The 471,388-nt window shown below is 41.7% G+C and overlaps 7 protein-coding genes, 1 long non-coding RNA gene, 1 other non-coding gene and 2 pseudogenes across 17 annotated transcripts; 7 read left to right on the plus strand and 4 right to left on the minus strand.

Annotated features, from left to right (window-relative positions):
- The first annotated feature begins 692 nt into the window (after positions 1-692).
- Positions 693-21,495, plus strand: LOC115897549 (annotated as a pseudogene). Its single transcript, XR_004057345.1, has 2 exons — positions 693-713; positions 20,356-21,495. The product of XR_004057345.1 is annotated as a 28 kDa heat- and acid-stable phosphoprotein pseudogene (transcript).
- Positions 21,496-61,876: 40,381 nt separating this feature from the next.
- SCG3 (secretogranin III) lies at positions 61,877-100,605 on the plus strand. Its single transcript, XM_010361402.2, has 12 exons — positions 61,877-62,362; positions 63,044-63,096; positions 63,604-63,649; positions 63,743-63,958; positions 68,867-69,009; positions 69,829-69,978; positions 73,125-73,302; positions 76,841-76,957; positions 80,613-80,696; positions 82,723-82,860; positions 95,303-95,383; positions 100,282-100,605. The coding sequence occupies exons 1-12, from the start codon at positions 61,945-61,947 to the stop codon at positions 100,398-100,400; spliced, it is 1,743 nt and encodes a 580-aa protein (XP_010359704.2). The 5' UTR covers positions 61,877-61,944; the 3' UTR covers positions 100,401-100,605.
- A 3,627-nt stretch (positions 100,606-104,232) lies between these two features.
- Positions 104,233-133,103, minus strand: LYSMD2 (LysM domain containing 2). Of its 3 annotated transcripts, none has more exons than XM_010361401.2 (3): positions 132,789-133,103; positions 105,889-106,220; positions 104,233-104,812 (listed from the first exon to the last, which is right to left on the minus strand). In XM_010361401.2, exons 2-3 carry the CDS (start codon positions 106,218-106,220, stop codon positions 104,770-104,772), a joined length of 375 nt encoding a protein of 124 aa, XP_010359703.1. In that variant the 5' UTR covers positions 132,789-133,103; the 3' UTR covers positions 104,233-104,769. The 3 variants fall into 3 exon arrangements, with proteins under 3 accessions (XP_010359703.1, XP_030786529.1, XP_030786530.1); XM_030930669.1 differs by lacking the exon at positions 132,789-133,103 and adding an exon at positions 118,875-119,668; XM_030930670.1 differs by lacking the exon at positions 132,789-133,103 and adding an exon at positions 118,465-118,582.
- TMOD2 (tropomodulin 2) lies at positions 133,079-199,273 on the plus strand. Of its 3 annotated transcripts, none has more exons than XM_030930666.1 (10): positions 133,079-133,230; positions 149,304-149,498; positions 151,477-151,633; positions 156,702-156,824; positions 159,313-159,399; positions 162,237-162,367; positions 163,964-164,071; positions 180,090-180,233; positions 189,035-189,179; positions 191,354-199,273. In XM_030930666.1, the coding sequence occupies exons 2-10, from the start codon at positions 149,373-149,375 to the stop codon at positions 191,386-191,388; spliced, it is 1,056 nt and encodes a 351-aa protein (XP_030786526.1). In that variant the 5' UTR covers positions 133,079-133,230; positions 149,304-149,372; the 3' UTR covers positions 191,389-199,273. The 3 variants fall into 3 exon arrangements, with proteins under 3 accessions (XP_030786526.1, XP_030786528.1, XP_030786527.1); XM_030930667.1 differs by having other exon boundaries at positions 133,112-133,230; positions 149,301-149,498; XM_030930668.1 differs by lacking the exon at positions 156,702-156,824 and having other exon boundaries at positions 133,093-133,230.
- A 9,281-nt stretch (positions 199,274-208,554) lies between these two features.
- Positions 208,555-287,227, plus strand: TMOD3 (tropomodulin 3). 2 transcript variants are annotated; one of them, XM_030930957.1, is made up of 11 exons: positions 208,574-208,761; positions 227,979-228,071; positions 242,492-242,691; positions 248,823-248,979; positions 265,648-265,770; positions 267,403-267,492; positions 272,492-272,622; positions 275,096-275,203; positions 278,520-278,663; positions 280,232-280,376; positions 286,762-287,227. In XM_030930957.1, the coding sequence occupies exons 3-11, from the start codon at positions 242,566-242,568 to the stop codon at positions 286,794-286,796; spliced, it is 1,059 nt and encodes a 352-aa protein (XP_030786817.1). In that variant the 5' UTR covers positions 208,574-208,761; positions 227,979-228,071; positions 242,492-242,565; the 3' UTR covers positions 286,797-287,227. The 2 variants fall into 2 exon arrangements, with proteins under 2 accessions (XP_010359700.1, XP_030786817.1); XM_010361398.2 differs by lacking the exon at positions 227,979-228,071 and having other exon boundaries at positions 208,555-208,761.
- On the minus strand, positions 238,565-239,993 carry LOC104660923 (annotated as a pseudogene).
- On the plus strand, positions 285,204-285,305 carry LOC115897784. Its single transcript, XR_004057579.1, has one exon. It is a non-coding gene; the product is annotated as a U6 spliceosomal RNA (small nuclear RNA).
- A 14,683-nt stretch (positions 287,228-301,910) lies between the features above and the next one.
- Positions 301,911-310,831, minus strand: LOC115897550 (RNA polymerase-associated protein LEO1-like). Its single transcript, XM_030930806.1, has 7 exons — positions 310,751-310,831; positions 309,564-309,709; positions 308,118-308,202; positions 306,727-306,821; positions 305,718-305,852; positions 304,016-304,151; positions 301,911-302,274 (listed from the first exon to the last, which is right to left on the minus strand). Exons 1-7 carry the CDS (start codon positions 310,829-310,831, stop codon positions 301,945-301,947), a joined length of 1,008 nt encoding a protein of 335 aa, XP_030786666.1. The 3' UTR covers positions 301,911-301,944.
- Positions 310,832-313,465: 2,634 nt separating this feature from the next.
- On the plus strand, positions 313,466-329,096 carry LOC115897480. The gene is made up of 3 exons (XR_004057263.1): positions 313,466-314,828; positions 318,450-318,705; positions 328,790-329,096. It is a non-coding gene; the product is annotated as an uncharacterized LOC115897480 (long non-coding RNA).
- Positions 319,064-358,391, minus strand: LEO1 (LEO1 homolog, Paf1/RNA polymerase II complex component). The gene is made up of 12 exons (XM_010361395.2): positions 358,264-358,391; positions 347,035-347,790; positions 343,644-343,748; positions 341,579-341,673; positions 340,835-340,980; positions 339,685-339,769; positions 335,594-335,688; positions 334,237-334,371; positions 333,280-333,415; positions 332,221-332,407; positions 329,092-329,189; positions 319,064-319,300 (listed from the first exon to the last, which is right to left on the minus strand). The coding sequence occupies exons 1-12, from the start codon at positions 358,319-358,321 to the stop codon at positions 319,196-319,198; spliced, it is 2,001 nt and encodes a 666-aa protein (XP_010359697.1). The 5' UTR covers positions 358,322-358,391; the 3' UTR covers positions 319,064-319,195.
- A 43,313-nt stretch (positions 358,392-401,704) lies between these two features.
- MAPK6 (mitogen-activated protein kinase 6) lies at positions 401,705-448,300 on the plus strand. Of its 3 annotated transcripts, none has more exons than XM_010361393.2 (6): positions 401,705-401,877; positions 427,927-429,112; positions 432,001-432,145; positions 440,832-440,996; positions 443,140-443,341; positions 445,949-448,300. In XM_010361393.2, exons 2-6 carry the CDS (start codon positions 428,558-428,560, stop codon positions 447,045-447,047), a joined length of 2,166 nt encoding a protein of 721 aa, XP_010359695.2. In that variant the 5' UTR covers positions 401,705-401,877; positions 427,927-428,557; the 3' UTR covers positions 447,048-448,300. The 3 variants fall into 3 exon arrangements, with proteins under 3 accessions (XP_010359695.2, XP_030786170.1, XP_010359696.2); XM_030930310.1 differs by having other exon boundaries at positions 401,732-401,891; XM_010361394.2 differs by lacking the exon at positions 401,705-401,877 and adding an exon at positions 402,383-402,510.
- The last annotated feature ends 23,088 nt before the right edge of the window (positions 448,301-471,388 follow it).

Raw genomic sequence — 471,388 nt, forward strand, 5'->3', positions numbered from 1 at the left:
CTGGCTTCTGCCTTATCTTCCTGTCTTATCTCACAAGCCCTTAGGTTCCAGCCCCACTGAGCTAATGCTGTTTCCAGAGTATACTGTGTTCTTTTATGCTTCCTTCCTTTATTCACGATCTTTGCTGTATCTGGAATGCCCTGCCTCCCGTTGTTAACCTGACAAACAGCAGGTTAGCTCAAGGCACCTATTCAGTAAAACCATCCTTGACCACCCCAAACACTTCTAGGCTTCCTTCACTGTAAAACACCGTATCACATATCTCAGAGCAATGTAAGTATTGTTTGTATGTCTGTTTCTTCTAGCAGAGTCTTAGATCTTTCAAGTCAGGATCAGTATCTGATTTTCCCTGTTTCTCCAGTACCTGAATTATAATACAAATAAGCTGACATATAAGATTTGAATGTAAATAAGAGCACCCAGTTTTGCGAGAAAATGTTATGGGGTAAAAAAAGTACCTTTCATTATTTGTAAAAGTGTTCAAATGATATTACAGTGGTTTTATAGAGGGAGGTATTACATGTTTGTATAAATACAGTATACTATATTCAGTATACTGAGTTCTAGGAAATTACTGACTCTGCATATTTAATTATATACTACTGACCATTAATAAAGATACTCAGCTACACAGCTAAAAAGAAATACACTGACAATATGATGCAGACAACAAAACAAAAGAAAAATGAACCATGGAGGCAAACATTGGAGATGTAAGTTGGTACTAGCAACTAAAAAACATGTCACAGTATCAAATACATCTGAGAAAATTCCTATACTGTATATGCAAACACAGCATGTAGCAGTAAAATTGTGTATAAAGCAACAAGTTAGTACAATATATTTAAACTTTACATGAAGGTTTAATTCATGTAAACAAGTATTTCAGTAAAAAAACTGGAACAACTCTTACAACAAAGTAATAAATTTGAAGAAATTCCACTATGCAGCCATAAAAAAGGATGAGTTTGCGTCCTTTGTAGGGACATGGATGCAGCTGGAAACCATCATTCTTAGCAAACTATCACAAGAACAGAAAACCAAACACCACATGTTCTCACTCATAGGTGGGAACTGAACAATGAGATCACTTGGACTCGGGAAGGGGAACATCACACACTGGGGCCTATCATGGGGAGGGGGGAGGGAGGAGGGATTGCATTGGGAGTTATACATGATATAAATGATTAATTGATGGGTGCCGACGAGTTGATGGGTGCAGCACACCAACATGGCACAAGTATACATATGTAACAAACCTGCACGTTGTGCACATGTACCCTAGAACTTAAAGTATAATAAAAAATAAAATTAAAAAAATAAAAAATAAAAAAAAATTTGAAGAAATTCCAATGTTATGTTCATACATAGAAAAAAGGCAAGTATGTTACCAAATGTTCATACTATATTAAATTGCAGGAGAAAAATTAAATATGTGTTATAGAAGCTAGTTTTGAGAATGATGGCCACATAAGAAGTGAAGGCTGTTTCTAAGTGTCATAAAGTTATTATCTTTACCCTCAAATTCATTTTTAAAGCCTGATAACCATTGTTACTACTGGATTCTAAATGAATCTCTTAATCTTTGACCTTAGCTGCATTAGAAAGCAAGTCAAAACTATCATCAAACAACAAATTGTACAATTGTAGGCAGGTTTCCAAGAGTGTTACTAATTCACATTATTTAAACCATTTCACATTTGGCTCTTGTTTTACAGCATTGCATCCCCCCATTCACAGTTGTGACGTTGTGAGCCCCTTTCTTCCTCTCGGTATCAAACTCAAAATCTGAAGCCTGTATCCACCTGTTCTCTTCCCTCATGAATCCTTTAAATGGATTCTTCATAGCCTTATCTGAAGGTTGCAAATGGCTAATTAAGTCTCCTGGAATTACAGCTGAGCCTTTTATTGTCCACTCTGATCAATCAAAACTCACTCCAGACTAATATGGCAAGTTTCCTTGGTAGCCCACCAGGGCAGCTAGACCACACTTTTGACTGTCCACAATTTCATCTCTTCCTTGTTCATCCAAATTTTTTCATGGACCTAAAAACAAATTGGAAATTCTTTCTTCTAATTTTGGAAACGGCTTTCTTTTAAAAATTAGAAAAAGTAGCAGTTGTGTATCATTAACAAAATATGCTAATCGAATTGTAAGATACAATTTCTCATGTCCACAACTCTTTTTTTTTCTTTTTGCTTGGATTTGAGATTCCAACACAACTCTTAATAGTACCTTTGGGTTGGGTTTAATGGCCCATTGAATGTGTACCATTAAATGTGGGACTTAGTTTCCCAGCAGTCTCACATACCTATGTGTACTAGTTATCAATTACTGTGCAATAAATTACCCCAAAATTTATTAGCTAAAAATAACAATAGAGATTCTTTATCTCACAGTTTCTGTGAATCAATAATTCAGTAGTAGCTTAGCAGGAAAGTTCTGGTTCAGAGTCTTTCATGATATGGCAATCAAAATGTCAGCTACATGCTAAATAAAAGAAGCTGGACACATAAGACCACATAATTCATTTATATGAAATGATTTGTATGAAATTTTCTGAAAAGACAAGTCTACAGTCACAGAAAATAGGTTAGTGGTTGCCTGGGGCGGAAGGTAGAAGTGAGAGTGACTGCTAATGGATATGAGGTTTCTTTTTGGCATGATATAAATATTCTAAAATTAGATTGTGGTCATGGTTGGGCAGTTCTGTAAAATTACTAGAAATCACTGAATTGTATACTTGAAATTAGTGAATTTTATGGTAATTAAATTATACTTTCAATTAAGCTATCTAAAAAAGAAATATCAGCTGGGGATACAGTCATCTGAAGTCTTGACTGAAGCTAAAGGCCCTGCTTCCAAGATGGCAGGCTCTCATGGCTAGCAAGTTGATCCTAACAGGCAGATGGAGGCCTCAGTTCCTGTGTGTTCCTCTCCACAGTGCTGTGCGAGTGTTCTCAAGACACGGCAGCTAGCTTCTCCAACAGCAAGTGATCCAAGAAAGAGACCAAGGTAGAAACTGCAATGTCTTTTATAACCTAGCCTTGGAAGTCACACACCATCATTTCTACCTTTGGGTGCAAAGGCCAGCTGTAACTTACTGTGGGAGACTATTTCCCGAGAAAGTGAGTGCCAGGAAGGGAGAGTCGTGAGCAGCCATTTTGTAGATTATCCACTACACCATGGAACTCAAGGACTTTATCTTCAAGAGTCAAGGGGCATGATTTGTGTCATTATTACTCTTACCTATAGAGGTAACTGGAATTTCTACTCATAAATCTATAGTATCATAATGTTGATCTTTGATATATCTGTTATTAGTTCTTGTTGAGCTATCTATATAGTTTAAATATTAAATTTCTCAAGTGATTCCATTTGTTTGAGGATCTAATATCCATTTTTTAAAAATATTTCTTCTAGTTGTGGGGACCTTACAGTTTTCCTAGGGATGTCTAACACTTTAAGCTGCTGGTTTCTTCAGTTGTATAGCAATGGAAGCCCTGACTTTCTGTTACCAGTTCATTTTGCAGTCTATTGTGTGAAAGTCTGAAATTGATGTTGTAGCAATACCTTTATTGCTTTTCAGTTATAAACTATAGCAATGATGCATTTTAATCTAAAATATCATAGATGTGAACCTACATCAGTTATCACTTTAACAAACCATTCTGAAACATAGTGGCTTAAAACAACAATTATTATTATTTTGTATGTTCTGTAAATTGGTTGGGAAGTTCTTCTGCTGGTTTCACTTATAGAACTGCAGTGAACTGAAAGTTCACCTGTGGTAGAAGGTCCAAGATGGCCTCATGTCTAGCAGTTGATGCTGGTTGTTGTCTGGGGTGCGTCAGTTCCCCTTTATGTGGCATCTTGTCCTCCATAGACTGGACCGACTTTTGTACACGGCAGTCTCATGCCTAGCCTTGAAGGTCAGAGTCACTTCTATCATATTCCTTGGTCAAAACAAGTCACAGAGCCAGCACAGATTCAAGAACTAGGGAAATAAAATCCACCTTTCAATGGGAAGAACAGAAAAGTCACATTGAAAATGTGTATAGAAGAAGTTATCAGCCATCTTTGCAAAAAAAAAATCTGTATCACAGCCTCAGACTCTAGCTTTGACTATCTCTGTGGCCTCTGATTTGTTATATTTGCTTTTGAGTTAGGTAAGCATGCCACTTATAGGATGAAAAAAAAAAAAACTTACGTATCTGCTGTCTTTCTCTGCTAGAGGTAGTGTTAAGTTATTGTTTTCTTGGTGACTGTAACTCAGACTCTTAGCTATTTCTCATTCATTATGCATTTGGCTTATCTCTAATGTAAGTGCATTGGACATGGGGCAATTTTTAAATACCTTTCTCTGGGGCAAAGGTGAATCTTTATGCATCTTATAAGCAGGTGAATACGGTAAGTTTTCATCTAGTTAGATTATTTTGTTGCTAGACTCTGAAAACACTGACCATTTAGGAGTATAGAGAAGATTGGTTCGTATCTTTGCAGGTAACTATTTATGATTGTACTGTGAAAAGTAATATGCTGTATGTATATAATTTATTTCCTTAATGATCACTGATTAGCACTTTTAGAAACTCATTTAAGCAAGAGCTTAAGGGGTAACTAATTTTTTTAAGCATTTTGTTATATGAATAATTATATAGATTAGACCAGACACAAAAAGTATTCACCCTTGCTTATCTTTTCAACTTCATCCTTCAACATTCCTGACCTCTAAATGTAGGGTACAACCACACTAATATACAGTTATTCCTTTCAAGCCTCTGGCCACTGGCTAATTTCCCTTTCCAGAAACTCCCTCACTATTATCATTTGGTTGGGTGCGGTGGCTCATGCCTGTAATCCCAGCACTTTGGGAGGCCAAGTTGGGCAGATCACCTGAGGTCAGGAGTTCGAGACCAGCCTGGCCAACATGGTGAAACCCCGTCTCTACTAAAAATACAAAAATAAAAAATAAAAAAAATTAGTCAGGCGTGGTGGCATGCACCTGTAGTCCCTGCTACTTGGGAGACTTTGCTTGAACTCGGGAGGCAAAGGTTGCAGTGAGCTGAGATCTCACTACTGCACTCCAGGCTGGGCAACAAGAGCGAAAACTCTGTCTCAAAAAAAAAAAAAAAATCATTACTACCACCACACTCTTTGCCTATCTCACTACTACTCTTCCCTAAAAATTCGGTTCGGGCACCCTCATTTCCGGAAAACTTTGCACAGTGTGAATTAGATTCCTTTGTTATATGCTAACAGTATTCTCTTACCTTTTCTGCCTAGAGAGCAGGGACTGTGTCTTGATGTTGACAATTTCTGATTGCCTTACCTATTATCTGTTTTCTCCTCATCAGGACCCTCAGTTTTTAGCTAGGAAATAGATGCCTGGAATAAAGAATACATTTCCCAGCCTACCTTGTTGCCACTTGGTTATATGGCTAAGTTGTGATCAATTAGATGTTGATCAAAGCGGCAGTACAGTAGTTTCTGGAAATTTTCCTTAAAAGGTAGCTGTCATACCCTTGATGCCTTCATCCTTCTTTCCTCCATCCTGTTTCCCTAGAACACAGATGAGATCACTGAAGCTCCATTTTGGAGCGTAAGGATGACGGTTCAACCCTAGGAATAGTAGAGTAGAAAACTGGAAGCTGCCAGGTTCGGTTGCTCACACCTGTAATCCCAGTACTTCGGAAGCTGAGGTGGGTGGATCATTTGAGCTCAGGAGTTCCAGACCACCCTGGGCAACAAGGTGAAACCCTGTCTCTACAAAAAATACAAAAATTATTTGGCCGTGGTGGTGCATGCCTGTCATCCCAGCTACTCTGGAGGCCAAGGTGGGAGTTTTGCTGGAACCTCAGAGGTGGAGGTTGCAGTGAGCTGAAATTGCACCACTGCACTACATCCAGCCTGAGCAACAGAATGAGATTCTGAAAAAAAAAAAAAAAAAAAAAAAAAAAGAAAGGAAAAAAAAAAGAAAGAGAAAAAAACTGGAAGCTTGTCACTTGTCACTGAATTTCCAGGCAACTATGAAGCCTTCTCACCAGCCTTGGGTTTCTCCATCTGGATTTTTACATCAGAGAGAAATAAACTTCTATATTATTTAAGCCACTATGTTTTGTGTCTCTGTTAGAAGTGTTGCTCATTCTAACTTTTAGCTGTGTGTGTGTGTGTGTGTGTGTGTGTGTGTTTATTTGCTGAAGCCTGGCAAAGTACCTGGAACATAGTAGGAACTCAAGAAATGTTAATTAAGCCAAGTAGTTATTAACTGTATTGGGGTACATTATGTAAATTTAGTGAAAATGTCGCAAATATTTTAGAACTTGCATATGTTTTCAAGGCCTCGGAAAACAAAATACTACATCCTGTCGAGAGGGCAGATGGTAGTTGTGGGGAGAGAAGGCCAGTAGTATTGAGATAAAGGATAAGGACTGAACAAAAGTTGAAGTTAGTTACTAAATCAGGCATGGTCTGCTAGGTAATCAACAGACCATTTTGTGCATCTGGAGAAATGAATTAATTTTGCTGGCATGGTACTTGAGCAAAATACAATTTTAAAGAGAGGGAGAAACAAGTTCATCTCGTGCTAGACTTAGAGAGCAAAATGAACTTGTGTTGTTCTGGTTGCTGAGAGAAAAATCAGTCAAGCTAACAATCAGGCATTGTGGTGTTGAAATCACCAAGTATTACACAGTACTCTTAGGGGTGGGCCAGGATGGTCAGGGAACTGAGCCTCCCAACACCACACCCCTAAAGGGAAGTGAGAGGGGAGAGGAATCAGCACTTCCTCATGGTGAAGAGATGGCATCCCTGCCTGCAGAAAAGAAATTGTATCTGGGGGCAGCAGAAACAAGCATGTGCCAGAGGGTCTGGGTCCAGTGTTTGTTTTTTGTTGTTGTGTGGTGGTGGTGGTGGTTTGTATTTCCCTGCATGTGGGTGTGCCTACATGGGTCAGGTGTTAACCAAAAAAACCTGACGTTATCAATTGACTGTCCTTTTAATCTAGTTCTATATACTGCAAGCATATTTGTATAGGCATATTCCTGTGACCATTAACCCTTCTACATATGAAGCAAGATTATGAAAAATGTTCAGGATAGATTAAGGTTTTTATTGCATTTTTCAAAAAGAAGATTGTAAAAAGAAAAAACTATCCACCAACATATGAATGGATAAATTGTGCTATCTACATACAATAGAATATTACTCATAGTGAGGAATGAAGTACTGACATATGCCGTAATATGGATGACCTTGAAAACATTTATGCTCAATAAAGGAAGCCAGACACAAAGGTCCCATTGACTACACATTTATATGAAATTTCCAGAATAGGTAAATCCATAGAGATCTTAGAAAGCACATTGGTATTGCCGGGGGCCAGGGGAAGAAATGAATAGGGGTACAGGGTCTCCTTGTGTGATGATAAAAATGTTTTGGAACTAGAGTCAGTGGTTGCACAACACTGTGAATGTATTAAGTGCCCCTGAATTGTTCACTTTCAAATGGTTAATTTTATGTTATATGAATTTTACCTCAATAAAAAGAAACAGTCACTTTTTGTTAATTAACAGAAACAAACTCCGTGTGTGTACAAAGAAAAAGTTCTAGAAAGTAGGTTAACAGCTCTCATGTCTAGTTGATAGAATTATAAACAAGTTTAATTTCAATCTCTTTCCACACTTGTTTCTAATTTTTCTACAATGAATATATATGAGTTGCTTTTATATTGGGAAAACATAATGATTTTAATTTTTTAAACAAAAGATGGCCTTTCTTTAAGTCTATGAAGAAGTTTAAGAAACTAGGAAATCATGTTCAGATTAACATTATGTATTCCATATCAGTTGCAAAATTAAATTTTAAATGAGGATACAAAGTTTTGTGGAGTATATTTCACTATTTTTAAAACACAATAATTTGTGCACACTTATATGTAAAATTTCAAAGGTGAATGCAAAAGACATGTTTAAATTTGTTTAAAAGACAGGCATTGCAGAGGGTTCCTGAACAAGTCTATGGGCCTACTGGGCCTTTGATCTTGGAGTGGATGATGACTTCTATACCTCTACAACAGTGTCAATAGGCCTACAACCCTGAAATCTCACCAACTTTGAAAAACGGTTGGTAAGGAGCCAGCAGTCTTTCTGGTAAACAGAGTCCAAAAGATCCACCATATCAACAGTTTCTTTTGCCTAGAGGTCTTTCTCCCTTACCCTCTCCAACCACAGCTCCACCCCAATTCAACATTGTCTTCAAAGCCCAGCTTTAAAATCACCTAGGTAAAATGTTTCCTCCCAATGATGTTAAATAAATTTATCCCACCCTCTGTTCCCCTACATATTTGTGTCTTCACTATGAGATTTATCATATTACTTCTATTACAGTACACTTTTTCAGTGAGTTAGCAGCACAACTCCCATGCAAATATAAAATGAAATTATGCCAAATATTTTATTCAACTCATTCCTTGATTAAGAAACCAGTAAGATGTTAAAATAGTTCAAATAAGAATCCGACTTATAAAGATTTATGTTTCCTACCTGACAGTTCATTTGCATTGCTTATGAAAATGAGTGAGTTATATTGCTATCGGTTTTCCAAAAATTTAGCTTTTATTCTCAGTGTTTTTAAATAGCCTGGTAAATAGCAAATCAATCAAGTAACATCAAAGAATCCTTAAAATTATCCGAGGCAATGCCCAGCTCTTCACTGAAGGTACACTTGACAATTTATTTTGCCTATTTCCAAGTCTTGAATAATTTTTCTTGGCAATTCATAGCTTAGACCTCTGTCTACAGAGTCTGTCTGCTAGAGTATGAGCTCAAAACTGTATCTTCAGATATTGGTTAAATTAAATACTGAGAGCGTCTTCATTTCAGGCAGCAATAAATACTCTAGGGATACAAAAATGATGCAAAGGCAGAAAAACTTCTTCCCCTGGCTTCAGGGCCTTATTTAGTACACATTAAGCATAGAAACAAATAATTTATATACAATATGAAAGAGCTATACCTTAAGATAAATCTGTAGCATGTACAAAATGGAATCGTGAGACAGCACAATTATGATTATTTTCGGGAAATCAATACACATACTCCCAGTGCAAAAACTCATTCATGGCTTCCCTACTGAAAATTCAGTTCAACCACACACAAACATTTTGGTATGTGAGGAAAGAGGCTATAAAGAAAAAAAGATAATATGATAGGTGATATTTATGGAGCACATTATCTTTAATGCTTATGATTACCTAATAGCATAGGCACTTTTATGAACCCCTTTTTATAGATGAGGAAACAGAAGCACACTAAGGTCATACAATGCAAGACTCTGTAGACAGAAATATAAGCTATGAATTGTCAAGAAATTCATGGGAATAGGCAAAATAAATTGTCAGATGTACCTTCAGTGAAGAGCTTGCCCTCTAAGAACTGAAAGTCTAATGAAGTAGGAGAAATACAAAAATGTTATAATCCCATACAATGTAATAATGATATTAAGGAGTAGCAGTGTAATAATTATGCCAAATATAGTGGACACGTTTTGAGATGCCAATCCAAATCATGCCCCCTTTGAAATTTCCTCCATCTATCATCTCTGCGAAAAGGGGGAACCTAACTGACCACGTTTGTCCCATTTGATCTCCACAAAGTCCTGGATCAGCTGATTGAATTGGGATTCTACATCTATTCAAGTGAAAAGTAACTTACAGGCTGGGCTGAACCAACCAGATTTTCTGAGCTGGGAATGTGAAATTGGGACACAGAGATCCTCACTTGAACAATAGTGGATGTAGGACTTAAAAGAACTTGCAAAGTTGGGATTGAAGGGAGCACAAGGACAGGCCAAAGTGTGAAGCCAAGGAACCCTAAATGAGCAGAAAAGGCTGTGCTGCAGACAGAAGCAGGACACAAGGTAGAGCACAGCAAGAAGTGGAGATCACAGGGCGCAGCAATGGAATTATAGACTCTGACCCTGTCTTTCTAAGTGCACATCCTCTGCGGCCCGATTGCCTTTTCTTTTCTGAAGTCCATGAAATGCCTGCTGCATCCTTTTTATTAAACTTTTTTGTTGCCCTTCCTTTTACTTGATCAGTCCTAACTCGCCCAGGTCCTGAAGCATTCATTAGGGAAAGAGGTATAAAAAGTGTATGTAAAAATAGAGGCAACAAGTTACACAGTACGCTCAGAGAAAGGTAATCACCTTATAGTGACTGAACAGCACGTTACTGTTGTGATTTCTGTAGGCAGCCAGACTGATGCTCTGATCAATTAGTATCCATTTACCTGAATTGGCTCCTTCCTCCCAAGCCTGCTCCCTGTACTACTTCTCACATGGTGGCTTTTCTTCCTATCTCTCCATCTATGGCAGTAGGAGTGTGCCTCTGCACCCCTATATTCCTTTATGTCAAGTTGGATGAGTGACTTTCTTATTTATTTGAGTTGGAGTCATGATGAGTACCAAGTCCAAAGCTAGCAGACCACACTTAATTTTTGTTTAGACTTCTTATGAATTATAATTTTTCTAATCATTCTAACAAAAGTTGGATAGTTTTTTGTTTGTTTGTTTTTGAGACAAGGTCTTGCTCTGTCACCCAGACTGTAATATAGTGGCTCCATCACAGCTTACTGTAACCTCAACCTCCAGGACTTGAGTGATCCTCTCACCTCAGCGTCCTGAGTAGCTGGGACTACAGACACCTGCTGTTACACCTGGATAATTTTTATTTTATTTTATTTTAAATTATTTTATTTTATTTTAATTTATTTTATTTTATTTTATTGAGATAGAGTCTCACCCTTGTTGCCCAGGCTGGAGTGCAATAGTGCGATCGATCTCAGCTCACCGCAACCTCCATCTCCCAGGTTCAAGCCATTCTCCTGTCTCAGCCTCCTGAATAGCTGGGATTAGAGGCATGTGCCACCACGCGCAGCTAATTTTGTATTGTTAGTAGAGATGGGGTTTCTCTATGTTGGTCAGGCTGGTCTCGAACTCCCGACCTCAGGTGCTCCACCCACCTCGGCCTCCCAAAGTGCTGGGATTACAAGTGTGAGCCACCATGCCCGGCCTACACCTGGATAATTTTTAAATGTTTTGTAGAGACAGGGTCTCCCTATGTTGTTGGTCTCAAACTCCTGGGCTCAAGCGATCCTCCCACCTCAGCCACCCAAAATGCTAAGACTACAGGTGTGACCCACCGCGCCTGGTCAAAAGTTGGATAGTTTTTAAAAAACACTGGCTACTTGCAGAAAGAAGTCTAACTTAAGAAAACCATAATTCCCTACAACTCTTTCAGAGTTAAAGAAAAAAAAGTCATATTTGCTTCTGTGGAACTAAAATAATTATTAGAGTTTTGGCTATTGATCTGTGACCAATGATTCCTGTAGGACGCTTTCTGTCTATTCTAAGGCTACAAAATCAAGCCGGGTTTCCGAATCTCTTCACTTAACACCCCCAATAAGATGCTTTTTCTGCCTTATCAGCCTCTAATAATTTTTTTAAAGTCAAAGTGAGTTTATTAAGAAAGTAAGAGAATAAAGAATGGCTACTCCATAGGCAGAACAGTGGCATGGGCTTCTCAGCTGCTTATACTTATTGTTACTTCTTGATTATATGCTAAACAAAGGGTGAATTATTCATGAGTTTTCTAGGAAAGGAGTGGGGGATTCCCAGAACTGAGGATTCTTCCCCTTTTTAGACCATATGACATAACTTCCTGCTGTTGCCATGGCATTTGTAAACTGTCATGGCACTGGTAGGGGTGTCTTTTAGCATGCTAATGCATTATAATTAGCATATAATGAGCAGTGAGGATGACCAGAGGTCACTGTCATCACCATATTGGTTTTGGTGTGTTTGGGCTGGCTTCTTAACCACAACCTGTTTTATCAGCAAGGCCTTTATGACCTGCATCTTGTGCTGACCTCCTATCTCATCCTATAACTCAGAATCCCTAACCTCCTATGAATGCAGCCCAGTAGGTCTCAGCCAATTTTCCCAACCCCTCTTCAAGATGGAGTGGCTCTGGATTGAACACCTCTACGTATTTCCCCCCTTTCTTTTACAAGGGAACCCTTAATTCTAAGGGTTATAAAGGGGTAAAGATCCATCTTCTGTAACGGATCCATCTTCTGCCCCTGAATAGGGGCAATGATATTCCTGCCTAACTATTAAGGTATTTTGCATCCAGGGCAAAGAGGAGCTCAGTCAGAAAGTGTTGGTATGGCAAGGGCCATTCATAAATCTTGAGTTTCTGGAAGATTAATAAGTGTTCAATTTAAGAAAACATTCCATAAGCTTATCCTGCATTCCTATACAAACAGTACAACCGCAATATATTCCACAACAGTAAAGCAAAATACATAAAATTATCCCAAGTAAACTAAATTAGAAGGCTTTCCATGAACCATGCAACGTTGGAACCAAGCTGATATGGGGTTGCCAGCTGATTCCAATAAGTGTCCAGAATTAAAATACTGAACCAGATTTTTATACTACCCAACCCTCTTGTTCCTTCTGAACTGCAGTCAGAGATCACTGATTGGTTAACAGAAATAAGCAGGGTTAGTCTAAATTGCAACTAAGCTATAGCACTGGGCAGTTTCCATTGCCCTTCCCAGAAGGAGCCAAAAGCAGTCCATTTTGAGCTCGCAAAGGCTTTTAACTGCTCAAGATTATATTTAGGGCTAAGTATAACATGAACCCCAAAATTCCTGTTCCCTGGATGGTGGAGACCAAAAGAAAGTACTGCCACATGGTTACGAGGTCAAGCTCCCAAGGACATAAAACACAACGAGAGGGAAACTTCATCTAATTTTTTTTGTTTCAGAGACCTGCAGCAAAGTTTGTAACTGACCAGTTTCCTGGAGAATCTTGAGCAGCAGGTTTACAGGAGTCCCAAGCCGATGTTCTAGCCTAAGGTACTCCTCTTTTTGACAGAACAATGCAGAAAGACAAATTTATAGCACAAACTACACCAAATTCACTATATCTTAAGACTGGCCTCACACATCCTTTTTTCCATTAATCAGAACTTTGCAGAGAAGACAAACAGTGATTTTTACCATTCACTCAACCAGTTTGCACAGGGAGAGAGACGAGAAGTCTGACCGGTAAGAACTCCTTACCTTTTTGCAGGCATGCCAGGTTTCTGGGTTTTCTTTCCCTGAGCAGCCCTAACAACCTTGCTCACTGCATGAAAACCCTGGGGGCCAAGCTGCAACTCAAAGGAAAATCAGCCTTTTTTGCTTCACGGAATCATAGGCAAAACTCTCTCAATATTGTAGGATGCCACCCAACTAGCTGCATGGGGAACCTGAATTAACATTTTCTATTCCCTTTTGCTCCAACCAGGGTAAAATAAGTGTGACCAAACAGACATTAGCCACTCCCCTTAGCATCCAATATTGAACTGACAAGGGTCAAGCTTGTCCCCGGATGAACCCTGTCATCTTTAATCCAACCTCCGACCAGGACTTTCAATATGTGGTCTCTGGGCAAGATGGTCGCCCTGAGTAACAGGAAAGATAGGAAAGGGAAAGGAGAGAAAAGGAGAAAACCATTGTCTGTGGCAGTGTAGGAAAGGAGAGGAGCTCAGAGAGGCCAGAGAGAGACCCGCCCATTGCAGCAACACTGAATCAAAAGTTCAGGCAGCTGCTTGTTGGTAGTGAAGGGATGTTTTTCCAGCAGTCCCATCAGCTCTCTAGTTTCCCCTTTTGGGGAGAAAAAAAAGCTCCCTATGTCCCATGATCCTGTACATACCTAATCCTGTCACCCACAGCCTTCAGCAAAGAGTGCAAGGCAGATTAATTCAAAGAGAATAGCAGTTAACATCCTATAGTGCCAAATCCATTTTTAACCAAGAGGGACTTGACGGAGAGGGGCCTCTAACCCCATAAATCTTAGGAAGGACTCTAACATTCCTAAGTTGGGCTTCAAATCCAAGTTTGGTCAAGCATTCTTGCCTTTTATTAAGAGGGGCCTTTAACCCTCTCTGTCTTAGGAGGGACTCTAACTCCCAGAAGTTGGGCCCCTAACCCAATCCCATCCTTTACCTGGGTACTCCACCACTTACCCAAAGTCAGCCAATTGGTGCTGCAGTCTATTTCCTTTGGGTCGTGGCCTTCTTAGTATCATCCCTTCATGGTTCACCAGGAAGATGTTACCAGAAGGGGGTCTGGATCCACATCCAAAGAGAGGGTTCTTGGATTTCACACAAGAAAGAATTTGTGGTGAATCTATAAAGTAAAGTGAAAGCAAGTTTACTTAAAAAGTAAAAGAATAAAGAATGGCTACTCCATAGGCAGAGCAGCCATAATTTTTTACTTTTTAAAAAAATATTTTGAATCACCCTGTGTAATAATTGATTATGGGCTAGCTTTAGAACCCTTGCATTTGTTTTGTCTTCTTTTTTAATAGCTTTCTCTTAGAGTTCGGTTAATAAATTGGCAGTGGCTTACAAATTAATTGTACATACAGAAGCAAAGTCATGTTATTTTGAGATTATCTCATTATATGATAATAATATAATAGGCTCCTGCTTGAACCCTAAGAGGAACCAGCCTGACAAGCTAAACACTCTGGGATAATTACGCCATCCTTATAATAAATTATTTACACCTCTAGCGCAAAACCTTTCAGCTCAACTGGTTATTACTTCTGTCCTTGACTTCCCCCACCACACCCTACCTCAAACATCTCTACCAGGTTGAAGTCATGTGAAAGAAAGGTGTGGAGATGGGGGAGCATTCTTTTTTTTCTTTTTTTTTTTTTTGTATTTGAGACAGGTTCTTAACCAGGTTGGAGTGCAGTGGTGTGATCACAGCTCACTGTAGCCTCCATATCCCAGGCTCAAGCAATCCTCCAACTTCAGCCTCCTGAGTGGCTGAAACTACAAGTGCAAACCACCACGACCGGCTAATTTTTTTTTTTTATTTTTTGTAGAGATAGGGTTTCACTTTGTTGCCCAGGTTAGAAGGAACATTCTAGACTCTACCATCTAGTCTTTTGGGTTCACAGGATTTTTTTTCACCTTTTAATTCACTGTTCTGTTTTCTTTCTAAATGAGAATCCAGGTTTACTCAGAAGGAATTTTGATATCACATTCACTTATCAGGAACCAAAGGGTGCTTTTTTCTTACAAAAAACTAGCCAGGCGAGTTGGCGGGCGCCTGTAGTCCCAGCTACTTGGGAGGCTGAGGCAGGAGAATGGCGTAAACCCGGGAGGCGGAACTTGCAGTGAGCTGAGATCCGGCCACTGCACTCCAGCCTGGGCGACAGAGCGAGACTCCGTCTCAAAAGAAAAAAAAAAAAAAAAAAAAAAAGAGATGGCGTCTCACTATGTTTACCAGGATGGTCTTGAACTCTTGGCTTCAAGCAATCCTCCCACCTTGGCCTCCCAAAGTACTAGGATTACAGATATGAATCACCACAACCAGCCCCAAAGGGTAATTCTTAAAGACTAAGATAACCTCTCTTGTGTTTTCTTTTTTCTTTTTTTTGAGACGATGTCTTGCTCTGTTGCCCAGGCTGGAATGCAGTGGCGTGATCTAGGCTCACTGCAACCTCCACCTCCCAGGTTCAAGTGATGCTCCTGCCTCAGCCTCCTGAGTAGCTGGCATTACAAGAACCCACCACCATGCCTGGCTAATTTTTTGTATTTTTAGCAGAGATAGGGTTTCACCATGTTGGCAGGCTGGTCTCAAACTCCTGACCTCAGGTGATCCACCCACTTCGACCACCCAAAGTGCTGGGATTACAGACATGAGCTACTGCACCCACCCTCATCTCTTGCATTTCATCTAATCTAAGATGTCACTGATTCTAATACACACCATTATTTTATATACCACAAAACAAAAAAAGAGCAAAAACAACAAAAAAATTAAACTGTGACACATTGCTTTCTTATTACTTGGGATATTTATTTCAAACTTATCAAAAGATCTCTTGATTTTTTATTATATTTAACTCTCTTGAGCCTACACCAAAATATATATATATATATATGCAAAATAAATTGGTCAAAACTTCCCAAAACCCTCTCTCATTCAGACTTTAACCCTACTGAGTTACTTTTCAACTCAGAATTGTCAGTGTCAGGTTTTTCCACACATCGTTCTCCATGCCATCAAAAGCATTAGTGTTGCAGAATTTCTGTGAGTGTTTCAGTATTATTTCGAGATTTTCAAAAAGCTGTTGATACCTGTTCTAAAAAGTTGATGCAGATGCAAAGACAACACCCACTATGTCATGGTGATTGCTTGACTAACAGTGGCAAGACAAAGGAAGAGGAACCTAGGGTTCTGGTTCCCAAATATCACCTGGAAAGCCTGTTAAAATTCAAGATGGTGGGCCAGGCATGGTGGCTCACGCCTGTAATCCCAGCATTTTGGGAGGCTGAGGTGGGCAGATCAGGAGGTCAAGAGATCGAGACCATCCTGGCCAATATGGTGAAACCCCATCTCTACTAAAAATACAAAAATTATCTGCTGGTGGTGGTGAGCACCTGTAGTCCCAGCTACTCAGGAGGCTGAGGCAGGAGAATTGCTTGAACCCAAGAGGCGGAGGTTGCAGTGAGCCAAGATCATGCCACTGCACTCCAGCCTGGCTACAGATGGAGACTCCATCTAAAAAAAAAAATTAATTAATTAAAAAAAAAATTCAAGGCCGGGCGCGGTGGCTCAAGCCTGTAATCCCAGCACTTTGGGAGGCCGAGATGGGCAGATCACGAGGTCAGGAGATCGAGACCATCCTAGCTAACACGGTGAAACCCCATCTCTACTAAAAAAATACAAAAAACTAGCCGGGCGAGGTGGCGGGCGCCTGTAGTCCCAGCTACTCGGGAGGCTGAGGCAGAAGAATGGCGTAAACCCAGGAGGCGGAGCTTGCAGTGAGCTGAGATCTGGCCACTGCACTCCAACCTGGGCGACAGAGTGAAACTCCATCTCAAAAAAAAAAAAAAATTCAAGATGGTGGACTCCTACTCCCAGAGATTCTGATTTTGTAGGCTGGTGTAGGATTCCTTTGGTATTTCAAATGAACAAAATCCTAAGTGGGAGGCAATCTAGCACAAAGACTAGAGAAACATGTTAAGTTCAAATCCTAGATCTACCACTTGCTAAGTATGTGATTTTGGGCCAATTAACAATGCCATACTCTAGCTTTCTAATCTGTAAAATGAGAGTGATAATAGCACTTGCCTCATTGACTGTTATAAGAACTAAATAAATTAACACCTATAAAGCAGTTAGGACACTGCCTGGCACAGAATAAATGTTATACAAGTTTTTCAGGTCAAATTTAATAATAGAAGTTATTATTATTATTAAATTTCACCTAGTAAACAAATCTGTATCACTATGGAGGCACCATGAAAGCCTAGGGAGAGTACTGGTGGAAATAATCAAAAGACAAATTATTTAATATCTACTGTGAACCAACTGCTCAAAAAATAGCACCTTTCTTTTGCCTTATATATTTGGAGAATTGAATAGAAGTTTATAATAAAGCTATAGTCCAGCCAGGTGCAGTGGCTCATGCCTGTAATTCCAACAGTTTGGGAGGCCAAAGTGGATGATCACTTGAGGCCGGGAGTTCAAGACTAGCCTAGCCAACATGGTGAAACCTAATCTCTACTAAAAATACAAAAATTAGCTGGGTATGGTGACGCAGGCCTGTAATCCCAGCTACTGGGGAGGCTGAGGCATGACAGAATCACTTGAACCCGGGAGGCAGAGGTTGCAGTGAGCCGAGGTGGTGCGAGACCCTGTCTCAAAAAAAAAAAAAAAGGAAGAGAGAGAGAGAAAAAAAAAAAAAAAATATATATATATATATATATAAATCCAGGTCCTATCTTCTAGTAAAATCAGTAGAAGTTGAAAAAATACCTCTCTCACTGAGCCCTCTCTGGCAAACACTAAGTATCTTTTTTTATAATGACAAAATTTCACTTAATATATTTTATGATCAGAATGCCTAATTCCAGTTTTCTTAAATAAGGGTCCATCTCCAATATTGGATCCAGAGCTGCTGGGAGGCAAAGACTTTGTTTTTGGCTTTGGTTTAGGATTATTTTGGTTTTGCCCACTTTTACTTTATTTTTACTTTATCCTGTGTTTCCTTTATTTCTCCTAAATTTACCTCATAAATGTCAAGGCATATCCCTTGATTCTAGTTAGCCGTGTTTAGGTAAACAAGTTCCCTTTCATCCTGTCTTTGTTGTGATTTTTAGAAGTCCTTGTCATTTATTCTCCCATTCATTCAACAAACTTTATTTGTGCTCCTCACTTGGTTTGGGACCTCTGTTAGCAGCTGGGACTACACAGAGTCTCCGCTCTTAAAGAGCTCAGGGTCTAGTGGCTCCATAAACTATATTATTAGTGCCTATGCCCAAAACTAAAATAAGCACTTAGTAAACATTTCTGGTTGAAGCAATGAAACTTCTTGTTTTCTTCTCTAAGGATTTGTAAATTGAGAAGTTCCTGCTAGTTCTTGACTTACCCCTGGCTCAGGCTAATGTCGAAATACAAATACACTGGGCCTCAAGATCTCAAAGATCAGTTACCACCTTAAACAAATGATTAACAGATTAAAACTTTATGCTTTACCCTGCAAATTTTTAATAAATACCGGAAATGGAAATGTCACTCAATAACTTTTAAAAATTAAACTTGAAGGCCTATATGCAAAGCACGATCAATTAGCTTTCTATATTATCTTTTTTTTTTTTTTTTTTTTTTGAGGCGGAGTCTCGCTCTGTCGCCCGGACTGGAGTGCAGTGGCCGGATCTCAGCTCACTGCAAGCTCCGCCTCCCGGGTTTACGCCATTCTCCTGCCTCAGCCTCCTGAGTAGCTGGGACTACAGGTGCCCGCCACCTCGCCCGGCTAGTTTTTTTTGTATTTTTAGTAGAGACGGGGTTTCACCGTGTTAGCCAGGATGGTCTCGATCTCCTGACCTCGTGATCTGCCTGTCTCGGCCTCCCAAAGTGCTGGGATTACAGGCTTGAGCCACCGCGCCCGGCCTCTATATTATCTTTATCTTGTTCCATTTTCCTGATTTAGTTGTAATTTACAGAAAGATTATTTGTGGGAACTAGGAAATAAGTTCAGCCATTTATCCGATACCAGAATCACTAAAAGACAGAGTTCTCCCCTTTACTGCAAATATGACAAAAATAATGCAATGGGGAATATATATGGAGAGTAAGGTTACGAACTATTATTTCTTTGGAGGAACAATCCTTTGTTTTCAAATTATATTTTTCCAGTTTGGGAGGGGAGGAGTGCTAAAATGTTTAATCTTTACGGAAACAAAGGTCATAGTATGGAGTAGTGTGACTTTTTAAGAAGCATCCTTACTGGGCAAAATAAAAAAGTTTGCAAGATTGTTTTTATTCCTTTTCCTACTTTGTTATTTATTTATATGTCTGAAATTCAAAAGTCTGGAAACTATTATCAGAGAGTGAGATCCATAGGCATTTGGGACATCAATGACATTGACTTACTCACTTATTTAAGACAACTCTGGGCTTGAACCCAGTCACCATAAGTAGTGTAATGACTGTTCTCAAAGTTACCAAAGCAAGATCAGATCTTATCCTGTACTATGATTCCAATAATTTGTTTCTCTTATTAAATTGTTTTTCTTATTAAATCCTGACTACCTAATGCTCTACTTTTCTGTGATTCAAAACTAAGACGTTGAAGAACCAATGATCTTAAAAACAGGACAAGACTTGTTTCCTGAATGTAATGTGGAGGAAAGATCACAGGCTCTAGAATCAGAGGGCTGTTCAGACTATGCTTCTGCCAGCTACTCACTGTGTAACCTTAGGCAGTTTATTTCTCTGATCTTCAGTGTTTTCATCTGAATAATGAGAATAAAACTACATTTCTGAGTGTAAGGACTAAATGTAGTAATATATGGCTATTCTTAAGATCTGGCACGCAATGGTTGTTCAATAAAAGTAGCCATTATAGGCGGCGCGGTGGTCAAGCGTTCGAGGGGGCCGGACGGGCGGATGCAGCATGCGCACCTGATACACAGGAAACCCCGTCTCTAGAAAATACAAAAAACTGCCGGCGAGTGGCGGGCCTGTGCCAAGCTACTCGGGAGAGAAGAGAGATGGCGCAAACACGGAGGCGAGCTTGCAGTGAGCTAGTCCGCCATGCCTCCAGTCGGCGACGGAGCGGACTTCGTCAAAAAAAAAAAAAAAAAAAAAACAAAAAAAAAAAAAAAAAAAAAAAAAAGTAGCCCTGTATACGGTGTCATCGAGGCGCCGCCGTCCGCACGCGGCCGCGATGCCTAAAAGGGAGAAAGCCGGCGAGCATAAGAGCCCTGGGAGAGAGAGCTGCAGCAGAGAAAGAAGAAAGGAGCAAAAGATGGAGATGGGGCTGCAGGTGACCCCAAAAAGGAGAAGAAATCTCTAGACTCAGATGAGAGTGAGGATGAAGAAGATGACTACCAGCAAAAGCGCAAAGGCGTCGAAGGGCTCATCGACATCGAGAACCCCAACCGGGTGGCACAGACAACCAAAAAGGTCACACAGCTGGATCTGGACGGGCCAAAGGAGCTTTCGAGGAGAGAACGAGAAGAGATTGAGAAGCAGAAGGCAAAAGAGCGTTACATGAAAATGCACTTGGCTGGGAAGACAGAGCAAGCCAAGGCCGACCTGGCCCGACTGGCCATCATCCGGAAACAGCGGGAGGAGGCTGCCCGGAAGAAGGAAGAGGAAAGGAAAGCAAAAGATGATGCCACATTGTCAGGAAAACGAATGCAGTCGCTCTCCCTGAATAAGTAACCGCGACGTGTGGGAGGAGATGCCGGGGACCTGGGCCACGCTGCCAGGACCTCTGCTGTGTCTTGCCCACCCTGTGCCCTGGCGCCGCTGCAACAGCCCCTCACGGCCAGGAGCCCCCCACGGCCTGGGGCCTCCTCTTCATCTTGGCACAGAAATTGTTTGGGGGATGTGGGGGGGGGGGGGCGCTGGGGGAGGGGCAGCCGCTATCTTTGAGACAGAAAGATGCAGGACAGCATTTCATATGTAACCATTTGAATGTTTTCGCTGTTTTTAGAATTCAGAGCCCTTGCTGGGGGGTGCCTGGGAGATGGGGTAAGAAGAGCTTTCATTTGTCTGGTAGATAGAACGTAAGGGGATGGTTGTCCCAGGAGGCAGCTGCCGACAGGTTTGCTATACCCAGCCCCGGACTGTGTTGCCTGGGTGCTCATTCAGAGAGGGGCTGTCATCCGGGAGCCTGTGCCCCTGGGTCCTCGAGGGTCATGGCTTGTCCCTGGTCAGTTCTGTCTGGTCGAGGCCTCGCCCGTCTGCCCTTCCCTGCCCAGTTCTTACCCACCTGGCCAGGGCCAGGCCCATTTTTACCTACCCATTGATCATTTCAAGAAACCTCTGTTTACTGTGTGGCACCCAGGCAAAACATGCTCCACAAATTCAACTTGTATATTTGGCAGATTAAACTTGACATTATCGTAATCTCTGTTTTGCACTCCATCCTTTGGCTCCCGTGCTTGAGCCATTTTTATCCAGCTGGGTATGGTGCCACGTTCAGGCACACGCACCTGGCAAGGTTCAGGGCACATATCTACCTGGGGCCCTGGGGCATGACATCTGTTAGGAGGCACTGAGCAAGGTGTAGGGATGGACCCCAGGATCGGGGCTGGGAGAGACCTCACATGCCGTAGCCTGCTCCCTCCCCTCCTTTAGCCAAGTTGGGATCTTAAGCCTCAGCAGGCAGGGACCCTTCCAGGCCACAGCAGGCTGAAGCTGCACCAGGATCCTGGCCTGGCCTGTAGATGTCCCCTGGTGGTTATAATTCTGTAACTCTAGGGGAGAAGGGGAATAGCACTGGCATTGGATGTCGCCAAGGCCCACATTTTCCTGAGAGAAGCCACAGAAGGTGTGCAAATGCCCTTCAGTGCAGGACCCGGTGACATGACATCAACTCCAAGACAGAACCTCACTTTGCAGCACAGGAAAAGTATATCTAAAATGAGCATGTATCAGAAATCAACTGCCAACATTGTAATGACAAAATAAATTCCTGTGAAGTTCCACAAAAAAAAGAAAAAGAAAAAAAGTAGCCATTATAGCCGGGCGTGGTGGCTCACGCCTGTAATCTCAGCATTTTGGGAGACCAAGGCAGGTGGATCATCTGAGGTCAGGAGTTCGAGACCAGCCTGACCAACATGGTGAAACCCTGTCTCTACTAAAAACACAAAAATTAGCTGGGCGTGGTGGCAGGCACCTGTAGTCCCAGCTACTCAAGAGGCTGAGGCAGGAGAATGGCATGAACCTGGGAGGCGGAGCTTGCAGTGAGCCAAGATCGCGCCACTGCACTCCAGCCTGGGTGACAGAGCGAGACTCCGTGTCAAAAAGAAAAAAAAAAAAAAGTAGCCATTATTACCTATTTACTTTTTTTTTTTTTTTTTTTTTTTTTTTTTTTTTTTTTTTTTGAGACAGAGTCTCGCTCTTGTTGCCCAGGCTGGAGTGCAATGGTGCGATCTTGGCTCACTGCAACCTTTGCCTCCTGGGCTTAAGCGATTCTCCTACCTCAGCCTCCCCCAGTAGCTGGGATTACAGGTGCATTCCACCATGCCCAGCTAATTTTTGTATATTTAGTAGAGACGGGGTTTCACCATGTTGGTCAGAATGGTCTTGAACTCCTGACCTTGTGATCCACCTGCCTCCGTCTCCCAAAGTGCTGGGATTACAGGCATGAACCTCTGCGCCCGGCTATTACCTATTTACTAACATTACCTCTATAAAGTAGTTGGAACATTTTTTATGACTTTTAAAATAATATAAATACACAAAGACATTTTGGGCTTTTTTGTTTTTGTTTTATGGGTTTTTTTTTTTTTTTTTTTTTTTTTTTAGACAGAGTCTTGCTCTGTTACCATGCAGTGGCATAATCTCGGCTCACTGCAACCTCAGCCTCCTGGGTTCAAGTGATCCTCCTGCCTCAGCCTCCTGAGTAGCTGGCATTACAGGTATGCACCACCACACCCAGCTAATTTTTGTATTTTTAGTAGAGAGGGGGTTTCACCATGTTGGCCAGGCTGGTCTTGACTTCCTTATGTCAGGTGATCCGCCTGCCTTGGCCTCCCAAAGTGCTGGGATTATAGGCATGAGCCACTGTGCCCAGCCACACAAAGACATTTTGAACAGAGAGACAGTACAGTTATATCCTTCGACCCCCCTACTTCTCACCCTTCACTACCTTCTTATCCAAGTATAAAGCCTGGTATTTCAGAGCTAGTCTTTAAGGAAGAAATTGTTGAAGTTAGTCAAAGATGAAGTACGAACAATTAAAGATAGTGATGTACCCCCGAAAGCCCACAAAATAAAGATTCCAAAAATGAATTTATAAAAATGAACATGTAATGGGTAAGATCAATTATCTACCCACTAAGATCATTTACACTCAGCAGTAAGGTCTAAATGGGTGCCTGTGTGTCATCTCCAGTGAGTGCAATTCTACTGGCATGTCTATAGCTGTAACCTAGTTTGGTGCCTAAGAGGAAAGGGGTGTTTCCAGTGGAAGGAACAATGAGCCTGTACTAATTAAACCACCTTCATAGATAATTTGGCTTCCCTATTATATGTGTAAGGAAAGAATATATTGATGCAGCTATCTTTTGTCATTATAAATGAATAAATAAGCAGTTTCTTGTGTATTTGATGTGTGAATTGATCCTTCTAAACTCAGTCAGTCAGTTGGCAGAAAGAAATCAAGATTTTGGCCCATAGAGCACTCTACTGAGGTTCACAAAATACTGCCCTGGAAGATCGATCCAAGAGGGGCTGGCTCCTGTTAATGAAGATGATGAGTATGAGGCTACCGATAATGTTGATGATGGTAGCTACTATGTGTCAGGTGCTGTGTTAAGTGCTTTACAAACATTTCCCTGTGTAATTGCCATAGCAATCCCTTTTACAGATTAGGAAAAATAGGGTTTAGAAAGGTTAAGTAACTTGCCTAAGGTGACATATCTGTGAGCTAAGATTCAAACCAGGTCTAATTTGGAAGCAAAACTACTTGATCACTGTTTTGATCAGCTTACCTCAAAAGAAGAGATCGTCTTTGGATTCTTAATGAACTTCCCTAGGACATTGCCTTCCAATTCCATGAAAAAGTAAATACATTTTGTGACTCCAACTTGCCTCTTAATGAGAAATGCCAGAAAGTTTAATTCAGGCAAATATTGTATTAATTTTCTAAAGAGAATGTTGTGGGTACCAAAAACTACAAACTAGTAAACCCAGAAAAATCTTTAATAGAGAATGAAACATAATTTGTGGCAATTTTAAAAAGGAATATATTTATCGAGGATATATTTAACAAGGATTCACCAAGCGCAAGTCATGTCAAATTTATTTAAAGTCTAGTTTTCAATAGCAAAACTAATACCATAGACATCTTTTATTTTCTTTCCATGAGAAATTTAATAAAATCCCTACTGATTATCACACCAAAATATTATGCTGACCAAGGTCCCCAAAGGCCTTTATAAAATGGCAGATCCCTTGGTAAATTTACCATTGATGAGGCTCTGACTTCAGCCTAACCAACTCAGAAATTTAATTTCCTCATGCTTACAAAGCCCACAAGAAACTAATGACTAAAACCAGCCACTTTTTATTGAAAAGTAATACTATTGAAAAGTAATACTAATATATATGTATGCTATATATATACGTGTGTATATATATATGCTGGTATAACCACCAATCTAATTAAGATATAGATTATTTCCATCATTCCAGAAAAGTTCCTCATCCCCCTTTCCAGCCAATGCCTCCACCTCAATAGCTTTCTCGTTTCTACCACCAGGGATTAGTTTTACCTGATCTTGAGCTTTACATACAGGGAATTTTACACTATGCATTCTTTTGTGTCTAGCTTCTTATACTCGACACCATATTTTTGAAATCATTTACACTGTTACATGTATCAGCAGTTTTTTTTTTTTTTTTTCTGCTAAGCAGTACTTCATTGTATGAATATAGTTTATAAATTTGGTTGATAGACATTGGAACAAAGCACCATTTTATTTATTTTCAATGAGAAATGTAATAGGTTGGTGGCCCCAACAATGGTCCCTGTTGGTTCATTATACTGAGAAATTGAATCTTCAGAAAGTGTCTGTATAAGTATAGAATCAGACAGAACAATAGGAGTTTGCTAGATAATTCAACTATTCAACTCTCAACAGAGTCCATCAAGGGGCTTGACATAAGGTTGGATGAATAAGGCTAACATTTGCCTCAGGGATTCTCTCTTAACTTTGTTTCTCCACAGCTGATCCCACACACTTGTGATCAGCACATCCTCCATTTAGACATGATAATATTAATTTTAGGCATTTCCCTTTTTAAGGATATGCTTTGCATATCACAGCTTTTGATTTTTAGTTGAATTATCTGAAATCCCCCTGTGCCTCCATTTCCAGTTCTTACATGAATGACTTCGATGTTACCCTGGCCTAATGGGTCATCTACAGGATTTATCCCATGCATCTGGATTAATAGTGCTCTGGCCACCTGGAGGAGTCACAAGAGTCAGTCCTCCTCTCTGCCTTAGTCTGAAAGGTGTGGTTGAAGACACTAACAGTATAATTTTCAGAACTATAGATGGCCAGAATTGCTGATGTGAAAGCTAACAGAATCAAACTTTGTAAGAATTTAAAGCAGACTGAAGCACAAAATCAAACTGACAATACAGACATTGAGAATTAGATAAAGGTTCAGAAAATATCACTCACAAATACAGTTTTGGAGTAATCTGGTTTGCCAAAATTTCAATTTGAATACACAGGTTTAGAAAAATGACTGCATTAAAAGAAGCATTTTTTAAAATCCTACTCTGCATTGATTCAGACTGTAACTGGGAAATAATTTTCAATTCTGGCTACCACCATTTAAGAAAAATTATAATTCTGCTAAGTATATTCATAGAGAGATGACCAGTACTAAATCATTCATTCAATATGTATTTGAGCATTTACTTTGTGCTGGGCACCATCATGCTGATGGAGGTATAGCAGCAAGGAAAATGACTAAGGCCCTGCCTCATGGTACTTATATTTTAGAAAGAATACAGAAAACGGGCCGGGCGCAGTGGCTCAAGCCTGTAATCCCAGCACTTTGGGAGGCCGAGACGGGCGGATCACGAGGTCAGGAGATCGAGACCATCCTGGCTAATATGGTGAAACCCTGTCTCTACTTAAAAATACAAAAAAAAACTAGCCGGGCGACGAGGCGGGTGCCTGTAGTCCCAGCTACTCGGGAGGCTGAGGCAGGAGAATGCCGTACAAAACCCGGGAGGCGGAGCTTGCAGTGAGCTGAGATCCGGCCACTGCACTCCAGCCTGGGTGGCAGAGCAAGACTCCGTCTCAAAAAAAAAAAAAAAAAAAAAGAATACAGAAAATGAACAAATAAAAATATAATATGTTAGGGCCCGAGAAGTTCAGTGAGGAAAAATAAAGCCAGGTAAAGTAATAGAAGAGAAGGGAATGGCTTTTGGGAGGAAGTGGCCAAAGCAGACCTCTCCAAACAGATGACATTTGAACAAAGACCTGAACGATGTAAGGCGGGGTTCAGCAAACTCTGAACAGTGGCCAGATGTGACTGCACACCTGTTTTTGTATGGCTTGAGAGCTATGAATGGTTTTTATATTTTAAAAATAGTTAACAAAAAAATTTTTTAGAGAATAATACTTTTTGACATGTGAAAATTATGTGCAATTCAAATTTCAGCATCCAAAAATAAAGTTTTATTGGGACACATCCGCACTTAATTATTTATTTATTCTCCATGGCTGCTCTTGCATTATCACAGTAGATTTGAGACCATATGGCCCACAAAGCCTAAAATATTTGCCATCTGGCTCTTTATGCAAAATGATTGTTGACCCCTGATATAAGGGAGCAAGCCCTACCAATATCTAAGGGGAAAACGTCCTGGCACAGATCATGGCAAGAGTAAAGGCCCTGAGTCAGGCCTGTGGTTGGCTTGTGTTCAAGCTGGAACACTGGAAGGAAGCCAGTGTGACTGGATGGCAGGGAGAGAGGGCGAGACTAGTGGGAAATGGCAGGAAGTGAAATCAGAAAGGGAACTTCAGACCAAATCTGCTTGGGGTAAGGATTTTGACTTAAGTGACACAGAAAGCCATTTAAGGGGTTTGAAAAAGGAATGACATAGTGTGACAGCTGGCTGGAGCATGCACTGGAAAGCATAGGTTCTTAAACTCCATCCAGTGGATGGGGAAAAAAAGTACATCTTTATTTTCTCTAAGCATTAGCTGCAATTTAACATTTCAGTCATGAATATAGACAACAAAACACCGTTGTATTTAGCAGTACCTGTGACTTTGTCACCAATGAATATCACTGTTTTTTTTTTTTTTCGAGATGGAGTCTTGCTCTGTTGCCCAGGCTAGAGTGCAGTGGTGCGATCTCGGCTCACTGCAACCTCTACTTCCTGGATTCAAGCGATTATCATGCCTCAGCCTCCGGAGTAGCTGGGATTACAGGTGCCCGCCAAATTTTTTTGTATTTTTAGTAGAGATGGGGTTCTCCCATGTTGGACAGACTGGTCTCAAACTCCTGACCTTAAGTGAACCGCCTGCTTCGGCCTCCCAAAGTGTTGGGATTACAGACGTGAGCCTCTGCACATGTTTTTATATATAATGATTATTGCAATTATCTACAAATATCATTTATGAATATGTTCAGAAATTATTAGACCTTGTACTATAGCTTGTTATTTAACGAATTAATGAAGAAGTATGTATGTGTATTCAGAGTGAACAGGTAACCTACAGAAGGGGAGAAAATTTTTGCAATCTACTCATCTGACAAAGGGCTAATATCCAGAATCTACAAAGAACTTAAACAAATTTACAAGAAAAAAAAACAACCCCATCAAAAAGTAGGCAAAGGATATGAACAGACACGTCTCAAAAGAAGACATTTATGCAGCCAACAGACACATGGAAAAATACTCATCATCGCTGGTCATCAGAGAAATGCAAATCAAAACCACAATGAGATACCATCTCACACCTGTTAGAATGGCGATCATTAAAAAGTCAGGAAACAACAGATACTAGAGAGGATGTGGAGAAATAGGAACGCTTTTACACTGCTGGTGGGAGTGTAAATGAGTTCAACCATTGTGGAAAAGTGTGGCAATTCCTGAAGGATCCAGAACCAGAAATACCATTTGACCCAGCAATCCCATTACAGGGTATATACCCAAAGGATTATATATCATGCTACTATAAAGACACATGCACATGTATGTTTATTGTGGCACTATTCACAATAGCAAAGACTTGGAACTAACCCAGATGTCCATCAATGATAGATTGGATTAAGAAAATGTGGCACATATACACCACGGAATACTATGCGGCCATAAAAAAAGGACGAGTTCATGTCCTTTGCAGGGACATGGGTGAAGCTGGAAACCATCATTCTTAGCAAAATATCACAAGGACAGAAAACCAAAGACGGCATATTCTCACTCATAGGTGGGAATCGAACAATAAGAACACTTGGACACAGGGCGGGGAACATCACACACCAGGGCCTGTTGGGGGGTGGGGGTTTGGGGGAGGGACAGCATTAGAAATACCCAATGTAAATGATGAGTTGATGGGTGCGGCAAACCAACCTGGCACATGTAAATACATCTGCACATTGTGCACATCCACCCTAGAACTTAAAGTATAATAATAATTTAAAATGTATGTACATGTATATATAAAGCGATATCACAAATTTGATTTTTTGATATTTTAATAACTATGTTTCAATGTAATTGGTTTCCTGTTTAGTGCTTTGTATTTCATATTATGTATTTTTAAATGTCCCTTTGGGGCCCATATGCTCAACAAGATTTTCCAAAGGGTCTAGAGCCCAAGAGAAACTAGATATAAAAGCAGTGGAAGCACTAGAAGGACTAAATTAGAGAAGGAAGGACAAGGCCGGTCCAAGTTATGTATTTTAATTTCTCTGACACATAGTAAGCACTGAATATATGTTAGTTACTAATGTCATTGCTAATATTTTTATGTATACCTTTGTAGTTTTTTAGCTGTGTGTGGCATATACTACTTTGTTATCTCCATTTTTCACTCAAAAGTATATCATAAACATCATTCATTGTCATTACATATTTTTAAACCTCATTTTAATGGTCAAAGAGTAGTTAATTGCAGAGATGTATCATTATTTATTCAATTAATCCTCAATCACAAGATATTTAGATTCTCGTTTCACTTGTTAAAAGAAAAAAAAAACACTGCAGTAAACACCAATGTTAAGTATTTGCAGAATCAGTGTTAAATCTTAGAGTATCCATAATTATTTCTTTAGGATAGACCCTAAAATTAGAATCAGGATGCATTACTCAGTCTGCTGGATGTGAAATCCAGTCTATCCAAGATTTCCACTTCAGCTGTCCTCTTAGTTGGGATTTCATCTTTCCTCCTTGGTTCACACATACATAAGCAACTGTCTGAGCTTACCCTCCTGGTTCAACCGAAGCAGTGTTTACAGACACACACACACACACACACACACACACACACACACACACACACACACACACACACACACACAGAGTCAATTTTGTCTGTTCTGACTTTCTGTACAGAATTAAGGCAACAGGAAGGATACACGAAATCAAGGGACAAAAGCTATATTCCTACCATCCACCTGGTGGCAGTATTTCCTAAATGTTGGCAGAATATCCAGGCGGTAATAGGTACCTTTTGTTATTTCAATAGTATTTTCTGTGTAAAGCCAGTCCTATAAAGTGGTGTACAATGCCACAATGAATGACAAAAAGAATTATTATTCTGGCAAAAGCTAGATCAATGCAGTTGTATGGTAATTCTAGAAGTTTCCTTCGAGGATTTCCAAAACAAATATCTTTGTTTAAAAACAAACCAGAAAAAGCTATTTTTAAAAAGCTTGTAAAATTAATTTTTCTCATTAAGAATATTATAAGATTGCAGACATTTTTAGAAATAGAGAAAAGAGGTCACATATGTTTTTACTAACATAACCTGTTAGCTTATTGTTAGGCTCCTTTCTGATCATTTTTTCTCTAAGCACATTTTTATCATTGTAATCAAGCTATACATAAAATTGGCTTATACTCTCCTCTTGGCATTAATCACATTGAAAATTTAATATATTTAAATAAAATATATTAAAGTATACTTATAAAATGTACTTATTTCTGGGAGGAGGGTTACAGGTGATATTTACTTCTTTAAACATTTTTGTATTTCCTACTTCTAAAATCAGAAAAAATTTAATCCTAAAAAATCTATTTGATTCCATTTACATGCTATACAACCCAACATTTCTATCCCTAGGTGAATCTCCAACAAATAGGTATAAAAATGTGCCTCAGAAGGCAAAGGTACTAAGAAAAACAAAACAAACAAAAAAGGCAAAGGTACTAAATGGTTTATAGGAACATTATTCAATTCTCAGTTGATGGCTTTGCTTCCCATTCACTGAGAAAATGATGTACGGCATCTTGTCTTTATTAGCTCTGACTGCATTCCATCCCTCTCTACTCTCTCTACTCCTTTCCTTCTTGCTTGCTTTACTCCATTCCCACTGGCCCCTTTGCCATGCCTAAAACAGGCCAGGCACAATCTCACCCCAGGGCCTTTTACCATACTCTTTCCTCTGGAGGCTTTCCCCCAGACACACAAGGCTAGCCCCCTCCGTTTCCTTCTCAAGTCTTTACACAAAAGTCACCTCCTTATTGAGACCTTTCCACCCCACCCTAAATGTCATGTCCTTCTTCCCTGCTTTATTTTTTCTCCTATACACCCATAACTTTCTAGTAATATATATTTTGCTTCTCTGTTTTATTTCCCTTTCCACCTGAATGCAAACTCTGTGAAGGCAGGTTTTGTGTCAGCTTTGTTCAGTGATGCTCACTGAGTGTTTTGTTCACTGTTTATTCTAGTCGAAGCATAGAATATGAATGGCACATGATATGTGCTCAAGAAATACTTACTGAACAAATAAATGAATAAATGATGACAGCCTGAACTAAGGCAGAGGGGAGATTGAGAGGAGGGAGATGGATTGGACAAGCAGAATATCAGTGAACAGGTTGTGGGATATGAGGGTCCAGTCACATAGGACCCTCAGTGCCTCATGGATAATTGGCTTACATCTTTTTGAGATGCAGCATGAAGCAAGGGAAGGAGGAGCTTCAGTAGTTGCATTTGAGACTTGAGATGCTTGCCAGTCATCCAGTGCACTAGGTAACTGGATATGTGGTCAAGGGAGTGGTCAGGGCTGGAGATACAGAGGATGGCCTTAAAGTCTGGAAATACAAATAATATTCTCTCATGTATTTTAATATCAATAAATAATACATTACATGTTTACTCCTGTTTCAATTGTAGAATCTTCATTATTATTGGGGAGAGAGTAAATGAAATTAGTTCAATCGGTGAGATTTCCAAGGATGGCTGATCTTATGTATATAGCTGCCTATACAAACTTTCCAATAATTCACCAAGTGTTGGCCTGTTTCCATTACCTTGGCTTCCTTAATCTTGATATAAATGGTCATAACAAATTTTTCAAGTGTAAAGGACAGCCTCAGAAACAATACGGCAAATTCCAGTCAGCCTCCATAAAAACATACAGCATATAGAGTTCCATAAACCAACAAAAGGTTACAAAACTCCTGTAATTAGCCTTTTGCCTGTGGAATTAGTTTAAAGATAATGTCTATGAGTACCATGGATGATTAGATCTTAATTTTGTAGTCAGAGTTATACTATTGAGAGAGGAATAATATAAGGTGGTCGTAGGAGATTAGAAAATTCCAGCAACAATCACATGACTAGCAAAAGGAAACTGTTGAAATAGCTGCAGAGGCTATGGGCTGATAAGACCCTGAGAAACAGGGTGTGGACCAAGATGGCTAAGACTGACTGAACCCAACATGGCACTGAATTTGACGTAGGTTTCTCCTAGAACCTCATTATATGCTTACTAACATACTCAATCACATGCCTACCAGCACCATGACAGTTCGCGAACGCCCATAATTTAGCGTAAAAGTGGGTGGCACCACAGTTTTGAGAAATCTTCAACTTTTTCCAGGAATCGTCTTAATATTTCACCCGTTGGTTACAGAAACCCATAAAAACAGCACCCCCAAACCTTGCATGCAACTCTCTCTTGAGTACACCTGTACTCCCCTTTCTTAAATGCATACTTTTCTCTTTGCAATAGATCTTCATCCTTTCACTATTTTCTGACTCATCCCTGAATTTCTTCTTGCGATGGTGTCAAGATCCTGGATACCGGTTGAGGTCAAGGTCCCACTAGTGTTTGTGGACCTACCCCAACCCGTCAGTATCATTACCACCTCAGGACTATCTTATGTGTATATATGTGCATGCTGGGGAAAGGTGGTTCGGTTTCTGATTTTGAAGGCCCTAAAGCCTCATTAATACCCAAATAATCCCTTTTTCACTGCCTTGGACATACTTACCCCTAACTCCCTCACTTCTTGAATTTTTCCTGCCTCCTTACGTTAGCAACACCTCTCTCCACCAGAGCACCTAATCAGAGCACTATGACTCCTGAGGCCAAGAACCATATTTTGTTCACCATCATATTCTCAGCACTAACACATAATGGGTACTCAATAAATGTTCAGATAGCAAATGGCCAGGGGAGGGCAGGTGAAAGGAGAAGTTCTATCTGAAACATAATCCACGTTATTACCCAGTATGGCAAACACTGCTGGTTATCTTATGGCAGTCATTTCTCCCTCGAATCTTTCCAATTTTGACCATAGGGAGTTCTTTCAGTTGGCTTTCATGCCTCCATCAATGTAGATTTGTTTTGAACACTTTCTTACTTTCAGGTACCACAAGATGTTGCAGGGTTGTCTTGTATATCTTCTGCCCCAGTCTTACAATCACCTGCTTCTCCAAGGAGCCTTGATTCCTTTTATTGAAGGATGGTGTTAGAAACCAAGATTTCTGCCTTAGACATGCTCATTGCTGTTGGGGTGTCATTGCCTATAGATTCAACATACATAATTTAAAGTGTCCTAGTAGCCCTATTATTTAAAAAAAAAAAAAAAGACTGAAATTGACTTTAGTTAAACCAAGTGTTTCCAACATATTATCATTTCAATATATAATCAATACAAAAAATGATTAATCAGGCCAGGCACGGTGGCTCATGCCTGTAATCCCAGCACTTTAGGAGGCTGAGATGGGTGGATCACGAGGTCAGGAGATTGAGACCATCCTGGCTAACACAGTGAAACCCTGTCTCTACGAAAAATACAAAAAATTAGCCAGGCGTGGTGGCGGGCACCTGTAGTCCCAGCTACTCGGGAGGCTGAGGCAGGAGAATGGTGTGAACCTGGGAGGCAGAGCTTACAGTGAGCCGAGATCGCAGCACTGCACTCCATCTCAAAAAAAAAAGATTAATCAGATTTTTGCATTATTTTTCTTTCATATTGAATCTTTGAAATTCAACCAGTCTCAATTTGGATTAACCACATTTCAAGTGCTCCACAGCCCACATGTGGCTGGCAGCTACTATAGGAATAGTGAAATTCTAAAAGCTTTATGATTTCAGCTTTTGCTATGTGGCCTATTGTCCATCTTGAATTATTTTTTGTATATGGAATGAGTGACTATCAAAATTTGTTTATATTCAGTATCGAAAAATTAAATCTTCAGTACCATTTGTTAAAATGACTTTCCTGGCCAGGTGCGATGGCTCACACGTGTAATTCCAGCACTTTGGGAGGCCGAGAGGGGTAGATTGCCTGAGCTCAGGTGTTTGTGACCAGCCTGGGCAACACAGTGAAACCCCGTCTCTACTAAAATACAAAAAATTAGCCGGGCGTAGCGGTGTATGCCTGTAGTCCCAGCTACTCAGGAGGCTGAGGCAGGAGAATCACTTGAACCTGGGAGGTGGAGGCTGCAGTGAGCTGAGACTGCACCATTGCACTCCAGCCTGGGTGAGGAGTGAAACTCATCTCAAACAAACAAACAAACAAACAAAAATGACTTTCCTTCTCTATTGAATGGACTTGGCACCTTGGGCCTACTGCTGGATTCTTTATTCTGCTCCATTGATATTCATCTAGTTGATTACATACTTTACATAACTTCACAGTAACTTTCAGACTCAAGTGGTATAAGAAATCCAACCCTATTCTTTTTCAAAATGGTTTTGGCTCTTCAATTCCTTTGCATTTTCATATGCAAATTTAAGAATCAACTTGTCAATTTCTTCAAAAGACCTTGCGGGGATTTTGATTAGGGTTGTGTGGAATCCATAGGTCAATGTGAGAATGGAAATCTTAACAATGTTGAGTCTTTCAATATATGAACATTCCCTTTCTCTCCATTTATTAAAGTCTTTTAAAATTTCAACAATACATTACAGTTTCAGCATAAGGATCTTGCACATTTTGTTAGATATATCCCTGGACGTTTGAATTTTTTTTGTTTGGTTGGTTGGTTTTGGGTTTTTGTTTTGTTTTGTTTTGTTTTGAGACAGAGCCTCACTCTGTCACCCAGGCTGGAGTGCATTGGCACTATCTCGGCTCCTGCAACCTCAGCCTCCTGGGTTCAAGTGATTCCCCAGCCTCAGCCTCCCAAGTAGCTGGAATTACAGGGATGCACCACCACACCTGGCTAATTTTTGTATTTTTAGTAGAGATGGGTTTTCACCATGTTGGCCCAGGCTGGTCTCAAACTCCTGACCTCAAGTGATCCACCCACCTTAGCCTCCCAAAGTGCTGGGATTACAGGCACCAACCACTGTGCCCAGCCCATTTGATGTTTTTTAAGGCTCCTATAAATTATATTTTTAAAATTCTTTATCTTCTTTTTTTTTTTTTTTTTTTTTTTTTTTTTTTTTTTTTTTTTTTTTGAGACGGAGTCTTGCTCTGCCACCCAGGCTGGAGTGCAGTGGCCGGCTCTCAGCTCACTGCAAGCTCCGCCTCCCGGGTTCACGCCATTCTCCTGTCTCAGCCTCCCGAGTAGCTGGGACTACAGGCGCCCGCCTCGTCACCCAGCTAGTTTTTTGTATTTTTTAGTAGAGACGGGGTTTCACCGTATTAGCCAGGATGGTCTCGATCTCCTGACCTCGTGATCCGCCCGTCTCGGCCTCCCAAAGTGCTGGGATTACAGGCTTGAGCCACCGCGCCCGGCCTAAAATTCTTTACCTTCTAATTGTTACAAGTATAGTCATACTTCAGTATCCATTTGAGATTGATTCCAGACCACCCCCATCCCCTACAGATACCAAAATTCATGGATGTTAAAGTCCTTTATATAAAATGACAGTATTTGCATATCACCTCACATCCTCCTATATACTTTAAATCATCTCTAGGTTACTTATAATACAGAATACAATGCCTATAAATCACTTCATTTGCGTGATTCAGCATGGTACTCAGCACATGGCAAATTCCAGTTTTGCTTGTGGAATGTTGTAGAATTTTGTTTCTGAAGATTTTCAATCTATGCGTGGTTTAATCTGTGCGTGCAGATCCCATGGATACAAATGGCTGTCTATAGAAATATAGGAAAGTTTTAGGTATTTATTTTGTATTCTGCAATTTTGCTAAATTCACTTATTCCATTAAAAAACTAGACTCTAGACCAGGAATGGTGGCTCACGCCTGTAATCCCAGCACTTTGGGAGACTGAGGCGGGTAGATCATGAGGTCAGGAGCTCAAGACCATCCTAGCCAACATGGTGAAACTCCGTCTCCACTAAAAATACAAAAAAGTAACCAGGCATGGTGGTGGGCGCCTGTAGTCCCAGCTACTTGGGAGGCTGAGGCAGGAGAATTGCTTGAACCTGGGAGGCAGAGCATGCAGTGAGCCAAGATCACGCCACTGCATTCCAGCCTGGGTGACAGAGTGAGACTCCGTCTCAAAACAAAACAAAACAAACAAACAAAAAAACCCAACTAGACTCTGTTGGCTTTTCTATATACAAAATCACATGTAGGAGAAGAAAAATAATTTTTTACTCAACTCTCATAAATGGAATGGACCCCTGCAACAAAAGACAGATTAATTACGGCTGGATGCAGTGGATCACGCCTGTAATCCCAGCACTTCGGGAGGCTGGGGCAGGTGGATCACCTGAGATCAGGAGTTTGAGACCAGCCTGACCAACATGGTGAAACACCATCTCTACTAAAAATACAAAAAATAGCCAGATGTGGTGGCATGTGCCTGTAATCCCAGCTACTTGGGAAGCTAAGGCAGGAGAACTGCTTCAACCCAGGAGGCGGAGGTTGCAGTGAACGCAGATCATGCTACAGCACTCCAGCCTGCCTGGGCGAAAGAGCAAGATTTCATGTCAAAATAAATAAATAAATAAATAACAAGAGAAAAGCAAACAGATGTTTATTAACATGTACATTTCATATATACTTGGGAGAGACCCAGGGAATGAGTAGTTCTCAAATAACTAGCTTTGAATTCCAGCCTATACACCATTTTCAACAAAGAATGGCAAATTTTTGAAGAAGTGACAAGACATAGGGAAAGGACTTTGAGTCTCTAGGGGAGGCAACTTATGGGAAGGCAAATAAAAAGGCCAGTTAGTAAAGCTTGTTAATGTGGAGCTCTCTGATGCTGTCTCCAGACCCATAAGGGTCTACAGCTGTTTTCAATGGTTAACTTTCATTCCCTCTGGGAGAAAGTGTATGTGTGTGGAGCATGGGGTGATACTTTTTGTCTTTATCAATGTGTGTTCTGCTTCTACAGAAATACAGGGATGATAGAAAGCTTTCCTGCACCTACTGTTTCTTAATTACCTTTAGTTCAACAATCCTTATGCTAGAGGCATATTTGTGGTGGTGTATTCTAGTCTCCCACACGTGTTATTTATGAATAAATGGTTTTATTTTCCTTTTTAATTAGATATTTTAGCCTAAATTAATTTATGTTTCATGTCAAGAGAGTGGGCAGTTTTTGATACAAACTCTTTGGAAAGGAATTTGGCAATGTAAACAAGAAATCATAAAAGTATTATACTCTTTGATTCAGTAAAGTCCCTCCTAGAAGTCTAAGAAGGAAAATGATTCTTTTCTTAAAAACAAGTATGATACACCCACTCAGTGAGCTATTCGTAGACATTAAAAATGAGATTATAAAAACATGACTGTTAAGATGCTTACAGATGAGTGTTGTACACCCGCCTAAAAGTGGCTTAAAGTTTAAATAACGTCTTCACATAACAAAAAGACAAGAGGAGTCTGGGTGGGGTGGCTCACCCCTCTAATCTCAGCACTTTGGGAGGCTGAGGCAGGCAGATCACTTAAGGCCAGGAGTTTGGAACCAGCCTGGGAAACATGGCAAAACTCCATCTCTACAAAAAAATATATAAAAATTAGCTGGGCATGGTGGCACGCATCTACAGTCCCAGCTACTCGGGAGGCTTAGGCATAAGAATCACTTGAACTGGGAGGTGGAGGTTGCCGTGAGCTGAGCTTGCACCACTGCACTCTAGCCTGGACAACAGAGGGGAAAAAAAAAAAAATCAAAAACAATGACCAGCAGTAATGCAATTCCAAGACTTATTAAATTGTTTTGTTTTGTTTTGCTTTGTTTTAGAAAAACAGGTGATATGTATACATGAGGCAAGAGAATAGGGTCTGGAGACAGGGAACCTTCATTTCAGCCTCTGATTGGTCGCAGGCCAAGTCTTCATCTTCATAGGGCATAACTCCACTTCAGCCTCTGATTGGTTGTGGGCCACGTCTTCATTTACATAGGGTGGAACCAATGGGAAATCTCTAAAGAGTAATTAAACCCCAGAAGATTTTGCAACAAGTGCTCTTGAGCTGCTTGCTCAAGCCACTCCCACTCTGTGAAGTGTACTTTCCTTTCAATACATCTGTGCTTTCGTTGCTTCTTTCGTTCATCTGATTTTTTGTTGCTTTGTGTGTTTTGTCCAATTCCTTATTCAAAACACCAGGAACCTGAATGACTTGTCAAGACCCTCCACCAGTAACATATACATTAACATTTAAGAAACACTGAAGCTTAAGAAACTTCCTCTTAAGTCACATTGACCTGGGTTGCTATCAGAAATGAATGAGTTGTTTTCAATCCTTGCAGCTCATCCAAATAACCTGGGGAAATCTTTGCCAAATACCAGGCCAAGTTTTTTTCTTATGTTTTCTTCTGGATTTTTTTTTATAGTTTTAGCTTTTACATTTAGGTCCATTATTCATTTTGAGTTAGTTTTAGTATATGGTGTGAGGTTGGAGGATTTTTTTTTTTTTTTTTTTTTTTGGCTTATGGCTATCTTAAATAAAATGCAAAAATCACAAACTATAAAAGACAAAAATCAGTAAATTGGACTTTATCAAAATTAAAATCTGTTTTTCAAGAGAAAAGAAAATGAAAAAGCAAGCCACAGACTGGGAAAAAATATTGAGAAAGCAATCAAATGAACCAGAATGGGGTTGTTTTTTTTTTTTTTTTTTTTTTTTTTTTTTTTGAGACGGAGTCTTGCTCTGCCGCCCAGGCTGGAGTGCAGTGGCCGGATCTCAGCTCACTGCAAGCTCCGCCTCCCGGGTTCACGCCATTCTCCTGTCTCAGCCTCCCGAGTAGCTGGGACTACAGGCGCCCGCCTCATCGCCCGGCTAGTTTTTTGCATTTTTTAGTAGAGACGGGGTTTCACCGTATTAGCCAGGATGGTCTCGATCTCCTGACCTCATGATCCGCCCGTCTCGGCCTCCCAAAGTGCTGGGATTACAGGCTTGAGCCACCGCGCCCGGCCCAGAATGGGGTTGTTAAGGAGAAGGTAATTTCACAAGACAATTGACCTGGTTTCTTTAAAAATATATATATATATTAGAAAATAATAATTCCACATATTCATGGGGCATATAGTGATGTTTTGATAAAAATAATTCATAGTGATCAGATTATGGTAATTAGCATATCTATCATCTCAAATATTTATCCTTTTCTTTATGTTGGAAACATTCAATATCCTCCTTCTTTGCTTGGTTTCTTTACAAGTCAATGGCATGAGAAAAAGAAGCAGGGAAGGGAAGACTGTTCTAGAGTACAAGAATTTAAGAGAGATAATAAGCAAAGGGTGTGAGCAAACCAACTAAAAGTCACATTACTGGGAATAATTGGGAAATTTTCAATATGCGGTGGGTATTAGGTCAGTGTTTCTCCACCTGTGGTGAAGGAACAGTTTTTCCCCAGTCCATTGCAGAAAGTTACATTTGCGAAATAAAATAAAAATTAATTAGTAGAAAAATGAAGTAAATAAAAGATGCACAACAAACAAGAGTCATTGTTTTTACTATTGTGGGAGTCAATAGGCATAAAATTATCCTGTGAAATTGTCGTACTTACTTATAAATGACTATTTTCAATTTCTTTATACATTTATTCACAGACAGATAATGGTTTATGACCAGAACCGCTGAATAGATTACATTTTATATAGTACTGTATTAGATGATATGAAGAAATTATTAATTGTGTTGTATGATAATGGTAGAGAATAGAAAAAGTCCTGACATTTCTAGGAAAAGACTGATTGTACTGAAGCTATTGTAACAAGTGGCCACTGCAACTGGTTTTTAATCTGCTTAGTCAATAAATTATAGTTCTGTAATCATGGTAACAAATAACTACCAAAAAACTACTGTTTATATATACATATACACATATATAAGCATATATATGTATCTGTGTATCTATGTGTGTGCATATATATAGTATATATTCATAAGGTATACATGCAATTTTCTACACCGATATATTGTATTGAGGTGAAGTCAAGGCCTTCAGTGCATCCATCACTGGAGCAACACACATTGTACCTACCAAGCAACCTCCCACCCGTCTTCCCACCTTCCCAGACCCCCAAATCCCCATTGTCCATCATTCCTTATTCTGCTTTTACATGTACACATTACTTAGCTCCCACTTACAGGTGAAAACATGCGATATTTGTCTTTCTGTGTCTGAGTTGTTTCACTTAAGATAAAGGCCTCCAGTTCCATCCACATCACTGCAAATGACAGAATTTCATTCTTTTTTTATGAGGGAATAGTATTCCATTGTGTATGTATACCACATTTTCTTTATCCAATCCTCTATTGACGAGCGCCTAGGTCGATTTAATGTCTTGCTATTGTGAATAGTGCTGTGATAAATATACAAGCGCAGGTATCTTTTTGATATAATGATATTTTCCTTTGGATAGATACCCAACAGTGAGATTGCTGGGTCAAATGGTGGTTCTGTTTTCAGTTCTTTGAGAAATCTGCATACTGTTTTCATAGAGGTTGTACTAATTTACACAGAATTGGTTTTAAATCCATTTAATCAATCAATGACAATTTGCCTTGGTCCAATTGGCAATTTAATCCATTTGTGAATCTCTTGCTTCTGAAAGTCAGTTCTTTGAGACTGATTCCAATGAACACGTTTCTGAATGCCAAGCCATCAGAAACAGGCTCATCTGAGTAACCTTGCTTCTACAGCTGATGAAAACCTAATGCTACTTCTAAAAATGCACCGATCTCGGAACTACACTCTTTTTAAAAACCCAATACAAGGTCGTCAATCAGTTCTACACAGATAGATTGTCCCTGACCAGCATCCCACTCATTCACTTAAGTAAGTGCTTTATGCTTTGTGTTTCGTGTTTCAGATGTTGAATAGTGGTCTTGTTCTTTGACAGGATATAAGAAAATGTCTTTATACCTTAGAGATGCTTACTGAAGTGCTTAGATATAAAATATAACTATAGATCATGATAAGTGAAGAAAATAAGGTGATGTGATAGAGACTAGAAAAAAATGACTTTAAAGTGGGAATAGGGAAGGTCTTTTTCAGAGGTATCATTTTAGCTGAGACCTGAAGGTAGAGATGCCAGTCGGGCAAAGAGTCTATGAAAGAGATTTCCAGTCAGAGGGAAGAGCTTGTGCAAAGGTTCCGAAGGTGGGAAACACAACATCCTCTAGGTTCATCTGTGTTGTCATAAATGACAGAAGTTTTTGCTTTTTTAAGTGTGAATAGTATTCTATTGTGCATATATGCCACATTTCCCTTATCTATCCATTCATCCATTGATGGACACTTAGCTCATTTCCATATCTTGGCAATTATGAATAGTACTGCAATGAGTGTTGGAGTGCAGATATCTCTTTGATATCGTGATTTGTTTGTTTGTTTGAGACAGAGTCTTGCTCTGTCGCCCACGCTGGAGTACAGTGGCACGATCTCGGCTCCCTGTAATCTCAGCCTCCCAGGTTCAAGCAATTCCCCTGCCTCAGCCTCCCAAGTAGCCGAGATTACAGGTGCGCACCACCACACCCAGCTAAGTTTTCTCTTTTTTTTGAGACAAAATTTCACACTGTCACCCGGGCTGGAGTGCAGTGGCACGATCTCAGCTCACTGCAACTTCCACTTCCTGGGTTCAAGCGATTCTCCTGCCTCAGCCTCCCAAGTAGCTGGGATTATAGGCACCTGCCACCATGCCCAGATAATTTTTTGTATTTTTAGTAGAGGTGGAGTTTCACTATGTTGGCCAGGCTGGTCTCGAATTCCTGACCTCATGATTCACCCACCTCGGCCTCCCAAAGTGCTGGGATTACAGGTTGTGAGCCACCACACCCAGCCCTGTATTTTTAGTAGAGACAGGGATTCACCATGTTGGCCAGGCTGATCTCAAACTCCTGACCTCAGGTGATCTGCCTGCCTCGGCCACCCAAAGTGCTGGAATTACAAGTGTGAGCCACAATGCCCAGACTGATATAGTGGTTTTATTTTCTTTGGGCATATCCTTAGAATGGGATTCCTGGATTGTACAGTAGTTCTATTTTTAACTTTTTTAGGAAACTTCATGCAGTTTTCCATAGTGGTTGTGCCAATTCACATCCCTATCAACAATGTATCAGAGTTCCCTTTTCTCCATATCCACAACAACATTTGTTATCTTTTGATTTTTTAATAATAGCCATCCTATAAGGTATGAGGTGATATCTCATTGTGGTTTTGATTTGGCTTCCCTGATAATTAGTGATGTTGAGCACCTTTTCATATACCTGTTGGCCATTTGTATGTCTTCTTTGTGTGTGTGTGTGCGTGTGTGTGATGGAGTCTTACTTCTTCACCCAGGCTAGAGTGCAATGGCACAATCACAGCTAACTGCAACCTCCACCTCCTGGGTTCAAGCAATTTTCCTGCCTCAGCCTCCTCGGTAGCTGGGATTACAGGCACACGCCACCACGACAGGTTAATTTTTGTATTTTTAGTAGAGACAGGCTTTCACCATGTTGTCCAGGCTGGTCTCGAACTCCTGACCTCAAGTGATCCGCCTGTTTCGGCCTCCAAAAGTGCTGGGATTACAAGCGTGAACCACCGTGCCCAGCCATGTATGTCTTCTTTGGAAAAATTGAGTATTTCATTTGATAAGAAAAGAAATGATAACAAAATACAGATTTTGAAAAGCTGACAAACAGCAAAACATCACAAAATCCTTAAAAAGCATAAAATTTTCATTAACTGCCTAACACATCTTTACACCACCCATCTTCCCCATTTTTGGCTGCAAATTTTTTCATATGACATTAATTTTATAGTATCAATTTACATGGAAAGAATAGAAAAAAATTCAATCTTTCCTATAGCATGCTGATCAAAATTTGCTTTTTTTAAAATTTTTGTTTGTTGGGATGCTTAAAACACACAATGTTACACACGAACATATTCTCTGTTTGTAACACTGCTACTATTTATTATCCACAAACACAGGAATTATGATAAAGTCTATAACGTGAGATGCCTATCAGAAAAAACCATGTATTTAAAACTGTTTACCCAGCATTATCAAGTATATACTTGAAAAAAAAAAAACTTCATTTTGACAAGGAACTAAATCTGCTATTTATAATTTTTTATAGTTCTGATGATTAGAAGAATTCTCCACATGGTAGTTTGGGCTCAATATGGCTCTCTTTCTACTTTCAACCTTTCCATGTCCTTATTTTTAAAGTATGTGCGGTGAACAGCATACAGTTGGGTTATGGTTTTACCTGGTCTGACTCTTTGTCTTCAGGTTGGAGTACTTAGTCCACTTGCGTGCTCTTCATATTGTTCTCTGCAGCAATGTCCATCATCCCAGTTACTCCATCGCACTTTGGGCGTTGTTTCTCCTCCACTGTTGACATGCTACTTTGGTGCCAGAAGCTATAGGACACACTCACGTTGTGATGATGGGACCTCTAGCCATGTACTTTTGTGCCTGGACACCAGATGAGTTGGCACAGTTGGCAGTAGGCGTGTTCCAGGAATCGATTCTTTTATCAGCCAGACTGCAATAATCTAAATCTACATGGAAGTGACTATGAGACACTTAAATTATCCTACTAAACTGAATATATCCCAACTTAACTTTCCGTTGTCTAACTTCCAGAAATGCCCATGGCTATTCACCCAACATCCAACATGGGGAGAAATTTGCTGGGAAGTTAGAGTACAAAGTTCTGAGCTAATTGAGCTTTAAAGATTTACTTTTTAAAATTTTATGAAAGTATATGGCTATGTGAACTAGCTAGGGCTTTTCCCTGGGCCTTCGAAGGGGCTTGTACAACTTTAAGTAACCTTCACTAGCTTCACAGTAAACCTTTTATGAGTGTAGCTAATAATGGCTTGAGCAGAAGTAGGGTCGAATAGCCATTCAATTATGATTTGCTGCTGACCCTGTTGAGAGAATCTGACTATGGACCTCTGCTTCCCCAGATTATCTTAATGATAAGAAATATTATAAATGAGCCAGAGATCTTTGAGTGGACAAGACGAGAGAGGCAACTGAACTGTGGAACCCTAGATTAGTATATCAGAAAATTCAGAACAAGTTCCTTTTTCCCTACTGTTGTCTGTTGACCTCTGTCGGGATTTCATGAATATAATACTTCTAAATTTTATATATGGCTAAAATTGCCTTACTTTGTAATCTCAATGTAGAAGTGACAATGTAACAACAGGTTTTTCCTGATTTGTGAATTTATGTGCATGAAAAGCTTTACATACACTAGTATAAAAATTACTTAGTTATACATATATATTAAATTCCCTTCATTTTAGAAAGAATAATGTTCTATGAAATGAAATGCAATATGAAAATCTATAATATTTGGGTTGTCTTTTCTTTCTTTCTTTTTTTTTTTTTTTGAGACAGAGTCTTGCTCTGTCACCCAGGCTGAAGTACAGTGGCACGATCTCTGCTCACCACAACTTTCACCTCCCAGATTCAAGTGATTCTTGTGCCTCAGCCTCCTGAGTAGCTGGGATTACAGGCACGTGCCACCGCACCCAGCAAATTTTTATATTTTTAGAAGAGACAGGGTTTCCCCATGTTGGCCAGGCTGGTCTTAGACTCCTGCCTCAAGTGATCTGCCCTCCACGGCCTCCCCAAATGCTGGGATTACAGGTGTGAGCCACCACGTCTGGCCAACCTGTGCTTTTATATAGACCTCATTTTTGTTAAAAAGTACTTATACTTCTGTATTTAATCAAACATCTCTTAGAGAAATCTTTGGATAATTCTTTTGGATTATTATTACAGATTTTACAATTTCCTGGCCTTACAGTTTTGTTTTGTTTGTTTGTTTGTTTGTTTGTTTTAATGAGAATTTTCCTATGGAAAGGAGAGGAAATAGTAAAATTAACCCCCATATACTCACCTAGACTTGACAATGATTAACATTTTGCCATAATTGCTTCCTCTATATTTTTTCTACATTTCTTAAGGTAAATCATAAACATCATGGTTTTTCACCCTCTAAAGATTTCAGTAGGCATCTCTAAAAGTCAAGAACATATAACAACAATCCCTAATGAAATTAACAATAACTTCTTTATATCATAACATACCCATTCTATATCTGAATTTTCCAATTGTACAAAAATATTCTTTCTAGAGGTTTGTTCAAAATGGCATCCAATCAAAGCCCACACGTTGAATTTGTTACATCTCTTAAGTCTTGTGCAATCTGGAACAGTTTCAGTCCACACATATCCTCACATGACAGTGACTTGTTGAGGAGGCTAGAAAAGTAGTCTCTTCTACTAACAGTCTGGTAGAATTTTCCACCTTCTGGAGTTGTCTCATTGCTTCCTCATGGAGGTGGGATTTATTCCTCTAGCCCCGGAAATTTAGATCTAAATGATTTATTAGATTCAAGTAAACTTTTTCTGGCAAGACAATTTTAGTGGTACTTTAAATTGCATTATAGCAGGATGCCCATATGTCTGGTTGTTCCACTATTTGTGATGTTAAAGATTGAACCCTAGATTCAGGGAGTGACAGACTGATTTTTTTAAAAAATAACAGCCTTATTCAAATACAATTCATATACCATGCAATTCACCTATTTAAAGGATATAATTCGGTGATTTCTAGTATATTCACAGAGCTGCATAACCATCACTGTAAATATTTTCAGAACATCTTCAACACCCCAGAAAGAAACCCCTACTTCCCAACTACCACCACCACCACCCCAGCCTTGAGCAACCGCTAATCTACTCTTTATTATTATAAGATTTATCCATTCTGGACATTTTATATAAACAAAATTATACAATATGTGGTAACAACCTGACTTTTGCATTGTAAAATTGAACCCTCCCATTCATTGCCTCATGACTAGCAGTAATCTGTCAGGGCAAATATTATTTAAATAGTGAAAACCTTCTTTTCTGATAGTGTTTGTTTTGGGCAGTGAGAAGAAAAATACATATTTTTTTCCAATTTTCAAAATTGTGGTAAAGTACATATAACATAAAATTTATCATCTTAACCAATTTTTAAGTGTACTGGTCAGTGGCATCAAATACATTCATAATGTTGTGCAACCATAACTACCAACCATCTCCATAACTCTTTTCATCTTGTAAAACTGAAACTCCATACCCATGAAACAATAACTCCCCATTTTCTCCTCCCATCATCCCCTGACAAACACCATTCTACTTTCAAAATTAAAACATTATATCGAATATCTTTTTTGTTTGTTTGTTTGTTTTTTTGAGACAGAATAGTACTCTGTTGCCCAGGCTGGAGTGCAGTGGCATGATCTCTGCTCACTGCAACCTCCGCCTCCTGGGTTCAAGTGATTATCCTGCCTCAGCCTACCGAGTAGCTGGAATTACAGGGGCCCACGACCATGCCCAGCTAATTTTTTGTATTTTTAGTAGAGAGAGAGTTTTGCCATGTTAGCCAGGTTGGTCTTGAACTCTTGGCCTCAAGTGATCCGCCTACCTTGGGCTCCCAAAGTGCTGGGATTGCAGGTGCGAGCCACCACACTCAGCCCAAATATCCTTAAGTAGCAGTAACAATCTTTGATCTGTAGAAACGCCTTGTCCCATTGACTTGTAATTCCTTACCATGGCATATTTTTTTTTTTTTTTTTTTTTTTTTTTTTTTTTTTTTTTTTTTTTTTGAGGCGGAGTCTCGCTCTGTCGCCCAGGCTGGAGTGCAGTGGCCAGATCTCAGCTCACTGCAAGCGCTCCGGGTATTCCCTTAAAGATACATATTTTGTATTTTAGTAGGACTTTCAAGGTACCAATTCTATGACCTATCAAATGATGGATTAGGCTTGAAGGGGGTTTGATACATATCTTTAGAGTTACTGGCTGGCTGTTTACCAAAATCAGGAAGGTAGTTTCCCATTGCACTGTGTTTCTTCCTTCAGCTCATCTTAATGGGACTCTAGTATGCAGTTATGAAATAATTTAAAGAGGTACTCAATATGTACCTTGCAAATATTTAAATTAATGGTTCTGTCTCTAATTTAACTGCGTACTAAGATCTTCTGGGGAGTTCGTGAAGACTTCCAACGTCAGTGTCCAGGTTCTATTCCATACCAGGGAAATTAGCATCTTTGGCAGCATATAACAGCTGATAGTGATGCTTGTGTACTTAATCTTACAACACATCAAGAGGCACATAATGTTGAGTTGACGTCAGTGACTGACGCTGAATTTGGTCACCAAATTAAAATGGTGCCTACTAAGTCACTCCATTGTAAAGGCATATTTTCTGCTTGCAATTAGCAAGTAATCTATGAAGTGATATTTTGAAATCTTGTGACTACTCTGTTCCCTAATCATTTTTCACCTAATGGTTTAAGTGGTCATTGATGATTCTTGTAATATGAGGTTGTAAAGTGGTGATTTTCTAATTCTAGAATTCTTTTCTGATTTGTTAGCTTGCATTCTTCTGTAAAGAAGAAGGATTACTACCCAGTCCCTACCTTTTTTTTTTTTTTTTTTTTTTTTGAGTATCCATTATGGGTTCATGGATTTTTATTTGTCCAAAGTATTACTCTCAGCTATCCTCAGTCACTACAGTCATTATTTTAATGCTAAAATTGTCTTGACTTTGGTAATTGAGGATCACTTTAAACAGGGCCTTATGTCTATATGTATATTAGTTTTTTTTTAATTCAAGTATAATATACACACAATAAAGGACCTAATTACAGCTTGAGGAATTTTTAAATATGTATACAGCCATGTAACCACACTCAGATCAAGATATTTACTATTTCCAGTACCCTAGAAGGCTCCTTCATGTCCCTTCCCTACCAGTACTTACCCCCAGACCCAGAATAATCACCATTCTGACTTCTACCACCATAGATAAATTAGCCCATTCTTGAACTTCATATAAACAAACACATGTGTTCTTTTGTGTCTGGCTTCTTTCACTCGTCATTATGTGGGCAAGATGTATTCCTGTTGTTGCATGTGGCAGTAGTTCATTCTTTTCTACCACTGATCACTTCAGAAGTGAAATTGCTAAACCAAGGGGTACATATCTTTTCATCTCAGGCATCTGGCATATGTATTTTTAGGCTTTTGATTTATATAACCCACCTGCTTTCCAAAAGGCTTATGCCAATTGCTCTCTCACCAGAACGATATACTTAAGGACATGTTCTTCCATATCCTTGCCAATTCTAGCATTTATCTTTTCAAAAATCTGTCCTAAATTTGAAAAAAACTAATGATTTCTTTCTTTGAAACATTTTACTTCTCTTATTACTTATTGTGTGGTTATTTTTCCATGCTTTTGACCACTCACATGTTTACTATTTGCAATATTTCTTTCTGTGTGTTCTTTTTAAAGACTGAGCTAGTTGTGGAGACAAAATAGGAACACAACCCTTTGTTACAATTATATATGTATAGTATATATTGTATGTATATGTATGAATGTAAAGTTCAATTATATTATAACTTTTAGTAATTGAATGTTAACCAATGTTATACAAGAAAGTAGATTCCATGGCTAAAGAAGTTTAGGAAATGTTAAAAACTATTTTTGGTTTTGTTTTTTAAATTGTGGACCTCATAAACTTTATGATGCTAATGTGTAGTGTGAATCTTCTGACATTCCTTTCTCTTCCTAAGAGAAAATTTATATAAAGTTCTAAAGAAGACAATTTGGGTTATTCTGCCTTAGAGTACATTCTTAAAGTAAGATTTATCGGGAAAACTAAATGAAATGTCCTTTTTTTCCCTCACCTTGGCTGTGGTAAGCCAAATTATACTTCTTCCACTTCATACCACCCCCTAAGGTGTTCTTGTCTTAACACATGGAACCTGTATGTTACCTTCTATGGCTAAAGGAACTTTACAGATGTGATTAAGTCAAGGACCTCATGATGGGGAGATTATCCTGGATTATCTGGGTGGGCCCAGCCTAATCACGTGGGTCCTTAAAGGAGAGAACCTTTTCAGGCTGTTGTCAGAGGGAGATGTGACTACTGAAGAAAAGTCAGGAGGAGAAGCAAACTCGCTGGCCTTGAAGATGGAGGAAGGGGCCGTGAGCCAATGAATGTGGCAGCTGCCGGGAGCTGGGAAAGGCAAGGAAATGGAGTTTCCTTAGAAAGTCTCCCCTACTGTCTCTAGAAGGAAGGCAACCTTTCTGACACCTTGGTTTCAGCCCAGTGAAACAGGTGTTGGAATTCTGACCTACAAAACCATAAGATAATAAATTTGTGTCATCTTAAGCCACTAAATTGGGTGTGGTTTGTTTCAACAGCAGTAAGAAACTACTATACTGGTCGACATTTAGTATTGTCAATATTTTCAATCTTTGCTAATTTGAAAATTCAAAAATGACATCTTATATTCATTGTAAAATGAACGCTTTATATACGTAATGAATTTTCTTCCTATTTTTGAATTTCTGTTTGTGTCCTTTGCCTATTTTTCTTTTAGAGTGTTTCTATTTTATCGTTGATTTATATGAGCTTTTTATATATTACAGAAATTAAGTTTTGCAGGTATTTTGCCTAGTGTTTCAAACTTCTTATAACACTTTCGTAATTTTTTAAAACATGAAATGTAGATATCTACTCATTCTTTTTCTTTATGTTTTATTTTCTTTCTTTCTTTCTTTCTTTCTTTCTTTCTTTCTTTCTTTCTTTCTTTCTTTTTTTTTAAGACAAGGTCTTACTCTATCACCCAGACAGGAGCACAGTGACATAATCAGAGTTCACTGTAGTTTCAAACTTCTGAGCTCAAGGGATCCTCCCTCCTTACCTTATGGGGAGTAGCTAGGACTACAGGCATGCACTACCGTGCCCAGTTAATATATTTATTTTTTGTAGAGATAGGGTCTGGCTATATTGTCCAGGCTATATTGTCCTGGCCTTGAGTGATCCTCCCACCTTGGCCTCCAAAGTTCTGGGATTACAGGTATGAGTCACAGCACCCAGTCCTTTATGTTTTCTATCTGTAATGTTTAGGATAGTATTTATCTTCTCAAGATTACGAAAGTAGGCTGAGCATAGTGGCTCATGGCTGTAATCCTAGCACTTTGGGAGACCAAAGCAGGAAGATCTCTTGAGCCCATGAGTTTGAGACAAGCCTGGTTAATGTAGGGATATCCTGTCTCTGCAAAAAGTTAAAAAATTAGCTGGGCATGTTAGCTCACACCTGTATTCCCAGCTACTCAAGAGGCTTAGGTGGGAGGATTGCTTGAGCCTGAGACGTCAAGGCTACAGTGAGTCATAATCGTGTCACTGCACTCCAGCCTGGGCAACAGAGTGAGACCCTGTCTCAAAAAAAAGCAAACAAAAAAACTGTAAAAGTATTCGCACATTTTTTTTCATGTTTTCACTTTACATATTTGATCTGTATACGATTTAGTTCAATGAAGGTGTGAGGAATGCATTCATTTTTCTTTTTCTTTTTTGTTTTCTTTTAGACAAGGTCTCACTCTGCCACCCAGGCTGGAATGCAGTGACACAATCATGGCTCACTGCAACCTTGATCTCCCTAGGCTCAGGTGATCCTATCACCTCAGTCTCCCAAGTAGTTGGGATTACAGGTGCATGCCATCACACCTGGCTAATGTTTGTATTTTTTTGTAGAGTTGGAGTTTCACTGTGTTGTCCAGGCTGGTATCAAAATCCTGGGCTAAAGCAATCCACCCACCTTGGCTTCCCAAACATTTTTATAAAAAATTGTTAGCTAATCATACAAACATCATTTAGGGATTAATTATTGCCATAGTTTAAATGTGCCCTCCAATGTTCGTGTGTTGAAAACGTAATCACCAGTGCAACAGTGTTGTGAAGTGGGACCTTTGAGAAGTGATTATGTCATGAGGACAGAGCCTAACCCTAGGATTAATGGGATTAATGAATTAATGTCCTTATCGTGGGAGTGGGTTTGTTGTTAAATTGAGTTCAGCTCTCTTGCACACTCTCTTGCATGTGATGCCTTCCACCATGTTATGACACAACAAGAAGGTCCTCACCAGATGTGACCCCTTGATCTTGGACTTCCCAGCCTCCAGAACCATGAGGCAAATAAGCTCCTATTGTTTATGGCTTATCCAGTCTCAGGTATTCTGTTATAGCAACACAAAACAGATTGATTTTAAATGCCACTTGGATCGTATACTAAACCACCATATTGCAGGGAAACTAGTTAGGAAGCTATGACAGTGGGTCTATTTCTTGACTATTTTTTTCTATCCCTGTGCTGGGGCCAAAGCTTTTTAGTTACTATAGCTTTATAATTTAATATCTGGTCAGCCAACTCACCTTCATTTTCTTTTAAAACTTTCTTGCTTATTCACGTATGTGTTCATTCACTCAAAAAATGTTTATTGAGCACCTACTCCACGCCAGACTCTGTTCCAAGTGTTGGAATATGAGATAGACAAGGTTCCTGGCCTAAGAGAGGTTGCATAGGTTAGAGGAGGAGATGGACCATGAAGCAAATTTATTAAAGGTTGTCACAAATACTAAGAAAGAAAGAAAGAGGATGATGTAATAGAAGATAATTGAGTAAGGACAGGATGAGAAGGAGCTAACTTTGTAAAGACAAACTACAAGCAGAAAGAAGATCAGGTGCACAAGTCCTTAGCTGGGGCAAAGCTTGTATTTTGGGAGTGATATGAAGGGCCTTGGGACTGGAGCAACATGATAGAAGAGAAAAAGTGGGTATCTTCCATGTTCTCCCTTTCCTAACTTCCACTGTCCACCCTGGCCCTGCACCCAAGAAGGCTGACTTCTAAGGATTGCATCAATGGCACCCCTGCCCTCTGGTTTCTGGTTGAGTTCAGTCACTGGGGGGCACTTGTAGGAGATGAGAGGAAGGAAGGAGAGTGGAGTCAAGAGATTTATTTCCTTGGCTGCCTTTCTGATGGGTTGTCTCCTGCTGGCTGCATCCTCTACTGAAGGCTGCAGGCCCTGTCAGTTCTCACACCAGGCTCAGGCTTTGGATGGTAATGGCTCTCTGCTGTGACTGGGCATAGGGGGGTACAATTTCCCATGTTGCTTTGCCTAAACTCCACACTTACCTTTGATCAGACTCATTTTTTAAAGATCACCCTGGTTGCTTTAAAGTATGAACTGGAGGGATGGAGGTATAGGACAAGAGGAAGGGAAGCAGACAGAGACTGATAGTAACGTAATTAAAACCAGGACTGACTTGAAAAAAATCTTGAATGTATAGACACTGAGAAACACAGGACTCAACTCTATTTATTCTTTCAACTTTTTCCATATTTACACGCCAGGCACTACTATAGGCACTCAGAATAGATGAATCAATACATTATATGATTAGATAAATAAATTATATAATAATAAATAGATGGATAAATAAATTATATAGCATGCTTGAAAGAGACAAGTGGCAAGGAATAATGAAAAAGTAGAACAAGGTCATGGGGTTGGGAGTACAGGAGTGGAGAAAGAGGGTGCAATTTTAAATAGCCCATCACTGAGAAGGTGACATTTGAGCTAAGGCTCGGGGGAAGGTGAGGAAATAAACCATGTAGACAAGGGGGTCACAGTAAAGGCTCCAACATAAGGGTGTGTCTGGCCATGTCAGCAGCAGCAGAGGCCAGTGTGGCTGGAGCTCAGGGCTTAGGGAGAGTGGAAAGAAAGAAGGTCAGACAGGCCACAGGAGCAGCAGAGAAGAAGGAACTGCTGATTTCTCTTCCCTGCCCCCTCCCCACCCACCATGAGTCCACAACCCACCCTCCCGTTTGAGAAGAGCTGAGGATTTTCACACAGGCTCCTCCTGGCCACTGTTTCATGCCTTATTGAAAGTGGGGTGGGAGGTGGGGCAGGGGGGGAATCACTAATCTCTGTTAGTTTCTCAGAATACATTCATTCAAAGTATACCTATGTAGTGTCTGACAAGAAATGCTGGCCTAATTCTTCAAGGACTGTTAATTGCACCACTAATCTTGCAGAGGAGTTGGCAGCTAAGTCGCTTTGGGTCGCCGGAGGACGACTGACTGGAGGATGGACTTTAGAGCACCAGAGCAACGCTGTTTATTTTCTGCTCCACTGAGGAAGATGTTAAATTGCATTTTCAGAATACCACTGGGAGAAGGAAGAGGAAAGAAAAATAGTCTGTCTTACTACTCCCTCCCTCAGTGAGGAGTAAATTTAAAACAAATCTTTTATACAAAGCTTTTTATTGTGAAAAATTTTGAGAGGATAGTATATTGAACCCCTGTGTATTCATTGCCAAGAAACAATAATTATCAACTAATAGCCACTCTTATTTTTTCTCTGTATCTATTTATCTAACTGTATATTTTTTTCTTGGGTATTTTAAAGCAAATTCCAGGCATCAATATCTGTTGAGCACTTACTGTAAGTCAGATGCTATTCTAGATGCTAGGAATACAGCAATGAAAAAAGTACATAGACAAATTCTCAGTCCATATAAATCTCACATTCTAGATGTGGGGGAGAGATAACAAATAAAATCAATAAGTGAAGGTGCAATACACTGGATGGTGATAAGTGCAATGGAGAAATAGCAAGCAATGGATGGGAATGGGGAGTGCAGGGGAAGGGGTTACAATTTTAAATAGCGGGCCAGAGTATGTGTGGTAAGCAGTGAGATACACTCCTCAGATCCCCCTTCAGGACACAAAGACTTATTCCTCCAGCTGCTGAAAAGAACCTCTTCATCCGAGGTCATGCTGGGAAGGCTCACACCCAGTGACTGATCTACACAGAAATATAAAAGCTGAGCCCTCCCACCCCAGCTCAGGACAGCTTTAAAGAGTCCTCTCATCTTTAGAATTCCTTGTAGGTTTGGCAAGTTCTTCTATCGAGACTGCATTGCAGCTCAATTTGTCCCTCTGCCAAATCCTACTTCCTTCCCATTCCTTCTCTTCCATAGGAGTTGGTTTAAGAGCACTCCCTAACAAGCTTCCTGCATACTAATTTTCACTTCGGAGTTGGCTTTTCAGGAAACCCAACTTGAGACAGTAGGACTTCCTAAGAACATGACTTTTGAGCAGAGAGATGATGTACGTAGGGGATTGAGTCAAGGAAATTTCTAGAGGAAGAGCATTCCAGGAAGAGAAAACAGCAACTGCAAACATCCTGAGGTAGAAGAAGCAGGCCTGCTGTGTGTGAGCAAAAGCAAGGAACCTAGCATGGCTGAATTAAAGAAAGCAAGGGGGACAGCAATAAAAGATGAAATGAGAGTTAATGCAGGGAGCCAAAAAGTATAGAGACATATGCACCATTTAAGAAACTGGCTTTTTCTCAGAGCTGCTTCAACTTTCTAGGCAAGATTTCCACATATTTTTAATCTTCTAGAACCATGAATCAGGTAGGCAGATTAAACCCACGTGGAGCAAGGAAGCCCTCATGCTACATATAAGAGGGGCTCCTAAGCCACCGTTACCAGGCACTTGAGAGCCCAGCTTTGGACGATGCTCTAATGCTACTGGGCCAGAGTTTCATCAGTCTCTAGGTCATTGTTTTTCTTTGGGAAGACTTTAGAAGCTCCCTCCAGAGAATCTAATATGGAGCCAAGACAAGGAACAAGAACTGTCACCTTGGTCCATTGGAGACTGCCTGCATCTGGACATTGATTCCTCAGTCCCTTGGTATCATCTTTTACCAAATAGGATCTGGTACAACTAGATAGAAGCTGCTTCCCACTGTCCATGGTTGGGTTGACCTCTAGGGAGAAATTCTCTTTGAGTTATCACATCCAAGCCCCAGATACTGATGTAGAGGAAATACTACTTCATGGAATCTGAAATTTAGAAACTTAGATTTAGAAATTTAGAAACTCTCTTAAAATCTATAGATAAGAACTTTAAAAGGGGCCAGGTGTGGTGGCTCACACCTGTAGTCCCAGCACTTTGGGGGGCTGAGGCGGGTGGATCGCTTGAGCCCAGGAGTTTGAGACCAGCATGAACAACATGGCAAAACTCCATCTCTACAAAAAAAAAAATTAGCCAAGTTTGGTGGTGCATGCCTGTGGTCCCAGCTACACAGGAGGCTGAGGCAGTAGGATTGCTTGAGCCCAGGAGGTTGAGACTCAAGTGAGCCAAGATCATGCCACTGTACTCCATCCTGGGTGATGGAGCAAGATCCAGTCTCAAACAAACAAACAAACAAACAAACAAATCCTTTTTATAACATTAAAAAATAAATCCAGAACTTAAAATGGGAATCCTGCCCTGTTGAGCCCTCTTACTGTGTTCATGAAGAAGAGAAATGGAGAGCTAAGGTCTGCCATGAGTGCTGGGGTGATGCTTAGACTGTACCCATTTCTACATATCCCCAGCCAGTCCATTTCAGTTCCTTTAACGGATCTGCCACAACCAGGCAAAGCAGGAAATGACCTGCACAAAAAGCCGCTGTAGGTGCCTAAACACCAAGTCAAAAATTCTTCCAGACCGGCCTTCTTCCTAGTACTCTGGTTCATCAATTCACTGAGTTTCCCTGCCCCTTTAAGCAGTGAGCTCTGGTTCTTGCTTTTGGATCTCTTGCCTTGGTGACACAGTTTATGCTATTGATCACAACTCCAATCATGCCTTCCTTTAAGACATGATTGTCTTAAATTGGTACTTGTCCATCATCTTCACTCACTATAACCATGGAGCAGAAACAACTCATGCTCCAAGCCCACCACACCTAATGACAGAGGAATCCCAATTCCTGACACCCTATAATAGTCACAGTAGGCCCAGAGAGCAGTGATTTCATGGAGCCCCTTACCTTGAGCAAAGTCTCTAATTCCTTTAGCCCTGCCACATTCCTGTGCTACTAATGAGCATCTGCATGACCTCCAGCACAGGAGTGATTCGGGGCAGGTGCCCATCTCCACCTTGTCCTCTACCTGACCTCAGAGGCCCAGGAAGGATGACTCTGGTGCATCTACTGCTCTGTCACCTCTGCACAACCCAGAGAAAGGTGCCTTCCAGCAGCCAGAGGCCAAGCTTCTGATGCTTACTGTCTCCTCCTCAGAAATCCAGATGATCTTCACCAACACTTCTAAGAGTTTGAAGTAGCTCACTCAGGGTCAGCCTGACCACCACACTAATGAAGGGGGTCAAGAGCGGCCTTAACTTTATGCAAGCTGAACACACATTGCATGGCTAGTACCTTGTGGAGATTCACAAGGGAGCACATCCCCTCTGTATTTTAGCAGATTCCCCAAGACTGAACCCTATAGAAAGAAACGCCACTTTGTACGTTTTATCTCCCTGCCTGATAACCCCCATACCTGCATCACTGAACAGGGAGAAGAACTAGAATAGTTTCCTATTCCAAATTCCTAGTACCACAAATCTCAGCTCCAGAGCCTCACAGGGCAGAGGGTGGGTGCTAACCTGAGGAGCATTTGGGAAGTCTTAGCCCACCTCAAGCATGCATGTGTCTACCTGGCAGCATTGTCCCTGGAAAATGAGGGAATGGGCGGGGCTGATGAGGAATTTGTGCAGTATGGCCACTTGAAATACACTCGTGGAATACACTTGGAAAAAAGGTACCAAGGCTCATATAATAGAACTGCTAGAGATTCATAAGATGATAAGATTCCATTCAACAAACATTTATGATCTCTTTACTATATATACTAGGCACTGAGGTAAATAGATGAGTACTGACAAGCCCCTCCTCTCTAGGAGGTCGCAATGAAAAGGACGCATAAGTAATGACAGTACACTGTGAAAAACTGTTTAGAATGGCACTCAAGTAGTAGCAGAGTGTCAGAGAAGACAAAAAACCCTCCCACCAAATTTTAATTTCCCTTCCACTGACCTTATCACAATGTATTCTCACATCCCAAATGAAAACAGTTTATTACGATTGTCTGAAACATAATGCAATATGAAACATTATAGTATATAAAATGATTTACATAGACTATGTTGTTTTATTGTTCTTTTCTGATTATAAACAGCGTAATACTTATGCTGAAAATTTAAGGAGCTCAGAACTGCGTAATGAACAAAGAAAATTCCTAACCAGATAACCATTGTAAATATGGGAAATAGACTTCCAGATAAATTTCTAGGTGTGAGCACACACACACTTTTTTGTTGTTGTTTTGTTTTTGAGGCAGGGTCTCACTGTATCAACCAGGCTGGAGTGCTGTGTTGCAATCATGGCTCACTACAGCCTCAGGGCTCAAGCCACCCGCTCACCTCAGCCTCCGGAGTAGCTGGGACTACTGTCATGCACCACCATGCCCAGCTTATTTATTTATCTATCTATGTATTTATTTTGTGGGGGTGAGAGAGATGGGGTCTCCCTGTGTTGCCTAGGCCAGTCTCAAACTCCTGGACTCAAGAGATTCTCCTGCCTCAGCCTCTGTAAGTGTTGGGATTACAGGCCTGAGCCACTGTGCCCAGCCACACACTCTTTTTATAATAGGAATCACATTGCTGATAGGCAACCTGATATTTTCACTCAATAATGCTAATTCATTTTAAATACTGTATTTAATGATGTAGTGAGCATCTGTTGTTTTTTGTTTACTCTATAGCCTCACCCTGATTCCTTCTGGCAAGTCATTCTACCCTTATGGTTCTGGAGTGAACCCTCAATCATAGTTCTTACATCTTCCTCCTATGGTCCCCAGGGTAGGTGACTGACCCAACCTGGTTCAACTATGGTACAAGCAAGATAAGTGAACAAGAAAAGTTTACTACTTTCTCCTCCTACCCACTCTCAGGTTCATTTCTGGCCCTTTTCACTCTGTAGGTGGCCTATATGATCTTGTCATTTGGGCCTGCTTTCCTTATTCATATGCCCATTTCTTTTCATTTCCATGCCTTCACTTTCCTTAAGTTTTGTTAGTTGCTCATTTCCATTATTCTTTGTCATTTCAACTTTCCTGTGATGGTGAATTTCTAGATTTCACATTTATTTCTCCTTTCGTCTATGTCAGCAGCCACCTCTGGTGCTGGCATCCTGTGTCGGTCTCTTTCACAGCAACAGATCCATTCCTATAACTCTGTAACTGCGAGGGCCTTGCCAGCTCAGGCTCTCTATTCTTAGCCCTTTTATGAACATCTCTTCTGTGAGACTACGCCTTTGTAATGAAAATGTTGAGTGGAGAATTGTACTGACAGTGTCATGATCCTCCAATGTGGGATAGCCATCAGCATTTGAAGGATATGCATTTGAAGACCAAAGGTAAACAGGAAACCCTCCATCCCTTCATTTATTTAAGCAGATGGATACCTAGACCCTGTAAGAAGGGCTGAGAAATCAAAGATGAGTGAAACAAGATCCTTTCCTTGAAAAATTCACAGTCTAGTGTGGTAGAAACACAGATATGTAAGCATGTAATTACAGTGAGAGATATAATTTTATAAATATATGTATAAAGTGTTTTCTTAGAAAAAATGTGCAACAACAGGACATGCCCCTGAAGTTTGCATTGGTTATCACTATCAGATATTTCCCCTTTTTTCTTATCTGTATTTTCAGAAGTTTTTCCTTCAATATGTATTTATCATTCTGGAACTAAGGAGAAACAAAGCATCTACACAAAGTAGCATGATGGGATATATGCCCAACTGGGAGTGTGCATGGTATCCTGAGGAAGCAATGATCTCATCTAGGAAGTCAAAGAAAACCTTGCAACATCTGCCTTTCCATTCTTACTCATATGGGTCTCTCACATGTCAACCAAATGCAAAGCATGACCTTTGGATCCTGGTCCAAGTAAACCAACTGTAAAAATATTTACAGTATGAGGCAAGTGGGGGAAATTTGAATCTGACTGGATATTTGATGATACTATGGTACTATTGTAATGAGGAGGAGGTATGTTAAAAGCATTGCAGTAATGTTAGAAAAAAAAATCCTTATCTTTTACATAAATATACTGACATACTTTGACATACTTATGGACGAAATGATATGAAGTCTGGGGTTTTTCGTTTGTTTGTTTGTTTGTTTGTTTGTTTGTTTGTTTGTTTGACGGAGTCTCTCTCTGTTGCCAGACTGGAGTGCAGTGGTGCGATCTTGGCTCACTGCAATCTCCGCCTCCCGGGTTCAAGTGATTTTCCTGCCTCAGCTTCCCAAGTAGCTGAGACTGCAGGCGCCTGCCACCACACCCAGCTAATTTTTGTATTTTTAGTAGAGACAGGGTTTCACCATGTTGGCCAGGATGGTGTTGATCTCTTGACCTTGTGATAATGTCTGGGGTTTTTAAATGAGTAAATAATTCATTGGGGGTATGAAGTAGATGGAAATATAGAATAAAAATAATGGTCATGAGTTAATGATAATTTAGGTTGGGTAGTGGATTCATGCATGCTTATTTCACTATTTCCTCTACTTTTGTGCTTGAAATTTTCTATAAAAATACAATAATAATTAATATATTTTTTCTGTAATAAATGAAAACATCCTACAAATGTCTATATCTTCAAGACTCAGCCCAAAAATCATATTCTCCACTAGTAAATGAGCACACCACAATAGTTCCATTTGTATGGACAAACGAACAAGCAGCATTGAGAAACTCACTGTGCATTGTACATTGTCGATTTAATAATTATCTGATCTGTGTCAATGCTATTTGTCTTGTAATTTCAGCATATATTTTCATATTCCATGTTTATAGTGTGCTCACACATAAGAATCAAATATTTTAATCTTTTTATTATTAATAAAAGGGCTGTCTTCTCTTTGAAATCTTTTCTGACCATTCATTCCATTATTTGGACAGACTCTACTTGAACTTTGCACATACAAAAAGGATACTTAACACACTTTTGTGTTTATTAATTCACTTATATTTAAATAAGAATAGTGTGTTGCATGTGAAACCTGTTCACCAACTAGTTGTTGTTATATTCACAATCCTTTCTCTCTACTAGGCTATAGTGATATAGCAGTGACTAGCGTCTTGCTTGTCTTTGTACACCCAACAACTATCTCAATACCTGGTACATTTCACATGCTCAATAAACACCTGTTAAGCGAATTGATGAATAAATACAATTTAGGATTACTCCATTCACAGACCTATACCAAGTCCAGTGGGATCATCCATAAGGCTGAATAATGTAAACTAATTCATGCCTATGGTTTACTCAATGCTCCACCACTCATTTGATCAGAAACATAAAATGATCCTAGATTTAGTGTCCATTTAACATAATCACTTTAAATCCAAATGGCAGAGAGAGATGAAATACCCTTTTTCTTTTTTTTTTGTTTTTGTTTTTGTTTTCCGATTTTTCTTTTTTTTTTTTTTTTTTAATTATACTTTAAGTTCTAGGGTACATGTGCATAACGTGCAGGTTTGTTACATATTTATACTTATGCCATGTTGGTGTGCTGCACCCATCAACTCGTCAGCACCCATCAATTCATCATTTATATCGAAATACCCTTTTTCTTTTGGGCAAGCGATGCAATGTACTCAGCAGATATCCCTGACCTTCATTCCATCCTGAGTGTCTCCCAATTGCAAACATATATTGAGGAGATAAGTGAGTCAGGAATGGGACAAAGGACAAAGTGAAACTGGGATTAGGTCAGTGAGTCTCAGGATCAGTGAATGGCTATTTCAGATAACATTGGGTAATGTTTCGTAAAAGCTGAAAACATTTCATGACTTATTTTCTTAGGCTGTATCAAAATATTCTTGGTATCAAAATGACTAGTTCAAAACATGTACCCATTTGATCTTCATAATAAGAGTGTGAGGTAAACAGAGCCTGTCATTTCCATCTTAAAGAAAAGGAAACTAAGGAAATGTACCCTTCATTCAGCTGGGATTTAAAAATATGACTTAATTTTTTAATGCAGTATACTGGGATAATAATGCTATGTTATCACTGCCAAGAAAGAGCTTTTTTGTTTTGAAGGAGCTGTTAGATTTAGAAGTACTCTTTAGAGCCTCAAAGGAAGTATTTGAGTGACTTCCAAACTCAAAAACCTCCAGAGCGAGGGAGATTTGTTTGTCAGCTTGGTTGTTTGTTTGTTTTTAGGTACTTGAATAACTTCCTCCTTGAAAAGGAGGGTGAAGAAATCAAAGGCCTGATTGTGCTGAATCCTTCTCTTTGGTCATTATTCAGACTGGTTCCCAGCATGCCGCAGTCCAGAGGAAAAGGTCCAACTTCTGTTTAAAAATCAGAGACTAAAGAGCTTACTCAGCACCCTGCTCACATTAATGTTGCTTGTTTTCATTATTTAAAGTCTTTTGACAGTTCCTTGTATGCAATAACCTTAGGCTTCTGGGAATATTCTTAGAACATACGAAGCATCTCCCTAACTTAGTAAAGATGAAAAGTGCTTTTCATGACTATCCCTTCTCTTGAAGGACCCCTGAAACAGCCAGGTCTTTGGGCATAATTAAATTCCGGGCAAGATTTTACAGAAATGCAGCTTCTTTTTTTCTAATTTAGTTTTGTGGTGTGTGTGTAAAGTGGCGAGGTTCCACTTGGTGGGGAAAGGAGAATTTGCCATTGCTGCTCGTCTACTCAGGACTGATGGAGACACTCATTCTTAGGGGAATAAGCAAAGATTTGTTTTTGTTGTTGTTGTGTTTCAGCATCAGAGAGTGAGAGTGTGTTGCAGCAATCTGACTATTTGGAAGACTGCTCCTTGAATTTCCCAATTCGAAAGACTCGGTAGAGCTGAGGGATGCTTGATACATCAACACAGACCACAAAAGGCAGGACTTTTCTAAAGAGATTAGAATTGTATCTACCTTTTGGGTACAGGAGGTGAATGGAAGGAAGGGATTCTGGAACAGATATCCCGAAAGAAGAATCGCAAAGCAGAACTCCTCGCACAAGGTTATCTAAATCTCCTTGACAGGTGCACACGCAAAGAAGGCATTTGGCCCTCGAGGTAACGTTTACTTGGGAGGTTAGGACAATTCTGTCACGCTTAGGGCAAGCCAGCTGACCCTGAGCCCAGGAGCACCCTAGGACTGCAGCACAGAAAATACGCCAGCTGGCCGGTCGCTCCTCCTTTGTTCCATTCCCGGGGGATTGGAGTAGCTTTGGAGTCACTGACGCCATCCCCTCCCGCCTCTGGCGTTCATGGAGCATGCGCTTCCTCCCTCACTTCCTCTCCAGGAGGGAGCGAGAGTAAAGCTACGCCCTGGCGCGGCAGTCTCGGCGTCACAGGAACTTCAGCACCCACGGGGCGGACAGCGCTCCCCTCTACCTGGAGACTTGACTCCCGCGTGCCCCAACCCTGCTAATCCATTGACCCCCGAGGGTCAGAGATCCCGCTGCAGCCCAGTCCCGGCCCCTCTCCCGCCCCACACCCGCCCTCCTGGCTCTTCCTGTTTTTACTCCTCCTTTTCATTCATAACAAAAGCTACAGCTCCAGGAGCCCAGCGCCGGGCTGTGACCCAAGCCGAGCGTGGAAGAATGGGGTTCCTCGGGACCGGCACTTGGATTCTGGTGTTAGCGCTCCCGATTCAAGCTTTCCCCAAACCTGGAGGCAGCCAAGGTATGTGAGCACTTTTCTTCTTCCTACCTTCCTTTTATTTCGCCACCAAAAGATAAAGTTTGGTATAATAACGTGAGCTGTAAATCACCCTGCCTCGCATTCTGATCAAATCATATCCATGAATACGGACAGAGAAATCAGTTCGAATTTAGAGACAGAAGACAGATTTTTTTCTTCACTTTAAAAATGATGGAACAGTAATATGGATTGTTTTTAAAGATCTTATTTTGAAAAGGGAAGGGAATCTTTTTCACCTAAAGTGGCTCGGATTTTTTCCTAGTTACCTTACAACCTTTCTCAGATAGTCTATTCATTATATAGGCAGTATATGATGAAAGAGCTTTTAGTGTGCCAATAATATCAATCCAAATTATGCTCTCTCTAGTTGAGAAGAGCTGGTAATTCTAGTGTTAGAACTATATGTTAAATTTCTGGTCAGAAAAAAAAATTGTGATTCTGTCAGCTCAGGAGATACACCAAGATAATAAACAAGGCAATATTGATAATTACTGTTATTGTATAATCTTGATAATCTTTGTTAGTATGTATTTGTTTCATAGTCATCCAAAAATTGTTTCTCCTAATCTTTGTTTTTCCTTTTTATAAAGATTTTATTTAATAAGAGGTATATTTTGTCTTTCAACACACAATTATATTTATATTCACTTGTGTTTATTCTAGACAAATCTCTACATAATAGAGAATTAAGTGCAGAAAGACCTTTGAATGAACAGGTAGGTCAAAAGTAACATTATGAATGCTATTTCATTTTGATTTAGTTATTATTATTTAATGTAATTATGCTGTGACATTTTGGTCATTTTGAATTTACAAACATCAGGAACTTAATAGTTAATTGACAGAAATTAGGGATGGGAAATCTAGTTTTGGTAAATTCTGTGCCCTAGCAGTTATTTATATTGAGTTCTGTATATTGAATACATAGAGTAGCTATATAATAACCCAGTAAGCTCAGCATCACATCCACTCTGTTGTAAGATTGCCTAATTTACCAGATTTCTCTTTCACCAGTATTATAGCAGAAAGGAATTAACACTTACTGAGCATCTGCCCTTAATTTTATCTCATTTAATAATTATAACAGTGCTCTGAAATAGGAATTATCCACATTTTACAAACAAGAAAATTAAATCCCATGGAGATTAAATCATTTGGCTCTCATACTTGGTAAGTGGTGGAGCAATGATTTTAAACCAGGTCTATCTCCTGTTTGTTCACAGATTGCTGAAGCAGAAGCAGACAAGATTAAAAAAACATATCCTCCAGGTAAAAAGAAATCATGTTGATGTTAATTTAAATAATGTAGGCTATGAGAATCTGAACTAAAATGGCTGTGTTGGTTTGGGGCTTTTCTTCCAGAAAACAAGCCAGGTCAGAGCAACTATTCTTTTGTTGATAACTTGAACCTGCTAAAGGCAATAACAGAAAAGGAAAAAATGGAGAAAGAAAGACAATCTATAAGAAGCTCCCCACTTGATAATAAGTTGAATGTGGAAGATGTTGATTCAACCAAGAATCGAAAACTGATAGATGATTATGATTCTACTAAGAGTGGATTGGATCATAAATTTCAAGGTAAATGAGAAAAAAGAACTTTTTGTTAACATGGAGTTCCCTATAGTGGGTTAAGAGAAAGTCCAATATTTTAAAAATATCTTTTAAACATTCATAATCCTTTATTAGTCAAGTCTGAAATTGAGATAAAGCATCTATTTACAATAACGTGTAAAGCCCCAGCTCCACAGAGTGCCAAATTTTATTTTTCCTTTAAAAATTCCTTTAGCAATGCTCTGGAAACATTTTTAATCTAGTATTTATGTTTTATGTTATTAAATTCATTTGAACATTCAAATTTACTTTAAAAATTAACATAATTTTTTAAAAATAACATAATTTTCAAATAATTAGATCAATAAAGTGCCCTCCCACCCTACACAAAAAAGGTGAAATATCCACTATTTCCTTTTCAATGTTTCCTCCTAGTCATATCCTTTCTCCTTAGGTCATCCTAACCTTTACATGGCTTCAATTACATCTGTATCCTGATATCCTATATCACTAGACCAGGCTTTTCTTACCCGTACACTTATTTATCTGTTTACCTATTTGACAGTTTCCGTTGGCAGTCTCAGAAGCACCTCAAATTTAGCATGCCCATGATTAAATACATAATCTGTGTCCACTTCACAACCTAGCTCTCTTAGAGTACTGCTTCTTTAGGAAAAACACTACTATCCATTCAGTTTTTTAAAGACAGAAATCTAGGATCAAACTACTTATCTTTTCCCTCACCTCTCAAATTCTATTCTGCCAAAACTTACTAATTTTATGTCTTATGCATCTCTCAATTGTTTTTCTCTATACTTGTGCAAACTCCAATCCTTGTCCAAGCTCCAATTATGTCTCATGTAAACTATTGCAAAATCTACAGTTCTCCCAGCTACCACTCTGCCTCTCCCCAACTCATTCTTCATTTGGCAGCCAATATGATAGTTTCCTGACTCAAAGTCAGGAGTTCAAGACCAACCTGGCCAACATGGTGAAACCCCGTCTCTACTAAAAATACAAAAGTTAGCTGGGAGTGGTGGTGGGTACCTGTAGTCCCAGCTCCTTGGGAGGCTGAGGCAGGAGAATCACTTGAACCCAGGAGACAAAGGCCGCAGTGAGCCAAGACCACACCACTGCACTCCAGCCCGGGCGACAGAGCCAGACTCCGTCTCAAGCAAACAAACAAAACAGGAAAACCAAAGTCCTTAATGAAGCTTGCACAGTCCTGCATGGACTGCTTCCTGACTACATTTCTAGGTTCATCCAACACACATAACCTGATAGAAACCTTGTCCTTGCCCTTCATGGCACTTCATAAAGTTTGTAATTTTACCTTCATTAAGTGTGACTATCTATGATTAATGCCTTTCTCCAAAACTAAACTGAAAACTTCATAAGAATAGAGACATTGTAACCCCAGTGCCTGGAAGCCCATGAATTCATTGAATAAATTTATGAAAGACTGAATGAACAAAAGAAATAACAGATGAGGGAATAAATGAACTGCCATACCTAGGCATTAAGGAGGAAAGTATGTCTTTCATTTTGAGAACCAGTGCTTAGGAGTAAGTACAGGTTTCTTCCCTGTCCTTATTCTGTTCCATGGCTACAGGAGATTTATGCTGATTATTTCTGCCAGAAGACAACTGACGATTAAATATATGACTTTTATATGATGATTAAATAATGGACTTTCATAGGACCTAATAACCTAGGAGTATTCCAAAGTGTCTTGTGTACCTATGAAGTGGAATGGAGGCAATGGGTTTATATTTTGACATATATCATATGCCATGCTACTTAGGGAAATTTACTTTTTAAAATCTTGAATTCAACTTTTTTACCTAAAATATTGGGACTACAAATAGACACTGATTATAACTGCAGACAAAACAGATTCAACCACTTCAACCGAAGTGATCATTTGATTTAATAGAATAATCTAATATTGAGTTGGCTGGATGGTCAAACTGGTTGTACATGCAGGCAGAGACATAGATCTGTTTTTGATCTGACTGCTAACTTGAGCAACTAATTTTTTAACTGTTCAACATTTTATTACCATCCCAAATATGTTTGGAACTACCAAGTGCTAGTCCTAATGACTTCAGGTTTACTGTAGGATGTATTAACTCCACTCGAGATCACAGAGAAGACCGGCCAGGGTTCTTGGAGACAATGATTTGTGAGTAAGCTTCTAGTCTCCCCTTGTGCTCTGGAAATCCTGAAACCAGAGGGTTTTGGCCACCAAGTTGAATAGAGCCTCAGATGCATGTAGACTTCATCCCAGAGGGGAAGGTAAAGGAAGCTAACTTCTGCCGGATGTGTTCCCAGACCTACTCTTGCCTTTGGGAAGCTTCCAAACAGGTTTGTGCTACAGGACCCATCAATTCTCCTTTTCACTGTTTTCTATAATATGCACAATTTAGGATCTCTCCAAATTTCTTTTATAAAGTAGAGCTTTGGGGCTCCTGTATGCATTCAAATATTTATTGAGCAATTGCTACGTATTAGACTATGAGCTAGACAATAAACCCTGTGTAGTCAGGGAGCATGCCTAACTTTTACATCACTCTATTTCCAGTGTCTGACACATAGTAAGACTTCAATTAAGATATATTGAACAAATGAAAGTCAAGTGCTATATTAGATGCTAGGGATTCAAAACATAACTGGGCAGATGATGACTTGGGACATGACCTTTTGACATTCACTTAGAATGTTGTGGCTACTTAACAAAAGTTATGTGTTAAACCCATGTTTGGCTCCCCTCTGGGAGTCTATACATGGAGGGTGAAATACCCCTCCATGAGCAGGAGGGAAGCCATTCTGAGTCATACTATGCATTTTAGAACAGTGAAGGAAATCAGGGAAAGGTGAGGAGCAATGGTCACATGTTCCACTGTTTACCCCATCCAGCAAAGCGCTGCTAGGGGAGACCTAAGTTCCTGGCTCAAGAGAGTACAGCAGTGCAGCAGAGCAAAGGCTCTTCAGTGGGTTACTAACATCCTCCCTGTTGTGAAGTAAATGGACTGAAAAACAGTCATCTCAGTTATTTTCCAGGTTTAGCAGGCAACCAATATTCCTCCTTTTACGGATCCTGAGGGATAAGTGGGAAGGGAAATAAATTCTTCCACCTCTGCATAGACTGGGGCAGTTTCTGCTCTGTGTATTCCCGAGAGCCTGACTTGCAACCCACAAATGGAAAAATCAGACACATAATAGTGAGTCTCTGCTACTGAAAAATAGATGATGAACCAAATTTTCAGTCAGCCAGGAGGAGAACTGATTTTATGTTGTTTGTTTTCTTAGGGGCTTTTCTGCTTTTATGACTGTCTGGTACTCAGCTCGAAGGGCTTATGGCTCATGGGCTGGCCAACAGCTCAGCAATTTTGTACTGACAGAGAACTTCCAGTCCTCCATGTATACTTACCCCTACTCATTTTCCTAAGCTTCTTTCCAAACAAGAAGAAGATATTCTACCTGAGGCAGCATATACCTCTATTTTCATAGAATCTGAAAGAAAAGCCACAGGAGATATTCCCTGTCCAAATCCCCAAAACCCATGGAAGAAAAGAGCAGAATCAGAAGAGAAATACTAGGTTCTTCTTTCTTTGAGTGAGTGTGATGGGGATTGTCTGGGCAGAATCTGGCCAGAGATTCAATTTCCATTTTCTCTAGAAGATAATTGCAGTTCCTTTATTTCAAAATACAAATATACCGTTCATAATAACAATAATACATTAGCTTTCATATATTAGGTTGGTGCAAAAGTAATCGCGGTTTTTGCCATTAAAAAGTAATGCCATTAAAAGTAATGGCAAAAACCGCAATTACTTTTGCACCGATCTTAAGTACTGTTCAATCTAAAAGGTACTTTTACATTTTATTTCATCTGATCTTCACAACAATCCCATGAAATAGATACCTTATTAGACTCCTTTACAGTGATCCAAGGATATAGCTAACCAGAGGTATCACTGGGACTACAATTCTGATCTTTCCAGTCTTCCCAGAGGAAACAGGGAGAATTAAGTGTCTTGTAAATTTGATCCATTCAATGTGGTATAGATTGGAGATGACTAATAATTGATTCCTGGAAGACCTCCATGGATGTGCTACAATGCTTCATTGCCACTAGCCCTTTCCCTCAGGATGGGCCCTTACTTTGGTTTGAAGTCGTATTGCCAAATGTATTCCTAGGAAAGCCAAGGGTACATATTAGCATGCTTCTCTGCAAAGATTTACATATTGCTTTGTGCAGATCTGTTGCCACACTTCAAAAGTTTAAATTCCAGGCACATAAAGTAAGTTCCCTGTTCTCTAAGAATGAGTCTTGTTACCTTAAGCTGCCTTTTTTACATAAAGACACTCTGATACAGGTTCAGTTAGAAGTAAATATTTATTTTAGGTGAGTCATTAAATCTTCAGTACACACTCTCTGATTCTGGGTGTGAGGTAGCGGTCCCTGCCCCTACCCCAGGAATTTGCCTGCAAAGGTAGTACATGTGGGGATATTACCGAACAATCTATTCCCTGTATGGAACTGAAATATCAAATCATACAATATATAGAAGGGTACATTGAATAATATGACATGCTATATAAATATGGCATACTATGTTAATAAAAGGTATAATATGGTTTGTATTATTTGTGATAACAATAAATGGAAAGGGCTTTTGTGTTGCCTTTAGCTCTTCCTTCCTCTTATAGTCACCTAAGAAAGTTTCAGAATGTCCATTATCATACTAAGTTTTTAACATGCAGATCAATTTTATTTCAAACTAAGGGTTTCCGTGGACCAAGAACCACCATAAATACATCGCAAACATATCTGAGTGTACAAAAGTGAAGTACAGATTGTAAGTATAATATGATGCATGAAACAGATCTGTGATCACTATGGTGTGAAGTTGTGGTCGTTCTGTCTAGATGATCCAGATGGTCTTCATCAACTAGACGGGACTCCTTTAACTGCTGAAGACATTGTCCATAAAATTGCTACCAGGATTTATGAGGAAAATGACAGAGCAGTGTTTGACAAGATTGTTTCTAAACTACTGAATCTTGGCCTTGTAAGTCATGTGCATGGAAATAAACCAAATTCCTAGTGCAGTGTAGAGTATGCCAAGAAGCCAAGTCACTTGTCTCAAGTAGCCAAGTGTTTATCATGTGTCTTCCTTTTACTAGGACCCGTAGGTTTTAAGGACAAGTAAAGCACCACTCTTTTTTTCTAGGAGTTTATCATCCATCAGAAGAACTAAGCAAGTAGACACACGCCCAAAATGCCAGCTGCTTAAAAACCATAAGAGCCAGAGAATAGCTTATATCCAACTGGAGTAAGGAAAGGCTTCAGAGGAGAGGCGCATGAAGGAAGCTTAGAGGGATGGTTAGGATATAACCAGCAGAGGTAAAAGACATGTATGTGACAAAAAAGAAATAACATGAGCAAAGGCATGTGATCTATATTTTAGAAACTCCAGGTGATCTCATTTGAATCCACCTCAGCTTGGCTCCTCTGCCCTGACCTGGCCCTGGCAGGCTTTATTAAGATGCTAACGTTGTGGGATGTCAAAGGTTATCTGACTATGACCTAAAGCTGTGGTGGAGCAATGCTCTGGGTGTTTCTCAAAATATGTGGTCCATGGGTTTCAAGAGATAGGACTACCAGCTTGCATGGTGGGCCCAAATATACTTCTTCCAGGAGTGCTGAGCGATCGCTATAACAGCTAGTATAGTATGTGGTGCAGGCATAAGTTAGGGCTGTCTGAAAGATGGTTCAGAAGAGTCCTCTTTAAAAAATGTATGTTTGACTACAGTTTAGTCTGCATTTTTTTTTAAAATCACAGGACTGAGAATATAGCAGTTATATATGTTTTCCCTTTTTATGACAGATCACAGAAAGCCAAGCACATACACTGGAAGATGAAGTAGCGGAGGTTTTACAAAAATTAATCTCAAAGGAAGCCAACAATTATGAGGAAGATCCCAATAAGCCAACCAGCAGAACTGAGAATCAGGCTGGAAAAATACCAGAGAAAGTGGTATGTATGTGTATATATGTATCTGCATGGATGGATGTGTGTGTGTGTGTGTGTGTGTATTTCTATCTGTATAATAATTAGTGCCTTACTTGATACCAAGGAAGATTTGAGGTATGTGGCATTTTTAGCCCATTTATATTCAGGTCAGTCATGTTGGCTCAAACCTATAATCCCAGCACTTTGGGAGGCTGAGGCAGGAGTTGAGACCAGGAGTTCAAGACTAGTCCTGGCAACATAGTGAGACCCCCATCTCTACAAATAAAAATAATTAGCTGGGTGTAGTGGCACAAGCTTATAGTCTCAGCTACTCAGGAGGCTGAGAGAGGAAGATCGCCTGAGGCCAGGTGTTTGAGGTGGCAGTGAACTATGATGGCACCACTACATACCGGTCTGGGTGACAGAGTGAGACCCTGTCTCAAAAAATAAATTAATTAATTAATTAATTTTAAAATATGTATATGCATAAAATACCAAAAAGTTAAAAATATAAATGATCTCAACTTTGAAAATAATGTAAAGATTATGTTATATTCTATTATTTCATAAAGATTACATCGTATACCCCACAGTAAAATAATACATAATAATATGTGAAGTAACAATATCACATAATAGCAACTATAGGTACAGTCCCAGTGAACTGCAACCAAACATCTCACAGTTCCTTTGGTATCCAACATCTGTTCACAGCAGATGTCATCATCTGTGCCCAATCCCCCCACAAAGAAGTGGGTTACTAGATCGTCTGCTCCACCAGCTTTTGTGTTCCCCAGAGCCAGCTGCCTAATGCTGCCTCTCTGTTCTTGGCAGTGCTCTTCCACCTGCTCCTTCCCCTTTTCATTGGTTTAGATGCCTATTTACCCAGGCTAATTTCATCCTTCCTTCCCTTTATTGGACTCCTTGCCTCTTTATTTTTTCCTTGGTACCAACCAAGCCGCTGAGATCTTTCTCCCCACCTTGAATTCTCTTTAAAACTTTAGATGAAACTGACCATAGGGTGATATCAAATTCCTCATCTGTCCTTTGATTTTCTTCCGTAAAGAACCCACACCCATGGCTCCTCATCTCCTCCAACATCTTGTCTCAAATACAAAGACTATAGAGGCTGATAATTCTGTTTTAGAGAGGCTAGAAAATAGAAATTGGGTCTGGATTTTTTTTTTTTTTAACTGGGTAGCCTAAAAACTTTCCTCTGCTCTCCTTACTTCCAATCCTCACCAGCTGCCATCTTTTTAAGCAGCTTTTGAAGATTCACCCACTCAAAAAAAAAAAAAAAAGTTCTAGATTTATCAAAAAAAAAAGAAAAAACCCTTATGACTTTCACCCAAGCTTACCAGTCTGAGCTAAAACTAACAACTAACATAGCTATTTCCATAATTCTTCACTCCCATTACACAATCCTATTCACCCATCTCTAAAATGTTCATATGCTTGACCTGTGTACTCATGTTACCTGAATGCATCAATGCAAATAAAATACAAATGAAATATTCTTTCAACAAATATTTATTGAATACCAACTCTGTACCAAGCACTGGAAATACCATGCCCATTTAAAAAGACATAATCCCTTACTCATGAAGCTCAAAGTCTAGTGGAAGAGGTAGATCGTGTTTAAATCATCATGTATTTTCATTACAATTGCATTAAGTGCTCTGAGGAAAGAAACATGGTTCTATGAGACCTCATAAAAGGAACCTGACCTGGACTTAGGCTCAGGTAATGCTTCCCTAAGGAAGTAACTTGAACTGAGAACCGAAGGTCAAATAGGAGTTAACTTGTGAACATGAGAGGCAGCACATAGCGAAGGATGTGTGGAGTATCCAAGCAACTGAAACAAGCACAGTGTTGCTGGCACAGAAAGAAAGAGCAAAAAAAGAAGAGACTGGGAAGGTGGACCCGGGCCAGACCATGCAGCGCCTTATGAGCCATGGATGGACTCTGATCTTTATTGTAAGAACCATGAGAATTTTCTGGTCCCCTGAAGAATTTTAAGCAAAGGAGTTACATGATCAGACTGTTAAAAAGATAACTCTGGCTACAATGTGGAAACGCAGTGTTGGGCACAGATTTGGGGAGGGTGGTGTTGCAGCTAGCAGGTGAGAAACGAAGGCTGCTTGGACTAGAGTGGCATAGTGGAGAGAGAAACGTGCAAATTTGGGATAAATTTTGAAAGCGGGGCCAACAAGGCTACTGATTGATTGGATGGGGGAAAAGAAAGAAGAGGCAAGAAAGGCTCTTAAATGTCTATCTAGTTCACTGAACGGAGAATGAATCATTTACTTTTTTTTTTTTTTTTTTTTTTTTTTGAGATGGAGTCTCGCTGTGTCGCCCAGGCTGGAGTGCTGTGGCCAGATCTCAGCTCACTGCAAACTCCGCCTCCCGGGTTCACGCCATTCTCCTGCCTCAGCCTCCTGAGTAGCTGGGACTACAGGCACCGGCCACCTCGTCCGGCTAGTTTTTTTTTTATTTTTTTTATTTTTTAGTAGAGACGGGGTTTCACTGTGTTAGCCAGGATGGTCTCAATCTCCTGACCTCGTGATCCGCCCGTCTCAGCCTCCCAAAGTGCTGGGATTACAGGCTTGAGCCACCGCGCCCGGCCAGAATGAATCATTTACTAAGATGGGAGCCATTGAACAAATATCAGGTCTGAGAGAAAGGATTTTGTGCACTCATCCAGACAGCACTTAAATTTTACTCAGAAATTCCCAAGTATGACTGCCCTGCTAGGGATAGACATTCTAACAGGCTTTCCTGTATCCTGACACCAGCCCTCTTAGTGGATTCTGTGAACTCAAAGCTTCCCTCTTCATTAAAAGGCAGTTTTTCGAGGAGAGACTCCTGAGAATTTATGGAGGTAAACATGGTCAGAGAAGGAGCCCAGAAATTCCCCCTTTTCCCCTGAGCAGGAGCCAGGTTCTTCAGGGGATTTCCCTTGAGGTAGAGCTCCTTTCCCTAAGCTTCAATGACCTTTTCAAATGACAAGAGCACACATGTCTAGAAATGGGTTTGAACCTGCAGGAGCTTGCAAAGGAGGGGGAATTCTTGCACTTCACATTTAAGGGCATCACAAAGGAAGGAATCAAGCTGGAATTTCACTAGTTCTAACAAAATGTTTATTTTTTATTGATTTTTCCCCACTGGAGACTCCAATGGCAGCAATTCAAGATGGTCTTACTAAGGGAGAAAACGATGAAATAGTATCTAACACCTTAACCTTGACAAATGGCTTGGAAAGGAGAACTAAAACCTACAGTGAAGACAACTTTGAGGAACTCCAATATTTCCCAAATTTCTATGCATTACTGAAAAGTATTGATTCAGGTAACCACTGTGTGGTTGTGATTATGTGGAACAGAAAGAGTAATTCCAGGAAATGTGTGGGTGGGTTCTTTTCTTCCTGTTTTCAGTTTCCAAATATAATCTTGGAAGCCCATACACTGTGGGCTTGGGGAAAATCGTTCACATCAATTTTTTTTTTCCAAAGGAGCATACCAGTTATGAAAATATTTAGGAAAGGATAATCAGGAAAGGTGATGTTTCTGAATAATTTAATCTTCTTGTTAACAGAAGGTTCATTTATTTGTTCAGCAAACAAATACTGGACATGTGTTATGTACAAGGTACCGGAAAAGACCTAGCACCAAGATGGATGTGAACCAGGCAGTGTCCCTGCCCTTACCCAGTTCAACCTCAACTCTTATTGCAACTCTTTTTTTCTCAGCTTGATTGAGGTATAATTGGCAAACAAACATTGTATATATTTAAGGTGTACAATTTGATGTTTTGGTGCATTTATACATTGTGAAATGATTATCACAATGAATCTAACTAGTGTATCTATCACCTCACAGTTAACATTTTTTTCTTTTTTTTCCTTTATTCTTTTTGTGTGTATGATGAGAACACTTAAGACCTACCCTCTTAGCTAATTTCAAGTACACAGTACAATACTGTTAACTATCACCACCATGCTGTACATTCTCCAGAATGTATTCATCTTGCATAACTGAAACTTCCTACCCTTTGACCCCAACACCTCCCCATTTTTCCCTTCCCTTAGCCCTTGGCAACTACCATTCTACTCTCTTCTATGAGTTTGACTATTTGAGATTCTACATATAAGTGAGATCATACAGTATTTTTCTTTCTTTGCCTGACTTTTTTTATTAGCATACATGTTGTCACACACACACACACACACACACACACAAAAGTAGGAAGGAAATCCTGCCATTTGCAACATATCTTTCTTTAAAAGGCTTTACTCACTTTCCTTAATGGAAACAGTGTATGAAACCTAATTCAAAAGATTATTCAAGACTTCTTTATGAACAGTTTCAGCTTCAGCCTTTATGAACATTTTAACTTCAGAGTTAAAATGGAGAACATTAGACTGAAGAAATCCAGGAGCCTAAAACACACTTGGGAAATTATTTTTTGTTTTTGTTTTTTAAAGCAAAGTCATTCATGCTGATCTCTTTGCTCCTAGATGCACTGAGTTAACTGAGGATTCAGTCCATGTTTATTTTGGTTAATCTGCAAGGAGGATAATAATGTGCAATGTTTCTCTTATTATGGTTCAAACAGATGCTCTAGTGCCTTCATGGCTTTTCCTTTCCCTGTTCAAGGATTCAGCCCCAGATTGAACATTTATATAAAGACTTCTATAACTGTAATCTATTTCTCCCAAGAAGTGACCTTAAAATAAGTTTTCATTTCTGGAGAACATCCTTTGTGCTTCAATTCCAGACATTGGCCAGATGGCACCGGCCACTCTGCTGGCTCTGCAGGGCTTTACATCTTTAGGGTCCATTCTGAGCCATCTTGCCCCATTGGTTGGCAGATGCCCAACTCAGAACCTCTGTCATCCTGGTGAGTCACTTCTCATCAGTGAAGAGCACCAGCATGATGCCAAATACTTCTACGGATGTGCCCTTGAGCAAATAATGTGATAGCTGAAGTTACTATTTATCAGTTCTTTTCCAAGATCTCTTCCCCTGCCTCTTCTCCCATTTTTCCTCCCTCCCAACCCATGACTTTGATGGCATCTTTAAAAATGCTACTGTATAAAATGTTCCTTATTCGTTTTTATCTTTCCATTTTCCTCATCTCATTTCTTACTGCCTTTATTTTCCCATAATTTTAATTTAAATATTTATACTGAGTTCTTTGCTAGCATCTGTCTTTCTTGCCCAGGGTCTCAACAAATTAAGAATGAATAAAGTAGGTAGGAAACCAAAATATCATCTCTGTTGCTGATAAACACGGGGCTGCAGAACGTAGCTTCATGTGAGAGCCAACTGTGGCCTTTGTTTGCTCCCTACTCTTCTGTCTAGATCAACAGCCAGTCTCAGGGATGGTTTGGGTCTGCAGAGCGGGCTCGTTTCTCAGGTTCTTGCCTTGCACTGTTCCAGGCAAGTGGAAAAAAAGAAAGATTCCAAATCCCCACCAGTTGAGAAACATAGGCTAATGGCTGTTGCTTACCAATCATATCTGTGGGGGAGGATGCAGAGGAAGGGGGAAAGGCTAGGAGTGTTTAGAGAAAATCTTTCAGTGGAAGCTCAAAGAATAGAGAAAATGGGCTCCCTTCAAAAATGGAAACTGATGTTTTTCTGATTTTAGAATTAATATTTTTTCTCAGCTATTATGGCATAATTATCCATTTTGTTCCATCAAGATGCAGAACAGAATGTCAAATACAAAGGGTTCCCAAGAGGCTGGGCGCAGTGGCTCATGCCTTTAATCCCCACAATTTGGGAGTCTGTGGCGGGCGGATCGCCTGAGGTCAGGAGATTGAGATCATCCTGGCTAACATGGTGAAACCACATCTCTACTAAAAATACAAAAATTAGCCAGGCGTGGTGGCTCACACCTATAATCCCAGCTACTTGGGAGGCTGAGGTAGGAGAATCTCCTGAACCCAGGAGGCAGAGGTTGCAGTGAGCCAAGATGGTGCCACTGCACTCCAGCCTGGGTGACAGAGTGAGACTCCATCTTAAAAAAAAAAAGAAAAAGAAAAAGAAAAAGAAAATAGGTTCCCAAGAAACTGCTAGTAATAGTTACTTAAAGAGAGTTAGAGGGGATGAGGAATATCACTTTCCATTTTTATTTACTTTTGAGCAGTTGAAATATTTTTACTATATGCATATATTCTTTTAAATGAAATAAAGATTAAAAAGTAACATCTTGTTCAAAAATCAATTTTGCATTTATAAACTAAAACTGTATATGTTCTTATTTTCAATTAAGAAAATTAAGCTTAATTAATGAATAAAGATTGTTCTTGCCCTGAAAGACTTACCACCTGAGTAGAGAAATGTTGTTGGCTTGCCAGTCTTCTACCCTTCCTTTTGAGTTCATGTTATCTCGGGTTGAAAACTGTGTCTTTATCATCTACTCTATCAGCAAAATATTTTAAATGAAATTAAACTCTTTTGGAGAAGTTATAATTGCCTATTTCTGAAAAAATTCAGTATAGCTGTATCTATCTTACCCTATATTTCCAATCAAACTTAGATTTTTTTTGTAAGTTAAATATATATGGTTTTAGCTATAAATGTAGAGAAAAATATTTCAGTAAAATACTGTAATTAGTGCTGGGTGTGGTGGTGTTTACCTATAGTTCCAGCTTCATGGAAGGATCTCTTGAATCCAGGGGTTTAGTCTGAGACTGTAGTGAGCCATGATGAGACCTGCAAATAGCACTGCATTCCAGCCTGGGTCACACACTGAGACCTCATCTTTGAGAAAAAAAAAAAAACCCAAACAAACAAACAAAAAGATGCTGTACTTTATAAACTGACATTGGAAGAGGAAGCTATCCCCCACTAGTTTTAAGTTATTTTGTTCTTTCATATAGAAAAAGAAGCAAAAGAGAAAGAAACACTGATTACTATCATGAAAACATTGATTGACTTTGTGAAGATGATGGTGAAATATGGAACAATATCTCCAGAAGAAGGTGTTTCCTACCTTGGTGAGATCCTATGTGGTTTGTTCCTACTGTGGTGGTTTTCATTGTTCAAAGTAAATTAGGGACTTGGCAATAATGACCTCATTAATTTGATAATTTATGCCAAAGCTTCCCAGATCACCCGGGTAGCAAGAATCGACCAGTTTGATAATATATGCAAATAAAATTAACCAGTTTTCAACTTTTATATTTATAGAACCAGCTTGAGTACAAATATTTCACATTTATTAATTGTCTCATTAGCATTTTCTAATAATCTTATGGAGACAATTTTATAAAAATTTTACTCCACCAGGCACGGTGGCTCACGCCTGTAATCCCAGCTCTTTGGGAGGCTGAGGCAGGCGGATCACCTGAGCCCAAGAGTTGGAGACCAGCTTGGCCAACATGGTGAAATGCCATCTCTACAAAAAATACAGAAATTAGCTGTGTGTAGTGGTGCACCCCTGTAGTTCCAGCTACTCAGGAGGCTGAAGCGTGAGAATCGCTTTGGGCCCAGGAGGCTGAGGTTGCAGTGAGTCGAGATAGTGCCACTGCACTCCAGCCTGGGCCACAGAGAAAGACCCTGTCTCAAATAAATAAATAGGAAATAAATAAAATAAAAAGGAAAGAAAAGAGGTTTAATTGGCTCACAGTTCTTCAGGCTGTACAGAAAGCATGATACCAGCATCTGCTTGGTGAAGCAACTACTCATGGCAGAAGGTAAAGTGGGAGCAGGCATGTCACAGTGTGAAAGCAAAGGCAAGGGTGGGGGAGGTGCCACACACTTTTAAACAATCAGATCTCGTGAGAATTCACTCACTATCCGAGGACAGCACCAAGAAGATGGTGCCATTCATGAGAAATTGCCCCCATGAACCAATCACCTCCCATCAGGCCCCACCTCCAACATTGGGGACTGTATTTCTTTTTTTTTTTTTTTTTTTTTTTTTTGAGGCGGAGTCTCGCTCTGTCGCCCGGACTGGAGTGCAGTGGCCAGATCTCAGCTCACTGCAAGCTCCGCCTCCCGGGTTTACGCCATTCTCCTGCCTCAGCCTCCCGAGTAGCTGGGACTACAGGCGCCCGCCACCTCGCCCAGCTAGTTTTTGTATTTTTAGTAGAGACGGGGTTTCACCGTGTTAGCCAGAATGGTCTCGATCTCCTGACCTCGTGATTCGCCCGTCTCGGCCTCCCAAAGTGCTGGGATTACAGGCTTGAGCCACCGCGCCCGGCCGGGGGACTGTATTTCAACATCAGTGTTGGGGGAACAAATATCAAAACTATATCAGATAGGGTTATCCAGAATTACTCTGGATGAACCTCATTTTTTTTCTAAATGAAAGTAGTTTTATTGGTTTTTTCCTTGACTGTAAAAGAGCATGTTTATTTTTAAAAGTCATTCAATGCAAAAAGTACTAAAAAGAAAGTGAAAATCACTCACAACATCAACACTCTGGTAACATCTTGATTTATATTCTTCCAAATGTTATTCTGTGTGTGTGTGTGTGTGTGTGTGTGTGTGTGTGTGTGTGTGTGTGTACCTATGTCATTTCTTTTTCTTATACAACAAAAAATAAGCTCATATTACACATAGTGCTTTGGGGCCTACTTTATTTTTTTAACAGTAGATCAAAGACATTGTTTTCATATCAACAACTGTTTCATATCAATACTCTGTGAGTCAGAAATTCCACACTTAGTCAATTATCCTATGGAAATAAATCAGAAATGCCTCAAAGGCTTATGTGCAAGGCAGATATTCCCACTGTCACTTATAACTGTGCTGCCCAATATGGTAACCACTAACCACAAGTTCCTGTTTAAATTAAGAGTAACTTAAACAGAATTTAAAATCTAGTTTCTCAGTTGCACCAGGCCCACTTCAAGTGCCCAGTTGCCACATGTAGCTAGTAGCTACCGTATTGCATAGTGCAGAAATGAATACACTCATCATTGCAGAAAGTTCTATTGGACAACATTGGCTTGTAGGAGCAAAGCAGTGAAAATAGGCTAGATACTCCACAAGAGAAGACTAAAGTAAATTACTTATTTATTTTTATGATAGACTATTTAAATTTTATTCTAAATGTTTGTGTTTTTAAATCATTATATCTGCTCCTTACATATGCAAAGTAAATATTGTTTATAAATATATATGTATTACATACATATTAATGTATATGTACATGTTTATATACATATATGTATTAAGTGTTTATGTGTAACTTTTACAATTAGAGCTTGAGTTATGTCTTTAAGAATTTTTCTGTATAAGCACATTGGCTTTCGACTTCTGCTGCCGTGGAGAGCCACCCTTATATCCCCAGGGGCTCAGGGCAGCGTGGGTAGAAGACGATTGACCAGCCTCCTCTCCTCCCATCCGAGCTAGTGACAAGCAGTGATCTGCCTTTCTATTCTGACCTCAACAGTGTATCATGATTACAAATGTTGCCAGGTATGGCAACTATATCCAGGAAGAAAGCAATGCATTACACATTAGAATATATTAATTATATTCTTAAAATAGGGGTAGGGCAAGAGGAGTTTACTTGGGGAGAAAACATACAAAGTAATAATAAGATTCTTACAAACTAATTGCAAAGACTTGCTTGTTCGCGAATGGTAGAAAAGGCTCGTCCTAAAATAGTGTAGTGAGATAGCTATGTGGCTGGTTGAATAGCTAAGTACAAAAAGTGTGGTTTCTAATTCATCATCTACCTTGAGGAAGTCACAGTCTAGACTCCTGTCTAGCAACACTTAATATGATACTACTCCAAAGAGCAGAATTAGAACAAAGACAAGGATACAGAGTGCAGCTTAATATAAGTAGGGAAATGATCCCTAAGATTACCTGACAGTAGAGCTTTCTTCCTCATGAATGAGTGAAAGCCCTGAAAGACAGAAATCAAACTGTTTGGCTAAAGCAAAAAAGGAATTTATTGCTGCGTATAACTGGAAAAGTCTGTGGAGTGATGGGGTAGTCTGGCTTTGGGTTTGTGAATTCCATCAACAGTGTGAGGAACTGACCTTATCTCATCTCACAGCTCTGACTTTTTGTGTCTTCATTTATTCCAGACAGATTGCTCCCTGTGGGAACAAGATGGCTGGGACAGTCCCAGTCTCACCTCCTCACAGCACATCAATCTCAGTGGAAAGAGAGTCTCTTTCTACCAGTGGTCCTACCATTGAGTCTCGCTGACCTGGATAGGGTCCTGGGCTCCTCCTTGAATTATAGCCCAAGTCATGGAAGATCCTGTTTAGTCATTCTAAGGTTATTCTAGCACCAGTGGAGTCAAATGTTCTGAGAGTGAGACAGGGGTAGGTTCCCCAGAGAAAAATCAAGGTGCAGTTACCACAAGGTGTTGAGTAGGTCAAACTCCAAGTATCCACTCTAATTCCCAATCCTAGAAGTGTTCTAGCAGTGGCCACAGAGATGTAGAAGCGACTTCTGCAATTAGCTGAGTAGGAGGCTGAACTTGAGGATCTCAAATGATATGTCTTTCCATCCTGAGAGTCTATGATTCTCAGAAATAAAATCCAGGTCAAAACATCTTACCAGCAGTGTTAATATTTTGGAGTTGCTATTGTGATATTTCTGGTGCAATTTAAACATTTTTAGTAAAAATTTGATGTCATCTCTCAGGGAATAAAATTATATTTCTTTCCTTCCTCCCTTCAGAAAACTTGGATGAAATGATTGCTCTTCAGACCAAAAACAAGCTAGAAAAAAATGCTACTGACAATATAAGCAAGCTTTTCCCAGGTACGATTATTTAACTATTTTTCTAGCCTTTAGAATAATAACTATTTTGAGTAGTAAATAATGAACTTTAATAAACATTAATAAAAAATTACAGATTTTGAAACGTGTTAAAAGCTGAAATGCAGCCATAGGATTAATTAGATGTGACCTTGGTTATTTTGTGGCCAATCACAGCACATAAATCTGACCTCAGAAAGCATTGAAAAATAATGTAGCTCTTTACTGAAGATTCTTGGAGGTGGCTAGGAATCTTAGGTGGAAAGGAAAAGGCTACATCACAAAACTGAGCAATCCGTCCTAAAATTCTCCTTTACGTATCTTCTCTCGCTAGATAACCACTTCTCCAGACTACTGTCCCTGGTCATCTGTTCACTCCCCACTGCCCCACCTCCTGCTCTCGCCTCCCAGGTCTTCTCTCTCCCCTGGGATGGTCTGTGCCCCTGGGTAGTGCGCTTTACCACCGCTCTTGATTTCATCCGTTCCATACCTCCACCCATCACCCTACTCTGCCCATCAAACCCCAGGGAACTGAGCTATGGAAAGAAGCTTCGTTTCAAGAAGGAGGGTGGAACAAAAAGAGAAAAGTTTGCAAATGGCAGATTCTTTTTTAAATTTGTTTAAGTATTAATGACAACCAAAAATTGCAAATTGTTATACTTTGACTCTTTGTCCCTATCACAGAAATCATGTACATATTCTTGATGGCATAGTATACAGCCCTTTAAAATATGTTTTCAAGCAGTTTTTAATTACCTGGAAACATCCTTCCATATAATGTTAATGACACAAGCAAAGAATAAAATTGTACCACAACTGTGAAAAAAATACGCATCTCTCTATATACCGCAGCACACTAGTGGATGTTTGATATCAGACAATAACTGATTTCTTTCTTTTCTTCCTATTTTTCTTTTTTTTCTTTTTTTATTTTTTTTGAGACGGAGTCTCGCTCTGCCGCCCAGGCTGGAGTGCAGTGGCCGGATCTCAGCTCACTGCAAGCTCCGCCTCCTGGGTTTACACCATTCTCCTGCCTCAGCCTCCCAAGTAGCTGGGACTACAGGCACCCGCCACCTCGCCCGGCTAGTTTTTTGTATTTTTTAGTAGAGACGGGGTTTCACTGTGTTAGCCAGGATGGTCTCGATCTCCTGACCTCGTGATCTGCCCGTCTCGGCCTCCCAAAGTGCTGGGATTACAGGCTTGAGCCACCGCGCCCGGCCTCTTCCTATTTTTCTACAATAAAAAAACACTTATTATTTTAAAAGTTTACTGTTAGACTGCTTGAGGTTCCAAATATTTTATTGGCTACAGAAATGCATTACAATTGTTTTCAAATGGTTACCTACTTTACGTTTTATGGTTTTTAATTCAGCAAAGGATTACTACATGGAAGTATGGTTATTTTAAAGTGAGAAGGGAGCAAGAGTTATTCTCTTTTGACAGCAAGAGTTCAAGTCTCTTCTTTGAATTTAGGGTTCCTGGGGTAAAGGAGTGTGAAGAAAGGAGCAGAAGGAAAGAAGTCCTGCCATAGCCCCAGATCCTTAGGTGTGACTCTGAGTAATAGACTGTCCTTCAAAAATGCAATGTCAAGGAGAGATTGGGCAGCTATAGAGTTATTATCATTTGCAATCAAGACCCACCAAATATACTTCAGAACCTGACATATCCTGGCTTGATCACCTACACTGATTAAAGTAAGACAAAGAATATATGCCCTCTAATGGCACGGTGTGGCAGAAAGGAAAAATTACCAAATCAGAATTCAGAAAGCTGGAGTGGGGTAGGGGCGATATGTCTAAAGTCAACTCACGGGATGACTTTAGACATATCTCTCCCCTTTCTGGGCCTCAATTTGCTCTTCTGTGATATGGGGTTAGAGGGTTGGATTAGATAAGCACTAAGATCCCATTCAACTCAAAATATGATCTGACCTCAAACTGTACTTTGTCAATAAAGTTGATTTCTACTTTAGCAACCAATTAATGGATAGGAAATAGGCCTATGACAACAATGCTCAATCTGATTACAGTACCATCAGAGAAGAGTCATGAAGAAACAGACAGTACCAAGGAAGAAGCAGCTAAGATGGAAAAGGAATATGGAACCTTGAAGGATTCCACAAAAGATGATAACTCCAACCCAGGAGGAAAGACAGATGAACCCAAAGGTATGGAATTGACAGCTCTAGGTTAGCAATAAAATTGGGAAACAAAAGCTTTCACCACACAAGGTAGGGTGATCCAAAGAGCAAGCTCCATCACATCTGAGAAATTGACACAATCTGTATAGAACAGGCTTGGCGTGTGGTATCTTTATTTGAATAGCAATCTTTTTTAAAGGTCTTGAGTTTCCTGGGATGGCAAACTGCTTTCATCTTTTGATAGTCTTTAGTGTTCGATGGACTTTGCTGTTTGGAGAGGAATGTGTATGACCATTAGTGCATTGTTTAATGTGTAATTTATAATCTTATGAATTTATTGAGCAATATTTTTAAACTTACTGAATACTCCTCTAAATAATCACATACTACTTATTCAAAAAGATCATCAAAATTTATGAATTTGACCAGGCGCAGTGGCTCATGCCTGTAATCCCAGCAGTTTGGATTGCTTGAGCTGAGGGTTTGAGACCAGCCTGGGCATCATGGAAAAACCTCATTTCTACAAAAAATGCAAAAATTAGTCAGGTATGGTGGTGCATGCCTGTAGTTTTAGCTGCTCAGGAGGCTGAGGTAGGAGGATCTCTTGAGTTCAGGACGTGGAGGCTGCACCTCTATACTACAGCCTAGGTGATACAGCAAGGCTCTGTCTCAAAAAAAAAAAAATTAAATTTAACAAAGCAAAATTTTAAAATGATTTAACCAGTGATTGTAACTTTAAACACTTTTAAGGACTTGATAAAAATAACAAATTCAATATATCAAATTTCCCTAAATAGTATAAATATATCTATGAAATATATAATGTAATTTACATCTTGTTAGGATTTATTATTTTATTTTTTGCGATGAAGTCTCCCTCTGGTGCCCAGGCTGGAGTGCAGTGACGCGATCTCAGCTCACTGCAACCTCCACCTCCTGGGTTCAAGTGATTCTTCTGCCTCAGCCTGCCAAGTAGCTGGGATTACAGGCACGCACTACCATGCCCTCTAATTTTTTGTATTTTTAGTAAAGATGGGGTTTCATCAAGTTGGTCTTGAACTCCTGACCTCAAGTGATCCCCCTGCCTCACCCTCCCAAAGTGCTGGGATTACAGATGTGAGCCACCGTGCCCGGCCATCTTCCTAGGATTTTAGAAACTTTACCATACCCCCAAAGAAAAAGACTCGATGAGGTTATAAGTTCTAAATTGTTATGCCTTTGATTTCAGGTCTGAATGTGGGATCTAGTTGTATAGTTCATGGTTCCAGTCCCCTTGTTACAAAGTTGTGCTAATTACATCATGGAAATTTACATCTCTATGTCTCAGATAGATATTATTTTTCTGAAACTCAATGTCTTTAACAGAAGTTGTGAACAAATGGTTTGAACCTAACTTATTTTTCTGTCATTATGATATATTGACATCTTTGATATAATTGGAACCTTATTTATGTCTTATCACTTGAACTCAGGAGGTGGAGGCTGCACCACTGTACTTCAGCCTGGGTGACACAGCGAGATTAATGTCTCATTAGTAGGTTCATCTACAGAGTTTATTCTTTAGGAGCTGAGGGAGTGGGTCAGTGCTCTCTTGGGGGAGGTGGTGGAGGAACCCAGCTAATTTATCATCTGAAAACGTACCACTGGACTCTCTGAAAAGGGATTTTCATTGATTATGTATAACCATCAGTGGCAATGAATAGGTAGACTTTTTCTTATTCCTTGTTATGATATGATATGAGATCACAAGGACCAATCTTGCTCATGGTATAGCTCTTGATTTTGAAGCGACTGGCCCACTTAAAGGTTCCCCACCCAGTATCTCCTGCTAACACAAATAGAAGCAGGTTCCTAATCACCCTTAATAATAGACCCATGCTTAATGTCTGTGTATGAAGTAGAAGAGAAACAAACTAGCTATGTATTCAATACCTTGAAACTCAATAATACCAATAAAATTACAAACTATTTCCCTTTTATATTACTACTACCTTTGTAACACTTTATGCCTAAATTGGTGTAGCTTGGGCAGTGGGGGCTCCCTAAATTCCTCTTTAGTCCTTGTAGTACATCGTCTTTGCTTTCTAGCAACAATGGGATATTCTACACCCACTCTGAATTTTCCTTTCCCAAGACTTGAAATCAATTCTCCTTGAAGGAGTTCTGGTTCCTTTTTGTAGAAAAGACTTGTAGAATTGGACACCCAAACCTGGGTTATACGGGTTCAAATGAGTGGTAATAGTGGCGAAAGATGCTGCTTCTATTTCAGCCATTGGGACTTTTTTGAGACAGCACTGAAAAATATAATTTTTCCTTAATGTATCAAGTTTGTGTTGATTTTTCCTATCTTATACATTTTTATATTTTTGTATCCTCCTCTTCTCTAGCATGGATTTCATAGACCATCACAATTTTTTCCTACATTTTATATTTTCCTACATTTTACATTTCCTACATTGTACATTTTCCTATATTTTTTTCCTACATTGACATAGCTGACGTGTCCACTCCAATTGTTTGGTAGTGGCCCATGTTGTGAAAGTTTATGATATTTCATCTGGGTTCAGGAAGAAAGAAAGCTGTAATGATCGCCGGGCGCGGTGGCTCAAGCCTGTAATCCCAGCACTTTGGGAGGCCGAGACGGGCGGATCACGAGGTCAGGAGATCAAGACCATCCTGGCTAACATGGTGAAACCCCGTCTCTACTAAAAATACAAAAAACTAGCCGGGCGACCTGGCGGGTGCCTGTAGTCCCAGCTACTCGGGAGGCTGAGGCAGGAGAATGGCGTGAACCCGGGAGGCGGAGCTTGCAGTGAGCTGAGATCCGGCCACTGCACTCCAGCCCGGGCGACAGAGCAAGACTCCGTCTCAAAAAAAAAGAAAAAAAAAAAAAAAAAAGGAAAGCTGTAATGATCAATTAATAATGCTTGTCCTGAGCAAGAGCAGGCAGAACTGATGATATGTATGCTATGTCTGGGGACCCTGTAGACCAATCAGGCTGCTTTGATATTTCCATTTAACCCTAAGTCACTCTGGATGGGTGGTAAACTCTTTTTAAAATATATATATGTATCTTTTTGAAATTGTGGTAAAATGTACATAACATAAAATTTACCATCTTAACTATTTTTAACTGTACAGTTTTGAGGCACTAAGTACATTCACATTGTTTTCATACCGTCACTACCATCCATCTCCAGAGCTCTTTTCACCTTGCAAAATCGAAACTCTGTACCAATTAAACAACACTTTTCCATTCCCGCTCTGCCCACTCCATGGCAATAACCGTTCTATTTCCTGTCTCTATGGATTTGACTATTCTAGTGACCTCATATAAGTGGAATCATATAGCATTTTTCCTTTTGCAACTGGCGTATGTAACTCAGCATCATGTCCTCCATGTTCATCCATGTTGGAATTTTCTTCCTTTTTTAAGGCTGAATAAATAGTTTAAATAGTTTAAACTATTTTCAAAGGTGAATGTATCATTTTTCATCATTGATAATGAAGTTGGATGTTTTACGTAAGTGAGTGACTGCTTTTGTGACTGCAGGGTGCAGGACCTCTCAAGCTTTAGGGCCTCACCTGGTTAAGAGAATGGCTGATTTCTTTGATACAGAACAAAGCAACATTACTGCCCATGTCTGAAGGTGAGGTCTTATCCTGCAGATAATGCAGGTAGCGGAAACTAAGCAGATTAGAGTCCAAATGCCAGCTGTTATTTCCTGTGTAGCCTTAGCCTACTCACTTCGCCTCTCTGAGCCCCAGATTCCTCACCTCTCAGTGGATGGTAATATCCACTTGCAGACATAAGTGCAGGTAAAGGGCATCACAGAGTAGGTGTGATAATGACCAAACTTCACTGTATGTATATGCCACATTTCATCTATTTATTTGTCTATGGACACTTGGGTTGCTTCTACCTCTTGGCTGTTGTGAGTAATACGGATATATATATATATGAGTATACAAATGTCTCTTTGAACTCCTTCTTTCAGTTCTTTTGGGTATATATCCAGAAGTGGAATTGCTGGATCATATGCGAATTCTATTTTTAATTTTTTGAGGAACCACCATACTGTTTTCTGTAGCAGCTGCACCATTTTAAATTTCTACCAATAGTGTGCAAGAGTTCCAGTTTCTCTACATCCTTGCCTAGATTTTTTATTTCTGGATTTTTTTTTTTTATCCTAACAGATGTGAGGTGGAGGATGAATGGTAAATTTTTTAAAATAGCTAACCAAGAAAAGAGTGGCCTGTGACCTGAGACAGAGAACCAGGAATTGGGCAGCATAGAGCATTACAGCTCAGCTCAACAGAAACCCAACATGCCTCAATCATCCCCTCTGGAAGTGGCCCATGTATAGCAATCATATTTCCCTAGAACCCAGCGAGCCATAGGCGACATCCTTTGACTTGCTGGGGTAACATTCTCAGTGCTTTAAACACCACCTTCTATCGCTGTGCACAGGGCTATAGGAATGCGAGCTGACAGATCTGTTTGGCTTCTTTTTAAGAAAACATTATGTAAAAAATGAATATAAAGGAGATGATTCTCAGTAGTCCACTATAGCCTATTTAGGATGTGAGTGTTTGGAGACTAATGATGAGAGTGGATTTCCTTCTTCATTAGGATTTCCATCAGATAGTAATGGGGAGAGAGGAACAGAATAGACTAAAACTCTATCCATTTACTTTTTTTTTTTTTATCTCCTAAGACAGAGTCTTGCTCTGTCACCCAGGCAGGGGGAGTGCAATGGTGCGATATCTGCTCGCTGCAACTGCCGCCGTCCAGGTTCAAGCAATTCTCCTGCCTCAGCCTCCCAAGTAGCTGGGATTACAGGCATGTGCCACCACCCCCAGCTAATTTTTGTATTTTTAGTAGAGATGGGGTTTCACCGTGTTGGCCAGGCTGGTCTCAAACTCTTGACGTCAGGTGATCCACCCAATCCATTCAGCCTACCAAAGTACTGGGATTGCAGGTGTGAGCCACCACGCCCAGCCTAGGGTTATTCTTTGCAATGGCTCTCCTAAAACATTAAAAAGAAGGCAGGAATTTGGGGTTAAAATTAGTCCCTCTGCTATTGTTCAGAGATGTAATTTATTCATGTTGCCCTTGACCCCATTACTCTGGGATAAGGACAACTGACTCTAACACAGTTTAGAAAACACCAACTAAGTTTAAGCCAAGGACTAACAATTTCTAAGAAAAAAATGTAATTAATCCCCAAAAGGACATACCGACATATATCTTTGTGTTCGTAATTGTTTTATTGCATTTTTCTCAAGGGCTATTTTGCTTCTCTGTTATGAAACCCAGTGAGAAAACACCCATTGTCTCTAGGTAGAAAAAGAAAATCATCCATCTGAGTGGAGGCAGGGTTGACTGGGTTTTCTGGGACAGTTATTCAGCAAGAAATAAACACTTATTCCAATGGCATGCCTAATGCTGTGCCTAGGAAGCAGCTACAGAAGGAATATAAGAACCAATTCCTGCCTTTGAGGACTCAAGCAAGCTTTGAAATGGCCCAAGAATAGTCCTTAACCCATATGCTGGCAAGTGCAACACAGGCCACATACATGCACACATATCCCACTTATTGATGAGCCAGACATATATAGAACAGGATCCCTTCAGGACAGAAAGTTGGAGGACGTTACAGAGTAGAATAAAGGATGAGGTAATGGTCCAGCTAAAACCACTTACGGAAACAATTATAAGAAGAACACATTGGCAGTAGTATCTGTGGGGAGTCTGTTTTGGCCTTGCAGTGTGTGAGGTGATAGCCCCATCTAACCACAGCAACCATGCCTAGTATGAACTGGTTTCTGTGAAGAATATAAGTAATAATAATACTCTACATTTATATCATGTTTCAGTTTACAAAGCATGTTTCTATGCATCTCATTTCCAGCTTAATGTAAAAAACATCCAACTTAATTATCAATAATGAAAAATGATACATTCACCTTTGAAAATAGTTTAAACTATTTAAACTACGGTTTCCACAGGGACCCACATTAAGAATAGTGTTTTTTGGCCGGGCGCAGTGACTCAAGCCTGTAATCCCAGCACTTTGGGAGGCCGAGACGGGCAGATCACGAGGTCAGGAGATCGAGACCATCCTGGCTAACATGGTGAAACCCCGTCTCTATTAAAAACTACAAAAAACTAGCCGGGCGAGGTGGCAGCGCCTGTAGTCCCAGCTACCCGGGAGGCTGAGGCAGGAGAATGGCGTGAACCCGGGAGGCAGAGCTTGCAGTGAGCTGAGATCCGGCCACAGCACTCCAGCCTGGGTGACAGAGTGAGACTCTGTCTCAAAAAAAATAAAAAATAAAAAAATAAAAAAAGAATAGTGTTTTTCAATGTCGGTCTAGTTGTCTGACTGATTCAATAATTATTCCTAAATTTTTATGGATATACTAATAAATTATAATTTATTCTAACTTCAACCAAATCTATAAAGTTGCTTAACTTTTCAAGTAAATTGCTCTCTGAAGACCAAAGAAAACTGCTTTCAAACTTTATTTCATAATCTAAGTGTGGCTCTTTTTGCCAGTTGGATGTTTACTCATTCACATCTGTTCTGTAGGTCTCTGAAAGTCTTTTTTTTTTTAATCATCCAAGGGATGAGATAAGCATTATAATACCCATAAACTCACTCCAGTGCTATCATTTAAGTTTATGGCTGGACAATAAAATTAGGTTGGAAAAGGTGATCTCTAAGATAACTTTCACTTAAATGTCCTATCATCGTCATATCTTTTTTACAGGAGCCAGAAAAGTTAGCCTGTTTAATAAATTGGTAATAAGTTGCCTAATTCATGTGGATACACTTATTTTTTAAGCAACATAAGAGAATTCATGCCTCCCTTCAAGTCTCTGGGGATTCTGCTAGAAATGTCCAAAAATAATGAGTCCAATATTCTCCCCTGGGAGTCAGCAAGTGGGTGAGGAAGTCCCAAGTTGGCTTGGGAGAGCTATATATCAACATGGATTTTTCAAGGACAACAAAAGGGAATTTCTTTCTATATGTACAAATCATGAGTCTCCTTTTTAGCATTCACCCCTTGATTTACAAACCAGTAAAACAAGGCCCAGAAGATGAGCGACTTGCTCAAGATCTCATGGCCAGAGTGGTGGAGCTGGCTTTGAACCCATGTTTTCCAACTCTTCTTCTAGTGCTCTTCCAGTCTTCCATGCTGCATCTAATGGGCATGTAAAATGTCATCATTATGCAGAATCTTGAATCTCACAGCTCTGTGGCCTGTGTCAGCTCCCATGCATCAGTATCAGTTGCTTTGCCTCATCCAGTTCAAAAGTGCAGTCATGTAATCTTGGCATAATTTTAAGTATTATATCAAACGTTAATTTTTATAAACACTCTTTTACAAAACCTAATGTCTTTAGTACAGGCAGTATGCAATAAGCCAACCTTATTGATTTATACACTTTCCCCAGAGGGAGACAGTCAGGACAGCATAGCAGAGTAAGGACAAATTCATGTTTAGAAAAGATATTTTTCTCACAGTGTTAAAAACCAGAACAGCCAGAAAAACAAGGCTGCATCTTGATTCTGGCCCTTTTCCCATCTGCTTCAGCGTATGTTTTAAGGCTTGTACTCTATTACCTCAGCCATGAGCTATTTTTTTTCCAAAGGAAGATGAAATAAATTGAGGAAAAAAATAGTCCAGCTTTCCAAAGTCGACTCTCATAAGGTTTTCAGTGCATACTGTGTAAATAGAAGATTTGCTTTACAGCTCCTGCAAAGAGAAAAGTCAATATGAGCCAGCTGCTTTGCTCCAAGAGCAAAAGAGTACCTGATATGATTCCCATTGTTGCCAATGCTCTTGTAAGCGTGTGGAGGTCTTAAAACTGGTGGCAGTGGTTCCCAAACTTTGCTGCACATTGGAGCCACCTCGGGATCATTAAAAAGTACAAATGTTTGGTCCCTATTCCCAGATATTCTGATTTAATTGGTCTGAGGAATAATTTGGACATTGGGCCTTTAAAATTTTTCACTAAGTGATTTTAATGTGCATCAAAGTTTGAAAACCACTGCCTTGTCAGCCAGTTTAACAACAACAGCAGGCACTCAATTTCTCTAGTCTAAAAGGTGAATTTGACCCAGCCCCAGTCATTAAAGACTCCATATTTATTTTGGTTCAAAACCAGGCTCTGACCCTGTATTAGTTCCCTCTCATGCTGCTAATAAATACATACCTGAGACTGGGTAATTTGTAAAGGAAAAAGGTTTAATTGACTCACAGTTCCTGAGGAGGCCTCAGGAAACTTATAATCATGGTGGAAGGGGAAACAAATACATTCTCCTTCACATGACGGTAGGAAGGAGAAGTGCTGAGCAAATGGGGAAAAGCCCCTTACATAACCATTTGATCTTGTGAGAACTCACTCACTATTACAAGAACAGCAGCATGGGAGTAACCGCCCCCATGATTCAATTACCTCCTACTGGGTCCCTCCCATGACACATGGGGATTATGGGAACGACAATTCAAGATGCGATTTGGGTGGGGACACAACCCAACCATATCAGACCCTCACTTAGCTATGTCGCCTTGGGCATGTCATTTAACCTCTCTGAGCCTTAGTTTCTTCATGAATAAAACGAGAACAATGATATTTAATTAATAGAATTCTATGAAGAATGACAAATGGATATAGTATACCTATCACACTTGTGTTTTAAATGTTCTGATATAGCTGTCATTTAAGTTTAGAATCCATTACATTTCAAGTCTTTCAAATAAATCATTCATTGTCACTAAAAAAAAAAAAAGGGCAGAGATAAATCTATGCCATTTATATGGTTTTTTAAGACGTAGTTTCCTAGTTTGGATTCCATGCTCACTGGGCAATCTTCTAATTGCAATTTGGCTTCTGTATAGAAAGCCTTCATCCATTTACTCATTGACAAACATTTCTTGAGAGCTTACTCTCTGTCAGTCCTTGTTCTAGGCAAGAGGGTACATCAGCAAACAACATATTTCTAAGGGAGGAAGACAGTAAACTTAATAAATTATATGCTACAGTAGAAGGTGATAAGTAGTCACCTTCTGATGGATAAAAATAAAGCATGAAAGTGGATGAGAATGATGGGGTGTTCTGTTATAAATTAGGGAAACTGTCCTAATCATATGTTATGATCCCTAAGATACTAGTCTTACTAGAATTGCAGTCCAATTTTCTTTAAGCTATAGTAAATGCATTCTCTGTTGTGAGTTGATAATATCAATATAGTGAATAAAATAGCTTTTCATACATTAAATACTGTTTAAAATTCCATACCATTTTTATAGGTAGTGGGTTCCTGAACAGAAAGCAGCCTAATGCAGTAATGCCGAGACCTTTAATTTATTTTTCTTTTGAGGCAGAATCTGGCTGTGTTGCCCAGGCTGGAGTGCAGTGGTGCAATCTTGGCTCACTGCAACCCCCACCTCCTGGGCTTAAGCAGTCCACCTCCCACCTCAGCCTCCTAATAGCTGGGACTACAGATGCACAACACCACGCCTGGCTACTTTTTTTTTTTTTTTTTTTTTTTTGGTAGACATGGGGTTTTTCCATGTTGTCCAGGCTGGTCTCAAACTCTTGAGTTCAAGCCATCCACCCACCCCAGCCTCCCAAAGTGCTGGGATCACAGGTGTGAGCCACAGAGCCTGGTCAAGGCCTCTATTTCAAACTGTCTTATGTTGAGTTCCCTCCAAGGCATGCACTAAGAGAAGGATTTGAGGTGAAGTAGCTTCATTGGGAAGTGACCCCAGGAAGCACCACTGCAGGGTAGGTACATGAGCACGAAGGGAAAGAGGCCAATATAAGGTGTGATAATGACCAAACTTCAACATCGGCAACTGGAGCTCAATCCTGTTGAAAACTTCTGGGAAACAGTAGAACATGCCTGAGGATCAAAAAAGGTGATGCATTGATCTACCCATTTCATCCATCATCAGTTGAGGGCTGCTCTATTAGCTAGCTATGAAGAGGGAGGCATGAGAGTGGGCAATGTCTGCCCCACTATGGTGAAAACTTCGTTTGTTTTTACTCTTCTAATTTGGAATTTTTAATGCAGTGTTTAAACAGACCAAGCTGTGGTTTTCCTTATCCCAAATAAGCTCTAACATCATGATATTGATATCAGAGAAGATAGTAGAAAAAATGCTTAAAATTATTTAAAGAACAAGACTATTTTCAGACATACTCAAAAGTTTCAGAAGTCCTAACGACCTAATGTGCGAATGACAAATTATTCATTAAAGCGAGCCCTATGGGGATCAGTAATTTGATTTAAACTCTTTAAAATAATGAAGTTGCATTGTTTAGAAATGGTCTACACTAAGATTTCTCTCCTTGTTCAAAATGCCTTATCTAACTGAATTAATATGAAATAGAAAACATTGCATTTTTAAAATAATTATTTATGTATCTATTTATTAGTAGAGATAGGGTCTTACAATGTTGTGCAGGCTGGTCTTGAACCCCTGGCCTCAAGCAATCCTCCCTCCTCAGCCTCCCAGACTGCTGAAATCAAGGCAGTTTCTACACCAACTATTGAAGCAACTAAGGACTAAAAATTATGGATCTCTTCTGGTGTCCATTTACCCCTTTTTGCGTAGGAGACTCTGTGCTTCTTTGGGAACCAGATGACACAGATCTTCAGTGGTAAGGCAAGAGTAGGCTTCAAGATCAGGAAGAAAGATGCTCAGAAAGTCACTTAGGTAAATGCAGTGGGGGCAATTGGAACATGGTCAACTCTTAAGGCAGTATTATTGTACACGGACAGTAGTTGGAGGTACCCAGGTTCAAGCCTGGCTCTGCTACTTTTTAGCCATGTGATTACGACTTTATGTCTCTGTGCTTCAGTTTCTTCATCTGTGAAATGGGGATGATAATAGGACTGCCTCAAAAACTTGTCATGAAGAATAAATGAGACAGTGCATTTTGGAGCATAAAGCAGTCCTCAGCACATGATAAGCACACAATACAGGTAGCTAAACCAAGAGGACTGTGCGGTAGAGTAGAGGTAACAGGGCTCAGATGCGGCTCAGAATGGGGTGGTCACCACACTGAGCTCTGCATCTATTGCTTCTGCAGAGGCCCTGGACTTTGAAAGCCTCTTTTTGTAGGCTATCTGGTACTTTCTAGAGACCTGGTTTCTTGGTGCTGACTCCCTAAGCTTTAGGACCTCTCAAGCTTTAGGGCCTCACCTGGTTAAGAGAATGGCTGATTTTTTTGATACAGAACAAAGCAACATTACTGTCCATGTCTGAAGGTGAGGTCTTATCCTGCAGATAATGCAGGTAACGGAAACTAAGCAGATCAGAGTCCAAATGCCAGCTGTTATTTCCTGTGTAGCCTTAGCCTACTCACTTCGCCTCTCTGAGCCCCAGATTCCTCACCTCTCAGTGGATGGTAATATCCACTTGCAGACATAAGTGCGGGTAAAGGGCATCACAGAGTAGGTGCATGAGTGATGCCTGGTGTTCTTGTGCCACACTTGAGGCCCTTTGAACAGTGTTTACATCCTGGGGAGTTTGATTAGAACCAGTTCTTTTTTTTTTTTTTTTGAGACAGAGTCTTGCTCTGTCGCCCAGGCTGGAGTACAGTGGCCGGATCTCAGCTCACTGCAAGCTCCGCCTCCCGGGTTCACGCCATTCTCCTGCCTCAGCCTCCTGAGTAGCTGGGACTACAGGAGCCCACCACCTCGCCCGGCTATTTTTTTTTTTTGTTTTTGTTTTTTTTTTTTATTTTTAGTAGAGACGGGGTTTCACCATGTTAGCCAGGATGGTCTCGATCTACTGACCTCGTGATCCGCCCATCTCGGCCTCCCAAAGTGCTGGGATTACAGGCTTGAGCCACTGCACCTGGCCTTAGAACCAGTTCTAAGGTTTGCCATCCAAACCTTGAAGTGAAGCACTGGTCGCCTTTTTGTCTTAAGTTTTTACCCGCCCCCTGCCAGAATTGGGCAGAAGACTTAGAGCTGCTTACATAAAGCCACACATTTGGACTTTTAACTGAAGTGATGGACTCTTTAAGTATCTGCCACTCTCATTCAAGTCCTTGGCCTGATGATGCTCCTCAGTTTGGAAGAATCATCCCTACCCAGAAATGAACTAATCTAGGGGCCCATCTGTCTAGTAAACCAAATCAAAACTCTTCTCTGCCAGGACATCAAGGTGGATTTATTTGTGTGTGGGAATCATGCCCCTTGACACTTACCAACTTGATTCTTCCTCCTGGAACCTCATCCCCACCTGCTCTCCTTGACCTAAAACCCCTCAACACACAAACACACATATGCACATGCAAATAGGTACATTGCCTAGTTAGGGAAACAACCTTGCAAGTGCTGCATACGTCTAATATTTGTGGTTTTGAATATAAGTGTGGTCTCTAAAATGAGATGTCGTGATATTTTCTGAGTGTTTGATTTAGTTCTCTTACCTCTTCCAGGAAAAACGGAAGCCTATTTGGAAGCCATCAGAAAAAATATTGAATGGTTGAAGAAACATGACAAAAAAGGAAATAAAGAAGGTAGGACCGGGTGTGGCTGTACATTGCAAACTTCACCCATTTGTCAGGGGGTCTTTCTATGTAAAAATTCCCACAATCAAATGGACTGTGCCAAAGTCTCCCTGCAGAGCCCCAAAAAGACTGAAGTCACCTCTCAGATGCAGAGGGGAACAGAACCTCCATTTCTCTTATTATTCAAATTAGCCTTTCAAGCAAAGACGTTTTCTTTTGTTTTACATTTTATTATGAAAAATGTCAAGCGAACATAGAACTAATAGTATAATGGATCCCCGTGTCTTCAATACCCTTCTTCAATAATTACCAAATGCTGCCGGTCTTGTTTTATCTAGCCCCCTTTTCTTGGAGTACTTTAAACAAAGGCATTTTCTGAGCACATATTTCATGCACCCTGCAGTCACAAAAGCAGTCACTCACTTACATAAAGCACACACAGAATCAGGCCCTGTTCTAAGTGCCAGAGATGCCCCGCCCAAGGAGTGCACAGCGTCATTAGAGCTATGGTTGGTCCTGCTCTGTGATGTTATGGATAGGTGTGTTACTGCCAAGGAGGCAAGAAGATGGGGTGGATCTTCGTACTAGGACAGAGACAGTTGAGAGAAGGGCCACAAGAAAGCCCTTCCTGGAAAGTTAAGAATGAATCTGCCAAGTGAGGAGAGATGGAGGCAGAGGGAACACTAGGTACCAAGATATAAAGGGACCAAGGAGAGGGGTTGTTCTAGGAACTGGAGCCATTCATGTCCCCAGGAACACTGGATGTTTGTGGAGAAGAGCAGCAGACAGGGTTGGGAAGTGGGCAGAGGCCATGTCAGGAAGATGTTTGTACACCCTTCAGAGGCGGTTGATCTTAGCCAAGAGAGCCTAAATTGGGGCCTAATTCGGTTAAGAATTGAGAAATCCATCTGGCAGCAGTGTGACTACAGATTGAAAAAATAAGACCCCAGAAGGCAGGAGAGAGATAAGGAGGCAAGACAGAGATCTGGAGCAGAAATATAGGGCTGTAAACCAGGGGACAACAGAGGAAATAAAAAGGAAGGGAGGAACTCGAGAGCTATATGGAGAAGGAGGATTCTGATATGATTCCCAGGTATCTGGCCAGAGCAGTTGCAAAGTGATGCCTTCCAAAGAAACAAGTAATGCTTCTCAAACTTTAAAGTGCATCCAAATCACTGGGGAACTTCTTAAATATCCCACTGCCCAGGTTGCGCTGCAGCATCACTAAATCAGAAATTCTGGGAACAGAGCTCTGGCATCAGTATTTTTTCAACTCTCCAGGTTATTCCAGCGTGCAGCCAAGTTTGCAAACCTCTGAGATACAGCACAGAGGGAGAAGAGGTATTTTCAGCATACTCTTAGCTTGAGTCTGCCTTTTATTCCATTAAAGATGTTGGCCGGGCGCGGTGACTCAAGCCTGTAATCCCAGCACTTTGGGAGGCCGAGACGGGCGGATCACGAGGTCAGGAGATCGAGAACATCCTGGCTAACATGGTGAAACCCCGCCTCTACTAAAAAATACAAAAAAAAAAAAAAAACCTAGCTGGGCGAGATGGCGGGCTCCTGTAGTCCCAGCTACCCAGGAGGCTGAGGCAGGAGAATGGCGTAAACCCGGGAGGCGGAGCTTGCAGTGAGCTGAGATCCGGCCACTGCACTCCAGCCTGGGGGACAGAGTGAGACTCCGTCTCAAAAAAAAAAAAAAAAAAAAAGATGTTGACACTGCAGCCTATTCTGCAGAGCCAGCATTAATGAACCAGTAATGAACAAGAAGTGCCCTTTGTGCCCTAAGGGTCAGGAATAAAGGAATCATCGCCTTAGGTGCAGTGCCCACAAAATGTATGTTCAGCTTCGTTCTCTACTTCATGCCTGAGAGAATGGGAAAAGTGAAAAACAAAAACAAAAGGGAGCATTTATTGAACATTTGCTTTGTACCTGTTAGATGTTTTATAGTCAGTACTGCAAGGCTACGGAATGGTCAATCAATGACCAGCATTCAGAACCTGACTCTACCACTACCTGAACAAGTGACCTACCCCCTCTTTTCTGTTTCTTCATCTCCGAAATGAAGATACTAATGCTTACCCATGAGTATCAAAAAAAACAACCCTCAACATGCTTTTTCCTATTCTCTCACTCAACACAACAATCAACACAGAAGACTTCTGTGACCAAATGTGTAGGGGTTTCTCCCCACCACCAAGCAAGCAATCAATTCTGCAGCCAACACCAGCTGGGTGTCTGCCAATTCAATTCCAACACTATCTACCTAGAGACAGCCTCAGACATCACAGGGTGAGGGCACAGTCCCAAAGGAGTGCCCACTCCTTCCCACCAGTTGCATGTCCAGGCCTCTGGAACAGCTGGCTGACTGGCTGCAAGTTTCGGTTTCCACAGCCTCCTCTTAGGGTTCAGTTAATTTGCTAGAGTGGATCTGGTGTGGTGGCTCACACCTGTAATCCCAGCACTTTGGGAGGCCAAGGTGGGAGGATCACTTGAGGCCATGAGTTTGAGACCAGCCTGGTCAAAATAGCGATACCCCATCTCCACAGAAAATTTAAAAATTCGCCAGGTGGGCCAGGTGCAGTGGCTCACACCTGTAATCCCAGCACTTTGGGAGGCCGAGGCAGGTGGATTACGAGGTCAGGAGTTAGAGACCATCCTGGCCAATATGGTGAACCTCCATCTCTACTAAAAATACAAAAATTAGCTGGGCTAGTGGCACGTGCATGTAGTCCCAACTGCTTGGGAGGCTGAGGCAGGAGAATGGAGTGAACCTGGGAGGCAGAGCTTACAGTGAGCCAAGAGCGCCACTGCACTCTAGCCTTGGCGACAGAGCGAGACTCCATCTCAAAAAAAAAAAAAAAAAAAAGAATTAGCTAGGTGTGGTGGTGCACGCTTGTAGTCCCAAGCTACTTAGGAGGCTGAGGCAGGAGGATCACTTGAGCCCAGAAGTCCAAGGCTGCAGTGAGCCATGATCATACCACTGCATCCAGCCTGGGTAAAAGAGTGAGACCCTGTCTAAAAAAAGAAGAAAAAGATTGCTAGAATTCAGAGAAATGCATTTACTGGCTTATTAAAAGGATATTTTAAAGGATACAAATAAAAAACCAGATGAAGAGATACATAGGGCAAGGTCTGGAAGAGTCTAGAGTGCAGGAGCTTCCATCCTTGTGGAGCTGGGGTGCACTAACCTTCCAGCATGTGAATGAGTTTTTGTTCACTTTCCTGTCAGCCTCCACGTGTTCACCTATCTGGAAGCCCCTGAACCCTGTCCTCTTGGGCCTTTCATGGAGACTTCATTGGATGGACATGATTGGCAACCAAGTAGGAATGTGATTGGACAAAAAGGGCATGGTCTAAACCCAGTAAGGCCTGTCTCTTTAGATTCTTTTTGACCTCTCTGTGCAGCATTCCTTCCTCCAGGGTACAGGGCAGGACCCTCTATGGATCAAGGGTCTTATAACCCACAATCAGGTTAGAGTCCTTCCTTGGCTGGGTGAAAGGAGGGAAGGTCAGAGAATGATTCTTCTTCCTGAGGCCTTCTTCTCAGGCCCAGAGTGCCCCAACTTTATGACAAAGGGCTGAAACAAGGGCTATGAGAGTTATAAGCCAGGAATCATGGACAAAAACGTATATAGATAGTTAGATGATGGATGGGTGGAAGGAAAGGAAGGAAGGAAGGAAGGAAGGAAGGAAGGAAGGAAGGAAGGAAGGAAGGAAGGAAGGAAGGAAAGAAAGAAAAGAAAGAAAGTCATAGGGTATAACCTAATGGGGTTTTGTGGGGAGCAATTAAGGTGATGGCTGTAAAGTGCTCAGTGCTGGGATTTCTCTTTCAATCCTCGTGGCTGTGCCCTAACAGGGAGCAGATGTCCTGCTTGCCGGAGAGGAAATAAGCCCTGTCTAAGCCTCACTCACTTAGTGATTGTAGAGAGGTCCTTCATGGTTCGTTTTCCTTTCTCATAGGAGCTTAAGGATACCCAAGTGACCCAGGCTCAGACTGCATTCAGGCTCGCTAAGGGTGGCTGCTAAACCAACCTTTTATACCCACTCTCCCCTTTCTCTCCTCCTTACCAATGAACAGAAAGCAGGGTTCTCTCTAGTCATTTACAGCTATAATTGCTTAATATTTAAAGGATCAAGAGAAAATGGGGGTTTTTAAAACCTTCAGAAAGGTGTCATAGGCAGCCTTCTTACCTGGAAATCTTTATTTTTGGTGGGTGTTTTGACAATTTATACAGATTTTGTTTGTTTGTTTAAGTAGGACAGAGGAACCAAAAAGAGTTTACAGTTTGACTTTTTGCTCCTTACATACAATTCAAATAGCATGAAACAAAGTAACTCTTAATTTGAAAAAAAAAAAAGTGATTTGTCACATCAACAGGGACTTAAACCTAGTGTTAAGTCAGGAAGTCAGAACACCCGGTACTGATCATAACTTCTACTACCTATGTGACCTTGAACAAGGCACTTAACCCTCAAGTGTGGTTCCTGGACCAACAGCATTGGTATCACCTGACAGCCGTTTAAAATGCATAACCTGGATCCTCACCCCAGACCTACTGAATATGACTCTGCTGTTTCCCAATAGCCCCAGGTGTTTGGTATAAACATTAAAGTTTGCAAAGCCCTGGTCATGAGCCTATTTCCTGTTTGGTCAAATGGGGATGGTATGACCCACCTGAACATCTCACAGGGTTGTGATGAAGAGCAGATGAGATAATACATGTAAACATTATTTTATACTGCAAAGTACTGCACAAATGCCACCAATTAAAATGTCTCCCAATGTGAAAAATGGAGAATGGTAATTGTGTTATCATATAAAATGTTTCTAGTTAATGGTAATCACTGTAATGGGGTTGGCCTTTCCTGATCTTTGTTCATGATGCTGTAATAATATTTTCCAGATTATGACCTTTCGAAGATGAGAGATTTCATCAACCAACAAGCTGATGCTTATGTGGAGAAAGGCATCCTTGACAAGGAAGAAGCTGAGGCCATCAAGCGCATTTATAGCAGCCTGTAAAAATGGCAAAAGATCCAGGAGTCTTTCAACTGTTTCAGAAAACATAATATAGCTTAAAACACTTCTAATTCTGTGATTAAAATTTTTTGACCCAAGGGTTATTACAAAGTGCTGAATTTGCAGTAGTTAACCTTTTACAAGTGGTTAAAACATAGCTTTCTTCCCGTAAAAACTATCTGAAAGTAAAGTTGTATGTAAGCTGAGATTTTGTATACAGAATCCTTATTTCCTCATAGACTTATATTTTATAATCAGAATATGCTGCTTTGAAAAAGCCTCTAATGGACTGACCTTAAAACTCACCCTTCCTCCACTGTCTCATCCACACAAGCACTCCCTGAAGAATTAAGTGGGTTCTGTTTTCAAGACATGCCAGGTACCAAAGCACCTTGCAGAGTATGTCTATTACAGGATGTCGTTTCCACTAGCAGTTCCCTTTGGGGAGTTGAAATAAATTCACATTTTCTCAAAGTCTCATAGCTTTGGAGGAGCCATCTGCTTTTTTGGCTGCTCTTTTTAGCTGGCTTTTTATTAGGCCCAGTGACATAAAAAGGATCCAGGTAAATGGGTATAGGATTTGCTGGATTTACTAACAATTTCGCCCTGCTCTTAACACTTCCTATTAGTGACTTTTCAGACATTTTTACTTATAGAGATATTTATGTACTCTCTAAGACAAATGAGGTCATAAACCCTGCATAAAGCAAGGTAAAAATGTATGCCACATCTCAGTTATCTAAACTGGATTAGATCCAAGCCAAGGTTTCCCAACAGAGAGCAGAGGGCCAGGCAGTAGGGTAGAAATCGAGATAAAAAGTCATTCCTTCCTTGTGATCCAAAGCTGGTAGAGCAGCTTCCCTGGAGGAAAAGGTTAATGAACTTCAGGTCCCTGCAACTCAGCCCCCACCACAAATACAGCCCTGGAAACATACAGTGGCCCAAGGTCCTCTTGAAATGTTAATGATTAATGTTCCCAAACCAGAGAATGCTTTGAAAATGTATTACTCGGTGTAAATTAATTACATACATATTTTCCTATATATTTACTTCAAATTGTAAAAATAACATAATGCTTTGTGTATTAGAGTGAAGCCAGCTGGACTTCCTGGGTCCAGTGGGGCCTTGGAGAACTTTCCTGTCTTACAAGAGGTTGTAAAACGCACCAATCAGTGCTCTGTAAAACACACCAATCAGTGCTCTGTAGCTAGCAAGAGGTTTGTAAAATACACCAATCAGCACTCTGTAAAACGCACCAACCAGCACTCTGTAAAATGCACTAATCAGCAGGATTCTAAAAGTAGCCTATCGCAGGGAGGATTGAAAAAAGGGCACTCTGATAGGGCAAAAAGGGAACATGGGAGGGGACAAATAAGGGAATAAAAGCTGGTCACCCCAGCCAGCAGCAGCAACCTGTTCTGGTCCCCTTCCACGCTGTGGAAGCTTTGTCCCTTCGCTCTTCAAAATAAACCTTGCTACCGCTCACTTTTTGGGTCAGTGCCATCTTTAAGAGCTACAACACTCCCCGCAAAGGTCCTTGGCTCCATTCTTGAAGTCAGCAAGACCACAAACCCACTGGCAGGAACCAACTCTGGACACATTAGCTGTCACTGTTTCAAACGGTCTTTGACACCTGCATTGCTGTCCTGAATGCCCCTACTTGGTATCCCACCTTTTGGTGGGGACTGTGGGGGAAAGGCTGTTTTCTTCTCCCATCCTCTCCAGAGAGTTGCAAAAACAAACAAAAGCCAAAGCCTGACAGACACACACACGAACTAAACTCAGTATGTTCTAGAGAAGCCAGTACCCATCCGTGAGTGGGGACAGGGAACTAAAAACACCTTTGTCCAAATAACACTTGCCAAAACACAGTGAATCAGACTGTTTCCATGAGTCATCTTTGATAACATGACTGACTCCGATTCAGCCATACCCAAACAGGCTGCGTGTGCATCAGACAATAAACTGGCGCTGGGTAAAGCATTTTATCCATTCACTTTTCTATAAAGTATCTAAATATGCAGTATTTTTAAAAATAAGAAATGTACTTAGGGAGTTTATTATGGTTCTCAAAGCACATTGGCATTCATTAGCTCCTACCCATAACCAAAACAAAAGGAAGATCATCAGTCCCGTTTTATGAAAGAGGAAACTGGTTCACAAAGGGAACAAAAGCACAGGATATGCTCCAGCTCATGCAGCCAAGAAATGGTAAAGTTGGGATAGAACCTAAGTTTCTTGTCTCTCAGCCCACTCCAGTGATTCTATGTGCAAGGTAGGGACTAAAGTACTCAGTCCAGAATAGTTTAACTGTGGCCACAAAGAATTCCAAGTTACTAATAACTTGAAGATGACCAATGTTTTGGCTAGAGAATGCTAAGAGAGACCTTAGGCAAGAATAAAATACTCAGAAAAAAAATGTTTTTGAGATTGTGGTCCTAATTTCAAATTTGAGCTGTTAACGTCTTTTGGATTACTCTCAAATTTCAGAACATTTTATGTTAAATAGCATGATAACTCTACATTTTTAATGGTTCCTAGGCCACCACAGATGTTTGTTTGAACCTTTTCTTACACGCATACCTGTTTTCCTCCCCTTATTTTTTTTCATTTAGGTCTCTCTTCATCCAACTAACTCCCCACAGTTCAGGTAGTGAATACGAGAAAACAGCAAAGCATGATCAAGAGGGTACCCTATTTCAAAGATCCTATAATGTGAGAAAAAAAAGATAAGACACAGGGATTATGTATGTTAGGAACAAACAAAAAAATCAGCAAGACAGGGGCTGACAGCTACTGTTTCCCATTGATGCAGCAGTTGGTCAGCCTCAAGGGTTGGATATGTGCAGTTCTAATTCTGCAAGCTCTGATGCATTAACACCTAAGGGCACTTGTTTCTTGCTTAATGGATGAGCCGGAGAAGCACAATGGGGGAAAGAAAACAAGGGAAGATAAAAGAAAGAAAGGAGAAAAAATAACAAAAAGAAAGTGAAAGTATTTTTGCTATGCTGGGATGGGGTAGATATGGGGATTTTTTGTGGAAGCCTGAAGATTTATTTAATCTAACAGTTGAACAGAAATTGAGACCAAAACAATATTTAATTATAAATGATATATTGCTTAAAGTATACTACCATAATCTATACATATAATAAAGACCAATTAAATTATGAGAATAAAAGTCAATTTAAATAAGTAGAGGACTACTAAATACTCATAAAGTAACTTAGCAATGAAATCTAAACTAGAATTCTGCAATATAATGTCAGATTATGGTATTATTTATTTGTTCTTTTGATTTATTCCATCTTTTCACCATATCTGAATCACATTAGGTCAATGAAAATGCCAAGAAAGGCCGGGGGCGGTGGCTCAAGCCTGTAATCCCAGCACTTTGGGAGGCCGAGACGGGCGGATCACGAAGTCAGGAGATCGAGACCATCCTGGCTAACACGGGGAAACCCCGTCTCTACTAAAAAAAAAAATACAAAAAACTAGCCGGGCGAGGTGGCGGGCGCCTGTAGTCCCAGCTACTCGGGAGGCTGAGGCAGGAGAATGGCGTAAACCCGGGAGGCGGAGCTTGCAGTGAGCTGAGATCTGGCCACTGCACTCCAGTCCGGGCGACAGAGCGAGACTCCGCCTCAAAAAAAAAAAAAAAAAAGAAAATGCCAAGATTACCAGTAATTGTAATCGATTTGCTTTTAGATTAGTAATACTTTTTTCAAAATTGCATTTATAACAATAAAAACCATTAAAGTGAAGAAGGAGCTGTCACCATTTAAATATATAATTTAAAAGTCAATTTTATTTTCTCATTTGTTAAAAAAATGAAGACTCAAGTTTAAAAACATAGTTTATTTTCTCATTCAGGCTTTGTAGTTTATTGTTACAAAATAGCAGACAAAATTTGGTTCTTTAATAGAGAATACGTAAGACATATCGAAATATATATATAGCACTTAAGTTATAAACACACAGCAAATTCAGCATCACTTAAACAGCAACCATATTTTCACATGATCAGGATTGCATAAGGAGATAAACATTATTTTTAGCCTAAATATATAAATAGTCTTTGATGCTTTATGCCAATTAGTATTTATAAAAGCTAGTCTAAAAACTAACACCACCTACAAAAGTGATGAGCTTTAGGATACGACCTTGCCATCATGCCATAATAAAGACTTAAAATTATAGAAAGCCAGAGGGAACTAATCACTTCAGTGCAATTGCAGCAGGTAGAACTACCTAGTTATGATTTTAAGATGGACACTATAGGAATCCAGAAGGGATGTTTTTGAATCTTCAGTTGTTGGATTCTTTATGGTCCAAACATATCTTAATTTTGGTTAGAGTTATGCCCCCAAATCACCTAACTGTGATAGAGGGAAGTTGCATAGGGACTTTCTTCATCTCTGAAAGAAAATAAATACAGCATAAATCAGTGTTTAGAACTGTATTCAGAAAACTAAAACATAAACTTATTATACAATTTAATATCCACTTGCCAAAGAAGGAATATATCAACTTAGAATATTGTGCATGCCTAGAAAATTGTATGAAATGCCAATACTTAAGACATACCTCACTATCTCCATTTTATTCATATCTCAGTTATTAGAATAAATAATATCATTCATTTATGTATTTATATTTGTCTATATTATATTTAAATATATTTTAAATCTATACTAAATTATATTCATATTTATATTTATGTTTTCTATATTCCACCTCTTTCTCAAAAGGATTTAAGGTACCAACAACAAAAGGCATATATATAATAAGATGAAAAAAAGAAATAAAAAAATCAGGACTAAGGAAAGGAGAAGGAAACCAATGTATTAATCATAAGAAATATTATAGGAGTTGAACCCAGGTATCAATTTTAGTTGCAAGCTTCCCAGTAACCAGAGCAAAAAAGGAAACAGTAGATTGTACTTTTTTGAAATCAAATCATAAAGAAAACAGGAAACCAATTCCTATAGGAGAGAGAAAGGTTTGTCCTAATATCAAATTTAAAAAAACAAAGAAAAAAGCTTGCATGAGATCTTACGTAGGAAATACTCAGTAACAAATAACAGACAATGTCTTTGACAAGTTTTATAAAGACCAATATTTTACAAGTATTTTCTATGACACTGCTTCTCTTGAATGTGTCAATGAGAGAGACGCTTTTACTTTGCTGTTATCCAGAATTGCTAGCTGGACAGTGATGCTATTAAAGAAAAGAAGCAAACTTTTTATAGTAAATAACAGATAACAGATAATAACACTGCAACAGATAAAGCCTTGTGCAGCAGGCAGCAGCTCTGTTTAGAGCTTACATACTAAAAATGCCTTTCTAGAACTAAAATGCAGTTTTTAAAGAAAAAAAAAAAGGAAAGGCAAGAAAGAAAAGAAGAGAGAGAGAAAAGAAAGATTTGGCCCAGCAAGGACATCTTAATAGTGATTTATTTAGACTTTGACATTTGTACCAGGGTATTCTTACCTGCTCTCTTCTTTTAGTTTCTTGGCTGCCTGTGTTGATAACTTAATCTGCAAGTCAAGTCTCTGCAGGAAATCTCTGGCTGATACTTCCTCAGGCTGCACAGGCTGAACATCAGATTCTTGAGGACTGGGAGGAGGGAGGTCTTCTCCGGCCACCACTGGCTCCTCTTCCTGAGAAAAACTGTTATCAACAATTTCATTTTCTGGAGAATCAATGGAGTTAAGTCCATTAAACAACAAAGGCTTCTCTGATATAACTGGGATGTTCAAAGTTTTCTTCAGAAATATACAGTCATTGGTAAACAGTTTATTGGCCCTTTTAATCTGCTCCATCTAAAACATAAAAAAGGAAACACAGAGTTACATATAACCAAGTCAATGAGTAAGGTTTATTATATAACAACTACCAATATTCATAAGCAAAATGTACACAATGCTTTCTCGGGATCTGAGACTCTTCATTCAGGTTCGGTAACCTTCCCAGATATCTCCAGTTATTTCAAGAGATGTTGGAAAATTGTTTCCCGATTTTAAAAAAGGACAGACTAATTTTTCCCCACTATACTATTTCTACTACAAGGCAGCTTTTAATATCAGTGGACTTAAATCTCGGAAGTTTAAAAATGTAAAATATATAGCACTTAATAAATTCCATTCTTGTTTTAACATTTCTATTATCTGATTTTTTAAAAACTTACCATTGCTGCTGTTTTACTTATGGAGTGCTTCCCATGTCTCTAGAACTGTGCTTAGTAAATACAGTTACTGTATGAACATGAGCTTGTTCCTTATCTCATTGATCCTTTCTCCTCACGTGTAAGACAGGAACCATCTACTTTTCGCAGGGTTATTGCAAGGAGTAAATGAGAGCTTATATACCCACTCACATCGAGGAGATATATATCTATATATCTATATGAGATCATAGATATATATATGAGATATATATGTATATATCAAATATATATTTGATATGTATATATCAAAAAGATATATGAGATATATATATGAGAGAATAGATACAAATATATGTACATTCTATACATATATTCCCATATATATCCATATGGAAAGAGAGAAAGTAGTGATTAGAGTATCTGGCAGTGGATGGTACTTACTACTCTCCATTTTCCAATGAAGAAATCAAAACACAAAAGAGATGGTAGATTTGACCAAGTACATATGGCTCTTTAAACGTTTAAACTGGGATTTTTGTCTGACTCCAAAGTCCATACAACATCTGGATTAAAGTGCACAACTAATGAAACCACATTACGGGGAGCCTTTAATGCCAAATGAATTCTGAGTAAAAACAAAAAAAATTATATTTCTACTTCAAAAAACCTGCAAAACCAAGTCAACTAAGTGGACCCTGTTCGTCCTGCTTTGTTATAAGTTGATTCCATGCAAATCATACATGTAAAGCTTTCTTTTTTCTTCTAAAGGTACTCCATTAAAGGCATGAGATTTTTAAAAAGGATGGTCTTTTGTGTTCTAGTCTCTAGTTTAAGGAGAAAGAGAACATAAACATGGGCGGGTGCCTTTTAGAGACAAAATTAAAAACTAAAAATCCAAAGTATATCTGGTCTAGTTCAGGTTTGAGAGGGTTAATAACTTGGACACTCTGCCCATAGCAGGTTCAGGTATAGGCTATTTCACCTTTAGGGCCCCTAGATCTTGCCCCCAAGCATCCAACTGCTCCATCTCTCTTAGTGCATAGGCTTCCAATGACACTAAGCCCTCCCTTGGCTCCAGAGTGAACATATGACTCATTCCTGCCCTGTGGAGCATCACAGGCTTTCGTGATAGATCACAGGCCCATGACAGAATCATTCAGACATGCAAAGAGACTTCTGCAGGGCAGTAGAGGGGAGAGTTCTCTGCTGTTTTCTGCCAGAGGGAGATAGGCTAGAGATGCTGGAAGTCATCCTGGCACCTTGTGGAATCTGATACTGAAGCCACCTTAGAAGTGAGCATTTGGACTTCTGGATCACAGCCTGAAGACAGAACGTGCTCACTTCCAAGAGCCACTAAACTCCACTTGGAGTTTGTTTTTTGTTTAGGCCAATTTGAGTCAGATTGTCTGTTGTAGCTGAAAGAGCTCTTGCTGATACAGTGCCCTTTGAAATGCTTATCAGAAAGGGACTACGGATTGCTGATAGTCATTGCTTCCTGGGAATAATGATGGAAGACAGAAAAACAGATGGGAACACCAGAATCCAAACTGCTGAGCAGAGCTAGGAACTGCAAGAGTACACTAAGAATTCTTTCAGGGCAAGAACTGGTTATTGCTATAGCCTTCCTGGTCTGACAAAGATCTCATACGCACTAAGTGCTCAGGATGGATGGACGGATGGATGGATGGATGGATGAATGACTTAACACAGGTCAAAGGAGTGGGCACGGAAAATGAAGTAATCAGAAATGGGTAGTAAGTTGTCTGTCGGGCTGCTTATTCTCCTTTCAAACCTACTCTCCCCTCCCAATCCATTCCCCACTCTTCTTGGGCTTGTTCTAAACCCTAGGAGACTGACTTTTTAAGAACTGCATTACCCAGGCCCCCTTGTCCTTGGAATTCCAGTTGGTTTTCCAATAGCAGCAGAACGACCTTACCATAACCAGTGGCTGCATTCCTTTCTGGTGAGAGTTCCTATCAGGAGTCCCAGATCCAAGGCTCCAGATCTTGCCAGTGTTCCCTTGGCCCTTCAGGCCTAGGGGCAATGTCTCCCTACTATTGCTAGTCTCTGGGTGCTTCACCTTCCCTTGTTGGTTCCCTCAACCATGCTCACACTCAGTGAATGTCCCTTCATTAAACTCTCTTCGGCCACATCCTCTGAGAGTGTTATCTGTATTCTGCTGGGATGCTGACAGACACATCTATCATATGGAGCACAATGGGGCATCAAGGTCAAGCAAGGGGCCTACAGAGGACTAGACAAGGTGACTGAGTCAGAGGCTGCGTGCAGTCAGGGAGTCCATAGGCAGTGAAGGGCAAGGCTCCCCTGGCTTCTGTACATACTGCTGCACAAGTGACTCACTATAACTGGTCCACAAGCTTCCTGAAGTCAGGGGCTTCACCGTCTTCATCTCAATGTCATTAGTAAGCATTTAAGATGTATGTGGACCTTTATGGTCTAGACTCTAAGATGACACATGAGATGCCAGAGTCAAGGACACCAGGGATATCCAGACATAGTTAGCATCAAGGTGGGAATCAATCTAAGGACAGGGGCAGATTTGAGTCTTGAGTTTAATACAGGATAGTACTCAGAAGCAAGGTTTCAGGGGCCATACTTTCTGGGTTCACATCCTGGCTTTCCCATTTTCTAACCATTCCCTGTCTGTTTACTTATCAGTAAAGTAAGGATAGTAATAGTTCCTTCCTCTCCATATATCATTGTGAATATTAAACGAATTAATTCATGTAAAGTATTTAGAACAACATACGGGCTGAGTGCAGAGGCTCATGCCTGTAATTCCAGCACTTTGGGAGGCCAAGGTCAGGAGTTTGAGACCAGCCTGACCAACACAGCAAAACCTCATCTCTACTTAAAAAAAAAAAAAAATCAGCCGGGCATGGTGGCGCATGCCTGTAATTCCAGCTACTTGGGAGCCTGAGGCATGAGAATCACTTGAACCCAGGAGGCAGAGGTTGCACTAAGCCGAGATCACACCCTTGTACTCCAGGAGTACACACACACACACACACACACACACACACACACACATATGGTACACAAGAAGTACTCAAAAGTGTCAGCAATTATTATCATTAAATTTAATTAAAAGTAAGAAAGCATCAGGTAAGGGCAGATTCTAATATGTAATCAGCAAATGAGAAGGAGGAAGGTAGAAATTTTCTCCCACAAAATATTGTTTCTCAGCCAAGCACGGTGGCTCACTACTATAATCCCAGCACTTTGGGAGGCCGAGGCAGGTGGATCACCTGAGGTCAGGAGTTCAAGACCAGCCTAGCCAACATGGTGAAACCCCATCTTTACTAAAAATACAAAAATTAGGTGGGCATAATGACAGGTGCCTGTAATCCCAGCTACTAGGGAGGCTGAGGCAGAAGAATCGCTTGAACCTGGGAGGCGGAGGTTGCAGTAAACCAAGATTGTGCCATTGTACTCTACCCTGGGTGATAGAGTGAGACTCCGTCTCAAAAAAAATGGTTTCTCCCCCAAAGTAAGACTATACAGGGAAAATTTCACATGGATAAGCCCAGATGAATACCATAATATATTGTCACTGCTTTGAGGTGTCACAAAAGGCTTTGAATAGGTTTTTCAAAAGGTAATGAAAATCTTAACCTGTTCTTTACAAGCTATGGCTTAGGCCAAATGAGTAGGCTCTAAACTCTGCCACCCATGAAGAAATATGAAATCAGACATGCAAAGAGCCAGGAATAAAAGCATTCCATCTAGAAAAAGGAGCAGCAAATGCCCCAGAGCAGGAAAAAATCACGTGGCTAAAGTGTAGGGAGTAATAAGCAAACTTCCAACCAGGCAGGGCCTTGGGTGCCAAGCTAAGGAATTTGGAATTTATTTTAAATGTGATGAGAAGCCACTGGAGGGTGAAGGCAGGGAGTGTCATGATCTGATCATAAAGATCGCTTCAGCACCTGGGTGCAGAAAATGAATTAGCAGCTGGGTATAGAAAACAGATTACCAGTTGGGTGCAGAAAATGGATTAGCAAGAAAGAGGCACCTGCCATAGCACAGACAACAAACTGAAAAATCCAAAATGGTGAAATGATGTTTTCTTTTGCTTTGATACGTTTTTAATTTATTTATCTTTCTTGTTTTTGAGATGGAGTCTCACTCTGTTGCCCAGGCTGGAGTGCAGTGGCACGATCTCGGCTCACTGCAACCTCTTCCTCCCAGATGAAAGCTATTCTCCTGCCTCTGCCTCCTGAGTAGCTGGGATTACAGGTGCATGCCACCACGTCTGGCTAATTTTTTGTATTTTTAGTAGGGACAGGCTTTCGCCATGTTAGCCAGGATGGTCTCGATCTCCTGACTTCATGATCCACTTGCCTCGATTTCCCAAAGTGTTGGGATTACAGGCATGAGCCACCGCACCCGGCCTGCTTTGGTATCTTTTATACTTCTGTCTGAACATAGATGGGTCTGCTGTTCTGGCACTTTCACTTCACATAAAGCTAAGAAAAGTCATCATCCAATCCAAGGAAGAGCTGGAAAACTCTATAGCTTTCCTACCTACATTTCCTAAGATCCAATTAACTCTGAGACTAGAAAGTGTGTCCTTTCAAACTGATGTAGGACTATCCTCTGTTTCTTAGGGATGGATGAATGGGAGTGGGGAGGTACATTGATCAATGCTTTCATTTCAAAAGTCTCCCTTAATCTAGATTGAATAGTATGACTCAATGAAGTATAAATTTACTGTCTAGTCACTAAGAGACAGATTATAGAATAAGGAAAGTAATAGCCAAAGGGTGGTCACAAGTTCAATCATGGTGAAATTAGGTAGAACAAATGCCATCAATAACTTAAAACAACATACTGAAAATGACTCCCCAGCCAGGCGTGGTGGCTCATGCCTGTAATCCCAACACTTTCGGAGGCCAAGGCAAATGGATTGCTTGAGCTCAGGAGTTTGAGACCAGCCTGGGTAACACAATGAAACTCCATCGCTACCAAAAAGTATCCCCCAAAACATTTAGCTGGGTGTGATGGTGCACCCCTATAGTTCCAGCTACTCGGAGGCTGAGGCAGGAGAATTGCTTGAGCCTGGGAGGTCAAGACTGTAGTTAGTCAAGTTCTTGCCACTGCACTCCAGGCCAGGTGACAGAGCAAGATCCTGTCTCAAAAGAAATTTTTTTTAATAAAATAAAATACAATGATTCCCCTGTGAAGGAAATTCACAAAGCATCCTTCCAGAAGATACCTTAAGAGCAGGCTGCTGAGTAAGGTCAAGAACTCTTCCCATCTTAGACCAGCATCATCAGTCCACCTACCTAACAGTGAATGCAATTCTCAAAACTTCTTTTTCCTTCCTCTCCATTCCTTAAAAGATATAAGCTCATCCAAAAATGTTTCAGGATACATAATAACATGTACATAGCACTGTGTGGCTTGCAGAATGTTCTCACATACGCACACAGTTCTCATTTGATTATTAGTTTACAGAAAACAGACTTAAATATTAAATTATTCTCCCAAGATTCACCCCCACATCTGTCTCCTGTTATGTTCCAAGTGTTGATGGCAATGAGACCACACCCCTCCATTGCTATGTGTTCGTGAGAAAAAGGCTTTTTTTCCTTCCCCATACTAGTCAGAAAAGTACATGAGATGCTATTTGTGGCAAAGGTCCAAAAAAGGCAAATCTATAGATTAGAAAGCATATTGGTGGTAGTCTAAGACTGAAGAAGGAAACAAAGAGTGAGAGGAATGGATGGGCATGGGGATCTTTTCAGGGTGATGAAATGTTCTAACATTGAATTTCAATAATGGCCTCACAACTCTGTACATTTACTTAAAGTCATTGAATCGTACACTTAAGATGGGTGAATTTTGTGGTGTACAACCTCAATAAAGGTGTTTAAAAAAATAATGAGACTCTACAAAAACCCCGAATGACTAAAGGCTACTTTGCCATACCTCTCACTTTTGGTGGCACTATTTATAGTTATCTTCTCTTTAACTAGCAAGGGTCAGCAATCTCCACCAGCAGCAGGGGTTAAAGTTATGAACACTAAAGATTTACATGCACCTAGGTTTCTAAATCACAATGTTTATTCTCTCTAAAAATGACAATCATTTCATCTTTTCTCAGCAAGGTAACTTTTGTTAGGGGAAACGTTAAGCAACAACTTGGCTTAGCAGCTAATTGGTAGAGGAAGAGAAAACCCTGGGAATAAAACTGGCTAGGAAGTAACTGAGGGTACTGCAGGGTGAGGTGGCCTCTGGAGAGGGAAAAAGACAGGCAAGCTGCCTGGAGGAAGCAAAGAGAAAAAAGAAAAGAGTGTATGCAAATAATAGGTCCTCCTGGCTGCCTCCTTTCCACTTTCAGTTTCTATATGGCTCTCTGGAGGTTTCTCCAGGGTTTCTGCACAAAAATTTACGGTGGCAGCCTGGAGTTGGTCAATTTCCTCCAGAGGCTTGGCTCTAACTGGGAGGAGCCAGGATCACTGAAAAAGCAATAGTTAAATCAAGAATACAGAGTTAGGGAAGGAGTCTTAACGTCTCAGCGGAGATAAACACACCCAGGGGAATGCCAGTCCAAGCAAGTTTACATCTGAGGTTTGAACTATATTTAACAGTTACTCAACCCACCCCAAATAGTTTCAGTTTCCCAGACCCACTTCCTCAAATGCCTCTTCCTCTGGCAGAGTTGCTCAAGCCTAAACTTATATGTCACTCAATGTAAAGACTCACTGCTGGTGCAGGGGAGGAGACAAACACTGAGCGCCAGCAAGGGCAGCGGTCTTTTATAGATTTGAGAATGAGCCTCAAATCAAATCTTGCCGTTCAAGTCTTCAGCAGGCCGTACCTCTTCACTCAGCCCTTGCCCTGGGCCCTGACTTCCAGGGTCTGTTCGGCTCCATGGCTGGCTATTTCATACCAGTCAAGCTTTCTTGTGGATGAAGAGTCCACATGTATGTGGAGAACTCACAACATGCCAGGCTCCAGGCTAGCCACAGAAGATACAAACATCAATCAAACCAATTCCCTGGCTTCTCGAGTAGCTAGAAGCTACTAGAAAGCAGTAGCTGAAAAACTCACCATGAATAAAAAGAGAACAATATGTATTATCTTCTAGCCCTAGCATCTAGCCCAAGGTCTCAAACCAACCAGGCTCAATAGAAGTTGGTTACGAAAATAATGAATGCCAGTTTTTAGTGGCTATCAATGACTTAAAAAGTGATGGTAGGAAAGAGTCATAATGATCTTTCCTAAGTCACTAGCAAAAGAACTTGTGTCCATCAGGTGTAGGACCTAGCCAGCTTCTTGAAACTCCACATTCTTCTTTCCCATCCCCAGAATGCCCAGGCCCATCTCTAGGGGAGAGATATTCAAACTAAACAGTAAACAAACAAGCAGAACATTTACAGCATATCAGCAAATCATCTGGATCCCAGCCACATCTCACCACCTCCTTCCTTCTCTACCGCTTTGGTCCGAGCTGCTATCCTCTCCCACCTGCATTATTGCAAAAGCCATCATCTTATCTGGTTTCCTGGCTTGGTACTAACTTCCCTACAAACTATTTTTAAAGCAGCAGCCAGAGTAATCCTTTTAATGCACAAGTCAGATTACGCCACTCTTCTGCTCAAACCCCTTAAATGTATCCCAACTCAGAGAAAAAGGCATAGGCCTTACAATGGTCTTCAAGGTCCAAAGTGATCTAGTCCAACTATACCCCACTGCATTCTAAGCACCAGCCACAGTACTCCTGGAAGGTGCCAATTATGTTCTCACCTCAAGGCCTTTGCACCACTGGTTATTCCTTCTGCCTGGAATGTCCTTCACCAGATATCTGCACAGCTCCCTCCCTCACCTCCTTCTCAGCAAGGCCTTCCCTGGCCATACCATTTTAAATTCCAGCCATCTCCACAAGCCCTCCCCAACTCCCTCTCCTGCTTGATTTTTTTTTCCTTATGCTTATCAATATCTGACATAAGAGACATTTTATTTTTCTACTTATTGTCTCCACTAAAATATAAGCTCTATGAGTACATGGATTTTTACTTACTCACTAATGTATCACCAGAAAGGTAGCTCTGAGGGAAAGAAAAAAATTTGGATGAATGATAAATACTGTTAGGAAAATATGGCAGGGAAGTTGGGGAGGAGTGCTAGGGGACTGGGAAGAAAGGCTACAATTTGACATAGAGTGTGCAGAAAAGGCCTTAAGAATGAGATATTTAAGCAAAGACTTGAAGGCACTGAGGGAACAAATCACTCAGCCAGAATCAGCTCCATCATTCGCCCAGGGCCAGTAAAAAAAATGAAACTGAGAGGCCCTTGTTCACAAACTATTAAAAATTTCAAGAGATGACAGTAAAGCATTAAACCAAGTGTGAGGCCCTTCTAAGCATGGGGTCTTGTGCGACTGTGCAGGTCACATGCCCATGAAGCTGGTCCTGTATCCAGCTATTAGAGAAAGACACATGGAACGGCAAGTGCAAGAACCCTAAGGCGGAACAGTACTTTGGGAACAAGCAAAGCAGCTATGCTTGTTAAAAATACAGACTCTGGCCAGGCATGGTGGCTCACGCTTATAATCCCAACACTTTGGGAGGCCAAGGTGGGTGGATCATGAGGTCAGGACTTGAAGACCAGCCTGGACAACACAGTGAAACCCTATCTCTACTAAAAATACAAAAATTAGCCGGGCGTGGTGGCGTGTGCCTAAAGTCCCAGCTACTCGCAAGACTGAGGCAGGAGAATAGCTCGAACCCAGGAGGCAGAGGTTGCAGTGAGCCAAGATCACACCACTGCACTCCAGTCAGGGTGACAAAGTAAGACACTGTCTCAAAAACAAAAACAAACAAACAAACAAAACAGAGACTCCTAGACTCCTTTTCTGGGTATTCCAATCCCATAGATCTAATGTCAGCTAGGATCCTTTATTTTTAGTTTGCCCCAGAGTATTCCTGTTCTGTCCAGGAAAATTTGAGGAACATGGATCTATTCTCACATCCCGAGATGTGCCCCGCTGCCAGTCCTTCAGCACCACCTCAGAAAATGGCTCCCAGTTTGTTCCCCTTGTAATCCAGGGCTGGCAACCAGGTCTCCATCTTCACCCCCTTGTCGGAGTCTCTGTTCTGGGAACTTCCTTGTACGTAGAGTACGACTGGCTCTTAATCAGTCTTCCACCAAAGGACTGAAGTCCTGCCTGGACACCCAGCTTGGTGGCTGAGGCTGCCATGGAGAGATAGGCTTCTCTGAGAGTTTCTGCTCATCTATGCAAGATTGCCAGACATGGTATGTTCAGGTCAATTGTTTGCTGGACTGACTGAATTTTTAGGTGCACTGCCTTGGGTCTCTAAGCCCCCAATATCTCATTTTTGACCTTTTAAAACAATCGTTTAAATATGTTGTAGATGAGCTTGCCAGTCAACACTAGAAACCTAATTTGCTCAACTTCTTTCTGTTGAGTCAGGAGAAGAAAAATATTTTTCTGCCTTTACAGCTTCCACCTTAAAATCTCACAGTGAGTAAACCTAATTAATATCTGCAGATATTAGGTCAGTGCAGTGGCTCACACCTGTAGGCCCAACACTTAGGGAGGCGGAGGTGGGTGGATTGCTTGAGCCCAGGAGTTCGAGACCAGACTGGGCAACATAATGAGACCCCATCTCTACAAAAAATACAAAAATTAGTTGGGCATGTGGCTTGGGCCTGTAGTCCCAGCTACTCAGGAGGTTGAGGTGGGAAGATCACTTGAGCAGCGGCAGTTGAGGCTGCAGTGAGCCATGTTAGCACCACTGCACTCCAACCTGGGCAACAGAGTGAGACCCTGTCTCAAAAAAAAAAAAAAAAACTGAAGATATTAAAACAAAGATATCACTTCGCTGTTATGGTAAGTATTATCACTTTCACTGATTCTATATTACCAGTGGAGGAGTCTCTAAAAATTTTTATCAACTATAAGCCAGTGCCCAAAGTAATGTGAAATACATGTAACAAACCAGTGGTCCTCAATCAGGGGTAAGTTTGCCTCCAAGAGAACATCTGGCAATGCCTGAATAGGGGTCAGGGAGTGCTACTGGCATCTAGTGGGTAGAGACCAGAGTTGCTGCTAAATATTCTACACTGCACAGGACAACCCCGCACAACAGTTATCTGGTCTATAACATCAACAGTGCTGAGGTTGGGAAACTCTGTAATGAACTAGATGTCACTATCAATTAGAGTTCTTGATTCATTACACTTGTGGTTAACATCTTAAAATCAAAAGTCTTGGCCGGGCACGGTGGCTCCCGCCTGTAATCCCAGCACTTTGGGAGGCCGAGATGGGTAGATCACGAGGTCAGGAGATCGAGACCATCCTGGCCAACCCGGTGAAACCCCGTCTCTACTAAAAAATACAAAAATTAGCCGGGCGAGATGGCAGGCGCCTGTAGTCCCAGCTACTTGGGAGGCTGAGGCAGGAGAATGGCGGGGACCCGGGAGGCAGAGCTTGCAGTGAGCTGAGATCCGGCCACTGCACTCCAGCCTGGGCAACAGAGCGAGACTTCGTCTCAAAAAAAAAAAAATCAAAAGTCTTTATAAAAGCAATGAAAAATCTGATTTACACTTTAATTTTAAAAAGGAGTAATGAGGTTATGAGTAACAGGATCTATATTAGACATAACAGGGATTAGAAAGCATTTGATCAAAGGTGGAGAACTGCAGTGAACAGATGTATAGCAGTTATCTATAATCACCTCAAGTGAAACCACAGAGAGCTGTGGGTCACAGAGAGATTGCATGGGAAGAGAGTATGGGAAAAAACACTCTTCTGCATATCATAGATTCCTAGGTGCAGTCACTAGCCTAGTAAGGCAAGATGCCGGAAAACCAGACAGAAAAGACTGTCCTTCTTCAGTAGCCAGGATGCTGAGAGAGCTCCTGATAAGACTAGGATAAAAATAAAAATGGATATCAAAAGTAATATCTAGAGAAGAGCAAATGCTTTATCACTGTTAATTCAAGCTGGTCTCAATGAATGATCATACTTGGAAAATATCCCTACCTCTCATCCATCTTCTCATCTGTAAAAAGATTAATTACACCTACCTCCTAGGCTTATTGTGAAAGTTAAATAAGATAAAGATGAAACAAGACAAACGCAATGCCAGCCACACAGGAGGCATTGAGCAGAGGATAGCTACTGGTATTTCCCAACTTCGCTTTCCTCTGGCTCTGACCCAAACCAGGCCCCATTAAGGCACATGGAGAATTGTAGTTCTATGTTCACATTTATAGCACTCCCAAGACGGCAGAATGAGCCTCTCTATGGCATGATAAAGTCAATACATGACTGCACAGCAAGGTCCCTCTCAAAATAGTTCAAAGAGAGAAGGACCTGATAGGTAAACACATACCAGCTTAAATATGCAAAATACATTCTCCTTCATACTGATCCTCCTTCATTCGGTAAATGGCCAGAAAGAGTTTCACTTTAAGAGAAAGATATAGATAAGATCCTCTTTCTTCCCATTGCTGTCTAAGGTGCTTCAAGAAAGAACACTGAAAACTGATACAAAGCCCAAATGTAAAAAGGCCATCACATAGCTCACAGTTAATTATAAGTAATTTTAATGAAACAATTTGTTCCCTCAGGTTTCCATGTTCTTCCCAGAGGTGTAATGCAATACACCCAAGACACACAAACTTATAAATTTGTAATAAACGCAGCCCTCCAGCTCACCTACACCACAGTTCTTGGCTGCTGCTTAGCGACAGGTGTCACATTCGCGGTTGCCAGTGAGCCCAGAGGGTGTAATTTCACTTCTACATAAAGAAGCATAATCGATAGCACCAGAACCACCCAGTAGGAACAACTGCACCATTCCTGACTCATCACGGAGCTTGTTTTCACAGACAACAAAATTCACCTCAGTTGGGCTTTGCGTAAATATAGAGTAGAGTGATGGGGACTGCAAATCGGGTGAAAGTGGTTCCCGGGGATGCCAAAGCCCTAGTACTCTTCGGCCTCCCTCGCGCGACAGATCTAGTCTGAGCCTGGGCGGGGCCCCGGGAACTGGATGCAGCTACCTAGGGAGGGAGCCCTGGCGACCCGCCCCTCCCGCTGCAGGACCAGCTTTGGCGACCACTGCGGTGGCCAGCAGCGCGCGCTGAGCGAGCCCTGGGAGCCGAGTCGCCCGAAGACGCACGGCCGTCCCTGCGACTCCCTATCCCCCAAACCCCCACCGCAGTCCCACCCCCACCCCCATCCGCACCCCAAGCCGCACCGCCTCCCGCGCGGGAGCTGCCAGCCCGGGCCGCGGCGGCGCGCCCTGCTCACCGTGACACCGTACTTGAGCGCGATGCCCTGCAGCGTATCGCCCGCGCGGACCCGGTGCTCCACATGGCGCTCGATGACGCCGGCGCCCAGCGGAGCCCGCACGCTGGCGGTGCTGCCGTACGAGCGGGTCTTGGTGCGGGCCAGGCTCAGCGACAGCTCGGCCTCCTCGGACTCGGAGCCGGAGCGCGAGCGCGGCGGCGGCGAGGGGGCCGAGGGCCGCGGCGCACGGGGGCCGCCTTCCCGCAGGGACAGTGCGGGCGAGGAATCCGCCATGGGTCCTGCCGAGGCCGCCGGGTCGGGGAGCTTGCCAAGGGGGTGGCGCCTCCTCCTCCTCCGCCGCCGCCGGCGCCGCGGCCGCCTCTTCCTCCTCACAGGGGCTGGAGCAGGCCGTTCCGCGGGGGCGGCGGGCTGGAAGCCGAGGCGGGGAGCCGCAGGCCGGGCATGGCGGCCGCCTCCTCCTCCGCGTCCTGCCTGCCCGGGCGTCCGCGGCACACGCACCCGCAAGGGGAAGAGCGAAAGCAGCTCCCGCGGCGGCCTGCCGGTACCAGGAAGACCCTGCGGAGCGAGGGAGCGGGGGCGCGCTGAAGCCCGCGGCCGTGGGGGCTAAGAGAGGCCCATCTGCAGGCGTCCTAGGCCTCAGGTGGACCCCTGCTCCATGCTATAGAGCCCCGACAGAACCCTGCCCTGGCCACGGCCAAAAAAAAAAAAAAGCGTTGCTCTGCCTCCTTATTGATTCCCCAGCAGGAGCCAGCTTGCTCAGACCTTCAAGCTCTGCCAATGCCAAGGGTACTTCCCTCCCCCCACCCCAGTGACCTCAAAGTCCACGTCACAGAAAAACTTAAGATCATCAAACACACACAGACAGTTTCTCCAGGTCCATCTCAACAGCCGCAGAGTCCAGTTCTTTCAACATTGCACTAGGAGGGATAGTGCTTCTAAGGCCTAATAGGTGACTTCAAAATAACCCCCTAGTTGTTCGGGTTTCACACTTTGTACACTAGTGCCAATTTAAGTCCTGGCTGCCTCAAAAGCCTGGCCACATACAATTCATCCTCCTGGCTCAGTAATTGGAATTTACTATCTGCATTCATCTTCTTTTCTTCAGTTTATTCTTTGACACCCTGAAATCGCAACTCCCTGCCCCGTATTGCTATTAATATTATAACCACCAAAGACCTCTTCTCTGTACTCTTCATCTGAACACCGTCTATTTTTGAATACCCTTTCAACACACTGCACTATACATAGAGTGGGTACACACTAGCATCTAGTGCCTGGTTTCTGTTGTGTTTTGGACAGCTCTCCAAGAAGAAGTACCTTGTAGGAAGGTCCGGAGCCAGGAGATTTGATTCATTGGCTGAAATTTTGGTATGTTGCTGTGCTGGACAGAGGCAAAGCTAATACTGCTCAGGAGACAAAGGATGGGAGAGGAGCAAGCTTCCACATCACCATCCCACTCAAAACTCCTACAATGGCTCTCTGGGGACAACGGCATTACTAAAAACCTACATTGGCATTCAAGCTATTATTTCTATTTTTATTATTCATGGTCTGACCATACCCCATGTATAACTCATTCTGTATACTCCACATATTCCTGCCAAACAGAGCCTCTGAAACTGGCCTCCTTGTTCCTACTTTCATACCTTGCATGTTATTCCCGCCAATGTAACCCTCTACTACATTTTTTAAATCTTTAAGGTCTGTCTCAAATGATACATCCTCCATGAGATTTTTCCTAATTCTTCCCAATGGTCCGTTTTTCCCACTTGCCCAACTGTTATGTTTCATCTTTGAACTCCAAGAGGTTTGTATTAATACTTCTGGTTTAGTATTTAACTCTCTGTGTTTTGTGTTTGTACTTGCATATACATGCATGAGCTTGTCTTATCTCCTTCAACAAATACATGCTCCCGGGAGGCATAACTGGGTCTTACTCATCTTTTTAGCTCCAGCAGTGCCTAGCTCAGTAGAAAAAATAATAGTAATAATAATAATTACAAGTGGTTGAATTGAGGTGTAGTAAAAGGATCCTGAATGCTAGTTTAGATTGTTTAGCATAAGTCTGCCACGCATGAACTTTTGGGTGGTATCCCGTGTGTCCATTTCAGGACCCAAGAGAGAGGCAGAATCTGAATCTCAATATATAGACAAGATCTGGTAATGTTTCAAGAAAGAAGTATCTTCCTTCAAAGAGTTTACAATCTAGGAATGAGATAGCATATAATGTTTTCCACTAAGAAAAAGTTTACTGCATGACTGGAAGTTTTTATCTGAAGATTAAAGAACTGAGCCAGGCGCAATGGCCCATTCCAGTACTTCGGGAGTCGAAGGAAAGAGGATCACTTGAGCCCAGGAGTTCAAGACCAGCCTAGGCAACATAGTGAGATCCATCTCTACAAAAAATACAAAACTTAATCGGGCATGTGGCATACTCCTGTAGTTCCAGCTACCTGGGAAACTGAAGTGGGAGGATCGTTTGAGCCCAGAAGGTGATCTCTGCACTAAGCAGAGATCACGCCACTGCACTCCAGCCTCAGCAACACAGTGAGACCCTCGGGTTTTTGTTTTGGTTTGGCTTTGGGGTTTTCTTTGTTTGTTTGTTTGTTTGTTTTGAGATAGAGTCTTACTCTGTTGCCTAGGTTGGAGTGCAGTGGTGTGATCTCAGTTGACTGCAGCCTCCGCCTCCCAGGTTCAAGCCTCCTGAGTAGCTGGGACTACAGGTGTGTGCCACTATGCCTGGCTAATTTTTTGTATTTTTAGTAGAGATGGGGTTTCATCATGTTGGCCAGGCTTCTCTCAAACTTCTAACGTCAAGTGATCCATCAGACTCGGCCTTCCACAGTGCTGGGATTACAGGCCTAAGCCACCATACCTGGCCCTGTTTTGTTTGTTTGGTTTTGTTTTAAAGAACTGGGTTACGTGAGGTGTTATCAGATGTTCATTGTTTTCCTTCTTAAACCAGAACTTCAAAATTGTTTTAATATGTATCTACCTACAACATAGAAGTTCATCACAATCAATGATGAAACATTTCCTTTGAAGGGAAGGGTAAGAAAAGGAAGCCTATTACTGCCTCTATTTAATATTGTTTTGAAGGTCTTTGCCAATGCAATTTTAAAAAGAAGGAAAATGAAGGTTGAAAAGAAATAAACAAACTGTTGTTTACAGATAGTAGCCAATACTAAAATGTTTACCGGCAACACAGATAATGACTACATTAGAACTGCTCAAACAAGAGTTCACCAAAGTTACAAGATACAAGATCAATATACAAACATCAATTGCATCACTCAATCAGAAAATATAAGTGTGAAAAAGATGACATTCCAGACACCATCAAAAATACCTAGGAATAAATTTAACAAAAGAAAATTGTTCCTGGTGGAGTAGGAGCAAAAAAAAAAATTTAAGGTAATAAATAAATAAAAAGATAAAAAATGAAAGAAAGAAAAGTGTGCCTTGTATGGAAAATATAAAACTTTTTCGAAGTACACAAAAGAAATATAAATAAAAGCAGAGATATACCATGTCTGTGAATGGGAAATGCAAAATAATGCAAATATCATTTTCTTTACAAACTAATGTTAAATTCATTAAAATTCCAAACAAAATCTCTATAGTATTCTTCAAAGGGCATGACAGAGTTATCCTGAAATTCATATGAAAGATAAAACACTAACAAGAGCCAAGGCATTCCTGGAGAAGAATTAGGAAGGAGGGTTACTGTCATAGCCATCAAGACTTAAAACTATGAGAACTAAAGCAATGTGGGACTGGTGCTGAGACAGAAAAACATAACAAAGGGACAACGAAATAAGCCAGCAAACAGATTCAAATATATTGGAGAACTTAATCTATAACAGACATAAAGTTACGTATTCAATAAATGTTGCTGGAACAATTAGTTTTCTGTGAGAGAACATGAAATTAGATCCCTGCCTTATACTATACATCAAAATCAGTTATAGATTGATTAAAGACAGAATTGGGAAAAACAAACTTTAATGCTTTTGCAATAGTATTTTTATAACCTTGGGATAGCAAAAGATTTTTTAAACAAGATACCAAAATCATATAATTTACACATCACATAATTCATCCATTTAAAGTGTATAATTCAATGTTTTCTGCATATTTATATTACATTACTAATTTCTTGAACTGTGACAAATGTACCTAACACAAAATTCACCATTTTAACTATTTTTAAGCATACAATTCAGTAACATTAAATATATTCATGGCCCGGGTGGTGGCTCTTGCCTGTTATTCCAGCACTTTGGAAGGCCAAGGCAGATGGATTACTTAAGGCCAGGAGTTCAAGATCAGCCTGGCCAACATGGTGAAAGAACATTTCTACTAAAACTACAAAAATTAGCCAGGTGTGGTGGCAGGTGCCTGTAATCCCAGCCACTTGGGAGGCTGAGGCACAAGAATTGCTTGAACTTGGGAGGCAGAGATTGGAGTGACCCGAGATCACAACACTGCACTCCAGCCTGGGTGACAGAGGGAGACTCTATCTCAAAAAAATAATAATTAAATATATGTATACACACACACACACACACACACACATATATATATTCACAATGTTATGCAACTATCACCATTTCCAAAAGTTTGTCATCACTCCAAAAAGAATTTTTTTTTTTTTTTGAGACAGAGTCTCTCTCTGTCACCCTGGCTGGAGTGCAATGGTGCAATCTCCACTCACTGCAACCTCCACTTCCCAGGTTCAAGCAATTTTCATGCCTCAGCCTCCCAAGTAGCTGGGATTACAGGTGTGCACCATCACACCTAGCTAATTTTTGTATTTTTAGTAGAGACGGGGTTTCTCTATGTTGGCCAGACTGGACTTGAACTCCCAACCTCAGGTGATCTACCCACCTCGGCCTCCCAAAGTGCTGGGATTCAAAAAGAAATTTTTAACTATTGAGCAATAACCACATTCCTGCCTTCCTCAGTCCCTGGTCACCTCTAATCTGCTTTCGGTCTTATTAATTTGACCCTTGTAGATAGTTCATAAGTGGAAGCATACAATATTTTTCCTTTTGTGTCTGCCTTATTTTACTTAACATAATGTTTCCAAGGTTCATCCATGTTGTAACATGTATCATGTTGAGTTTTGGGGAGCTCTTTGTATATTTTGAATATAAGTCCTTTAGCAGATACGTAGTTTTTAAATAATTGTTTCCCAGTCTGTGGCTTGCCTTTTAAATCTTTTAACAGGGTCTTTCTCAGAGCAGGAGTTTTTAACTTCAATAAAGGCCAACTTACTCGCTGGGTGCAGTGGCTCATGCCTGTAATCCCAGCACTTTAAGAGGTTGAGACAAGAGAATCCCTTGAGGTCAGGAGTTTGAGACCAGCCTGGCCAAAATAGTCATATTTTTTGGTCTCTGCAAAAAAATAGAAAGACTTAGCCAGTTGTGGTGGCACATGCCTGTAGTCTCAACTATTCACAAGGCAGAGATGGGAAGATTGCTTGAGATCAGGAGTTCGAGGCTGCAATGAGCCGTGATCGCCCCACTGCACTCCAGCCTGGGGGACACAGTGAGACTCTGACTCAAAAATACATACATACATACATACATACATACATGTGTCTAACTTGAGAACTTCTATTTTGTCTTTCATGGATCATACTTTTGGTGTTGCTTATAAAAGTACAACCTAGATATTCTACGTTATTTTCTAGAAGTTTTATAGTTTTGTGTTTTACATTTACTTCTGTGATCAATGCATTTCCCCCTCCTTTTTTTGAGATAGGGTCTCACTATATTGCCCAGTCTGGTCTCAAATTCCTGGGGTCAAACCATCTTCCCACCTCAGTCTTTTGAGCAGCTGGGAGTACAAGCAAGCACCACTGCACCCAGCAGGCTGATTCATCTTGAGTTAATTTTTGTGAACAGTATAAGGTCTGTGTTTAGATTCATTGTTTTACATGTGGATGTCTAGTTATTTCAGCAACATTTGCTGAAAAGGCTATTTTTTTCTCTATTAAGTTGCTTTTGCTACTTTGTCAAGAATCAGTTAACTATATTTGTGTGCATCTATTTCTGGACATTCTATACTGTTTCATTGATCTAACTGTCTATTGTTTCATGAATACTACAGTGTCTTTATTACTGTCGCTTTATAGTAAGTCTTAAAGTTGGGTAAATCCTCTGACTTTGTTCTTCTTCAGTATTGCATTGGCATTTCTAAGCCTTTTACCTTTCCATACAAACTTTGGAATCAGTTTGCCAATATCCACAAAATAACTTGTGATTTTGACTGGGATTGCATTGAATCAATAGATCAAATTGTGAAGAATTGACATCCTAGCAACATTGAGCTTTCTTATCTGTGAACATGGAATACCTCTCCATTTATTCATATCTTCTTTTATTTCTCTCATCAGTTTTGTTGTTTTCCTCACATAGATATTGTATGTCTACTTTAATATTTATTTGTTTCTGTCTGTCTCCTTTTTTCTTTTTTGGTGCTAATGTAAGTGACATTGTGCTTTTAATTTCAAATTCCAATTACAGGAAAGCAGTTGTTTTTTCTATAATAATCTTGTATCCTACAATCTTGTTATAATCAGTCATTTGTTCCAGAGTTTGGATTTTTTGTTTTGGGAGGGTTTTGGGGTTTTTTGGACAATTCTTTGGGATTTTCTATATAGATAATCATGTTATCTATGAACAAAGACAGTTTTATTTCTTCCTTCTCAATCCGTATATCCCTTTTCCCCCTTATTGTCTTATTGCATCTGCTAGGACTTCCAATACAATGTTGAATAGAAGGTGGCAGGGGATACCCTTACCTTGTTTCCAATCTTGGGGGAAAAGCATCTAGCTTCTCACCATTAAATATAATGTTGGCTGTAGAGTTTTTCATAGATGTTCTTTATCAAATTGAGGAAGTACCCCTCTGTTCTCAGTTTGCTGAGGACTTTTTAGCATGAATGGATGTTGAATTATGACAAAAGTTTTTTCTGCATCTATTGATGTAATCATATGACATTTTTCCTCTTTAGCCTGTTGATGTGATAGATTATATTAAATAATTTTTGAATGCTGAACCAGCCTTGTTTACCTGGAATTAATCCTACTTGATTGTGGCACATAATTCTTTTTATAAAATGTTGGATTTAATTTTTTAATATTTTGTTGAGGACTTTTACATGTATATTCATGAGAGATATTGGCCTGTAATTTTCTTTTCTTGTAATATTTTTGTCTGGCTTTGGTATTGGAGCAATGCTGACATTATAGAATTAGTTAAGAAGTGTTCCCTCTGCTTCTGTTTTCTGAAAGAGATTGTGGAGAATTTGTATCATTCTTCCTTAAATGTTTCATAGAATTCACCAGCTAAACCATCTGAGTTATAAATGAAATAGAGACTAGAAAACAAGAAAGTCAACAAATCCAAAAGTGTATTCTTTTTGAGAAGATTGACAAAATTGACAAACGTTTACCTAGACTGACCAGGAAAAAAAAGAGAGAAGATTCAAATTACTAAAATCAGAAATAAAAAAGAGGGTATTACTACTGATCTTAGAGAAATTAAAAGGATAATAAAGAATGTTATGAACAACTGTATTACAACAAATTAGATAAAGTGAATGAATTCCTAGAAAGACATGAACTAACAAAACTGACTCAAGAAGAAATACACAATCTGAATAGGCGTAGAACGAGCAGAGATTGAATTTGTCATTTTTAAACCTCCAACAAAGAAAAGCCAAGACCTAGATAGCTTCATGGATGATTTGTACCAAACATTTAAAGAAAAACTAATATTAATCTTTTGCAAACACTTCCAAAAAATGGAAGAACACTTTCTAACTCATTTTATAGTGCCAGTATTACCTTAATACCAAAACCAAAGGCATAACAAGAAAAAAAAAAACTACAGACTAATATTTCTTATGAATGTAGACTCAAAAATTCTCAACAAAATACTAGCAAACTAAATCTTGCAACATGTAGAAAGGATTATCCACCATGACCAACTGGGATTTATCCCAGGAATTACTGGTAAATTTAACACCTGAAAATCAATATATTACAATATATTAACAGAATAAAGGGAAAAACAGAATAAAAGGGAAAAACACAGGACCCTCTCAACAGACACAGAAAAACTCTTTGATGAAATCCAGCACCCTTTTGTTATAAGAACATTCAACAAAGTGAGAATAAACAGGAATTCCCTCAAACTAATAAAGGATGTTTACCAATGAACACCATTCAGAAAGTTAAACACACACACACACACACACACACACACACACACAGAATGAGAGAAAACATTTGCAAATCACATATCTGATAAGGGACTTGTGTCTAGAACATATAAAGAACTTTTATATATCAATAGCAATAAGACAAACAGTCCAACTAAAAAATAAAATAGGCAAAGGATTTGAATAGACATTTCTCCAAAGAAGATATAAAATGGCAAGTAAGCACATGAAAAAATGTTCAACATCATTAGTCATTAGGGAAATCATTAAAATCACAATGAGATACCACTGCACACTCACTAGGATAGCTATAATTTTAAAAAGGCATTAATGAGTGTTAGCGAGGATGTGGAGAAATTGAAATTTTCACCCATTGCTGATTAGAATGTAAAATGGTGCAGCTACTTTGGAAAACAGTTTGGTGGTCCCTCAAAATGCTTCATATAAAGTTACCATATGACACAGCAATTGCACTCCTAGATATGTACCCAAGAGAAATAAAAACATATCTTTACAAAAAATTGTATATGAGTGTGCATAGCAACATTATTCATAACAGCCAAAATGTGGAAGCAGTCTAAATGTCCATCAATTGATGAATAGGTGAACAAAATGTGATTTATCCATACAATGAATTCTATTTGACCATAAAAAAGAACAAAGTACTAATATGTATTACAACATGGATGAACCCTAAAAATATTATAACTAGGGAAAGAAGCCAGTCATAAAATGCAACACGTTGTATGATTCCATTTACGTGACATGTCCCAGAATAAGCAAATCTAGAGAAGACAAAAAATAAATTTGTGATTGCCAGGGTCTGGGTGTGTAGGGGGAATGAGGAGTGAGTGCTAACATGTATGAGGTTTCTTCCGGAGTTTTGAAAACGTTCTAAAGTTATAATAGATTGGGTGATAGTTACACAACTCTGTGAATATACCAAAAACCATTGAACTGTGCATTTTTAAAAGGTGAATTTATGATATGTGAAATATGTCTTAATAAAACTGTATTTAGAGAGAGAGAGAAAGAGAGAGAATGGTTTAATAAAGCTCCATCACTCAGTTTCAACCATTATCAACTCATGGCCAATCATTTCATCTATACCCCACCCCACCACTCTACCCCATCTCCCACACTGGATAATTTTTAAAGTAAATTCCTGATATTATTTCTTCTGTAAATAATCAGTTTATTGCTCCAAAAAGTAAGGACTGTTCAAAAAAAAAATCATGATACTGTTATCACATCCAAAAAATTTTTAAAATAACACCTCAGTCCAGGTGCGGTGGCTAATGCCTGTAATCCCAACCCTTTGAGAAGCCAAGGCAGGCAGATCACTTGAGGTCAGGTGTTCGCGACCAGCCTACCCAACATGGTGAAACCCTGTCTCTACTAAAAAAAAAAAATACGAAAATTAGCCAGGCGTGGTGGCACACGCCTGTAGTCCCAGCTACTGGGGAGGCTGCGACATGAGAATTGCTTGAACCCAGGAGGCATAGGTTGCAGTGAGCCGAGATCACGCCACTGCACTCCAGCCTGGGCAACAGAGTAAGACTGTCTCAAAACAACAACAACAACAAAAACTGTAATCCCGGCACTTTGGGAGGCCAAGGCAGGTGGATCACCTGAGGTCAGGAGTTTGAGACCAGCCTGACCACATGGAGAAACCCCGTCTCTACTAAAAATACTAAATTAGCCAGGCATGGTGGTGCATGACTGTAATCTCAGCTACTTGGTAGGCTGAGGCAGGGGAATCACTCGAACCCAGGAGGTAGAGGCTGAGGTGAGCCAAGATCGCGCCATCGCACTCCAGCCTGGGCAACAGGAGCAAAACTCTGTCTCAAAATAATAATAATAATTTTAAAAAACAGACCTTAATATAATCAAATATTCTGTGTTCACACTTTCCCCAATTGTCTCATTAATGTGAATTTTTAACAGCTGTTTTTTCAAATTAAGATCACACAGTACATTTTGTTATTTGTCTCTTGAATTTCTGTGTGTCTATAAGCTTTCTCTCCTTTTATTTTTCTTGCAATTTATTTATTGAAGAAACAGTTGTTTGTCATGTAGAGCTTCCTATATTTTGGATTTTGCTGATTGCATCACTGTGGTATCATTTAACATGATCATGATTACATAGTAATTAGCTTTTAGATGTTTGCTGTCAATTATACTACACATACGATTTAATTCATAATTCATCAACATAGTTGCTGCTCCTTTTAGTCCTTACAATCCACCATATCCTTTGAAGCATCCTTGACACAAATTATCTCATTTAGTCTTTCTAATAACCCTATGTGGTAAGTATTATTATCCTCAATTTAAGAGATGAAGAAGGCCAGGTGCAGTGGCTCACGCCTGTAATCCCAGCACTTTGGGAGGCCAAGGCAGGTGGATCACAAAGTCAGGAGATCGAGACCATCCTGGCCAACATGGTGAAACCCTGTCTCTACTAAAATACAAAGAATTAGCCGGGTATGGGGGCAGCACCTGTAGTCCCAGCTACTCAGGAGGCTGAGGCAGGGGAATCACTTGAACCCAGGAGGCAGAGGTTGCAGTGAGCCGATATCACACCACTGCACTCCAGCCTGGTCACAGAGCAAGACTTCGACTCAAAAAAAAAAAAAGAAGAAGAAGAAGAAGAAGAAGAAGAAGAAGAAGAAGAAGAAGAAGAAGAAGAAGAAGAAGAAGAAGAAAATGAGGCTTAAGAGAGGTTACAGAAACTTGGCCATAGTCAATCTGCCAGTAAATATCTGGGTTCAAACCCTCTGATGTTAAAACCCATGCTGTTATCTGTTATATGATAATATTCCATCACATTGCCTGTGGTTTGTGGTGGTTGTTTTCAATCAACTCTAGGAAGCAGTCTTTCAGTCCATCCAAAGAATATACTTTCACATTTCATCTTTAATACTTAGGATGCTTTCAACTTCAAGTAACAGAAAACTCCATCTCAAATTGACTCAACAATAAGGTTGTTTATTATCTCATATAACAAGAAATCCAGAAGAAGGGCAGCACTGGGGCTGGTTGATGACTGACTCAACAACAACATGGCAGACCGAGATTAATTGTATCTCTTTACAATGGCCAGAACTGGGTCACATGTCCACTACTAAACTTTTAGAGGCCAGTTAAGAGGATCCTGTTCCTCTTGTCTATGATAGATTTGAGAGTGTACCTCTCAGAAGCTAATAGAGTCACCTTTCCTAATGTGTAAACACCCACATAGGCTTCTATAAAAAAGAAGAAGAGGGTGGACTGAATGTTGAATAGACAACCAACAGTATCTACTACCTGTTCCTAATGAGGTATGCTACATATTCCACTGTGAATAATTAAAATACTTCATTATAACTGCCACGTTGAACTTTTTTACTTTCTGTCATGTGACAATTACAGTCAATATATCACCTTCTTCATTTACAGGAAGAAATGGTTACACAAGATGATACGTAAAGTCCCTTCCAGCTCCAGGAGTTCTATTTCAATTTTACATTTTCATCTTCTAAAAAGCAAGTAGAAAAGTTAAAGCTACAAGATATGGTCCAGAAATTATAATGGGTTTCAACTGATAAGTCATTGGCATATTGACATCCTTTCTCCCTTAAAATAGGACATAAGCATCAGATATAAAGAGCTAAACAGACTGGAACTGGTAATATCTTTCCATTAAGTTTTAACTTTCAGGTTAAATGTTCTACTTCCTTCACTCATCCATTAACACCTTCCAGTTTCCAACGCTCATCATACAGACAGAGACTGATCAGAAGTTCCTTTCCACAACTCACTTTATTTTGGTGTCAATATCCTCCTGGAGCATGGCTCTAGGGCTGTAGGATAGCTCTTGTATCTCTGCTTCGACTGCCAAATATGACTTTAACTTAAATCATTCACCTGTCTGCTTCCTTTCATGGCTGGTTTCTGCAGGAATAATCTATTCGTTTTATCACATGCAGCCATTTTCCTTATGAGGAACCACAGGAAACCAAAGAGAAATACTGTACACTACTGAGCACCTTTGCCACTCTTTCTTCCAATATGAATGAAATTGCTTTATTATTTTCAGCTTATGCCTACTATCAGCTTTCTCTGGGAAAACTGCTGGTTCGATCCGTAAGCAGCCCTGTTCTTATTTAACAGAAGGCTATGACTGTAACAAATGTACAATATAAAAAAGTCAAAGGCATCCTGTCGGTTACACAGGACATTCGGAATAACAAATGTACAGGAAAACTTGGGAACATGACTTAAAGTAATTTGGTCACACCCCCATTTCATTTAACTCTTTCTGGCTCACATTTGTCATTCTGACAGGAGGCCCAGGGCATAGTCCATTACCACAATTGATCATAGAAACGACACTGGTCTGTCAGTCAGCAGCTACTGCGTGCCAGTGCTCATCATGCTAGTTCCCAGAGTTTTAGAGAATTAACTTTACTTTCTGGTTTAACTCATCTGCTGGGGAAGGTATGGCCCTATTTTGAAATGTGCAAAGGGGAGACGGTGTTGGGGGTGCCCACAGTGGAAGGAGAGAAGACAGGCTTACTGACCACCTCTATAACCTTGAATAAGTCACATCACCTCTCTCTGCCTCTTATTAACTATCATTGGGGGAAAATGCCCTCACTCTGCCTGTCTCACAAGAGTTCTCATACAAATAAAATAAGCACATGAATAGGAAAGTATTTTCATAAATGCAAAGCAGTGTTATCATTTTCAGATATGGAATTTCCTCTGCAGCACTTTTTTTTTTGGCCACCCGATTAGTGCACACCTCGTGCCAGACAGACTGTAAACCTGTTTCACCTCTTTACACATTTTGCCTAAAATTTCATACAGAGATTACACCAGCCATGCTGCATCCATCCCTTTGGTTCACTTGCCTCCACCACATCTCTGAATGCAAATCCCACCATCATGTGAAACACTGCGTAGTAGCAACTTGCAAAACTCAACCAACCTTAAACTGTCAAGACAAGTCCCATAGGCAAAGGTTACGCTCAAAATATGCTGCAAAAGTTCAAGAAGGAGAGAGAGACCACATCTAATTAGAAAAGGCCTCTGGAAGGTAAATCTAGATGCCATGTATTTTCATAATGTTGGTCTTTGTCCTTTGTCACCCCACTCTACTGTCATGCTTCAGAAACTTGACTTTATTTTCTCTATCTTTGGAGCGCTCAAGAACCTGACAGAGAGAACATCTTATGGTATATTCAGGGATGAAGTGAACCGGCTCAACGACTAACAAAGCCAGTGGATTTTAACATTTACCCAGCCCAACGAGGTCCAACTATCTTTAGGTTAGCACGACATATAGGACTTTCCCGGCCCAAGAACTCCCTCAGAACCCCCAAGGAAGGAACTTTCACTGAGCATGCACTAAGTGCCAGACCCTAAGTGCTATGGGTCGCTTAATCCTCACAACACTTTTTCAAGCTTTAAGCCTGTTTTACAGATGAGGACGCGAAGGCTCAGACAGGCCGGTCTCGCCTCAGAGAAGCCACCACTGCGCGTGGGCTCTCCAGCCCCTCACGCCATCACCCTAGAGCCTTGCTAACCTCCACCTCGCTCACCTCTCTCCCTCCCTAGGCTGCCAACCCAACTACTCTCTCCTCCCACGCCTCCACCCAGCCAGAAAAACCTGGGGCGGGCGGGGTCTGTACCTGAGCCCGCTCTCAACGCGGCTTCCGTGTCAGGATGCTCGCTCACAAGAATGCTCCTCACAAACTTGAAAGCCTTTGCCACCCACGCTCTCCGGAGCCCAGAGCGTCTCCAAAGAGCCTGCCCAGGCTTCCCCCCGACCCAGGTGCTTCCTGCCCTGCAGAGCTGTGGCGGGGTTCAGACCCGGATTCCGGGAGGGGACACCTGTCGAGGAAGGGCGGGGCTGGGGGACAGCAGGGCCGCGGCGAGGCGCCGCTGGGAACTACGCTTCCCAGCCTGCTCCGCTGCAGCCGCGCGCCCCGGCGCCGCGCCCGGCCGGGAGCCGCCTGTTGATCGCCGCTCTCGCCCCGGCCACGGCGCCGCCCCTGCTCTCCCGGCCCCGCTCCACCGGGGCTGACGGACTGACGGTCCGCACCGCCGGCTCCGGGATGAGTGCACGGACGGGTGAGCACGCCGGGGACCGGGTGGGGCCTGCTCTGGCCAGCCGCTGTCTGCAGCCCCCGGGCCCGCAGCGCGGTGGCCGCCGCGCCCTCCCTGCCCGCGGGAGGATGCTCTGCGGCATGGGCGCTCGGCCGGGCGGGCGCACAGAACCGGGTCGCCTCTCGCCTCTCGCGTGCCAGCCTGGCCGGCTGCTCTGGGAGACCAGGCGCTGCGCCCGGACTGGAGGCGCCCGCCGGGGTGTGGGTCCCGCGCCCCGCACTGCGGTGCCGCAGCCTCTGCAGCCCGCTGGGCCGCGGCGTGGAGGGCGCGGTCTCCTCTCCTCCCGGGCTGCGGGGCTGTGTTCTTCCACGCCGGGCTTTGTTCCCCCACTTTCCCCCTTCCTGAGCATGTATGATGAGCTCCTGGAGCGGTATGCATCTCCCTGCCTCGTTCAGCAGGCGATGGGGAGGGGTGGACTGGCCAGCGTCTTTCCTGAGATCGCTGGAGCTGTCACTCGTAGGGCGTTTCAGCCTCCCAGAAAGCGGCCTCGTGCGGATCCTCGAGAACCTTATTATTATTGTTGTTACTTTTCTGGTTAAAGTAATGGTAGTATGCGCTCCATTGAGGCTTCCTAAATTTTCCCTGTTGGCCTGCGAAAATGAAGGTGAATTTTTAAAACAATAATAAAAGGCTCCTAATGGGAATTTTTAGAATATTCCGAGGTAGGAAGGTGATGCCGTCACAATGCAAATTAGCGGTGAAGGAGGCCGTGCTTGCTGCAGCTTCCTCTGTGTCCATTACATATCTGAATCACGAGGCATTTGGGAAGGGAATGAAAAGAATATCGGGGGAGGTGTTTCAAAAACCAGGTTCTCCTCTTAGCTTGACCATTCAGGAGCTGAGGGACCTGGGCAAGTCTCTCCACCTCTCTGGGCCTCTGCCTATAAAGTGGGGCGTTTGGGCTAAATGATTTGTAAACCTCTATTCTTCCAAGATTCTCCCCTCTCAGGGAACTGAGAAGATGAGAGTGTTTCTGTTTAACAGCACTACAGAAAGCCTGATTGTGACAACAAGCGCCTCTGCCCTAGTGAGGAGGAAAGATTTTTCAGAGCTTCAGCAATCTGATTTTTTTAAGAGAAAACTGATTTTCTCTGTCTACTCTCTTCAGTCTAACCCAATAAATATGCATTGCAATCATTTTAATTTTTGTAAGGAACTGTACATTGGTGGGCAACAAAGTGATGGGGTTTGTTTTTGTTTTTGTCTTTAATTTGCTGAAGGTGAAGTGATGGGATCAGCAGATAAAGGGTTAGTGGCTCCCTAGGGCTGGGCATGAGTGGTCAAATGTGGTCAGCATGGTGGTGGGGGAGGAAACCCCAGCAAGAAGTAACCAGAGTGTATATATACAGAAAAGAGAAGATGCATACTGATGGATCATTGTTTGAAAAAGAAATACACAATAGAAGGAATGAGAGAATCAGAAATTCGGCACTCTGCAAACCCTAACATGACAGTTGACTAAGGCAAGGACTTACCAACTGGTCCAAAACCTTTAAGTGAAAAGTAGTTGGGGAATAGGATTTTCATATTATTTTAAAGTATCTCACCACAGGTTACTCTGGGAAAATTTGTCCTTACAATGGAGAAATTAGGAGGTCACCACTGGAACTAAATGACCAAGTTTAGCAGCATCTACTGTGAGTCTCCTGTCATGAAGCAATAAGGAGGCATAATTTCACCTCTGTAGTGTTCCTACCAAAAAGACTTGGGGATGGGACAGAGCAAATGGGGGGCAACTATTGTAGATTAAATACTCAAGTGATACAACAGTGAATTGGGATGTATGAACTTTGAATCCTAGACGAGAAAAAAAAAAGCTGTAAAAGACAATTTGGAGATAGTGACAGCTAGGTAGGGTGCAAATCCCTTGCTGCAAAGATATTTTTGCTTTTCCTGGATTGTATGTGTATATGTATACATGAAAATATTAATTTAAAGTATATGTATTTACTTGCATGAATGTCTGTGTGTATCTGTGAATCTCTCAATCAGTATTCCCCAAAATATGTAGAATGTTAATGGGTTACAAGAAAAAGAAAGTGCCTAGCCAGATGTGGAAAACACTGAGCAAAGCTGGAAAGGTTGGTTTATTCTTGACTTTCGGAGCCTTTCGTGGGTTAATGATCATTGTATATGGGGATGTAAATGGGGTGGGAATGTCCATAGGATAGGATATGTAACGTTGTAATGTTTCCCAAACTGCGTGCAAAAATAAAAAATGAAAAATATCTTGAGGGACTGTCATTACATGGAACCAACTTTGAGAAACTGCCTTTAATGCATTTTTGAGTGATAGATCAGGACATATGATTAAATGTGTAAGTTGTAAGTATTTGTGCTTCCCATTACCTACAGATTAGAATTCAAATTTCAGTTTCTGGTTTTAATGGATCATAACAGTTTGACCCCTGTCTACTTTTTCAACCTAAATTTCCCATCTTTCTTCCTATAAATTATCCTGCTTAGTCCTTTGTTGTATACTATGAACCATTTTTATTTTCAGTACACCAAAAAGTCAATTCTACATAACTTTAAGGCTTTGTGGTTGTGTAAAATGAGACGCGCTCTTCTGCTCTGGCTCTTCCATGGACTGAGATAGCCACCTTTACTCCCAAAGCCATTTTGAGTTCCTTAGCCTTGGTCACATGTTTCAGCACAACCTTCCTTAAAGCTGTGATTTCTTCCTACTTCTGCTTTTATGAATTGCCATCCTGTTTTGGCATCAAAGCTGCCCCACTTATTACCTCTTTCACACGTGTCATCAGTATTCCTGGGTTCCCCTAGTGACAGTTAGGTAGGGTGAGGATGAGAAAGTCAGCTGCAGGACTGTGAGTGACACGAGCTCATGAAACAGGGCACGAGGCCAGCCATGCCAAGCCTGGACAAGAGGAGAAAGGAGACAAGCTGAGGCACAAGCCCTAAGAAAGGACCAGGAGGTCCCTTGAACTGAGCTGCTATTCAGGCAGTGTGCATGAGGACAACTGTCCTCATTGTTGATAAACAACCATTCTGACGGGGCAGTGTCCATTTTATACCAGTTGCTAAATGTTTTGCACATCATCTAGGTAAGCACTTACAAGTCAGGGTGCACGCAGCATCCATAAGTCATAACAAAGCCTGGATCAAAACCTAGCTGGTATAAAATGCCAAAGAAAGAGACAAGATGAGTGAGTCAAAGACCACATAAGCAAGCAGAAGAAAGGAGGGCACATGAATCAAAGGACAAAAAGCAGGAAACGCAAGGTGCCAATCAGGAAGTTAGAAGAAGCCCGTAAGTTCCCAAAGGCAAGAGGAAGGACATGGTTAAAAGCAACCGGCAGTTAAAAACCAGAAAGGCACAGATCTCCAAGTGGAAGGCAAGGAGATAAATAGAGGTCAAGAAACAGGAACTCCTCTAAAAACAGAAAAGAAGGCCAAACACAGGAACAAGGCAACAGTGGGAAATAGGACCCGCCATGAGAATTGGAAACCAAGAGGCAGGCTGGGCAAACAGCAAGACTTTTTGGCTTTTTGACTACTTCCTGCCCAGGTGGAAATCTATCTCATAGTTTGGCCAGCTTACACTATGGTGGCTTTCTACACCTAGCAACACTGACCCACAGCTCTTACAGGTTCTGCCTCTTTATATTCAGCAGATCTTGATGGGGAAAAGAGAGGGAAAGAACACCCAAAAAAGGAGATTATTCCACAACCAAGGACGAAAGAGAGATAGCTTTGACTGAGGGCTTGCACTTGCCAGACACTGTGTCTAATATGTACATGGTCACCTGAAGTGTCACCTCAGCCTTCTGAGATCAGCACTGTTCTTTGTGTGTTTTATGGAGGATGGAACAGAGGTTTGGAGAGGTTGTGACTGCACACATATCTGCATCATCAGACCTGGGGTTGGTTAACTCCAAGGCCCATGCTTTTAGTCTACTGTGTTCTTCTAACCTTGGACAGGAGCAGTCACTAGTGGGCACCTTGTTTTTCAAGTATGATTTAAGCTTTGGCAAGTTTTGTGTTGTAAGATTGGGAAATACGAGCTCTGCCTTCTAGTAAGATCTGTTCCTCATTCCTCTTTCAGCTTGTTCCTTCCCATTACTGTACCATATTTTTGATGGAGACTTCTCCTTATCCCCACCTCATTCTGTCCTTCATCCTCTGCAAGTATCTCCCAGAATACGTAGAAGCCTTTTAGTTGTTTTAAAATAAAACAAACTTAACTGACCCATCTTCAAATAGCTACATTACAAAACACAGGCCATTGCTATGTTATATTTGCCCAGCAGCCAGAAATGAATTAAATATCTAGGATCAATTCATGTTTTGTTGGAGGATACATTGATATGCAGATTCTGTTCTAATTTACTAGTTTTAGAAAATGTGGATTTAGCTCTGGTGAAAATCAGTGTACTAATTGTTTAAAATTATGAAATATTGAATATATATTAAAAAGAATAAAGAGGGCTGGGTGTGGTGGTTCACGCCTGTAATCCCAGCACTTTGGGAGGCCAAGGCAGGTGGATCAGGAGCTAAAGACCAGCCTGGCCAACATGGTGAAACCCCATCTCTACTAAAAATACAAAATTTAGCCGGGCATGGTGGCATGCACCTGTAGTCCCAGATACTTGAGAGGCTGGGCAGGAGAATCACTTGAACCTAGGAGGCAGAGGTTACAGTAAGCCAAGATCATGCCACTGCACTCCAGCCTGGGTAACAGAGCAAGACTCTGTCTCAAAAATAAATAAATAAATAAGAATAATAACCTCTACTGGGCACAGTGGCTTACGCCTGTAATTCCAACATTTTGGGAGGCCGAGGTGGGCAGATCACCTAAGGTCAAGAGTTTGAGACCATCCTGGCCAACATGGTGAAACCCGTCTCTACTAAAAATACAAAAATTAGCTGGGCATGGTGGTGTGCGCCTATAGTCCCAGCTACTCAGGAGGCTGAGGCAGAAGAATCGCTTGAACCCGGGAGGTGGAGGTTGCAGTAAGCCGAGATCGCGCCACTGCACTCCAGACTGGGCGACAGAGCGAGACTTCGTCTCAAAAAATAATAATAATAATAATAACCTCTCATTTACCGACCCCTTCCACTTAGGAATAAAGCATCACCAGCACCGTTGAAGCCCAAGACTCCCTTCTCCAATCAAATTCTACCTGCTCCCAATGTGATGTTTGTCCTTTCAGCAGTCCTTTGTAGCTTTCCTAGATATATACATACTCCTAGGTGATTGATGGCACTGTTTTGCCCATTTAAAACACTTTTTACAGCTGGGCACGGTGGCTTACGTCTGTAATCCCTGCACTTTGGGAGGGTGAGGTGGGTGGATTGCCTGAGCTCAGGAGTTTGAGACCAGCCTGGGCAACATGGCAAAACCCTGTCTCTACAAAAAATACAAAAAGTAGCCGGGCATATGACATGCATCTATAGTCCCAGGTACCTGGGAGGCTGAGGCAGGAGAATCACTCAAACCCAGGAGGTCAAGGCTATATAGTGAGCCATGTTCGTGCCACTACACTCCAGCCTGGGTGATAGAGTGAGACCCTATCTCTAAAAAAAAAAATCAAAAAATTTTTCACCGTTTTTTTTTTTTTTTTGAGACGGAATCTCGCTCTGTCGCCCATGCTGGAGTGCGGTGGCCGGATCTCAGCTCTCTGCAAGCTCCACCTCCCGGGTTTACGCCATTCTCCTGCCTCAGCCTCCCGAGTAGCTGGGACTACAGGGGCCCGCCACCTCGCCCGGCTAGTTTTTTTTTTTGTATTTTTTAGTAGAGACAGGGTTTCATCGTGTTAGCCAGGATGGTCTCGATCTCCTGACCTCGTGATCCGCCCGTCTCGGCCTCCCAAAGTGCTGAGATTACAGGCTTGAGCCACCGTGCCCGGCTTCACCGTGTTTTTTAAACTTGTTTTATTTTTTATTTTTTTAGAGATAAGGTCTTGTTTTGTCACCCAGGCTGGAGTGCCGTGAAGTCATAGCTGCCTGTTACCTCGAACTCCTGGACTCTCAAGTGATCCTCCTGCCTCAGCCTCCCAAGTAGCTGGGACTACAGGCATGTGCCACCATGCCCAACCAATTAAAAAAAAATTCTGTAGAGATGGGGTTTTGCTATGTTGCCCAGGCTGGTCTCAAACCCCTGGCCTCAGACTGTCCTCTCACCTCGGCCTCCCAAAGTGCTGAGATTACAGTTGTGAGCCACAGCACTCAGCCTCACTAGGTTTTGAAGAGTAATTTTGTTTGCTTTTCTTTTATTTTATTTTTTATCTTATTTATTTATTTATTTATTTATTTATTTTGAGATGGAGTCTCGCTCTGTTGCCAGGCTGGAGTGCAGTGGTGCGATCTCAGCTCACTGCAACCTCTGCCTCCCAGGTTCAAGAAATTCTCTTGCCTCAGCCTCCCAAGTAGCTGGGACTACAGGCGTGTGCCACCATGCCCAGCTACTTTTTTTTTTTTTGTGTATTTTTAGTAGAGACTGGGTTCTACCATGTTGGCCAGGATGGTCTCGATCTGTTGACCTCGTGATCCACCTGCCTCGGCCTCCCGAAGTGCTGGGATTACAGACGTGAGCCACTGCTCCCGACCTGTTTACTCTTTTGTAAAAGTTAGTCTTTGGTTTCTTTTGGATTTAATATATAGGATCGCTTGTTGTTTTGGCTTTGGTTCTGTCTTTGTGTATAGGCAGGCCCAAAGCCTGAGCACTTCACATTGTTTCTGATTTTCCTCTTTCATACCACAGTTATACAAATAAGGTAGTGGAATAAGAAGCAAAAAAATCCATACTCCTGCTCACGCCTGTAATCCCAGCACTTTGGGAGGCCAAGGTGGGCAGATCACGAGGTCAGGAGATCGAGACCATCCTGGCCAACACAGTGAAACCCCGTCTCTGCAAAAAATACAAAAAATTAGCCAGGTGTGGTGGTGGGTGCCTGTAGTCCCAGCTACTCGGGAGGCTGAGGCAGGAGAATGGCGTGAACCCAGGAGGCGGAGCTTGCAGTGAGCCGAGATAGCGCCACTGCACTCCAGCCTGGGCCACAGAGTGAGACTCCATCTCAAAAACAAAAACAAAAACAAAAACAAAAACAAAGAAACCCGAAAAAACCATACTCCTTATTTTCATTTCCAAGGCTTGTATATTTGGATAATAGGAAGAATTACTTAAGGGCCCAAGTCATGCTTACATCAGCTCAAGTCTTTAATCCCATTTCCATTTGCCTAACTGGCTCCTATACTTGCCCACTGGGACTCTTGGAAGCCTTGTTAGGCATTTGCTTCACTCCAGCATGTACATTAGCATCGTATTGCATGTTAAATGCTTGCCATGGGACAGACACTCTGCTGGAGGTGAGGCTGTAGCAGTGCTTTGCTAACTTCCCACTGCAGCATTGCTAACAGGAAGGGAAGACAAATGGGAGCCCTTGTGCAGCCTTGGTGGGGGAAAAAGCAGACCAGCCATGAGCTGGAAAAGCTTTGATTTGACTTTAAAAGCTATGAGAATACTGCATTCATCTCCACAGTATTTCTTTTGTTGTTGTTGTGGTTGTCGTTGAGATGGCGTCTTGCTCTGTCACCCAGGCTGGAGTGCAGTGGCGCGATCTCAGCTCACTGCAAGCTCCGCCTCCCGGGTTCATGCCATTCTCCTGCCTCAGCCTCCCGAGTAGCTGGGACTACAGGCACCCACCACCACGCCTGGCTAATTTTTTGTATTTTTCATAGAAACGGGGTTTCAATGTGTTGGCCAGGATGGTCTCGATCTCCTGACTTCGTGATCCGCCCACCTTGACCTCCCAAAGTCATCTCCACAGTATTTCTATATTTGTTTTTTAAAAATACAGCCTGGGCAATGTAGCGAGACCCTATCTCTACAAAAAATTTAAAAACTAACTGAGCATAGTGGTACACTAACCTGTAGTCTCAGCTGCGGTCAAGGGAGGTGGGGAGAGTATTGAGGCAAGAGGTTCTGTTAAGCCCAGGAGTACAAGGCTGCAGTGAGCTGTGATCACACCATTGCAGTCCAGCCTAGGGAACAGAGTGAGACCCTGTTTCTAATAATAATAATAATAATAACAACAACAACAACAACAACAACTAGCTTTTCCCCAAATCTTCAAATCAAAGTTGTGCTCCAGGAGGATGCAGGTTTTTTTTCTCCTCTGACTTTGAGACCCCAGTGGTACATTGACACAACATAGGCAATTTGTTTTAACAGCTACTGTTACATAGTATTAACATGTTATTTTAATTAATTAATGTATTTTCCTACTGAATTATGACATGGTACTTGTCTTCTGGGAGTTTGTAGTGTAGCTGGAGAGAGAACCATACATGCAACATACATGAAAAGATAGCAAGATACATCAAATTGGTGATGTAGGCATACAGATTTAGAGGAAGAAGAAACTTCTGTGGGCTTAGATGATCTCAGAAAGTTCCATCACAGGGAGAAGAAGCAGTGGATAGAGTGGAATGAGCCCTGGACCTGCGGGTTCATTAGAGCTCATTTCTTTCACATGACATTTGTTATACAATATTTATTGGATACCTACTTCAGATCAAGAACAGTGCTGGGAGTCAGGATTTTGTCAGTGAGTAAAACTCATACAGCCCCCCTCCCTCACAGAGATTAGCAAGGAAAATAGAGATAAAGCAAGTAGTTGTAATAAAGCCAAGAACTGATGTGATTAAAGGGGTACATGGAGATGGGGAGTGACCCAGACATTGTCTCCAGGTCCAAACAAGGCTTCCTTGAAGAAGTGAAGCTTGCATGAGACTAGGGGCTGAGTATGATAGCAGTCAGCCAGACGGGAGTGGTGTGAGAGTGTTCTGAGCAGAGAGAACAACATAAGGCATGATCCAGGCATTGGAAGTGGGCCAGGAGGCTGGAGCCAGGAGGAGATGGGGAGTGCAGCGCAGGATGAGGGTGATGAGAATGACAGAAAGACAGACTGAATTTGAACCTTATCCTCAAGGCAGCGGAAGCCACTGGAGGATTTTAAGTAACTAGAGAAGAGCCCTAATGGATCGGGAGGGGATAGGGCTGACATGGATCAGGAGGCTGACGAATGGATCAGGAGGGGATAGGGCTGACATGTGGGCAATGCAGATGAGTGAAGTAGGTGGATTCTCAGCACGTTTAGGTGAGGACAGGATTTGGTGACTGATGGCTGGAAAAGAGACGAGAGAAGATGTCAAGGATGGCTCCCTGGTTTTTTGGCTAATTTCCTGAAATGGGGCATTCTGGAGAAGGAAATGATGAGAACACTTCTGACATATTTGAGGTGTCTGAGGCAGCCAAGGAGAGATGCAGATTAGACAGATGGAAATATAGGGGCCTAACCCTCAGGAACAAAGTCTAGGATGAAGATACAGATTTTGGAGTCTCCTGGATATATATTATAATTAAAATTTTGGAGGCAGATGAGTTCCTCCAGAGAGAATATGTAGCATGAAAATAGAAGAATTTATAAGATGAGACCCTGAAGAATGCCAATATTTAAGGTGGAGGAAGAAGAATTGCTAAAAGAGACCAAAAAGAAATGGTCAGAGAAATAGGAGAAAAACCATCTATGTTGCTGTATTGAGCAATCTTTAAGGCCTCTCTCAGTTCTGACATTCTGTGGTCCTGCAGAACCGGGATCTGAGCCAGGTCTCCAAAGCAGAGCACATACATAGGCCATGAGAATAGAGAATGGCATTCCAAGTAATATTATATCAGCCAGCATCCTGACGAGAAACAGGGGATACACTCAGACTGAGTAACTTGAGAAAATTTTAATAAAGAGACTATTTACAAAGATAGGGGGAGGATTTAGGGAATCCAACAAGGCAGAACTCTGGCACCAGCTGCCACAAGGACCCCTGACCACCCAAGGCCTGAGGCCAGCCAGGGGCAGGCAGCTGTATGGAGAGGGCTGTCTCTTGGGAGATGTGACCTTCTGGACCCAACCTCCTCCTCCCCTGCTCTCCAGTTTCCTGCTAGTGCCTCCTGTGGGCCAAACAGAAGCCAGATAGGAAGGAACATTGATACAGTCTAAATAGATCATCTTTCTGGAGCAGCAGGGGAGTGGATGTGGAGGGGCAAACAGAAGACAGCCAGAACAATCATCCTGGAAAATGGAAGTCTTTGGGTAAGAGGGTATGTTCCTTCCCTAATGCTGCTGTAACAAATTAGCATAAATCCAGTGGCTTAAAACAATACGAATTTATTCTTACTGTTTTGGAAATTAGAAGTCTGAAACACATGTCACTGGACTAAAATCAAGGTGTCACAGGACTGTATTCCTTTCTGAAGGCCCTAGGGTAAAATCCACATCCTTGCCCTTCCCAGCCTCCAAAGGTTGCCCACATCCCTTGGCTCATGGCCCCTTCCACCATCTTCAAAGCAAAAAAATTGCATGACACTGACTCTTCTGCCTTCCTCTTCCATCTTTTAAGAGCTCTTTGGATTACGTTGGCACACCCAGATCATCCAAAATGGTCTTTCTCTTTTTAAATCCTTAATCTGGGCTGGGCATGGTGGCTCACACCTGTAATCCCAGCACTTTGGGAAGCCGAGGTGGGTGGATCACTTGAAATCAGGAGCTCAAGACCAGCCTGGGCAACATGGTGAAATCCCATCTCTACTAAAAATACAAAAAAACTAGCTGAGTGTGGTGGTGCATGCCTGTAATTGCAGCTACTCTGGAGGCTGAAGCAGGAGAATTGCTTGAACCTGGGAGGCAGAGGCTGCAGTGAGCCGAAGTCACGCCATTGCACTCCAGCCTGGGCAACAAAAGTGAAACTCTGTCTCAAAAAAAGAAAAAAAATCCTTTATCCTTAATCTAATCACAACTCATTTGTTGTGCCATGTCAAGTAACATACAGATGTGAGGAATAGGAGGAGGACATATTTAGGTGGCTGTGATTCTGCCTACCACAGAGAGCAAATAAACCATTTTAGCTGAAGTGGGCTCCCCAGGAAAGTAATGAGAGAGAAAACAGGAAGTGCAGGTTAAAGCCAAATCATGGGAGCTTTAGAGCTAGATTGTCTGGATTTCATTCTGTAGACAAGAGGGAGCCATTGTAAGTTCTTAACCAGGGAAGTGGCTTGTTAGCAGTGTTGAGAAAAATGATCCAATTATAGTGTTCTGGGCGGCTTACAGGGAAAACCAGAAATCTTTCAAGATGCAATCAGAGTAGTCCAGGCATGAAGGAACAAAAGTCTGAAACAAGAGTGAAAAAAAGGGGTGGTGTGAAAAATGTTATGCAGTAAGGACCTGCAGGAGGTGCTGACCGGCTGGACTCAGAAAAAAGTGGGAGAATCTGAAGCTGATATGAGTGTTGGGAGTGTCTGACTGGTAGATTAATCTACACAGCAAGTCTATTTTAGAGAAAAATGGGGAGTTTAGGTTTAGTTACGGAATCCAGCAATAGAAATCCAAATAGAGGCTGGGCACTGTGGCTCATGCCTGTAATTCCAGCACTTTAGGAGGCTGAGGCAGGAGGATCACTTGAGCCCAGAAGTTCAAGACCAGCCTGGGAAACATAGTAAGACCTCATCTCTGCAAAAAAAAAAAAAAAAAAATTTTATTAGCTGGGCATGGTGACATGCACCTGTAGACCCAGCTACTCGAGGGACTGAAGCAGGAAGATCACTTGATCCCAGGAATTGGAGGCTGCAGTTAGCTATGATCAAGCCAGCCTGGGCAACAGAGTGAGACCCTGTCTTTAAAAATAAAAAAAAAAAATTCAAATAGAATCTTAACAACTCTAAGATACCATTGATTATAAAACTCTCCAGTATTTTATGTACCACTAAGAAAAAAAGGCTGGCAATCACAATATAATATGTTTTCTTAAAAATACGAATTTTTGGCTGGGCACAGTAGCTCATACGTGTAATTCCAGCACTTTGGTAGGCCAAGCTGGGAGGATCATTTGAGCACAGGAGTTGGAGACCAGCCTGGCCAACAGAGTGAGATCCCGTATCTTCAAAAAATAAAAAAATAAAATAGCCGGGCATGGTGGTGCACACCTGTAGTCCTAGCTACTCAGGAGGCTGATGTGGGAGGATTACTTAAGCCCAAGAGGTCAAGGCTGCAGTGAATTGTAATGACATACAACTGAACTCAAGCCTGGGCAACAGAGTGAGACCATGTCTCAACAAAAATTAATACTTTTTACTTTATTGAAAGAGCTGTTTTTGACTTCCACATAGGTTTTTTGAAATCTTTTTTACTGAAGTATAAATGACATACAATAAAGTGCACATATCTCAAATGTACAGTTTGATAAGGTTTGACATATGCATGTATGTGTGAAACCATCACCACAATCAAGGTAGTAAACATATGTAACATCCCCAAAAGATTCCCCATGCCCCTATATCATTCCTCTCATCCGTCCCCCCACCACCTTTCTCCCATGCCTAAGCAGCTCTGATTTCTTTCCGTCATATAGACCAGTTTACGTGTTCAAAAATTTTAGATAAATGGAATCCTGCAGTGTACATTCTTTTTGGTCTTCTTTCTCTCATTACAATTATTTTGAGGTTCATCCATGTTTTGTGTACATCAATAGTTCATTCCCTTTTATTGCTGAGAAGTATTCCATTTTGTGGATATACGACAATTTATTTTTATTTCTTTATTTAGGGATAGGGTCTTACTCTGTTGCCCAGGCTGGAGTGCAGTGGTGCAATCATAGCTCACTTCAGCCTCAACCTCCTGGCTCAAGCAGTTCCCCCACCCCAACCTCCCAAAGAACTGGGACTACAGGCATGTGCCACCATGCCCAGCTAATTTTTAAAAAAAAACTTTGTAGAAATGGGGTCTCAACTGTGTTGCCCAGGCTGGTCTCAAATTCCTGGACTCAAGAAATCCTCCTGCCGCAGCCTCCCAAAGCGTTGGGACTACAGGCGTGAGCCACTGCCTGGTCACAATTTGTTTTTTATTCATTTACTATCATTCAGATTGTTTTCAATTTTTGGCAATTACAAATAAATGTCCTATGAATATACATGGATTTTTAAAATCATGTATCTCTCCTGTGCATACATAAAAGGGGAAATGTAAGTGAAATGCATTCATTGGTTGATATTCTTAAAACTTCTTCACACTCAGAGTCCAACATTTTAGATCACTATTTTACTCATCCATATCTGGTTCTTTTCCACATAATAACTTCCTCTGTGCCACCTAGTGGTAATTTTAAAAATCTGTAAAACACAAAACTAAAACTAAAAGCCATTGAACTGGGCACTTAAACTCACTCTGTGATTATGTGGAACTCTCCTCATCTGGACCTCTCTTTGGGAGTGCTGCTAAAGATACCTGCATTGTCACCTGCCCACGATTGTCTGCTTTCTAAATTTTAAAAGAGTATTCCACAGTTGTCCCTGGGATTTCCTTCCAAGTCCTTGACATCCACTCTGCTAGTTTTGAAGCTGGTGCTTTTGATATTTAGATACAAGCAATGACAAGTACATTTTTACTGCTGCTGGGACAACAGTAATTGTAGGACACCATCAATTCTAAGACACATCTCAATTTCAGAATGTTAAATGTGGCAAAGTGTGCATTTTAGACTCCATTAAGTAGGGTAGTTCAACCAATTCATTTGATGGATAAGGGCCATCCTTGTCCTGTGTGATGCAATAATTTAGTGGTAGCTGGCGCCAGAACAAAGCGTATAGATCCAATTGGTTTCTCTGACTTTAGTAGGATTTTTGTTTGTTTGTTTACTAGAATATAGTCATTAAAACTTAAAAAGAAAAAAAAAGGAGGGCTGGGAGACCTCATCTCTACAAAAAAAAAAAAAAGTTAAAAAATTAGCTGGGCATCATGGCACATTCCTGTAGTCCCGGGTGTGGTGGTGCACACTTGTAATCCCAGCTACTCTGGAGGTTGAGGTGGGAGGATCACATGAGCCCAGGAGGTGGAGATTGCAGTGAGCCGAGATGGTACCACTGCATTCCAGCCTGGGCGACAGGGAGACCCTACCTCTATATTAATAAATAAGAAGGTGAGCTAATGGAAAAGAGCGTTGCATTGCGTGTGAAAGGAGTATCGACACAGAAGCCACAAACCTGAACATTGTGAGCAGTTGAATTCACAAAGGAAAGGGAACACTATTCTAATAGCCCTTAAGAGGCCCACCTGCAGCCAGTCTCATTCCTTGCCAACTCGTTCTTCATTCTTATGATTTGAAATCATAAAAAAAGATTGGCGTGTTCAGATCACTCCCCTACTTTAAGAAGCTGTGGTGGCTTGCCATTCCCAACAGAATAAAGTCCAGGTCCCTTAGCAAGGCACGGAAGGAAGGCCCTTCACAGATGTCCCATCCTCTTCTTTAGTTCTTTCCTCTCCCTTCCTCCATGAATCCCCCTGTCTCGCCACGCTGCCTGCTCTACCAACATATCATTTACTCTCTTATCCTGTACCCCTTTGTGCTGTTCCCTTTTCCTAGAATGACACTTGCCCATCCGTGTCCACCTTATGACCTCTTCCTTCAATGCTTAAATACAACCTCTTTTTCACAGTTTCCCCTCAAACTTCCCCTACTTAGTGATTATTTCCCCATGTGTTTTCAAACCTACTTTATACATTATGTCTAATACTTATGGCATTATTACTGTTTGTGTATCTGTCTCACTAAGCTGTGATCTTGGGAAAGGCGTCATTTTGAGATATATATATATATAATTTTTTTTTTTTTTTTTTTTTTTTTGAGACAGAATCTCACTCTGTCACCCAGGCTGGAGTGCAGTGACACCACCTCAGCACTGCAGCCTCTGCCTCCTGGGTTCAAGCAATTCTCCTGCCTCAGCCTCCCAAGTATTTGGGACTACAGGCACATGCCACCACACCCAGCTAATTTTTGTATTTTTAGTAGAGACAGGGTTTCACCATGTTGGTCAGGCTGGTCTCAAACTCCTGACTTCAGGTGATCCACCTGCCTCAGCCTCCCAAAGTGCTGGGATTACAGGTGTGAGCCACCGTGCCCGGCCTCCTCATGTGTTTTTAAACCTACTTTATACATTACATCTAATACTTATGCCATTATTGCTATTTGTGTGCCTGTCTCACTAAACTGTGATCTTCTTGGGGAAAGGGGGCATATCTTGTTTATCTTTATATTTCTGTTTTCTAGAACTATGCCTGGCAAATAGTAGGTATATAACAAATATTTATTGGGCTGAAAGATGTGATTGGTGGTAATACCTCCTAAGGAGAAACACAGTCAGTGAAGTACATTACTGTTTCTTGAATATTATCTTTCTAAGGAAGATCTGTAGAATCCTCTACAAGGAGGAAGGGATTGAGTAAAAATTGCATTTGGGGTGAAAATTTAGAAGTGAGGTAATATAAAAAATAAGGGTTGAGAGAAGAACAGTCTAGGGGTATAAAGAATGAATAGGTAGAACGAAAAGGAAATGAGACTAGAAATAGAATGGAAGACAAAGCCAGGAGAAAAATAGAGAGAGTGCTCATGTGGCCAGGATTTTAGAATCGCACTTAGTTTAATTGCAGGGGAGTTACTGGACAATGCTTTCTCACATAGATGTTCCAAACTCTCGTTCCTGAATGAATCCCATTTTGTATTCTTCACATCACTCTCTCCCTGAAAAGACACAAGTATGCTTCTTACAACTGCCTTACAATTAGTGCATTGTTCTCCCGTTTTTCTGTGGAGAGCCAGGAAAGGCAGAGTAGTATAATGGAAAAGCACCCACTACGCTGGGAATCAGAAGGCGGGGCCCACCCATCCCAGCTCTGTGACCTCAAGCAAAGCACTAGGCCACCTTCACCTCAGAATTGTCATCTATAAAATGGGAACGATAATACCGGCTTGGGCTTCCTCACAGGATTGTTGTAAAGATCAAGATAAGTGAAATATGTGAAAACACTTTGTAAGCTGTCAGGTTGTTCTGCAAATGAAGGAAATACTACCTTTTTGTTGAATTATTCATTCAATACAATAGGCTCCATTGGAGGCATAGTTCTGTCTCCTGTTAATAAGTCTTATTTACAAAATGGAGATTCTTTTTTATTGTGTTTCTTTTTTATTAGCAGTATTCTGAAGTCTCAGGAAACTGGAGCATTTAAATGTGTGCGGCCCATGAGAAAGGCATATAAGAAGCCATGGCACTCCCCTTTCAAAAAGAGCTGGAGAAATACAAGAACATTGATGAAGATGAGCTTCTTGGCAAACTCTCAGAAGAGGAACTGAAACAGTTGGAAAATGTTCTGGATGACCTAGATCCCGAGGTTAGTGACATGGAACTGAAGCAGAGTGGTTGATGATAGTATGGATAAATGGCATGGCTTGGTCCTTAAACAATGGTAGAAAGCCCTTAGCTCTGAATGCACATTTTCTTTTTTTTTTTTTTTTTTTTTGAGACGGAGTCTCGCTCTGTCACCCAGGCTGGAGTGCAGTGGCTGGATCTCCGCTCACTGCAAGCTCCGCCTCCCGGGTTTACGCCATTCTCCTGCCTCAGCCTCCCGAGTAGCTGGGACTATAGGCGCCCACCACCTCGCCCGGCTAGTTTTTTGTATTTTTTTAGTAGAGACGGGGTTTCACTGGGTTAGCCAGGATGGTCTCGATCTCCTGACCTTGTGATCCGCCCGTCTCGGCCTCCCAAAGTGCTGGGATTACAGGCTTGAGCCACCGCGCCCGGCCTGAATGCACATTTTCTTTTCTTCCTCTGATTGGTTCTGGGTCACCTGTGTTTACAAATTCATAGAGAACCTCATAGCCACTACAGTGTGATACAGCAAATGTATTTCTCAAAAAACAGCCTAATGTAAATGGGGGGAAATATTTTCCATTGGTTGAGAAAGGACTAGTCTGACAGGGTAAAAAGAAGGAAAGAGGAAAAGAGAGCAAATCTTACTGAGTTTTTTCTGAGTCATACATTTCTCTGGGCACAGAAGCCCTTGAGGTAAACTATATTATCCCCATTTCATAAATGAGGAGATGGACATGGAGAGGTAATTTATATAAGATTCAACACTGGTAAGTGTCAGAGATGGTGTTTAAACCAGGTTTTAAACCCCAAATGCGGATTTTTTTTTTTTTTTTTTTTTTTTTTTTTTTGAGACAGAGTCTCACTCTGTCACCCAGGCTGGAGTGCAGTGGCATGATCTCGGCTCACTGCAAACTCCGCCTCCCAGGTTCAAGCAATTCTCCTGCCTCAGCCTCCCAAGTAGCTGGGATTACAGGTACATGTCACCATGCCTGGCTAATTTTTGTATTTTTAGTAGAAATAGGGTTTCGCCATGTTGACCATGTTGGTCTCGAATTCCTGACCTGAGGTAATCCCCCCACCTCAGCCTCCCAAAGTGCTTGATTACAGGCATAAGCCACCACAGCTGACCCCAAATGCAGATTTTCAAAAAATATCTAATTTCTTTCAAATGCACAAATAATGTGAACTCTTTGATGAACTTATAACAATGAATAGATTAGACTGACTATAATCATGATATCAAGTTCAATGGAGTTTCCAATGTTTTTATGAATTCTTGAAAAGCTCAGTCTCTTGTTGTATTGTTTGTTTAGCAAGCACTTTCTTCATACCTGCTGGTATGATCTTAAACTTAGAATTGGAGGCATCCAAAATAGTGATTTTACTATAAATAAAAATGTAACTAAAACAAAATTATGTATATGGTATTCCGATACATCAGATACTTTGGATATGGTGTTTACTTTTAAAAATACAGGTATTCTGTTGTTTTTTTGTTTTTTTTTTTTTTTTTTTTTTTTTTGACTTAAGGAAGGAATCGCAAAGTTTTATCAAGCAGGCATTAATATCATTGTAATAGTTACTTATCAGCTTGGCTGCTTCTGCAGGAGAGGGGTTCCCCATGTTGGCTCCTTGTTAGAGTCTCATGTTTCTGCCTGGGAGCTCCTTGGGTGCAGCCCTAGCCAAACCTAAGCGTGATCTACAAGGAAAGAGGTCTTTTGCCTCCGTGTTCTAGGAGGCAGCTTCAGAAGACTCAGAGACTGCTCTAGCCATCTCTGCGCTGCTTGAGCTCATTGGGAGCCCGCTGTCAGCCCAGAACATTAGAACAAGTAAGGCCTCAGAGATGTCCCAGAGCCCCCAGCCCTCAGCTCACATGCACATTCTGCCTAGGTATCCTTCCTGCTTCCCCAGCACATAGTGAATCGGGGTGGAAGAGGAAGTAGCAAAGTACAGGCCGGCAGACATCTTCCTTCCTGCTCACACCTCTGTCTTGTCAGAGTGCCATGCTACCGGCTGGATTTCGACAGAAAGACCAGACACAGAAGGCAGCCACCGGCCCCTTTGACCGCGAGCACCTCCTCATGTACCTGGAGAAGGAGGCTTTGGAACAGAAAGACAGAGAGGACTTTGTGCCCTTCACTGGAGAAAAGAAAGGTAAGGACCACAGGCAGAGCATCTTGGAACGAGGCACTCTTTTTTTTTTTTTTTTTTGGGGGGGAATGGAGGCTCTCTTAATTAAGAGTACCTCTTTTATTTTATTGTCATGGAGGGTCAAGCAAGGGAACTGTCCCGGAAATGGGAAATAAGCCATGAACTGGATTCAGTATTTACTTTATTGTCATGGAGGGTCAAGCAAGGGAACTGTCCTGGAAAAGGGAAATAAGCCCATGAACTGGATTCAGTATTAAAAAGAATCATGGCTGCAAGACACATGTCATTCTATACTGGGCCAAACCCATAGGAAATATAACACCAAGAGTGAACCCTAATGGAAACTGTGGACGTTGGGTGATAATGATGTCTCCATGAAAGTTTATCATTTGTAATATATGTATCGCTATGATATAGGATGCCATTAGTCAGGGTGGGGTGAGTTGGGGAGAATACATTGAAGGAAAAAAGAAACATGATCAAATATATAGGCTAACTGCTTAGGGTGTGATGGTTCTCAAATTAGTTTATTGAAAAAATCTCAAACCCCAAAGAAAGTTTTGAAAATGTGAGATGGTGTCATGCCTGAGAGTTTCCTAGGCACTGGTGTGTTTCTCTTAGCCTGGTGCTTTACCAACTTTGGAAGTCCCTCAAGGCCTTTCTGCTCCATGTCCAGGATGGCTGTAGCACTGCACCTCTAACCTTAGAGGCTACCATTAAAGTTTAGTGCAGTCATTCATACATCCATCATCTACTGAGTGCCTCCTCTGTGCAGAGCCTTGTGGCCGGATGCTAGAACCACAGGCAAATAAGACCCTGCCCTGTCCTCAAGGAGCTTGTAGTCTAGTGAGAGAAACAGGATGACAGAGCTAGGAAGGCTGTGAGGAGCAAGGTGATGTTTTTCCATTGCCAGGACTGAGCTCTGAGCCAAGAATAGGGAACCCTTCTCCTTAGCTCCCGACCCTGTGCTCCCTTGGGAGGAAGAATGACTATCAATAGCCTGTCCAGCTTCCTCAGCTATAGATGCTGACTTGACCCCAAAGATTCTAATGGAATTGTTGATAACCTCACAGCAATTACAATCTTTTTATAATACAAATCAGATCATGTTGGCTGGGCGCAGTGGCTCACACTTGTAATTGTTGCACTTTGGGAGGCTGAGGCAGGAGGATCACTCGAGCCCAGGAGTTCAAGACCAGCCTGGGCAACATGGCAAAACCCCGTCTCTACAAAAAATACAAAAATTAGCCAAGCATGATGGCACACCCATGTTCCCAGCTACTTAGGAGCTGATGTGGGAGGATCGCTTGAACCCAGGAGGTCAAAGCTGCAGTGAGCCGTGATCATGTCACTACACTACAGCTTGGGCAACAGAGTGGAACACTGTCTTAAAATAAATAAACAAACAAACAAAATCTTGGCATTTCCCTTCTTAATGTCTCAAATCGTTACTGTGGTCTTTAAAGTAGATATAGCCTCTATCCACCTCCCTACCTGCATCTGGCCTTCCCTTGCTAATCCTCAGGCCCCACTGTCTTCATTCACTTCCCTGAACCTGCTGAGTTCTTTTCCTCCCTCAGGCTGGTCTTCTCATGGACTCTTCCTTCTGACTCATGTCCCCATTTTTCATATCCTAAGGGTCTCAGCTCAAATTTCAGGGCCTCGGGCTTTCTCTGACCTCTCTTCTTTCTACTATGACAGCTGCTTATTGCTTTCACAGCAATGTAACAATGTTTATCACTTTATTTACTTTGGTTTTTGCATGTTTTCATGTGATAGGGTCTTTTTTTTTATCCTGCCACAGAAACTGGCATGGGAGGCACTTGGTAAACATGGGTTCAAGTGAATGGCATCTCAGAAATCTGTACTGCAGCAGTGGGAGCAGGAGTATCCAGCTCCTAGTTGGCATGAGGCAGAGTGCTACTGCCTTGTCTCACATAATGCGCAGGCTGCTCTCTGTATTGCACACATTCAGTGGGTCACGCACCATTGAGAATGTCATTAAGAAAGTAAAATTGGGCCACGTGCGGTGGCTCACACCTGTAATCCCAGCACTTTGGGAGGCTGAGGCAGAAGGATCCCGTGAACCCAGGAGTTCAAGATTGCCATGAGCTATGATCCTGCCACTGCACTCCAGCCTGGGTGATAAAGTGAGATCCTGCCTCCAAAAAAATAATTAATAAATAAAGTAATTGTGAACAGTTACAAACCAGGCAAATAATCACGGATTACTGTGAAAATATGGAGCTGTTTCTATAGCTGCATAGTTGCTATTGGTCTAATTTAGTTGTGAAAAAAATTATGTCAAATCTTCAATAAAGTCCCAATTAACATCAAGTAGTGACAGCATAATAAGGGAAAAGCTGTTATCTTTTGTTCTTAGTGTAGAGGTCTTAGGAGTGGCTATGGTAAATTATCTCATGATCAAGATTGATCTCCAGATGGTTGGTGGGAGAGTTAGGAACGTAGGAGCTGTCTGAGTAATAGAGATATAAAAAGGGTATACAGTTGCATAGTTTAGCTTAGGAGAAGGTTGAGAAGTAGCACAATTGAATAAAATGAGCAGGGAGCAAGTTTTATAATCAGAGCAGCAGAGCAGAGTAAAGAGTATGCAGGGCCCCCAGAAGGACCAGTGAGACCATCCAGGAGCAGCGGGAAGCTGCTATGAGGTCCTCAAGAGAGGCTGCACAACCTCAGTGCTGAATACTATGTGCTGGCACACCTCAGGTTCCTGAGCTAGATTTTACTCTGGTGCAGAGTTTTGCTTAGAACTTGTTATTTGGTTGGACCTCCAGGAATGGCTTTGTATCAGCAGTTCTCGTGAATACCAATAGCTGTGTACCTCGTGTTTAGTACCAGGAAAGAGGAACTTAGAAAATCCTATATTAGGTTGGGCACAGTGGCTCGTGCCTGTAATCCCAGCACTTTGGGAGGCCAAGGCAGGAGGATTGCTCGAGCCCAGAAGGTCAAGGGTAAGTTATGATTGCACCACTGCACTCCAGCCCGGGTGAGGGAGTGAGACCCTGTCTTTAAAAACAAAAAAATAAAGAAAGAAATCTTATTTTGACTCTAGACCTAAGATCATCTTGGCCAGAAAGAAAATGTTTCAGGCCATAGATACTAGGAATATTAAGTCTGAGATGAACCCCAGTATTTGAGATGTTACTGATTAGTTGATTTCTTTTTCCATTTTCTATCTTCTGGCCATCCTCCTACTTTGTTTCCCAGTGTATTTTCCTTCCTTCTGAGAAATGTGGCGGCTAAAGTGATCCCAAGGCAGGAAGCAGGATGCATGTCAGTGATAACGACCTTGTTGCCAGGATGCCCCAGACTGACCACAAGCAGTGCCTTTCTTTCTTGTCTTTGGAGTGCCCAGCTCTGACACGCTCCTGTTTACTCATCCAGCCATTTGACAATATGGTAAAACAGGAAATACACAGCCCTTGTAATCAGGGAAGTCTGGAGAGTTCTCATGCAGGAGGGTTATTGACTTTGGGTTGGACCCTTTCCTTTCCCATGGGAGTGGGATAAGCCAGCCTAGCCAAGGAGACCTGGAGAGAACTTGGGTCCCAATGGGCTAAAACTGGAGCCAGATGAGCCTTTAGGGAACTCTAAAAATCAAAATGGAAGAGAACAATTTCAAAGATTATGCCCAAAAAGTAAGACCAGCTTCAAAAAAGAGAGAAACCAAGAGTCAAAAGCTGGGAAGAATTAGAAAGGAATATGAATGCTCTGGGGTGTTTTGATCATGGCTCTAGAATGTCCTGGGTGCACGTGTGGGAAATGGATTTGTTGGCGTGGATGGAAGTTAGGAGCAGGAACTGTGCCATCCTCCTGGGTACAGCAATGTTATTTCATCAGTCCAGAAGTTTGAGCTGGGAGTTAGGGATTCGATATCAGCATTTTCAGAAATGAGTGGGGGACAAAATAAATGGAATCTGACTGACAGGATGAAGTGGGAGATGGCAGCAGAGGATGCATCTGTGGGAAGCACAGAATGCCTTGTTGCTCACAGACCCCCACTATCTATCTCCAAGTATAGTGACCCTGATTTTTCCTTACAATCATGCCTGCTTTGGTGACTCTAGACTGGTAGCTATGTCCCCGGGTCACTACACTAGCCCACCTGACCCCAGATGTGGCATGCTAGTTGTCTGCATTCCCAATTTAGAGGAAGTACCCCAGGGGCTCGCCAGTTTGTTACTCAGGAACCCCGGTGCTGTTTATATGAACCTGCTTTTAACATTTGCAGGGTCCAAGACAAGAATACAAATAGAAGTCCACATACCACATTTTCCAAATGTTTAAAGGCTAACAAACCATTAAAATATGCTGTATCCTCCTTTAGATATACCTAGAAGGCCAGTATTCTTGGACTTCCAAGAGTTCCATGCAGGGATATTGATCTGTCCCATACTGCCAGGGCCTCAAACACACATGTTGGACACCCAAGCCCACATATCCAAGCTTCATCCAGGCTCCCCCACAAATAGCCTCCCCTTGACCTGGGGGTACACTCCCAGCAGTGTGACCTGCCTTCAGGAGGATAGACATAGGAAGGGGCTTATGGAGGCCCTTGAGGCAGGCACGGGGCTCTTTGGGCAAGACATTCCAGGGTCCTAGGTTCCTGAAGTGTGGTCTAGAAAGTGGCCTATATGCTAGATGGGAATATCCCTTTGGCCTCATGGTTTCTCCCGAGAGGTGCAGCCACAGGAAGACTAGTATGGGGTCCTCTAAAGTGCACGACTCAGTGCAGGACCTCTCCTGCCCAGACCCAAGGGCAGTACCTCCAATAGCAAAGGGGTAGAAGCCACCATTGCCCTCTGTGTTTAAGGACTATAGTCTCAGATCTCTGTGTGGCAGAATGCAGGATTCCTCCTGCAGTGTTCCTTCCCTCTGACAGTTACTTATCGATGTTGGCACCATCCTGGCCATACAGGAATCTCAGTTGGATGTGAACTGGCTTAATCATATGGGTCTCAATGGCCAGAACTGCATTCTCTGCTCAGTCTAGTTACCCTACCAATAAGGCAGTAGTACTCAATATTTTTGTTTTTCTTCTGATTTAAAGGGAGAGTCTTTATCCCTAAAGAAAAGCCTGTAGAAACTCGTAAAGAAGAAAAAGTGACCCTTGACCCAGAACTGGAAGAAGCTTTGGCCAGTGCCTCTGACACCGAACTCTATGATCTTGCAGGTTAGTCCTGAACTCTGGGAACTTTCCTGTCTAGCTCCATGACCTCCCAGCATGCACTGGCACCCATGCCAGCAGCCTTTGAGCTTCTCTGTAGGTAGGAGAATAGCAGGTTGACACCAGCCATTATGGAGCTGTCAGTCTTAATGCAGGTGACTTAACCTCTCTAAGCAAATGTTATTTTGCTCTATTTCAGCTGCAAATAATACCCATCCCGCAAAACTCAAGAGTTACTGTGAGAAATTAAAGCAAACAAATATGAAGGAGTGTTGAGAACTTAAAAAATAAAACAATGCCAAGATTTTGTTTGTTTGCCACCCTCAGTGGTGATTTTGTTCCAAAATTTATTTATAGATTATCTGAATTTTAGATAAGAAAGAGTGTCGTGTATTGCCCATGTTATTGTGGCAGATAGAGAGCAGAGAGAAAGTTCTTCAAGAGAGTGGTAGTTGACCTGCAAGACAGCGCCTCTTAGACTGGCTGGGTGTCAGTGTGGTCACCATCCAGAGTCTAGTTCCCATCCCTAAACTGTGGGAGCTCTGGACTGGAAATCTGATCTTATCAGTATACATGGAAGTAGTCAGATTGGAGCAAAGTGGTGGGAACTGATCCATTAGCCCAATTCACAGATAACAGATAAAAACGAAAACCTGGCAATGGGAGCCAAATTGTAATTAGAAGTTACTTGGTGAGCATGGAGCCAGAGCAAGAAGATGTGTTCGTTGTATGGCCTCAGTGTTTATCAAATGGGACATCTTCTCCTTCTCCTGTCCCCTTCACAGAGACACAGTGACAACTTCTTTTTTTTTTTCTTTTTTGAGACAGAGTCTCAGTCTGTCACCCAGGCTGGAGTGCAGTGGTGCAATCACTGCTTACTGCAACCTCTGCCTCCCGAGTTCAAGCGATTCTCCTGCCTCAGCCTCCCAAGTAGCTGGGATTACAGGAGCCCGCCTCCACGCCCAGCTAATTTTTGTATTTTTTGTGGAGACAAGGCTTCGCCATGTTGGCCAGGATGGTCTCGATCTCTTGACCTCGTGATCCGCCCACCTCAGCCTCCCAAAGTGCGGAGATAACAGGCATGAGCCATCACGCCCAGCCCACAGTGACAAATTCTTTTTTTTTTTTTTTTTTTTTTTGAGACGGAGTCTCGCTCTGTCCCCTGGGCTGGAGTGCAGTGGCCGGATCTCAGCTCACTGCAAGCTCCGCCTCCCGGGTTTACGCCATTCTCCTGCCTCAGCCTCCCGAGTAGCTGGGACTGCAGGCGCCCGCCACCTCGCCCGGCTAGTTTTTTTTTTTGTATTTTTTAGTAGAGACGGGGTTTCACCGTGTTAGCCAGGATGGTCTCGATCTCCTGACCTCGTGATCCGCCCGTCTCGGCCTCCCAAAGTGCTGGGATTACAGGCTTGAGCCACCGCGCCCGGCCCACAGTGACAAATTCTTATTTATTTAACAAGAATTTGTAAAGCACTTAGAATGGTGCCTGACACATAGAAAGTCATTTAATCTTGGTAATAAAGTATAATTATTATCCCTGTTTTACAGATAAGGAAACGGAGACTCAGGCATTTAACAACTTCCCAAGTCACACAGTTTAACATGTGTCAGAGTCAGGATTCTTGACTGCTCCCAAGTCCCCCTCTTCACCGGGTCCTTGCTAGCTCTGACCATTTGCCCTTCCTTGTGCTGTGCCAGCTGCTTCCCTCCTTCAATATGTAGCTTACAGTACAGCTGATGAGCATCTCAGAGGCACTCCTCTGCCACCTGTCAACAGATTATTATCCCTTCTGGGATCCTTCTCCAGATGGCCAATGTCATCTAGAATTTCATTAGCAAAGGGAAATCTGCATAGAAGCTGCAGGTTCAGCCCAGCACTGCGTTCGTTCTTCCCCAGTGTTGTTTCCTGCATCCTACGCTGCCTCCTGGTGCAAGTTCTGTGTAATACAGGAAGCTGAAAATCTCAGTACGCTTAACTGACCTTTTATTGCTGATGTTGCTTTTTTTTCCCCACCCTGGAATGCTCTAGAGACAATTATATTTGGTACTGAGAGATGAGGAGGCTGACATTGAAAGAGGCCTCTGGAAAAATATATGCAGTCATCTATATAATGTTAGATCTTGAAAATCATTAGTCTCAGTCCTACCTTCTCATTTTACAGATGAGAAAACTGAAAGGTTGAGTCTATTTAACTAGGAGGTCTAGGCAGATTTTCAGTAAATTGTGGCCATAACTAGGCCACCGTTCCTCAGACCCTAAATGGTTCTACATGTGGAGATGTAGAAAGACATGAAGATTACTGGTGGTCTTGAAAGGAGGGTTTTCAAATAAGTGTGTTTAACACTATACATGTACCACACACTGTGCAAGGAAAGAAGACTCAGGGACTTACATTTATGATGTAAAGAATTGTTCTTCAAGGGGCATATTAACAATGTGGACATCCTCATGTGCTTCTCCAAACATAATGCTCATTTGTTGACTGTCTGTTTTTAGCTGTCCTTGGAGTACACAATTTGCTCAACAATCCAAAGTTCGATGAAGAAACAACCAACAATAAAGGTGGCAAAGGGCCTGTCAGAAGTAAGTTGATGTGGAATCTGTAGTTTTGTAAAGCTTTGGAGCCTCCAGGGTTGCTGGCAGGAGAGAGGCCTGTTGACTCTTGCAGGCTTTGCACTCTGTCATTTGGCTAGGATACAGAGCAGCTGGCAATGAAAGCGCCACCTGGCGGTGAAACTAGTACAAATCAGTGTGTGTTGCCCAGAACACTTTCTTGGTAGGTCTGTTTAGTCAGAAGATGAAATTGTTGATATATGGATCTGCATTAAATGATATAATCCATATTCATGAAAAAAATGCTGATATGAGATTGCTTAGTCATCACAAGATGCAGAGTTTCATGTTCCTAAGGATGTTTTAATCAATTATGGCAGCTTAAATAAGTTACCTTCTCTATTTGAGTGTCTTTTTGTCTCAGTAATAGAGCTTATCGTTAGAATTTGAATGCCCACTTCCCTCAGTTGGCATGAAAGACATGCTGGCATGGACTTACGTGCACAGGACATTCCACACCACCATCTTCTATGCCAACATTTCCTGTAGCAGTAAACAATTAATCAGACTTTTTTATTTATTCATTCGTCAGTCATCCACTAAATACCTACTATGTGTCAGGAATGTTCTAGGATTAGGTACAAAGATGAAAATGGTCCTTGCCCAAAGAAATTTATCTGTCTGGGGTAAGGAAGGACCAATATTCAGGTCATTTCAATACAGTGTGACCCATATGCTTTGAAAACTCATAGAAAATTACAGCTTTTTTTTTTTTTTTTGAGATGGAGTCTTGCTTTGTCACCCAGGCTGGAGTGCAGTGGCGCGATCTGGGCTCACTGCAACCTCCACCTTCTGGGTTCAAGCAATTCTCCTGCCTCAGCCTCATGAGTAGCTGGGACTACAGGCGTGTGCCACCACACCCAGCTCATTTTTAGGATTACAACTTTTCTTAGGTTAATTTTATTTTATTCACTTAATAGAGACTTGGGAGATGCTTTCTAATCTCAGTAGTGTATATATGAAATATTATTTATAGTGGTAATTTAGACACACAATGAGCAATATTCCTTTTATTTTTTGAGATAGAGGCTTGCCCTGTTGCCCAGGCTGGAGTACAATGGTGCAGTCATAGCTCTTTGCAGCTTCCAGCTGCTGGACTCAAGCAGTCCTCCTGGTCAGCCTCCTGAGTAGCTGGGACTACAGGTGCATGCCACCACACTCAGTTAATTATTTTTATTTTTATTTTGTAGAGACAGGATCTTGCTATGTTGCCTAGGCTAGCCTTTCTTGTTTCTTATACTTATGGATAAAAAATGCTCATCCTTTTTAGCTTCAGCATCAAAGGGTAACATTCTGACAATGTTTGCTGTTAACAATCTGATGCATAACCTTCTGGACATTTATACATGCACATACACACAAATATTAACTTGTCTTCAAATTGTGGTCTCTTATCAGTACCTATAGGTTTCCTTCATTCTTTTAATGAGTAGATAACTTTTTTAATGGATACATAATGAAGATCCTTTTTTTTTTTTTTTTTTTGAGGCAGGGTCTCATTCTGTTGTCCAGGCTGGAGTCCAGCGTCACTACCATGGCTGACTGCAGCCTCAGACTCCTGGGATCAAGGGATTCTCCCACCTTAGTCCCCTGAGCAGCTAGGACTACAGGCAAAATTACACCTGGCTAATTTTTAAAATTTATTGTAGAGACTGGGTCTCACTATGTTGCCCAGCCTGGTCTCAAACTTCTGGCCTCAAGCAACTCTCCTGCTTCAGCCTCCCAAAGTGCTGGGATTATAGGTGTGAGCCACCATGCCTGGCTCATGAATAGATTCTTTTAATGAATAGACAATGAGTTGTTATGTGATGTTGCTATACTTTATTTACCCATTTTCATATCGATGGACATTTTATCATGTTTTGCTGTCACAAGTAATATATCAGGGAACAGGGAATATCCGTGAATATATATCTTTATGTATCTGTGCTATTTTTGTAGATAAGACTTCTGTAGAATTGCTGGGTCATAGAACATGCACATCTTAAATTGTGATAGATAATGCCAAATTACCCTCCCAAAACATTTGCATCAGATGACATTCTCACTTACAGAGAAGTAGGAAGATGCTTTTTCCTCCACATTGTTGCCAACTCCAAATGTTATCTTGTTTCACACTTGTTTGTTAATGAAATGGTATCTCCTTTCTTTATTTTGGAGCTTAGTTACTTTTTTATATTTTTGATTGAGTGACAGATTCTTCTGATCGTATTATTGGTTCATTTTTAATTGGGTCGCCTTATTGATTTCTAAGAGCTCTGTGTATGTTGGGATGTTAATCCTTTGTATCTCTGTTAACTTCCATTCTTCTGTTTTATCGCTTTCTCTTCCCATACCTTCCTTAAAACTAAAGCTCCAGAATAGAACTCAGAGGAGGGTAGGGTATGATCAAGAGGCCAGAGGGGTATTAGAGTTTGGGAAGTGAAGACTTATTGTGGTGTCTGATTTGTATCTCAGATCCTGAAGTCTAGTTAGTATAGTCTGACAGATGTCCATATGGAGCAGCAATAACTGCCCATGGATATTTTGAACATTGGAGTTTGCTGCAGGGCCTCCTGAACTTTTGGCTCCATGCAGTGTTAGCCCCAGGGAATTCTCATTGCAGTTGAGAAACACCAGCCTTCCAAACTGTGACTCAGAGCTACACCACTCCCATGCTTGCTCAGCTGAGGATAAACCTACTGTCATTGCTATTAAAGTCTTATTGGAATCAGAGCATATGAAAGAAATGTCATTTTTTGGGAAGTTGCCACTGATTTTGATAGGAGAGACTTTGCATTTTTTTAAAATGAAAACTTGTGTTTTAGATGTTGTCAAAGGTGAAAAGGTAAAGCCAGTATTTGAGGAACCACCCAATCCCACAAATGTGGAAATAAGCCTGCAGCAGATGAAAGCCAATGATCCTAGCTTGCAAGAAGTCAACCTCAACAACATTAAGGTATTTCATTGTGATTATCATCAGTCACTTAATTTATCATGAGGTCAGAAAACTTACCAGAGATGACCAATTGCTTGTTTTCGCACCTGTTTGCAGTTCTTTGTAGTCACTGAGTTGGAGTCAAGGTATCCTATTCAAAAGAAGTGGGTTTTGGAAAACAGTGATTTCTATAATTATTTGAAAAGAATCACCGTACCTGAGTTAAGCGTAGTACATTAGTTATATCTATTGCTGAGTAACAAATTACTCCAAAACTTAGAGGCTTCAAACAAGAGACATTTATTATTTCACACACAATTTTTCAGTGTCAGGAATCTGGTAGTGGCTAGCTGGATAGTGTGGCTTAGGGTCTCAAATGAGGTGACAAGGAAGTTGTCATCCAAGGCTGCAGCACCAGGCTTGCCCAGGGCAGGAGGATCCAGTTCCAAGACGGCAGATTCATGTGGCTGTTGGGAAGAGGCCTCCATTTCTCACCATGTGGCTCCCCAGAGCAAGTGATCCAAGACAGAAAGATGAGAAAGCAGGAAGCCACAATACCTGTTTTGACCTGGTTTCTGAAGTTACTGAAGATGTTGTTACTCCCACTTTATTCAATTTGATAAGTCATGCCACTCTCAAAGGGGAAGAGTAGAAGAGAGAGAAAGAAAGAGAGAGAGAGAGAGAGAGAGAGAGAGAGAGAGAGTGTGTGTGTGTGTGTGTATAAATATTACTGAAGTCTCTTTTGTTTATTATTTTTGGGCCAGTGCTTAGCATTTAATAATAACCAACTTTTATTGAGTGTGTACTATGTGCCATGTCCTTTACTAAATACTTGGAATTTATTATCTCATTTAATTATTAGTGGGACTTAAAGAGTTGTTAAGGTCATAGAGCTAGCCTATAGTGCAGCCAGGACTCTTCTCCACTTCTAACTGCACCCCATATTGTATCCTTCCCCAGTGGTCATTACCGTGGTAAATGATCTAGAAAAAGGACTAAAAGATGAATAAGATTTTTTCAGTCTTTACTCTGAAAAATATTATACTAGGAGAAAAACACTAAACAGATAATTATAACATGATGTGGTGAGCCCCTAAATGTCATTGAATTGCAAGAAAGAAAAATTTTAATGCTACCTAGGAGATCCAGTAAACAAAGGTGATGATATTACATATGAGTCTTGAAAGATGAGTAGGAATTAATGAGAGAAAATGACAAAAGGAATTTCCAGGCTAAAGGGAAAGCATATGTAAAGGTCTGGAAAAGAGAAAGACTGTGGTATATTAAAACAATGGCAAGTGTATCAGTCTGGCTAGAATATAGAGTGAAAAATAAAAAGAGGGAGGTGTAGTATGTGCATACTTTCTTGGTAAGGGAAAACAGACAGACGACACTTAAGAGGTACCATCGTGGTAGACTAGATTCCCCTATTGGACACTAAGTGGTGCTGTTGGCTCAGGATAGCTTGGTTGCTGAAGGCTAGGTAACGACCCTCATTTAGAAGGGATATCATGTATTTATCTACACACATATGGTATTTAAAGGTTGTGGATTCTTACCTTGGCAAAAGTGTGCCATAGAATGGGTCATCAACTAGCCATGTCTTCTCTGTCTTAGAACATTCCAATTCCAACCCTGAGGGAATTTGCAAAGGCTCTGGAGACCAACACTCACGTGAAGAAGTTCAGCCTGGCCGCAACTCGCAGCAATGACCCTGTGGCCATTGTGAGTAGAATTCTTAGAAATATAACATGAAGTTATTTAATCCACTGGAGGCTCTATTTAATTTGTTTCATTAGCTAACAATTTTTTAGATCTGGTAAACTTACATTCTACACAGTTAATGAGCAAAATTATAGTTACAATGCAATAGTAAAACTTCAGAACCAAACTGTCAGATGCTTTAAGTTATCTGGAATTTTGTCAGCATTACAATTTTCAGAGAAAGAAACAAGATAAGTTTGGCATTTAACTAACTGAATATTTAGGGTTCGTTCTGTGCTTAGGATACATTTTCTAAAACTTTGGCATCTGCAGTCATTGCATATTATGACCTTAAAATCCTTCAGGAACTAGGCACCTATAGAAATATTGAAAGAGCTGGGCGCAATGGCTCACGCCTGTAATCCCAGCACTTTGGGAGGCCGAGGTGGGTGGATCATGAGGTCAGGAGTTTGACACCAGCCTGGCCAATATGGTGAAACCCCATCTCTACTAAAAATACAAGAACTAGTGGGCATGGTGGCATGCGCCTGTAGTCCCAGCTACTCAGGAGACTGAGGCAGAAGAATCACTTGAACCCAGGGGGCGGAGTTTGCAATGAGCTGAAATCATGCCACTGCACTCTAGCCTAGGCAACAGAGGGAGACTGTGTCTTAAAAAAAAAAAAAGAAATATTAAAGTATATTTTAATCTTTGAAATGGATTAATGTGTGTCTAAAATATCTTAGACAACGAAATCGTGAAGCATTTTGTGTTTGACACCTTGTTAACCAGAATATGAAAAAAATAGCCAGCCGGATGTGGTAATGCACAACTCTGGTCCCAGCTACTTAAGAGGCTAAGGTGAGACAATTGGCTTGAGCCCAGGAGTTCTAGGCTGCAGTGAGCTATGATCGCACCTCTGCACTCCAGTCTGGGCAATAGAATGAGATGATTGATCGATCGATCGATAGATAGATACATAGATACATAGATAGATAGATAAAAGAAAAATAGCCAACTAAAAGTTCTGTTCTTCCTATACATTTTAGATAATTTAGCCAAATAAGGAATTCCCTTGACCCAGGTAAATACTTACGCCATCACTATCATGATTTTTATTCTTCCTATCAATAGCCAATTAATAACTCCTATTAATAGCTAATTTATTGAGGAATTAGTAAATACCAGCACCGATCTTTGTGCTTTCCACACAGCATCTCATCCATTTGTCACTGTAATGCTATGAGTATATACTCTTATTAGTTCCAACTTTAACAAATGAGAAAACAGCCTCAGAGAGGTTAGGTAAGTTATCCAAGGTAATAAAACCAGTAAACGGCAGAGCCAGAATTCACTACCAAGTCTTTCTGGTTCTACAACCAGGAAGTGTAACCATCAAGCTATGCTAGATTTACACACAATGACTGGCTTTCATACATTTGCTAAAATATGTCACTTATCAAAAGCCTGGGCATCAACCTGTTGTTCTGTGGCATTTAATGCTCAGCCCTTGAATCAAGTTAGAAAAACAAAAGTTGGGCTGGGCATGGTGGCTCACACCTGTAATCCCAGCATTTTGGGAGGCCGAGGTGGGCAGATCATGAGGTCAGGAGATCGAGACCATCCTGGCTAACGTGGTGAAACCCCATCTGTACTAAAAAATACAAAAAATTAGCCGGGTGTGGTGGCGGGCACCTGTAGTCCCAGCTGCTTGGGAGGCTGAGGCAGGAGAATGGCGTGAACCCGGGAGGCGGAGCTTGTAGTTAGCCGAGATCACACCACTGCACTCCAGCCTGGGCGACAGAGCGAAACTCCATCTCAAACAAAAAAAAAAAAGAAAAGAAAAGAAAAACAGAAGTTGTCTTGACTTGATCTTTTGATTTAAAGTAACTTGCCTTTTGGAAGATCTAAAATAGCATTTAAAACATGACATGAAAGTAATGACTACCTATCATGGTCCTGGCACAGAATAGCTGTTTGAAAGTACTTGTTAGATAAATGAATGATCATAACCTCCAACCTCTAGCAATAGAGAAAATTTCTATGGTGATCGCAGCAAACTTGAAATAAGCACTCATGTAAAAGAGGAACCAGGCTACAAAAATCAATGTTTTTACCAGCAGTTATTACATATCTAAATCTGTAGATTGAAAGCAGTTTTGAATTTGAAACCTGTCATTAAAATAGAAAGATAGCAGAACTAGATAATTGGTAAGGTGAAATGAGCAGTTTAAGGATTCTTATCACTGTATGATTTTGTGCTATTTCTGCCTTTTAATAGATGTTTTTCAGTGAAGCAAAAATATTCACAATATACTTTGTATGTAAATGAATAAAGGGATAAAGAAATGATTTGTCACTTCTGTTTAATATATTATTTTGAGTAAAATTGCAGGGGTGGGGTTAGTTCACAATCAACTGTCAACACTACTGGTAAATAATCTAATAATCTAACTCCTATTCTAGACCAAATAGATAACTTACTAAGTGGATTAAATAAATTCCAAATATAATAATCACTTTGATGCTGTTTTTAATGCAACAACTATGTGTTGAATGCCTATCATATGAAAAGCACTACACTAGGAGCTGGATTCTTTTGGTAACACTTTTCAGGCAAATTTGACCTTTTGTAACTTGCTTTTTTTTTTTTTTTTTTTTTGAGACGGAGTCTTGCTCTGCCACCCAGGCTGGAGTGCAGTGGCCGGATCTCAGCTCACTGCAAGCTCCGCCTCCCGGGTTTACGCCATTCTCCTGCCTCAGCCTCCCGAGTAGCTGGGACTACAGGCGCCTGCCTCGTCGCCCGGCTAGTTTTTTTTTGTATTTTTAAGTAGAGACAGGGTTTCACCGTATTAGCCAGGATGGTCTCGATCTCCTGACCTCGTGATCCGCCCGTCTCGGCCTCCCAAAGTGCTGGGATTACAGGCTTGAGCCACCGCGCCCGGCCGTAACTTGCTTTTTAAAGAATACTTTATTTGGTAACAAATGTTGGCAAAGGTGTGGAGAAAGGGGAACACTTGTATACTGGTGGTGGGAATGTAGAGTAGTACAGCCATTATGGGAAACAGTATGGTGGTTCCTCAAAAACTGAAGTTAGAACTACATATGATCCAGCAATCCCACCGCTGGGTATATATCCAAGAGAAAGGAAATCAGTATATTGAAGAGATATCTGCCCTCCCATGTTTACTGCAGCACTGTTGACAACAGTCAAGATATGGAATCAACCTAAATGTTCATCAACAGACAAATGGATGGAGAAAATGTGGTATATATTCACACTGAAATATTATTCAAACATAAAAAAAGATGAAATCCTGTCATTTGCAGCACCATGGATGGGACTGGAGGTCATTGTGTTAACTGAAACAAGCCAAGCACAAAAAAATAAATATAGCATGTTCTCACATGTGGGAGCTTAAAAAAAGTGGTTCTCATGGAGGTAAAGAGTAGAATGGTGGTTACCAAAGCCTGGGAAGAGAGTGGGGACAAAGAGAAGTTGGTTAAGAGGTACAAAAATACAGTTAGTTAGAAGGAATAAGTTGTTGTATTCAATAATTTATTATAAATTTCAAAATAGCTAGAAGAGAAGAATTGTAATGTTCCCAACACAAAAATAAGCCTTTGAGGTGATGGCTGTCCCAATTACTACAATTTGATCACTGCATACACATTGTATAAAGGTATCAAAATATCACATTTACCCCCAAAAATATGTACAACTATTATTTATCAGTAAAACATTTTTAATTTATTTGGTATAGTCATAGTACAATCTATAAAAAATAGAGGGACCACAGGAAGATATACATATATATATATTCATTTATGTGGATAGAGTTTTCAAAACACGATTTTGCTACTGTTTTCTGAAGAGCATCACTCCTAATAGAAATTTTTCACTTGTCCTCCATTCCAGTTCTAAGATGTGTCACACCACCCTCCTCCCCTCCTGACTCCCCCAATCCCCCCTCCTCAAGAGTAAGCAGAGAAGAGAGGCAGAACCAAGGGAACAAAGTGATGATTTTAGGAAAGGTTTTCTTGGTTGTCACTGTGCCTAGGTGACTGTTTTATTGGGAGCCCTGGCAGAAAGTCTTCGTTTTTAGCATTCAAACATGAGGTAAAAAGGCGTTTCTGGTGGATGACATTTGTGGACCTCAAACCTTATTCTGCTTTCATATTATAAATTATTATTCTGATATATTGTTAGAATCAGTGAAGCCCTGTGTGACTGGCGTCCGTTTAGACATGTGCCCATTTAAGGCTGTTTTACATTCAATCAGAAAACATATTTTGGGGTTTGTGGTGAACACAAGCCATTTTACAGATGAGGCAACTGAGACTCAAAGATGCTGAACTAAGATTACACTGCATGTGGCCAAGCCAGGATGCAAATGTAAGTCACCTGTGATTGAGTTTAGTTTACTGTGCCCCAAGCACTTCCATATAACCACATCTATAGTAACTGAGCATTCAAATGGAATTTGTCCCCACTGAATGCCAATGGGGAGAAGGCTCAAATGTATTTAAAAAGCTACTGTTATTTACAGTGCGCCATATAAAAATCAAGAGTTTAGGACAGCACTGTTCATTAGAAATAAAACTTGAGAGGTTACTTCCAAGATAGCCGAATAGGAACAGCTCTGGTCTACAGCTCCCAGTGAGATCGACGCAGAAGACGGGTGATTTCTGCACTTCCAACTGAGTTACCTGGTTCATCTCAATGGGACTGGTTGGACAGTGGGTGCAGCCCACGGAGGGTGAGCTGAAGCAGGGTGGGGCATCGCCTCACCCAGGAAGCACAAGGGGTTGGAGGATTTCCCTTTCCTAGCCAAGAGAAGCCATGAGTGACTGTATCTGGAGGAGCAGTACACTCCTGCCCAAATACTGTGCTTTTCCCACAGTCTTCACAACCAGCAGACTAGGAGATTCTCTCCCATGCCTGGCTCGGCAGGCCCCATGCCCATGGAGCCTTGCTCACTGCTAGCACAGCAGTCTGAGATCCACCTGAGATGCTGGAGCTTGGCAGGGGCAGGGGCGTCTGCCATTGCTGAGGCTTGAGTAGGTGGTTCTATGCTCACAGTGTAAACAAAGCGGCAGGGAAGCTTGAACTGGGCAGAGCCCACCACAGCTCAGAAAGGCCTACTGCCTCTCTAGATTCCACCTCTGGGGACAGGGCATATCTGAACAAAAGGCAGCAGACAGCTTCTCCAGACTTAAACGTCCTTGCCTGACAGCTCTGAAGAGAGCAGTGCTTCTCCCAGCATGGCATTTGCGCTCCGATAATGGACAGATTGCCTCCTCAAGTGGGTCCCTGACCCCTGTGTAGCCTGACTGGGAGACACCTCCCAGTAGGGGCTGACAGACACCTCATACAGGCAGGTGTCCCTCTGGGATGAAGCTTCCAGAGGAAGTATCAGACAGCAATATTTGCTGTTCTGCAGCCTCTGCTGTTGATACCCAGGAAAACAGGGTCTGGAGTGGACCTCCAGCAAACTCCAGCAGACCTGCCGCAGAGGGGCCTGTTAGAAGGAAAACTAACAAACAGAAAGGAATAGCATAAACATCAACAATAAGGACATCCACACCAAAACCCCATTTGTAGGTCACCAACATCAAAGACTAAAGGTAGATAAAACCACAAAGATGGGGAGAAACCAGAGCAGAAAGGTGGAAAATTCCCAAAACCAGAACGCCTCTTCTCCAAAGGAACACAGCTCCTCACTAGCAAGGGAACAAAACTGGACAGAGAATGAGTTTGACGAGTAGACAGAAGTAGGCTTCAGAAGGCTGGTAATAACAAACTTCTCTGAGCTAAAGGAGCATGTTCTAACCCATTGCAAGGAAGGTAAAAACATTGAAAAAAGGTTAGATGAATGGCTAAATAGAATAACCAGTGTAGAGAAGAGCTTAAGTGACCTGATGGAGCTGAAAACCACAGTACGAGAATTTCATAGCTGAAAACCACAGTACGAGAACTTCATAAAGCATACACAAGCATTCAATAGCTGATTTAATCAAGTGGAAGAAAGGATATCAGTGATTGAAGATCAAATTAATGAAGTAAAGTAAGAAGACAAGATTGGAGAAAGAAAAGTGAAAAAAAAAAGTCCTCCAAGAAATGTGGGACTATGTGAAAAGACCAAATTTACGTTTGATTGGTGTACCTGAAAGTGACGGGGAGAATGGAACCAAGTTAGAAAACACTCTTCAGGATATTATCCAAAAGAACTTCCCTAACCTAGCAAGGCAGGCCAACATTCAAATTCAGGAAATACAGAGAACACCACAAAGATACTCCTCGAAAAGAGCAACCCCAAGACACATAATTGTCAGATTCACCAAGGTTGAAATGAAGGAAAAATGTTAAGGGCAGCCAGAGAGAAAGGTCAGGTTACCCACAAAGGGAAGCCCATCAGACTAACAGCGGATCTCTCGGCAGAAACCCTACAAGCCAGAAGAGAGTGGGGGCCAATATTCAACATTCTTAAAGAAAAGAATTTTCAACCCAGAATTTTTTATCCAGCCAAACTAAGCTTCCTAAGTGAAGGAGAAATAAAATCCTTTACAGACAAGCAAATGCTGAGAGATTCTGCCACCACCAGGCCTGCCTTACAAGAGCTCCTGAAGGAAGCACTAAACGTGGATAGGACCAACCAGTACCAGCCACTGCCAAAACATGCCAAATTGTAAAGACCATCAATGCTATGAAGAAACTACATCAATTAATGGGCGAGATAACCATCTAGCATCATAATGACAGGATCAAATTCACATGTAACAATATTAACCTTAAATGTAAATGGGCTAAATGCCCCAATTAAAAGACACAGACTGCCAAATTGGATAAAGAGTCAAGACTCATCAGTGTGCTGTATCCAGGAGACCGATCTCATGTACAAAGACACACATAAGCTCAAAATAAAGGGATGGAGGAAGATCTACCAAGCAAATGGAAAGTAAAAAAAAGCAGGGGTTGCAATCCTGGTCTCTGCTAAAACAGACTTTAAATCAACAAAGATCAAAAGAGACAAAGATGGGCATTACATAATGGTAAAAGGATCAATTCAACAAGAAGAGCTAACTATCCTAAATATCTAATCACCCAATACAGGAGCACCCAGATTCATAAAGCAAGTTCTTAGAGACCTACAAAGAGACTTAGACTCCCACACAATAATAATGGGAGACTTTAACACCCCACTGTCAGTATTAGACAGATCAACGAGACGGAAAATAACAAGGATATCCAGCACTTGAACTCAGCTCTGGACCAAGAGAACCTAATAGACATCTACAGAACTCTCCACCCCAAATCAACAGAATATACATTCTTCTCAGCACCACATCACATTTATTCTAAAATTGACAACATAATTGGAAGTCAAACACTTCTCGGCAAATGTAATAGAATGGAAATCATAACAAACTGTCTCTCAGCCCACAGTGCAACCAAATTAGAGCTCAGGATTAAGAACTCACTCAAAACCACACAACTATGTGGAAACTGAACAACGTGCCCCTGAATGACTACCAGGTAAATAATGAAATGAAGGTAGAAATAAAGATGTTCTTTGAAACCAATGAGAACAAAGACACAATGTACCAGAATCTCTGGGACACATTTAAAGCAGTGTGTAGAGGGCAATTTATAGCACAAAATGCCCATAGGAGAAAGCAGGAGAAATCTGAAATTGACACCCTAACATCACAATTAAAATAAATAGAAAAGCAAGAGCAAACATATTCAAAAGCTAGCAGAAGACAAGAAATAACTAAGATCAGAGCAGAACTGAAAGAGAGACCCAAAAAAACTTCAAAAACTCAATGAATCCAGGAGCTGGTTTTTTGAAAAGATCAACAAAATAGATAGACCGCTAGTAAGACTAACAAAGAACAAAAGAGAGAAGCATCAAATAGACACAATAAAAAATGATAAAGGGGATATCACCACTGATCCCACAGAAATACAAACTACCATCGGAGAATACTATAAACACCTCTATGCAAATAAACTAGAAAATCTAGATGAAATGGATAAATTCCTGGACACATACAACCTTCCAAGTCTAAACCAGGAAGAAGTTGAATCTCTGAATAGACCAATAACAGGTTCTGAAATTGAGGCAATAATTAATAGCCTACCAACCAAAAAGAGTCCAGGACCAGACGGATTCACAGCCGAATTCTACCAGAGGTGCAAAGAGGAGCTGGTACCATTCCTTCTGAAACTATTCCAATCAATAGAAAAAGATGGAATTATCCCTAACTCATTTTATGAGGCCAGCATCACCCTAATACCAAAGCCTGGCAGAGATACAACAAAAAAAAAGAGAAATTTTAGGCCAATAATGATGAACATCGATGCAAAAATCTTCAATAAAATACTGGCAAACCGAATCCAGCAGCACCTCAAAAAGCTTACCCACCATGATCAAGTCGGCTTTATCCCTGGGATGCAAGGCTGGTTCAACATACTCAAATCAATAAACATAATCCATCGCATAAACAGAACCAACTACAGAAACCACATGATTATCTCAATAGATGCAGAAAAGGCCTTCAACAAAATTCAACAGCCTTTCATGCTAAAAAACTCTCAATCAACTAGGTATTGATGGAATGTATCTCAACATAATAAGAGCTATTTATGACAAACCCACAGCCAATATTATACTGAATGGGCAAAAACTGGAAGCATTCCCTTTGAAAACCGGCACAAGACAAGGATGCCCTCTCTCAACACTCCAATTCAACATAATATTGGAAGTTCTGGCCAGGGGAATCAGGCAAGAGGAAGCAATAAAGGGTATTCAAATAGGAATAAAGGAAGTCAAATTGTCTCTGTTTGCAGATGACATGATTGTATATTTAGAAAACCCCATAGTCTCAGCTCCAAATCTCCTTAAGCTGATAAGCAAATTCAGCAAAGTCTCAGGATACAAGATCAATGTGCAAAAATCACAAGCATTCCTATACACCAAGAACAGACAAACAGCCAAATCATGAGTGAACTCCCATTCACAATTGCTACAAGGAGAATAAAATACCTAGGAATAGAACTTACAAGGAATGTGAAGGACCTCTTCAAGGAGAACTACAAACCAGTGCTCAAGGAAATAAGAGAGAGAGAGCACAAACAAATGAAAAAAACATTCCATGCTCATGGATAGGAAGTATCAATATCATGAAAATGGCCTTACTGCCCAAAGTAATTTGTAGATTCAACACTATCCCCATCAAGCTACCGCTGACTTTCTTCACAGAATTGAAAAAAACTACTTTAAACTTCATATAAACCAAAAAAGAGCCCACATAGCCAAGACAATCCTAGGCAGGAAGAACAAAGCTGGAGGCATCACACTACCTGACTTCAAACTTTACTATAAGGCTACAGTAACCAGAACAGCATGGTACTGGTACCAAAACAGATACAAAGACCAATGGAACAGAACAGAGGCCTCAGAAATAACACCATGTATCTACAACCATCTGATCTTTGACAAACCTGACACACACAAGCAATGGGGGGAAAAGATTCCCTATTTAATAAATGCTGTTGGGAAAACTGGCTAGCCATATACAGAAAACTGAAACTGGACCCCTTCCTTACAGCTTATACAAAAATAAACTCAAGATGGATCAAAGACTTAAATGTAAGACCTAGGACCATAAAAATCCTAGAAGAAAACCTGGGCACTACCATTCAGGGCTTAGGCATGGGCAAAGACTTCATGTCTAAAACACCAAAAGCAATGGCAACAAAGCCAAAATTGACAAATGGGATCTAATTAAACTAAAGAGGTTCTTCACAGCAAAAGAAATAAATTATCATCAGAGTGAACAGGCAACCTACAGAATGGGAAAAAAATTTTGCAATCTATCCATCTGACAAGGGACTAATACCCAGAATCTACAAGGAACTTAAACAAATTTATAAGAAAAAAGCAAACCCCATCAAAAAATGTGCAAAGGATATGAACAGACACCTCAAAAGAAGACATGTATGCAGCCAACAGACATGTAAAAAAATGCTCGTCATATCTGGTCATTAGAGAAATGTAAATCAAAGCCACAATGAGATACCATCTCATGCCAGTTAGAATGGCAACCATTAAAAAGTCAGGAAACAACAGATGCTGGAGAGGTTGTGGAAAAACAGGAATGCTTTTACACTGTTGGTGGTAGTGTAAATTAGTTCAACCATTGTGGAAGACAGTGTGGCAATTCCTCAGGGATCTAGAACTAGAAATACCATTTGACCCAGCAATCCCATTACTGGACATATACCCAAAGAATTATAAATCATTCTACTATAAAGACAGATGCACATGTATGTTTATTGTGGCACTATTCACAATAGAAAAGACTTGGAACCAACCCAAATGCCCATCAATGATAGACTGGATAAAGAAAATGTACCACATATACACCATGGAATACTATGCAGCCATAAAAAACGATCAGTTCATGTCCTTTGCAGGGACAAGAATGAAGCTGGAAACCATTATTCTCAGCAAACTGTCACAAGATCAGAAAACCAAACACTGCATGTTCTCATTCATAAGTGGGAGTTGAACAATGAGAACACATGGACACAGGGAGGGGAACATCACACACCAAGGCCTGTGGGGGTTGGAGGGCTAGGGGAGGGATAACATTAGGAGAAATACCTAATGTAGGTGACAGGTTGATGGATGCAGCAAACCACCATGGCACATGTATACCTATGTAACAAAATTGCACATTCTGCACATGTAACCCAGAACTTAAAGTATATAAAAAAAAAAAAGAAATAAAACGTGAGCCACAAATGTAAGCCCCACGTATAAATTTAAAATTTTTAGTAGCCATATTTTTAAAAAAATTGAAAAGTAGACAAAATTAATTTTAGTAGTAAATAGATGCTCCTTGTCTTACAATGGGGTTATGTCCAGATAAAGCAATTGTAAACTGAAAATCTTTATCTGAACATAGCCTCATCATAAGTCAAGGAGCATACTGAATGAGTATCGCTTTCACATCATGGTAAATTCCAGAAATCGAAAGTGGAACCATCATGTCAGGAACTCTCTGTATTATATTTAAACCAATATATCCAAAATGTAATTTGAAAAAATAATGAGGTATTTTGCATTCTTTTTTTCATACTACATCTTTGAAATCCAGTGTGTTTTATGTTTGCAGCACATTTCAAATCAGACTAGCCAGTTTTCAAGGGCTCAATAGCCACATTTCTCATGGCTACCATTTGGCCAGTGCAGAAATTCGCATTTCCGTACAATCCTATAAAGTACAGAGAGCAAATCCTTCTCTTTAAAGATGTATTTCTACTCTATTTCAGTGACATTTAAAACATCTAGTCTTTGTTTTAATAATGTTATTATTCCCAGCACATGTAATATGCTCAAATATTTGCTGAACTGAAATGAACTTGGGCCTGCAGCCCAGGATTGTGTTTGGCTGGCTCGCCCCTGTTTTGTGGAGCATAAGAAAGTGTTTTCTCAAGTTTAAAAGAAATTGGCAAGATCCTGGCAACTCGCCAGGAGGTCCTGCAACTTTCTGTAAAGGCCTAATTGCTCTGACATTTTGTTATTCTAATAATGAGAGTAAATCCCAAAGCTTGGAGTGTCCAAAAGGAAAGTCCTGATGCATCCCTCTCTGGTGATCAGATTAAAATGTATAGATTTAATTTTAATTAAGGACCTAGCACAGAATAAATACACTTTAATTTACGTGGTGTGCCATAGTGTAAATCCAAATTCTTGAGCTTTCTTTGCAGTACAAGCAACTGCCTGATCAAGATACAGGATTATTCTTCTAGTCCAGTGGTTCTCAACCTGGGGCAATTTTGCCCTCCAGGGGACATTTGGCAGCATCTGGAGATATTTCTGGTTGTCATGACGGGGAGGAGTGCTGTTGACATCTAGTGAGTCTCAGAGGCCAGAGATACTGCTAAATATTCTTCAGTACACAGGACAGCTTCCCACAACAAAGAATTTTTGACCCCAAGTGTCAGTCATGCTGGGGTTAAATAACCCTGTTCTCATCCAATGTTGGGACTTCTCATCTTTCTTCCTGTCTTTTCCACTGTAAAAACAATTAAAATAGTTCAGAACTTTTTTGTTCTACTCCCCAGAAGCAATCACTATTAGTAGTTTGTTTTTCATTCTTCTAGTTGTTGTCTTTATGACTTTAATTAAAGTGGTTACTGGCTCATGCTTGTAATCCCAGCACTTTGGGAGGCTGAGGCAGGAGGATCACTTAAAGCCAGGAGTTCAAGACCAGCCTGGGCAACATAGAGAGACCCTGTTTCTATACCAAAAAATGGAAAAAAAAAAAAAAGTGGTTGTCAACCCTAACTGCACATTATTCACCTGGAGAGCTCTTCAGAAATGCAGATGGCCATTCCACAGCCTCAGAGATTCTGATTCAATTCTTCTGGGGTAAATTTTTTAAAGCTCTCAGGCCATTCTAATGTGTGGTCAATGTAGAAAATCACTAATACACAGAAATTCATATTTTTCATTTATCATCTTAGAAAATTTTTTATTCTCTATTATAAATGATGAGGGCAGTTCTATACTTACTTTATTTTCCATTCCTCCTTTCTCTTCCACTTCCAAATTGTAGATATTACATTATTTTCACACTTGTGAGCTTTATACATTTTATGTAATTATATTCTATGTTTGTATATAGATTGATTCCAAAAATTAACCTATTAGCAGCATTTACAATTATATGACTATATAAATATAAATCTCCATTCCCATGGACCTTACAATCTAGTGACTAGTGCTGACCTGATTTTTGATCATTTGCAGATAACTTATTTTTCCTTGCAAGAAATTTTTAGTACTCTCTTTCCCTTTGGAATTCTGAAATTTCACTTGTCTGTTCACTTAAGAGTCGTTTTGGGCCAGGCACGGTGGCTCACGCCAGCACTTTGGGAGGCCAGGGCGGGTGGATCACCTGAGGTCAGGAGTTTGAGACCAGCCCTGGCCAACATGGTGAAACCCCATCTCAACTAAAAATATAAAAATTAGCTGGGTGTGGTGATGGGCCCCTGTAATCTCAGCTACTCAGGAGGCTGAGGCAGGAGAATTGCTTGAACCCAGGAGATGGAGGTTGCAGTGAGCTGACACAATGCCACTGCACTCCAGCCTGGGCAACAAAGTGAGACTTCGTCTCAAAAAAAAAAAAAAAGAGTAGTTTTTATTCATTCTGCTGAGTGTCTAGTGATTTCTTTCAGATAAAGATCCATAACTTTCTTCATCTCTGGGAAATTTATTTTTCCTCCTTAGTTAGTTGATAACTTCTTCCCTTCTGTTTTCTTTCTTTCTTTCTCTTTCTTTCTTTCTTTTCTTTCTTTCTCTTTCTTTCTTTCTTTCTTTGTCTTTCTCTCTCTCTCTTTCTTTCTTTCTTTCTTTCTTTCTTTCTTTCTTTCTTTCTTTCTTTCTTTCTTTCTTATCCTTCTGGAACTCTTCTTAGATGAATGTTGAATCTCTGCATCTTTCATCCACATCTCTTAAGGTTTTCTCATAGTTTCTATCTTTGTCTTTTTGCTGCATATCCTTGGAAATATCCTCAGTGTTATCTTCTAGATCACCAACTTGGTCTTCAGCCATGCTTATTTTGTAATTCTAGATGTCTATTATTTTCTTTTATTTCAATGTAGTTTTTAAAAATTTTCAAAATGTTTTCTTTTCTCTCTCTCTCTCTCTTTCCCCCTACTTTTTCTCTCTTTCTTTCCTTTTTTTTTTTTTGTGGGGTGGGGAGGAAAATAATACATAATTAGAATTTTTACATTTGTGCTGTTTCTTCTATGGCATATTGTCCTGCTTGGTCAACTTCATTCTTTCATGATGTTGGTTTTCCTAAAATGTCTGGCAATTATTGGTTGCCTGTTTATATTTTTGAATGGAGAGCAAGGTTGGTTTGTATAAACCAGGATCATTTCTCCTGCAGTTATATCTATCTGTTTTACCAGCAGACCTCTCCCTTAAAAAGGAGGCCCCTTTATTTTTCTCCATTTGTCACCATCTGATAAGCTATATATTTTATTTACTAATTTACTGACTCTGCCCTCTTGCTCAAATATAAGCCTCTCTGAGGACAAGGATTTTTGTTTTTTTCTACTGCTAGAGCACAGAAGCCTGATAAATAGTCTTTTTTGAATGTATGAGTGAGACCTTTTTTCAGCAGCAGGTATGCTGACCTGCCATCTTCTCTGCAGTATGTGTATAAGGAGCCCACAGGCAGCCTGAGAGTCCCCTGCAATCACTACAGTTAGGAGGACTTCATTCTGGGAGGGACACCTTTCAATATATAGTAGTCCCCTTATCTGCAGAGGATATGTTCCAAGACCCCCAGTGGATACCTGAAACCACAGATAGTACCAAACCCGATATGTGCTGTGTCTTTTCCTATACTACACACCCATAATAATGTTAATTTTTAAACTAGGCAAGTAAGATATTAATAACAATAACTAAAAGAACAATTGTAATAACAATATGCTGTTATTGAAGTTGTGTGAATATGGTCTCTCTCAAATATCTTACTGTTCTATCCTCCTCCCACTTGCGATGACGTGAGATGGTAAAATGCCTGTGTGATGAGATGAAGTGAGGTGAATGACATAGGCAAAGGGACTGTGTTAGGCTACTGTTGCCCTTCTGACCATTTGTCAGAAGTAGGATCATCTGCCTCCAGTGATCCTGGCTCATCCAGCCATGACGATGTCAATAGTTGGATGTCAAAAGTAGGCAATGTCATTGGTTCATAGGCAGGGACAGCATGGAGATACTGGACAAAGAGTTGATTCACCTCCTGGGCGACATAGACCACAAGATTTCATCACACCACTCAGAACAGCATGCGATTTAAAACTTAAGAATTGTTTAATTCTGAGGTTGTCCATTTAACGTTTTCCCACTGCAGTTGACAGCAGGTAACTGAAACCGCAGATTGCGGGGAATACTGTACTTCCTTCCTGGCAGAGCTGCCTTTCCCCCTTTTCCCCCCACACTGTACTGGTATGAAGGTCTGGAGGCGCCTCCATTTCCGCACTGCTTCTCTCACAGTTCACAGCACCTTCACCAGAGGCTCTTCCTGGGAGACTTCATTGATAGCTGTGCTGGCAGCTGCTCTTTTTCCTGGAAGGTGCTGGGAGGGATAGTATGCTCTCCATCTGCCCTGGCTGTTCCATCTGTTCCTAAGGCAGTTCTTTAAGGAATTGCCCCAAATGGAACCTATCTCTAGCAGCTCAGGCAACAACTTGCTTGTGCTGATTTATCTGTCAATCTTTCTATTTTCTGTATTTCAGCAATTTCTCAAGATAATGGCCTTTTGTTTTGTTTTCTTGCACTGTGAGAATTTCAGTCTCTTAAAAATTATATTATTTCTTCCTGGTGGTGGGAAACTTTGAGAGTAAAGAGAGCCGGCAAGTGCACATGTGCAGTCTGCTGTCTCAAACTGGAGTCTCCCATGGGTTTGCCACCCTCAGTGGTGATTTTGCTCCAAAAGTTATCTTTTTAAAATTCTGATTTATAGATGATCTGAAATAATATAACTAAATCAGTAGTGTCCAAGTACTAGTCAATGGTAAAGTTTTTTTTTTAATCAATTCATAGTAAAAGGAAAAAAACTGGGTTTTCTGGGATTATGTCCTTTCTACCTTTTTTCTAATGTTAAAACATGTTTTCTCAAAAAAAAAAAAAAAAGAAAAGAAAACAGATAGTGTTTTTTTAATGTCTCTACTTAACAAAAAAAAAATCAGTAATCCTATGTCAGTATCTTTTTTAAAAAAAGTTTTTGCAAGTATGTGAAATTTATGTCTAGACTGCTGGACTGAAATATTTTAATTGCGGTTTTAAATTGTATCTTTGTTACGTGGAAGTGGAAGTATTATTTGGTGAAAGTTTTCTTTAAGTGCTAGAAAACATCTGTATTTAATTTCAGAGTGAGGGGTTTAGTAAATTAATCTTTAGAAATTCTAACTTAATTCTAAGTTTTTTTCTTTTTGCATCATAAGGCTTTTGCAGACATGCTGAAAGTAAACAAGACTTTGACAAGTCTAAACATAGAATCCAATTTTATCACTGGAACTGGAATCCTGGCCCTGGTAGAGGCACTGAAAGAAAATGACACCTTGACAGAGATCAAGATTGACAACCAGGTAAGGAAGGCCAGAGAACAGACAAAGCCAACTCACAGGGTGTGCAGTGAGCAGGGGAAATGCCACAAGGAATGAGTTAAAAGACACAGTTCTGTGTGTGACTCCATTTGATGTACTGGATTTCCTGTAAGTTTTATAAGCATTTCTGGCCCATGGAGGATGTGCAGAAGAGCATGTTACTAATCAAACAATGTACAGTGGGGCAGCCTGGGGCATAAAGAGCCATCTACCCACAACCCTAGGCTAGTCAGGCTCCAGAAGAGAAAGCAAGGAGGTGGTGGCAGAGGTGCTGACAGCTGCTTTACTCAGTCTCATCATTGTTGCCTTTTGGCATGTATCTCTGCCCTGTCCTATCCCAGCCTTACTTTTGCTTCTCACTGGGACTGTCGCTAACAGAAAGCAGGGTGGCCATGGCCAAAGATTCAGATTTCTTTTCCTTGGCTGAAGAGTTCTACAACCAAAAGAGCAGAGGCAGGCTCCTGCAGTCTGATGCTGGCTGCAGAGAGCCTATTTAAAGGAATCAGGGTTCTAGAAGATGGTCTGGCTTAGAGTAGCAGGTCACACCCATGAGACTGTGGTCTGATCACAATCTCATTGATCATGACCACAGCATTTCTCAGGTTCCCATCTGCAGCCAAAGCAAGGTGCTTTTCCCTAGAGCCAACTCTTCCTGCCTGCCAACCTTTTTCCCAGCATGAGCCTGCAGTGCCTTCGAAGTTGCTCTGCTGGCTTCAGCTGATTCCTGCCCACAGACAGCAACTCTCAGTGATCAGCCATGATGCTGAACCCTGCTCCTCTGGCCACGGGGAAGGGTCTGTGATGGGGTTCCAGACACTGTATCTTGAAAAGAAAGGGCTTTGGAAAGGAGAGACCAAGGAGATTTGTGGTATGAGCATTCGTTCCCCTGTGGGGTAGTGGGAGAGAGAGTTGGGGAGGTGACTGCTCAGAGCATCCTTTGCATGTCTGGGGGCCATCTCTGAAATTTCCTGGTCCAGACCCTCCAAGATCTGATAAAGCTGCAGAGTGCCACCCAGGACTGTTGCCTAACCCTGGAAACTCCCAACAGTTCCCATGGAGGCTATACTCTCTGTCTTTGCTAACCAGGACAAGCAGACTGTTCCAGTGCAGGCCCTCTGGCCTTGGACTTCTGATGTTTGTTGCCAGAGGAACACGGAAAGCCCACCAGAAGACAGGAGCTTTTTCATTCTCATCCTGCCAGAAGGGATGTGCCACCACAACAGCTTTCCCAGACACAGAGATGTGGAGGCAACACCCCAGGGGATGTGCCACACAGGGCTCTGCACACTCAGGAAGTTTGATGCTGTGTATCCTAGCATATGTCCAGCTGCTAGTAAAGTAGAAAGTGGCATCAGGGTGTGGGGGAGTAAGGAAACAAGCCAGATGAAGGGAGTGAACAGAAGTGATCACTCAGGGATATTTGTTGAACAGACTCATATCAGAAAGAAGCTAAGTGGGCACTTAGTAAATATTTCCAGGGGAACTAACACAGAAGTGGATACCCTGTTTGAAAGTATATTTAACTTTTTTTACGGATTTAGGCCATTGTGAAACCCCATAGCTGAAATAGTATTACACACTCTGTCCCTAGTTCCTTACAAGATACCACCTAGCTAAGGTTGCCACGTAAAATACAGTTAAATTTGGCTTTCAGATAAATGACATATAAATTTAGCATGTGTCATCAAATATTTGGGATACCTTACACTATACTAAAAAAATGTGTTGTTTATCAGAAAGTCAAACTTAACTGGGTGTCCTGTATTTTTATTTGCTAAACCTGGCAACTCTATGCCTAGTATTGAGTTAGAATGAGGCTAGAATGAGCTAGAATTGTGAAAATTTAGAATAGAGCAGCTTTTGACAATGCATATAAAGAAGACCCTGAAGTACAGCCTGTAATCCCAGCACTTTGGGAGGCCAAGGTGGGTAGGTCACCTGAGGTCAGGAATTTGAGACCAGCCGGGCCAACATGATGAAACCCCATCTCTGCCCAAAAATCCAAAAATTACCCAGGCGTGGTGGCTCACGCCTATAATCCCAGCTACTGAGGAGGCTGAGGCACGAGAATCACTTGAACCCAGGAGGCAGAGGTTGCAGTCAGCCAAGATCATGCCACTGTACTCCAGCCTGGGTGACAGAGCGAGACCCTGTCTCAAAAAAAAAAAAAAAACCCTGAAGTACAAAGAACTTGCTCCCTAAAATCCCCGCTAAATCAACCTCATCACCCTTCCTCAGCCATCTAGGAATGGATTTGTGTAGTTTTTCAACTTTAGTCTTTCATTTCGCTTCTGAAATGGCTTCTCTTTATTTCGCCTTTTTTTTTTTTTTTTTTTTTTTTTTTTTTTGAGACGGAGTCTCGCTCTATCTCCCGGGCTGGAGTGCAGTGGCCGGATCTCAGCTCACTGCAAGCTCCGCCTCCCGGGTTTACGCCATTCTCCTGCCTCAGCCTCCCGGGTAGCTGGGACTACAGGCGCCCGCCACCTCGCCCGGCTAGTTTTTTGTATTTTTTAGTAGAGACGGGGTTTCACCGTGTTAGCCAGGATGGTCTCGATCTCCTGACCTCGTGATCCGCCCGTCTCGGCACTTTGGGAGGCCGAGACGGGCGGATCACGAGGTCATTTTGTTTGGTTGTTTTTGTTTGTTTTGAGACAAGGTCTCACTCTGTGGCCTAGGCTAGAGTACAATGATGCAATCTGGCCTCACTGCAATCTCCACCTTTCTGGCTCAAGTGATCCTCCTGCTTCAGCCTTCTGAGTAACTGGGATTACAGGCACGCACTACCATGCCCAGCTAATTTTAAAATTTTTTGTAGAGACAGGGTCTCACTATATTTCCCAGAATGGTCTCAAACTCCTGGACTCAAGCCATCCTCCTGCCTCAGCCTTCCAAAGTGCTGGGATTACAGGCATGAGCCCTGCCATGCCCAGCCTGGCTTCTCTTTATTTGTATATGACAAGGAGGATTAAGATTTTCTAGAGAGGCTGGGTGTGGTGGCTCACACCTGTAATCCCAATGCATTGCGAGAATGAGACAGGAGGATCACCTGAGCCCAGGAGTTCCAGGTTGCATTCAGTTATGGATGCGTCGCTGCATTCCAGCTTGGACAACAGAGCTAGACCCTGTCTATTCTCTCTCTCTCTCTCTCTCTCTCTCTTTTGTAGAGGAATTGGAAAAAATTATTTGCTTTACTTAAGAAATGAGGAAATTCAGGGTCAAAACTTGTCTTACATCCAAATTCTGTTCATTGACTCATAGACTGTTAGAAGTAACCTCAGTTTCCTTATCTATCAAATGAGGGGTTTGAAATAAAATAATATGTAAGACAGTTTCCTCAGGCAGAACCAGAAGCCAAGACCAATTTAACAGCACAGCAATAGGCAGCTGCACCGAAATGAAGGCCTGCTGAGAATCCACCACCAGGGGCAGACTGCTGGGCTAGGCTCCAGGTCAATATGCAGTGATTTAATCAGGTGCTCCTGCGGGAAGAACAATCAGTGATGCATATAAAAGAAACAGATGGGCAACTGCTAAATAAATTTGAGTAGATAAAAGAGGTCACTTAGAAAAAAACAGAAGGTGATTTGAAGATATGCATACGCATTTGTTTCTACTTTTCCCCCTTTGTGTTTGGTGACTTAAAATACAAAAAGAGCCTGGGCCTGTAGTCCCAGCTACCTACTTAGGAGGCTGAGGCAGGAGAATCCCTTGAGCCCAGGAGTTCAAGTCCAGCCTGGGCAACATAGCAATACCTCATCTTTATATATATATATATAAAATATATACCATAATAAAAGTTATATAATTTAATATACTACATATGTACATAATTTAAGTATATATAAAATATATATATCCAAATTGTAAGAAATTTTGATGCCCATCTATTGTCCTGGGTTTGTGTAAAAAAAAGACCTCAAATCCAAAAAAAGATACAGGCTGAGGAAGAAACATAGTGTATGTTACATTAATTCCTCCCCTTTTTTATATGCCCCCAATATAATTTTCTTCAGCTTTTAAGTCTTTTATATAGCTATTATCATCTCCTTCCTCCCCCTCAAAAAAACAAAACTAAAAGCTCTTATTCTATTATTATTTCCTATTTTTGATTCCAGATTATATTAATGGTTTAAGTTAACATAAAAGCAGAGATGGTGTTTCTGTTTCACTGCTTTGCCAGAATGTCATCCAAGATTCATTACAAAATACAGAAAACCCTAAAGAAATTACAGTTGATGTCTATATAAATAGAACATTCAAATCAAGGGCGAGTAAGTGTGGATTTGCCTTTTATTGCAAAACAAAGCAGCTGTAAAGATGCTGAGCAGAATTTAAACTACTGGGGAAATAGCCAGCTACTTGGAGAGGCGGGACTCAGATACTTGGGAATATAGGTGATTTGGGGTAACTTTTGACCATTGCATTAACACTGCAAGTTACCCAAGTCCAGGACTCAAATGCTTCAGGGGCACAAGCCATAGTAGTGGCAGCCCTAACCTTAGCTCAGGGCTCATTCCTTGATACAGTCCCACTATTCTAAACCATGTCATTTGCTAAAGTTGCTTATGAAAATCTGAGCTCAGCTTCTCTTACTTTTTTGCTGCCACTCCCTCCCATTGACTCATAATGCTTAAAGCGTTAATCTCTACATGGTAGATGCCCATAATTATTATTGTCTAACTGGAAATATCACATTGTGTTAAGTTCTCAAGGAGAGACTCCTTTGAGGGGTTGCTGGATGACGAGAAAGAGAAAAGCAAAGAGATAAGCCTTAAAACTTGCTTGGGATGCAAGCCATAAACTTTTCTTCTTCATCCACTCCATATTTAAATTTTCCAAATTTAAAAGGTATATGTTTTTAACTTATTACAAAGTGATCAAGATTGTATGGTACTGGCACAAAAATAGACTAGCAGAGCAATAAAGCAGATTCAAATCAGGGAAGAACGAAACAAAAGATGGTAGGATAATTTGCTAGCATTTTGGAACAAAATTAAATTGGGTCTGTATCTTCATTCTTTTGTCTTTTTTTTTTTTTTTTTGAGACGGAGTCTCGCTCTGTCACCCAGGCTGGAGTGCTGTGGCCGGATCTCAGCTCACTGCAAGCTCCGCCTCCCGGGTTCACGCCATTCTCCTGTCTCAGCCTCCCGGGTAGCTGGGACTACAGGCGCCGCCACGTCGCCCGGCTAGTTTTTTGTAGTTTTTAGTAGAGACGGGGTTTCACCGTGTTAGCCAGGATGGTCTCGATCTCCTGACCTCGTGATCCGCCCGTCTCGGCCTCCCAAAGTGCTGGGATTACAGGCTTGAGCCACCGCGCCCGGAGTTTCTGTCACTTCTGTCACCCAGGCTGGAGTGCAATGGCGCCATCTTGGCTCACTGCAACCTCTGCCTCCCAGGTTCAAGTGATTCTCCTGCCTCAGCCTCCCGAGCAGCTGGGATTACAGGCACATGCCACCATCCCCTGCTAATTTTTGTATTTTTAGTAGAGACGGAGTTTCACCATGTTCACCAGGTTGGTCTCAAACTCCTGATCTCAGGTGATCCACCAGCCTCGGCCTCCCAAAGTGCTGGGATTTTAGGCATGAGCCACCATGCCTGGCCCTATCTTCATTCTTACGTTAAAATTCATTCCAGATGAAGTAAAGATTAAACATTAAAATATATTAAATCATAAACCAAATGGAAGAAATCAGGAAGAGTAGAGAGGCTTCCTAAACATGATATCTAGAAGATTGATAAATCTGACCATATGAAAATGAAAAACAAGTTCTCATAGTGACAAAATGAAAGTCAAAAGATAAACAGAGCAAAATGGTTTCAGTGCATTTGACAAAGGGCTAATTTCCTAACACAAGAAACCTACAAATCAAGTTAAAAAACACAAAATACAGGAACCATAAGCTGGTAGAAAAATGGGCAAATGGCATGGATTGGTAGTTCCTGAGAAAAAAGAAATATAAATCCATAAGAAAATTCATTGTTCTTATTCATCATTTGACAAATGCAAATTAAGGGAGTTAAATAAATATAAAAGAAATATAAATTTTCACGAAGTGTATTGACAAAGATTAAAAAGGTAAGTAGTATCTTATTTGGCTAGGTTAGGAAGAGCAGTAACGCTTGTACAGTTAGCAAGAATAAAGGCTGTCATAACCTTTGACAGTAAGTCAGTAATATACCAGAACTGGAAACATGCTTGCCCTCTGACCCAGCTATAATTTGTCCTACAAGCATACTTGCAGAAATGCCCCAAGATGCACTGGGGGGAGGGAAGCTCACTACAGTTTTGTTTGGAATAGTGGAAATAGAATGCAGTGTAACAGTAAGTCAGTAAGGCCTGGCTAAATACACTATGATCCATCACTGCAATGGGATGTGGCACAGTTCTTTATATGGATGAGGTAAATGAATATTTACCAACATGAAAAGATATCCTTAATGTTAAATGAAAACTAAAAACACACTTCAAAACAATATGCTAGTATAATCCATTTATGTGAAAAAAGCATAGATGTACAAGTGATTGTGTAGATGTGTGAATGCACAGAAAATGTTTAGAACACTACATAGTGCATGCCAATCTGGCTTTCTCTGTGGGGAATGGGAATGTTGAAGTAAGGGGACTTTTATATTTTATATACATTTTAATTTGCATTTTCCAATGCAATTTAAATTTCCAATGCAATTTAGGTAATTTGTACTTTTTTTTTTTTTGAAACGGAGTCTACTCTGTCACCCAGGCTGGAATGCGGTGGCACAATCTCAGCTCACTGCAACCTCTGCCTCCCGGGTTCAAGCGATTCTCTTGCCTCAGCCTCCTGAGTAGCTGGGACTACAGGCGCCTGCCACCACACCCAGCTAGTTTTTGTACTTTTTGTAGAGACAAGGTTTTGCCATGTTGGCCAGGCTGGTTTCAAACACCTGACCTCATGATCTGCCCATATCAGCCTTCCAGAGTGCTGGGATTACAGGCATGAGCCGCTGCACCCAGCCTTATTTTTTGAAATGTAATGACTGTTATGAAAAAATATACTTTGTCCCTTAAATTTTAAATTCCCATATTTACATGCCCCTATTTGTTTTTGTTTTTTTGAGACAAGGTCTCACTCTGTCACCCAGGCTGGAGTGCAGTGGCACGATCTCGGCCTACTGCAACTTCCGCCTCCTAGATTCCAGATTCTCTTACCTCAGCCTTCCAAATAGCTGGGACTACAGGTGCATGCCACCATGCCCAGCAAATTTTTTGTATTTTTAGTAGAAACGGGCTTTCACCATGTTGCCCCAGCTGGTCTCGAACTCCTAACCTCAAGTGATCCATCTGCCTCGACCTCCCAAAGTGCTGGGATTACAGGCGGGAGCCACAGTGCCTGACCTCCCTATTAAAAAAAAGAAAAAAAGGAAAAAAAAAACCCTCTTTTTAATTTTTTCATTAGTTTATGTCTCAAATAAAAATCCCTTTTCCCTGCTGGGCGCGGTGGCTCACGCCTGTAATCCCAGCACTTTGGGAGACCGAGGCGGGTGGATCACGAGGTCAGGAGATCAAGACCATCCTAACACGGTGAAACCCCGTCTCTACTAAAAATACAAAAAAATTAACCGGGCGTGGTGGCGGGCGCCTGTGGGCGCCTCAGGAGGCTGAGGCAGGAGAATGGTGTGAACCCGGGAGGTGGAGCTTGCAGTGAGCCGAGATCACGCCACTGCACTCCAGCCTAGGCGACATGGGAGACTCCGTCTCAAAAAAAAATAAAGACCTTTTCCCACAAACTTAAACGAGTTGGAGATTTTTTTTGTAGCCCGCCTTCAGAGTTTGCTGATTCATCCAAAAGTGTACATGGTTCAAACCACAATAAAGCTGCTCAGAATCACCTAATGAGATTCTGCTGAGAGACAACAGCCCATAGGATGAGATCTTTAATTATTTTTGGATATGGATCCCAGAATTAAAAAATTATATTTGATAGCACAAATATAATTTGTGCACAACACAGTGACAACAAAGTGACTATAATCAACAATAACTTATGCATTTTAAAATTAAAAAGTAGAATTAGATTGATTGTAACACAAAGAAAGGATAAATACTTGAAGTGATGGATACCCCATTTACCCTCTTGTGATTATTATGCATTATATGCCTGCGTCAGAATATCTTATGTACCCCATAAATATAATATACCTGTGTATCCACAAAAGTCAAAAATAAAAACATTTTATAAAAAAGAAGAAAAAGTATTAGAAATGAATAATGGTAATGGTTGTACAATATTGTGATTGTACTATATGTCACTGAATTGTGCAGTTTAAAATGGCAAAATTTTATGTATATTTTACCACAATAAGTAAATAAGAATTCCCTAGGTGAAAAGTAAAAAAAATAAAATAAAAATTTAGTAATTGGATTGGCTGCTACAAAATAGTTTTATTATTTTTAAAACACCCTTTGTTTAAACCACAGATACTGGGATGAATTCAAAACACCAAATATTAGTTTTGCTTTCATTTTAATTCTGGAATTATCCTTTCCTTCATAAACAATTTGCTTAGTTTTTTTCAGCTGTAGGACACCAGCGAACTCAGCTATCTGTTGGATTTTGCTTCTAGACAGGGAGCAGGATTCAAATGATTATGAGAGAAAACATCTCAAGTGACTCTGTACCTTTCAATTTGAGACCTTTGCCTCTTTGCCTTTTTGTCTAGCAAGTAGCCTTGTCTTTTTCCTGTGCAAGTAACTGTTTCCTCTTCCTTCTTGGTCATCCTGTGCGTGTGTCTGCACCTGCAACCAGAGGCAGCAGTTGGGAACAGCTGTAGAGATGGAAATTGCCCAGATGCTGGAGGAGAATTCAAGGATCCTCAAGTTTGGATACCAGTTTACCAAGCAAGGGCCACGAACAAGGGTGGCAGCTGCCATCACAAAGAATAATGACCTGGGTAATTCAGCCATAATATGTGCTATTAACAATTAGAAGAGCATGAGCATTCACTTCTCCACTTCAGATGCAACATCTTACAGATACCAATCCATTGGCCTCTGATGTCACTCACTTCTTCATATAAGACACATTTTTGTTGTTGTTGTTGTTGTTGTTGTTGTTGAGACGGAGTCTCGCTCTGTCGCCCAGGCTGGAGTGCAGTGGCCAGATCACAGCTCACTGCAAGCTCCGCCTCCCGGGTTTATGCCATTCTCCTGCCTCAGCCTCCCGAGTAGCTGGGACTACAGGCGCCCGCCACCTCGCCCGGCTAGTTTTTTTTTTTTTAGTAGAGACGGGGTTTCACCGTGTTAGCCAGGATGGTCTCGATCTCCTGACCTCGTGATCCGCCCGTCTCGGCCTCCCAAAGTGCTGGGATTACAGGCTTAAGCCACCGCGCCCGGCCAAGACACATTATTATAATACATGGTCATAGGAGTCTTTGTGGTCCTCGCAGTGTTTAAGTTACATCATAGCATTTTCTCAAAAAAGAAGTTTGTTCTATTTTCCAGGTAGCCTTTGATTTTTGCTTGATTTCTTTTGTGTATTTGCTTCTCTTTTACTTACATGTAATCACCTTCTGTTGTTACCTGCACCAGATACCCAATTATGTTTGACTTCTGACTGCTTTGGTACTTAGTTCTAAATATGGATATGTCTGATACTTCGGCACTTTACATGTGATATAAACATGGAGCTTCATTATGAAGTTTAAACTCACAAGTCGCCTTTTCAGGTAGCCCCTTCAGGTTTTCCTGTGGCCACTTGTTGCTGAGGATCCCTGGCATTTCTTCTGTTAGGGGTGGGGCATATCCTGATCAACCATAGCAAAGAGGAATGGAACTGGGAAAACTTGGTCTGAGGATATCCCAGCCACCTGGAGCAGCCTTTCAAAAGGACATCTAGGAGGAGACATCCATTTGGCAAGTGGTCAGTCAGTCAACAGCAGGCTTCAATCCCCAGTTTGAGGTTCAGGGACAGAATGCCAGATCTTGGGTGGAGGAACTGGGCAAGGCGTTCCACCAGGTACAGTGCTGGCCTCAAGGAGGACTCAGATAGTGAGCAAGATAGAAGCTAAAGGTTAGAACAAGAAGGGGCAAATAAAGGTTAGTATCCAATTCCTTGAACAGACAGGCTTTGCCAAGACCCTGAGGCCTAGGCAAGGTGCAATGTGTGGCATCAGGAGGCTGGCTGGACATGTGATGGTACTTACCTGGGGGGTACACAGGGTGAGGCCAAGGGGCAGACAGGCAAATAGGGATTTGGGGAAGAGTGGAAGCAGCAGTCAGAAGACACCTAGGAAAAGCACATTGAGTCCACAACCAAACAACATAGAGACCAAAGGAAAACAGGCAAAATGAGAGGTCTAAAGAAAATAGGGCAGCCTACATCCAAGCAGCAGCACCTGTGGGCAAGAGCCTAGGCCGGAGATAGGCTATTTAAAGTGGAGAGTTAGAGCAAGACCACAGCCAGGGCACATTTTTACCAAATCCAAGAAGGTTCAATAGCCCTCTTCCCAGTGACCTAGAGAGCCTGCAGTTGAGAAAGTGAAAGGTGGAAGAAGAGGGTTGCAGGAACTGGAAAACAGGCAGTCTGGGCAACTTCTTCCATCCTAAACATCAGGTTAATAGAACATTAATCTCTGAGTTTGCTTGCCAACTGAATCATACCTTCCTGTAGGTTGATATTTAAGAGTTTTTATTTAGAAGAGTTTTAGAAACTTTGAACTATTTGCAGCTCCTTCCAGACTTCAACCCATAATCAACATTAAAAGATTGTGAAGAGTTAGTTAAAGCCAGTTGGTGACAGAGTTGCTAGTGCCATGGCTAAACGGCCATGAAAATAGTCAAAGTGCATGGTTTCACAGGTCTCTTCTGGAATTTCTACCCCATAGAAATGCGAACGTTCTAACACTCGAGTACCCAACTATCAGACATACCTGTATTTAAATGTAAATTCCACCAGACGCTGGATTATTTTATCATTTCCATTGATTGTCATGGTTGAGTATTAAAATGTAAGATAACTATATCCTCCAGCGTGTGAGATTGTCATCTTATGTGATTAATGCTGTTTATCTGGAATTTAAGAAATATCCCTTCAATTTGTCTTTTTGTTCCTTTCTTTCTTACCTAGTTCGTAAGAAGAGAGTTGAAGCAGACAGAAGGTAAACTTCCTCAGGGAGGAGTGAAGTTTCACCGTGGTGTGGCCATTGAAAAACAAATACTCTTCTTCTTCCCCATCAGGACCATTTTATCAAAGTTTGTTCATTTCCGTTAACCACATAACTAATAATTTAATTGTTATTCTTTTTTAGCACTACTTATTTATCTTGGATTTTGTAATATATACAATTGTTTTATTTGCTCATGGGCACTTCTAGCAACTTGACAAATGGACTGATGCAGATTTTAGAGAGTGACGACATGGAAAATGAATTTAACCACTTTCTTATTGGGTTGTCTTGCTTTCTTACATGAACTTTTTTTTTTTAATCATTGAAAGGAATTTAGTGTATAATATGTGTTTGTAATTGTGATTATGATAGAGGCCTATCTCTGTTTACATGCATAGCTTTGAGTTAGGCTAAATATATCAGAAGTGTTCTGCTGACCACATAAGACGTTAGTATTGCCAATCTTTCACTGCGTGTGAAAATGTGACCAATTTAGCACAAATTCTGTCTTCGTTCCAGAAAAATCAGTAAATGCACGTGCCCTGTTGATTGGAGATCAGTAGTGTCATCTTCATAAAGCAAGACAACATGATGACACTTTAAAACAGTATTAGCAAAGAAGTCTATTTATTAACCCACAAAGGTAGCTTCAAGCCAGACTCACAAGTAGCAAAATGAATTAGCACACCTACTTTTACTGACTATTCAACATAAATTGAATCTGTAACATGACTTTAAAGGATAACTATTTACAAAGCTGTTTTAAAGTTTTTCAAACATGATAGAAATTTTCTAAATGTTAGTAAGAGAGAAGCTTTTAAAACAGTACATTCCTGAATAAAACAATAATATTGTATCTTAATCAAGGCTATCTGATGCACATGATTGCATTTTTGGGCAAATTTTAGAAGCATTTATTGCTGTCTTTAGTGTAACAAGATCACAGGATGAAAGATGAACATTCAGGTTAATTATCTAGACTTCTGTCCGCAGTACATGATCCATCCAGACATTTGCGAATGTCAGGAGAAAAATGTGAATTATCATTTATCCAGATGCGTGTCATCTCAAGGACAAAGCCTTTGAAAGTACAGCTGAAATGGTTGCATTGCAGTGTGCATTAATCTTTTGATGTAGTGGTGTAAAAATGCAGTGCTAAACTAAAGAAGCAGGTGACTGCAGCCTTTGGCTCAAGTGCACCTCTCTGATAACTGTCAGTGCCTGAGGTTGTGATTGGTGACATTCTGACACTGCCCAAGGCAACTCACCCTCTATTCCTCCTTTCTCCCCTCCCTTTCTTCCAATTCATTGTCCTTTTTCTCTTCTTTTCTCTGTAAACTGTAACCGAGTGTTCCTTAGTTGCCTGGTAGCAATAAAACAAGTGAATAGGAAAATGATTAATATATTATTCTGTTATTATATTTAGCTTGTAAAACACATGGAATCTGTTTAAGATAGCCCTTGTAAAGTTGGACATTTACCTGTATTATAAGTACCCACATCTGTGTCTCTGAAGTCCTTTGAAATATCTCATTTTCTTGACTTTTTTTTAATTTTTGAGAGCACAATAAGCAGAATATTCTAACACCTTTGGCCCTAAAAGTCCTTTAATTAGTTTATGGCTTCATCTCCTTATCTATTTTAAAAACATAGTAAATACTGTTTCATGGTTTTCAGTCTGATTTTTCCTTCCCTTTCACCCATTTAGGTGTGATGTGTTGGAGTCAACTTGTACAGGCTTGCCAATTGTTATATTTTCAAGAACTTTACAAACTGGTTGTTCAATACAGCCATTATTTAAAATGAAATGATGTGTACTTACAATTGAATGGATTATATTAAGGACAAAAGTAACAAATACTATACTCAAAAATCTTACATTTTACTATTTTCTAATCTCTTAAGATTATTTACATCTAGTAGGTATGTATGTAGAAATACTACCTAATAGTATGCTACTGAACATATCTTCTCAACTCCATGTTCACTACTTCTTGTTACTACAATGGCTTGAAATTGGCCATGGTAGAAATATTTACATCACAGAAATTAGCAATATGTAAGAAACTGGGGCTTTCTCCCCCTCTAGATTGCTAGTTAATAAGCATTCATCAGCACTCCACTGGGTGAAATTACAAATTTTTTTATGCATACGTTTTGCTTACCATGTTGCCAAAGGGAAGAACATTTCTCTTAGATGTCTTTTCTCCTCTTTGGATTTGTTACAAACCTATTTAAGTGTTCAGTCCCTGACCTGCCTCTCCAAGTAAGCCTTCTTCCTTTTTTTTTTTTTTCTCACTCTCTTTCTTGCCTTGACTCTTAAAATCCCGGACCCTATAGAGCATTCCTTGCAGCCCCACAGTGCTGTGAACTGGGGGCTAAAGCAGTTGTTGGCAAACTCTGGCAGAAAGCAAGAAAAAAAAAATCAGAGTTCAACCATGGCTGTTTCTTTTATACAAGCAGTTATTGATAGTATTAAAGCAAGATAATGGGAAATTATCAAAAATATAGCATTGTTTTTAGCTTATAAAATAGTTGGGTCGCATGCAACAGAGTCTATGAAATCAAATGTTGATTACTAATCAGTTTGTTTTATTATTATCTGTGTTTTTAAAGTGGCTTGAAAGGTGGCATTTCCATGAGTATGCACATATTGACGATAACCCTTAGGAAAACATACACTTGAGGAGCCTATCCATCATTTAATTAGCCTAGGACTTCATCCCTCTCTCTGCCCAAAGTGTGTGGAAATGGTAGCTCTTTCATCATCATGGGCACAGTTAATCCTTTGCTATCCATTGTGATGGGGCATAATGTATATAAAATTTTTTTCTATATATTTGTTTTGCCAGATACTGCGTTGAGGTATTTGGCAATATTTGGATAACTGATTGAAGGGAGACAACTTCTCCCCAGGCCTATCTCCCTCCCCCTTTTAGAGTTGTGCAGGTTCACTTTAAGTATAAAATCATTCACCTGGACTTGTGGGCTCATATCACCAACATCTATTACGGCATATGTAGATGACGTTTAGGAGATAAACCTTAGAAGTCTAGAAATCATATGATTAGTTCAGCACTGCAGCTCCCCATCTGCTTATCGTGTATAACTGGAAGCTCTTTTCATCCTCATCAGCATGATTAAATGACTTAGTTTCTTTCATCTTTGGAGGGTATAATGTAAATAAGTGTCGTGTGTGTATGTGCATGTGTACTGTCAGATATCTAACTAGGTATTTGGCTACATCTGGACAACTGATTGAAGGGAGATGCTCTCTCCCCAGTCCTCTTCCCTTGTCCTTTTTAGAATTGCTGCAGGCCCAGGTTAAATATGAAATTACTCCCTAGAGTTTGCAGTTTATGTTACCAACCACCACATTTTATAGCTATGTAGAAGATGACTCTTAGGAAGTAAATATTAGAAGCCTAGAAATCATTTAGTTGTTTTAGCACCAAATCTATCCATTTGCCTAATGTATTTAACATTCCGTCCTCATCAACATGATTAAGCCCCTTTCTTCCATCTTTGTAGGGCTCATTGTATATAAATATTTTGTACATAAAGATCATCAAATACCATAATGAGGTATTTGGCTTCATCTGGAAAATTGATTGGAGGGAGACGCCGTCTCCCAGCCCTGCTTCCCTTGTCCCTGTCCAAGTTGCTGCAGGCCCAGGTTAGAAGATTACCAACCTGGAGGGGCATGCAGTTCATTTTACAATAAAAGTCCATTCATTTAAAAACTCAGAAATCATCCCAGTGCCTGTACTCCTCAAACCAATTTCCCTAAGGGGAGACTGGCACACCAACCCAAAGAACAGGTGCTTCTCTTCCAACAGAAACATGGCCCCTGACAGGGCACCAGCATTAGGGAAACCAATGTCTTCCGTATAGCTGCCATGAGGATATTTCAGATGCTCAAACTGAAAACTCTTAAAACCAATGTTAAGCATCAGCATGCTTTAAGTGTAAGATAGCCCTTTGGAATTTACAAACATGTGCAGCTATTTCCAGATATTACAGATATGATGTCCTCAGCCCTCTCTTAGGCACTATGAAGGAGACAGAGGAAGCATAAAAATTCTGGACTAATATAATTTTATATGTCTTTCTGGGATTGGGGAGTAGATTGAGTGCCTTTTTTACAAAGAAGATCCCATATTTAATTCAAGTATTTATAGCATCAGCAAGAAAGAGCAGAGGGCAGGAAGTTGAGAACACTAGGTTCTGTGCTGTTACCTGTATTCAGTAGAACTGTTTCTGGAGTCAGGTTTTAAGTCATGATCCTGAAGCTTCCTTCCCCTCTTCCACTAATGATGCAATAATAGCTGTTTTCATTTTAATGAGCAGAGAACTAAGAGGAAAGGTCCTAGCTCTACCTTCCACTTGCAACTTCCCTTTACCTCCCTTTATTGCTTTCATCTCAAATATCCCTGCTACTCAACCAATCCTAAAGCTAACGTACTGAGACGCACACAAAGGAAAGGTGTAAGAGTGCTTGGAAGCATCCAGCTGAGCCCACTGGATGAAAATCACACGATAGGGCCTCCTGTTGCGATATACTGGCCAGAGAAAAGCACCAAGAACTTCAGGGATATTATTCACTGCTTTCCTACTCCCCAACACTAGATCAGATTGGATTTTACTTTGTAGTTCAGAAGTTAAGAAGTCAAATTGCTGACCGAGGTAGGGAAGGAGGATGGAAATTAAAGGTTTACATTTGTTTAATGGCAGAACTGAGATTTGCTCTGCTTACCTCTTTCCCATTTGTCTGTAATAGCAATGACTGAATAATCAGTAGACCAATGGAAGAGGAGTTGCAAATTTAAATTTATAACCTGACTCTGGGTTCTGTTCTAGGAACAGTACATGTTTTAGAGGCTTTGCCAGTTGGGATACATTGTTGACTTGGGGGAGGCTGAAGGAGAGAGCTGACGACCTAGACACAGAAAAGAGTAATTAACTAACTAGATTTTCTTCTGATCTTTTCCATGGTAGTGATTCTGAGCACATTGGCCCAGCTAGTTGGTATGGTGAAGGGGCACCGTACTAACAGATTTGGAGACTGAATCCTAATCCCATCACCAACACTTAGCAGGTATATGATCATGGGCAATTCATTCAATTGCCTGCCAATTATAGACTATATAGGGGGAAGAGCACTGGATTTGGAGTCAAGAAACGTGGACACTTGGCTCCACACTTCCTTAGCTGGGTAACTTTGGGCAAACTACTTGGTCTCTCAAGCCTAAGGTTCTTCAGCTATAAAATGGGAATAATATCTTCACTAACTACCTCACAGAGTTGTGGTAAGAATATAACCAGATAACTGGATACAAACACTATATAAACTGGAAAGCGCCGTACAAATGTGAGAGATCAGTTTTATTATCAAATCACTATTTTCCACTGCCTCTTGAATCGGTTTTATTCTAACCAACCATTACATCTTCCTCATCTTTTGGAGTGTGGGTAATTGAGGCTTGGGTGTGTCATCAGGGACTGGAGTTATTTCAGCTCCCTCATAGAGGTGGGAGAGGTGGTTGATGGGGTGGTGGAAGTTAGATACCAGTGATGTATATGGTAGGACATTTTCCTGGGTCACTTTGACAGTACCTTGGGAAATTGTCAGAATCCTTGCAGAGGGCCTAGGCTGGGCACAAGGGAGAAAGCAAACAGTTGAGAATTGAGGGGAGGGTCTGGAGCACTACTGCCCTCCTGTCATTGCTGCAGGTGGGAGAGGCTAAGACTTCAGGTATGACTGGAGGCCTAGGAGAGAAGAGTGTCCCTAGGGTTTCAACAATTTTCATGCCTAGCAGCTGAGTAACAAGCACTAGTTCTGATAGATAGTGAAGGGGAGAAAATGCCACCTGTTGTGGGATCAGCTCTACAGGGCAGCAGCTGCCTTGTTATCACCAGCAACCTTAGCCCTGGTCAGTAATATTTCTGCTAAGAAAGGTTAAAGCATGGCCTCCAAGGACTTTCATAAGCCCTTGGAGTCAGGACTGTGTCTCATCCATCTTTGTATCTTCAGTACCATCTCATAAGGTGCCTTGTACATAGTAGGTGCTTAATGAACAAATATTGCTTGAATTTAGCTGTTGTCCAGCCCCATAGAGTTATGCTCCATTTGCCACCATGTGATATTTTTGGGAAACAATACTGATTTGGATGCTAGCTGTATGTGACTTTGGGCAAGACTCTCCCATCTATCTTGTCTTCATTTCATCTGTAAAATGAAGTGAGTGGATTCAGTACTCCCTAAGGTCCCTTCCAGCTCCAATACTTGACAAGCCTATGATTCTAAATCGTTTCCATTGCCTCTGAATATGGGTGAGTAATGCCTCCACTGCAGCTCTGCTTTTCTCCGGGAGGCTTTGTTCAGAGGAGGTCTGACTATTGCACAGCCAGTTTTTTCTTCCTCTTCAGCAGTTCTTTACTGTCTTCAGAATAGTTCTGGATGAGCGGCCTTTTCTGAAAGGATACTTAAAAATATATACTATTTAGGCTGGGCATAGTGGCTCATGCCTGTAATCCCAGCACTTTGGGAGGCCAAGGCAGGTGGATCACCTGAGGACAGGAGTTCAAGACCAGCCTGGCCAACACAGTGAAACCCCATCTCTACTAAAAATACAAAAATTAGCTGGGCCTGGTGGCAAGAGCCTGTAATTCCAGCTACTGGGGAAGCTGAGGCAGGAAAATCGCTTGAACCCAGGAGGTGGAGGTTGTAGTGTGCCGAGATCACACCACTGCACTCCAGCCTGGGTGACAAGAGCAAAACTCCATCTCAAAAAAATAAATAAATAAAATATATACTATCTTGCTTCTCAACCAGTGGGAAAGGAGAGGAGGGGAGGCAAAGAAAGAAACTGAGCACAGTAAACACAGCATTTTTTTGTAGGCTCTTATTTAAAGTGTGTGTGTGTGTGTGTGTGTGTGTGTGTACGTATTGACTAGGAAACAGAGAGAAGCCAATCAAAAGTATACCGTGCAATTGAGAGAGGCTGACCCAGGATTTAAAACTTCCTTTGGGTAATCTAACTGTGAGTAGATAGGAATTGGCCATATGGTGAAATGAGATCAATAGGAAGTGTGCTTTTTGAGGAAATGTTATTTTAGTACCAAATGTTGCCAGTGACAATCTTCAGTTAAGAAATAAGTTATTCTGACCTAAAATTCTTATCTCTGCCACTTTGGTTTAAAAACAAAAACCCTTATATACATGAAATAATTATATTTTAATTAAGCCTTTAGCTTAGTTGTTTTCATCTCTTCAAGGAAAATGAATAAGCAGCATTTTTCATTGTACTTAGAAATGTAAAATATCTGCATGCCACTAATCTGTAACATTTTACCAGTTCAGATGCCTGTAATGTGTGACTTTATGTGTGTCTGTGTTGTTTTGAAGATAACAAAGGAAGTAATACTTTGTAAACTGTTTAAACAAGTGTTTAAACTTCTATTGGCAACATTTATTGGGCTAAGCAGTTACTGAAAACTCCACATAGTTTTATTTTCCATTTGAAACTTCAATCAAATCAAGACTATTATATTCATTAGGGAATTAAAGACTAATTTGCCTTTTAAATGTGAAGTTGAACATTGTATGGAAAGTAAATGTGTGACAAAGCAAAATGTATAAAGTTTGAAATATTATACTTTTACCCTGGATAATTATGCAGGACCCCAGTTGGCCCAAATAGGTGCAATTTTTAATACTTTGAAATTAGCCAGCCAGACCTAATGCTAAGGTAAATGTAAACTGTTTTAATTAATTAGCTTTCAAAGATATAATATATCTATTTCTGTCAGGAATGATATTTCCAAATGAAAATGTAAAGAACATTGGGAATTAATAAACTTTCCTTTCGAAGTAAAAGTAAAGACTGGTTTATATGGCTAATTTTGGGACAGTGTTTCTTTAAAACAAATGGTTGGCATCATGTTATTAGATGAGCACATCTGCAGAAAACTATAAAATGCCTTTATTATGAAGAAACAAGACAACTACAAGTAGCCATAACAGAGAGAAATAACTCGTTATCAAACAAAAATGTACACATTTGGCTAAATAGTTAAAAATTTACTAGAATGAATACAGAAAGCCCAAACAGGTTAACCATTTTACCCTGAATCTTTTACACTAACTTTGGATTTACATTATTATTATTTTTTTTTTTTTTTTTTTTTTTTTTGAGGCGGAGTCTTGCTCTGTCGCCCAGGCTGGAGTGCAGTGGCGCGATCTCCGCTCACTGCAAGCTCCGCCTCCTGGGTTCACGCCATTCTCCTGCCTCAGCCTCCCAAGTAGCTGGGACTACAGGCGCCCGCCACCTTGCCCGGCTAATTTTTTGTATTTTTAGTAGAGACGGGGTTTCACTGTGTTCGCCAGGATGGTCTCGATCTCCTGACCTTGTGATCCGCCCGTCTCGGCCTCCCAAAGTGCTGGGATTACAGGCTTGAGCCACCGCGCCCGGCCAGATTTACATTATTATTATTTTTAAAGCCCTTCTGGTAATTTGTAATACTGAACACTAAAAATGATGAAGTTATGTTGTAAAGGTTTGACCCTGGAAAAACAGGAAAAGCTGTTCTTCCTGCCCTTCTGCTGAACTCTGTCCCAACTCTTTGACCTTTGGATTTCAGTTTAGGCTGATAAGGTTCAACTGAGAAACATAAAGAGCCAGTGTCTAATTTCTGTATTTGCTGTTTCACACCTTCTCTTGGACAAAGAATTATAGTAATTATTTTGTTTAAAAGATTCTCCCTTTCAGCCTATTGGGTTATAATGAATAGAGTAGTTAATTTTAAAAATCAACTTAAAAATAGCATGAGGAGAATATAACTTAACTGCCATCTGTGTGGAGAAAGACTTTGATGTTTTGGTTTATTAAAAGCTTAATGTGGATACACACAAAAACACACACACGGAGCAATAAATTAAATCATGCCACCAGAGAAAATCACCTTCACTAAAAGGAAGACAGGAATGAAGGAAAGAAGGAAGAGAAGACCATAAAGTAACTAGAAAACAACAAAATGGCAGGAGTAAGTCCTTACTTAGCAGTAATAACATTGAATATAAATGAACTAAACTCCCCAGTAAAAAGACATACTATCTTTTTATTGGGCTGAATAACATTTTTTAAAAAGGCTGACTGATCTGTTGCATACAGGTAACACTTTTCCTTTAAAGATACACATAGGCTGAAAATGAAGGGATGGAAAAAGATATTTCATGCTAATGGAAACCAAAAAAGAACAGAAGTCATTATACTTATATCAGACAAAATAGAGTTCATGAGAAAACTGTAAGAAGAGACAAAGAAGGTCATTATATAATGATAAAGGGGTCAATTCTGCAAGAGGATATAACAATTTTAAATACATGTGCCCCCAATACTGGAGCACCCAGATATATAAAGCAAATATTGTTAGAACTAAAGAGAAAGAGAGAGAGAGACCTCAATACAATAATAGCTGGGGACTTCAACACCTCACTTTCAGCATTGGACCCATCTTCCAGGGAGAAAATCAACAAAGAAACATTGGACTTAATCTGCTCTATAGGCCAAATAGACCTAAGAGATATTTACAGAATATTTTATCTAAGCTGCAGAATACACATTCTTCTCAGCATATGGATCATTTTCAGGTATAGATGTTAGGTCACAAAACAAGTCTTGATATATTTTTAAAAATTGTGATAATATCAGGCATCTTCTCTGACCACAATGAAATAAAACTAAAAATCAATAGCAAGAGGAATTTTAGAAACTATACAGATACACGGAAATTAAACAATATGCTCCTGACCAACCAGTGGGTAAATGAAGAAATCAGAAAAATTGAAAAATTTCATGAAACAAATGATGATGGAAATGGAACATACCAAAACCTATGGGATACAGTGAAAGCAGTACCAAGAAGGAAGTTAGTAGTGTCTACATCAAAAAAAGAAGAAAAACTTCAAATAAATAATGAGGCATCTTAAAGGACTAGAAAAGCAAGAGCAAGCCAAACCCAAAATTAGTAGAAGAAAAGAAATAATAAAGATAGAGCACAAATAAATGAAACTGAAATGAAGAAAATAACATAAAAAATCAATGAAACAAAAAGTTGGTGTTTTGAAAAGATAAGGAAAATTGACAAACCATTACCCAGACTAAGAAAAAAAAAAGAAGACCCAAATAAATAAAATCAGAAATGGAAAGGGAGACACTACAACTTATACTACAAACATTCAAAGGATCATTAGTGGCTACTGTGAGCAACTATATGCAAATAAATTGGGAACCTAGAGAAAATGAATAAATTCCTAGACACATAAACCTATCAAGATTGTACCATGAAGAACTCCAAAGTGTGACCAGACCAATAACAAGTAACGAGATTGAAGTCATAATAAAAAGTCTGCCAGTAAAGAAAAGCCCAAGACCTGATGGCTTCACTGCTGAATTCCACCAAACATTTAAAGAAGAACTAATACCAATTCTACTCAAACTGTTCCAGAAAATAGAGGAGAAGGGAATACAAACTTGTTCTACAAGACCAGCATTACCCTGAGACCAAAACTAGACAAAGACAGATCAAAAAAAGATAATTACAGACCAATGTCCCTGATGAATATTGATGCAAAAATCTTCAACAAAATACTAGCAAACTGCATTCAACAAGACATTTAAAAGATCATTCTTCATGACCAAGTAAAATTTCTCCCTGGAATGCAAGGATGGTTCAACATACACAAATCAGGCCAGGAATGGTGACTCACGCCTATAATCCCAGCACTTTGGGAGCCTGGGCAACAAGGTGAAACCCTGTCTCCACCAAAAAACAAAAACAAAAAATTAGCCAGGCATGGTGGTGTGCGCCTGTGGTCTCAGCTATTCAGGAAGCTGAGGTGAAAGAATCACTTGAGCCTAGGAGGTAGAAGTTCCAAAGAGCCAAGATTGTGCTACTGCATTCCAACCTTGGTGACTGAGCAAGAACCTCGCTCAAACAAAAAAAAAAAACAATAAAACTCCTACCAGAAATCAATCAATGTGACACATCACATCAACAGAGTGAAGGATATAAACCATATTATCATTTCAATTGATGCTAAAAAAAAAAAAAAGATAAAATTCAATGTCCCTCCATGATAAAAACCCTCAAAAAACTGGGTATACTTTGGGAGGCCAAGGCGGGCAGATCACAAGGTCAGGAGATTGAGACCATCCTGGCTAACACAGTGAAAACCCATCTCTACTAAAAAATACAAAAAAATTAGCCAGGTGTGGTGGCGGGTGCCTGTAGTCCCAGCTACTCGGGAGGCTAAGGCAGGAGAATGGTGTGAACCTGGGAGGCAGAGCTTGCAGTGAGCTGAGATCGCACCACTGCACTCCAGCATGGGCAAAACAGCGAGACTCTGTCTCAAAAAAAAAAAAAACCTGGGTATAAAAGGAACATGCCTCAACATAATAAAAACCATATGTGACAGACCCACAGATAGTTTCATACTGAATGGGAAAAAATTAACTCTTTCTTCTAAGATCTGGAAAAGACAAGGATGCCCACTTTCACCACTGTTATTCAACATAGTACTGGAAGTCCTAGCTAGAGCAATCAGACAAGAGAAATAAATAAAGAGCTTCCAAATTAGAATCGAAGAAATCAAATTATCCTTGTTTGCAGATGACATAATCTTACATTTGGAAACACCTAAAGATGCCATCAAACAACTATTAGAACTGATAAACAAATTCCGTAAAGTTACAGTAAACAAAGTCAACATATACAAATCAGTAGCATTTCTATATACCAACAATGAACAACTTGAAAAAGAAATTTAAAAAGTAATCCCCCGATGGTGCTTTTCATGTTCTAGCAATGCACACATTTTGGCCCTGGCTCCTGATACCACAAGTTTCTTTATCTACTTAGGCTCACTTATGGATGCATCACTTTTAAAAGCCAGGAATTTAGGAAAGGTTCATAACATCTTTATAGAACTTTAAGCTTTTTGAAGGGTAAACACTTGTAAAACTTCTCTAAAGAACTGGTTGGGTGCAATGGCTCAAACATGTAATCCTAGCACTTTGCAAGGTCATGGTGGCTGGATCACTCGAAATCAGTAGTTTGAGATCAACCTGACCAACATGGTGAAACCCTGTGTCTACTAAAAATACAAAAAAATTAGTTAGGCATGGTGGTGCATGCCTGTAGTCCCAGCTACTCGGGAGACTGAGGCAGGAGAATCACTTGAACCCGGGAGGTGGAGGTTGTGGTGAACCAGGATCATGCCACTGCACTCCAGCCTGGGCAACAGAACAAGATTTCATCTCAAAAAAAACAAACAAAAAATAAAAAATTAAAAATTTAGAGTAAAAATGAAGAGAGTTTGATTAATGGGTACAAAAATACACTTGGAATAAGTTTTAGTGGTTCAACAGCACAGTAGGGTGACTGTAGTTGTCAATCATGTATTGCATATTTCAAAATAGCTGGAAGAGATTTGAAATGTTCTCAACACAAAGAAATAATCAATGTTTGAGGTGATGACCAATTACCCTGATTTGATTATTACACATTGTATCATGTATCAAAATATCACATGTACTCCCATGCATATGTACAATTATAATGTATCAATAAGTATTTAGTAAAAGACAAAAAGAAACAATTATTTGAAACTTTCAAGCAAATAGGGAAATAAGCTGATAATTACTACAAATATCAAGAAGGAATCCATTGGCTAGATAACTTAGAAAAAATACTGTTTTTGAGCCAATAAATGTTTATAAAACATTTAAATAATACAAGGAGGCCAGGCACAGTGGCTCACACCTGTGATCCCAGCACTTTGGGAGGCTGAGGCTGGAGGATCACTTGAGATCAGGAGTTTGAGATCAGTCTGGCCAACATGGCGAAATCCCATCTCTACTAAAAATACAAAAATAAGCCAGGTGTGGTGGTGCACGTCTGTAGTCCCAGCTACTCGGGAGGCTGAGGCAGAAGAATCACTTGAACCTGGGAGGCGGAGGTTGCAGTGAGCCGAGATTGTGCCATTGCACTCTAGCCTGGGCAACAGAGTGAGACTCCATCTCAAAAACAAATAATAATAATAAATAAAAACAAAGAAAGGTAAGCAGAAGTTGTATCATATCACAACTCTGGTCTTGGTAGAAGGGTTGGGATATCTAGCATTTATCATTTAAAGACCTGAATTTAATTGTTATTTACTTCCATTTATGACAGGGATCATATTCATTCACTCACCTGAGCTGAAATTTGGCTTTCTGTAGTGACTGTAGGAGAGTCTAACAATGGACAGCACTGGAAAATTATCGCTTCTATACTAAATGTTAAACTGTTTAATATTATTAAAATAATATTAAAATTTGGGGATAATATTTTAGGTTTATGTGTATATCCCAGAAGTTTATTCTTTAATAGTGATGTTTATTATCAACTTCGGCTTCAGCTGAAGAGTGACTCATTTTTTGTCCCTTTTGGCATTTGGCTGAAATATGTATTCAGTGCACCTCTAATGGAGGCATAATGGGGTATGAAAATATGGGAAAGGCAAAATTAATTCCAGATGGCATTAGTGAAGGTTGAGTGGGGAACAGACATTTGAGATGGACAATGAAACATGAGGAGGCTTCTAACAGGCAGAGATGGGTGATAGAAAAAGGGCATTTCAGGCCAAAAAGTGTGCTTGAATCTTTCCTATAAAACTGTATGCACACAGGCATGGTGGCTCATGCCTATAATCCCAGCACTTTGGGAGGCCAAGGTAGGCACATCACCTGAGGTCAGGAGTTTGAGACCAGCCTGGTCAACATGATGAAACCTCGTCTCTACTAAAAATACAAAAATTAGCCAGGCATGGTTGTGCACACCTGGAATCCCAGCTACTTGGGAGGCTGAGGTTGCAGTGAGCCAAGCTCACACCACTGCACTCCAGTCCGGGTGACAGAGTGAGACTCTATCTCAAAAAAAAAAACTGTATGCACCCAGCCATGATGCTTGTCTTCTGTGATTCCTACCTCCCACTGCTTCCATAGGGTTCCTACCTCCAAGCTTCCATAATGAAATCCTTACCTTTTCATTTCAAATTTATGTCTTCAGTTTTTCTCAGCTCTCCTATAAATAACACGTTTTTACATACACACAGAATATGCTTATGTATACCGAAGTAACTATTTCCTATAGGAACTCTTTGATAACAAGAAAAGTGCTGCTGTTATTAATTAGCATATGATGATTCAGTGTGACACGCTTTCTGAGTTACTCTGGCTGGAAGTTTAGAGATAACACTAATTAGAGCTTGTAATGTTAACACATTAAGTAGAGTCGGAGTGTCATTTTATCAATCACTTTCACTCTAACCAAACCCTGAACACTAATGGGAACCATACTCTGTCACTTGTTCAAATATTTTACCTGAAGTCCTCAGATTTGTTCTCTTTAGTGTGTTAGGATGTTGAACTTCAACTGTTTTCCATTACTTGAAGTGGGTTAAATGCAGAAAGTTGGGGGTGCCATACCACTTCTAGTTCAGATCATCATGTTTCTTTGATTAAGCACTATAGTAGTCAATTTTTGCTAAGTAAGTCTTTAGTAATAAATGAACCTAAACCTCAGTTTCCTCTTTGCTCACATTATATTATGTCAGCTAGTGGCTGAGACTCTGACCCACGTAATGTCTTATTCTAGAATCCAGGCAGAATGACCAGCCTCTATTCAGAACATGGCTTTCTCTTGGTGGAGGGAAAGAGCAGGCACACTAGTAGAGAAAGGCAGTGACTCTTTTATTTTATTTTATTTTTTTGAGACGGAGTCTCGCTCTGTCGCACAGGCTGGAGTGCAGTGGCCGGATCTCAGCTCACTGCAAGCTCCGCCTCCCGGGTTCACGCCATTCTCCTGCCTCAGCCTCCCGAGTAGCTGGGACTACAAGCGCCCGCCACCTCACCCGGCTAGTTTTTTGTATTTTTTAGTAGAGACGGGGTTTCACCGTGTTAGCCAGGATGGTCTCGATCTCCTGACCTTGTGATCCACCCGTCTCAGCCTCCCAAAGTGCTGGGATTACAGGCTTGAGCCACCGCGCCCGGCCTTGAGAAAGGCAGTGACTCTTAAAGCTTCCACCCAGAACTGTCAGATTGTCACTTCCACTTGTATTTTATTGACCAAAGCAAGATTCATGTTTCTAAACTTTGTCATTACAATACGACATTTATCTGAGGAGAGGAGGAAAATCCCATCATGGGATCATAGCCTACGGGGCAGCACTGGAAGTCACATAGTAGTGGGCAAGCCTGTCTATTCCTCTAATGGACAGCAAATATTTGGTAACAGTATTTCAATCTACCACAGGCATTTAGTGGACTTACCTTTTCACTTATTTATGTAAATATAATTTCCAGGCTTTTCCTGTTTGTTTTCCTCCAAAAATTATGTTTCCAACTATAAGCGAATAGTGGCAACCCTAAATTATGTCTTTTTAAAAGAGAACTCTGTCTCTATTTCAGGACTTTCACAGGATCTTATTCTCCTGTGTAGTCAACCCTCTTGCAGCTGGTGTTTAAATCCGAATAAGGTCACTGGCTGGCATTCACAGGTGAACCTTCTGGTTCTGTGCCCCAAGAGAAGAGCAGGAGAGAGGGGGAAGAATGCAACATTCATTTATTTACAAATATTTATTGAATACTTTCTGTGTGCCAGCAGTATTGTAGATGCTAGGGATGGAGGAGTAAACAAAGCAAAGCTTGTTGAGCTTCCACTAAGAAAACAAACAATATGATGTTATGTGGTAAAAGTGCTATGATGACAAGTAAAGAAAGGAGAGAATGACTGGGTAAGGTGATAAGAGGAAACCTTTCAGAGGTGACATTTGAGCAGAACCTTCATTAAAATGAGGGTATGAGCTAGAAGCATCTGGGAGGAAAATCATTCTCCCTCTATTCTCCTCGTCTCTACTAAGTGTACAAAAATTAGCAGGGCATGGTGGTGCATGCCTGTAATCCCAGCTACTCGGGAGGCTGAGGCAAGAGAATCACTTAAACCCGAGGGGCAAAGGTTGCAGTGAGCCAAGATCGCGCCACTACACTTTAGCCTGGGCGACAGAACAAGACTGTCTCAGAAAAAAAAAAAAAAAAAGTTTTTTTTTTTCCTTAAAAACCCAAACCATCAGTGATCTCCATTGCTGACATTAGTGGGTGCCAGTTGCATGAAATTCCAGGATGTTTATCTAACCTAGGGTGCTCCCTTCTCTGAGGGGAAGAAGTAGATGCCAGGAGAGGTTTAAACCATTAAGTGGCTCGCATACTGGGTGTAGCTGGAATGTACCTCAAGCAGGCACGTCAGTCCACTTCTTTGGCTACATTTTTGAAAGGTGTGTCAAAGTTTAGCATTACTCCTGGGGATGGTCTGCTCCTGAAGAGCAGGCCAGGAAAATTCCCAGTAAGTGACTAAATGAATAAATGGTAAAATGTCGCAGTTCCCTCTCCACAGAGCCTCGCACAAAAGGTAGCCATTACATAGGCCACTGTCAAACAGTCCTCTGAGAGATTCCCACACTCTTCCTCTTCCCTCTAGACTAGCCATCTGCCCCAATCCCTCCCTTGAGCAGCCACTTCTATTTTTTCTCCCACTACAGCAGCCAGCCCCACCGCCTGGTGTAGAGCTTGAAGATGGAACGGGACGATAGGATGGGCAGAAACTGCCCTGCAATAGCTACATCATCCCCGGTTGCATACCTAAGAAAACCACTAGGGTCACCACACCCTGGAGGTGACATTCGCATGATTTATGCCTCTCTTGGGCTTTAGATTTTATTCCTTTACTTTTCTATAACTCTGCCATGGCCAGTTTAAAGGGCTCAATGTCATGTCCTCCCATTAACAACCAAGACTATAGTGCAAACCCTGCCGTGTGTGCTTCTTTACAAAAGGTCAAAGTAAAAAGGAAATCTATACCAAAGAGCCTCTAGATACTATTTCCAGCTTCGGGGGAGTCCACAGTAGGTACTTCCACGGGTAGAGAACATTGTCTTAGACTGGGATAAGGGTTGGTATTCGCAGTCCCCTTCCTACGTTCTGTCCATTGTAAAGACCGGGGTCAGCGCTGAGCCTCGCCCTCCTCGCTGGAACTACAACTCCCAGGATGCCCTGCGGCATGGGAGTGCGCACGCGCGTCGGAGGCGGAGGAGGAACCCGCCGCACCGACAGGGCGGTCGAGTGAGGGAGCTGCTGGCGGGTGGGTCAGGCAACTCCTTGGGAGGCCGACGCGGGCGCACGGGCGGGTGCTGGGAACCGAGCCTAGGCTTGCAGCCGGCAGTTTCCGTGGATCTGTGAAGAAGTCGGCGGCCCCTGCGGGCGTCAGTCAGGTAAGCCCAGCCCGGTGCTTTCCAGGAAGTCCGTCTGCGGGCGCGGGCTGGGAGTCGCACCGGCCATGGTGGCTGAGGAGGGAAAGGTTGCTGCCCGCCGGCCGCCCGACTCCCGGCTCCTTCCCGACGGGTCCGTCTAGGGGAGCGGGGGCACACGGGGGCTGCTTCTCCGCAAACGGCCCGGGCCGGGGGCGTGGGGCGCGCTGGGCGTCGCCCGCCGGTCGAGGCGCGCGAACCCGGCGTTCCCGGTGAATCACCCGCGGCCCGGGCGCCCGGGCTCAGGACCGGCCCCCTCCCCTCCAGCGGAGCCGCGGCCGAGCTGGCTCCCTGCACCCCACCCAGCATCGCCGGGACACGATAGCACCAAGCCTCCTTCAAAGGCTTCGGCTTTTTAAAAGTTGGGGCGGCGGAGTAGGGGAACCAAAACTTAGGGCACACCCTTTTTGTGACTGAAATGTGGCTGCCCTTGCATTCTCCGATTTGATCTGTCTGCTCTTAGAATTAAGTTCCTAGCTCCCAGGCAGCACAGCTGGATCCGGCTGGGAAGTTTGTGTGTTAGTTTGTTTTGAGGACGTGACTGGGTCGTTATATTTTTGCTTGCAGCGGGTGGTGTGTTTCCTCCGCAAGCCTGCATTCTGATTGCAAACAGAAATGGGAAACAGCCACAGTTTCTTTCTTTCTTTTTAATGTTTAGTTAAGAATCGCATTTCCAACTTGCCCTTGGCCTTTGTTAAAACCAAAAGTCATCTGGCAATGAACACTGCAGTAAAACTTACCCCAGGAGGCCATACTTCAACAGGAAATAAGCCTGTGGAGATTTAAGTGAGTTATGTGCAGTCTTCCTTGGTTTGTAACATTTTCATGCAGCTCATGTGTGCTTTTCTGAGAAACCTTCAGATTAATTTTTTTGGCAGATTAAATTAATTAATTGGCCTGTCAAAAATATATTAGGCTTGGAAAAATAGCTTTGCCAAGGCTCATTTACTCTTGCTAGTTTCTTCTTCCTAGGCACCTTTTCACCTGTAAGAGTCAGCAGTTATAATATTACAGTCCCCTTTCTTACACATTCCTACGAAAGGAACAAAACTAATTAAAATGTCCAAATATATTTTAGCTCTTCGAGCTTTCTTTGCTTTTGCAACTCTCAGAAATTCTAGTTTGCTAATCTTTAAAATTAGGTTGTTGGACCAGATGACCCCCAAGATTATTCTGCCCCTAAATATTTCTGGTTTTTAAAAGTTCATTTATTTTACTCATTCAGGAAACACTGGCCATATGAATTCCAAGCCCTATGCTAGCCATGAGAAAGAGCAAACATGAGTTCTTGAGAATGCTGTAGACCTACTGCTCAATTTTATTTAATCATGTATTTTTTATGACTAATTCCTAAATTTTGTGGTATATCCAATATGCTAACCTACACTGTAATTAATAACTTCATCTGAAGTTAAATACGTACAGGTCAAATCCCATTCAAAGATTTTTCGTTCGTAAATACTGGCCCATTGAAACGAAACAGGTTTGGTATGACAGAAAGGCCCTGAATGGTGGAGGGCAGTCTTTTCAAACTTTAACATGCGTAATTCACTCAGGATAATGTAAGCTTAAAGTAGAGCCCAAAGTCTGTATGTCTGATAGGTGATGCTCTCAAGAGACCACACTTTGAATGTCAAGTGTGGGGAGGTAATTTTAGAGATATTTTAAGGTGTTTTTAATGGCAATTTAAATACTGATACTGATAACTGATATTAGATACATACTTGATGGCTTTTTCAACTCTCGGTTTTTAAAAATACTGTAATCCTATTAACTCTAACAAGAACAATTGTCTTCATAAGTTTTTCTCTTTCTTTCCTTTTCCTTTCTCTTTGCTAGTTTGTCTTTTTTCTCTTTGCTTTTTTTTTTCTCTCCTCCTCTTCCTTGTTTTCACTCACATTAATTTGGCAATTCATGAATTCAAGTATGTGTCTTGCCCCATTCTGTACAAAGTAGTGTTTTAGGCTCTTGGTGAATATGTGTAAGACATGAGGCCAGGGCTGGGCTTGGTGGCTCTCACACCTGTAATCCTAGCACTTTGGGAGGCCAAGGTGGGAAGATTGCTTGAACCCAGGTGTTTGAAACCAGTCTGGGCAACATAGCAAGACCTTGTCTCTACAAAATAAAATAAATTAGCTGGGTGTAGTGGTGATGCCTGTAGTAGTCCTGGCTACTCAGGAGGCTGAGGCAGGAGGATTGCTTGGGCCCAGGAGTTTGAGATTACAGTGAGAGACAATGATTGTGCCACTTCACTCCAGCCTGTGTGACAGAGTAAGACCCTGTCTCTCTAAAAAAGAAAAAAAAATTATATATATATAAATATGAATGACGTGGTTCCTGTCTAGGACCTTATTCTCTTTGGGATTAGGCAGATGTACTTATGTATAGTCCACAGCACTTGTAAGAGCCACCTCTAGGGAATAAAAAGGTAGTAGATATTTAGGAGAGATCTTTTCCAGTTGAGGGAGTGGGGAACAAATAAAGTCAATATTTTTTTCCATTCAGTGGTCATCTCTTTCCTTAGGCTATACTGTCTATACTGTTTGAGTGTATGTGACATATATCTACATATAGTGCAATTCTGTAAATTTATTTTATTTGGAACCTGAGATGAGCCAGAAACATGAACATAATTAGAACCGGATGTGGTGGCACACTTCTGTAGTACCAGCCAATTGGGAGGTTGAGGCAGGAGTATCACTTGAGTCCAAGAGTTCCAGGACAGCCTGGGCAACATAGCAAGACCCTGTCTCAAAAACTAAAACAAAAGAGAAAATCAATTAGATCTGAGCAATATCATAGGGAGGATGAGAGGCTGTGGGGATAAAAATATACCTGGATAGAGGGCGAGAGAAAGATAAAGAGGAGGATCCAGTAAACAGTAGAGGGAAAAAAGACTTTTAGTAAGGTTTTCTGGTGTCAGTCTGATGTATACTGATATTTAGGCTGTGTTATAGCTGGCAAACTATTCTTCACACTTTTCAGTTGCTCTTAAATTTAGTATGTGTGAGCTCTCTCGATTAGAATAGATAAGGAGGGCATTATTCTCTAGGCTGTATGGCTAAAGTGCTATCATCCCTTGGTCATTGATAGTCCTTGCTGACATTTGATTTACATGCAGTTTTATGTCAGATCCTTTAAAATCACAAATATATGGAGAGAAAAATGGTATAGACAGTAGAAAATTCTACTGGGCCTATAACTGGTCCATTAAGTTCTTGTTTAAATTGTAAACAATCAAATTTAATTTGGTGTTTATAAAAAGTTATATGTGTGAATGTACATTCTTGTATCTATATGTGTCTAATCCATTAGCTTATTTACAATGATGAAAGAATAGAAGCGTGAATAAATCAGAATGGCACATGATTGAAAATGCTGTGTAACTGAAAATGCATTTGTGTAGTCTTGAGGAGTTTCATTTGAAACAAAATTGTTAGTGTGTATCTTGAGGCAGAATGCTACTTTGTATTTTTATTGATGTGTAATTGACATTCAATAAAATGCACATGATATCTAGTTCAAGGAGTTCTGACAATTTTCTACACTGTAACTTCTACCAAAATAAGATAGAAAACTTTTTTTTTTTTTTTTTTTTTGAGACAGAATCTCTCTTTGTAGCCCAGGCTGGAGTGCAGTGGCGTGATCTGGGCTCACTGCAAGCTCCGTCTCCCGGGTACACGCCATTCTCCTGCCTCAGCCTCCCGAGTAGCTGGGACTACAGGCGCACGCCACCACACCTGGCTAATTTTTTTCTATTTTTAGTAGAGACGGGGTTTCACTCTGTTAGCCAGGATGGTCTCGATCTCCTGACCTCGTGATCCACCTGCCTCGGCCTCCCAAAGTACGAGGATTATAGGCGTGAGCCACCGCGCTCGGCCAGAAAACTTTTTTTTAAAGTCACCCCAGAAAGTTCCCTCACCCACCTTCCTCCAAAGGCAATCACTTCCTGACTCCATAAATTTTTGACACTACAGAGTTTTTTTGACTGGTCTTGGACTTCACATAAATGGAGTCATACAGCATGTGCCTTTTTGTGTTTGGTTTCTTTCATGTAAGAAAGATTCATCTATGTTGTTGGCAAGTATCAGTGGTTTGTCCTTTTAAGTTGTTGAATAGTATTCCATTGTACGAATATACCCCAATTTATGTTTTCTCCTTGATGGATATTTGGAATAAAGTTGTTACGAACATTCTTTTACAAGTTTCTTTTTCTTTTCTTTCTTTCTTTTCTTTTTGAGATGGAGTCTTTCTCTGTCACCCAGGCTGGAGTGCAGTGGCATGATCTCGGCTCACTGCAACCTCCACCTCCCAGGTTGAGGCCATTCTTCTGCCTCAGCCTCCCGAGTAGCTGGGACCACAGGCACCCACCACCACACCTGGCTAATTTTTTCTATTTTTTAGTAGAGATGGGGTTTCACTGTGTTAGCCAGGATGGTCTCGATCTCCTAACCTCGTGATTCACCCGCCTTGGCCTCCCAAAGTGCTGGGATTACAGGCGTGAGCCACTGCACCCGGCCTACAAGTTTCTTGATAAATACCTAGGAGTGGAGTTACTGAGTCATATGGTATGTGTATGTTTAACTTTATTAAAAATCTGCCCAACAGTTCTCCAAAGTGATTTATACACAGGAGTTCTACTTGCTCCATATTTTTAGTGTTGCCAATGTTTAGTGTTGTCAGCCTTTTCAATGTTAGTCACAGTACAGGATGTATGGTTGTACCTCATTATGGTTTTAATTTACATTTTTCTGATGATTAAGAATGTTGAGTGCTTTATCATATGTTAATTGGCTATGCAGTATCTTTTTTTGTGAATTGTTTGTTAAAGTCTTACCTAGTCTTTCATTGGGTCATTCATCTTTTTATTGTTTGTAGGAGCTCTTTATATATTCAAGGTACAAGTTCTTTGTCACGTATGTAGATAGATGTGTTGGCATTTTTTTTTACACAGTCCCTTGTCTACTTTCTCAATGATATTGTGATGAGCAGAAATTTTTAACTTTTATAGTCTGTTTTATCAATTTTTTGTATTATGGCTAGTGTTTTTTGTCCTGACCAATAAATTTTTACCTGTGCCCAGGATTGCGAAGAAAGCTTTTTCTTCTAGAAGCTTTATTTTTCTAAGTTTTTCATTGGGGTCTGTGATTGATCTCAAAGTAATTATTATTGTGTTATGATATAAGATAGGGGTTTGGGTTCATTTTCCCCCTGGATATCCAGTTGTTCCAGCAACATAGGTTCAAGAAAACTTTAAACATAGGTTTAAGAAAAACTTTCCTTTCTTGGCCAGGAGTGGTGGCTCACACCTATAATCCCAGCACTTTGGGAGACCAAGGCAGGCAGATCATTTGAGCCTAGGAGTTTGAGACCAGCCTGGGCAACATGACAAAACCCCATTTCTACTAAAAATACAAAAATTAGCCAGGAGTACTGGCATGCACCTATAGTCCCAGCTGCCTGGGGGGCTGAGGCAGGCAGATCATCTGAGGGAGGTGGAGGCTGCAATGAGCTGTTATCGTGCCACTGCACTCCAGCCTGAGTGACAGAGTAAGACCCTGTCTCAAGACAAAACAAAACAAACCTCTTTTTTGTTTGTTTGTTTTTCTCCATTAGATTGACTTGGCATCTTAGCTCATCAACTGAGCTACTTTGCATTTTAGTTGTGCTTATATTATCAGTTTCTTAAGCATGGACCCTGATCTTAAAAATAAAATTTTTATGCTGCTCTTCCAGATTGGGACTTGACTGAGATTGATCCAGGGCTAGTTACCATATATTTCCTGATGGAAGAATGTTAAGTATTAATTTGAATTTTAAATGGCTTTTCTGTGGGTTGAATTAACGGAGACAACCCATTTTAGGAGCAATTGCATGTTCCTTATAAAATAGGCAGATGTTTAGAATGAAGGAGATGTAAGCCTGAAGAGATCACCTAGGACTCGAACATAGCAAGCTATAGGGAGCTTAATATTTTCTTGTTTATTGGCTTGATCTAAATAGATGCAAATATATATAAGCCATGTGTTTTAGTTTCCATCTTTTTCTGTTTTGTTTTGTTTTGAGACAAGGTCTCAATTTGTCACCCAGTTTGGAGTGCAGTAGTGTGATCTCAGCTCACTGCAGCCTCGACCTCCTGGACTCAAGCAGTCCTTCAGCCTCAGCCTCCCAAGTATTAATAGCTGGGACTACAGGCATGCACCACCACACATGGCTAATTTTTGTATGTTTAGTAGAGATGGAGTTTCATCATGTTTCCCAGGCTGTCCTTGAACTTCTGTGCTCAAGCAATCTGCTCACCTTGGCCTCCCAAAGTGCTGGGATTACAGGCGTGAGCCACCACACACAGCCTTAGTTTCCATGTTTCTACTCCATTGTCTATTCCAATCCTTCGTGACGCAATTCCTGAATTTGCCTTGGAACAATTTTTAGGGAGACAGTTTGGTTATTTCTTTTCTTTTAAGTTTATTTGCTGATAATACAATACATTGATAACATTATTTTAAAAAGAATGTCACCCCAACCTCATTACTCTTATGTAGCTATTTTTACTTTTCCTCATTTTTTTCCAGGCCTTATTCATGCACATACATATTTTTATATGATTGTAATCATAGTGTGCATGTTGTATTTTATTCAGAGATTGAGTTGTAACTAGTGAATGCTGTCTCCCTTAGGTAGATCACCCTTGTTAGTAAAGACAAATATTAGAGATGGAGAAAAGACAACTGGGGACTTACCAGTGAGGAGTCTTGAATCCTAAAGCTTAACTAAAACAGAAGCAGAAAAAAGCTAAGATTTTCAAAGACAGGATTACCCTTCTGTGGAAATGCAGGACAACTTTGGTTTCCTTATTCATTCCTTCCCCCTTTCTCTAATATATAACAGCTTTAGTGAGATATAATTCACACACCATACAATTCACCCATTTAAAGTATACAATTCAGTGGATTTTGGTACATTCAGAATTGTAGAACCATCGCCACCATTTTGGAACATTTTCATCACACCAAAAATAAACCCCTTACCATTAGCAGTTGCCACCTACTTCCTCCCAATTCCCCCCTTGTCTCCCCCGCCCAGCCCTAGGCAACCACTAATCTACTCTCAAGATTTGTCTATTCTGGACGTCTCATATAAATGGAATATATAATATGTTGTATTTTGTGACTGGCTTCTTTCACCCTTATAGTACTCTCAAGAGTTCGTTTTCACGCCTATAATCCCAGCACTTTGGGAAGCTGAGGTGGGTGGATCACGAGGTCAGGAGATTGAGACCATCCTGGCCAACATGGTGAAACTTCATCTCTACTAAAAATACAAAAATTAGCCAGGCATGTTGGCACACTGGGAGGCTGAGGCAGGAGAATCGCTTGAACCCAGGAGGTGGAGGTTGTGATCCAGGATCGCGCCACTGCACTCCAACCTGGTGACAGAGCAAGACTCCATCTCAAAAAAAGAAAAGAAAAGAAAAGAAAAATACTGAAATACAGTCAAAGGTTCCTCCTCAGTTGTGCACCCTTTTTGAGCAATAAAGATATCCACTCCCTCGGGTATATATGTTCAACAGCTGAACCCACTCACTAAGGAAGGAACACAAACACACTAAGACAAACTTACAGACTAAGGTAACATGTACAGCGATGATAACCCGCTGCAAATAAACAGTTTCATATCTGGACATAACTAAGCATGAACATCATGATAAGTACATACAAGTGAACACAGTTCCTGAAGTGTCTGTGAGAAAGTGGATAAAAATATGGTAAACTGGAAGAAAATGAGGGCTGGGTGTGTTAGAGTGAATGGGAGTATGGTGGCAAGTTGAATTTATTAAAGTATAGGCTCGCGATGTTTAAAAACACTTCCTAGAGCTTTCAGTAAAGTTTTTATGAATACAACCAGTAGCAATTATCTGATACATGTATATTATTTGATATATAGAGAGAGACATTTAGAAGTAAGAAGATTGTTTGTTGTATTTCCTTAACCATAGCATAGCAATTCTTTTGAGCAGGATATTATTAGTAATACTTACACAGTAGGGGATTTCCATCCATGTGGAAAATTACAACCAACAAAATATTTTCATTCCCTGGGTGTGGTGGTGTAACTTTGATGAGTTAAGGAATATTCCCTTGATATGCATACCAGTAAAGAAAGAGGAAGCCCCTCAATGTATATAAGTCTGGCTTATATTCAGGCAGCCCTTGCCCTGAGGCAAACATGACAAGATATGATACAACCCGAAGATTTATTTTCATTCATGGTAGGCTGTAATTAACACAGGTTAGTACTCTTAGAGAACTGTTCTTTTTTTGGATTTTCCTCTTTAATATGCCCACTTGAGTGCTAGACCAGCTGAGTTGGGCGTCTAATTTCACTGGAAATGCCAATAAATATGTGATGATTTCAGAGTCACGCCCACCCCACCCCTTTTGTTTTTCTGCTGTTGTCCCTAAGATTTAGTTTCTTGGAGAAAAATTACAGAAGCCTACACAGAAATGGACCAAGGGAGATGTGTAGGATTTCACCTCTGCAAGGCCTTTGGTGCAGGTGGGCTCTTCTGTTAGTCTTCAGCACACCCTCTATGCTTGCCTTTCCTCTGCCACTTTTCTTGAACCCCCATTATTATTCCTTGTCAAGTCATCTCACTTTCTGCTTTGCTTAGACATTGGCCAACATTCCAAGTGATATAGTGTGCCCTCCACCAGAGAATAGCTGGCACTGCTTTAAGCCCCTTAACCTTCCCTCCTACCTCAGAAGAAACTTGTTTCCTCTTTTCTTCTCCCACTGCCTGAATCTGGTCTAGCACACAAGGGGAGCCTCTGCAGAAATGTTATTTGAACTGGTCCCTGAAAGATGTGAAAGGATTTGAACACGAGAAAGAGTGCAAAAGGACATTCCCTGTGTAATGAATCGTGTGATGTAAGGGCTGCAGGCGGAAGAGCATGGAGGCGTACTTAACTTCTGTGTAACACAGGGTGTGTGAAGATCGCTCCTTTCCCTTTACTTCTTCTTGCCCTGGCTTCCTTCCCAACCCCAACCTTTTTCAGCCTGTGCTTTGATCTCTTTGCTTAATATATACTTCTCCACCCCTCTCTGTCTAGCTAATTCTGTCCCTCCCTGACCACCCACAGTGATCTCTGAATTTCTGTACACTAATAGCCAGTACCATTCTTTTGGCAGTTAATTATATATTTTCTTAAAAAAAAAAAAAAGCACTTTATGTGCATGTCTCATTTTCCCAAATAGAGTATATTAGTCAAGGTGTTTAGGTCTCAGGGAACAGAAACCCACTTAAGCTAGCTTGCTAGATGGTATGATGGCAGAGCTGGGAGTTGTAGTGCGTTACTATAGTAAGGCCACTGAGGTCCCTGAAATGACCTACAGCTGGAACCCAGAGCAGGCACTTTGAAAGTCTCTGTCCTCTCTCTGCTTGTAGGGCTCTCTTGGGCCTCTTTCTGTGCCTCTGGTCCATTTTCGGACATTAATTTTGATTTTAAAAAAGTAGTATGCGTTACTATGTAATTTATCTTGATTGCTGAGCTTTTTTGTACCCTGTTAAGTCTTGTGCCTGAGGCAGGTGCCTCTCCTTTCTTTCTTCCCTCTAGCCCCAGCCCTGCTTCATTCTCTTCCCTACAGACTGACCACCGGTGCTTTCCCCTTAGCTTCAGCTTCAAGGTGACTAGCTTGTTGTGGTAGTGCCTCCAGACTTGGTGATACCTTATGTCTCAACTTGAGTTTTGTCTCCCAGCTTTCCAGATTCCTGGAGAAGAACTGAATTTGGTCCATCCTGGTTAGATTGAGGGTGGTGACCCCTGTACCAAACAGCTGTGAAAAATGGGACATTGTTATGTTGTTGCTTTGGCTGTATATTTCACAGGGACTGGAGTAAGGAGTGGGTTCCCACACACAAGGAGGTTTGGGGTTGTTCATCTCAAAACATGCTTATTTTGATGTCAGAAGGAAGTGACCATACCTTCTCTTTTTTGGTATGTTCCCTGCATCTGGCAGATTGACAGCTAAGAAATAGGTGTAATTCTCTCTCTCTTTTTTTTTCCATTTTGTTTTGTTTTTGAGACTGGGTCTCACTCTATTGCGTAGGCTGGAGTGCAGGTGTGATCATAGCTCCCTGCAACCTCTGCCTCCCAGGCTCAAACAATCCTCCCACCTTAGCCTCCCCAAGTAGCTGGAACTATAGGTACATGCCACCATGCCTGGCTAATTTTTTTTGTATTTTTTATAAAGATGGGGTCTCTTTATGTTGCCCAGGCTGGTCTCAAACTCCTGGGCTCAAGCAATCCTTCCGCCTTGGCCTCCCATATTGCTGGGATTACCGATGTGAGCCACCGCACTCAGTCTTCTCTGATTTAGTGTCTGTTTATTCCTATGACTGACCATTTGATCATTAGGATTAACTTTTAGGTGTAATAGTCAATTCAGAACAATTTTTTTTTTGAGACAGGCTTTCGCTCTGTCATCCAGGCTAGAGTGCAGGTGTGATCATAGCTCACTGCAGCCTTGAACTCCTGAGTTCAAACGATCCTCCTGCCTCAGGCTCCCAAGTAGCTGGGACTACAATTTGTACACCACCACACCTGGCTAATTTTTCTAGTGAGCAATATTTGTAATACTTAAAATGAATTACTAAAATTTATGTTATCATTTGGAAATTTTCTAATTTTATAGCAGATTAAATATTTTTTAAACATTGCTTTTTGAAATTTGTTTCCCAGTTCAGAAAGAATGGGGGAGTAGAATATTGATAATCAAAGAGTGACAATACAGTACAACTTTACTGACTCTGCTCCCAGCCCCATTAGGATATGATAAAACTAAGTACTCACATCATTGATCTCAGTGCTTACTGAGTCCCCTTATATTACTTTATTTTATGTTAATTTAGTGTCTGTCATGTTGCAGGCACTATATTAGGGGCTGATAATGTAAAAGTAGGTCCTTGCCCTCAAAGTGCTCACAATCTCTGGTGGAGATAGATATTTACGCAACTGATTACGGTCTGGTGAAATAAATGTTGATAGAAGTGTGGGCAAAGTGGTGGCTAGCACCTCTCTTCTATTGTTTTCTTTGTGTACATCAATCTCTCACTCTTCTATATTCTCTTTAGTTTCCAACTCTCTCAATCTCTGCAATTAATTGCTTATATTATGTGGATCAGAGTATAGTATGAATAATATCTTATTTACTTAACATGAACTAATGAGGTGTTCCTTAAAAATGAAGATAATATTTAATGAAGATAGTATTGACTATTGATCACGTGCTCTGTGTTAGGTACTATTCTAAGTGATGTATATATGTTATCCTCATTTAACAAATTAACATATCAATCCCATGAGATAGTTACTCTGAGTATTATTCTTATTTTACAGATGAGAAAACAGAGGGACAAAACAATAGTTCAATATCTTGTCCAAGGTTATACAGTTAGCAAGAAGTCAAAATCTTTTTTGTAAGTTATTTTAAATGTCATTTTTAAAATAAGATGTATTATAATAATTTCTCCTGCCCTTCTTAAATGGAGTCCCTGCTTAATTTAGCCAAAATGATGTGGGAAATATCGACTTTAGAATTCATTTTTTTGCACAATTTATTGTACTGTGCTATTGAATTCCCTTCTGAGATTGTTGAAGTTTATAGGCTCTTAGAAACTGCACTAAATTGTCCCACACTTTTGTGTATTGGTTAGTTGGTAGCTTTTCCTTCTCTTTTATATCCAGCTGTGGCTTCTTGCTGTCACCTAATACCACTTAATTTGCTTCTATTAATGTGTAGCATCTAGTATCATAAAACTAAAAACATGGCAAAAATTGAGTATTTTTTAGAGGAAGCGTGATATTGTGTAAAAATGTATGGCTTTTAGGGTCAGGTTCAAATCTCACATCCACTATTGAAAAGTATATATCCTTGAGCAGGCTCTTAGCCTTTCTGAGCCTCAGTGTCTTCATTTGTAAATTGGAGATAGAACTGTTTTGCAAGGTTATTATGAGGAGATGTGTACGATAAAGTGCCTGGCATTTAACAGGTATACAAACAAAAATTGATGCCTTTCTTTTTCACTTCATTATAATATGATATGGGACATGATCCCTTTATTCTGAGAGACTACAATAAAAAATGAAATAAATGTTTTCCTATGATGTAGTTAAGATATAACCAGTTTTATTCTATCACTAACGATAATAATTGATAGTTGTTGTCATAAGTGTTAATTTTAGAAATATTATCCTGAACTCCTGTTTTGGGTCCTTCTACTAAGCTCTCAGCAACCTCCTCTGTTTGCCTGCATTATTGTCTTTTACTTGTGTGTGGCTCCCTTGATTTCCCTCATTTGATATTAAAGGAAAAATGTCCTTTAGCCCCCATTTAAAGAACCTATCCCAAAGCAGACCTTATGTCTTGGAGACTGTGAACCAAGCTTGTTGGCCAATAGCAATGATTTCTAAGACTTCCCTTCTTTCATCAGTTCTGCTTTCTTTAGCTATCACCAGTCTTAAGCATTAATTTGTTTTTCTTTCTGCCTCCACCCCCTCCCATTTCTCCTTTCTCTGAAACTATCCCCAATCCCCACTTAACTGTATGGTTCTCATTATTTCAGTAGTTTTATATGGTTTGGGGTTTTTTAAATTATTATTTTGAGATGGAGTCTCATTCTGTCACACAGGCTGGAGTGCAGTGGCACGATCTTGGCTCACTGCAACCTCTGCCTCCCGTGTTCAAACAGTTCTCCTAACCCAGCCTCCCGAGTTGCTGGGACTACAGACATGGGCCACCACGCCTGGCTAATTTTTTTATATATACTTGTAGTAGAGACGGAGTTTTACCATGTTGGCCAGGCTGGTCTCGAACTCCTGACCTCAAGTGATCCACCCACCTTGGCCTCCCAAAGTGCTGGGATTACAGGTGTGAGCTACTGTGCCCGGCCTGGTTTGGCTTTTTATTATATGTTTGTGTGTACTTTCCAAAGGCTATATTGTGGTAGTTCTTATCATTTATAGTGAACTTGCTATCTTAACATCGTGAGGCATTTCTACTTCTGTGCCAGAGGTTTTGTGCCTGCTATCTTGAAACTGCCAATGAAAACCTAGTGAATACCCCTCTCCCCTCACTTTACTGGACTGCATGCTATTTCTCCATAGGCGAATACCCTAGCTCATGTCACCAGATTACCTTTTTAAAAAACAATTTTATCGGCCGGGTACGGTGGCTCATGCCTGTAATCCCAGCACTTTGGGAGGCCGAGGCAGGCGGATCACGAGGTCAGGAGATCAAGACCATCCTGGCTAACACGGTGAAACCCCATCTCTACTAAAAGTACAAAAAAATTAGCTGGGCATGGTGGTGGGCACCTGTAGTCCCAGCTACTCGGGAGGCTGAGGCAGGAGAATGGCATGAACCTGAAAGGCAGAGCTTGCAGTGAGCCGAGATCGTGCCACCGCACTCCAGCCTGGGCGACAGAGCAAGACTCTGTCTCAAAAAGAAAACAAAAAAAAACAAAAGACGGTTTTATCAAGGCATAATTTATATACCTTCAACTTTAAGTATACAGCTTGATGATAACAAATTACTTTTCCTAGCAAGCCCTCTTCCGTGCTGTCTGTGGTGTGTAAGTCATCTTGCCCTTTCTCTTTGTGTTCCAAAAATTGCTTATGGTGGGTTGTGTGGATGCTGATTGTGGCTGCTGTGTGGTTACTTACAAGTGCCCTGTCTGTTGGTTATTTTTCAGCTATTCATTCTGGATATCATAGAACCTCATTAGGCATGAGGTTTTCTACATTTAGGGCCTAGGGTCAAGGTGGTGATTCTTGAAGAATTGACTCTCTTTTGCCCTACTGTTGGCTGAGTTCATGCTTTTATCCCACCTCATGAGAATTATACCCTAACTCCAGGAGTTACCAAATCTCTTTTTGAGTGGTATTAATAAATTCCCCACCTCCCTCATGAAGTACAAAATACATTATGCAAATTTAAGGCTTGTGCCTCTTGAAAAACCTATTGTAACTACTACTCTCTTTCAATCTGAAAATTAATTGTGATAATAAAACTTGATATATCTCCAGGCCCCTGAAGTTGATTAGAGTAATTCTAGTGGTATCTGTCAGTCAGAAGTGTGCCATGTCTCTGAAGGTGCGTATGAATGCCTTCACCGTGTAGGAGTGAGGCATGGTCCATTGAGGAGCATTCATTCATACCAGCTGGGGCTCCGTACTCAGGACTCAATGGTGAGCAGTGGGGCTATATGGTGTGCCACACCTGGAGCACTGCTGACCTTGAGAGAGGAAAAAGAGTAGTCAGAGTTGGAAGAGCTGGGAAAGGCTTTGGAGAGGACAGACTTCAGCTAGTCTTTGAATTGTGCAGTGTGCGGAAAAGATAGAGAAGTGAAATTTGGGCCTGGGGTAAAAAGGATTGTTTAAGAAGAGTGACACCATTGTGGGAAACCAGTGAGGCAGCCAGGTGAGAATGAAGTTTGGGTATCTGTGAGGCCCTGAGGAATCTAGCCTGGTTAAAGCAGAGGATTCTTAGAGCAAGTAGGAAGGGGTGTTTTATCAAAATCACCCAAGAAATTGTCAAACTACAAACACCTAACAAGAAATGTGTCTAAGTATAGGAGTAAAATCTTAAAAGCAGTGTTTTAGGTGACTATAGGCAAGATGCAGATGTTAGAGCAGGAAAACAAGAGCTTAGAGTCAGTTTGCTTGTCTAGAGCCTGGTGTGACAGAGGTCTTAGTAAAGCAGTATATTTTACTTCTCTTTATGAGGTTCCAGAAATTTCTCTAGGTCCTAGAACCTTTCCTGAGAAGGGGCAGGGCTCAGAGACATAGGGCTTTGAAGAGCCTGCATAGGACTTTCTAAAGTTGTTTCTCTTGATGTTTCCTTAGGGAAAAGGTTTTGAGAAAACATACCCCAAAACTGGCCTCAATCCCAGTTTCAGGATTTCACTTAAATAGGGCCTTTGGTCCAAAGCTGTGGAACTTGGGAGAATATATAATTACATATTTTTTAAAATGAGCTTTGCTATTCGTTTCGCAGATTGCTAGTTTTTTTGTTTGTTTTTTAAATAACGTTCTGAAATTCTAATAGGACGGATGGCTAATCGTTCTTTGTTTTTTCTACCAAAGCATTTCTTGCTATTACCTGAGGGTGGCATGCATAATTCTAAAGTCAGAGATAATATTTGTTGTTTTTTCATACACAGCATCAAAATGCAACAAATGATTGAATTGTCCTTTAAATTAAAAATTAAATTAATAAATGCACATGGTACAAAACTCCTGGGGTCCTCCTGGATATATAGCAAATGCTGAGTGAACCCTCTCACTCGTATCCTCAGCTAACTAGTTTGTCTCTGGTTCTTGTGGATCCTTCCAGAGTTATTCTCAAGCATTTATTTTTAAAAGTTGATTATTTAGATTTCGAAGGACCTTGGAGGTCTTTTGTTAACCAGTAGACTTTCTTGAGGTACTAGAAAAAAGTGGGCCAAAAAAAGTAGGCCACATTTGAGGAATAGATGTCAATGAATGATGGGGTGAGGAGAACCCTCTGAAACTCCGTAAAATATCACCTTCTGCGGTTAAAGCATAAACAGGTTTATGAAACCTGTTTCCCAAAGGCCTCTTTCCAAATTCCAAGTCCATTTTTCTAACCTGTTTTTTCTTATTCTGAAGTCTTTTTTCTAATATATTTCAGTACTCTTCTCCTCGTGAGTGTCTTAGTTATAAAATTTAATCAAAATAAAGAGAGGCAGTAAATACTTTTAAATTTATTTTAATAAAAGAAAAGGAAATAAAGACCAAGGCAGAAATGAATATGCTACTTTAGTATTCATACTACATTGACAGAATTTATATTTAATTTTGTGATTGAAACTTTTTGCATTCATTCCTATGATTTCTGATATGTAGGGAATTCATGTTTTCGTGGAAACATGTCTAACTTTATTATGGAAATCAGTGTGAAAATAGAAAATCAGCTATATGAATTTGCTTTATTTGGTGAGTTTTCAGGAAAGCATTTATTAATATGGTCATACTACTGTAACTTTTTTTCCCTCTACTGCTTAACAACATTGGCTCATGCTTGACTTCATTATTTACTTTGTTCACTTTTTAAGTCTATCTGGTTCTGGTTTTTCAAGTCACTTTCCTGAAGTATTTCAGCTTTTGTATGTGCGTATCTAGCATGATTCAGCTTTCATATTTTTCCTTTTTACTCATACATTGTTCACCTTGGAAGTGATGAAGGCAAGTCAGTATTTTTTCCCCCCAAGATTGGGTTAAATGGTGCTTCCTTAAAATCATAGACAATTAGAATTAGAAGAGACCTGAGTCCATCAGGCTCAGGGATAAAATGAATAGGTTTCAACCTTTGCCAAATCTCATCTACTGGTAGTAGTAGCTGCCTAAGGAATGAGGGAGGATCTGTGCTCAGTGAAAAAAAAGGCTGATTTGCTATGTTTGTCATGGACATGGAAGAGTCACCTGTCAGAACCAGGACTATATTTTAGCTATTCTTCATCTAGCCTAGGAAACTAAGAAGAGATTAAAGTCAGAAACCCTAAATCCATCGATCTGCTCACCCTCAGTTTGATGCTGGGAGCTAACTAAGTGCTAGACTTTCTCTCCTGAAGAATTTTGGTTCCAGCCAGGCACAGTGGCTCACATGTGTAATTCCGTACTTTGGGAGGCTGAGGTGGAAGCATCGCTTGAGCTCAGGAGTTGAGACCAGCCTGGGCAACATAGTGAGGCTTCATCTCTACAAAAAATTTAAAAATTAGCTGGATATGGTTGGCACACACTTGTAGTCCCAGCTATTCAGTAAGCTGAGGTGGGAGAATCGGTTGAGCCCGGAAGGTCGAGGCTGCAGTGAGCTGTGATCACTCCAGCCTGGGTGACAGTGGGAGACCCTGTCTCAAAAAATAAAACAAGACAAGAATTTTGGTTTCATCTGGGTTTTGTTTTTCCTCCTCTGGTGATAATTGAATCCTATTAATTACATAGGTTTGTCACAGTTTGTTACAGAGTTTCAGAGTAATCAATCAAAGAGTCAGAAGGTACAGAAAGTTCTCCTTATTCTAGCAAAGAAAGGGAGCTTGAGTTATATAATGTAGCTAAAATTAAAAACTTTTAATCTATTTTTAAGACTGAAGATTTTTCCATTAAAATTTTAAAATGCACTACTGGTTGAGCTCAGTGGCTCACACCTGTAATCCCAGCACTTTGGGAGGCCGAGGCAGATGGTTTACTTGAGCCCCCCATTTCTACAAAAAAAATTAAAAAATAAAAATTAGCCAGACATAGTGGTACGCACCTATTGTCCCAGTTACTCGAGAGGCTGAAGTGGGAGGATTGCTTGAGCCCCAGAGTTTGAGGCTGCAGTGAGCCATGATTGTGCCACTACACTCTGACCTGGTTAACAAAGTGAGACCCTGTCTCAAAAAAAAAAAAAAAAAAGCAAACAAAAACCAAATCTAGTTTGAAGCCCAGGAAATTTGGAAGGATTGAAACTGAGGAAAAATAATACCTTTTGTTCACTGCATAACATTCAACTTGCTCTCAGCATGATTTCTTTTAGACCTGGCCTAGTTTATTTTAGGTTTTATGTCTTCTTCAATGCTTACTAACTTGGTGGATTAAGAAAATTCTTGCAAGAGGAAGAATGAGTCATGGTGATACTTCCTTTGGGGGAGAGAAAGAAAACCCTCAGATTAATCTCACCATTATGCACTTGGCATGGATTCAGCATTTTGATTGATGGCTGAGCTCTGATAAATCTTTCCCTGTAAGCCACTTCATATCATATTTGGTTTTGTTCACAGTAGGACTGGTAGAAGTCTCTTTTTCAGTTAACCAGCCTCTGTAACCTTATTACTGTCAGAGACTTGTTCGTATGATGTCATTTCTTTTTAAAGATATTTTGAGTTTGCAACAACTGGGAGAAAACATTTCCCAGTCTACCCAGTCTATTAAACAAACAAACCAAAAAATTAAAAACTGAAAAACATTTGGTGCTGAGAAACTGGATATGCTAAGGGTGGCTCCTTTGGCATCCATCTTTGGTATGCACAGAGTGGGTTCGGTTCCTCTTTGACCTTGCCCTGTGTCTCTGATGCTGCAGCTCCACTAAGAAGAAAAAGGGGAGGTGGGATAGGACTGGGAGCTGGTTTGCTACTATTCATCAGAAAAGGAAGTGGGGCACCTACAAGAGAGCCACAAAGTCTCTCAGCAGGGTCTTGTTGAAAGATTGTTTTTGAGGTGATATGAATAACCTGTTGAGTATTTTCTTGTAATCATCACAGAACTGATCTGGCTACTTTCTACTTTAAGGTAGTCCTCCGTGACCTGCTTCTAATTACATCTCCTTTATTCCAGCCCTAACAAATTTTTCTGCACTGCCTTCAGATTTCAAACTATTTTCTCTGCGATCTATAGATTTCGTTTTTTAAAATGCAAGATGGCATTAGTAGCAATGGCAGGAAAGACAGGACTACATAGTTTATCCCATACTTAGGTTGATTAGTTTCCATGGGACTTTTACACAGAATAATCAACCACTATTTTTTTCAAACTACTGTGTGCAAAGCAGCTATCTCACTGAGCTGTGCTAATATCTGAGTCAACAAACGATAGCATCCCCAAAATGCCACAAAAATCATTAAAATACTGTCTTTTAGGCTTCACTGTATAGAAGAATCAGTGAACCGAACAAAAGGATAAATTTAGCATCCAGTGTGTTTTCTTTAAAAAAGTCTTAGCTAGGCATGGTGGCTCATGCTTATAATTCCAGCACTTTGAGGGTCTGAAGCAGGAGGATCACTTGAAGCCAAGAGACCATTCTGGGCAAAGCAAGACCCCATCTCTATCCTCCTCCATTTACTATCAAAGTAATATACATTATATACAACTAAAATAAAATGGGCATTTTTTAGAAGGTAAATATGTTTGCCAATACAGTGCTTTGAGCGTGGTGGGCACTGCTACGGTTTGAATGTCTGTACCTTCCTAAAATTCATATGCTGAAACCTAATCACGAATATGATGGTATTAGGAGGTGGGGCCTTTGAGAGGGGAGTAGGTTGTGAGGATAGAGCCCTCATGAGTGGGATTCGTGCCTTTATAAAAGAGGCCCTAGAGAGCTACCTTGCATTTCCATCATTTCAGGACACAGCTGGAAGGCTCCATCTGTGATTCAGAAAGTGAGCTCGCACCTGACTGAATCTGCTGGCGTCTTGGACTTCTCAGCCTCTGGAAATTGTGAGAAATAAATTGCTGTGGTTTACAAGCTACCCAGTTTGTGGTATTTTGTTATAGCAGCCCAAATGGGCTAAGACAGTCACTGAATATAGTCTTTGTTTATAATTAGTGTTATTTAGAATTATAAGCTTATAAAAAGGATATGACCTTTTGAGGTCTTGAAACTCCCTTGCCTTTGAGGAATCTGCCACATTGTCCCTGACAGATATTCATACTCAGCCTCAACAATCCCAAGAATACATAGATGACTGTCTTTACCTCAGCCTTCTCCATCAAAGAGAATGTTCCTCAAACCAGCAGAGATGAAACTCAACCTTAACATTAAATAGAAGAGTATTTTGATGTTTTGAATGTTAAAATCTCCAGCCAGAGATAACATATTGTTACATTATTTCCAGATTAATTTTGAACCATGTCCAAACAAAAAAGAAAAGGGAATGTCAATTTGAATTTTTCTAATTGAGGTAAATTGGAGCAGATACTTGGGAAATTGTTGGCCAGTGAACCGTATCTACTTCAAAAGATTACATGGATATTCATCCAAAGGGAATATTTTGATCCTAACTACTATTATCTAATATGTGTCAACATTGAAATAGTTTTATTTAAAAGTAAACATATATAATGACCAAAAGTTTTCTTCAGCATGAAACGATAAGACTGCCAGTCAATATCTGAAACAAAGGCAAAGCTGAATTTAATGCTTACTGTAATAAGGGAGAGCAATGCTGGCTAGACACAGTTTCTCTAAGTAGAACAGGCCAATTTCTTATTTTGGGGAATTGTGGAATTCAGGGATTGGCAAACCTTCTGAGGCCATAGCGGGTTAACATAATCTGTAGAAGTATGACTATGATTGACTGGCATTCAGAGGAGTGTTTATTGGCTTATGTTCCCGGTAAGCTGCTTTCAGAAGTTGGGAGGCTACTGCAATAGCCCAGATAGGAGGAAATGATGGCTTGGACCAGAGTGGAAGGAATCTGTGGAGATGGTAAAGATATGACTTTTAAAGGTAAAACCAGCAAGATTTGCTGGGTGGCTCATGTGTGGAGTGCGAGACAAATCAAAGTTGACTCCAAGATTTTTGGCCTGAGCAACTAAAGAATGGTGTTGCTGTTTATTACATGGGGAAAACATGGCAAGAGCAGGTACGGGGAAGAAAATTAGGAGTCTGTTTTGTATGTTTACATTTAAGAAAACTGTTAGCCATCCAAGTGGAGATTTTACATGGATAGTTATTTGCAAGTATGGAATTCAGGAGACAGGTCCAGATTGGAGATACCAATTTAAAAGTTATCCGTGTATGAAATCACCAAGGCAGTGAGTATAGAAAGAGAAGCTGTCCAAGGAACTAAGTACTCCAGCATTGGAAGATGAGGAAGATGAGGAGGAACTAGCAGAGGAGAATGAGATGGGGCGGTTAGGGAGGAAGGACCAAGAAAAAATGATGTCCCCAAAGCCAAGTGAGGAAAGTGTTTTATGGCCAGATACTGTGTCTGATAGGTCTCATAAGATGTGGACGAAGATGGCTCCCGCCTGTAACCCCAGCACTTTGGGAGGCCAAGGCAAGTGGATCACCTTAGGTCGGGAGTTCAGGGCCAGCCTGGCCAACATGGTAAAACCTCATCTCTACTAAAAATACAAAAAAATTTAGCCAGACATGGTGACTCACACTTGTAATCCCAGCTACTCGGGAGGCTCAAGAAGGAAAATCGCTTGAACTCAGGAGGCAGAGGTTGCAGTGGGGCGAGATCACACCACTGCATGTCAGCCTAGGTGACAGAATGAGACTCTGTCTCAAAAAAAAAAGATGAGGACTAAAAATTGACAATTGGATTTAGCGCTGTGCCGGCAAGATCACTTTGGGTGGAGTGAGTGGTGGGGATGAAAGTCAGATGGGAGAATATTTGAGACAATAAGAGGGAGAGGACTCGAGGTACCAAATATAGACAATTCTTTTAAGTTTGGCTGTAAAGCAGAGCCAAGAAGTAGGGTAGTGTCTGGAGAGGGATGTGAAGTAGAAGGAGAGTTTGTATGTTTTTTATTTGAGGTATGTATTACAGTCTGTGTGCTAATGGGCATGGTCCAGTAGAAAAAGAGCACAAGTACTGGATAGTTGTGCTCTTGTATAAATGTGTACTGGAACCCTTGTATAAATGAGCAGGGATGGGATCTGGTTCCAAGAGCCAGGATTGGCCTTGGGTAAGAGACTGGACAGTTTATCCATAACAGCAAGAGGGAAGGTAGAGTGTAATGGGTACAGGTGTGGTAGGTTTGTAGATATGATGGGAACTCAGATGTTATTTTATGATTGCTTCTGTATTCTTAGTGAAATATTAAGGTAAGGTTATCAGAGAGTGAGGGGTAGGGAGTATTGAAGGTTTGAGAAAAAAGAAGTAGAAAAAAGTCATCTAAGAGAGTAGGAGAGCGACTGGACTGAGATTTGAAATACTAGAATATTAGAATTATTAGTCAGTATTCGTTGACATTAGTGGTGATACATTTTAAATGTAGCCAGTCAGTTCATGTGTTTTTTCTCCAGCTTCATCTGCCACCCTGGTGCTGGTGAGGAGTAGGAAGAGTTAGGTTGTTTGTTGGTTTGTTTGAGACCGAGTATTGCTCTGTTACCCAGGCTGGAGTGCAATGGTGCGATCTTGGTTCACTGTAACCTCTGCCTCCTGGGTTCAAGCGATTCTCCTGCCTCAGCCTCCTCAGCTGGGGTTATAGGCATGTGTCACCACGCTCAGCTAATTTTTGTATTTTTAGGAGAGACGGGTTTCACCATGTTGGTAAAGCTGGTCTTGAACTCGTGACCTCGTAATCTGCCAACCTCGGCCTCCCAAAGTGCTGGGATTACAGGCGTGAGCCACCGCACCCGGCCAGAAGAGTTAGTTTTAATCAGATGTGGAGTTTTGCCAGAGGAGTTCCAGAGAGACAGGGTCAAAGATGTTGAGAGTTACAGAGGGGCATGCTTATTGGTAAGGATAAGGACTGTTGGGGGGTGATAACCATGGGGATGTGGAGCTGAGGTAAGCTGAGGACTGGACTGTCAGAAGAAAGAAGGTCAGGGAGCTCAGAGTAAGGGAATCATCACTACGGTTCCTGGGTGTCAGATTCATGACTCTTCTTCAGCAGTTTGACCAGTAAGCATTGAAGATTTTGGAAAGAAAATAAGAAACAGCAATTGTGTGAAATTTTTTTTAAGGCATGACAAGTTATTTGCTTGTTTTACTTTTTAGACTCAATCTTTTGCAAAAAATGATACCAGAAATGGCATTAACAAAAAGACATGTTCTTTGGTTTAGACTGTATGTTTAAGGACAGCCAGCAAATGTTTTATTTAGTAACTTTTGATTGGTTGATTTTGTTTAGTTAGTTGATTATCATTATTATGGGTTTGTTCATAAACTGTCATATTAGGACCGTTCACAATGTGGATCTCAAAACAGACTATGATGAAAATATCAACCAAGAAACTCTTTAAAGCAGGCTTAGAAATATAGGTGGCACAGGACAATGTTCAGCTCCTCAGGAAAAAAAAATAGGTGTGGAATAAGAAATATTATTAGGCCGGGCGCGGTGGCTCAAGCCTGTAATCCCAGCACTTTGGGAGGCCGAGACGGGTGGATCACAAGGTCAGGAGATCGAGACCATCCTGGCGAACACAGTGAAACCCCGTCTCTACTAAAAATACAAAAAACTAGCCGGGCGAGGTGGCGGGCGCCTGTAGTCCCAGCTACTTGGGAGGCTGAGGCAGGAGAATGGCGGGAACCCGGGAGGCGGAGCTTGCAGTGAGCTGAGATCCGGCCACTGCACTCCTGCCTGGGCGACAGAGCAATACTCCGCCTCAAAAAAAAAAAAAAAAAAAAGAAATATTATTAAATACTAACTGAAATGGACTTAGAAGTCATCCTTTGTGCCTCTCGTGTGTTTATCCCCTACAGCCAACCGCTGTGTTTCCAAAACATACCATGTTTATCTACTTCTCTCCATCTCCACAGCCACAACCCTAGGCAAAGCTGCCATCATTTCTCACCTAGATTGCAGCTGTTAGCATAGTCCTAGGCTGAGAGAGCTGCTTAGAGACCTTAGGTCCTAGCTCAAAAGTCATCTTTCAGCACAGTCTTTCTGAGCCACTTAAGTTAGCCTTCCTGATCCTCCCCACCTCCATTGCTTTAAGTTTTCTTATAGTACTTATTGCTGTCTCATATTACCTTCTTCCTTTATTCATTGGTTTTTGTCTGTATGCCACCTTTAAAATAGGGCAGGAAACTTGTCTGTCTTGTATACTGCTTATGCCTGTTGTCTAGAACAAATAATTCATGGTGTAGGAAATGTTCAAAAATATATGTCAAAAGAACAGTAAGTATATTGAAAAACAGATATTCGTCTGGGAATCTTGAGAGCAAAAAAATTCTCTGATCTAGTGGGTTGTGGAGATTCAGCACCCAGGAATCCTAGGAGAAGCCAAGGAGGAAAAGACAACATAACACAGTCTTAAGCCTAGCACAATTGAAGAGAAGGCCTCCAGCACCTGAAGTGGAGTTAACCTGAGGCCTGGTGTCTCCTGAAGAGGAAACTCATTTGGTTACCTAAAAAAAAAATCAAATTTTCATTTAATTTCAGAGATCTGATGACTGATGATCAGATGTTTTTGTTTTGTTTTTAACTGGGGGAGATTAGACAGCAGAGAACTCTGAATCTTATGCTCAAATGAGTTGATAGGGAATAAAAGGTGAAGAAGGGTCTACAAAGGATCAACAGAAGTGTCAAAAACTCATTTTCAGTCCCCGTTTAGTTGTGATAAGGGGATTAGAGTTTGGGAGCAAGAGGACACTACATAGCTGGAGGAGAAAGAGGGAACTACCAAAGAAGGGAAAGCAGAGATTGATGTATGATTCAAGTATATCAAATTTGTGTTAGCTGTGTACTACCAGGTACTGTACCTCGCAATGGCAGCCCAGTGAGGAATGGGATCTAGGAGAGATCCTCTGCCCTTCAAGAGCTTTACAATGGCTAATGAGAGAAACAGGTGAAAGACTAACTCCAATCAGTATCATTGTTGGTTTGAAGTAAGTTTGAGGGGTGTCTTTATGCAGTAGCTCTGGATAGGATTTCAGGTGATGGCTCACAGCTTTATGTTTACCGAGACACAATTTCAATCAACTGGTAGGTGTCTAATCTCTTAAAAACTGGCCCGTAGCAACCATACTCATAAAAAAGACTTATACATGAGCCAAAATATCAGTTTATTAATATCTAGTGAGGAAAGTTACATGAATAGCCAAATTTTAATTAGAAGATATCTTGGTGAACATTGAGAAGAATAAGAGGAAATAACTGGATGATGAAATATTGCCTTCTTTATTGTTTATTTATTTTTAAGACAGAGTCTCACTCTATCACCCAGGCCATCTGAACTGTGTATCTTATGCTGAGAAGATTGGACTTTCTCTTATAGGTCAGGGATGGGCAAACTTTTTCTGTAAAGGACCAAATAGTAAATATTTTAGCTTTGCAAGCCATCGGGTCTCTGTTGCAATTACTCAACTCTGCCATTGTAGCACAAAAGCAGCCATAGGTAGTATATAAATGAATGAATGTGAATGTGTTCAAATAAAACATTTACAAAGACAGGCAGCAGGCCGAATTTGGCCCGCTGTAGTTTGCCTAACCCTGTTGTGGGTAATATGAATTATATAAGGCTTTTGGACTAGAGAACAATATGATCACATGTATACATTAAAGAGAGAACAGATAAGAATCTGAAAACTCTGAGCCCGCCCTATGGAAATGGTGGTGAAATGGAGGTTAACAACTCATAGAGTATCTCTCTGAATCATATGATTCCACATTTTAAAAAATATAGTCAATGTTGACACCTTACTCCCTATACAAATATAAAGCTTGAAGAAAATAAGTGGAGACTGGTTGAATAGAGTAGAACATCACTTCTCGAACTTATATATAGATCCCTTTTAAAGGAAAAAAGCTGTCGGGCCTCCTAGTGTTAACTGACAATCAAAACAATTAAAGCAATTCTACCAGGTGCTGGTGCAATAATAAATATAAATATAAATGTAAATGTGGCAACTGAAATTCCACAACACTGCTTCTTTTTAAGTGATCCAAAGGATCTAGAATATGGCTATTAATTTTTAGAAATTATTCTTATAGAAAGCTAAAATTTAAAACTCTTAGCAAAATGAGATTGCTGAGATTCCATTAAAAAATTAGCATGGTCCTGGAAGTCCAGTGTGAAAAACAGGGATTCTAGAAATAAGTGATAAATGAAAAGGAAGATGGTAAATGGATGAAGACTTTTGGCCGAAAATATTCCAGGAGTTTCTTGATGTCCTTAAGTATAGCCTCCACTAGCTGAAGTTCAGTGAAGCAGTGGGTAAGTGGAAAGAAGAAAAGCAACAGCACCCATAGACTTTGGGGAATATTTAAACAAAGTTCTTCAGCCTTCGAAGAATTTTGCGTTAAACAAAATACACTCTGCCACACAGTATGAGATGTAGTTGTCAGAACTGATGAGGGGAGTACCCCTAGAGCAGTAGATCTCAAGGTATAGTTCCTGACCAGCAGCATCAGCACCACCTGGGAGCTTATTACAAATGCAGATTATCTGCCCACCCCAGACCTACCCAATCAGGAAACGCTGGGGGTGGGCCCAGAAATCTGTATTTTAACAAGCCCACCAGGAGATTATGATGCAGTCAAAAGCAGGAGAAACACTGCTGTAAAAAGTGAGTTAAGAAGAAAAATAGTCTGAACATACCAGAATTCCAGATTAAAAATTCTTAAGCTTTGCCTAACTTACCTGGCAGAACTTGCTTATTTACAAAAAGTTATGTTTTTCTTAAATGATCATGAGAATGTTATGCTTTGGAAACCAATTCCCATATTCTTGTGCAATGTAAGTTTTTTTTTTACTTTTATATGAAATACAGTATACATTAGCTTAGAGATTAAAAGTTTCTGTAGACAAAGTGTAGATTTAAAGTACTTTTCTAGCACACTGGTTTCACCTCTTCATCACTCAGAATTTGTTCCTCTTCTAGAAGACAGATGTCAAAGGACAAACAAGAGAGACATGTCATCCCAGGACAGAAAGAAAAGCAAAGCACTCCTTCCAGAACTTCCTTCCTAAGCAGTTTCTGAGCTCCTGCTGGCACTTGGAATATTGTCAGAATACACATGTTCCTCAATAAAGGATGAGAGTTGAGAGGGAAGGTAAAATCAAGTTAAGAGAATCTGAGAATGGGAACATCTGAGGAAAGAATGCTAGTAGTGGCCAGGTGCAGTGGGTAGCTCACACCTGTAATCCCAGCACTTTAGGAGGCTGAGGCAGGCAGATCACTTGATTCTAGGAGTTTAAGACCAGCCTGGGCAACATGGTGAAACACTGTCTCTACAAAAAATACAAAAATTAGTTGGGTGTGGTGGCATATGCCTGCAGTCCCAACTACCTGGTAGGCTGAGGTGGGAAGATCGCTTGAGTCCAGGAGGCAGAGGCTGCAGTGAGCCGTGATTGCACCACTGTACTCCAGCCTGGGTAACAGAATGAGACCTTGTCTTAAAAAACAAAAACAAAAACAAACCAAACAAAAAGTGATAAGGTTTGAGCATCATTAGATAGGATGAGCAACAGTTATTTGCTTTTTATTGAAGCAGAATTGAAACTTTGAACTTTGGTGTATTACCCAGAAGTTCTTGCCTCATGGCAAAATTCTATAATCTGAATCTGAAGGAAATCCATTTTCCACTGCTTTGGAAAGGAAAACCTAGCTAAAGAAGTAAACTTTTTTAAAATGAGAAATACTTAGAAACGTTTTCCCCTGCCATGATAAACTTGATAAGACTTGGAAAAAGAAAAAAAATGGAAGAGATTTGTTACATATAACCAACAAAGAATATATATATTAAGGACATTTTTTTTTATGCGCAAAAGATTCTTCACACAATAAGGAACACATTGGCCAATGAACATATGAAGATGCTCAACCTCATCATAATTCAGCAAAATACAAATTAAAACCACAGTGAAATACCACCAGAATGGCCAAAAATAAATACTGATAATACCAACAATGAGCAAGGATGAGGAGCAATGTGAATTGTCATGTGCCGAATCTGCTGGGAACGTTAATTCATGCAATCACTTTGAAAGTAGTTTGGCATTACCTAATCAAGTTGAGTATAAGCATACCCTTTTCCCAGCAATTCCATTCCTAGATTTGAACGTCAGAGAAACTCTCACACATGTGTACCAGGAAATAGGTAACAAGATTATTTATAGCAGAGAAATAGAGAGGAGAGACTATAAGCAACTTAAATGTTCATTTATAGGATAGAATACTCTATAGAAATGAAAAGAAAGTAGTATAGCTCTAAGCATCAACTCAAAACAACGAACAACATTAAATGAAAAAAGCAAGTCACAGAAGGGTGCATACTCTGTGAGTCTGTTTACATAACATGCAAGAAAAGGGGCAGATCTAAAACTGTTGAGGATATGTACAAATAAGGCAAAACTCTGAAGGAAAGTAAGAGTGATTAATTCAAAATCTGGTAGAGTGGCTATTTTTGGAGGGGGAGATGCAACTAGAGAAATGAACATGACGGTATTAGTAATGTTTTCTCTTTTATGCTGGGCAGGGTGTTCGTTTTATTCTTTAAGCAATACTGTAAACAAGCTTTGTGTAGTAGATTTTACTTTGGCATTAGGAGAAGCAATGTATTGGTGTAAGCTATTTAGTCTCTCCGTGGAATGTAGAATGTCATGTTCCAACTTTACAGAACCTGGGTGGCATACAGCATTGCTTGCCTTTGCTCCTGATACCTCATTCCTATCATATTGCCTGTTAGAGTGCCCTGTTAGAATGACCATTGAATGTATGACCCATACTAGGACATTCTTGAAAGTAAAGTTAGAGATGCATAAAATAATTAAACTTATATCTATGTCTATTTTTAAATATTCATTGAGAAAATTGGCTTATATACTGAAATTTTCAAAAATATATTAAAGCACATTAAAAACTTTTAAAATAGTAATTATTCAAACATTTAAGAAATAGCATGAACTAAATTATTCTTGGTACATATTTATATACTTTTATCAGTTTCTTACCCTTATCTGTCTGAAATACCATGTCATTGGGATTTTTATAAAGGGAAAAAATTTTTAAGTGGTCTTATTTTTTATTTTTGTCCCTTAAAATGTTTACCTTCTTCAAAATTACATTTTATGACTATTATATTGGAAAGTGCTGATATCTTCCATTGAATCTTCTCTGCAGACTGTATTATTTTTAATGGAGAAAATACACTGTAAATATACTTGTAAGCTTGCTTATTTATTGATTTATTTATTTTTAGAGAGAGGGTCTCACCTTGTTGCCCAGGCTGGAGTGCAGTGACGCAACCATAGCTCACTGCAGCCTCAAACCCCTGGGCTGAAGCGATCCTCCTACCTCACCCTCACCAAGTAGCTAGGAATATAAGTGTGTGCCACCATGCCCAGCTATTTTTTTAAAGTTTATATAGAGATGAGGTCTCACTATGTTGCCCAGACTAGTTTCAAATTCCTGGGCTCAAGTGATCCTCCTACCTCAGCCTCCCAAAGTGTTGGGATTATAGGCGTGAGCCACTGTGCCTGGCCAAGCTTGCTATCTTAAAGTTGGAAGTACAAAATGGAGGCTTAACGAACAGTAATGACAATGATAATAATTTGCTAAAAAAAAAAAAAGAGAGAAAAAAATTTCAAGATAACCAGTAAACCAGAAGAGGTGCCAATAAAACAGGTGTAAACCAGACCTGTCTTGGGCAGTTACACAAGTTGCCTGCAATGTAATATCTGCATAGACAAATTCTGTTCATTTGCTTGTTTTCTTTTTTTCCTGTGATTACAGGATTTTTTATTTTTTTGACACACTATTCTATTGCCTCCATATTTTCCAGAACAAATGCATAACATGTATCTTTTATAATCAGAATAAACGAACAAAACTGTACTTTCTTCTTCATTTTAACTGGCTCCTAGCTAGATTAGAGATACTCATGCTTGAACTGGGATAAGTAAAACCCAGTCGTATGCTTTCCATGTATTCTGGAAAACATTTAGGACCTATGGTAGATCTGGCCTCAACATCTCAACATTAAATCAGCAGTTCTCTTTCCTGGAATTAGAGATTAGTGCATCACGAGCATGGTGTCCTGTGCCTATAATCCTAGCTACTCAGGAGTCTGAGGCAGGAGGGTCACTTGAATCCAGGAGTTTAAGACCAGCCAGGACAAGACCCTGTCTTCAATCGTGATTAATTTTTTCAGTCAAAAAATTAAAAAATTAAAATTAAGGTGTGTTTTGAAATCAGACAGCCATCTTGTCTGCCATCTCTGAACAAATTACAAAAATGGACTCATAATACATATTTGCCCACAGGGCTTGCAATACTGTTTCACAAAGCTGGCTGTATTCTTCCTCTTCACAAACAGCCAGTCTGCATAGCATATTTAGCTACAGACGCCTCTGCTGACTCTCCCTGCAACATTTTCATTGCTTACCAGTAGATCTGTCCGTAGTTCTCAGGTCTACCAAGGGGGTGGTTCAGTGGTTCCTTGATATAATCCATCCAAAGATGAGAATCTACAGATCCAAACTCTCTTAAAGCCCTCTCATAATATTCTCTTATGTTCACCATCTTGCAGGATTCTTGCTCCTTTTCAAACTGAATCATTTTCCTGAAAAAGTCAACTGAAAATGGATGACTGTCCCGTAAACTTTTATACACAGCTCTGGCTTTTTTGTAGCCACCATGTTGATAAGCCCAATCCAGGTACTTATCCTTCAGGGTTACTGAGTTGGCACCTGTGGCAGCTAAGAGAACTTTCTTAAAGATTGCCTCAGTGTCTTCTTGGCTTTTGGCATCTTCATTCCACTCTGCCAAGAAGTCCGCAATGGCAGACAAACCTGGGGTTTCAGGTGCACAGAGTCTTCTTCAAAAAGCATGGCTATGTCAGGGCTCTTTGAGTCAATCAGCACATGCACATTCATCTGCCATATTGTCCCAGAGTCTCTAAATAATTCAGTCCCAGCTACTCCCACCTCCAGAGGTTCCCTCAGGAAGTTATGGCACAGCAACAACTCAAGTTAACTGCTTATATTGGAATTCTGGCAGAAGCTTGTTCTTGTGCCTTTCTGAATGCAGTCATGGTTCTTTCCAACCTCTTCCCTCTGAGGAACCCACTATTTGTCTTCTTAGTAAATCTTTCCAAGCAAAAGGTGATGTAACACTTCCACATGGCCTCCATTGGCAGAGTCTTCACTACCTCTTCATATACGGCGCAACATCTCTCCTCCTTCTGGCCCTCCTCTGCTTTGTCTTACTTCGTTGTAGGCTGCTCTTCTCCTGTTTGTGACTCATCTCTAATTCTCATCTTGCCGCATAATCCCAAGTGAGAAGATCATCTGTGTGTAGAGCCTGAGGGTCATCATAAATTTCTTTTTGTAGACCTTTGGCAAAGTCAAATCGCCGTGCAGTTGAAAGCAGTGACACATGAAATTCTGCACCTCGAATTATGCTTACAGAATTTTCGTGGATGATCCGTGCCAACTCGCCCTTAAGGATTTCTTCAGAAAAATCAGGATTCTCCACATCCATGTTGGCTTTTTCAAATTCTTGCTTTTCCTTCCTCAGTTTTTCAGCATGCATCAGCCTCATTCTAAAATAGTCTTGATAAAGTTTAGGGCCCTCTGGATGAAAGTGCAGTGCCCAAATAAATAGTTGCCTTGCGCTTTCTGAAGACAATCAGTCTTCCATTTCCCATTTGGCTGCCATAATCCACAAAGCTGGCTTGTTGGAATGAATGGCCAACATGGCAGAAAATACCTTGCTAAGTTGAGTTTTAGTAGCCCATTTCTTACAAAAAACTACATAGGAGGCCAGGCACAGCAGCTCATGCCTATAATCCCAGCACTTTGGGAGGCCGAGGCGGGTGGATCACCTGAGGTCAGGAGTTTGAGACCAGCCTGACCAACAAGGTGAAGCCCCGTCACTACTAAAAATACAAAAATTAGGCGGGCATGGTGGCGGGCACCTGTAGTCCCAGCCACTCAGGAGGGTGAGACAGGAGAATTGCTTGAACCTGGGAGGCAGAGGTTGCAGTGAATCGAGGTCATGCCACTGCACTCCAGCCTAGGCAACGGAGCAAGACTCCGCCTCAAAAAACAAACAAAAAACTACATAGGAGAGCCAAAGTTGAACATCATCTTTCCTCTTTGCTGAGGCACGTCGGAAAACACCTTGTACCCCGTGTACAACAGAATTCTCAATCTCATCCTTCTTAAATGAATATCCAATGCATGTTCTTCTCTGGATCTGTTGCAAAAGATTAATTTCATATTGAACATAATTGGTAAAGTCATCCTGAAAAAGGGCTCTTCCCTGGATTCTCTACTCTAGATCAGAAGCCTTCTTAATGATAGCCTTAATCTCTGCATGACTGAACAGTCCAATGTGCTCCAGCTGTTCCAATTCGGGGAGCTGATCTTTGTGTTCCTGAATTATCTCTACAATGAGGTCCAAACTCTACAACCCTATGGGGAGGTTCTCAACCACGAACACGTGCAGGAAGCTCCCCCATTTGCTTGTTGTTGGACCTAAGGTGGTTGCTAGTCAAGTTGCTGTCAGACTCCTGCGGTGAGCCTGCCTTTCTAAACACTTTGAACAGTTCCATTCATGGGAGATGGAAACACATCAAAGGAGCCTTAAAATGTTACTGGTTTACAGGAAAAACATACTAAAATATTAAGTTGAGAAAACTTGAGGGAAGGAGTAGTAAAGGAAATATGTCAAACTGAAGTACAGAGCATTTTGCAGTCAAGAAAAACTTAACCAGCCGGGCGCGGTGGCTCAAGCCTGTAATCCCAGCACTTTGGGAGGCTGAGACGGGCGGATCACGAGGTCAGGAGTTCGAGACCATCCTGACTAACACGGTGAAACCCCATCTCTACTAAAAAATACAAAAAGCTAGCTGGGCGAGGTGGCTGGCACCTGTAGTCCCAGCTACTCGGGAGGCTGAGGCAGGAGAATGGCGTAAACCCGGGAGGCGGAGCTTGCAGTGAGCTGAGATCCGGCCACTGCACTCCAGCCCGGGCGACAGAGCGAGACTCCGTCTCAAAAAAAAAAAAAAAAAAAGAAAAACTTAACCAAATCACTAAGTCTAAAGTGTATTTATTTCCGTTTATTTCCATAGGTAGTAGGTACTTTTTTTTTTTTTTTTTTGAGACAAGGTCTTGCTATGTCACCCAGGCTAGAGTGTAATGGCATGATCTCGGCTCACTGCAACCTCTGCCTCCTGGGCTGAAGCCATCCTCCCATCACAGCCTCCTGAGTAGCTGGGACCACAGGTGTATACCACCACACCTGGCTGATGTTTCGTATTTTTCGCCATGTTGCCAAGGCTGCTCTTAAACTCCTGAGCTCAAGGGATTCACCTGCCCCAGCCTCCCAACGTTCTGGGATTACAGATGTGAGCCACTGCATCTGGCCCAGTAGTAGGTATATTTTATGAGACAGACAGTCGTACATATGACTGGAATATACAGAAATCCTTGGTTTCGCCTTTCCTATAGAACAATCCTGCCGAATCAACAGATGATTAGCTCTTTGATAAATGCCAACTTCTGTGTCTCTAGAGCTTCTGTTAACCTGCTTGTTGATTAACCTCATAGCTGTCCCGGAGAGATCACACAGTAAGGAAATGATGATGGTCCCTTCCCATAGTCAGACCCTCCGACCAACCTTGTCAATCAGTGGGTGACATATCCCAGCATGATTTTGAGTATTTTACTCAAACATCTTCAGAATGCTATATTTTTTCCTTTAAAAACACCCCAGAAAAATATTTTCAAATACATCTTTTCAAAAGAAATTTTTTTCTAGTGGCAAGAGACTACTCCTGTCATGTGGAATGTATTGATATCCCCCCATATTAATATTGAGTCATATTGTTCTCCTAAATAATATATAGTAAAACAAATGTACCTTAAACACATTGTGCTGAAGCAAAGTACTCTGGTAAAATAATTTGAAAGCCATTGATGGAAAAACTTTTATTTTGGCACATAATTTCTTTCCCCCTGAAATTTAATTATTAGAAATTCTAAATTCTGTCAAGTGACTGCCTTAATGGATTTGAATTTTGTTTTATCTTTTCCCTCTTTTTTCCTGTTTTTTTTTTCTCAACACAAGGCAAAGGACATTGAATGATTCATAAAGAAGAATAGCATGTGATATATGATCAAAGAATATATGACACATGGAAATTACATTTCACTTAACCTAAGAATTAGATCTAAGTAGGTGGAGATGACTTACTATTTAAAATGTGTTTGTTTCTTCTCTCCATAGCTTTAAGAAAAAGTAGAGATCACTTCTGACTGTACTGAACAGCAAAAATTAAGTGACTTGCTACACTGTAAATCATGGCACTGCCATTCCGTAAGGACTTAGAAAAGTACAAAGACCTTGATGAAGATGAGCTCCTTGGGAATCTGTCAGAAACAGAACTGAAACAACTGGAAACTGTTCTGGATGATCTTGACCCAGAGGTAGGTGCTAGCTGATGAAGAGAAATGAAATAACTTTTCAAATTCTTTGAAACTCAGTAGCTGCCTTTGAGCTTTTTCATTGACTTTTCTCTGGCACCTTCTACCCCCTCCTCCTCTTTATCCAAATCAATTTGCTTTTGGCTTCCTCTCCAGTTCCCCACTTCTGCCTCCATATGTTTACTAACATGACTGTCCTAAACTACTCCAGTATCCTTATTTTCAAACATCTCCTGAAATTTTTTCCTCCTCTAAGAAATTTTTCTCCTCTGTGCAGGCAGGGATATTTTTAGTACAATGCAGCAGATGATTACCTTTTTGATACACGCCAACCTCTGTCTCTTCCGAGTTTGTATGCCAGGTGGCTTCAGTGTAGAATGCCTCTAAAAGATTCTTCATGACCCTAAATCTAATTGTTCCCTTTCTGAAAGATGCTCACCCAATCGATTAAGTTTCCAGTCATTAGTAGAATAGATCTAAGTAACTTCTTGACAATACAGCAGTCCACTGTGGAGCAGACCTGAATATTTGTATGTAAGCTTTAACTTGCAAGGTGGATGTTATTTGTCTTATAAATTACACAAGGCTTAGATAGACAGCCATGACCCTTGAATTGTTATTCCCTGATATGCTGGGGGATGGGCAATGAGGTAAGAACCTGAAGATCCTAAAGGTAATGGTTGTTTGCTAGGCTTCTTTTCTTTACCACATTTCTTTATGCCAAGACGTTGATTTTAAGTATCCTCTAAGGACTGAGATGGAGTTCATTTTATAACATTGTTCTTGTTACTGGATGATGTGTCTATACCATAGATCAAATCCCTTAACCATAATTACTATTATAAGGAAAAGTTCCCAGTACACCTAATTGGAGGGGAATTACTCAGGATAACAGATAACAATGCTGTTTTTATCGCATCACGGCGATATCTTCTGTAGGCAGTTCAATCTATTAGACCTATTTGAATCAAATGGTTTTAGAACTGGAAAAAGTGGACGAGTGCTCACACCTATAATCGCAGCACTTTGGGAGGCTGAGGTGGGTGGATCACTTGAGGCCAGGAGTTCGAGACCAGCCTGGCCAACATAGTGAACCCCGTCTCTGCTAAATATACAAAAATTAGCTGGGCATGGTGGTGCACGCATGTAGTCCCAGGCTATCCCAGGCTACTTGGGAAGCGGAGGCATGAGAATTGCTTGAACCAGAGAGGTGGAGGTTGCAGTGAGCCGAAATTGCACCACTGCACTCCAGCTTGGGTGACAGAGCAAGACTATCTCAAAAATAAATAAATAAATAAATAAATAAACTGGAAAAAGCATAAGACTTTAGTCCCTAGTCCAGGTTTCTCAATCTTGACACTATTTACTTTTGAGGTTGCATAATTTGTTGTAGGGGGGCTGTCCTGTGCATTGGAGGCATGTTTAACAACATCCCTGGCCAGTAGCACACTCCTCCTGTTTTAAAATGTTCCTAGGATGTTGTTTTAATCAGGTTTGGTAATGGATGACAGACACTGAGACTACTGCCTTGAAAGAAGGGTTTATTACTTACAGTTCCAAGAGCAGGAGGCACACCGTGCCACACAGAGGCACATGGGGAAGCACCCAGGTTGGTCAGGAGGCAAAAGGATCAAGGAACAAGCATGGCCAAGAGCCTTTATTGTGGTTCAATGAGAATGAATGGGTGAGTCAGGATAGGCAGATTTTAACAAGTTTAGGACTAGATAGTTTGAATAATTTTAACAGGCTCAGGGCTATGTAACTAGTCTCTAGTTGTCCAGTATCTGGCTCTGGGTGATTTAGGGGGAGGGGAAATACTGGCTTGGTAAGTGAGAGTTAGATAAAAAAGAGGTGGTTAGGAGAATTGGTTGGTTTGTATATGAAAGGTGTGCTCCAGGGGAGGTTGGTAGGGAGTAGTGCTCTCTAGCTAGCCCTGGAAGGAGTGGTCTCCAGGATTAGCAGGGCCCCAAGACGTGAAAGCATCATAAAACTCAGAAAATAAAAAACATGACTTTTTTTAGGGCCCAGTTGTCACTCTGTTCCTCAGGCAAGAGTGAAGTGGTGCAATGATAGCTCACTGCAGCCTTGAACTTCTGGCTCAAGCGATCCTCCCACCTCAGCCTCCTATGTCGCTAGGACTACAGGCAAGCACCACTATACCCAGCTAATTTCTTTGTAAAATTTTTTCTAGAGGCAAGGTCTCGTTATGTTACCCAGACTGAAAACCATGATTAATACTCCTCCGCTTGAGCTGACAACCAAAAATGTCTCCAGACATTGCCAAATGTCCTCTAGGGGACAAAAACACTACTGGTTCAGAAACATTGATCTAGTTCATGCCCTTTGTTTTACAGATGGAAAACAGAAATTACCTCAGTTATTACAATTAGGGAAAGAGCTGGGACTAGGTCCCTCACTGCCTCATTGATACCTGGTGGTCTAGCAGTCTTTCTGTTAAACCACACTGAGTCTCCTCCCAACTCATGCACTATGGTATCAGTCTGAAATCTGATGGCTTATTTTTTGTTTGTAAATCCATGGTCTGCTTCTTGTGTGGGGAGGCTTGATTAGCCTCTAAATGTCTTTTGCAAACTCCCCAACCCCAGTCGCAACTCCCCTAACCGCAATACTGTTAGTCGAGACTAGGAGAACAATGATGTTTATTGACAGCATCTGTTTGTTGGGTGACGTTTTTGGAAAGTGTTCTGGTAAAGAACCAGGTAAGAAAAGAGGTCAAGGATAGTAGCAGCTACTTCAGCCAGAGAAACACCACTGTAACTTGCAAAGTCTCAGGAAGTAGGTTGAAGGTGTGTGTGGTACCTTATATTTTGGAGGACTGTTTTACTGTCCTTCTGCTGTATTCAGTGTACATGTTTGCTAACTCTCTGCATTTTTGCCAAAAAAAAAAAAAAAAAAAAAAAATCTATCTCCAGAAGACAGCCAGCCTAGCAAAAGCTTTCCCCTGCCCCACCCCCCAAGGCTGGGAATATATTTTACAGCAAAATTGCACTGCAAGAGAGAAACATGTCATTTTTAGTGACAATCATATTAAAGAAAATTTTTATCTGAAAAGTAATTATGATCTATTAGCTTACTTGATTAGAGTATATTTCTAATGAAGCTTGGTTCATGGGTTTATAGCCTCTAAAACCAGCTAGCTGTCATTTAGTTTGTGGTTAGACTGTTTTTGGCCGGGTATAGTGGCTCATACCTGTAATCCTAGAAGGGAGATTTGCTTAAGAGCAGGAGTTCCAGACCATCCTGGACAACATAGCAAGACCTTGCCTCTACAAAAAATTTTAAAAATTAGCTGGGGGCATGGTGGTACACACCTGTAGTTCCAGTTACTCTAGAGGCCTAGGCAGGAAGATTGCTTGAGCCCAGGAGTTCAAGGTTGCAGCAAGCTATGATCACATCACTGCACTCCAGCCTGTGCAATAGAGCAAGACCCTGTCTCCCTTCCAAAAAAAAGAAAGAAAAAAAAAAGGCTTTCTAAGGAGCCAGGATTTCAGCTATCATATTTAAGACTGTGTGTGTCACATGGGCTTGAGCAGGCAGGTAGAGTAGTGCAGCTTCCATTACCACCACCATGAAATAGCAATATATACATCTATGCATTATTGATGGAGAAGTAAAGTTACTTTTTATTAATTTGCCTTAATGAGAATCTTTAAAAGCATTCTACCATTTACTTTATTCAGTAAATATTTGGAGACAACTTGTAGATTTCAGGTGCTATGCTAGGCTTAGGAATACAAGAATGAGCAAAACAAATGTGGTCTTTGCCCTCATGACACAGGCTGGTAGGAATAGGAGCAGTTTGACATTAATCAAATAATCATACCATATTAAAAGAATGGTAAATGCTACACACTGTAAGAGCTTGTGATGAGAGGTTAAGAAAAGCTTCCCTGGGGGAATGGAGCTACAATCTGAAAAATGAGTTGCAAAAAGGGATAGGCAGAGCATTCCAGGGAAGGGAGACCACACACATAGAGGCCTGGTGGTAGAAGGAAGTATGTGGCAAGTACAAGAGAGAAAAAAAAGTTCAGTGTGACTGGAATGGAGAAGATGTATGAGATGAGGCTAGGGTGACAGACTGAGGGGCTGGTGGTGAAGGATAAAAAATATCAGGCAACTGATACAGTTGGGAAGCTAATGTAACAGTCTCAGCAATCTTGGATCATAGTTTGGACCAAAGTAATAATGTTGGAGATGGGAAAAAGATAAATGAGTTCTTCAGGAAGTAAAAATGAGTAGGGCTTGCAGGTCGATTGGAAATGGATTCTTCACGTGTAGTTCCTCTCTTGATTTCTAAGTCTAAAGGTAGAAATCTTATGTTTCTTTTTTATGGTTCCATAAACAATTTTATATTACAGAAACATACTTGGTACAGAGTTAGGAATGGACCTCCTGTGTGTTTCATCTTTATAGTTCAGCTTTCTGTGTAGTAGGTACCATTACATAAAGGGTAACACAGGTGAATTTTATGAAAATTATTATGTATCTCAACAAATGACCACAGTTGAAGTGCTGTATTTCCTAGTTACAAATTGAATATTTTCTATTAACATTAACCTTATAAGATTACCCTTTATAATGAAAAGTTATCTTATACCACCCACGAAATTCAATTGGGAGGTTTTGCAAAAGAGGGCTGGCCCTTTTGTGTGATTTCTCAGGCTGCCTCCCATTTTCAAAGCAAAGATATACCCAGAAATAGGAGACAAGGCAGTATCACCTCTTTGGCTTTTGACAAGCAAAAGGACGTTGCTCACTTTGTCTAGTCAGCCCTTGTGTTTACTGGGCTTAGTGAAAATTAAGGGACTACAGGAGAAGACTTTAATCCATCACCTTCTACTCCACCTCCCTCAACTCTAAGTCAGTCCATGCACTCAAAAGCTTTACCCATGTGGAAACCTAGGAACATAGCTCTTGCTATGAGTATTTCAGGGGTCCCTTGGGGCATGTGAAACAATGATAGTGATTGTTGCAAGTACATCCTAGTGCTCATGTATATATGTATGCATACACACACAAGTGGAACATCTCACATTGTGTTTAAACTGAAGTAAACAATCTGATATTCTACTGTGTGGTATATATGTTTTAATCATGAAAAAGTCTGTACAATGAAATGGAAATCATGAAGGAATATCATGTACAGAGTCATTTAACACTCTTTTGTAATAGAATTATTCTCTGTACATATATATACACTGAGCAATTATTGAGCAGTAATAAAACTTTTTTAAAAAACTTTTATTTTAAGTTCAGGGATACATGTGCAGGTTCGTTACGTAGGTAAACTTGTGTCATGGGGTTTTGTTGTACAGATTATTTCATCACCCAGGTATTAAGCCTAATACCTGTTAGTTATTTTTCCTGATCCTCTACCTCCTCCCACCCTCCCTCCTTATGTTCCAATGTGTGTGCTCTGTATGTCTGTGTGTTCTCATCATTTAGTTCCCACTTATGTAAGTGAGAAGATGCGCTATGTGGTTAATAAAACTTTTTTATTAGTATCCCAGAACACTTAAAAACTAAAGATTGTTTCCTGCTAGTAGAATCCTCTCTGAAGAAAATGTTCTATTAGAAAACATATGCCAGGCGCGGTGGCTCATGCCTGTAATCCCAATACTTCGGGAGGCTGAGGAGGGCAGATCATCTGAGGTCAGGAGTTGTAGAATAGCCTGGGCCAACATGGCAAAACCCTGTCTCTACCAAAAATGCAAAAATTAGCCAGGTGTGGTGGCAGGCACCTATAATCCCAGCTACTTGGGAGTCTGAGACATAAGAATGGCTTGAACCCAGGAGGCGGAGGTTGCAGTGAGCTAAGATTGTGCCACTGCACCCCAGCTTTGGGGATAGAAGGAGACTCTGTCTCCAAAAAGAAAAGAAACTGTACTAATGTATGTGCCTATTTTAATAATAATGTAAGTGAATTCTGCCTAATAAAAAAGAAGTTTCATGTTTGGAGCAGTTGTACATTGCTGTCCTAAAATCCTGCAATGAAGTGTTTAGTGCCTGTATCACATTCCAGTCTGTAATTCTTTTTTATATGGGTAATCTTCGGAAGCATATAGCATTAGCATTCTTATTGGTCATACTGGCTGATTCATTCTCTCTGGCAGAATGCCCTTCTGCCTGCAGGGTTCCGGCAGAAGAACCAGACATCAAAGTCTGCCACAGGGCCATTTGATAGAGAGCATCTCCTTTCATATCTGGAGAAGGAAGCATTGGAGCATAAAGACAGGGAAGACTATGTGCCCTACACTGGAGAAAAAAAAGGTAAGCCCAGAATTTTGAAGTAATTATGTGGTAACACTTGATTTTTCTTTTTATGGGTGGGTATGGAGAAAATCATATTTTTAGAGGTACATCATTGGTAGCCTTAAATATATGATACTGTTGACTTAAACATTTATTAGTTTAGACACTTTATTTACATTTTTCATCAACTTGGCCAATAAGTTTCTTCTTAATGATGTTAGTGAAGTTTTATTACACAATGATTTTGTATAACATTCTTTAATTCTCTACTGTAACAGATCTAAAAGTGTATTGAAGGGAACTTTTAAATCCAGTGGTAGATTACAGAGTACAAATGATGTTAAGGCATCTATTCTAACTGCATTCTTTAAAGTGGAATGCCATAAAACAATTCATGCCATGTTTTTTTTTTTTTTTTTTTTTTTGAGGCGGAGTCTCGCTCTGTCGCCCGGGCTGGAGTGCAGTGGCGGGATCTCAGCTCACTGCAAGCTCCGCCTCCCGGGTTTACGCCATTCTCCTGCCTCAGCCTCCCAAGTAGCTGGGACTACAGGTGCCCGCCAACTCACCCGGCTAGTTTTTTGTATTTTTTAGTAGAGACGGGGTTTCACTGTGTTAGCCAGGATGGTCTCGATCTCCTGACCTCATGATCTGCCCGTCTCGGCCTCCCAAAGTGCTGGGATTACAGGCTTGAGCCACCGCGCCCGGCCCAATTCATGCCATGTTTTCAAAGGACCCTTTTAAAAAGCTGTTGTATAGCCATCCTTATTAATTCATGGTTATGATTGCTAATGCTTCATAATCAGTACTCTTAGGAAATTTTTCTAGTCCAAGTCTCCCTCATTTAAGTGTTTGTGCTTCTGTATCCTCAGTGGAGCTTAAGCACAGCTGTGGCTTTTTTAAATTTTTTTATTTTTTGAGACGAAGTCTTGCTCTGTCACCCAGGCTGAAGTGCAGTGGCGCCATCTCACCTCACTGCAACCTCTGCCTCCCAGGTTCAAGCGATTCTCCCGCCTCAGCCTCCTGAGTAGCTGGGATTACAGGTGTGCGCCACCACGTCTGGCTAATTTTTGTATTTTTAGTAGACATGGGGTTTCACCATGTTGGCCAGGCTGGTCTTGAACTCCTGACCTCAAGTAATCCACCCACCTTCGCCTCCTAAAGTGCTGGGATTATAGGCATGAGCCACTACTCCTGGCCACAGCTGTGTTTTTAAAAGTTCTATATATATACTTAAATGAAACAGGATAAGTTTTTCAGCTTTCCAAACAGGTAGGCCTAAAAATGCAAATTCTACATTCACTCTTATTTGGAATATTGTGTATAGAATACTGGGGAATGGTGACAGCAGTAGCAGAGCTGAATATCAGCTCTTGCAGGCACCATTTTTATGTCTGAATTCTTTCTAGTCTGGGCAGGAAGAATGGTACTTGGGCTTTTTATTTGAGAAAGAGGCCCTTCTCAATAATTTTGGCTGGAACTGTGTCACATGGCTACCCCTTAGCTGCAAGGGAAGCAAGAAAGTTCATTTTAGCGCTCCAGCTTCTATAGTAGAGGAAGGCTAGTGAATGGTAATAGTAGATAAGCCGTAAACTCAGCACCTGACTTTTCCAAAATTATCCATCACCTCAGCCCCTGTGCTTTTTCTTTAGAGTCCTCCTCCCCTTCATCTCTTGTTAAGGATCACTATCTTTGTTACTTGAGTTAGGGTTCTCCAGACAGACAGAACCAATGGGATGTGAGGGGAGAGAAAAGTTTATTTTAAGAAGGCTTTTAAAATTCAAAATCTAGCAGGCTGGAGACCCAGGGAAGATTTACTGTTCTTGTCAAAAGGCAATCTAGTGGCAGAATTTCTTCTTACTTTGGGGAGATGAATCTTTGTTCTTTAAGGCCATCAACTGATTAAATGAGGCCCAGCCACATTATGGAGGTTAATTGGCTTTACTTAGAGTCCACTGATTTAAATTTTAATCTCATCCAAAACAACAAAAACAAACAAACAAAAAAAACCTTCATGAAAACTTTTAGAAGAATGTTTGAGAAAATATCTGGGCACCACAACCCAGCGAAATTGACACATAAAACTAACCATCACACCAGTGTTACAGGTGGGAATGTCCTGTCCCTCAGGTGTTTGGGGCCAGAAAAAGAGTTCAAAACCAATGCAGAGTTTTGAAATGTGGAGAATCATAAAGACAGGCAGAGGCATCTCTTCCTTTTTATTTGTCCAAGAAAACTACTGGTTATATTTTCTCTGTACAGCCATACAGATGTCAGTGTTTATGGCTTTAATCCTGCTTAAATTGGAGAACATAATTTTATGAGAAGAAATACTGGTTGATCACCTTCTATTATTCTGTGTGTTTTAGGTGGACTAGGAATGTGGAAAGGAATGGAGGTAGAAACAAAGGGAGAGATGTGAGAAAAAGAGATGTCAGAAAAAAACTATGGAATTTGAGGACAAGGAGAAAAAATAAGAGACCTGAAAGAAAGTTGCATTTGTCCCAGGCTAACCCAGGAAGCTTCCTAATATGCCCTTGTTTCATAATCTCCAGTTACCTAGGAAAATACCTTGGAGGATTAGAGGAAATAGGAAAGAAAGTAGAGAAGAATTATGGAAAATAAGAAAATACAACAGGGGGAAAAGGGGATAGAGGTGAGGAATATGGATGACATTAGGAAAAAGTGCTGTATCCTTAACTATTGTAGAATATCTTTGTCCTCCTATGTATCTTTTAAAATTTTTACTTCTTACTTTAGGTTTTAGATAGGTAAGAATAAATGGAAGTAGTTGAACAAGTAATTTTACATTCACAATCAGTGGTTTCTCTTTATAGTACATTCAGTATTTTTACTGCATCTTTTAGCTACATATGTCTATTAAATACTGTTTATGGGTGGTTCTGATGCAGTGATTAAAATGATATCTTTTTTTAAATAATGAACTTTTTATTACTTAGAGAAAATGCACAGAGGTATGTGCATTATGTATGTAGCTCAGTGAATTATAAAATAAACACACCATGTAATTACCACTCAGGTAAAGATAACATCAGCAGCCAGATGCGGTGGCTCACGCCTGTAATCCCAGCACTTTGGGAGGCCGAGGTGGGCGGATCTCTTGAGGTCAGGAGCTCGAGACCAGCCTGGCCAACATGGTAAAACCCCATCTCTACTAAAAATACAAAATAGCCGAACGTGGTGGCACATGCCTGTAATCCCAGCTACTCGGGAGACTGAGGTAGGGGAACCGCTTGAACCCCAGAGGCAGAGGTTGCAGTGAGCCAAGATCACTCTACTGCTCTCCAGCCTGGACGACAGAGCCGAGACCCTGTCTCAAAAAAAAAAAAAAAAGATAACATCAGCACCCACTGAAGGCCCTATCATGTTCCTTCCCAGTCACTTTTCCCTTTTTTCTTCTGAAAGGTAATAACCAACATAGTGTCTAATAAAATGATTACTTCTGCTTGTTTTGAACTTTTTATTGATGAAAACATACATTCCGGGCATCTGGCATGCCTATGTCATACAGTTTTTGTGAGGACCAAATTTGTTTTGGTTTGGTTTTTAGAGATCAGGACTCTCTCTCTTGTTGCCCAGGCTATAATGTAGTGGCACTGCAACTTGGGACTCCTGGGCTCAAGCAGTACTTCCATCTTAGCCTCTCGAGTAGCTAGGACTACAGGCACATGCCACCACACCCAGCTGAGGACCAAATTTGTTAATGGGTACACTGAAATCACTGTAAAAAATCATATGGGAGATGATTACCAAACAAGAGATTTTCATTCTCTGTCATGGAGAAGTGGTCTAGAACAACCATGGGGTGAATTTGTGAGTTTCATTAATCTATCTGATGGAAACACATACTATCAGATGTGGTACAATCAAGCCTTATAAGCCACGTCACAGTACCATGGACCTGAAGGAGGGCAGATTCCTCTTCAATAATCAAGCAACTTTGGCTGTAAAGCTCTGCTTTGAAATATAGCAAAAAGCCACCTCTAGTGTTCTGAAATCCACCCTAGACTCTCATCTTTAAAGCAGTTAGCCTTAGTTTTCCTTAGTTACGAATATGCCATCCTTTCTCTTCATCTCATCTCCAAGATCCTGATAACATTCCAGAAGGTCCTCAGAGTAATTCTTCTGTGTCTTATTAGAATACTTCCCATCAAGCTAAATGTTAATCTCCCCTGTAGCTCCAAAAATCCAGAAGCTTGTTTTTTAAAGATGCCTCTCCTATGACTCTGCCCTGAACACCTGGGTTGAGTCTCAGATTTTTTTACTTAATAGCTTATTTTAGTGGAGATAGACTTTCAGATTGAGGATGCTTTCCCCAACAATAGAGGTTTTCCTCGTTCTTCATAAAAGTTTGCAAACCTACCTCTATTGAGAAACAAAGGCATTTTACTTTCTTAGTACATTTAGATTAGTAAGAATCCATAAGATGTTCTCTTGTTCTCTAAATGATTTTTTCATTCAGACATGACTGGCCTCAGGGTACAGTACCTAATGGCAATATTAGCCTTCTGACCAGGGAATGTTATAGCAGTGTCATTCAGTTCCTTGAACTCTTTCCAAATTATATGCCAAAATCACAATTATATGCCCAAATCATAAATTAATTATTTTAAAGTGTCTATCAGATGACTGCTTAATTTTTTTTTGGAGATGGAATCTCACTCTGTCACCGAGGCTGGAGTGCGGTGGCCTGCCACCACGCCTGGCTAATTTTTATATTTTTAGTAGAGACGGAGTTTCACCATGTCGGTCAGGTTGGTCTCAAACTCCTGACCTCAGGCGATCTGCTGCCTTAGCCTCCCAAAGTGCTGGGATTGCAGGCGTGAGCCACTGCACCTGGCCGACTGCTTAATTTTTTTAAAAGCAAAAACTTGGGAACCACTAAAAGGATTACTTACCTAGTCATTAGACTATTTTCTCATATTCTGAGACTCACAATTAATTATACTTGTTATTTTTTCACTTAAAGGCACACTCTGTTTCTGGAGCCAAAATTAGACATAACTGGCCAGGACAAGAGGGAATCCTTATAAAACTAAAACTTGCACATGGTAGGGTTTTTCCTTTTGACCAATAAAAACGTATATATTCATGCCAAATTTTATTTTCTAGATTGCTAAAAAATGTTTTTTAGAAGCCTGATAGACTAAGGATACTTAAGAGTTATTACATGTAAATCCATTAATAATTTCACCTCATGATTTGTGAAATGATTGTTTATATGTTTTACAGAATTGAAAGCATATGTCAATATATAAGAAGAAGAAAGTAATCCTAATTAAGTGAAGCTCAAGGCCTTATGTCTTACATGCATTTGGGGGAATATTTTGTCCTATACTGGTGAATGTTTTACGTTTAATACTATAGTTTTATTAACAGCAAAAATACATTAGCTGGTAAAGGTAAGCTGACAAAAAGTGTGTTACGGATTGTTTTTAAGTGCATTATTTACCATAGAACCCACAATATACACATGTTAAATTCACCTAAATCTAGTAAGCTCGGTAGGAATGGTATCATATCAAATAATCTTGACAAAGATGAATGGAAATGTCTTTCTTATGAGTCTACTATGTTCAAAATGTTGAGAAACTGAATGTTTAAGAAGATTAAAACAATCTACCTCTTCTTATTGTCTGTTAAAAAAAGTTAAAACAGCTGGGTGTGGTGGCTAATGCCTGTAATCCCAGCACTTCGGGAGGCCAAGGCAGGTGGATCATCTGAGGTCAAGAGTTCAAGACCAGCCTGGCCAACATGGGGAAACCCTGTCCCTACTAAAAATACAAAAATTAGCTGGGCATGGTGGCGTGTGCCTGTAATCCCAGCTACTTGGGAGGCTGAGGCAAGAGAATCGCTTGAACCCAGGAGGCAGAGGTTGCAGTGAGCTAAGATCGTACCACTATACTCCAGCCTGGGTGACAAAAGTGAAACTCCATCTCAAAAAAAAAAAAAAAAAATTAACAAAATTAATAACGTATTTTCTTTTTTCTTTTTTTTTAAATAAAAAAAATAGAGACAGGGTTTCGCCATGTTGCCCAGGCTGGTCTCAAACTCTTGGGCTCAAGCACTTCCATCTGCCTCAGCCCCCAAATTGCTGGGATTACAGGTGTGAGCTACTGCGTCCTGGTCCATATTTTCAATATATGTTCCTTTTGCTTAAAGATATCATGTTAAAATGTTGGAAAGGTACATGTAGCTTTTTACCTCTTCCTCCTTAAAATTTTGCAAAATATATAACTGAGACATAGGCCAGCACAAGGGTGAAAGAGAGTGTTCATCCAGCTCGTTCTCGTTCAGAGAATGGTGAAAATTCTCAGTGCTGATTATTAGTTCCCATGATATTTTTACGTAGCATGTGTATTCTGTCTCAAAGATAGATGAGGCATAGAACCTTGCCATGAATTTATCACTTGGAGAAATACTGTGTCCCAGTCTTCAGTATTTTTTACTACCTGTCATTTTGTTTTGTTTTGCTGGGGACTCCTCCTCTCTGTTGCTGGTATCATGCTCCGCCCTTACCTAGACTAAGATTTTTCTTTCCCCTGTGATACTTCACGGACGGACCAGAGCCATGGCTGCACCTTATATCCCATACAGAGATGTGCATTCTGATTCTCTTTGAGCTGCTGACTCACCCGGTATGGTCTCCTCCCTTCCTTGCACCACACTCCTTTTCTTCCTGCTGGGCCTTGGGGTACAGCCATTTATGCTTTTTGGTGGTGGTTTTCTCTTTTCCTGTCCTGAGAATGGAACGCCCTTGTGTTCTTTCCCAAGAATTCCACATGCCCCTCCCTGCTTTTCTAAAGGTAAATTTCACCCAGTTGCCTTAAACTAAGGACTTCCCATATACTGTTCAAGTTATTTATTCACAGTTATGTTAGCTTTCCAGAAAACCTACTCTTTCTCACCTTTCTGAATATGTGATTTCTTTGGAAGAAAGACAGACCTGATCCCTCAGTAAACCAGAAAGATCATGGTTACAAACCTGCCTACATCTACAGGATTACATAACCACCACTGGGCAATTGGTTTCCGCTAAGTCCAAAGATAAAAACTGGCTCTTATTTTTGTAATCATATTTTATGAATCCTAAACGTCCCTTGTAGACGTCTGAAAAGTGGTCTTCCCAGGCACTGAAGCTGATATTTGAAATGGGCTATTTACATTAGTCATGCAGATGCTGGCATCTCCTTTTCAGGCTGGTCATGCAATGTCATTTGAATGATTCACTGTTAACTCCTTTAGGGTAAGGAGTTAGCCACATGGATGGCTTGTTACTCATGTTAACACCCGGTTTTATGGGGAACCTTTCCTGGATAACTACACCCACTCTGGATAGTTCCTTTCCTCCAGTATTTCTCCATATGATTTACATACCATAAAGTACTGCTTTTATTTATTTATTTATTTATTTATTTATTTATTTATTTTGAGGCAGAGTCTTGCCCAGGCTGGAGTGCAGTGGCACGGTCTTGGCTCACTGCAAGCTCCACCTCCCAGGTTCACAACATTCTCACAACATGCCTCAGCCTCCTGAGTAGCTAGGACTACAGGCGCTCACCACCACGCCCGGCTAATTTTTTTTCTATTTTTAGGAGAGACAAGGTTTCACCATGTTAGCCAGGATGGTCTCGGTCTCCTGACCTCGTGATCTGTCCACCTCAGCCTCCCAAAGTGCTGGGATTACGTATTTGAGCCACCATGCCCGGCCTAAAGTACTGCTTTTGATTGTTTCAGAATCTTGTACTATGAGGCTTTGTTGCTACTTGTTTTTAGGATTGTTATGTCCCCTTGATGAATTGTCCTTTTTGTTATTATGAAATGACCTTTGTCTCTAGTAATATTCTTTGCTAGAAAACCTACTTTGCCTGATGTTAATAGAGCCTATCTTTCTTTCTATTGATTAGGTGTGGCATGGTATATCTTTTCTATTTGTCCTATCTGTTCTTTGTTGTTGTTATTGTTGTTGTTGTTGTTTGTACTCCAGCCTGGAGTGCAGTGGCGTGATCACAGCTCACTGCAGCCTCACGCTCTTGGGTTCAAGCAGTCCTCCTGTCTCACCCTCCTAAGTAGTTGGGACTACAGGCGTGTACTACCATACCTGGCTAATTTTTGAAATTCGTTTTAGAGGCGGGTCTTGCTATATTGTTCTCAAATAATCCTTGGCCTCACACAATCCTCCCACCCACCTCAGCCTCCTGAGTAGCTGGGATTACAGGTGTGAGACACTGCACCCAGCACTTTAAAAAAAAAAAAAATCTTCCGGCCAGGCATGATGGCTCACACCTGTAATTCCAGCACTGCAGGAGGATCACTTGAGGTCAGGAATTCCAGACCAGCTTGGGCAACACAGTGAAACCTTGTCTCTTCTAAAAATGAAAATAAATTAGCTGGATGTGGTGGTGTGTGCCTGTAGTTCCAGTTACTCTGGAGGCTGAGGTGGGAGGATGGCTTGAGCCCAGGAGTTTAGTGCTGCAGTGATCCATGCTCATGCCACTGCACTCCACCCTGGGCAAAAGAGTGAGACTCTGTCTCCAAAAAAAAAAAAAATCTTTCATGCCTCTACTTCACTTTTTGAACATGTGTGATGTAATTATAGTAACTTTTAATGTCCTTAACTTGCCAATTTTATCATCTATCATTAAGTCAATTTTGATAGACCGATTTTTTTTCTTCTCCTTCTGGATCAGATTTTCCTGTTTCTTTGCATGTTTGTAATTGTTTGTTGGGTATCAAACATATTAACTTTCCGGTGCTGGATGTATTGATATCCCTCTAAATATTCTTGAGTTTCATTCTGGAATGCAATTAAGTTACTTGGAAACAGTTTGATTCCTTAGAGTCTCGCTTTTAAGATTTGTTGGGTGAGACTAGAGCAGTGTTCAGTCTAGGGCTAATTATTTCCCCAATACTGAGGCAAGACCCTTCTGAGTTCCCTACCCAATTATGAGCCTTGTGAATTGTCAGTTTTTCCAGTCTGGCTGGTAGGAACAGGTTCTATTCCCAGCTCTGCATGAACATGGGCATTATTACCTCTAAGCTTTCAGATGTTGTTTTTTTTTTTCCCTTGGCTCAAGGTAGCTCCTCACTTACACGTACCAATTGGTGCTCTGCTGAACACTCAGTGCAACCCTCTGCACAACTCCTGGGCTCCTTCTGTGTGCAGCTCCCTCCTCTCTGTTTCCCTATCCTTCAAACACTGGCTGCCTTGGTTTTTCTGGACCTCAGCTGTGTCTCCTCAGCTCAGAGTTCACCAGGCTCTTCCTGAATTTCTGCTCCCTGATCTGCAGCCTGGAACCTTTCTCCAGGCAATAAGCTAGGTAATCATAGGGCTCATCTCTTTTTTCCCCGTTTCATAGGGATCACTGTCCTTTGTTGCCTGATGGCCAGTGTCTTGAAAACTGTTGTTTCTGGCCAGGTATGGTGCCTCATGCCTGTAATCCTAGCCCTTTGGGAGACTGAGGCAGGAGGATTGCTTGAGGCCAAAGAGTTCAAGACCAACCTGGCCGACATAACAAGACCCATCTCTTTAAAAATATGTGTGTGTATGTGTGTGTGTTTGTGTGTGTGTATAAAACTTGTTTCATATATTTTGTCCATTTTAGTTGTTTCAGGCATGTGGGTAAATTCTGTCCTTATTACCCCCTCTTTACATAAGATCCTCCAGATTAGGATTCAGTTGCTATTCTCTTTCCCTTTTAGAATATTAGCTCCCCAAAGTGAAGGATCTCTTGTTTTGTTTTCCTTATGGTGTTTTTCTAGTTCATTGTCTAGTATACACAAACTCACTCACTAAACATTTGTTGACTAAGCATTTATTGGTGACCATATTATATTGCAGCATCAAGCAGGTGTGGTGTGTGTCACTGTATCAAAACAAAAACGTCTTTCTAGGCTCTGTCCCCTAATCCTTTAGTTTGATTGGTTTGAGGTTTGTGTGCTGCTTGTCAAACAATGTATCGCAAAGCCTCTTGGAGATTATAGTGGCATAGGGTCCTTCAATCTTTTCTGGAACAAGGCAGTTTATAAACAAACAGTAAAGTTAGCTAGGGCCTTTCAACTCTGTAGGAATGAAGTAACCAAGAGCCATCTCTGTTTCTTGTTACTATATTTTTTATATACTCAACAAGGGTGGGAGCTATGACTAAGATAATTCTTAACATTTGTTGCAGCTGTAACTTGCTATCCTGCAAAAGAGATGAGGACTAGTAAAGAAAGGTCCTGGCAATGGAATTGCTAACATGGATCACAGTATTTCTCACTGATTTTGTGACAATAACAAGGATCTTGGCACAGGATATTTCTTTTTTTTTTTTTTTTCTTGGCACAAACATGGGTTTGGATAAATGCCATACATTTAAATTACTATTATATGAATTCTTATCTCAATGTCTTTCATTTCCTTAGCTGCTGTTTTGTAGTTGCAGAAACAATACTAAACTGTTTTAACACTCTTAGCGACCAAGGGTCAGCCTTATTTTTGTTTTGTTTAACTTGGGGGTGGGGAATGTATCGTTTCATACTTATCCGAGAGTTTTTAAATCTGATCTAATCAGTTTATTTTTATTTATTTATTTTTTTGAGACAGAGTCTCGCTCTGTCGCCCAGGCTGGAGTGCAGTGGCGCGATCTCAACTCACTGCAACTCCACCTCCCGAGGTCACGCCATTCTCCTGCCTCAGCCTCCCGAGTAGCTGGGACTACAGGCGCCCGTATTTTTAGTAGGGACAGGTTTTCACCATGTTAACCAGCATGGTCTCGATCTCCTGACCTCGTGATCTGCCTGCCTCTGCCTCCCAAAGTGCTGGGATTACAGGCGTGAGCCACTGCGCCCAGCTATAAACAAAATCATACAATATGTATTTGTGGCTTCTTCCACTTAGCATAAGGTTTTGGAGTTTCATCTTGTTACAGTGTGTGTCAATACTTCATTCTTTTTTATGGCTGAGTATTATTTTATTGTATGGATACCACATTTTGTTTATCTGTTTCTCAGTTAATGGATATACAGGTTGTTGCCACTTTTTAGCTATTGTGAATATGCTGCTAGGAATATTTTTATACAAGTTGTTGTATAGACATATGATTTTATTTTTCTTGGATATGTGCCTAGGAATAGAATTGTTGGATCATAAGGTAACTATTTTTTAACAAATTGAGAAGCTGCCAAACTGTTTTCCAAAGTGGCTGCAGTATTTTACCTTCTCACCAGTAATGTACCAGGGCTGAAATTTCTCCACATGCTTCAACACTTGTTGTCTGTTTTATTATAGCCATCTTAGTGGGTGTGAAGTAATATCACATTGTGGTTTTGATTTGCATTTCCCTAATAACTAATGATACTGAGTATTTTTTTCATGTACTGTTAGACTACTGTATATTTGTTTGCTTTTTGGAAATGGGGTCTTGTTTGCTTTTTGGAAATGGGGTCTTGCTATGCATCCTAGGCTGGACTCGAACTTCTGGGCTCAAACAACCCTCCTACCTCAACCGACCAAGTAGCTGAGATTACAAATGTGCACCACCATGCCCAGCTGTACATATTCTTTGTAAAAATGTCTCTTCAAATCCTCGCTTACTTTTCAACTGGGTTGTCCTTTTATTGTTGATTGGGAAGCGTTCCTTATATATTCTGGATAAAAATTTCTTGCCAGATAGATGGTTCAAAAAATGTTTCTCCTATTCAGCAGATTGTCTTTTCACTTTCTTGGTGGTATAATTTGCCCCATAAAAGTTTTTAATTTTGATGTAGTACAATTTATCTATGTTTCTTTTGTTACTTATACTTTGAGTGTCATATCTAAAAACCATTGCCTAACTCAAGGTCATGGAGATATAATTTTTTTTTTTTTTTTGAAACAGAGTTTCGCTCTTGTTGCCCAGGCTGGAGTGCAGTGACACCATCTTTGCTCACCGCAACCTCTGCTCCCCAGGTTCAAGCGATTCTCCTGCCTCAGCCTCCCGAGTAGCTAGGATTACAGGCACACACCACCATGCCCAGCTAATTCTTTTGTATTTCTAGTAGAGATGGAGTTTCTCCATGTTGGTCAGTCTGGTCTTCAACTCCTGACCTTAGGTGATCCGCCTGCCTCGGCCTCCCAGGGAGATATAATCTTATGTTTTTTCTTAAGAGTTTTATAGTTTAGCCCTTACATTTAGGTTTTTGTTTTTATTTTACTTATTTATTTTGAGTCGGAGTCTTGCTCTGTCGCCCAGGCTGGAGTAGAATGGCGCGATCTCGGCTCACTGCAACCTCCACCTCCCAAGTTCAGGCGATTCTCCTGCCTCAGCCTCCCGAGTAGCTGGGATTACAGGCGTGTGCTACCACACCTGGCTAGTTTTTGTATTTTTAGTAGAGGCGGGGTGTCACCTTGTTGGCCACGCTGGACTCGATCTCCTAACCTCAGGTGATCTGCCCGCCTCTGCCTCCCAAAGTGCTGGGATTATAGGCGTGAGCCACCATGTCCGGCTCATTTAGGTTTATAATCTATTTTGAGTATGGTGTGAGGTAAGGATTCAACTTTGCATATGAGGGCTAAGAGTGGTGACTCACATCTGTAATCTCAGCACTTTGGGAGACCAAGGCAGGTGGATCATTTGAGGTCAGGAGTTTAAGACCTGCCTGACCAACATGGCAAAACACTGTCTGCTAGTAGTCCCAGCTACTTGGGAGGCTGAGGTATGAGAATTGCTCGAATCCAGGAGGCGGAGGTTACATTGGACTGAGATTGCACCACTGCGCTCCAACCTGGGTGACCAAATGAGAGGCTGTCTCAAAAGAAAAAAACCAAAAACAAAAAACTGCATGTGACTGTGCAGTTGTCTTAGTACCATTTGTTGAGACACTGTTCTTTCTCCATTGAATTGTTTTGGTATTCCTGTAGAAAATCAACCATAAGTATAAGGGTTTATTTCTGGATTTTTGGTTATATTCTGTTGATCTAAATGTCTTTCCTAGTGCACCAACACTGTTTCGATTATAGTAGCTTTGCATTAAATTTTGACATTGGGAAGTTTAAGTCTTACAACTGTGTTCTTGGCTATTCTGGGTTTCCATATGAATTTTAGGATCAGTTTGTTACTTTCTATAAAAAAAAACCAACTGAGATTTTGAAAGAGATTGTATAAATCTGTAAATTAATTTGCTGAGAGCCCCTAAGGTTTTGTATTCATAATACTAACTTAGGTCCTTCCTAGTTTATCCTTTCTTACAAAATTAATTTCTTTACTTCTACTTTTCTATAACTAAACTTCGTATATATGCATTAAAAGATAACTTATTACAATGTATTAGTGTTCAACTAACCTAGAAGAAAATATTAATTACTTTTTGTATTTTAAAAAACAATATTGTAAAAGCTAAATCCCTCTATAGCAAAAATCTCTACATACAGAAAAATTATGTAAAGAGATTGAAAAAACAAAAAACAGAATCCAATTTCCTTTTTTTGAGATGGAGTCTTACTCTGTCACCCAGGCTGGAGTGTCATGGCGTGATCTCGGCTCACTGCAACCTCTGCCTCCTGGGTTCAAGTCATTCTCCTGCCTCAGTCTCCTGAGTAGCTGGGACTACAGGCGTGCACCACCACACCAGGCTAATTTTTGTATTTTTAGTAGAGACGGGGTTTTGCCATGTTGGCCAGGCTGGTCTTGAACTCCTGACCTGAGGTGATCCACCCACCTTGACCTCCCAAAGTGCCAAAGGGGAGTGCCAGAAGAGGTGCCAAGCTATGTCAGAACTCTATGAAATTGAGCAAAATTCTGTATGACAGAAAAATTTTTCTAGGTCGTTGGGAGTTTTGTTTTGCCTTACCGATTTTTCTGCCGAGATTCATTTTGTATTTGTAAGCATTAGCAAAAATTTATGTATGGGGGAAATTAGATACGAATAATGCCTCTTAAGGAATGTGTATAAGGATTATAAAAAATAAGCATCTTAGATTTTTATAGTGCTTTAGATTCCATCAGTCCCTCAAATAAGACATGGGCAGCTATTTGATAGCTTGTGTAGTTTTTTTTTAAATTAGCAAGTAAAAATTGTGTTGTTTATGGTGTATAACTTTTTTTTACATGTACACATTGTGGAATAGCTAAGTTAAATTTGACATACATATTACCTCACATACTGATCATTTTTTGTGGCAAGTAGCTTGAGTAGTTTTGTTTAGTCAGTGAATACCATAATCCAGTTGCTCTCAACCTTGGCTGCTATGCATCAAAATCCCTGGAGAGCTTTAAAAAATTCAGCTGCCCATGCAGCATACAAGATTAACTAAACCAGCATCTCTGGAGTGGGGCTTGGACATGAGAATTTTTTAAAGCTCTCACAGTGAAGCCACTGTGCATATAACATTTAGAACTACTGCCATATACAGTTGAAAATACTGGTAGATTGAGCTAAGGAAAATGTAATTAGCCTGAAGTGGCAATTAAAATTATGCCCCCCTGAAATGTATGTCACTTTAGTTGTAATCTGAACCACTATGAAAAGTATGGCATTATCAGGACATAATGATTTGGATTTCTCTTTACCTGTGAACCAATAATAAAAGATTATCCAGTCACCAGAATTCCAAAATTTGGTACTAATATCAGTTATACATACCACCATATAGGTGGGCATTTGTTTGCGGGGGAAGAGTCTGTTGCTAAAAAAATCAAGTTTGTAAGCTGCCAGTTAATTGGAAAAAGCACTGAAGCCCTGGCCTTAAGAGTTTGACAACCTGAGTTCTAGTATTAGCTCTGCTGTGTGACTTTGAGCCCATGTATTTAAATTATACTTTATAAAATGGGGCCATTGGACTGAAGGTGATCACCAAATTGTTTATCCAGCAAATTGGATTGCCTGTTGTGTTCTAGGCAAGGATACAGGGATGAACAGAACATACAGCATCCCCTTGAAAAGCATGCAAAAGACAAACACATGTGCACAATGTCTAAGTGCAGCTATAGTGAAATGTTCAGGGAATTGAGGGAATATAAAAGTACTTTATTTGGTTTCAGTTTGGGACAGACACCATAGTTGCCCATTTAACAACCATTCACAGATGCTTGCTTTCCTAGCCACCCTTGCAGCTGGGGCATAGACCAGAGGAAAAATCTGCAGCGCAGGATTTCTTGTAAAAGTTGGCAGTTGAGGGTGGTCCAAGTGCAGTGGTGGTTACAGCTAATTGATCACAACCAGTTACAGATTTATTTGTTCCATTTCTGCTCCCACTGCTTCACTTGACTAGCCTTAAAAAAAGTTGGCAATTGAAAAAGAACTCCTTCCTGTTTTGGCTTTATTGTGTGGGGACATAATACTTGGTGCTACAAAGGTCATCTTGAGACTGTGAAGGCCTAAGAACAAAGGCCTCCACGCTGAGAATAGCCAAAGAGGAAAACAAAGGAACCTGGATCCTTGATGTCAACAGTGAGCTACTAAACCATCCATAGAACCACCTTCCTGTGGGCTTATTAAGTGAGATAATAAAACTTCATGTTGTTTGAACCCTTGTTGCTTTAAGAGTGGTCTGTGGATCAGCATCATCTGGAAGTCTGGTTAGAAATGCAGAATCTCAGGCCCTACTCAGACCTGCTGCATCAGCATCTATACTTTAGTAAGATCCCCTGGTGACTAACATGAACATCAGAGCTTTTGAAGCACCAGTTTAAACCAACTTTAATTGGTTATTCTGTTCTATGCAAGCTTAGTAACCCAAGTTGTGTGAGTACATCTTGTTTGGTCTGCTAGTGCTGCAGTTATAATTATTAGCATTTTTCCATTCCCTTCGTATTTTCAATCTTGCATAGAACGTATGGTCATAAACATGATTTTCATATGATAAAGTCTTTAGGTTTCTAGAGTAACTAGTTTCTTGTTCGTGTACATTGAGGCTTAGAGGAATAGTGACTAAAAATTTCAGAGTGCCACTCAGGACGTAGAAATTTATTTGCAATCAGAATTTGAATTTCTAGAATCATAATTGTCTCTGCCATCCCCCATGTGACAGTAACAGTTTGTTGCTTAATAATAAGAAATTGGGGCCAGGCGCGGTGGCTCACACCTGTAATCCTAGCACTTTGGGAGGCCAAGGCGGGTGGATCACCTCAGGTCAGGAGTTCAAGACCAGCCTGGCCAACATGGCAGAACCCCGTCTCTACTAAAAATACAAAAATTAGCCGGGTGTGGTGGTGCACGCCTGTAGTCCCAGCTACTTAGGAGACTGAGGCAGGAGAATGACTTGAACCCAGGAGGCAGAGGTTGCAGTGAGCCAAGATCACACTACTACACTCCAGCCTGGGTGACAGAGTGAGACTCCATCTCAAAAAAAGGAAATTGGAATCTGTTTTTTTGGGGGGTTTTTTTTTCAATCTCTTTAAAGTTTTATAGTTTTTTTTGTGTATTCCTTCATTTATTTATTGATTATTTGTAAAGCAACTCACAATTACTCTAAAAAGAGCCCATTTTTATTTCCACAGATGAAAAATTTCTCAGTTGACCTTTTCTTTCCAACTTTTACAGCCAAAATATTACACTGGAAACTTAAAAATCTATGTCAGAGATAAAATTACTGTTGATGTTAATCTTTTCCTTCAGGTTCAATTATACATACTTTGGTTACAAGGATAAAATGGTAATGAGTTAATAGCAGTAATAGTGGAATTAACAAAGTGCTTTATTTTACAGGGAAAATATTTATCCCCAAACAAAAACCTGTACAGACTTTTACAGAAGAAAAAGTGTCTCTTGATCCAGAATTAGAAGAAGCTTTGACAAGTGCTTCTGATACAGAATTATGTGACCTTGCAGGTATCACCTAAAACAAGTTAATTTGTGAATAAACGTGGGGTGGAGTGGGAAATACCAGCACATACCTATATACATTATACAGATGTTTGCTTTGCCTAGCAAGTACTGTTGAATCATTAATCACATATTTGGCTTTACATTTTACACGATAAAGCTGACATAAAGAGTTTCATTTCTCTAAATACTCTCAATAGTGAAATGTTTATGTTAAGAGAATGTATTGTGTTATTCGACACCTTTTCCCATGTTGTCATATTTGAAAGTCTTTCTAAAAATCTTTCATCAGCTGGCGCTCAGCTAGAAGCTGTCCCATCTGAACACCGAAAAAGAGTCTTCAGGGTCAACTGCTGACCTGCTTTATCAGAAGACTGAGAGATGAGTAACTAGAAAGTAGATTGAAACAGTCAGTCCTGAGCTATACTCACCACCTTCCCAACTTTTCTGAAGTGTATATGAAACACTCCAAACCTCCCTATTATTTTCATTATTCCCAATTTCTTATCTAGACCAGTATCTTCCCCTCCATATCCATGTACGACCTACTTTCCTAGATAGAAAAGTGTGATGCGCCAGGCGCAGTGGCTCAAGCCTGTAATCCCAGCACTTTGGGAGGCCGAGACGGGCGGATCACAAGGTCAAGAGATCGAGACCATCCTGGCTAACCCGGTGAAACCCTGTCTCTACTAAAAAGTACAAAAAACTAGCCGGGCGAGGTGGCAGGCGCCTGCAGTCCCAGCTACTCCGGAGGCTGAGGCAGGAGAATGGCGTAAACCCGAAAGGCGGAGCTTGCAGTGAGCTGAGATCCAGCCACTGCACTCCAGTTTGGGCGACAGAGCGAGACTCCGTCTCAAAAAAAGAAAAGTGTGATGCATGGGGAGTTCTTCATACCAGATAACCCCAAGAACTCTTAAGTTTGAATGTAGCACTGATGGTCCTTTGGGAAGAACCTTGGAAAGGGACAAGTCAAGGTGAGATACCACAGCCAGAGCAGGAGTCTTTGCGTTGAGGGACTGAGGACTGATAGATCTGTAAATAGTACATTCATCAGAGTGGAATGAGCCAGGGACATCCTCTGACTTCTGCCTTATTTGTACACAAGGGCATCAAAAGCTAAAACCAAATTTATATTTCCTCCTGTCATATTTGAAGGGTGCTCATATTCTTACATACAAGAACCTAATACTTTAGTATTTTACTCTTAACTGGAGTCCAAATGCAAATTAATGACATGAGATTAACATACATTAAAATGTGAAGGTTAAGTTGAAAATCTGCTTTTTGTCACATGATGTTCCTAGAAACCTTGTGAAATTAATGAACGGCAAAAATAGATCCTTTCCATTTTCTCTCTTAGCCACCAGATGGAGCTAAGCATAGATTTACATTCAGGATTAGACTGCCTCCAACTCTGATTTTGGAAATGCGGGGAAATGTAAATTTAGAAATGTGGGGAAAAATAATAAGACTATTGATGAGAATGAGATTGTAGGTGATTTTTAATCATTTTGTTCTTCTGTGTGTGTGTGATCTGTAATTTATAGGAAAAGGTCCAGAGAATATTAAAATGATAGAAATTTTTAATTGTAAAACTCTTCATGTTTAAAACAATAAAAACTTTATTTTTCTATATAGCAATTCTTGGGATGCACAATTTGATAACGAATACACAGTTCTGTAATATAATGGGAAGTAGTAATGGTGTTGACCAAGAACATTTTTCAGGTGAGTACTTAAAATGCTTTGTGAATTCTAATCCTTTATTAAATATATTTTGTTTTCACCTTGTGTCAGCTTAAGTATTCACATACTATGTGTTATATATATGTACTTGAAACCTGACATTTCAATTTGGTGGTATTAACCAAGAAAGCCATTGAAAATAGAGTATTAAATATTTTGTGTTTAATGGGTCAGCAAATGTAATAAGAACCACTCTACCTCACTAAATAATAACTAAACAGTAAAAAGCTAGTCAAACTTGGTTTTGTTGACATTTTATTATCACTACTACTAATTTTCAAGAAATAGATAACAATACTTACAAAGAAATTACATTATAAAATCAGATTCAGGAGATACCACAAAACTATTCAATCCCTAAACCTTTCAGTCTGATGTGAAGTATTATATAGCCTAAAGCAAAGCTTTTCAGAAATTCATTTATAGCGGCCAGGTGTGGTGGGTCATGCCTGTAATTTCATTTTCTGAGGCTGAGGCAGGAGGATTGCTTGAGTCCAAGAGTTCAAGACCAGCTTTGGAAATGTAGACCTCCATCTCTACAAAATTTTAAAAATTAGCTGGGCATGGGGGCACATGTCTGTAGTCTCAGCTACTTGGGAGACTGAGGGGAGGATGGCTTGAGCCCAGGAGATTGAGGCTTCAGTGAGCCGTGATCACACTACTGCACTCGAGCCTGGGCAATAGAGCAAGACCCTATCTCAAAAAACAAATAAAAAATTCATGTATAGGGTGTTCTTAAATTAGCCAGGTGATACATGCTTTTGTAGCACATTTAAACAATACATAAGTATTTATGGGAAGAAGTAAAAGTGTCTCTCTCTGCAGCTGTCATGCCCTCTGCTTACCCAAACAGCACCCTGTTAAAACAATTTTGTATATACCCTACCAGACTTTTCAGTGTTTGTACTAATGTATACATGTTATACGTAGTCTCTTGTTTTTTACCAAAAAAAGGGGAGATTATACTGTAAATATTTATTGCAACTTAATTTTTCAGTAATAATTCTATTAGCTAATTTTTTTTCTTTTTTTTTTTTTTTTTGGGGGGGGAAACTTAGTCTCCCTCTGTCACCCAGGCTGCAGTACAGTGGCACCATCGTGGCTCACTGCAACCTCCGCCTCTCAGGTTCAAGCACGTCTCTTGCCTCAGCCACCTGAGTATCTGAGATTACAGGTGCACGCCACCATGTCTGGCTAATTTTTTTTTTTTTTTTTTTTTGTATTTTTAGTAGAGACGGGGTTTTGCCATGTTGGCCAGGCTGGTCTCAAACTCCTGACCTCAGGCTGGTCTCAAACTCCTGACCTCAGGCGATCTGCCCACCTCAGCCTCCCAAAGTGCTGGGATTACAGGCGTGAGCCACTGTGCCTGGCCAACTAAATGTTTTTGAATGCTTACTGTGGGCCATGTTGCGTGCACAGCTCTTGGATGTGGAATACTCTCAGCCCTCAAAACAGTTCTATGAAATAGATATTATTATCTTTAATTTGCATGTGAGAAAGCTGAGATTTTAAAATAATTAAGTAACCTCAATATTTTACACAATATTTTACACAAAGTCAGTGGTAAGGATTTTAACCTGTGTTATATAGTGTATTACTTAGCAGTGGACCATGTTTTCTAGTCAATATGTATATACATCTACCTCATTCAGACATGTGTATAACATTCCTTTTTACAATGTTTTGCAATTTGACCATCCCCCTTCTCATTTTTCAGTTTTTATTGTAGAAATGTTCAAACATACATAAAAGAAGAGAGAATAATATATTCATTACCCAGCTTCAGCTGTTTTTTAACATTTGCCAGCCTTGTTTTATTCATCTTCTGTCTCCCTCCCTAGCCCTTCTACTTTTTTTCCTGAAGTATTTTAAAGCAAACCCTGTTCATTTGTATTACATCACCTATAAATATTTCCGTATGTGTGTCTCACAAATAAAGGCTTTTCTTTTAATGTAATCATGATGCCATCATCAAAGTTTAAAATGTATAGTATTTTCTTCATATCACGTAATATCCAGTGTGTGTCCAGATTTCCTCTATTCTCTCCAAAATGTCATTTCATGATTGACTCAAAAAAGGTTACATGCTGCATTTGGTTGTTTGTCTTTTTAGTCTCCCTTAATTTCTTAACAGTTCTCCCCAACCTCTTTCCTTTTTTTTTTCTTTTTTTTCATGCCATTTATTTTTTAAGAAACTGGGTTATTTTTCATAGAATTTTCCACATTCTGGATTTGGCTGATTTCAACCTTATGGTATCATTTTATGTTTTTCTATCACCTGTGTTTCTGTAAACTTTTAGTTCTAGTGGCTTGATGAGGTGCAGGTGCAGGTCCCTTTTGGCAAGAATGCTTCATGGGTGGTGATTGAATCATATTAAGAACTTAGCTTATCAAATCTAATCCTTCCTATTTGGGGGAATGAGATTGATCACAGGATTCAAATGTAGGCAGCCTGACCCATCCTTTTTAAGTTTCCCATGAACCTTTTGCTTAATAATTCCTGCATCCCATTGACTGGATTCATTATTTCATTAAGGTGCAAGGCTCTCGAGATTTCTTTCCCCATTCCACACATCCTCTGGTTTTATAAAATTAGAACTATTCAATTTTCCATTCAATGAGGAAGTTCTTCCCTAGCTGTCTTGAAGACTACCTTGCTGAACTTAAGTGAGAGGGAGCCGACTCTCTGTTGTTGAGCAGAGCTCCATTAGGAAGCTTTTCCTTGTCTTGAACCAAGTTCTGCTTCTTGGCAATCTATACTTGTTCTAACCCAGCCTTTCAGAACAGCACTAAATTTGTCTCTTCTCAGCTTCTACAGGATAAATCTGAAAACAGCTAGCATAACTTCTTTTAATATGTGCTTCTCCAGACTAAATATATTCAGATTTTTCACCTTACCTCAGGAAAGTAATTTTCAAACCTTCATCTAAGTTGATCTCAAGATGCTGTGTGTGTGTGACATTTGAAAGTAACAAGATACCCTTAATGGAATTTATTGGATAATCAGTGCACCCTGTCTCAAGATGAGTTTTGCTCCTAAAATCTAGAGGAAGGCAGGAAGGAAAAAAGCCAGATAGTAGTCCATTTTGAACCCAGTCAGTCTTTCCATGTCAATTGCTCTTACTCTTTTGTGGTCATTCACTAGTTTGTGAGCCTTTTGTGGTCTTTGACTTGAATGACCACAAAAAAGTAATGCTTTCCCCAGAAAATGTATCCATAAAAGTTTACCTGTTATAGTTGTTCATGGACCCCCACACACATGCAGCAGAGCACAGTGATCTCTTGAAAGGGCTCAAGGACTTCAGGGCCTCTGTTGTTCACATCTGAAGCATCATATTCCTGTCGTGTGAGTAGCTGAGGTAAAGATTAGGGAGTGAGAGTGAGAGAGGGCAGTAAATTTTGGAGCCTCTGTCTCAGTAGCTCTTCTGTGTACCTTTACCTCCTCTCCCTCTCTGCTCCTTATTCCTACCCTCCTTCCTATTCCTTCTTTCTCGCAGAAAGTTCTCCCCACTTTCCCACTGCAGAGTACTCCCCATGGGAGGAAGAGGTAATGTGCCCTCCCATCACCTTATTATTCTCATTTAGGCTGTATTTCTTTAAGTCTGTGATTCTTACTGCCTTTATGCCAATTATCAGTCAAATCTCAGAGAAATGATGAGATGCTAGATTTTATCATACTAGTACTTTATCTTAAATATTGCTAAAAACAAATGGCATCATCAACTTGTGCTATCAAATATATTTGAGTGATAAAAATATCTTGTAATATACTAAGACAATAAATATTCATTTTTGAAGACTGATACATGGCAAATAAATTAAATATTGAATATGTTTGGTATTTATATTCAGTAAAATTTTATTTGGATGCCTTAAATGTGTGTCAAGGCCAGGCGCAGTGGCTCATGCCTGTAATCCCAGCACTTTGGGAGGCTGAGGCAGGCAGATCACTTGAGGCCAGAAGTTCGAGACCAACGTGGCCAACACGATGAAACCCATCTCTACTAAAAATACAAAAATTAGCCAGGCATAGTGGCACACACCTGTAGTCCCAGGTACTCGGGAGGCTGAGGCAGGAGAGTCACTTGAACGTGGGAGGAGGAGGTTGCAGTGAGCCAAGATCACGCCACTGCACTTCAGCCTGGGCTACAGAGTGAGACTCCATCTCAAAAAAAAAAAAAAAAAAAAATTAAATAAATAAATGTGTCAACACATAAAGGATCTTTTCGGAAATGTGGGGCTAGAACTTTTAAATCTGTCCCCTTGAATAAATATGTGTGTATGAGAGAGAGAGAGAAAGTAAGAGATGTTACCAAGTGAATATCTGCATCCACCGTAATAGTATCAACTCCAGGCTGGGTGTGGTGGCTCAGGCCTGTAATCCCAGCACTTTGGGAGGCTGAGGCGGGCAGATCAGGAGGTCAGGAGATTGAGACCATCCATGCTGGCTAACATGGTGAAACCCCGTGTCTACTAAAAATACAAAAAATTATGCGGGGCCAGGTGCGGTGGCTCACGCCTGTAATCCTAGCACTTTGGGAGGCCGAGGTGGGCGGATCACGATGTCAGGAAATCGAGACCATCCTGGCTAACAATGTGAAACCCCATCTCTACTAAAAATACAAAAAATTAGCGGGGTGTGGTGGCGGGCCCCTGTAGTCCCAGCTACTGGGCAGGCTGAGGCAGGAGAATGGCCTGAACCCAGAAGGTGGAGCTTGCAGTGAGCCGAGATGGCGCCACTGCACTCCAGCCTGGGCGACAGAGCCAGACTCCGTCTCAAAAAAAAATTAGCAGGGCGTGGTAGTGGGCACCTGTAGTCCCAGCTACTCGGGAGGCTGAGACAGAATAGCGTGAACCTGGAAGGCGGAGCTTGCAGTGAGCCGAGATGGCGCCACTGCACTCCAGCCTGGGTGAAAGTGCGAGACTCCTTCTCAAAAAAAAAAAAAGTATCAACTCCTGCTCTTTTCATTTATCACTGCAGATGTGGTCAAAGGTGAAAAGATTCTTCCAGTATTCGATGAGCCACCAAATCCAACCAACGTAGAAGAGAGTTTGAAGAGAATTAAAGAAAATGATGCTTATCTTGTTGAAGTTAATTTGAATAATATAAAGGTAAGTATGCTAGTCAGAGTGGTTTTGTATTGCTTTGAGTCAGCTGAACCTAGGATGAGAGCTGGGCAGTTGATAAAATAGTCTAATTCTTTCTACTTTAAGGTAAAGTTTTTGCTCTTACCAGTATGCTAACATAGGTTTCTTCATATTTTAGATATTGAAGTATTATGGTATAGTATTTTCGTACTTGCTTTTTGAGGAATTTATCATCTAAAAATGTAAACCCTACAAACTGTCAGAATAAATCTCTCGGGTTTTCTAAATACTGCCCGCTTCTAAGAACATTTAGCCTCTTGGGTCTTGCTTTTGTAAAATTTGGTTCCTTAGCTAGGTATGGTGGTGCATGCCTGTAATCACAGCTATTCGGGAGACTGAGGCTGGAGGATGGCTTTAACCCAGAAGTTTGAGACCAGCCTGGACAACATAGTGAGACCTGCCACCGCCCCATCTCAAAAAATAAAATAAAACCTGTTTTTTTTTTTTTTGAGGTAAAATTTAAATATGGTAAAATTCTCCCTTTTAGTGTACAGGTCTATGAATTTTGACAGGTGCATACAATTTTGTACAATCACCATTATACTCAAGATGTAGAATATATCTGTCACTGCAAAAGTTATCTCATATCCCTATGTAGTCATTCTCTGCCCCTCAGCTCTAGCCCCAGATAACCACTGACTTATTTTCTTTCCCTATCATTTTGCCTTCTCCAGAATGTCATATAAATGGAATCCTATAGTATGTAGCCTTTTGGGTCTGACTTCTTAGCATAATGCATTTGAGATTCATTCCTGGTGAGTGTGTCAGATACGCTGCAGTTTGTTTATCTGTTCATCAGTTGGTAGACATATGGGTTCCTTCCAGTTTGGGATGGTTATTAATACAGCCACTGTATACTTTCACACACAGGTTTTTGTGTGAACATGCTTTACATTCTCTTGAGTAATCACCTAGGAATAAGCTTTCTGGGATCTTATTTTGAGTTTTAAACAATGCAACTCTTCCCTGGAATAAGGAAAGAAGAAATTAGGAGGGCATAGGGGTAATTAATCACCAAAGAGTAAACTCAAATTATCTAGATAATTAGCCATTGTGTAATAGCTTCATTATAAATTCCTCATTTTAAAACTTGATTTTTTTGAACTGGGGAACAAGGGGAGGAGAGCATCTGGAAATCACGAGCCTAGGGAAGAAAGCCTCTGTGCTCCTCTAGGGAGTAATCCTTCCTGTGAGTGGAGGAAGGAAAACCTCAGAGAAAGCTTATATTCATAGTTGATTACTCACTTTTTTGTTTGTTTGTTTGTTTGAGACAGAGTCTCGCTCTGTTGCCCAGGCTGCAATCTTGGCTCACTGCAACCTCTGCCTCACCCCACGTTCAAGCGATTCTTGTGTCTCAGCCTCCTGAATACCTGGGATTACAGGCACCCACCATCACACCTGGCTAATTTTTGTATTTTTAGTGGAGATGGGGTTTCACCATGTTGGCCAGGCTGGTTTTGAACTCCTGACCTCAAGTGATTCGCCCACCTTGGCCTCCCAAAGTGCTGGGATTATAGGTGTGAGCCACTGCACCTAGCCCATTTTTATTTTTTTTAATTTGGTCCCTGTGTATCCCTTTCTCTAAATAAACAGTAATGATCTGAAAATAACCAGGCTAAGGGGAATTGAAGTCTCAGATACTACTGAGAGAAACCAGCATCTTCAATACTTTATTTTCTCTCCTTCAAGTAGTGTAGGGTTAATCTCTCTTAGTAATTTGTAGCTTAAACTAAGTGACTGAGAACAGTCTGTCTGCCTCAGGAATCATACTCCATCAGAGATGGGCTCCTTCATCTCTCTCCTTGTAGAAAAGTAAATCCACTTTTATTTTCATATAAAAAGAATAATGAAGGACCGGAGTGGTGACTCACTCCTGTAATCCCAGCACATTGGGAGGCCAAGGAGGGTGGATCACCTGAGGTCAGGAGTTCGGGACCAGCATGACCAGCACGATGAAACCCCATCTCTACTAAAAATACAAAATTAGCCGGACCTGGTGGTGCATGCCTGTAATCTCAGCTACTTGGGAGGCTGAGGTAGGAGAACTGCTTAAACCCGGGAGATGGAGGTATCAGTGAGCTGAGATTGTGCCATTGCACTCCAGCCTGGGCAACAAGAGTGAAACTCCCTCTCAAAATAAATAAATAAATACATACATAAAAAGAATAATGAAAGGTGAGAATTTTTTTTAATCTAAGTGCTAGAGAAATGGTGATATGTGCTCTGCTCTGAGTCAGTAGTTTATGCAAATGCTCCATCATAGATAAGTCAGATAAATGTGGAGGAAGCTGCATTGTTTGTTTTCATTTGTAGACTAATTCTTATGAGTTTGTATAACTTCTGAATACATTTTAAAGCAAAAAAAAAAATTGATTAATGGAAACTAAATATAATGAAAATTGAAATGTAATAATGTTTTATATTATTGTCTTTCAAGAATATCCCAATTCCAACCCTAAAAGATTTTGCAAAGGCTTTGGAAACCAACACACATGTGAAATGTTTCAGTCTTGCAGCCACCCGGAGCAATGACCCTGTTGCTACTGTAAGTAAGCTACTTGAGAATATCAGAATTATGACACAACCAGGGTGTGTTACAGTGGTGATTTTTATGAATGAGATTTACCCCTTTTTTATAGTTAATCTTTTAGCTCACTATTAGGCAGTATATTACTTACCACCTTTTTCTGTTTATTTTTTCCTGTATTTCCTTCCTATGAATTTTTCCCCCTCCCAGCTTCCCCTTCCTTCCTATGAATGTTTTAAAACATAAATGGAATTATGTAGTGTATGCTGTTCCGCAACTTGATTTTTCACTCTGCGTTTTATCTTTAAAGTTTTGTTGTATCAATACATAGGGATCTACCACATTATTTTAACATCTTCAGAGGATTCCATTTATGGATCCTTAGTGGTGGATTTTTGTTAAATGCTTTTGCTGTGTCTCTTGAGATGATCATATGGTTTTTGTCCTTTATTCTGTCAGTATGGTGTGATTGACTTTTATATGTTGAACCAACCTTTCATTCCTGAGATAAATCCCACTTGATCATGGTATAAACCTTCTGTTTCACTTGGCTTTGAGAATATCACTCACTCCGTTGGGGACTCCCCTTACCTCAGTGGACGGTCCTTCTCAGAGCCCTGTACTGGTTTCTCCAATCTCTTCAACTTCTAAATATTGGAATGGCCCAGAATTTGGTCCTTCTTTTCTCAGTCTATATTGACTTCCTGGGTAATCTCAGAAATATATATATTATCTCCATATACTTGCTGATGCCTCCCAGTGTGATTATCTACAGTTTGTATCTCTCTCCTGAACTCTGTGTTCATGTTCAGCTACCTCCTCAGCAGCTTTACTTGGATGTCTAATTTACATCTTACATGTAAGTCCTTAACCAAACTCCTGACTTCCATCCTGTGCCTGCTTTTCTCTGCTCTTTTCTATCTTACTAAATGCAATTTCAATCTTTCATTGCTCAGCAAAAAAAAAAAAAAAATTATAATGGAATAATTCTTGACATCCATTTCTTGCAACCTTAAACATACTTTTAGCCTATCTTCAAAATATTTCAGAATCCAACCACTTCTCACCATTTTCACAACTACCACCTTGACCCAAGCCACCATCTTTTCCCACCTGGATTATTGCAACAGCCTCCTAATTGAGTTACCTTCATCTATTTTACCTACCCCAAAGTCAATTCTTTACATAGCACCAAGAGTGATTCTTTAAAACTTAAATTATCTCATTCCTATTCAGAGAACCCTGTAGCAGCTTCCCATCTCATTAATAGTAAAAATCAAAATCTTTCAGTGGCCTTATAAGGCTTCACATAAGTCAACCTCATCTCCTTTACTTGCCCTTTCTTTCATTCTACTCTAGCCATACAGCCTTCTTCAACATGCCATGTGGACTCCCAAATCAGAGCCTGTACCTTTGTTCCTTCTGCCTTGAACTTTCTTCCTAAAATAATCCACATAACTTCGCCTTATCACTTTGACTCTTTGCTCAAAAGTCACCTTCTAGGTGAGGCTTTTCCTGACTATGCCATATAAAATACCAACCCCACTTCCACCCCCAGTACTCCCCCTCTACCCTATTGTGCCTTTTTTCTTTTTACCCTCTAACATTGCACTTTGCTTACTTTTATTATCTGCGTCCCTCCCCAGCTAGAAGGAACATTCTGCCAGGCAGGGACCAATATGTTTTATTTCTGAATCTCTAGAACAGGGCTAATCAAATAATAGGCCATCAGTAATATTTGAATAAATGTATGGATAAGGGATTTGTTCCAGGTCACATAGCTAGTTATTGCTAATAGAAAGGACAAGTGTGTAGATATCAGCCACAGTTTTCTGTAGTATCTCTACCCCCTATTGCCTTTCCTTTAACTTTAAGCTTGGTCTTACCCATATTTTCTGTAGTTTAAGCTTGCTTTTGATCCCCCTACAGGGCTGTTTTATATGAACTCATGATCATTCTTCTTTTTTCTTTCTCTTTCCTTCCTCTCCTTCCTTCCCTTCTTCTCTCTTCCTGCCTCTCTGTCTCTTTCTCTTTCCTTCCCAGTCTTCCTCCTCTTTCTTTTTTCACTTGTAGGCTTCTGTTAATTAATCAATATGGTGTTTATTAAGCACTGAGTCAAATGTCTAACACTGTGCCATATCCTATGAGAAATGAAACAGAAGCAGATTGAAGACATACCATTACTTGAGGAATTTAGTATTTCATTAGCCCCTTCTTCTCAATGGCCTTTGTGCTCTTCTGGTTCTGGTTATCTGTGTTCTTTTCTGGCCTTCTGCCTTGACCACTTCTTTTGGCCCCTGCCTTGGAAATTAGTACATAATTTACCCTCATTTTGGCTTCACATGGTCCAGCTACAGCAAGACCCAAATAAGAAAAGATGTTCCAGGGACATTGATGAAGTTGGTCTGACACAGAAACTGATAGAGTGAGAGAGACAGAAGAAAGAAGCATGAAGTAGGGAATGAGGAGTAGAGAATGTCACCAACAGGGAATTACATGTGACCAAAAAATCTAAAGATTATGACAGGGTGCATATGAAAAATAGGTACAGGCCAGGTGGAGTAGCTCACAACTGTAATCCCAGCACTTTGGGAAGTCGAGGTGGGTAGACTGCTTGAGCCCAGGAGTTTGAGACCAGCCTGGGCAACATGGTGAAACCCCATCTCTACAAAAAATACAAAAATTAGCCAGGCATGGTGGTGCACAACTGTAGTCTCAGCTACTCAGGAGGCAGAGGTGGGAGGATCAGTTGAGCCCAGGAGGCAGAGGTTGCAGTGAGCTGTGATCATGCCACTGCACTCCAGCCTGGGTGACAGGGCAAGACCCTGTCTCAAAAAAAAAAAAAAAAAAGAAAAAGAAAAGTAGATATAGTCATCCATGGGTTCAACCAACTTCAGATAAAAAATATTTGGAAAAAAAAATTCTATGAATTTCTAAAAGCAAAATCTGAAGTTGCTGTATGCCAGGTACTGTGTTGAATCCACAAAAATGAAGTGATGTGTAGGCATTGTATTAGGTATATTAAGTGACCTAGAGATAATGAAAAGTATACAGGAGGATGTGTGCAGGTTGTATGCAAATACTATGCCATTTTATATAAGGCAGTTGAGCATCTGAAGATTTTGGTATCTGCAGGTGGTCCTGGAACGAATCCCCAATGAGTACTGAGGGACAACTGTACCTGTGAGAGCTATGGGCTACTGTGTCAAACTGAAACAACTGATGACAAACATTAAGGCAGTTATGTTAATTAATATATTTGTTTATGACATGTACAATATGTAGTAGGTACTGTATCAAATTTTAATCTCTTAATATTTTCTTTAATTTCTAGGCTTTTGCAGAAATGCTGAAAGTGAACAAAACTTTGAAGAGCTTAAATGTGGAGTCCAACTTTATCACAGGAGTTGGGATTCTGGCACTGATTGATGCTTTAAGAGATAATGAAACCCTGGCAGAGCTCAAGATTGACAATCAGGTCAATGTTCTACAATAATAACGTCGAGGAAGCTACAGTCCACACTGCTATGTAGGGCTTGGCGACTCAGGATAGGGATGGGAGGAGGGCTGTCAGGGATCCCTGTTGAAAGATGCTGGGCTGAATGGAGAGCGGACATTTGGGGTATCTAGAAGATTAATGTATATAACAGTGTATACAATGTAAAGGTGTATACTCTCCCTAGATCATTTTAAGAGAATTTAGATGGCTATCTAGTTTGAGAGGACTCTTACCTGTGACCTAGTCCACCTTCCAATTTTTCAGCTCTGTGCTGGCAAGGTCCACATTGTAGGGTCTTTGTAAGTAAGAGGCAGAGAGATACATGTTAGCAATGTTTCCATCCAGAGTAGCTATTAATTTTTTTATTTGAAAAAATAACTCCAGTTATTTGAAAAAATATTTGGTAAATGTCTCCTTCAGTCCTTCAAAGTAAATAACTTTTGTAAACTATGAAGGTAGAAAAGAGGATTATGTCTTAAAATTTAACCCAGTGCTTCTTAATCCATGTTTTTAATTTTTTATTGAGATATAATTACATACAGTAAAATTCACTTTTTTAAAAAGTATACAGCTAAATGGTTTTTAGTATATTTGTGGAGTTTTGCAGCCGTTACCACTAATTCCAGAACATTTTCATTACCCCACAAAGAAACCCCATACCCTTTAGCAGTCACTCCCCATTCACCACTCTCACCAGGCTCTGGCAATCACTCATCCACTTTCTGTTTCTTAGGATTTGCCTATTCTGGACAGCTTGTATCTGGGGAATCAAACAATATGTGATCTTTTTGTGACTGGCTTCTTTCACCTAGCATAATGTTCTGGAGGTTCATCTGTATTGTAGCATACATCAGTACCTCGTTCTTTTATGACTGAATAATATTCTATTCCATTTGGGGTGTGTCCACGTATGGGCCACTAGAAATAATACTGCTATGAGCATTCATTACAAACTCTTATATGGACATAGATTTTCATTTCTCTGTATAGCTAGGAGTGTAATTGCTGGGTCACATGGTAACTCTATGTTTAACTTTTTGAGCAGCAGCCAAACAGTTTTCCACAGTAGCTGTACTAGTTTACATTCCTCCCAGCAATGTCCCCATTTTTCCACATTCTTGCCAACACTTGTTATTATCTATCTTTTTTATTATACTTATCCTAGTGGGTAGAAGTGTATCTCATTGTAGTAATTCACACTTTTTTTATGTCTGTATGATCATATTACTGAACTTTAAAAAGTTTATTTTGTGTGTGTGCACGTGTAAAGTTCCAGGGGGGCTGTGGTGATGATGGGGTCAGTGGGTGAAATCAGCTTCCTGTGACAATCATTTCATAACTTTAAGTGACCAGTTTTCTACAACAAGCAGTTTGTTCTCAGTTACAAATCAGTCCTTGGAACTACTGAACTATGTATATGTTGTAGGAATTGGGAACATTTTTTAAAGATATCAAAGAATCAGCATGTGCTTGAATGTCTTAATATACCTAGAAAAGTATTTTGATCTAGTTTATTAATATTGTTCTTTTTTTTCTAATTATTCCAGAGGCAGCAGTTGGGGACAGCTGTAGAATTGGAAATGGCCAAGATGCTTGAGGAAAATACAAATATCCTTAAATTTGGATATCAGTTTACACAGCAGGGACCACGAACCAGGGCAGCTAATGCTATAACAAAAAACAATGACTTAGGTAAGACATAGACAGTATCGATCGAGTTTCTGGGTTCTATCATAAGCTAATGTATTGAGGGAACTTCTTTCCCTCTTACGAATAAATTCTAGCAAAAGTTATTTGGCCTTTGTTTCTAAAATCTGCATGGTCCTTTTTATACCGATTGAATTCTAGTTCAATTAAAGTGAGGGTGTTGTGATGATTGGGTCAATGGGTAAAGTCAGCTTCCTGTGACAAGCATATTTCATAGTTGTAAGTAACCAGTTTTCTACAACAAACAATTTGTTCTCAGTTACAAATCAGTCCTTGGAACTATTGAAACAAAGATTTCAACATTAAAGGAAAGTTTTTTTGCCCTTTTAATCAGAGACCCAGCTAGAAATTCAGTTTTGTATGATAGAATATGGAATATAGAAATATATAAAATAGAGAATAATTATATTTCTCACCCGGGTTTTTTTGTTGTTGTTGTTGTGAGACGGAGCCTCACTCTGTTGCCAGGCTGGAGTGCAGTGGCACCATCTCGGCTCACTGCAACCTCCGCCTCTGGGGTTCAAGTGGTTCGCTTCCCTCAGCCTCCCAAGTAGCTGAGACTACAGGTGTGCACCACCATGCCCAGCTAATTTTTGGGTGGTTTTTTTTGGGTTTTTTTTTTTTTTTTTTTTTTTTGGTTTTCTTTGAGACAGAGTCTTGCTCAGTCGCCCAGGCTGGAGTGCAGTGGCATAATCTCAGCTCACTGCAAGCTCCACCTCCCGGGTTCACGCCATTCTCCTGCCTGAGCCTCCCAAGTAGCTGGGACTACAGGCGCCTGCCACCATGCCCGGCTAATTTTTTTTTTTTTTTTGTATTTTTAGTAGAGACGGGGTTTCATCATGTTAGCCAGGATGGTCTTGATCTCCTGACCTTGTGATTCACCCACCTCGGCCTCCCAAAGTGCTGGGATTACAGGCGTGAGCCACCGCACCTGGGCCCTCACCCAGGTTTTGTAGTCTGGTATGTAGGTGTTTGCTCATCTAACAGGACTGTTGTGAAACTGTCTTCTCGCTGCATACATCTAGGTCAGTAATCTCTCATTCTCCTGTGGTTCCTGTTTAATTGCTTGAGGCTTGTGGCTTCTGTTTGAAATAGACTTTCCAGCCAAGGCTGAATTAAAGAATATGGTGCTTAGAATTTTATTTCTACATGTTTCCAAAAGTTGATTCTTTTAAACTAGGATGTTTGCCATTGAAGTATTTTTAAAGATGCCTTTTAGAAAAGAAGTAAAACAAGACTTCTCAAAAGGAGTGACATTTCAAAGTGTTGCCATTCTCTTAAGCTTCAGCCATATTTGAGTTTGCATTCTGTAAAAGTTTCTGGAGCAGGAAAAAAATAGCACTTCATTTCTTTATTCCAGATCACTGTGGAAAATATTAGCTCAACTCTTTCTGTCCTTTGTATCACTATGGTTTCCCAGAGGAGATGTTAGCTGCTTGCTTTTGAAAATAGAAAATTGAGTTGGCCAGGCGCAGTGGCTCAAGCCTGTAATCCCAGCACTTTGGGAGGCCGAGACGGGTGGATCACGGGGTCAGGAGATCGAGACCATCCTGGCTAACACTGTGAAACCCCGTCTCTACTACAAAATACAAAAAACTAGCCGGGCGAGGTGGCGGGCGCCTGTAGTCCCAGCTACTCGGGGGGCTGAGGCAGGAGAATGGCGGGAACCCGGGAGGCGGAGCTTGCAGTGAGCTGAGATCCGGCCACTGCACTCCAGCCTGGGCCATAGAGCGAGACTCTGTCTCGAAAAAAAAAAAAGAAAATAGAAAATTGGTGTGTTTTGGTGTATTGTTGATTCCAAATGTAGTTTGCAAAGTCATGCTAATTGTTTTAGTATTGGTTCACTAGTTAGCTTCTATTTTTTCCTTCAGGCATTTAATTTTGCTTCTTAGAGCAGTGTTTTAAGAGAACTTCGTAAAGAAGTTCTAGCTGGACTTCATAAATAATTGGAGAGCTTTAAAAACACATAGATTATTGGCTTAAAATGACTTTCTTCACCCCAAAAAGTTGGTTGACCAGGGCCTCACGACCATCACATAACCCTACTTTGATGGATAAAGAAGCCAAGTGCTCTGTTGAATGTTTACTTTGTTCTCATTAGTGCACTACACAGCCACGAGGTACAGATACTGTTGTTCTCTTGTTATGCATGATAAGTTGAGACTCAAAGAAGTTAACTAACTTGCCAAAAAACACACTACAGAAAAGTGACAGAGCGAATTTCCTTAGAGGTTCTGATTTAGTCTATGATGGGATTTGGGTTGAAGTCATTTCACACTCAGAAACCCTGGCTTGTTTCTCCAGTGTTGAGTGGATATTTGAGTTTCTGAGTTCATCATTGTTATACGTCTTAAGCAGGTGTGCCCCATATGTCCTCTACTTAACACAGCATTTGTCCTATTTTTTAAATTGCCTTTTACTTAGAAAATTAATTATATGTAATAGTCTTACTTCCAAAGACTAGATGCTTTTTGAGGGCAGGGACTATGTTGTTGGCAGGGGCCATGTCCAACTATCGAATCCCAACTCTCTTAAAACCATGCCTGACACACAATAGGTACTTAAGAAAACTGGGTTAAGTGAATAAATAAGTGGTAGAATTTGAACTCTCTCAAAGTTACAATTTTCTGGTACCTAAATGGCCACAAACTAAGCCAGAAGTATCCTCCATTTTTCCTCTCCTTGGAAACCAACTTAACAAGCCCCAACCAGCTCTGTTACTTACCTCCCTCCAGGAGGCAAGTGATTCCAGCAACTGTCCCTCCAGGAGCAGTACAGTGAATGCCCATAAATGTCATGGCAGGGGTGCTGACCTTTGCAAGGCTTCAGCAGTTGTGCTTTTTTGTGAAGCCTGTTTTGGTAGGCATTTTGCCTGCATTTCTGTAAGGAAAGAAATGTACAGTGTTAGAGTGAGGGAGATTTGGGCAAATGAAAACCACTTCCTAGACTGCTTTATGTTGGCACTGAGCAATTGAATAGCTGTGCACAGTGGGGTGTTATAGAGGAAGAGAAGGCCATGTTGAAGAAGCTGTGTTCTGACCCAAAGCAGAATCGAGAGAAAGCAAGCAGCTTTGTGCTGGGAACTCTGTAGACTCCCACTTAAACGCTGTTTCATTCTGATCCAAACTACATTTTCAGACGTGGGTCTCAGGCATGAAATGACAATAAACACATTTCTGGATAGGGCAATTATAGATAAAAGTTCAAATTTGAGAGCAAGCAAGTTATTTATGTGCTGATGACAGCCTGTGGATTTTAAGAACTGACTCTTATATCATGATGCTGGCTCCAGAATAAACTTTCAATAAGTACTTGTTGTTTAAAGCTAACATTTAAAAAGTGATATCAGCAAATCAAGGCTGGGTGTAGTGGCTCACGCCCGTAATCCAAGCACTTTGAGAGACCCAGATGGATAGATCACCTGAGGTCAGGAGTTTGAGACCACCCTGGCCAACATGATGAAACTAAAAATAAAAAATTAGCCAGGTGTGGTGGCAGGTGCCTGTAATCCTAGCTACTCAGGAGGCTGAGGCATGAGAATTGCTTGAACCCGGGAGGCAGAGGTTGCAGTGAACCGAGATTGCACCACTGCACTCCAGCCTGGACGACAGGGTGAGACTTTTGTCTTAAAAAAAAAAAAAAAGTGATATCAGCAGATTTAAGAGGGAGTGTTGGTAGAATACACTAAAATTACATGGTTAAAGAACTTGGATTTATTTGGATTTTATGCAGGAAGTGTTTCAGAGCCATTAGAGACCACTGGATACATGATTAAGATACTTTAAAAAAAAAAAAACACTGCCCTTATTGCTCTTTTAGAGTTAGAAAATGAGGTTAGTTAGGACATTCGCAGTTAACTAATGATGATGTATTGACAACTTATGTCAGTGGAGTGTGTTTTGGAAAGAAATTGGACCAGATCCAATGAATTGTTAATAGGGCAAAATTTATAAGCCTGCCATCTAGAGGATGAGTTGAGGAATTGCTGGAAGGTAACAGGTGAGCACCAGGTGAGAAAGAGGAGGCAGAAATGGCCCGTTGCCCCATTGTCCTCTGCTGTGCACACAGCAGCAGCAGCTTCTCGTTCTTCCACTCAGCTTAACTTTTTTTCAGCTGTATACTCTGACCTCTGCCTAGTAGATAAAGATGGAAAGTCTGAAGACCATGTTTTCTGACATACTGGTCTCAGCAGCCTGATATGTGCTAATACAAAAGAGATAATCAAAGAACAATACTTGAAACTTGTACAGAATCTCCTGGGCATATAGTTCTTTTTCACCTTGTAGAGGGGGCTTTATCAGATCTTTGAGTTCTGATTTTGATAACATCGTTCCCTCTCTCATTGTTTTCTTAGTCTCAGCTATTCATTGAAATAATTCTACCTACTCTCCATCTCTCCAGCTAAGAAGTGTCACAGCTGTAACAGCAAAGAGGTTCTATGGTATACATGCAATATTCTACTTACCTTTGAGTCTCACATTACTATCTTTACACTAGCTAACTACATATTCCATTTTCTAGACCTTTTTTGTTTGCTGCACTCTCTCCTTTTTTATAGCATGCATTTTAGCATCTGAAGTGGTATGCCAATAACATTCAAACCCTGCTGCAATTCAAAATTTTATTCGAAATGTTCTACCCTAAAGAATTATCTGAAGTTTGCCTTTCAGACATGTCTATATGTTTCAGAGATCTATATACATGATTTGATATTTGAGGGCTCAAGTCTCCATTTAATTTTTTTTTTTTGATACTTCAGTGAACACATGAAACTTGTCCTTGTTAGCATGGATTAAAATTAGAGTCAGTTGCTTGCTTTGACGGCACATACACTAAAATTGGAATGATACAGAGAAGATGAGCATGGCCCCTTGCAAGGATGACACACACATTAATGAAGCAATCCCTATTTTTATTGAGTTCTGGCAAAAATAAATAAATAAAATAAACTTAGAGTCGGGCAAACTTAATTAGATAAATATAAGAATGTTCGTGAGAACCTGATACTTTAGTCCTCCTGGTTTTATTTTCAAGCGAGCACCCATCCTATGGCTGAACAAGATTTTATATACGTCATCTGAACGTGTGGTCTTACCTATTAAAGGCTGACAAACAGAAGCCAGCAGTCAGAGTAGCACAAGAGCAGAGTATCTATGGCCTGGCCAGGACACCAGGTGCACCTGTTGGCTTCTAGTTCCTCTGTCAAACAGCCAATTTAGGCCAAAATACATACTACAGAAGTGACAGAGCTATGATTCACTCTATTTGTCACCAACTCTGGAACGTGTGGTTTTTGTCCTCTCTAGGAGCTGGCCACAGGCTGAGAGTCCTGAATTGGTGGCATTCAGTGAATGCTGTCTAGTAGCTGATAGGTGAGAGTGCAGGTAGCAAGATTGGAAGTTGAAGACCTTGTTCTGCTGCTAGAGAACACCTCTGAGTAGTTTGGCATCACCAGTCCAGGAAGAGGCTGGTAGTCTCAGATACATACATGTACCATTCTTTGCTGCATAAGCTGAGCGAGTTGGCCACTTAGGCAGCCAAAGTTTATGGTAGCCAGAAGTGATTGCGCCATATTACCAGGGTCTGAGATTTTCATTACTTTGCATTTGTTGTTTTATCAGACCCTGAACTGGTTTATTTTACAGGAAGCAAGAGAAGGAAAATTCAGAAAGCAGTAGCAAATCACTTACCTATAAAAATGACAAAAATGTTTTTGGTATATTCTTTTACAGCCTAAGGAAATACATTGTAGTGTCTAATCAGGAGAGCATGCAAATAGCTACTTTTAATATGTTCTAACCCCAGCTGCCCGAATGTCACTTCAAAATTTAACACACTAATTTATTAGCTGTTTTTTTAAACCTGAGTGTGTACTTTTTCAATAAACAAATGACTTGGGCTGGGCGCAGTGGCTCACACCTATAATCCCAGCACTTTGGGATGCTGAGGCAGGCAGACCACTTGAACCCAAGAGTCCGAGACCAGCCTGGGCAAGATAGTGAGACCTAATCTCTGTTTGATTAATAAAATAAATTACAAAGTTAAAAATAAAAACAAATGACTTGTAGATGATTGCTGACCTTTCTGTTTTAGATTTCTAGTGCTGCTGCTGTGTAAGCACAGCTATGAGTTGTTGAGCTTAGGGATGTAGTTCTTGTTTTGAAGCCCCTTGGTTCTCAACAAGTAAATGACAGTGGTGAATGATGGGAAGTAGGTTTTGTTTTTTTAATTAATGGTCATGTGAACTGGAAATGGACGTTTCAGTTTTGTAGAACTTACAACTTATGCAGAAACTTGCTTGTTATAAGCAAGTTACCATTGTAAAAACTAATAGGAATTTCTAACATAGTTTCTTTTATTTTTCTCATAGTGCGCAAGAGACGAGTTGAAGGAGATCACCAGTAAGTCTGCCAAGGTGTAATCGTTGGAAGACTTCAGAAGATCACCAAGGGTTCATGTTGGTGACATCAGATGTAAAATTTTCCTAGGTAGAAGGGAAAAGACTGGAAAAATTATTTTAGTGACATGCATTTTTTTTATTTTTTAGTTTAAGTTGTTATCAGTTTCAAATTGTAAAATCAATAATGTCATATTTTATATTCTGAAACATTTCTACTTTCTGCTGAAATCAATTTTAATTTAGTTTAATTGAATGATTTATGATGAATCTTGAGCAAAAAAATACAATTGTAAAAAATTTCACAGGTCATTTATGTAGAATAATTTGAACATTGTGAGGACCAATCTTTTTTAAATCAAAAGGGATATTGCTGGTATCAGAATTGTTATTGCTTCATTTAGACATAAAACACTTCAGTGTTTTCTTCACTCCATGACCTGGAGACTTTTCTAAATTTTTAAAAATTTTTTAAAATACATGAACTTTGCAAGGGTGTGATTTTTCTCTATGAAGAGAACAAAATGCCAGAATTTTAAAACAGTTGACTCAAAATCTGGTCATCTGTGTTGGAGCTAAAGCAAGTCTCCAGGGAGAGAGGGTGGTCATCTGTGCATTCCAGTTTACTGCACTTCTCTGATGAGACACAGCAACACCCAGGTTTTCTTAAAACAAAGTCATCAGCTTTGCTAGGTTACATACTTTGTTTAAAAGTATAGTGAGGTCGGCCGGGCGCGGTGGCTCAAGCCTGTAATCCCAGCACTTTGGGAGGCCGAGACGGGCGGATCACGAGGTCAGGAGATCGAGACCATCCTGGCTAACACGGTGAAACCCTGTCTCTACTAAAAAATACAAAAAACTAGCCGGGCGAGGTGGCGAGCGCCTGTAGTCCCAGCTACTCCGGAGGCTGAGGCAGGAGAATGGTGGGAACCTGGGAGGTGGAGCTTGCAGTGAGCTGAGATCTGGCCACTGCACTCCAGCCTGGGCAACAGAGCAAGACTCCGTCTCAAAAAAAAAAAAAAAAAGTATAGTGAGGTCTAAGTTCATTCCAGTGTTTCATTTTAATAAAGTGAGCGTTATTAAATTTTTGTGAAAGCTAATAGTAAAAAATAAAAGCTGTTTTCTCCACCCCCCCCCCCAAAAAAAAAAAGGTATACAGCCAACTCTTAATTATGTAGGGTAAGAGAAAAAAGAAAACTGTTAAACAATGAAATCAAAGATAATAAATATGATAGAGTTCCAGTAGGAGGCACTTGCAAAAACAGTTGTTTAAACTGATGGTTACTGTAAGTCAATTGGAAGCTAGCATATATGTGAATTACTTGGTGTTACACAGTATCAAGAAGTTCCTATTTGCAGTGCAGAATTGCATACAGTATTTAATCACTGCTACAGATCTTCCAGCCAAGAAGGAAAACTGCTATTCTTCATGAATCTGATTTTTAGTATATGCTTCCTTTCATCTTATACTTTCGTCCATATTTATAAAAGTCATTTCTATAATAAAAGCAGTCTTTCTTGCTCAAAGTATTAAAGTGAACAATTGAACTAGAGTACTGTGGTCGGGAGACTGATTTGAGACTGCAGAGCTGATGCTGGTGGGAAGAGGATCTGGACTTGTGTTCATGTTCTGTCTCAGGGCAGCCCCTGGAGCAGGAGATGGCAGAGGCATTTACAGCTGCAGAAAACAGGGAGGAATGGAATCTGAGGTAACCTTGGCCTCAAAATTCAGGCCTGGCCGTATCATTTACAGAGATGTTTCTGAAGGGAAAAATCTCATTTCTGAGGGAGCCAAGGTGGCTAATCATTATTAATTTTTTTTAACTTTTTGGGCTGGGCACAGTGGCTCATGCCTGTAATCCCAACACTTTGGGAAGCCAAAGTGTCAGGAGTTCGAGACCAGCCTGGCCAACATGGTGAAACCCTGTCTCTACTAAAAATCAAAAAATTAGCCGGGTGTGGTGGTGCACACCTGTAATCCCAGCTACTCGGGAGGCTGAGGCAGGAGAATCGCTTGAACCTGGGAGATGGAGGTTGGAGTGAGCCGAGATAGTACCACTGCACTGCTGTCTGGGCAACAGAGCAAGACTGTCTCAAAAAAAAAAAAAAAAAAAAAACCAAAAAAACTTTTTGAAATTGAATTGCCATATGTCTGCTATTTTGGCTTGGGCTGGACAGTTTATCTAACAGGCAAGGCAGCTTCTTGTGTGCTATGGTAATAAGCCTTCTTAATAGGCTAAGCTTCCCTCATAAGAACTGTGATAGTTTCTTTGTTTTTTTTGTTTTGGTTTGGTTTGGTTTTTTTGGTTTTGTTTTGTTTTGTTTTTTTAAATCAATATCCAATGTTTTATAGGGGCCAAAGATTAACTTGCACTATTCCCTGTCAGTTAAAGGCCACTGATATTTTTCTAAGTTAGCAAGGCTCACTTGCTTGCTTTCTTGCCTCCCTTCCTCCATCCCTCTCCCTTCCGACTTTCTCTGTTTCCCTATTTCTCTCCCTCCCTCTCTTCTTCTCCCCTCTTCCCCTCCCCCGACCCATATGCAGCTTTTTGATTGTACTTGGTTTTATAGAGACTGCACAGTTCCAGCAAGATTGAGAGTCAGACATGGAGCAGGCATCTCAGGCTACCAGAAAGAATTGGTCACCTAGACTTTCAGTCAGGCATCCTCGTTTGCATTGTCCTGTAAGTCAATCCGTTGATAACTAGTACCCCCTTCATCCCTTAAGTTTTTTGTTTTTTTTTAATATAGGTAAGTGGGACTCTACCTAGAATTTTGCATCATACTTATGGGTAATACCTTTTTCCTTTTTTATTTATCGAAGCATGAAGTTGAGTATTTTGCTTGTACCATTTCAATTCTGCATTATAATAGTTCATTGTATAACTGAAAGAAAGGATTTCTTCATAAGTAACATTAAATATGAACATTCATCCAATTGAATATAGAAAATCTTTCCAAAAGTGTAAGGGAGAAAAATCATGTTTACTTCAGTCTTTAAAAATCTGGCACCTCTTAGTAACTTTCAGTATTTCTAAATTGCTCTAAAATTTTATAATAAATAGATTAAGGTTTTGCAGTAATCTTAATTTTTAAGCCAAAGGTTTTCTGAGACCTTAGGTTTTGTAGTCTAACCAGCTTATCTGGTTCTGTAAAAGAATATTCTTTGTGTTTTTAAATTGCTATTTTTAAAAAAGCTTTTTATTACCCATTTTATAAAATGTTATACTCATATTTGTCTGAATTTTCCCAATATTCCTACATGAAATTGTATGTATTAAAAACTCAATATTAGTGGCAAATATTAATACTATTAAAATGGATTTTGGTGCTATATTCTTATAGCTAAAGCCTAGTAGAAGTCTCAAGAATAGGTGAAATACACTTTCAAAGGTTGCCTGTCATTAAAAGACCAAATAAGCATTTTTGTATTAAATAAATTAGCAGTTGGTTAAAGACTTCGAGGAGAGTTAGTTTGGTCATTTAATTGCGATTTCATGTTATTTGAATGAAATAACCCACATCCTTGCCTTGTATAAGAGATGCACTCTGGAGATGTTACATGTAAATAGACCTTTATAAATTGTTTTCCAGTTGACCAAGTATCTGTTGTGTTTTCATTTAAAAAGAGGATTCCATGACATAATAAGAATTATTTTTAAAAATGTTTGGGGCGGCCAGGCGCGGTGGCTCAAGCCTGTAATCCCAGCACTTTGGGAGGCCAAGATGGGCGGATCACGAGGTCAGGAGATCGAGACCATCCTGGCTAACACGGTGAAACCCCATCTCTACTAAAAAAAAATACAAAAAACTAGCCGGGTGAGGTGGCGGGCGCCCGTAGTCCCAGTTACTCGGGAGGCTGAGGCTCCGGAGAATGGCAGAAACCCGGGAGGCGGAGCTTGCAGTGAGCTGAGATCCGGCCACTGCACTCCAGCCTGGGCGACAGAGTGAGACTCTGTCTCAAAAAAAAAAGTGTTTGGGGCTGGGCGCAGTGGCTCATGCCTGTAATCCTAGCACTTTGGGAGGCCGAGGCGGGCAGATCACCTGAGGTTGAGAGTTCGAGACCAGGCTGACCAACATGGAGAAACCCTGTCTCTACTAAAAATACAAAATTAGCCAGGCGTGGTGGCACACACCTGTTATCTCAGCTACTTGGGAGGCTGAGGCAGGAGAATTCCTCGAACCTGGGAGGCAGTGGTTGCGGTGAGCCAAGGTCGCACCATTGCACTCCAGCCTGGGCAACAGGAGTGAAACTCCATCTCAAAAAAAAAAAAAAAAGTTTTGATAAAATGTTACTTATATCATGTTGTACATTATATCTAACTTTTGCTGTCTTTAAAATAAGATGACAGCATTTATGGAGTTTTATAAAATCTTACATTTTAGAGTCTGTGTTCCCAGGGCTGCCTCACTTTTTCCCTATAAAACCAGGAACCATTGCTAACCTCCCAGCAGATGCAAGGATCATGCTTTCTCTGGAGTCCTTAGTCACTTCCATTCTTTGCAAGTTTAGTGCTGCCCAACTTCACTCATTCTACAGTGCTACTGCACTTCGAATGTATTGACCCATGGCACCCAAGAGAAGCAAACATATGGATGCACTAGAGACAACTCGGGTTGCTGCTCTCAGTTAAGGGCCGTGAGTTTTTGGGGTCTAAGTATCTGTAAAATTACCCTTTCCATCAGCATTCACTGATCATTAATGTTTCTGGATATTTCTTACCCTGAGACTTGCTTACCAACAAATCAAAGAAACTCTTCACTAATTATTTTTAAATTGAGAAAATAGTATTCAGAGGCAAAGACTTCTATATTCTTTTTTGAGACTGAGTCTCACTCTGTTGCCCAGGCTGGAGTGCAGTGGTGTGATCTCAGCTCACTGCAACTTCCACCTCCTAGGTTCAAGTGATTCTCCTGTCTCAGCTTCCCAAGTAGCTGGGATTACAGGCGTCCGTCACCATGCCTGGATAATTTTTTGTATTTTTAGTAGAGACGGGGTTTCACCATGTTGGTGGGGCTGGTCTCAAACTGACCTCAGGTTATCCGCCCACCTCAGCCTCCCAAAGTGCTGGGATTATAGGCTTAAGCCACCACACCCAGCCTTATTCTTTTTTTTTTTTTTTTTTTTCCTGAGACGGAGTCTCGCTCTGTCGCCTAGGCTGGAGTGCAGAGGCCGGATCTCAGCTCACTGCAAGCTCCGCCTCCCGGGTTCACGCCATTCTCCTGCCTCAGCCTCCCGAGTAGCTGGGACTACAGGCGCCTGCCACCGCGCCCGGCTAGTTTTGTGTGTGTGTGTGTGTGTGTGTGTGTTTTGAGACAGAGTCTCGCTCTGTCGCCCAGGCTGGAGTGCAGTGGCCGGATCTCGGCTCACTGCAAGCTCCGCCTCCCGGGTTTACGCCATTCTCCTGCCTCAGCCTCCCGAGCAGCTGGGACTACAGGCGCCCGCCACCTCGCCCGGCTAGTTTTTTTTTTTTTTTTTTTTTTTTTTGTATTTTTTAGTAGAGACGGGGTTTCACCGTGTTAGCTAGGATGGTCTCTATCTCCTGACCTCGTGATCCGCCCGTCTCGGCCTCCCAAAGTGCTGGGATTACAGGCTTGAGCCATGTGCCCGGCCTTTATTCTTGTAATTTAATTTGGTCATTCTTTCTTAGATCTACAGATTGAACATCCCTAATTGAAAACTTTGAGTACTAACATAGTGCTCAAAGGAAATGCTTATTGGAGCATTTAGAATTTCAGATTTTCAGATTAGGGATGCTGAACTGGTATAATGCCCTGTATTTCAAAATCCAAAATAATTTGAAATCTGAAACACTTACAGTCCCAGCATTTTGGATAAGGGATACTCAACCTGTATTGATTTTTCTCCACTATAATTCAGTTCTGTAAGTTCTTCCCTACAAAAAAGAAATGAATTAGAAATTTTATAATAAAACATATATTTTATTAATTTTAAACCCTATCTTGCAGTCTAATTGTTCAGAAAGGTCAACCTAGAAAAAAGACATGGCTAAGTAAACTATTGTAAGCTATAACTAAGTATTTTGGAAAGCCTTCATTAACACATGAAGAATTTTGGCCAAGCACTGTCTGTGTCTTATGCCTGTAATCCTCACTTTGGAAAGCCGATGCCGACGGATCACTTGAGCTCAGGCGTTTGAGACCAACCTGGGTAACATGGCAAAACCCCATCTCTACAAAAAGTACAAAAATTATCTGGGTGTGGTGGTGCATGCCTGTAGTCACATCTACTTAGAAGACTGAGGCAGCAGAAGTGCTTGAGCCTGGGAAGTGGAGGTTGCAGTAAGATGAGATCATGCCGCCGCACTCCAGCCTGGGCGATGAGAGTGAAACTCTATCTCAAGAAAAAAAAAAAAAGAGCTGCACTCCTAGTACTTTGGGAGACTAAGCAGGGAGGATTACTTGAGCCCAGGAGTTTGAAACCATCCTGGACAACATAACAAGACCCCATCTTTACAAAAAATTTAAAAATTAGCCAGACACCCATACTGCCAGCTACTTAGGAGTCTAAAGTGGGAGAATTGCTTGAGCCTGGGAGATTGAAGCTGCAGTGAGCTTTGATCATGTGACTGCATTCCAGCCTGGGTAATAGAGTGAGACTCTGTCTCCCAAAAAAAAAAACTAGCAGTTTTTTTGTTGTTGTTTTTGTCTTTCACTTAGGACACCTGCTCTAAAGGCTAGATAAAAATAGATTGTAGTGGCCGGGTGCAGTCGCTCACACCTGTAATCCCAGCACTTTGGAGGCCGAGGTGGGAGAATCACTTGAGGTCAGGACTTCAAGACCAGCCTGGCCAACGTGGCAAAACCCCATCTCTACTAAAAATGCAAAAAATTAGCTGGGCATGGTGGTGTGCACCTGTAATTCCAGCTACTAGGGAGCCTGAGGCAGAAGAATCGCTTGAACCCGGGAGGCGGAGGTTGCAGTGAGCCAAGATCGCACCATTGCACTCCAGCCTGGGTGACAGAGTGAGACTCCATCTCCAAAAAATATATGTATTAAGAAACACCACCAGCAGTGTTTTGTTAATATAGCTGTAACAAGTTATTACATTCTTTTTTTTTTTTTTTTTTTTTTTTTTTGAGACGGAGTCTCCCTCTGTTGCCCAGGCTGGAGTGCAGTGGCCGGATCTCAGCTCACTGCAAGTTCCGCCTCCCGGGTTTATGCCATTCTCCTGCCTCAGCCTCCCGAGTAGCTGGGACTGCAAGCGCCCGCCACATCGCCTGGCTAGTTTTTTATATTTTTTAGTAGAGACGGGGTTTCATCGGGTTAGCCAGGATGGTCTTGATCTCCTGACCTTGTGATCCGCCTGTCTCGGCCTCCCAAAGTGCTGGGATTACAGGCTTGAGCCACCACGCCCGGCCTCTTTTTTTTTTTTTTTAAGTTAGAGTTTTACTCTTGTCGCCCAGGCTGGAGTGCAATGGCGCAATCTCGGATCACTGCAACCTCCGCTTCCTTGGTTCAAGCGATTCTCCTGCCTCAGCCTCCTGGGTAGCTGGGACTACAGGCGCCCACCACCATGCCCGGCTAATTTTTGTATTTTCAGTAGAGATGGAGTTTCGCCATCGTGACCAGGCTGGTCTCGAACTCCTGACCTCTTAATCCACCCGCCTCAGCCTCCCAAAGTGCTGGGATTACAGGTGTGAGCCACCATGCCCAGCCCAAGTTATTACATTCTTAAGACAATCAGACACCTCTTAAAGTCTACATATATGAAGTTTTACTCCCTTTTCTACACTCAGTATGTCTTAATTGATGCAAAGCAATTAATTGGCCTAAAATGTTTCAAATATTATAGTCTATACATTCAGAGAGTAAGGTTTAAGAATGAATTATTGGTGCTTCTTGATGGCTGTATATAGCAGTTTTTAGAAGTTTAAATTTCACCTGTACTCAGAAAGATAAGCTTTTGATTCAGTGGTTTCAAATTTTTAGATCAATCCATTTAAGAATTGTTTTTTCAAATGTATATAAACGTATAACAAAAATTTTTGTAATTTCAAATGTGTTTTTTTCAGTTTTTTGGATGAATTATTATATTTGGTTTTAGTTACATTTAAAAGCTTGAAAATTACCTTTGTAACAATCATTTGAGTATCATTCGTTGTCACATGAAATCAGGTATTTACATTTTTTTCTAATGCTAAAATATCCAACATTGTAATTGCCTTATTTTTCCATTTTTATAAGTATAAAAGCAATGAATTTTAACACTGATATTTAAGTAATACAAAATATTATCCAAATTCATAACAGCACAGTGAAGTTTCTTTTGAAGACTATGTACTAGAAGCATTTAGAACTTACCAATATATACTGGGATAAATCGTTTCAATAAAGTTTATCAAATATTCTGTAAACTTGGACTTTTTAAAAAAGCATGTAATCCCTTTCATTCCTAAGTTCTAAAATTAATTCCTTATATCCTTCTTCAAGAACAAGTTTATCAATTTCCCTGAGTTATTCAGTCCTACCTGTTATGAACTGAATATTTGTATCCACACCTGCCCCCCACCCCAGATTCACATGTTGAAGCCCTAACCCCCAATGTGAAGGTATTTGGAGATGGGGCCTTTGGAAGGTAATTAAGGCTAGATAGGATCACAAGGTTGGTCCCCTTATGATGGCATTTGTGTTCATATACAAAGAGACAGGAGACTCTCTCCATCATGTGAAGATACACCAAAACAGCAGCTGCCTGCAAGCCAGGAAGGGAACCCTCATCAGGAACCAAACCATGATCTTGGACTTCCCAGCCTCTAGGAACGTGAGCAATAAATTTCTGTTATTTAAGCCACCCAGTCTATGAATCATGTAAAATTAGTTATAATAGTTGAACACTTTTACTCATAAAAATAGTAATTTCATAAGGTTCAACCTAATATCATCAGTACTAGGCCCTGTCTGTTCATAAAATTGAATTGAGTTGACAAATATGAAAGAGCAGGGTCAGACAAGTGCAGTGGCTCACGCCTGTAATCCCAGTACTTTGGGAGGCCGAGGCAGGCGGATCACCTGAGGTGAGGAGTTCAAGACCAGCCTGGCCAATATGGTGAAACCCTGTCTCTACTAAAAATACAAAAATTAGCCAGGCATGGTGGTGCATGCCTGTAGTCCCAGCTGTTCAAGAGGTTGAGGCAGGAGAATAGCTTGAACCCAGGAGGTGAAGGTTGCAGTGAGCCGAAATCGCACCACTGCACTCCAGTCTGGGCAACAGAACAAGACTCCTTCTCAAAAAAAAAAAAAGGCTGGGCATAGAGGCTTACGCCTGTAATCCCAACACTTTGGGAGGCTAAGGTGGGCTGATCACCTGAGGTCAGGAGTTCAAGAACGGCCTGGCCAACATGGCGAAACCCCCTCTCTACTAAAAATACAAAAATCAGCTAGGTGCAGTGGCGAGTGCCCATAATCCCAGCTACTCAGGAGGCTGAGACAGGAGAATCACTTGAGCCCAGGAGACAGGTTGCAGTGAGCCGAGATCGCGCCACTGTACTCCAGCCTCAGTGACAGGGTGAGACTCCGTCTCAAAAAAAAAAAAAAAAAAACCAAAAAAAAAAAAAAACAGGGAAACATGTAATAGGTTTGAGGAAACTTAAGGATAAAAGTTAAATAATTTAAAGTTTTCAGAGTTTTCCTAACTTAGGGGAATAAAGAAATTGACCTGGAATCTTTAATGTCATTCTGCCTTCTGAGAATGGCTTTTGAGCTTCATATTCATGTACAGGAAGCCTCGATGCATATTCCCTTTGGTGAGTCAGGGAGACTCGGGTGCTTGAGTTGTGAGCTGCTCCCCTGAGTTCAAGAGGACTTGAGTGCCAGGGACTGGCTGTGAGGCAACAGTGCCCTCACCATGTCCTCCAAAGCAGTCCAACTAAAAATGCTCAGCCTGGTGCTACCACTGCTCTTATAGGTACCAAATAGTGGGAGTGACTTGACCACTTCTGAGTCTAAAATTGCCAAACGTTTTTTTCCTTCAACTGTTAAGCTTTCCTGCATGGTCTGCAAAGGTCGAGGGCTTGCAGATCCCAACCCAGTCCCCCAGCCCCTGTCCTGTTCACAGACATAGCAGATCCTCAAGGCCAGCCCCTTAGAAAGAAACCTGATGTTAAAATTAAGTTGTGCTAGTACCCTTCATTGTTCTGAATGAGTCTCTCAATTCTTTAGAAGCTAATGCTAATTGTGAATGTGTTTAATATACAAGCACAAAATTATGCTGTAAAAGTATAAAAGGGAAGGAAATAGAATTGTAAAATGGGATTTTTGGCATGGTGAAATGGGCTATTTTTTTCCCTTTGATCATTTCTATTTAACAAAACATTTTAAAATATATATCTAGTATTCTCAGAGGTAGAGAAATATAAACATTGAATTGAAGGATTTATGTGGTCAAATCTAAAGCCCCCCTAGTTCAAGAAACTGATGTCAGAGAAGGGACTCCCCAACATAACAGCATTTGTTGGTTCATTCAGTAGTTTTTAGGTTCTATTATGTTCCAGCTATTGTAGCAATCACAAAACTAGAAATCAAATCTGGTATTTTGTTTCCCATTGCAGTTTTCCCTAAACCTAATGGTGCCTGTTTATCTCGGGTAGATATTTTGGATATCTTCATAAGGTCACTAAAGTATTAGCCCAGCATTGTGATCACTATACATGGAAGATTCCAACCCTTGTCTCAGAAAAGCTTACTTGTTTATTTAAGTAAAAGCTTTGTACAAAGGTCTTAAGCTCTTTAAACCTCAGCTTCCACATCTATAAAAGGGGTATAACAGCACCTGCCCTAAGGATTAGAAGTGGTCAAGCCCACACAGCTCTGGTTAAGTACCAGGTATCCAGTGAGCTCTCCCTGCTGTACCTGCTCTTCCAAGAGCACCGTGCCATATGGGAAATGGAATTAATGCCATACTAAGGGGACTACAGAGCACAGAAAGGCCCCAAACTCAGCTAGGCAGGCCAGGGAGGACATCCTGGAGGAGGCCACAACTGAGCCGAACTTAACAGCAGGAATGCACTAAAACCTAAGATCCACCCACAGTAAACAGTGAACAAAATCCTCCTCGTTGGGAAAAAAATGAATTTTCTAACGTCATGGACTTGCTTTTGAAAACTTTTTATTCACAACCAGGATTATGCAAAAGCAACTCAATTTCAATTAAAACAAGTCATTTCATAATTGTTTTAAAACAAACTGTTGAGGCCGGGCACAGTGGCTCAAGCCTGTAATCCCAGCACTTTGGGAGGCCGAGACGGGCGGATCACGAGGTCAGGAGATCAAGACCATCCTGACTAACACGGTGAAACCCCGTCTCTACTAAAAAATACAAAAAAAAAAAAACTGTTAAATACAGTGAGTGCACATTTTAGGGCTTTATGTCATCTTCTTCCTCTTCATGCTCTGCTTTCCTCTTTCTGGAAGGTTTGCCTGAATAAATATGAGAGGTAAGACATAAAATTCAAAATAAATTGTTTTTGGAAATTTTATCTTAAAATGGTTCTGACAGTGAGGGAGCCAGCCCTTCACGCTAGAGCTCAGACACTGTCTACATCAGGCAACTGAATAGGTTTCCCCTAGGCAGTGGTCAAGGCTGAAGAGACACCTTACTTTTTTTTTTTGTTTTTTTTGAGACGGAGTTTTGCTCGTTTCCCAGACTGGAGTGCAGTGGCGTGATCTCAGCTCACTGCAACCTCTACATCCCAGGTTCGAGCAATTCTTCTGCCTCAGCCTCCCAAATAGCTGGGATTCCAGGCATTCACCACCATGCCCGGCTAATTTTTGTATTTTTAGTAGAGATGGATTTTCACCATGTTGGCCAGGCTGGTCTCGAACTCCTGACCTCAGGTGATACGCCCGCCTCAGCCTCCCAAAGTGCTGGGATTACAGGCATGACCCACCGCACCCGGCCTACATAGCATTTATATTGTATTATAAGTAATCTAGAGATAATTTTTTGTTTTGAGACAGGATCTTGCTCTGTTGTCTATGCTGGAGTGCAGTGGCACGATTACGGCTCACTGCAGCCTCAACCTCCTGGGTTCAATTGATCCTCCTGCCTAAGCTTCCTGAGTAGCTGGGACTACCTGCGCTCAGCTAATTAAAAAAAAATTTTTTTTTTTTTTGTAGAGATGGGGGTCTCATCTTGGTCTCAGGCTGGGCTCAAATGATCCACCCGCCTCAGCCTCCCAAAATGCTGGGCTCCCAAAGCACCCAGCCTACAAATGATTTAAAGCATACAGGGGGATGTGCATAGCTTATATGCAAATGCTAAACTATCTTATATAAGCAACTTGAGCACTTGTGATTTTGGTATCCTCTGAGTCCTGGAACCAATCCACCATGAATACTGAGGGACAACTGTGTGTTGTGTAGAGAGAGGAAAAAATAAATGAACACACAGTGACCAATGTTGTCACTGCAGTGTTTTTCCTGTCTGTATCTCCAGAACCTAGAACAGAGCATGTGTTCAGAAAACATTCGATGAATTAATATGGCCAATGGGCGGCCGGGCGCGGTGGCTCAAGCCTGTAATCCCAGCACTTTGGGAGGCCGAGACGGGCGGATCACAAGGTCAGGAGATCGAGACCATCCTGGCTAACACAGTGAAACCCCGTCTCTACTAAAAATACAAAAATCTAGCCGGGCGAGGTGGCGGGCGCCTGTAGTCCCAGCTACTCGGGAGGCTGAGGCAGGAGAATGGCGTAAACCCAGGAGGCGGAGCTGGTAGTGAGCTGAGATCCAGCCACTGCACTCCAGCCCGGGCGACAGAGGGAGACTCCGTCTCAAAAAAAAAAAAAAAAAAAAAAAAAAAAAAAAAAAAAAAAAAATATGGCCAATGGGCAATACCATAGTGATTCTCTTATATAATTCATACTTAAGGCCAGGCACAGTGGCTCATGCCTGTAATTCCCACACTTTTGGAGGCCGAGACAGGCAAATCACTTGAGGCCCAAGAGTTCAAGACCAGCCTGGCCAACATGGCAAAATCCTGTCTCTACTAAAGACACACACACACACCACACACACACACACACACACACATTAGCCAGGCATGGCGGTGCATGCCTGTAATTTCAGTTACTCAAGTGGTTGAGGCACAAGAATTGCTTGAACCTGGGAGGCGGAGGTTGCAGTGAGCCAAGACTGTGCCACTGACTCTAGCCTGGGCAACATAGCAAGACTGTCTCAAAATAAAAAATAAATAAATAAATAAATGACTTAAAATTTATTTGTACCTGTGATCTTACAAAAGGAAAAGAAAACAAAGGAAAATATTTTTATAACAAATGAGATAACCTCTCAACTACTATTACATTGAAACAATAAGGACACCCAGTTTTAAGCCAGGTACCATAGCTCACGCCTGTAATCCCAGCACTTTGGGAGGCCAAGGTGGAAGGATTGCTAAAGGCCAGGAGTTCGAGACTAGCCTGAGCAACATATTGAGACCCCATCTCTGCAAACCATTTTAAAAATGAGCCAGGCATGGTGGTGCACGCCTGTCGTTACAGCTACTCAGAAGGCTTTGGCAGGAGGATCACTTCAACCCAGGAGATTGAGGCTATAGTGAGCCATGATCATACCACTGCATTCCAACCTGGGCAACAGAGCAAGACCCTGTCTTAAAAATAAAATAAAATAAAAGGCCAGGTATGGTGGTATTGGTATCTCATGCCTGTAATCCTAGTACTTTGGGAGGCTGAGGTGGGAGGATCACTTGAGACCAGCCTGGCCAACATGGTGAAACCCCATCACTACTAAAAAGTACCAAAATTAGCCACCCTTGGTGGCAGGTGCCTGTAATCCCAGCTACTTGGGAGGCTGAGGCAGGAGACTCACATGAACCTGGGAGGTGGAGGTTGCAGCGAGCCGAGATTGTGACACTGCACTCCACCCTGGGTGACAGAGTGAGACTCCATCTCAAAAAAATAAATAAATTTTAAAAGACACCCAATGTCCCACAATGAACATGGTAGACCACCCTTGTTCTACCCACATGAAGCAATTTGTAGTTCTGTAGCTGAGACTTGGTATCTCAGGCCCTGCACCTTTCTTTACAGGCCTCTCCATGTTCCTAGAGTGCCTAACCTGGCCTTTGTGCTTGCAAGCTTCTGCTCATTCTTCAGTACCCAGCAGAGACTTCCTCCTCCATGCAGCCTTCCAAGACCCACCCGAGCACAGGTATCAGACCTTTGGGTCACTCCTAGTCCTACTACTGCATTTATCTCACTGGATTTCAGTCAAGTGTGTAGACAGCTAATTTGTGCATGCCTGGTCTGTGAGCTCTGTTCCCAGCAGCTGGCTCCTGAGTACAGGGTAAACTCTGAGAATTGACTACATTTGGTCTTACTTCATCATTACTGAGTTTCTTTGCTCTCACTAATCTTTGAGTCTTATCTTCTGACCCCTGATCACTGTCTGAGGAATAGATCTGGCTTGTTCCTCTGAAAGCAAAGGAATTTTAGACATGGGATTCACCTTCAAAGATGGTTTATTCCTCAGTGTTTCTTTTGCCAAATATTGTTGCTTCCCACTGTACATTTTTCCTGAAGGAGTCAACTTTTTTTAAAAGTTTCACTGGGAAGGTAAATAGAACTTTCAGACATGCTGAAATGACTAGATTTGAGAGGTTTTGTTCTCAGGTTATTTGATCACTTTTAAATACATACACATCAGTTTTAAGAACTGTGAAGCTTAAATATTGGGTCTTTAATTATACAAGCAGAGGAACTGCTTTATATACATTTCCTTCCACAAGGACATAAATTGTTTAATTGATTTTATTTGGAGGATGCCATAGTTTTTTTTCTTTTTCTTTCTTTTTTTTTTTTTTTGAGACAGAGTTCGCTCTTGTTGCCCAGGTGCCCAGGTTGGAGTGCAGTAGTGCACTCTTGGCCCACTGCAACCTCCATCTCCCAGGTATAAGCGATTCTCCTGTCTCACCCTCCTGAGTAGCTGGGATTACAGGCATCCGCCACCATGCCTGGCTAATTTTTCTATTTTTAGTAGAGACGGGGTTTCACCATGTTGGCCAGTCTGGTCTTGAGCTCCTGACCTCAGGTCATCCGCCTGCCTCAGCTTCCCAAAGTGCTGGGATTACAGGCGTGAGCCACTGCGCCCAGCCAGATGCCATATTCTCACAGCTAATCTTTTCTGTGGGAGAGAAAACAAAAAGGCTTTCGTACTTTTGTCCTCAATAAATAGTAGGACAAGGAGTGACAGCTCGCCAGAGCAAAAGCAGGCACTGCCACCCTGAAATGATGAAATGTGACCTCCATACCTGACTCACCTTGGAATTCACCTTGATAATAGTTTTTAATAGCAGCCAGGCTGAAGGTGTCCTTGCCTTCCTCCTCCACACCGTCACTGCCAGGGTCCTGGTAGGAGACACTTGGCCCCTGCTGGTAGCGCTTCTCCTGCAGATGGATTACCTGAGACTCCCGCTGAGTGGAAGCCCTCAAGCGTTCTTCTTTCTGTAAAGAAGCAAATAACCTCTTCAGCCTAAAACAAAAACTTGTGCCCTCTTGTATCTACTTTTACCATAAAGAACACATAATGCCTAGTCCAGGGTAACAGCTGTCCCATGTGTCTTTGGGGTACCATATTCCCCATCACACCTCTGTTACTCCACGTGGATCCTTTGGTTTGCAGGTGTGAAGGCAATGCAAGGGTGAAGAGGCAGAAGGGGCCAGGTGCAGTGGCTCACGTCTGTAATCCCAGCAATCTGGTAGGCCAAGGCGGGCAGATCACTTGAGGTCAGGAGTTCGAGACCAGCCTGGGAAACATGGCAAAACCCCCATCTCCACCAAAAAATGCAAAAATTAGATGGGGGTGGTGACACACGCCTGTAGCTGTAGTCCTCAGCTACTCAGGCGGCTGAAGAAGGAGAATCACTTAAACTTGGGAGGCAGAGGTTTCTGTGAGCCAGGATCATGCCACTGTAGTCCAGCCTGGCCGACAGAGCGAGACGCCGTCTCAAAAAAAAGAGGCAGAAAGGTGCCCTGACACTAACCGGCTTGATTGGCATTGGCACAGGCCTGTCTTCCGGAGCCGTGCTGCTGTTCTGTGCTGCCACTCGGCCCAGAGAGAAGCCTGGAGCAGGAGAGGCTGTTTCTGTTCATCCCTGAGCCACAACCACCTGACCTGCCCAGACTCCACCAAACTCCCATGGCTCCCAGATATTCCTGTCCTGACCCCTCAACCCAGAGCTCCCCATAGCTCCAGTGACAGAATGGAGAGGCCTTACTAGGGGACAGTTCTTGAGCCACAAGGTAGACTCCATTTTTTAAAATCTGCCTGGCATTTCACACATTGGGGTTCACAATGTATGTTTGTGAAGGGTTACATTTTTTTACACCATCAGTTTTCTAGATTTCAGAGTCCTTTGTTTGGTAGTCTCACCAGCAGCCATTGACATTACTGTGGTTAATTACACACTTAGAAGGTTAAGCTGGTTCCCTGATGACTGCAAGAAATAAAACAGCAGTGGCAATAAGAAATGGTGAATTAGGCCGGGCGCGGTGGCTCAAGCCTGTAATCCCAGCACTTTGGGAGGCCGAGACGGGTGGATCACAAGGTCAGGAGATCGAGACCATCCTGGCTAACATGGTGAAACCCCATCTCTACTAAAAAAAAAAAAATACAAGGCCGGGCGCGGTGGCTCAAGCCTGTAATCCCAGCACTTTGGGAGGCCGAGACGGGCGGATCACGAGGTCAGGAGATCGAGACCATCCTGGTGAACACGGTGAAACCCCATCTCTACTAAAAATACAAAAACTAGCCGGGCGAGGTGGTGGGCGCCTGTAGTCCCAGCTAGTCGGGAGGCTGAGGCAGGAGAATGGCGTAAACCCGGGAGGCAGAGCTTGCAGTGAGCTGAGATCTGGCCACTGCACTCCAGTCCGGGCGACAGAGCGAGACTCCGCCTCAAAAAAAAAAAAAAAAAAAAAAAAAAAAAAAAAAATACAAAAAACTAGCCGGGTGAGGTGGCGGGGGCCTGTAGTCCCAGCTACTCAGGAGGCTGAGGCAGGAGAATGGTGTGAACGTGGGAGGCGGAGCTTGCAGTGAGCTGAGTGAGATCCGGCCACTGCACTCCAGCCTGGGCGACAGAGCGAGACTCCGTCTCAAAAAAAAAAAAAAAAAAAAGGTGAATTAATGTTCTGGAAAACATAGGTCTTACTACTCCAAATGTCCCAGGATAAAGTTTAGCAAACATACCTTCATCACTTCTGTGTGTTGGCCTTCAGGATCACGACCCGCCATTGGTAAGATTCTAATTTTCTGTGTCTTTGAACTTCTATTAGCAAGTGGCAGGGTCATCTTTCTGTATGTGGCACTGTCTCTAGAGTGAGGTCTGCCAGGAAGTGGACAAAAATGTCTCACTGGTCACTATGAACATTTGGAGGCAATCATACTGATAGCAAAAACACCTGGGGATGAGGACCTCGTACTCAGCAGACAGAGGAGGCAGGATCACAGTTCTTCCTTCTCCAGCCTCCTGAGAAACTCCTCCCTCTGCCCCACCTCCTGGGGAAAGCTGACTGGGCTAAAGTGGGAGTGCAGCAGAAGTGAGGAGAGGCAGGTGGCAAGGTCAAAGTATTTTACAAAGAATATCCCCGATTGCAGTCAGAGAGAGGAGAAGAGACCGAATATGAAATTTCAGTTCCCAGAGGGAGGTGCAGATGCCAGAAGGGACATTTAGAGAACTAACAGTGAGTCTCTCCATCTGGAAAAAATTGGAAGTCAAAGCAAGGAGATAGGTCACAGTAGTAGCAGGGGCCTTATAACAGCCCAGGGGGATAATACAGCTAGACCAGGAGTCCTAGGTGGAAAGAAATGTCTTCCTGACTACAGGAAGGCAGCTTTTAATTATGTGTATCAGAGGGGAGGAGAATGATCCTTAGGGGAGAGTCTCTGGAAGAGAGAGCATGGCTACAGAGAGATGGGATGTCCAGAATGCGATGATGCCAGGCAGTCAAATATCCCAGTGTGGAGCACGGGGGACAGTGAAAAAAAGCAAGCTCAGAATCACACGTCTTTTAGGATGCTATTCTAGGAGAGATGATTAAGAGACTGGATTGAGCACCACTCAGCACTTGTGCCAGGTCTCTGTGTGATGTTCTATGTGTTATTTGACTTCATTGATACAACATCCCTGTGCAGTAGATGTTGTTATTGCCATTTTATAGATAAGGAAGCTGGAAACCAGTGAGATTGCAACCCTTCCTCAAGATTACATAACCTCAGAGCTGTCCCTATTTATAGTCTCTAAAAAGACCAACAGATATACTGAATATGTTTTACATACTGTGACATCCATTCACTTAAGTATACAATTAAACAGTTTTACAACCATGACCCCTATCTGATTTTAGAAAACTTCCATGTCCCCCAAAAGAGCGCTTGTCTTTTAAGTACTCCACCTCTGGAGGAAAGCCTGCTCCTAATCAACAGTACTGTGTCCTTCAGAGGGAAGGCATGGAGAAGGGGCCACAACAGTAAGCTTAGCTGGCCACAGCATCTGACTGCTTAGGCACAGGCTGCAGCAGCTTCAGGCAGGGGGAGAGCCCAGCCTGTCGGGTCTGTTGCCGGCACACACCAACACCATTCTGATGATGGCCTAGCTTCCCAGGTCAATTTCACTCCAGGGAAAGGACCTGCTGAGCAGCAGAGCTGCCAGGACAAATCCTCCAGGCTTCTTACCAAGTGGACTGATCAATGTGGATTAACATACCTACATCCTGGGTTATAATCACTCTTCTGGGAATTCTGATAGGATGAACTGGCTCCCTGAGCAGTTCAGCTTGGAGTAAACTTAAAAGGTGTATGAGAACTAGACCGTGGTCCAGGGTTGGGTTGTAGTATTTCTACTTTGTTGCTCCTTAACTGCAGGTAATCATGTGTCGGTGTGAATAGTTACCTAAAGGTAAGTTTGGATTTAAAGATGGCTTGTCCTTGCAGACCAGTGTCTTCTCTTATAAACAGGTGGATGTAATTGCCCAGCAGCGGGGCTTTGTACACATCAAACACTTCATTGCCTAAATGCAGGGACATGCTGGAAATGAGAAACAGTTCAAATATTAGGGTGGATATTTAATGAGTCCTACGGCTTCCATTCTGCCATGTGAGCTTTGCTTAAAATAGTGTGGAACTGCTAGATCCTGTCCTCATACTGAATTCATAGGAAAAGCAGAAAAGATGCTGTAAATAACCTGTCTCCTTCCAAAGTAAAAAGTGGTAAAAATCTATCCTCTTAATTGTTTTGTAATTTTACAAATCTCTACCACTTCATTAGCAAAGCAGAAACAAGTTTCCAAAAGTATCAATTTGTCATGTCTGATATCTCACCAATGGGAGCTACCTTTAGTCTTTCACTTCAGTAAGGTGGATACAATGGCTTTTGTCACATCTTCAGTTCATTTCCAAAGTCTCCACCAGCACAGCTATAAGACCTCTACCCTATTTACTTCTCTCAGGTTTCCTAGGTAATTCCAGAGACCTAGATTTTTGTAAATCCTTTAGTGAAAATGACCCCAGGCCAGGCGCAGTGGCTCATGCCTGTAATCCCACCACTCTGGGAGGCCGAGGCAGGCAGATCACCTGAGGTCAGGAGTTCGAGACCAGCGTAGCCAACACAGTGAAACCCCGTCTCTACTAAAAATACAAAAATTAGCCGGGCGTGGTGGCACATGCCTGTAATCCCAGCTACTCAGGAGGCTGAGGCAGAATAATTACTTGAGCCCAGGAGACAGAGGTTGCAGTGAGCCAAGATCACGCCACTGCACTCCAGCACTCCAGCCTGACAGAGCGAGAGTCTATCTCAAAAAAGAAAAGAAATTGACCCCAAAAGAAGTTTCTACAAAGAAAACCTCACTCATCCCAGGCCTCCCTCTTGGCATGTCAGTATTTTTCAGGCATTTTATGCTCACCTTCTATCTGACCACTTGACCATCCGAGCATTGCTTTCTTTAATTTTATTTCCTTCTTCATCCCGGCGTATCCTCCATCTTATAGTATTTTCTACCTGGTTAAAAACCCAAAGGCATTGGTTAGTTAAACCAGTTTAACTAAATGTTCTTCTTTCTTCAAGTGATTTATAATCATGTGTAAAGACTTGATAGGTAATGATAGAGTGAGCTTACAAAAACTAACTGATTCAGCACAACTGAAACATATACCTAGAGATGTTGGTTAAACTAGCCAGACATTTTCTTCAAATCTTTTCTGAGCTCCAGTTCGTATCAGTGGAAGCAGGAGCTAAGTAGCATGCAGGCCGGAGGTGTTATCAAACAAGACACATGAAGAACTCCAAAGGAGACAGCATGAGGCTTTGGGTCCACTTGAGGTAGAGAGTTAAAATGAGACCTCTGCCTATGGCAGGGCCACTTGAAGATAAATCCAATGAAAGACGGGCGAAAAAGTGCCCCATTCACCTAGTGAGACAGGGAAGCTCTGGGCATGAAATTACAAGTTTTAAAAAAGAATAAACAACGAATTAACAAAAAATTAAAACATGATATCAGTGCTTTGCCCTGTTTTTGAGTCTAAATTTATTCTACCCATATGGTGGAAAGTAACAACAACAACAACAATTTCCCCTGCCCAGTGCTACCACTGGGGCCCCGGTAGAAACTCATAGGCAATCCTGTCGCCAGGTGTGGTGGTGTGCACCTGTACCCAGCTACTCGGGAGGCTGGGGTGGGAAGATCGCTTGAGCCCAGGAGTTTGAGACCATTCTGGGAAAAACAGCAAGGCCCATCTCAAAAAAAAAAAAAAAAAAAAAACAACCAACACAAAAGTTATAAATTAAAAAAAAAAATTGTTTTAAAGGAAACCCCCTTAAGGAAGAACAACATGCCTGTGAAAGCAGTTGGTAGTGCTTTGCAGTCCCAGGCCTTCAAGAGAGGAACCACCTAATGACAAGGTCTCTTTTGTGCATAGTTTGAATATCCATGAAGAGTTGAGACATTTCTATTGTGGGAAATCACCAAGATCTACCCACTGTAAAATGTGGAGTCAGCTCCATATGACTTATTATTATTTATCCTGAAGGAAGTAGCTAACAATTTTCGAAAATGTTTACTTATGTCAAAAAAAGCATAACTGCAACCAAAAGAAGAAAGTGACAATTCTACAGGGATAAAAAAGGGCACATACCTCCTCCTGTAAAAATATTCTGAAAAGGTGTTTTAATTTCTAGGTCTAAAAAGCTATTGAACAAGAAACATAAGAGGATTTCCCAAGCTCAAGTCTCACGTTGTCATCCCTGCTTTACTTTATAAAAGGAAAAACTTAAAAGGAATAAAGTGTGGGATGGTACCTTTAATTTTAACCTGATTCTATCTTCCTCGTCAAGCACTTTCTCATCTTCAAATTCATCTTCATAAAACTGAGGATCAAAAGGCCTACAAATTGTGTTTTTAACATCATGTTAGCCATATTTAGTAAGGAATATGATTAATATTATATTTAATCATCCCTACAATGTGTCCCCATGTGTTTCCAAAAATCACAGTAGACAGATAACTTCATGTAAACCTTCAAAGAAGTATGCATATTACCATGCTTTCTTGAAATTTGTTTCTAAAACATATTGCCTGAAATAAAATTCAAATGCAACTAACAATTCAAAATGTTATTTGATGAAATATGTCTTCCAAAGTATAGGTAACACATGGTCTTCCCATATTTTTTAAAGAAAATGTGTTAAGCACAAGAGCTTGCATGCATGTACCTTAGTGAATCATACCTACTGACACTATTTTGTAGTACAAAATAATTGTCTTTTCTAGATTCACAATGGCTTTTGCATTGAACATTTGTGACTTTTTTTTTTTTTTTTTTTTTTTAGGCAGAGTCTCACTCACTCTGTTACCCAGGCTGGAGTGCAGTGGCACAATCTCGGCTCACTGCAACCTCCATCTCCTGGATTTAAGAGATTCTCACGCCTCAGCCTCCCAAGTAGCTGGGATTACAGACGTGAGCCACCACGCCCAGCTAATTTTTGTATTTTTAGTAGAGACAGGGTTTCACCATTTTGCCCAGGCTGGTCTTAAACTTCTGACCTCAAGTGCCTGCCCGCCTCGGCCTCCCAAAGTGGTGGGATTACAGGCATGAGCCGCCGCACCCGGCCACAACATTTGTGATTTCTCTAGCAGACTTTGTCACTCTTATTTTCTGATTTGTCAGCTTTATACTAGGGAGAAACACCTTCATCCATTGTGATCTGTTTATGTAAAAGAAAGTGCCAAAATGCTAGAAAAATTATTAGCATTAAAATTCTCTCTCAATAGTGATTCATTTTTCTACCACAGCACATCCTAGATTTATTTTTTTCAAAGTTATATGAGAAATCTCCCATCTTTGTGATTAGCAAACTCATGATAAATAAGAAAAAAATATTTATTCTACATTTTTTTTTTTTTTTTTTTTGAGACGGAGTCTCGCTGTGTCACCCAGGCTGGAGTGCTGTGGCCGGATCTTCAGCTCACTGCAAGCTCCGCCTCCCGGGTTCATGCCATTCTCCTGCCTCAGCCTCCCGGGTAGCTGGGACTACAGGTGCTGCCACCTCGCCCGGCTAGTTTTTTTTTTTTTTGTAGTTTTTAGTAGAGACGGGGTTTCACCATGTTAGGCAGGATGGTCTCGATCTCCTGACCTCGTGATCCGCCCGTCTCGGCCTCCCAAAGTGCTGGGATTACAGGCTTGAGCCACCACGCCTGGCTACACATTTTTTTAATATCTTGAAAATTTTAATCAGTCCTCTTACTTGGGTTCTATACTGAGAAACTTGGGTAATTTAACAAAATACAATTCATTTCCTAAATCAGAGTTGATACTGGGAATTTCTTCTTCTATTATGGTTTCAGAAATTGGCTCTTCCTCCTGCTGGTCCTGAGGTACTCCATGTTCATCCTAAGAAAGGAATCATAATGTGAGAGCTTGAAGACATTAGAAATGTACTAGCTTTACTCGTCCTGCACTAGGCAGATGCAGGTTTGACAGGAAGTAATGTTTTGTTTGTTTGTTTTATTTTTTTTTATAGAGTCTTCACTCCGTCACCTAGGCTGGAGTGCAGTGGCGTGATCTCGGCTCACTGCACCCTCCACCTCCCCGGTTCAAACGATTCTCCTGCCTCAGCCTCCTGAGTAGCTGGAATTACAGGCCTGCACCACCATGCCTGGCTAATTTTTGTATTTTTAGTGGAGACAGGGTTTCACCATGTTGGTCAGGCTGGTCTCAAACTCCTGACCTCAGGTGATCTGCCCGCCTTGGCCTCCCAAAGTGCTGGGATTATAGGCGTGAGCTAGCGCGCCTGACTGGGAAGTAAATTTACACTCCACTTTAGGGACAAAACAGTCAGCAATTCTTCCAAGCTTCTCCCTAAAACCTCACCTCATGCCTACAAAAAGCAAAACAGGCTGGGCATGGTGGCTCATGCCTGTAATCTTTGAAACTTCGTCTCAAAAAAAAAAAAGCAAGACAAAACAGAAAAAGAACACGGGAAAACAGGATCCGTTAGCCAACATTAGTAGAAAAAAGTATCTATTTTATTGACGTATTTTGCATAACATATTCAGCAACAGAAGTATGAAATTATTCACCCCATCAATACTAGACAACTATTAAAATCAGAGAATATCAGCATCGCTCATGCTTCTTGTCATAGGCTTGAATAAGAAAAACCTTTAAATCAAAGGTTTTTATATTATATTTTTATATTGTTTTATATTAGTCTAGCCCCTAAAGTTTGGCATCAGCCTTATTCTGAGCAGTTCCTTCTGTGCCTTCTTATATCCAGAAATTCCCAATATAGCTAAGAAAGTCACCTATTCATCAGATGTTTGGCTGTCCACGTCCTCTCTCAACATGAGAGAGACAGACCCATCAGCCTCTGAAGCTTTCTTTTTTTAGCTTTGAATGATGGGATTGGTTGATATTGGTGATTGTACTTACAACCAGCTGTCCTGGAGTAGGTGGTTGATTGCCCTCATCACTCTCAGAAGAAATGTCGTCTATATCTCCAAACAGATCCATGGTCCCACTAGGATCTTTGGTGTTGGGGGGAAATGCACAGTATTAATTTTTCCAACTAAAGTTCTTTACACAGTTCTTGGTCCACCACTTCAACATAGTCCCAAACTTCATAAAACAAATCTCCATTAAACCAACCTCAAACTGACTCCCTAAGCCAGGTTCTCAGAAGCTTAACTAACTAGAGTGTCTTTGAAGAAAGGAGGAGGCAGAGTTGGTGGGTGAAAGGTAAGCCATTCCTGAATTCCTAATCCTCAGAATCAGCATGATAATAGTAAATGCTTGTTGTTATTAAGTGCTGAGTTTGAGAGTGATTTGTTTTCGGGTTTTTTTTTTTTTTTTTTTTTTTTTTTTTTTGAGACAGAGTCTCACTCTCTCAAGCAAGCTAGAGTGCAATGATGCGACCTCGGCTCACTGCAACCTCCGCCTCCCGAGTTCAAGCGATTCTTCTGTCTCAGCCTCCCAAGTAGCTGGGACTACAGGCACACACCACCATGCCTGGCTAACTTTTGTATTTTTAGTAGAGACAGGGTTTCACCATGTTGGTCGGGCTGATCTCAAACTACTGACTTCAAGTGATCCACCCGCCATGGCCTCCCAAAGTGCTGGGATTACAGGTTTGAGCCACTGCACCCGACCAGTTCTTTAGAGAAGTTTTACTAGTGTTTACCCTTTAAAAAGCTTAAGGTTCTATAAAAATGTTGTGAACCTTTCCTAAATTCCTGGCTTTTAAAAGTGATGCATCCGTAAGAGAGCCTAAGTACATAAAAGAAACTTGTGATTCATACAGCCAACAGACACATGAAAAAATGCTCATCATCACTGGCCATCAGAGAAATGCAAATCAAAACCACAATGAGATACCATCTCACACCAGTTAGAATGGCAATCATTAAAAAGTCAGGAAACAACAGGTGCTGGAGAGGATGTGGAGAAATAGGAACACTTTTACACTGTTGGTGGGATTGTAAACTAGTTCAACCATTATGGAAAACAGTATGGCGATTCCTCAAGGATCTAGAACTAGATGTACCATATGACCCAGCCATCCCACTACTGGGTATATACCCAAAGGATTATAAATCATGCTGCTATAAAGACACATGCACACGTATGTTTATTGCGGCACTATTCACAATAGCAAAGACTTGGAATCAACCCAAATGTCCATCTGTGACAGACTGGATTAAGAAAATGTGGCACATATACACCATGGAACATTATGCAGCCATAAAAAAGGATGAGTTTGCATCCTTTGTAGGGACATGGATGCAGCTGGAAACCATCATTCTTAGCAAACTATCACAAGAAGAGAAAACCAAACACCGCATGTTCTCACTCATAGGTGGGAACTGAACAATGAGATCACTTGGACTCGGGAAGGGGAACATCACACATCGGGGCCTATCATGGGGAGGGGGGAGGGGGGAGGGATTGCATTGGGAGTTATACCTGATATAAATGACGAATTGATGGGTGCTGACGAGTTGATGGGTGCAGCACACCAACATGGCACAAGTATACATATGTAACAAACCTGCACGTTATGCACATGTACCCTAGAACTTAAAGTATAATAAAAAAAAAAAAAAAAAGAAACTTGTGGTATCAGGAGCCAGGGCCAAAATGTGTGCATTACTAGAACATGAAAAGCACCATTGCTTAGGGCTATCTTCCTAGTTACCATGTCTGAGTCATGACCAGATGTGGTGGCTCATGCCTATAATCCCAGCACTCTGGGAGGCTGAGGCGGGTGGATCACCTGAGGTCAGGAGTCAAGACCAGGCTGGTCAACATGGCAAAACCCCATCTCTACCAAACTTAAGAAAATTAGGCAGGCGTAGTGGCACACGCCTGTAATCACAGCTACTTGGGAGGCTGAGGCACGAGAATTGCTTGAACCCAGGAGGTGGAGGTTGCAGTGAGTCAAGATCATGTCACTGCACTCCAGCCTGGGCGACAGAGCGAGACTCCGTCTCAAAAAAAAAAAAAAAAAAAAAAAAAAAAAAAAAAAAAACACCGCAACTCAGTAAGTTTAATGTACCAGGAGTAGTGAATAGCTAGATGCATAATTTGTACAATTTTATAAAGTTTAAGAAAGACATTTGCAATGGAGTTATGCTGACTCTTTTCCCTTATTTTAATCTCCCAAGCTGTCACAAAGTATTTGATGGTAGCTTTGATTATGATTGTGACTCTCTAACAAAGACATCTGTTCCTGGCTGAAATGTGTAGCAACAAGGTAGCAAAATTCTGAACCAAAACAGAAAGAGTGCTTAACAGCATTTGACAACAGTGCTGCTCAAGACCAGCCCAACACCGAATGTATCTGCACTGTGCAAGAATGTTCATAGAAGCCTATTTTGTCCACATTTACCCACATTTGTGTCAAATCTTTTTTTTTTTTTCTTGAGATAGAGTCTCACTCTGTTGCCCAGGCTGGAGTACAGTGGTACGATCTCGGCTCACTGCAAGCTCCGCCTCCTAGGTTCAAGCAATTCTGCCTCAGCCTCCAGAGCAGCTGGGATTACCAGCGTGCGCCACCACACCCAGCTAATTTTTGTATTTTTAGTAGAGACAGTATTTCACCATGTTGGCCAGGCTGGTCCTGAACTGCTGGCCTCAAGTAATCCACCTTCCTCGGCCTCCCAAAGTGCTGGGTTACAGATGTGAGCCACTACACCCAGCCTAATTTGTGTCAAATCTTGTGTCAAATCTTAAATCATTTGGCAAAGTACATATGAGCACATAGTATTTCATTCAATTGGAGTTTCTTGGATGTTTTCTTCAAGATATTTGCAGTTGCTGCCCCCTTCTTAAACTCTGGGTACTGGAATCTTTTTAATTCTCAATATGAGTAGAACTTTCTGAGCCATAAATTAAATGGGAACTTGACCTGCATGGCCACTGTGTATGGCCCAGAGCTGAGCAGACAGCCATAGTCATTTTATTATTTGCATATTGGGGACTGAACAAATGAGTAAATAAATTGAGGATATTTGAAACCAGGCTTTTTGCTTTTGGAGAAGGGGACAGAAGAGACAATTCAGCAAGAGTCTGTATTAAGGGAGCCTGAGCCACCTATACAAGAAACCTTCTCATGCCTTCTAGACCTCATTGAGCCCAGATGATAGATTGGTAAAAGACTGCCATACATATGCCCAATCTTACAGCTTCCTGGGACAGAAAATGCCCAGTTCATTCTGAGAAGCTCAGCCTGTGTGGTTACTTGATGTTCCATGATTAAGTGTTAAAAGGGACTGTCTAGGCCGGGTGTGGTGCCTCACGTCTGTAATCCCAGCACTTTGGGAGGCCGAGACGGGCAGATCATGAGGTCAGGAGATCAAGACTCCGTCTCAAAAAAAAACTGTCTACAGAAAAGGACGTGGATATGTTTCAAATCCCTAGAGACCTGTACTCAGTTCTCTTGCTGATTCTAACCACAGGGTTCAGACAGCAGTGATATTTGCCACAGACACACTAAGCATTATCAGATATGCTGGGTTATTAGGCCGAAGTGGAAGAGCAGTTTGCCCTATAACCTGGAATTACTGCAGAACAGTCTCTTATTCTGGTCCTCACTTAAAACAGGTAGCATCTCTGCCTTACTTGGCAAAAGGTCAAAGTAGCACAATGAAATAAAGTGTACGTTGGCTCCTAAATCCAGAAAGATCCACCAAGCATTATTTTGCACTGGTAGGTGGTTTAAGGTACAGCACCATATCCTTCATTTTGGAAGGGCTATCCAGACATGCTCCAGACCATTAGTCCCCCAGAAACTCCACTGAGGTGGCATGCCCCTAAATTTTGATGGGGATTATCTCCCACTCTCTGGTTTGCATGCTGAGGGCTGATTACTAAGGCATCTAAAGTACATTTATTTCCTACTCACCAGATCAGACACCATCAGCATAATGTCATCGCTGCAGTGGACCAGTGTGACATGTGGAACATCAAGATGGTCAGGATTTTTGCAGATTCCATATGGCAAAATATATAGGTAAGTCCATGTAGCTGTGAGGCAAGAGTGTTGCCTCAGACCAAAGGGTTTCATTGGTCTAGTAAGGGGTACCATTGGTCTAATGAGGGGTGCCATTGGTCTAAAAAGTAAAAGCAAACTGTTTCTGTTTGTCCTTACATATTAATATGAAGGACAAAAAAGCATCTGCCCAGACTGGTCTCAAACTCCTGACCTCAGGTGATCCACCCACCTTGGCCTTCCAAAGTGCTCAGATTATAGGTGTGAGCCACCACACCTGGCCCTGCCTACAGCTTTTGAAGGATACATGTCCTCCTCTGCTTAATAATATATTTCTCACAATCCTTGTGACCCAGCCTGGGTGACAGAGTGAGACTGTCTCAAAGAAATATATATGAAATAGCAGCTGCTAATATAGTCATTATTTGATTCAGTGTAAGATAACCAGTCATTTCCAAGATCAATCTGCCAATAGGCCATATAGGTGAGATAAATGAGGGATGTGGCCGGGTGCAGTGACTCATGCCTGTAATCCCAGCACTTTGGGAGGCCAAGGCAGGCAAATCACCTGAGGTCAGGAGTTCTAGAGCAGCTCGACCAACATGGTGAAACCCTATCTGTACTAAAAATATTAAAAAACTAGCCAGGCTTAGTGGTGTGTGTCTGTAATCCCAGCTATTCGGGAAGCTCAGCCAGGAGAATCACTTAAACCTGGGAGGCGGAGGTTGCAGTGGACTGAGATCGCACCACTTCACTCCAGCCTGGGCGAATACAGCAAGACTCTGTCTCAAAAACAAATAAATAAAGAGCGAGACTCTGTCTCATAAATAAATAATATAAATTAATGAATAAATAAATGGGGGATGTAAGAGGTATCATCACCTCTGCTTCTTTCAAGTGTTTGATGGTATCATTCATCTTTGCAATTCCCCCAAGCATGCAGTGTTGTTTTTGGTTTATTATCCTGGTGAGAAAAATAAGTTCCAGGGGCTTCCACTTGGTCCTTTCTACTTTTTAATGGTGTTTCATGGATCAGAAGACAATGTGGGCAATTTCTCAGTTGACAAAATATACCTATTCCAATCATATATTTAAGAACTGGGGAAACCACAAGGTGGGTCAGTAAATCTGGAGGGCATACTGTGAATTGAACTTGGGCTAAAACTCCATCTATCACCTGACCACTGTCAGTCTCCACTTGGTATTTAGTGTAGTATTTGAGGTTCTAGGAGTGAGCATCAACTGAGCCAGTATCTAGTAATCCTCCAACTCTGGGTATTTCCTTTCCCCAGTTTGTAGTCTACTCTAGTAAAGGAGATAATCTGACTCATCATGATACCAATGTACACCATGGGCTACTACCATCCCCCTTCTCATTGGTGGGGACCTCAGAACTGCACTCAAACCCAAACCAACCCCTAAACTCCATCTTTGAGGATTTGTTGCCTCGACCACCTAGTCAGGTTCTAGTCAGGGAACAAAACATACCAGTTGTCTGCACAGCTGTACAGACATAATTTAATATTTTAAAGTTGCAATTGGGTTTAAAGTTCTGGACTAGGTTACTGAAAGTATAAAAAGAGGAACTCTAAGGGTTCACAGAGGTAGCAGATGCAAAGAACAGCTTCCACCTGTGGAGCTGATAGGGAAAAGGGGGGACTATAAAAACTTAAAACACTTACATAAAGGGCCCCCTGGAGCTTAACTCATACCTGAGGAAAAGCTGCTGCCCAGCTGGTCCTGATGTCTCTCAGGGGGGGAAATGAAGCTGGCTCTGCAAGTGCTGGCAAAACTGCAAACTGGACTCCGCAGCTGCAGAAAGGCTCTGCCTCTGCTCAGGTGAAGAAGTGTTGGTGGATCCTCTCAGAAAATGCAGGTCAACAGGAAGCCCCCAGAAAGTTCCATAAGCAAACAGGAAGGAGCAATCCCTTCTTAGTTCTCCAGGCTTCCAGTCTTCCTTTGGCGCCCCCTAACAGGGGGCAGCTGGCAAAGCTCAACTCTGGTTTGTGGACTCCTGGCCCCAGCACCTCCGTGCCAGGTACAGAAGAGTAGGTTTGGAGAAGAGACAAGAGCTTAGCAACTGACACAGGTGTCTACTGGTAACATTTTTAAAACAAACACACAAAATTGTGTTGCCTTTAAGAGAGTGGAGTCAGAATGAAGGCTCTTAAAAACCAGGTAGAGGGGTTTCCATTTGATAAGCCAGGAAATAGCTGGCACTGAAGATTTCTGAGTTAGGAAAGTGACATGATGATGACTTAGGCCTCCCCTCTCTTGATGTCACTTTTCTTTCTCTATAACCAGGCTTCAGGGTAAGCCTCCCACAACTGCCACTCCCAGTTTGGACTAATAGCACCAGGAAGAAAGATGAGTAAAAGGAGAGGCTATCAGTAAGGACAAGATTAGTGTATGTAGAAGAGCTCCACAGAGAAGGCAAATATGTGTGTGGTGGATTTCAAACATACCTGCAGATTCTTTGCCATTCTTCCAATCAAGAGGAATCAAATTCCCCTCCCTTTGTATTTGTTGTTGTTGTTGGTTTTTTTTTTTTTTATTATACTTCAAGTTCTAGGGTACATGTGCATAACGTGCAGGTTTGTTACATATGTATACTTGTGCCATGTTGGTGTGCTGCACCCATCAACTCGTCAGCACCCATCAATTCGTCATTTATATCATGTATAACTCCCCAATGCAATCCCTCCCCCCTCCCCTCTCCCCATGATAGGCCCCGGTGTGTGATGTTCCCCTTCCCGAGTCCAAGTGATCTCATTGTTCAGTTCCCACCTATGAGTGAGAACATGCGGTGTTTGGTTTTCTGTTCTTGTGATAGTTTGCTAAGAATGATGGTTTCCAGCTGCATGCATGTCCCTACAAAGGACACAAACTCATCCTTTTTTATGGCTGCATAGTATTCCATGGTGTATATGTGCCACATTTTCTTAATCCAGTCTGTCACAGATGGACATTTGGGTTGATTCCAAGTCTTTGCTATTGTGAATAGTGCCGCAATAAACATACGTGTGCATGTGTCTTTGTAGTAGAATAATTTATAATCCTTTGGGTATATGTTTTTTAAGACAGAGTCTCACTCTGTCACCCAGGCTGGAGTGCACTGGCAGGATCTCGGCTCACTGCAACCTCTGCCTCCTGGGTTCAAACAATTCTCCTGCGTCAGCCTCCCAAGTAGCTAGGATTACAGCCATGTGCCACCATGCCCAGTTAATTTTGTATTTTTAGTAGAGAAGGGGTTTCACCGTGTTAGCCAGGATGGTCTCAATATCCTGACCTCAGGTGATGCCTACCTCGACATCCCAAAGTGCTAGGATTACCGGATAGCCACCGCGCCCAGCCCAGATCCCATCTTTATTTAAAATTTTGACATTTTGTTCATCATGGATTTTTTTGACATTAATTTTGAATACAATTTTTAAAATTACATTACAACAATTTTTGTCATGGTTATCATTGTGGATTGAATAGTGACCCACCCCCCACACCCCACTGAATCCATGTCTACCCACAACTTCAGTATGTGACCTTATTTGGAAATAGAGAATTTTGCACATGTAATTCGTTAAGATGATATCACACCAGATTAGAGTTGGCCCTAAATCCAATGAATGATGTCCTTATGAACAGAGGGAGATCTGGAGATACTGAGACCCGGAACAGAGACACAAGGAAGGTCATGTGAAGGCAGAGGCAGAGACTGAAGAATACTGTCAAAAGCCACAGATTGCCAGGAACTACCAGAAACTGAGAGGCAAGGAAGGATCCCTGCCAAGAATCTTCAGAGGCAGCATGGCCCTCCCACAGCTTGATTTTAGACTCCAAGTCTCCAGAATTGTGAGAGAATCTCAGCCTGGCCAGAAGCCTTCTTTGTGGGGAATGAGAGGTAAGGGGGTTGAGAGAGCAGCAGGAATTCACTGAAACCTAAGACTTTGTGTAAAGCATTAACAAAATCAGTTTGCTTTGGGAAAAGTAGATTCTTTTTTTTCTTCTTCTTTTTTTTTTTTTTTGAGATACAGTCTTGCTCTATCGCCAGGCTGGAGTGCCGTGGCACGATCTCGGCTAACTGCAACCTCTGCCTCCCAGGTTCAAGCAATTCCCACCTCAGCCTCCCGAGTAGCTGGGACTACAGGCGCATGCCACCATGTCCTTGTGATCCACCCGCCTTGGCCTTCCAAAGTGCTGGGATTACAGGCATGAGCCACCACACATGGCTGGAAAAGTAGATTTCTTGAACACAGAGATTTGCTTTTAAATTGTTTTATTACAATTAAAATTACACAAAAGCAAATCGATTTGTTTCAATCAAAATAACTCATGTTTACATATTTATAACTGTACAATAAAATATATAAAATGTTTTCATATTTCATACTTCAATCATCTTCTTCTTCTTCTTCATCACTGATCACGTACTTCTTATGCTTTTTATTTGCTTTATCATCATCTTCTGCTTTTCTCTTTCCAGAAGGTTCACCCTCCTAAACAGATACAATTTTTACAAATCTACAAGTCAATAAAGAACATTTTTAGGATGGTTTATCAAAAGTAGCTATGAGCTGAATGACCCTCTGACAACTCAAAGTAACTGTTCCTGCAGATTGTGAGGGAGATTGTGAAGTGTTTGCAACTGTGAGCTAATCTCTCACAGGGAAACCTTTGAACACAGAGCAGGATGTGCAGGAAACTGGAGACAGGATGTGCCACAGAAGGGGCGAGGCTCTCCCAAAAGTTCTGCCTGTCTAACCACTGGTCCTGTCGGGATATTTTTACCATGATCAGGTAATTTCTCAAACTTTTCTTCTCTGCCTCCTCAGCATTTCACTTCTTTTCATTATCTAAAATTCAGTATTTTAAAGACTGTTGATTTGGTTTTTTTTGGAACAGTTTGTTTCAATGCATTAAAAACATCAAAAAGGTTTTTAAGAAAATATTTAATGACATTAAAGGGCATCTATACACAAGTTTCCTCTGTTTAAAATCATTCTGTACAAATGTTCTAACAGAAACAAATAATTTAGGAAGTTATCTAAAAAACATTTTTTACAGATAGAATTTGAACATGTCAGTATCTAAGTATCAAATACTGATTAAAATAAACTGACACTAGGCCGGGCGAGGTGGCTCAAGCCTGTAATCCCAGCACTTTGGGAGGCCGAGACGGGTGGATCACAAGGTCAGGAGACCGAGACCATCCTGGCGAACACAGTGAAACCCCGTCTCTACTAAAAATACAAAAAACTAGCCGGGCGAGGTGGCGGGCGCCTGTAGTCCCAGCTACTTGGGAGGCTGAGGCAGGAGAATGGCGGGAACCCGGGAGGCGGAGCTTGCAGTGAGCTGAGATCCGGCCACTGCACTCCAGCCTGGGTGACAGAGCAAGACTCCACCTCAAAAAAAATAAAAATAAAAATAAACTGACACTAAATGGGATAGGCCGGGCACGATGGTTCATGCCTGTAATCCTAGCACTTTGGGAGGCCAAAGGGGGTGGATCACCTGAGGTCAGAAGTTTGAGACCAGCCTGGCCAACATGGCAAAACTCCATTTCTACTAAAAATACAAAAATTAGCCAGGTGTGGTGGCACGCGCCTGTAATCCCAGCTACTCAAGAGACTGAGGCAGGAAAATCGCTTAAACCCAGGAGATAAAGGCTGCAGTAAGCTGAGATCACGCCAATATACTCCAGCCTGGGCAACAGAGCAAGCAAGACTCTGTCTCAAAAATAAATAAAAATTAAAAATTAAATGGGATGAACAAATGGTTTGAAGGTTGAAGTTAGGGAAAGCCAGACATCTTGCTGCTGTGACCACAGGCTGCTAGATGTAGAATGCAACCTGGTATGCCCACTTTTTTCTGATGGTTCTCATGGCTGGCCCTCTGACAGACAAGATAGCATCTCACACTTGTTTTCTGCCTTGTTATCCCGAATACATTCCCACAGACCTGAAAGGCCATAGGAGAATTCAAAGGGGGGACGTTATGAATCCACAGTAAGGGATTTAGAGAAGTCCTCCTCCATTTACTTCCCAGCTGGCAGCAGGGAAATTACCTAAACAGCAACACTGAAAGATAGATCCTGCCCCCAAGAAGGAACAAGAGTCCCTCCTCTCTACTCTACAGGCTACAGCAAACCCAAATACTTCTCTCCCAGCCCCACAGGCAAACAGCACATTCAATCACACTACTTGTCTTTTAATTTTCAAAGGAAATCTTAAACATTTTACATGCAATCACTATTTTTTGGTAACCTTCCAAAAATGAGCCTTGGTGTGTTTGTCTTTTCAGCTCTAAAATCCTTTAATGAGATGAAATTTGAATCACTAAAAGAACCAGCATAGTAATTCTAAAAGACGGTCCAGCCTGTCCTAAAGGTCCCTGGACAGCAGCAGCCAGGAGATGGCCAGGTCTCTCCCAAATAAGTCTCACTGGCACCAGTCCTAATCCATCCTCTGGAGTGAGAAGCTGTGAAATTCTGCTTTAGAAAGCCTGCCAAGGACTGGCTGGGCGCGATGGCTCACGCCTGTAATCCCAGCACTTTGGGAGGCTGGAGACTGGCGGATCACGAGGTCAGGAGTTTGAAAGCAGCCTGACCAAGATGGTGAAACCCCATCTGTATGAAAAATACAAAAAATTAGCCAGATGTGGTGGCACATGCCTGTAGTCCCAGCTACTCAGGAGGCTGAGGCAGGAGAATCATTTGAACCTGGGAGGTGGAGGTTGCAGTGGGCAGAAATCATGCCACTGCTCTCCAGCCTGGGCAACAGAGCGAGACTCCGTCTCAAAAAAAAAAAAAAAAAACAGTCTGGGTGTGGTGGCTCATGCCTGTAATCCCAGCACTTTGGGAGGCCAATGCAGGCAGACTACGAGCTCAGGAGTTCAAGACCAGCCTGGCCAACATGGTGAAACCCCATCTCTACTAAAACTACAAAAAAATTAGCCGGGCATGGTAGCAGGCACCTGTAATCCCAGTTACTTGGGAGGCTGAGGCAGAGGAATTGCTTGAACCCGGGAAGCGGAGGTTGCAGTGAGCCAAGACCATGCCGCTGCACTCTAGCCTATGCGACAGATCAGGACTCCGTCTCAAAAAAAAAAAACAAAAAAAAGGCCTGCCAAGGTCTGACTTCTCTGGCAGCTACACATAAGCACAGAAAAACAAAACAAAGGGAATGGGCGCAGTGGCTCATGCCTGTAATCCCAGGGCTTTGGGAAGCCAAAGCGGGAGAATCACTTGAGGCCAGGAGTTTGAGTGAGACCAACCAGGGCAACATGGTAAGACATCTGTCTTCACCAAAAAAAATAATAATAATAATTGCTACCAAAAAAATGTTTAATAAATAATAAGGCCACGTGTGGTGGCTCGTGCCTATAATCCTAGCACTTTGAGAGGCTGAGGAAGGCAGATTACTTGAGGTCAGGAGTTAGAGACCAGCCTGGCCAACATGGTGAAACCCTGTCTCTACTAAAAAATACAAAAATTAGCTGGGCATGGATTTGGAGGCTGAGGCAGGAGAATTACTTGAACCCAGGAGGCACAGTTTGCAGTGAGCCGAGATCGCGGTGCTGCACTCCAGCCTGGGCAACAGAGCAAGACTCCTTCTCAAACAAGCAAACAAATAAATAAGCAAGCCAGCCAGTCAGCCATCACACAGAGCAAAGGTGTATAGTTTCTCAGACTCCCAGGACTTAGAAAGGTGACAGAATCCTTCAGGATGACTTCATTTCGTGAAATTACACATGTGGGATGCTGCCTTACTGAACATAACTGGAATGGATCCCAGTGTCATATATAAATGCAGTAAATGACAAAAATATGTTTATTAAGTCTAAAAGAAAGCTTGCTAATACAGTCATGAATGCAGGTCCCTGTAGGTACTGGAAACAGTCCACAGTTATGAAGATAAGGCAGGGTTGTCAAAGGGGAAATGGAGTCTCAAGAGGGAGAGCTGGAGAAAGAGACACAGAGAGAAGGCTGCCTGGCACCACATTCTAACTAATCCTTCACAGCAGGTACCTCTTTTGTCTAAGAAAGCCGAGGGTTGGCCTTGATACCTCTTCTTTCCACTGTCTCCATGTTTCTTTCAGTTTGGGTCTTTCCCTTTTCCCAGACTCCTGGAGAACAGAGTACCATGCCAGCGCCAGTTTCTCCCCCTACCTATTTATCTAGATCTTTGAAGTAATTGAGATTTTGTAAAGTTTTAACTACTTAAAAAAATGAGGGAGAATAAAAAGCTCTCCTTTACATTTTTCTTCTTTTTGGTAACTTAGACTCTGTTGGAAAAGGGAAAATAGTATTTCTTGTTCAGCTACTACATATTGTGTTACTTTCAAATCTGTTGTTTATTAGTACTGTAATGCAATATTTTTACAAGACGGGGAGCATAAACTCCATTGATCAGATGAGGAAATAGACTCAGAAATATGAGATGACTGGCCCAAGGCCATACAAGTGGGAAAGGGTAGCACCAGAATCGATGCAGTTCACTGTACTATAGACTGGCCCTTACCCCCATTTCAAGGCATGCTATGATGATAATGGTGTTCTCTGGGCTGTGGACCTGGGGTCTGAAAACTCCCCTTAATATCAGAGGCATACCCAGGCTCCTGATGTTTGGGTGGGCTTTAGTGTGCAAAGCACAGAGAGGGACTTAGAACAGGAATGCTCCCATTCCTTCTTCCATTGTAATGCATGACCAGGACTCACACTAGGGTAACATGAAGAGGCAGTGGCAGGGGTTGAGAGGTCCAGGCAGAAGTAAAATCTTTGTTGTCAGGGCAGGAAAGGGAAGAGTGCAGGAAGACCTGAAAGAGAGTATTTGGGTAAGGGAGGTAGAGGGTGGTTCCTGTAACAGCTAGGTGGCCATTCCCAAGAGGCATTTTTAAGTCAGGCAATATAGGTTTGCAACTGACCAGCCTAGAAGAAGGCTATCTGATGGATCACTAAAAACAAAACAAAACAAAAAAAAAACTCATTTCTGAGAATACTAGGAATAGACAGAAGTCCCATGACACTTCTCAATTTTCATTCACAGTTTCTATTTGCCAAGAAAAAAATAGCATCTGCTTAGATGAGGACTCACGTTTGCCAACAGTTCAGCACTATAAATGTATCATTAAGATGTTGCTTCATCTAATTTAAAACAAGTATGTTGCAGAACAATGAAACGAATTTTGGCCACGCGCAGTGGCTCACGCCTGTAATCCCAGCACTTTGGGAAGCCAAGGCAGGTGGATCGCCTGATGTCAGGAGTTTGAGACCAGCCTGACCAACATGGCAAAACCCCGTCTCTACTAAAAATACAAAAATTAGCTGGGCATGGTGGTGGGTGCCTATAAACCCAACTACTAGGAAGGCTGAGGCAGGAGAATTGCTTGAACCCAGAAGGTGAAGATTGCAGTGAGCCAAGATGGCACCACTGCAATCCAGCCTGGGCAACAGAATGAGACTTGGTCTCCAAAAAAAAAAAAAACCAACAAACAAATTTTGTCTGGTGCCGAGCACAGTGGCTCATGCCTGTAATCCCACCACTTCGGGTGGTCGAGGTCGGAGGATCCCTCGAGTTCAGAAGTTTGAGACCAGCTTGGGCAACAAAGTGAGACCCTCTGTGTATAAAAAATAGGCCAGGCGCGGTGGCTCACACCTGTAATCCCAGCACTTTGGGAGACCAAGGCAGGCAGATCACCAGGTCAGGAGGTCGAGACCAGCCTGGCCAACATAGTGAAACCCCATGTCTACTAAAAATACAAAAAAATTAGCCAGGTGTGGTGGTGGGCACCTGTAATCCCAGCTACTCAGGAGGTTGAGGCAGGAGAATCGCTTGAACCCAGGAGGCGGAGGTTGAAGTAAGCCAAGATCGTGCCACTGCACTCCAGCCTTGGCAACAGTGTGAAAATCTGTCTCAAAAATAAATACATTAATTAAATTAAATAAATTTAAAAAGAGGCCAGGCATGGTGGCTCGTGCCTTTAATCCCAGCACTTTGGGAGGCCAAGGCAGGTGAAACACAAGGTCAGGAGTTCGAGACCAGCCTGGCCAACACAGTGAAACCCTGTCTCTACTAAAAATACAAAAATTAGCCAGGCGTGGTGGCACACACCTGTAATCCCAGCTACTTGGGAGGCTGAGGCAAGAGAATCGCTTAAACCTGGGAGGTGGAGGTTGCAGTGAGCCGAGATCGCGCCACTGCAATCCTGCCTGGGCAACAGAGTGAGACCCTGTCTCAAAGGAAAAAAAAAAAGAAGAGAAAGGCATGATAACAATGTATTATCAAGAGATAATATCAATAAAGTGATAGAAATGATTTAAAAAAAAAAAGGATCAAATGGGAATTCTTACACTGAAAGGGTAACTGAAATGAAATGTGACCAGAGGGGCACAATAGTGGATTTGAACTAGGATCAGCAGACTTGATGATGGAACAAAGAGATTATGCAGTGTGAATAACAGAGAAACCAGAATGAAGAAAAATGAATAGAGCCCCAGAGAAATGCGAGACACCACTAAACACACCAACATACACCTAATAGGAACAGCAGGAGAGGAGGGAAAACAGCAGAAAAAATATTAAATGAAACAATGACTGAAAACTTCCCAGGTTGAAAAACATTAACCTACACATCCAAGAAGCTCAATTAATTGCAAGTAGAATAAATGCAAAGAGAACCACATGCAGATACATCACAGTAAAAATGCTGAAAGACAGAAAATTTTCTGAAAACAGCTAGAGAAAAATGACTGGTCACATACAAGGGAATCTCAAGACGATAAAGAGCTGGCTTCTCATCAGAACAATGGAGGGCAGAAGGCAGAGGATGGCATATTCAAAGTGCCAAAAGAAATCACCATTAGGAAGCTCATTTTTCAATAATAATAATGGAAGCCAAAAATCTCCTGAAAGAAAATTGCTCTAAAATTGCATAACCACTGAAAATGTTTCAAGAGGGTAAAATATATTTCAGATAAAGATACCAACGAAGAAAATAGGAATTTCAGCTACATAGCTTTACAAAGGTACCAGTTAGGGTAAAGGATAGAAATAAGAATTTTTAAAAAATTAGTTATAATTTTTAATTGCTAATAATCATGCTGTCTGGTACATTACTGATTTACTCCTGAATGATACTTAAGGGAAGTCCTTATCTTAGAGAGTTTAGGCATACTTGTCAGAGAACAAACTGAAATGGTCAACAATCTGTTTCCATGTGCCTTTTAAAAATTCCAATTTCTGGCCGGGCGCGGTGGCTCAAGCCTGTAATCCCAGCACTTTGGGAGGCCGAGACGGGCGGATCACGAGGTCAGGAGATCGAGACCATCCTGACTAACACAGTGAAACCCCGTCTCTACTAAAAATACAAAAAAAAACTAGCCGGGCGAGGTGGCGGGCGCCTGTAGTCCCAGCTACTCGGGAGGCTGAGGCGGGAGAATGGCGCAAACCCGGGAGGCAGAGCTTGCAGTGAGCTGAGATCCGGCCACTGCACTCCAGTCCGGGCGACAGAGCGAGACTTCGCCTCAAAAAAAAAAAAAAAAAAAAAAAAAAAAAAAAAAAAAAAAAAAAATTCCAATTTCATCACACTTTGAAATAGTAATATCTTCATAATATAAATATGTATTTATATACTTTTATATATACTATGTGTAATAAAACTTTATATTAATTTATACACATCATATGATATAAAATTTTAATTTTACAGCAATGCTTAGAGAAAAATGAGGTTCAGAAAAACCAGATATTTAAGATAAAAGATTTCAGTGGTAGAAGCAGGATTCAAACCTAGGTAGTCTTTTAAGACTCCAAAGCCTCTACTCTCTTAGCTCTGCTATGCTACCTTGATCTACAGATACCCGGGAAACAGGTAAGGCCATTATTTCACAGGCACAATCAACATACTCTCAACAAAGCAGTCAGTGATCCTACTAGGAGTTAAATCATATCTTCTCTCCTCTGCTGAAAACCTCCAACGAAAACATCTCAGAATAAAAAACCAAAAAAAAAAAATCAGTCTGTCGCGGTGGCTTATGCCCATAATCCCAGCACTTTGGGAAGCTGAGGCAAGCACATTGCTTGAATCTAGGAATTCGGGACCAGCCTGGGCAATATGCTGAAACCCTGTGTCTCTACAAAAAATACAAAAACAAAAAAAAGGCTTTACAAATGGTGTGAGGCCTTAGGTGATCTGGCCCCATCATATTTCTGCCCTCTCCCTCACAAGGCTCCAGCTTCAGCCTCTGTGCTTTCTTCACACATGCCAGGCAGGTTCCCATCTCAGGGCCTCTGCACTTCCTAATTCTGCATGCAACACTCCAGAGAGCTGAACAGCTCACTGTCACTACCTTCAGATGTTTACTCAAAGATCACCATTCCAGTGAGAGTTTCCCTGAACAGTATTTCTAAAAGTACAACATCCCAACTCCCAAGACCCCCCAGAACATTCTCTATATCCCTTTCCTGCATAATTTGTCTCCTTATCACTTTTCACCAACTGCTCTACCATATATAGTATTTTACTTTATAGTATTCACTTTATATAGTATTTCACTGGTGTAATAAAGACTTTAAATTTCTCAGTATCTCCACATCACCCAGTGGGGTGTTAAATACTCACTGGGGTATTAAGAAAAAGAAAAAGAGGCTGGGCGTGGTAGCTCACGCCTGCAATCCCAACACCCTGGGAGGCCGAGGCGGGCAGATCACGAGATCAGGAGATCGAGACCATCCTGTCTAACACGGTGAAACCCCATCTCTACTAAAAATATAAAAAATTAGCCAGGCGTGGTGGCGGGCGCCTGTAGTCCCAGCTACTCGGGAGGCTGAGGCAGAATGGCGTGAACCTGGGAGGCAGAGCTTGCAGTGAGCCGAGGTCACGCCACTGCACTCCAGCCTGGGCGACAGAGCGAGACTGTCTTAAAAAGAAAGAAAAAGAAAAATTCTCAGGGCCTATTCTCTTATAATATGAAAAGAATACTGTTTAAAATAATTTATTATGTCAATAATAAATGAAAACTTATTTCAATTTATTACTCAACATAATTTCAAATACTTTCTTTTTTTTTTTTTTTTTTGAGATGGAGTTTCACTCCTGTTGCCCAGGCTGGAGTGCAATGGCACGATCTCAGCTCACTGCAACCTCTGTCTCCCGGGTTCAGGAGATTCTCCTGCCTCAGTCTCCTGAGGCTGTGAGTAGCTGGGATTACAGGCATGTGCCACCATGTCCTGCTAATTTGTATTTTTAGTGGAGACAAGGTTTCTCCATGTTGGTCAGGCTAGTCTCGAACTCCCAACCTCAGGTGATCCGCCTGCCTCGGCCTCCCAAAGTGCTGGGATTACAGCCGTGAACCACCGTGCCTGGCCAAATACTATTTCATCTAAATAAAAAGAAAATATGTTTTCCCAACATAAGAATGAATTCTTTTTTTTTTTTTTTGAGACAGGGTCTCATTCTGTTGCCCAAGCTGGAGTGCAATGGTGCAGTCATGTCTCACTGCAGCCTCAACAATCCTCCCACCCCAACAACCCTCCCACCTCAACAGTCCTCCCACCCCAACAGTCCTCCCACCCCAACAATCCTCCCGCCCCAACAGCCCTCGCACCCCAACAGTCCTCCCACCCCAACAGTCCTCCCACCCCAACAATCCTCCCACCTCAAGACTCTGGTAGCTGAGACTACAGGCACACACCACTACCCCCAGCTAATTTTTGTACTTTTTTGGAGAGATGGGGTCTCCCTATGTTGCCCAGTCTAGTCTCAAACTCCTAAGCTCAAGCTATCTGCCTGCCTAGGCCTCCCAAAATACTGGGATTACAGGCATAAGCCACCACCTCTAAACAAGAATGAATTATTTTCCTAATAAAAAAAAATACTGAGAATTTTTACAAAAAGGACATACACCCTCTGGTCTACCACACTGAATGATCCATCACTTTCTCTTGGATGAGCCTTGGTATGTCAGGGACCTGCACCTTTTCTTCCAGGCCTTTCCATCTATCCAGAGTGACCTACCAGAGATAGGACAGTTTGCCCAGCAAGTTTCTGATCACTCTTCAACACCCAGCAAGAAGTCTCATCCTCCATGCAGCCTTCTAAGACCTCTCTAAATACTGGTATCAGACCCTCCTCTGGAGCACTCTGTCTTGTTACTGCATTTATCTCGCTGGATTTCAGTGAAGTGTGTAGACAACTAATTTGTGCCTGCCTGATCTGTAAGCTCTTCATTCAAAGCAGTTGGCTCCTGAGTACAGGATAAACCCCTAGAATTGAATAAATTTGGTCTTACCTCATCACTGGTAAGTTTCTTTGCTTTGAGTAATCTTTGAGCCTTATCTTCTTCTGATCCCTCATCACTGTCTGATGAATAGATTCTGGCTCGTTCCTCTGAAAGCAAAAGTATAGATTGTGAGTGACCTTTCTTTTTTTTTTTTCCTGAGACAGCGTCTTGCTTTGAGGCCCAGGCTGGAAAGAAGTGGCACAATCATGGCTCAATGCAGCCTTGACCTCCTGGGCTCAGGTGATCCTTCTGCCTCAGCCTCCCAAGTAGGTGGGACCACAGGTGTGCACTACCTACCCATGCCCAGCTAATATTTTTTTCCTTTTAGTGGAGATGAGGTCTTGCCATGTTGTACAGACTGGTCTTGAACTCTTAGAATCAAGCAATCCTCCTTCTTCAGCCTCCTAAAGTGCTGGGAATTATAGGCATGAGCCACTGTGCCCAGCTGTGTGTGTGACTTTCAAAGACAGTGACCTATTCATTCTTAAATGTTTTCTTCTCATAAATATCTTTAGTTCCCTCTGTATATTTCCTCCCAGGGGAACCAAATAATTTTAAAGTTTTTGATTTAAAGATAAATATAAATTTTAGATATGTTGAAATGAAGCAGACTTACCCTCTCAAAATACAAAAACCTGACCACTTTTAAAGATCAAAAAGGCTTGTGTGCAAGGTGTCTAAAGAGGCAGATACCCGGCCGGGCGCGGTGGCTCAAGCCTGTAATCCCAGCACTTTGGGAGGCCGAGACGGGCGGATCACGAGGTCAGAAGATCGAGACCATCCTGGCTAACACTGTGAAACCCCGTCTCTACTAAAAAAATACAAAAAACTAGCCGGGCGAGGTGGCGGGCGCCTGTAGTCCCAGCTACTCGGGAGGCTGAGGCAGGAGAATGGCGTAAACCCGGGAGGCGGAGCTTGCAGTGAGCTGAGATCCGGCCATTGCACTCCAGCCCGGGCGACAGAGCGAGACTCCGTCTCAAAAAAAAAAAAAAAAAAAAAAAAAAAAAAAGAGGCAGATACCCTACTCTTCCAAAGTCAACTATTAAAGCCTGAGACATTCTTCCACCGGTAACAGTTAATTCCAAAATGAGCTTTGAAGGTAAAGCAAGAAAGTGTTTTCCTGGTAAGAAAGTGTTTCCTGTAAAGACCGTTTGTTGCCAGGCAGACCTTTCAAAGAGAGATGCAGAGGGGCACCCATCTACTCCACCGCCCAAGCCCAGGTGAACCTCTGGGTGGAATAAGAGCTGAGGACTTTAGACCAAGTCCCTCTCCTCAAAACCCAAAGCCTTGCCTTTGTCCCCACTCCTTGTCTATCTGATTACTGTATGGATCTGAGCACTACTAGACTCATGTGCTAGATTTTTAATCTCTGGTGACCTGAATGTTACATACCTCTCTCCCTTAAAGCATCCTTGGATTTTTAAAATTTTTATTTAATTTTTGTGTGGTTTATTTCCACACAATTGAATCTTTTTCTATAGGAAATCAGCATTGACAAGAAAGGGTCTCTGTACTGTGGCCCCCAAATAAATAATAGGTAGGTAATAATTTGGTCACCAGACCAAATGCAGTCACTACAAGAAAAGGAGAAATGAGTTTCATGGGAGAGTCAGAGAAAAATAAATTTGGGTGTTTTAAAAATTTACTTGTTATATGCCAGGCTCTGGGCTAAGTACTTTAAATGTATTATATCATGTAATCCTCAAAATAACCTTATGTTCTAACTACCATTATTAATAGGTTGTTTTTGTCATGATGAGGCAACAGAAGTTAAGGGAGACTATGTAACTCTTCAGAAGTTATACAACTAAAAAGTGGCAGGACTGAGATGAGAGTGGGCAGGGTCAGGAGGCCAGCCAGGTCTTCTTAGTTCGCTTTTCAGCACGTCTTCTTGCTACTGGCTTGGGGGAACCCCTGGGTAAGAACCAGGTGGGACAGATGTCTCAGAAGTCAGATGACCTTGGTTTAAGAACTGACCACCTAGCAACTGCGTGCCTTTGGGCAAGTTATTCAGCCTCTCAAAGTCTCAGTTTCTGCAATAAGAACAAGGAAATAAGAGCAACTAGATCATAATGTTGTTATGAGGATCAAAGAGGATGCATGTCAAGTGTTGAGCATCTGCCTAAAATTCAGTATGTGTGGAAAAAACGGTAACCATCAGAAATCACTGATACTTGCGAAAGGAGGAAATATACAAAAGAAAATCTAAGAGAAATGTAGAAGAAGAATGAAAGAAAATATCACATAATTTCAGAATACTTTAATTTCTTGATTCCCAATTAGGTAATAAAAAAAAGTTGACAGATGGCTCAAGCCTGTAATCCCAGCACTTTGGGAGGCCGAGACGGGCGGATCACGAGGTCAGGAGATCGAGACCATCCTGGGTAACCCAGTGAAACCCCGTCTCTACTAAAAAATACAAAAAACTAGCCGGGCGAGGTGGCAGGCGCCTGTAGTCCCAGCTGCTCGGGAGGCTGAGGCAGGAGAATGGCGTGAACCCGGGAGGCGGAGCTTGCAGTGAGCTGAGATCCAGCCACTGTACTCCAGCCTGGGTGACAGAGTGAGACTCCGTCTCAAAAAAAAAAAAAAAAAAAAGTTGACAGAAGTTCCGATATAATTGACAGATTCTCAAGTCAGAAAGCAGAAGCTCAAGGGATAAAACCCAAAGTGGGAACACCAGCAGTTTCTACCTTTCATGCTCACCTGAATGAACTAAGATCACTCATGACAACCGGTTCTTTAAAAATGTCCTGGCCAGGCACAGTGGCTCACGCCTGTAATCCCAGCACTTTGGGAGGCCAACGCGGGCAGATCATTTGAGGTCAGGAGTTTGAGACCAGCCTGGCCAATGGTGAAACCCCGTCTCTACTGAAAATACAAAAATTAGCCGGGTGTGGTGGTGCACACCTGTAATCCCAGCTACTCGGGAGGCTGAGGCAGGAGAATCACTTGAACCCGGAAGGCAGAGGATGTAGTGAGCTGAGATCACGCCACTGCACTACAGCCTGAATGACAGAGCGAGACTCTGTCTCAAAAAAAAAAAAAAGGTCCATTGACTTGGTAGTCAGATTACATCCAATGCCAGGATGAAGTCCAGAATCCCGAAATGATGAAATGTAATTTCCACACATGACTCACCTCGAATGCCCCCTTTATATCGGTTTTTAATGGCAGCCAAGCTGATGGACTCCTCGCCTTCCTCCTCCTCATCATATCGATCAGGTTCCAGGTAACTGGCGCTCAGCCCCCGCTGGTGCTGTTTCTCTCTCATTCGGCGCTGCTGAGATTCCCTACGTATGGAAGCCCTCAAACGTTCTTCTTCTTTCTGTAAAGAAGCAAATAACCTCTTTAACCTAAAAAGGAGCTACTTTCGTGCCCACTTGAACCCACTTTTATCACAACTAGCATGTAATGTCTGGTCAAGATAACAGCTGTCCCGTGTGTGTTCCCCATCACACCTCTGTGGCTCCACATGGACCCTCTGGTTTGGTTTGCAGGAGCGAAGGCAACACAAGGGTAAAGCAGCAGAAGGGAGCCCTGACACTAACTGGCCCAACTGGCATTGGCACAGGTGTGTCCTTGGGAGCCGTGCTGGTGTCCTGTGCTGCCACTTAACCCAGAGAGAAACGACCCGCCTGAGAAACCCCATCCATGCCCAGCAGACACCTAAACTGACTCCCTGGAGCAGCAGTTAACAATTAAACTTGTGCCTAATTAACAGTTGGGTCACATTTGAAAATATACCAGGTAGAATGTTACAAACTGACCTTAAAAACTCATAAGCTCGTCTTATTCTTTACCAGAGTCTCCTTTAGGCACTCTCTCATTCAAACTCCTGGTCTAGTCTCTATTTTATACTACTCTCTAGTATCTCCACTGACTTCTGACATGGATTCTAAACCACACATAGAAGACTTAATGATCTTTGAACTTATACATGAAAATTCAGATATTTCAATCACTGGTTTGTTGCTGAACTCTCAGGGCCTCGTGAAGAGAGAACTTGAGCCCTGTGTCTGTTTTACTATCATCGCCGCATCACGCATTGTTTGGCGAATGCTGAGGAAATGAAGCCAGCTCCCTATTCATGTCGGTTGGAAGAGGAAAAGGTGGGCCAATAAGAGATGAAGAACAAGCATTTTGGGAAATACTTTCCTAATTAACAAAGAATCCCAGGATAAGGCTTAGCAAACATACCTTAATCATTTCTGTGCGTTGGCATTCAGGATCACGACCAGCCATTGGCAAGATTCTAATCTTCTGTGTCTTTGAACACCTATCTGCAAGCGACAGAGTCATCTTTCTATGTGTGGCACTGTCCGTAGAGTGAGGTCTGCCAGGAAATAAATGAAGAGCGTCTGACTGTTTACCAAATATATTTGTGAGCCAGTGATACCCACGTCACAGAAGAGCCCAGTGACCATTTCCTAGTCACCTGAAAAAACAGGCAGGGACACTCGACTGCATATACCAGGTGGAAGATTGTGAGTTTTCTTCATTCTATGGCTCACTGAGACATTCTTATTCCACAAATGAAAAACAGAAGGTTGGAGTAAAAAAGACTGTATGGCACAATCACCTTCTAGCAATAAATGGATAAGCTCAAGCAACATTAATTAGATACTACAGGTTGGTGCAAAAGTAATTATGGCTTTTGCCATTACTTTTAATTAGTATTAATATATTAATATTGTTAATATAACTATCCTATTTTATAGATTTAGGAAACTGAGGCAAAAAGAGATTGAGAAAGTGGCACAAGGTCACACAAGTGGAAACGGAATTCAAATATGAGCCTAACTGATTCCAAAGCCTGTATGTTTACCTTTACAATTTCAAAAAGCTAAATCATAACCAACATTATTGTGCCCCCTCTAAAGATAAGCATTACCCAAGGCAGTTATAATAGTCACTGGAATTAAATACATTGACATTCTCTTGTAAGTCTGGTTAGCATGACCTGGTTCCCTAAGAAATAGCAACTTTCAGTGTATTTGACAAAATAACTTTTGAACCATCAGAACTATGCACAAGATCTTGGTTCTTGCTGAATCATACCGTGGGGTTACATCAATCAGGTGGCAGGCATTACAGAAACATCTATGTTTCACTGCTTTTACCATAAAAAAAATACATAATAATAATAACAGTTACCTGAAGGTGAGTTTCGTTTTAAAGACTGCTTGTCCCTGTAGACCAGTACCTTGTCTTATAAAAAGATGATTGTGGTCGCCCTGCAGTGGGGCTTTGTACACATCAAACACTTCATTGCCTAAATGCAGGGACATGCTGGAAAGAAGAAACATTTCATATACTAAAGTCGTAAAGCTTTCACTCTACCATCTTACTTCACTTAAAGGTGATTCAGGCTGGGCACGGTGGCCCAAACATGTAATCCCAGCACTTTGGGAGACTGAGGCGGGTGTGATCACAAGGTCAAGAGTTTGAGACCAGGCTGGCCAACATAGTGAAACCCCATCTCTACTAAAAATACAAAAATCAGCTGGGCGTAGTGGCACACACTTGTAGTCTCAGCTCTCAGGAGGCTGAGGCAGGAGAACTACTTGAACCCAGGAAGTGGAGTTGCAGTAAGCCAAGATCGTGCCACTGCACTCCAGCCTGGGCAATAAGACAAGACTCCATCTCAAGGGAAAACAAACCAAAACAAAACAGGTGATTCAACTGCTGCTCTCTCTCTTTAAATAGAATTCAGAAGGAAAGAAAATAAGTCATAATGAGAAAAACTGACTACAAAGAAGTAACACATGCTGGGACATTTACCAGGCTCTACTACAGTCCCAGTGAAGGGCAGTTTTTCTAAAATGTCAATTTGTGGCCAGGCACGGTGGTTGATGCCTTTAATCCCAGCACTTTGGGAGGTGGAGGATCACTTGAGCCCAGGAGTTCAAGACCAGCCTAAGCAACTTATGGAGAACTGTGTCTACGAAGTGGTTTTTTGTGCCTGTGTGTGTGAGACGGCATCTTGCTCTACTGCCCAGGCTGGAATGCAGTGGTGCGATCTCAGCTCACTGCAACCTCCGCCTCCTGGGTTCAAGGAATTCTCTGCCTCAGCCTCCTGAGAGTACCTGGGATTACAGGCATCTGCCACCAACCCAGCTAATTTTTAGTAGAGACGGGGTTTCACCATCTTGATCAGGCTGGTCTTGAACTCCTGACCTCGTGATCCACCCGCCTTGGCCTCCCAAAGTGCTGGGATTACAGGCGTGAGCCACCGTGCGCAGGCTTTTTTTTTTTTTTTTTTCCATAATCCATGCAGGGTGGTACACACCAGGTAGTCCCAGCTACTTGGGAGGTGGAAGGATCACTTAGGACTAGGAGTTTGAGGCTCTACTGAGCTATTATCATGTCACTGCACTCCAACATGGGCAACAGAGTGAGATCCCATTTCTAAAACTAATAATAATAAATTTAAAAATAAAAAGTATTTCAAAACTTGATCCCTCTGACCCATTCTGGGTATGTCAATACCCTTCCGGCATTTTGTGCTCACCTTCCATCTGACCACTTGACTATCCGAGCATTGCTTTCTTTAATTTCATTTCCTTCTTCATCCCGGCGTATCCTCCATCTTATAGTATTTTCTACCTGTTTCACAACACAAGTACTTAGAAAATTACAGTTTAAATGATTCTATGCATCTTTTTTTTCCTCAAGAGGCACATAATCACAGATAAGCATACAGAGGTGACAGATGTATGTGTGGCGGGAAAATGAACAACACTGAAACCCTCTTAATCACTTAGAGATGTTGGATAAATTAAAACTGGGCAAAAATATGCTTAAGTGAATTTCTGAACTCCCAGTATCAGAATCACAGAAAGCTTAGAGCATTTGAGCAGATGGCAGATACTAAATGTACAGTAACCCCGAGATACATTAAGACACAGTAAGAATTACAAGGGACAGGCGATAAAACTTGAGTCCATGTGAGGCAGAAATTTTGAACTGAAACCCCTATATAAAGCAGGTTCTCTCACAGAGCTAAAAACTCTAGAAAAATGAGACCAAAAACTCTGCCGATTGGCACAAAGAGAAAAACTTCCCATATATGAGCAAGGATAAATAAGTGCCCTGTGAAAATTAAAACCCCAGATTTCATTAGTTTTAGAGCCTATCTTACCTGCATGGTGGAGAAACACCAGACAGAGCTGGTAAATGAAAACCACTGTTACTGAAATTAAAGTCAGTGGGACCTCCAGGAAAACACAACATGCTAAACGCATGCAGTTTATCACTGCTGCCTCCTGGAAACCCACTAAAATGACAATGAAGAGTAAAAACAGGACAGACAAGATAGAAAGAATGAGAATGAAGCTGGCAACAGACAGAGAGATGCCAACAGTGTGAAAACTGCCAATGCCAAGACCATGCTTCCCTCTGCCTGTTCCCCCAGTGTCAATCCTAAACACAGCTGCTCCCAGTCCCAAGGAGATCGTCTGCATCTCCACTCCCTTAGTTGCAAATGTCTGTGCAACTGGGTCCTAATGATCCCCCCTTCCGGTTTTTCTTCTTTCCCTATTTATTCCTCACAAATAGCTATAAAGTATGCTGACTGAATAACTCCGTAATATTCATGAATTAAATATGACGTCATACCTGAAATTTGTTTCAGAATAGTCTGGGGAAGCTGGGGTGGGGAATATGGAGATGACAAAAGATTGTTAACTTGACGACTGTTGAAGTGGGTCACGGGCACATGAGAGAGTTCATTATACTGTTCTTAATATATTGGCATATGTTTGAAATTTTCCTTAGTAAGGAATGTAAACAAAACAATCTGTCACTATTCCTGTCTTCGCTCTCATACAATAGGTTGGCCAATATGAATACACAAATACGCCAGGCGGGGGGCTCACACCTGTAATCCCAACACTTTGGGAGGCCGAGGCAGGCAGCTCACCTGAAGTCAGGAGTTCAAGACCTGCCTGGCCAACATGGTGAAACCCCATCTCTGCTAAAAATACACAAAAATTACCCGGGTGTGGTGGCACGTGCCTGTAATTCCAGCTACTCGGGAGGCTGTGGCTGGAGAATCGCTTGAACCCAGGGGGCGGAGGTTGCAGTGAGCCAAGATTGCGCCACGGCACTCCAGCCTGGGCAACGACAGAGCAAGACTCCATCTCAAAAACAAAAACAAAAACAAAAAAACGAATAGGCCATTATTAATCGAGAAGCCATTCTAAAAAAATGCTTCCTATTACATAAAGTGATTCAAATAGTAATTATTCTATAATAGGACACATTGCTAGGTCCTAATCTATCGGGATGAAGGACACATAATAGTATTTCTGAAGACAGGGGAACCTCAAAGAGGTACATAAGCTGTATCTGGTTCCATGGTTCCTTGTTCTTAAATAATTAACTACAACATGCTTTAAGACTGGTCGGCCTAGTCTTAAACATCACTCAAGAAAATAAGGGTCCAGGGTTACTTTCTGTCATACACCAAGGTTTTAAGACAATAGTTTATGTTAAACATCAACATTTTATAGTCTGATGCACTGAAATTTTAGGGTGAAATACATATTTGTAAATTTTTTTTTTTTGGGAGACAGGGTCTTGCTGTGCCACACAGGCTGGAGTGCAATGGCACAATCACAGCTCACTGCAGCCTCAAACTCCTGGGCTCAAGCAATCCTCCCACCTCAGCCTCCTGGAGTAGCTGTGACTACAGGCACGCACCATCTCTGCCGGCTAATTTTTTAAATTTTTAATAGAAACAAGGTCTTTCTCTGTTGCTCAGGCTGGTCTCAAACTCCTGGGCCAGTCTTCTCACCTCGGCCTCCCAAGGTAATGGGATTACAGGTATGAGGCACCATGTCCAACCTTATTTACGAAGTTTGATACCCATACTAGCATCTGGTATCACATGGTCTAAAAATATAATAGATATATTGATACAAGCCTAAATCAATACATCCACATGTCTCAAGGAAATAATATAAATGGATGGGCTAATAAACAGAGATGAGTAGATGGGTGATGGAGGGAGGACAGGAAAAACAAAAAAACAGTGTAAGCACTATATCTGTTGACTGTGTGATCTTGAACAAATTATTGGCATCTGTTTATCTCAATTTTCTTATTTGATTTGCATTTCTATTAAGAGGAGTAGTGAAGTCTACTGAAAAGTTTTTGGATAGAAACCATCTTATACCAAGGTTGTTTAGGTAGTTGTTAATCCACCACATTGAAGAGATGGTACTATTAAAAATATAAAAATTCAGCGCCTAAAAAATGCCAGACTATCCCTTTCTAACAATTTAATACTATTTAAGGTACCAAGGCCAGGTGTGGTGGCTCACACCTGTAATCCCAGCACTTTGGGAGGCCGAGGTGGGTGGATCACCTGAGGTCAGGAGTTCAATACCAACCTGGCCAACATCGTGAAACCCCATCTCTACTAAAAATACAAAAATTAGCTGGGCATGGTGGTGCGCACCTGTAATCTCAGCTACTTGGGAGGCTGAGGCAGGAGAATCACTTGAACCCAGGAGGCAGAGGTTGCAGTGAGCCAAGATTGTGCCATTGCACTCTAGCCTGGGCGACAGAGCGAGACTCCATCTCAAAAAATATATATATACCCACTGGAAAATAAGAAATTTACGGGAAATCCTTCAGATTTAAGAACTGAAAATGCGTAATTCCGGTTTCAGTATCATGCATTCAACCACCTCTTGTTCCCTTGTACAACTCAATTCTAAAATGTCTACTTGGCCAAGTGCAGTAGCGATCACACCTGTAATCCCAACAATTTGGGAGGTCAAGGCGGGAGGATCACTTGAGCTCAGAAGTTCAAGATAAACCTGGGCAACACAGCTAAGACCTCATCTCTACGGGAAAAAAAAAACAAAAGCTGGGCATGGTGGCATGTTTTCTGTAGTCCCAGCTACTCAGGAGGCTGAGATGGGAAGATCACTTGAACCAGGACACTGAGGCTGCCAAGGGCTGTGTTTGTACCGCTGTAATCCAGCCTGAATGACAGAGCAAGACCGTATCTCAAAATAAAAAGATGAAACTTCTACTCAACCTACAGCCTCCTTACTTAAAAGATTAGAGGCCCTCCTTGGATAGTGTGACCAGATGGTATGAGGTATCAAAGGGAAGCATTAATGGGAATTTAGTACAATAAAATTTTCTCCTAATAGTCAACAAAAGCAATCAAAAGAACACAGCCATATAGTGAAGTGTTAGGTGAAAAAATCACTTTCTTTTTTTTTTTTTTTTGAGACGGAGTCTCGCTATCTCCCAGGCTGGAATGCAGTGGCTGGATTTCAGCTCACTGGAAGCTCCGCCTCCCAGGTTCACACCATTCTCCTGCCTCAGCCTCCGAGTAGCACAGGCACCCGCCACCACGCCCGGCTAATCTTTTGGATTTTTAGTAGAGACGGGGTTTCACCGTGTTAGCCAGGATGGTCTCAATCTCCTGACCTTGTAATCCGCTCACCTCGGCCTTCCAAAGTGCTGGGATTACAAGCTTGAGCCACCGTGCCCGGCCTAAAAAAATCACTTTCAAAAGCTCAAGTTTCAAGTTAGTTCTCCAGGTTTTACTTTATAAAAGGAAAAAGCATGAAATGGTACCTTTAATTTTAACCTGGTTCTACCTTCTTCATCCAGCATTTCTTCATCTTCAAATTCATCTTCATAATACTGAGGATCAAAAGGTCTACAAATTGTTTTCCAAATAAACTATTAATCATATTTTATAAAGAATATTACTGTTATGTAATAACATCTCTATTAATAAACACCATTATATCAAAAAATCATAATATAATTTAAAAAATCATAATGATCAATATCTTCATGCTTAACTTCAAGGAAGTAGTAATTTTACTTTTTTCTTTTTTTGGAGATGAGTTTTGCTCTTATTGCCCAGGCTGGAGTGCAATGGCAAGATCTCGGCTCACTGCAACCTCCACCTCCCGGGTTCAAGCGATTCTCCTGCCTCAGCCTCCCGAGTAGCTGGGATTACAGGAATGTGCCACCATGCCTGGCTAATTTTGTACTTTTAGTAGAGACAGGGTGTTTCTCCATGTTGGTCAGGCTGGTCTCAAACTCCCGACCTCAGGTGATCCACCCACCTTGGCCTCCCAAAGTGCTGGGATTACAGGCGTGAATCACCATGCCCAGCCAATAATTTTACTTCTTAAAACTTGTTGTTAATACATATTGTTTGAAAAAAAGTACAAGCAAGGGTAAATATTCAAAATATCCTTTCTTCTTCTTATGTAATTCTGCCAAAGAATAGGCAACATATGCTCTAGTTTTCCACATCATCGTGCCTGTGGGAAAAAAAATTTTAAAAGCACAAGAGTTTGAATAAACTTAGTAAATAATACCCATCAAACACCGTCTAATTGTCCAAAATCATCACCTTTTCTAGACTAACATTAGTTGCTACAATGGACACTGCCATTTCTCTAGCAAATTTCATCACTTTCAATTTCAGCCTTTTCAAGGTTGTACTACTTAAAAAAATATCTTGAAGACCTGTGGTGTCTGTTAATTCATAAGAAAGTATCAAACTGCTCAAAACAGTTATAGCATTAAAAGCCTCCCCTACCAATACATATTTTTTCTATCTCAGGATGTGCTTGACTAATTTTTTCAGAGATACATGATCAATTTTCCATTTTTGTGATTTGTAAACTCAATGCGAAATAAGAAAAATAAACATTCTATGTATTTCTATTCAACATCCTGAAAAAATTTTAATTGATTTCCTTACCTGGGCTCTACACTGAGAAAGTTGGGCAATTTAACAAAATATAAGTCGTTTCCTAAATCAGTGTTTACTTTGGGTATTTCTACTTCTATTCTGGTCTCAGGAATTGGCTCCTCTTCCTGTTGATCCTGAGGCAATCCATTTTCATCCTAGTGAAAGAATCAGAAGTTTGGAGCTTGATGGGACCTTAGAAATGGCTTCCTTCAACCTCCACACTTTAATTACTCTGGGGTGCAAGAAACATAATTAGATATCACTTTAGGACTAAAGAAGCCACCAGTCCCCATCCGAACCCACCCACACACAAAATGGGAAACAAGATCAATTTGGATACCTCAGTTCAAGAAACTATCTCCTTTATGATAAATCTATCTTCCAAATACTCATCAACAAAAGTGTGAAATTAACACTTTAATATGAAGTCACTCTATCAATTAAAACCAGAGAAGATTATCAACACAGCAGACACTTCTTGGCATGAGCAAGAAAAACATTCAAGTCAATGGTTCTCAAATCAGAAGTCCTCACAGTTCAGTCCCCTAAGGCATGACGCCAACCTCACGTTTGGCAATTATTTCCATTCCCCTTATAACCAAGAGTTCCCTACATAATGAAGAAAGTCATCTGTTCATTTTATTTTTGTACTAGAATTCAGTTATCAACTTCCTTTCTTAGAATAAAGGAGACTCTTCACCTTTGAAACTTTATACTTGGCCTTGAATAAGTTAATGTTAGTAATTGACTTACAACAGGCTGTCCTGGAGTAGGTGGTTTGTCTTCTCCATCACTCCCTGAAGAGATATCATCTGCACCTCCAAATAGATCCATGGTTCCACCATTATCTTCAATGCAGAAGGAAAAAGGCATTAGTGTTACTATCTGTAACTAAGGTTCTTCACAGCTCATCATTTCAGCACATTCCCAAGGTTTCTGGACCAGCATCAGAAAACCACCCAAAACATAATGCTGAGCCTGGCTCTCAAAAGACCCAATCAGACAGTGTGGGGAGAGGGAAGGGGGCAAATCTAGTGAAAGGCAAGCTGCACAGGAGGCACTTATTTCTCCTTTCATTTTCACCATCCTTGTTCTCCCACCTTCCTTTATTCCCCAGGAGCCCAAATGTTTCCTACAGTCTAGATGCTCAAAGTTGGGGCTGAAGCACTCCACAGACACCTATTTTCCATACGTCTATTCCAGATTCAAAATTACAGTCCAGGCACAGTGGTTCACACCTGTAATCCTAGCACTTTGGGAGGCCAAGGCGGGTGGATCACTTGAGGTCAGGAGTTTGAGACTAGCCTGACCAACACGGTGAAACCCCGTCTCTACTAAAAATACAAAAATTAGCTGGGCTTGGTGATGGGTGCCTGTAATCCCAGCTACTTGGGAGGCTGAAGCAGGAAAAAGGAAGCTGCCACACCTGGCTGGTAGAACTACTTTCATCCTTCCAACTTATAATACCAGGTGGTGGTGGTGGTAGTGGTGGTGGTAGGTGGTGGTGTTGCTGTTGTCTTGAGACAGAGTCTCACTCTTGTTGCTCAGGCTGGAGTATAGTGGTGTGACCTCGGCTCACTGCAACCTCCGCCTCTCAAGTACAAGCGATTCTCGTGCCTCAGCCTCCCGAGTAGCTGGGACTACAGATGCATACCACCTCGCCCCGCTAATGTTCTGTATTTTTAGTACAGACAGGGTTTCACCATCTTGGCCAGGCTGGTCTTGAACTTCTGGCCTCAAGTGATCCACCCACCTTGGCCTCCCAAAGTGCTGGGATTATAGGCGTGAGCCACCGCACCTGGCCAACACTGGGTTTTTATGAGCTCTTCATCTAACTCACAGCTCAAAGAATCAGTTTCTTCATCTGTTAAGAACTTAGGAACAAAACACTGAGACTGTCATTATTCAAACTTAAGAATGGACATTGTAACCTCCACCCCAATAAGAAGGCCAGCCCCCTAATAATAAATTCACTCTAACTATAAACGGACTGGGCGCAGTGATTCACACCTGTAATCCCAGCACTTTGGGAGGCTGAGGTGGGCGGAACACTTGAGATCAGGAGTTCGAGACCAACCTGGCCAACATAGTGAAACCCCATCTCTACTAAAAATACAAAAAATTTAGCCAGGCATGGTGGTACATTCCTGTAATTCCAGCTACTCAGGAGGCTGAGGGAGAAGAATTGCTTGAACCCAGGAGGCAGCAGTTACAATAAGCTGAGCTTGTGCCACTGCACTCCAGCTTGGGTGACAGAGCGAGACCCTGTCTTGGAAAAAAGAAAAAAAACAACAAAACTACAAAGAAGCAGGTTCTTATTCAACTAATTAAGCATGAGCAGCTTCTCATAGCTATATAACTTCTCTGAGTACACTGAGTGTATCCACACTCTTTTCTGTGGGTCTTGCGATCTGGGATAAACACACTCAGGGTTAGAAATGCACTACAGTGGCCGGGCGCGGTGGCTCAAGCCTGTAATCCCAGCACTTTGGGAGGCCGAGACGGGCGGATCACGAGGTCAGGAGATCGAGACCATCCTGGCTAACATGGTGAAACCCCGTCTCTACTAAAAATACAAAAAACTAGCCGGGCGATGTGGCGGGCGCCTATAGTCCCAGCTACTCGGGAGACTGAGGCAGGTGAATGGCGTAAACCCGGGAGGTGGAGCTTGCAGTGAGCTGAGATCCAGCCACTGCACTCCAACCTGGGCAACAGAGCGAGACTCCGTCTCCAAAAAAAAAAGAAATGCACTACAGTTAAATGCAGAAAGGTATGGAAATATACATATATATATATATAATAATAATAATAGGGGTACCTTTTGGCACCTCAGTGTCGCTATCCACTTCTGAATCAGATGCAATTGCATTCTTGCGTTTCATTCGTAAAACTTCATCTTCACTATCACTGCCTCTTGCAGATTCTATTAAAGGTAGAATTAGAAGTTCTGCATAATCAGTCGCCTTAGTTGAATTTTGTGTTTTAAAAGCAATATTGGAGATAAACAAATTGTGATACACCCATACAATGGACTACTACTCAGCAATAAACAGGAATGAACTACTGATACATGTAACCAACTGGATGAATCAAAAATGCTATATGCCAAGTTAAAGAGGCCAATCTGAAAGACTCCATATTTACTGTATGACTCTATTTATATGACATTTTCAAAAAGCCAAAAGTATAGTGACAGAAAAGACACCAGTAGGTGCCAGGGTTTAGGGATAGCAGAGAGATGTGACTCAAAACAGATAGCATAAGGGAGTTTTTCAGGGTAACATCTATTCTATATCCTAATTGTGATGGTGGTTATACAAATCTATAGATATGTTAACATGAATAGAGCAGTACATGCAGAACCCCCCCCGCCAAAAAAAAAAAAATCAACTCTAGTGTGTGTTAATTTAAAAAATAGAATTCTTAAAATAAATACTGGCGCCAGGCGTGGTGGCTCACTCCTGTAATCCCAACAATTTGGGAAGCCGAGGTGGGTGGATCACTTGAGGTCAGGAATTCAAGACCAGCCTGGCCACCATGGTGAAACCCATCTCTACTACAAATACAAAAATTAGCCGGGTGTGGTGGCGTGCACCTGTAGTCCCAGCTACTCAGGAGGCTGAGGCAGGAGAATCACTTGAATGTGGGAGACGGACGTTGCAGTGAGCCAACATCTCACCACTGCACTCCAGCCTGGGTGATAGAGTGAGACTCTGTCTCAAATAAATAAATAAATAAATAATAAATAAATAAATAAATAAATACTGGCTTCTGCAAATAGAAAAACTTGGTAGAAATGAGAAAAGTAGCACTAAAACTTATTATCAAATTTACATAAGACAAATTTCAGAGAAAAAAAGGTAAAAATATTAGAAAGTAACTGACATATATATCATTATTTCTAGCAGGTCCAATTGTTTACGTAAAAACTTCACAAAAATCAATGGAACCACTGTTGAACTAGTAAGAGATAAGCAGGATGACCAGCTACAAGGTTCTCTACTATGACCCTGCCCTTGACTTAGTCTGCTAGTATTTGGGATGTAGTACATGAGCCTTAAAGATTCTTTCTGATAACAGTAAAAACAACCCTACTTTTGGCCGGGCATGGTGGCTCTTGCCTGTAATCCCAGCACTTTGGGAGGCCAAGGTGGGCAGATCACCTGAGGTCAGGAGTTTGAGACCAACCAGACCAACATGGTGAAACCTCCTCTCTACTACAAATACAAAAATTAGCTGGGTGTGGTGGTACATGCTTGTAATCCCAGCTACTCAGGAGGCTGAGGCAGAAGAATTGCTTGAACCCAGGAGGTGGAGGTTGCAGTGAGCTAAGATTGTGCCACTGCACTCTAGCCTGGGTGACAGAGACTCCGTCTCAAAAAAAAAAGGATGAGTGACCGGGCGTGGTGGCTCACGCCTGTAATCCCAGCACTGTGAGAGGCCGAGGCAGGCGGACCATGAGGTCAGGAGATCGAGACCATCCCGGCTAACATGGTGAAACCCCATCTCTACTAAAAACACAAAAAATTAGCCGGGCATGGTGGCGGGCGCCTGTAGTCCTAGCTACTCTGGAGGCTGAGGCAGAAGAATGGCGTGAACCCGGGAGGCGGAGCTTGCAGTGAGCCGAGATCGCGCCACTGCACTCCAGGCTACGCTGGGCGACAGAGCAAGACTCCGTCTCAAAGGGAAAAAAAAAGGATGAGTTCATGTCCTTTGCAGGGACATGAGGGACATGGATGAAGCTGGAAACCATCATTCTGAGCAAACTATCACAAGGACAGAAAACCAAACACCATATGTTCTCACTCATAGGTGGGAATTGAACAATGAGAACACTTGGACACATGGTGGGGAACATCACACACCAGGGCCTGTCGGGGGGTTGGGGGCTGGGGGAGGGACAGCATTAGGAGATACACCTAATGTAAATGACGAGTTAATGGGTGCAGCACACCAACATGGCACATGTATACATATGTAACAAACCTGCATGTTGTGCACATGTACCCTAGAACTTAATTAAAAAAAAAAAAAGCCTCTACTCTGAATTAGTTATTCAAAACTTACTGCAGTCCCATAGTCTACACAGATCTATATTCATCTCTGGAAATATGCTGCCCTCCTCTTCTAATAACACCAAGATGTGGTTTCCAAATGCTGTCCTGTGAGGTGTGTGTTAGATGCTATTTAAGCTAAGAAGATAGGATCAAATTATAATTAATATAATCAATCACCTATGGAAATGAAGCAATCCAGGTATCACTTCAGGAAGACTTCAACTCAAGGTAACTTTTATATAATACAAAGAAATATGATCTCTAATTTTTTATACATTCTATATGAAGAATGTGCTAACTTGAGCGGAATAGTCTAAATGGCAATGATAAAAGCAGGGTCCAGGAACCAAAGTTCAGGTGTATGCCCCCTGTAGTCTTTAGGGAATGAGTGCTCTAATCCTAGCTCATCTCTGCAGCGTGAGGATACGCACGTCAATCTGTCTTGGCTCAGTGACACTGTCCACTAAGATCACCCAGCCATGTTTGCACTTTCTACATATTATACTCCCCAGGCAACCTCCTGATTATTATAATGTGGTATCCACTGTAGATTTGCCCCTGGGGAAACATATGATGATAAGGGAGAAATAACTGAGCCTTTTGAAACAATTTTGCAATTCGATTTTATATATTAATATCTTGTAAATTTGACTAGTTTGAGTAAACTCCTTACAGCTTGACCATCTCTGGATGATCAAATTTTGGATCTCAAAAAGCTGAACGGCAGCAATGGTGCCCACATCTCAGTACAGCTGCTCTGTGGGGACATTTCAATGGGATTGTTTCTTCCCCAGGCTAATCTGTTCTCTCACATGAGGCATGCTCTTCAGTTATCCACAGAAATGGAACCAACTTAACCCATTATGTAGCTCTTCTTACAGTCTTCTCTCTAAGACTCAATTTTAAGTCCTCTTTAAATTGTTTTTCCCCAGACCCATCAACGAACAAATGGAAGGGAAAGCAGTAAGAAAGAGTAAGTAGATTAGAAAGATTTAAAAGAAGCAAAATGTATTCTAGAGTTAGAAGTTTGAAAGGGAGGGACAGAAGAGAAAAAACAGGGTAACAAAGATGGGAATGAAAGAAGACTAAACGGGTCCCTGCTGTAGCTGAATGCTGCTTTCTGAGCCATTCTGGTTCTCATAAATGTATTACCTGATTTATGGTCCTGTTCCTCTTCATCATCTGAATGCCTGTGTTCTTCATCTGAGGCCTGTGGCCTTTCATCATCAGAATTTTGCATTTTCTCCTCATCAGACAGCTGTGGTTGTTCTTCATCATCAGAATTCTGTTTCTCATCATCATTATCAGAAGTGACCGGCCGTTCATCATCAGAATTAGCCTTTTCCTCCTCAGATAGCTGCTGTCTCTCATCATCAGAAAGCTGAGGCCTCTCCTCATCATCTGTGTTGTGCATTTTCTCATCATCGTCAGAATTCTGCAGCTTATCTTCATCAGATCCTTGTGCCCTCTCCTCATCATCAGAATTTTGTATCTTTTCATCATCTGACTGGTCACTTTTATCTTCTCTGCCCCATTTTTCATCATCTGAATGTGCTTTTTCAGAGCCTTCTGCTTCTGAGTGATGGCTCCCTCCATCAGATCTGTGACCTTCGTCTTCATCATCATTAGGGGCTTCTGATCCACTGTGCTGATCTACATCTGAGGGGTCATTGTCCTCGTGGTCAGAACGCTCAGAAGCTTCTGATCTATTGTCTGATCTTTCAGAGTGATTATCACTACCACTATGATGTGACGCTCCCTCGTCCTCACTGTCATCTCCAAACAGTTCCTTATTACTTGGTTGTCCTGAATCACCTCTTTCATCCTGGTCACTTTCACTTCCAGAGGCATTACTGCCAGAGGCAGCATTCTCTTGATCAGAATCTGAGTCAGATCCAGAATCAGAATCTATGGGATCATATAAACATAGGATAACATCAGCAAAAAAAGGCAGAGTAAGGCAGTCCCAAGGTCCATCCCAACATAAAAGCAATAAAGAAACTGGCAAAAAAACTGTTAGAACTAACATTCTCTAAGGCTGGGTGCGGTGGCTCACGCCTGTAATCCCAGCACTTTGGGAGGCCGAGGTGGGCAGATCACCTGAGGTCAGGAGTTCGAGACCAGCCTGACAAACATGGCGAAACCTCATCTCTACTAAAAATACAAAAATTAGCCGGGCGTGGTTGTGCACGCCTGTAATCCCAACTACTCGGGAGGCTGAGACAGGAGAATCACTTGAAACCTGGAGGCGGAAGATGCAGTGAGTGAAGATCGTGCCACTGTACTACAGCCTGGGCAACAGAATGAGACTCTGTCTCAAAAAAAAAAAAAGAAAAGGAAAGGAAAAATACAATAAATAAAATCAAAGAGTCACTAGAGGGGCTCAACCAAAGATTTGAGCAGGAAAAAGAATCGGTAAACTTGAAGATACGTCAATTTGACTGTCCAGTCTGAGAAGCAGAAAGAAAAAAGAATAAAGAGAAATGAACAGAACCTAAAAAAACCTTTATGGGACACCTTAAGTTATACCATTGTATGCATAATGGAGTCTCAGAAGAAGAGAAATGGGCAGAAAAAAATTGTTAAATAAATAATAGCTGAGGCCAGGCACGGTGGCTCACACCTGTAATCCCAGCACTTTGGCAGGCCACGGTGGGCAGATCACTTGAGGTCAGGAGTTCGAGACCAGCCTCGCCAACATGGTAAAACCCCATCTCTACTAAAAATACAAAAGTTAGTCGGGTATGGTGGTGCAAGCCTGTAATCCCAGCTACTTGAGAGGCTGAAGCAGGAAAATCGCTTGAATCTGGGAGGTGGAAGTTGCAGTGAGCCAAGACCACACCGCTGCACTCCAGCCTGAGTGATAGAGTGAGACTCTATCTCAAAAAAAAATAGATAAACGATAGCTGAAAACCTCCCAAATTTATGAAAAATATAGATCTACACATCCAATAAGTTCAACAAATGACAAGTAGGATAAAGTTAAAGAGGTTCACACCTAGATACACTGTTATCAAACTGTCAAAGACAAAGAAACAATTCCAAAAGCAGAAAAGAGAAGCAGTTCATCCGATATGAGGAACCCTCAATAAGAGTAACAGCTGATTTTTCATCAGAAACCAAGGAAGCCCAGAGGCAACCATAAGAGGACACATTCAAAGTGCTAAAAAGACTGTCAACCAAGAATTTTATATTCAGTACAATTATGCTTCAAAAACTAAGGTGATACGAAAGACAAAAGAAAACATAAATTGGACTTCCACAAAATGAAAAACTTTTGTGCAGCAAAGGACGTTATTAAGAAAGTAGGCCTGACGCAGTGGCTCATGCCTGTAATCCCAACACTTTGGGAGGCCAAGGTGGCCGGATCACCTGAGGTCAGGAGTTTGAGATCAGCCAGGCCAACATGGTGAAACCCCGTCTATACTAAAAATACAAAAATTAGCCAGGCGTGGTGGTGCATGCCTGTAGTCCCAGCTACTTGGGAGGCTGAGGCTGAGGCAGAAGAATCACTTGAACCCAGAAGGTGGAGGTTGCAGCAAGCCGAGATCACGCCACTGCATTCCAGCCTGGGCGACAGAGTGAGACTCCATCTCAAAAAAAAAAAAAAAAAAAAAAGTGAAAAAAACAACCTACAGAATGGAAGAAAATATTTGCAAACCATGTATCTGATAAGTGTCTACTACCCAAAATATACAAAGAACATTTATAACTCAACAATAAAGCCAATTTTTTTGTGTTTTTTGTTTGTTTTCTTGGAGACTGAGTCTCTCTGTATCCTTCAGGCTGGAGTACAGTGGTGCAATCTTGGCTCACTGCAACCTCTGCCTCCCTCAAGAGATTCTCCCGCCTCAGCTCCCGAGTTTATGGGCACACACCACTACACCTGGCTAATTTCTTTTGTATTTTTAGTAGAGACGGGGTTTCACCATGTTGGCCAGGCTGGTCTCAAACTCCTGACCTCAGGTGATCCACCCACCTCAGCCTCCCAAAGCGCTGGGATTACAGGAGTGAGCCACCATGCCTGGCCTAAAACCAATTTTTAAAAATAGACAGAGGACTTGAATAGACATTTCTCCAAACAAAGTTACACAAATGGCCAATAACTACATGAAAAGATGTTCCACGGTTGGACGCAGTGGCTCACACCTGTAATCCCAGCACTGTGACAGGCCAAGGCGGGCGGATCACCTGAGGTCAGGAGTTTGCGACCAGCCTGGCCAAAATGGCAAAACCTCATGTCTACTAAAAATTCAAAAATTAGCTGGGTGTGGTGGCAGGTGCCTGTAATCCCAACTATTCGGGAGGCTAAGGGAGGAGAATCGCTTGAACCCGGGAGGCTAAGGCAGGAGAACTGCTTGAACCTAGCACTTTGAGAGGCCCAGGCAGGCAGATCACCTGAGGTCAGGAGTTTGGGACCAGCCTGGCCAACATGACAAAACCCCATCTCTACTTAAAATACAAAAATTAGCAGGGTATGGTGGCGGGTGCCTGTAATCCCAGCTACTCGGCGACAGACTGAGACTCCGTCAAAAAAAAAAAAAAAAGATGTTCAACATCATTAGCCTTCAGCAAAGTGTAAAGTGAAACCACAATGAGACACCACTTGATAACATCAAGGATGGCTATTTTAGAAAGAAATAAAAACTTAAAATAACTGTTGGCAAAGATGTGGGGAAAGGGAACCCTGGTGCATTGCTGGTGGTAATGTAAAATGGCTCAACCACTATGGAAAACAGTTTGGCTGCTCCTCAAAATATTAAAGATTTACCATATGACTCTGCACTCCTACATAATACCCTCCTCCCAAAATTAAAAACAGGCACCCAAATATGTACATGAATTTATTTGTTTATTTTTTTGGAGACAGAGTCTCACTTTATCACCCAGGTTGAAGTAAAGTGGCACAATCTAAGCTCACTTCCAACCTCTGTCTCCTGGGTTCAAGTGATTCTCATGCCTCAGCCTCCTGAGTGCCTGGGACTACAGGCATGCACCACCACACCTGGCTAATGTTTTGTATTTTCAGCAGAGACAGGGTTTCACCATGTTGCCCAGGCTGGTCTTCAACTCCTGAGCTCAGGCAAATCTGCCTGCCTGAACCAGGAATGTTTACAGTAGCACAATTCAAACAACCCAAAGTCCATCAACAGATAAATGGATTAACAAATTTAGGATATATACATTCAATGGAATATTATTAAGTCATTAAAAATGAATGAAGTACTGATACAAGCCACAATGTATGCTTAGTAAAAGAAGCCGGACACAAAAGACCACAATGTGTGATTCAATTTGTATGAAATTCCCAGAACAGAGAAGTACAGAAACAACAGCAGACAGGGGTTGGAGGAAGGAGCATACGGGGAGTAAGTGCTTTATGAGTACAGTGTTTTATTTGGGGGTGATGAAAATAACAACTAGATATATGTTGTCTACAAGAGACTCACTTTAGAACCAAATACACAAACAGGTTGAAAGCAAAAGGACAGAAAGATATTACACGTAAACAGTAATCAAAAGAGAGCTGTAGTAGGTATACTAATATTAGACAAAACAGATTTTATAACAGAAATTGTTACAAAAGACAAAGGATCATTAAATCCATCATGAAGATATAATAATTATAAACACATATGCACCTAAAAACAAAACCAAGAGAATTGAAGGGAAACATAGACAGTTCAACATAACAGTCAGAGACTTCAATGATGGATAGAACTGGCCAGGCATGATGGCTCATACCTGTAATCCCAGCACTTTGGGAGGCCGAAGTGGGCAGATCACTTGAGGTTAGGAGTTCAAGACTAGCATGGCCAACATGGTGAAACCTTGTCTCTACTAAAAATGCACGTGCCTATTGTAATCCCAGCTACTAGGGAGGCTGAGGCAAGAGAATCACTTGAACCTGGGAGGCGGAGGTTGCAGTGAGCCAAGATTGCGCCACTGCACTCCAGCCTGGGTGACAGAGCAAGACCCTGTCTCAAAAAAATAAAATAAAATAAAATAATGGATAGAACTGCTAGATTAAAGATCAATAAACACAGGACTTGAGCAACACTATAAACCAATCAGACATAATAGACAATCAATAGGACGCTGCATCCAACAATAGCATCTTCCCAAGTGCATATGGAACATTCTCCAGGAGAGACCATGCTAAGATACAAAACAAGTCTCAAACATTTTTAAAAACTGAAATCATACAAAATACATTCTCTGACCACAAGTGAATTAAAATTAGAAATCAGTAACAAAAAGAAATCTGAAAAATTCATAAACTTGGGGAAATTAAACAACACACTTTAAAACAACTAAGGACTCATAGAAATCACATGGAGGGCCAGGTGCAGTGGCTCACACCTATAATCCCAGGACTTTGGGAGGCTGAAGGGGGCAGATTGCCTGAGTCTAGCAGTTTGAGACCAGTCTGGGCAAAATGGCAAAACCCTATCTTTACTAAAAATGCCAAAAAAAAAAGAAAAAGGAAAGAAAAGAAAAAACATAGCCAGGCACAGTGGCATGCACTTGTAGTCCCAGCTACTCAGGAGGCTGAGGTGGGAGAATCACCTAAGCCAGGGAGGTTGAGGCTTCAGTGTGCCAAGATCGCGCCATTGCACTCCAGCCTGGGCAACCAGAGAAAGACTCTGTCTCAAAAAATAAAAAAATAAAGAAATCGCAAAGAAAATTAGGAAATATTTTGAGACAAATAAAAATGAAAACACAGGCCAGGCACGGTGGCTCATGCCTGTAATTCCAGCAATTTGGGAGGCTGAGACGGGCGGATACAATGAGGTCAGGAGTTTGAGACCAGCGTGGCCAGCATGGTGAAGCCCCAGTCTCTACTAAAAAACAAAAAAATGAGCTGGGTGTGGTGGCACACGCCTGTGGTCCCAGCTACTCAGGAGGCGGAGGCACGAGAATCACTTGAACCTGGGAGGTGGAAGTTGCAGTGAGCCGAGATGGTGCCACTGCACTCCAGCCTTGGGGACAAGAGCGAGACTTAAGACCAAAAAAAAAAAAAGAAAAAAGAAAACACAGCATACCAATACGTAAGGAAACATGTTCTGTGCTCCCAGAGGTTGGGGGAGAAAAACTTAAGGATACAATGAAAACAGTCCTCAAGGTGCTCAAAAAATTAGGCTGAGCATGGTGGCTCATGCCTGTAATCCCAGTGCACTTTGGGAGGCCAAGATAGGTGGATCACAAGGTCAGGAGTCCGGGACCAGCCTGGCCAACATAGTGAAATCTCATCTCTACGAAAAATACAAAAATTAGCCAGGTGTAGTGGCATGTGCCTGTAGTCCCAGCTACTCAGGAGGCTGAGGCGGGAGAATTGCTTGAACCCGGGAAGCGGGGGTTGCAATGAGCCGAGATCATGCCAGTTGCATTCCAGCCTGGGTGACAGAGTGAAACACCATCTCAAAAACAAACAAACAAAAAATATATATATACACACACACACATATATATCTGTAAAAATCTTTGTTTAAAAAAAAAAAGTCAATAACCTAACCATTCATTCACTTTAAGGAATCAGAAAAAGAAAACTAATAAACTAAAAAGAAAACTAAACCCAAAACAAGCAGAAAGAGGGAAATAATAAATTAGAGGCCAGGTACGGTGGCTCACGCCTGTAATCCCCAGCACTTCGGGAGGCAGAGGCGGGTGGATCACCTGAGGTCAGGAGTTCAAGACCAGCCTGGCCTACATGCTGAAACCCCATCTCTACAAAAATATAAAAATTAGCCAGGTGTGGTGGCGGCCATCTATAATCCCAGCTACTCAGGAGGCTGAGGCGGGAGAATCACTTGAACCCAGGAAGTGGAGGTTGCAGTGAGGCAAGATCATGCCGTTGCACTCCAGCCTGGGCAACAGAGCGAAACTCCATCTCAAAAAAAAAAAAAAAAAAAAAATTAGAGCAATGATAAATGAAGTAGAGAATGGAAAAACAAGAAAATTAATTAAACCAAAAGTTTGTTCTTTGAAAACATCAAAAAACAGATAAGGCTTTGGCTAGACTAACAAAGAAAAAAAAGAAAACTAAAATTACTAAAATCAAGAATCAAAGTGAGGACATTACTACCAACTTTACAGGAATAATAAGAATTATAAGAGAATACTATAAACTACGATATACTAACAAATTAGACAACTTCGATGAAACTGATCAATTCCTAGAAACACACAAATTATCAAAACTGATTAAAAATGGAATAGAAAATCTGAATAGACCTATAACCAAGAGTTTGAATCAGTAATGGGAAATTTTCCACCAAAGAAAAGCCCAAGACCAGATGCCTTCACTGGTAAATCCTACTGAATGTTTTTAAAAGATTTAACACCTATCCTTCTCAAACTCTGCCAAACAACTGAAGTGAAGGAACACTTCCTAACTCATTCTATGAGGTCAATATTACCCTTCTACCAAAGCCAGAACAAGACATCACAAGAAAACTACAGACAAATTATCCACCAAAATAGAGATGGAAAAAACCACTTAAAAAAATACTCCCAAATCAAACCCTAAAGCATATTAAAAGAATATATACCAAGCTGGGTGAGGTGGCTCACACCTGTAATCCCAGCACTTTGGAAGGCTGAGGTGGGCAGACCATTTGAGCCCAGAAGTTCAAGACCAGTGTGGCCAAAATAGCAACATCCCACCTCCACTAAAATTACAAAAATTAGCCAGGTGTGGTGGCATGTGCCTGTAGTCCCAGTTACTCAGGAGGCTGAGGTGTGAGGATGGCTTGAGTCTTGGAGGTAGAGGGTGCAGTGAGCTGAGGTTGCACCACTGCACTCCAGCCTGGGCAACAGAGCAAGAGCCTGTCTCAAAAAAGAGAGAGAGAGAAAAAAAACAGAATATACATCATGACCAAGTGGGATTTATCCTAGTATTACAAGGGTAGTTCAACATCTAAACATGAATCAAAGCGAAACACCATATAAAGAACAAAGAAAAAATCATGTGATCATCAACGCAGAAAAAGCATCTGATATCCAACACCTTCTCTTGATGCCATTCAACAAACTAGGAACAGGAGTGAACTTCCTCAACCTGATCAAAAGCATCTACAACAAAAACCCCACAGATAACATCATATGTAACGGTGAAACCCTAGATGGTTTCTTCCTAAGATCAGAGACAACACAATGATGTCTACTGTCACCACTCCTATTCAACATTTTACACAAAGTTCTAGCTGTGGCAATTAGGCAAGAAAAAGAAATTAAAAGCATACCAATTGGAAAGGAAGTAAAATTGTCTCTTTCATAGATACGTTTTTTTTTTTTTTGAGACAGGGTCTTCCTCTGTCACCCAGACTGGAGTGCAGTCGTGTGATCTCAGCTCACTGCAACCTCTGCCTCCCCGGTTAAAGTGATTCTTGTACCTCAACCTCCCAAGTAGCTGGGATGACAGGCGTGTGCCACCACACCTGGCTAACTTTTGTCTTTTTATTAGAGATGGGATTTTGCCATGTTGGCCAGGATGGTCTCAAACTCCTGACCTCAAGTGATCCACCCGCCTCCACCTCCCAAGACTTTTTTTAAGAGACAGGGTCTTGCTCTGTTGCTCAGGCAGGAATGTACTGGTACAATCATAGCTCACTGCAGCCTTGAACTCCTGGTTCAAGTGGTCTTCCTGTCCTGGCCTCCCAAAGTGCTGGGATTACAGGTGTGAGCCATTGCACCCAGCCAACATGATCTTATATATAGAAAATCCTAAAGAATACACGCGCACACACACAAAAAAGTAGATTACAGCTCATACATTCAGCAAGGTTGCAGAATATAAGATCAACATACAAAAATCAGTTGTATTTCCATACACTAGCATTAAATAATTCAAAATGAAATTAAGAAAACCATTCCACTTGCAGCCGGGCGCAGTGGCTCACGCCTGTAATCCCAGCACTCTGGGAGGCTGAGGCAGGCTGATCACCTGCGGTCGAGAGTTTGAGACCAGCCTGGCCAACATGGAGAAACTCCGTCTCTACTAAAAATACAAAATTAGCTGAGCGTGGTAGTGGGTGCCTGTAATCCCAGCTACTCGGAAGGCTGAGGCAGGAGAACTGCTTGAACCTGGGAGGCAGAGGTTGCAGTAAGCCGAGATCGCACCATTGCACTCCAGCCTGGGCAACAAGCGAAACTCCTCAAAAAAGAAAAGAAAAAAAGAAAAGAAAAAGAAAACCATTCCACTTCCAATAGTATCCAGTAGAATAAAATACTTAGTAATAAATTTAACCTAAGAAGTGTGGGACTTACACAATGAAAACTATAAAACATTGTTGAAAGAAATTAAGAACTGGCATATTTATACATGGAAGCAGCATGCCAGGCCTAGGTAGAAGTTCTACTCATTGTTAAAATAAGAGTTATCGGATGTAGTCTGGGCACAGTGGCTCACGCCTGTAATCCCAGCACTCTGGGAGGCCGAGGCAGGCGGATCACAAGGTCAGATCGAGACCATCCTGGCTACCATGGTGAAACCCTATCTCTACTAAAAATACAAAAAAAAAAAAAAAATTAGCCAGGCGTGGTGGCCAGCGCCTGTAGTCCCAGCTACTCAGGAGGCTGAGGCAGGAGAATGGCATGAACCCAGGAAGTGGAGCTTGCAGTGGGCCAAGATCGGGTCACTGCACCCCAGTCTGGGCGACAGAGCAAGACTCCATCTAAAAAAACAAGAGTTATCGGATGTAGTTATTTTCCACAACTCCCACAGACCAGGGAGATAATGAAATATGCTAGGCATAAAAGGAATCATATCCATACAATCTTCAGGACCAACAGCAATCTTCAAGGATAGCATACCAGATTTGGAAGTAAATTCTGGAAGAAAGTCTCAACGGACTTACAAGAAGGTAAAACATGAAGCCCAGAGACGCAACCAGCTCCGCTCCTCACCTCCCTAAACACCGAGTTTGCAATGCGACAGCACTGCAGGGTACACCTTATGAAACTATTGTTTCTACTCATCCAGTTAATCAATTATGTATTAAGCACTGATGTAAGCTGGGAGGTAAGGGGATCATCTTTTCATTGTGCCCTCAAAATCTAGCAAAACAGCTGGAACACAATAGGGGATCAATACTTATCAAATTAATTCATAACTTCATGGAAATTAGCCATGGGAGAGTTCACATAGAACTGTACCTTGAAGCGTGAATGGGATATACACAAGTAAAAATGAGGAAAAAATGAAAACATGAGCAAAGGTAGTGGAACAAAAGTTAGTATACGGAGCTCTATATTTCCATATTTATCCTGACTAGCATCTCCTGGATACCCATCCCTGTAAAGCCTTCACACTAGAATTTAGTTCTCTGTACCTCCACCTAGTGCTGCCTTCACTACACTCTAGAAATGATGAATAAATTGGAGTTGGAGAAAATAGAGGAGGAAAAAAAAGAACCACCGAACAACGCATTTTACTAAGGAAAAAAGGTACACAGATACACTACTTGCAGCCTAGAGGGTTGCAAGAATTCTGAACTTGGTCTTGGGTTCTTTCTCACTTCAAATAGCTCCTATTCATATTTCAAGTGTCCGTAGTCTCAATTACTTGAAGGTTGAGGCAGAAGGATCGCCTGAGCCCAGAAGTTCAAGGCCAACCTGAACAACAAAGTGAGATCCTGTCTCTAAAAAAGTAAACTTTAAAAAAACACCCACAATCCTGTGCCAGAAATACTTCCATGCACCATGCACATACACTAATTCATTCATTTCATCAACAAATCCTTCATTCCTCCTCTCCGCACACAGACCCCATGCACTCCCCAATCTCACATCACAGACTCCGGAAATTCTGTAGTTTCTGTACAAGCTCTTAGAGAACATATACTCTCCAATGTGAAACATCTATCTGTAACCCCATCCCATTATCCGTCCCAGACCCCTCATCCAGACATCTCAAGCACCCTATCACACCATGCTCTGGTTTCATTCAAGAGGGCATTCTGAGGCCCTCTGTAAATTCGCCTACCCCATCCCATATTCCTGCATTCATTTCCATTCATTCACAAACAGTCCTTACTCTGCGCTGGCCTGTGCAAGGCAAGGCGGAACAGGACTCCAACGTTCCTACCCGCGCTGCGCAGGCTCGCCTGCACCTCCACCACTGCCCTGCGCCCACTTCGCTCTACAAGCTCCCAGGCACCATCAACTCCACCGACACCCAGAGCCTCGAGGCGCAGACTGTGTCTGACTCTCCATCCCGCCCGCCGGAGGAGGATGGCACCTCCGGGAGTGCAGGGGGCGCTGAGGCAGGAGTGGAGGAACCGCCACCTCTTGCCCACGGCGCCGGAGCCTCCACGGTTGTCCGGCTCCTACAGCGGAAGGCCTGCCACCTACCCATCCTCCGAAGCCCAGTGAACCCACCTTTACGCTCAGCTTCGCTGTCGGCGTCGCTCCCGAAGAGATCCTCCATATCCGCCATTGTCGCTCACGTCCGCTGCTGCCTCGGCTAGGGGCAGCTCCCGGCCTCTCTTTACGGCACGGAACCACCGAAACACGACAGTGTCGCAAAGATTCGCTGAAGACACCCTTTTCCTTCTGTGACCTAGTTTTCGCTTGCCCAGTGAAGCTAGCCTCTCCCGGGTGTGTATGGTATACAAGCCAGGCCATTTCGTCAATATCTGTTATTTGCCAGGATTCTTACCGGGGGGCGGGCGTCCTGCGTTCGGGTGTGGGTGCTGGTGCGGATGGGTTGGGCGGTGACTGGAGCTTCCTGGGGAAGGGCCTCTGGCTGCGCGAGTCAGGCCTGAAGCCGTTTGTTTCTTACTGAGCAGCTATACTCCAGTTGTTTCATCCCAAACCCCTTTACCCTCTTAAAAATTGTTGAAGACGCCAAAGAGCTTTTGTTTACGTGGGGTACAGCTATTGATATTTACTGTATTCTTACTAATACGGTAATAAATTTTTAAGTTAATTCATTTAAAAATAATATCCATGTTAACAAATAGCTTTTTTAAGCTTTAAATGACCATTTTTTTGGCCGGGCGCGGTGGCTCACGCCTGTAATCCCAGCACTTTGGGAGGCCAAGGCGGGCGGATTGCCTGAGCTCCTGAGTTTGCGACCAGCCTGGGCAACACGGTGAAACCCCGTCTCTACCAAAATACAAAAAATTAGCCGGGTGTGGTGGCGGGCGCCTGTACTCTCAGCTACTTGGGAGGCTGAGGCAGGAGAATCGCTTGAACCCGGACGGTGGAGGTTGCTGTGAGCCGAGATCGTGTCACTGCACTCCAGCCTGGGCGACTGAGCGAAACTCCATCTCAAAAAATAAAAAAATAAAAATAAATGAAAAGACCATATTTTCTAAAAAATATTTAGGCCGGGCGCGGTGGCTCACCCCTGTAATCCCAGCTCTTTGGGAGACCAAGGCGGGCAGATTGTCTGAGGTCAGGAGTTCGAGACCAGCCTGGCCAACATGGTGAAACCCTGTCTCTACTAAAAATACAAAATTTAGCCGGGCGTAGTGGCACATGCCTGTAATCCCAGCTACTCGGGAGGCTGAGGCAGGAGAATCACTTGAAACCTGGGAGGTGGAGGTTGCAGTGAGCTGAGATGGTGCCATTGCACTCCAGCCTAGAGACAGTGAAACTCCATCTAAAAAAAAAAAAAAAAAAAAAATTTAGAAGAGTGGAATTGTTTTAGTTTTGAAAATATCTTTAATGCCTAGCTTTAAAGAAGACGTCTTATTTGTCATACCTGTTTCTACAATCTGTTGAGAAATGTAGTTGAAGCACCTGAAGAAAATCTGGTCTTGCATAAATACATTTGTAATTGGAAAAGGGAGGCTCTCTCAGGGCTGTCTGAGATCCCCTGAAAGCGTCTCCATCCAACCACAGCTTTGGAGCAGTGATTCTCAAACATCACAGATTTTCCTTCCTAGTTTGGTTTGAATGTTCTCTCCGAAACTCATGTTGAAATTTAATTCCCATTGTGACGGTGTTAAGAGGTGGGACTTTTTTTTTTTTTTTTTTTTTTTTTGAGACGGAGTCTCGCTCTGTCGCCCAGGCTGGAGTGCAGTGGCCAGATCTCAGCTCACTGCAAGCTCCGCCTCCCGGGTTCCTGCCATTCTCCTGCCTCAGCCTCCCGAGTAGCTGACCTCGTGATCCGCCCGTCTCGGCCTCCCAAAGTGCTGGGATTACAGGCTTGAGCCACCGCGCCCGGCCTGAGGTGGGACTTTTAAGAGGTGATTAGGTCGTGAGTGGTCTGCCCTCCCATGTGGATTAATGCTATTATCACGGGAGTGAGTTAGTTATTGCAGGAGTGGTCTCCTAATAAAAGAATAAGTTTGGTCCCCATTTTCTCATCTCACTTCTGTCTCCTGCCATGGAGTGACTGACCCTTGCCAAATGCCAGTCCCATGCTCTTGGACTTTGCAGTATCCAAAACCATGAACCAAATAAACATACTGTTTATAAATTACCCAGTCTGTAGTATTCTGTTAGAGCAGCAGAAAAGGTACATTCTAACACACTTTATGAACACTTTATGTTTACATACGTTATGTATAAAATTGAAGCAAGTATTCCACAAAGCATCATTTCCCTTTCTACTAATATGCATTCTGAGATTTTCTATTCGATTTAATTCTATTTCAGTTTTTTGTAGTGTTGTCAGGCAGTGCAACTCACTAAATTTGATTTCATTACTTACAAATGGATTGCAACCTGCAGCTAGAAAAACATTATTCAGAGGGTTCCATTGGCTGGTTTTGCAAAAAAAAAACTTGATTTTGCTAGGAAATGTTGTTACAGTTAGTTGTACATTATAAAGTCAGATGGTAATAGAGTTTTCATAAATGGTCAATGCTAGGTAAGCCCCCTCACTTTAAAGGGGCTCAAAAAAATGAAATGATTTGCACAGGTTAAAGAAGAAGGTGCCTTAAGGAAAACACAATTATATTTTAATTTTTAAAAGAGGTCTGGGTGAGGCCAGGCGCGGTGGCTCACGCCTGTAATCCCAGCACTTTGGGAGGCCGAGGCGGGCACATCACCTGAAGTTGGGAGTTCGAGACCACCTTGACCAACATGGAGAAACCCGGTTTCTAGTAAAAATGAAAAAATTAGCTGGGGGGGGCGGGGTGGCACGCGCCTGTAATCCCAGCCACTCAGGAGGCTGAGGCAGGAGACTCATTTGAACCCGGAAGGCGGAGGTTGCAGTGAGCCAAGATCGCGTCGCTGCACTCAAGACTGGAGACAGAGCAAGACTCCGTCAAAAAAAAAAAAGATGTATAAAATATATACTTACACCAAATCACACAAAAAGGAATATATGTTTTTAAATTTGTATAACACCTTAAAGACTTAGAGGAAAAACAACAGATTGATTAAACAGAATATATTCACTGAAAATTCACTCCATTTATGGTAAACTGCCACTCCACAAGAGGATCATGTGGCTTTTCTGAGTACTTTGTGGAAGGAGTTGGCCTTTAGAAGGGAACAGGCTGATCTGAATTAAAGAGAGCAAGAGAGGAACCTTGTAGTTTCTCTCTATAGCAGTAAGTGAATACTCAGCTCATTTCTTGGAAGACAGGATATTCACTAACAGGCTGCCGTTACTGAATTTCTTACTGAATTACTGAATTAGGTTCCCACAATTGGTGCCATACGGATATAAAAATAATAACAAACGTATTTCTTCATTTAAAAGAGTTTGGGGGGGCTGGGCGCGGTGGTTAACGCCTGTAATTGCAGCACTTTGGAAGGCTGAGGAGGGCGGATCACCTGAGGTCGGGAGTTTGAGACTAACCTGACCAACATGGAGAAACCTCGTCTCTGCTAGAAATACAAAATTAGCCAGGCGTGGTGGCACATGCCTGTAATCCCAGCTACTCAGGAGACTGAGGCAGGAGAATTGCTTGAACCTGGGAGGCGGATTTTGGAGTGAGCTGAGATCACGCCATTGCATTCCAGCCTGGGCAACAAGAGGAAAACTCTGTCTCAAAAAAAAAAAAAAAAAAGTTTGGGGGAAATGAAACAAATACTCTAAAACATCTGAAGAATTTCAGTTTTAGAAGTTAATTATAGGCTGGGCATGGTGGCTCACGCCTGTAATCCCAGCACTTTGGGAGGCTGAGGCAGGCAGATCATGAGGTCAGGAGATCGAGACCATCCTGGCTAACATGGTGAAACCACATCTCTACTAAAAATACAAAAACTTAGCCAGGCATGGTGGTGGGCGCCTGTAGTCCCAGCTACTCGGGAGGCTGAGGCAGGAGAATGGCGTGAACCCGGGAGGCAGAGCTTGCAGTGAGCTGAGATTCGGCCACTGCACTCCAGCCTGGGCGACACAGTGAGATTGTTGTTGTTATTGTTGTTGCTGTTTTTTGAGTCAGGGTCTCACTTTGTTGTCTAGGCTTGAGTGCACAATCACAGCTCACTGCAGTCTCGACATCTCAGGCTCAGGCAACCCTCCTGCCTCAGCCGCCCACGTAGCTGGGACCGCAGATGCATGCCACCACGCGTGGCCATTTTTTTTTTTTTTTTTCAGACAGAGTTTCACTCTTATTGTCCAGGCTGGAGTGCAGTGGCATGATCTTGGCTCACCACAACCTCTGCCTCCCAGGTTCAAGCAATTCTCCTGCTTCAGCCTCCCGAGTAGCTGGGATTACAGGCATGTTCCACCACGCCCAGCTAATTTTGTTTTTTTTTTTTTTAGTAGAGAATGGGTTTCTCCATGTTGGTCAGTCTGGTCTCAAACTCCTGACCTCAGGTGATCTGCCCACCTCAGCCTCCCAAAGTGCTAGGATTACAGGCGTGAGTCACCATGCCCAGCACATTTTTAAAAATTATTTGTAGAGATGAGATTTCTCTCTGTTGCCCAGGCTGGTCTCAAGCTCCTGGGCTCAAGTTATCCTCCCACCTTGGCCTTCCAGGGTGCCTGGATCATAGGCATGAGCCACTGCACCTGGCCCAGGCACTATTTTCATATAAAAGAGTTTGGGGGACAAGGTAATTTATAGATTCAATGCCATCCCCATCAAGCTACCAATGACTTTCTTCACAGAATTGGAAAATACTACTTTAAAGTTCATATGGAACCAAAAAAGAGCCTACATCACTAAGACAATCCTAAACCAAAAGAACAAAGCTGGAGGCATCATGCTACCTGACTTCAAACTATACTACAAGGCTACAGTAACCAAAACAGCATGGTACTGGTACCAAAACAGAGCTATAGACCAATGGAACAGAACAGAGCCCTCAGAAATAATACCACACATCTACAGCCATCTGATCTTTGACAAACCTGACAAAAACAAGAAATGGGAAACGATTCCCTATTTAATAAATGGTTCTGGGAAAACTGGCTAGCCATGTGTAGAAAACTGAAACTGGATCCCTTTCTTATACCTTATACAAAAATTAATTCAAGATAGATTAAAGACTTAAATGTTAGACCTAAAACCATAAAAACTCTAGAAGAAAACCTAGGCAATACCATTCAGGACATAGGCATGGGCAAGGACTTCATGACTAGAACAGCAAAAGCAATGGCAACAAATGCCAAAATAGACAAATGGGATCTAATTAAACTAAAGAGCTTCTGCCCAGCAAAACTATCAGCAGAGTGAACAGGCAACCTACAGAATGGGAGAAAATTTGTACAATCTACCCATCTGACAAAGGGCTAATATCCAGAATCTACAAAGAACTGAAACAAATTTACAAGAAAAAAATCAAACAAAAAAATCAAAAAAAAAAATCAAAAAGTGGGCGAAGGATATGAACAGACACTTCTCAAAAGAAGACATTGATGCAGCCAACAGATAACATGAAACAATGCTCATCATCACTGGCCATCAGAGACATGCAAATCAAAACCACAATGAGATATCATCTCATACCAGTTAGAATGGTGATCATTAAAAAGTCAGGAAACAACAGATCCTGGAGAGGATATGGAGAAATGGGAACATTTTTACACTGTTGGTGGTACTATAAACTAGTTCAACCATTGTGGAAGTCAGTGTGGCAATTCCTCAAGGATCAAGAACTAGAAATACCATTTGACCCAGCCATTCCATTACTGGGTATATATCCAAAGGATTATAAATCATGCTGCTATAAAGACACATGCACATGTATGTTTATTGTGGCACTATTCACAATAGCAAAGACTTGGAACCAACCCATAGGTCCATCAATGATAGACTGGATTAAGAAAATGTGGCACATATACACCACGGAATACTATGCAGCCATAAAAAAGGATGAGTTCATGTCCTTTGTAGGGACATGAATGATGCTGAAACCATCATTCAGAGCAAACTATCGCAAGGACATAAAACCAAACACTGTATGTTCTCACTCAAAGGTGGAAATTGAACAATGAGAACACTTGGACACAGGGTGGGGAACATCACACATTGGGGCCTGTCGTGGGGTGGCAGGGGGAGGGATAGCATTAGGAGATATACCTAATGTAAATGATGAGTTAACGGGTGCAGCACACCAATATGGCACATGTATACATACATAACAAACCTGCACATTGTGTACATGTACCCTAGAACTTCAAGTATAATAATAATAATAAAAGAGTTTGGGGGAAATGAAACAAATATTCTAAAACATCTAAACAATTTCAGTTTTAGAAGTTAATTATAAACTATGAAGAGGTGCTAAAAATTGAAAGCCAGAAAATGATCAATGTAGATGGAGGTTAGTCAGCAAAGGTTTCTTTCCCGAGTAGCTGGAACTGTAGGCGTGCATCATCACTCCTGGCAAATTTACTTTTTAATTTTTTGTAGAGACGGGGTCTCCTACAAAAGGAGGAGAGGCAAGCAGACCACTTGAGGTCAAGAGTTCAAGACTAGCCTGGCCAACATGGCGAAACCCTGTCTTTACTAAACAAACAAAAAAAATTAGCCAGGCATGGTGGCACTTGCCTATAGTCCCAGCTACTTGGAGGCTAAGGCAGGAGAATGGCTTGAACCTAGGAGGTTTTTTATGTACACGTCCATAGCCCTTTACCCAAAACCCCTGGAGCAATACGCATTTTAAAATTCAGATTTTTTTTTCAGATTTCAAAAAGTAATACAGTATCTAAACTCTATTACCACACCCAGCAGGGGCTGACCAGCATCCTATAATCAAAATGAGATTTCTGTAGTAAAACGTATGACAATTCAAACTAAGAGTGATAAACAAACTTTAAATAGGTTTAGATCAGTTTGGGTCAGCATTTGCCATCAAAATGAGTTAGGAAAGAACACTCAATTTCAGATATTTTTTTGGGGGGGATACCTTAAAACACCATTGAAAGAAAACAAGAAAAAAAATTTTAAAGAAAACAATTTCAGAGATTTTTTGGATTTCAGAATTTTGAAAAAGGGATTGTGGACTAGAACTAACTTATTCCATTTTCACAACAACCCTATAACATAGATTATATTACACTCCTCCCATTTTACATGTCAAGAATTTGAAGGGGTCAGCCACAGTGGCTCACACCCATAATCCCAACACTTTGGGAGGCAAAGGTGGGCATATCGTTTGAGTCCAGGAGTTCGAGACCAGCCTGGGCAACATAGTGAGACCTGGTCTCTAAAAAAACAAAAAAATTAGCCAGGCATAGTGGCTTACCCCTGTAGTCCCAGCTACTTGGGAGGCTGAAGCATGAGGGAAGTCAAGGCTGCAGTGAGCCATGATTATGCCACTGCACCCCAGCCTCGGTGACAGAGTGAGACCTTGAAAACAAAAAAAAAGGGAGAGAGAGAGAGAAAGAAAGAGGGAGGGAGGGAGGGAGGGAAGGAAGGAAGGAAGGAGGGAAAGAAAGAAAGAAAGAAAGAAAGAAAGAAAGAAAGAAAGAAAGAAAGAAAGAAAGAAAGAAAGAAAGAAAGAAAGAAAGAAAGAAAGAAAGAAAGAAAGAAAGAAAGAAAGAAAGAAAGAAAGAAAGAAAGAGAAAAGAGGAGAGAAGGAGGAACAGAGAAGCTAAGAGGCTTTGCCCTAAGCTACACAGCTAAGAAGACTTGCTCAGACGTAATAACATAAACATATTTTCAGTTTAGTAGGATTATTTGACTTTTAAAACGTAACACCACACACTAATGATTTTAGTAAAGAATATTTTATTTCCAAGACACATGGTAAGGAGGAGAAAAAAAATTCTGAATAATATTTATATAAAGTTACCATTAAAATTTAAATATAGGCTGGGCATGATGGCTCATGCCTGTAATTCTAGAACTTTGGGAGGCCAAGGTGGGTGGATTACTTGAGCTTAGGAGTTTAAGACCGACTTGGGAAACAGGGCGAAACCCCATCACTACAAAAAATACTAAAATTAACTGGGTGTGGTGATGTGTGCCTGTAGTCCCAGCTACTTGGGAGACTGAGATGGGAGAATCACTTGAGCCCAGGAGGTCAAGAATGTAGTGAGGCAGAGATTGCACCACTGCGCTCCAGCCTGGGTGACAAAGTGAGATCCTGTCTCCAAAAAAATAAAAAGTAAAACAATGTATATATGTGTGTGTGTGTAGCATGTAAACAAAAAGACTATCCCTGGAAGACTGCATCAGAAGCTAGACCCAGCGCTAGCCTCCAAGAGAAGGAGCTAGGGAACTGGAGGAGAGAGGGAGGAGAGAAACATCACTTTTCACTCTGTACCTTTTTCATTTTGTACTAAACGAGCATATTCAAAATTAAAATTAGAAGTAGAAGGGCCGGGTACAGTGGCTCACACCTGTAATCCCAGCACTTTGGGAGGCTGAGGTGGGTGGATCACCTGAGGTCAGGAGTTCAAGGCTAACCTGGCCAACATGGTGAAACCCCATCTCTACTAAAAATACAAAAATTAGCCAGGTGTGGTGGCAGGCACCTGTAATCCCAGCTACTCGGGAGGCTGAGTCAGGAGAATTGCTTGAACCTGGGAGGCAGATGTTGCGGTGAGCCAAGACCTCTCCATTGCACTCCAGCCTGGGCAACAAGAATGAAACTCCGTCTTAAAAAAAAAAAAAAGAAAGGGCCGGGCGCGGTGGCTCAAGCCTGTAATCCCAGCACTTTGGGAGGCCGAGACGGGCGGATCACGAGGTCAGGAGATCGAGACCATCCTGGCTAACACGGTGAAACCCCGTCTCTACTAAAAATACAAAAAACTAGCCGGGTGTGGTGGTGGGCGCCTGTAGTCCCAGCTACTTGGGAGGCTGAGGCAGGAGAATGGCGTGAACCCGGGAGGCAGAGCTTGCAGTGAGCTGAGATCTGGCCACTGCACTCCAGTCTGGGCGACAGAGCGAGACTCTGCCTCAAAAAAAAAAAAAAAAAAAAAAAAGAAAGAAAGAAAATGTGAATACCGAAATGGCAGTAGTGTTTAGTTAACTCTGGATGCCGAGATTTTATTTTTTTATTCATTTTAATATTTTCTAGAGTTTCCACAATGAACATGTATTTGTTTTAGAATAAGCAGGAAAAAAAACCTTTGTTTAGGTAGCATATCCTTTGTTCAACTACAATTTTCCTACTAGTTTGGTATCTAGGATGCATAATACATCATAAACTGGGAATCACATTAGTTGCCTCAAGTATTTTTTGTGTGTTTGGAGCTATTTACCCAGTTGGAATTATAAAAGCTATTTTTTTTAGACAGAGTCTCTCTCTGTTGCCCAGGCTGGAATGCAGTGGCATGATCTTGGCTCACTGCAACCTCCACCTCCTGGGTTCAAGGGACTCTTCTGCCTCAGCCTCCCAAGTACCTGGGATTACAGGCACACACCACCATGTCCAACCAATTTTTATATTTTTTAGTAGAGATGGGGTTTCACTATGTTGGCCAGGTTAGCCTTGAACTCCTGACCTCAGGTGATCCTCCCGCCTCAGCTTCCCAGAGTGTTGGGATTATAGGCATGAGCCACCGCACCCAGCCAAAAAAGTTATTTGAATTTAGAGCTGATTACTTCATGGAAGCATTTGCAGGGTATCCAGAAAAAGTCCGAAAACATACTTCCCATTATTCAATGTAAGCTGTTTTCTAAAACGACAGCAAACCCCTTTCCCGAACCTCTTTCCTCCACCACCATTAATCTAACTTGCTTTTCTAAGATTCAAGTGTCATCTCCAAAGCACTAGTATGTAAATGACTCCCTATGGAAATAAGAGTTTGGACATGCAAATATAAGCTTGGAAAGGGTCCCAGTATGCTTCCTATGAAAAGTCAGACTTATGTGAAGAAAGAAAGAACAGAATAAAGGTAATGAGTCAGAAATTCTTTCTTAGGACAGAAGCAAAGTTTGTCCTTTTGGAACCTTTTAAATATAGGGTTGGTTTTAGGAACCCGCTTCCTGGAATAGGTAGACTTTAGGCTCCTTCCTGAAGCTTGAGGGTTACCAGAGAGCTATGTCCTGAAAAGACCTTTGCAGCAGGCAGGATGAGGTCAGCGTACTCAACACCAGAGCAGGAACAACTACTGGAGGAAAGAATCAGAAGGAACAAAGAAAGGAGGACGAGGTACGGAGGGTGCTGTGGGTGTTAGTGGAGGAAGCTGAATAAGAAAAATGATATGCAGAAAAGATATCAAAGAAACTGAAAATGAGAAGTATAAGGAAGCAAAGCAAAGACAGAAAAAATAGATTAAGAAGATAAAGGGAAAGGAGTGAGAGAAGGGGATGGAAAAATAGTTGTTTAAGGCACATAATAAAATAGTACCGAGGTGGGGAAATATTGAAAGAAAAATATGAAAACATCCCAACAACACAAATATAGAGACAGAGAGAAACATCAGGAAATGTAGACTTCCCTGCCAACCAAAATTTTACAAATAGAAAGGAACCACTAAAGCAGATCCGGCTCAAACACAAAGCAAAACTGAAAATTTTCACTTTACAGCAAAACAGCTCTGATTAGATCTTTCACTGGATTTCCTTATTCAACTGGCTGTTTTAGAATCGTGTGAGAACACAGCATAAGTGCAGAGATACTATCTCGTCAGCGGGTGGGGACCGGGGCATGCGGGCTGCATCTGGCCCTCAGTATGTTTCATCTCACCCACAGAGGACTACCAAGAGGAGATAATGCTGAATGTCATGCTTGCAATGGCAAAAAAAAGCATTGCAGCATTAAAATCCTTAACAGTAATATGGCAAAAGGCCACAAGATGGTGATGGTATACCCTAAAGAGATCTCAATCATATGTAAAGTGAGGTACACACACACACATTCACACATACACCATACACTTACTAATTTTTCTTTAGCAAGAAATTGTCATGTGTGTGGTGGTGGCGAAGGAGGTCTTAAGGAGAGAAGAGGAGATTTGAAGAATACTGCAGTTAGATAGGAATCAAAACACTTCTTATGATAAAATCAGGCAGTGTTTATTCATTTGTTTTTGTGTTTGTCCCAAGCGGAAAAAAAAAAAAAATAAAGCAATATTTTTCAGACTAGAAAACACTAAGGAAATTCTTTTCAACTATAGGCACTCTGATTTGTATGCATCTGCTGACAAAGTAACTCATTTATGTAAAGTGACGTTCACCTTTTAAGGAAATTTTTAAATTTTTTCTTGGGCTCCATAAGATGAAATTTCCCTAAAGAGTCCAGTGAAGATTTTATTTCCTTGACTGCAATTTATTTCCTTACTCACTGAGGAAATGACAGGCAGGATTAACTCCTTTCTTTAAATAGGTGTGACATTTTAGGTTAATAATGATTCATAGTGATGTATGGATAAGTTTAACTTTCAGATGTGCAAACATACACGTACCTACTTTTTATCTGCTACTTAACACAGAATCAAAATTTGGGTAGGGAAATAGGGTAGAATCCTGGGCCTAAAATGTCAAAAAGAAGTAACTAATAGGAAAACAGCCAAAAAATATCCCAGGGTCATAAATTTCTATTTGTAAAAACAATATTAACCTTTAGAAATTTTTTTTTAGGCCGGACGTGGTGGCTCATGCCTGTAATCCCAGCACTTTAGGAGGCCGAGGCTGGCAGATCACCTGAGGTCATGAGTTCGAGAGCAGCCTGACCAACATAGAGAAACCCCGTGTCTACTAAAAATACAAAATTAGCTTGGTGTGGTGGCACATACCTCTAATCCCAGCTACTCAGAGGCTGAGGCAGGAGAATCACTTGGACCCGGGAGGTGGAGGTTGCTGTGAGCGGAGATCACACCATTGCACTCCAGCCTGGGCAACAAGAGTGAAACTCCTAAAACACACACACACACATACACACACACACACACACACACACACACACACACACACAGGACAACAGGGCTCTTGCTTGGAATCCCAGCACTTTGGGAGGTGGGTGGATTGCTTGAGCCCAGCAGTTGGAGACCAGCCTGGGCAACATACCAAGACACTGTCTCTATAAAAAACTTTAAAAATTAGCTGGCATGGCATGTGCCTGTAGTTCCAGCTACTTTGGAGGCTGGAGTGGGAGGATCACTTGAGCCTGGGAGGTTGAGGATGCAGTAAGTCATGATCATGCCACTGCACTCCAGCCTAGGTGACAGAGCAAGATTTTAATTATTATTATTATTAAAATGATAGTAAGAGCCTTTTGAAAGGCCAATTTGGTATTATCTATCTAAACTGTAAATGGCTATACTCTTCAATTAAATATTTCCATGTCTAAGTTCAAGGCTGCAGTGAACTTTGATTATGCCACTTCACTCTAGTCTGGGTGAAAGAGCAAGATACCATCTCGTTAAAAAAAAAAAAATCCAGTCTAGAAATTTATCTTAAGAAATTTGACAGATGTGCAAATATATGAAAAAAAATCACGAAAACTTTGTTTATAATAGCCAGAAATTGGAACCAATCAAACACCCCCCCAATAGAGAATTGTTCAAATAAATTATAATTGTGTAGTTACACAGTGGAATACTAAGTAGCAATTAAAAAGGACTAGGTTGATGAATGTGTATTGAAGAAAGGAGCATCATATATTGTTGAATCACCAAAGCCCGTTAGGAGTCTCACTCTGTCGCCCAGGCTGAAGTGCAGTGGTGCAATTTCAGTTCACTGCAGGCTCTGCCTCCTGGGTTCATGCCATTCTCCTGCCTCAGCCTCCCGAGTTGCTGGGACTACAGGCATCTGCCACCATGGCTGGCTATTTTTTTTTTTTTTTTAATTTTTAGTAGAGACGGGGTTTCACCATGTTAGCCAGGATAGTCTGGATCTCCTGACCTCATGATCCGCCCACCTCAGCCTCCCAAAGTGCTGGAATTACAGGTGTGAGCCACCGCGCCCGGCCAGAAACAAATATTTAAATATGCAGTAAATGTCTAGTAGGATGTGTACAGTGATGTGCTAGTAAAAGCTTAACAACCAATTCTCCAGGTGGGGGGGAAGGAAGCCCTGATATATGGTGTTTGCCAATTTCATGGTGTAAATATTCCTGCCATGGCTGATTTGAAGCTGTCAATGTATAGCTATTGTCCACACTCAGGAAGAGATCTACACAGTCAGCTTAAATGGGCCACTGCAGGCAGGACGCAGAACAGCTCTGTATCTCTAGGAGGTGAGATTATGGGAAGACTGTTATGTTCTACTTTATATACTTCTGTGAGTTTGTTTTGTTTTTTGTTTCACACTTTTGCAATGAAATTGTATCACTACTATAATCAACAAGAAAAATAAAAATACTGACTTAAAAAACCAAAGATTTTTAAAAGACTATTTAAAGTCATGGGAAGATGCCTATAACACATTGCCAGGCGGCCGGGCGCGGTGGCTCAAGCCTCTAATCCCAGCACTTTGGGAGGCCGAGACGGGCGGATCACGAGGTCAGGAGATCGAGACCATCCTGGCTAACGTGGTGAAACCCCATCTCTACTAAAAAACACAAAAAACTAGCCGGGCGAGGTGGCGGGCGCCTGTAGTCCCAGCTACTCGGGAGGCTGAGGCAAGAGAATGGCGTGAACCCGGGAGGCAGAGCTTGCAGTGAGCTGAGATTCGGCTACTGCACTCCAGCCTGGGCGACAGAGCGAGACTCCGTCTCAAAAAAAAAAAAAAAAAAAAAACATATTGCCAGGCGAAAATTGTTGGCTGGCTGTGATGGCTCACAACATTGGAAGGATGAGGTGGAAGGATCACTTGAGCCCAGGAGTTCTAGACCACACTGGGGAACATAGTGAGACCCCCATCTCTACAAAAAATTTTTTTAATTAGCTGGGTGTGGTGGCATGCACCTGTAGTCCCAACTATTCAGGAGGCTGAGGCAGGAGGAATGCTTTAGCCCAGGAGTTCCAGGCTACCATGAGCCACAATCACACAACTCCACTCCAGCCTGGGTGACAGAGCGAGACTCCACCTTTAATAAATAAAATAAAATACTGTATATCATGGCCAAGCACAGTGGTTCACACCTACAATCCCAACACTTTGGGAGGCCAAGGTGGGCAGATTGCTTGAGGTCAGAAGTTTGAGACCAGCCTGGCCAACATGGCAAAACCCCATCTCTACTAAAAATGCAAAAATTAGCTGGGTGTGGTGGCCCATGCCTGTAATCCCAGCTACTCAGAAGGCTGAGGCAGGAGAATTGCTTGAACCTGGGAGGTGGAGATTGCAGTGAGCTGAGATCGCACCACTGCACTCCAGCCTGGGTGACAGAGCAAGACTCTGTCTCAAAAAAAAAAAAAAAAAAAAAAAAAAAAACTGGCTGGGTGCGGTGGCTCATGCCTGTAATCCCAACACTTTGGGAGGCTGAGGCGGGCGGATCACGAGGTAAGGAGATCAAGACCATCTTGGCGAACATGGTGAAACCCCATCTCTACTAAAAATACAAAAAATTAGCTGGGCATGGTGACGGGTGCCTGTAGTCCCAGCTACTCAGGAGGCTGAAGCAGGAGAATGGCATGAACCCAGGAGGCGGAGCTTGCAGTGAGCCGAAATCCTGCCACTGCACTCCAGCCTGGGCGACAGAGTGAGACTCTGTCTCAAAAAAAAAAAAAAAAAAAAAAACCAGAAATGTATTCCCTTGCAGTTCTAGAGGCCAAAAGTTAGTTCATCAGTATCACTGGGTCAAATAAAGGTATCAGCAGGGCTGTGATCCCTCCAGAGACTCTAGCATAAGTTAATTGCCTCCTTCAACTTCTGGTGGCTCCTGGGCAATCCCTCCAGAGACTCTAGCATAAGTTAATTGCCTCCTTCAACTTCTGGTGGCTCCTGGGCACTCCTTGGCTTGTGGCCACATCACTCGAATCTCTGCATCTGTGGTCACATTGCCTTCTCCTCATCTATCAAATTTTCCTTTGCCTCCCTCTTCTAAGGACATATATAATTCCAGTTAGGGCCCACAAAATAATACAGGATAATCATTCCATCTCAAATCCCGTAGTATTATTATTTCTTGAGATGGAATCTCACTTCGTTGCCTAGACTGGAGTGCAATGGCACGGTCTCTGCTCACTGTAACCTCTGCTTTCCGGGTTCAACCAATTCTCCCACCTCAGCCTCCCAAGCAGCTGGGATTATAGGCACCCGCCATCATGCCTGGCTAATTTTTGTATTTTTGTAGAGACTGAGTTTCAACATGTTGGCCAGGCTGGTCTTGAACTCCTGACATCAGGTGATCTGCCTGCTTCAGCCTCCCAAAGTGCTGAGATCACAGGCATGAGCCATGATATCCAGCCTCAAAATCCATAATGTAACATCCATTTTTGCCGTATATGGTAACAGTCACAGATTCCAGGGATTAAGACATGGATAGCTTTTGAGGAGATATACATAGCCTACCACAGATAACTGCCAGTAAAAGTTTCTGTTAATACACAGGAGAGCTTCTTCATGGTCCCTAACCCTTCTTTCTTCACTCAATTCTTTCTATTTCAAGGCACCTTATATGAACAGGAGTTTAAAATTTTTATTATTTTTTATGTTTTTAGAGACAGGATCTCGCTCTGTTGCCCAGGCTGGAGTGCAATGGGGCAGTCACTACCCACTGTAACCTCAACCGCCCTGGTCTCAAGCTATTCTTGTTTCAGCCTCCCAACTAGCTAGGACTACAGGCATGTGCCACCGTACCTGGCTAATTTTTATTTCTTATTTTTGTAGAGAAAGGGTCTCTCTATGTTGCCCAGGCTGGTCTCAAACCCTTGGTCTCAAAGGATCCTCCCACCTCAGCTTCCTGAATTGCTGGGATTACAGGCATGAGCCATCGCACCCAGTTTAAAATTCTTTAAACTGCCAACTAAAATAATTTGTCTAGCAATGTCTAGCAGGCTACTAGAGACGAATACAAGTCTAAAAGCAGTAGAATCAAGCATGAGAAAAAAAACACCAGAAGTCCATTGTTTTGGCTACTAAACACAGCAAGATTAATAGGAACAGCCTAAACAAGTGAAGCACTCTAAAACTAATTTGGTGAAATCATTCATTGCACATCTATGGTGTGCTGCTATCCTAAGACTTGTGAGAAGGATACAAAGAAATTAGAAGACACCTCTGAGTCAAAGTGTTTACTGTCTAATGATTCCTTTTGCACTAAAGAGTTAATAGGGAAAATAATACAACAAAGTAGCCTAGATTTTCGATAATGCCCAATTTGGAACAGATTATGCAAATCCATGCTAAGACCAATACAAAAGAAGCAGGTTGATCTCCTGCTGTAGTTACATAATTGCTATGGGCAGTGAGAAATTGGGGCCATCTCTCTACAGATAAAAATATGATTGCATTCAATATGCAAAGTAATGCATATATTGTAGCAAAAATGTGAAAATGTCAATATTTCATAACTTTAAAAGTTAGAATGGTATATGATTCGGGCAGGATAAAAATATAGGCTTGCGGCCGGGCGCGGTGGCTCAAGCCTGTAATCCCAGCAGTTTCAGAGGCCGAGGCAGGCAGATCACCTGAGGTTGGGAGTTTGAGACCAGCCCGACCAACATGGAGAAACCCTGTCTCTATTAAAAATACAAAATTAGGGCAGGCACGGTGGCTCACGCCTGTAATCCCAGCACTTTGGGAGGCCGAGGCAGGCGGATCACGAGGTCAGGAGATCGAGACCATCCTGGCTAACACGGTGAATTTCCGTCTCTACTAAAAATACAGAAACAAAATTAGCCTGGCGTGGTGGTGGGAGCCTGTAGTCCCAGCTACTCAGAAGGCTGAGGTGGGAGAATGGCATGAACCTGGGAGGTGGAGCTTGCAGTCAGCCAAGATCACGCCACTCTACTCCAGCCAGCAACAGAGCGAGACTCCCTCTCAAAACAAACAAACAAACAAACAAACAAAATTAGCCAGGCATGAGGGCACACGCCTGTAATCCCAGCTACTCAGGAGGTTGAGGTAGGAAAATCACTTGAACCTGGGAGGAGAAGGTTGCAGTGACCTGACATTGCACCACTGCACTCCAGCCTGGCCAAAAAGAGCGAAACTCTGTCTTAAAAAATTACATATATATATAGGATTACATAGGCAAATATGAAATTATGTGGAGACTAGATTTTATCGCTTGGTACTAACATAACCCAGGCATCACGTTGGAAAAAAGACAAACATCTTCTCTTTGCTGTCCTTTAGATGAGAAAAGTAAACACCTTTCTCTTTTATGAGATAGAAAATTTAGGTCTTATGCCAGAAAGGACTACTAGGAAGTTGAATTGTTCTGGAAAGTGTATCACATAAAGAGAAATTAATACAAACCATGTAAACCTTTATTACATAACTCGACAAATGTATTCAGAGCCTCTACAATGTGCAAGGCCTCCAGGGAGTGAAGAGATGAAAAAGAAACAGTACCGGTCTCCAGGGAACTAGTTTCTAGTTTCCTAGGAATGGTAATTAGAATATAAATCAGAAAAGGCCATGTCATAGATACATACACAGTTCTCTGAGGGTCCAGGGTTGCTGACATCGGCAAAGGCTTTAGGGAGGACACAGCGTCTGAAGTGTGACTTGAACGATATGTAGGTCAAAGGACCTTTGGAGATGCAATGGGAGGATGGGCCAGGTAGAAGAATCTGGCACAGAGCTTGGAAAACAGCTTGGAGCACATTTGAGAAAAAGTGAATAATCCATTCTTACTGAGATCTGGGTTTATATAGCTTTAGGGCATTTGAAGTATCTTTGTATAGGAAAAAGTCTAGGACAAAATTAGAGACAACTAAGTATGCATGTATGTATGTATGTATGTATGTATGTATTTACTATTTTTTGGAGACAGGGTCTCGCTCTGTCACCCAGGCTGGAGTGCAGTGGCTTGATCACAGTTCACTGCAGCCTTGACATCCCGGGCTCCAGTGATCCTCCCATCTCAGACTCCTGAGTAGCTGGGGCTATAGGCGCACACCACCATGCTTGCCCCTTTTTTTGTATTTTTTGTAGAGACAGGGTTTTGCCATGTTGCCCAGGCTGATCTTGAACTCCTAGCTCAAGTGATCTTCCTACCTCAGCTTCCCAAAGTGGTGGGATTACAGGCATAAGCCACCACCTCCGGCTGTCCCCCATTTTAGATGCCAATCACAAGTCCCAGGATCTGACCTGTACTTCTGACCCACCAGCTATAAAGTGGGGTTCGCATGACGACTCTCCCCTTAGGTTCAATTAGTTTGCTAAAGTGGCTCAAAGACTCAGGAAAACGCTTTTTTTTTTTTTTTTTTTTGAGGCGGAGTCTCGCTCTGTCGACCGGACTGGAGTGCAGTGGCTGGATCTCAGCTCACTGCAAGCTCCGCCTCCCGGGTTTACGCCATTCTCCTGTCTCAGCCTCCCGAGTAGCTGGGACTACAGGCGCCCGCCTCGTCGCCCGGCTATTTTTTTGTATTTTTAAGTAGAGACAGGGTTTCACCGTATTAGCCAGGATGGTCTCGATCTCCTGACCTCGCGATCCGCCCGTCTCGGCCTCCCAAAGTGCTGGGATTACAGGCTTGAGCCACCGCGCCCGGCCTATCGTAAAGAATATTACAAAGGATACGGATGAACAGTCAGATGGAGGAGATGCATAGGGCGAGGTATGGAAGAAGTGGTGTAGGACTTCCATGCCGCCTCTGGGAGCGCCTCCCTCCGGGAAACTCCATGTGTTCAGTTATCTGGAAGCTCTCCAAACCCTGTCCCTTTGGGTTTTTATGAGGGCTTCATTATGTACTCATGACTGATTAGATCATCGGTCTTTGCCGGTCAGCTCAACCTTCAGCCTCTCTCCCCTCCTTGGAGGTCCATGGTTGGTGGCGGGGTAAAATTTCTAACTCTCCAATCACACGGTTGGTTTCCCTGGCAACCAGCCCCCATTCTGAGGCTATTCAGGAGCATACCAAAAGTTACCTCATTAGAAAAAGATGCACCAATCACAGGAATTTCCAAGGAATTTTAGGAGTGCTGTATCATATGCACCTATCACGCAGGAAATTACACAAGTGTTGGGAGCTCTGAGTCAGGAACCAAGGTCAAAGACCAAATATTAGAACAAAAGATCCTCCTAGCACCACTATTGCTCAGGAAATTAGAAGGGTTTTAGGAGCGCTACATCAGGAACTGCAAATGAAGATCAAAATATATACCTTACAATGTCACAGACAGACACAGGAGATTGTTTGCATATGGAAGGATTGATTAAATAAGTCATCATATTGAGGATAACAGGACTCAAGTTTCTCACTGGCAGAAATGGAGTTATACATATGGAAAGTGAAAAAACTACAAGAACTATTTGGTGTTGGATTAGAAAGGTATTAGTGCAAATTCATAATTTTAAATATACATAGATGGATGTAGAAATAAATATAGATGTAAATGTGTGTATATGTAAAAGTTTATATATATAAATGCTCACATATATGTACACACATACACATATTTCATATATTCTCTAGCTCTGTCCACAAAAAGGGCCTGAGAACGGTGACACCTAACAGCAATGCATACACATCATGCCCAGACCTTGGTTCTTCTTCTTTCTTTTCTTTTTTTGAGATGAGGTCTCACTATGTTGCCCAGACTAGTCTCTAACTCCTGGACTGAGGAATCCTCTGCCTGTTTCCCAAGCAGCTGGGATTACTGGAACACACCACCATGCCCAGCTTAGCTCTTGGTTTCTTTTTATTTATTTATTTACACTTTTTTGAGACAGAGTTTCACTCTTGTCACCCAGGCTGGAGTGCAATGGTGTGATCTTGGCTCACCGCAACCTCCGTCTCCCGGGTTCAAGCGATTCTCCTGCCTCAGCCTCCCAAGTACCTGGGGTTACAGGCATTCACCAACATGCCTGGCTAATTTCGTATTTTTAGTAGAGACGGGGTTTCTCTATGTTGGTCAGGCTGGTCTCGAACTCCCAACCTCAGGTGATCTGCCTGCGTCAGCCTCCTAAAGTGCTGGGATTACAGGTGTGAGCCATCGTGCCTGGTCAGCTCTTGGTTTCCAAATACCATTCTCCACCGAAAGGAACCAGGGGCCCCTTGCAGAACGGCTGATTCCAGGGCTGAGGCAGATGCTGGACATGGTGGCTCATACCAGAGGCTGAGACAGAGGATTGCTTGAACCCAGGAATTTAAGACTAGATTACAGGCCATTTATTTTTATAGAATGTCTTTCAATTTAGGTTTGAGGTTTCATCATGATTATCACTGTGGTGAGTGATGTACTCCAGCCTGGGCAACAGAGTGAGACCCTGTATCTAAAAAAAAAAAAAAAAAGTTTTTTTTAAAACTGGAAGTTTGATGAGGAATGGAATATTTACATAACTTCAAGGTATTCCTCATAAAATACTTAATTACAAAGAGAAAAAGAGTAACTTTACAATGGAAAAGTCTGGAAGACACCATCTTATTCAAGTGATCAAAATTAGCCACATCAGTGATGAGACAAATTGACATCGTGCTATCGGAAGAACACAGCGTCACTTCTCTGATTGTTCTGCCAAAGCAGCATGAATCTAATCATGATAAAACCTCAGACAAGCCTACATAGAAAGACATTCTATAAAAATAAATGGCCTGTAATCTAGAAAAGTATCAAAGTCATAGAAGTAAAAGAGTCTAAGGAACCATTCAAGATTGAAGAAGACTGAAGACCTATAATAACTAAATACAGCCATCATTTCTGAACATTGCTGATTGTGATGATTGCGCTGGAGGAATATTCTTACTAGTAAGAAATACTAAAGTATTTGGGCATGATGGGGCATTTTCACTGCTGAAGCTTTGCAAGAAGTCTCTGAGTCAGAGTTTAGTGTCCAGGATGTTTGTTAGGGAGTGTCTTTGGGATCGACACCTGTGCCAGGGCAGAGGCGGAAGCAGGCTTAGACAGAAGGAAAAATAAACTGTATGTAAGGAAGGCCCAGCAGCCTCAGTTGACCTCATGAGGAGCTCTGGAGCTACAGTGACCCTTGGGCATTGTCCCAAACCAGCCTGAAAGGGCTAGACTTTCAAATTATACCTTGATCAGCCACTGGATGAGGACTGTTCCCAAAAGGGCATGAGCTTGGGTGAGGTTGCTTTCTGCAGCTGTAGGAGTTGATGACTGATTGCTGTCTGCTGACAGCACTCCAAGTAGAGGGGACAAGAAGTCCTTCCATAAAGGGCAGCTCAGTGGCTTCACCCCACATCCACTTCTTCATATATGTTTTAGTAGTAACTCCTGCAAGATTTCTGATAGGCCTCTCTCCCTGGGGAAACTTAGGAAAGGAAGACTTGTAGGACAAACTATAGCTGCCTCTGCTATAGCTGGTCCTGGGGCCACAGTCAAAACTTACAGGCTTTCCAGGCCAGGCATGGTGGCTCATGCCTGTAATCCCAGCACTCTGGGAGGCTGAGGCGAGCAGATCACTTGGGGTCAGGAATTCGAGCCAGCCTGGTCAACATAGTGAAACCCTGTCTCTACTAAAAATACAAAAATTGGCCGGGCGCGGTGGCTCAAGCCTGTAATCCCAGCACTTTGGGAGGCCGAGACGGGCGGATCACGAGGTCAGGAGATCGAGACCATCCTGGCTAACATGGTGAAACCCCGTCTCTACTAAAAATACAAAAAACTAGCCGGGCGAGGTGGCGGCGCCTGTAGTCCCGGCTACTCGGGAGGCTGAGGCAGGAGAATGGCGTGAACCCGGGAGGTGGAGCTTGCAGTGAGCTGAGATCTGGCCACTGCACTCCAGCCTGGGTGACAGAGCGAGACTCCATCTCAAAAAAAAAAAAAAAAAAAATTAGCCAGGTATGGTGGTGCACACCTATAGTCCCAGCTACTCAGGAGGCTGAGGCAGGAGAATCGCTTAAACCCAGGAGGCAGAGGTGGCAGGGAGCTGAGATCACACCACTACACTCCAGCCTGGGCTACAGAACGAGATTCCGTCTCAAAAACAAACAAACAAACAAACAAACAAAACAAAAAAACTTACAGGCTTTCTAAATTCCTCTCATTCTCAGCTACCACCTCTTTCAGCCTTGGTAACTTACTGAAAGGAGGCGATTTAGATTCCCATCTCAGAAAGGTCTGAGTTCCTGGTCACCAGGCCTTTCTGAGGACAGAGTTGCTGTATGATCCATTTACCTTCATAACAAGGCAAGGGAATAACACGAGGCATTCAAGCAGATCCTCAGAGCACTGAAACATTTTTCCTTCCCCTTATTGTATAACAGAAGAAGAACTAACTCCTTCTGGTGACCAGGGTCAATACCCTTGCCAAGATTGTTGGTCTATTTCTAGCCTGCTGGTCTCTGGATTCTAGGAGTCCTCAATGCCCAGATGGCAGCTTTTGCTAGTAATTCAGTCTTTGGCTGTGTCCCCTGGTGGAAATATTCCCCTTTTATTTTTTATTTTTTATTATTTTTTTGAGACAGAGTCTTGCTCTGTCACCCAGGCTGGAGTGCAGAGGCACGAGCATAGATCACTGCAGGCTCCAACTCCTGTGCTCAAATGATCCTCCTGCCTCAGCCTCCCAAGTAACTGGGATTACAGGTGCCCACCATCACAGCTAGCTAATTTTTGTATTTTTAGTAGAGATGGGGTTTCACCATGTTGGCCAGGTTGGTCTTGAACTCCTGACCTCAGGTGATCCACCTGCCTCAGCCTCCTAAAGTGCTAGGATTACAGGCATGAGCCACCGCACTGGGCTGTTTTTTTTTTTTTTTTTTTTTTTTTTTTTTTTTTTTTTTTTTTTTTGAGGCAGAGTCTCACTCTATTGCCCGGGCTGGAATGTAGTGGTGTGATCTCAGCTCACTGCAACCTCTGCCTCCAGGTTCAAGAGATTCTCCTGCCTCGGCCTCCCAAGAAGCTGGGATTACAGGCATGCACCACTGTGCCTGAATAATTTTTTTTTTTTTTTTTAACATGGAATATTACTCTGTTGCCCAGCCTGGAGTGCAGTGGCACCATCTCGGCTCACTGCAGCCTCCACCTCCCAGGTTGTAGCGATTCTCCTGCCTCAGCCTCCAAAGCAGCTGAGACTACAGGTGTGCCCCACCACACCTGGCTAATTTTTTGTGTGTTTTTGGTAGAGATGGGGTTTCACCATGTTGGCCAGGCTGGTCTCGAACACCTGACCTCAAGTGATCCACCTGCCCTCAGCCTCCCAAAGTGCTGGGATTATAGGTGTGAACCACTGCGCCCAGCCTCCATTTTAAAAATTATAACCATTTAAATGGGTATAAAGTGGTATCTCATTGTAGGTTTGATTTGCATTTCCTTAATAACCAATTATGGTGATCATCTTTTCATGTGCTTATTTTCCATTCGTATATTTTCTTTGGAGAAATGTCTGTCAAATCCTTTGCTTATTGTAAAAATGAGTTATGTATTTTATTATTATTGAGTGAAGAGTTTTTTAAATATATTCTGGCTAGTAGACTCTTATCAGATATATTATTTATAAATATTTTCTCCCACACTTTGGGTTGTTAACTTTCCTTTTTTAAGGTTTCCTTTTTATTTTAGTTTCCCTCTTTTTATTTTATTTATTTATGTATTTATTTTATTTTTTTGGAGCAGGGCGGCTTCAGCTCTGCTGTCCGGGCTGGAGTGGCGCAGTTGCAACACAGGCCCGCCTTCCACCTCCACTCCTTGGGCTTTTTAGGCCCAGCCTCCCATCTCGACCTCGTGATAGCTCGGCCTACCAGTGCGTTGCCACCATGCCGGCTAATTTTTTATTTTCTTTTTAGGCAGTTTGTTTTCACCATTTGCCCATGCTGGTCTTTGAATGTCCTGAGCGGGTCTGGTTAATTTCTGCTGGGTGCTTGGTCTCCCAAAGTGCCGGGATTATAGGCGTGAGCCACCATGCCTGACCTATATTTATTTATTGATATGGGGTCTCACCCTGTTGCCAGGCTGGAGTGCAATGCTGCAATCATGGCTTACTGCAGCCCAGACTTCCCAGCTCAAGTGATCCTCCTGCTTTCACCTCCCCTGTAGCTGGGGCCACAAGGGTGTTTTGTTTGTTTTTGTTTATTTATTTAGAGATTGTGTCTCCCTGTGTTGCCCAGGGTTGTCTCAAGCTCTTGGGCTCAAGCTATCCTCCTGCCTTGGCCTCCCAAAGTATTGGAACTACAGGCGTGAGCCACTGTACCTGGCCTCGTTTTCACTTTCTTGATGGGGTCTTCTGAAGCACAAAAGTTTTTCATTTATATAAAGTCCAAGGTACCTATTTTTCTTTGGTTGACTGTTGGTGTCATATCTAAGAACCCATTGCCTAATTTAAGTTTTCTTCTAGGAGTTCTGTAGTACTAGCTCTTGCATTGACCCATTTTGTGTTAAATTTTAGTGTACTATATGAGATAAGGTCCAATTTCATTTTTTTTGCATGTGGCTATTCTTTTCTCATATAATTGTTTTGGCATTTTAAAAAACTTTTCAATAGCCAGGCACAGTGGTTCACGCCTGTAATCCCAGCACTTTGGGAGGCTAAGGCAGGCAGATCACAAGTTCAGGAGTTCGAGACCAGCCTGGCCAATATGGTGACATCCCGTCTCTACTAAAAACACAAAAATTAGCTGGGCATGGTGGCATGCGCCTGTAGTCCCAGCCACTCGGGAGGCTGAGGAAGGAGAATCTCTTGAACCCAGAAGGTGGAGGTTGCGGTGAGCTGAGATCGCGCCACTGCATTCCGGCTTGGGCGACAGAGGGAGACTCCATCCCCCCCCAAAAAAAACCAAAAAATTCAATAGCTTTAGGGGTACAGTTGTTTTTTGGTTATATGGATGAATTGTATAGTGATGAAGTTTGGGCTTTTAGTGTACCTATCCCACTAGTAGCATACATTGTCTCCAGTGGGTGATATTTTATCCCTCACCCCGCTACCACCCTTCCTGTTTTGGCACTCTTGTTGAAAATCATTGCCCATTGCTATGACTTGAATGTGTCTTCTCCAAAATTCAGGTGTTGCCAATGTGATAGCATTAAGAGGTGGGGACTGTAAGAGGTGATTGAGGCTATGAGGGATTCGTTCTTGTGAATGGGGTTAGGGCCCTTATGAAAAACGTTTCATGCAGTGTTCAGTCTCTTGCCTTCCACTTTCTGCCATGTGACGACATAGTATTCCTCCTCTCCAGAGGATGCAGCCCTCACCAAACAGCCAAACCTACCAGTACCTTGATCTTGGACTTCTCAACCTCCAGAACTGCAAGAAAATAAGTTTCTGTTCTTTATAAATTACCCAGTCTCAAGTATTTTGTTATAGCACATAAGCAAATTAAGATTTTGTTATAGCACATAAGCAAAATTAGATAAACATGTTTATTTCTAGACTTCTCAATTCTATTCTATTGGTCTGTATGTCTATCCTTTTGCTAGTGCCACAGTTTTTATTACCATAGTTTTGTAGTAAGTTTTGAAATTGGGAATTAAGTGGTATACCTTTGGCCTTTTCCTTTCTTTTTTTTTTTTTTTTTTTTTTTTTTTTTTTTTTGAGACGGAGTCCCACTCTGTCCCCCAGTCTGGGGTGCAGTGATGCAACCTCGGCTCACTGCAACCTCCTCCTGCTGGGTTCAAGCGATTCTCCTGCCTCAGCCTCCTGAGTAGCTAGGATTACAGGCATGAACCACCACACCTGGATAATTTTTGTATTTTTAGTAGAGACAGGTTTCACCATGTTGGCCAGGCTGGTCTCGAACTCCTGGCCTCAAATGATCTGCCCACCTCAGCCTCCCAAAGTGGTGGGATTACAGGCGTTATCCACCATTCCTGGCCACATGTAGCCCTTAATAGGGAAGAACGACTCACTTCTGTAGACTCAGAGGGTCAAGAAGAATCTGGGAATTCAAGATTTTGGGGGGCATCAACTAAGATGTCCCTATCCCATGTGTCAGAGTCTCACTCTTTCCCAACGAGAGCCCTGACCTAATTTGATTAGTAGTTTAATCTTCTTTGGAGTTTGGCTACACTGATGATTTAGTCTGGGTCTTGTCCTCAGCATCTCTGCCTTCCCACCTTAGGTCACAAAAGTCTCTTTACATGCTACCAGAGACCCTCTGGCGAAAGCTTTCATTTGGCTCTTAGTTGCCTGGTGGTTACTCTCTCAGCCTTTTGGTTTCTTTTCCTAGAGCTTCAACAGAGGTAAACAATAACCATACAATCCCATTGTCCTTAGAATTACTATTCCTGCCATATATTGCTTGAACTAATACATTCTCTTTCATTGGTATACCATCCCAGTTCACCACTGGTGAAAGTTTTAATACCTGGCCGCCACCTTGTGCCAGGGGTTATCTGGGTTCCATGTATTACCAGTAATGGGGTCCTCCCTACCAGCTAGGTGGGTGAGTGACCCAGTTCCAAAACTCCATCTTATCTGTGCTTTCTCAGACCTCTCCTGGCTCTGACTGTGGTAGTTTGGGTTTTCCAGGAAGTAGATCCTGAGACGGACTTCAGCGTACAGGATATTTATTAGGGAGGGCCCTTGGGATCAACATCTGTGAATGGGAGGGAAAGGAAATAAGATTGCGCAGAGGGTGAAGTCGATCTGAGATGTAGGTTGATAGCCTCAGTTAACCCCACACAGGAATCTCTCCAGAGGAAATGGATCATCAGAGTTATTCTGACAGGACAAAATAGCTAGGCCTTTTGTATTAGTCTTTTTTCACACTGCTATAAAGAAATACCTGAGACTGGGTAATTTATAAAGAAAAGAGGTTTAACTGACTCAACAATTCCACATGGCTGGGGAGGCCTCAAGAAACTTACAATCATGGCGGAAGAGGTAGCAAGCACATCTTAGATGGCAGCAGATGAGACAGAGAGAGAGTGTGTGTGAAGGAGGAACCGTCTAACACTTATAAAACCATCAGATCGCCAAGCACGGTGGCTCACGCCTGTAATCCCAGCACTTTGGGAAGCTGAGGTGGGCAGATCACGAGGTCAGGAGTTCGAGACCAGCCTGACCAGCACGGTGAAACCCCGTCTCTACTAAACATACAAAAATTAGCCAGGCATGGTGGTGCGTGCCTGTAATCCCAGCTCCTCAGGAGGCTGAGGCAAGAGCATTGCTTGAACCTGGGAGGCAGAGGTTGCAGCGAGCCGAGATCTCACCATTGCACTACAGCCTGGGCAACAAGAGTGAAACTCCGTCTCAAACAAAAAACAAACAAACAAAAAAACACCATCTGATCAGTGAGAACTGATTCACTATCACCAGAACAGCATGGGGAAAACCCGCCTCCATCATCCAATCACTTCCCACCAGGTCCCTCCCTCCACACATGGGGATTATGGGGATTACAATTTGAGATGAGATTTGGGTGGAGACACAGAGCCAAACCATATCACCTTTCTACTTCTGCCTTGATCACTCACTGGATTTGGGCAACCCAGAAAAGGCACATCTTCTTGGGCAAGGTAGCTCTCTGCACATGAGGCAAGCCCAGAAGGAAATGGTAGCTGACAGCTGTGTGCTGAGCACAGTCCCCACAGCAGGGCAGCACCTTCCTTGAAGGGGGATCTGGTCAAAACATCTCAACATCCACCACAGGTATCATGTCAGCAATTGACTCTCAAATTGTTCAAATAAAAATTAATTATGCTATGTATGCAACTTTTCTGTTAGTTTGAAATACTTTAAAAATAAAATGCTTTTAAAACAAATGAACAGACTTACACAAATTAAATGTGACTGAAAAAATGTCTGAAAAATAGCCTCCTGTTTTTTTGTTGTTGTTATTTTTTGAGACGGAGTCTCGCTCTGTGGCCCAGGCTGGAGTGCAGTGGCCGGATCTCAGCTCACTGCAAGCTCCGCCTCCCGGATTTACGCCATTCTCCGGCCTCAGCCTCCCGAGTAGCTGGGACTACAGGCGCCTGCCACCACGCCCGGCTAGTTTTTTCTACTTTTTTAGTAGAGACAGGGTTTCACCGTGTTAGTCAGGATGGTCTCCATCTCCTGACCTCGTGATCCGCCCGTCTCAGCCTCCCAAAGTGCTGGGATTACAGGCTTGAGCCACCACGCCGGGCCTGAGCCTCCTGTTGCTGACACAAAGAAAGGAGCATGATGTTGAAGAGATGAAAATTCATTCGAATGAATAAAATATGGATGGCCAGAAGAATTAGTGAGAGATAAGAGTGAAACAGTAAATTGAAGCTTCATCTTTGCTGATGCAATATAATTCCAAGCTTTCAGAATAGGGCAAGAATGCAGAATGCTTATTGCCTCACATTTACACTGGCCTTTAATTTCACCTCACCTCTTCTGAGTAGGTGAAGTCTCTTCTAGATTGCCTTTAGTAGTTCCTGTTCCCTATCTCCCTCTTCCTTCTGTTCCTTTCCTCCTCACGACCATCATGAAAATTGGTCTGTGGAGATCTGAGTCTTTCCTAAGCTTCTCATACTGGGATGAAGATTATTTTTAGGATTAATCTGAGTCACAGAGGGAGGAGGGAAAGAACCATTTTAATCTTTTTCTTTTCACTCCTTCATAACCTGCTGTACGGCTAAATCATTTTACAAACACGTCTTTCCTCCTTTTCCCTAGGAATGCTTTGCCTTTTATTTTTCCTTTGGAAGCAGTATCCATAAGCCTTCATCACAAGCTTCTAAAAGTGGAAGGAATTTTTCTTTGTTAGAATGGACCACGGGCTAAATTAAAGGAGATTGCTATAAGCTGCTTTCATGTAAGTAAATCCATTTATTATTATAGCGGTTGTTGGGATCTGAGGGGTTATATAGTTGCCCCTGCTTCCCTTTCTCACTGGCCCCCTCAGCTATACCCCTGTCAGTCTGTTTTGTGCTTTTTATAACAAAATACCTGAGACTGAATAATTTAGAAAGGAAAAAAAATTATTTGGCTCACAGTTGTGGAGGCTGGGAAGTCTAAGAGGGGACGGCATCTAATAAGGGCCTTCTTGCCGCATCATCCCATGGTAGAAGGCGGAAGGGCAAGAGTGATCTCAAGAGGGCAAGATACTGAACTCGAAGCTTCCAGCTTTATTATAATCAGCATTAATCAATTCAAGGGAGTGCAGCCCCTATGACCTAAACACCTCCCATTAGGCCCCACCTCCCAACGCTGCTGCATTGGGGATTAAGTTGCCAACATACCCTTTTTGGGGAACACGTTCAAACCATAGCAACCCCACTCTGGATTTTCCCTTCTGTCCCTCCGAGGCTGAGTGTGGAAGGCACTCCTGCTGTTTGTGGAGAGATGCAGGCAGAGACTGTGTTTGACCTTCTTCCTTTGCAGCAACACGCTTGAGCATGCCTCATGTTTCACTGTTGGACCACATTTCTTTGAAGGGTAAATAAGCATGTGAACGCTACACTTTAAAAAATCTCTCTACCAGTTTACACATTAAACACTGAGGAAACAAGGAAGAACAAACAACCCCCCCCCAACTAAGTTACCCCAAAAGGTGGGAGAAAGTTCTATCTTGGATAAAATAGGCACTCAAAGGCTATCTGTTGAATGAACTGAATGAATGAAGAGAGATCTGGGCCAGGTGTGATAGCTCACTGCCTGTAATCCCAGCACTTTGGGAGGCCAAAGAGGGCAGATCACCTGAGGTCAGGAGTTCAAGACCAGCCTGGCCAACATGGCGAAACCCCATTGCTACTAAAAAAGTACAAAACTTAGCCAGGTGTGGTGGTGGGTGCCTGTAATCCCAGCTACTCAGGAGGCTGAGGCAGGAAAATTGCTTGAACTTGAGAGGCGGAGGTTGCAGTGAGCCGAGATCGCACCACTGCCCTCCAGCCTGGGCGACAAGAGTGAAACTCCATCTCAAACAAACAAACAAACAAAAAAAAGATCTGGCTTAACTTAGGTGAATGATAGTTTTAAACAGGCAAGCTTCCGGCTGAAGATACTAACAACAACCTTATTTAGAGTAGGTTAGCCTTGCTGGGCGCGGTGGCTCAAGCCTGTAATCCCAGCACTTTGGGAGGCCGAGACGGGCGGATCACGAGGTCAGGAGATCGAGACCATCCTGGCTAACACGGTGAAACCCCGTCTCTACTAAAAATACAAAAAAACTAGCCGGGCGAGGTGGTGGGCGCCTGTAGTCCCAGCTACTCCGGAGGCTGAGGCAGGAGAATGGCGTAAACCTGGGAGGCGGAGCTTGCAGTGAGCTGAGATCCGGCCACTGCACTCTAGCCCGGGCAAAAAAATAGAGTAGGTTAGCCTTTTCAGAGTGCTTCCACACACATTATCTCATGTACTCCTTGGACAGACCCTGCCCTGCGAGGGAGGGGAGCAGGTGCTATTTACACCATTTTAAAGTTGAGATTCAATGACTTGCCTGGAATCAAACAACTAAGTGGCAGAACTGGGGCCAACACCTAGGTCTGCTGACTACCATTGGCACCAAGACACCAGAGAGATTCTTCTGGTTTCAGAGTGAAGCCCCCAAGGGTTACTGCTGGGGGACTTGTCTTACTTAAAACTGTCATAGACTGTGTGGAAGCAGACCCATGTAGGAAACATCACACGGCTGAAATGGCCTTCAGCTCTCCAGAGGAGTAAACACCAGGCAGATGGACCTCAATTGAAAAGATAAGCTTCACACAGCTTATGTGAGTGGACAAAAATACGGCAAATGAGTTTCATTCTGTACTGAATTGGAATAATGCATTTAGTATTGTTAGTCTAAAGTCACTTAAAAGATGAGTTTGGAGCTGTGTTTTATTCTAAGAAAGAGACCCATGAGTTATTGTTGACTGTTTCCTAAAGTCATATAACACTATGCTAGGCCTCTTTGCTAAGAACGTGGAAAACAGAACTGAAAGCATTATTTTGTCTTACATTTGACAAAATGGTAATGAAGTTATACCTGGAATCATGCATTTAATTCTCCCTGGAAACCGTAAAAAAGAGTCTAGTATTTAATAGATATACCAAGTCATAGAAAGAGGTAACTAAAATGACCAAATAGATTTCCTAAGAAGAAAGTTGCTTTAAAAGTAAAATTAAATAAGGGGAAATTTGAAGGAAACCCCTATTCACCTTCCGTTTTTAACAAACATTTCTTTGAGAAACCACTATATTCAGACACTGTGCTCAACACTAGAGTTTACAATGACTACAACACAGAAGTTCACAATCATTGTGTGAGAATACCAGCCGGGATGAATCATGAGTCCAACTCAGCACAGCTATTCTTGTGTGCTTAATGAATTGGCAGCTGGTTTAGGGTGCAATCTCTTGAACTTGGTTGGTATGTGTTGGTTGCTGGGGCCAATCAACCCTGGTAAACCTGCAATCAAGTTCTTCAAGCAGCAAGTCTGAAGGACTGGACCCTTCATATCAGCCAGAGCATAAAGTGAAGTTATGATTTATTAATAGTGTCGTTAACATTTAGTTGTTTACCTGGGTCTAACAGATACCATCCTTCTCTGTGGTCTCAGCACTTCTGAGCTAGGAAGGTGCAGATAGTCCCTGCTTGTGACTGAATTATGTTCCCAAGAGTTGATTTCCAACTTGGTTGTTTGAAACTGAAAATACATTTTTTTCCCAGAGAATTAATGTTAGAAATACTGGTTCTGTTCTCAGGCAAACTCTTAGAAGGCCATTTAGCTTTGAGACTATAGAACTGTGACCTACGACATTGTTTCTATGGGAAAATGTGCCCCAGAAGGAACAAGGTCTTCCTTCCTACCCCACTTCCTACCTCCCTGTGTAATGAAGCCTGTGTGTTTACTACAGGAAGTGATGCTCCCAAGAGTGGGCGGCTGGGCTTTGAGGCAGCCTTGGACACTTATCCCCAAGGGCAGAGATATTCTCACTTCTCCTGCCCCAGCTCTGGCAGGGAGGGGAGTGGGAGCAGGTCGGGAGTCTGTCCCTGACCCATCTTCTTCAGGGCTTCTCGGGGGTGGGGTTCTAGCAAGACTGGCTACATAATTTCTGGGGCCCTTTGTTCAAAAGGCAGAAAAATAAAAATGCTGCTAAGCTAGTGAAGTATAAAACTTTTTTTCCTTTTTTCTGCTTTCTCTCTCGATGTGTTACAGTGTTTTAAATATGTGATTTAATGTTATTCTATGTAAGAAAAAAGAAAAATTGAAATGATTAGCATGAATGTTATAATTCATTTTTATACTGTGCAAAACCAGTTTTAAATACAAATATAAGATCATTTAACTCCTGAGGCAGGAGGATTTGCTTGAGCCCAGGAGGCCAAGGCTATAGTGAGCTGTGTTTGCATCAATGTACTCCAGCCTGGGCAACAGAGCTAGAGCTCTATCTAAAAATTAAAAAAAAAAAAAAAAAAAAAAAAAAAAAAAAAAATTAACTCCTTTGTGGACTCACCAAAATGACACAATTTCTATTTTTTAGCTCTTACATACATATATAGTTGGTTATTACCAGAACAGTAGAAAAACTACACAAAACTACCTCAACTGTTATTTCACCTCTTTTTCTTTTTTTGAGATGGAGTTTCACTCCGTCACCCAGGCTAGAGTGCAATGGTGTGATCTTGGCTCAATGCAACTTCCACCTCCCAGGTTTAAATGATTCTCCTGCCTCAGCCTCCCAAGTAGCTGGGATCACAGGTGCCTGCCACCACGCCCGGCTAATTTTTGTATTTTTAGGAGAGATGGGGTTTCACCATGTTGGGAAAACTGGTCTCGAACTCCTGACCTCAGGTGATCCACCTGCCTCAAGCCTCCCAAAGTGCAGGGATTTCAGGTGTGAGCTACCGCGCCCAGCCCTTATTTCACTTCTTGATGCACACACATTGTACTCACACTCCACCTTTGACTTACTGAGGAGTAAGAAAGTACTAAAAGGCAAAGGAAATGTCCTCAGCACAAGCAGTCAGCTAACACAGGGAAGTGACACAAGAAAGAAAAGATACAATACGGTACCTTGGTCTTTTATGTCTTAGGATGCCATTGCCTTCTTTCTGTTTGAAGTTCTGGTTCCAGTGGAAAGCATGACTTCTCAGAACTATCAGGACCCCCACTTACTCAGTCATAGACAAAACAGGCTTACCTTGTATAAATACTTATTTGCTTTGTCTCGTTGAATTCTGATGCACTGTGGGCTCACCAGAATCCTGTGCATGTGGGTCATGGAGAATGCTATATATGAATGGGGTGGCAAGAAATAGTGAGCATACTTATTGCATCTATCTCCTCCTCTCACCTGCTGCTTCACTGCCACATCTGACTTCACTACACAACGTGAGTTCAAAGACAAAATCATCAGGAATGTTGGCCGAGCGCAGTGGCTCACGCCTGTAATCCCAGCACTTTGGGAGGCTGAGGCGGGCGGATCACGAGGTCAAGAGATCGAGACCATCCTAGCTAACCTGGTGAAACCCCGTCTCTACTAAAAATACAAAAATTAGCTGGGTGTGGTAGCGGGCACCTGTAGTCCCAGCTACTCGGGAGGCTGAGGCAGGAGAATGGCGTGAATCCGGAAGGTGGAGTTTGCAGTGAGCCGAGATATGGCCACTGCACTCCAGCCTGAGTGAGAGAGCGAGACTCCATCTCAAAAAAAAAAAAAAAAAAAAAAAAAATCATCAGGAATGTCAGGATAGTCATAGCAGAACATTAAACCAAGCATGGGGTCTTTTTGCACACAGGGCCCTGTGTAATGCCCTGGTTGTGGGAGGGAAAGGAGAGAACTGTGGCAGTATGGGATGGGCATTTGTAGGTTTAGAGGCCAGGATGGGCAGGTGAATCTTAGGCCTCTTGAGCCCCTGGCTGTTTTTCTTCCAGGACATCAGACCTAGGGGATTGCCAGAGGCAATGATGAGTGCAGATAAAGACTGCAGAAGTGGTTATCAGTTTCTGGGAATGATGACATCCTCTGGGAAGGGAGTTCCAGTGGCAGTAATTATCAAGTGGCAAATAGCAGGTGAGAGGTGGGATTGTGGAAGGCAGACCTACTAAGGCTACCATATTATATACTAATTGATAAATGAAGCAGTCAGAATGACCAGTGAAAGCAAATGTTGGGTACAGGTTTAGTTAGAGGTAGTGATTACCTTCTTCCCCAAAGGACAGGATAGTTTGACTACTGAAGTGTAAAGGGGAGGAGCATGACCCTTGTGAGTTGAAAGCTGCTTTGTCTCCACAACTCAAAATATTTATCATTCCCTGTGCATGGGCTGACGAACATCATGTCTATTCTTTCCTTTTATTTACTCTGGTCATGTGGCAGAGTCCCAGGTTGTTCTCAAAATCTGAGACTAGTTATAGAAGGCTGTGGGGTCTCAAGAGGTTCAAGTTGGACACTGTCTCCAGAAATTAGGAGTATCTGTTCTCCTCAAGCTATTGGGCCTCTCAAGATATAAGAAAGGACAGAATGCAATAAGAAAATCTTTGGACTAAATTTCCCTAAAGCTAGAAAGTGTCATTCTCTCTATGCTTCTCTTAAAAAGTGTGTGTTGGGGGAGGCTGTAAGTTTTGTATTACTAGTTTAATTCTACCATTTCTACAAATTTGCCCTGCTTGCAGAAAATACTGACTTCCAAAGCAGACAAATTAGAGGGGCTCTTTGGATTATTTATTTGGTTTTATAAATTTATCCCAATAGATATTTCCCAGTACATTCAAATATTTAATTATATAACCATTATTCAAAAAGTAAATGTATAGTTTTTGTCTCATAAATTGATTTTATTACAAGGAAAGCCAGGTTTTGTCTAAAATATTTAAGTAATTTTTTTTTTTTTTTGAGACAGAGTCTTGCTCTGTCGCCCAGGCTAGAGTGCAGTGGCACGATCTCGGCTCACTGCAACCTCTGCCTCCTGGGTTCAAGTGATTCTCCTGCCTCAGCCTCCCGAGTAGCTGGGATTACAGGCGCCCACCACCATGCCTGGCTAATTTTAGTATTTTTAGTAGAGATAAGGTTCCACCATCTTGGCCAGGCTGGTCTCGAACTCCTGACCTCGTGATCCACCTGCCTCAGCCTCCCAAAGTGCTAGGATTACAGGCATGAGCCACTGTGCCTGGCCTTAAGTAATTTCTTACAGCTTTTTTATGAAATCCCATTTGTCATAGTCTGAGAAAATGATAGAACGTTTGTAAAGTGTGTACCTGAAACGGGTTACTTGGTAGGAACTTGATACATGATTGCTATTACCATTCTCCTCCCGAAGGATATATATATATATATTTTTTTGAGACAGAGTTTTGTTTTTGTTGCCCAGGCTACAGTGCAATGGCACGATCTTGGCTCACTGCAACCTCTACCTCCCGGGTTCAAGCGATTCTCCTGCCTCAGCCTCCCGAGTAGCTGAGATTACAGGAGCCACAACACCTGGCTGATTTTTGTATTTTTAGTAGAGATGGGGTTTCTCCATGTTGGTCAGGCTGCTCTTGAACTCCTGACCTCAGGTGATCCACCTGACTCGGCCTCCCAAAGTGCTGGGATTACAGGCATGAGCCACTGTGTGTGGCCTTTTTTTTTTTTTTTTTTGAGACAAGAGTTTCACTCTGTTGCCCAGGCTGGAGTATAGTGGCACAATCTTGGCTCACTACAACCTCCGTCTCCTGGGTTCAAGCGATTCTCCTGCCTCAGCCTCCTGAGTAGCTGGGACTACAGGCACACATCACCAGGCCAGGCTAATTTTTGTATTTTTAGTAGAGATGGGATTTCACCATGTTGGCTAGGCTGGTCTTGAACTCCTTACCTCAAGTGATCTGCTCACCTTGGCCTCCCAAAGTTCTGGGATTACAGGCGTGAGCCACCGCACCTGGCAGAGGGGATAAACTCTTGTTGCCCCATCCAGTTAAATGTGGGATACTAGTTTTGTTTGCAGGTAGTCTTCCATTTCCAAAAAGCATTCCTGTGATCTGCCTCTCATCAAAATGTATGTACAGGTTTGATGGATTTTGACTGAAAACATTCTCTCCATCATCTTTAACTATTGCCAGTCCTCATTATTCACAGATTCTGTTTGCAAATTTGGCTATTGTTGAAACTTATTTGTAACCCCGAAGTAGTCACAGCACCTTTGTAGTCACTTTTGAACATGCACAGTAACGAGATACTTGAGCCACCCGACATGAACGTTGCCAGCTGAGGCCAAATAAGACAAGATTCTGCCTTCTTGTTTCAACTCTTGTACTGTAAACGAGTATCCTTTCTATGGTCTATTTGGTGCCACGAGTTTTTTGTTTTTAGAAACAGGATCTATGTTGCCCAGACTGGACTCAAACTCCTGGGCTCAAGTGACCCTCCTGTCTCAGCCTCCTGAGTAGCTGGGACTATAGGCTTATGCCACTGTGCCCAGCCATCACATTTTTTGCTTTCTGTTGGTGATTTTGCTGTTAAAGTGGCCGCCAAATGTATTGCTGAAGTGCTGTATGGAGTTCCTAAGCACAGAAGGCTGTGAAGTGCCCTACAGAGAAAATACATGTTAGATAAGCTTTATTCAGGCATGAGTTACAGTGCTTTTGGCAGTGAGTTCAGTGCTAATGAATCAACAATAAGTATTTAAAAAGGTGTCTTTAAACAGAAATACACGAGACAAGATTATATATTCACTGGCTGATGAGAATGTTGTGCCAGAGGTTTGCAGGAACCTAACCTTGTATTTCCCCTAGGAGCAAGGGTTCAGTTTTCACTAATTTACTGTTCATGATGACTTTGAACATAAGTAATACAAATCATGAGAATCCACTGTAAGGATGAACTGTACTTGGCAATGAATTTCTTCAGTGGAAGGCTGTTTTGTTTATTTACAAATCAAATTACAATGTGTTCTTCTATAAACCATGTCTAGGAGACCAGTCATTTTAAATTAAGAGTATAAACAGACACACAGAAGCTTCAAGCTGGAGACCATGGAAGTTATCAGCTGGCTGTAGGCCCCTCCTCTCCTCAGCAGTTCCTTTTAGAGCCTCCTTGACAGGTGGCCATTGTTTTCTGATTGAATGCTTCCAGTGAAGTCCTGTCCGCTGTGGCTCAGTTCCAATATCCAAAACAGTCCTTTCTTATGCTGAGCCAATGCCTCTCGGTAACAGCCCTCTCAGTGGTTTTAGATCTCAACTCCCAGAGCAACCATTCTCTCCTCTGTACACAATAACCCTTCAGCAAATCTCTTCTGCAGGTTAATCAGACCCAATTCTCACATCTTTTCTTCAGAGAACGTTGTTTCCACACCCCGCCTGAATGTCTCCTAATCAATTACTCTAATTTGTTATGTGTGGTAGCTTTTGTAAATGTGGTGTCTATATTTGAACACGTAAGTTCAGATATCTTGAGCTGAATCGCATAGGTGTGGTACCCCCTGGGACCTGGACACTGTTTCCTATTAACACATTTTGTTACATTTTTTTTTGGCATCTGCTCACACTGCATTAATATCCCTTATTGTCACAATAGCAGGTTAAGCCAAGTCTCCCAAATCCTGGCCCTTTTCAAATGATTTTTCTGAACAAAGATACTGTACTTTATTGCAGTCAAATGTCATCTTTTTAAAAAGATTCTTTGCAACCTATGGAGATGCTTCTGAGTAATTATTTGGAAATCTATCACACTCTGTTTTATATCTCCTTTAAGTTTAATAAGTACCTTAATTTAAAACACTGATAAAAATATTACCCGGCCAGGCACAACGGTTCACACCTGTAATCCCAGCACTTTGGGAGGCTGAGGCGGGAGGATCACAAGGTCAGGAGTTCGAGACCAGCCTGGCCAATATGGTGAAACCTCGTCTCTACTAAAAATACAAAAATTAGCCTGGTGTGGTGGCGGGCGCCTGTAGTCCCAGCTACTCGGGAGGATAAGGCAGGAGAATCCCTTGAACCCAGAAGGCGGAGGTTGCAGTGAGACAAGATCATGCCACTACACTCCAGCCTGGGCGACACAGTGAGACTCTGCCTGAAAAAATATATGTGTATTACACAAGACTAAAGAGGGGAAAATTTATATTGCTTTTCTAGAGAACTCTCTCAAGATTCCTTGTCATGCCATCAATTGGCACTCTGAATCAACCTTTCTCTGCTATAATCTAAACCCACATCACTCCATCTTATCCACAAAGGTGTCTTGCCTTCCTGAATGACCAATTTCTTGGTTAAGTAATGTAAAAATCCTATCAAGAAAGGAAGTGGTATTTCTCTGTAATGACTTACTTGAAGAGAAGTCATGATGACCTGTTACATTTTCCCTAACATACTGTCTTTAATGATTTATATCAGACATTTTCCAGGGTTTACCATCAAATGTAGTAGTTTGTATTGCTAAACTCTATTTTCCATCCATTTTGAAAATCAAGGTATTTGATAGTTTATCTTCATAGGGTAACTTAACTGGAAGAAGATAAAACAAGAAGCCTAAAGAGGGAACTTAAAGAGGTAATGTGGGAGCAACTGGGTGACTTAACACACATCTCTGACTCATCTAAGCATTCACCAAGTCCACTTTACCCAATAATCTTTCTTGTATTACCATCTCCTTCCTCACCCAGTAAAGGTACAATAGCCATCTAAATATATTGTGTCTCTCTCATGAGACACAGTTTGGTTTGACTTCTCTATTACTTGCAACAGAAAAAAATTTTTACTTACACAGGAAAGGGAGGCTCCTTAGAGGACATGGGAGTTTTGTTACCAGAAGACCATACGTTGGATACAGGGCAGAAAAAACAATGGATTCTTCTACCTGCTCCAGGTCTCCAATCTCTTGCTCAACCTACCCTTCCTATCAATGCCAGTGTTATATTCTAAAATACTAGTTGTATCCTTTACATTCCTCTCCTACTCTCTTTAGCATAAAATCCAAAAGTTTTGGCCTTGTAATCAAGGCCTTCTCAGTGTGGTGCTAACTTGTCTTCATTCTCCCAGGCCTATCAGACTTCTCCCATTTTCCAAAGTGTGCCCTGCATGCTTATGTCTTTGTACTTTCTTTCATCCGAGATGTTTTTTTTCCAGATACTACCCGATGGAATCAAGCCCAGTTCAAATACTCTCTCTCCCTGTGTCCCCAGTTCTTATCAATTGTTCCTTTCATTATAGTCCAACAAAAGCAAGTAATTTGCATCTCTGCTCAGGAAGCACTCATCTAGTTCACACTGTACTTATTTTTTTTCTCCTGCGTTCCTCCACTATGGCAGGGACTTTCAAACTTTCAGCAATAGCATAGCTCATAGCAATAATAAGCAGTAAATAGAATACATTTTACATTATGTTCCAAGAGACAACATTCATATAAACTATATATTTCATCAATTTTAAGAAGTACTTCCTCCATTTTAATGCCTGAAATCAGGATTTAGGCCAGGTGTGGTGGTTCATCCCTGTAATCCCAGCACTTTGGGAGGCCTGAGGCAGGAGGATCACTTGAGCTTAGGAGTTGGAGATCAGCCTGGGCAACAAAGTGAGATCTAATCTCTACAAAAAATAATTAGCCAGGTGTGGTGGTGCACACCTGTAGTCCCAACTACTCAGGAGCCTGAGGCAAGAGGATTGCTTGAGCCCGAGAGCTTGAGGCTGCAGTGAGCCATGATCACACCACTGCACTCCAGCCTGGGTGACAAAGTGAGATTCTCTAAAAAAAAAAAAAAAAAAAAAAGATGTAGCAATAAGTTATCATATTTTGATAGAGTTTTCACTTTCTTAATAGTACATAAAATAATGGTATGTTTCATAATGAATGACATTTTCAGATCTGTTGAAATGTGTTACATAACCAAGACAAAAGTTGCACAAAACAATGTTTGCCCTTTCTTCTGGGCAATGCTCTTATTTAGTTTTTTGCTCTATTAAGACAAAATGCAAATTGTAATCCACTAAAATGATTTCACTACTCACTAATGGATCATAATCTGCAGTTTGAAAAAATGCTGAGAATTGAAACTTTTTTTGTTTTGTTGAGACGGAGTTTCACTCTTGTCGCCCAGGCTGGAGTGCAATGGTGTGATCTCGGCTCACTGCAACCTCTGCCTCCCAGGTTCAAGTAATTCTCCTGCCTCAGCCTCCTGAGTAGCTGGGATTACAGGCGTGCACCACCACGCCTGGCTAATTTTGTATTTTTAGTAGAGAGGGGGTTTCACCATGTTGGTCAGGCTGGTCTCAAACTCCTAACATCAAGTGATCCACCCGCCTTGGCTTCCCAAAGTGCTGGGATTACAGGTGTGAGCCACCGCACCCGGTCTATGCCCAGCTAATTTTTGTATTTTTAGTAGAGACAGGGTTTCACCATGTTGGTCAGGCTGGTCCCGAACTACTAACCTCAGGTGATTCACCTGCCTCGGCCTCCCAGAGTGCTGGGATTACAGGCCTGAGCCACCGCACCCGGCCAAGCATTGAAACTTTTTATAGCTACAGAATGGGATTTATTTATTTATTTGTTTTTTTGGAGAGGGAGTCTCGCTCTGTCACCCAGATTGGAGTGCAGTGGCACGATCTTGGCTCCCTGCAGCCTCCACCTCCTGGGTTCAAGCGATTCTCCTGCCTCAACCTCCTGAGTAGCTGGGTGGTGCACGCCACCATGCTTGGCTAATTTTTTTTGTATTTTTTAGTAGAGATGGGGTTTTACCCTGTTGGTTAGGCTGATCTCAAACTCCTGACCTCAGGTGATCCACCCATCTTGGCCTCCCAAAGTGCTGGGACTACAGGTGTGAACCACTGCCTAGAATAGGATTAAGAACTAAAACAGGGCTGGGTGTAGTGGCTCACGCCTGTAATCCCACCACTTTGGGAGGCTGAGGTGGGCAGATCACTTGAGGTCAGGAGTTCAAGACCAGCCTGGCCAACATGGTGAAACCCCCCCCCCCCAATAAAAATGCAAAAATTAGCTGGGTGTGGTGGCGCCACCTGTAATCCCAGCTACTGGAAGATTCAGACAGGAGAGTAGCTTGAACCTGGGAGGCAGAGCTTGCAGTGAGCCGAGATCCTGCCACTGCACTCCAGCCTGGGCCACAGAGCCAGACTCCATCGCACACACACACACACACACAACTAAACTAAAACTGGCCAGGCCCAGTGGCTCACTCCTGTACTCCCAGCACTTTGGTAGGCCGAGGTGGGTGGTCAGGAGTTTGAGACCAGCCTGCTCAACATGGTGAAACCCCATCTCTACTAAAAATACTAAAATTAGCTGGGCGTGTGGTACAAGCCTGTAATCCCAGCTACTCAGGAGGCTGAGACAGGAGAATCGCTTGAACCCGGGAGGTGGAGGTTGCAGTGAGCCGAGATTATGCCACTACACTCCAGCCTGGGTGACAAGAGCAAAACTCCATCTCAAAAAAAAAAAAACCCCAAAAAACTAAAACCAATTACATTACCATGACTTTACAGTTCAACTATCTGCAATAAATATAAATTGAATTCCAAGAAACTCTTGCCCAAAACGGTGGAGTTGCAAATAACTTGATCGTGGTTTCAGGAACTTCCTAAAATCCATTTATCTCATTAAGTTACTGACAGAATTTGCCTTCATCAGGGTAAATAGCCCTCTGCTCTACTGAGTTTAACAACTATTTATCCCTTTAGGCTCTCTTCAAAACTCTCCCCATCCTCTGCCCACCCATCCTAAACTATGATATCACAAATTTGTCCCAAACTCCATCAGAACCCGTCACTGAAAAACCAGTCTTAAACCAGATCCCTGGGCTGGGTGTGGTGGCTCACGCCTGTAATCCCAGCACTTTGGAAAGGCGAGGCGGGTGGATCACCAGGTCAGGAGATTGAGACCATCCTGGTCAACATGGTGAAACCTCGTCTCTATTAAAAATACAAAAATTAGCTGGGCGTGGTGACGCGCGCCTGTAGTCCCAGCTACTCAGGAGGCTGAGGTAGGGGAATCGCTTGAGCAGAGGTTGCAGTGAGGCGAGATCGCGCCACTGCACTCCAGCCTGGCGACAGACCAAGACTCTGTCTGAAAAACAAAAACCAGAGCCCCCAAATCTTGTAATTATTCCATCCTTGGCCTCCCGTTTTGAAGAGGTACAAAGATTCTGTCAACTTAGTGGTCTCCCTTACTATTGTAAGCCAACTTTGCATTATCCACAGGTTATCTACCGGAAGTCAGCAGTGACACTGGATTAAACGCTCCTTGAGGGAAGGCCCAGTGCTTGGTATTTATTCTCCCACGTTCTCTGGGTGATCAAACATTGACGGAAGAGGAAGGTAAACGAGTTCTCAAACAGTGAGAGGAAAAATGTCCTGAGGATCAGAGGAGAGCCTAGAGCAGGGGCAGTGCGGCTGAAGTTAAGAGCTCTTGTTGCAGAAGCTGGAAATTCTGCGGTTGCAATAAGTCTCCCCTTTCTTTTGGTTTTATTCACTCATCACCTCTTCTTCACATCTGGTACTCAGCTGACGTTGTTTTAAATATTAAAAAATATAAAGCATTCGAGCTCACCCCAACCACTTAACTTCGTTACTCTGTGATTTTTTTTTTTTTTTTTGAGACGGAGTGTCACGCTTTCGCCCAGGCTGGAGTGTAGTAGCACGATCTCAGCTAACGGCAAGCCTCAGCGGGGTTCAAGCGATTCTCCTGCCTCAGCGTCCCGAGTAGCTGGGATTACAGATGTGAGCCACCACACCTGGCTAGTTTTTGTATTTTTAGTGGAGACGGGGCTTTCACCATGTTGGCCGTGCTGGTCTCGAACTCCTGGCCTCAGGTGATCTGACCGCCTGGGCCTCCCAAAGTGCTAGGATTACAGGCGTGTACCATCATGCCCGGCCCTTTGTGATTTTTTTTAAGTGGTCTTTGCCTCACTCTTTAAGATGCCCATAATAATGGCTAAGGGGCTGTTGTATGGTTCTCATCGAGATGGTGATGAAGTCATTGAAAAAATATGCTGACCTGCGTCTCTAATTTCATAAATACTTAAATTTCACATAAACACTGGAAAGGCTCCTTGGACTCAATAAGCCATTAAAAGTAACGTAAGTTTGCTTTTAGCCAAGAAGTGGGCCCAAGAAGGTACCCATCCACCTTTCTACGTTTCACAGTGCATCCCTTTCCAAATCCAAATTATCCTATCCCAGTTCCTACAACAAGGCTTCCCAGTCTTTGCTCACACTGTTCCCTCGGCAGAAACACTCTCCCCTTCACCTCCTGGTTACACCCGCTCCTCCAAGATCCAGCTGAAAGGCCACCCGTGGCGACCTCTCCTAAAAGCCTTCCTCCATACTCTGGCAGAATGAATGACCTTAGTACTTGGCCTCGGACGCGTCTGCCTTGTGCGCGGGCTGCCGCCTCCCAGCCTAATCCATCTTGAGGTCCAGCCTTCCTGGAGACTGAGGCCTCTTCCTCTCGGATTGCCCAGTGCTCTGCACGTAGTAGGTGCTTAGTAAACGCTCGCACTGGGTTTGGTCACATTGTTCCCTTAATGCCGGGGCAGGTAGTGGAGCAGAGACGGCCCGACTGTCTTCGTTCTCGCCCGCCCGCAGGCAAAGCCCCCTGAGACGCAGGACTAGCCGCGTGCCTTTCCCACCGCCCCCGCGGCGCGCGCAGCCTAGTCACGGGCGCTGGAAATTCCTGCGCGTGCGGGCGCGCTGGGCAGGGCGGGGGCGGGAGAACCCGTGGAGTGAGCCTGTGACGTGAGGGGGCGTGGCACGGCGAGGCTCCGCCCCCTCTTCCTCGCCCTCTCTCGCGGGTCGGGGTTACATGGCGGCGACTGCGGCAAAGCGAGAGCCTCGGAGACGCCGCTGCTGCCAGCACAGCCGGAGACCTGAGCCGACACTGGGGGCTGTCCGCGGGCCCCGCACTCTCTCGATGAGTCGGAGAAGTCCCGTGAGTGTGTGTGTGTACGTGTGCGGGGTGCGCCGGCGGGGAGGCTCGGGAGGGCGCCGCGGCGGGCCCGGCGGCGGCGGAGCCGGCTCCCTCCTCCATTGTGTGTGACCCTCCGGCGGCTGCCGCTCAACAAAGGCGCTTTTGTTTGGTCTGCCGCCCGCCCCCTGCTCGCCCGCCTGCCCGCCCTCTCGGGCCTGGCCGGCGCGTCCCCGCGCGGGCCGGCGGGCGGCGGGCCGGGGTCCCCGCGTGGGGCCGGCGAGGCGGCCAGTGGGCCCCTCCCACCCGGCACGCCCCTCGCCAGTCGCCCTGCCGGGCTGCGCCCGTTCCCTGGCCCCGCACGCCGGCTGCCGCCCAGCCACCTGCGCCCGGCTCCGCGGGTTCGAAACCCAGCCGGACCGGAGGGCGGGCGAGCGAGGGGCGGCGGCCCGGGGAACATGAGGTGGCGTGGAGTCTCGCCTTCCTGGCACTCTGCCCTTCGAAATGCTCCCGTGTCTCCTCCCCCGTCCCACCCGGTGACTCGGCCTCAGCTGACTCCGGCCGGGCAAAGTCTCCAGTGGCGTAGCGCGCAGCGCTCACCCGGCTCGCCTCAGAGCCCTGAAGTCCGCCCAAGTTTTGAGTCTAGCCATGAATGAGGTACTGAAAACTCGGAGACGAAATTCCTAATTTCCTCCCCCGGCCCTGCAGTCTTGCCTTAGCTTCTTTCGGGACCTTAAGTGGTGTTCTGTGAAAGTGCCCAAATGAAAGCTTGTTTTGTCGGTTCACCAAAAAGGGCCTTGTCGCTTTGCTGTGCATTTTAGTCCGCCTTGTGAGTTGTGTCGAAAAGTAAAGGTGTTTTGGCAACCTTTTGTTTATTGACGAGTGTAGGACCCAACCGGTTCAGGTGTTACGGGGGAGCTCTGTGCAGCAGGAGCTTCTCGATTCCTTTCCTGTTTTATTTTTTCTTTTGCTGGTTCATTGGAAAAGGTCCAGTGAAAGGGACTGGTGAGTTGGAATTAGAAGCCTACTTGTATTAACGGCGTAATTCATGTTCATTGCTAAAGATGCAGTCTCAGTAATGACTTTATTTTAACGGATACAGACGATTTGTCGAGGGGAAAAATTAACACGCCGTACAATGAAGAGCAAGCAGCTTCAGAGTAATTTTCTGATGACTGATTCTTCTAGCCTGTCTCTTACAGTTTCAATTGGGCATGTCCTCTCTCTTTGACGCTGGAAAACTGAGATGGAAAGAATGATCTGACCAGAAGAATGTAGGGTCCAAACAGGGCCTGGCCCTGAAATCAGGAATTTCTTCATAGAAATGTCAGATTGTAATTTTTAAAAAATAATTTTGAATTGGGTGAAAGAAACTTTGTCTTTAGATAGTAATTGTTCAAACATGTTTATGAAGTGTTTGCTATGTGCCAGGGAGTGTAAAGTCTTTACATCATTTATTAAGAATTGCCTTGTTAAGCTTGTCAAATTATTTATTGATGTCCTGAATTCAGTAATTACAGTTAATCTAAAAAATATGCCAGATTTGAGCAGAACATATTTGATCACCTAGGTATTTCTGTTCAGAAGAAAACACTGGAAAACGGAGAATATTTTAGGAAAAACTTCGTATATGAGGATATTTTGGAATTCAGTTATTTGCAAAAGAGCATTAGAAGTAGTCGTTGGCTACTTTGTGATTAGAAAATCCAGAGAAGAGTGATCTGAAGTAAGTTAATTTTGCGATTAAAAAAATGCACACATTCTAAAGACAAATGTTAGCACTAAAAATGTTGCAGTGCTTTACATAAATTCATTTAAAGCATCGTGAGAAACATAACTGACAAAATAGTAAGGTTTGCTGACTCAGGGTGCTTTGCTGAAGGGGATGGGGTCGGGTAGGAGGAAGCTTACAAGTGCTGCTGCAAGTTTTGAGTTGGATGATGACTCATGCTGCCCACGGACTGCTACGTGGCTTTTTTTTTTATTGTATTTTTTTTTTAAATGATAGGCTAAAATGTTCCTGTCCACATTGAAATTCTCTCTCATTTTTTTCTGAAGAGGAACAGCAGTTTCTATAAAGTAATGGCTTCTTAAATTGCATTTTAAAAGGATATCGTATACCCTACAGGTGGAATTGTGTAACGTTTGCTGAGAGGAAAGGTAAAACCAATTGCTGGTCAGGTGCTGAAATTAAATGTTTGATACTAGCAGGTTTTTGGCTACTGCTGAGAGAGATTTGTTACAAGTTATTTATAAAGGACAGATAGTACTTTTATGGTGTCATTAGAAATTGACCTTATGTTTTTATTGGTTATGTGAGTTATCTTTAATATTTAATCAGATATGGCTCTGAATATGAATGTTTCACTCTCATGGAATTATTAAAACATGATTATATGTTGTGCTTTGTGATTTATGTGAATTTTCTGTTTTAATAAAGACAATTTGAAATAGGTGTTAGGCACTATTTTCTTTTTCTTTTTTTAAGATAAGCTGAATGTACACTTCCAAATTTAAAACTTTAAGTTGAAACTTGGTAATAAGATAAATCTTTTGACTGATTTTAAAACAGGCAATGTTTAGCAAGTTGGCTTAAAATAAGATTGAGAGGGGGAAAAAGATTGAGAATGGCAGTTTAAGAGTGGGGCTGGGTGCAGTGGCTCACACCTGTAATCCCAGCACTTTAGGATTCCGCTGAGGTGGAAGGATCGCTTGAGGCCAGGAGTTCAAGACCAATATGGGCAACATAACAAACCCTGTCTCAATTTTTAAAATAAAAGAAAAATTTCCCACCCATCCTCTAGTTTTTCTGTGTATACCATTTAATTTTCCAAAGGGATTTGAGGAGTTTGTGGACAGTAAAGTGTTTGTTGTTGTTGTTTTTGTGAGACAGGGTCTTGCTCTGTCACCCAGGCTGGAGTGCAATGGTACAATCACTGTTCACTGCAACCTCTACTTCCTGGGCTCAGGTGATCTCCTGCCTCAGCCTCCTGAGTCCCTGGGACTACAGCTGTGTGCGACCATGCCTGGCTAGTTTTTGTATTTTTTGTAGAGATGAGTTTTCACCATGTTGCCCAGGCTGTTCTTGAACTCTTGGGCTCAATCAATCTGCCTGCTTCAGCCTTCCAAAGTGTTGGGATTTCAGGCGTGAGCCCCTGCTCTCGGCCCGTAAAATGTATTGTTAATGTGAATTAAATTTTTGGAACTATTTTGGACGAGTATTGCGTGCTTTATATCTAGAGGATTTTTAAATAAAGCTTAATTCAAACTTTAAAAAAAATTTTCTAGTAAACATAAAAATACAAATATAAAGTATTGAAAATTTTCAGAGCATCATATTACTTAGAGGTTTAACACATTTCCGGCATTGTTTTCAAATATAGGTAATTAGCTGTAGTGCATAATTCAGAGTTTAAAAACAAACTGAAGCCAGGGCGGTGGCTAACGCTTGTAATCCCAGCACTTTGGGAGGCTGAGGCGAGACTCCAAAAAACAAACAAACAAACAAAAACTGGGTATCTTAGCTTGCTTCCTATCTCCAAGGTACTGTTTTATGAAATGCTGAGCCTTCTCACCACTGCTATCCAATTCCTTGTTACTTTTGAACCATTTGAACCTTGTGTTACTCTAGGTCCCCTGTTAAAATGGAAAGAAGATGCCTCAGAAGTAAATTCTGTGTGGCATTGTTGGCTGCCTTCATTAGTTCCTTCAGCCTGTTTTGTGGGTTGTTACATTACACTACAACCTGCCTGTGGTATGGGAATTTTGCTCATTTTTATTGCTGAGAACCTTGACTGAGACTTTAAGAAAGCAACTCCAATGTTACTGTAATTAATGGCATTTTCCAGGGGTTGCTTTCATGTGAAGCTGATGCTTTTAAGGTGACAGTGATGTGGGCCAAGTCCAGCACTGGTTTTTTTCATCTCCATCAACTGCCTATTTGGAAAATACTGTGTGGCTGTCTGATAGAGTTGGTTTTTTTTATTTGTTTGTTTTTTGTTTTGAGACGAGTCTCACTCTGCCGCCAGGCTGGAGCGCAGTGGTGCCATCTCGGCTCACTGCAACCTCTGCCTCCCACATTCAAGTGATTCTTCAGCTTCGGCCTCCTGAGTAGCTGGGACTTCAGGCACACACCACCATGCCCAGCTAATTTTTGTATTTTATTTTTATTTTTTTAGTAGAGACGGGGTTTCATTATGTTGGCCAGGATGGTCTCGCTCTCTTGACCTCCTGATCCACCTGCCTGGGCCTCCCAAAGTGCTGGGATTACAGGCGTGAGCCACTGCGCCCGGCCCATAGAGTTCTAAAAGCTTTGTCTTTTATACATGTCAGTCTTCTAAGTCCATTTCTAAAAACTTGTTCAGAGATTGAATGTTTATATAGCAAATAAAATTTTCCAATTGATTTTCATTAAATTTGTTTTTTTTTTTTTTTTTTTTTTTTTTTGAGACGGAGTCTCGCTCTGTCACCCAGGCTGGAGTGCACTGGCCAGATCTCAGCTCACTGCAAACTCCGCCTCCCGGGTTCACGCCATTCTCCTGCCTCAGCATCCCGAGTAGCTGGGACTACAGGCGCCCGCCACCTCGCCCGGCTAGTTTTTTGTATTTTTTAGTAGAGACAGGGTTTCACCGTGTTAGCCAGGATGGTCTCGATCTCCTGACCTTGTGATCCGCTCGCCTCGGCCTCCCATAGTGCTGGGATTACAGGCTTGAGCCACCGCGCCCGGCCAATTTGGTATTTTTTTCACAGAAAAAAAATGGTATCATAAAACTTGTTTTTAGAATCCTAGCATTTACCTCAGAAAAGTCTGCCTCTGCAGAGAGTACAAATCTATATGTATTTAATTCTGTACGATCATAAAACTTTAAAAATATTACTGTTTTGGAGGTGTCATGGACATTATCTTGCTTCATTCATGTACATCATTTGACAGTTAAGGAAACTGAGGCCTGGAGAGATCTAAGACCTTGGTACTGAAAGTGTGATTTCTGGACCAACAGTATTAGCATCACCTGCGAACTTGTTAGAAGTTAGAATCTTGACCTCATCTCAGTCCTACTGAATTAGAATCTTAGAATCTACATTTTTTTTGTAAATAAGAGGCACAATCTTGCCCTGTTGCCCAGTTTGGATCAGAGTGTAGTGGTGTGATCATAACGCACTGCCACCTGGAACTCCTGGACTCAAGTAATACTCTCACCTCAGTAGCTGGAATACAGGTGTGTGCCATCATACACTGCCTTTTTTTTTTTTTTTTTTTTTTTTTTTTTTTTTTTTTAGGAGTGGAGTCTCGCTGTGTTGCCCATTCTGTTCTCAAACTCCTGGCCTTCTACCATGCTGGGAAGAACCTACATTTTAACAAGATTTTCAAGTCATTCAGTGCACATTCAGTTTAAGAAGCACTGCTTAATGATGCATACACCTGGGCAGTATAGTGAGACCCTGTCTCTACAAAATAAAATGAGCCAGTTGTGGTGTGCATGCCTGTAGTCCCAGCTACTTTAGAGGCTGAGATGAGAGGATTGCTTGAGCCCAGGAGGTTGAGGCTGCAGTGAGCCCTGATCGCACCACTGCGTTCCAGCCGGGGCAACAGCAAGAGACCCTGTCTCAAAAAATACGTAAATAAATAAAAATTAAAATGATGCATACATGGTTGTTCAGCTCGTTAGTCTTCTGAGTTGCTCTTTCCACTGACCCTTCTGAAAAAAGTCAAATGGAAAATGTAGAAGCTAATCACTGCCCAGTTGAACTTTCTATGATGATAGATGTGTTCTCTGCTATCCAGTGAGGTAGCCATTGGCCATGTGTGACTGTTGAATACTTGACGAGCAAGTAGTGCACTTGAGGAATTGAATTTTTTATTTAATTTTAGTTACTTTAAATAGTTGGACGTAGTTGGTGGTTACATGGACAACACAGATCTAGATGATCTTTGCCCACTCTAAAATCTAAGTTGTAACTTAATAATGGGTTAGACTCAGTTTAATCATTGTTTTCTCCTAATGTACAAATTGGAGAGAGGGTATGTTGACTTAGTTTTTCTAATATGCTCAGATATTATTTTAGTATGTATTATAAAACAGTGCTGATTTTCTAATTGATACATCTGTATTCAATAAAGTAGATAACCTAAGTTGTAAGGAAGTCCATTCCTTCCCATCTTAATAGGTATTTTCACTTGTATTTTTTAAAAATGGCTATTATTTGCTTCGTTATTCTGTGGAAAGCATTGACAGGATAGTTTTTGCCTCTGGCCTAGTATCTCTAGGCTTGTTGGCACTTGTTGGTAACTTCCAGATTGATCTGCTGTTTATGTTAATTCCAGGTGCAGAAACAGAGTGGTTCTTAACCTCCCACCTTTTTTTTTTTTTTTTTTTTTTGAGAGGGAGTTTTGCTGTTACTGCCCAGGCTGGAGTGCAATGGCCTGATCTTCACTCACTGCAACCTCCGCTTCCTGGGTTCAAGTGATTCTTATGCCTCAGCCTCCCAAGTAGCTGGGATTATAGGCATGCGCCACCACGCCCAGCTAATTTTTTATGTTTAGTAGAGATGGGGTTTCAACCATGTTTGAAGTAGATAAAGTAACCTAACCTCAGGTGATCCACCCGTCTCGGCCTCCCAAAGTGCAGGGATTACAGGCGTGAGCCACCATGCCTGGCCTTAACCTCCCACCATATGCAATGGGAAAATTCTAACCCTATAGTCACAGGCCTATGTCCAAATCCCGGCGTTTACTGTGTGTGTAATTTCATGAAGTTGCTTTTCTTAGAGCGTCATTGTTCTTGTTTATAAAATGGTATTTACAAGACTGTAGTTAGAGAAGAGAGAAATAATTTGTCATTTAGAAAATGCCTGTCATGGCTGGGTGCGGTGGCTCACGCCTGTAATCCCAGCACTTTGGGAGGCCGAGGTGGGCGGATCACAAAGTCAGGAGTTCTAGACTAGCCTGGCCAACATGGTGAAAACCCATGCCTACTAAAAATACAAAAAATTAGCCAAGTGTGGTGGTGCATGCCTGTACTCCCAGCTACTCTGAAGGCTGAGGGAGGAGAATCACTTGAACCCAGGAGGTAGAGGTTGCTTTGAGCCAAGATCGCACCATTGCACTCCAGCCTGGGCGACAGAGCGAGACTCCATCTTGAGAAAAGAAAAAAGAAAATGGCTGTCACGGCCGGGCACCGTGGCTCACACCTGTAATCCCAGGACTTTGGGAGGCCGAGGCGGGCAGATGACAAGGTCAGGAGTTCAAGACCAGCCTGGCCAGCATGGTGAAACCCCATCTCTACTAAAAATACAAAAGAGCTGGCCATAGTGGTGGGTGCCTGTAATCCCAGCTACTCAGGAGGCTGAGGCAGGAGAATTGCTTGAACCCAGTAGGGGGAGTTTGCAGCAAGCTGAGATCGTGTCACTGCACTGTAGCCTCGGCAACAGAGCGAGACTCCTTCTCAAAAAAAAAAAAAAATTAGAAAATGCCTGTCACATAATAGGTCCTTAGTAGATATGAGTTACCTACCCTCCCCCCTCCTGCTTGGATTTTATAGCCCTCTGTAATTGAGTTATATGCTTAAGATACGAATCAGTCTTAACACATATTTTGAGTCTTTGTCTCTACCAGTTACTGTAATTTCATGCCTTGCTTCATTCATGTTGTATCCCATGTAGATTTCGCCACTTGTGCTCGGGACTTCTTCTCTTGACTTTTTTTTAATCTTAATTTTTTTGTGTGTGTAGATGGGGTCTCCCTCTGTTGCCCAGGCTGGACTCAAGCAGTCATCCTGCCTCGGCCTCAAAAAGTGCTGGGTTTACAGGCATGAGCCACTCTGCTCAGTCTGTTGATTTCTCCTTATTTCTGTATTTATCGTTTTTTGAGATGGAGTCTCACTCTGTTGGCCAGGTTGGAGTGCAGTGGCATGATCTCGGCTCGCTGCAGCCTCCACCTCCCAGGTTCAAGTGATTCTTCTGCCTCAGCCTCTTGAGTAGTTGGTACTACAGGTGCCCACCACCACGCCCGGCTAATTTTTGTATTTTTAATAGAGATGAGGATTCGTCTCTATGTTGGCCAGGCTGGTCTTGAACTACTGACCTCAAGTGATTTGTCCACCTTGGCCTCCCAAAGTGCTGGGATTGCAGGTGTGAGCCACCACACCCTGTCAGCCTGTTGACTTCTTTTTTTTTTTTTTTTTTTGAGACGGAGTCTTGCTCTGTTGCCGGGGCTGGAGTGCAGGGGCTGGAGTGCAGTGGCCGGATCTCAGCTCACTGCAAGCTCCGCCTCCCGGGTTCACGCCATTCTCCTGCCTCAGCCTCCGGAGTAGCTGGGACTACAGGCGCCCGCCACCTCGCCCGGCTAGTTTTTTGTATTTTTAGTAGAGACGGGGTTTCACCGGGTTAGCCAGGATGGTCTTGATCTCCTGACCTCATGATCCGCCCGTGTCGGCCTCCCAAAGTGCTGGGATTACAGGCTTGAGCCACCGCGCGCGGCTGCCTGTTGACTTCTTAAGGACTTACCTGGTTCTTGCCTGCATCATGAATTTTTCCCTTTCTGGATCATCTTTGTTAGTATACAGATGTGCTTTAGAACTGTACTGTCCAGTATAGTAGCTACTAACCAGTAGTGCTTTCTGCAATGAAATGTGTGACTGTTAAAAGAAAAATTTTAAAAATTTAGTTCCTCAGTGATGCTAGCCATATTTCAGTTGTTCAGTAGCCATATTTGGCTAATGGCTACTTTATTGGACAGTGCAGATATAGAACATCCCTATCATTGCAGACAGCACTATTGGACAGCAGCTCTAAATGAGGCTTCCTTCTTTATAAGCCCTCTCCCCATTCCACATTATTCTCTAGCTACAGCCTCATTTCTCTGATTCTCCTCCAAACCAGTTTTCAAAAGTTGTCATTTTGTGCTCTCTCTACTTTCCTTTGCTTCTCAGCCTACTACAGATTGGCCTCCATTCTTACCATTAAAACTACTCTAATCAAGGTTACCAGTGGTTTCTATTTACTAAATTCGTCTTACAGGCTCTCGTAGGAGCGTTCAATGTAGTTGACCACTGTTTTCTGCCTGTTCATCAACTTCTCATTTTATGAGACATATGTTTTTGTTTTCCTTCACTTTACTCCTTGTTATACTGTATTTTTTTTTTTTTCTGAGACGGAGTCTAGGTGTCATCCAGGCTGGAGTGCAGTGGCGCAGTGTCGGCTCACTGCAACTGCCACCTGCTGGGTTCAAGTGATTCTCCTGCCTCTAAGCCTCCCCAGTAGCTGGGATAACAGGCGCACACCACCACACCTGGCTAATTTTTGTAGTTTTAGTAGAGATGGGGTTTCACCATGTTGGTCCAGCTGGTCTTGGAACTCCTGACCTCAGGTGATCCACTGACCTTGGCCTCCCAAAGTGCTGGGATTACAGGTGTGAGCCATTGCACCTGGCCTTTTTTTTTTTTTTTTTTTAAACAGGCTTCTCTCCTTTACCTACATCTAAGTATTGGCATACCTAAGACAGGATAAAACTCCTGGGTTTTTTTTTCACCCTCTTTTTCTAAATTCATTCCCTAGGTGGTCTCATTCAACTCATTGTTTTAAATGCCATCTATATGTGAATCATTCTCATATTTATGTTTCTAGTTTAGACTTCTTGCCTGAGTTCCAGACATATTATCCAACTGCGTTGCTAGACATTACCACTTAGTAACCTAGTAGGCAGTTGTCTAAATATACCTCACATGTCCAAAATAGAACTCTCTTCCATAATATTATTCCAGTCTTTCCCTCTTCCGTAACTGGCACCTAGGAGTTATCCTTGAATCCTGTTTTTCCCTTATCCCTATAGCTAATCCATCATCAAGTTCTTTTGGACTCCAGAATGTCACTTAAATCTATTTATTCAATGATCTGTTTTACATCTTTGTTTCTACCACCCTAGTCTCAGCCCTCATTATGTCACCTGGCTTACTGAAATAGCTCTTAACTGGTCTTTGCTTTCACTCAGCTACCTTGTTCAGACATTCTTTCTCCCGGTAACAAGAATCTGCTTTCAAAAATGTAAATGAAATAATGTAGATTGCCTGCTTAAAGTGGTTTCCTAGTTTTTCTTTGGTCTTAGTTATGAGATTCAGAATCCTGCCTCCTGTGTTCTTCCTATCTTATTGCTACCTCCTTTCCTATGCCCTTTGCTGGAGATGCTGTGGCTACACTGGCATTTCTTTTGCTCCAAAATTCCAAGTTTTGTCCCGCCTTAGGTTGTTCAATTTGTTGTTTCCTCTGTTGGAAATGCCCTTCTCCCATCTCTTAGCAATGCTGGTAGCTTCTTACTCAGGTTTCAGCTCCTCAGAGGGCCATTTCCCAGCTACTAGGCCAAATCTGAATTTGTTGATTAGCTAACTTGTTTGTTGATCTCTCCTTACTAGATTGCAAGCTCTTTGGAAGCAGAATAACCTTGTCTGTCTTATTCTCTACTGTATTGTCATACAGTGCCTTTCACATGCTAAGTGCTCAGTAAATTTTTGTGGACTGTATAAAATGATTCCTTTAAATCTCGGAAGCGAAAAACTGCATTAATAATTGCATTGTACCCAGTGTAACGTGATTCTGGACTGGGTCCTTTACGTCCCAAGTATATGATTGGGATTATTGCAGAAACTTAAATGGGGTCTGATTATTAGATGGTAGTACTATACCAGCATTAATTTCCTGATTTTGATGATTGAATTTTAGTTATGCAGAAGAAGGATTTTTTTTTTTTTTTTTTTTGAGACAGAGTCTCAGTCTCTTGCCCAGGATGAAGGAGTACAGTGGTGCAATCTCAGCTCACTGCAACCTGCGCTTCCCAGGTTCAAACAATTCTCCTGCCTCAGCCTGCGGAGTAGCTGGGACTACAGGCCTGTGCTACCATGCCCAGCTAATTTTTTTTTTTTTTTTTTTGAGACAGGCTCTCACTCTGTTACCCAGGCTGGCATACAGTGGCGCAATCTCGGCTGACTGCAGTCTCTGCCTCCTGGGTTCAGGCAGTTCTCATGCCTCAGCCTCCCGAGTGGCTGGGATTACAGGCGCCACCTTGCCCGGCTCATTTTTTTGTATTTTTAGTAGAGACAGGGTTTCACCGTGTTGGTCGGACTGGTCTTGAACTCTTGACCTCAAAGGATCCACCCACCTTGGCCTCCCAAAGTGCTGGGATTACAAATGTGAGCCACCACCCCTGGCCTTAATTTTTGTATTTTTAGTAGAGAGACAGGGTTTCCCCCTGTTGGCCAGGCTGGTCTCAAACTCCTGATGTCAAGGGATCCGCCCACCTTGTCCTCCCAATGTGCCAGGATTACAGGTATGAGCCGCTGCGCCCAGCCAGAAGGTCTTTGTCTATAGGAAATATACTCTACTCAAAGGGTTGGGGAGTGAAGGGAGATATATACTAGTCAATAAAAAAAAGGTACAGTGAGAGATCTTGGAATTTGGTTTACAAACCTGGTTCAAATCCTGGCTCTCTCATTTATGTGTGATCTTGAATGTATTTTTTAAATTCTCTAAAATAAAGATTATAATATTTATTTTGCCTATTGAGAGGATTTAGTGTAAGGGTGTATGTCCAACACAATGCTTCACACACAATACAGTCTCAATAAAACCTTGCTTATATTCTTTTAAAATTCAAATATTAAAAAAGGTTGACCAGGCATGGTGGTTCACGCCTGTAATCTCAGCACTTTGGGAAGCCCAGGTGGGACGTTTGCTTGAGCCCAGGAGTTCAAGACTAGCTTAGGCAATATTGTGAAACCTTGTCTCTACCAAGATAATAAAAAAATTGAGCCAGGCAGGGCTGCTCGCACCGTGGTCATAGCTACTCAAAAGGCTGAGGTGGTCCACCCACCTTGAGCACTGGTGGCGGAGGTTGCAATGAGTCATGTTCATGCCACTGCACTTCAGCCTGGGCGAGCAAGACCCTGTCTCAAGATATAAATAAAATAAAAATTTCAACATTTTATTTTCATGTTCAGTGCTATGACTTCCTTTATAATATGAACAAATAATTTTTTTTTTGGTTGAGACGGAGTCTTGCTCTGTCACCTGGGCTGGAGTGCAGTGGCGCGATCTTGGCTCACTGCAAGCTCTGCCTCCCGGGTTCACGCCATTCTCCTGCCTCAGCCTCCCAAGTAGCTGGGACTACAGGCGCCCACCACCATGCCTGGTTCATTTTTTGTATTTTTAGTAGAGATGGAGTTTCACTGTGTTAGCCAGGATGGTCTTGATCTCCTGGCCTCATAATCCACCTGCCTCGGCCTCCCAAAGTGCTGGCATTACAGGTGTGAGCCACCGTGCCCAGCCCAATAATTTTTAATTTTTAAGTGTTTTTTTTTTTTTTTTTTTTTTTTTTTTTTTGAGACAGAGTCTTGGTCTGTCGCCAGGCTGGAGCGCAGTGGCGCAATCTCGGCTCACTGCAACCTCCGACTCCCTGGTTCAAGCGATTCTCCTGCCTCAGCCTCCTGAGTAGCTGAGATTACAGTCATGTGCCACCATGCTTGGCTAATTTTGTGTTTTTAATAGAGATGGGGTTTCTGCATGTTGGCCAGGCTGGTCTCTAACTCCCAACCTCAGGTGATCCGCCTGCCCTGGCCTCCCAAAGTGCTGGGATTACAGGCATGAGCCACTGCTCCTGGCTGTGGATAGATATTTTTAATAGGCTTTTTATATTTTCGAGATATTTACCCTTTCTGAGTTTTTTATTCCTCTCTGTAGATCTGGGGTTCGTTACATTTTTCTTTCATCCTAAAGGACTTCTTTTAGCATTTCTTGAAGTGAAAATCTGCTGGAGACAGATTCTAGATTCTATCCAGTTTTCTTAATACTTTTTTTTCTTTTTTTGTTTTTTGACGTGGAGTTTCACTCTTGTTGCCCAGGCTGGAGTGCAATGGCGCAATCTTGGCTCACTGCAACCTCTGCCTCCCACGTTCAAGTGATTCTCCTGCTTCAGCCTCCCTAGCAGCTGGGGTTACAGGCATGTGCCACCACACCCAGCTAATTCTGTATTTTTAGTAGAGATGGGGGTTTCTCCATGTTGGTCAGGCTGGTCTCAAACTCCTGACTTCAGGTGATCTGCCCGCCTCAGCCTCCCAAAGTGCTGGGGTTACAGGTGTGAGCCATTGCGCCCAGCCTTCTTTTTAAAAATGGAGACAGAGTCTCACTGTGTTGGTCAGGCTGCTCTTGAACGCAAGTGATTATCCCACCTCAGCTTCCTGAGAAGTAGCTGGGATTACAGGCATAAGCCACGGTGCCTGGCATCTTTCTGCTTTTGTCTTTTTGAAAAGGTCTTCATTTTTGAAGGTTATTTCTCTTAGATACAGAATTCTGGTGTGATGGTTAGTATTAGGTGTCAACTTGATTGGATTGAAGGATGCCTAGATAGCTGGTAAAGTATTGTTTTTGGGTGTGTCTGTCAGGGTGTTGCCAGAGGAGATTGATCTTTGAGTCAGTGGACTGGGAGAGGAGGACTCACCCTCATCAGTGTGGGTAGGCACCAACCAGTTGGCTGCCACTGAGGCTAGAACAAAGCAGGCGGAAGAAGATGGGATAAGGCTGGCTTGCTGAGTCTTTTGGCTTTCATTTTTCACCCGTGCTGGATGCTTTCTTCTGTTCCTCCTGCCCTTGAACATCAGACTGCAGATTCTTTGGCCTTTGGACTCTTAGACTTAGACCAGTGGTTTGTCGGGGGTTCTCCAGCCTTCTGCTGCAGATAGAAGGCTGCACTGTTGGCCTCCCTGCTTTTGAAGCTTTTGGACTGGTATTGAGCCACTGCTGGCTTATTTCTTCCCCAGCTTGCAGACGGCCTGATGTGGGACTTCTTCGCCTTGTGATTCTGTGAGCCAATTCTCCCTGATAAGCTAATGAGCTCCCTTTCATATATACATATAACCTATTATTTCTGTCCCTGTGGAGAACTGGGACTAATACATCTGGGTTGATAGGTTTTGTTTTTTATTTTGGTTTTTCTTTATTTTCTTTTTGGGTTGATAGTTTTTTTTTTCCTTTTGGTACTTGAAAAATGTTCTATTGTCTTCTGATTTTCATTGTTTCTGGTGGTAAATCAGCTATCATTCTTATTCTTCTTCTCCAGTATATACTTTCTCTCTTTTCCCTGGTTGCTTTTTTTCCAAGTTGCTTTTTTTTTTTTTTTTTTTTTTTTGGAGATGAAGTTTCGCTCTTGTTCCCCAGGCTGGAATGCAGTGGTGCGATCTCAGCTCACTGCAACCTCTGCCTCCTGGGTTCAAGCGATTCTCCCCTGCCTCAGCCCCCTGAGTAGCTGGGATTACAGGCATGCACCACCATGCCCAGCTAATTTTGTATTTTTAGTAGAGATGGGGTTTCACCATGTTCTCCAGGCTGGTCTCAAACTCCTGACCTCAGGTGATCTGCCTGCCTCTGCCTCCCAAGTGCTGGGATTACAGGCGTGAGCCACTGTGCCCGGACTCCTGGTTGCTTTTAAGAGTCATTCTTTTTTGTCATTTGTTTTTTTGAGACAGAGTCTCGCTCTGTCACCCAGGCTGGAGTACAGTGGCTGATCTCAGCCCACAGCAGCCTCTGCCTCCTGGGTTCAAGCAGTCCTCCCACCTCAACCGCCCAAGTAGCTAGGACAGGCGCCTGCCACCATGCATAGCTCATTTTTGTATTTTTTGTAGAGTCGGGGTTTCACCCTGTTGCCCAGGCTGGTCTTGTATTCTTGAGCTCAGGCTATCTGCCTGTCTTGGCCCCCCAAAGTGCTGGGATTACAGGCGTGAGCCACTGTGCCCTGGCCAAGAGTTGTTCTTTCTCTTCCTTCTCTTTTCTTTTTGTTTTCAACATTTCACTCTGTGCATAGGTATGTTTTTTGTTTGTTTGTTTATTGAGATGGAGTCTTCCTCTGTCACACAGACTGGAGTGCAGTGGTGTGATTTCAGCTCACTACAGCTTTCTCCTTCCGGGTTCAAGTGATTCTCCTGCCTCAGCCTTCCAAGTACCTGGGACTACAGATGCACACCACCACACCTGGCAAATTTTTGTGTTTTTAGTAGAGACAGGATTTCACCATGTTGGTCAGGCTGGTCTTGAGCCCCTGATCTTGTGATCTGCCTGCCTTTACCTCCCAAAGTGCTGGGATTACAGGCGTGATCCACTGCGCCCGGCCCAGGTATGGATTTTTTTTTGTATTTATCCTGCTTGGGTTTCATCGAACTTCTAGATTTGTGGGTTGCTGTCCATTATCCTTTTTTTTTTTTTGAGACTGGGTCCCATTCTGTTGCACAGGCTAGAGTGCAATGGCTTGATCTTGGCTCACTGCAATCTGTGTCTCCCAGGCTCAAGCAATCCTTCCGCCTCAGTCCTCTGAGTAGCTGGGACTATAGGCATGCATCACCATGCCTGGCTAATTTTTATGTATATTTTGTAGAGATGGGGTTTCACCATGTTGCCCAGGCTGGTCTCGAACTCCCAGACTCAACTGATCTGCTTGCTGGCCTCAGCCTCCCAAAGTGCTGCAATTACAGGCATGAACCACTGCGTCTGGCCTTGTTATCTCTTCATCTGCCTTTGCTTTACTGAACCTTTAAGCTCTGCTTTTCAGTCTAGATTCTGGTTCTTTGGACTGCTGGGAAATTCTCTTTGCTCTCTAGTCTCACTCGAGATTTTCCTTATCTCCTGATTTTGCCCTAATTCTTTGACTTAGCCTTAGGAGGAATATCTGTCTTACATTCTTTGAAGACTTGAAGACTCAGAATGCCTCAGAGGTGTTTATTCCATGCTTCCTGTCTTGATCTCCTTCTACAGAGAGGGCCACTGCCTTGAACATGTTAGAGGCTCTTTTCATGGGATTTTCTCCGCTTTTCTTCCTTGCCCTCAGACTTGCACACGTTGAAAACCCCTAGGGGGCTGGGCACAGTGGCTCACGCCTGTAATCCACCACTTTGAGAGGCCGAGGCAGGTGGATCTCGTGAGGTTAGGAGTTTGAGACCAGTCTGGCCAATATGGTGAAACTAAAAATACAAAAATTAGCCGAGGTTGCAGTGAGCCAAGGTCGCACCACTGCACTTCAGCCTGGGTGACGGCAAGACACCATCTCAAAAAAAAAGAAAACCCATAGGGAAGAGTTAGCATTGGGGCTTGTAGTTGGGCCTCCTCCAGATTCTCTAATACATTATCTGAGTCCACATGCAACCATTAAAATTAAGTTCATTATAGGTTTGGCTGGTTTCTAATCCTGTCAGTGGATTCCTGGTTCTGCCACTTCGCCAGGAATGCGAATAGCTATGGTCTCTTCCCTTCTGAAGGGTTTGACATTTTCTCTGATTTAGCTTATTTACTATTTAGATTTCTTTACATCCTTAGCTCTCTGATGGGTTTTTTTTTTCTTCTTTTTTTTTTTTTTTTTTTTTTTTGAGACTGGAGTGCAGTGGCCGGATCTCAGCTCACTGCAAGCTCCACCTCTCGGGTTTACGCCATTCTCCTGCCTCAGCCTCCCAAGTAGCTGGGACTACAGGTGCCCGCCAACTCGCCCGGCTAGTTTTTTGTATTTTTTAGTAGAGACGGGGTTTCGTCGTGTTAGCTAGGTTGGTCTCGATCTCCTGACCTCGCGATCCACCCGTCTCGGCCTCCCAAAGTGCTGGGATTACAGGCTTGAGCCACCGCGCCCGGCCTTTTTTTTTCTTAAACTATGATTTTTGTAGCTTATCCAGCTTGTTGCAGTTTATAGAGTGAGGCTTGGTATCTTGCAGCTTTGAGCATTCTAGTCAGAAGTGGAAATCCTGAGCCTTTTGTTAGAATTATAAAATTTGAGAGCTGGAAGAGACCATAGAAATCATGTAGTTTAAGCCAGGTGGGGTGGTGTGCGCCTGTACTCCTAACTACTGCCTGGCTCTGCCTGGGTGACAGGGCAAGACCTTGTCTCTTAAAAAAGAAGAAATCCTGTAGTTAGCCACTTTGTTTTCCTGATGAGGAACTGAGACATAAAAATGTAAAATTCTTTGATTACACAGCTGATTTAGCCACAGATCCTGGAGTAGACACCAGATCTTTAAACTTATGGTTTATTTCTTTTAATATAAGCTGTCCCACTTAGTTTTGTGTTGTTAAAACAGAACACCTGAGACTGGGTAATTTATAAAGAAAAGAAATTTATTTCTTACAGTTCTGGAGGCTTGGAAGTCTGATATTATGGTGCTGGCATCTGGTGAGGGTCTCCTTTCTGCATCATCCCATGGTGGAAGAGAAAGAGAGGGCCAAACTTGCTTTTGTAATAGGCCCACTCCCACAATAATAACATTAACCCATCTGCTTCTTACTAGTGATTAATAATCACCACTTATTAGGCCCCACCTCCCAACACTTGCATTGAGGATTAAGTTTCCAACCCATGAACTTTGGGGGACACATTCAAAGCATGGCACGGGCCTAGTGAAATCAGACTGGACTCTTTCAGTAGGGCCAAATTCTCAGCTGGGTCTGATAGGAAACAAACTTAAAATTTTGTTTTCAAATCTCACACGCTTTCTTTTTTTCTTCCTTCCTTTCCTTTTCCCTTTCCTTTCCTTTTCCTTTTCCTTTCTTCCCCTCCCCGCCTTCCCCTCTTTTTGTGAAAGCAGGTTTATTAAGAAAGTAAAGGAATAAAAGAATGGCTACTCCATAGGCAGGGCAGCCAAATCTTGCAAGCCTTCTTCAGTTTGGAGATAATGAGAGATAAAGAGGAAGGATATTCCAAAAAAATTATATGCCATTCTGAATTTTTTTTAAATTAGGGAATTGGCCAGATGCAGGGCTGATCTGTAATCCTAGCACTTTAGAAGACTTAGCTGGGAGAATAACTTGAGGCCAGGAGTTCAAGACCAGCCTGGGTAACATAGTGAGATCCCATTTCTACAAAAAAAAAAAAAAAAAGCGTGGTGTGTGCCTACAGGTCCCAGGTGCTTGAGAGGCTTACTGGGAGAATTGTTTGAAGCTACAGTGAACTTTGATCATGCCACTGCACCACAGCCTAGGCAACAGAGCAAGACCCTGTCTCTTAAAGAGAGAAGGGGAATCTTCAGCTAAGCGTATGGTTCTCTCCATTTGATGAGAGTCCAGAGATGTTTTATATGGCCTTGCATAATGTGACTTTCTTTAGACCCTCACCAGAGTTAGCTCAAAAACAACAGCAATCATGTTTGATCTGTAGTCTGAAAAGCTGTGGTGCTAAACCCTGCTAGGATGGACTGAAGAATAGTGTCAAGGTCTTGCATATCTTCATTATACCTTCTTTGGTATTAGATGGGCTGATAGGACTTTTTAAGAGTCCTGCTTGACTGATTATAGTAGGATGCTATTTCAGTGGCACAGTCCCTCCCCACCACCTCAACAAAATAAGATGAGAGCTGTAACAAAGCTGAAGTGTTTTATTTCTTCATTCTGAGTGGGTTGAAACCAGCTGCCTTCTTCATGTTATTGGCAGACCTATGCATTCGCATAGAGTGAGGGTCCTGGTGGAATGCCTGGAAAGGAAAATACCATGTCTAGGAATCTTCACTGATGTTTTCTAGTGGTAGATCAGAATATGATCAGATTCTGAAAAATTTGAGGTAGGACTTCCCTTCTCCAAAGCTTTCTACTGCCAGGTAGCATATGCTATTTACATTGATTCGTTCAGTACATATTTTAGGGTACCTACTAATTACCAGGTACTATGCTTAGGAAATGTCCCCGGAGCTACTTAGTCCCACACCTTTTGTAACAGACAAAGCCACAGAAAAAAGGAGGGGAATGGTGCCCTGGAAAATGAAGAGTAGAGGTTCTGAAGAATCAGATTAGATTAGATTGGGGAAGGATGGCAAAAGAAAAGGGAGTGAAAACGTTATTAGAAAGAAGAGAAAGAAAAGTGAAATGTTAGTGAGATAGGGAGGAATCCACTACATGTCCCTGTGCTCCAGGAGTAATAATGTGTTCCTATGAGCTCAAGATTGAAAAAAAAAAAGAAAATTGACCTCTGCTCTACGTTAATGCCTAAAACAATGCCTGGCACATGGTGAGCATTCAGTAAAATGTTGAATGAAACGTAATGGATGGATGGGAGAGTTGAATCTGTTTAGTCTGTGTAAAAGATGTTTTAAAAGCATCTTGGCTCATTCTGCTTCTGGGCTCATGTTGGGATTGCTTTTCCTCACTCCCTTGGTTATACACGTATGACCATGTGACCTACTTTAGTCAGTAAAATCAGAGAAGTGAATGGTGTCACTTTTGGATGGAAGCTTTGTTGCCAGTGAGATAGTCTTGTTTTCTCTGCTACATTGCATGTCATTGGTGGAGATGGTAGGTACTTTAACAGCTTGGCTGACAGCTACGTTGGACTTGTGGCATGAGCACGACTTAGATTTTTGGGGGCCATCTATTATCCTGACTGCTACGAAAATTTATATTTTCATCTGGTTAGAATCCTCAGGTGTCCAAAGGTGCTTGAAGAAAGAGGCTGTGCACATGGCTCCTGTCCTGCATTTGCACCAATATTTCTTTAATGTTAATTAGGTTAGGAATCTTAGAATAAAGCCTCCTGCCAGGAGGAAGATAAGAAATGGGATGAAGGGTTATAATTATTTAAAAATTTCCAGCCATAAATTTGTGGAAAGGATTGTATTTGTTTAGTATGCAACAATTTGAATAATATCTCTCCCATTCTGAGGATATGTATTAGCATAGGGCTTGGGAATAAAACTAAAGAAATGTAAGATTTGTTCTGTGGTTTTGTAAGTCATAGACTTAGAATTGGGAGAGTCTATGGGGATGTTATTACTAGTTTATCTGGTCTATGAATTTTTGAATTTCTAATATGGATGACTTACAGTAAAGCTGTAACTAGGAGATGGAGTCTCGCTCTGTCCCTCAGGCTGAAGTGCGGTGGCAGGATCTTGGCTCACTGCAACCTCCACCTCCCAGGTTCAAGCGATTCTCCTGCCTCAGCTCCTGAGTAGCTGGGATTCCAGCCATGCACCACCTGTGCCAAGCTAATTTTTGTTTTTTTTTAGTAGAGATGGGGTTTGGCCATGTTGGTCTGACTGGTCTCAGGTGATCCACCTGCCTTGGCCTCCCAAAGTGCTGGGATTATAGGCGTGAGCCACCCCGCCTTGTTGTAACTAGACTTACTAGTTGTAATCTAGTTACACATTTACTACAAGTCATCCATACTGGAAATTAACAACTAGAGATAAGCAACAAAATAAACATAATGGCATGCGCTTTTTTTTTTTTTTTTTTGAGACAGGGTCTCACTCTGTTGCCCAAGCTGGAGTGCAGTGGTGCGATCTCAGCTCACTGCAGCCTCAGCCTCCCAGGTTCAAGCAATTCTCCAACCTCAGCCTCCTGAGTAGCTGGGATTACAGGTGTGAGCCACCACACCTTGCTAGTTTTTGTATTTTTAGTAGGGATGGGTTTTACCATGTTGGCCAGGCTGGTCTCCAACTCCTGGCCTCAGGTGTTCTGCCCGCCTTGGCCTCCCAAAGTGCTAGGATTACAAGTGTGAGCCACCACGCCCAGCCTGTTTTGTCTTTAAGTTGAATAGTTGGTTACTGTCTTCTCTGACTTTGAAAGTTTATCTCTGTAGATAAGCATAGTTACTGATACTACCCAAAGCCTTTTAGACTTTGGCATTTTAGATTTAAGGTCCTGTGTCTCTTCCCAGGTTCCTAAGATTATTTGTTGTTAACAGTTTACACTCCCAGCCTCCTTGACGTCAAATCCTGAAAGGGTCCCTGGTAGCTCTTACGGCCACCCACCACACATTAGGAGCAAGGGCTTTGTCAAGAATGCAGTGAGCAAGCAGCTAAGCTGTAGCACTTGGCCTTCTCTGCCCAAAAAGCTTAGTAGCTTTGATGAGAGCTTGAGACATGATCTCAGGGAAGGGCGAATTTGCTACAGCTACATTTATCTGTGCCAGGTTAGGAGATAGCTCTAGGTGAATATAAGAAAAACTCAACCTTTCCCATCAGTCCAAAAGCAACTGGGTTTTGGCCGAGGAGATGTGAGGCTGGCTAGGTTCCTGTTAACTCAAATTACTCGCTTGACTATGGAGAAGAGCAAAATGAGTAAGAGCCTTTGTGGAGAGGGGATGGCCCTTACTTCAAACTTTCTTTGCACATCTAGACTTCCTTTTTGACATAGGTAGGCCAAGTTGCTCCTTAATAAGAAAAAAAGAAAATTCAGTTTCTATAGATTGGCGAGATAGGACAAAGTAAAGTTACTTCTTTTGTTTGCATTTCATTACTTTATATACTTAGTCTTGACTCCCAGTACCAGCATTGCTCTTGGTGTGGGGGCAGACCAGGTGACAGAGAGCAGGAAGTAATGTAGCAAAGAGAGCAGTGCTTGAGCAGACAGTTGTGTCTAATGCAGTTTCAGGGAACTGCCTTATAAACTTAGGAAGCTGCTATCCAGCCTGGATTATAGAGAGCTCTTAATTCCGTGGCATGGTAGATCACTGAAAGAAAGCCAAAGTTAAAGCAAAAAGCCAACTTTATTCTTGTAAATTATTCTCTGTACTTCATTTTATTCACCAAGTTTTTAAAAACAAAACAACATGAAACCAGCTAATCAAACTTAGTGATCACTCCCCAGACCACCCAGAATCAGCCTGGTTGGTAGGAATGGGTAGCATTTATTTGGAGGCAGAGAAATTGGAAAGATGCTGGAAAGGGTCCCTTTATGTTACCTTCCTTTTTACTCCCTTGTTGAAGTGTGTAGAATATGTAAAAATATGGAGCCGCAGTTTTTTCCTGGGTCTAAGCTTTAAACTTTGCCTTTCTGAAATTAAGTATGAAAGATGGTGGAGATAATGGCAATTAATAGGACACTGATGTGGATAGAGGATGCAGTGACCATCTGCTGGTCCAGCTGAGTTTTTTATATGCTTTAGTCAGGCCAAGGAGCTCCATGGTTGACGTGAAAGTTGGAGGTAGTTGGAGACATTAGAATTTGGAATATAACTGCCCTAAGAGTTAAGGTGATGAGGGAACAGTTTTCTTTCTAGGGCCACTAGGAGAGCATGAGAGGCCTCTGCATTTTTTATGGCTACCAGGCACACACATCTTGACTTTCTTAATCAGGTCAGACCCCCAGTGTGCAGACTCTCAGTAGTATCTTGTAGCATTCCTTGGTACCACTTGTCCTGTCTTCATTTCCTTGTTTACTTTCCTTCTTTTTAAAAAAAATTGTCTCTAGTCACATGATAAACTCCATGAAGGCAGAACCCAAGTCTCTCTTTACTCACCATTTTATCCCCATTGCCAAGGGATTGACACAGATACTTATCAAATACGTACCGAATAATGGAATATGACTGAATTGTAAACACTTAATGGATCCACTGTATGATATAGAGGTACAGCATGACTCCCAACTTTACTAATTAAGGTGGGTCTACTTTCCAAGATCCTGGCTGAAAAGGTGCTCCAGCAGCATTTGGTCTAATGGATAGTGAAGGATCCTGAAGACTACTACTCACAGAGCAATGAGGCAGAATCACTGAACAAACACTGCCATTGTGAATACTTCTCCCCCCAGCTGTTTACTTGGTATAATCCTCATTGTCTAGTGGAATTACAGTTTGGTTTATAAATACTACCTTCTCTTGTTAGAATGTATAGTCTTCATCATCTGAGTACATAATGATGGCTCTGCAGTTCTCAGTGTAGGCAAAGCTCCTACCTTCCCTAGTATCATTTTTTACCCACTCTGCCTCGTTAAGTGCTGACCAGTCACTGATAATTCTGAAAAGGCACTCTCCTTGAAGTTTGTAGTTTGTGAGGCTTCTTGGTCTCAATAAAATTTAAGTGGGGCAGATGTGAATGGAGGTCTTAAGTAAGGATCTCTCATTTTCATGGCTTTCCTAATCTGGCTACAACGCCTACTATAGTGCTATTCTGTCAGATAACAGTGGTGTAATTTTTGACAAAGCATCATTTGTGCTTGACTAGATTGCTAGTGAAGTAGAAGTTTGAGAGAGAACTTGGAGATCTTACTGTTCTTATTTCATTTGTCTATGGAACTGATTTTACAGTCAGAAATGTAAAACATGACTGAGCTTTAAGGAATTGTCTACATTAAGGCAGGAAGGTAGGCATGAACAAGCATTCTATTTCAGGTAGAGACTAGAGATGTAAAATTTTGGAAATAGTGGAGCCTTTGAGAAATACTGGTTTTCTTGACGAGCCTGCGAAACATAGTGAAACCCTGTCTCTACAAAAAATACAAAAATTAGCCGTGTGTGATGCTTGCCTCAGCAGCACATATACTTTAAAAAAAAAAAAAAAGCCTGGTGTGGTGGCTCCTGCCTGTAGTCCCAGATACTTGAGGGGCTGAGGTGGGAAGATCGCTTGAGCCCAGAAGGCAGAGGTTGCAGTGAGCAGTGAGCAGTGATGAGGCCACTACACTCCAGCTTGGGTGACAGAACAATACCCTGTCTCAAACAAACAAACAAACGAACACACTGGTTTTCCTAGGATATTTCCGGGGGAGCAGGAAGAATCAAGATGTGTACAAACAGAAAAACCTTGGTGGGAGGGAGACGCAGTATTAAAGCCCTTTTTAAAAATCTGAAACTTTTACCAATACAAACATTTATTTTTATTTTTATTTATTTATTTTTTTTGAGACAGAGTCTTGCTGTTGCCCAGGCTGGAGTGCAGTGGCGCGATCTCACCTCACTGCAACCTCCACCTCCCAGGTTCTAGCGATTCTCCTGCCCCAGCCTCCCAAGTAGCTAGGGTTACAGGCACTCATCAGCACGCTGGGCTAATTTTTGTATTTTTAGTAGAGACAGGGTTTCTCCGTGTTGGTCAGGCTGGTCTCCAACTCTCGACCTCAGGAGATCCACCCGCCTTGGCCTTCCAAAGTGCTGGGATTACAGGCGTGAGCCACCACGCCTGGCCCCAAAAATGTATTTTTATTACTTATTTCCACAATCACATGGGTTAGATCACATAACAGCATTGAAAATCCAGTGGCTAAAGACCAAAGACAAGACTAATGGCTCAGTTGGATAATGGCAAATGATATGTTGGACTTAAGTTGTTTAAATTTTTTTGGGGGGGGCGGGGGGCAGAGTCTTATTCTGTCGTCCAGGCTGGAGTGCAATGGCGTGATCTCAGCTCACTGCAGCTTCTACCTCCCTGGTTCAAGCAGTTATCCTGCCTTACTCCGGAGTAGCTGGGATTACAGGCATGCGCCACCACGCCCGGCTACTGTTTGTATTTTTAGTAGAGATGGGGTTTCACCATATTGACCAGGCTGGTCTTGAACTCCTGACCTCATGATGCTCCCTCCTCGGCCTCCCAAAGTGCTGGAATTACAGGCGTGAACCACCGTGTCCGGCCTTGAAATATTTTTTTAGTTCAAAAGTTTATTCACAAACTTTTTAAGTGTTTTATTACAAATAGACTGGTAAGCTACAGAATTTTTAGGACTTTTTTTTTTTTTTTGGCGGGCTAGGAGGGCTGATTTCTGAGAAGCAGAGAAAAACTTGCAGAGGAGAAGCCATCTGTTACAGTAAAAGAAAGCTCTTTTACTATTAGTGTCCTTCCTGTTAAGCAGATACAAGACCCGTTCTCATTTATTAAAAGAACTGAAGGATAGTAAGTATCAGTTTTTATTACAGCTGTCTTTCTCCTATTGGACAATGAGTTGAGTTTACTGAGGGCCGGAATCCTTTTGCTCATATCAGGTTTGCTCCTGCCTAGCATGTAGTAGTTGCTCAATATATGTTTATATATTAAATGAATAAATTGGTGGCTTTATTCTTTCTGCCTCAAATATTGTCTGGTCTTACTTGTTAGGAATTGTGACCACCGTATTTTCCATAATGCCTTATGTCTGGTACTCTGGGTACTCTGCAGATTCAAGGATTAGGCCATTAAGAAACTGAAAGAACCAAGTTGCATTTATTTTTTTTCAGGCTGGCTAGGGAACCATCTACTGGAGTTGAGGCTGTTTTTTCCTGCCCTTTTAGAGGATATTTTTTAAAGTACGAAATATTTTAAGCGAACAGAGATCAATATAACGAACCTTTATATACATACCAGCCAGCTCTGTAAGAGTCTAGTAATCTGCCATGCTTGTTATTTTAAAATAAATAACACATTAAAATGCAGAGAAATGATTCTGGTCTCTTTCCTTAATAACTTCCAGGTAATCATTATGAATTTGGTATTTGTCTCTTTTTTTTTTTCCTTTTGCAATATGCATATGTACTTACAAAAAAACTATTTTGCATGCATATAACTACTTATCTGTTCTCCTATTTTATGAAGTTTAGGTTGTTTCTAATTTTCTTTACCAAAAAAAATGAGCATTTCTCTAGGGAGTTTACTGTGAAGAAAAATGGCTGGGTCATAGAGTATGCTATTTATTTATTCATTTATATGTTTCTGCCAAATTGCTCTGAAGTTCTTGTACTAATTTAAACTCTAACCACTATTGTGTGTAAGTTTGTTTTTCCACACCCCTCAGACTTGACATTAACAGAGAAGCATTTTTTTCAATCTGAAATGTTCTTTTAAGGTAATCTTTTCCTATCAGTCACATTAAATACCTTTTCATAGGTATTATTCATTGTTCAAGTTTACTTTTATAAATTGAAGAGCATTATTCACATACTTATTTGTGCTGTTAGATTTTTGTTCATTGGATATTGATAGGCATAGTTAATAAATAAATATGCTCTTTAACAAACACATTGCAGACTTCTTATATATTCTTTTAGATAGATGTTACTAATGTTTTACCCCTCATAAAACTTGAGTTCTATAAAAATATTATGAACCTTCCCATACTTGTTGGCATTTCAGAAATGGTACAACCTAATGAGCCTAAGTGTTACCAAGAATCTAGCGTAGTGAAATCTGGAGCCCGGGCCAATGTGTGTGAATTGCTCATAACAGTTTTGTAAGCTATTATTGATTAAGGGTAATTTGTCACTTAATGACCATCAAGTTTAATGTAGCAGTAGTAGTTTATTGCTAAATGCTCAGTTTGTGTCATACTACAAATTTGAAGAAAAGGGTATTTCCTGCAGTGGTGACTCTCTTCTTTTTCTCATCCCCCCAGGTTGTATCAGAGTAAGATGGACGGTAGCTTTGATTGTGATTGTGGTGAGCTGGAGCCACCTGATCACTAACAAAAGACATCTTCTGTTAACCAACAGCCGCCAGAGCTTCCTGTTGAAATAAATATATAGCAACAAAGGAAGAAAAGAAGCAAAACGGAAATAGTGCTTACCAGCACCTTAGAATGATGCTGCTCAGGACCAGTCCAACACTGAATGTATCTGCACTGTGAGGAGAATGTTCATAGAAGCCTGTTGTGTGCATATTTATTCACATTTTTGTTAAATGTTAAATCGTTTAGCACGGTAATCTGAGTGCACAGTATGTCATTTCATTCCGTTTGAGTTTCTTGTTTTCTTTAAATGTCTGCAGAGTTGCTGCCCCTTTCTTGAACTATGAGTACTGCAATCTTTTTAATTCTCAGTATGAGTAGAGCTTTTTGAGCTTTAAATCTAAGGGGAACTCAACAGGCCTGTTTGGCATATGCAATGAACATCAAGAAACCATCTTGCTGTGGAAGCATAATTATTTTTCTTCTCCCTTTTTGAAAGATCTTTCCTTTTGATGCCAGTTTTCTTCCTTGTTTACACAAGTTCAATTCGAAAGGAAAAGGCAATAGTAAGGGTTTCAAAATGGCAGAGAAATTTGAAAGTCTCATGAACATTCATGGTTTTGATCTGGGTTCTAGGTACATGGACTTAAAACCGTTGGGTTGTGGAGGCAATGGCTTGGTTTTTTCTGCTGTAGACAATGACTGTGACAAAAGAGTAGCCATCAAGAAAATTGTCCTTACTGATCCCCAGAGTGTCAAACATGCTCTACGTGAAATCAAAATTATTAGAAGACTTGACCATGATAACATTGTGAAAGTGTTTGAAATTCTTGGTCCTAGTGGAAGCCAATTAACAGACGATGTGGGCTCTCTTACGGAGCTGAACAGTGTTTACATTGTTCAGGAGTACATGGAGACAGACTTGGCTAATGTGCTGGAGCAGGGCCCTTTACTGGAAGAGCATGCCAGGCTGTTCATGTATCAGCTGCTACGGGGGCTCAAGTATATTCACTCTGCAAACGTACTGCACAGAGATCTCAAACCAGCTAATCTTTTCATTAATACTGAAGACTTGGTGCTGAAGATAGGTGACTTTGGTCTTGCACGGATCATGGATCCTCATTATTCCCATAAGGTATGTAGAGAAAGCCAGCTGAGACAGACCTTTAAACTGATACGCTTAATCAGGAATAGGTACCTGCATTTTCTTTGTATATTGTGGCAGAATTTTTAATCTTATTAAACTTTACATAGTGCCTTTTTTCTGATACAAATCTATCTTTCACACTCTCTCTGTTTGAAATGAAGGTGGAGTGGGATAATTAAATACAAATTTCTAAAAAAAATATGGTTATTATAATGAAGTTCTAAAGTATATGGTTATTTATTATACATGAAATTCTCCCTTAGTTATTTAAGAGTGGAATATACTTTCTTTGGGACAGAATTGTGGTAAGAGGGGATACTATTTCAACTTTTAGGTCTTTTGTTTTTGAGACAGAGTTTCACTCTGTCGTAAAGGCTGAAGTGCAGTGGTGCCATCTTGGCTCACTGCAACCTTCACCCCCTGGATTCAAGTGATTCTTGTACCTCAGCCTCCCAAATAGCTGGGATTACAGGTGTGTGCCATCACGCCCAGCTAATTTGTTTGTATTTTTAGTAGAGACGGGGCTTCACCATGTTGGCCAGGGCGGTCTTGAACTCCTAGCCTCCAGTGATCTGCCTGCCTCAGCCTCCCAAAATGCTAGGATTACAAAGGTGTGAACCATCATGCGTTGTCTTTTTTTTAGAGACAAGATCTTGCTGTGTTGCTCAGGCTGGCGTCAAATTCCTGGGCTCAAGTGATCCTCTGGCCTCATCCTCTTGAATAGCTGATGCTAAAGGTGCATGCCAGCACACCCAAACTTATGTCTTCTTTTGTCCCTTTAAGACTGTACTATTCAGTTCTGCTTTGTTTAAACTAAATTTAGCTTGAAATCTAAATTCCCATAAACAATTGGTAGTAAGTATAGCCAAAAAGATGCACAGCAACTTCCTCTTAGATAGCAAATGGCCTTCATACAAGAATTTAGTATTTTTCAAGCTGAACCTTGATCTTTTAGTTTTGAAATGAAATCTTACGTGGGACCGTGATGTTTAAAATAGAAAAGTGGAGCTGCTTTGGCCGTAAAGAACCCCTGGGAGCCCTGCTTTGTTGGCTTTTCACAGTACCTGCCTAAGACAAATCTTCATATGTGTTGTTTCACATTAAGTTTTTTTTTTTTTTTTTTTTGAGACCAAGTTTTGCTCTTGTTGCCCAGGCTAGAGTGCAATAGTGTGATCTCAGCTCATTGCAACCTCCGTCTCCTGGGTTCAAGCAATTCTCCTGCCTCAGCCTCCCAAGTAGCTGGGATTACAGGTGCCCGCACCACGCCCAACCCATATTAAAGTATTTTTACTTGGGCCAGGTGCAGTGGCTCACACCTGTAATCTCAGCACTTTGGGAGGCTGAGGCAGGTGGATCACGTGAGGTTGGGAGTTTGAGCCCAGCCTGACAACATGGTGAAACCCCATCTCTACTAAAAATACAAAATTAGCCGTGCCTCGTGTTGCATGCCTGTAATTCCAGCTACTTGGGAGGCTGAAGTAGGAGAATCCGGGAGGCAGAGGTTGCAATGAGCTGAGATCGCACCATTACACTGCAGCCTGGGCAACAAGAGCGAAACTCCATCTCAAAAAAAAAAAAAAAAAAAGATATTTTGTGGGAAATGAGTTCTAGGCTGGGAGCGCAGTGGCTCCTTCCTGTAATCTCAATGCTTTAGGAGGCGAAGGCAGGAGGATCACTTGAGGCCAGGTGTTTGAGACCAACCTGGGCAACACAGACACCTTTTTTTTTTTCTAGAGAAAAAAGAAAAGAGATTAGTATTACACTGACCACGTCCTTTTTATGTATTTACTGTATCCACAGTGAAGTATTGTGGATAGAGCACTGAACTAAGACTTATACTGTCTAAAATTAACTCCATTTCTACATCTAACTAGCTATATGACTTGAAGCAGATCCCTTAATCTCTCGGTCATCACACCTATAAAATGGAGTTAATATCTACCATCACAATCTCTCAGGGTAGTTTTGAGGATGAAATAGGGCGGCAATATATGTATAAAGTTTTGTATGGTGCTTTGTAATTGTAAAGTAATTGAATAAATTGGTTATGAATAGGATTTATAGTAGAGGTCAGTAAGGAGGCTGACATTGGTTTATAAGTAGCACCTCTGGTGCTCTTTCCTACTGTTGTGACTTGAAGCATACTTGCTCCTTGATTATCTCAAGACTTGGAGTGAAACCAGCTTATCTGAAAAATACTTTGAATGTGTGGCCTAGAGTTAACACTATAACTAGAGTTTTACATAATTTTTTTTTTTTTAAACAGGGTCTTGCTCTTGGCTCACTCCAACCTCTGTCTCCTGCGCTTCAGTGATCCTCCCAGCTCAGCCTCCCAAATAGCTGGGACTACAGGCGTGTGCTACCATACCAGGCTAATTTTTGTATTTTTAGTAGAGATGGGGTTTTACCATGTTGCCCAGGCTGGTCTCAAACTCCTGGCCTCAAGCGATCCACCCACCTTGGCCTTCCGAAGTGCTGGGGTTAAAGACTAAAGATTTTTCTTTTTTTTTTTTTTGAGACAGTTTCGCTCTTGTTGCCCAGGCTGGAGTGCAGTGGCGCGATCTCGGCTCACCGCAACCTCTGCCTCCCGGGTTCAAGCGATTCTCCTGGCTCAGCCTCCCAAGTAACTGGGATTACAGGCATGCACCAGCACACCTGGCTAATTTTGTATTTTTAGTAGAGACAAGGTTTCTCCATGTTGGTCATACTGGCCTCAAACTCCTGACCTCAGGTGATCCACCCGGCTCGGTTTCCCAAAATGCTGGGATATTACAGGCATGAGCTACCGCGCTCGGCAGATTAAGGATTCTTTAATCAAGTTTTAAGTACTGTTCTTTAGCTAAAGTAAAAAAAAATGTTTTTTGTTTCTTTTGTAGGGTCATCTTTCTGAAGGATTGGTTACTAAATGGTACAGATCTCCACGTCTTTTACTTTCTCCTAATAATTATACTAAAGCCATTGACATGTGGGCTGCAGGCTGCATCTTTGCTGAAATGCTGACTGGTAAAACCCTTTTTGCAGGTTAGTATTTTGTGGGGGAAAAAATTTTCCCAAAGAGAAGTAATTTTGCATTTATCTCTGAAGCAAGATTCATATAAGATTTAAAATAATTAGTTGTGATCTGGAATACTAAAATGAACAGATAAATTCGTGTTTTTATTCCAAAAATTGAGAAAACTTATTCACATTCAGTAAATTGGTCACTTCATAAATTATCAGAACTCTAGTGTTTAAATATAATTTCATATTTTGTGGACCCATAATAGTTGTTGGTAATCTGTGTTGATACTTGAGTTGCATAATTCTGTCAGTATCATCACTTCCTGGTGAAAATTTTAAGCCATTGTTGAAAATCCAACAAATTTTTCTTGGTCCCCTCCCCCTGTAAACAACCAAACAAGTGATTTTTTGTTAAGTTTGGTGCTATTTAGAAGTCTAAAGAAGTGTGTGAGAGAGAACTTTGTCAAGATGAGAAAAAATGAATAATCCATGAAAAATGTCTTGTGTCATAAAGCGAAGCATACATCTGTATAAAATTATTTAGTATAGACTACAGCTATAAACTTGGAGAAGCTATACATCAGTGATTGCTGGAATGGAAGGCATTATGGAGTCATAATAGTGAAGAATTTTAATTGGGGAAGAGAGAAAATGTGTTATTTAAGGGTACCCATATAAATAAAAGTATAATCCTGGTACATTCATGAATCTGAGATTCATGCAAGTTGTCAAATAATAATAAACGTATTTATGACTAGTTAAGATGGGTTCAGATACTAGAAAGTATTTAGAAAGTAGGCAGAGGACTTTCCATATGGAAAAGTAAGGAATAATAGGGGTACTGAAGATTTTTTAGTTGGGGAAATGGTGTGATAGTGATTAAGGCCTTTTTCTGTGTTTTGAGATTACTTTTTCCCCCCTCTATACCCTTTTTTTTGTTGTTGAGATGGAGTCTCGCTCTGTCACCCAGGCTGGAGTGCCGTGGCGCGATCTTGGTTCACTGCCAGCTCCGCCTCCCAGGTTCACACCATTCTCCTGCCTCAGCCTCCCGAGTAGCTGGGACTACAGGCGCCCGCCACCATGCCCAGCAATTTTTTTGTATTTTTAGTAGAGACGGGGTTTCACCGTGTTAGCCAGGATGGTCTCTATCTTCTGACCTTGTGATCCGCCCACTTCGGCCTCCCAAAGTGCTGGGATTACAGGCGTGAGCCACTGCACACTGTCCTCTATACCTACCATTTTTAGAGTTGTTCCCCCCGACCCCCAGACTGTGCTAAGAGCAGAAGGAAAGGAATAGGCCAGAGCCTATTTACATAAGAAAGATTAGTGTACATAGGAGAGCACTGGTGAAGAAAGGACAGCATGCATAAATGTCTTTTAAGTATGTTAATGCCAGTACTTAGTTTATATAACAGCCAGCCCTTTATAATTTTTTTCTATTTATCTAAAATTTCTGACTGGGCACAGTGGCTCACGCCTGTAATCCCAGTACTTTGGGAGGCTGCGGCGGGCAGATTACTTGAGGTAAGGAGTTCAAGACCAGCCTGGCCAACATGGTGAAACCCCGTCTCTACTAAAAATACAGAAATTAGCCAGGCATGGTGGCACACGCCTGTAATCCCAGCTTCTGGGGAGGCTGAGGCACGATAATCACTTGAACCTGGGAAGTGGAGGTTGCAGTGAGCCGGGATCAAGCCATTGCATTCCAGCCTGGGCAACAGAGACTGTCTCAAAAAAAAAAAAAAAAAAAAATTGTAAGATGTATGATAGTTTTCTAAATTGAAATTCGGAGGGATTCCTGGAAACTAAATTATTAAATGGATTGATTTTTGCTTAGGAACAATACTGTGATTAGAGGTTATGTTCCTGGTATCAAGTGCCTTCCAGTATATATAAACAATTCTGTATTGTTTGTTGCAGTGTCACAAATTACTCCAAAACTTAGTAGCTTAAACAACAAACATTTATTATCGTTTTACAGTTTCTGTGTGTCAGAATGTGGGAGTGGTTTAGCTAGGTGGTTCTAGCTCAGGTTTTCTCAGTCAGGATGTTGGTAAGGGCAGCAGTTACCTGAAGGCTTGACCAAGGCAGGAGGATCCACTTCTAGATAGCTTACTTACATGACAGTTACCAAGAGGCTTCGGTTTCTCACCATGTGGGCATCTCCATAGGACTACTTGAGTGTCTTCATAATATGGCGGCTGGCTTCCTCTAGAACTAATGATCCAAAAGACAGCAAGGAGATAGCCAGTATATCTTATTTTAAAAAGTTGTGTTATATAATTCACATACTATACAATTTATTTAAATTATACAGTTCCATATTTTTTAGTATATTTACAGAGTTATATACTCTGTAAATAACACAGTGTAATTTTGGAACACTGTCTTGGCTCCTAAAAGATCCTGCAAACCATTAGCAGTCACTTCTCATTTCCTCTTTCCCCCACCCGCTGGCATCCACTAATCTACTTTGTGTGTCTATGGATTTGCCTACTCTGGTTGTTTGAGATAACATTTGGACTTTGGGACAGGCTTCTTTCATGTAGCAATATTTTGGAGGTTTACCCATGTAGTGGCATATATTAGTACTTTTTTCCTTTTTATGGGCAAATAGTATTCTGCTCTATGAATATACCACATGCTATTTATCCATTCCTCAGTTGATGGACATTTGGGTTCCCACTTCTTCATTATGAATTATGCTGTTGTGAATATTTGTGTACAAGTTTTTGTGTGAAAATGTTTTCAGTTCTCTGGGGTATATATACCTAGGAGTGGAATTCCTGGGTCGTGTGGTAACTGTAACTTTTTGAACAGTTTCCCAGCACAGCTGTACCATTTTACATTCCCACCAGCAATGCATGAGAGTTAAATTTTATCTTTTTGAGTATAGCCATCCTATCAGGTATGAAGTAGTATCTCATTGTGGTTTGTTTTTTCTTTTTTCGAGATGGAGTCTCGCTTTGTTGTCCAGGCTGTAGTGCAGTGGTGCAATCTCCGCTTCCCAGGTTCAAACAGTTCTCCTGCCTTCAGCCTCCCGAGTAGCTGGGATCACAAAGGCATGCACCACCACACCCACTTAATTTTTGTATTTTTAGTAGAGATAGGGTTTCACAGTGTTGGCCAGGCTGGTCCCGAACTCCTAATCTCAAGTGATCTGCCCGCCTTGGCCTCTCAAAGTGCAGGAATTACAGGCAGGAGCCATTGCACCAGGCCTCATTGAGGTTTTGATTTGCATTTCCCTACTAATGGATGTTGAATGTCTGTACAGATCTGTTGCCTATTTTTTAAATTGGGTTGTCTTTTTATTGTTGAGTTGTAAGAATTCTTTACATAATTCTGAATACAAATCTTTTGTGATTTACATGTTTTTCTTCTATTCTGCAGTTTCATTTCCTTTCTTGATAGTGTCTTTTGAAACAAGTTGTTTTTTTTTGTTTTGTTTTGTTTTTTGAGACGGAGTCTTGCGCACTCGCCCAGGCTGTAGTACAGTGGCACAATCTTGGCTCACTGCAGCCTCTCCCTCTTGGGTTTAAGCGATTCTACTCCCTCAGCCTCCTGAGTAGCTGGCATCACAGGCGCGCACCACCATGCACAGCTGATTTTTGTATTTTTAGTAGAGACGGGGTTTCACCATGTTGGTCAGGCTGGTCTCGAACTCCTGACCTCATGATCCACTTGCCTCGGCCTCCCAAAGTGCTGGGATTACAGGCGTAAGCCACTGTGCCAGGCCTGAAACAAGATTCTAATTCTGAAGTCCAGTTATCTTTTTCTTTTGTCCCTTTTGCTTTTGGTGTCATATCTGAGGAATAATTGCCTGACCCAAGGTCGTGGTTGTTTTCTCCTGTGTTGTCTTCTGAGAGTTTTATAGGATTAACTTTTACAGCTGGGTGCGGTGGCTCACACCTGTAATCCTAGCACTTTGGGATGCAGAGGAGAGTGGAACACCTGAGGTCAGGAGTTCGAGAACACCCTGGCCAACGTGGTGAAACCCTGTCTTTACTAAAAATACAAAAATTAGCTGGGCATAGTGGTGCGCGCCTGTAATCCCAGCTACTTGGGAGGCTGAGGCAGGAGAATCGCTTGGACCTGGGAGGCAGAGGTTGCAAGTGAGCCGAGATCGTGCCACTGCACTCCAGCCTGGACAACAGAGCAAGACTCTGTATTCGGTGGCAGGGGGAAGAAAAAAGGGGATTAACTCTTACACATTCTTTTGCATGTGGATGTCCGTTTGTCCTGGCACCATTTGTTGAAAAGATTCTTTCCCCATTGAATTATCTTGACACTGTCATCAAAAATCAGTTGACCACACATGTAAAATATCTTTTTGTGACCAAGTCTCAAAAGTTACATACTGTCAACTTTAGCTTTATTTTATGTGTTAGAAGTGAGTCACTAAGTACACTTCATGATCAATGGGAGCGGAGTTCAGTTCCACCCTTTAAATGGAGGAGTATCAAAAGAATTTTTGGACCGTTTTTTTCATTTTTTACCTTCTCGAATGAACAAGGATTAAGTGGATACACACACACACATACATATATATATATATGTATGTACATATGTGTGTATGTGTGTGTGTGTGTGTGTGTGTGTGTATATATAAAATTTTTTTTTTTTTCCGAGATGGAGTCTTGCTCTTGTTGCCCAGGCTAGAGTACAATGGTGCGATCTTGCTCACTGCAACCTCCGCCTCCCAGGTTGAAACGACTCTCCTGCGTCAGCCTCTTAAGTAGCTGGGATTACAGGTGTCTGTCATCACACCCAGCTAACCTTTTTTTTACACTTTTGGCCTGGCTGGTCTCAAACTCCTGACTTCAGGTGATCTGCCTGCATTGGCCCCCCACAGTGCTGGGATTACAGGCAGGAGCCACTGTGCCCGGCCAGGTGGACACATTTTAAAGCCACCACAGTAACGAGTCAGAAAAACAAGCCAGGTGTGGTGGCTCATACATGTAATCCCAGCACTTTTGGAGGCTAAGACCAGAGGATCAGTTGAGCCCAGGAGTTCGAGACTAGCCTGGGCAACATAGTGAGACCCTGTCTCGACAAAAAGACAAAAATGTAGCTGGGCATGGTGGCACACACATGTGGTCCCAGCTCTTCAAGGGGCTTAGGTGAGAGGATTGCTTCAGCCTGGCAGGTCAAGGCTACAGTGAGCTGTGATCATGCCACTTACTCCAGCCTGTGCAACAGAGCAAGACTTTGTCTCAGAACAAAAACAAACTTAAGTCTATATAATGAAAAATCATTTGGTCATGCTCCAAGTCATAGAAATGAGGTCAGTGCCTACTGCTGCTGCATGGATTATACAAAGGTTTCTTTTGTGGTTTTTTTTTTTTTGAGAGGGAGTCTCGCTCTGTCACACTAGACTGGAGTGCGCTTACGTGAGCTCAGCTAACTCCTCCTCCCAGGTTCAAGGGATTCTCCTGCCTCAGCCTCCTGAGTAGCTGGGACTACAGGTGCACGCCCCCGTGCCCAGCTATGTTTTGAAATTTTAGTAGAGACAGGATTTCACCATATTGGTCAGGCTGGTCTTGAACTCCTGCTCAGGTGATCCACCTGCCTCGGCCTTCCAAAGTGCTGGGATTACAGGTGTGAACCACTGCTCTCAGCTGTATTTGTGTATTTTGAAATGTTTGTTTTTAAACATTCAGTGCACATTCAGACACTAAGTATAGGAATAAAAATAATTGGATTTGTTTTAAAACTCTTTAAGTAGCATAGTCTTTACATTTAATAGGAATAGTTTGTGAAATGATCGGAAAGATCTAGGTTGTAGTTTTTTTCTAGTTGCCAGATGCTTCATTGATTTTTGTGAGTGAACCCTTCGATAAAAACATGAAGGGAGAGCTGAGTGGTTATTACATATAAGTTGCAAATGAACACAGCAACAAAAGGTAAGGACCAAGCATTCATTGGAAATCAGTGTATTTTTAGCCTGTAGAAAGTGTTACAGTCTTATTTTTTGGTGCATTTCTCTTGTGTGTACAGATTGTCTCTCTGTAGGTGTTCCTGTCCCAGGTTAACACTTCTACTTGGGCAATAGGTATTTTCCCTCTTTCCTGCTTAGCACTTCTATTCCTCGCATCTTCACTTTACCCCTTCTGCTGGATCGTTTTTATCAGTATTCATTCAAACATTGATCTAATTTTTTCAGTCTTACAAGAGAATCTCTGTCCTCACCCCGCAGTCCCTCAGCTACTGCCACATACTACTGTACTCTTTGAATGTAAAACTTCTCAAAAGATGTGTGCATCCTTGCTGCTCTTAATTCCTCTGCTTACATTCCGTCTTTCACCCTGTCCAATCAGGCTTGGTCCTCCACCAAAAACCACTCTCGTCGAGGTCACCAGTGATCTCCATAATGCTAAATCTCTTATCAATTCTAAGTCCTCATTTTGAACCATCTCCAGCATTTGTTACAATTGATCTTCCCCTCTTCAGGTGCTTTTTCAGCTGTCTTTGGACATGCCACTCTTCAGTTCTTCCCTGGCCTCTTTCCAGTCACCCTTGCCAGTTCTTCTCTTTCGCCTCATGTTGGAAGTATCCCAGATTCAGTCCTTGGACTCCCTGCTCCTCTAGTTTCACTTAGTCCCTGGGTAATCTCATTCTTTTTCATTCCTTTAAGAATTATCTATATCTGATGATGACTCTTGAATGTTTATCTTCAGCCCTGACCTCTTGTCTGAATTCCAGGTTCCTTAACTCAATATCTCCATTCAAATGTCTAATAACAAAAGTTAACCTATCCAGAACTGGGCCTCTGATATTTCTTCCTCATACTTTGTTTTTACTATCTTCCTCATGTTAGCAAACCAGTACCTCCATTTTTCAGTTGCTTAGACAAAAATCTTGTCACTGTCCTTCAATTCTGTTAGTCTGTTAGCACAGATCTGTGGGCTCTTTCTTCAAACCATATCCAGACTCTTAACAGCTTGTTATTATCACTCTTACTATCCCTCCCCCAGTCCAGTCAGCCATTATGTCTCTCCTGTTAGAAGGACCTTCTCTTTCCTGCTTCAGTATGTGCTGTCTTTAGTTACCACATCACAGCCAGAGTGGTCCTGTGGAAAGATAAGGTAGATCATGTCGTATCTCTGCTCAAACTGTATGATGGCTTTCCTTCCAACTCAGGGTAAAGCTGACCCTTTGTTCTAGTACCACTCTGACTTCATCTCCAACTATGTGCTCCAAGCTACTCTACTTTTGCTAGGCTTATCTAATTGTTGTTTCTTGGACATACCAACCTGCCTGTCTCCTCTGGGCTTCTCTCCATCTTCCTAGAACTCCTTTCTTTCTTCCATATGAATGTTTGGTGTATTCCCCACTTCCTTAATTTTCCACTTCTTAGTGAGGCTTGCCTTTGTCTCAAAACAAAAACCAAGTCTCATTCTGTTGCCCAGGCTAGAGTGCAGTGACATGATCTTGGCTTACTGCAGCCTCCTCCAGGGTTCAAGCAATTCTTGTGCTTCAGGCTCCCAAGTAGCTGGGACTACAGGCATGCGCCATGCCTGGCTACTTTTTATATTTTTAGTAGAGATGGGGTTTTACCATGTTGGCCAGGTTGGTCTCCAACTCTTCACTTTTTTTTTTTTTTTTTTAAGTATTAACAGCCCTTTTCTTCCCAACAGTCCTATCACCCTTAGCTTACTCTTTTTCCTTATAGCATATGTCACCGTAAGATCCATGAAGGCAGGGACTTGGTCTGTTTTGTTTCACAACTGTATTCTCAAGTGTCCTGCTCATAGTAGGAACTAAAAAAAATTTTGAATGTTCAATGCATTTATAGACATTAAAGGAAAGGCAACTGGAATTTTTATTGTTTTTGAGACAGGGTCTCTGTCATCCATACTGGAGTACAGCAAATGGAATTTTTAAAAGTCACCTATTTAGCCTAGTTTCCCCCTTTATTTCTTTTTTTTTTTTTTTTGAGACGGAGTCTCGCTCTGTTGCCCAGGCTGGAGTGCAGTGGCCGGATCTCAGCTCACTGCAAGCTCCACCTCCCGGGTTTACGCCATTCTCCTGCCTCAGCCTCCCGAGTAGCTGGGACTACAGGCGCCGCCACCTCGCCCGGCTAGTTTTTTGTATTTTTAGTAGAGACAGGGTTACACCATGTTCGCCAGGATGGTCTCGAACTCCTGACCTCGTGATCCGCCCGTCTCGGCCTCCCAAAGTGCTGGGATTACAGGCTTGAGCCACCGCGCCCGGCTGCCCCCTTTATTTCTTCAGTTGCCTAACAGCCTAGAAATACTGAGCCCTAACAAAGAACTATAAAACTTCTCATTTTAAAAGTCTAGTCCAACCCTTCATTTCATTGATGGTGAAATTAAGTCCTAGAGATGTTAGCTGTTGTCTCTGAAGTTATAGCCAGTTAATTAGTGGTACAGTTAAGACCAGAATCTAGATCTCTTAAATCTCAGTTGCTTTTTTTTTTCACTAGTCTGTGATAACCTTAATATGAGACCAAACTTAGAGTCAGTTCCCTGTGGAAACAAAGCAGCTAAAACTATATCAGTGAGCAGAAATGGAAATAGATAAGTAGATTGGTGATAGTCAAAGCAGTGAAACCTGATGATTCAATTCAAACATCCCCCCACTGGTCATTATAATATTTAAATTAGTATGTTTATTACGAAATAAGTAAACATTGAGGAATGTGTTGTATTTAGTGTGTGTTTTTTTGTTTTGTTTTTTACCTCAGGTGCACATGAACTTGAACAGATGCAGCTGATTTTAGAATCTATTCCTGTTGTACATGAGGAAGATCGTCAGGAGCTTCTCAGCGTAATTCCAGTTTACATTAGAAATGACATGACTGAGCCACACAAACCTTTAACTCAGCTGCTTCCAGGAATTAGTCGAGAAGGTATTGTGACATGAGAGTAACCCTCACATGAATGCCTGTGTGTGAAGTAGAAATCTGTGTAGGGGAGCTGGAACTTTTTATCCTTAGATATGGGACTTTCTCCCAAATAGTCTTTTTATACTTAAGGTGTACCTAAAACTTCGACTCTCATCTCCCCCTTTTTTTTTGTCCTGGTGCTTAGGCTACGATCTGGTTTTTTGTTCCTCTGAATCACTTTCCAGAGCAAGTAGCAAGTATTTTGAATGTAGGCACTGGCGGCAAAATCATGATGGCATTTTTTTCCTCAGATATACTTGTAACTCCTGTAAATGCCTGGATAGAAAGAAAGCTGCTGTGTTTCATTTCAGCAGGTTTTGCAGGCTTTTCAGTAGTTCCACGTTCTTAACCAGTCTTTGAGTCTGTCTTCACAAATTCCATTGCTAGCTCCCTTTCTTGTAACCCCGTAGCCACTGTCACAACATCCCTGTTCAGAACTAAATAAGTCCTCTGTGGGAACACTTTTTTATTTTTTATTGAAAAATAGAGACAGGATCTTAACTGTGTTGCCTGGGCTGGTCTTGAGCTCCTGAGCTCGAGCATCCCTTCCACCTCAGCCTCTGAAAGTGGTAGTGTTACAGGTGTAAACCACCACACCTGGCCAAGGAGCACTTTTAAAATGCAAACTAGTAATTGTGAATTGGGAGGTAGAGTGGGGAACAGGGTGGGTGTCTGCATACCCTCTGCAGGTGTGGCTCTGCTCAGCCAGGTGGAGACACTGTGCTCAGCCATAACCTGGATCCACTTAAGAGTCGTTGTCATTTATTGCTGAGTCTCATCAAGAGGATGGTGCTGTTGAAGCATTTGTAACCTTGCTGTATAATGCTATTTGAATCTTTTTCATACTCTCCTTAGGGTGGGGACCATGTTTTAATCTTGGAACTAAACTGAATATGTGGCCAGTGACTGGGATTAACCATTGAGCAAAGATCCTTGGTCACGTGGCAGCACTGTGCTTGCAAGCAAGTGAACGCAGAGTGGATGGAGTTTTTGAGGCTAAAGATTTATCAATTATACGCTCCATACTACTTTCTTCTTAACAGTGGAGTTTTATTTTGGGACAGAGCACATTCCGGGGCAGTGGCAACTTGGTAAAAAGAATACATGTTCTCACCCCACGCTCTCTTTATGATCTTTGAAGGAAAAAAGCAAACAGGATTAAGTACATCTGAGTGAACCTATAAGACTCCTAGGAGCCCTACTCTGGTTAATTTCCCTCGATACTTACCTTTCATCCTCCCTTTCTGTGGTTTACCATACATTGCTCTATCTTAGCATGCTTCAGCACCATTGTAACATTCCTGTAGTCCTGGCTGCTCGGGAGGCTGAGGCAGGAAGATCCCTTGAGCCCAGGAGTTCAAGGCTACAATGAGCTGTGATCATGCCATTGTACTCCAGCAAAGACCCTGTGTCTTAAAATTCTCTCTTTAAAGAAAAGAATGGGTTCTTTCTAGAGTACAGGTTGGCTTGAGAGAGAAAGGCCATCTTTCTCACTTAGAAGGCAAGGATAAGAGGATGTGTGAGTGACCATAGTGAAGAAGTGTAAGGATTGAGACAAATATGAAGTGGGTTTATCTGTTGAGAATGATAAAGAAGACTGGAGTATAAAGAGAAGGCCAGATAGCAAAGGTCACAATGAAATTGTTCAGTATGAATTTGTAATGAGCCAGATGGGGTATATTGCAGCTAGTTTTCATCAGTTGTGTGTGGCCAGAGAGTAGATGGTGGTGATGATCCAGGGTTGAAGGTCGGTATCATAAGGCATAGAAGTGTGTGGCTGATGTAAATACAGCTTTCAGGCTGTATGAGGAGCTAAGGAAGGCCTACTAGCCTGTTTTATTTTAAGAATTGGGTTTGTGGTTAACCAGAGTCCTAAATAAAACCAGAGTTTTATTTCTGACAAATTAACTTTTTAATTGTGTAGTCCATTTTTCCCCTTTATAAGATGGAGACCTGTTAGTACAATTAAATGCTCATTTCCTATTGTGTAGTATGAAGTGCTAAGGGAATCACTTAGCTAGTCATTTAAATAAATGAGATCAACATTTGCTGTTTTTCTAAAGGTGAGCAGTTCTTTTCTCAAAAACTTTTACCTTTTCTTTTGCAGCACTGGATTTCCTGGAACAAATTTTGACATTTAGCCCCATGGATCGGTTAACAGCAGAAGAAGCGCTCTCCCATCCTTACATGAGCATCTATTCTTTTCCAATGGATGAGCCAATTTCAAGCCATCCTTTTCATATTGAAGATGAAGTTGATGATATTTTGCTTATGGATGAAACTCACAGTCACATTTATAACTGGGAAAGGTAAAGTGATCCTAAATTAGAAAAACGAGTATTTACTGAACTTTCAGTGGACTGTATGTAATGAGTTTTTTAATATTATGTATAAGACAGTGTAGAAGTCTTAAAAATTTAGTAATGTAAAAATACAAAAATTAGGTGTGGTGGCGGGTGGCGGTGCCTGTAGTCCTAGCTACTTGGGAGGCTGAGGCAGAAAAATCACTGGAACCCAGGAGGCAGAGGCTGCTGAGATCATACCACTACATTCCAGTCTGGGCAATAGAGCAAGACTCCATCTCTATTTTTTTTTTTTTTTTGAGACAGAGTCTTGCACTGTCACCCAGGCTGGAATGCGGGATCTCAGCTCACTGCAAGCTCTGTCTCCCGGGTTCACGCCATTCTCCTGTCAGCCTCCTAAGTAGCTGGGACTACAGCTACCTGCCACCACGCCCAGCTGGTTTTGTTTTGTTTTTTTTTGTATTTTTAGTAGAGACGGGGTTTCACCATGTTAGCCAGGATGGTCTGGATCTCCTGACCTCGTGATCCACCCGCCTCAGCCTCCCAAAGTGCTGGGATTACAGGGTTGAGCCACCACACCCGGCCTAGAGTGAGACTCCATCTCAAAAGAAAAATTTAGTAATGATCCTTAAATAGCCATTAATTTAAATATTTAATAAAGTAATTACTGGTTAGATGATACATGATGGGAAAAGTTAAATGCTACTTTGAAACATTTTCAAAGTCCTTAAGGCATATTTAGTAAATAAAATTATAAAGTCCTTAAACTGTGAAGGTTGGAAGTGAATCATTTTATGAATGTCAGAACAATTTAAGATGTTAGATGACAAGACTCAATCATATCCAATAAAATATCTCCAGTGTCTCAGTGGTAGTTACATCTTAAGATAAAAATTATTTTCAACTAATGTTAGATTTTGTTTTTTTTTCACCCAGGCTGGAGTGCAGTGACGCGATCTTGGCTCACTGTCCTGCTCCAGCCTCCCGAGTAGCTGGGATTACAGGCACCCGGCTGATTTTTAGTAGAGGTGGGGTTTTATGTTGGCCGGGCTGGTCTCGAACTCCTGACCTCAGGTGATCTGCCTGCCTTGGCCTCCCACAGTGCTCATACTCAGCCAGTATTTGAATCTGTTTTCCTAATGACAAAATTAATTTGGGGACACTTAGCAGAGGTTCAGTAAAAGGGACTTTTTGAAGTCTAAACATTAGTGTATAATTTGATGTTTCATAAAGTGAAAGAATTGGATTTCTAGGGAAGTTTGGCTGGGCGCGGTGGCTCATGCCTGTAATCCCAGCACTTTGTGAGGCCAAGGCGGGCCAATTACCTGCAGTCAGTAGTTCGAGACCAGCCTGGCTAACATGGTGAAACCCCGTCTCTACTGAAAATACAAAAGTTAGCCAGGCTTGGCGGTAGGCGCTTGTAGTCCCAGCTACTCAGGAGGCTGAGGCAGGAGAATCACTTGAATCTGGGAGGCGGCAATTGCAGTGAGCTGAGATTGTGCCACTGCACTCCAACCTGGGCAACAGAGCAAGACTCTGTCTCAAATAAATAAATAAATAAATAAATACATTTCTGGGAAAGTTTAGATATAATTCTGCTTCAGAGTAGGATGGTAGCTTATAGAGTCATCAGGTGATTTTGATGTATGGCCAGGTTTGGGAACCACTAATGACAATCTTAAGATTTTAAGAAGAAGTTTTTTTCCTCCTCCTCAAATATTGAGGTATTGGTATGGTATGTTTACACAAATCTGCAAACTATTTTTTCTCTCCATGTGCCCATTTCTACCCCCCTAAATATGGTTCTTTTCTTTTTTGAGACGGAGTCTCACTCTGTTGCCCAGGCTGGAGTGCAATGGCGCCATCTCTCTGTTCACTGTAACCTCCTGAGTTGAAGCAATTATCCTGCCTCAGCCTCCCTAGTAGCTGGGACTACAGGCATCCGCCACCATGTTCAACTAATTTTTGTATTTTTAGTAGAGATGGGGTTTCACCATGTTGGCCAGGTTGGTCTCAAACTCCTGACCTCAAGTGGTCTGCCCACCTCTGAAGTGCTGGAATTGCAGGCATGAGCCACTGCACCTGGCCTGCATTTTCTATTATACCTAGCTAAGTCATCTAATCTCTTTTCTTTTCCCTCAATGATTGTGCATGTAATAGGATAGCACATTCAGTAACACATATACACAGGGAGATTTTTGCTATTCATGGTGATGAGTTTTCCAGCAAACCTCTTCTAGTTGCCCTTACTGTAAACATTTGTAAGGTACCTGATTGAGATTCGAGATCTGCATTTTGTGGCCATGAAGTCTTTTGTTTGCATGAAACTGGTGGACAGAAAACAAATTGGAAATAAATGAGAATTGGTCTTATTTCAGAATGGAAGACTCAGTTCCTCATGAAGTTACATACTTCATTGGCAATTACCAAATATGTTAACAGAGCTTAGCTATCAAGACTGAGTTCTGGTAGGGCAAGGCAGTCATATGACTTTATTCTCCTATAATTATCCCCTCATAGACCTAGCACAGTGCTGTCACATAAAAGGTACTCGGTGAATTTGAAAATGATATCATATATGTGGAATAACACTAGTGTATTGATTTTTTTCAGGTATCATGATTGTCAGTTTTCAGAGCATGATTGGCCTATACATAACAACTTTGATATTGATGAGGTTCAGCTTGATCCAAGAGCTCTGTCCGATGTCACTGATGAAGAAGAAGTACAAGTTGATCCCCGAAAATATTTGGATGGAGATCGGGAAAAGTATCTAGAGGATCCTGCTTTTGATACCAGTTACTCTACTGAGCCTTGTTGGCAATACTCAGATCATCATGAAAACAAATATTGTGATCTGGAGTGTAGCCATACTTGTAACTACAAAACGAGGTCGTCATCATATTTAGATAACTTAGTTTGGAGAGAGAGTGAAGTTAACCATTACTATGAACCCAAGCTTATTATAGATCTTTCCAATTGGAAAGAACAAAGCAAAGAAAAATCTGATAAGAAAGGCAAATCAAAATGTGAAAGGAATGGATTGGTTAAAGCCCAGATAGCGCTAGAGGAAGCATCACAGCAACTGGCTGGAAAAGAAAGGGAAAAGAATCAGGGATTTGATTTTGATTCCTTTATTGCAGGAACTATTCAACTTAGTTCCCAACATGAGCCTACTGATGTTGTTGATAAATTAAATGACTTGAATAGCTCAGTGTCCCAACTAGAATTGAAAAGTTTGATATCAAAGTCAGTAAGCCAAGAAAAACAGGAAAAAGGAATGGCAAATCTGGCTCAATTAGAAGCCTTGTACCAATCTTCTTGGGACAGCCAGTTTGTGAGTGGTGGGGAGGACTGTTTTTTCATCAATCAGTTTTGTGAGGTAAGGAAGGATGAACAAGTTGAGAAGGAAAACACTTACACTAGTTACTTGGACAAGTTCTTTAGCAGGAAAGAAGATACTGAAATGCTAGAAACTGAGCCAATAGAGGATGGGAAGCTTGGGGAGAGAGGACATGAGGCAGGATTTCTGAACAACAGTGGGGAGTTCCTCTTTAACAAGCAGCTCGAGTCCATAGGCATCCCGCAGTTTCACAGTCCAGTTGGGTCACCACTTAAGTCAATACAGGCCACATTAACACCTTCTGCTATGAAATCTTCCCCTCAAATTCCTCATAAAACATACAGCAGCATTCTGAAACATCTGAACTAAAACACTCAGCAGACATTTGTCTTTGTATTCATGAAATGTGTTTTGTCTTTTTTTATTACTAGTGTTTAAGTCATTTTTTACTTGAATCAGATGGTGTCATTTAGTAAGGATTTTATGAGTTCCTTGGTTTTTAAAATCCAGACTTTTTTTCTACATGTGAGAGTTTTCATTTTAACTGGCATGTCATTTGCACACAAAAATAAAGACTAGAGCAAAATAATGCAGGAGGAGAAAAGAAATGCACTAAGACAAGTAAAGAACATTCTCTCATAGAACAATGATCTGTTTTACAGGAAACAAACCTTGCCTTGAAATTTACACAGTGAGACTGTACATAATTGCATGAAAATAGCTATTTTTTTCCTAAGACATTTTTCATTCATGAGTATTTTCAAGTTTTTCATACTGTACACATTTCTTAAAACACATGATACCAGCAGCAACTGAAAATGAATGCCGAATTTGGTACACATGTGTTATCTACCTCAAGGTAACAAGAGTATGTGGCAAAACATATACCACCCATAGTGCTTCACAAAATGCACTTCTATTTAGCCAGCGTTTATTGTAGTAAACTATTCTTAATAAAACTCATTCACTGTTTATAAATGTTCTGATATGCATTCTTTATAGTGAAGTGTTAATACATCACATCTTATTTATTTTAGCAAATCAGTATATTTTCTGTATTTAATTATAAAAATTAACTTAGTTTTTAAAATTTATTTGCAAATACACTTTTTCCATTTGGCACTATTGTTCGTTGCCTACTTAGCTGAATCTATAATGTCAGCTTATCCTAAGGCTGTCCACGTACTTAATTTACTTAAAGTGTTCATTTTAAGTAACGTGCTCACTGTGTATAGGAATTTGTATTTTGGAGGTGCTTGATCTATCTACAAAGAAAAATTAATTAGGAATTACTTTATTATAAAATGCTCCTAGAAGTCTTAATTGTGTTTATTTTTTAAAAAAAAGAATGTTAGACTTGTGTGCATGGAAGTAATTAAGGTACATCATTATTGTAGTTTAAAAGTTGTACATGATAAGACATTTTGTTTTTACTGTATGTTTTTACTGAATGATCTATTCCCCATCCCAAGGCAAGCATGAATAAAATTAGGTTAAACGTAGCATGTGGCATCACAGTCTCTTAGAATTTGTTTCATCTATTTTATTTTATTGAATACTGTCTGTATCTTCGGTTATCCTGTTTGAAGAAAAAGGACAAATAAAACATGGCCAGCAAATACGGCTCCTGTTTCACTCTTGGATTAATGAAAATTTTCTGCTAGAATGAAAATTACTACCAGAATCACTTTGAATTATGGCTATAAATTGCTAGTCTGAAAGGCTGAGAAGGTTGAAGTCTTTTTACTTAAACCATCACACATTAGAATGGAATAAGGCTTTATAGTATTTCAAAACTGTTAGGTAAAATGTATAGTTGAATCTTTGAACTGTGCAGTCAGAGAAAACTTGAGAAGTATTTGCTCCGTAATACATTTTTGCTTAAGAAATTACCCTTTTACCTATCCAGCTATAAAACCATCCTCACTTTTCTTTCATCCTTGTTTTGTACGACACCAATTCTGTTAATATCTGCCCGCCTACCTTCTCAAAGCCACATATATATATTTTTGTTTGTTTTCTGGTTGAATACTGTCCACGTTATGAATTTAAACATACTCAGATTACCTTAAGAGGACAAGCTCTGAAGTGCAGTCATGAGAATTGATTTGTGGGGGGCAGGAAATGGGACACTTGTAGTTGGATCTGGGTGGGGTGACAAGTGCAGAGGCTTTGAGTGTCATGAGAGCACCAGACAGGAGGTAAAGAAAGCAATGGGCAGCAGACATTGGTCCCTGATCCTCCATTATAACCATTTTTTTTTTGCAAATCTATGTTCATTTTGAGAATAATTAGCTTTGACTCAAATGCTGTCTCCCCTGAAGGAGGCCTAGGATTTTTCTTACTGGGAAACTTGGCTCCTGGGCTTAATCCACATTTGTTACTGTCACCTTGGCAGTTTAGTGGCCATCTACACAATGATCTGACTTGTTGGCATTAAAAAGTCAAAACATAGTCTTCAAAGAAAGAAGAAAGTAAAACTGAAACCGCTTATATAAAATATGCTTGCTTTAGGGTGACCCAGGCTGAGTACTAAGTATTGTAAAGTCAAATTTGCAATAAAAATTTTATGTGCCATTTACTTTGTCCCCACTTGCAATCAAAGTATCTTTATAGGGTAATGAAGATGAAACACAAAGAGACAAGGTCTTGCTCTGCCACCCAGGTTGAAGTGCAGTGGCATGATCACAGCTCACTGAATCTTGAACCTAGGCTCAAGTGATCCTCCCACCTCAGCCTCTTGAGTACCTAGGAGTAGCTGGCACCTTTGTCAAAGATCATTTTACCATATAGATGAGAATTTATTTCTGGGTTCTCTACTCTGAGACAGGGTCTTACTCTGTGGCCCAGGCTGGAGTGCAGTGATATGATCATAGCTCACTGCAACCTTGACTTCTCAGGCTCAGGCAATCCTGCCTCAGCCTCCTGAGTAGCTGGAGCCACAGGCATGAGCCAACATGCCCAGCTAGTTTTTAAATTTTTTTTTATAGTTCTCCTAAAATGTGTTTATAGAGACAAGGTCTCCACATGTCACCCAGGCTGGTCTTGAACCCTGGGCTCAAGCAATCTTCCTCAGCCTCCCAATGTGCTGGAATTACAGGTGTGAGCCATTGTGCCTGACTGTAAAGCGTTTTCTTCTGACATGAGTATGGCCACCCCTGCTCTTTTTATCATTTGCCTGATAGCTTTAATTTTAATTGCTACGCCACAACATATTTTTTTTATGACATCTTCCAAAATTTTGCTTCTACCAACATCTTTGCAGTGAGAATTCTTGTGAACATGTGTAAGAGTGTCTTTAGGGCAGATATCTAGGAGTGGAGTTGCAACCTATCTTCAAGTCTATGAAGAGGCCATATCCCTGTCCAAAAGTGACTGTACTGACTCACATTCCTGCCAGCAATACACAAGAGTTCCTATTCATCCACATGCCTCCAAACAAGAAACCAAGTTTCTTCCACTGAATTAATCCTACCAGCTTTGCAATGTTCAGTTTACAGTAGGAATCAGGATTTCTAATTCCAAACAACTGCATGGCTGGAAATCATGACTACACCTTAGGGATCCTTACGTAGCCACTTCAATATGAGATTGCCTTGTTTCTCATTTCCTATTGCTGCAGCCACTGCAGCTTGGGAACAGAGGCTTTAAATCTTAAAGGCTGAGCCAATTATGTAATTATACTGGGGGCCTTATCTAAGGAGAAGTAGATAATGAATCAAATAGGGTTTTCAAATAAAATCCAAGCAAATATCACCTTTGCTTCTCGCTTCTCAGTTAAGGCACCCGTATAGTATTGCTTATGAAATTATTTTATTTGCAAGTACTGTTTTCCATTCAATGCTTTGGTGTGTTTTATATAGAGCACATTTAGTTAGTGGTCTAGTCAGCAAGTGGACAGTTGTCTGAACCGCTGACCTGCTCCCAGCCTTTTCAGTACCTGCTTACTATTGAATTAAAAGCCAGTAGAGACTCTACCCTAAGTAGGTCCATCATGTATGGCATATTAGTCAATTGCAGTTTTACCTGATACCTCTCCATGTGAGCATTGTTTATCATTCAGATCCTAGTACCTTCTGAGTAGAGAAGAAAGAAGATTGAACTGGAAATCAGGAGATCTGAGTTCTGGACCCAGTTTTACCACTGACTCTCCGTCACTTGGGTGTCACGATCTTGGTGAGCCTAAGTTCCTTATTAAACTAGAAATGCGTAGTACTCGAGCCTGACCTGAAACAACTTCTGAACCAGACAGTGTCTTATTTAATTCTAACCCATTATAATAGCACAGCAATTAGCTCTTGCCAGGATGTGCTTGCTTATAGATCTTATTTCTGTATTATTTTTATTGAACTGGCTGCATTAAATGTGCCTTTTAAGCAGACTGAGAATGAAATTTTGTGTTCAGTGCACCCTTACCAGTTGACAGGTAGAGAAAAAGGCAAAAGTATTGGAACGCCAGGGTTGTTTGCCTTTGAAAGAGCAGTGTAAACTCACCAAGCTCTTTCCTGTAGGATCTAGAGCAGTCTCCTTAAGCCAGGTGAAGAGAAGGATCTTTGTGAGCTCTTTCAACATAGATTCCAACATCTATGTAACAAATATCTTACAGAAGGGGAAGGGTGTTTGATCGTCCACATTAGAACACTGTTTCAGTTATAATGCAGAGGTCTAACAAAGAAATTCCACTGGATTCACATGTTTATCTGAGTATAATACAGTGGTAGTGTCACAAACCTAGCTAAGCAGAATACTGACTTTCCATTACAATTGTCAGCCTCTGCAACATCTTGCCTAATTAGGTCTTAGTGCTGTTGTAGTTGGGTGAGTGGGAATGCTGGTGCCAGATTTGAGATGCTGATCCCAGTCTCCTGGTTCAAAGTCCAGTCCAAGCCTGTTTCTTCATGCCTAATGTAAACCACAAACTTGGAGCCACGTCTGTACATTTAGACTCTGCTTCCACCTGGACTTACCAATTCCACACCCTCCTGATTTGAACCTCTGAGGCAACCTCAGCTGCCAGCTGGTACATTGAACCTTGCAGCATTGCATAGTGTTTAGGTACACATGCTGCAGAGTTAGATCCAATCAAAGCTTAAAACTGTTCTGCTTACAAGCCTTGTGGCCTTGGAGAGGTTATTCAACCTTTTGATTTTCCTCATTTGTCAAGTAGAGCTAATGATACCTAATTCGTAGAGTTGTAAGAATTCAATGAGATACTGTACACATAGGCTTTTTAGCATGATGCCTGGTACTTTTTAAATTTATTTTTCTTTTTGAGATGGAGTCTCGCTCTGTCGCCCAGGCTGGAATGCAGTGGCGTGATCTTGGCTCACTGCCAGCTCCAGCCCCCGAGTTCACACCATTCTCCTGCCTCAGCCTCCCGAGTTACTGGGACTATAGGCACCCACCACCACGCCCAGCTAATTTTTTGTATTGTTAGTAGAGACAGGGTTTCACCATTCACAGGATGGTCTCGATCTCCTGACCTTGTGATCTGCCCGCCTTGGCCTCCCAAAGTGCTGGGATTACAGGCTCACGTGAGCCACCACGCCTGGCCAATGCCTAGTACTTAAATCACCATTGCCCTTGTCCTGTCTGAATTACTGCCCACTGCCACCCAAACGTTACCAAACACTGGATTCTGACCTTGACACTGCCTTCAGTATTGCATTCTCCTATCGATCCAAACTTCTGGCCTTGACCTACAGATGGCTTCTCGCTCTAGCCATAGTACCCTCCAGCTCTATCCAACTTTTTTTTTTTTTTTTTGAGACGGAGTCTCGCTCTGTCGCCCAGGCTGGAGTGCAGTGGCCGGATCTCAGCTCACTGCAAGCTCTGCCTCCCGGGTTTACGCCATCCTCCTGCCTCAGCCTCCCGAGTAGCTGGGACTACAGGCACCCGCCACCACGCCCGGCTAGTGTTTTGTATTTTTTAGTAGAGACGGGGTTTCACCGTGTTAGCCAGGATGGTCTCGATCTCCTGACCTCGTGATTCACCCGTCTCGGCCTCCCAAAGTGCTGGGATTACAGGCTTGAGCCACCGCGCCCGGCCTCTATCCAACTTTTGGCTCCAGCTTCTGGTCCTTTCTCACCAGCCAAACCCTTACACAAACGAATTCAGTGAAGCAGCTCTCAGACTCCAAAAGACTAGACTGAGCCCACCAGTCTGCAATTGCTTCCCCCCACCCCACCCCCTAGAACAAGCATCTTCATTTAGAAGCCAAAAGCCTTGGAGTCACTTTACACTCCTTTCTCTGAAAACTCATATCCAATCCATCGATGAATTCCATGGCCGTATCCAGACTCTGACCACTTTTCACCATCTCCATCGCTGCCTTGTGATCCAGTCCACCCTCCCAGTCTGCTGGATCATGCCTATAGCCTCCTAACTGGCCACCATGCAGTTTACAGTCAGTACAGCAGAGTGATCCTTGTAAGGCCTAAGTTAAACCACATCACTCCTCTAGTTTCTCAAAATTTGAATGACTCCCCTCCTGAGGGTAAATACCAATGTCTTTACCAAGGCTCACAGGCACCTCTCCACTCCTTCCTCCTGTGCTCGCATGGGTCCAACAGCACTGGGCCACAGTTGCTCCCATCTTAGGGTTTCTGACATGCTCTTCTCGCTGCCTTGAAAGCTCTTGGCCCTGACAGCTGTATCACTCCCTCCCTCCCTCCCTCATTAGAAGTTTTTGCTCAAATGTCACTTTATCACAGAGGCTGTGCCTGACCAATGTATATATAAAATAGCATGCATCCCATCAGTCATATGCCCCTGACCCGCTTGATTTTGCCTTCCAGCACATAACCACTGACATGGTATATCTTTATTTACAGATTGTGTTCCCGCGTTAGAATATAAGCTCCTTAGCCGGGCGTGGTGGCTCACGCCTGTAATCCCAGCACTTTGGGAGGCCGAGACGGGTGGATCACGAGGTCAGGAGATCAAGACCATCCTGGCTAACATGGTGAAACCCCGTCTCTACCGAAAATACAAAAAATTAGCCAGGCGTGGTGGCGGGCGCTTGTAGTCCTAGCTACTCGGGAGGCTGAGGCAGGAGAATGGCGTGAACCCGGGAGGCGGAGCTTGCAGCGAGCCGAGATCGCGCCACTGCACTCCAACCTGGGCGACAGAGCAAGACTCCGTCTCAAAAAAAAAAAAAAAAAAAAAAAAGAGAATGTAAGCTCCTTGAAGCAGGGACTTTGGCTCTATCCCCAGCTCTTACGCAGGGCGTGGGACATGGTGAGCACACCGTATTTACTGAATGAAGGCATGAAGGAAACTAATGCTGGCTGCCTCGTTTGTAAATTCCCTCTGGATTGATGGTGCTCTGGAACAGCGAAGCTCTACTGATAGGGCTGGGGTTTGCTTATTCGTTTTGGGGTTATAGTATTCATAGTTCTCCAACTTTGTGCAATTTGCAAAGGAGTATCTAACTTTGGGATTCCTTAGATGTGACTCTCCTGAACCAGCAAGCTCCAAGTTGCAATCCTGAGAACAGTTAGAAATTCTCGGAATACGTAAGACTGGTTGGGCTGGTTTATTATCCTTAATCGCATTGTCAAGTGTAGGTGCCGTTTAGGTGAGCCATTGTATTGCTCCTGAGTCAGCTGCTCAGCTGCTTCCCTGCTCTCCTGGCTGGGATGACTGTACCTGTTAGGATTGCACAACACACTCGTGACCCAGTTAAGACAACGCAGTGCAGTTTGGTTTTCAACTGTCTCTGTGCTATTGCTATTCGTAACCCTGGCAGCCGAGCCAGGCCTAGATTCTACATCTAACTCAGGATCTGTGGCAACAGAAACCACCTCACGGTAGCCTTTGTAAAATCAGTAAATTTATCAGGATTCAAGGGTGATTTCTGGAGCCCAAGAACTGGATCTCAGGAAGAACCGGAACCAGGCCCGGGGAGGGGGAGCACCAGTAGCCCAGGCAGGAGTCTGCATCTCATCTCTGCTCTATTCTTTATCAACCAGCTGGGCTTCTGATCCCAACAGTGGGTAGAATCTGGTTACTTACAGCTTCAACTTCAAATGTAACCCTCCAGCTATATAGAGTTCTTCTGTCTATCCATCCTTCTGCCTATTTCTCTCTCCCAATTCAAGGTTTCTCTGAAAGCAAATCATATTGGCCCTCTCCCTAGTTATCTATGGCCAGTTGGCAGGGTTATGTTGAGGGATTGCTGCTGCTGCTGGGAGTCAATCCTTCTTGACTGGGAGTGGAAGGCAGGTAGGAAAATCATTTTTAGCTGGCCATCCCCAAATGTACCTGCAACACATGGCAATAAGCTATCTCTTCCTGTTTACTTTTTTATAGTCAGCTGTCAGACATATTATTCTGTAGGACACTGCTTCTCCAACAAGACCCACTGGCCGCCTCCAGGCATTGATGTCACCAGCTTGTCTTTTATTTTTTTTTTTGAGACAGAGTCTGACTGCCACCCAGGCTGGAGTGCAATGGAGCCATCTCAGATCACTGCAACTTCTGCCTCCTGGGTTTAAGCGATTCTCCTGCCTCAGCCTCCCAAGTAGCTGGGATTACAGGGTTGTGCCACCACGCCCGGCTAATTTTTGTATTTTTAGTAGAGACGGGGTCTTGCCATGTTGGCCAGGCTAGTATCAAACTCCTGACCTCAAGTGATCCACCCACCTCGGCCTCCCAAAGTGCGGGGATTACAGGTGTGAGCCACTGCACCTGGCCCCAGCTTGTCTCTTGTGGAGTTCATCAGGATAGTTTATAGCTTAATTAATTACAATCCCTTGACCTATGTATAGTGATGATTGGTTGGTGATTTTTAGAGCATACTTCTGTACTTCTTGTGAGTTTCATAATAATCCTATGAGGTCAGATAGACCAGATATTATCCCCATCTGCGAGTGAAGGATATGGAAATAAATTAAGTAATTTGCCCAAGTTTGGGCAGTAGTGAAATCAGGACTAGAATTCAGGCTATTAATTCCTAGACAGTTTTTTTTTTCAGTTTTCTTATATGACTAAAAAATGTACTCAACTGTCTGTTACATGTCACACCAATATATTTGTTGTAAATTTTAAGTTACTGATTCAGCAATTTTTAATTTTAAAATGTTCCAATTTTATTACAATATCATTCTTAAAACTGTATTAATTTCATTTACTGAATTAATTTTTTTGAGATGGAGTCTCACTCTTGTCACCCAGGCTGGAGTGCAATGGCGTGATCTTGGCCCACTGCAACCTCTGCCTCCCAGGTTCAAGCAATTCTCCTGCTTCAGCCACCTGAGTAGCTGGGATTACAGGCGCATACCACCATGCCCAGCTAATTTTTGTACTTTTAGTAGAGATGGGGTTTCACCATGTTGGCCAGACTTGTCTTGAACTCCTGACCTCAGGTGATCTGCCTACCTCAGCCTCCCAAAGTGCTGGGATTACAGGCATGAGCCACCACACCCAGCTTACTGAATTTTAAAATTTTATTTTATTTTTTTCAGAATCAGGGTCTCACTCTGTCACCCAGGTTGGAATATAATGGCATGATCATAGCTCACTGCAACCTTGAACTCCTGGGCTCAAATGATATTGCCTGCTTCGGCCTCCCAAGTAGCTTGGACTACAGGTGTGTGCCACCATGCCCAGGTAATCTTTTAAAAAAGGTGTTTGTGTGTGTGTGTGTGTGTGTGTGTGTGTGTGTGTGTGTGTGTGTAGAGTCAGGGTCTCGCTATGTTGCTCAGGCTGGTCTCAAACTCCTAACCTTAAGCACTCCTCCAACTGCTCGGATTACAGATGTGAGCCACTGTACCTGGCACTACTTAATTTCTTTATACATAACAGTTGAGTAATTTATGATTTACCAACTGTATTCTGTTTATGGTTTATTATCTTCTAGAATGTAAGCTCCATGAGAGTAAAACTTTGTCAGAGTTTTTCACTGATGGACCTCAACACCTAGAACAAGATCTATACATCATAAACCCTCAAAGATGTGCTGAATCTATTTTTTTTTTTTTTTTTTTTGAGACAGAGTCTCACTTTGTTGCCCAGGCTGGAATGCAGTGGCACAATCTTGGCTCTTTGCAACCTCCACCTCCTAGGCTCAATTCATCCTGCCACCTCAGCCTCCTAAGTAGCTGGGACCACAGGTACCCACCATGTCTGGCTAATTTTTGTGTTTTTAGTAGAGACGGAGTTTCGCCATGTTGGTCAGGTTGGTCTCGAACTCCTGACCTCAGGTGATTCACCCGCCTCGGCCTCCCAAAGTGCTGAGATTACAGGCGTGAGCCACCATGACTGGCCTACTTCCCTCACTATCAGAAAACCCCACCACACATGCCAGGTAATCATATTCATCCTAACACAGTGTTCCTATTTTATACATATATGTGTGTCCATGTGTGCACATGCATACACATATACACTTTGCAGAACTTATTAAAGGATTTTTTCAAAAATGAGAATGTTGGAATCAAAATTCTTGTATATATTGCTTTAAGACAAAGAACCTGCCTGAGTCATTGATTTAGCTACCTTCCCATGCTCAACAGGAGAAAAGACAAAGGAGTTCTAAGACTTCTAACGAATGTTAATTTATGTACCATCCGAATTCAGACGTCATTTGATTTCTATTGTTCATAATGATCAATTAGCATAAAAGAACTATAGAGGTTCCAGTCCATGCTTCAGAAAATGTACATTAAAGTTTGAAGTTATGATGTCTCAGAGGACTCACAAGGACACTTACATGACACTAAATATGTGACTTAGGGTGTTTCATTTCTATAAACGTTTCCATCACCAACTCCCTTAGCACTATCTTCTAAATGGCTTCACTGTTTAGAATCTGTCTCCTGCACCCTTGCATCACCAGGCCTTTCCTTATCTGTCCAGCTGCTGAGCAGAAAAGCATGAGGACATTGCTTTATTTCTAACTTTTAAGAAAGTAGGCCAGGCATGGTCACTCATGCCTGTAATTCCACTACTTTGGGAGGTCGAGGCAGGTGGATCACATGAGGTCAGGAGTTCGAGACCAGCCTGGACAACATGGCAAACCCCTGTCTCTACTAAAAACATAAAAATTAGCCGAGCATGGTGGTGGGTGCCTGTAATTCCAGCTACTCAGAAGGCTGAGGCAGGAGAATTGTGTGAACCTGGGAGGTGGAGGTTGCAGTGAGCCAAGATCATGCCACTGCTATTCCAATCTGGGCAACAAGAGCGAAATTCTGTCAAGAAAGAAAAGAAAAGAAAAGAAAGAAAAGAAAAGAAAAGAAAAGACAAACAAGACAAGGGAAGGGAAGGGAAGGGAAGGGAAGGAAGAAAAGAGAGAGAGAGAAAGAGAAAGAAAGAAAGAGAAAGAGAAATAGAAGTTCATTGTTGAAAATTAGAAAATGCAGGTAAGGAAGTGGGAAAAATTCCCCAGAATCCCATTACCTGGGTATGATCACTGTTAATTACTATTAATATTTTGGGTCTTTCCTCTTCCCCTCACTCCCTCCAGGCTAATTGCTTTATTTTTTCATACTTACAAAGGTAAAAATAATTCAAGGATGCATAAAAGTAATTTCCTGTTTTCGCTCTCTCTATATTCTCTCCCCTCCAAATATCCCTATCTCCACAGGTAACCGACATTAATAGTTTATTATACATTTATCCAGAATTTTTCAAATGTATATACAAATATATATGTACTTATAATTGGGTTATTTCATATACAGTTCTGCAACTTTCTTTTCTCACAATACATTTCAAGCATCTTTCTATGTTGGTAGTAATTGACTTTGTTGTTTCTAATGCCCGCAGAGTATGTAATTATGAGGATGCATCATCATTTGTAGAACCAATTTCCTATGAATGGACATTGTTTACTATCACAAGCAACACTATAATAAACATTCTTTGTGTGTCTTTGAGTCATTTCTGAGGATACGCTTTTAGAAGCAGAAACTCTGGAACAAAGTTGGTTTATGCTGAACATTTCAGTGGCTCTCCCACAGGCTTTTAGCCTGTCTGCCCAGTGCAGCAGATGGGTTATTTTCAGCTGGTGCTTCTGACCTAGGCTGTGTCATACCCATTGGAAATGTCGTGCATTTCACTCCTGGATACCAAATTGCCCCCTAAACGGCTGTACCCATTTATATTCACAAACAGTCTGTTTCTCCACCCCAAGCATCCACTTTTCCTCACTCTGGCCAGCGCTGCATATTATCAGGGAGTTCACCTTTTTCATAATTTTTTTTTTTTTTTTTTCCAGATGGAGTCTTGCTCTGTCGCCCAAGGCTGGAGTGCAGTGGCACGATCCTGGCTCACTGCAATCTCTGCCTCTTGGGTTCAAGCGATTCTCCTGCCTCAGCCTCCCGAGTAGCTGGGATTACAGGCACACACCACCACACCCGGCTAATTTTTGTAATTTTAGTAGAGACAGGGTTTCACCATGTTGGTCGGCAAGGCTGGTCTCGAACTCCTGACCTCGTGATCTACCCACCTTGGCCTCCCAAAGTGCTGGGATTACAGGTTGAACCACTGCGCTCGGCCTCATAATGATTTCAAAGAACACTCTCTAAATATGTCACACAGGTTGCGAAAATCCATGATATATATTTTTTCTTGTGTCTTTCACATAGATTTTTTGTTTCAATGTAGCTCAATCTGTTAATATTGTCTTTTATATAGCCTAGATTTGGTATCACACTTGGGATGCCCTTCCCCATACCAAAATTATTGAAGTAGCCTTCTATATTTAATGTTTTAGATTTATATCTGTAATCCACTTCAGATTTATTTATTCCTTTTTGAGACAGAGTCTCGCTCTGTCACCCAGGCTGGAGCACAGTACCACAATCTTGGCTCACGGAAACCTCTGCCTCCTGGATTCAAGTGATTCTTCTGCCTCAGCCTTCCAAGTAGCTGGGATTACAGGCATGTGCCACCACACCCGGTTAATTTTTGTATTTTTGGTAGAGATGGGGTTTCACCATGTTGGCCAGCCTGGTCTCAAACTTCTGGCCTCAAGTGATCCACCCACCTTGGCCTCCCAAAGTGCTAGGATTACGGGTGTGAGACACTGTGCCTGGCCCACCTCAAATTTATTTAGTAGCTTAATTTTGATATAATGCATATACCATACAATTCGCCCTTAAGAAAGTATACAGTGACATGCTTTTTACTATATTAACAAGGTTGTGCAACAATCACCACACTCTGATCTCAGAAAACTTTCATGTCCCCTAAAAGAAACCCTGTCCCTACTAGCAGTCATTCCTCAATCTATCTCCTGGATCCAGTGATCCTGGGTCCCTGTCTCTGGTGTCTCTCTGGACTTAGGAGTCCACTTACCCTGCCACGCCTGCCCATCTTCCCTGCCCCTCCCTGCTTTCGTGTTCTTCTCAGACCTTGGACTTGGCTTTTTAATGCACATTACAGTGTCCACCCCTCCCCTCTCCCCTTGGGAACAGCAAGTCCTGGATGCTGCTTTCCTTCAGATCCAGGGCACCAACTATACTAATCAGCAACTTGTCAGCCTCTAAGCGTGTTTCTGCTTATCCCTGAACAACTCATCCTGACTCATCCCACAACTGCTCACGATTCAGTCTGAACATGTCTCACTCAGCCGTGACACCCAGGAGACAGGGCCTTCTGCTTGATTCTGTATTCCCCTTCCCCTGATACGATCACATATAAGATGCATGTGAAGCCATGGGAAGAAATGAGGTGGTTGAGAAGAAGAGTGAATGGTGAGAAGGAACCAGGACTGATCCCTGTAGGACACTAACAGTCAGAGGCCAGAGACAGGAGGCACAGCCAGCAAGGGAAGCCGAGATGAAGTGATGAAAGAGGTAGACAGAAAATCAGGAGAACAGGGGGACTCAGAAGTCAAGAGACAAAAGTGTTTCAGCTTGGAGGGGGAGGCCAGCAGGATCAAATGCTGCTGAGAGAATTCACATACGAGGCCAATTAAAAGGTACACAATGCACTTGGCAACAGAAAGATCATTGGTGAATTTAGCAAACTTCCACGTCCATGATCAGGTAACTCCACTATTTCACATCCTTTAAGACTCCCTAGTGCCCTTCAGATAGAGTGCCCTTTGTTCCAGCATCATCTCTCTCTCTCTTTTCTTTTTTTTTTTTTTTTTTTTTTTTTTGGTGACGAAGTCTCGCTCTGTCTCCCAGGCTGGAGTGCAGTGGCGTTATCTCAGCTCACTGCCAGCTCCGCCTCCTGGGTTCATGCCATTCTCCTGCCTCAGCCTCCCGAATAGCTGAGACTACAGGTGCCCACCACCATGCCCGGCTAATTTTTTGTATTTTTAGTAGAGACGGGGTTTCACTGTGTTAGCCAGCATGGTCGTGATCCACCTGCCTCAGCCTCCCAAAGTGCTGGGATTACAGGTGTGAGCCACCGAGCCCGGCCCGGCATCATCGCTTATCACTTTCACACATTCACCCAAGGCTCCAGACATACTGAGCTACTTGCATGGATAGATGGCCCATTCTCTCTTGCTCCTGTACTGTCCCTTCTGCATGGAACCCTTTCCTCTCTCAGACTCTCAAATGTCCTTCCTGACTAGCTCAAGTGCCATGTCCTCCAGCAAGCCCTCCCTGACCTCTCAGATTGGGTTGGGTGGTTCTCTTCTCTCTTCCCATAGCACCTTGTGTGGGTACAAGGTACATTTTCCCCTGGGGGTATGTCTTATCCAGCTTTGTTTTGCAGTCCTCTGGCCAGGGCCTGTCCCCCAGTTTTCCCAGGCATGCAGTGAAGCAAGCCTTGGTAGTAGAGGTGGGGGGTGCATCCAGCTTCTCTCAGACCAGAAAACTTGCAAGCCAAACTGGCTATGGAGCCATGGACTTCTCTTTGGGTTCACGTCAGGTTTGCTAAGAGACCTGGGCCAGGAGTGCAATTCCTGGCAACTTAGTCCTTGGGGTCATTAGGTTGAAAAGTCCCCAGTGTTACCAGGTTGATTGCTTTTCCCAGCACTATCTACTATGTCTCCCCACACAACCGGCCTTGGCATCTCTCCACCTCTACCTGCTCTCCTGCCCCAGGTCCCTTCCCTCTGCATGCACTCATCTTCCAAGCATCTGAGGACCTCTCATCCACTCGCATTTGCTTCCGCATGTATTGGTCTCCCTGGGGTCTTCCCTCGCCCCACAGGTCTTTGCATCCTACGTGGGTAACCCTGAGTCTGGTCTCTGTGGTTAGATGCGAACTCCCCGCAAGGGCGAGGAGACCCCTCTTCCTCCTTGCATTTGCGGAGTGCAAACCTCCTACACTCTACTGACTGAATTCAGGGAATATCGACTTGCACGTTATCAGCGACCAAAGAGGCAGCCATTGGAGGGCCAAAAGCTTTCAAACCAGTTTGAGTGTGGTTCTTAGGCGCACTGGTGGAGTTACACGCAAGATGTACCCATGGCACGCTCCTCCCCTAAAACCCCACTCCCAAACTCAGGGCTCAGCCGCCTCCTTGCCCTAAAGCCAGGCGCCCCCTTGTGGAAGAACACCTTCTCCTCAAATAGGTCAAGCGCCGCTCCTCGCCTGCAAACCACACGTTGCCCCTGGCAGAAAACCGTTCCTAAGATTAGAGAGTAGATTCGCTCTGCTTTTAAAAACATGTAATAATGCATGTGCTTTATTACTGATAATAAAACTGTGCCTACTCCTGTCATAAAATTTAGCAAGTGAGGCAAATTACAAAAAAGATTCCATTAAAAAAATTTACCACAACCACAGATAGCCACTGTTGACATTCTGGTGTTTTATCTAGTCCCTTCTCTATGAAAAGATATGAAATATGTAAAGAATCTACATATGGGTATACATAACATAGAAGTTAAAATGTAAATTTGGCAGCTGAGGCCATGCCTCCTCCAGACTGTAGCTGAGCCCTCTGGCCTCGAACACCCCCTGCCCTGCTCAGCCTGAAGCCCACCCTCCCTCAACACCTTGGCACCCCAGCTTCCCTATCCTGCTCTATTTTTGTTTTCTTCAACATTTACCACCTTTCCCCCCTAAACAGTTTCCTCATGTATCATGTTTACTTTGCGTCTCTCCATCGCCCCTCAATATAAGCACCAAGGCGGCAGAATCCTTGTCAGTTTTGTTCAGCGATGCACCCCAAATGCCTAGAACAGCTCGAAGCACACGGTAGGTACTAAATAAACCTTTGTGAGAAGATGACTTAAGATTATATAAATTGGCCGGGCGCGGTGGCTCAAGCCTGTAATCCCAGCACTTTGGGAGGCCGAGACGGGTGGATCACGAGGTCAGGAGATCGAGACCATCCTGGCTAACACAGCGAAACTCCGTCTCTACTAAAAAATACAAAAAACTAGCCGGGCGAGGTGGCGGGCGCCTGTAGTCCCAGCTACTCGGGAGGCTGAGGCAGGAGAATGGCGTAAACCCAGGAGGCAGAGCTTGCAGTGAGCTGAGATCCGGCCACTGCACTCCAGCCTGGGCGACAGAGCAAGACTCCGTTTCAAAAAAAAAAAAAAATTATTTGTAAACCTATATAATCAACAAGAGTATATATATAAAACTTTGGTTACATCATGATTTTACCATTCCCCTCTTGTAGGTCATCTAGGTTGATTATAATTTTGCATATTATTAATCTCAATATCCATCATTTATCTACCTACCTACTAACTATCTCTCTACATTCCTAGCTCTGACCAGTAAAAAGGCCTATATATGTAGAGGGCAAAAAAAAAAAAAAAAAAAAAAAATTCCTCTAATAATTGATCTTAAAACTTCATTTCTCATTCTCTTGGCATTTTCTTTCTAGCTCTGTTCTCCTGGAAACCTGATAAAGGTGGAACGTCGGCTGTGTTACCAGGCAACAATGCTCGTGGTAAGAACGATCCACTTCATCTGGACAGCGAGGGCTGCAAATGAATCATAAGTACCTGGTGGGAACCTGTGGCTCTGGAGTTCTGAATCTTGACTCTTAGAGCTGGACATGCCCCTTGAGGAGACAAGGAAGCTATTCCCATGAGGCTCTTAACTAGAAATACCAGTTTCTCATTGGAATAAGGCTTTAACTTGCTGTTTACGTGACATTTCAGTTTAACTGGGTATCCTTTATTTTATCTGGCAACCCTACTTGGGGAAAAGGAGCTAGAGAGACACCTGCCATCACGCAGCTGGTGTGCTATTTCATGCCTTTGTATCCCTATTCTAAATTAAGTTAGACTGGGTGCAGTGGCTCATGCCTATAATCCCAGCATTTTGAGAGGCCAAGGTGGGTGGATCATCTGAGATTAGGAGTTAGAGACCAGCCTGGCCAACATGGTGAAACCCTGTCTCTACTAAAAATAGAAAAAATCAGCCGGGCGTGGTGGCAGACTCTTGTAATCCCAGCTACTCAGGAGGCTGAGGCAGGAGAATCGCTCAAATCTGGGAGGTGGAGGTTGCAGTGAGCCAAGATTGCACCATTGCACTCCAGCCTGGGCAACAAGAATGAAACTCCATCTCAAAATAAATAAATAAATAGTCAATGCCAAGCATGTCCTGTTGTAGTCATGCGAGTCCAAGTGTCGAACAGACCCTGAGAAGAACGCCAAAGTGGGCATCGTAACCTAGGGACAGTGACCACCCTAGGAACAATAGCACCCCAAGAACCCAGATTACGGTCTGTAAGTACATTTTCCATTGAAAGAAAACAGCTGATTCTAGCCTGGAGCAGCAAAGATACAGGATGAACCTGGAACATCCTGTCATACCAAAAAGCAAGGAACATATTGAAGACCACTGTGCCCATGTCAGAGGACTCAGGCGCTTGCCTGGAGAGGCTGAGCTTCGCACATAGGAAGAGATGGGGAGTGAGTGTGGGTAGGGATGTAACAAGACTGGCCATAAGTTGATGATGATTTAAGCCAGGTGATGGGTATGTGAGGGAGTCACTATGTTACTTTCTCTAAGTTAGCATTTTTGAAATTGTTCATAATAAAAGTCTAGAAATATTAAAAGAAAAAGTGACTGTACTAATTTCCATTCCCTCCAGCAGAGGTGTAGAATCATAATGGTAATCTTAGATGGCTATATGAAGTATTGAGTCATTTATACAGCCTATTATAAATATTTAAATATATATACATATACATGTATTTAAATTTAGACAGAGTCTTGCCCTATCACCCAGGCTGGAGTGCAGTGGTGTGATCTGGCTCACTGCAACCTCCACCTGCCGGGTTCAAGCAATTCTCCTGCCTCAGCCTCCAGAGTAGCTGGGATTACAGGCATCCACCACCACGCCCAGCTACTTTTTGTATTTTTAATAGAGAAGGGATTTTGCCATGTTGTCCAGGCTGGTCTCGAACTCCTGACCTCAAGTGATCCACCCGCCTTGGCCTCCCAAAGTGCTGGGATTACAGGTATGAGTCACTGCCCCAGGCCTGTACTTTAAATATATTTAAAGTACATATATACTTGTTATATAGGCTGCGAATTTTTAAAATTTGGGTATAAAGAAGACTGAGTTGGCAGGGTGCAGTGGCTCACGCCTGTAATTCCAGCGCTTTGGGAGGCCGAGGCAGGCGGATCACCTGAGGTCGGGAGTTCGAGACCAGCCTAACCAACATGAAGAAACCCCATCTCTAATAAAAATACAAAATTAGCTGGGTGTGGTGGCTCATGCCTGTAATCCCAGCTACTCGGGAGGCTGAGGCAGGAGAATTGCTTGAATCTGGGAGGCAGATGCTGGAGTGAGCTGAGATCGCGCTATTGCACTCCAGCCTGGGCAACAAGAGCGAAACTCCGTTTCAAAACAAACAAACAAACAAACAAAAACAACAAAACAAAACAAAACCTGAGTTGTAAAAAACAAAAAAAAATTACAGGGACCCAATTGTACATATGTATAAATGAATAAGTCATCGGAGTCTCTGGCTTCAACAGATGGAAGAGTTCAGGTTGAGAGAGAATTTAAATTCTGCTCAAAGAAGGAAACACACCGGCAATCTTGGGATGCCCACGTGCCTCTGTGCTCCATTGTTCTCTCCTATAGAAGCAGAGAAGCAGCAAACCAAGCATGCTGGGTTCCCAGAAGACCAACACTGTGAGTCTAGAGGCAAAGGCAGCCTTTCTGTCGCTGCCTATCCAGGGCTCCTGGGGACCGCTTAGTGCTCTACCTCACTACAAGCAACAGCCTAGGGTGCGTTACCAACCCCACACAAAGAGAGAGCCAGAGTTACTTCGAATTTGTTTGAGAGCTGCTGCTCATCTCTGCAGCTCCCAGCAGCAGGCTGTGCTGGGAGAGCAGGGCTGTGTCTGAGTGCCCCTTGTCAGGCAGCACAGATACCTGGCATGTTCCAGGCTGTGGCCCAGACTGTGCCAGGTAACCAGGTTGCATTTAGCCTACGGGGTACTCCCTCCCTCACTCGCTACATTGATTTTTACTATCTTGTGGCCCCTTTTACAAATCCAGCCCACCACACCTCCCACCTCCTGGTGGAGCCAGCTGTGAGCCTTGGCAGAAGGGTCTTGGTATTTGCGGGCCTCCCAGGACACTTGCCAACCTTGAGGGTTTGCTCAGTTACTGGAAAACAGCTTTAAAAGTATAAATAGCTGTGGTAAAGACTGCACTTGTGAGAGGTGTCAAACCACAGAATACCCAACTTCTCCCTCCTGACAATTGATTTTTTTTTTTGAGATGGAGTCTCACTGTGTCGCCCAAGCTGGAGTGCAGTGGCGCGATCCCTGCTCACTGCAACCTTCGCTTCCCGGGTTCAAGCAATTCTCCCACCTTAGCCTCCTGAGTAGCTGGAATTACAGATACCCGCCATCACGCCCAGCTACTTTTTGTATTTTTGTAGAGCCGGTGTTTTACCATGTTGGCCAGGCTGATCTTGAACTCCTGACCTCAGGTGATCCACACACCTCAGCCTCCCAAAGTGCTGGGATTACAGGCATGAGCCACTGCGCCCAGCCCTGACAACTGATTCTGAGAAATGCTCTTCTCCCCTTGAATAGCTGGTCTGTCTCCACTGGGGGAAACTCCAGTTTCTAAAGGTACACGAATGACACCATCCTGTGGGTGGGTGATGGCCCTCGTCTCTCTTTATCTGACCTGATTTTTCAGTAGGAAACCAACTTCTTAGCCAGATGGGGCCTGTTCCGAATGTGCAATTGCTGCTAAATACATATCTTTTAAATCAAATTTACTCTTGCTCTAGCTGCTTGATTTTTTGGGGCAATGGAAACATGTAATTACAATCATGCTGAACTGTATTTGTTTGTAGAAAGCTTCAATGTTTGATTTTTAGAATAAAATAAGCTTTATTTTTTTACGCATTCATTTTTTTTGCTGTTAAAACATTCATTCCAGAATGATCTACCTCGGGAGCACAGATTACAGGGTGATTATTATTTTGGTTCAACATATAGAACAAGGAAGTGGCACACATGGATACAACTGTGCTTTAGAGAAAACCTCTGCCAGGCCTCTTGGGTCTTTTTCTCTCCTGCTGCTTTAACAGATGCCTCCCCTTGTTGTCCAAATACTGTAAAACTCTGAGCTTGTAAAGAGAAAACGTGGCATTGAGTGTGGTGAGGTTTCAGGTGCTCTTTTGTTGCCATGACGCTGATTATTTTCTCGTTCTCCCCAAGCTCCTCTGGTATCTTCATTTGCTTCCCTTGAAGAAAAGTTCTTCTTGGTTTTCCTAATCCCTTTTTACTGATATTCTGAAGACACCAAGAGAGACCTGGGCACACTCTTTCTTTCTTCTCAGTTTTTCCCCACTCAGAGATGACATGATTGCAGACATGACATCCATGAGCTCAAAGCTCTCATCTCCAAATAAACATTGAATTCAGCCAAACATTGGTCAAGCACCTACTGCCAGCAAACATGTATGTTAGGAGGATATTTGGCTGCAAGTAACAGAAAACAAAACAAAAATCAGTCTGCCTAGAGTCTTATTAAAAAGGAATCTCTGGCTGAGCACGGTGGCTCAGGCATATAATCCCAGCACTTTGGGAGGCCGAGGCGGGCGAATCACCTGAGGTTAGGAGTTCAAGACCAGCCTGACCAACATGAGAAACCCTATCTCTACTAAAAATACAAAAGATTATCCAGGCATGGTGGTACATACCTGTAATCCCAGCCACTCAGGAGGCTGAGGCAGGAGAATCGCATGAACCTGGGAGGTGGAGGTTGCAGTGAGCCGAGATCGTGCCATTGCACTCCAGCCTGGGCAACAAGAGTGAAACTCCTTCTCAAAAAAAAAAAAAAAAAAAAAAAATTCATCATCTTGGGCCAGACATGGTGGCTCACACCTGTAATCCCAGCACTTTGGGAGGCCAAGGCGGGTGGATCACCTGAGGTCAGGAGTTTAGGACCAGCCTCACCAACATGGAGAAACCCCATCATTACTAAAAATACAAAAATTAGCCAGTCCCGAGGGCTATACATGATATGCACCCTTACAGCCCCTTGCCTGTCTCACCTCAGTGACTGTCACGTACCTTTGGCTCATTCTGCTCCTGACCACACTGGCTGTCATACCGCTCCTCAACATACCATGTGTTCTTCTTTCTTCTGTCTGCCTGGAATATTCTTCTCCCAGATATCTGCTTGACTAACTCCATTCAAGTGTTTGTAAAAATCTCATCTTTTCAATGAGGACAACCCCTCCCTACCTATTCTTGATCCCCTTTACTCCCCTTTTCTTCCCCTCCCTCTGATAGCACACACTGCTTTCTGACATACTATATTTACTAATTCCATTCATTGTCTGTCTTTTCCAGTTACAACATGGGTTTCATGAGGTCAAGGACTTTTTTTTTTTTGAGACTAAGTCTCACTCTGTCTCCCAGGCTGGAGTACAGTGGCACGATCTCGGTTCACTGCAAGCTCCGCCTCCCAGGTTTACGCCATTCTCCTGCCTCAGCCTCCTGAGTAGCTGGGACTACAGGCACCCACCACCATGCCTGGCTAATTTTTGGTATTTTTAGTAGAGAAGGGGTTTCACCGTGTTAGCCAGGATGGTCTCGATCTCCTGACCTCGTGATCCACCTGCCTCGGCCTCCCAAAGTGCTGGGATTACAGGCATGAGCCACTGAGCCTGGCTAGGACTGTTTTTTTTTTTTTTTTTTTTTTTTTAAGAGATGGGGTCTCATTATGTTGCCCAGGCTGGAGTGCAGCAGCTATTCATCAGTGTAATTATAGTATACTACAGCCTGAAACTCCTGGGCTCAAGTGATCTTCCTGCCTCAGCCTCCTGAGTACAGGTGTGCCACAAAACCTGGCTCTGTTCTGATCTCAGATTTTCATAGATTGAGAATGTCTTCTTCAGGGACTCTGACATTCGCAAGAACCTTGGGATAACAACTTTTGAGATCCCGCAACACACAGACCAACCAGAACACCCTACAGTGAAGCATGCTAATAAATACCCTCAAAGCTTTCAATCAGCATTTTATTTCAGGCCCTGCTCTTAGATCCAGGCTGAGAATCTAAGATAACAAAACATCCAAGGAAAACCTCTAACACTAAAGAAAGCACAAAAAAATTAATAATAAATCGGGGGGGGGTTGAAGTATTTGGAATAAATGAAGACTACAAGGAGAAGTATATTTAATATCCACAGAAAGATAATATTATGCATCCATGGAACAAAAGAAAAGGAATATATTATGAAAAATATTCAGAGAACAAAAAATAACTCTAGGAAACAAAGAATGTAAAGAAATAAGAAATTCAGGCCGGGCGCGGTGGCTCAAGCCTGTAATCCCAGCACTTTGGGAGGCCGAGACGGGCGGATCACGAGGTCAGGAGATCGAGACCATCCTGGCTAACACGGTGAAACCCCATCTCTACTAAAAAAATACAAAAAACTAGCCGGGCGAGGTGGCCGGCGCCTGTAGTCCCAGCTACACAGGAGGCTGAGGCAGGAGAATGGCGTGAACCCAGGAGGCGGAGCTTGCAGTGAGCTGAGATCTGGCCACTGCACTCCAGCCTGGGCGACAGAGCGAGACTCCGTCTCAAAAAAAAAAAAAAAAAAAGAAAGAAGAAATTCAAAAGAAGAATGGAAAGATAAAGAAATCTAGCCGAAACAAAACAAAACAAAAAAGCCAAAACTAAGGAATGGAAAATAGTACTACAAGGATAAGAAAATTAGATACCGGGCCGGGCGCGGTGGCTCAAGCCTGTAATCCCAGCACTTTGGGAGGCCAAGACGGGCGGATCACGAGGTCAAGAGATCGAGACCATCCTGGCTAACACGGTGAAACCCCCGTCTCTACTAAAAAATACAAAAAAACTAGCTGGGCGAGGTGGCGGGCGCCTGTGGTCCCAGCTGCTGGGAGGTTGAGGCAGGAGAATGACGTGAACCCGGGAGGCGGAGCTTGCAGTGAGCTGAGATCCGGCCACTGCACTCCAGCCTGGGCGACAGAGCAAGACTCTGTCTCAAAAAAAAAAAAAAAAAAGAAGAAGAAAATTAGATACCATCAAGTAAGCTCATCCAAATATTAACAGCAGTAGGAAGAAAACAGCAAAGCAGCAAGAAGAAATTAAATGGAATAAACCAAGATAATCTCCCAGAATGGAAGAACATGTGTTTCCAGATTGAAAAGCTTTACCTAGTGCCCAGTACAATGAACAAAAGTATACCCATATGTCATCAGGAAATTTCAGAACTCTGGGTTCAAAGAGAAGAACCTACAGGCTCTGGACAGGAGAAAACAGACCACACACATGATCGGGAATCAACACTGGAAGCTAAAGAACGTGGAAGACTGTTTTTAATATTGGAAGGTAAAATAAAATGGAGAAACGCCTCTAAAATTCTGAAGAGAAATAATCTGAGATCTAGAATTTTATGCCCAGATATGATGTGTGCACCAAAATCTCAGAAATCACCACTAAAGAACTCATGTAACCAAACACTGTTCCCCCAAAACCTATGGAAATTAAAAATTAAAAAACTTTTAAATATAGAATTTTATAACCAGATAAAGTATTATTCCACTGTGAAGGTGGAATAAAGAACATTTCAGATGTGCAAGGTTTCAAATATTTACTTCCTACCTATTCTTTCTGAGAAAGATATTGGAAGATATGCTCCATCAAAATTAGAGGTCAAACCAAGAAAGAGAAAGTCCAGGGATACAGAAACAAGAGATCCAAAACAGGGGAAAGCAAAAGAAATCCCAGGATGATGATACTGAAGGGATGTTACCAGATAACAATTATACAGTAGTCACAAAGGACAATCAGTCCAGATTTGAGAGGATCAGAAGCCTATGGGAGACAGTTCTTCAGGAAGATAAAATATACAAAATACCTGAGGTAGATAAATGTCTTGAGAAGAGATTTAAATAACAGAGAATTTAAAGATAGTTTCCTGAAAGTTTACAGAAAGCTAGTCAACAAGTAAAAAAAAATTAAGACAATTAACTCAAGGAAAAAAATGGTGCAAGAAAAGTAATCATAGTTAATTACATGGCTCAGCTCTGAATAGCATATAAAGTCAATGTAAATAATGATACTGATTTAACCCGAATAATGATATAATTATATTGGGTGGGGTTGGGAAATAGAAATTGTGTGTGTGGCAGATAATATGGGACAGGAGGAGATGAAAGAGTTAAATCCCTACTTATCACAGTGCAAACACAATTGATACTGTCCCCAACTGAAAATCAAGACACAGTCATCCAAGCATTCTATTTAAAGATATAGAGATAAATACTAAGAAGATCAGTTAAAATAATTAAAAATAATTGCCTCTGGGGCTGGGAAGTTG

Source organism: Rhinopithecus roxellana, chromosome 5 (genome assembly GCF_007565055.1).
Source record: "Rhinopithecus roxellana isolate Shanxi Qingling chromosome 5, ASM756505v1, whole genome shotgun sequence".
NCBI classification, from domain to species: domain Eukaryota; kingdom Metazoa; phylum Chordata; class Mammalia; order Primates; family Cercopithecidae; genus Rhinopithecus; species Rhinopithecus roxellana.

Excerpts from the sequence above, each read along its gene's own strand:
- SCG3 (XM_010361402.2), top strand. The coding sequence starts at position 61,945 with ATGGAGCATGCGCTTCCTCCCTCACTTCCTCTCCAGGAGGGAGCGAGA. Across the intron at positions 63,097-63,603 it reads AAAGACCTTTGAATGAACAG|ATTGCTGAAGCAGAAGCAGA; the intron begins GTAGGTCAAAAG and ends GTTTGTTCACAG. Across the intron at positions 80,697-82,722 it reads TATAAGCAAGCTTTTCCCAG|TACCATCAGAGAAGAGTCAT; the intron begins GTACGATTATTT and ends ATCTGATTACAG.
- LYSMD2 (XM_030930669.1), bottom strand. The coding sequence starts at position 119,147 with ATGGCGGATTCCTCGCCCGCACTGTCCCTGCGGGAAGGCGGCCCCCGT. Across the intron at positions 106,221-118,874 it reads CGCTCAAGTACGGTGTCACG|ATGGAGCAGATTAAAAGGGC; the intron begins GTGAGCAGGGCG and ends TTTATGTTTTAG. Across the intron at positions 104,813-105,888 it reads AAACTAAAAGAAGAGAGCAG|AGATGAAGAAAGTCCCTATG; the intron begins GTAAGAATACCC and ends ATTTTCTTTCAG.
- TMOD2 (XM_030930666.1), top strand. The coding sequence starts at position 149,373 with ATGGCACTCCCCTTTCAAAAAGAGCTGGAGAAATACAAGAACATTGAT. Across the intron at positions 151,634-156,701 it reads CTTCACTGGAGAAAAGAAAG|GGAGAGTCTTTATCCCTAAA; the intron begins GTAAGGACCACA and ends TCTGATTTAAAG. Across the intron at positions 189,180-191,353 it reads CACAAAGAATAATGACCTGG|TTCGTAAGAAGAGAGTTGAA; the intron begins GTAATTCAGCCA and ends TTTCTTACCTAG.
- TMOD3 (XM_010361398.2), top strand. The coding sequence starts at position 242,566 with ATGGCACTGCCATTCCGTAAGGACTTAGAAAAGTACAAAGACCTTGAT. Across the intron at positions 275,204-278,519 it reads GCAATGACCCTGTTGCTACT|GCTTTTGCAGAAATGCTGAA; the intron begins GTAAGTAAGCTA and ends TTTAATTTCTAG. Across the intron at positions 278,664-280,231 it reads AGCTCAAGATTGACAATCAG|AGGCAGCAGTTGGGGACAGC; the intron begins GTCAATGTTCTA and ends TAATTATTCCAG.
- LOC115897550 (XM_030930806.1), bottom strand. The coding sequence starts at position 310,831 with ATGGATCTGTTTGGAGATATAGACGACATTTCTTCTGAGAGTGATGAG. Across the intron at positions 309,710-310,750 it reads CTACTCCAGGACAGCTGGTT|GATGAACATGGAGTACCTCA; the intron begins GTAAGTACAATC and ends TTCCTTTCTTAG. Across the intron at positions 305,853-306,726 it reads GTCAAGTGGTCAGATAGAAG|CATGTCCCTGCATTTAGGCA; the intron begins GTGAGCATAAAA and ends TCTCATTTCCAG.
- LEO1 (XM_010361395.2), bottom strand. The coding sequence starts at position 358,321 with ATGGCGGATATGGAGGATCTCTTCGGGAGCGACGCCGACAGCGAAGCT. Across the intron at positions 334,372-335,593 it reads GTCAAGTGGTCAGATGGAAG|CATGTCCCTGCATTTAGGCA; the intron begins GTGAGCACAAAA and ends TCTTCTTTCCAG. Across the intron at positions 332,408-333,279 it reads AACGCACAGAAATGATTAAG|AAAGAAGAAGAACGTTTGAG; the intron begins GTATGTTTGCTA and ends GCTTCTTTACAG.
- MAPK6 (XM_010361393.2), top strand. The coding sequence starts at position 428,558 with ATGGCAGAGAAATTTGAAAGTCTCATGAACATTCATGGTTTTGATCTG. Across the intron at positions 429,113-432,000 it reads ATCCTCATTATTCCCATAAG|GGTCATCTTTCTGAAGGATT; the intron begins GTATGTAGAGAA and ends TTTCTTTTGTAG. Across the intron at positions 443,342-445,948 it reads CACATTTATAACTGGGAAAG|GTATCATGATTGTCAGTTTT; the intron begins GTAAAGTGATCC and ends GATTTTTTTCAG.